This window comes from Drosophila serrata, unplaced genomic scaffold (assembly GCF_035046125.1).
Source record: "Drosophila serrata isolate PLE 108 unplaced genomic scaffold, ASM3504612v1 contig_184, whole genome shotgun sequence".
In the NCBI taxonomy this organism is placed as follows: Eukaryota; Metazoa; Arthropoda; class Insecta; order Diptera; family Drosophilidae; genus Drosophila; species Drosophila serrata.
This window is the reverse complement of record NW_028257082.1, coordinates 1,935-540,873: the sequence shown is the minus strand read 5'-3', so window position 1 is coordinate 540,873 and position 538,939 is coordinate 1,935. Positions and strand designations below refer to the sequence as shown.

At 40.1% G+C, this 538,939-nt stretch overlaps 86 protein-coding genes, 3 long non-coding RNA genes, 5 other non-coding genes and 3 pseudogenes across 185 annotated transcripts; 63 read left to right on the top strand and 34 right to left on the bottom strand.

Annotated features, from left to right (window-relative positions):
* Positions 1-8,714: 8,714 nt before the first annotated feature.
* On the top strand, positions 8,715-11,200 carry LOC110178367 (uncharacterized). The gene is made up of 3 exons (XM_020945504.2): positions 8,715-8,870; positions 10,278-10,351; positions 10,684-11,200. The coding sequence occupies exons 1-3, from the start codon at positions 8,853-8,855 to the stop codon at positions 10,925-10,927; spliced, it is 336 nt and encodes a 111-aa protein (XP_020801163.1). The 5' UTR covers positions 8,715-8,852; the 3' UTR covers positions 10,928-11,200.
* A 7,874-nt stretch (positions 11,201-19,074) lies between these two features.
* Positions 19,075-65,968, top strand: KCNQ (KCNQ potassium channel). 38 transcript variants are annotated; one of them, XM_086827683.1, is made up of 19 exons: positions 19,075-19,721; positions 54,868-55,053; positions 55,326-55,543; positions 55,601-55,776; positions 56,414-56,539; positions 56,611-56,721; positions 56,959-57,146; positions 57,721-57,765; positions 59,429-59,610; positions 61,580-62,041; positions 62,685-62,755; positions 62,840-62,924; positions 63,040-63,082; positions 64,213-64,309; positions 64,374-64,742; positions 64,803-64,906; positions 64,970-65,085; positions 65,422-65,636; positions 65,696-65,968. In XM_086827683.1, the coding sequence occupies exons 2-19, from the start codon at positions 54,917-54,919 to the stop codon at positions 65,780-65,782; spliced, it is 2,832 nt and encodes a 943-aa protein (XP_086683809.1). In that variant the 5' UTR covers positions 19,075-19,721; positions 54,868-54,916; the 3' UTR covers positions 65,783-65,968. The 38 variants fall into 38 exon arrangements, with proteins under 38 accessions (XP_086683809.1, XP_086683806.1, XP_086683805.1 ...); XM_086827680.1 differs by having other exon boundaries at positions 62,628-62,755; XM_086827679.1 differs by having other exon boundaries at positions 59,414-59,610; positions 62,628-62,755.
* mlt (tubulin folding cofactor E like protein mlt) lies at positions 49,479-52,305 on the top strand. Its single transcript, XM_020945478.2, has one exon. It carries the CDS (start codon positions 50,599-50,601, stop codon positions 51,982-51,984), a length of 1,386 nt encoding a protein of 461 aa, XP_020801137.1. The 5' UTR covers positions 49,479-50,598; the 3' UTR covers positions 51,985-52,305.
* On the bottom strand, positions 56,358-57,321 carry LOC147644329 (uncharacterized). Its single transcript, XR_015270511.1, has 2 exons — positions 56,616-57,321; positions 56,358-56,553 (listed from the first exon to the last, which is right to left on the bottom strand). It is a non-coding gene; the product is annotated as an uncharacterized LOC147644329 (long non-coding RNA).
* Positions 65,644-69,614, bottom strand: LOC110178348 (zinc finger protein 532). Of its 3 annotated transcripts, XM_086827706.1 has the most exons (11): positions 68,730-69,614; positions 68,519-68,675; positions 68,197-68,458; positions 67,983-68,135; positions 67,776-67,919; positions 67,574-67,709; positions 67,056-67,511; positions 66,808-66,994; positions 66,505-66,737; positions 65,970-66,428; positions 65,644-65,804 (listed from the first exon to the last, which is right to left on the bottom strand). In XM_086827706.1, the coding sequence occupies exons 1-10, from the start codon at positions 69,480-69,482 to the stop codon at positions 66,006-66,008; spliced, it is 2,904 nt and encodes a 967-aa protein (XP_086683832.1). In that variant the 5' UTR covers positions 69,483-69,614; the 3' UTR covers positions 65,644-65,804; positions 65,970-66,005. The 3 variants fall into 3 exon arrangements, with proteins under 3 accessions (XP_086683832.1, XP_086683833.1, XP_086683831.1); XM_086827707.1 differs by having other exon boundaries at positions 65,644-66,428; positions 68,519-68,668; positions 68,729-69,614; XM_086827705.1 differs by having other exon boundaries at positions 65,644-66,428.
* Positions 69,615-69,908: 294 nt separating this feature from the next.
* On the bottom strand, positions 69,909-71,212 carry LOC110178369 (odorant receptor 46a). Its single transcript, XM_020945506.2, has 2 exons — positions 70,097-71,212; positions 69,909-70,032 (listed from the first exon to the last, which is right to left on the bottom strand). Exons 1-2 carry the CDS (start codon positions 71,210-71,212, stop codon positions 69,979-69,981), a joined length of 1,170 nt encoding a protein of 389 aa, XP_020801165.2. The 3' UTR covers positions 69,909-69,978.
* A 98-nt stretch (positions 71,213-71,310) lies between these two features.
* Positions 71,311-73,460, bottom strand: LOC110178218 (odorant receptor 46a-like). The gene is made up of 4 exons (XM_086829156.1): positions 73,134-73,460; positions 71,757-72,402; positions 71,606-71,694; positions 71,311-71,545 (listed from the first exon to the last, which is right to left on the bottom strand). The coding sequence occupies exons 1-4, from the start codon at positions 73,316-73,318 to the stop codon at positions 71,311-71,313; spliced, it is 1,155 nt and encodes a 384-aa protein (XP_086685282.1). The 5' UTR covers positions 73,319-73,460.
* A 74-nt stretch (positions 73,461-73,534) lies between these two features.
* Positions 73,535-74,932, bottom strand: LOC110178219 (salivary endonuclease). Its single transcript, XM_086827669.1, has 2 exons — positions 74,440-74,932; positions 73,535-74,384 (listed from the first exon to the last, which is right to left on the bottom strand). Exons 1-2 carry the CDS (start codon positions 74,930-74,932, stop codon positions 73,777-73,779), a joined length of 1,101 nt encoding a protein of 366 aa, XP_086683795.1. The 3' UTR covers positions 73,535-73,776.
* Positions 74,933-75,165: 233 nt separating this feature from the next.
* Positions 75,166-88,857, bottom strand: gem (transcription factor CP2 like gemini). 2 transcript variants are annotated; one of them, XM_020945259.2, is made up of 12 exons: positions 85,390-88,857; positions 84,234-84,345; positions 83,900-84,106; positions 81,355-81,427; positions 80,883-81,287; positions 80,676-80,820; positions 79,828-80,340; positions 79,545-79,720; positions 77,515-77,722; positions 77,332-77,447; positions 76,279-76,353; positions 75,166-76,211 (listed from the first exon to the last, which is right to left on the bottom strand). In XM_020945259.2, exons 1-12 carry the CDS (start codon positions 85,759-85,761, stop codon positions 75,800-75,802), a joined length of 2,814 nt encoding a protein of 937 aa, XP_020800918.2. In that variant the 5' UTR covers positions 85,762-88,857; the 3' UTR covers positions 75,166-75,799. The 2 variants fall into 2 exon arrangements, with proteins under 2 accessions (XP_020800918.2, XP_020800917.2); XM_020945258.2 differs by having other exon boundaries at positions 83,900-84,145; positions 85,390-86,179.
* On the bottom strand, positions 86,074-86,510 carry LOC110178220 (uncharacterized). Its single transcript, XM_086827670.1, has one exon. The coding sequence runs from the start codon at positions 86,508-86,510 to the stop codon at positions 86,331-86,333; it is 180 nt and encodes a 59-aa protein (XP_086683796.1). The 3' UTR covers positions 86,074-86,330.
* A 3,787-nt stretch (positions 88,858-92,644) lies between the features above and the next one.
* Ccs (Copper chaperone for superoxide dismutase) lies at positions 92,645-93,761 on the top strand. 2 transcript variants are annotated; one of them, XM_020945392.2, is made up of 3 exons: positions 92,645-92,805; positions 92,862-93,489; positions 93,547-93,761. In XM_020945392.2, the coding sequence occupies exons 2-3, from the start codon at positions 92,867-92,869 to the stop codon at positions 93,680-93,682; spliced, it is 759 nt and encodes a 252-aa protein (XP_020801051.2). In that variant the 5' UTR covers positions 92,645-92,805; positions 92,862-92,866; the 3' UTR covers positions 93,683-93,761. The 2 variants fall into 2 exon arrangements, with proteins under 2 accessions (XP_020801051.2, XP_020801050.2); XM_020945391.2 differs by having other exon boundaries at positions 92,664-92,805; positions 92,849-93,489.
* Positions 93,762-93,776: 15 nt separating this feature from the next.
* Positions 93,777-97,968, bottom strand: dmpd (F-box protein dampened). Its single transcript, XM_020945302.2, has 6 exons — positions 97,764-97,968; positions 97,079-97,575; positions 95,576-95,824; positions 95,319-95,517; positions 94,954-95,261; positions 93,777-94,885 (listed from the first exon to the last, which is right to left on the bottom strand). The coding sequence occupies exons 2-6, from the start codon at positions 97,481-97,483 to the stop codon at positions 94,247-94,249; spliced, it is 1,800 nt and encodes a 599-aa protein (XP_020800961.2). The 5' UTR covers positions 97,484-97,575; positions 97,764-97,968; the 3' UTR covers positions 93,777-94,246.
* Positions 97,969-98,765: 797 nt separating this feature from the next.
* RN-tre (USP6 N-terminal like RN-tre) lies at positions 98,766-104,828 on the top strand. Of its 9 annotated transcripts, none has more exons than XM_020945325.2 (6): positions 98,766-98,922; positions 99,510-99,830; positions 99,897-100,967; positions 101,030-101,094; positions 103,581-103,635; positions 103,696-104,828. In XM_020945325.2, exons 2-6 carry the CDS (start codon positions 99,676-99,678, stop codon positions 103,763-103,765), a joined length of 1,416 nt encoding a protein of 471 aa, XP_020800984.1. In that variant the 5' UTR covers positions 98,766-98,922; positions 99,510-99,675; the 3' UTR covers positions 103,766-104,828. The 9 variants fall into 9 exon arrangements, with proteins under 9 accessions (XP_020800984.1, XP_020800983.1, XP_020800981.2 ...); XM_020945324.2 differs by having other exon boundaries at positions 103,530-103,635; XM_020945322.2 differs by having other exon boundaries at positions 102,021-103,635.
* On the bottom strand, positions 104,195-106,066 carry LOC110178261 (arginine-hydroxylase NDUFAF5, mitochondrial). Of its 2 annotated transcripts, none has more exons than XM_020945326.2 (3): positions 105,802-106,066; positions 105,490-105,745; positions 104,195-105,433 (listed from the first exon to the last, which is right to left on the bottom strand). In XM_020945326.2, exons 1-3 carry the CDS (start codon positions 105,936-105,938, stop codon positions 104,825-104,827), a joined length of 1,002 nt encoding a protein of 333 aa, XP_020800985.2. In that variant the 5' UTR covers positions 105,939-106,066; the 3' UTR covers positions 104,195-104,824. The 2 variants fall into 2 exon arrangements, with proteins under 2 accessions (XP_020800985.2, XP_086683793.1); XM_086827667.1 differs by having other exon boundaries at positions 105,490-105,740; positions 105,802-106,033.
* On the top strand, positions 106,058-109,347 carry Ctf4 (Chromosome transmission fidelity 4). The gene is made up of 2 exons (XM_020945459.2): positions 106,058-108,851; positions 109,133-109,347. The coding sequence occupies exon 1, from the start codon at positions 106,162-106,164 to the stop codon at positions 108,829-108,831; it is 2,670 nt and encodes an 889-aa protein (XP_020801118.2). The 5' UTR covers positions 106,058-106,161; the 3' UTR covers positions 108,832-108,851; positions 109,133-109,347.
* Positions 109,315-116,479, top strand: LOC110178339 (uncharacterized). Its single transcript, XM_020945457.2, has 10 exons — positions 109,315-109,455; positions 109,810-110,092; positions 110,163-110,338; positions 111,601-111,814; positions 111,870-112,074; positions 112,131-114,001; positions 114,064-114,169; positions 114,232-114,508; positions 114,610-114,883; positions 115,088-116,479. The coding sequence occupies exons 2-10, from the start codon at positions 109,825-109,827 to the stop codon at positions 115,777-115,779; spliced, it is 4,083 nt and encodes a 1,360-aa protein (XP_020801116.2). The 5' UTR covers positions 109,315-109,455; positions 109,810-109,824; the 3' UTR covers positions 115,780-116,479.
* Positions 116,480-116,608: 129 nt separating this feature from the next.
* LOC110178343 (uncharacterized) lies at positions 116,609-118,074 on the top strand. The gene has a single exon (XM_020945462.2). It carries the CDS (start codon positions 116,934-116,936, stop codon positions 117,936-117,938), a length of 1,005 nt encoding a protein of 334 aa, XP_020801121.2. The 5' UTR covers positions 116,609-116,933; the 3' UTR covers positions 117,939-118,074.
* A 75-nt stretch (positions 118,075-118,149) lies between these two features.
* On the top strand, positions 118,150-119,760 carry St4 (Sulfotransferase 4). The gene is made up of 4 exons (XM_020945461.2): positions 118,150-118,609; positions 118,672-118,906; positions 118,963-119,294; positions 119,352-119,760. The coding sequence occupies exons 1-4, from the start codon at positions 118,525-118,527 to the stop codon at positions 119,738-119,740; spliced, it is 1,041 nt and encodes a 346-aa protein (XP_020801120.2). The 5' UTR covers positions 118,150-118,524; the 3' UTR covers positions 119,741-119,760.
* On the bottom strand, positions 119,750-121,436 carry PheRS-m (Phenylalanyl-tRNA synthetase, mitochondrial). Its single transcript, XM_020945460.2, has 2 exons — positions 120,046-121,436; positions 119,750-119,984 (listed from the first exon to the last, which is right to left on the bottom strand). The coding sequence occupies exons 1-2, from the start codon at positions 121,252-121,254 to the stop codon at positions 119,817-119,819; spliced, it is 1,377 nt and encodes a 458-aa protein (XP_020801119.1). The 5' UTR covers positions 121,255-121,436; the 3' UTR covers positions 119,750-119,816.
* Positions 121,437-121,693: 257 nt separating this feature from the next.
* On the bottom strand, positions 121,694-129,461 carry CtsL1 (cathepsin L). The gene is made up of 4 exons (XM_020945285.2): positions 129,303-129,461; positions 127,935-128,043; positions 122,743-122,957; positions 121,694-122,680 (listed from the first exon to the last, which is right to left on the bottom strand). The coding sequence occupies exons 2-4, from the start codon at positions 128,031-128,033 to the stop codon at positions 121,969-121,971; spliced, it is 1,026 nt and encodes a 341-aa protein (XP_020800944.1). The 5' UTR covers positions 128,034-128,043; positions 129,303-129,461; the 3' UTR covers positions 121,694-121,968.
* LOC110178235 (uncharacterized) lies at positions 124,466-127,790 on the bottom strand. The gene has a single exon (XM_086827668.1). The coding sequence runs from the start codon at positions 125,034-125,036 to the stop codon at positions 124,788-124,790; it is 249 nt and encodes an 82-aa protein (XP_086683794.1). The 5' UTR covers positions 125,037-127,790; the 3' UTR covers positions 124,466-124,787.
* Positions 129,462-130,524: 1,063 nt separating the features above from the next.
* LOC110178304 (uncharacterized) lies at positions 130,525-133,558 on the bottom strand. The gene is made up of 5 exons (XM_020945394.2): positions 132,307-133,558; positions 132,044-132,251; positions 131,799-131,985; positions 131,614-131,730; positions 130,525-131,549 (listed from the first exon to the last, which is right to left on the bottom strand). Exons 1-5 carry the CDS (start codon positions 132,445-132,447, stop codon positions 130,601-130,603), a joined length of 1,602 nt encoding a protein of 533 aa, XP_020801053.2. The 5' UTR covers positions 132,448-133,558; the 3' UTR covers positions 130,525-130,600.
* A 14,134-nt stretch (positions 133,559-147,692) lies between these two features.
* On the top strand, positions 147,693-148,076 carry LOC110178345 (uncharacterized). The gene has a single exon (XM_020945464.2). It carries the CDS (start codon positions 147,720-147,722, stop codon positions 148,044-148,046), a length of 327 nt encoding a protein of 108 aa, XP_020801123.2. The 5' UTR covers positions 147,693-147,719; the 3' UTR covers positions 148,047-148,076.
* Positions 148,077-161,112: 13,036 nt separating this feature from the next.
* LOC110178370 (uncharacterized) lies at positions 161,113-161,943 on the top strand. Its single transcript, XM_086829155.1, has 4 exons — positions 161,113-161,128; positions 161,172-161,389; positions 161,452-161,619; positions 161,682-161,943. Exons 1-4 carry the CDS (start codon positions 161,113-161,115, stop codon positions 161,835-161,837), a joined length of 558 nt encoding a protein of 185 aa, XP_086685281.1. The 3' UTR covers positions 161,838-161,943.
* On the bottom strand, positions 161,885-167,466 carry LOC110178327 (uncharacterized). Its single transcript, XM_020945437.2, has 3 exons — positions 167,243-167,466; positions 162,723-163,348; positions 161,885-162,659 (listed from the first exon to the last, which is right to left on the bottom strand). Exons 2-3 carry the CDS (start codon positions 163,345-163,347, stop codon positions 162,118-162,120), a joined length of 1,167 nt encoding a protein of 388 aa, XP_020801096.2. The 5' UTR covers position 163,348; positions 167,243-167,466; the 3' UTR covers positions 161,885-162,117.
* A 13,452-nt stretch (positions 167,467-180,918) lies between these two features.
* Positions 180,919-181,394, top strand: LOC110178366 (uncharacterized). Its single transcript, XM_020945502.2, has one exon. The coding sequence runs from the start codon at positions 180,950-180,952 to the stop codon at positions 181,298-181,300; it is 351 nt and encodes a 116-aa protein (XP_020801161.2). The 5' UTR covers positions 180,919-180,949; the 3' UTR covers positions 181,301-181,394.
* A 465-nt stretch (positions 181,395-181,859) lies between these two features.
* LOC110178371 (uncharacterized) lies at positions 181,860-182,812 on the top strand. Its single transcript, XM_020945508.2, has 2 exons — positions 181,860-182,160; positions 182,300-182,812. The coding sequence occupies exons 1-2, from the start codon at positions 181,860-181,862 to the stop codon at positions 182,413-182,415; spliced, it is 417 nt and encodes a 138-aa protein (XP_020801167.1). The 3' UTR covers positions 182,416-182,812.
* Positions 182,813-183,178: 366 nt separating this feature from the next.
* LOC110178372 (uncharacterized) lies at positions 183,179-185,042 on the top strand. Its single transcript, XM_020945509.2, has 4 exons — positions 183,179-183,319; positions 183,375-183,582; positions 183,640-183,826; positions 183,880-185,042. The coding sequence occupies exons 1-4, from the start codon at positions 183,179-183,181 to the stop codon at positions 184,946-184,948; spliced, it is 1,605 nt and encodes a 534-aa protein (XP_020801168.2). The 3' UTR covers positions 184,949-185,042.
* A 618-nt stretch (positions 185,043-185,660) lies between these two features.
* On the top strand, positions 185,661-187,653 carry LOC110178373 (uncharacterized). Its single transcript, XM_020945510.2, has 4 exons — positions 185,661-185,803; positions 185,867-186,074; positions 186,128-186,314; positions 186,368-187,653. The coding sequence occupies exons 1-4, from the start codon at positions 185,663-185,665 to the stop codon at positions 187,434-187,436; spliced, it is 1,605 nt and encodes a 534-aa protein (XP_020801169.2). The 5' UTR covers positions 185,661-185,662; the 3' UTR covers positions 187,437-187,653.
* A 497-nt stretch (positions 187,654-188,150) lies between these two features.
* LOC110178375 (uncharacterized) lies at positions 188,151-189,971 on the top strand. 2 transcript variants are annotated; one of them, XM_020945511.2, is made up of 4 exons: positions 188,151-188,291; positions 188,355-188,562; positions 188,616-188,802; positions 188,857-189,971. In XM_020945511.2, the coding sequence occupies exons 1-4, from the start codon at positions 188,151-188,153 to the stop codon at positions 189,923-189,925; spliced, it is 1,605 nt and encodes a 534-aa protein (XP_020801170.2). In that variant the 3' UTR covers positions 189,926-189,971. The 2 variants fall into 2 exon arrangements, with proteins under 2 accessions (XP_020801170.2, XP_086683786.1); XM_086827660.1 differs by having other exon boundaries at positions 188,154-188,291; positions 188,344-188,562.
* Positions 189,972-190,121: 150 nt separating this feature from the next.
* LOC110178291 (uncharacterized) lies at positions 190,122-191,273 on the top strand. Its single transcript, XM_020945363.2, has 2 exons — positions 190,122-190,959; positions 191,026-191,273. The coding sequence occupies exons 1-2, from the start codon at positions 190,575-190,577 to the stop codon at positions 191,220-191,222; spliced, it is 582 nt and encodes a 193-aa protein (XP_020801022.2). The 5' UTR covers positions 190,122-190,574; the 3' UTR covers positions 191,223-191,273.
* Positions 191,274-192,054: 781 nt separating this feature from the next.
* On the bottom strand, positions 192,055-192,771 carry LOC110178338 (uncharacterized). The gene is made up of 2 exons (XM_020945455.2): positions 192,531-192,771; positions 192,055-192,336 (listed from the first exon to the last, which is right to left on the bottom strand). Exons 1-2 carry the CDS (start codon positions 192,769-192,771, stop codon positions 192,248-192,250), a joined length of 330 nt encoding a protein of 109 aa, XP_020801114.2. The 3' UTR covers positions 192,055-192,247.
* Positions 192,772-203,596: 10,825 nt separating this feature from the next.
* Positions 203,597-208,668, top strand: LOC110178301 (uncharacterized). Its single transcript, XM_020945390.2, has 4 exons — positions 203,597-204,183; positions 207,302-207,896; positions 207,991-208,140; positions 208,199-208,668. Exons 1-4 carry the CDS (start codon positions 204,180-204,182, stop codon positions 208,533-208,535), a joined length of 1,086 nt encoding a protein of 361 aa, XP_020801049.1. The 5' UTR covers positions 203,597-204,179; the 3' UTR covers positions 208,536-208,668.
* A 2,436-nt stretch (positions 208,669-211,104) lies between these two features.
* Vha36-2 (Vacuolar H[+] ATPase 36kD subunit 2) lies at positions 211,105-212,529 on the top strand. The gene is made up of 2 exons (XM_020945403.2): positions 211,105-211,759; positions 211,830-212,529. Exons 1-2 carry the CDS (start codon positions 211,229-211,231, stop codon positions 212,352-212,354), a joined length of 1,056 nt encoding a protein of 351 aa, XP_020801062.2. The 5' UTR covers positions 211,105-211,228; the 3' UTR covers positions 212,355-212,529.
* Positions 212,530-213,592: 1,063 nt separating this feature from the next.
* On the top strand, positions 213,593-231,798 carry Cam (Calmodulin). Of its 5 annotated transcripts, none has more exons than XM_086827655.1 (5): positions 213,593-213,646; positions 214,292-214,426; positions 219,526-219,700; positions 225,169-225,411; positions 230,568-231,798. In XM_086827655.1, exons 2-5 carry the CDS (start codon positions 214,424-214,426, stop codon positions 230,594-230,596), a joined length of 450 nt encoding a protein of 149 aa, XP_086683781.1. In that variant the 5' UTR covers positions 213,593-213,646; positions 214,292-214,423; the 3' UTR covers positions 230,597-231,798. The 5 variants fall into 5 exon arrangements, with proteins under 5 accessions (XP_086683781.1, XP_086683782.1, XP_086683783.1 ...); XM_086827656.1 differs by having other exon boundaries at positions 213,593-213,719; XM_086827657.1 differs by having other exon boundaries at positions 213,593-213,826.
* Positions 231,799-237,067: 5,269 nt separating this feature from the next.
* LOC110178242 (uncharacterized) lies at positions 237,068-284,996 on the top strand. The gene is given in 10 exon segments (XM_086827654.1): positions 237,068-237,863; positions 256,794-257,065; positions 257,067-257,097; positions 257,100-257,198; positions 258,128-258,255; positions 258,326-258,569; positions 282,912-283,026; positions 283,110-283,251; positions 283,336-283,409; positions 283,511-284,996. Coding segments are annotated over 10 exon segments (1,518 nt in total). The 5' UTR covers positions 237,068-237,649; the 3' UTR covers positions 283,710-284,996.
* Positions 255,423-255,495, bottom strand: TRNAK-UUU (transfer RNA lysine (anticodon UUU)). Its single transcript has one exon. It is a non-coding gene; the product is annotated as a tRNA-Lys (tRNA).
* LOC110178325 (sodium-dependent nutrient amino acid transporter 1) lies at positions 283,929-287,228 on the bottom strand. The gene is made up of 6 exons (XM_020945435.2): positions 287,090-287,228; positions 286,729-287,029; positions 286,458-286,677; positions 286,024-286,401; positions 285,232-285,970; positions 283,929-285,159 (listed from the first exon to the last, which is right to left on the bottom strand). The coding sequence occupies exons 1-6, from the start codon at positions 287,210-287,212 to the stop codon at positions 285,016-285,018; spliced, it is 1,905 nt and encodes a 634-aa protein (XP_020801094.2). The 5' UTR covers positions 287,213-287,228; the 3' UTR covers positions 283,929-285,015.
* A 1,064-nt stretch (positions 287,229-288,292) lies between these two features.
* On the bottom strand, positions 288,293-290,324 carry salto (cytoskeletal protein salto). Of its 2 annotated transcripts, none has more exons than XR_015270508.1 (9): positions 290,059-290,324; positions 289,946-290,004; positions 289,746-289,893; positions 289,505-289,687; positions 289,250-289,451; positions 289,111-289,193; positions 288,845-289,040; positions 288,576-288,778; positions 288,293-288,510 (listed from the first exon to the last, which is right to left on the bottom strand). XR_015270508.1 is itself a non-coding variant. In XM_020945349.2 (9 exons), exons 1-9 carry the CDS (start codon positions 290,075-290,077, stop codon positions 288,420-288,422), a joined length of 1,200 nt encoding a protein of 399 aa, XP_020801008.2. In that variant the 5' UTR covers positions 290,078-290,324; the 3' UTR covers positions 288,293-288,419. The 2 variants fall into 2 exon arrangements, 1 of the variants encoding a protein (XP_020801008.2); XM_020945349.2 differs by having other exon boundaries at positions 289,095-289,193.
* Positions 290,325-290,428: 104 nt separating this feature from the next.
* Positions 290,429-294,752, top strand: LOC110178243 (spondin-1). Of its 3 annotated transcripts, none has more exons than XM_086827651.1 (7): positions 290,429-290,621; positions 291,286-291,472; positions 291,964-292,352; positions 292,415-292,876; positions 292,927-293,098; positions 293,156-293,277; positions 293,342-294,752. In XM_086827651.1, the coding sequence occupies exons 2-7, from the start codon at positions 291,295-291,297 to the stop codon at positions 294,647-294,649; spliced, it is 2,631 nt and encodes an 876-aa protein (XP_086683777.1). In that variant the 5' UTR covers positions 290,429-290,621; positions 291,286-291,294; the 3' UTR covers positions 294,650-294,752. The 3 variants fall into 3 exon arrangements, with proteins under 3 accessions (XP_086683777.1, XP_020800952.2, XP_086683778.1); XM_020945293.2 differs by having other exon boundaries at positions 290,432-290,574; XM_086827652.1 differs by lacking the exons at positions 290,429-290,621; positions 291,286-291,472 and adding an exon at positions 291,570-291,911.
* Positions 294,753-294,799: 47 nt separating this feature from the next.
* LOC110178376 (spondin-1) lies at positions 294,800-298,333 on the top strand. The gene is made up of 6 exons (XM_020945512.2): positions 294,800-295,333; positions 295,392-295,783; positions 295,844-296,056; positions 296,113-296,370; positions 296,431-296,596; positions 296,651-298,333. Exons 1-6 carry the CDS (start codon positions 295,162-295,164, stop codon positions 298,285-298,287), a joined length of 2,838 nt encoding a protein of 945 aa, XP_020801171.2. The 5' UTR covers positions 294,800-295,161; the 3' UTR covers positions 298,288-298,333.
* Positions 298,334-298,588: 255 nt separating this feature from the next.
* Positions 298,589-302,053, top strand: LOC110178400 (spondin-1). The gene is made up of 6 exons (XM_020945540.2): positions 298,589-298,856; positions 299,121-299,515; positions 299,575-299,787; positions 299,849-300,103; positions 300,161-300,332; positions 300,385-302,053. The coding sequence occupies exons 1-6, from the start codon at positions 298,667-298,669 to the stop codon at positions 301,743-301,745; spliced, it is 2,586 nt and encodes an 861-aa protein (XP_020801199.2). The 5' UTR covers positions 298,589-298,666; the 3' UTR covers positions 301,746-302,053.
* On the top strand, positions 301,774-303,242 carry mIF3 (mitochondrial translation initiation factor 3). The gene is made up of 2 exons (XM_020945543.2): positions 301,774-302,494; positions 302,553-303,242. Exons 1-2 carry the CDS (start codon positions 302,163-302,165, stop codon positions 302,926-302,928), a joined length of 708 nt encoding a protein of 235 aa, XP_020801202.1. The 5' UTR covers positions 301,774-302,162; the 3' UTR covers positions 302,929-303,242.
* Positions 303,239-307,007, bottom strand: LOC110178402 (protein HID1). 2 transcript variants are annotated; one of them, XM_020945542.2, is made up of 3 exons: positions 306,805-307,007; positions 305,395-306,729; positions 303,239-305,333 (listed from the first exon to the last, which is right to left on the bottom strand). In XM_020945542.2, exons 2-3 carry the CDS (start codon positions 306,635-306,637, stop codon positions 304,048-304,050), a joined length of 2,529 nt encoding a protein of 842 aa, XP_020801201.1. In that variant the 5' UTR covers positions 306,638-306,729; positions 306,805-307,007; the 3' UTR covers positions 303,239-304,047. The 2 variants fall into 2 exon arrangements, with proteins under 2 accessions (XP_020801201.1, XP_020801200.1); XM_020945541.2 differs by having other exon boundaries at positions 305,395-307,007.
* Positions 307,008-307,296: 289 nt separating this feature from the next.
* garz (Sec7 domain-containing protein garz) lies at positions 307,297-314,612 on the top strand. Of its 3 annotated transcripts, XR_015270507.1 has the most exons (11): positions 307,298-307,816; positions 307,874-308,072; positions 308,131-309,131; positions 309,194-310,177; positions 310,239-310,447; positions 310,499-310,725; positions 310,781-312,011; positions 312,075-313,135; positions 313,192-313,234; positions 313,522-313,775; positions 313,830-314,612. XR_015270507.1 is itself a non-coding variant. In XM_020945279.2 (10 exons), the coding sequence occupies exons 1-10, from the start codon at positions 307,715-307,717 to the stop codon at positions 314,499-314,501; spliced, it is 5,940 nt and encodes a 1,979-aa protein (XP_020800938.2). In that variant the 5' UTR covers positions 307,305-307,714; the 3' UTR covers positions 314,502-314,612. The 3 variants fall into 3 exon arrangements, 2 of the variants coding, with proteins under 2 accessions (XP_020800939.2, XP_020800938.2); XM_020945279.2 differs by lacking the exon at positions 313,192-313,234 and having other exon boundaries at positions 307,305-307,816; XM_020945280.2 differs by lacking the exons at positions 313,522-313,775; positions 313,830-314,612 and having other exon boundaries at positions 307,297-307,816; positions 313,192-313,506.
* A 137-nt stretch (positions 314,613-314,749) lies between these two features.
* Positions 314,750-316,888, top strand: LOC110178307 (uncharacterized). Its single transcript, XM_020945399.2, has one exon. It carries the CDS (start codon positions 315,966-315,968, stop codon positions 316,695-316,697), a length of 732 nt encoding a protein of 243 aa, XP_020801058.2. The 5' UTR covers positions 314,750-315,965; the 3' UTR covers positions 316,698-316,888.
* Positions 315,045-315,116, bottom strand: TRNAH-GUG (transfer RNA histidin (anticodon GUG)). Its single transcript has one exon. It is a non-coding gene; the product is annotated as a tRNA-His (tRNA).
* TRNAH-GUG (transfer RNA histidin (anticodon GUG)) lies at positions 315,596-315,667 on the bottom strand. Its single transcript has one exon. It is a non-coding gene; the product is annotated as a tRNA-His (tRNA).
* A 217-nt stretch (positions 316,889-317,105) lies between the features above and the next one.
* TRNAH-GUG (transfer RNA histidin (anticodon GUG)) lies at positions 317,106-317,177 on the top strand. The gene has a single exon. It is a non-coding gene; the product is annotated as a tRNA-His (tRNA).
* Positions 317,178-317,441: 264 nt separating this feature from the next.
* LOC110178328 (uncharacterized) lies at positions 317,442-318,313 on the top strand. Its single transcript, XM_020945438.2, has 2 exons — positions 317,442-318,002; positions 318,056-318,313. The coding sequence occupies exons 1-2, from the start codon at positions 317,718-317,720 to the stop codon at positions 318,263-318,265; spliced, it is 495 nt and encodes a 164-aa protein (XP_020801097.2). The 5' UTR covers positions 317,442-317,717; the 3' UTR covers positions 318,266-318,313.
* Positions 317,461-317,532, top strand: TRNAH-GUG (transfer RNA histidin (anticodon GUG)). Its single transcript has one exon. It is a non-coding gene; the product is annotated as a tRNA-His (tRNA).
* A 919-nt stretch (positions 318,314-319,232) lies between the features above and the next one.
* Den1 (SUMO peptidase family member deneddylase 1) lies at positions 319,233-320,771 on the top strand. The gene is made up of 2 exons (XM_020945347.2): positions 319,233-319,610; positions 319,707-320,771. The coding sequence occupies exons 1-2, from the start codon at positions 319,390-319,392 to the stop codon at positions 320,443-320,445; spliced, it is 960 nt and encodes a 319-aa protein (XP_020801006.2). The 5' UTR covers positions 319,233-319,389; the 3' UTR covers positions 320,446-320,771.
* A 91-nt stretch (positions 320,772-320,862) lies between these two features.
* On the bottom strand, positions 320,863-325,805 carry LOC110178277 (fatty-acid amide hydrolase 2-A). 2 transcript variants are annotated; one of them, XM_020945346.2, is made up of 5 exons: positions 325,481-325,805; positions 322,715-323,000; positions 322,437-322,656; positions 321,807-322,381; positions 320,863-321,741 (listed from the first exon to the last, which is right to left on the bottom strand). In XM_020945346.2, the coding sequence occupies exons 2-5, from the start codon at positions 322,895-322,897 to the stop codon at positions 321,142-321,144; spliced, it is 1,578 nt and encodes a 525-aa protein (XP_020801005.2). In that variant the 5' UTR covers positions 322,898-323,000; positions 325,481-325,805; the 3' UTR covers positions 320,863-321,141. The 2 variants fall into 2 exon arrangements, with proteins under 2 accessions (XP_020801005.2, XP_086683779.1); XM_086827653.1 differs by having other exon boundaries at positions 325,637-325,805.
* A 205-nt stretch (positions 325,806-326,010) lies between these two features.
* ana3 (rotatin homolog anastral spindle 3) lies at positions 326,011-332,108 on the top strand. The gene is made up of 2 exons (XM_020945356.2): positions 326,011-329,439; positions 329,503-332,108. The coding sequence occupies exons 1-2, from the start codon at positions 326,011-326,013 to the stop codon at positions 331,900-331,902; spliced, it is 5,829 nt and encodes a 1,942-aa protein (XP_020801015.2). The 3' UTR covers positions 331,903-332,108.
* Positions 332,109-332,251: 143 nt separating this feature from the next.
* On the top strand, positions 332,252-336,424 carry LOC110178311 (endoplasmic reticulum metallopeptidase 1). The gene is made up of 12 exons (XM_020945404.2): positions 332,252-332,679; positions 332,739-333,258; positions 333,311-333,485; positions 333,543-333,627; positions 334,017-334,137; positions 334,190-334,344; positions 334,399-334,782; positions 334,845-335,025; positions 335,084-335,268; positions 335,324-335,467; positions 335,528-336,028; positions 336,082-336,424. Exons 1-12 carry the CDS (start codon positions 332,659-332,661, stop codon positions 336,247-336,249), a joined length of 2,640 nt encoding a protein of 879 aa, XP_020801063.2. The 5' UTR covers positions 332,252-332,658; the 3' UTR covers positions 336,250-336,424.
* Positions 336,425-336,636: 212 nt separating this feature from the next.
* Positions 336,637-340,879, top strand: LOC110178377 (endoplasmic reticulum metallopeptidase 1; the record flags this gene model as incomplete). Its single annotated transcript, XM_086829154.1, has 11 exons — positions 336,637-337,178; positions 337,237-337,413; positions 337,464-337,548; positions 337,605-337,725; positions 337,781-337,935; positions 337,989-338,372; positions 338,436-338,616; positions 339,225-339,409; positions 339,463-339,606; positions 339,664-340,164; positions 340,226-340,879. Coding segments are annotated over 11 exons (2,643 nt in total), but the record flags the coding sequence as incomplete, so codon positions are not given.
* LOC110178312 (endoplasmic reticulum metallopeptidase 1) lies at positions 340,862-344,399 on the top strand. Its single transcript, XM_020945406.2, has 12 exons — positions 340,862-340,897; positions 340,964-341,480; positions 341,535-341,709; positions 341,763-341,847; positions 341,976-342,096; positions 342,156-342,310; positions 342,370-342,753; positions 342,812-342,992; positions 343,050-343,234; positions 343,293-343,436; positions 343,490-343,990; positions 344,052-344,399. Exons 1-12 carry the CDS (start codon positions 340,877-340,879, stop codon positions 344,217-344,219), a joined length of 2,637 nt encoding a protein of 878 aa, XP_020801065.2. The 5' UTR covers positions 340,862-340,876; the 3' UTR covers positions 344,220-344,399.
* Positions 344,400-346,382: 1,983 nt separating this feature from the next.
* On the top strand, positions 346,383-351,666 carry LOC110178283 (endoplasmic reticulum metallopeptidase 1-like). The gene is made up of 12 exons (XM_020945355.2): positions 346,383-346,430; positions 346,488-347,004; positions 347,073-347,247; positions 347,306-347,390; positions 347,446-347,566; positions 347,622-347,776; positions 347,841-348,227; positions 348,283-348,463; positions 350,341-350,525; positions 350,587-350,730; positions 350,800-351,285; positions 351,361-351,666. The coding sequence occupies exons 1-12, from the start codon at positions 346,410-346,412 to the stop codon at positions 351,526-351,528; spliced, it is 2,625 nt and encodes an 874-aa protein (XP_020801014.2). The 5' UTR covers positions 346,383-346,409; the 3' UTR covers positions 351,529-351,666.
* Positions 350,635-352,049, bottom strand: LOC147644328 (uncharacterized). Of its 2 annotated transcripts, none has more exons than XR_015270506.1 (3): positions 351,665-352,049; positions 351,123-351,290; positions 350,635-351,057 (listed from the first exon to the last, which is right to left on the bottom strand). It is a non-coding gene; the product is annotated as an uncharacterized LOC147644328 (long non-coding RNA). The 2 variants fall into 2 exon arrangements; XR_015270505.1 differs by having other exon boundaries at positions 351,123-351,239; positions 351,665-352,008.
* Positions 352,050-352,282: 233 nt separating this feature from the next.
* LOC110178270 (endoplasmic reticulum metallopeptidase 1-like) lies at positions 352,283-355,652 on the top strand. Its single transcript, XM_020945336.2, has 12 exons — positions 352,283-352,391; positions 352,450-352,969; positions 353,026-353,200; positions 353,252-353,336; positions 353,390-353,510; positions 353,574-353,728; positions 353,792-354,178; positions 354,235-354,415; positions 354,469-354,653; positions 354,731-354,874; positions 354,933-355,418; positions 355,485-355,652. Exons 1-12 carry the CDS (start codon positions 352,371-352,373, stop codon positions 355,650-355,652), a joined length of 2,628 nt encoding a protein of 875 aa, XP_020800995.2. The 5' UTR covers positions 352,283-352,370.
* A 468-nt stretch (positions 355,653-356,120) lies between these two features.
* On the top strand, positions 356,121-359,583 carry LOC110178292 (endoplasmic reticulum metallopeptidase 1). The gene is made up of 11 exons (XM_020945365.2): positions 356,121-356,788; positions 356,851-357,025; positions 357,087-357,171; positions 357,317-357,437; positions 357,492-357,646; positions 357,710-358,093; positions 358,148-358,328; positions 358,390-358,574; positions 358,636-358,779; positions 358,845-359,348; positions 359,416-359,583. The coding sequence occupies exons 1-11, from the start codon at positions 356,155-356,157 to the stop codon at positions 359,581-359,583; spliced, it is 2,736 nt and encodes a 911-aa protein (XP_020801024.2). The 5' UTR covers positions 356,121-356,154.
* A 702-nt stretch (positions 359,584-360,285) lies between these two features.
* Positions 360,286-363,756, top strand: LOC110178324 (endoplasmic reticulum metallopeptidase 1). The gene is made up of 10 exons (XM_020945434.2): positions 360,286-361,021; positions 361,091-361,175; positions 361,352-361,472; positions 361,535-361,689; positions 361,754-362,137; positions 362,205-362,385; positions 362,466-362,650; positions 362,715-362,858; positions 362,920-363,411; positions 363,475-363,756. The coding sequence occupies exons 1-10, from the start codon at positions 360,330-360,332 to the stop codon at positions 363,640-363,642; spliced, it is 2,607 nt and encodes an 868-aa protein (XP_020801093.2). The 5' UTR covers positions 360,286-360,329; the 3' UTR covers positions 363,643-363,756.
* Positions 363,757-364,170: 414 nt separating this feature from the next.
* On the top strand, positions 364,171-364,419 carry LOC110178368 (uncharacterized). The gene has a single exon (XM_020945505.1). It carries the CDS (start codon positions 364,171-364,173, stop codon positions 364,417-364,419), a length of 249 nt encoding a protein of 82 aa, XP_020801164.1.
* Positions 364,420-365,621: 1,202 nt separating this feature from the next.
* Positions 365,622-366,752, top strand: Cpr49Aa (Cuticular protein 49Aa). The gene is made up of 3 exons (XM_020945441.2): positions 365,622-365,885; positions 366,102-366,305; positions 366,439-366,752. The coding sequence occupies exons 1-3, from the start codon at positions 365,622-365,624 to the stop codon at positions 366,658-366,660; spliced, it is 690 nt and encodes a 229-aa protein (XP_020801100.2). The 3' UTR covers positions 366,661-366,752.
* A 988-nt stretch (positions 366,753-367,740) lies between these two features.
* On the top strand, positions 367,741-368,773 carry Cpr49Ab (Cuticular protein 49Ab). Its single transcript, XM_020945273.2, has 2 exons — positions 367,741-367,868; positions 367,935-368,773. Exons 1-2 carry the CDS (start codon positions 367,851-367,853, stop codon positions 368,718-368,720), a joined length of 804 nt encoding a protein of 267 aa, XP_020800932.2. The 5' UTR covers positions 367,741-367,850; the 3' UTR covers positions 368,721-368,773.
* A 232-nt stretch (positions 368,774-369,005) lies between these two features.
* On the bottom strand, positions 369,006-369,922 carry LOC110178226 (uncharacterized). The gene is made up of 2 exons (XM_020945274.2): positions 369,243-369,922; positions 369,006-369,160 (listed from the first exon to the last, which is right to left on the bottom strand). Exons 1-2 carry the CDS (start codon positions 369,903-369,905, stop codon positions 369,086-369,088), a joined length of 738 nt encoding a protein of 245 aa, XP_020800933.2. The 5' UTR covers positions 369,906-369,922; the 3' UTR covers positions 369,006-369,085.
* A 1,999-nt stretch (positions 369,923-371,921) lies between these two features.
* Positions 371,922-373,723, top strand: LOC110178227 (uncharacterized). The gene has a single exon (XM_020945276.2). The coding sequence runs from the start codon at positions 373,056-373,058 to the stop codon at positions 373,566-373,568; it is 513 nt and encodes a 170-aa protein (XP_020800935.2). The 5' UTR covers positions 371,922-373,055; the 3' UTR covers positions 373,569-373,723.
* A 175-nt stretch (positions 373,724-373,898) lies between these two features.
* Positions 373,899-379,685, top strand: Cpr49Ac (Cuticular protein 49Ac). Of its 2 annotated transcripts, XM_020945268.2 has the most exons (7): positions 376,220-376,273; positions 377,131-377,254; positions 377,620-377,646; positions 377,955-378,105; positions 378,174-378,189; positions 378,585-378,748; positions 378,833-379,685. In XM_020945268.2, exons 1-7 carry the CDS (start codon positions 376,235-376,237, stop codon positions 379,269-379,271), a joined length of 960 nt encoding a protein of 319 aa, XP_020800927.2. In that variant the 5' UTR covers positions 376,220-376,234; the 3' UTR covers positions 379,272-379,685. The 2 variants fall into 2 exon arrangements, with proteins under 2 accessions (XP_020800930.2, XP_020800927.2); XM_020945271.2 differs by lacking the exons at positions 378,585-378,748; positions 378,833-379,685 and having other exon boundaries at positions 373,899-376,273; positions 377,131-377,176; positions 378,174-378,356.
* Positions 379,686-380,259: 574 nt separating this feature from the next.
* On the bottom strand, positions 380,260-381,117 carry LOC147644327 (uncharacterized). The gene is made up of 3 exons (XM_086829153.1): positions 380,868-381,117; positions 380,493-380,802; positions 380,260-380,417 (listed from the first exon to the last, which is right to left on the bottom strand). The coding sequence occupies exons 1-3, from the start codon at positions 380,880-380,882 to the stop codon at positions 380,260-380,262; spliced, it is 483 nt and encodes a 160-aa protein (XP_086685279.1). The 5' UTR covers positions 380,883-381,117.
* Positions 381,118-381,894: 777 nt separating this feature from the next.
* On the bottom strand, positions 381,895-382,685 carry LOC110178378 (uncharacterized). Its single transcript, XM_020945515.2, has 2 exons — positions 382,424-382,685; positions 381,895-382,125 (listed from the first exon to the last, which is right to left on the bottom strand). Exons 1-2 carry the CDS (start codon positions 382,665-382,667, stop codon positions 381,935-381,937), a joined length of 435 nt encoding a protein of 144 aa, XP_020801174.2. The 5' UTR covers positions 382,668-382,685; the 3' UTR covers positions 381,895-381,934.
* A 1,021-nt stretch (positions 382,686-383,706) lies between these two features.
* LOC110178228 (uncharacterized) lies at positions 383,707-398,100 on the bottom strand. Of its 2 annotated transcripts, XM_086827648.1 has the most exons (4): positions 397,907-398,100; positions 384,583-385,678; positions 384,113-384,527; positions 383,707-383,876 (listed from the first exon to the last, which is right to left on the bottom strand). In XM_086827648.1, exons 2-4 carry the CDS (start codon positions 384,595-384,597, stop codon positions 383,806-383,808), a joined length of 501 nt encoding a protein of 166 aa, XP_086683774.1. In that variant the 5' UTR covers positions 384,598-385,678; positions 397,907-398,100; the 3' UTR covers positions 383,707-383,805. The 2 variants fall into 2 exon arrangements, with proteins under 2 accessions (XP_086683774.1, XP_020800936.2); XM_020945277.2 differs by lacking the exon at positions 397,907-398,100 and having other exon boundaries at positions 384,583-386,734.
* On the top strand, positions 386,333-387,907 carry Or49a (Odorant receptor 49a). Its single transcript, XM_020945267.2, has 4 exons — positions 386,333-387,144; positions 387,260-387,461; positions 387,514-387,669; positions 387,727-387,907. Exons 1-4 carry the CDS (start codon positions 386,333-386,335, stop codon positions 387,781-387,783), a joined length of 1,227 nt encoding a protein of 408 aa, XP_020800926.2. The 3' UTR covers positions 387,784-387,907.
* LOC110178221 (uncharacterized) lies at positions 387,809-393,658 on the top strand. Of its 3 annotated transcripts, XM_086827647.1 has the most exons (4): positions 387,809-388,544; positions 388,611-388,970; positions 389,022-390,547; positions 390,610-390,745. In XM_086827647.1, exons 1-4 carry the CDS (start codon positions 387,896-387,898, stop codon positions 390,616-390,618), a joined length of 2,544 nt encoding a protein of 847 aa, XP_086683773.1. In that variant the 5' UTR covers positions 387,809-387,895; the 3' UTR covers positions 390,619-390,745. The 3 variants fall into 3 exon arrangements, with proteins under 3 accessions (XP_086683773.1, XP_020800922.2, XP_020800925.2); XM_020945263.2 differs by having other exon boundaries at positions 389,022-393,658; XM_020945266.2 differs by lacking the exon at positions 387,809-388,544 and having other exon boundaries at positions 388,790-388,970; positions 389,024-393,658.
* Positions 392,457-396,082, top strand: LOC110178379 (odorant receptor 49a pseudogene; annotated as a pseudogene). Its single transcript, XR_015270783.1, has one exon. The product of XR_015270783.1 is annotated as an odorant receptor 49a pseudogene (transcript).
* Positions 398,101-399,141: 1,041 nt separating the features above from the next.
* Cpr49Ae (Cuticular protein 49Ae) lies at positions 399,142-402,242 on the top strand. Its single transcript, XM_020945278.2, has 3 exons — positions 399,142-399,257; positions 400,471-400,598; positions 401,381-402,242. Exons 1-3 carry the CDS (start codon positions 399,249-399,251, stop codon positions 401,646-401,648), a joined length of 405 nt encoding a protein of 134 aa, XP_020800937.1. The 5' UTR covers positions 399,142-399,248; the 3' UTR covers positions 401,649-402,242.
* A 3,030-nt stretch (positions 402,243-405,272) lies between these two features.
* Cpr49Af (Cuticular protein 49Af) lies at positions 405,273-405,901 on the top strand. Its single transcript, XM_020945517.2, has 2 exons — positions 405,273-405,385; positions 405,551-405,901. Exons 1-2 carry the CDS (start codon positions 405,273-405,275, stop codon positions 405,816-405,818), a joined length of 381 nt encoding a protein of 126 aa, XP_020801176.2. The 3' UTR covers positions 405,819-405,901.
* A 1,782-nt stretch (positions 405,902-407,683) lies between these two features.
* Positions 407,684-408,615, top strand: Cpr49Ag (Cuticular protein 49Ag). Its single transcript, XM_020945490.2, has 2 exons — positions 407,684-407,925; positions 408,165-408,615. The coding sequence occupies exons 1-2, from the start codon at positions 407,759-407,761 to the stop codon at positions 408,400-408,402; spliced, it is 405 nt and encodes a 134-aa protein (XP_020801149.1). The 5' UTR covers positions 407,684-407,758; the 3' UTR covers positions 408,403-408,615.
* A 261-nt stretch (positions 408,616-408,876) lies between these two features.
* On the top strand, positions 408,877-409,953 carry LOC110178381 (uncharacterized). The gene is made up of 3 exons (XM_020945518.2): positions 408,877-409,081; positions 409,146-409,469; positions 409,526-409,953. The coding sequence occupies exons 1-3, from the start codon at positions 408,998-409,000 to the stop codon at positions 409,703-409,705; spliced, it is 588 nt and encodes a 195-aa protein (XP_020801177.2). The 5' UTR covers positions 408,877-408,997; the 3' UTR covers positions 409,706-409,953.
* A 318-nt stretch (positions 409,954-410,271) lies between these two features.
* Positions 410,272-411,033, top strand: LOC110178382 (uncharacterized). The gene is made up of 3 exons (XM_020945519.2): positions 410,272-410,346; positions 410,412-410,726; positions 410,785-411,033. Exons 1-3 carry the CDS (start codon positions 410,272-410,274, stop codon positions 410,929-410,931), a joined length of 537 nt encoding a protein of 178 aa, XP_020801178.2. The 3' UTR covers positions 410,932-411,033.
* Positions 411,034-411,184: 151 nt separating this feature from the next.
* On the top strand, positions 411,185-411,854 carry LOC110178383 (uncharacterized). The gene is made up of 3 exons (XM_020945520.2): positions 411,185-411,250; positions 411,315-411,632; positions 411,684-411,854. Exons 1-3 carry the CDS (start codon positions 411,185-411,187, stop codon positions 411,852-411,854), a joined length of 555 nt encoding a protein of 184 aa, XP_020801179.2.
* A 3,458-nt stretch (positions 411,855-415,312) lies between these two features.
* Positions 415,313-416,581, top strand: Cpr49Ah (cuticular protein 49Ah). The gene is made up of 2 exons (XM_020945439.2): positions 415,313-415,432; positions 415,648-416,581. The coding sequence occupies exons 1-2, from the start codon at positions 415,421-415,423 to the stop codon at positions 416,218-416,220; spliced, it is 585 nt and encodes a 194-aa protein (XP_020801098.1). The 5' UTR covers positions 415,313-415,420; the 3' UTR covers positions 416,221-416,581.
* A 1,590-nt stretch (positions 416,582-418,171) lies between these two features.
* LOC110178384 (uncharacterized) lies at positions 418,172-419,675 on the top strand. The gene is made up of 2 exons (XM_086827627.1): positions 418,172-418,607; positions 418,675-419,675. The coding sequence occupies exons 1-2, from the start codon at positions 418,172-418,174 to the stop codon at positions 419,673-419,675; spliced, it is 1,437 nt and encodes a 478-aa protein (XP_086683753.1).
* A 154-nt stretch (positions 419,676-419,829) lies between these two features.
* Positions 419,830-423,590, bottom strand: LOC110178386 (uncharacterized). Its single transcript, XM_020945522.2, has 6 exons — positions 423,444-423,590; positions 423,184-423,373; positions 422,913-423,120; positions 422,668-422,854; positions 422,495-422,611; positions 419,830-421,083 (listed from the first exon to the last, which is right to left on the bottom strand). Exons 2-6 carry the CDS (start codon positions 423,322-423,324, stop codon positions 420,111-420,113), a joined length of 1,626 nt encoding a protein of 541 aa, XP_020801181.2. The 5' UTR covers positions 423,325-423,373; positions 423,444-423,590; the 3' UTR covers positions 419,830-420,110.
* A 1,496-nt stretch (positions 423,591-425,086) lies between these two features.
* LOC110178309 (uncharacterized) lies at positions 425,087-427,250 on the bottom strand. Its single transcript, XM_020945402.2, has 5 exons — positions 426,860-427,250; positions 426,590-426,797; positions 426,339-426,525; positions 426,165-426,281; positions 425,087-426,103 (listed from the first exon to the last, which is right to left on the bottom strand). The coding sequence occupies exons 1-5, from the start codon at positions 426,998-427,000 to the stop codon at positions 425,149-425,151; spliced, it is 1,608 nt and encodes a 535-aa protein (XP_020801061.2). The 5' UTR covers positions 427,001-427,250; the 3' UTR covers positions 425,087-425,148.
* A 398-nt stretch (positions 427,251-427,648) lies between these two features.
* On the bottom strand, positions 427,649-429,798 carry LOC110178269 (luciferin 4-monooxygenase). The gene is made up of 5 exons (XM_020945335.2): positions 429,509-429,798; positions 429,243-429,450; positions 428,994-429,180; positions 428,826-428,942; positions 427,649-428,765 (listed from the first exon to the last, which is right to left on the bottom strand). The coding sequence occupies exons 1-5, from the start codon at positions 429,647-429,649 to the stop codon at positions 427,811-427,813; spliced, it is 1,608 nt and encodes a 535-aa protein (XP_020800994.2). The 5' UTR covers positions 429,650-429,798; the 3' UTR covers positions 427,649-427,810.
* An 842-nt stretch (positions 429,799-430,640) lies between these two features.
* Positions 430,641-432,563, top strand: LOC110178360 (putative ATPase N2B). The gene is made up of 4 exons (XM_020945492.2): positions 430,641-431,217; positions 431,281-431,883; positions 431,948-432,208; positions 432,267-432,563. Exons 1-4 carry the CDS (start codon positions 430,813-430,815, stop codon positions 432,387-432,389), a joined length of 1,392 nt encoding a protein of 463 aa, XP_020801151.1. The 5' UTR covers positions 430,641-430,812; the 3' UTR covers positions 432,390-432,563.
* Positions 432,546-434,048, top strand: Dera (deoxyribose-phosphate aldolase). The gene is made up of 3 exons (XM_020945497.2): positions 432,546-432,837; positions 432,907-433,490; positions 433,547-434,048. Exons 1-3 carry the CDS (start codon positions 432,804-432,806, stop codon positions 433,964-433,966), a joined length of 1,038 nt encoding a protein of 345 aa, XP_020801156.2. The 5' UTR covers positions 432,546-432,803; the 3' UTR covers positions 433,967-434,048.
* On the bottom strand, positions 433,964-435,609 carry LOC110178364 (uncharacterized). 2 transcript variants are annotated; one of them, XM_020945500.2, is made up of 2 exons: positions 435,499-435,609; positions 433,964-434,769 (listed from the first exon to the last, which is right to left on the bottom strand). In XM_020945500.2, exons 1-2 carry the CDS (start codon positions 435,502-435,504, stop codon positions 434,059-434,061), a joined length of 717 nt encoding a protein of 238 aa, XP_020801159.2. In that variant the 5' UTR covers positions 435,505-435,609; the 3' UTR covers positions 433,964-434,058. The 2 variants fall into 2 exon arrangements, with proteins under 2 accessions (XP_020801159.2, XP_020801158.2); XM_020945499.2 differs by lacking the exon at positions 435,499-435,609 and adding an exon at positions 434,825-435,374.
* Positions 435,489-438,321, bottom strand: Nup54 (nuclear pore complex protein Nup54). The gene is made up of 6 exons (XM_020945491.2): positions 438,181-438,321; positions 437,937-438,051; positions 436,996-437,541; positions 436,564-436,930; positions 435,942-436,503; positions 435,489-435,879 (listed from the first exon to the last, which is right to left on the bottom strand). Exons 1-6 carry the CDS (start codon positions 438,223-438,225, stop codon positions 435,538-435,540), a joined length of 1,977 nt encoding a protein of 658 aa, XP_020801150.2. The 5' UTR covers positions 438,226-438,321; the 3' UTR covers positions 435,489-435,537.
* LOC110178365 (uncharacterized) lies at positions 437,559-438,139 on the top strand. The gene is made up of 2 exons (XM_020945501.2): positions 437,559-437,753; positions 437,819-438,139. The coding sequence occupies exons 1-2, from the start codon at positions 437,677-437,679 to the stop codon at positions 437,925-437,927; spliced, it is 186 nt and encodes a 61-aa protein (XP_020801160.1). The 5' UTR covers positions 437,559-437,676; the 3' UTR covers positions 437,928-438,139.
* On the top strand, positions 438,221-442,409 carry Mlf (myeloid leukemia factor). Of its 12 annotated transcripts, none has more exons than XR_015270503.1 (7): positions 438,221-438,402; positions 439,004-439,224; positions 439,284-439,827; positions 440,013-440,163; positions 440,411-440,641; positions 440,973-441,273; positions 441,690-442,409. XR_015270503.1 is itself a non-coding variant. In XM_020945493.2 (5 exons), the coding sequence occupies exons 1-5, from the start codon at positions 438,344-438,346 to the stop codon at positions 441,832-441,834; spliced, it is 1,200 nt and encodes a 399-aa protein (XP_020801152.2). In that variant the 5' UTR covers positions 438,221-438,343; the 3' UTR covers positions 441,835-442,409. The 12 variants fall into 12 exon arrangements, 4 of the variants coding, with proteins under 4 accessions (XP_020801152.2, XP_020801155.2, XP_020801153.2 ...); XR_015270501.1 differs by lacking the exon at positions 438,221-438,402 and adding an exon at positions 438,793-438,951; XR_002319338.2 differs by lacking the exon at positions 440,013-440,163.
* Positions 442,353-443,502, bottom strand: bug (thioredoxin domain-containing protein bug). Its single transcript, XM_020945498.2, has 2 exons — positions 443,384-443,502; positions 442,353-443,322 (listed from the first exon to the last, which is right to left on the bottom strand). Exons 1-2 carry the CDS (start codon positions 443,409-443,411, stop codon positions 442,460-442,462), a joined length of 891 nt encoding a protein of 296 aa, XP_020801157.1. The 5' UTR covers positions 443,412-443,502; the 3' UTR covers positions 442,353-442,459.
* A 2,145-nt stretch (positions 443,503-445,647) lies between these two features.
* Diap2 (Death-associated inhibitor of apoptosis 2) lies at positions 445,648-448,032 on the top strand. Its single transcript, XM_020945288.2, has 3 exons — positions 445,648-446,249; positions 446,343-447,390; positions 447,448-448,032. The coding sequence occupies exons 1-3, from the start codon at positions 445,878-445,880 to the stop codon at positions 447,534-447,536; spliced, it is 1,509 nt and encodes a 502-aa protein (XP_020800947.2). The 5' UTR covers positions 445,648-445,877; the 3' UTR covers positions 447,537-448,032.
* A 1,388-nt stretch (positions 448,033-449,420) lies between these two features.
* LOC147644326 (sodium-dependent transporter bedraggled) lies at positions 449,421-457,843 on the top strand. Of its 10 annotated transcripts, none has more exons than XM_086827641.1 (8): positions 449,421-449,690; positions 453,075-453,955; positions 454,019-455,196; positions 455,266-455,430; positions 455,681-455,960; positions 456,018-456,802; positions 456,868-457,103; positions 457,163-457,843. In XM_086827641.1, the coding sequence occupies exons 2-8, from the start codon at positions 453,157-453,159 to the stop codon at positions 457,686-457,688; spliced, it is 3,969 nt and encodes a 1,322-aa protein (XP_086683767.1). In that variant the 5' UTR covers positions 449,421-449,690; positions 453,075-453,156; the 3' UTR covers positions 457,689-457,843. The 10 variants fall into 10 exon arrangements, with proteins under 10 accessions (XP_086683767.1, XP_086683759.1, XP_086683768.1 ...); XM_086827633.1 differs by having other exon boundaries at positions 449,447-449,690; positions 455,263-455,430; XM_086827642.1 differs by having other exon boundaries at positions 449,453-449,892.
* Positions 457,844-459,017: 1,174 nt separating this feature from the next.
* On the top strand, positions 459,018-514,960 carry LOC147644324 (protein slit-like; annotated as a pseudogene). Its single transcript, XR_015270497.1, has 20 exons — positions 459,018-459,564; positions 494,296-495,276; positions 499,330-499,401; positions 499,472-499,543; positions 500,100-500,243; positions 501,193-501,428; positions 502,882-503,034; positions 503,109-503,241; positions 504,394-504,609; positions 505,961-506,118; positions 506,200-506,353; positions 506,470-506,691; positions 506,837-506,910; positions 508,577-508,955; positions 509,029-509,099; positions 509,894-510,032; positions 510,105-511,637; positions 511,696-511,855; positions 512,692-512,832; positions 512,899-514,960. The product of XR_015270497.1 is annotated as a protein slit-like (transcript).
* On the bottom strand, positions 499,141-499,756 carry LOC147644325 (uncharacterized). The gene is made up of 3 exons (XR_015270498.1): positions 499,607-499,756; positions 499,451-499,541; positions 499,141-499,399 (listed from the first exon to the last, which is right to left on the bottom strand). It is a non-coding gene; the product is annotated as an uncharacterized LOC147644325 (long non-coding RNA).
* A 2,663-nt stretch (positions 514,961-517,623) lies between the features above and the next one.
* On the top strand, positions 517,624-522,812 carry LOC147644323 (telomere-associated protein RIF1-like; annotated as a pseudogene). Its single transcript, XR_015270779.1, has 4 exons — positions 517,624-517,839; positions 517,911-520,402; positions 520,466-520,723; positions 520,799-522,812. The product of XR_015270779.1 is annotated as a telomere-associated protein RIF1-like (transcript).
* Positions 522,813-538,939: the final 16,127 nt, after the last annotated feature.

The window sequence follows — 538,939 nt, the reverse complement described above, 5'->3', positions numbered from 1 at the left end:
AAATATGCCGAGATATTTCCACGGAAGTTAACAGGAGGATGTCACACACAACACACACACGCACACATATGATCAATGGGAAAATTGTTAACTGAAAAGCTGAGTCATAATGGATTTAATGGATGGGTTTACGGGGAAAGTTGGGACTCTTAAAAAAACAAGCTGTTTGGTTTTTTATGTAATTTATTAAGGATGACACTATGATCGGTAAGGTAAAGTGATGAGAAATGGGAATCATTTTGTTTCTTAAAATTAAGTTCATTATTTTCTTAATCATATGAATTTCCTACAACAATTTTAAGGTTGCATATTTGCCCATACATCGTTAAAAAACACTCCCTTTTGTTGTGCAGAGGTAAGGGTACAATATAATTTTAAGAATGGCAGTTCATTGCTAATTTCTTTTATATAAATAAATAAATAAATAAATAAATAAATAAATAAATAAATAAATAAATAAATAAATAAATAAATAAATAAATAAATAAATAAATAAATAAATAAATAAATAAATAAATAAATAAATAAATAAATAAATATTGTAATCTTTCTCGAATTTTGGGGTTAAATTAGATAGTTTAAGAGTTTTTCCATGTTTCATTTCTTCCCTCAAAACTTACAAAGTAATGCGATTCCTTTAAATTATAATAGCTTTAAGTTTTACTAACAACCTCTAGCTAAATCTGATTTATATATTCAAAAATATATTTTGTATTATCAATTTTATCATTACATTTTCATTCTAATCTTATCTTATATTATAGAATTGCAGGATATTATAATTTAAGTCAGAAGCTTATAAATATGTGAAGGATTCATTTCTGACCCCATAAAGAAAATATATTCTTGATCAGCATGAAAAGCTGAAACGATCTAGTGATGTCTGATCAAAAAAATAAATTTTAAAAAAATTTTCGAAATTTCAAAATTTTATAAGGGGTTACATCGTTAAAATTTTCAAAAAATTGAAATTTTTAAAAATTTAAATTGAGTATACAAATTAATTAGCCTACTCAAAACTAACATAGGACAGCTTTCCGAATTAAAATTAATGCTTTTTTGTCTTAGTTATGAGAATTTTTAATTTTGATTTGTCAAAAAAATTTAATATACAAATATTTATAATTATCAAATATTTCAAGCTTTGGTATGATCCATTTCCGTATCGATCTTATAATTTTTAACTGGAACTACTTATCTTTTCACATTTTTTAACAATTCTTCCTTAAGACACACATGGCGTATACGTAATTTAAGGGCTTTTACGTTAAGTATACGCCATGTATGCTAGATTTATGTTGTCTTACTTCGGCCTCCCGAAGTTATTTTCTCTTCTTGTTTTAATTTTATATATAAATATTACATTTTGAACCAAAATGTAATCATAAACACACCATTTCCCAGGCCAAACCTTGCAGACTCCCCTTACAGAACCCGTCAACTCCCATTAAATTTAATAAGTGAGGAAAGTGCGTGTACACTCAACACTCGAGGAAATCACAAATAAACCCCCCGCACTTTATTTGGGTCAATTGCAGTCATGTGTATGCGATCATGAGTCATTTGAGGGCGAAGGGGACGCCCTGCTGCGGCACCGAAATGTCTCCAGAAGGCCAAGACATTTCTGCCAAGTTCAGCAAACTTTTGCGGCAAACCGAGCACCGAAGCCGTCGAAGCAGAAATGGTCAATCGTCTAACTCGCATTTGATGGCCATAAATTAATGGCACCGCCCCACCCGCCCCCCTCTTGGCCAGTCCCCGAGGCCATAAAACGTGCTGCATACAAAAGTCCAACTTGGAGACGAGAATCTTGTGTGTGGCTTTTCAATACGCAATAAGAGCAACAACGACAACGACACCTGCGTGCCCCGTTAAACGCAAATCCATGTTTTGTGGCAAAGTAAAACTTTTTGCCACACTATATAGTATGTTAGAGCCATACAATCACATTCACACATGTATTGGCTTTTGGCTAGAAGCAGATTTATGGCCACTTGCACAAATACGGCTGTAAGTGTGTTAGCTTGTGGCAAGGTCGCTTTTGATGAAGTCAGCAAAGCCAACGAGAAAGGCTCAAAACTTTAGTCTTAAATCTTAACCATTGATTTAACAGCAGCTGGCTTGCATTATGGGACGGGTATCTGCATTGTTGATGAGTTTGTAATTTTAAATCAATAAAAATATATTAGAAAATTACTTGAATGCTATTGTATTCATTAAAGGTCATAATTTGATGAACTGCACAGAATAGTTATGCTGATGAGAAAGGATATTGCAGGAAATAAATTTATTGTAATTGATTTAAGCATTTCCGTTTTCCATCTTGATTGAATTTATTATTCTAACATCGTTTCTTAAAGGGTAAGAATGCTGACTTTATGCTTTTCTGAATAAGTTATTGTTTATTTTTGGTAAAAAAAATAACTATAAAACAGTTAAGCCACTTTAAGATTCTTAAATTTATGAGAGAAATCTTTAAAGTTATCAAAATGCATAGTTTCTTTTATCCTCTGACATTGCTGACTCATTTTAATATTAATTTTAATGATGGTTTGATAATGTATAATACTATTATATAAATCTCTACTTTCTTGAATCAAATTCCTTGTAATTTATAATCTCACTGTGTTATTTAATACCTGGATTACGTGGATTATTGACCGATTGCCCCAGCAAAGGCGAATGCATTAACTCCAAAGATATATGTGGCATTAAGGAAACTGTGAAAACCCACTGCCTGAAAGTACAAGAAATCCAAATTTAAAGTCGAGCAACTTTTTAAAAATTGTACAGCCTGAAAATCAAAAAATGCAGACACTAATTAACGATTAAACACTAATTAACCACCAAACATATTACGAACTAATACTAGTTGTGGTCTGATTAAGGCAAAGCCGGCCTGGAAACCAAATAGAAATCTAACATGAAAGGAAACTAACTTTGGCAGGCCGAAGTTTATATACCCTTTGCAAAGGAATTATAAGATCTGATCAGAAATCGAATCAGAAATTAAAGGATTTGCATTCTTTAAATTGATAATTATTAATATATTAATATGACAATTTATTCAGTAAACCAATGTTTAAAAATCTCATTACTATGCCAAAAATTCATTAAATTCGAATCGGAAAGCTGTTCTATGCTAGTTTTTCTTCGTTTAATAAATCTGCATACTCAATTAAAAATTTAAGAAAATTCAAATTTTTTTCAAATTTTTGACAATTTTAACGATGTAACCTCTTATAAAATTTTCAAATATCGAAAAATTAAAAAAAAATCATTTTTTGACCAAACTTGACTAGATCGACTCAGCTTTTCATGCTTTTCAAAAATATATATGATTTATACGATCTGAAATGAATCCTTAACTGCGTTTCAAGCTTCTGACTGAAATTATAATACCCTGAACGTGTATAAAAATTATAAAATAAATTAGCAAGCACTTTCCTTATTTCGCAACTTGATTGGATCAACTGGGAGCTTAATCCCACATTAAACTCTTTAATGTGGACATCAATTAAGTATGGGAAACTCTGGCGGCGACTGGCATATGCAAATGCATAATGCATACACAAATTTTCACTCTGTTTTCATTTTCCCCAGGCATTTTTTTTGTATTTTTTTTTTTTTGCATATAGTTTTTCCCAGCTTGTTTTTTTCCTCTACTTTTTTTTTGTTCGGTTTGGTTTGTGTTGTTTTCAGTTTTGGTTTGGCTCTGCAATTTTAACGCGCTTCCGTCAATTAAACTTACGAGGCGTAACTGGTAAACTGGAAAATTGTGTCACACACACTGAAAAACCCGCCCAGTTCCACCCACCGCGGGATTGATGATGGGGTGAAAAAGGGGTGGCATTTTGAGTTGGTTTGCTGCACATGAATGTTGCATGTAGCATGTAGCATGTTGCATACTCATACTCATGCACGCATTTATGCATGCAGCGGTCGAGTCTCGTTGGGCGATGATCGACATAGTTAAGTGAAAATTTATTGGCAAAGGAAATGGATGGCGGACGGGGAGACAACAGGCCTGATGTATCGGTTTCCGGGGCTTTCGGTTGGATAATCCTTGGCAGCAGTGAAAGGCCGAAACACACAACAGGTTAAGCAAATTTGGCTTTGGCCATTTTCCTTTTTTTCATCCCGCCACTGCCACCCTGCCCGTTGGCCATCTCCGATATTAATCTGCGGGAGAGGTGGGAAAGTGCCACCCCCTCGGGGGAAATCCTTGCGCCAGTTTTTTTTTTCTGTTGTTGTTTGAACTCCACGCAATCTCGCCCACAAATATTGGATCTTCAAAAATTGCCTCCATAATGGGAATTGTGGCAGAGTAAAAAAGGAAAAAGTCGAAAAATCCACAAAGTTCTTAAATGCACTGCAATTTACCTTTATAATTTCTTAAGGGTTCTAAACATCAATTTGGTAATGAATGTAATTTGGTAATCATTTTTATAATTTCTTTATAAACTAAAAATATAATATTTAATTTAGATTTATATAGTCATTTTTGTAAGGATACATCAATCATAGTTTTCTTAGTTTAGTAATAAAAATAATTATATTTGTATTCAAAATATGTCCTGTTTATATCATAAAATTGACTCAATTATAAAATTTGTAACAAAGAAAAAAATAAATCCCCATGACATTCTTGACTCATATATTATATACATACTTATTTATATAACATAGTATATATTATATAGTATATATTATAAAGTATAGATTATATATTAAAAAAGTTTATATAATAGTATTAAATTATATATGTATATATATTTTTCAATTAACTAAACTGTATCTGGCAATGTATCCACAAGTTTTTATTGTTTTCTTAATTTATATTGGCCTTGAGACAGTTATTTATTGAAATAATCTCGTTGAATAAAATTACCACCTTAAAATTATCTTCATAAACCGCTTTCAGGCTTTATAAACCAGATTAAATGGTATTATTAAGTGTTATTATTATTATGACAACCTCTATTTACATCATGTTTTGGTCTGTGCAACATTCAACATTTCTATTTTCAGTCGGAGGAAGAGGCTTTCAACTTGATTGTTGCACAGCAACCCCTCGAATGTGGTGCTAATGACCCGATGGCGGACCAACCGGGTGGATCGGATCGTATCGTATCGAACCACTTTGTATGCAATTAATTTTGACACTTTTTCGCAATGGAAAAGTGGCAGACAGAGAGACAAAAAGCTAACTAACCAACCGGGTCCGATCATATTTCTTGCTTTTGGTGATTATATCATCAAAATGTGTCCGTTAATTGCCCAACTTCTGGCCGCGAAAATAAAAAACAAACAAACAATAGTAATAATGAAAACGAGACCCAAAGAGAAAAACTCCTCAAACTTTCCGCAATTACAATTGCAGGCCAATAAGTGGATGTATCAAAAGCACGGTTATATCATGTCAGGCGGAACAGCACAGTCCAGTCCAGCCCAATCCAGTCCAGAAACCCGTTGGATATCGGATGAGCCATCGCCGTGGCGAAGACAATGACCAAGTGTCGTGCAGCCGTGGTCTGGTCTGGTCTGGATTTGTCATTGTTATGCAATCACAGCGAAAATCACGGCGAAACCAGTTGATTAGCTGGCCGAAATGGAGCGCTTCCTGCATTACATTTTACATTCATTGCCTCTGACTCTGCCACTGCCTTCAAAATGCCTAACTGCCAACTGGCTGACTTAAATGGCCAAAGTGCGGGCCCAGCGGCCAGAATGGGCCAATCAAATGGATTGCCATCGCGGAGCAGCACATTTAAATTGCAATCAAATGCAGGTCGGTGCGGGTGCAAGTGTACACTGAACTCGAATCGAATGCAACATTGTAGCAGATAGTTATCTACTACTTAATCTTGGGTACAAAACAAAACAAGGAGCTACATAGTTTTTAAAATTTTTCATAGGATATGCTGACAGCATAGTGCTGCAGGGATCCTTGAATCCGTTTGAAATTTAATAATAGGATCCAATCGGAAAACGATCATAACCAAGCTTAAAACATCCGTTTATTATTTAATATTTTTTAATATTTATCAAAAGTATTCCATGAAAATATGTTCAACAAATCCAAGTTTAAAAAACTCTTTACTAAACCAATAATTCTTTAATTCGAATTCGGAAAGCGGCCCTTTGTTAGTTTTTATTAGGTAAATAAATCTGCATACTCAAAATAAAATTGTAAAAAATCACAATTTTAGGCAATTTTAACGATGTAACCCCTTATAAAATTTTGAAAGTTTCGAAAATTTGATAAAAAAAAAGACTTTGTTCGGAGATAGCTAGATCGATTCGCCTGTTAATGCTGATCAAGAATACTTTTTAGGGTCGTAAATGACTCCTTCACAATGTGCTAAGCTTCTGACTATAATAATAATACCTTGGAAGGGTATTAAAACTATAAATATTAAAGTTAATAATATATTTCAAACAAACTAATATTTATATTTCCCTTTTAGCTTATAATGTATTTATATAATATTTTCAGTCCAGATCACAATTCAAAACAGGCACGTATGTATACTAAATTTTCTCTTTTACTTTATTAACTATAATATAACACAATGAGATTGATTAAAGTTTACAAATTTATTTCCTTAAAAACATTATACCAAATATGTTTTATTTATCGTTTAATCTTTTAATTTCCTTATGTATTAACTTAATATTTTGGCTAATAAAATAGAAAACTAAATATTATATTTTAAAGTTTCTAAAACCTTTTTCGAGAGAACCTCACCCAATAAATCTTGCGTTGTCCTTTTAGCTCTATTACTAATTCAATTCCAAATCAATTATTTAATATTCTTTATCAATATTTTATTTACTCTTTCCTACTTTTCTCTCAGTGCCCTTTTTGCGGTTGACACGACGACATATTTCAGCGCACAACTCAATTTGCGACAAAACGAATGCAAGACCGAGACCGAGTGCCTGACCAGGAAGCTGGCCAAATCCGAAATCCAAAATCCTTGCCGCTTGCAACTGAAACTGAAAACTGCGCGTTGCAATGGCAACCTGCTGCCGGCGCCAAACTCAACCTGCCCCATGTTGCATGCTGCCCCCCCCGTCTTGCTACCGCTGGAGGCGGCCAGACCGACATAATCGCTGCGTTTAAACTGAGAGGCAGAGGCACAGGCTTCAATTACACCTACCCCTCCCCTCTGGCTCTGGCCTCGGTCGATTTGGATTTTGGCATGAAGGGGATTCCCCGCTTCTGCTTGTGTTTGTGGCTTTGAGCTTGAGTTGCCGCTGGCTTTTGACTTTGCTGGTTACTTTGGTGGCTCTCGTTTCTGTTTTGACTCTCGGTTTATTTGCGGCATCTGTTTTCACTATCATGTCAGGGTGGTAAGGCACCCTACTCTAAGATAAGCCATCTATACAGGGTATATGGGAGTTGTAAGAAACCAGAATCCATAATCCCAAAAAAATAAAATAATAAATATATTCTTGATCAGCATCAAAAGCTGAATCGATCTAGTTATCTCCGAAAAAAATCAATTTTTTTAAAAATTTTTGAAATTTTAAAATTTTTATAAGGTGTTACATCGTTAAAATTGTCAAAAATTGTCAAAAATTAAAATTTTAAATTGAGTATAAAGCCTTATTAACCTAACGAAAACTAATATAAAACTGCTTTCCGAATTAAAATTGAAGGTTTTTTAGCTTAGTTATGAGATTTTTAAATTTTATTTTGACGAAAGTACAAGTATTATCATAGAAAAATGTTGATAATATAATATATTAAGCTTAGTTATGATCGATTTCCGATTCGATCTTATAATTGAATTGCTAAACTTGCTTTTTAACTGGAACTACCTATCTTTATACATTTCTTAACTATTCTTCCTTAAAACACACATGGCGTATACGTAATTTAAGGGCTTTCAGGTTAAGTATACGCCATGTATACTAGATTTATCTTAAATCGAAAACTATTTTTATACCCTTGCAGAGTATTAAGTTTTCTGTTTTTTTAGTTTTCTTAAATTATAAATTGAGTATGCAGATTTGTTAACATAGAACAGCTTTCCGAATTAAAAATTAATGCTTTGTTGGCTAAGTTATGGAGTATTTAAACTTTGATTTGTGTAATAAAATTGTCTTATAATAATATTGATAAATATGCACTCAAGGAATGTAAATATTTTAAGCTTACTTATGATCGATTTCCGATAGTATCTTATAATTAATTTGCAAACTGCAAAGGTGTTTAGGTTTGGGCCTCTCGAATCTAGTTTCCTTTCTTGTTCTTTCGATATCCCTGCAATGCAGCGTCTTGGCCAAGTCGACTTAGTGCGACCTGGCTAAGAGCCAGTGCCAGGCGGCAGTTAACATAGCCACAAGTCCGACTCCGAGTCCGATTCCGAGTTGGATTCAGCTTGGGGGAATCCGAGGAGATGGTGAGGTGCAAGTCTGTTAACCTGCCGCAGTTTGAGGCAACAACTTGGACAACTTGTCCACTTCCGCACCGCACCGCCGGCACCCTGAAAGCGACTTGATTATGTTTTTGTTTGGTTTTTTTTTTTGTGTTTTTTACTTACTTACTTACTTCTTTTTTGCTTTGTTTCCAACTCAGCAACTTCAGCTTGGCGGCGTGTGCGATGGCTTCGCTTCCAGTCGGTGGCACGTTTCACTGTAGCTCATAAATTTTTTCTTTGCTTTTTGCCTCATATTTAAGCGGATGCAGGCGGCGGGTCCCAGAGCAATTCCATTTCTACGCCCGTCGACGCTGGTTAACCGAAATCCGCTGCTTTAATCCAATTAAACAATATCAAATAGCAAAAATAAAAATATAAAAAAACAAATAGCAAAAACTGTAGAAAAACCGCAAAACAACAATGCATTTGCCCCAAGGAGTAAGTGTTAATTACGTTTTGCAAAGCGAACAAACATTCAGCGGCGTGGGAGGCGCGTAAAAACAAAACTCTACGAAATATAAACACTCGAAATTATTTCACGGGGAAAACTCGCAGAGAGCCGGGCAAAAAAAAAACAAATATATAATAAAAATAAATATTTAAAATGAAATCCGGCTTAGAAAGTCCCCAAATAATTTGTGTACGGGGAAATATGTATGCAAATAATAAAAAAACAAGAAACGCTTTCATTTTGCAACGAATTCATTGACTCCAATCGCGCGGGAAATGAGACAAAAAAAAAATAGCCACAAAAATTTAATTTGTTTTTTTTACAACCTCCAATTGTTGAAACATTCAAAGAACTCTCAAGTGGGCCATAAACGGTTAATTGAACGAAAATGTGCAACAAAGGGAAAGTCATATTTGGACAATAGTAAAGGGAGCAGCAAACACACACCAAGTGAAAGGCACTCGCTTAGTGATTGTGGAAAAGCCAGAAAATTAAATGAAAAATATATACATATAAATAATATACATTTTTACAAAATTACAATAAAGATAATACCATGATGGCCATGATTCTGTGGATTCTGCACTAAAGCCAAGGAGAAAATTTAAGCCAAAAAACTTTAACTAATGCTTGTTTTTCTTTACAATTTAAAAGGCTTAACAAAAAATGTAACAATATTTATTGGCCGTAATTTCCTAAAATAATTATTTTTATATTTAAAAAGTAACCCTAAATATATAACTTTAAACTTAGTTTCACATTTACTCAATGATTTTAAAACAAAATTAAATTACTTAGATCTTTGCAATTCAAGTTTTTAATGATTCATTTTAAATTCTACATTTGAAATTAAATTTTATACAACATTTCTAAGATTCTTGTGAAGTTTTTCCTTACTAAAGAAAATTATATACATTATTTTCCCAACATTTAATCTACATTCGTTAACTTAAACTCAATCTAAAGAAATTTGTTTCTGGTTTTCCTCGCTTTTCAAGCAATCATCAAAAATGAATAACCATTTGATTTAAGGCTTCACAGTTGTTGCCAAATGTAGCAATTGGCTAAGAGTTCTGGGTAATCGACCAAAAAAATTGTTTTCTAATTCCAAAATTGACCGGGGCTCAAAAATGTCCTCGTGCGGCTGACAGCTTCCGTCACGCCCACCAAAAAAAGAAAGTGTCCTGCGAGTGAAGAAGGTCTCATCATCATCATTAGATGAGGCCTGCCAATATAAAATAAGGTCCCTGTGAATGGGTATTATTATGCTAATTGTATTGTTCGGCTGTTTATGAGCTGTTTCGGGAGAAAAAAAATAAAATATTTTATATATATATATTTAAGAGAGGGCGATAACCTTGAATCCGTAATCTTTATACTTGTTTCCGTTGCAGGCATTAAGCTTTCTGTTCATCACTTGCATGATGTTCGCACTGGCAGGCGGCCATCCATCAAGCGACAAGCTGAAGTAAGACCCAGCCCCCCAAGTACACGCCCCTTTAACGATTGTACTAAGAGAAATAAGTAGTTAATAATGCCATAGATAAAATATTAATAAAGTATTTAATGTAAATACAATTAGCTAGGAGAGTCTGTAATAAGTTTCTAGCCATAATTATCTTTTTATAACTTAACTCATATTTTGTATCATTAATCTATAACTTAAAGCGATTTTAAGAACCTTAAAGATCCTTAAAAAATCAAATTTAATATTTAAATAACTCTCTTAGATATTAAACCCACAAAATCCCTCTAATATTTTCCTCTCTGTGTAACACTTTTGTTGGCATCCATTCACAGGATCCGAATACACGTGCCGGTGAAGCATCACACACATGTGCACACAAAGACGGTCATTAAGAAGGTACCATTGCCCATTCCGGTGCCGGTCAAGGAGCACCACCACGAGCCGAAGAAGCACCACAGCAGCCGCAGCCACCACCATCACCATCACAACCACCAGGAGGACGAGCTGGACGATGACTTTGAGGGCTATGAGTATCCCATCAAAGCCAAGCGGCGTACGCGGCATCCCTTTGTCTGAGGAGCCACCAAGGATCCCAGCGGGGGCAAAAATGAAATCAAATGAAATACAATTTACGCAGATTAAGACGAAAATAAACCAAAATACGAGGCGAGGCCACAGAGAAACACAAACACAGCAGCAGCAAATACACAAGTCTGGGTCTGATTTGTCACTGTTTTTAGTGTGTAAGAAAACAAAAATGAAATAAAATAAAAATAAGAGAGAGAGGGAGGGAAGAAGCTACAAACATTTCTGTGCAATAAAATAAACAAATATTATACTTAAGCACAATTTAAAACCGGCGTCTAAGAGTCCTTTTTTATATGGGTTTCCTTTCGGTTCTTTATTCATTTGGTATTTCAGTCACGGCAAAGTTTTTGACAAATAAACATGTGTTTGAGTGTGTTTTTAGGGGGCAACGAAAGGTCAATTGTTTGTCTATGAGTTAAGAACATTAAATAAATGTTTTTTGCCTTACAATATTTAACTAAAAGTTGACTTAAAAATTGGGAAATTTAAAAGAAAACTCTTTTTTATTAAATCTTTCGTTTTATTCCATCTTTGTTTGCATTTTTAAAAGTCTAACTTTTTATTGCAAACTTTAAATAAAAAGAACATCATATTTTTTTAGGATTTAATTTACAAAATTGTAGTTTTTAAGTAATTTCTTTGAGGAAAATGTAAAGAAATATTAAAACTTTATTTTAGACTTCAACATTTTTATTCCCCAGAATCTCTTAGCTGAATGTTCTGAATAATATAAAATGTATAAACAAAATCTCTGTAGTGATGAAATGCCAACTTTTGTGACTGAAAAATCGCAGGAAACTCTCGGCAGTGAGATTTAAACTGATTGAATTGAAAATTTCCAGCTGTTGCTGTCACTGATGTTGCTGCTGCTGCTGAAGTGGATGTTGCTGCTGCTGCTGCTGGGATGTTGCTGCCACAGAAAGCTGCCTTTGCCACCTGCACCTTCTGTGGGATATTTGTGCATAAATAAATGAGGCGTGCGACATGCGAAACAGCAAAGTAAACCCGCAGCCGAGAGCTGAATTCTTGTAATGATGTTGTGGCCCTGCTGCCGCATCCTCCAGGACCAGGACAGCGAGATTGGGGACTGGGACAGGAGTTGGCTTACGCCATGAAATATGCATGCCCAGCTGGCTTCCACTGCTCCACCAGCGTTGCTCCGTCCCGCTCTCGCCAGCAGCAGCAGCAGCAGCAGCAGCACGTGCTGGGGCGTCTAGTCAAACAGCCAGGCTAAGAAAGAATGTCAACAACTGGCTTGCCTGTTGCCTGTTGGTCGTTGCTACCAAAGCGGCACTGAAAACAATTTAATACAAATCTTTACAATTTAAAATAAGGTTTTAGTACTTTAAAAATTTAACACAATTTTGAACCTTTAATGAAATAAACAAACTAAAAAGATATATATATTTTCTCTAAACCCATTTCTCTTTATATTTTCCTGCAGTGCCCCTCTGCCTGCTTTTCCTTTCGCCCAAGCAAACAGGCCTCGGGGCGGCAGCTGTTGATGGCTCATTTTCCACGACTTTAGCGCCACTCAAGTGGCAGCCACTCAAAGAGGGGGCAAGGCATAAGCAGCTACAGCTACAAAGGCAGCAACAGCAGCAGCAGCAGCTACAAACATGGCCAACAAAGGCAAATGCCACTCGTCATGTAGAGCCACTCAATTTACTTAGCACTCAGCAACTCTGCGAAAGATCTGCGGGAGGGCCAGGCGGGGGGCCTAATTAATATGAGCGCCTACCATCAACCACTACACACCACCCACTGGTACACTTAAGAGTGTGTGTTCGTGTGTGCAAAGCAAAAAAAAAAGAAAGAAAAAAGCAGGAAAAGAAACTTAATTACCTCAAACTGCCAGCAGAGCGGGTCGATAAAGCAGTGGCTAACAGCGGCTTGAAGCTCTGTTAGCAGACTGTTGAGTCTGAGCCACTGTTAAATTAGTTAACTTTTTATAACATTCCAGGGTATTATAACTATATTCACAAGCTTATAATTCAGTGAAGGAGTCATTTGTGACCCTATAAATCATATATATTCTTGATCAGCAACATTAGGCGAATATTTCTAAGCATTTAGAAAAGATAATAAATTTTTGAAAAATTTTTAACATTTTTAAAAGGAGTTACATCGTTAAAATTGTGAAAAATTAACAAAAATTTTCATTTTTTAGTTCTTAAATCAAGTAAACAGATTTATTAGCCCAATGAAAACTAACATTGGACAACTTTCCGAATTAAAAATTAATGCTTTGTTGGCTAAGTTATGGGTTTTTTAAACTTTGATTTGTCAAATGGTTTATATATAAAAATAATTATAAATATCAAATATTTAAAGCCTAGTTATGATCGATTTCCGATTTAATCTTTTAATTAAAAAGATAACTTGCTTTTTGGCTAAACTTTCTTAAAACACACATGGCGTATACTTAATTTATGGGCTTTCACGTTAAGTATACGCCATGTATGCTGGATTTATCTTAAATCAAAGACTTTCTTAAGCCCTTTTAGGGTATTATAATTTAAGTCAAAAGCTTATAAATATGTGTAGAAGTCGTTTCCGACCCTATAAAGTATATATATTCTTGATCAGAATCAACAGCGGAGTTCATCTAGCTATCTATTGGCCAAATTTTTTATTAATTTTTTAAATTTGCAAATTTTTATAAGGGGTTACATCGTTAAAATTGTCAAAAATTGGCTAACATTTTGATTTTCAAAAATTTTACTTTGAGTATGCAGATTTATAAACCTTATAAAAACTAAAATAAAACAGCTTTCCGAATTAAAATTAATGATTTTTTGACGAAGTTATGAGAAATTTAAATTTTGGTTTGTTGTTAATATTGTCATATATAAATATCTATAAATATCGATGCAAAGAATGCAAATACTTTAAGCTTAGTTAGGATCGATATCCGTTGTAGTCCTATAACTAAATTGGAAGCTGTAAGAGAATATAAACTTCCCATAAGCCATTTGTATTAAAATAAATCATCATCCCTTACCAATTTTCATATATTTGTTTGTCTTTGCCCACTTTAGTTTTGTAATTTAAAATTATTTTGCTTGATTTATTTGCATAAATATTTATTAACCATAAACAAATAAACTGTGCTCCACAGGCACTATATATATTTATATAATTTAATGATGATACTAGCAAAAGGAAACCATGTCTAGATTATCGCTTTATTCAAATTAAATCTTTATTGTTATTCGATTTGTATTTATTTCTCATTTTAATGAGTGTCAAATGAGTTGAATGATCTCGTCTGGAATTGACAGGAGAGTGGCATGAATCCCGTGCATTGAATGTCTGGCAAATCAATGGCCTGCTGCCAGTCGCTCGTGGGAATTCAGTTAGCCAAGGACTTGGACCTGGCGTCTGAATGGAAATCCCCCGCCAATTTGTGGGTGTGAAGCCCATATATTTACTTAGCTCTTCGTGTGGCTGCTTCAGCTTTTGCCTTAGCTTTAGCTTTTGCTTTTGCTGCTTGTGCTGCCTCTTCACTTGTTGTTGTTTGATTTGGGCGCTTCTATTTGATTAGGCCGCCTAAGCGAGCTACGTGCCTGGGTTAATTTGTGGGACCAAGTGTCGGCTGAGGGTGCGAAAGTCATTGTTATTGTGGCTATACTATATGGGTGTATTTTAACAGCACAAGTCAGGGAAATAGGGGTGAATAATTAGGAGAAATGAATAATGTTTTTAGTGTTCTACTCAAATTGCTATTAATTACAAAGAAAAGTATATTAAATGGTAGCTAAAACTGGCTCAATCTGACTGTTTGCATGTGCTGAGAAGTATGCTACATTTTACACAAGGGTAAGTATTCCTTAATGGTAATTCTTAAGTGGACATTGTTATCATTATTGATTATTTACAAAAATACGTAATAATACTTAATACTTTATCAATTGATTTGTTTTTTAAATATTTTTTTAATAATTAAAATTAATTAATTAATCATTTTACTGACCTATTCCCTTGACAACCACTGTATGTTGGCCTATCTCCGCTGATGTTTGTGTTTGTGGTGACAGCAAATAAATCGCACGCATGTGTCCCGCCGCAACACCACCACCACCCACCACCCATGCCTCACGCATACACTTGCACTTGGCACTCATACAGAGGCAATAACACAAATACAAATACAAAAATTTGTGCATACTACGCATAACAATGAGAAAACATTTGGGCATTTTCGGGAGGGGGGGAAAAAGAATGGGAATGAGGCTTGTATTTTTCTTTTTGCGTTTGTATTAGAGAATGGAAATGGCGTAGATAAACTACTTTTCGGCTACTTAGTGATAAATATGCTGGCTAATCAAATGGGGGAACTGGATTTGCCGGATTAGTTGCGACACCAAGTTTGCTTGGCCAAGTTACAAATCCATTAACTAATTTCCCATCAATTGGGAATCTATACGGAAGTTGTCAATTTGATTATAAGCCTTTGGATTAATAAGTAAATCAGAGACAAGGGAAATTAAGTCTAGATAATGGTTTGTTCTTCTAAAATTTGTGTAGGAAAATGAAAAGAAAAGAAGGTATTCTATATAAGCTTTATTTTAAGACTTAAAATACATTTTCTACTAACAAAATTCTATACTTCTTTAAGTTATTCTTAACCTATTTTATTAATATTTTACGAACCAAGTCACTTATTCTCCGAAACAAACTTAAACTCATTCAACCATAAACATCAGGGTCATTCATTGGGACTTACTCTTTGACGCAAAAAGAAATCAATTTTATTATGCTTGGATTAGGCCAACTCTGCCCCCAGGGTATACATCATTTCACCTCACCCAACAACAGCCATAATTTTCTAGTTGGCCAAAAATAACAGCAGCGGCAGCTTGCTTGGCCAAAAGAGGACATTTGTCTCGAGTGGACGTGGTCCAGGACCCGCTCCCTGGCATATTTGAAATACAAACATAAAAGTACAGATTTGCTGACTTCAGTGTGCATAAAGCGGGTGGCAAACATAGTCCATATAAACAGATTGTTAAATATAGTTTATGCCACAGGCTCCTCCCCCCACCCCCCCAAAAAAAAGGGAAAACTCGCCTGCTTTGCCACTGCTGCTGCTGCTGGTGGTCACTTATGCGTGCCTCGACTTTTCATATTTTCTTTTACGATTCCGAGAGGATGTCGAGCTGAATGGGCAGAAGAGTCCCGGGCTTTAGTCCTGGGATGGGATGCGATTTTATTGCCTCTGGGAGGGAGCAGGAGCAAGTCCCTTATTCAATGCCAGAACGGAATCAATGTCGGGCCTTGGTTTTATTATTTGCATACTGGTTTTATGGTCCCATTTAGCGATGAGAACTTTAGCGCTGCTCCTCCGGTCCCATTTAATTCCCAATTAATTTCAGCTTTGGCCAATGCTCTCCGGCCAGTTAATTAGACAGCCATAAAACGGCCGCTAAATGCTAAATGCCGACGGTTTGGCCAATGTGAATCTCACCAATCCGGCGGTGGTACCATCTGCACCGCCTCTGCCCACAATTTCGGGCCAAAATAAATGCGTTCGTCACATGCACATATTAATTACGTATTTGTATTTTCCACCAGCTGGAAAAACCGAAATTTAGTTGCATATTTTACGGCCTGGTTGGGAAAGTTTCAAACCCAACAGCAACGGCACGGGGAAAACAAAATGCACCATTACAAAAGCCAACAAAATTCGCGACTCATTATGGGCGAAATGGAATTTTTCAGTTTTCGCAAAATGTGGAAATATGTTCAAGGGAATATATATATATGTGGGTGGCTCTGCCAGGTGCAAATGGCGGAGAACTTTTTGTAGCCATAAACAAACAGAAATATTACTCGTTTTTCAAGGGGAAATCAATACGAATTCTGCTTGAAAATCGATTAAAAAAGTAAGCACAATACGGAATAGGAGGTCTTTTAAATTTATGGATAAAAAAAGGTTCTTGAAATTAAAGTAAATAATATAAAACAATTTATACACATACGAAACATAAGATAAAGGGGTTGCAGTTTATTGTTTTCCTTATACCTCAAAATGGAAAACATGTTTTTCTTATCTTATTGATTAAAATTTTGATTGCTAATCAACATATTTATGAGTTGTGGCAAATAATAACTTATTGGGCTTCTTATAAATCACCAAGAAACCCTAGAATATGTATATTCTAGAAACTATTCTATATACTTTTATGTGCTATTTTTTAAGGAAAATTATGATTTTTCAAATATCACAAATATGCCAAAAATGCATTAAATTCAATTCGGAAAGCTGTTCTATGCTGGTTTTTGTTAGGTTAATAAATCTGCATACTCAATATAAAATTTTACAAAATTTCAAATTTCGCCAATTTTTTGACAATTTTAATGATAATAAAATAAAATAAAATATTGCAAATTTTGAAAAAAATATATTTTCACTGGAGATAGCTAGATCAATTCGGCTTTTAATGCTGAACAAGAATATATATGATTTATAGGGTCGGAAATGACTCCTTCCTTATTTTGTAGGCTTCTGACTAAAATTATAATCCCATTTTTTGAGTCTATATTATTTATATTTTTATATGAAAATATGTTTAATAAATCAATGCTTAAGATAGTCATAACTGAGCCAAAAAAATCCTTCATTTAAATTCGGAAAGCAGCGCTATATTAGTTTTTATTGGGGTAAAAAAATCAAACATTTTCCTCATTAAATTAATTTTTATGTAGCCCGCCAATTGTTGACCTTTACCTTAAACCCTTCACATTAATGAAATATTTAAACCTTTTGCCCCCAAAGTGATTATATTTGCACCTTTCTAATAGGATTATTTTTTCAAGGTCGCTTTTTATGTCGAATTCCCTTGAGTTACTTTGAATTATTTAAAAGGAAACGCACAATTATCCTTTCAGCTGACAATTAATTAAACGAAAAGCAAGCTCCGTCGTGGCTGTTCTTTAATCCCATATTCGTCAAAAATAATTGTATTTCTTGGGGTAAATACACATTCCCATAGAATTGCCGAACTAAACAAGACCTAAATCCAATAGAAAACCCTTTGCAATCAGGATATTATTTGTATTCATTGATGGATTGTGCGGCGTTTGTTCAACCCGTTCTTAAACTAACTTTGGTTAGTTTTGCCAGTTCCCCGAATGTCATTATTCCGGGTACAGTAAATAAACGTTAACGCAACCGAAATCGAACCCTTTCGAGGACACCAAAAACCGCACAAAGGGAACTGCGGTATCACGTGCAAATCGAGGGGTTTCATTAATACGCCTTTGCTGTTTTGGCCTCAAGCAATTACCCAAAATTTTGGTATGTTTTCGTGGGGCAAAATGGGTGGCAGCATGTAGCAAGTAACAGATACAAGCCACCGACGCACAAAAACATACACTGAGAGAAAATCACTGGGAGAATGTTGGTAATAAAATCATTGAAAAATAATGTAGAGAAAAATGTATAAATCCAATAAAAAGGTAGCTACTGTATTCAGTTTTTCAGCTGTTTTGAGATTTTAAATAGTATTTATTGTTGAAATGATCTTAAAGTTAGTTAGTAATTCTTTAAATATTGTGGAGGTGACAAAATAACGGAAATCGGAATAAGTGAAGTATTTATTATATATCCAAAATTGCGTAAGAGCTTCAAAATATATAGTTATAAATGCTACTGAATGTTTGTTCCATATATTGTTTTGTACCATTTTGAATAACTTCTTACACCATTTTAGCTATATTTATGTATACATAAATTATTTGTATGTAAATATAATATCTTAGAGAATTTCCCCATTAAATGTATTTAAAAATCGACTTAACTTGCCTTAAAAAAAACACAAGAAGTAAGAAAAATTCTTGTTAACTTTGCATATATAACTTTTTTCTACTTTTCGTTTTCTCTTCTCTGAGTGCACTCCATTGGAACTGTTGCGTTAATGAACTTATGAGTGGAACATGGCGTACAGATACAGATACGCTTCGTACAGATACGCCTGCTGACGATACAGATACAGATGCAGATACGTTAGAACAGTGACCTACCAACCTACAAACCAAACGGGCAACAGTTTCGAGCCGCAACATCGAACATGTTTGGCCGGCAAACGGCAACGGTGACGTATGCGCAACGGGCCAACAGGGCGGGGGGTTGATATTGGTATTGTTGTCGGTCGGAGGCAGCAAACAGCGTCAAGTATTGGCGGCATCTTTTCGGGTTCTACGTATATTTTTTTTGTATATATACATATATATTTTTTTTTCTGTGCTGCTGAGAAAACAACACTTTTTTCGCGAAAGTAACGAACGTCGATGACGACGGAGACGGAGACGGAGACGCTGATGTTCGACGTCGCAACAACGTTCTGGCCGTGCGAGTTAATTTCGCATTTTCGCTCACTCGCTCGGCAACGCTGCTGCTGGCTGCTCCTCGTGTGCGCTCCCTCGGTTCGTTCCGATTTTCCGCCGCTTTTCCGCCATACGGATTTTCCGCGATCCCGCCTCGCGGATAAAGAAGCCGGCGGACGACCATATCAGACGCGTGAATATTATCATCGAATGCAAAGTGTTCGCGGCGAGGTCTCAACAAAATAAGCAACGCAAAAAGTAAATAACAAAAGATCATAAAGCAAGTGTTTCTATATCTGTGAGAGTGTGCCAGTGTGAAGAAATAATAATAAAGTATAAAAAACCAAATAGAAAATTAAAGTTATAATACTCATCAAACAAAAATTGTGTAAACAAACAAGTATCTTTGGCCTTTAGCAGCTAACAACACCACAAAAATCCAGTCAGAAAGGTGCGTGCACAGAGAGAATAAATCCTAAGCTTACTTAAATAAATAATAAACACGGCCAGTTAAGTTTCGGCTAAGCAAATATTGCAAATATTGCAGTAACAAAAAAAAAATGTACGAAGCTGAAAGACGGGGAATTTATTTTGGTTTTTTTCGGTCTTTTTGGCGGCGGAAACAACGTCCGATTTTATTGGATATACAGCTCTATATGTCTGCCGCCTGCATTTGGATCCAATATATAAATATATGCGTGCCTTTGGGGGGCGGGCAGCGGGGCGTTTTTGTATACACCACAAAGAACCAATTCGTATTTATAAGATTTTATTTAAATATTCAAATATTCAGTTGTTAACGGCTCGTTAAAGCAAATTGCAGCCTTCTTGGCCAGCAGAAACTAAAGCAGAAAATAACATATTCGTCAGTGCTTCGATCCATTATGCTCGATTTGGATTTGTAAGTTTTAAAAAAGAAAAGAAATTAATAAAAATGAGAGAAAAGTTCACAAATTGAGATGGCAAGACACGCGGTCTATTATATAGAAAATCCCAAATACAAAATAATCATTAAAAATTCCAAAGAATTTGCCAAGTAAGCGCCAACGACAACAAATGTGCTGCTCATAAAACACAAAAATATATAAAGAGTTCAATTTTTGATAAAATGAGAAATGAAACTGCACGAGAACCGACACACTGAATACCCTGGCAAGACACTTGAAAAAAGTTTATAAATTTGGTATCTGCTTATGTCAAAGTCGGCATTTATCTCGGTTTTCTAGACACTTCTTATCAGAGTTGAGAAATGTGAAATATATGGACCCTGTTATAGAATCTTCATACTCATAAGACTCTCAACCTCGAACTGACACTTTAAGATAAAGTTTCCTGCTTCAAATAGAGACGTAGTTTAAAGCAGTTATTATATACATATATGTATATTTACATTAAAAATAATGTATCTCTTTACGCCCCCTTTCAGCTGAGGTTCAAAGATATGCTTTTGCCTTTTTTATTTCGTTATTAATAACCTTATTAAATGCGAATTTGCAGCTGTGCCTTATTGACATTTCAAACAAATCTTATCTTATTAAATGGTGGCAAACACAAACATTTAAGGCCATAGTTGGTGTGAGTATTTGCCATAAACAGCAACTTTATCATCTTACCTTGTTTGGCAGGTACAAATAATATTAAATTCTCATTAAACTGTGACTCGAACTGCGAAAGGTTAGAGTTTAAATAACATAAGCAATAGATTCTTTTATGAAACATTTAATTTCAAGGTGGGAAACTAAAATGAATTTGATTTGTATAGAATGGAATATAGATAGAAATAGTCTAGGCTTCTTCATTTATTAATAATAATCCTAAGCTATTAATAATATACCTAACACGTATTTTAAATATTATAATTAACAGCTTCTTGATTGTTTAAACAATACAAATATGTTTTAGTCCCAAAAATCTTCTAACACCTTAATTCATAACCTCTTTTTTAAAGAATATGCCACCAAACGAACACAAAAACCTAAATATTTTTAATAATACCAACAAAATTGATCGACTCATTTATTATTTAACTAAATAGGGTTGTTTATTTAACTAAAATAAACCCCAAAAATCCCCTTACATCTTAAATTCTCATCTCTATTTCGGGGAATATGTCACAAAACTGACACAGAACTATAACAGACTGTCCGCAGGGTATTGAAACGTGTTGGATTCCTTGTCCAAAAAAAGTATTTTCATGGCCAGAACGTGCTGGGAATTGTCACCCAGAGAAAGGGAAAGGCAAATGGAACCGGGCCTATACAGGGGTAAACCTCATCCTCCTCCTGTTTTTCCCGCCCAGCTTTTCCTGCCCTTTGCGGTTGTCAAACCAATTTACTTAACCCCCATTCAAACTAAGGCACCAGCGATATGGCAATTACAACCGATACAGCAATAGAAACAGTCACCAAAAAAACAGCAACTGAAACAGAAACTCGAACTGAAACCGAGATGGAAATTTAAAGAATTGAACCTGAACAGGGAAATGCGAGGGGAAATTAGTAGGAAAAGGGCTGTGTACGTGCCTCAAATTATATCGCCTGCTGCTGCTGCCTGACAACCAATTTTCGAGGGACACAACTCGGAAAAGCTGAGACACACAGAGAGAGACAGATGAAGGCATTTGCATTTGGTAAATCAATTACACACCAATAGAAGGGTTTGGGAATGGGGATTTTACTCCACAGCCCAAGGTCATTTTCCGGGGGGGATAGGATAGAATAGCCCTGCACTTCACACGTTTGCACCCATCAATCAGGCAACCGGGGGGGATATAGTATATCCAGATATATGTCTGGGGTAACAATTACAATCTACTACTCGATTGGTTTATGGCTAATCCCAGAGACAATGCCAGCCAACAATCCATCCATCCATCCATCCATCGCATAGCTGCCGGCCAGGCCTGGCCTGGTTAGCCATGTTGGCCATGTTGGCCATGTTGGCCATGGTAAGCTGCTTCTTTGGCCATTTCGCAGCTGACAAATGTCAGGGATGATGCCATCGTACGACCCCGAACTTCCAATTTCCCAGGCTACGCCTTTACGAGTGCAGTAAAAAGGGGGGAGTGGTGTTTGGGAAAATGGGAAAGCTCTTCTAAATATAAACGCAACCCACGAAAAAGGTGAAAATACATCGGTGGGGAGTGTAAATAAATCCCTGACAGAAATAAAACATATTTTTTTGTGATGGATTAATTCATGCATTCCACTGATTACCTTCACAAATGAAATAGATAGAGTAATCCCACTTAATGCCCTCAGTGATAAAATCTAATGAGCATCTGTGCTATATACTATTTTGGGATTCTCTTTCTGAATAGTAGGGCATTAAATATTCACTATAAGAAACCTCCAAATGATTCTTACTCAGCGCAAATCGAAAACGAAAACGAACTTGTCAAACTGCATTTACTTGAAAAATGAGAATGACTTGAAATGGCATCAAAGAGTCGTTAACCAGACAGAGAGAGAGAAAAGCCACTCAATTGGATTTGCTGTTGAAAATCACAACCGAATTTTCCAGCAAAACAATTAAAATTTTGTTTCGCCTGCAGAAAAGTGTATTTGGGTTAATCAAAACTCGAGTAAAATGTTGCCCCTAAGCAATTTTTAATTGCTGCGGAGAGGGAGTTGAGTTCGAGAACTTTTGCATAATCGCATAATTCCAAAATCGATGAATATATATATATATATATATATATGTAAGTTGAAGCGAGGGTAGCTACATTGAGCGACATTTTCATAAAGATTTATTTTACCGATTGCTGTCTAGACTTGGCTGTTAGAAATACCTTAGACTATATTACTTTTATCTTGATTTAGAGGGAGCAAATATGAGAAACGTTTTGATCCTATTATGAAAATATTCCGTTTAGATTAATGACCTCGTTTAAAAACAAAAACGAATAGAAATTCGAGTAGCACGCAATATGAAATGAATTCACGGCATATTAGCCATATTTTCCTTTTTGTTATAAAGACATTATGAATACATATTTTCGCATTATTAATCATTTGCTTTGATACTATGCAAAAACGAGAAAAGAGACTTAGGGAAGCCGAAGTCTGAATAACCTTGCAATTTGTTAAGGAGATCAAAACTTAAGTCGATCATAACTCAGTCAAAAATGCATTAATTTCGATTCGGAAAGCTGCTCTATTCTAGGTTTTATTAGGTTAATAAATTTGTATACTTAATTTATAATTTAAAAAAATCAAAATTTTTGGACTATTTTAATGATGTAGCATCATACCTTTTTTGGAAAAAATTTAACAAATTAAAAAAAAAAAATTTTTTTGCTTGAACTTGGCCAGATCGATTCGGATTTCGATTCCGATCAAGAATATATATGATTTATAGGGTCGGAAATGACCCCTTCACTGTGTTACAAGCTTCTGACTGAAATTATAATACTCTAAAAGGGTATAAAATAGTCTTCGATTAGCATACATGGCGTATACTTAACGTTAAACCCCTTAAATTACGTATACGCCAAGTGGGTCTTAAGGAAGAATAGTTTAAAAATGTATAAAGATAAGAAGTTTCAGGTTTAAATCAAGTTTAGCAATTTAATTACAAAATAGAATCGAAAAGATTCAAAAATTCAATATTTATCTATATTTTTATATGACAGTTTTTTATGTAAGTCAATGATTAAAAAATTCATAACTAAGCCAAAACAGTTTTAATTTTGATTCGGAAAGCTGTTCTATATTTGTTTTTATTTGTTTAATAAATCTGCATACTCAATTAACAATTTTAGGGAAGTTAAATTTTTTGGAATTTTTTTTGAATTTTTAACAATTTATAAAATGTAGAAATATCGAAAAATTTTCTAAAATTTTTTTTTTTGATTGATTCTGATCAAGAATATATATGATTAATAGGGTCGCAAATGACTCCTTCACTGCGTTACATGCTTCTGACTAAAAGTAAAATACTCTGCAAAGTATAAATATAAATAAAAATAAAAAAAAATGTGCAAGTTTATAGTAGAAATGAAATATAAGATTTAGCACCAGCAAATGCCAAAGAAAAGGACTCTTTTTCTCAACCGAAAACCTTTCTACCGTTGACTTGGCAACTATTTATCATCGCTCGTTACCTTCGGCCAGAATTAATTCACTTTTGTGCATTTCCACGCTGCATTCTTCTCGAGATTCTTTCAGCAAGAAAAACAAGGAGGCAAGAAAAAAGGCAGAGACCAGAACTTATGTTCAAGTAAGGAAAAACTTTTATTCCGGCACGAGTTCAGAACACAAAAGTCGAAGAAAAACAAAAAAAAAGTTTTGGAGTTGAGTGTGGAACTTGGCGATTTCCCCCGCCCTTTATTCTTCAGGAACTGACCACAAGGATTTCAGCAAGTCCTGGGCTGTCACTGCCGCAAAATTCAAAATGCCCAATGGGGCATTAATTAATTCCATAGTCCACGGCTGTCAATTTTGAAGTATTTACATAAATTTGACATTAATAAACCACGAGCATAACGCCGGCAGGATAGCAAATTGAGTGTGAAATTTTACGCGCCATTTAGCAGGACTTCCTCCAGGACCTGGTAGGGTACAGAAGAGAACCTCCCCTGATTCTTTTAAGGTGAAATAAGTGGGATATGGGGCACACAGTCGACACTTGGCGTAAAGCATTTAACTTGGCTGTCAATTGCCTAGAAATAAATTATGAACACGCCCACGTGCTCCCACCTCCCAGGCGGAGGGCGGGGTAAATGGAACCAGGCCAAAAGTGAAGCGAAATAGACATGTTCTTCGTCCTTAGGCAGACTTTCTGGAATTATGCTGATATGTACGCACATGTATACATAATTTTTGCCAAAGAAAAGCGCTTAAGCAAGTGCCTGCCGTCTGCCAAGCTGCTTTTCCTTCATTTTCATCTTCTACGTTTTCGTTTTTCCGGAGCCAAAGAGTTTCGTTCTCACTTAATTGTTGTGCCACATCCTCCGGTATATATGTATATATATCCTCTCGTTTCATATCACATAAGAGGAATTCATTGCGGGATGTAGCAACTTGAAATTATTTGTGCAAATTTCTGCGAGGGCATCACAAAAATTAAAAGGATTTTGAGGCAAACAAATCTCGTTTATCCTGCGGGGAATACTATATTCTCATATACATATATATAATTCCACGGGGTTTATGCTGTGTCACCATTTTGCCCACACACAAAAGCCCGAATATATTAACCAAATTCAATTGATTGTGGTTATTTTTTCGAATTTTTGGTGTAAATACCAGAGGGTTAGATGCATTTTAGAATAAATGCCTACAAATATTCATATTTTTTAGCTAAACCATTTGAAATGCAAATATTGTTAAAGTGCCGACAGAAATTGGAGCTATTAAAATGCAGCTCCATTTATTGGTTTAATTTCATATTGCAAATAGAGAGCAATTCGAATTGCAGTAAATTCTAGGATTTTGTAAACATAAATTATTGTTTAGAGTTTTATTTACTTTAAAAATGAATAAAATCTGACGTTTTTCTTGTAATTGTACTACTTTTCAAGAGTAAATTCTTAGATAAAGATTGTAGCTATTGAGCTGTAAACATAAATACATCTTTATAGTTTTATTCACTTTAATAATTAATTAAAACATAATGGCATTCCCAGAATTTAATATTAAAAATTCTTTTGAATTTCAAGTTAGGAAATAGCTGGCTTAATATCATAAAAATAAAAGTAATTATTTCTATAATATTCTTAGTTAAAAATCATTATTCCCAGAGGCTTTTTGGAGGTTTTCTTTATACTTCTTTTTAGAGCTCTAACAATATCGAATTCTTTTTAAATATATTTCTAAAAGTAACCTATTTATTAGCACTAAATATTCCTTGAAATATTCCCCATTTCCCAACCTATTCCCCTTTTAGAGTAATCAAGAAAATGTCTTTGCTTAAACACAACTATTTCATACATATATTAACAAAAGGCAATATATGTTTACTCGGGATAATCAAAGAATAAAAATAAATGTAGGGGCCAGAGAGTTTCATTTCAATATTGATATATATGCATATATGTAGGTATATATCGGATGGGATGAATACATTTTTCCCCCGACACTTTCACCGGCCGATGGTCCAATAATAATAATAAGAAATATTCGCTTTGGCATATTGCAGCCATACATATGTAAATATGCGCCCACAGCTGTGCCAGGATGTGTAAATAAGCGCGTTAGACTTAAAAAAAAAAAAACGTTGACAGGAACGACAAGGATGATGGAGAAAAGGAGGCTTCTGCTCCTGACAGGATTGCGCCTTACCTTACCTTTTATACATTACTTTTTTGACGCCATGGCCGTCATCTTGGTCTTATTGCGAGCATTTTGTAAATGAATAGGAGCACACACACAACACACTTTATGTTTGTTTACAATTTTTGGTTCTTCTCTTCTGTCGGCACATTTGCATGTGTGTTTATATGGGCCCAACACACACACACACACACTGAGACACGTGTTTATTTGTTATTGTTAACCTTACCTCAAACACACTTTTATGACATTCAATGGCAGACTTTTCCCCGTGCCGTGCCACGCGGCGTATGCGTAATTATGTCGATGACGTCACAAGACGTCAAAAAAAGAAAATACAACCAGGCAAAACCATCAAAGTTCCAAGTTAATTTCCATCTCTTACTCGTAGTTTTTAGCCAGAACTTCCTTTTACTTTCGCAGCGAAACTTCAAAGCCATTTTCCGTTGATGAATGAAAACTTTTAATGTTGTCGGCTTTTGCGGCGTCGAGGAAACCCTTCAGATACCGAAACCAAGGGTAGTAGGAGGGGAGGAGGGGAGGGAGCGGGGATGTCGCTGAATTTTCAATATAATTTTCCCATCATTTTGCACGAAATTGAAAATTTACGCCCAACTTTATTTTCGGTTTTAATTTGTGTGTGCTGCCAGGCAGGCAGACAGTCAGTTGCCTGCCCGAATTTCAAGGCTCAGCTGAGACACACCCTGTCGTAAACAGGGTGTCCCAAAACGAGGAACATAAATCTTTATCTTATCAAAAGTATTTTAGCATATTAAGCCAGCAGCCTTAAAAAGAAAATTACACAGAAATTTATAGAGTTTTTGAATGGCTTTAAATGGTTTCTAACAGTATGAAATTCATTTATTTTAAAGCTGCGAATTAAGGTTAAAAACATTAGGCTTATAAAGGGGTTCCACTTAATGAGATGTCTTAATATGATTTATAAAATTATTATTTAATATTTTATTTATTAAGGTTTTCATATTTCTTACTTTGTTCTTATTTCTTTACTTATAAAAACTAAAGTTTTCAATTTAGATAATTGAATGATGGAACTTTCTAGGATTCTTCTGAAATGACTATGGTTTTCAAAAACCTATAAAAAGATGTCTTCAAATATGCTTAAAAATTTTGTTTTAATTATATTAGTTAGTGTTATTTTGTTTTTTAAGCAATGTACAATTTTTTAGAATAATTTGGTACACCTTTTGAGATTTTAAAGAACCCTAGGGATTCATTCAGCAGTTCCTTATATTTATTACCATATTTTCCCCGCATAATATTCATAAATGTTTTAATATTTATGTTATTCCACAATAAGAAATAATTATATGTTTATAATTATATAATTATAATAGATATATTTTCTGAATTTAGAATTAATTAAAATAATTAAAATCAGAATAAATATCATTTCACTTTAAACCCAAACTCCCTGCAATCAATCAGATTTATTACTTCTACCCTTCGATCAAAACCACAAATTCCTAAAAAAAAAAATAAAAAATGACCTCAAATTTTGCACTTTCTTGGCCAAGATATTTTTTCTCAATGTATCTCAACCTATATATGCGTGATTATTAAAATATTGCACACATCCGTAGGGGTAAACGAGTCGAGGGAGCCTAAATTTATGTTCAATTGTAATCAGATTGATTCCCTACCCGAACCGGGAGGAGGAGGTGTGCAATTTGTATAATTGATTTAAGATTGCGTGTGCCTGGGAGTCGCGGATATAGCTCTTAATTGGATAAAACTCCTGGCTTATCCCCGACCCTCCCTCCAATGCCTAAAGAAAATAGGTTAGCGAAATTCATTGGAATTTCACTAGAGCAAAATCTACATAATAAACCTACATAATAATTAGTAAATGTTGACGTGTGGCTGGCTGGCTGGCAGTCTTGATTCGTGACACATTTTTGTTTTCATTTTCAGTATTATTATACTGCTGTTTTTGTGGGTCTTTTGTTTGGGAAGTCCCGAGACTTTGAGTCGAGGCAACGATAAGGCACGTCTGGAATTGGGTCGTGTTTTGCTCGAAATGTTCATGGCGAAACTTTCCCTTTCCCCTGGCCTGTGTTGCCGCCTTTTTCCGGCTTTCCCGGCAGGTTCGCACTTTTATTAGCCCCTGGCATGAAATTCCTCTGACTTTGACCGAAGTTACTGCTCCACTTTCCCTCTCTCTGTCCGGACCCATTGCCACTTTCCTTGGGCTTTGACTCCCGACTATGATGAAACAAACAATAAAATGTGACATTTCCCTGCCGAAAAATTATTTGCTTTCCGCTGTAGGTCGCGGACAATTGTTTGCTGGTCGTCGAAAATGGAGGGAAATGAGGCCAGGACGAACCCTTTTTTGGATAGAGAGTATACTTTTAGGCGCTAAAAAGGACACACAAGGGGCGAAAAGCTAAAATAAAGCTTAGCACTTAAGGGATTCGGATTGTTGTTCATTTGACGTTTCATTGATGAAACCTTTTTTTTGGTAAATGAACAATTTGACATTACTCATTTGTTTTATGTTAATGGAATTTCCTTTTAACCTTTCTGGCATTCCCTTTTAACATATATAATCAATAATTAACGTAATGAAATATGTTTATATCTACAAGTATAATACAGTAATATCAGTAAATTAAGTCAAATTCTTTTTGTGACATCAAAAGATGAATTTATAACTAAGAGAATAATTAAATGATGGCAACCAAAGTAATTCCCTTTGATTAATGTTTCTTAGCTGAAAATAAATGCAATCAATTTGCAGTCTGACATTTAAACAACATATATTTTATAACTTCAACCACTTTTTGCACAATTATAAACTACTTTAGAGACCAATCTCCTTTTCTCATTTCCTAATGGCTTCCCCAAAAAATTAAGCTCAAAGTCAACACACGATATAATTGAACGTAAACTCTCGTTACGAACTTTTGCTCGCTGCAAATGCAATTGAAAAAGTTACTCACAAATCTAAATACAAAAAGAACTACTTTTGTGAAGCTATTTTCTGGACATAGGAGGGGTTGTAATTAAATTGCCCAACAAAAAAGCAACGAACTTGAAATGGAAACTCAAAGCGTTTGCAGTGTTGCCTTTCGACACGAAAGCAATTTCAGAGCCGCCTTTTGTTGTGGCCATCCATTAAATATGAAACATGAAAACTAAACAAGCGAAGCACTTCAATGGGTGTGTGTGTTTTTGGTGGAAAATAACTTTTGCAACATTTGCGGTCGTAATAAATGCATCATTGAAAAGAGTGCACCTTTTGCCCTGCATCGATGTATATATTGAATAGAGGAATGAAGCCAGCCCTGCTTTTCGCCACTCGATGTGGAGTTCGGAACCTTTTGCAAGCACTTTCCCTGACCTGACCCGATACACACATATATATAATTTCCCCCATGCAACTTTCGGACCCGACTTCCGTGAGATACGGATCACGGATGCCACGTAAAAAAGTTACGGACTTCGGTGGTCCCGAGCCGCAGCTTGAATAACTTTAATAACAACGCATATTGGGGCTCAGTTTCATGGTCTGGATTTTTGTGCAAAAACTATGTTGGTGCGTGTTCTTCTATCTATGTATGTATATAGGCCAATTATCTGATAGAAAATGTGCATAGAATGGATAGACAAATTGGAATCCGGTGAAGCGTGTGCAACAGTTTCCAGTTTCCACAGAGAACATAATATCTAATACCTAATTACAAAAGAAATCAGGCATCAGCCATGTAATTTTTCATCAATTATAATACATGAAATAGTTCCGATACATTTATCCGGAATTTAAAAATAGCTAATTCTTGCTTTTTGGAAATTCCTCTTCAAAATCTGTCTAATAGGAATAAAATGTTTAAGATGTATTATTATGAAAAGGGTTTAATTTTAACTTACAAAAATAAATAGCATACTTTTTGACGCCTCTTTCAAAGGTTTCAATATCCCAGTGTTTTCCTTTATATCTTCTATATATTTGTTTTTTATTTGAATGATTTAATAATATAAGTATACGAAACATTTTAAACCCGCACTTCTTTCAGTGTAAAATATTCAACAAAATACCTTTGCTATCTCAGCCTGGTTGCTCGATAAATGAACAAAGAATTGTGATGCTCCACATACCGTGTCTCTGTTGATATTGATTAGGCGTACGAACCTGATAAATTCACGAGTCTTGTAAATTAGAGAGTTCTTGCAATTTCTATGGCTGTTCGTTCTGGCAAACAATGGGCTCTGGGTAAAAATGAACGTGCCACGACTCCACTGTGTTCCCTTGAGAACTCCACCCCCAAATCCTCAATCCTCCTCCTGGCTTAAGGACCTGTCCCACTCACCTCTGTCTGGTCTGTGAAATACCCTTTCCTTCTCGTCAAAGTTGCATTTTTTTTGTACGTGTTGAACAGCATTTGTGGTTATCCATCCAGTTGGTGTTGGAAAATTGAATTTAAATTGAAAATCGAATTAAGGTACTTGTTCTGTGATTTATTTAATTTATGTGATTCAAATTAGGTTAGTAAGCGGATAAATGAAAGTAATACTAATTGAATTAGGGTTGATATTGTATATATTGAATCTATTTTAATCAACTGAGGCTTGGAGTTATTTTATTATTTCCCGTAGAAATGTGATTAGTTTTCTCCTTAATTAAAGCTACAACTCTACAGTATGTAAATTGAACATATCACAAGGCTTTAAATAAATTATTTATAATTATTTAGAACAATTCAATCGTATTGTTTCGGGATCACAAATACATAGTTGATGAACTCTCCTTCCATTTACACGAGAAATTGAATTGAATGGATTTCCTGCTTAAATATGCATAGAAACTACCGTACACTAACATTCCACTGAATATTTTGGCATTCAATCCCCTCCCCAGAGGTCAAAATCGCGGAAAATGGTCAAAAAAAAAGGGGTCAGCGAGAGTGACCAATTGCATATTGAAAGGGCATTTCCGCTTCGTTGGCTCGCCGCCGATCCAAATGGCATTCTTGTACTTGATGCTTCCATTTTTTTTCTATATACTTTCTTGTCGTCCCCCCGTGAATTCAGCTCCCTTTTTATACGCAGGACGAGGACGAGGACGAGGACGACGAAGCCAGGACTAGAGCATTTCGTTAGCTTCAAACGAGCATTTCGGGCCCGCCAGCAAAAAGCTGTTCATAAATTGCATGTTGGCTTTTGTGTTGGCATGTCCGCATGTCCCGCCCCCCCCAAATCCCGGCCAGTCTCCTCCATCTAAGTGGATATGTGCCGGTGTGTACTCCATTTGGTTTTTTAATAGACCCTGCTCGCATTTAAACTGTTATGCTTGGCCTGGTCTCTGGTCTGCTCTGGACTTCTGCTTGCTTCTGTTGTGGGCACAAAGGACCCTTCTCCTGGCTTTATCGTTTAAGCCAAATCAGTGTCGAGCTTTGCCACACATTCTCCTTGGCTCCACTCCGCAGGGATTGGAGTGTGTGTGGGGCATCGATTGTTGAGGTAGCCGTAGAGCAGCTAACTTTAGTATAAATTTACAATTTAAACTCCTGCCCAATGGGATGTGCACACCATCAATTTCAGGTAATTCCCCCATGCGCCTTGTGGGCGTTTCTGGTCGGCAATTAGCGCCATCAGGAGGACACATATTAATCGCATTCGCGCAGCGAATGTAATTAAAAACAAGTTAATTAGTTAAGGTGTGTGGGCTAAAAGGTAAATCATTTTATGAGTATACTAAAAACAAGGTGCTAAGTTAAGGTACATTTGCAAGAGACATTTAAAACGCAATTAGGGGAATATATATATGAAATATATTTACATATCGATTAATAGATTTCTATAATATTTAATAGTACAGTTTATAAACAAAATCCCTGCAAAAGACAGGCTAATCTTATATGTATATTAAACAGATATCAAGTCATAGAATTATTGAAAGAATTGAATAAAATAAGATTCCAACTTACTATAAAATATTTGATACTTTTAATACGTTTTCCAATACGTTTCCCCAAATTAATGCCCACTCAGCAACCTTAAAAAGAAGCATATCATAAATTAAATTAATTAATACAAACTCAATAAAAAACTTGATACCTTTTTATTGAAGCACCAAGTAAACTTTAAGCACAGGTAAAAAAAAATTTGGTAAAACCAAATTCCATATACATTTATACATTCGGTACATTCACATTTATGAACCATTACCAATCTCATTTTTGGCCAAATGCTAAGTGGCGTGGGCCGATATTCGATGGCAGCCCGAGTGCTAAGTGATTTATATTGACGATTAGAATCGAACATGGAATAAAAACAAACACATCAAGCCATATTGTATTAGTAGTGTTCGAAGTGCAGTCGACGGGTAACGATAACGTCTATATCGCTCCCATTACGGAATGACAAATGACGTGAAGATACGAGGGTGTTTTTTGAACATTAGAGAATAATTTATTACTATTCGAAGATATCTATCGGTCCAAGTAGGGCCTATAAAACCATAGTTCTCAAGATAAAGCAAAAAGCTTTAAAGGATATACATTTGAAACGATATCTTGGAACTAGGTAAGAGCAAAGTAAGAGGCTTTACTGTAATGATTATTATTTATAACACGTAAAACATTGATTTCCCCTTGACTCTCCAGGGTATTGCCATAGCTCAAGCTCACCTCAACTCTCCAGAGTCTCGTTAACATTATATAAAGGCGCAGTTATTTGAGCTTTAACATCCTGTAATGTAAGGAAATGCTATAATTTATTCAAAACTAAACATGTGTCAAGCAAATTACATTTATAATAACCTTCAGTGGCATTCAGTGGCCGCAGTTATAATTGAACAATTAGCAAAAACAAGACATACAATAACAATAACGGCAAACCGAAAATTGCAATTCAATCATAATGAAATAAAATGCCAGGCAAACAAATTACACAATTAGCATCTGAGGCAACAGTAAACAAGTGGAAAATTCTAGCCAGCATTTCACGTTAATGAGAGTGAAGCGCCTGCAGTTGCCAGCATTTCGCAGAATTCAACTTTGGTGGCATTAACTATTCATTAATTAAAAAGCCACAGCAGTCCTCCCTCCCAGTAGTGCTGTGTTAGTTGTTGCAATTAAAATAAATTTATACCGGAAATTAAAAAGTTCACCCAACCCGCTGTATTGTTTGCTGACGTTCAAATCAAATGGTTTTCTGCTGACTGCAACACATGACGTATACGCAATGCGGTCACAGTTATTATTGGGTTTTGGCCAAAACACGTAAGAGAGAGACAGAGAGACACTACGGGGAAGTACACGCTTTCAAGTGTTTATTAGAACTATTTCCTGCGGTCCCTGCGGTCGCTCATTGTTGTTGCCTTGTCCTGCGTCCTGCCTGTTGGGTGTTAGTTATTAGTGCAGTTCGTCCTTTGGCTTCTGTTTGGTGCTTTTCCAGTTAGTCGCTGCTGCTGCGGCTGTTGTGTCAAGTGTTGCTGACAAATTTTCCCCCACATTCTATAGTATTTTTATGAAACTAAAACTAGGAGTATATAAGGATATGATGGGTTCTTTGAAATAAGCAAATACAGATCTTTTTCTAAGTAAAATATTTTGTTAAAAGTAATTAGAATGAACATCATTATTTAAAACTTAAATTCTGATAATTTAAGAGCATTAAAAATTAATTAAGAAACCTATAAATGTTAGCATATGATGGGTTCTTTGAAGTATGCAAATACAGATCTTTTTCTAAGTAAAATATTTTGTAAAAAGTAATTTAAATGAACATTATTAATTAAAACTTAAATTCTGATAGTTTTAGAGCATTAAAAATAAATTGGGAAACCTATCAATATTAACCTTAAACCCTGAAACAACTTAGTAAACACCAGCAACTTATTTTAAAGTACAATTTCCAAGCAACTTCTTGATCAACTAAAAGCTTTCCCCTTGAAATATGCTCCACTTTAGTTAATCACCGGGTATTTCATAGTCGAATCACTCAACTATAACATTTTAGTACCCAGTTCTTCTCCTTCCGATGTGGCATTGTTAGCTGCAGTTGTTCTGGCCGCGTTTCGGCACATTTGTTAGCGACCTGAAAATAGTTCAAAGGCGAAAAACTCACCTGCAATTGGCGCTGGCTGGCAGGCACCGCAGGCAACATTTCGGCTTGGTTTCATTAATTTGCATATTTAGCAAAGTCACTCGAGTTCCCCGCCATCCATCTTGCCCCGGCACTTTCAATTTCCCTCAGCTTTTCCGCACTTTATTTTTAGTCAGCCAGCCAGCTAACTGCACTTGGCGCTCATCAAAATTCACTGTCGGAAATGGGTCTGCTATGGCTGCCAAAGGAAATCTGCACTTGACTCCGTTTCTGTGTTGTACTTGGCCATTAGAAAGCTACACGGGTATAGATATATATGTTACTTAGATATACAAACAGAGATGGATAAATAACAACAGGCTGGGGCAAGGGGTAGGCAATATATGCCGGATGGTCGGAAGCAGATTGCTTTCTGCACTGCGGCATCAGCTTATGCAAATGTGAGGAGCAAACTATCTATCATAGGTCAGCAGATTATGCTAATGCTTAATATGAGGACAGAGAGAGTCAGGGAGAAATATTTGATTCCCTCAAATAGGATTGCAAGTTTCTATATATTTCAACAGCTTAGGCATATATATTTGGGCCAGAAAAGAGTCATCGCTCTGACAAAGCCAATTAGGGGATGGTTGAGCAAAGACATCATAAGATACAATTCCTTATTAATAGCATTTTGTGTGATTAATTCAATTTTAATTAGCATTTTCAGCTAATGAATCATGATATATTCTTGAACATTTTCACAACATTTTCAGGTGATTATTTAGATTATTATTTAAGTAATGAACTTTGTAATAACTTATACTTAGTAACCGAAATAAAGTGATAATTGATACTTTGCAATTGTTTCTTTATAAAAAAATCAAATAATATCGAGAGAAGCTTCTATATGTAAATTAATTTATCAAAATGTTCATCCACAATCAATGTAAATATTGATGAGTCCTTACAAATTCTAAAGTACCTACAAATGGCTTATAAGATTCAAATTAAATGACGAACAAGCTGAAATCTCTTTGAAAGTTGTGAGAGAAAAACTTTCCAACTTGTGTATGTTTGCCTGAAGAAGACAAGGATTCGATGGCAACTGCATCTTTAACCAATTTTGGATGCACAACGAAAACAATTATCATTGAATTTTCACTTGATCCTCTCTGCCATCTTGCCCTTAATGCCATTCCACCGTTTCCGTTTCCGGTTTCATGTTAACCCGAAATCAATTATTCTCAGCTCGTTTAAATCATTTTAATTATTAATTGAGTATAACGAAGCGAAGGAAAAGCCGCTTAAAGAAAAGCGTAGCGGAAATGCAAATTTACTCAGATGCCGGTTGAATTCTTGATTACTTGACTTGCATTACAAATTTTTGGTTGGGCCGAGATTACGACAAGTGGGGAAGAAAGAAAACTTTGCTGGCCAAAACAAACTTGAAAGTTCGAACATGAAAATGCAATTCGACGCTTTTCCAACCCGTTTAGTTGGTTAAATCAGCTTAAACCGATTTCCCGGCCGAGTCCCAAGTCCCGAGAATGTGGCAACACAAGGAAACCCATAATCGGATTAGAGTTTGCCAAAGTTAAGGTAAACCAAATGATTACCCCCCAACAAAAAAACTAGCCGGAAAAACAGTTGGGAAATTCGCCTTCACCACACACATGGCACTCTGTCAGCTGGCTGATCAGAGAGAGACAACTTCGCCCACTATACACATGTTAACAAAATGGGAATTTGCGTGAATGGAGGAGGGTTATAAGCACCATATTATGTTAATATGAAACATTTTCACCGCCTATTGAACGCACCTTTTCCAGGTGTATATTTGTTCTCTTAAAGTTGAGGAAGTAGGGTAGGGCTTTAATTTTTGGGCATTACATTTAAGAGATACATTTTTAGCATTCTTAAAGTAATTGAGAGAGGCAAAGCTTTGCAATGAAGTAAAAGTAAATGGGAATATATTAAAACGAATTTAATAAAATGAAAATTCAGGTTGCCCTAGAAATAGACATTCACTTTAAAAACATTTAAGAGTCCAGTGAGCTGACTATGATGTATACAGATGTATCAAGAGGAAAACCTTGATATATTATGTGAATTACGCATTACCTAAAGTTACATAGATTAAATTATATACAGGGTAAACTAATTAATCTATAAATTTGCTGCATTGGGTATAAAAATATATATCGATCATGACAGACTGCACCAGGAAAATATTCCTAAACAAATGTTGCTAGCCAAAAGTAATACATACTCTAACCCCTTAGACTTCAAGGTATTTCCAAAGACAAAATCATATCGAAATGATTATAAATTTTAGATTTTTTATATTGCCACAAATTTACTTTCTTCAGCTTGTTATATATATTTACGATTGGCTGAATGTCATCATAATACCCAAGGGTATTCATGGACCTGCATCAAAAGCCTCATCTGTGCAAGTTCCATCACTCTGCTTCAAGTGGCATATTGGGCATTGAGTTGCAGGCACTCGTCCTGGCTTTGACAGTGCACTCGAGTGTGGTATCAGTTAATTTGGAAATCTGTCAAAAAGCATTCAGCGAATTAAACGCAATTGGCACGGTCACCACAGGGAGACGGAGTTTCCCCAGCAGCAGCAGCAGGATCAGGAGCAGGAGCAGGAGCAGGACCAGTATCAGGAGGAACAGAAGCAGAAGCAAAAGCAGCCAGCAGGCAAATAAACATGGCACATGACACTGGATTACATTTCATTTCACATTTCATTTCATTTGCCCCCGCAGCCCGCAACATTTTGATGCTTTTTCCTATTTGGAAAAGCCAAAAACTGGCAGCAGCCAGTCAGGTGGCGCAGAGACTGCTAAATTTTCAAGTGCAGCCAGCCCTTTTAGGCGCAGCCTGTGGAAATTGGACATGAAAATGAAAGGCTCCAGGGGGAGTGAGGCTTTTCCGCGACGGCGAGGCTTTGCTAGGAACGTGGCAGTAATGCAACAGCAAGTGGCACAAGTAGCAGCTGCCACAATTTTGCAGCAATGCGAAACAGGAGCCTGCCTTACTAACGAACTCGCAATGCCCTCAAGGAATTTGGTAACCCAAATTAGGTGACTGACCACAGGTGGATTAAGAATTCAATCAAAGCATATTCAAAGCGAATGCATATAGAATTCAAAGGAATAGAGGGAAAAAGCAAACAATAGAAATCTTTTTAAAAAATACCTTTAACATTCCTGAACAAACCTATATTACTTCTCAAATCATCAAGCAAATTTCTCGCTACATTTGTACTCCTAGCAAGAGGCAGGACACGCTGAGGATTTCTGGGGGAAAAAAGTACTAATATTTATGGCCAAAGTTCAGGGATCTTTTGGGCTACCCTGCTGGGCTTTAGGGTGCATGGAAAATGCGGAAAATGGACCGTCGTTGGCCCACTCGAAGCTCTAAGTAGTTCGTCTGCCGGAGTGTCAAAGCGTCGCCACAGCCGCAAGTGTAGCATACTTTCGGAGCGGTCAGTGTACGTGAGTGTACGTATACGTAATATAAAAACACACACAATTGTTGTGCTGTGTGTTTTTTTGTGTGTGTGTGTGGCCTAGTCCGAGTGGGAAATTGTTTCGTTTTCGTTTCGAAATGAAAGAAAATGCTGTTTAATGTGTTTTTTATTATTTACATCCGCGGCCCGAGGAGCAAAGAAAGCCAGGTCCCTTACAAACAGGAGCCAAAACACTGGCAATAAAATAAGGGAATTTAAAGACTAAAAAACTAGGTTTAATTTAAGCCATCTCTTAAGAAAACTCGCAAACAAAATATATTTCTAAATATTTTATATCCATAAAAAATATTTATGTGTTTCCTAATGCTAAAAATTGGAAAGAACTAAAAAACAGGCTATAAATTTATTGAATATTAATTCTTTTGTATTGTCAAATTCTTTAATAGAGTTTAGAAAATGTATTAAATTGATTTAAAATGTAAATATTACATAGAATAATTTCAAGCATTATAAAAATTTATTTACAAATATTTTAAAATATTTACTATATAATAATAAAACCTAAAAATACCCTAAAACTATCTAATTGCAGTGCAATTTTTTGAACAGTGCACCACCCCTGACCCTCTCATTTTTTTCTCTGTATCTCCCCATTCCCCTCACTCCTCCCCTGTCTTCCTCTAACCACAAACTCATCAACGTTTCTTTATTTTCTTTATTTTTTTGCATTTTCTCCTCTTTTCTTTTTTTTGTGGCACAGTTCCGGCTGCGAGGCTTTCATTTCTATGCAAATTCCTAATGCCGCAGGCTAAAAATGTTTTTATTGTATTTAGTGGAATTATTCACGCCAAACTAACTTTTGTCAAGATATAGAAAGACGGAAAGGATGGGAAATTCCAAATCGGTGCATATGTCTCGGTCTTGTTTTGATTTTCCACAAGCCGCAAGGCGAATTGTTCTTTGATGCCACATTTTAATGGCTCGCAATTGGCCTTTTGTGGTAATTACCAGTCCCATTCCCCATATCCATTTTCCATACCTTGGAATCATTTTCATCATTGCAGACAGAGGTGTTCCGGAAAAATTGACATGTGCTTTGAGCTTTTTTGATTGCCGGCAATCAATTGTAATGACAAACAGTGCAAATATTTTCTGAAATCATCCAGCCAACCCCCCACCCACCCACTCGCCCACCCTCCCCCCTCGGCGCCATAATGCATAAAGAAAAGAAAAATAGCACTAAGACTTCGCGCAAAAATGGAATCAATAATATCGATCTCAGCCTTCATGGGTCTCCGCACACAATACGATATATATGTATATATTCATGAGTATAAATTATTCCCATCATGTTACGATTCTATAATTGTTGCAATGCAGAGAAGTGTCGAGGGTTTTGTCAAGTGCAAGAGAATTGGTTGAAGGATAAAAAAAAGAATGAAGTGGCATTCCATTATCCGGAACTTGGCTTCCTTCCAAAGGTTGTCCCATAAATTCATCAATTGCTAGTGGAAATTGCATTTAAAGGGGCCTTAATTCTTACTCATCTTAGCCTTTACTTTAAGAGCACTGCATTAAGATTTATTTACCTATTATTGCGATTGTAAAATACTTTGGAATTTATAAATATTCAAAGTATTTACTGTTTGTATTTTAGCATTAGATCTTTTGACTTTTTGGAATAATTATCTTACTCATGCATATTTATAATGGTCTTTAAATTTGTTTAATTGGTGGTGTAAATATTATTACAATATAAGAATAAATATATATAGGTTTGGTAGGTAAAACGTAGTCGAGAGATAATTTAAACATATAAGAAGACTTTAAGAAGTTACAATTTATTCTTCATTAAGTTTCCCTGTCATTTATTGGTATGTAGCTTTATACTTTCCATCATTTTTAGGGCTTCTTCAAGTATTTTCATTTAAATAATTTCATTAAGACCTTTTTTATAATACTAAAGATAAATCTTATGTCTTATAGTCTTCTGTTGTTTATATTTGTGAATCTATTACGATTGATATTAATAAATATCCACAAGAGAGGTCCTCGATTTCAATCCTATTTTCATCCAATCAATATCTATTCTATTTGGTTTTCCTTTCTCTATAAATCATCTCATAACTCATTCTCAATTGACCTTTACCCTTGTTGTTAATTAATTAAGCGAAGCTATCTAAATGAACTAATTGAAGGGCGGTTATTTTAACCTGTTGGCCAGCTACCCTCTGCCACCCGCCCGTTCTCATGTTGCACAATGTCGGCGAAATCTTAATTGTCAATCAAAATCGAGCTTATTTAACTTTCATGATACGCCGCGTATCAGAATGAGTGGGTTAAGAGATGCCGCCAATTCCCGACTACCTGGTTACCTTGCGGGTTGCGTAACCCGACTCAAAGTACTATATGTATAGAGCGATGGTGCATATATGCATATCGGGGTATATGGTGCATAGCAGAGCCAGCGACAACGTTGCGTATGAGCAACTTTGAATAATTAACTCACTTCAATGGCGCTGCTCTCCCTTAGTCCTTCCATATTCCTTCCATGCTTTCATACATACATATTTTTGCTCCTGCCACTTGATGTGGAACGTAATAAAGTGAACGAGGGACTGGTGTGTGTGTGTGTGTGTGTGTGTTCCGAAATATTTTGCTGACAATATAAATTGCATTTTGGCCATTGTCACTTAGCCCAATAACTTGGCAGCGAAAAAGGTTACAACAAAACCCAACAAAACATCACATCAAACCATAAAATAGTTGAAAAATTTTTTAATCAATTTAGTTGCGTCGTTTGGGGAAAGGGAGAGGAGTAGGGTGACCTTTTGAGAACTTTTAATTTAAGAACCCTGAATAATGACATTCAGTTTACACAAATCATCAAGCCAGAGAGAAAGTTTTCAAATTGAGCGAAGCGAAAGTGAAGGTAAAATCTAATTATGAACATTTTCAAGGGCAATATTTGCCATTTGATTGAAAGCGAAATGTTTGTTTGCTTAATGTTGATAGATCAATTAAAATCACAGAAATCTCAGACATTCCGGCAGAAATTATGGAAATTGATTGATTTTATCGCTGACATCAAATTAAAAAGATTTCTTATAGAGGAACATTTTGGTCGAAGGATCAAAAGAATGTCATTTGTCCTGATTTTTAATATTTAAGAAACTGAAATAGAGTTGGCGTGGAGTTCGTTTTTTCTCAACTGGGTTTAGTTATAAGATCTAATATAACATTTTAATTCTAACAAACTAAGAACTTTTCATTCCCAACTAACATCCAAGGATATGCTTAAAGTGTAAATATCCAGGGAAAGAATGTATTTAGCACACCTTTCGCTTATGAATTTTGCTGACAACTAATGTCAACTGCTGTGATGAGTCGCACTTTATATATACATATACCCTGAGCTAATCAAATATGTGGTCACAAAATAATTGCTTGGTGAAGCCTGCTGAGAATGTAACGCAATTTGACGATAATTAAAATTATGCCTGCTGTTGGCAACTCCAGATCCAAGAGGGGGGGACCAAGAGGGAATGTGTCACGAATAACGCTTTAAGCGGCTTATAGGACCTACAAACAACAACCCCCCAGCACCACCGCCCTCGAAAGGAGCAAGGCCACGTCGAATGTAATTATCATTAGTGGAGACATTGCTGAACAATTTTTGCGTGTCTGCACGTACACGTTCCTCCGGACTCCGGACTCCGGACTCCGGGCTGGGTCTCCTGGCTCCGAATCCCCGGACAACACGGTAAAGGGCAAGACTAATCTCTGGCCAAACAAAAGCCAAAACCCCTCCTCCCGCCCGCCTTTGATGTTTGCCTTTGGCAGCTGCTCAAACAAATTACAATAAATTCGCAATTGTTTGGAGGAGCAAGAGAGCGGCGGACATTTGATTGATGAAAGGCATCAACAAGTACGTACAATGGCATTAAGATCTTAACAATTTAAATCAACAAACACCGGGAATAAATTTTGAGCTACAATATGCAAATGCCATGCAAAAAGGAGGGCAGTCACAGTAGTCGGGGGAAATTAGAGCACTTAAAGTGATTCATTGATAACTTTTTGGCACGCCAAGCGACAAAGTCTATATATGGTTATAATCCTCCGTCATCATCATCATCAGCCATTGGTGGTCTAATCAGTGTCACACGCCATCGAACTGGGCCAAAAAGCAACGCTCTAAAATGCAGCTCATGGCGCGGGGGGTCTATTCCGGCTTCAGGTGAATAGCTAATGGGTTAATGGCATTGGGTGTAATCAGCGTCTGTGTTATGGCCCAGTTAAATCGGCCTTCTAATCACATACACTTTTGGCAGATGCAACTGATCTAGATTGACGGACTAAGTGACTGGCTTTCCATTAGAGTCACTTTGAATGAAATTCCCTCTTTGGAAGACTGATTCCCTAACCTGCAAGTCCTTTTATGAGTCAATATTTAAAAGTTTGGTTTATGTTTAGGCTCTCAAATAATTTCGAGACTTCCTTAATAATTCTTTGGCCACCTAAGCAGAAATCTTGTTAAAGAAATTGTATTGCAAAGGCTTACAAATGTAAGTAGCTTGTCCTTTTATCCAAGATCACAAAATATAAACAAAAACCAAAAAGCGCATACTTGTATTTTAATTAAAATTAACATTTAAAGTAAACAAATTAAAATGTGTGTCTCATTTGCTATTCGCCATTTGCTTGCCTTGAACGATTGAGTGTTGCCTGCTGTTTGCATAAAAGTCCTGGAGAGGAAGCGCTGGCTCATTCCTGGGGAAAATCGGAAAACATTGAAGCGGGAAAGCTCCTTGCTCCTCGAGTGGGAGTTGAGTATGCTCAAGAAACGTTGCCTGGCATTTTAGTTTGATTAAAAACATGGCCCAAATGCAAAGCAAACTGCTTAAGAGGGAGCACTGCCCCGGCCCGGGAGTGGGTGTAGGTATTATAGATTATACCTACAAGTATCATCAGTCTGCGCCTGCCGGCAATTGATATGCAGATATATGTGTGTCTGTCTCTGTACCTGGACGGAGCTGGATTTGCTGGGAACAACACCTTGGAAACTCTGCATCAGCCATCTGCCGGGGTTGCTAAGTGGGCCATGGCAATGTCTTAGCTCACACTCATATATTTACATATATGTACACAACTCTGGAAAATAATTTCATTTCATTTGATTCCAAGTAACACTGGCAACTTTTTCCATATTCACACACAAATGGGAAAAGTTGCGGATGGAGGAAGAGAGGTTCGACTCAGAGGGGAAAACTGATTGGCGCATGCAGTCAACTGTCAACGATTTTTCCTTTTGCCAGCATTTTGTCCTAGATTTCATTATTGCCAGCAAATTAATTGCACACCGAGCCCAACACACAACCTGTTTGTTGCCACAACGCTCAGAAAAAAAATTAAGGACAATTTGTGGTAAGTTTCACACAAGACAAACAAACACTTTGAGATAGGTTTTAAAATATTTTAAAGCTGAGTAAAACTTATTGCTCTAAGATCTGCATAAAAAGATACTGATAAAGGTATTTTAGACACCTGAGAAATATGTATTTAAATCGTAAAGAGTTGACTTTAAAGCCTCAATAAGTTTTCCAAGTGCATCCATATACCTCACAGCTTTATGAATAATTCCGTTTGCTGTTGACTTGACCGACCACGCCTGCCAAAGGACAACGACGACTACTAATTCCCCCTAATGAGCCACTATATAGTTGGCCAAGAAAAATGGGTTTTGCCACCGCCACCTTTAAGACCTTCCTCGTCTGTTGCAGTTAACTTATTTTCAGCCTAATCAAGTTGACTATTTTATACGAGACTTTACCAGACATTATCTGCAAACTTTTAAGAGAACTTCTTACGAAAAACCCAGCCAACCATCGAGCATAAGACTTATCTTAGGCTGAGAGAGTGCGAGACTGGTAGCAGTGACTAAGCCGAATATTATGGCCATAAAAATGTTACTTTAAGCTGATAACAGGGGGTGTTGGGGAGAGCAAGAAACTCGGGGGAGGGGGAATGTACTATATAAGACGGGTCGGAAAGCAGTCAAGCGGGAAAAATCCTTCTCCAAGGCAAAAGTAAAATCCCAATAAGCAAAAGATGGGATTATTGTGCGAGGAGGAAATACTCCAAAAACCGTGGGGGAATCACTCACGGACAACTTTCAAGTGGACACTTATTTCCGGGCAGTTAAACAACAGAATTTATCAAGAGATTCAAAATGTGTAAACAGGACTTAGCTAAGGTCGTGTTTATTTTTCAACTTGGAGTAGATTAAAGTCAGTTCGACTTAAAAGAAATTATGATAAAGAAGGGTATTTAATCATTAAATTAACTTCTCAAAACTGAAGTTTTGGTCATCAATATTTAAATAAATAACAAAGCCTATATGGAGTGGTAGTTTTAAGGATTAAATAAGAAAACCAAGTACAGCCACATTTGCTTTAATAAAACACAAATATTTCCTCTTATTATTTGATACTTTAGCTTAAGAAAGATATTTATAAACTTAAACACTCCCAAATTTATGGATTAAAATTAAAACATTGGCAACTAAACAAAGTAAACATAATAAAACATTATAATATAAACATTCTACATAAACAATATGAGTATCTAGGATATTATTAACATTCTTAAAGCATTTTAAACTTACCATATAATATACACGACTTTAACTTTACATTTGCATGTCAAATATATTTTTTTTTATAACCCTTAATAAGTGAATTTTCATAAAAAATACAATTTTCTCTGCCTCAGAGACCCCACTTCTCTGAAAATAAGTCCTGCTCTCAGAGTGCGTAAATTTTATAAAAATGCGTGATGCTCAGCTATGCCAACCGCCATCATCATCATATCATGATGATGGTGATGATGATGATGATGATGACAAACCATGAGCAATATAACACCCATTTTCCGGACATTTTTCCTCCCCCACTCGACCAACGAAAGTGCATAAAGTGCATTGCTTAAATTAAACTTTCCGCTGGCAGCGCCATCTGCCGCCACAGAGAGACAACGCGACCGTTGCCCGGGGAGAAGCCACCCCAAATTGGAACCTCCACAGAGTCACCTTTGAACCAACGATTGCCTGCCCCCTGCCCCCTCCCCCCCACCCCCTCGAACATGACACACTGCCAGCGATACCAGCGTAACCGATGAACCCCAACTCAGGGGGAGGAGGTGGACGAGGTGGAGGAGGAAGGGCTGACCGAAAAGTGCAAATGTCGCATATTAAATTAACGCTAGTTGACAGACACCTCAGCCCCAACCCCTCCCCCCGTCGAGGTCGAAGCCAAATTAGTCGAAGCGTGAAAAAAAAACCATAGTATAACGGTCACGGCGAAGAACAATAACAAAAAAATGAAATTATAAATTGCTTATCGACAGTATCGAATATTGAATATTGACTTGTCAACGCTGGCACAGCACACACACACACACACACAGCACTCAATCATTTAAACAATTTGTTTACCCTTATCGCTACAGAACGAAAAACATTTTCTTTTATTATGATTCGTTTCTCTTCTTCTCAGTCAGAAATTTACGAGCCAAGTTTTTGCCATTTGAGAAATGTGTCAAAGAGGAAAACACATACAGCTAAAGTGAAAATAATAGCAATAAATAAGGAAAAGTAAACAATACGGGTTGGAAGGAAAAGTCATATTCTGGGAGCCGTCCTTAAAGATGTTTAATTTAAAAATGTTTTTTAAATAAGCAAAATTTGTTTAAGTTATAGATTTGATTTTACAGAAAATGGTACTGTTTTACAACGGAAGTTTCATGTCGTGTATCCTCTTGATATATCGATTACATACGATTAACATACCGATATATGTCATTCTGTTTGATATATCGAACTGTGTAAGGAATTTAAAAATTTATTTAATTATTGAATTAAATCAATTTTGTGGTAACATTAAATTAAATGCTTTAAATATAAACCTATCCCAGTTAATTATATATCCCCATACTAGTAAATTAGTTTATAAATTAACCTATCCTTACCATTAAATGATTTTGGTGTCCTCATTTGCTCATATATCATGCACATTCAATGGTCTGGCAGACCTCATTTTAAATGCAACACAAGGCGGCGTCAAACGGCGGCGGCGGCTAATCGTAATGAAATTACTCATACGCAAGGTTAGCCGCCGCACAGACCAGACACATCTATGTACTCCAACCCGCCACGGAGCAATGCTGTTGACACTGGGTAACGTGCAATAATTCAAAATACTGTCTAGACTCGGCCAGAGACAAAGACAAGGACGTATATAAAACACAAAATGAAGATGCTGTCGAGGGAAAATATTAAACCATTTTCATATCTTTGGTCATTGTTGTTTACTCTGCCATTTCTGAGACTTTGTGTGTGTGTGCCATTCATTCTCGCTTTAAAGTCGTTAAACGTCGCAAAATTTACAATTTTTAGAAACTTTACGAGCAGCAACAACTCGTTTAGTTTCTGCATTAATTGACGCAATCGATTTGAAAATTCGATGGGCTGGATTATACCAAAGCCTTTGTACACAGACACATCGCTCCGAATTTGTAAACAAAAGCCAGCGTTTTTGTGGCCATAAAGGCAATATTTATATCGCTGAAAAGCAACAGAAAATTCCTAATTACCGCCGAGCGCATCCATCTTCATGAAAAGCCCCCCCCCCCCCCCAATAAAAGCAAATCAATGCGCATATAGATCAGCAAATAATAAATTCTCCGATGCATGATATATGATATAAGGATGTACTGACAGGCCAAGTGACCTGTGGCCCAAGGGACCCGTCTCCATATCCGTGTCCGTGTCCGCTCACTGGGGGAAAAGCCTTCGAGGGCCAAGACAGTCAAGTGAAATGAAAATTCTATTGACAAATGACTTATTTGCCGCTCTGCTTTCGCTGGCTGCCAGCAAAGAGCAGAAAATTATATATTATATGCATATATTTTTGAGTGCCAACAAGTCTAAGCGCAAAGGCAAAAGTCCCAACGATTTTGGTTAAATATAGACCCAATGGCAGCGGGAACAGACTCGTTCTATATCGTACGAGAAGAACGCATATAGCTAATGAGCGATGTGGCTCGTCCACATAATTGATGACTTGATAGATGCAAACACACACGAGTCCCAGTCTGAGTATGTGGTGGTCCAGGTTCAGGCCTGCTTAAGTGATTGACTTCTGGGGTTAAGAGTCCCATAAAGTGAATAGTATATGTTGCGTATAGGGAATGGTCAGCGGGACATTGCCCACTTCCCACCGAGAGGCTCTTAATGCTTTTCGGCGGCCTAAGTGTGTTTTCGGGTGGCTGAGCACTTTATACTCTTGGGAACTTTTGAATAATATTATGTTTCTTTGACAAATTATAAGTTTAGTGGCTCAAGACACTTGTAGGAATTAAGGGTTAAAAATTATAGAGGGTAGTAAATAATTGTAATAATTAATTGCATTGAGTTTTTAAGTTCCCAAAAGGATCACTATTAGTACAAATATTAATTTAAATAGACCCCTTAACATAATAAAAAACCAATTTGATTTACATTTTTGTAAATATCTGGGACTTTTTCACCTGTCATTTCCATTTCTCATGCCTTTCACACACGACCTGCTGAAAAGAGGAAAAGAAAGAATGGATGGGGAACAAAAAAAAAACAGCAACTTGATTGAACCCTTCTCAGACATTGACCAATTTGCAACAAGCTGTCAATCCAAAATATTAGCTTGCATGCGTCCGTGTGTGATGTGTTCACAAAACACTTTTATCTATCAGCCATATTTATGGCCGTGTGCACAGTGAAATATTCGCAAATTGACTTCAGTCGAGCGGAACGATGGCGTGCAAGCAAAATAAAAACAGTTACAGTCCCAATTCTGGAACTATAAATATTTAACTTTAGGTTATAAAAGAAAGTTGTGTTTAAAAAACCCTTAACAAGTATAAAATAAAGACCAAAAAGTAGTTCAATACATCTGTATACAATATAATTTTTACTTTACCTAAAACTTTGAATAGAGAAGTTAAAATGGCGAGATACAACAAAATATAAAAAATATTTTCAATACACTTTAAGCAAGTATTTAAAAATGTAAATGTAATTCTTAAATGGTAATTATCAATCTTTTATTCAACTTATTCGATCCTTTAAATGCTTGTGATCATCTACAAAAAAAAATTGTAAGTATTATGATTTCAATTTAAAAAGGAGATGATGTTACTAACTACAAAAAAGAAAATACAATAATTATTGAGGAAAAAACCAGAAATATTCTTATGTTCCCCATAGAGAGGTCTGACTGTAAAGCGCAGCCTTGGATATGGAAATCATAACGACAAAAAAAGCACAAAGAGAGCGACAATGAGTGGAGCAAAGCTACCATCTGTTTTGGGGCTTTGTTTGTGCGCTGTTGCTGTTGTTGTTTTTGTGTGTGGCACATGGCTGGTAAGCTTTTTGGGGGGCCAATGCAAATTGTGGGGGAATGGACAGAGCTTTCCTGCCCAAACACAATCAGCTGGTGGCCCCCAAAGCTTTCCTACAGCACAATTGCTGCGTAATTTTTGTTGTTGTAAGGAAAAGCACCGTAATGCAAACAAACATATGAGTACGCCTTCCGCTGTTTGTTATTACAACGAGTCGGGGGGATATGGAGGTTGGCAATCGGGAGACAACAAAGCACAGCTGTGTGTGCAGGAGCTTTGTAAATTGGCGCTCGCTCTCTCTTACAGCTCTCTCTGCTATCTGCTCTCTGGGTAATCTATTGCGCACCTTTCAAGCTGAAAGGCAAAGTGGAAACCCCTTCGACTGACACGAAACGCTCATGTAACGGCACTCTATGTGCAACAAGGTCACTGTAAATTTACATTTATTTATTCGCACTTACCTAATTTATTTATTTGCCCCGCAAAGTTGCATTTGCCAATTGTGCACTTGTCAGTCACTATCAAAACTGGCGACCTGTCACTCGTAATGAGTGCCTACTGTGGCATGACCATTGACTTTATAACTGGTTTTCCTCACGGCCCGCCAGAGGCGCACTCACCTTCCGCGGGAAGGTGGGCGCCCAATTTGACAGTTGTCAGAAATTCTTGTTCCATATTCTATATATGTTTTCTAGGGCCCTGTCAAGTGCACACGACAAGGTCATTGTAAATGTGTGTTTATTTTCAATAATCTGTTGCCCTGCTCTGCATTTTATATTCTATTTCTGACCTGTGCCAGAAACGCAGAAGAAAAAGCGAGAGCAACCAAAGAAATAATTTGTTCTGCCGTCTTAGTTTAAACTAAATTTCGTAATTGAAAAGTGTATTTATTTTCGGCCGCAAGGTCGTTGTCAAATCTTTTACATGGGGGGCGGGCAGAGCGCCCGAAATCGGGCCAAATAATACAAAGTCTTTTAATAAAAGTTTTCAAATATAATTGAATTTATAGTATGTTGTTCTTTAAGCTGAACAAAAAATTAACTGAACCATTATCCTCTTAGTTATTTACTTAGTTGTAAAAGAAATATCTACCCAATAGATAAGAGGCTTTGAGAATTGTGTTCTTGTGACAATTTTCGGATATTTTCACTACTCTCTGGGCCTTTATCAAAATTGAACGATAAGTTCTGTCTTAGGGCAAGAACCTATGGGCATAAAATTGTACCTTTATAGAGGACATTCTCATCGTCCTCAGTGCTTTAAAATTCGCTGGTAGCCCGCCGCCACCCGGCCAGTGACGCGAACCGCTCCTGTGCGCATGTCGAGCGACCTACACAGAAAAAGCACTAAACAGGCCAGAATCCGAGTCGGAATACGAATCCGAGAGTCCCCCAGTCCGAGCACGACTCACTCACCCATACAGTGCGCTTCGGTCTCATGTAAGACATATAGAGTCTATATAGTCGCTATAATACCATTCCATTCCATGCCACCGACCGACCGATGCGGAGTTCGCGCGTTCTCGGTGGTTAGTTGAGCGTTTGGTGGCACTGCGAGCGGACGGAGAGCGTTTTATGTGGAAGCGTGGAAAAGAGGAAAAGTGGAAAAGTGGAAAAGCAGCCACTGCGACAAAGGTTAAGCAGCAGAAACAACAACAACAACAAATCAACCAATCAACAAACAAAGGGAAAACGCATCTAAGCTGGCTCAGGAGAGAGACGCAGAATAAGCCGAGACCAGCGGACGCACTTTGGTTTCTTTGTTACGACTCTTTTTTTGTGAACATCGGAGCACGTAAAAAACGAATTGAATTAGTGCGCAATATTAACAACATCAACAGCAAAAACAACGAACTCGAAACGTGCGCAATAATTTGTTTAAAAATCAATGAAGACTGCAACTGCGCAAAACTGAAAAAACAAAAAAAAAAGAAATTGCATCACAGAACACGAAACTAGAAAAGTCTATGCCTGAGAGAGTGGGGAAAATCAATAGAACCCCGGACTAAATTGCCACCTTTGGGAGCAGGAAACGGAGAAAAGTGGAACCATAACGAGACCAGGACCCGGACCAGGATCATGCCTTCCCTTTTGGAGGCGCTGGAGCGCAAGTACTTCGCCGAATGTGAGTTCGAGAATGCCCACCAGCCGGAACTGCACAAGCGGAGCGATCTGCCCAATGACTTTACGGTGACCAAGTGCGGCGGCCGCATGGAGTTCTCCATCTTCATACCCCGCCTCTCGCCCCTCACCAGTGTCCCGGCTCTGCTGGTGCTCAACGACTGCGACATCGACTCGGCTGGCGACTTCGAGAGCATCCGGGATAAGTGCCAGCGGGTGAGGGAACTGGATCTCGCCCAGAACAAGCTCAGCGACTGGGCGGAGGTGTTCAGCATACTGGAGCACATGCCGCGCATCGAGTTCCTCAATCTGAGCAAGAACCAGCTGGCCAGCCCCATCAGTGCCTTGCCCTCCACCGCTCCCACGGTGAACCTGAAGAGTCTGGTGCTGAATGGCACATACCTGGACTGGGCATGCGTGGATGCGCTGCTCCAGAACCTGCCGGTGCTCCAGGAACTGCATCTCAGCCTGAACAACTACAAGCAGGTGCTGATCGATGCCGAGGAGGCGGAGCAGCGACTGCAGGCAACGGAAACGCCAGAGGAAACGGAACGGAGAATCACCAAAGCCCATCCAGCCCTCAAGACACTGCATTTCACGGGTAATCCCGTCGAGCATTGGCAGGAGATCTGTCGCCTGGGCCGATTGTTTCCCAACCTGGAAGCCCTGGTCCTGGCCGACTGTCCCATCCGATCCCTGCAGGCCGAGGAGTGCAAGGAGGATACCCACATATACTTCCCCAGCCTGAGGCTGCTCAACCTCAGTTCGGCGCAGCTCAACAGCTGGAGTGCCATCGACCAGTTGGCCAAGTTCGGGCAACTGCGCAATCTCCGTGTGAAGCACTGGCCCCTCTGGGAGAGTCTGGAGTGCACGGAACACGAGCGGAGGCAGCTCCTCATCGCCCGGTTGCCCAATGTGGAGATGCTTAATGGCGGCGGCAAGATCAGCACCGACGAGCGGATAGATGCCGAGCGGGCCTTTGTGCGGTATTATATGGACAAGCCCGATGAGGAGCGACCCGGACGCTACGAGGAACTGCTGCAGGTCCATGGCAAGCTGGATCCCCTGGTGAATGTCAGCCTGAAGCCGGACAAGCGGGTCAAGGTCGTCTTCACGTACAACGATGTGAGCGAGAGCCGCTTTGTGGACATCTACCTGACCGTCAACGACCTGAAGGCCAAGCTGGAGAAGCTGGTGGGTCTGGCGCCCAACAAGATGCGCCTCTTCTACCTGGACCAGGACTACAAGGAGTTCGGCCCCGAGGAGATGCGATACCCCAACAAGCAGCTCTACAGCTACAATCTGCAGTCGGGCGACGAGATCATCATCGATGCCAAGAAGTGAACGGGGAGCGGAACACCCCAAGATCTTATGAATTGTGGGGGGAAACCTACATCCCGCTTTGGGCGGTGCTACAACTTGTGATCTTGTACACGAAACATTTATACTTAACGTATTTTTATTTCTACTGTTAATGCGTTTCCGTTTTGCCCTGCGACCTAATACTGTGTAAATACGTTCTGAGACGGCCAAGCGAGCATTGCGCACCCACATCGTACATATATTTTAATTACTGCCTAACCTAAGCCACATATACACTTACTCAAAGAAAAACACTCACAAAGCAACCAGCGAGGAAGCATTAAAAGGAAATTTTAAAATTTACCAATCTCGTAAAGTGATTTAATGGCACCTGATGGGCAGCACTTTTCAGTGGGGTCTGGATCCCAGGCGGGGGGGAAAGGCTGGAAGATAAGATATTGGAATGACTCATGATCCCGCGCTGGTGAAACCAAAACAAAACCAACACAAGCGGAGGTGCTCTCTGGATCCATGGAAAGCTTTCCAAGAGAACTGGCTGACTGGCGGTCTGGCGACTATATCGATGTCTGTGTCGATAACCGACTTCGACACTTCAATTACTCTGCCTGAAAAGCTTTGAAAAGTTGTTCGTTTGTTGGGAGCAAAAAAAAAACACATATAATCTGAGAACTGGCTCTCCCACTTCCCACATAAAATTAGCAGAGTAATAAGTGCTTATGATGGCTGTTTGTCCATTTAGCATATAGAAAAATATATATCTTTGTAGTTCTCTGTGGAGCGTAGCCAGTGAAATCATGATAATTGCCAATGACTCTCATCTATGATGATGTTATTTTAACTGATTCAAATCTAATTGGTTTCAATTTTGTTAAATAAATCAGAGATGATTCCATACAACTCATTTCTTATTTGCAATTTCTTTGTTTTATTAAGCTCTTCGCAATAATCATTAAAATGCTTTAATAAATAATTAATAAAGAAGTCTTGTTTTTAAAATACATTAAAATTTACAACAAAATTCATTCAAATTTGCAACAAAAATAAGTAAATACATTATCGGGTCCCAGTTTTTAATCCACAAAAAAAATGTGATTAAACTGGATTTGTATTTGCATACTAATTATTTAGAAACCACATCAAAATATACATTTATTAATGTCTTTTAACTGAAATCGCTTTGAGAATCAAAATAAAAATATCTAAGGACTTAAAAATATGCTGGAAAAAATTACAAATTATTATTTGATATTTTTGAGGACATATCAAAGTTTAAAAAAACCATAACTGCGTCAAAATTAACTTTATTTGAACTCGGAAAGCTTTTCTGTGCTAGTTTTTAGATGGTTAATAAATCTGCATTCTGATTTTAATATTTTTTAATTTAAAATTTTTGTCAATTTTTGACAATTTTAATAATGTAACCCATTATGAAATTTTGAAAAAATTTAAAAATTTTTTTATTTTCTCCCGACATAGCTAGGAAGATTCGCCTGTTGATGCTGATCAAGAATATATATGATTTATATGGTCGGAAATGACTCCTTCACTGACTAATATTATAATTACGTCTGAAAAAGTATATATTAAAAAAAAAACACTATGAGCAATTTCGAAAATAAATTACTATCTAATCACTACCTAAAGCTACTTATACTAATGTTTACAAAATATTTATTATAAGAGCTGCTTAACTCAATCATATTATACACTAAGAATGAGTAACAGAAATAGGAAGGGTTCATAAAACTCTTAAAAAAGTGTCTAAAATGATGCTAAAGAATAAAAAAAAACAAAGATTTCAGTGCATACAAAAAATCTTATTTAAGAACTTTATGGATTTCTAAAGTACACACGTATGTATATAACTTCATTGAGTTCATTGGCTCCTAAGAAATAGTATTTGTATAATCAAATAAAATTTAAATAAATAATTTAGATAATGAAGAAAATACAACTTTATTTGGTAAATAAAAAAAATAAATAAATAATTTACGGAAAAGTATCTCTTACTTTACCTTCTTCTCAAAGCTAACTTGCCTGCCTGAGAGATATGTCACTGAGAAACGTTTGTTTTTCAAGGCATGCCAAATGTAATTTAGCAATTTGTAAACTGAAGTGTGTAGAACCCTGCTCCCATCATCGTTCAGCGATTGGTAATTTTCCAGCACACCCTCACTAGCCCCATTTTTCTGGCCATTTTGTGGGGTACGGCAAGTGGCCAAAAAGGGGGCTAATGTTAATGACGTACGATCCGTATACGACACGTTGGGCAAAGACAAAGTCGGGGAGATCGTGACTAAAGAGCCTGACCCGCCCACAGTGGCGGTGGAGAACCAAAACGAAAACGTCGCTAAAATACGCCAATTTTTATGACACTTTTGTGTTGTTGATGATGACGAGGTGCAATATATGTATACTCCCGCTTTGGACCCACACAAACATATTTCGGGGCGGTATCAAAATAAAATCAAATAGAGGTCTACGTAGACGTCGGGCAACGATGGCTTGTCGTAAAAATGCAAGGTGTGTGGAACGAAAAGAGGAAAAAAAAACTGTTTATGTAGATAATTAATAAAATTTACACATGGGGTTTTTTGAAAGTCGAGTTGTTAGGGAAGGTTTTTTAACCGGCCAACGCTCAGGCGTCGATCGAGTTGCGGTTCAAGCGCCGTTCGAACCAGACGTGTCCCCAAGTGTCATTTACATTTTAACCGAGATTTTTCCGCGAGTTTGCCGGTCTGGAATGAGATCAGAATGGATCCGGACAATGATATATATGCCTTCTACGATATCAGGGGGTACAAGGGGTACCAATACTTCTTACTCAACTCGTACTTGACTCGTGCTTAGCAGAGGATTAGAAACTAATGTAACTTTCACCCTCTCTGTATATGTGAATTGCAGGAAATGTAGACCGGGCAGGCTGAACTCGGAACGTATCCTGCAACCGCGAATGTCACTCCTAGGGAAGCCGCTGAACTACAATCGCGGCACCCGCCGCGATGTTCGCTATCGGCGCCTCCAGAGTCGCCTCTACAACTTCTTGGAGAGGCCGCGCGGCCTGCATGCCATCTTCTACCATGTGATGGTGTAAGTATTATCCAATTTTAGGCTTCCAATTTAAAACTCAAAGATATTCTAAAGTAACAAATTTCTAAAAACCAAGGACAAGCTTTCTATCTTAATTTTACAAGCAAAAATAAATTTCAAAACATATTCTCTTATAAAGCAATATTAACCCGAACTTAATTACCTACCAAAAGTAATTTATAGAAATTTTCTAGTATTCAGAGATCTGTTAAAAATTATTTTAAAACTATTATTTACACATTTTCTAAATATATATGAGTAATTTGTAACAGATTCCTGATGGTGTTCACATGCCTGGCCCTGAGCGTGTTTTCCACCATCAAGGAGTACGAGGACGACGCAGTGTATATCCTGTTCCGCATGGAGATCCTGGTGGTCATCTGGTTCACCATGGAGTTCGGAGCTCGTCTGTGGTCATCGGGCTGCCGATCGCGTTACCAAGGCTGCCTGGGGCGGCTGAAGTTCGTGAAGCGACCATTCTGTATTATAGGTAAATGTATCAGAAGGATAAATCGAGGATAATGCTAATTAGCATTGGCTTTTTCAGATATTATCACCATTTTAGCCTCAATTGTAGTATTAGGCATGGGCACCTCCGGCCAGGTGTTCGCCACGAGTGCCCTGCGTGGCCTCCGGTTCTTTCAGATCCTTCGGATGGTGCGCATGGATCGACGGGGCGGCACCTGGAAGCTGCTCGGCTCGGTTGTATACGCACACAGACAGGTGAGTTCATAAATCTTTTTAATTTATTTAATTTAAAGAGGGTTAAGAAAAGTATTTTCTGAATAATTTACTATCAAAAGTTAATAAATATATTAGAAATGAGCATACAATTAAAGGAATTCTGGAGACTCCGGTCTTAAAAACTTCTTTAAGAACCAATTTCGTTTAAATTCAATTCCAAATTTAAATTTTTAACATTGGGAGAAACATTGGTTTATTTATTGGTTAGGGAGTGTCAAATATCAAATTTTTTTCTTATTATTATCTTTATTTATTAATTATCTTACCAATTAACATTGAGTTATTGTTAATAAACATTTTATATTATATCAAAGAGGTGATAAATGGGACTTTTAAAATAAAACAACACACAATATCATTAAATAATAAACCCTTTAATAATTATATAGTATATAAACTATATTTCCTTTACAAACATCCTATTTTATTTACTTTTTTTAGGAGCTGATCACAACCATGTACATAGGCAATGAGGCTTTTATAGTAAAAATAAGAGACTGTAAAGCCGACAAAATAAAACAATACAAAATATCATTAAATAATAAACTATTTTATAATTATATAGTATATAAATTATAGTTCCTATATAAACATCCTTTTTTTTTACTTTTTTTAGGAGCTGATCACAACCATGTACATAGGATTCTTAGGTCTAATCTTTGCATCATTCCTAGTCTACATGTGGGAGAAGGACGTCAATGACAAGTTTAGCAATTTCGCCCAGGCCCTTTGGTGGGGTGTGGTAAGTCGTAAATACTTTATTAAATAATAAATTAATAAATGAAACAAACATTGAACTCTTTCTGACTGTAGATTACCCTTTGCACCGTTGGGTATGGAGACATGGTTCCGATCACCTGGCAGGGCAAGCTAATTGCCTCTTGTTGTGCTCTTTTGGGTATCTCCTTCTTTGCACTGCCAGCGGTAAGTAAACAAAAAAAATAAAAAAATATAACAATAGGAAATAAAATTCTATGAAAAATATATTTTTAAGCCAATGTATTTTATGGTAAAGATGAAGTCCAATTAAAGTAAGGCTTCTTTCTCCTAAGGCTTCTTTCTTCCTTCTTGTTAAAAAATAGCAACTATATCACCTTTTTTGTTGGTTAAACTTTCAAATATCATTAAGAATTTATTATATATTTTTCTATATTTTTCCAGGGCATCCTGGGCAGTGGTTTTGCTCTGAAGGTCCAACAGCAGCAGCGCCAGAAGCACATGATCCGGCGCCGCCAGCCGGCGGCCACTCTCATCCAGGCCGTGTGGCGATGCTATGCGGCTGACGAGCATTCCGTGTCGGTGGCCACATGGAAGATCCACCAGGTGGCACTGCCCAGTCCGCCGGCTTCGTAAGTATTAGCCTCGACGGCTCCATTGATCCATTTTGTGGGCGGGCCATCTGTATGATACTTAAGTCTCTTTGGGGATGTGTTTTGCAGAACAGAAGTGCCACCAACTATTGTACAGAAACGATATACACTTACACAGTCACAAAACACTCGCACACACACACACACACACAAAAAAAAAGCTGAAAACTTAGTGTGTTCATGAGCTGACCACTTGAAATTTTGAGAAGCGCATAGAACGGCGCTGTTTGGTAAAATCAGCTCATGGCTCAAAAAAATGTTGAAAACTCTGAAATATATATTTACTATGTACAGAACAAGAACACTACTACTGATCAACCTAATACACTCAGCGTAGGTAGAACTAGAGATATACTATAGCATATATCTACATAGAGTGTAGCCCGATCAATCAAATCAAATCAAATCGATCAAATCAAATCAAATCAAATCCACCCCCCCGACTCTATCTCTCTCTCTATCTGTCTCTCTTTTTACCACCCCGATTAACCACTTAAGTTCTATATCATTTACTTTTTCCCATAGATAATATAATTTTTGTAAACATTTTCAGTTCTGAAAACTGGGAGCGATTATTAAAAAACATAACTGAATATAGGTAAACCTTGAATAACCAACCATAACAAAAAGCAATTCAAATCAAGCCAAGCAAGACTCAAAGCAATTTGCCAATCATATTCTATAAAATACGGGGGGTGCTCCTCTCAGCCCCCTAAAAGCACCCACATCCGTAGACATATGACGCCCACATTTAAATCGAAATAAAATGTTAATTCGCAGCTTTTTTACCATCAGCACCTCAGTCTCTCGATCTATATCTTTCGCTCTGTCTCTCTCTCGCTGTCGCCTCGATCTATCCATCTCTGTCTTCCGCCGCATTCGAAAGAATTCTTTGCAAAATTTTATTTTTTTTTTGTGAAATTCTCCTCAATGACCGAAGTACATACGATTCTAATCAATATGAAATACGAATTGATTCTCATTTTGTGTGTTCTGCTGCCCGCGCGCCCATCCAAAAAACCCAACTTCATAAAAAATGCATATAAATGTGTGTGTAATCTATAATTAACACGTGAGTTCAATGAAGCCAAATGAGTCTCTAAAGCTTTTTATTCGATTCTCTACCTCTCTCTCTCTCTGTTTATCTCTCTGTTTCTATCTCGCTCCCTTTACCCCGTTAATCCAAGCCAAACGAAGACACCTTGTATTTCCCACCACCCACTCACCCCCTTTTTACGCCCGGCCTTATATGATAATTGTCCCTCCCCCAGCACCTCGTCGCCTAGTTCTTTGAAATACCGATGCTCAAAATGGATTAGCCGATTTTTTATTGATCAGAACTTATAATTATAGAGTTTAATTGTCCGAATGCCTGAAAGAATTTTTGTAATGATGCAATATCTGTATGTTTGTGGGTGTTTTTGTAAAAGTCTAGGTTATTTTCTGAATAATCGGAGGGGATACAGAAATCACTTTATAACCTCTAGAAAACATGAATCTTTAAAGGACCAAATTTAAGATCCTTTAAAAAATCGCCTAAAAGTATGCTTCAAAAGGAACTTCTTCTTTTACTATTGAAATAAGTGCTAGAATAATTGGTATCTATTTATAATATCTAAAATATTTTGTATTATTTTAAACATATGTTAGTTATTTTTAATAATTCTAGCTTACTAACGTCAAATTAGTTTATCAGTAACAATATTTTATTTCGAAAAGAATGACAACTAAGCCTTTTAAGGTCAATGGGTTTATGAGAAGCTCTCTAGATACTAAAGTGGCACAGATAAAGTCTAGGGCATGTGAATTATAGATAGTAATCACAAGCAAATAATGATTTAAGATAGTACTAATTATACACCCCAAAAGTAATATGAGATAAATCAATTTTAAGCTCTTCTTTGAGTGTCGGAGCAGTCGGCATGGGATCGACTTTGCAAAACACTTCATTTATAACGTTTAAATGTTTGGAAATAATCCAAAATAATTTTGTTTTCTGCCTCAGCACCAATTTTTATAAATGTTTTTTACTCCTCACCCCTGTATGTATGTATGTATGCGCAATGACACAAAATACACACACCGCTACACGCACACTTTAACTGTGAAAAAAAAACACAGTCGTATCTTGTTACCTACTTTTGCCAGATAACCTCTTCTATCTTTACTCCCCTCCCCGTTTGAAAATCCAACTATTTGAAATGTGCAAATAACCGAGGGCTAACACAGCGTTTCTTATCCACCAGACGGGCGTCGTCCAGCTTCAAGCACAACACATCCTTCGTGGCCCGGCTGCCCACCATCCGGCGGCACAAGAGCCAGACGATCCAGACTCCGGGTGGAGGCGATGGCAGCGGTATATCCAAGCCGCCGGGCTCCTCGAGGGCATCCACGAGATATACCCGCACCATACGGGACATCAATGCGTCCGTGGAGAATCTGGGTAAGTTTCCTGGGGCCATCCTGGGTGACTCCTTTCCTATTTCCGTTTATGTTTCCCCATTTCCATTCCATTGCGAATTTCTGTTTGCACACAATCCACACACACGCACACGCACACACACACGCACACACACACACACGAAAACACTGAACTCTTACAGATCTTAAGAGGATATCAAAGTGCGTTTCGTGATTGTAAACAGAGTTTTGAAATGGTTTCAGAAAGAGATTTGAAATCTATAAAAAAAAAGGAAGAAGCTCCCTACTTCATTAAAAAGTTGATTATGAATTTAAAAATATTTAAATACTTTTATCAATTGCCAAAGTATGTTCTTACTAGTTATAAAATATCACAGAATTCTCCCTTTATTTAATTTAAAAAAATGTTTACTTTTTAAAAAAGGGTATGTACCCTTTAATGCTCAAGTTATTTAAATAATTCCGATGACAAATTATAGTTTTAAAAGTTAAGCATCATCATTAATTTAAGGAAACCCCCATTTAAACTCTGACCTACTGTAACGAAACGCACTGTATGACCCCAGCATGTTGTTCTTTCCAACTTTATTATTGCTGAGCAAATAATAACAGAAAAATCAGGATTTCTTTTGCTATTTACGCAGTTTTCCCAATTTTCCCCTCAAACAAGACAAATCACACTCTCCCCCACACAAGAGATGAAAAGCAAAATTAAAACTAAATTAAATTAAATTGAAAGATATTTACTATAATTTATTTTGAGGAAATATATATTTGCTTTCTTTCGCTTTTATTTTGTTATGCATGCAACGTTCTGTAATAAATTTCACTTAAACAAATTGTCATTAAACTAGCCATTAATCAAACAATAAACAATTCTAGTCAGCATTGATGTGATATTAATTGAAACATTGCGACTCTATAATTGTTTTTGGAAGACTATAAATATGGCATTTGAATTGACATATTATTGCATTCATGGGACTTTACGCATTAATTAATTACAGATTGAGTAGTTTGAGACATAAAATTCATTGTCAAAAACTACCGAAACTTCAAGGAAATTAAGATCCATAGTTATAAACTTTTCTAATAAATATTACAAGTAACAGGTTAACAATTGAAATAAACTAAATAACTATTAATTAAAAATAATAATTCAAATTCCCGATTAAGGATTATAATATTCTCATTACTTCTAACACCCTAACATAAACCTCATCGAAAACCTGCGAATAAAGCTCAAAAGCTTACTTGAATTTACCAACAAACAATGCATTAACTAAAGCAAAGTTTAAATAACAATTTAACAAAAAAACAAGAAAAGATTTTTGTTGTTGTACTTAGAAGTTGGATGTTTTGATTTCTCACTTGTGGTGCATAATCTTGGTTTTATTTTTCCCATATTTATTTTCGCAACCGTGTTGAATGTTCCAATATTGTACGACCCATAGAGTATAGAGTGTACCATGTACCGTGTCTCTCGAATCATAGATATATATATATATATATATATATATCAACCTATACACATATTGGCAACCAATCCGATTTCAGTTACAGTTACCAAAACGCAGCTCCTAAGGGTGGAGTTTAATTTTCGAGTTTAATTGTTTTCGATTTGAAAATTTTGCAGAGGTAGTACAAAACGGCAAATCCATGAATCCAAGTTTCAGCGAAGATTCAGTCGCTGAAACCACTTGCTTAAAAAATATAAAAAATTCAGACGGTAAGTCTACAAGGTCCTCTCCCCCAGGTCCTACAATACGAATATCCAATATCAGATTTACTATATCTCACACTATATTGTATTTGAGTGTTGTGGTTGTGTCAATGTTGTGAATCCAATGCATCCCAGAGATAAGATTGATTGAACTTTGAATTGATGTTGTTTGTTGGTTGGTTGCCTAACACGACTCCCCCTCGACATCCCGCCCCGGGCTCCTCTTCCTCCTATAATCCAGACACTTGTCTTGACTTAACACACTCAGCCAGCCAGCAGCCATCGATGTTGGGTAACAACAGCAGCCAGCTCAGCGCCAGTGCCGGCTCCTTGGCCCAGTTTCCAGAGGATCAGCCCTCAACGGACTGTGTCATCGAGGTGGACGAGGATCCGGCTGGTTCCGGGCATCAAGGAGCCGGAGTCGAGGAGCAGGCCAAGCGTGAGAATCGGCACCTGACCATACCGGTGGTGCTCTATGGTTTCCTTGCCGGCAACTTCTTGGGCTCTACGTTTTCCCTGCGCTCGCCACGAGTGGCACCGGCCAACGATCAGGACTTGGAGGATGCGGCCCGAGGTCAACAGGATATGTGCCAACGGAGCAACACTCTGCCGCTGCCCGTAACCAAGGCGAGTCCTGGCAGCAGTCCAGGTCATGGACGAACGGGTCGCTTCTTTGCCGCGGCCACACACTTCCTGGAAACTGGATTCTCACAGCCCACCGAAGCGGCAAGTGCGTGTGTGGAGAGTATCGCCAGGAGTAGCGTCCAGTCCTCTGCCTGTGCTAGGATTGCATGAAGTCCTTTACGATTCCCCTCCCAATAAGTAGTAGAGTGTCCCCCTTCCCGGCAGAAGCTTGTTTTGTAGTCGTAGTAGGTAATCGGTGCCACTTGAATCTCCACCTGATGACTATCCATATCCACATCCACATCCACATCCACATCCGGATCCCAACCATCCATCCATCCATCACACAGCGACACCTCACGCCACAACGCTTGCTTCAGTATCTCCAGGCTGAAGGATAACGATTATGATCCTTCGGCCTCGCATTTACCCAACTAACCAACTAAGGCTCTCTCTATCTCTTTCTATATATCTTTATCTACATCTATAACTATATATCTACGTCTATATCTCTCGTTAACATATTAATGATAATCCATGTGTATTTACTAATTGTTCCATATGTGTGTGTAACGGTAATTTTGTATGTGTTGTTGTATATTTGCGTTGACGTTGACTTGATTAACCATATCCAAACCAAAAATAAAAAATAAAAAACAAAAAACCAAACCAAAAATAACCAACAAGCGAAGCTAGCAACCAAAACCTAACGCACAAGTCAATCTCTCTGATTCACAAATTGCCCGCAGATGAGGATGAGGAGCCGCGCTGCACGCAGCTAACCAATCGGCACAAGACAGCCATTCGATTTATACGTAAGGTGAGTTTGGATTTTTGTTTGGGGATTCCCCCAATCCCTTCAGGGAATCAAATCTTTATTTTGGCCACTGTTCTTCTCTTGCAGCTCAAGTACTTTGTGGCGCGAAGGAAATTCAAGGAGGCCTTGAAACCCTACGACGTCAAGGATGTCATGGAGCAATATGCGGCCGGTGAGTTCCAAGTTTTTAATTATTATATAAAGCAATTTACTTCAATTCCTTGAAATATCGGTTGTTAAATAATTCCTTATATATAATATTATAATATAAAATAATTATATTTCAGGTCACGTTGACTTGTTGGGTCGCGTTAAGATGCTACATTTGCGGTAAGAATTTTAACAAAATTAAAACTAAAAAACAAGAAAGAAAGTTAACTTCTATAAGCCGAAGTGTGTATATTTATTTTATTACATAACAATTTTTGGAATATTTCAATGCTTAAAAAACTCATAACAGAGCCAAAAAACCTTTAATTTTATTTCGGAAAGCTGTCCCATGCTAGTTTTTATAAGGCTAATAAATCTGCATACTTCATTTAATAAGTCAAAAATTTTAATTTGTTGCCACTTTTTGACAGTTTGTAAAAATTTAAAAAAAATGTCAAAAATTTATTATCTTTCCTACATGCCTAGAAAGATTCGCCTGTTGATGCAAAAACTCCTTCACATATTTATAAGCTTCTGATTAAAATTATAATACCCTGAGAGGGTATAAAAATATATCTTCTTAAGATGGGTCTAGCGCATACATGGCGTATACTTAACGTGAAAGCCCTTAAATTACGTATACGTCATGTGTGTCTTATAGAAGAAGAGTTTAAGATGTAAAAAGATAAGTAGTTTCATTTTAAAAGCAAGTTTAGCGTTTCAATTATAAGAAAGAATCGGAAATTGGTCATAACTAAGCCTCAAATATTTAATATTTATAAATAAAGTTTTAAAAACTCATAACTCAGCCAAAAAGGCTTTAATTTCAAATCGGAAAGCTGTTCTATATTAGTTTTTAGTAGTTTAATAAATCTGCATACTCAATTTAAAATTTTAAAAATTACAAATTTTTCCCAATTTTTGAAAATATTAATGATATATAAAAATTAATAAATTTGAAAAAATTGGCAAAAATTTTTTATTTTTCCTACATGCCTAGAAAGATTCGCCTGTTGATGCTGATCAAGAATATATATGATTTATGGGGTCGGAAATGCCTGCTTCGCTGCTTTACAAGCTTCTGACTAATATTATAATACTATTCTTTGGGTCGATATATTTTTTTAATATATTTTTTTTATATAACAATTTTCCAAAAAAGAATTAATATTAATTCGGAAACATGTCCTATGTTAGTTTTTATAAGGTTAACAGATCTGCATACTCAAATTAGAGTTTTTAAAAAAATCTAGTGTTTATAAATGCATGACAATTTAATGTTATTTTATTATATTATTATTTACCAACAGTTTGGATCAAATCCTGGGCAAACAAGGGTCCAAGGCCAAGGACGTTTATGCATCTAAAATAAGCTTAGCCTCCCGCGTGGTTAAAGTCGAGCGGCAGGTGAGATCTTAGTTAAAAAAATAAACGAAATGAAATATATATGTAAATTACAACCGATTTTTAGGTCGCTGATATCGAAGAGAAGCTGGACGTGCTGATCAAGGCGTACATGGAGGATCGTGATAGATTCCTGGCTCTTCCGCTGCCAGCCAAGCCCAAAATACATTCCATTAGTCCTAACCACAAGCCCCTGCATCACGCCCACAACCTGGCCATGATCGATGTGTGGAAACGCACCGCGGCCCTCAGTGTGCATCCGGAGCAGGTGACCACCGCGGCCATCACCACACCGCTGCTGAATCCCTCCTCGGTGACCGATGGCCCCGAGCTGCGATCCCTGACATCCACACAAACGGCCACGACGACAACGGATGCGATCGCCACACAAACCCCGATGCCGCCGCACATGCAGCATACAGCGACCAATACAAAGGTGAAAACTTAAATATTTGTTAAAAAATATATATATAAGTTATATAATTATTATGTGCAGTCTTCCGTGCTTAACTCATATCAGCTGGGGTCTGACAAGCAGCAGCACAATGATGTTTTTATGACTGAATTAGAGAATAGAACCAAAAAACGTGTTACGTTAAGGTGACTACAGATTTTAATTAAATATTGTTTATAATATAAAAATATATATATTCCATGTTAAAGCCTACAAAGATCCACATCGGAGCCGTATAGCAAGCAGGAGCAACGCATCAATATACCCGATGAGGGAGCCGAATCCCTAGACAGCAGTGCAAAGCCTACGCCGCCAGATAGTTCAAGTAATTAAATTTGTTAATAGTTTGGTTCAAGAACTAACTTAACCCACCTCATCATTTACATATTAATTTATTTTATTTGCTTGCTCAATTTTAAACGATTTTAATAAATGCATGTGTACCTGTTTAATTGTTCGTTATTTTTTATTTAGAACTATTGTTTCTTTTACGATTGAATGATTTAAAAATATTGAATAACTCATTTGGCTTCATTGAGACTCTGAAACTTCATTTTTTAACATATTCATCAGAAATTTTGTGAGTCACATTAGTGGTTGAGCATGGGGACTTTCACTTAACAAAAAGAATAACAAACGTTTAAAACAATCTTCCATTTAGTTATACTAATCGATGAGTACGAGGATTTCGAGGAGGAGGATCTGAACTGTGAAGGTGAAATGGAACATTTCCCCTCCTGGGAGATCGACAGTGATATTGGAGTGGATGTGGACGTGGATGCGGATGCCGATGGTGACTGTGATGAGTCCACTGAGGACACAGCCCTGCTGCAGTGTGCCACGCGCACAGCCATTGTTATAACACCAATTAGCCCAGTAAGTCTTGGCTTATTAAAATACATATTTTATTTTATAAATAATAATCTCTTTTGCAGGTAAGCTCCGCACACAATCTTCAGCAGTTAAATGACCAAACCACAACGCTTAATAAATCAAATTTGCTTCCGCCAGACTCTGGCTAGTTAATTGCAATTAAAGTTTAGCCTAAAACGTAGCTATTATTATTATCATTAGAATATAGTATTATGTGTACTATGGAATACATATTAATGTCATTTTCGGACATCATTTGTGTTCAAGTATGGAGTAGCAAAAAAACAAAAATGAAATTTAAATCAAATAAATCTGCTTTAGCAAAGGAAAACTTACTTTACGGCTGTCTCAATGCATAGCATCCTAATTGGGCTAGTCAATATATTCTTCCTCCTCTTCCTCGCCGTCTCCAATTTCTACAAACTCTATATTGCTATCATCATCGATCCGATAGCATCGTTTCTTGGATGTGGATGGGCCATCACTGTCCTCTTCTTCCTCCTCCTGCAGAAGAATAGTGCCTTCGTGCACTTTTCTCACGTGAACATTCAGCTGGGAACTGCTGACGAAGGTGCGCCCGCAACCGCCTTCAAAATAATCACGGCAAACGTACTTGGAACCGTGAGCCCGCTGAATGTGCGTAGTCAGGCCCTGACGACGTCCGAATCTCTTGTTGCACACCTTGCACTCAAAGGCGAAACGCTTGTAGTGCTGACCCAAGATATGAACGGACAGGGACTTTTTGTTTTTCGTGGTGAAGGTGCACTTCTCGCAGCTGTACAACTGACCATGTAGCTGGAAGGGTAAAGTCAGTGTTAGAGTGAAATGCCAGAAAATATATAATAGTTTAATAACAGTCATTAATATTTACCCTTTGATGAGCCTCCATTTCGCTTTTATGATAAAATCCCTTCTCGCAAACACCGCAGGCATAGCGTTTCTTGTTTGAATGCACAACATTAACATGCGTGTCGTAATTTCGACGATTTTTGACAATCTTAAAGCACTCCGGGCATTCGATGGGTTCATGCCAGTAGGCATGGTGCTTGTCCAAGGCATCCTGGCTCTTATAAGAAGCATTGCACAACGAACATACAACGTTGTCTGGAAAAAGACAAAAGAAACAGTTAAGCTTAAAAAAGAAAAGGCGGAGAGGTGTTGCCAGTGAACACACCATTATTGTGGCTCCTTGCCACATGAACAGACAAGGACATTTTTGAGCGACACTGCTTTAAGCAGAACTGACAAATCCAATCCTGTCCAGACTTTGAGGCCTTATCTGTCTGCTTATCCGAAGATTCGTGGGTGCGCCGCTTGTGCGTGTACAACGAGTTCCAGTTCACATAGGCCTCCCTGCAGTCCTACAAATATTAATTGATGGATGTTATTTAATTTTCGTATTTAAAAGTTGTTGGTACTCACCGACTGATCGCACATATAGAATACACAAATCTCCAGCTTTCGATGCGCCGAATCCGATCGCAGTTTCTGAAAGTTGCGCAGGTGATGGCGGTATTGTTTCATATGTGGAAAATCCTTGCCACACGGCTGGCACCAGAATAGCCCATTCTTATGGATTCCCGACGCGCGATGCGCTTGCAGATCGGACTTTTGCTTAAAGTACGAGGAACAGTATTCGCAGATATAGGCATCGCGTAGCATCTCCGTATATATCTTAGCAGCAAAACAGGGCGAATTCTTGGTTCCCGCATGTTCAGCCAACTTTTCTTTGCTATCGCTCAGCAGGCCGCAATTGCTGCATACGTGCAAATCCCGCTCAATAATTAGATGCTTCTTCATATGAATGCTGTAGGTTGCTTCGCTACCAAACTCTCGGGAACAGAGCTCGCAGCTAATGATGCTGCCATGCATTGAGCGCTAAAAAATTTAAAACCACCATCGATAAACATCTCTAGTTCAGATCGTTAATATAGACTTACCATGTGTCCAGCTAGGCGACCTCGGGACTCAAAGACCGCCATGCATTCGCCGCAGTGATAGCTAGTGCTGCTAACATTGGCATGCGACTTATTGTGCTCCATGAACACGCCGGGATCCCGGAAAGTTCGATCGCAACTGAATAGATAAAAATAAATTAATCAAATGAATTTGTGATTATATTTAAAGAATAAGAGCATTTACAGGTCGCAAAACAAAGTGCCCACAGGCTCATGGGAGTAGTTTAAGTGTTGGAACAGCTCATCGATGTTGGTGCTGGCATAATCACAGACAAAGCAGGCGCGAGGCCTATGCTTCTCCAAATGGAATTGATTGTGAAAATTGAAACTGAAATAAAAATAAACTACAGTTGTGGTATTTAAAGTATTTAAGAATATGTAAGAGACCTACCGCTTCCAGGAGGGAAACTCCTGTGCACACATTTCACAATATAGGCGAACGCCGCGCTTCTTTTTGATCATATGAGCGCAAGAGTGTTTGTTATACTGCAAAATGTTTGAGAAAGTCATCTTGCACTCCGGACAGCTGCCGTAAATGGGGATTCTGAAATGAAAAATGATTACTATTTATTATATTGGATTTCTCAGAGATTTATAGCACTCACTCAGCTACGGGAGCATGCAAAACAACCAGATGCATGGCCAGAAATTTGCTGCCCTTTAACTCCTTGTTGCAGCCATCAATGGGACACTTGTAGGCATTACCCCGAGATTTGTGCGACTTGAGCGTATGACTTAGAAGACTCTCAAAGGTGGTAAACTTCTGGGAACAGTGTTTGCACACCGTGGGCCATTCAAAGGTCAGTTTCTCGAAGCTGGTTTTCACAACTGTGGACAAGTACTCGGCAATGTCACCAATGTCATCCTCTGCAATAGAAAATGTGTAACAATAAATAATAGTTTGATTTTAGGCGATTCTTTACATACTTTCTTTGATCATCACAAAGTCGAATAGAATCACGTGGCTCTCTTCGGTTTCTCCCTCACTCTGGCTCTCTTCGGCTTGAACTGTTATCTTAGCTGATGATCGACCCTTTGCTTCGATCTTTACATTCTCCACAGATGGCTCCAAAATATCTGAAACAAGTAAAAGTTAGTTTGGGAATATACTTGGGACTTGTCCAGTGTTAAACAAACCTTCTTGCTCAAATATATAAACATCTTCATCTAGACTAGGCTGCCGCACTGCTTTCTTGTTTAAGAGAACAACTTTCCTTTGGGTTTTCTGCTTCTCTGGCATGGAAGCGACTTCTATTGCTTTTACTTCCTCGCAGAAGGGCTCAGTTTCGTCTGCCACTTCCTCGCACATGGCCTCATCTTCGTCGAGGAGGTTTTGTATGAGGACACTAATATGTTCCTGATCTGTGTCCTTTGGCTTTGCAGGCGATGCTTCCTTGGTGGGTTTCACCGGCTCCTTGGCTCGCCCTGAAGGTTTGGATGGAACAGGCAATACCTGAGGTGGCGGAACTCTTTTGCTGATCCGAGCACTTGGTTCCCTGGTGGGAAGAGGAGGAGCACGAGCAGGCTTCGGAATCTTTTCTTTCTTGACAGCGGCAGCAGCGGGTGCAGGTTTAGTGTCAGGCTTGACAACGACCGGTATGACAGGATGAACAGGCGACTCAGGTCTTGGATCCTTGATCCCCGCCTTTGCCGCATCCTGTTGTCGCTGCAATTCATCAATATCGAACAGCCGGATGAGCATGTTGACGCACACCTCGCACAGAAGCTGCCTCTGCTGCGGTTTGGGCTCCACATCCAGCTGGAAGTGCTTGGCCAGCAGCGATTGCAGGCCCAACTCCGTGCCGAACTCATCGAAGATCTCCTGGTACCGGAATTTCGGATTGAAAACACTACAATGCAGGCAGCTATTGTTTTTCTGGTTTTCCGACATCTTAATCTTTGTCCATCAGCACAATTTTTCGCGTTAGTGTGTTTTCTATTTTTGGTATATTAACAGCACAACGGTGTTGTGCTCGCGCCAAAAAATTTGGTATTTTACAACATACGGTAGAGTGACCGTTTAGCGCGTTTTTTAAAAGAATATTTGAAATATTTATTTAGAACATTTCAATAACATTATAGAAACATTGTCAATATAGATTTTTTGTGTAAATTTATTAATGTTTCATGTATCCATGCCTCAAAAAAGAAATAATCAAAGTAAGCAAAACTAACTACAAACTTGTAGTTTTATTTATTTATTTTCCAATCTACAAGCAAAGTGTTACAAGTCATCTAAAGAAACTCTAATTAACAAAGTGCTTTAAAGAAATAAATATTCTGTTTTAATATTCCTTGAATTCCTTTATCCTTATAGCCTTTTTATCAACATTTATTCCACTTCCGCAAGCTCCTTTACCTATCATTTTCCATTAATAAAAGGAATCTTAACTGTTGACTCGCTTTAGTAGAGCGAAATAGCTGTATGAGCAGTTAACAATCTGAAATGAAACAATTACAAAAAATATATTATTAAATATTAAAATAAGTAACCTAAACCCCTACAGAGCCAAAGGCCTCAAGGCTGAAGGTGAAGGTGGGATTAAACGTGCGCAACTGTAGAGGCAAATTGAAGCGCTGCATCATGAGCAGGATCATCCGGCGGTTCTCTCGGTTCCATCCCGTCCACTGAGACCTGTAGACGGCGTTGCAGAGCCTAGAACTGTGCAAGGTCACCTCGTTGGAGGCATAACAAATGATGAAAATCTGCCAGACCATCACAAGTTGGTAAATACAGATCTTGGCCATTTGGATGGTGTCACCGTTGGCCACGGACATGGTTGAGAGGCCAAAAAGATTGGAAACCAGGACGAGAACGGAGCACATGAGCTGCACGGAGCCCGGCACTTGGATGAAGAGCTCCACTAGATTTTTATACTCCACAATGCTGTTGTAATAATCGGCACACTCCCGCAATTCCCTTGAGATTCTCTCGTTCTCCTCGGAGTTGGAAGCTGAACCCAACTTTTCCAGCCGCAACTCCAGCATCTGAAGCTGCAGCTTTAGGAATCGAAGCAAAGAAAAGGCCACCGTATCATAGGTGATGTTCAGGAAACAAGTGGGCATCAGGCAGACCGAGTGAAAGAGGTACTGCAGTCCGTAGCAGATCCTTCCTTGGATGTTGCACACCTCAAACATAGTCAGCGGGAGCTCCTCATAGCCGGTGAAGCAGGGAACCAAGAGAATCAATGAAGCCGTTAAAAATGACATGACGCCGTAAAAGTTCCTCATGAGAACTACCACCACTCTGGCCGATTCCATAAGCTCCTTCTCCTCCTCGCTTTTTGTGGCAAACTCCCGGGACCTCATCATCTCAACGAGACCTGCCAGTTTCTGGCACTCCATCTTCAGGTGCATCAGTTTGGTCATGCAGGACATTTCGGTGGCGAACATAAAGAACACCTTTAGGATCTCCCGCACATCGGAAATATTGGTCAACAGCTCCAGGGCAAACAGCAGCAGCATAATGCAGAGGCAAATCAGGAGGAAGGCAAATCGCATGGCTTGGAGGCGACGCTCCTGGTCACTGGCCCAAATGGGGAGTTTCCAAACTCCCAGGATCCCAAAGTACCACATCTGGTACTTGTAGAAGTGCTCCGTTATCTTCTGATGCTGATCCATGACAACGATTTGACTGTCTTTCACTTTTTCGAGAATCCCCCCGACGAACGGCTTATATAGCCCACGAATTCCCACACATTTCCACCAGCTAATGCCAACTAATGAGCCTCATTATGGAAATTGACAACACTGCAAAAATAAATCAAGGGCCAACTTACCGAGCCGAATAACTGGAGGTCGAAGCCAAGGCTGGGATTTAAGGTCCTTATACGCAAAGTCGAGTGCAACCGTTGCATGAACATCAACAGAATACGGCGGTTGGAGCGGTCCCACTCCATCCAACTGGTCTTGTACAGTTCGTGGGGCAGCTCCATGCTGCGATTGGTGACCTCGCTGGAGGGTTAACTATTAGCCATCATAAATATATACAAATTTAATAGCTCCCCTACTCACCCGGCAAAGTAGCACAAAATAAAGATCTGAACCAGCATGCAAGCCTGATAGGTTATCATTTTAAACAGAACGATCTCATCTTCGGAGAGCTGCTTGAAAAGGAATCGATGGATATTATGTTCAACTATAAAATTAGGTTTTAAGGACTCACCAAGGCAATGGCATAAAAGTTGGCCGTCAGGACCAACACGGAACAGAAGATCTGAACCGAAATTGGTTTGCAGAGCAAAAGCTCAACGGTTTCAGTCAACTCCACGATGGCTGTGTGATATCGGATGCACTCCTTCAGCTGCCTCTCCACGACTCCTCTTCCTGAACACGGACCACATCCCATCTTATTCAGTCTCAGTGCCAAAATGTCCAGCTGGCACTTGATAAAGATGAACAGGGAGGAGCAGAGGGAATCAAAGGCAATGTTCGTAACGCAGGAGATGGACAAGGCCAGGCTCTGGTAGCAGTACAGGCACCAATAGCCGGGCGAGCCAGGATGGTCACTAAAAGGATTAAATGTGCTCAGTGGGAGTTGGGACCAATCCAACAACAATTGAGTCCCAAGGATCATGGCCAAGGCGCAAAAGGACAAGGATGCATAGTAATTCCGCTGTTTGCGACTCGTTTCACAGGCAGCCTTAAAGGTCTTCTCTTCCTCGAGACTCTGCGGTCGAAAATCCTCATCATCCAACCGCTTGAATAGCTTCTCCAGAGCCACATTCTTGACCTTAACGCTGATCAGTTTGGTGGTGTGCCCCGCACTGGTGGCCAGCACAAAGATGGCCCTGACCACCTCGGACATGTGGCTTAAGGGGGTAGACCACCCTGACATTTTTTAAAAATATAATTTTTTTTTTTTAATCAATCTTGATGCTGATATTCTTACGGTCATTTTAAGACATCGGGCTTAAAAATATCTCGTTACTTGTGGATTCTACAGCCATTAGAAGTGAGCGCTGCCGGTATACCGTAGAGTACTTTCTTTATCTTCTTTTGCGTTTTTCTCAAAACAACGTTTTTTAAAACGGTGTACATGATTTCTCAAAAACCGCCGGACCGATTCTCTTCAAATTTTTTACACAGCTTCTCTATAATGCCCTCTATGGCATGACGTAGGATTTTTTCGATATGTTTTTTTGTTTTAAAGTTATAAATTTTTAAATCAAAAATTTTGTTAAAAAAAAAAATTTTTTTTTTCAAAGTGCTCCCATTTGCTCAAAAAAAATTATTTCCAAAAACGGCTACGTCATGCTATAGCCATACTTATATAGCTTATAAAGAATTTTTGTTTTTGAATTTCGGATAACAAATGTGGTGTGCAGCATGTACACCATCCGACCATTCCCTAAAAAAAATTCGTTTTTTGACTGGCTATATCTCCGAGGTTCGTAAATATTTTTTTTTCTTTCAATAAGTATTTTTTAGTTTAACATATGTACTTTGATGTACTAATAAATAAAAAGTTGTATTCCCAATAACTTAGTCAAAATGAATTTTTGAAAAACCCTCCAAATTTCATGCGTTCAGGGTGGTCTACCCCCTTAAGTTGCCTACCACGTGTATGATTAGGATTAAGTCGAAGAGCAGCACCCAGAAACCCATTACGTGTACGTAGTTGAGCTGGTGAAAGATTCTCCGCCAGCGTTCCTTCTGCGGCCACAAAGAGAAAATGTTCAGGAAGGCCTTCTGACCCCTGTAGAAGATTTCCACTTGTTTTTCCATTTGAATTCAGTTTAAGGTTTTCTGATTTGGAAGAAGTCCTTTTATATCTTCTCTATAAGCGTTTAAAATGTCATTAAGAGACTACTAATCGGTTAACTAATCGTTCTGGCGTGCCTTTCACTGAGCAATAATTAAAAGGTTTTATAAGTTTAATTACTTATATAGAATTTAGTTCCTTCATAAATATCAAATATAAGTATCATAAATTCAAGATCATTTTTAATTTGTTTACTAATTTTATTTTGCATCTAATTAAACGCTTTAACATTCGTTTTCATTAAATAAACCCTTTTTGCCACTGTGTATTCCCTCTTAGACAACAAATTTTCGCATTTTCAGCTTAAGTGCGTCCGTTTATTAAAAATATTAAATTATTCAAACGGTGATTATTACGCAAGCCAGTTGGGCAAAGAGTCCTTCCTAAAATATGCATAAAGGACATCCCCCCTTCATTTTTTTTAGAACGGAAAATTCTTGGGATCGCAGCAGAAGGTGTATCCATTATAGGCATTATTCGCAAGACTCAAGGGGCAGTAAACCTGTCTGCAAATATTCGGGCATTTCGGTTTCTCGCTTTTAAAAGTGTTATTGTAGGTGAGAAAGACATAAAGTCCATTCCCCTGGTCATCACGCACCACCTTATAAGTCCACTCTGGCACTGGGATCTTAGAGCCGGCCAGGAAAGCAGCCTTATAGTCACCATTGGCATCTGGTAACTCCAGGATGCCGATTCCACCGGACTTGACACGGAAATAGCTCGATGGCGGCACCTGACTGCGCACCCAGCGCTCGATCTTCTCCCAGTTGCCATCGTTAATCGACTTGAACTGCGGCACCACATTCAGGTAGCGAAAGGTACTGCTCATTTGATCAACAAAGAGGAAGTCCGCCGAAGCCACCAAATGACCTCGATTAATGACCAGAGATCTAACATTTAGCAAGTAGGTCTGGGCATTGCCATAGATGCAGTTGAAGGCAAAGTAAATGTTGGACTTTAGGTACGCTGATGCCTCGAGGGGACTGAACATTTGATCAGCCACAAATTCCACGAAAGGTCTTTTCGGAACTGTCGGTTTAAAAGGATAATTATAATAATATTAAATCAATATCAATCAACTCACAGAAGCTCTTGTAGTAGACATCGCTCTGCGAGTATAAAACCTGTCCAAGTCGTCCATCGAAACAGGTTCGATAAAGTTCCAAGTTCCGTCCCCTAATCTCATAGCCAACGGAATATAAGGTTCCGGGACAATCATTACCCCGGATTTGCATCAACATTGGTTGCATCGGATTGCTGCATCTCATGGGCAGGGGATTGGAGAATTTCCCGTTGTCCAGACACTGCGTCTCCACCATATCCGAGGGATTGCAATACATGAATAGGGTGACACCATTTGGTACGGTTTCCTTGCGCTGCAATTGGATGGAACCACTGGCATCGCAATAGGTGAATATGCGATTCGTTTGCTCCACCATATACTGAGATATATGACAATCGCCCTGCACTTGCCAAACTGCCCCTGAGATCGAGGTGAAAATTTGTAAAAGAAATATTTTATTAAGCTTACCTAAAGTGCAGCAAAAGAGGAGCAGAATGATGTGGTAACCATCCATCTTTATCTAGAACTTTAATTACTATAAAATTTTGAAAATATATCCAAAAGAAAACTGAATAGAATGAAGGCTTATATCATACTAAAGCTTTTGGGGGGAACCCCGAATTATATTTCTATAAGTTCAATATTTGAAATCTCAGTAGTCTGACCAAACTCATTTCTATAAATTTGAGTGCCAATGTACATACTTTACAAATTGAAATTCCCAAAAATAAAGATGACTTCAAATGGTTTTTTTGACAGTCCACTTGTGGATAACACTTTATTGCTTCTATCACATACAAAAGTTGTTGTTTGGTTGCTAGTTGAACTCTGCTTCGAAACAATTGCTCAATTCTTGTATTCGTGGTACTGTACTTCAAGATAATAATAATAATAATCATTAAAGTAAAATAATTTTTCAATTTTTTTGGGTTTTTTTCTTTCTACTTCAAAATAACTGATGTATCGATTGGGGTTCTACAAACAAATGTATAAGTGTTATATATGTATGTGGTAAGCATACGCCATAGAAATAGAAGAAGAAAAATTAAAATTAGATAAAAGAACGAATCGAAATGCAATCGCATCGGAAATTTAAATGTGCATATCGTAGGTGGTATAAAATACAATGTAAAGTAGAATAAAACCTAAATGTGAGTACTGAAAAACAAAAAACTTAAATATTTTGCACTAGTTCTTTAACGAAAATTTTGCGTTGGGGATAAGGGTTTCGGGTCGCTTGTTTGTTGTTACTTGTTCAAAATTGCTGCGCGAAATATCTCGTACACATTGAAGCTTATATAGAAAACTATGTTTCGCATTGCGTGTAAATGCTAAAAACTATACTTGATTGTGGTCTCTACGGGGGTATCAATTAAAACGCTCAATTGTTGTCCTGCTTGTTGATCAGCTTGAGGATCACCTTGCCGGCCTGCACCTCCATGGCGTAGAGGCTGCCGTCCTTGATCTCGTTGTTGAGAACCTCATCGGTGACGCTGACCAAAATGCCCGATGGCCCCGAAATGTACACGCAACTCTTGTTGGCATCATTGAAGATGTTCGAGCCGCTGCCCGAGTACTTCGAGTGCATGCTCCAGTTGTTGTACAGGGCAGCTGCAGCGGCAGCACCGCCTCCTCCATTCTCCTGGGCACTGGCCTTGGCCATAAACTCATAGAAACCGGGCATCTTGAACAGCTTCTGCTGCAGTTCCTTGGCCGTGTTCGATAGCAAGTAGATGGCATTGTAGCTGCAGCCATCCAAGCTGGCGTACAACGTAAGCCTAGGTGCAATGGTCCTGCAACGGAGATGTCAATATATTAATAATGTTTTCAGATGGAATTTGGGAATGAATATTAACTTACTTGGCGCGCAAAATGTTGAACATGCGAATGCCATCGGCCAGGCCGCAGATTTGTATCAAATCCTCCTTGGACATGCTATAAATAAGCCAAGAGAACAGACATTTATTAGAAATCAATTCGAATAGATCATTGACCAAAATAAAAACTGAACCGATTAAATATAGAATATATATTAAACACGTATCGATTTATTGCACAGAGGAATATATAAACTTTAAGATATCACTGTATATATAAATACAAACATTTAAACATTACGAATGTAATGATATTTTCTTTATTTTATTCCTACTACAGAGCAATAACCAGATAACTCATAGGGTAGGCACACTATATCTTATCGGGTCATATATAAATAAACCAAAGTTAATTGTATTGCAGGTGGTTGTCGAATCAAGTTATCCTATTAAAGCGATCTATCATTCATATGTCTGTCCATAACATTATACAAAATGGTAATAAACTGGCTTGAACATTGTTTTCAAATGGTTATTAGTGCACAACTCAAGTACATTTACTGATTTTCCTCTAGTTTTTCTTTTGTCAGAGAATTGGATCAACCATCCATTCAGTTATTATAAGGTTTTAACGCTGTAACTGTTATCATTGGAACTATTAATTATTTGCTTACTATCAATTATTCTTTATCAACTAAACTTGTTTGAATGAATTACAAATTTATAGGAAGTAGGATTTCAACAAAATTGTTTGCCATGAAAAGGGGTCACTAAGAACTTAGATCTAACTAATCTAAGTGATAATTTAATATAGACAGAAGCATCAAGTAATAAATAAATTAAGTCGGAATCAAAGAGCATGAAAAACAATTGAAGTAAACAGTTTAAAGGAAACAAATCAAAGTAGTTCAGATAAGTAAAAGTCTATAAATAAAAAAATAATGTGTAGACTCTATAGCAAAGCTCTGTAAAGTAGCTTTTGAATGATTGGTTTTAGGGATCACTGATTATGAGAAATCCTGGTCTACGTAGAATATAACAAATGAAACTATTTTAAATTAAAATTTTCTTATAAAATATAACTATATGTACATACCGCATAATATCCGCTCCCGAGAAATGTGCGAAAGTTGATAGATAGGCCGTGAGGCGATGATTGGTCAGCCACTGTGTCACCTGCGCGGGCGTCGATTCCGGCATTATGTTCTGATTCTGTTTGGAATTAGATTTGTTAGTTAGTAGTTGTTACTCTCTCCATGTACTCTATAGCGTGACCTACATAATCATCCATGTCAGCGGGAATATGCTGCGGCGATACCATATTGGTGGTGTCCATTAGCTTCAGAGTCGGTGAGTTGGTGGACGTCACCGAGTTGATGGCAATGGGACTGCTGCTGCTGGTGGCCGGCGATGCTGCACTTGGGGCAAACGGAAGTATCCCATCGTACTTGGGTATATGCACGGGCGAATTGGGCCAGAGTTTCATACTGCAAATAAAGCAAACAAATTGATAGTTAATAGGGATTCAGGTTGTAGATAGAGAGTCCTGTCCTACAAATCCGGTATAGCTCGATGAGTATCTGATGTTGGCAGGAGCGACGACGATCCTTCAGATGCAAGCGCATGTTCACGAATGCGCGGGACTCGGGCATCTTTCAACATTTAAGATTTCCCATTGCCTCCCCGCCGATTGAAGGGAATCTGGTTTGTTTACGACTACGATTAAGGCCGATACCCGATACGGCCGGTTGCGGTCGATTGGCCAGGCGCAAACCCGTTTGGAATAACTTTTTATATATATTTTTATGGGTAGGGGAAACTTTTCCAAGACTTTTGTCCACAGCCATTTCCTGTTATTTGTATGGCCTAAATACTTTTGTTAAATCTACTCAATGCATAAATGGGATGTATTTTTCAATCGATATAATCAATACAAAAAGAGCCCCCATAATATTATTTGCAATTATTATCTACAAAAGTGCCCTCTCTCTGTCTCTCTACAAACAAAACAAAATCAATTGAGCAAAAACGAAAACCAGAAAACCGGTTAAAAGCAACTTTAAACTAAAAATATCTTGGAGCTGACTGGCAAAAACAACAAATGACCCAAAGCAGAAAGCTGTGATCTCTTCGGTGATCTTTCTCTTAGCTTTGCAAAAGATCCTTTAGTTGGTGGAAGTCTCTTCCTCTCTAGAGATCTGTGTGCAACTCGGTGTTGCTCTTAGTTTCTCCCTGATCACGATCACTCTCCAAGCTATTCGCTCTTGATTCGATATGATTTTGGTTTGACTTTTGCTGATCATTCAAATGTAAATGACACAAACAAAATGATTTCCTCTCACCGCCTGGTTACGCTAGGAAAATTCCATTGGGAAAGTGCGTACCGCAATTGTAAGGTACATACATTATTTTCAGGGGGCATCTTGCCAAATTTGTTTAAGGTGATTTGCTTGTATTTCTTACCAACTCTTCTGAAACGTTCTCAATTTGATGATCAAACATTTATTGGGACGGAATCTTTGTTTATAATCAAAGACCACAAATAAACATCTTTGATTTTATTTGTTTGGTTAACCAAGTGTTTCAAAATATATGCAAAACAAATTATTGGAGATGGTACTCAAGCGTGATATAGGAATATTAAAGTTAATTATTTGATACATTATTTATCAATTATTTTTATTTACTATTTCGATGCCTGAAATGAATATTAACAACAAATCATTCAACAGAAAAAAGCTACTTGAAAACAAGAACAAAATCCATTTTGCAATCGCATTGAACACTAATTGCCACACTCCATATCCTATTTGAATATAATACTATTTTGTTCAATATAAAAATGACTATTTACTATTTATAAAAACCTAATTCTAAATTGTAGGAAATGTGTATTGAAGGCAATATTCAATCATCATTATATCAATAAAAAATCCCTAACTTAGGGCTCTGAAACGCACTGTAAAAACTAGGGTGAGATAAGGAACAAGTATATCTACGTGATACGTAATATGCACTTGATCTTAACTGGATGTTATGTAAATGACTGTGGACTGCAGTTGCTTTTAGTTCGGTTCGTAAATCAAGAGGCGCAGACCGTAGCTGTCACATAAATATGAGTTGTGGAAAAATTGGCGAACTCAATTGGAAAATTGCGGGGCCACAAACCGAAATAAATTGTTACTTAATTCTGGAGCACATGTGCCAAGCAAGGGAGAGGATTGATTCTTCCCAGTCCTCTCCTCTTGTCCAATATGTATACCTATATTTTATATTTTCTAGAGAGATGAAAAGGCCATCAATACTCACTATTCGGGACTGTAGCAGCCAGTGGTAGTGGCTGGCATCACCAGATCTAGGGATATGTCATTCATGATGGTACACTCGTAGCTGGGCTGGAACTTTTCCTGCTCCGATTGCGGTCGCTTTTGGATCTTCTCACGATCCTGCTTGTGCTTGCGATCGGCGCCCTTTAACTTAAAAACCTGCAAAATATAGAAACTATATTTAATGGAAAATTTAACAGAAATAGGATGCTAACATGGCATTTATGATGCATCAACCTATCCCCCAATACATCCCCCCTGCTCACCTTAATCTGGCATGCAGCGGCATGGACCGCCTGCTTGGCCTGTCCACCGCCATTGGGCGACCGTTCCGGCGATGCTGGAGCTGTGGTGCCACCGGTTGTGCCACTGCCGTTGCTGGTGTTACCACTGCCACCGTTGCTGGCAGCGTTGTTGTTGCTACTGCCAGCAGATCCTAGACCACAGCCGGTATTGGTGCTATTTGTGTTTTCTATATAGGTTTCAATCTGCAGTCGGAAGGGCACACCCTTCTCGCCGCCGTGCTTCTTTGGGGTAAATTCGGTTGAAATGCAATTGACCTTGATGTAGACGCCGACCTCCTTCAGGGGATCCCAGAAGATCTCGACGGTGTTCAGCGAGTTGGAGCTGAGTGGCTGTGACACGTGGCACAGGCCATACGATAGCGGTACGTCCACCTCAATGATGCGTTCGCCTGGGCGGGATTGCTGCCATTGCTGCATCTGTTCGCGCTCCATGAACTGGAGGCGGCGCTCATGGAAACAGATCTTGATCACGCTCTGCAAGAGAAGAAGAAGTCAGGAGGGAGGGACGGATGAGTGAGTGGTGGCTATGACTTCACTCGGAAAGTTTTCGCACACGCAGATTTCACATGTACACAGAGGTCTTTGCCTAGTAGTCATTGGCATCTCGCAAGTCGAGCGGCTTAATTGGGGCTTATTAAAATCAATTGAGCCCCAGATACAGATACAACAGATACAGATACACACAGTGTCGGTCAAGAGGCAAGTCGCTCACTCGGCAGTCGTATAATTCACCGCCATCACATGACTCTGCGACTCAATTGGACATGGACAGAGACTTTGGACTCGGGAACTCGGGACTCAAGACTCACCTTCAATATCTTATCCCTGTAGAGGGACAGATCGCCGATCTTCTTCAGCTTGATCTCATAGCTCTGGCCCTGGTTAAGATATGTCAAGGTCTCCTCGTTGTTCTTGGTGGCAATCGAAGTGGCCGCAGCCAAAATGTACTGGAATCTATAAAAAATAAGTAAATAGTTACCATAAGCTTAGAGGAAAAACCTAGTCCTGATACTTACTTATGATCCTCGGAGTGGGTACCTCCATTGGCCGAAACTAGCTCAATCTTGGCCGGATCCAAAACGCTGAGCTGCTGCTGCTGTGGATGAACCTTGGCACCCTTCTCGTTCACCTCATACTCGCTGCTGGCCAAGGGGGAGCCCTGCGGGGAACCACAGCCGCAGATGAGACCCGAGTTCACATCGTGCTTGCCATTGCCAATGGTTGGACCAGTGCCCGGTGTTGAGTCCTGCCCAGGATTAGCCTGCTGCGGAGAGTTCTGGGACTCATCCAGCTTGGCAATGGCCACCGACGGAGAACCGACGGCATTGTCCAACGATATCTTGGGACTGGCCTTAATCTGATCCGTTTGCGGCTCCTGTTTCAGGGTGCTCAGCGATGGCGAGAACGACAGGAAGTTCTCACTAAAAGAGAGGATATATGACAAATAAGTTAAAATTTTGTTAAGGAACATTCAGCGAAGTTGCTTACTTGTTCAAGTACGAGTTGCTGTTGAACTCAGCATTCAGATCGAAGCCAATATCATCGCTCCAGCTGCTGCGACCTGCAAATATGAAAATAAATAATTAATAAAAGCAATATATTTTAATCCATATCTGGCACGTATGTCATTTCTTTTAGATTTTCTGTCGAACTCTTATCATCAAGTGACGACGACGCTCTCAAGAGCCCATAATGACCTCAAACCGTTTTGACGTCAAACTTGTGGGTCTTGGCCAAAAGAAAAAGTGTGTGAAGAATTTATAGCATGCGACACTTTGTAAGGCCAATTTATAATTAATTGATAAACACGTAACTATATTTTTGTATAGTATCAGAATATGGGTTACCTATTTATAGGTCTTATAATGAATTTTAAGGATTTTAAATTGTTGCATCAAATAGAAGAATATACCTTAGTATCCTAGATTTTTAGCTTAAATTAGCGTGGTATCTTATTTATTCTTATAATAAACAGTGTCTCTTTTAGCTCTCGTTTTTCAAAAACAATGTGACTTAAATTTGTTATTGAGAGGTGGCAAAAATGGTTCAACGACGCTCTCTCGATATTGCATCTTGCAGTAAATCCAAATATATATTTAATATTTAATATTTAATTTAAAAAGTTCAAAATGGTCACGCCATTACTTTCAATCGTTTAACAAAAAACTCATATGTTCTCTAATGAAAAAAAACTGTTTGCAATGCTTGGTTAATTGATTTAATCTATATAGAGATATTTCTATCTATTTGTGTGTGTTGGTTCCCGTGGACAATACATATCTCAAACACAATTGATTCAGAGTTATCCACAACCGAATGACGCACATCGTGCTCACTTCAATCCACATTCGAGATAGTGTCACAGCTAATTGTTTGATTAAAAGTATCTGTAAATGTGAATAGAATAGATGGATATCTTTGCCCAAATAGACAGGCGAAATGACTTTAATATCATCTTATTGCCTTCGATTATATAAAAACAAATGTGTTGGGGAAAAGGCCGGGACAAAGGCTGGTCATTTGTTTGGTTGATCTAATGATCTAAGAAATATCTATGGTAAAAGTACACCTAATAGCGGATTGTGTTGTATGCCAAAAACGTGGGCCGTTCAGTCTTATCTGCGGCGACGAAGATAAGCCATCAGCTGGCTTTGCTCTAGATTGGAGTCCAAATTATATGGCCAGGTCCCGGCCTAAGCACAAGTAATGTTTGTTTGTTCCAAAGTATATCAGTGTGCCAGTGGCAGTGTCATGCCGCGGTCACTCATTTCGGGGTAATTAGTTCGGGGGCCCTGCGTGATTTGAGCTGGAAGCGGAGCTGTAATCTCGGGGACAGATCTTGTTGGAGCTTAAAGGGTTTTCGGTTGGGGGCTTGTTCGCCTCTCATTGGCCATAGGAAAAGTACCGAGACAAGATTGATTCCCCTTTATTGGCCAGCCGAGGGGATTCTATTATTAAAGCTCTATTGATTAACACGAGTGAAGGTGTTAAGTTAATTACTGTCTTATGCCGAGTTTTAACCATCGCCGCCAGGCTGTTAATTTCATTAAGACCGAAATTAAGAGACATAGTTCATCCATGTTTCTGTAACTATTTAGAGACTGAAACTCTTTCACAGTGCAACTTTGCGTTTGCGTCAAACCCTAAATACTTCAAACATCTCAAAGTCGTACCCTTTGTAAGGTTTTTGGCCTTTAATTGGTATCTCACGGATATGTGTGTCGTATAACTTCATGTCTGATAGATACAGACTAATTAGCGATCATATACCCGTGTTTATATGCCACTTAGCACCCGCGAGGGCAGCACAAGCAAAAAGACTCACGTTTGTCTTACGAACGATCGAATTAGTCGTTAGATCTGGTAAATCTGTCTAGGCAAATCATTCTTCATATGTAGTATATATTTTCATATCTGTATCCATATATCCCGTGCCGCCATATACAATCAAAGAGGCACAACTCGGAAACGGGTTTCTCAATTACGACGGCTTCTAATTTGGCCAAGAAACGTGAAGGGACGGTGAACGGGAACGGGTTTCTGACTTGCTCCCTCAGTGACATCCGAGGAGGAAGTCTTAATACCAGTCGCAATTTCGTTCATTCTTTTTAGCCGCTTTCATTGATTTTGGGTCACTCCAACACACATTTTATGCAAATCTTTTTGGGTTTAATTCAAGCTTTTATGGTCGTTAAATGAATAACTTTTAGTATTTAAACTTTTTATCTGCAAAGTGTGACAAATTTAGACTTTTAATTTATCAATCAATCATAAAAGCATTTGCTAACCTGTTTGCATTTAGACATAAGCTTCTGGTTTTTAATAAAAGTTTAAGAATGAAAATGGAGGCTTTAAACTAAAACCTCAGTTTACAAAACAGGCTTTTTTGATAGTATCTCATCACAATCTATATTGAATATTAGATCAAGATATATCTCTCTACTTTCATTCAACCCTTTTGATGTTTTATATAAATTATTAAGACTCTTAGTGAAATATATAACCTGATATGGATTACTATATCGATCCTTACCCGAGTTCTTCTCCCGCTTGTGTTTATCCTTCTCCTGGTGGGCCACTTTCGTGGGCAGCTCGCCACTTTGCGATGCTGTTGGTGAGTTCTCACTTTGGCCAATGTCCAGGGAATCCCAATCCATTCGTCTTTTGCGTGAGCCGCTGTTCAGGTAAATGGTTTGCACGTCGATGATCTGCGGTCCCGGCGAGTCCTTCGATTGGGCGTCTACGACAATGGTGATTTGTTCGATTAAAGAGCTGGTCTCTTCAATGATGGCGATGGAGGAAGGTTGGTGATTCAGATGAGGTGAGCTGAGCTGGACGGATGATTGAACTGATTGGCGCTGCCTTACCTGTCCACGATTCCTCGGAGTTTGGCGGCGAGTCAACAAAGTTGATCACTTGCTCATAATCCGACCCAATATGCTGATGGTGGTAGCCGCTGATGAAGTGGCGGTTCTGGATCTGGAAAACCGAAAACGAACGGAGAGGCTTTTAGTTCGAAAACTGAATTTCGACGGCGTAATCAATTCTGGAACCGAATCAAAAGCACCAACAAAGCGTGTCTAGCCGCCATCGAGGCTATGCCCTCTCACCATTATCTCTACAGTCCAGCTGAAATACTATATGTGGGTCCGAACCTTGCTGATAAGGTCGCCTACAATCTCGGCTTTACTCTCCCAATCCCTCTTCCTCTCCCGGAGACAGAGAGAGAGCCAGAAAAACACCCATCGATTCATTGCATTCTGTGATGTTTATTTGCAGATGAGGACTCTGACTTGGCTTGGTTCCATTAGGAGAAAGATAAGTTCGAACACGCTCGCAGTGTGTAAACAAATGGAAAAAGACACAGCTTGAAGAGCTGGGCAAAGAAGATACAGAACATGCAGCTATATTTATGAGAAATTCCAAAAATAAAGAAGGTAAACAAAAGTATCTACTCTTGGATACCTCGAGGATTGGGTGGCATTGAGTGCGAGTGAGTCGGAACTGGTGACGTAACATTCGTTTGCAACTATTTATTAAGCGCTGTTCTGTTGTTTTCCCTCTATCTGTCCACCACAACTTTGTTATATGATACACCCCGCACTGTATAGTATAATTAGCAATTGAACTATATATTTATATTTGCCTCAAGGCAAACAGAACTAGCTGGAGAGCCTCATAAGCAGGGGATCTTAAAAAGTTTTCTTGATTCACTGACTATTAAGTAGGACATTCCATTAAAAAAAAAAATCTATTTATTAAAGATGACTTGGAAAACAGTTGTGTAAATATGTCGTTATAATAATTAGTCTGAATTCTTTAGATTTACTAATCAATGGGATGTTCTTACTAAGCTCGGGAATAGTTTAATAGACCGAATATTACAGTAATTCATTAAACCCCTATTGGTCTTGATCTAATTTATATAAGCCAATTTTGACCCTTTTAATAAATTCCTCTCAATGTATTCTGTAACCGATTAAAACCTGTCAACTCTCATTTGTTTATAACTTTTGAACTCACCTGATTTAGATTTTCACTCACACTGTTATTAGTGTTGGTGTTGGAGTTATGATTCTGATTGTTGTTGATATTATTATTATTGTTGTTGGTTTGATATTGATTGCGATTTAAATTATTGTTGAATTCCATTTGGTCGAATTCGTTGAATAGGTTTAAATCGAACTTTGTTGAAAGGATGCGCGATTGTTGATGTTGTAAAATTTGATCCGCTTGTTGTTGTTGGTTTTGATTTTGTTGTTGATTTTGTTGAATATGATGTTGGGGGTGGTGGCTCAAATGTTGTTGTTGTTGTTGATGATGAGAATATTGTGGATCAAATATGCTTTGTAAATCCAACAGACCGGAGTTTTGCGATAGAAACGAAAGCGCCATTCGGTATGTGAATTAAAAAGGCGTTGTAATCGCTTTCTGTTCCCTTATTCCTTGTTAGTTTTGAAGTATTGAAGTCTTCTTGTTGTTTTTCAACCGATATATATTTGGGCGACCAAAGTTTTTACCGTTCCGACCGGACCTTCGCCAGCAGCAATTTTGCTCAAGTTTTTCCGATGCAACACGAAATGCAAAAAAGGTGATTGTAATAGTAATATTCGAAGTAGAAACAGTTATTGATCGACTCGGAGACTTAATTACGGCTTTTTGCTTAGATTAACATTTTGGCTTGTTCAAAATGCTCATATGACACACTTTACTAATCGTTCGTCGCACAGCACTTGGATATACGAGGGCTAACAATATGCACTTGACGTTGAGTTCTACTAACAACCAAATAATATCTCTAGTTTATTCATATATATTTAAGATAGGTAAAACATGTATAACTTGCTTTTTTTTTGTAACTTTTCTCTAGCTTGGCTCACAATTGAGTGGAATTGGAATTGTTGCGTTGTGCGTAATGTGTTCTTGGGGCCTTCGGAGGGGGATCGGGGGCCGGGCGGGGCAAATTAAAACAATACGAAAAACGAATTGTATAGTTTCTTGATACCGGTGGTCTCGCGCTGACGATGGCTTCGAAGTAGGGTATTTTCGATTTTTAACAGCATCTTGGTCCGGAGATACATATAGCTCGATTGCGACTGATATTCATTTGACATGCGCTGCAGTCGTATTTCAGATTTCTCCATTTATCGCTGAATTCACGTTACTTGCTGCAGTGCGAATGGAAGGTGGGTGGTACGATACAGATCCCACACGTGGCACGTGTTAGACTTGTTGTCTATATATCAGCGGCGATCCCTCGACGCTCTATTAGTTAGTAGTTCTATTTGTTGGTTTTTTAGACCACTGTCAGATGGCGGTGAACATTATACAGCTGTTGTTTACGCTTTAAATCGACTATATATGTAAGTATATACATATGCTTCACTGATAACACAGGCTGCACTCCTTGTTGGCTGATATTATTTCTTTCGCTGTTGTAATGCTTGTGACGCTGATATTTGTTCTTTTTTTATATTATATTTTCAGTGATTTGAGTTCTTTTTGGGGTGTTTTTTGTATTATGTTGTGTTGTGTTGATTTAGTCACTGTCAGATTGGCGACATTCTCAATTAACAAGTCACTTGTAGGGTTTCGCTAGGTCTCCTCTTGCTTATATTTCGCTTCCGAAAATAGGATTTATTTTTCGCGTTATGTAACTTTTGTGTGTGTGGGCTTTATTATTTTTTGGGGACACTGTCAGAAGGCTGACATTATTTCGCAGTTGTACACTTCTGAAGACCGATGTTGATCACTGATAACTGATTATATTTTCAAGACGATTTGTTTAGACACAACTATTCGGAACGCTCGACGATTTAGCTCTGACTTGCACTGACTTTCCGACGTTACTGTGAAGTTGATATATTTGCTGATCGGATTTTTCGCTCTGCTCGCGAGTGTATGGGTGTTATCGCGGTTTTACGTTTTTGCACTTTACGCCTGTGAGTATATTGGGGTGTTATATATCAGCGGCAGCGAGATGGATGCCAGTTTCTTGGATCGTCGTCGTCGTCACCTTTATGGGGGGGGCCTAATTTCTGCGGCGACTAAACGGGTTTTTTTGGGGGCTAATTATTCACAAAAAAGCGCTCCGATTTCATTAGCAAGAGAATAGGAGTTTTTGTTTGCCTCGATTTGCACACTGTATATTATCTTTTAACTGTGTTGTTGTTATTTTTCTTGTCTCGCGATAACGATAGCGATTACGATTTGGTTGGTGAAGTGGTGATAACTTTTTTTTTGCTGCCAATTCAGTGGGTTATATACAGTTAGGGTTTTTGGGTTCTGCCTTTCGCGTAGAGTTTGACTTTTATGTGTTATGTACGGCGGACTGCTCGCTGCGTGCTAGAGGAGCACTTTTAGTCCGACGAAGCCAGGCTTCGGAGAGCCCAAGGAGACGAGCATTTTGTGCGGCAGAACCTTGGTCGAGCGGCGGCCAACGCGGACACGAGGTTAAAATATCAATGAGTTGTGTGAATTTTCGCCGTTAGCGGGAAACTACGGGATACAGTTTCGGAATCAAACAAGCCCAATCAAGAGCCGACGGCGCTAGCGCTGGCTGCCGCCACACAGACAGGCACACAGAGAGATCGACCGAGTGCGACAATAACAACAAGCCACTTGCGATTACGGAGGCGGAACGGGAGCAACTACGCTCACAGATACACTTTCGGAATTAAGCCAGCCCGAAGATGCGATGCGAAGATGATGCTGCTTCTGCTGCTGCTGCCAGCGAAATTGATGCGGATGCTGCTGCTTCTGCTGCTGCTCTGCCGAAGCTGGTGCTCTGCCGTCTGCTATCACTCTAATTGATTGTGGCAACAACAATGTGAACACTCGCACACACTCTCTTGGGCTCTCAATTGAAAGGGCTTTGTGTTATTGTTGCTGCTGCTGTTGCTGCTGCTGCTGCACTTGTTGCTTGCTGCCGACGGCGACGCTACGTTCCGGTACTCTCGGTCTCAGCTCAGCTGTTTTGCACGTTCTTTTTGTCTTCTTTGTCAGCGCTTCGCGGCGAATGGCAAAGCCTGGCGAGGAGAAGAATGGGACGGCAAAGGCGAAGAAGAAAAAAGACGAAGAACTAGCGCAGATACAAAAACAAATTAATTAATTCGAGTTTGTGTGTGAAACTTTTCCTTGATTTGCGTTGATTGGGCGTTGTTGCTTTTGTTGCTGCTGCAATTCAATTCAATTCTATGCTGCTCGCCTTTGTGTGTGTGGACCGATTTTCAATGCGCGCGTCGATGACGTATTTGGCACTCAAAGAAAATAAGTTTTCGGCCAGCCAAAAAGAGTTTGTCCGCTCGCTAATTAAGCTTTTTTCCGCTCGCGATAAACACAAAAAACGTCAACGTGTTAATATTTTTTCTGTTGCTGTTGCTGCTGCTGTTCTTGTAGTTGTAGTTGTAGTTGTTGCTCTTTCAGATTAGTTTACACTCCGCATAAAATGCTAAACATGTGCTTTAACGCCAATGGTTTAAAAAGTACTATACCGATTTGGTGTCTCACGCTAATATTAATAATAAGTATACGACTAGTAAGCCATACTCTCTTTCGCTCTCCCATCTCTCCCCGGGCGCTCTTACTATCTCTTTTCCGCTCTGGCTCTCGCGGTTCCAACGGCGCTCTTTGCTGCAGTGCGACAGTGTGCGTGCGTGTGTGGAATGCAATAAAAACAAAGGCAAAAGGCAAATACAAGCAATTTTGCTATGGCACGCACTTTCTTGGCGACCTTTTAATAGCCCCATCTCGCTCCCACTCGACTGTGTTCCATGGCAACCCACTTTTTTTGGGCCTGACTTGCATTTGTAGGCTATGGAAAATAGCAACAAAGAATGATATTTATCAACAAGAACAGCTGTTGCCGTTAGTCTCCATTGCTTAAAGAGCAGACCTCACTAAAGAGAGTAGGCCAAGAAAAAGCTAAGAGAGCTGCACCTGTTTATGGGGACTTGTGTGGGAGCGTTTTTCAGAGCGAATCGGCGATCTATTGCTAGGGTGGACCTAATAACTTACTACTCATTTCGACTAATTAGCTGTGCACCGATTTTCATTCATTTCACGATGCCTACTTTGTGCTAATTTAGTCTTAATTGATAGAAGCCATTCGCGCAGTGCTGAATTTTGGAAATTGGACGGGAATCGACATCAATCCCCTGTCATGATGATTCCTTTTACATTTCTTCAATTGATCGCAACATGGCGGGCGAATTAAATATATCTCAATTGTTTTTAAATTGCCGTCAATAACGGTCTCCAAGTGAAATTAATTTATTTTGCACATTGAAAGTCAAAGACGCAATTTGTTGCAATGAATGTGCCGCGCATGAAAAAGCTTCATCGCAATTTTGTTGCACGTTTTTATTAGGTTTTTTTTATTTGTTCTTTAACTTTGAGCAGACATACCCATCTGTCGCTTAAGTTAGCGCTTAGGACGCTTCAATTAGCGCTGTTAATTTCCAAAAATTAGCAGCATTTCGCTTAAAAATATACTTTATGGCCATTGATTAAACCGGTGGCAAGAAATAAAAAAAAAGGTTAAGAAAAATTATAAGGCGTAATTTGAGCTGAATGGAGTTTTATGTCCAACAAATTAGCACACAAATTAGCGGCAATGTAGATTGAATTTTAAATCGAGCGCCATATTTAAAATCTGGCAACGCCATCGGCTGGCAAGGAATTGATGTCCGTCAAAATAGCGTCGAGGAGTTAGCGTCAAAATGGAACTGTGGGAAATTTGAACATGGGAGGATCTTCAATTTTTAATTTATTTCGTAAGTAAGGCATAATTCAAATAAAATATAGTTTTTAAATGCTAAAAAATTAATTAACAATTGTTTTTTACTGAGCTTGAAAGTAGATGACGTCTTTTCCTGTTCGCGTCTTCGCGTGCAGCATGTGGGATTACTAGGGGAAGATTAACAAATATTCGGTGCACATTTTAATTGTTTTTAACAGTCAGATTTCGAGAAAATTGCAGAACAGTGGGTGGTGTTTTTGGTCTGATAACTAAGGCGCGAACTATGAAAATAGAACCAGATGGAAACCTGCTGGGAACCACTCGCTGAACCAGACCATGAACCCATAATAAGAAAAATACTAAATTAAATAACAATAGCAAATTGTTAAATAAAACATTAAGAAAAGTGGCATTAAAAACAATTTGGTGGGATTTTAATCTAAATCAGAGAAAATTACCTATTTCGTTCTTTTTCGATTAATTTAGTATATACCACGGCAAAATCGATAGCCCGCCAGAAAATATTCCTATTGACCATTTAAACAATTGTATAAAATATGCAACCCCCGTGAATGGAATCGACATTCCAAGCATTTTGGTAGATGTTTCATCAAAATTGGTTCAGCCGATCAAGAGAAAACAACAATTTTCATTTATTTCCATAAATGTTCCTAGAAAGAATAAATATATCTGGCAGCACTGCCTGCCTAAAATTAAGCCAATTTGATTTAAGCTTTATTGTATAACTTATGCAAAATGAATAATCCTACCATCAACGGGATCGCAATTCTGAACATTTTGATCCATGTTTCATCAAAATCCGTTCAGTCGTTCATAAGAAATCCCGACTTTTTCATTTATTTCCATTTATGTATCCTGCAGCCCTGCCTGCCTAAAAACAAGAAAATTTCATTTAAGCTTTATGGTTAAACCTATGCAAAAGGAAGAGTGTCCAATAGACGGCATTGCAGTTTTGAACATTTTGATCTGTGTTTCATCAATATCCGTTCAGTCGTTAATGACAAATCTGGACTTTTCAATTATTGCAGTTGGGTACCAGGGATGCATAGTCATGCCTGCTTTGTATATAAATTGGTAATTCAAATGTTAATTTCTCCAAAACGACTGAACGGATTTCGATGAAACATCTACCAAATTGCTTAGAATAACGATATCATTTATTGAACAGACTATTAAATGTTATTTCGAAAATTTGTTTCTCAAATCTAGTGCTTCAATGCCCTTGCTTTGTAATATGATTTCAAGTCAAAAATTTGAAACGCTGTGAATAAATTATTTCCGACCATATAAAGTATATATATTCTTGATCAGCATCAACAGCAGAGTCGATCTAGCTATGTCCGTCTGTCTATCAGTCCAATAATATGCAAACTAGACCCTCATATTTAAATCCATCTAAATAAAACTTTGCAGTTAGTCCTATATACTCTCACTAGTATATAATGGAATAAAATGTTCAGAACTACAATGCCGTTTATTCATTTTGCATACATACGTCCTACCATTAAGTTTAAATCACATTTTTTTATTTAATATTCTTCGCCGAACATACACACATATGTATGTACATACAATTATGGCAATAAATGAAAAAGTCGGGATTTCTCATTAACGACTGAACGGATTTTGATGAAACATATATCAAAATGTTCAGAGCTGTGATGCCGTTTATTATTTTATCTTCCTGTTGCATAGGTTTAACCATAAAGTTAAAATCAAAAATACTTATTAAACAGGAAGCGCTGCCGGATATATTTATTCTTCGCTGGCACATAAATAGAAATAAATGAAAAAGTCGGGATTTCTTATGAACGACTGAACGGATTTTGATGAAACATGGATCAAAATGTTCAGAATTGCGATCCCGTTAATGGTAGGATTATTCATTTTGCATAAGTTATACAATAAAGCTTAAATCATATTGGCTTAATTTAAGGCAGGCAGTGCTGCCAGATATATTTATTCTTTCTAGGAACATTTATGGAAATAAATGAAAATTGTTGTTTTCTCTTGATCGGCTAAACCAATTTTGATGAAACATCTACCAAAATGCTTGGAATGTCGATTCCATTCACGGGGGTTGCATATTTTATACAATTGTTTAAATGGTCAATAGGAATATTTTCTGGCGGGCTATCGATTTTGCCGTGGTTTATACTAAATTAATCGAAAAAGAACGAAATAGGTAATTTTCTCTGATTTTGATTAAAATCCAACCAAATTGTTTTTAATTCCACTTTTCTTTATGTTTTATTCAACAATTTGATATTGTTATTTAATTTAGTATTTTTCTTATTATGGGTTCATGGTCTGGTTCAGCGAGTGGTTCCCAGTAGGTTTCCATCTGGTTCCATTTTCATAGTTCGCGCCTTGGTTATCAGCCCAAAAACACCACCCACTGTTCTGCAACTTTCTTGAAATCTGACGGTTAAAAATAAATTGAAATATTTACCAAACTTACGAAATAAACTAAAAATTAAAGATCTCCCCATGTTCCATTTTACATTTCGACTCTAGTTTAACGGACGTAAGGAATTGTATGTCGAGTTCTTATCGATTTAGGTGTGACCAGACCAGTAAAAAATAAAAATCGATTTCCCGACTAAAGCTCCAAAGGGCCAAAGTTTGTTTATCATTCTTGTTCGGCATTTTTTAACATCAAAATGAGCTCCATTAAGGTAAATTAGCGACCAGGAGGCATGCTCTTATGTTAAAGTTTAGATTGAATTTGCAGTTCAGATGCGCCAAGATGACGAGGCGTACGCCAGCGTCCTCCGAACAGCACTGGATGGATTAGGCCAGGTGGAAATCGACACCAATGAGGGACGAGTGATTGTCCAGACCCAACGACCTTGGTCAGAGGTGCACGATAAGATTGAGGCAACCGGACGCAAGGCGGTGCTATCAGGATTCGGCGGCCAGTCGGCTGTGGCTCTCATCAATACAACGGGCAGTGTTGTGGACCGAACGCCCGTCCAGGGTGTAGTGCGTTTCACAACGATCACGGCACGGGAGCCTGGAGTAGTGGTAGATGGCGTGGTTGATGGCCTGACGCCCGGTCTGCACGGTTTCCACATCCACGAGAGCGGCGATGTGTCCGCTGGATGCGCCTCCGTTGGCTCGCACTATAATCCCCACCAGTCGCCGCACGGAAGTCAAACATCAGAGGCCTCAGAACGCCATGCCGGCGACTTGGGCAACATTCGGGCTGATGAGAGCGGCAGAGCCACATTCCGATTTGTGGATCCTATCCTGGAGGTATGGGACATCATTGGCAGGGCCATTGTGATAACAGCCAGTGCCGATGACCTAGGAAGCGGTGGCAACCAACAGAGTCTCATCGATGGCAACTCTGGGGACAGGTTCGTAGTATATCCTTATTTTTGCTACATTTTTTTATGGTTTAAGTTTCTCTGCAGGATTGCCTGTGGGATAATTGCCCGTTCCGCTGGTATACTGGAAAACTTTAAGAGAATCTGTGCCTGCGATGGCGTCACACTGTGGGATGAGCGCAACAAGCCACTAGCTGGAGGGGATCGCTCCCAAAAACTATAAATTAAGACAGAATGTCTGTTCTGTTCTGTTGACCTTGTTAATTTGTAAATAAATGTATGTATTTCTTTTGTACAAAAAACCAACGGGAAATCCCTTTTGATTTCAAATGCTTTTAAAGTTTTATTTAAAATATTTCTTTGCCGTTTTTGTTTTGCTTTTCTTGTGGTTCTTAGTTAAAATTAATTTGCTTTTAAATTATTATTATCTGTTTTGTTTGCTCTGCCAATAACTACTGTATTCGACGAGTGTGTTTTATGGTGTTCTGTGTGTTTTATTGGTTAACTTGAGTTGTTCTTTTTGTGGGGAAAGGGGGTCGTTAAAACCGAAGAACATACAGACACACTTCTTGTACTTGATAATAATAATTATAATGATAATATTCGCAATGCCTAATGCATTTTGACGTTAATAGATATATGTGTATATATTTGATTCTTCTTTTAACACTACATGACGCCTGCCCCAGCCAGATGAGAGCGTGGGGCATGGACGTGTTCTTTATTTGTGGTTTCGTTTATGTAAATAAGTGGTAAAAAATATGTAAAGTGTATATATGCGTATGTCCTAATGCTTACTGCGTTTGCCAGACGACGTATTTACATATCTGTTGGCCTTTTGTACTCTACGTGCTTTCTTCGCCTCTTCCGGCTCCTCGAGAGCTGCCTCCGATCCAGATGCCTCCGGCGGAGCTGCCGTTGACTTCATGGAGACGAGGCTTACAATCACGCCGCTGCGTTGATGGTTGCCATAGAAAAGCTTCGGCGAGTATCCTCCGGCGGCGGCGGCCTTAACAGCTCCTCCTGCTCCACCCCCATTAACTGTAGCCGACGGCTGTGGCTGGGATTGGACGGCCTCCACTTGCTTCGATGTGGACGCAATGGCATTGGACGACTGGGTCTCTGACGGAAGCTTGCGCTTCTGATTCTTGGCTGCAGTGCTAACGGCCAGCAGCTTGGCTGTGGTGGACTCGTCCGGCGAGGCAAACTCCTTCATCTCACCCACGCTCACGTCGCTCTCCTCGGCGTCAGCGTCCTCATTGCTAATGATTATGTGCTCCGGATCAACGCCCTGGTTAATGAGCACTTGGAAATCTTCTGGCGGCACCAGAGGCGTCACTTTCTGATTGCACGAACTGCACATTACCGGGATGGCCGGACTCTTGGAACGCCAGAACTGCAGCTCGGTTTTGCACTTGTTGAGCTCCTGCGCAAGTCGAAGTCAAAGGAAAATTAATGCCAGCACTTGAGTTAAATGCAACGATATTTACAAACCTGCAGGAGAGTGGAGAACTTGCGTGTCATCTCCTCGTTCTTCTTGTCATTCTCGTCCAACCGATTTGCATACTCCAGCGTCTGCTTCTGCTGCTCCGCCAAGAGATTTTGCTGCTCGGCCAGCTGCTTGCCCTGCTCGGCGGCCTTGCGCTTGCAGGTGCGAAGTTCGGTGCGCAGCACCGACAGCTGGTTGTTGTAGATCTTCATGCCCTGCTTGATCTTGCGGATGCCCTTGCGGAGCACCATGTGGTTCTGAGGTGGCGAATTGCTGGCACTGTCCTCGAGATCTGAACTGATGGCAAGCGTGGCTGTGGGGGAAAGTACTGATGACACTGACTGTTAAACCCGGAGGATTATAAGCTTACGTCGCTTGGTGGTGGTGGGCAGCGTAAAGAAGTCCTTGTTAAAGTACGCCAGGCCGGGAAGTGTCGGCTCAATGCGGTCCTTAAAGTACTCCATCGCCATGGTGGAGAGATCGAAGAGCTCATCGGTCACCCGATAAGGTCGCTGCAGCTGAGGCGTAAAATTGATATAGTTCAAAATGCCGTGTACCTCGTCCAATATCTGTGAAAGTTGTCCATATTATAAAATGTAAACCAATTAGTTTGAGAGCTTGACTTACGGATCCAGGAAAGAAACAGCAATGACCCCGCTCCATGTGCTTGCCCATTGACATCTGCAGCAGTGAGAGGCGCATGTAGCACGTCTCGATGATGTCGCACTGACAGGCCAGCGGATGACTGCGTCGAGCCGACTCCCGCCGTGGCATGCTCGCCTTGATGGCCTGGAAGCGGCTGAACGTGGTATTGATCTGCCTGGAGAAGGCGGCGTTCAGCATGGCCATGCAAATGTCGTTCATGCGGTGGCACACCTGCAAACAAACGGAGGAACATCCAAAATGTAAGAGTTTGGGTAAAGTGCCGATACTATTTTGGGCCCGAGATTTTTCAGGTTCGGCTGCTGTGCCCGCATACATACATCCTCCATCCAACCATCCATTCACGAGGCAGTGGTTCTGCCTGTTATTAAATTATATCAGATTACATTTGTCGCCGCTACCTACGACAAATAACCCCGCTGCATACATACACACACCAGTGGCTGGCCAGGGAAAAGGGAGGGGGAAGAAGCATGGTGCAGGCAAAAATGCCATCAAGACCAAAAAACACAAAGACACACCGAGGTGTAGATACCTTCCTCAAGGTCTTGAACCAAAAATAATTCATTCGAAATTATTGCTATGCTTAATTATCATGTCATACAAAAATGATTATTTTTTAGTTATTTTTAAGAAAATTTATGTTGGATTTATTTAACATATAAAGCTTTTTAAATGCTATGGAGTTATTTAATGTCAATTCTTTAAATTTAGAGTCTTTTATCTAGGCAGTGTTTAGTGATATTTTGCAAATATTATTATATCATGTGATATTTTTCATTCGCATTTAAGTTAAATACATAACCAAGTACGACTCACTTAACTTTAGCATTAACATTTTTTACAATACATGAAAATAATGTATTTTTAAAGCCAAAGCCTGTCGAATATCTGTCCTGCCAAAGCCACACAAACGTTTATCTTCACTATTTACGCATGCCGGCTTAAAAATGCCTAGATACATTTATGGTTAACTTTAGGAAGGGCTTGTTGTTAAAGTCATATAGTCATGGTTTGGTTGTCTGTTTAAAGTCATTGTGTGATTTACTGAAAGGTTTAGCTGCCTTGTATAAACCACTAAAGATACCTATGGATATGATTCACCCTCCCCGTGGAAATCAAGATCAGCAGCATATTGCTTCGCTAAATATAAACAATCACAAGTGCATGTGCTCTGCCCTCGTGACAAAGTTTTAATTGCCTCCTGCCAAGAGAGGGACAGAACATCACCGAGGGAACGCATGGGACAGGCCGATGATGTCGGCGCGAAAATAATACCAAGAGACCCATGGCACAGGCCGACTACGAGTGCAGGTAGTTGCTGGGTTCGTTGGATAACCAACTCTCCGCCCGTCCCACACGCCTGCACTTGGGAAATTGCTTTTTATTGATTTAATAGCCACCAGCGCTTGAAGAGAGAGTGAGAGAGAGAGAGGGGGGGCATTAGGGGGCACAGGTTGCACTTACCATTCTGAGATGTGAGATTTTCTTGTAGTCCACGTAGCCAAGAATCTTCTCAATCAGTTCATTGGGCAAATCCAACAACCCAACCGAAGTAACCTTCACTGGGACGCCGGAGACCGAGGGACCCTCGCACCGCTGCATCTGGATATTGTACGAGTGGTGGCGCGTCACCACGCTGGCGGAGAAGGCCAGGCTAGCCGGTGACTGGCCGGAATTGCCCTGATAACTGGCCGTCCGCCGCAGGACAGAAGTACGGGCTGCGGTAGATTCGGGCTCCTGGAGGGCGACTGGCAAGGGAGGGATACCAGCAGGTACCACCTCCTGCGACTCTGCAGTTCCCGAACCCGATCCCGAGGCTGAAGGGCTTCCATTGGCGGCACTGCCGCACATTTGGCGGGTGGACACCATCTTCCCAGAGACGTTGGGGCTCGGAGGCTCGTTTTACTGCTGGTCTATGGCAATGGACAGAATTAATTCTCGGCAACAGCGTCTACGAAAAGCTACGGAATGTACACAACAACAAATAGGGCATTTGTTAGTTTTCCCAATCGTGAATATGCATATATATATCGTAAATATCGCCATGTATATGTGCGCTCTATTGAGCGTCTCTTTTCCTCTTTTTTGGTTTTTGGTCGAAATTCTACTCAGCTCTACGCACTTCCATGGAACTGGCCTCGCTTCGTACCCGTTTTATTGATATTATTGTTGCATTGGCATCGCTTGTCCCTAGTTTCTTGGTGGCCCAAGCTGCCTAGCTTGGATCTGGATGCTTTTGAGTACTTTTGCTGGACGCGGACATTCACTTTAACTCCGTTTTTTTCGAGCACAATTAAACCTATATACTAGTGCTGGCATCGGAGCACTATCGATACTATCGATGTTTGGATATTGTTTTCAAAACATCGATTTTTTGCTTGCATTTTTTTTTTTTTTTTTGCTTTATGATACATTCCGCCATTAGCGTAGCATTTTTACGTTCCCTTTTTGTTCATCATGATAGATAAAATCTTGCATCATGATCAGTGATTATAATTTTAGCAGAACTATCGGTTGAAAAATATCAGTTCGTGACCAATGTTTAGACAATCTTTTATGTTAGAACTTGGTTTAAAACTCGATTTTTTCATTAACATCATTTTGTTTTGAATTCTTCAATTATAATAATAAAATATGATTGGTTTTTGTTTCAACCGTAATTTTTACGTTTCATTTCATTTTTTTTAATACAAAGATAATCTAAAAAAAAATAAAGTAATTATATTTTTTGTTTACAAAAACGTCTAAATTGCTGTCGACCTATCGAAGTTTTAAGATATGATATTTTACGTTGCAAATATTTTTTCTTTATTGATTATGATTATGATAAAGATATATGATGTTTTTTTGTTTCAAACGTTAATTTTTCCGTTTCAATTAATTTTTTTTTTAATATTAAGATAATTTACAAAAAACAAATGAAATGACGATTTTAAAAAGGCGATATATGCATTTTTGAAATATGATATGTTACATTGCAATTAATTTTTCAAAAGATATTAAATTTTTTCTTTTTAAAAATGTCGATGTTGCTGTGACCTAGCGAAGTTTTTAAAAAATACATGTGATTTTATGTTATGTATATTTACGAAGTTACTGTAGATACTATCGCATTAGAACTTCTAAACTTCGCTCATCTCTAATTAATTTCATCAGTCTGGCAACTCTATCAAATACAATCGATGTTTTCGCTGATCTATCGCTTGTAACAATCGAAAACATGCAGCCGCGTTAAAATTGTGAAAAATAATTTGCTAAACACCCTGGATCGGCGCGGATAATAGGAATATATAAAACAAAATTAAATGGTAAAGCGGCTGCAATCCGATCGGACCGATTGATCGAATAGTTTTCGGTGAAAGCAGTCCAAAAACAAGCACTCTCTTCTGTGGCTGTGCGCGTATGTGTGTGTGCCTGTGTGTGTGTGTGCGTGCATGGCTCTGTGTTGACAAAAATACAACAAATCGCAGCGAAAACAGGAAGTGTGTGAGCGATAAAACATAAAGTGCATTAAAATAACTGACTAATAGTAGCGACCAGGGGCTTGCTTTCTTATATTAAATTTATCTAGACCGCTTTCGCTGCGATTTCAGGGGGCGTGTTACTTGTCGGTTGCCTGCGCTGCTGTCATGTTTTGATGCGCTGTGATTTGAATATTGTGGAAAATCACGTCATTTCTGCCACGCTCATTCGTTCATTCGTTGTCTTTCTTATTGGTGTTTTAGTCAGTGAAATCGATTCTGTGGCTGCATTTAAATATCATGCGACAGTAGCGCGTTGCCATGCACGTGCGTGTGTGTGAGTGAGTGTGTAAGCGTGTGCGATGACTGTTTGCATAAATTATAGATTACAATTGTTAATAATAATGCCTGCTTTGCTTTTGTCTTTATCAAAGTTTCGCGCTATCGCCCAGCCAGCGAAGAAGCAGCAGCAGAAGCAGCCGCTCCCCAACTGAGAGCGTGGAAACCCCAGCGCTGGCTACCACCCCCTCCGATTGCTTCTCCTCTGACTGCTGCCCCTCCTCCTCCTCCTCCAGCTACAGCTAATCCGTTGTTCCTAAAATGACGGACGAAGGGGAACAGCAGGAGGCGCTAGTTAAGCGAGCAGAGGACGAGCGCGAGGAAATCTTCAGGCGGTACGAACTGGGCCTGGATCCCAGCAACGTGGTAGACTCCTGGGAGAATCCCACATTCGAGATCTACCACATAACCGACAAGTAGGTGCCCTCAGTCCAGTGCATTTTCCCTTATTTCTTATATATACGATACCCGGTTTTCCGCAGATATGGATTCATGCACGACTCTCGACTGCCGACGACGCGCAACGCCCAGGAGCTGCACCGCAACAACATCGAGGCGGAACGCGACAAGAAGTGGCTGAAGATGCTCGGCCACTGGCCGCCGCCCGCGGACAAGCTTCACAAGCGTGTCTACAAGGGCATACCGGATCGCGTGCGCTGGCAAGCGTGGAAGCGTCTGCTCAATGTCGAGCACTCGATTGCCAGCAATGTTGGCGTCTATGCCCGCATGCTGCAGCTGGCGAGAAAATATTCGACGGAGGCGCGCCAGATCGATGCGGATGTAAACCGTCAGTTTCGCGACAATCTTGCCTACCGGGAGCGCTACTGCACCAAGCAGGTGTCGCTCTTCAACGTGCTCAATGCCTACAGTATCTACAACTCGGAGCTGGGCTACTGCCAAGGTATGGCCTGTGTGGCCGGCGTCCTGCTGCTCTACATGGTCGAGGAGGAGGAAGCCTTCTGGGCACTAAACACCCTGATTACGGATCCAAAGTACGGCATGCACGGCCTGTTCATTGAGGGATTTCCCAAGCTGACGCGCTTTATTGCCCACCACGACCGCATCATGTCCAAAATAATGCGCAAGCTACACAAGCATTTTACCAAACACAACGTTGACGCCCTGCTCTACGCCATCAAGTGGTTCTTTGTCGTCTTCGTGGAGCGCGTCCCGTTTAGTTTAAGCCTCCGCGTCTGGGATATTTTCATGCTGGATGGCGATCGCGTCATACTGTCAATGGCCATCACCATTCTTTATCTGCACAAGGACGAACTGATCCGTCTGAAGGACATGGACGCCATCATTGAGTACTTGCAAGTGAAGCTGCACAAGAACTTTGGCTACAACGACGACGATGCCATTCAGGCCTTGGAGCGTGTAATGAAGAAGCTCAAGGACCTGAAGCTGGACGTGCCGCCGCCGGCCAAGTCGAATGAGTTCCCCTCCCGCAAGCTGGGCGACTTTGTCGAGGCAGATATGGAGAAGAAGATTGGGCGCAGACGCAACGATTATACAGACAACGAGAAGCAAGTCATTACAGATGTGATATCAAGGTGGGATTTTGAGTTAAAGATAACTGGCTTATGATTAGGTAATTTTTACTTTGTTTTTGCAGGCAAGAACAGAACGCAATTGAGGTACAATCGACGGTGTCGTACGAGACTTCAGAATGCGCCACGGGTGAGTCATTGACAGCACACATTTATCCTTACACTCACTTGATCTACTAATACTTATGCTTGCTTCCAAACAAACCCACTTCTAACCCGACTGTAACTCTATAACAATCTGTAATCTCTGCAATATTTATTTATTTCTATTTATTTTTGTATTGTGTGGTGCAAGTTTATCACAATTTTGCGTGTAAACACAAGCAGTTCCCCAAAACGAACTTGAATTGGTGTCGTCGTCGTTGCCTTAGTTTGTAATTTCGTATTTCCCCATGTACAAAGTCCTATTTAATTCTAGAGTATTAGATACGGCATATGTTTATTTGTTTAATTTGAGTAGCAATGTCTAGTATTTTTTTTCATTTGAGTTTGTACTATGTTCGTAGCCACTTTCAGCGATGCATCGCCAGTCTACGTGCGCGTCATCATTTCGATTGGCAGAAGAGTCGTTAATAATTGGATAAAATGCTAATATATTGACCTTTTGTACCTTGGAGGCGGGGTGGGTTAAGAGCATCCCTCTCATATGTAATTGGGAAGCGGCAAGAGTGTGGATAGTGGTTCTGGGTGAAATATATCAAGTACTAGACTGTAAATGGGAACTAATTCTATCTGTCTAATTGTATAAAGTAATAGTTTTTAAGGGCCCAAGCCAAGCCAATAACCAAGCGAAACCACAACCACAACCAGATCATATATACGCTTATTAAATACGCCCCTCGACGTTCATGTCATGTGTAATCAACCGGACGCGCTCCATCTTGTAACCATTACTGTCTAACATTGTCCGCTCCGTGTACATATATATATATATCCGTTTCCCATCGCTTCTCTGCGTCTGCGTCTTCCCCGGCAAATCGGAGCTGCAAACAAAAAATAATCACAAACTGATATCAGATATGATCCTAATCCGCAATCGCTTCTGTTGTTCTGTAGGTGATGGATACTCAATGAAAACCTTTCAGAGTATCACTAGTTTAGCCACCTCGCCGGCAAACAGTAGCTACTCGCTGTACAGCAACGGATTTGTGGTGACCACTCCCGAGAGTGCCCAAGACCAAGCTCGCAGCCAGAGTATCCACAATCTCAGTTATCTTGCCCAGCAGCAGCAGCAGCCAACGCATCCAGCCACAGCCTCCGCTCTGCCCAATGGGCACCACATGCGGCATAGCTTCAGCAGCGATAGCGATAGTCGCAATCGCCTCGATCTGGATCAGGCCCTGGAGGTGCTCCAGCGCCAGCAGGTGTACATGCACTCGTCGAAGACCCCCAGCAGCCAAAAGGTTTACATCATCCAAAATGGAGACGGCGGCACGCACATAGCAAACAACGACGACGACGACGACGATGATGCGCTGAGCGTTGAGAATACGCGCCTTTAATTTTAGTTGATTCGTAATCTTTCTTTATGTAGTAAATGTTTTTCTTCCTTTGGTTTATAAAACGCATATGCCAATAACGATTATCCTTTTCCATGAAACCCTCGAACATTCGCTAGCGTAATATCTTCCCGTACTTAGCTTTAATTTTTGTATTTTTGTCAAATCGACAGGAAATTGAAAATTGTTATTTGCTAGCATTTATCGATGTTTTTGTATCTATACCTTCTTTTCCACCTTTCTTGTCCTGTTACTCTTACTCTCTGATATTATCTAACCAATAGAGAGTTTGTATTCCAAAAAAAACCTGATAATTCCTAAGACTCCAACGATTCCGTACAACGATTAATAATTTATTGTAACCGCTTAACTTTCCACACTTAATACCCCGTAATACTTATGTACTTTAAGCTATATGTGCATTTACTTTATTTTTGCTTTAAACACAAAGAAACGAAACTCAACTTTAGTTTATGTTAAAGCCAAATTAAAATGGTAGTTTGTAAACCTTGATTAGCGAATAATTTATATGATTATAAATATATATAATATATACTTAGCAAAAGTAACACACAAATAAATATGATTTTGTACTGAAAACGATCTGAAACCACTTTGGCCAGCATGTTTATGATATATATTATTATAGGAGACCCACGCGCTTTGCTGCTTACAAATTATAATGGTTAACATTTTCCTATAGTCCGAGTAGAAATTTATTTTTAATGTTATATTATATTTTTTAGCATACAGTTTTATAGTAAAAATTTACACTGCCAGAGAGATGTGTTTCAGGCTCTCTTTGGTTCAAAATTCAATTCAATTTGCACCTCACAAACAACAAACAAACACTAACACCGCTAACCAAAATTTTTACACCGTCACAACTCAAAAATAAACTAAATGCAATTTATTCCAAAACCTAAACTCTTTTCCAACCCACATTGGCAACGACAACGAACTGGGATTGGTACTGACGACCACAACGCGTTCGCAAAAACAAATTGAAATCTCGATTAAAAAATCTCTGAAAAACATATATGTACATGCAAACGCAATTTATTAGTTACGCTTACCGTTCCCGAGGACTCGCACTCAATAAGAAGTTCGCTTGCAGGTACTTCTGTTGCCTCGCACGGCTCGTCGGAGACCATGTCGCTGGAGGACAATAAGTGAGTAGTTCATATAATATAGTATCGAATCAAGATAACTAACCTATTAATTTTTTGCAGTGTTCACTTGAAAACCGCCAACATGCTGCAGAACAACACACCGCAGCGTGAGTTACTCCTGGGCACCTGACGGCTGCCGCCTGCGTCGACGTCTACGGCGCAGGCAGCTGCAGATATCCGCCACACACTTTCCACAACCGCCAGCGGAGGAGGTGGAGGAGCGTCGAGTGTTAGCCCCACATCTTCGCCCAGAGCCACGCCGACACCGCCGCCAGTTCCGCCGAGATCGCCGCTGGCGCTTGGATGACTGGCAAAGCAAAAGGCATCGGCAGCGGCGGCGAACCAGAGCGGGATAACCTAGTTCCTGGTCCTATCAGCAGTCGTTTGCCTTTGCCTTGCCTTAAGTCTTCTTGCCCTGCCACCGCTAAAATTAGACCTAGAACTAGGAGCACTAGCAGGCCTCCAGTAACCCAGGAGAGAGTCCAAATTGAATCCCTTTTTGTATATATATACGCCGCCGCCGGAGAACAAATTGAATGGCTTGCAAGGTGGGAACCAGTTGCTGGGATAGATGCGCCAAATTAAATTTACAACAGTTACAGTTAGAGTTTAAAACAATTGATAAACGGAAAACAAGCAATCGAGAATTACATACGCAGAAAAATGCTAGAAGAACAATATATATTGAAGCAAGAGCAAATCGTATCTAATACAAAACTAAAAGAAAGCGGTTAGAAATCTATTTAATTGCATTGCATATTGAATTAAACCTAAGCATATATATATATTATATTATAGAGGATAGAAATTGTTGTAAATTGTACTTGTATATATTTACGTACCGAACGAAAATACAAAGCAACGTTAAAAAGTTACGTCCATGAAATGAAATGAACACGAATAGCATGTAAAGGCGGATGGAAGGCAACCAAAAATTACTTGAAAGCTACACATAGCTATAGAAATCTAATGATTACGCTAGATATTTATATATACATGTATAGTTATGCGAACCAAAAAATACACTGACAAATGAGTATTTATAATTGATTTCATGATTAATCTTTCCACGAAACATGATGAATCATTTAGCCTAAGTTTCTCAGCAACACGGAATTATATTTATTTAAGTTTTATATTTATGTTCAATTGCGTTTCACGAAATAAAAACTAAAAAAACTGTCAACACTTAATCCCCCGCCTTGGTGTCTAGCTTCCCGCCCTTTTCGATTATTGTGCCCAGATCCTTGAGCGATACTTCAGCCGAACCCCTTTCCAGGGGCTGCGGTTGGTTAGGACCAGGCTTCCAACCCACAAAGTAAATAATTTGAAATGTCGCCGGTATACCCTTCTCGCCTGCCTTGGCATACATCTCCTGGTAGATGGCACTGGCCGCCAGCATTGTCTCCCGACTGAGATGTGCCGGTCGATTGAACGCCGCATTGTTCTCCGCCATTCCCTTGAGATCCCACATCAACTCAAACATGCTGGGATATCCAATGACCAGCTCGTCGGTGTCTATGGTGAGCATGGTGAAGCCGGCGCGATTAAGCAGAGAGCCAATATCCCGGATCTGGGTGAAGGGTGATATGTGCGGAGAAATGCCTCCCTTACGCTCAAGTTCCGCCAGTTGAAGGGAGGAGCGCAGCTCGTATAGTGTATCCCCGCCAAACATGGACGCTATGAAGACGCCGTCCGGCTTCAGACTGCGCTTGATCTTGGTAAAGCAACCGGGCAAGTCGTTCACCCAGTGCAGACTCAGGCTGGATATGACCAGATCCAGTGAGTTCTCCTCAAACTGTAGAAATTGCATGGTTATAATCGTGAAGCAGAGTCAACAGCATATTTACCCACGTCCAAATCCTCCTCATCCTTGACCAGCTTTAGCATTTTGAGGCCTGGAGTGCCCTGGGCCTGCTGCAGCATGGCGGCACTGGTGTCCGTCAGCGTCAGGTGCTCCACGCTCTCCGCCAGAATGTGCTTGGAGAGGTAGCCGCGGCTGCATCCAATATCCGCCGCCGCCTTAAACTCACGTTTAATGTCAAATACTCGATCCGCCAGGCGGAAGCCCACCTCCTCCTTGAGATAATCATAAAGTCCTACATCTTCGCTATTAAATGTAAAACTTTGTTTCGGATTTTCGTTTGTTTTGAAGTAAAAACTCACCTGAGAGCGGCTCGTTCCTTTTGCAAACGCTTTGCGTTACGGTCAAAAATATTTTGCGAGCTTTGTGCCAACGAGGCAAGAGGTCGCAACTCGTTCCGCACTTTTAAAGTCGATAATTTAGTTAGTTTCCTTAACATTGTTATAGCAGAATTAAAACAATGCTGTAACAAGCCACCGGCAAGGGGAGAAATTTCTGTATTTTAAGTCCCAGCTGACCACCAACAGCTGTTCCAATAGTGTTGGAAAATAGCGTCATTCTGTCGCGTTACCCACACTTTCTGTCAGGCGCCTATTTTAGCGCCAAAAGTTGGCAAGATCAGCACGAAATAATATTTAATCTTCCATTAATTATTTAACAAGATGAGTTTTTCGCGCAGTGCCTTGCGCTATGCGCACACTAACGGCTACACTGGATTACTGTATACGCCGCGCGGTGAGTTTATCATCACGTGCGGCACCGATGGCGACATACGGCACTGGACCTGCATCAGCGACGACGATCCTCGCTCCAGCTGCCTGGGCGAGTTCGTTATGTGCCTCGCCCACACGGGTACCCGTCTTCTGGCCTCCACGGATCGCAATACGGTGCATGCGTACACCTTCCCGGATATGGACAGCGACGGCATCCTCATGCGATTTACGGCCCCGGCGACCTGTCTCAAGGTGCAGGGTGGTTTCACGGCTGCTGGCAGCGAGGATACCACCATTAAGGTGCTTAAGGGAGACACCGCCGGCAATGAGACCGTCCTGGAAGGACACACGGGTCCAGTTTTGGCCCTGGACATGTTTGCTGAGCGAAAACTCCTGGCTTCCGTGGCGGGCGATGGCAATCTTAAAGTGTGGAACTTCGAAGAGGGCAAGGAGCTCAAGAGCATCTCTGGTTTGCCTAAGGTGAACAGTTTCGAGAGCGCCAGTCACTATGGTACACCCACTTTTGAGCCGCAGACCGGTGAACTCCTCGCGTATGCCGTGGACAACCAGATCGTGGTGCTGAACACAGCCAACTGGGAGGTGGCCTTCAAACTACGCGACGATGCTGTTTCCAGCAACTACAGCTGCTGCCAATTCTCCCCGAATGGAGAGAGACTGGCGGCCGGAACGACCAAGGGTGAGATTAGCATCTTCGATGTTAAAAAGCGCAGGCCAGTTTCTGTGGAGATGCCACCAAACGACTGCAATTCAATCACTTGTCTGGCCTGGAACCGATCCGGCGAGGAGGAGTTGGCCTTCTGCGATGCTACTGGCCAGTTGGGAACTGTATTCTTCACCGATGCAGCCGCAACGGGCGGTGAGGAGGGTTTAGAGGACGATCAGGATGAGCTGCTCGCCGACTATGAGTTTCAGGGCGACGACGATGTTGAAGCCCCTGTAGATGATGGCGATGGTGTGAGCCTAGAGCAACTCAAACGCAAAGTTATGAAGTTCGCAGTCCCTGTGGACCAAGACGATGCATCCAACCAGTCCTTGGCCAGTAGCAACAGAACTGCTCCTACTGCAGCTGCTCCGCAAATCAAGCTGTTCAAGCAGCAGGCTGCCTTTCAGCCCAGTGCCACTCCATGCGATCTGGAGCATCGCTACATGGCCTGGAATGACGTGGGCATCGTTACTGCACATGTGGAGCCCTCGGGAGACGGAGCCATCGACGTGGAGTTTCATGATGCCAGCATCCATCATGCGCTGCACATCAGTAACTATAATCACCACAATTTGGCCAGTCTAAGCAGTGGAGCCTTGGCTCTGGCCTCTAACGAGTCGAGCAAGCTGGTGGTTATTGCCCTGGCCGCCGCTGGAAACAAGGAGTGGTCACTCAGTTTGCCAGACTGTGAGAGTGTGGACGCCTTGGTGGCCACCAGCCATTTAGTTGCTGTTGCCACGAGCGCCCATTTTCTGCGCATCTTCAGCGTCATGGGCACACAGCGCGAGGTGCTGACCATTCCAGGACCTGTGGTAGCTATCGCCGGGCATGAGCACAGCCTGATGGTTGTGTACCACAGCTCAGCGCCCAGCCAGACGCAGCAGCACCTCTCCGCCATGCTAGTTAACATCAATGGCCTGAGTCTGCGTCAGGAGTATCTGCCAGTGCCGTTGACTCCGGGCCGGCAGCTCTCTTGGCTGGGCTACAGTGACACCGGATCGCCAAGCATTGCAGACAACATGGGGCTGCTGCAGCTGTACCGCCGAAGCAGCAACGCCTGGTTTCCCATTTGTGACACCATGAAGCACAGCACCAGTGTGTCGCACAATTTCTTTGTGGTCGCAGTTTCCGAGCGTCGACAGATCGTGCAGGCAGTGCTGTGCCGCGGCACCTCTTACCCAATGACCAATCCGCGGCCCATGCTGCAGGAGCTTCGCATGCAAATCCCGCTGTGCGACATCGAGGTGGAGAAATCGGAATTGGAGGATGCACTGCTGCGTTCGAGTCTGATGCAAGTCGACGGTGCGGAGAAGATGCAAAAGGAGACGGCTATCAAGCTGTTTGCTTTGGCCTGCAGCAGCGAGTGCGAGACGAGAGCCAGGGAACTGATTGAATCGATAGCCTGCACGGAGTTGCTTCAGCTGGCCGTGAAGTATGCCACCAAGCGCGGACGCATACATCTGTCGGATCGTCTGTGCGAGTTGCTCCCGCAACTGGAGGCCGTCCAGGAGGCACGCAAGCAGCAGACGCTTCTGGGAGCCAGCGGCATTGCTGCCACAATTGTCCTGCCCATGACGCCGACAGGGGGAAGCCAGAGTGGGCCCAAACCGAAGGCAATCGAGCTGAGCTCGGCTAAACGGGGAACCCTGAAGCGATTCACCAACTCTCCAAATATGTTTAAAGCGGCATCGCGCCCCGCCACTCCAGAGATCACACAGTCTCCGCTGGATACCCAGGAAAACATATTCGGGGAATCGGAGCCCGAGATTCCGCTGGGTAAAAGTGCAGAGCAAAGAACTCCCCTGAATTCGGTTAATCCGTTTGCCATGAAGCGCAAACTGGGAGATACTGGAGTGATCTTCGGCTCCGAGAAACTAAAGCTGGCCAAGAAGTAGAATAAGCGTAGATTCATAAGGTAGGTTTAAGCTTAAAAGAGTAAGTTAAAAGCAAATGCATTAAAAAATTTATCAAACCAATTTCCAAAAAAAAAAAACTAATTTCCGAAACATTTTTACAAAAGAAATTATTTTATTCGTAAACATCAATAAATTTAATAAATTTATATAATAATTCAAAACATAAATATAAAAATAAAAATTACGTCTTTATAAACGAGATGAGTTTACCATCGTAAGCGTTTTAACAAAACTTTAACGCTAAATAAAAACTCGTAACGGTTTTTTTTTTCTTTTTGAGCCGCAACCGAATTAATATGACCACCATCGTTGGTGCGAAAAATACCAGTCAGCCGTAAGACCCACGATCGACCGATCTTGGCTTACGTACAGACTGGCCACACCAAACCGAACTTTAACTCCGGGACTTCCAAGAATTTCAAGTCAAACGTTCGTTACAGTTCAATTTTATACTAAGTATACCCCACGAAAATTCCAATACAAAAATATACAAAAGCATACAGACAGAAAATAAGGACACATTTTAAAGATCAAGCATCATTGAGGGGCCGCAAAGGCAAAAAACGTTAAAAACAAGTATACATAACAAATTTACAGTGATACGTAAGTACGCCTGCTGCCACGGAACTGCTTACCCTTTCCACGTTCCAATGGTCCACCATATGAAGTTAGCTGGAAGGCAGGAAAGCGGTTCCAGTAATCTCCGTTACTCCAAAACGCTCGCTGCCGCTGCACACATTCAAACCCACACACACACGCACGGATGTATAAAAGTCCCGTTCTCGTTCGCTTTATTTTTTACTAGAACGTCGCGTCGTGCACTTCGATCAGCTGCAGTTGCTGTAAACTATATAGTCTATAAACCCGTGTTTGTGTGTGAATGTGTTGTGTGCTTTGTGATCGCGTTAAATAACTAACTTGTAATTGCTTACACTTTAGCAAAAACTACATATTTAGGCAACGTATGCACATATGTATGTACATTCCCTTTTAGTGAGGGATAAAAGAATACATAATAAAGACAGCGAAGATTTGGAAAATATGACAAAGAACAAAAATCAAAAGAAGAAGGCGGCGGCAGCAGCAGTCGCGAAAAAAATGAACAACAATAACAATCCGCCGGATGGCACTTTGACGCCGCCGGGAACGCCGCCTTCCAGCAATGAAGTGGGAACGAAAACAACAACCGGTCCCGGCACCTATCCCAATGGAATGGCTCGGAAGACGCCAGTGCCATGGGGTGAGTCAAACTTAATGCATATTTATTATGTTATTGATTCCATAACAAACCCATTTAATGCATTCGATAGAGCGCGAGTTTATTGGAACGTTTCTGCTGGAAATGGCCGATCGACAGGTGATCACTGCTCGGTCGGAGTGGTATGTGGACAAGACGAAGATGCGGCAAATGTTTGAAGCTCACCTCGCATCGCAGTCCAAGAGCGGTGAGGTGCGGCTAAAGCTTTCCATCCAGGGAGCCTGGAATGTAAGTACACGTACCCCTAGCGAAACCAAATGCCTAAGAAATGAGTAAGATATTTATTGCTCGGGTTATACTAATCTTTGTTAAAGAAATTCTTTTTCACATAGATACATATCAAAATAATATTGTTCAAGCGTTTATTACTTTTATTCGTAACTGTTTTTCTGGTTGAAAATCTAGACTAAAGTCACACCCACACAGATTCGCCAACCCCACAGCGATAAGAAGTTTGCATTACGATTTTCCTTTGTTTTCAGTTTTCAGTCTGTGGGCTCCAAACAATTCGTTTCGCATTATCAACGACGCTCACAAGCACTCTCAAATAGCCGGCTAGACATATACTAAACCGATTCTGACATATGACTCATTCGTGTTCTGTTAGCGGGTTTATCCCGCTGGATTTCATTGCTGGCTAATCCAAATCCGGAAATGGGTTAAACCCTCCATTATACCTAGAAAGAAATCCATCTCTTTTTGGTTAGGTAAACATTTGTTTGGGGAAGTTATATACTTTATCTTAGTTTTGTTAGAACTAAAATATATACTGTACAGTGAAACGGAAGTCATTACTTTGCAATTATCTATGCCAACATATGAGAACTTTTTATTAATGAATTGCACTAAATTCAAGTGTGCCTGCATAGGGTTAACGCTAAAGAATTTTATTATGGGAATCCCAGGTGCAATTAAGTCTGTTAGGTTTATCTGTCATTTAATTAACAATTAACTACCGGTTATTAACCATACATACATATGTTTTGTTAAGTAAAGATATATATATTATTTTAATTCACATACACTACTATTTATATACAACACATTTATGATATATACACAAATGGAAATATACGAATATTTCAAATGTTTTGGCAAAGCAATGCCAAGACAGGAAGCTGATAAGCTAGCTAGGTCTAAGAGGTTTTATTTTGAGGATTATTTTCTAATCCTAATTTCTGTAAATATTAAAAGAAGCTTGATCAACATTAAATCTGTATATAAACCAATATTATGATTGATCTTTTCAAGCAATGATTAATATCTCAAATAACATGGCTCTTGTAAAATAATAACAGCCAAATCATGTGGTTCCCCATTTTTGTTTCGCTGTATCAGGTTCATGTGACTTGAGGCAGATTGTTAAGCGCTCAGATATCGCACTTGAAGCCTGGCGATAAGGCATCGACGATCGATAATGTAATCCCTCGTGGGTGGTCAATGTAAATAAATAAAGAATTAATGCATATCGTACTTTTTTTTCGCCACAGATCGGATCTCTGCTGCATCGGACCAACTTTCTGATCAATACGCCTCGTGGCAACAACAATTATCGCATCAAGAACTTCGCCTTGATGGAATTTCGCAAGGAGAAGTTTAACTTGATGGATGAAAACCACCGTCAGCGGGATGTCAGTGCGTCAACACTGACCACTATTTCCGGAGGAGCTGGGGTAAAGGGTAATGGTGGGGTCATAACCGAAGGTAGGATCATTCCTCCACTCAGATGTTCACAACTAAATGAGCGATTTGTTTGTAGAGTATAAACTTGATTCGAAGGCTCAGGCTACAATATTAAAATACCAAAAGACCCAGGTACAGATGCCGCCTACGGACTTTAAGCTGGGCTCCATGGGCTGCTATATATGCCAGGTAAACTTTGAGACCATCGAGAAGTACGAGGAGCATGTGGAGTATCATGGCGATGAGTCAGATTTTAAATCACTTAAAAATATGGAGAAGCTGTAAGTTTTAATTAATGGTTGGATCCGAGGTTATTAATTCATCTCCTTCCTTATAGCTCTTCCCCCAAACTGACACTGTCCTATCAGACTTGCTTGGACAGTCACTACTTTGGTTTCACCCTAAAGACTGAAATCAAAGATTTGGTGATAAACAAGTTCATCATTGTGCAGTTACGGCAGTTCTACTACGTGAACAATGCGCGTATGCCGTTGGAGGTGTCAGAGAAAGGGGAACTGGTCTTCTTTGTGGACTCGCACGTCTTCATGATCCTTCGGGAGATGCCGATCGTAATTGGGTTTACCTGCAATGGAGTTAGGTATGTGGAGCAGCACCACTTTATGCGAACGGAGGCACTGCCCAAGGCCAGCTTTAACATAAATCCGTACCGGTTGTCCAGCAATGAGACCTTCAAGAGTCAGCGTCTAGCTCCGGCCAATCCGCCCACCGAGGTGGTGCATGCCCTGAAGCACGACGATGCTCAGGTGCGACTTGCCGATTTTGACAAGCATTATCGCAACTTTTGCGAGCGGGGCAAGGACCTCACCCAGGAGAACATTACCGGTACGCTGCGCACTTTGCTTCAAGTGGAGGACATCGAACGGTTGCAGCATTATTTGGCTCTCAAGCAGTCCAAGATGGAGCTGCATCAGTTCGGGCGGGAGCTCTCGGTGAAGTTGCAGCAAACCGCGAACAGTATGAGCGTAGAGGATATTGTCTCGCCGGGCGACGATGTCTTGATTATTAACGAACGTAGTAGTTCCGAGGGGGGTGTGCGGCAGCTGCTTGAGAGCAACAACCAGGTGCTGGAGCTGGCCCTCAAGGACTTCGACGCGATCGTGCAGTGGGGCCGGATGGTAGACGAACGGTTTGGATCCTTGGACAAACCGCCCCGCGTCTACTTTGCGCGCATCCTGGGCGTTTCGACGCAGCGTGTGAACATCACATGCGAACGCCAGCTGGCGGACAACACCACTTACACGCTGATCTTCCGTCCGATGAGAGCAGTGATGCGTTACCAGTATCGGGCTCTCCAGCAGTTAGCCTTGACTCGCGCCGAGGATGTACAAAGGATTCTCTTTCCCGGCGACATTCCACGGGAGTCGGTACCATTGGGTGCCATAAAGCTGAACAACGGAAGGATTGCAAGCAATCCGGAGCAGATGGATGCTGTAAAGCAGATAGCTTTCTGCAAAAAGCTCCCCGCTCCATATATTGTATTCGGACCGCCGGGAACCGGCAAGACCTCGACCATATGCGAGGCCATCTACCAGCTGTACGTCAATCGTCCGGAGACGAACATTCTGGTACTGGCTGGCTCGAATACGGCCTGCGACGAGGTTGCACTTCGGCTGCTCCAGGCGATTGCTAAAGCTCCGGAGAGTCAACCACGTCCCTTGGCCCGTATCTTTGCCGCCAGCTGCGATCGACGCATCGATAATATTGACGACCTCCTGCTGGAGTACTCCAACATGTACGCCGTCCACTTCTATCCGGCCGTGCAGGCCTTGCATCAGTATCGCATCGTGGTCTGCACTCTCAGTTTGGCCGGAAAGTTGTCAACGGGTGGATTCGCTCGTGGCGATATCTTTTCGCATGTGTTTCTAGATGAAGCTGCCGCCTCGACAGAGGCAGAAGCACTGATGGGCATCACCTGCACCATTTCGCCGTCGTCGAATCTGATCCTATCCGGGGACCACAAGCAGCTGGGACCAGTGTTGCAGTCGCAGCGGGCCAGTGAATGGGGTCTGGATGTGTCCTTATTCGAGAGGCTCTTGGAGAGAAAGTGCTACCAGGTAGATAAGGACGGGAGCTACAACAAGGCCATTCAAACGCGCCTAATTCGCAACTTCCGCTCTCATCCAGAGATAGTTTCGCTATACAGCGAGCTCTATTACAATGGAAAGCTTAAGGCTCAGGCTCCAATGGGTAAGTAACTACATCCTTGCAGACCATTATCCAACAAATAAATGCATTTATTTCGTTTACAGATGCTGTTTGTCGCTTCCAGACTTGGTTCCACACCCCCAATGCCGATTTTCCAATCATGTTCCATTCGGTATTTGGCACTGTGATGAACACCAAAAGCTCCGTGAGGTAGTATCCATAATTCCTTCTACAATATATATATATATAATATATACTTAATTATTTAATAGTCTGTGCAACAACAAGGAAATCGATGCCGTCATGGACTATGTCAAGGATCTCATGTACTTTGGCTTAAACGGAGAGAAGGTTTCCCAATCGGATATCGGAGTTATATCGCCCTATAAGAGCCAGTATCAACGCATTCAGGAGCAGTTGAACATGCGCAACTGGTCGCAGATCGATTGTGGGTCTGTGGAGCTGTTCCAGGGCAAGGAGAAGCAGGTGGTTATAGTGTCCTTTGTGCGTTCCTTTACGCCCAAGCTGGGTTTTTTGAACAACCAACGGGTGAGTGTCTTTGTTGGTGTTTTTTAAATAGTTTCTCGTTTTAATGATTGTAACTTTGACTGATTCAATGTATTAATTGCCTTCTTTTTTGTCCCCCGAAGCGCCTGAATGTCCTGCTCTCGCGTCCGATGTCCCTGCTTATTCTGATCGGTAATCCGCGAACGCTCAGCCAGAATAACGATTTCCGGCGAATTATTGAAATGTGCCGTGATCGCAAGACTCTGGTGGGGATGCCATACTTCCACGAGGAAGTTAATTTCCAGAATAAGCCGAATCCCGTTCCCGGAGGCGCGCGTAGCGGAGCCGCTGGGGCTGCTGTTGAGCGACAGCAGCAGGCTGCAACACCGGCTGGCCTGGGACAGACCTTAAAGCGAAGTAATAATCCCAAAACCCAAAACCAATATCTCCAGAGAAACATAAATCGTGCACTAGGATAATAGGATTTGAATACAAATCAATGTCGATCACTCCTTAGCCTCATTTGCATAATAAATCGGCAATCTTTGTACTTTCCACGATTTCTTGTTTCTCTGGTGCTGCTCCGATAATTCTAATTTCATTCCTTTACTTACCATTTAGCTGCTTCCAACACGAAGAACCCAGCACAGGCGGTTAGGCTGTTCTACAACAAGGAACAGTTGCTTAAACTAGGCAACGAGTCAAAGACTGCCGATAAGACCGAGCTTGACAAGATATTTGACGAGTTGCCAAAGGTTCCAGGCCAGGGACCACGCTACGTTAACCACAACTGCGATGCAACTCGTGCGGTGACGGCCCAATTGAAGGATTTAAAATTGGGAAAACAGGGCCAGGAAAAAGGTTCAACTACCCAAACTCCGTCAAAGCATCCAAAACCCTTGAATCTACCGGTCAATACGCCCTTTAGGCTGCCCTCAGACGAAAACACTCCAAACAATATAATGCCTGTATCGGCATGCAGAGGCGAGCCAAAATCAACGGTTGAGAAGGCCTCTAAGCCGATCTCTATAAAGGCAATGCCGTCAATCAGGAGCGAGCAACGCTACATTAATGGAGTTCCCTGTGGCATTGAAGTGCCGTACCAGCCCAGTGCTCCACAAATGTCGCCGCCAAAAACCACTTACAGTTACATTCCAAGCGAGAATCACCGTTTCGAAAATATGCGTCCCATGTCCGAGGAATACCGGCGCCCGCCGCCCTACTACGAGCACCACGGCAACTGGACCCAAATCGATTGGCCACCAACGCCGCCGCCTCGTGCGGAAAAGAAGTCGAAGTGTGTCATTTCATAAGAGTGTAGCTTCTTAGGAGAGTAGCTATCTCCAATCTATGAGGATTATGCTGTTGCTTGGCCTTACAAGCAATAGTGCGGTCCTCTTTTTGACTTTGCTATTGGCATTTGTGCGATCTGCGATCATCCATGCGCCAATTAGCAAAACAACTTACCAAATGGATTTGCACTTGATGTGCGCCCACGAGAAGACCAGAGACAGGCTGAAAGAGGATCCTTCCTCCCTGATCTGACCTTCTCGCTTTGCGCAATCACATGCTAATGTTTTTGATTCGAGCATAGACATGGAGCCCTCAAAGTGAACACTTTTCGGTTGCAATTGCCCGCAGCGCAGCGTTTTCGGTTTATAATACGGATGGTGACCGTCCATTTCGGGTGGCCCACATCTGTATTGCAAACCGCAGACTATGTGTGCGATTAGTTTATGACTGAGTGTTTATTATCTGTTTAATTATTTCCATGGGTAAGGAATCTTTTGATTAAACTAAGTTCCTTCCCCGGCCAATTGATTTATATTCGGCACCATTAAAGTTCTGTGACGGTTCCATATCTATGTATGACCATGACTTAAATATATTTTATATAAGTCAAAAAAAAAAGACATCTCTGAATTAAGAGCCTATATGTTTATCTTTCTGTGTATTTAGTATGAAAAAAAAGACAGTTTGATTTCAATAAAAATTTCACATTATCCATCTGCACGTACTCTTGTTGTGTCATAACGCCCACTCAAATAGTGTCAAAGCTCAACTCCTTAAACTTCAACAGTACTTCCAAGTAAATGATATCGCCAATGAATTCTAGGTAATTAATAATCAACTAAATAATTAGTTTACCATACATGATAAATTAATAATTTTTCAACATTTTATTATATTTTTAGATTCACAAGATCTTATAGTTTGGATTGTTGCAGCGTTTTTGCCCACGAAAACTTATCAGTCAAAGCGATCCCAGTATGTGGGGTGAATTAATTCAAAGGATCATCTCATATATTTTTTGCCATTGCTTCCAACCAGTTCGACATAAAACAATTCTGTTCGAAAATATTGTAAAAATTATAGTAGATCCTCCAGTAACAAATAATCTTCGGTATTTCCATACTCAGACAAGATTTTGGTTCGATAAGATAGAGCCTCTTAACCAGGCAAGAAAATGAATTCCTCTGGCAAAACCGGCGGTTGGAGTGCGGCAACGCTTGCAACTCCTCGAGGTCGTGCAAATACCACCTCTGGGGTGACAGTCCGGGCCAAGTTGGTGACGGAGTCTCTATCGACGCAGTCGGCGGGAACACGCAAGGCAGTTCACGGCGGAGCGGGCGATGGAGGCGGCACCGGCGCGGCCCCAAAGCAGCCAGGTCGTCGCCAGCTCAAGAGCAACCCACCACCCTCTCGGTTGGTTCAGTCCACCATAAGCTCGGCTTTGAGGGCCAGGCAGACGGCCAAGCAGCAGTCGGATCAAACTGTCCAGGGAAAGACCCAAGCGTCGCCCCCCCCATCGAAGGGCACTGATGGTGAGCTCAAGAAACCAACTAAGCAGCGGGTGATGTCTCAGGCGGCCAAACAAGCGGCACGGGCGCGTCTCTGGCCTACCAGACAGACGGCCGGTGCCATAGTCTCCAAAGAGCGCAAGGAGATGCCAGCGACTGGTGTGTCGGAACCCAGGGTTCCGGAGGAGTACGAGATACTGCTGGCTGCGGAGGAGGCCAAGGCCAAGGAGAAAGAGCTGCTGGAGACGGGCATACAGACCAACGAGGCGGAGATCCTTGACCACCGCCTGCTACTCGGCTATGTCAACATGGTGAGCCCGTCGGCGCAGCTGGTCCAGCAGATCGATCGGGAGCGCCGCGAGCGAAAGGCTCGGAATGATCGTTTGGCGGCGCGTCGTTTCGCTAACCACGAGCAGGGCGAGGAGCTGCATCTGGATGAGCTGAGGGAGTTCTCCGACAGGAATGCCGTCACCAAGCGTTTACCGAAGAAGTTGCCATCGATCTCATACGCCACGTATGACAACCAGTACCAGAACGTCTTCAAGTCTATGGACGAGTTCTTCAGCCGCGAGGTGCCCAAGTCGGAGCCGGTGGCCAATATCCAGGAGCGCATTAAACGCAAGGAGCAGGAGCTGCTAAGCCTATTCGACAACGTTGAGGGGGAAGAGTAAACCAAAAATCGATTCGAGACTAAGAATGTATTTAAAATTATATGTGGTCAGGAATGTGTATTTATTTGATGTTAAATTTTAGAATCTGCAATGTGAGAATATAATTATTTTTTGGGATTAAAGTATCTCATACAAACATCTTTTAAGTTGAAATTTTATATCAAAAGCTTGCAAGCTGATGAATGAATCCGAATCATTATAAAACCGAGTCGATCTAGCCATTTCCGCTTCAAAAAATTACCGAATAATAAAGTACTTAATCTAGCTTTCTTGAGAGAGCACTGAAAATCTAAGGAACTGTCCCTTCTCCCTCTCAAAGTAAAATCTGGTTTGGGACACACCCATGTGTCTACATACCTTGCACTTAGCCCAACCCAATGCAACACCTTGTGCTTGTCCAGCAACTAGTACTTCGCACTAAAAGCAATAAAGCAACAAGTATCATCAAGACGTTATTTAAATTGCGCTGAGCTAAGCTAAGCAACGGCCGCCACTTTCTCTGCGGCCCGAAAGCGGGGTCAAGCTTTCTCAACAGAAAAAACGCTCTCTGGTTCGCAGTCAACTCTGGCAACTGGTCGCGCATGCAATGGAAAAATCTACTCTTAAGTTTCCCCACGAAATTCGCGATGTTGAGGAGTCTACTAATGCGGAATTGATGGAGTACTTCCATGGTTTGTCTATCCGTTTCCCGTTGCCCAGCCCATCCTCATTCTTTTCACTCCAAAACTCGTAGGTGAGCGGACTGGCTTCGTGCAGGTCGGCTCCGAGGGATATTTTTTTCCCCACAAGTACAAGGAAGAGGCGGAGAGGTATTACAACTTCGAGGCACGGTCGGATGATGTGTGGATAGCTACCGTGCCCAGATCGGGCACCACGTGGACGCAGGAGCTCATTTGGCTGCTGGCCAATGGCCTGGACTATGAGCAGGCCCAGCGACGGCCGCTCCCTGAGCGTTTTCCATTTTTCGAGTAAGTCCACAACGTAAGGATCCAAAATGAGAAGATGATATCACATCCATTATCAGGTTTCCCGTGTTCATGCATCCCCAAGTGAAGGAGGAGTTGCTGGAGAAAAACAAAGAGTCTGCTAGTGCTTTAGAGTTCATTGAGAAGATCTCTCGGCCGGGCTATGAGGCCCTGAGCGAGGTGCCGCACAGCCAACGACGGTTTATCAAAACGCACTTTCCCTTTTCCCTAATGCCGCCCAGTGTCATGGAGAAAAAGTGCAAGGTTATATATGTGGTGCGTGATCCCAAGGATGTGGCAGTGTCCTACTACCATTTGAACAGGCTTTTCCGCACCCAGGGCTATGTGGGAGATTTTGAGCGGTACTGGCGCTACTTTCAGCGAGGACTAAGTTTGTGATCTCTGGGTTCTATTTGGCCTTATAAACTTTAAATGTGGATACTTACAGATCCCTGGCTGCCTTACTACAGTCATGTGAAGGAAGCTCGCGCGTACGCCCATTTGGATAATGTCCTCTTTCTGCGCTACGAGGATATGCTGGTGGATCTCCCAGGCACTATTCATAGCATTGCCAGCTTCCTGGAATGTCCGCCAAAAGCCAAGGATATGGACAGGCTGCTGGATCATCTGAGCATTCAAAATTTCCGAAATAACAAGTCGGTTAACATGCACGAAATGGCCTCCGTGGGCATTCTCAACGAGGGAGAGGCGGGTTTTGTTCGAAAGGGCTCTAAAACAGAGTGCCAGCCGCAAAAGGAGTTCGTCGATAATCCCAGTCTGCTCGTTAATGCTAACGAATGGATCGAACAGAATGTAAAGTGCTTGAAAACTATATAAACTCGAAACTTTGATGGCTACGTTTTACTGCTTGTTTTTGGTTTAAATTGAAAACTGAACTAGGAACTATGACTTACTAACGTATTTGCACATTGAAACTATCCACACTGGCACTAGCGATCAGCTTGTGTACCTCGTTTACCTCCGCCTGGGTGAGGGTGCGCTCCATGTGGCGGTAAACGATGCGGAAGCACACGCTCCACTTTCCCGTTTTCGGGTGCTTGAACCTATCCACCAGACTGATCTGCGAATGCAAGTAAATATTAAAAACTGAGGTAAGAGGGGAAACCAGCAGAATGACCCACCTGCTCCACCATATCACCGGCCACCGAACGGACCAGATCGTAAAAGTCATTAGGCGAGAAACCGGCGTCCACCTGTACATCCTCAGGCAGCCAGAAAGATAGGTCGTTCGTGCACTGCGGGTAGTGCGAAATGGGTTTGTACTTGGGCAGATTTTGCAGATCCTTCTCGCTGAACTGCGACAGGAAACCGCTGTCGTTCGACCAGAAGAGCCGAATGTCCGGTATGTCGAACAGCACCATGGCCAGACGCTCTAGGCCGACGCCAAAGGCATAGCCCATTGACTGATGTACGCCGGCGCGTTGCAGAATCTCATGACGCATAATACCACAGCCTAAGACCTCCAGCCAATTGTCCTTGAAGTAGATCTCCAACTCCCACGAGGGCTGCGTAAAGGGGAAGTAGGTGTCCACCCAGCGGTACTTGATGCGCGGTCCGAAAAGATCCTTGGTCAGACCCACGAGCACGTGCTTCATCTCGTGCTCCATCAGCTTGACGGCCTCCAGCGTGTGGCAGGGCTGCTTGGTCTGGTCCATGAACTTCGAGGAGGGCAGGATGCGCTTCGGGTCGGCCAGCTGGCCCGACCACGTCTCCTCGAACAGCTCCAGGCCGGGATTGCGCTCGAATAGCTTATCCTTGGTGACCAGCCGCACGGCATCAGCCTGATGGAACACCGGGTAGTGGGTGCTGTCGATCTCGTCGCGCCTGTACACCTCTCCGACCACCAAGAAGTTGTCTAGCCCGCCGGAGATCAACTCCACCTGATGGGCGGTCGTGTGGGCGCGCAGCAAGTGTTGCTGATTGACATAGTAGCAGTCTGACTTCTGCCGACTGACATGGTCACCGGGAATCAGCAGATTGTCAAAGTTCTGCTGCACGGTGACCACCGGGTTCAGTTTGTCGTACACCGAGAACAGCGGATTTCCGCGTTGATTGCGATAGGCGGCGTAAAAGTAATTAACAATCCGCTGGCGAATGATGGACAGCGGGTGATCTGTCTGCAGGTGCTTATTGGCTCCCAGGTAGGACAGGATTTTGGGCGTTACATTCGTCCAGCTGTCGGTGGCGTACGTGCTTCCGTTGACCTCCAGCTGGGGTTGGACTGGGGGTGGCGACGACTTTTCAGCCGCCACGCTGCTAGCCAGACTTCGGGTGACGCTCCCTGGACGCGGGCAGAGCCGTGTTCCCTGCACACGAAGTGTCAACAGCATCTTTGGAGGGATTCTTAATTAATTGGCAGCAAACACTTGTATTTATTTTTGCATTTTCAGAAACTTATTGCCCAACTTTTGCAATGTGACCAGGCTTGGTTAGAGTAAAATCCCACATGTCCGAAAAGTAACATTAAAAGCAAATGGTCACATCTGTTATGGGTTTTATAAACAGCTGATATATAATATATATTATATTATATATTAAATCTTTTATCATTGAAATTTCATAAAAAAAGGCTTCGATTAAAATAAAAATGTTTCTTCACGCCGCTACGGGCATATAATTAAGTTCTAAATAAGATCTATAAATCCCATTCTAGTGTGACCAAAAGAATGGGAAATCGATTTTTTCAAAAAAATTTCTGGTGAGAACACTTTTACCGCGATATTTAAAATTTAAAAAAATATCTGTGCAGCTAATTAAAAGAAATATATATACAAATTTTATATACTTTTTATTTATTTGTCTACAAACATCAACACAGCAAGAGTTCACTTAGATTGTATGTGATGGCAGAACGTATGAATGTAATGGGAGACTTGGTGAGGGAATACAAAATCAAAGATTAAAATAAGAAGTTTCGACTAAGGAAACGATTAGGAGTTAATTAAAGTTCATTTGAGATGCTTGCGTTGGGTATTTCTTGTTTTTCTCTCCGTTTTTTTATAATATGAGGGGACAGTGGCTAGTAAATAAATCAGTTCTGGACCTTAGACCAGGGGATAACTGGCGGCGGTGGCGATGCCGCACTGGTTCTTCTTGTTACGCGCCATCTTGATGAAGCCCTTGTCGCCCCAGGTGGTGCCCCAAGAGTTCTTCACCAGCCAGTAGTCCACGCCGGACTCATCGGTGCCAAAGCCCACCGCGAGGACACCGTGATCCAGGTTCTCATCATCGCAGGAAGGCTCGTCGTAGACACCCTCCGAGTAGAACTGGAAGGACTCGTGGGAGGCATCAATGGCAACGGAAACGGGACCAATAGTGGCCAGAGCCTCGGCCAGCTTCTTCTCATTCTTCTGGGGCACATCGACAAATCCACGATCGGTGGCTCCAATCGTCGCCTTGTTGAAGTGGCACGAGTCATCGATGGCCTCATAGGGATACGACTTTTCGGTGTCGATGCCTCCATTGTCCTTGATGTAGCGGAAGGCGTTGTCCATGAGACCACCGTTGCATCCGTTGTTGCCATACTTGGTGGAGCAGTCGACCAGGTTCTGTTCGGACAGCGAGACCAGAACGCCGGTCTTGCGGTAATGCTGTCCCTCCAGAGCTCCAGTGCTGGAGAAGGACCAGCAGCTGCCGCAGTGACCCTGATCCTTAACCTCGGTAACAGCTCCCTTGGTGCGCCAGTCCACAGACTTGGGCAGGGTAACATGAGCCGGCGAGATGAAGGTAACGCCGGCAAAGCTCTCATCGGCGGCGCTACAAAATAAGAAACAAATTAAATTCAGAGTTCTGCTCTAGATGAGAATTCCGTTTCTTACCGCAGCTCCTTGTGCAGGGTGTAGTTGAAGCCGTTCATCACCTGACGGAACTCGTGGTGCAGCATATCGGCATACTTGTTCACAGCCAGCTTGAAGCTCACCTTGCCGGATGCCCAATTCTGGTTGTGCTTGGCAATCTTGTGCTTGTTCTCGTTGAAGATCTTGAAACGGAAACGCTCCTCGGTATCATCGTTATAGTTCTTGCGGTGCTCCAGCTGCATATATGTACAGGAAAAAAGAGTCTCGTTTAGATAGTGTCACTCTTATCACCGTGTTAGCTCTTATCAATTATCAGCTACGAGTAGATACAAAGTTCAGGAAAGGTAACAACATTTTAATGCAATTCTTTATGGCAATTCATCGGTTTGGAAATCACTTATACCAAGGCAACGAATAAAAGTTTACGTAAACCAGATTTACGATCTGACCAAGAGTTCTTAATCTTGAGATAACCTTATCACGGAGACGTCAACCTGGCACGAGCGCCATGCTCTGAGTTATGGAACAGTAGCACAGCATGACCATAAAATGGTGCTCAACGACAACAGGAACGAAAACCTGGGCAATGGTGTTAATGTTCCAGGTAATAAACAAAAACAACAACAGCTCCACCGCAGGTAGTAAGGCACGAAATGCGCCCTAATCTCGTCTCGCTGCATTGGTCCCGGACTCGGTCCCCGCCTCGCCAATGGTTTAGTTTAGGGTTGTTTGTCCGTACCGACCCGCATATTTGAACAGCACGGAAATAGCTACGAGAACTGAACAAATGATAGCTATAAATGAAAATTGCTCCCAACGTCTAAAACACGCAGTCGACCGGGGTGATATCTATTACTTTTGGGTAAATAAAAACCGTTTCAACATCTGTGGGATTGATTTTGATTGATAGTCAATAAACTATAGATTTTTTCAATGCACAACAGGCTTCTTTCGAAAATTAGATTAGATCCAGATCAATCTTAAATGATTTATTTACAAGTTAAGTAGTGTTTTGTAGGAAAATTAAATGTTTTTCAATGACTTGATAATATATCAGCTCTACGCCATTAGTTCCATAAAAAGAAAGCTAAAGTAAAGTGCTTTAATATATGATGATTAAATTAAATTAAAAATAACAATGATTCAGTCATCTTTTAGATAAATACTATATGAAATGGAAGTTTATATTGCAGGCAAGTAAATTTTCTTCGGTTTAGTATTTAATTTTAAGAGCTAAAGAGAAGCTTTACTTTTACCATAAACAATATCAAATTAAATTTTTTATACAAATAGTCTGATAAAATACATTATTTTCTCAAGAATTTCTTATCATTTCTGTGGTTTCTCAGTTAAACAAAGCACTAAAGAGTAATATAGGGTATCCCTAGCTCGTCACCATAAAATGAATAACTCTGAGTGACTCTGTCATGTGTGAAAAAACATGCATATGTAATTATTTTGGACATCAAAGCCGAACGAATAACAGAGCGCACCAGTTCTCAAAGCCGACGGGGCAACCAATTGTCGCCCCAAATAGGCCGGATGGGGACTCCGACTGGACTCGTATAATTGACATAATTGATTCGAATTTAAGACGACATGCATCCAACATATCCACGCCCGTTTACCCACTTTGAAGGGGATGGAAGCCTTTTGAAAGCCTGCAGCTACAACAACGACCTATTGATTTTCTTTGAACTCGACAACGAACGAACCACTCACTTGACACACACACACAATCCAGTTTGATTTTTCGACAAATGTATGATAAAATTCACACGTTTTATTAAAATTGTAAATATACTTTTTGTAGCAAAATTAACAACTTAAGAACCATAATTAAATGCATGTGCGTTCTAGGCACTCGATGCGATACGTATACGCTCTGTATCTTTATATCTATCTATATAGTATTAGCAAGATTTTTCGCAAGCATTAGAGAGCATCATATCTTTGAACTATTCAGCTATCTGCGGTTTTAGGAAAATTCGTTGCAGTTGATGATGAGCCTGGACGAGAGGGGATGGTGAGTTTCTGTCTGAGACGTACTAGTACAATAGCTACGACTACAGACGCTCCATTTGAATGGCACAGGAGTCGTCCTCGGGCTCCTCAAGCGGTGCTGAGACCACCGCCTGGCTGCTGGTGGCTGCGTAGGATGTGTGTGGATGCTCCACCGCCAGGTGCTTGCTGAACTCCCGGCGCTTTCGCATGATGTAGGCAAAGACGAAACCGTTAACCATTAGCATGGCTATGACAATGACAGTGGGCCACACCACATCCAAGGGGATATTTAGAGTATTTGCATCGGCCATGGCTTTATGTAAGTTCCCAAAAACGGTATTTGCTCTGGTTTCTCTTAGTTAATAGCACGTTTTTTCTTTATTTTTTTAGTATTTTCGATGACGCGCGTGCTTTTCTTGCTTTCGCTGGTGGGGGCCGGTGCTGTCTGGGTCTCCTTTTATTTCTTTCCTCTCTTGCGAGCGTTTGCTGCCGCTGTTCTTGGTCCGACTCGACCGTTTGCTTGGAGCGTCGGGCGGGAAATAACGAAAATGTCATAGCAGAGACTGCCTCCGATGGTGGTGGTGGTGGTCGTGCTCGCACACACACACACACACTGAGCAAGACTCCTCTATCGCCAAGCCGAAACAAGAGCGAGCAACACACACTTTTTATATTATGCCCTCACCAGAGAGTACCTGAACTTTTCTCTTACTCTGGGTAGTGAAGTAAGGCTTTGAGTATATGAAGTGCACAGTACTAGGCTTGTCCGTATGTCTGTTTATCAATCAAATTAGATTTTTCTCTCAAAGCAAAACATTCCCAATCTATAAGCAACTTAATCATATATTAATTACACTTTTATAACTTATATAGCTCTCTTTCCAATTTACTCTTCTATTTTATTTGATGGTGTTACTAGTGTTAATGATTTACTATTCTTATTTGAATTAAATTTTACAACCAATTTATGTAAAATATAGATTAATCGATTTTTCCTATAACCTTGAGGGTATTACCACTTCGTCAATCATAAACTCACTTCCTATTTCGTTTCTTATTCCATATTTCTTTCTGCAGTGCGCGCATATAAAGGCACGGTTCAAAAAGGCAACCGGTTTCCCAAACAGCAGTATGATTTATAAGGATGTCGGACAATGTATTCAAATAAAACCAACCGGTTCGAAAAGAGTGGGGAGATTATAGCGAAAGAAAAAATCAAAGTATTAATGCCTCTTCTGCTTTTGCAAGTCAGTCAAATTTTTCCCCACTTGTTTATTTACAGCGCGCGATTCTATTTATTTATTCTTCGTCGTGTGCACTTGCTGCTTAACGTTCGGGTTACTCTCTGAAAGCTTTCCGGCTCTCGAAACTAAATAAAAAACGCCTGACAGTGAATTTTTAATGCCAATTTGATAAGAGCCGCGTCGCACGTCATTCCCAAAAGAACGCTCGACTCGGACGACCCCCCGGAACCCTAATTTGAGTTTGACTCTGCTTTTGTCTTTTGATTTTTCCCCATGTTTGCTCGCGGAATGCGATGAAACTGCTGAAACGCATTAAAACTAATTGAAGCTTATCAGTGCTGAAGTACAGTATGCTGGTCGGGGCCTTTTGCAGCTGTGCAATTGCAACTTTGGACGGCGCACAGATTACAAACTACAGTTTCGTTGTTGCTTCAGAAAAGACTTTTGAAACGTATTTGAATAGCGCGGCTTATCAGTTCAACATTGAATGGGCAGCACTTTTATGTCAGTGTGGCCGTGTCACCACAACAGTTATGGGTCTAACACTGTCTAACAAAATTAAGGTCTTAAAACATAAGTAAGGAAATATGTAAGTCTTATTTAAAAGCCTAAAAATTGTAAAGCCTTTTCTACGGAATAAAATTAGACAGACTAAATATAAATGTTTTATAAAATTATTTAGAAATACTTTGAAACCATGAACATACTACTATATAAATCGTATTTCAAGGAATTAAACCCTATAACGAAATATATTAACTGCCAATTTGATTAATTTAAATATAATGTACAGTCAAGACTTTAATGTTTTAATAATTTTAATTTCGTACGAAAACAAATCGCATACTATTCGTCTTACTGGGATTTCACATAAAAGATATTGTTTTGATAATAATATAGAATAATTTCCCCCAAACTGTTCTTGAGCAATGATTCACACACCACATAATCTAGGGCTCATATTCAGTTAAAATTCAACTGGATAAAGAATGGGGAATCCCACATCCTATACAAGAGATAAAATTATCGAAAAATACGGGTGTTCAGGAAGCGACCATGTCATATTTTAGTACAAATTCCATCGAAGTGGAACAATACACTATTTAGGGAAAAAAATATCAAAACCAATTAGATTGTGTGTACTCAATGCTTGTGGGACTTATCACACGAGATCTGCGCAATACATTTATAATTATACGCCCCCATTTGCAACTAATGGTGCTTGGCACGACATTATAAAAAAGAACTTGACAAATATAAAAAATGAACGATCTTTCGGTCAAATCGATAAGGATGTGTGAGCCAGAAAATAAACCGAACTATATGCAACTTTAAGGGGGAAAGCTATAAACCCATTGATTCGAATGCTAAATGCAATTACTCAGAACCGGGGCAGGCACCAAAGTCGTCGGCCTAACCACAAGACGATGACGATTAGGAAACATCATGGACTGCCGCAAAAGTGGTGCAAAATGGTACTATTGTCCCGCTGCTTATCAATGTGGACCAGTTATCAGTGGGACTGACCCGTGATGGAGCTAAAGTGGGCGACCGATAGACAGTCAGCCTGTCCATTCATCCGATGTTTACGGATGAGCCCAAGCCCCACCTCCGCCGCCGCTTGGTCATGTGAGTCGGCGGCGACATGTGACTGCTGGAAGCTAGACTTCTGGACTTATCTGGACTCTTTTTTGATGAGCCCGCCTTGCCTGGTGCATTCACATTTGCATTCATGACTCAGCTCGCGAAAATCGCGTCACAAACAGAAGAATGAAATGCGCAACGACCCAACTAAACAAACAAAAGTCTGTAAAAGACAAAGGCCCCAAAAATTAAATGCGATTTTAATGATTAATCATCGGTAGTAGGAAGCCCTTGTTGACACCGGAGAAGGCTTGTATTGATCGGGAGCTCGGATTTCTTGGTGGTGACAAATCTAGATTCTAGATCATAGGAAGCACTCACCTTGAATGTATGCCACTCCTCCTTGACCACGTCGGCGAAGGAAACGGCCTGGGCAACTGCCAGCAGAGCCAGAAGGGGAAGTACCACAGCTGTGCGCATTGTATGGAGTCTGAAAAAGTACAAAAAAAATCATAAAATTAGTATTAGCAAGAATCTGAGCAACTGCGAGTCACGTGAGTAGTTAGCCCATCAGTCATAAACCTGATTTCTGTGGCAGTTACAGCTATTGAAATATGATGGAGAGTTTAGAGCAGGATATATAATACATGAGTCTATATTAATAATCAGGTTTAATTATTTTAATTGTGGAGAATTATATAATACATAAAACCTACAATTATCACAACTTGGGTCCCTAAAAACATTATTATTTATTAATTTTATTTATAAAATATGTCCTAGAATGTTCAAAGCTTTTTTAAAATTCGTTAATTTCAACGTTTTATATTTTAGTTTCAAGGAAAATGGTTTAAAAAATTGTTTAAAGTTACATCAAGTATCTTTCTTTATATTTATGCAAAGAACAAATTTATTTGGAAAAATTTTTAATAATTAAATTGACATATAAAATAAATAACTAAAATGGCAACTAAAAAATGGGAAAATGATTTCTTATCCAAAAACAGAGACTTGGTTAAATTGCAGCTTGACTAATTAGGGGGCGTATATATTAGTACATACAATATAATTTTATATCGGCCTTTGCTTTGCTTCGAGATATTGTTGTTTAGTTTGTTGTTTTCGAATTCGAATGAACTGTGCCTTATCTTATCGGCCATTCCACTTTCGCATTGCTTTCGTGTTGCTTTTTTTTCAGTTAGTTTCGAAAACTCGCCGTCTGCCATATTGGTCTGACTGATTTTGTTGCTGATTTTTTGCCACCATTTTGAGAAGCGTGAGAGGCATTTGATAAAAATTGGTATATATGTAGTTATTTATTATTGCCGCTCGTAATGCGTGCCAAGTTCGAGGGCTAAAACGGGTTTCGAAACCCCAAGGTGATTCATGTGCATAGGACGGCGGCCTAACAGGTGAGATAAAGCAAACAAAGACTAGAAAATGGGTCAGCACAGCGAAGAGGGGAAGAGGCAGACCAGGCAGTAAACAGCTAAACAAAGAAGCGCAACAGAGAAATAGGGAAGCGGAATGAGAATAGACGAGAAACACGGAGAATAGAAAGATGTCGTCTGGAGTGCAATTAAACGGCAAATAAGACAAAGGCATGACGCAACTGAGTTGAACAAGCCTCGCAGTCGATCAAGCACCACAATTAAATATTTATTTACCCGCCGTTGATGCAGGGCAGGTATATTTGCGTTCTAGCAATCGGAATTAAATTGTTCAACTGGAAACTGTTTTCCCACTTACCACTCGGAACTGCGTCGCAAGAAATGCAGAGTAATCACTGATTTCACCACTGTAACACTTTACTATAGCCTGATCTTACACTAAAGTGCAAGTCAACAAATTCTTTTGCAAGTCGCAATTAAAATTAACTGTTTGCGGAGGCCTCAGCCTTTTAAATAATAATTTTAGAAATTGTTGTTCGCAAGAAATCTTGCGGTGATACCGTATGTTGGCGGGAGGAAAATATCGAAATACCTGGCTGATATCTGGTATTTTCTAGAAACTTGGGAATTTTCGCGCGCCAACATATGGTATCTCTCAAAAGTCAGCTGGCTCGTGGTCGGTCTGTAAACGTGTAAAATGGTTCTGTAAAAGTGTAAAATGTAAAATGGAAGATGTAAATCTAAACACGATTATTACTTATTAAAAGATGAAATAAATGTACAAAAGTTGAAGAATAAAAAATAATTGAAGAGTTGAATAAAAATTACAATAAAACGGGGAGTTGATTGAAATATTTTTTCGTCCCTTCTTAAGTCAAAAACCTAGCCGCGTAGATCAAGCCAAGTCCAATAAAGAATATATTTTTTAAATTTTTTTTTCGAAATTTAAAAAATTTATAAAAATTAAAATTTTTAAAAATTGTATTTTTGAAATTTAAAATTAAGTATGAAGATTTTTTAACCTAACAAAAACTAGCATAAAACAGTTTTCCGAATTAAAGTAAATGATTTTTGGGCTTAGTTATGAGATTTTTAAAATTTGATTCGCCACAATAATTTTATTACCAAAATATGTTTTTAATTATTTTATTTAAGCTATGATCGATTTGCAATTCGCTCTTATTTTCGAATCGCTTAAGACACACATGGCGTATACTTAATTTATGGGCTTTCACGTTAAGTATACGTCATGTATACTTTTAGTCAAAAGCATGTAATTCAGTGAAGGAGTCATTTCCGACCCTATAAATTATATATATTCTGAATCAGCATCAGCATATAAATTTTAAAAATGTTTCTCGAAATTTTTACATTTTATAGTGGGTTAAAATGTTTCTTGAGATGTTAAAAACATGTCAAAAATAAAAATTTTTGAAATTTTAAATTGAGATTTGTTTAGTCTAATAAAAAGTAGCATAGAACAGCTTTCCGAATTAAAATTAATGCATTTTTGCTTTAGTTATGATCGATCGAAACTGCAAGGGTAATATAAAATCGGCATTACAAAGTTAACTTCATTTTTCGTTTTCTAAAAATTCATGAAGCTTTATATTTTATAATTATACCTCCTAATTATATACAATAGTTTATTTTATTCTAAAGCCTTTTTTTGGCTAAAAATTCTTCTTGCGCCTTTCTGCGGAATATCTTTCCATTTGAATTAATGGGTAATTTATCGGTAAACTGGACGCCGGCATGGAGCTGCTTCTGCATTGCGGGTAGCCTCCTGGCCACATGATCCTTGATTTCCTGCTCTGTTATGGAAACTCCTTGCCTCTTGACCACCAAAGCACCTGCAGCGTCTCCCTGCTCTTCATCGTAAATGCTCACGACACAAACTTCCTCCACCTGGGGCAGCTCGGATATAACGCCCTCGATTTCAGAGGGTAAATACTGGTATCCCTGATACTTGCACATTTCCTTTTTACGATCCACCACAAAGAGCCGGTTCTGTTCATCGAAGTAGCCCAGATCTCCGGTGTGGAACCATCCTTCAGAGTCCTGCATACGGCGAGTCTCCTCGGGATTGCCAAAGTACCCCTTCCATGGACGACCGTTGTGCACGTAAATCTCGCCCACCTCTTTGTACCCCAGGGACTTGCCATCCTCGTCCACGATGCGAATCCTTACTCCTGGCAGTGGCTTGCCGACCGAGTTAACGTCTTCGAGTCCCATATTAAAAGTTATACTACTTGTCTCCGTCATTCCATAGGCATTGATGAGCATCGCATTGCCACAAAGCTCCTGAACTCTTTTCAGTGTGGTCATAGAGGTGAATCCGCCGATATAGATTATGCACCGAAGTGAGGCCATGGCTTCTTTCGATGCTCTTGGATAATTGATTAGGGCTGACATATGGTGAGGCGCCAAAATGACAGAGTTGATTTTGTACTTCTCCACGAGCCTCACAAAGTAATCTGGAGAAAAGGCTTTTTGGGTTATGATGCGGGTGCAACCAATGACCGTTCCCATGAGAAAAGTGATCAGGCCGCTGCTCCAATCGAGACCACTGAAAGAGAACACAACCGATTCGCTGTTCAACATGCTAAAAAAAAATCAAAAAGAATAATGAAAATCTTCATAAACAGTTGGTGTCTGTATTAACCCACGGAAAATCGTGCTGCAAAGAGCGGTTGGAAATGCAGACGGCCTTGGGTAAGCCAGTGGTTCCCGAGGAGCATAGAATGGCCATCGTCTGTTGACTTCCTTCCTTCAATGGCTCTGGTCTAAAGGTAGAGATTCGAGATGTTACCAAAAACTGGTAACAGACTGCAATTCTGTACTCTGTACTCACTGGTAGAAGGCTTCAGTTGGCGTGGGATCCAGAAGACTTTGAATATGGGGCACTCCTTTAATAGGGTCAGTGACTGTGAGAATCTCCGGTTGCCATTCCTTACTTGCGGCTAGGACCTTCTCGTAATCCTGTCCATCGCAAAATATTATTTTTGGTTTGGTTATAGAAAAAACATGCGTCATGGTAGCTGCAAAAGGAAGTTTTAAGCAATTATTATTGAATAATATTGATTTGAAAACGATTACCTTCGTCCATTACTGGATTGATCGCATGAAAGGGTGTTCCATTTAAATAACAGGCCACCGCAACGGACATGACGTATGTTGAGTTTCTCACTGGGAGGCCAATAACATCAGGATACTGGAATCCTTTCTTTTTGAAAATCTGTGCAATCCGAATGGCCCATGTAATGGCCTCGTTAAAGGTGACCGTCCCTCCATCCTCATCGTTTATCTGTCTCGGCTTAGTGTTATTTTGATTGTCCATAGTCATCCTAATTTGGACTCACCTGGCTGACGTTGTTGGGCCAGTTCTTCATATTGGTAAATATTATCTTGCCAATTGACGTCTCATCGGTATAGGTAAAAGTGCGTTTGGAACCGCTCCAGATTCGATCCCCTGAATCGTAGGTCGTTAGTAGTGCTGCCATCGTTCACGTTCTCGACGTGACTAACCACTAGAAAAACTCGTACTGAAGTTTTGCTACAAATGAAATCGAATTTATAATTTTTTTTTATCTTATCTTCTGTATTCAATAAAAAACAAACACAGCAGGATTCATTATTAAGGCCAGTTTAACTTATAAGTAAGATAAAGCAACAGCTACTTTAAGAAATAAACACAAAAGTTGATACGAAATCTCATTCATTGAAACGTTTACTGATAAGAAGAGATAGATAATAGACAGATAGATAGAGAAGATAAGTCCGTCTTATTTAAAGAGAAATAAATACAGTTAGGAATAAGAGCCCTTATAATACAAGTTTTTCGCTTCATAAACATAGAATTTGAAATACTGGAATTGATTTAAATTTTGACATAATATAATATTATATATCTATGATTTATAGGGTCGGAAATGTTTCCTTCACCATTATTCACCAAGAACACATAAAATATATCCTATTAAGGAAGTATAAAAATGCTAAAAAAGAATTAATTTCAGTGTATAGAACTATGAGCAAACATTAGCTACGATCAGTAAATATCAATGAACAATAAGTAACTTTGACCAGTAAGTATCTCTGGACACTAATAAACAATGACTTGCAACTTTTGTAATACAACACTTCTCTGAGGCTTGGCCGGTAGCAGTCACTTCGTTCCGGGGATGTTAGAACAAGTTGGGAATTATATGCACAGAAGTGCGAGATTTGTTTTGAAGCAAATTTAGGCTATTTTAATTAAACTATGGAGTTATTCGACTATATAATCTTAATATAATATAATTCGGGGCATGGCAAATCGGTCGACTATATATACATATATGTACATATATATATCTGGCATTGGAACGATCGAACAATTTATAGAACTATGATCAGTAACTATCAATGAACATTAAGTAACTATGATCATTAATTAACTATGACCATAAAGTAACTATGAGAAGTGATTAACTATGCTTAGTACGTATCAATGACCAGTAAGTAACTTTGACCAGGAAGTATCTATGACCAGTAAGTATCAAGGACCATAAGTAACTATGATAAGTAATTAACTCTGATTAGTAAGTAATGATGATCAGTAAGTAACTCTGATTAGTAAGTAGCTATGACCAGTAAGTATCAATAACCATAAGGTATCTACGAACTTTAGTAAACAATGACTTGCAACTTTTGAAACACAACACTTCTCTGAGAGGTGGCCGGCAGCAGTCACTTCGTTCCGGGGATGCTAGAACCAGTTGGGAATCATATGCACAGATGTGCGAGATTTGTTTTGGAACATATTTAAGCTATTTGGATGAAACTATGGAGTTATTCGTCAATATAATTTTACTAGTATATAAATCGGAGCATGGCGAATCGGTGAAATATATAGATGCATATATATAGCTGCCATAGGATCGATCGGACGATTTATAGAACTATGATCAGTACGTAACTAAGATCAGTTATTAATTATGACCATTAAGTAACTATGAGCAGTGATTAACTATTATCCGTAAGTATCAATGAACAGTAAGTAACTTTGACCAGGAAGAATCTATGAACAGTAAGTATCAATGAGCAGTAAGTATTTATGAACACTAATAAACAATGACTTGCAACTTTTGTAACACAACACATTTCTGTAAAGTCGGAGCATGGCGAATCGGTGGACTATATATATATCAAATTTAACTAGAAACTTTAAAACGGAACAAGAAGAAGAACAAAAATAATTGTGTTTGCTACGGTGCTTAAGTACACTGGTTGAGAAGCGCAGAGGAGGGCACTTTTTTGAGAGAGTGAATGCGAGGAAAGTATTACACATATATGTATATAGCTGATATAGGCACAATCGGACGATTTATAGAACTATGATCAGTAAGTATCAATGAACATTGAGTAACTATGACCAGTAAGTAGCTATGACCAGTAAGTAACTATGATCAGTAATTAACTCTGATTAGTAAGTATCAATGAACAGCAAGTAACTACGATAAGTAATTAACTCTGATAAGTAAGTTATGATGATCAGTAAGTAACTCTGATAAGTAAGTTTCAACATTAAGTATCTATGACCTGCAAGTATCAATGACCAGTAAGTATCTATGAGCACTAATAAACAATGACTTGCAACTTTTGTAACACAACACTTCTCTGAGACTTGTCTGGCAGCAGTCACTTCGTTCCGGGGATGTTTGAACCAGTTGGGAATTATATGCACATATGTGCGAGATTTGTTTTAGAGCAAATTTAGTCTATTTGAATGAAACTATGGTGTTATTCGTCTGTAAAATTTTACTAGTATATAAGTCGAATCGGTCGACAATATATATGCATATATAGCTGCCATAGGAACGATCGGAAAATTTTAAGAAAAAAAATGATAACCTTTTCAGTTTTCAACAGATTTTCATTAAGTTTAATTTACAGCCATTATAAATTTTTACAATCTTATAACCAAGCCAAGAACGAATTAGTTTCAATTCGGATACCTTTCCTATACTATGCTTTATTAGGGTAATAAATCTGCATACTCAATTAAAAATTTTTAACAATTAAAATTTATGTAGATTTTTACAAATTTTAACGATGTAACCCCTTACCATTTTTTTTTTACAAAAATCTAAAAAATAAAAAATTAATCCAGAAATATGTAGCTAGATCGACTCGGCTGCCGATGCTGATCAGGAATATATATGACTTCTGGGTCGGAAATGACTCCATCACAGCGTTACAATGCTCAGACTACAATTATAATACCCTGCAAGGATAGAAAGTTTGAAGTTTAAATAGAAAAAAATTCGTTTAATTTAGTTTTTAAATATTGCGCTTACGGTTATCCTGGCGCTACCAGACTTTACGCTAAGGAAGACATTTTTTGACATGCTGCTTTACAAATTGTTGTACATAAATTTACCCAAGTATCTGTAAGACTGTGTATGAAACTCATGGCAAGAGCGCGTTGAGTCAAATATGTATTGTAAAAGTTTCTGTAACAAACGCAAAGAAATCATGTAACTGAGTATTGAAGCCATGTAACATAAAGCTTGGCATCGTAAGGTTTAAAAGTCGAATAAAAATATATATTATATATATATATATATATTTTATTTAATTAATTTCCTATATAAATATAAAAAAGTGCCCTACGACTCACTATAATTTTGGGCAGAAGTTTGAAAGAGTTTTTTTTTAATCTATAATCCAAATACATTTATCCTCCATCAGCATTGCCAAGCGAGTAGTTAGTCTGCTTTTAATCTATATAGCTCGTCATTTTGGGTGTCCTTTTTAGGACTCGTCCTGCCTGGGAGTTTCACAAAGTTAACCTGGTTGCCTTCACTTGAATTTGCATATTGCCAATGCAGATATTTTCGCGCTGCTGCTATTGACCTTCAATCCCGGGAACTGACATTGAATAAGTCTTTTTAGACCGAGCCAAGCGATATTTATCTCGAGGACCACTCAAGAGTGGCATGTCAGGCCAAAAAAATGCCTTTGTGCCGGCAGCTTTTTGTAGTTTTTTTTTCTTCCCACTCCTACACCGCTTTAGTGGCACACAAATTGCCGGCATTTAAGGCGGAATGAATGCCTTCTGCGCTAATTCTCCGCATAGCTGAGGGAATATGTTGGATTAAAAATAATGACAACATAAACGAGTGTAGAGACAGAGAGAGAAGAGTGTGCCCTTGAAATGGCGCCCACTTCCAAGGCGAAAGCTGCAGTAGCAGCTGCTATAAATCCGTTTACGGCTAAACGTCACGGTCGGAGGCTGCTCCTGCTCGGCTATGTCCTGGCTGGCCCTGCGCCGTCCTGCCTGCATTTCATTGCCATTGTTAATGCAGATGTCTGCAGCATAAAATTGCGGCAAACGTTGCTGCTGCTGCCGCTGCTGCGGCTTTTCCTGGTGACCTTAACCTGCAAAAAGGGGTTGGTCGGCGGCTGCATTAGGCGTGGCATGCGTGTGAAGCTCGGCCTCAGTGACGGCAATGAAATCCCTTTGCTACTGCTGCTCCTGCTCAAGGTCTTCCCCCTCTCTTCTGGCCAAGGTGGAAATTCTTTCCTCAGGTAAGCACAGTTGGGTTACTGCGCCTTATGTCTCAGGACATCATTCGGCATTATCGATTAAATAAGCCCCGGGACATCATAAACAGCCAGCGCACAGTAGTAGTAACAAAGTTTACAACTTTTTCGCTTTTGTTTCGTTCGGTTATTATTATTATTATTATTATGATTTCATGCTCAATGCCATTACGTTGTTGGTTATTGTTGTTTTCGCTGGCAAATGAAAAAACTTTTTACAAACTGCCAAAGTTCAGTTCAGTTTGTACAGTTTAAATTTGATGCTGGCATGCATGTTCCATATAGAAATAAGCTTCAATTGGGTTTATATTTAATATATAAGTGTAAAGAGTTTTAGGTAATGGTTTGCTTTGAAACCATTTTCTTTGCCTTGGATAATTCTTCTTAATTAATAACTAATCTAAAATTCAAATCATATTGAAAAATAAATCCTTTTTAAAGCCCTTACAATTCTCCGATAATATCCTTGGTCCTTGTAAAAAAAACCACATTTAGCGAAACAATTTTATGCACTTTAAAGTCAAAGGCGAAAAACTTTTCGCTGTTGCCCTCAAATTAAGAAAATAATTTCCATGCTGACGGCAAAGGAACAAAGGCGAGCGGAAGATAACGGCATCAAGTGCGCAGCTTAACGGTACATTAGGTAAACAGTGTTGTCAACGTGGCCCAAAAAATGTGTGTTGTTAGTGGGGGGTGTGGGGAATGGATTCAACAACACTGAATACATATACTTAAAAAACTTAAAAGTGGGCCAGCCACCGAAGCGGGAGCTGGCTGGGAGATCACGAGTCGGAACCGTTGACCCCATGAATGGGAAAAGATTTCAAGGGAGGAGAGCTTTTTGGGGGGTGTGAGTTGTGAACTCTGAACTAGCTGGGAGTCAGGGATCCAGGGAGGGAGCCAAGAAGGTTTCCAGCAAGGAACAAAGCGGATCTGTGGTGAAGGCGGTGGACCAGTAATTTCAATGCACGGCAAAAATTGTATTCCCTGGCAACGACATTGATACTTTTGGTTAATAAAATCAATAAATACACCCGCTTTACGCAGAAATAGAAAAAATATGGTTCCAAATAAGTTGAAAATTGATAGCCTATTTTCTTGTTCTGAATTTCCGGAAATGTAAACATTAAATCGCTTGTATTAACTAATTGTCAATTTAAATACAGAGTTAGAAATGTAAGGAGTGATATATAATACCATATATAAAAAAGATAGTTTTAAGGTAGAATATAATATTTGTATACGGGCTTAATGTTTGTTTGTTTTTACATATTTTCTATATATTTATATATACCTTTTTCTTATTATTCAACAATTATGCTCAAAATCTTAGACAAGGTTTGCTTTAAAAATATACAAATATATTTTATTAAAATTCTCATACTGGTATAATTATTATCCCCAGTGCATCGACTTAGCCTGCCGACAAAAAAAAACCCAAACCCCCCCCTATAAAAACCAGTGAGGTTTGGAGTAGGGGTTTTCAGGAACGTGTATTTGAAAAGTGACCGAGATAATTTTTGGCATGCTTTGTTTGGTTTTACTTTCGCCAACCAACCAGCCCCACCTTCCCGACCACTCCATGCAACTTTGATGAGCAGCAGCTGGGCTGCGGTTGAGCCCAGGGGGCCCAGGAGGGGTTTTCGGTCGGTTGTTGCTACCCCCTGGAAAATCTACCCCTAAGCAGCAGCCCCATCTTCGGTGGGTTGTTTAACAAGTAAATTTATGCGTTGCGCGTGGGGAGATTGGTGAGTTAGCTCCCCAAACTTACGCTCTCTCCTTCTCTCTCTCTCTCTCTCTCTCTCTGTCTGTCGTTTTGTGTATCTCTGTGTCGCCTCGTAAAAAGCAAATGCAAAGAAATTATTACGATGCTGGGGTTTTTTGTTTTTTTATTTTTGGGGCTCATCGCTGGGCGTTGCCAGGGACTACTACCTTCAACCTGCCATTCTGGTTTTCTGTAAAAAGGGTTTGCTTTGCAGACCCTGTGTAATTATGTTAATTTTCCGTATACGTTACATTTTCCCCAAATATTTGCAAATAAATTCCAATGGTAAAGGGTCTTTACCAAGAGCGACCCTCCGGTTGATGGACACGTTTTACTATCCTCCAGCCGCCAGAGACAATTCTAGGATATTTTAGTGGAGTGGAGGCACAACGTGACAGATGGGACGGAAATTAGCCAACGAAATGCAAAGTCAATTTTCGTTTTAGCCAATTATGTAAGGAACTTTATTGGCATAATATTATTGGAATCACCAAACGATAATAATACCCACAAACTCTCACTCTCTGTTTTTTTGGCTGGTAAGGATTTGTCCGGATTTCTTGTTAATTAAGGAAAAACAACGGTATAACGCTACTTGACTGCCTAATCGGAGCAGCGTCCACATGGAAACCTCCCAAATCACCCGGCAAACAACTCTAATGAAGCCTGTCCATGGTTTTTCTCTACCCTCTCCCCCCTCAACGTTTCCCCTCAACTAATTGAAAAACTTTCGTGCTCCCCGAACACGTGCCACCCACTGATTCGTCCGTGGGAGCCACTGCATCAGTTTCTCCTGGGCCAGGGCCTGGGCCCTGTCTGTTTGTCTGTTTTATAGCCACTGCTTCTTGGTTGGGCTCCTCTTCCTCTGACTACTCCCACCGGGATCCGCACAAAAGGCCATAAAAATGCTGCCTCTGCCTATGTCCTGACGTCCGCAATTAAAGAGCAACAACAATGCCAGGCGCGGCAATAAAAAGGACCTGCATGAAAAGTGGAATTCGCGGCAGGCTGTTTAAGCCATACGTATTATTGGGGAGTTTTCTCGTAAATAAAATTATTCCTTCAAATGGCATTACGAATTGTAGTTAATAACCTTTGCAGATGAAATGTGAATGTTTAGGCTGTTTAGGCGGTGGAGAAAGCAATAATTTCGAATATTTCGAGCACTAACCAGGGAATGTGCTGCGTTTGGAGTCCTTGATATCGATTCATTTATGTGGAACTGAATACTGATGTGGGAATTTACAAAAGTAACTGGAAAAACTGAAAAATATTATATATTTATTCTATTATTATTATTCTTTGCAAAATCATAAATAAACTTAGCTAGTTAGATATTTTTAAGAATTAAAAAAATTTTCAAAAAGAATCCGGAAAAAATTGCTCATACGACACGTTGTCATCGTCAAGCTCTTTAACCGATTTATATAATACTTTTTTATGATTAAAACTTTGAACATTAATAATATGTTTTTATATTTAAAAAAGGTATTTCGTATGACATCTTTAATTTACATTTAAATCCTTTAAAATTTATCGGGGGAAAATATTACGTATACGACATGATGCCAACGTCAAGCACTTTGGCCGATAAATTCAAGTCTTTTTGAATGCTTTACCGAATACTGATCATTAATAATATGTTTTGATTTAAATAAACGTTGTTTTGGGATTTCTTAAAATTAAAAACGTAACTGAGAAAAATATTACGTATACGACAATTTGGCAATGTCAAGCAATGTGACCGATATATTTAAATCGTTTTGAAGGCTATACCAAATAGTGGCCGGTATTAATATGCTTTTATTTTAATAAACGTTTTTAACAGGATTTCTTTAAATTTAAAACGTAACAAAAAAAAAAAAAAAAATATTACGTATACGACACGTTGCCACCGTCATTCTCTTTGACCGATTTATTCAATCCTTTTTGAAGGCTATCTGTATTTGCCTTGATGGCATTGATGGATCTGCCTGCATATTTTTTGAAAATTAAATTTTTCTCTCCCAAAATTATTCATTCATAGCGCATCAAGTGCTCGCCTTGGCCGCTTGCAAAAATTCCCTTTTAACGTAATATTTTTTCTCCTCTTTTTTTATTTGACAGAATTTCGTGCAGGGCATCGGCATCCGAGGCAGTGGCGTACAGCGTAACGTAACGGTGGAGGCCACCGGAGGCCATTGCAGACCCGCCCCAGGGCTTGGCCCCCGCCTCCAACTTTTGGGCGGGGCCTACTCCGGAGCCAGGTCATCTGCCATGCTCCTGTCCCTATGTTTGTGGGTGGATTTCTCCGCGAGCTCCCAGCGCCGCGGGGCATGTGAGGCGTGGATTTATTGGCCGCGCCCGCTGCTGGCAAGCCGTAAAAAAAAAGACCGAAATTCGCATTAATTTCTTAAATTTAAGCGTCGCCGAGGCAGACAAACGACGCCCAGGGTGAAGGAAGATTACATTTCCGTTTTATAGCAAAAATGGCGAATGGCATGGGCGACGCGGAAGGCAATCCAGAAAATCGAAGCGAAAATCCTTGCGTAGGGCAAGGAAAAGCATAGAAATTGGCTAGCGAACCTGAACCTGATTAAACAGGTCTATTCCATTTAATCTATGTACATATATAGTATAGTATGTATGGCCTGTGTTCGTTAATTGGAGCGATTTCTTTTGTCTGGCTTCCATCGCATTCCCCATCTCCTTATCCTTCGTCCTGTTTTCCCTCTCAACAGAAGAAGGAGCAACATCCGGCGCTCTCTGGCATCCATTGTTCATCGTAAATTTATGCATGACATTGTCATGATTTATCCGAAATTCGGGTGTAAATTAAAATTAAGTGGATTCTGTTTTTCTTCTCACGCACTGAGGCCGAGAAAAAAAGAGGTTATTTATTGATTAATTGTATTTAATTGACAGTCGAAAGCTGTTGCAAATTAAACGAGGTTTAACTATTATATTTGTGGCTTAAAAGTTAAAGATTTATGTAATGTAGATCAGCTTGGTGAACAGATATAAAGTTTATTAAATTAAATGTGAGAAATAAGTAGGTAACATAATAATAATAAAAAAGAGATAATCTATTAACATAGATAAAAATATTTCAATCAAATAATATCAATAAGGAAATTATTTAGCTTATATTATTAAATTATATTATTTTCTTGATATTTAATAAAATTTTCTTTAATGTCCTTTCAAAATATAAATCAGATCATTAATTTTGTATTGTATTGTATTGTATACACATAAACACTTTTGTATCGTACTTATTTTAAAGTATACTCTATATTTTAATGATTAATCTATTAGAATTATATATTTTTCTTGCATTTTTCTCAGTGTAAAAGGCCAGAGCTGTAATTCATTCAAAGTACACTCATCCCCCAGCTCTCAAACATGGCTTTAAATTTTGTATATAGCTTAATGTGACCTCCACTTTCGCTCCAAACCCCATGTACCTCCCGAAACTGGGCCAACTGCGATTTGTGCCTCTGCATCCGCCAACCATTTCCATTCCCTGTCTCCATGGCAACCACATCCAGAGTCGCATCCATGGGACAATGGTGGTCCATGTTTATGGCTTTGGCTTTGGCTCTGTTGCTCTTGCTGAATGCCTCGCGATTGGCATTGGTCAGCTTTGAAAAATAAAGGGGAATACATCGGGGAACATAGGGAGTTCTGTTTTCGTTGGGCAAAAGGAAGGGAAACTATTGTAAGCATCGACAAAGATTTACGAGTCACATTTATGAGGAAACTTTGGACCCGGGACCCGTCCGACTGGATGAGTAATGTCTGCTTTGTAATTGCCGCCATACATCAATTGTTAGCAGCCAATTTGGCAATCGATATAAAACGCAAAAAATACGCGTGCGATGACCATTAACACATAATCATCGCCCCTGGGCAGCGGAGCAAATCAAACGGGCAGTAAAGGCCAGAAAGGACCTTCATTAAACTGCCAGCAGAAGGCCAGCCAGCCAGCCATGTGTGTGTTTGTACCGCTGAGTGTCCTTCGCATCAAGGATGTGCCCGCATACGCATTTGGATTCACATTCACATTCACATTCACATTCGCTGCCGCATCCGCATACGTATCCGTGTTTTGTGCCATCGTGTAATCGCAAATAATCATCCACTTAACGTCATGAAACTTTATGCCGGAGATGGCCCAGCCAGCCTCTTAACTTCGGACTAGGAATGCTCCTACTACTCCGGTTACTTGCCGACTCCGGGGCTACGGTAGCTGGCTCTTATCCGGTCCCATCTGCTTCCTCGTTGTGCCCCTTGGAGTCAGCATAAAGTGCCCAGGACTTGGTCATATACAGTGCCAGTCATAATAATGTTTATTATATGCTTGCCGGCCATCGAGGACATGCAAACGGCTTGTTTATGCACAGAGAAGAAAGGATTGGTTCCTGAAAAATTAATATATGTATATCAATATAATGTATGGTTATAATAATATATATATAATATCTGAAATTGTGCAAAATTTAATAATGTTTAATTGTATTTATTTATGACTTTTGGCAACCATTGGCTTCTTGGCCTTTGCATATTACCAAGGAACTAAAAATCAAGGTATATTAAATCGATTTTTTTGTATGAAATTTTTTTTGGGTAAATACAAAATTTTTCAAATATCATAACTAAACCAAGAATGCATTAATTTTAATTCGGAAAGCTTTTCCATTCTAGTTTTTGCTTGCCTAACAAATCTGCATACTAAGTTTTATGATTTTAAAAATTTAAATTTTTTGCCAATTTTTGACAATTTTAACGATAAAAATTTGAAAAAAAAATTGTCAAAAATTTATTATCTTTCCTACATGCCCAGAAAGATTCGCCTCTTGATGCTGATCAAGAATATATATAGTTTATAGGGTCGGAAACGACTCCTTCACATATTTATAAGCTTCTGACTAAAACTATAATCCCATTTTTGAGACGATATTATTTATATTTTTATATGACAATTTGTTCAACTAATCAAAGTTTTAAAAACTCATAGCTTAGCCAAAAATGCGTTAATTTTAAATCGGCAAACAGCCCTATGCTAGTTTTTATTAGGGTAATAAATCTGCGTACTCAAAAAGAAATGTAAAAAATCAACATTTTGGCCACTTTTATAAAAATTTGAAAAAAATTGGCCAAAAATTATTTTCTTTTTTTCATGCCCAGAAAGATTCGCCTGTTGATGCTGATCAAGAATATATATGGTTTATAGGGTCGTAAATGACTTCTTCACTGCGTTTCAAGCTTCTAACTAAAATTATTATACCTTGGATCGTATTACCAAAGAAATCTCATTAAACCTCCTGATATTTTCTATCTATTGTAATTTTGATAGTCTCTTCATTTTCTGGCAGGATACTTTAAAAAAAGTTCCGGTTTTATCGAAATCTTAAAAGCTAAAGTTACAGCTTAATCAGTTCAAAGAGAAAAAAAGTTAAATTCCTTGAAAATTCCATCAAAAGAACCCAGACATGTCCCATATCCTCCTTTTTTTTGCGCCGTGCACCCACCACAAAGGACACGAATGGCCCTAAACCACTGAAGTGGCTGGTGGACTGTGTATCTCTGCTCTTGACAAGTGAAATGGGTAGCCCGGCCGGGTATTTTTAGAGGCACTCGTTTGATTGGCCCACAAACAATCCCGAGCGTCACATCAAACGTGAATCCTGCGGGCGCCCCCAAGTATAGGTGTCCTGTCCCTCTTAAAGGTGGCCTTAAATTGCCCAGCCAAAAAAGGACCTGGATGGAGGAAGTGAAGCCATTTCTGGCGCATCCTGGCCGACGGCGAACATCCTGCGCTGTCGCGCTGCAGCGGCCAGGAATTGTAAATTTTCGCTGGTCGACAAACAAAAGCGCAGCAGGATGTGCAAGCCAAACAGTTGCTGAATTTTATTGTCAGTGGATGTGTATATGTATCTAAAGGATAGCTCTATCTGTATCTGTATCTTCTTCTGGTTTTGTGTGGGAGACCGACAAAGTGCAGTTACTGTGGCTTTTGCCTCGATCCCCGGCTAATGCTTTTAACTGGTTCGTTCTCTTGGCTTTGGCTCAATAGATTTCTTTTTTTTTTTTGTTGTATTTGGGCAAAACCGAATGACCAACAAATCAAATAGCGGAAAACTTTTATTTTGGTAAAGTTTTCGCTGGTGCTTCCGTTCGCTTCTTTGCCATCTTGGGCCCCATAAATAAGTCGGCAAATTGCATGCTTCGCTGCCCTGATCTCTGTGGTTTCTGTAGAGGATTTTTGGGTGTGTGGGAGGAGCAGTAAATCGAAGGCACTACCAAAATTGATGGCTGCTCAATGTAGCAGTTGTGGTAAATTTGCTGGCCCTTTGGGCGGTTTGCTTCTTGTTCCCTTGAACTCTGACCAACAAATTGTATTTATGCGTTAATTATTTCATTAACGCCCCATTGAGTACGCCTCCTTGGGGTCGAGTCTCCAGCCTCCGTCTCCGACTCCGACACCCCCTCTCAAATTATTCCAGCCTATTGCATCCAACTGATTTTGATTCCTGGCCAGTCTGGTGAAGGCGTGGCCGTGGTTGTGCAATCGATTGGAATTGAAGGGTCCTCATTAGGGGACAGCTGGGCAGAGGTAGCAAATCTCCGTGAGCCGTGTAAAAATGTGTTTCAATTAAATACAATGGAAGGATCGCCTCTGGGGATACGCTTTCCTCAGAGCAATCAAGGAATTTGAATTCATCGAAATGAATTCCTTGGGCCAAGTAATTACATGTCATTAAGGATAAAAATTACTTCGGATTTGCTTTAATTCTTTAGAGATCTTATTCAGACTTGAGGTTTTAAAACAGTTTTTCACTTAACTAGTTTTTTCTGCTTTATTATACTTAATAAACAGTCTCTAAAATACCTGAAATAAGCCCCTTGCAATATCTGTATACTCTCCTAAGATTTCTGTCATTAAAAAGCTCCATCAGGCATTCGTTTTCTACCCAAGTTACTGATGTTTACTAGAGCCAGGGCAGCACCTGGAGGGGCAGGTTAAAATAAGCTGAACATCAGGTGTAAGTAAATGAAAGACCGAGTAAGAATGAGAGGAAAGTGAAACGCCAACATGAGCAGCTCATAAAAACTCAACAAGGCGGAATGTTTAGGTTTAAGTGGGCGTCCTCCTTGCCACATCCCAGAGGGAGGACTTACTACTGCCACTGGAATGAAGCCGCCTGCATGCCAGGGCATGCCCTGCCTGCATTTAGCTAATCCACAAGTTTAGCACAACAAAGGCAAAAGGCAAGGCGAACGCAACTCAAGGTCCTGGCGATGACGATGACTACGTGGGGGGAAAAAGGGAGACACTGGTGAGTGGAGGGCAGGACCTCCATAAGTGGATGTGGGACGACGACAACGACGACGATGATGACGATGAGGATGAAGATGACTACTTGACAGTCTTGGCTCGGCTTTGGCTTTGTTTCTGAGCTGGCTGCATCTTAAATTTTCTTGTTGCTTGAATTTTCAGCTCTTTCTCTCTCCCTGACCTGCTCGCATATGTAAATTGATGGCTTTGTTTGTCTTTCGGGCTCAGCTCCAAATTCGTAAATCCGTTGAAAATCCTTTTTAACTTTTAATGATGGGGCCGCTTCGCCTGGCTAAAAGTGGGCCAATGTTTTCCCATGGGATTTGCGTAAAGTATCTGCTAAAAGCTTTCCCCATTCCGTTTGCCCAACGCTTCTGCCGTCGTTATTTTTGGGCCAAAAAAGGCAGCGCTAACCGCATCGACATCGACATCGCCTTGCCTCCTTATCTGTATCCTTATGCCCATTCCCATCTCCTTCACATTTACCCAGGAGTCAACATCAATTTCGTTTTCATCAATTTCGGTCTGAGCAAAGTGCTGGAGACGGTGGCTGCTCCATGGAGCCTCGGTTTCGGATGCCAACTTGGCCGAAAACGAGGCCAAGAGAAAATGGAGAAGCAAGGAGCAGCAAGGAGAAGCAAGGAGCAGCAAGGAGCAGCAAGGAGAAGCAAGGAGAATGGAGAGAAAACTTTGATAACTGGCAAGGAATGCTCAACTTAGTTTTCATTAATTTGTTGTTCTAGTTGGTCCACTTATAAAAAGTTGGCTTAATCTTTTGCCTTTCAGCGCTGACTACAAATTTATCCGTGTTGTTAGGATAGCTCCTATTCCGGAGATCTATATTTTCCTAATTGAAATGTTTATAAAAGGAGAGAGGCTAAACTCGGAGTTGAATTTTTGTACTAAAGTTATTGAATATAATATAAGTGTTTAGAGGAATGATGAATATTAGGATTATAAGTAAAGAAGAGCGAGGTATTTACTCATATGTTCGAGCTTGTTTCTTTACCAAATAAATTTATAACTATAAGAATACAAGATTATATATATATATATATCCTTTAACAAAAGTAATGAAATTTGTTTAGCTTACTTCATTACCAACTTAAAAATTTAATATTTCCCTTAAGAGGAAGCCATAAAGTCACAGCAATTAACGACAGTACCGAAAATGAATTTCGGTTTTATTTTCCTTAACTAAATTCCGTGTTTCTGTATAATTTATTTTCCTGCTTGATTTGTTATTACATCTTTTTGGCACTCCGGGGAACATAAATTTTTAATTGGGAGTCCACGTTGCTGTGGCGCCAGTTAGAAATTCGAATCAGTAATTTGATTTTATATTTGATTATACGCTCAAGACAAATGCTAGCAATTATCCAGGCGAAAGCGAAAAGGTAGGAGGAAGTACACACACTCACCCACACCCCAAGTATCCAAGTATCCTGCCAAACAAGGACACCCACCCACACACACCCATAGTCAGAGAATCTGAAGCACGTGCGCAAATTATCTTCAAGGCGAGCGCCTGAATAAAATAACAGCTGCAAACAGGCGACGCATAAACAAATGACGATGATGGCAACACTTCTCTGTGCCACCGAGCCCAGCATATAGCCTCAGACTAAACTCATTAATTATCCAGCAGGATGTGGAGCGGGACAGGATGCAGGATAGTGGCCATGAATACGGCATTGTATTTGTAATCAACTTTGCCAATGAGCATCAAATATGCTTTATGTGCCTTTCGATTGTTCGTCCTGCCTAATGATGGGCCGACTTAGCACAAATGATTTGCCATCAATAGCTTTGGTTATTTATGGTGCCTGGAAATGGGAGAATGGGAGAGGATTTAGCCAGTTGAAAACTGGCAGGGTTTTCAGGTTATTTTAGCTAATTAGAGGAGAGTTTCAAAGGTTTATGTAGATGGGTCTTTTAGAGGCTTTATGGTTTCTGTTTCCAGCTTAACTACCCTCAATGTATGTGATATTTATCTTAATTCAGTTTCTGTTACTTTTTAGGATCTATAGTTTATAGTTTAGCTCTTAGTTTAACTCCCATTTTCACCCCAAGCCAGCAATCATTGCTCAAAGTTTCAAATGTCCAATTTTAAGATAGCCTATGCCTGTCGTTATTGTGGCAACATTATCGGCTATAAGTCAGCCAAGGCAGGTGAAACCCCCTACGATGTGCTATTGACAAGGATCTACAACTTGTTATACGAGAACAGGATCAGAGTGACCTCGAATGGGGAAAAGTATCTGAACCTTCATTGCTCCAAATGTCGCCTGGAACTAGGACTCCATTGCCTGGCAAGTGAGAAGAATATCGAATTGAATGGAATAAGTCTCCTGCAAAAGGCTCATCTGGTGGTATATGACTCCTTTGAGGTGCCTTTCGAACTACCACACACTGAGTCAGAATAAAGTTGCCCAGGGAATGCACTGAACCATTAACTATTTAGGTGTCTGGCTTGTGTTTGACAAGGTTGCCATGTCTGCCGCTGACATTGTCCTTGGGGTCCTTCGAGCTCCTTGTGACTTGTCGTGTGCTTGACTTTTACACTCGCCTGTCACTTTGGTATGTTTTGGCAAGCGTTAAAATCATTTGTTCGACTTTTGCGACTGCCGGAGAGAGAGAGAGCATTAATCAAAATCAATCCAAGCGTATTTTGTTGCCAATGGATGCCGGCGTGCAACGTGCCAGACGACGTCATGCGTCAGTCTGTGTCGACGGGACACATTCCCTCCAATCCCAGTTCCCCAATCTAAAGGGAGCTCTCTGTGCCAGGCACCACCTAAAAAAAAAGAAACCAAAAGCTGAGCTGAAGCCAGAATAATTTGCACTTGGCACTTGGTGACAGTTGGGCGCCAGTTCCTGCCACCCAACGGAAATTAAAGCGCTCCCAGCTGTCTTCAAGTCGTGTCTCCCTCGATATACCACCCCTCGGTATGTATCTATGTATCTCCTTGAAAGGCAAAAGGCATTTTAATGATTTTAATTAACTGCATGTTTGCGAGTAATTACAACGGCAACAATGCAATTACGGCACATGTACAGTGCTGGCTGGCCATAAACAAACAGGACCGGGTCAGAGGGCAAGGCCAGCTGGCCAGTCGACTGGCTTTTGTCTCTTCTAGGAGGAAGCCAGCCCAGACCCCCAGATATGCCATGCCAGTGCTCCTCTCTTCTGGTTTTGTGACACACCTCGGATGACAGAATAATTACATGCCAAGCCACCCCGGGCTCTCCCGCCTCTGCTGCCTCCATCTCGAGCGCAGCAGGAGGCTATTCCTGGAGAGCCTTGACAGGAGTAGTGCATCATCCGAAAAGGAGCATGGCTGGCGATCGAAGGGGTGTGCCAAAAACCTATTATTTCTATGAATGTAACTGATTTTATTGAATTAATCTTGTTTAACCTAAGTAGATATAAATATGGCTAACTATTATTCGAAAATTCTATGAATTATAAACCATGAACCTCTTAAAGCAAACCTTCACCTTAATTCCTTAGAACACTGACAAGTCATCTAAGTTTATTTAAAAGCAATAAAACAACCCGCCTTAACCACTTCCCCCTCCTTGTTTTTCCTGTGTGACGACGCCCTTGACCTTGGCTCTTATTACTAATACGACATGTGGCCCCGCTGCAAGGTACATGTGTAATTATAGCCAGCAAATGTCCTGTCGCTGTCCCTGAGTGTCACCGATGCCGGGCAATACTTGTTGCTCTTTGCTGGGCACAAAAACGGACAAGGATGGAAAGGACGACAAGGAGGGACAAGGAGGACAAAGGACAACAGAGGATGTGGGTGGGCCAGAGCTGCCGGCTGCTATTGTGTGCTCAGTGACCGTAAATATCCAAGTAATTTTCTGCAATTTTTCTACGCTGCCAATTGATTTATGGCTTGCTGCCGTTATGGCCTCCCATCCTGTGTGGCCCGTCCTCCCCCCTTTGCTTTGTTTGCAAAACAAAAGGCAAGCCAAGTGAGCGTTGTCCTTCCCACAATAACAACGAAAACATCACCGGGAGCCAAAGCAGCGACACAAGCGGCAAAAGGACTTGTATGCATGTCGAGCCTGTGGCTGTCAAGTGGTCGCCAGTCGTCAATCGCGTTCTTTTTTACACAGAATAATAAAGAAATATATATATATTCCTTTTAAAACTTGTTTTAATACTTAGATTTTTGATGTTTCTGCTAAATTTAAGAAGATTCAAGGCTTGTAAAAGGAATTGTTAAAATTAAGTGTACATATTTCTTGAATTTTTTCTTTTGGTGCATGCAAAAATGTGTCTCCTGTCGCCTATCCCTGTTACCAGTAAAGGCTTTGTGAGCTTGTCAGCTGAAACCTTCTCTCCTTAACTCCCCAATTGTGGCCCTGCATGAGGCATGGCCATTTGTGCCGCTTAACAAGAAAATTCGTTTAGTAAATTTCATCAACATTTGTTTCATTCATGTCGAACAGCAAGTAGAATGAGTATTTTGCAGCAAAAAATATTATATATTATAAATAAGATAATTTGCCTGCATAAGTGCTATTTTTTAATGCACTTCTCACTCGATAAACTCCAGGACCCATGTTAATAAGGCATTGCGTTACTCATACGCCACGTGGGGCCCAGCAAGGATTTCATGTAATGTGAACCCGATGAAGGATGGAATTAAGTCCCGTGGAGTGGGTGTAAACTATTTATGCATGTACATACATATACTTGGCTCCAACACGATTTTCCCCCTGCACTTTCCCCCACATGCAAATGGAGTAATTTGATTTTTTCTCCCCCGGACCTTGGATGCAGGAATTCACTCTGGGGAAGTGAGTGAAAGCCAAGGGTGGTGGAGCAGCAGCCTTTCTGGGCTAATGGATTGTCAAGTGCAGCCCAAGTTTCACTAATCAATCGATATTTTCAGCGGCAAAGTGATACAAGTCTTGAGTCGCGATCTGGCAGGGAGCCAGCAATGATTGAAAGGTCAAAAGTTGATTATTAAGCTGGATTTTTGAATCTGTTTAAAGATCTTAAGCTACCTATAAGGTCATGCACTTTACATCTAAATCCTTATTTTTATTAAATTAAATCCCCTAACTTGTAGCTTGTTTAAAATTTAAAAGCAATGGAAAACTAAAACCCAATAATTGGCATAAAACCATGTTTCTCATAACCGGCATTAATTGGTCTCCAGTTTACCGCTGAAATTCTCATCTATTCTTAAAGCTTCAATTAATTTCTGAGTACTGCAGGTTACATGGCAACCCTGGAAAACTATGACTGGCAGCTGGTTACCCTTTCTCCCACCCAAACCTCTTTTGTTAACGGATCATGTAACATGTTTATGGCCATCTAGTCAACTGCAGCCATATTTTCATCTCATTTTATCCATGTGCCGTGGGCCACATAGACCTGCACTGAAAATGGAAGAGAATTATGTTTAATTTTGTACTAAAATAAGTACAATTTAATATATATTTTAGTTTCAATAAAGAAACAGGAACAAAAATGTAGTGCAGCTTACAATACCTGTTATTTCTGAATATATAAATATTTATTAACTTATGATTATTTTCTCAAGTCAACATTTGTATTTAAATATTCAAACAAGTACATTTCTGATTAAAAACTAATTTAAGCAATATTTTAAACCATATATTTCTATAGTTAACTTTCAAATTAAGGACATACTTTTCTCCGAGTATATAAATACTCCCTTCTACTCATCTCCTGGAACGTGTGCCAGTTGGGTCGTAATTTCAAACCGTTGCACTGACCGCAGGCAGCTGTGGGAGTGGAAAACCGGAGGGCAGAGGGTTATCCGCTAACCGCACCGCAGAAAACGCGTTATGTTGACCTTTTGCGGGCTCTAGGCTCTAGGCTTGCCTTCCACGAAGGACATTAAAATGCAAGTAGTGGCTGTAGTTGCCGGGGGCTAGAGGGAGAAAATGTGCATTTGGCTCATTTTATGTGCAGATTTTTGCTCAGTTTTCAGGGCCTTATTTATGACTCCCCTGGGTACACGGACACACATGCAGCAGCAGGAGCAACTACCTTGGAGATTTACGACCAGAGTCTTATTAAGCATAAATTAGGATCTGTCTCGCCTCTCTCACTCTGCCATTTTCGCAGGCAATTTCCTTTTCACTGAAAACGAAATCAAATTTAGTCACTTTGAAGTCACTCAGCTTAATAGCATTTACAGCAATCAAATGTAAACACACACAGGCCCAAAATCCTGTTGAATGATGGAATACTAAATTACCTATCCATTCCCATACCTTTTGGGTTTGGGTGTTGGAAAATATATTTAAAGATAGATAGGAGTCCATGGTTGGGCCTTGAAATGAGTGGAATTTTCACGCTTCAATGGGAGGACAAGTCACCACCATTATATGTGAACCAATAATGTATGCAAATCCAATTTAGCGCTCCATAAGCTTTATTAGATGCCAAAAGTTGACACGTGCCGCCCGCCGTCTATGCGTTTGATGTATACACATGTACATATACATGTCTTTGTCTATGTACAGCGGCCTGATTGATTGATTGACAAGCCACGTGAATGACTAACTGAGCGATTAATGTAACCACAGTAATTTCATTTAGTGGGCGAGTCCAGAAATGTCACCAGGTGAAAGTGGCTTTCACTGAGAATCGATTCGATTGCTTGGTTAGATTACATTTACCTCACTCCTTGACCGCTGACTGACTTCCCTTTTTGACCATAAACTTGTCACACGTTCTAGCTATTATTATAAGGATAACAACCGGGTAGAAGGAATCACATTTAATGCTGTCCTTGCAGAAAATTTGGGATTTATTAAGGCCTACATAGAGTTTGTTTTGTTAGGAAAATTGTAGAAAAGCCATGGCTTTATTTCCTAATCCATTTAATTCTTTAATTATTCCGAAATATAACAAATTAGTTCTCTCCAACTAAAATAATGTTCTAAACACCAAACTTTTCGACAAAAATAAAGCCACAAAATGTTTATTTTAGCTGTAAAAACAACATTTGCTTTTAACTTTCGTCTGTTGATGTTTTATTTTGAGTTTTATTTTAGCATTTTTCAGGTAATTTAATTTATGTTTTATGCCCTGCCTTGATGGCCCATCAAATATACCCTAATAAATTACATTTTCAATTGAATCCCTGGCAAATCCCATAAAGACTTTAACTAATTTCGGTGGATCCCTGTTTTTCGTCCTCTATGCAAATTTTCTTGTTTGGGGGCATCAGTCAATCAGCTTGATCCTCTGAATTTTCTTATTATAATCATCATCCATCATACGGCATATAGTTACAATTGGGACTGTGTGGGTTTTGATATATCTCTGGATATCTCTGGGCATTTGCCAGACTCCGAAGGGTAAACCAATTTCAATGTTTGCTTATGCATATGCCGGGAAAGAGGCTGTCCCAGCATATATCCTACGTGTCCTGCAGGTGCAGGCGAGCAATAACAACAAAGGAGAGTCGAATAAACTTTACTCTGATGCCTCCTGATGATGATGTACGACTGTAAAGGGGGTCGCCGACAAAAGGCTGCGAGAAATGAGGCTGGAACTGGAGCCAGAGCTTGGGGCCTTGGGCCGGCATTATCATTCAACCCATATCCACAAACACACAAGGCACGTGATGGGATGGCATTATCATGTGAATCACTGGAAAAAAAGTATTTGTGTTTTTTTGTATAAATAAAACTTAAAGTTTTTAATACAAGCAATTATTATATGTTTTATCTTGCAATATGTCTCAAAATCTTAGCCTGAAAATAATATTCATAATACTTCTTTTAATATTTTAATATTTCCCCCTTAGTATCCTTTTTCTTTCTTAGTGCATTCTACACTGCTGCTCCTGTTTTCTGCTCCCGTCCTTCGGCTGCTGTTGCGCAAAATCCAAACTAATAATGACATTTTGCGAATTATTCCACATCGCAGCCTGCTTGACACACTGACACTGAACCGGCGAGGAGAAGCAATAAAAGCGGCAGCGGCGAGATGAGATGAGAAAAGCGACAGGAAAGAAGGGAGAACAAGGAGTTCAAGGAGCAGGAGCAGCAGGAGCAGGAGGAAAAGCAGCAGACAGAAGACAGAAGGCTGCACCAGGAAACGGTTGGTGCTGGTGTAAAATTTATTTGCTGCCAGGACCCGTCACGTTTTCCAGCACATGTGTGTGTGTGTGTGTGTGGGCCATAAAATTTCCCATTCGAAAGGAGTTCGCACCCAGCCGAAAAAAAGGGGGCGAAAAAGGATATTACCCAGTGAGCACGACTTTCAGGAGTTAGGAACGTGCTTAGACGTGTTTTCCCAGGGAAAGGGTATCCTTTCTTCGAATCCTTTATTTATTTCTTTTGAAGACTATCTCGCCTCGTACAAAGTCTTCGCTGGCAAATGAAAATGTTGCCCCGCTTTCATTGAATTTATTATCCTGCTGATTGCGTAACATTTATTCATGTCAATTAGCCTTGGCAGCAAATGCAAAAATGCTGTTGATGCAGCAGCTAACATTTTCCGCCTCCCCACCGAGGAAAATTCTTGGACAACTTGTCAGTTGCTTGTTTTCCTTGTGCAATATTTTTAGATTGCATAAAATGCCTCTCATTTGCCACAAATTGAAAAAGCTAATTTGTCACAAAGTGAAATGGCCTTGAGAGTGGGGAATTCAAGGCAAGTGGCACACAAGGAATGCCTCTTTACTCAGTAAAATAACTGAAGAGTCAAAGAATTTATTACATTTTCAAGAGAATTCATATTTTATTAAAAGCATAAGGAATAAACTTCGGACTATGGAAATCTCTATCAACCCTTGTCAATCGTAGCAAACTTGAATAACTGAGTTTTAAATTAAATTTTAGTGACATTTTACTTTAATTTGATTTCGTTGTTTTGCCATAGTTGAAATTTGTACATGAATATTTAATTTGATTTAACTTTCCAAGCTCTAACTTTGAGAGAAAACAAATGGAAGCTATTAAATCCTTATTTTATTTAACAAAAGGTTATTCAAAAAGTATGCTTAAAGTAGCATAAATAAGAATGATTTCTATCTAGTTTCCTAAACTTAAACAGTATTTTTTTCCCTTAATTCATAAGTTTACACAGACTTAAATGAAGCTCTTCTAGTGACATTAATATACTATTCCGGTCACGTAGATAAAAAATGGCTTTTAAATTGATAAAATTGCATTTACTGAGAAATGCAGATTAATGAAACACCAAGACACTTGTTGACAGTCATTTACCTTCAAAGTCTCGAACCTTCCATTCCAACTGCTGTTGTTCCTTTACAACCCCCTTTTGTGTTGTCAATTCCCTGGCCTAAAGCTAGTCAGCCCTTTTATTTTAATTTAGCTGCTTCAACTAATGGATTCGGGCTTACGTAACTGTGACTTCAACACTTTGGCCATAATGCGGCACTGGGCCATCTAACCTACAGCAATACATATCCCAGGGTTCCGCACCCTGGGTGCTCCTCGGTGCTCGGTGCTCGGTGCTTTGGTTCTCCATGCTATATTGTGCTGCAAAAGACTTAATTTGCATTTACAGCAACACTCTGCACGTACGCAACTAACTATATATAGTTTGAAGGGAAGTCGATGGGGGGCCTGAGCATTTTATATACACAACATGTATATTTGGCCCGGACTCGGGCCAAACTATTGTTGTGTGTACGTGCAACGGGGCGGATGAGAATGTTGCCTATATATATAAATTAAGTATACGCAGTGCAGCCCCTCTGTTATGTCTCATTTCTAACACCCACCGTCCTTCGTTCCCTTTTCTGTTTTGTTCGCTGAAACTGCCAACTGAGCCAAAGTCTCTAATGACCACTTTGAGGGTTTTAAAATGGGCGACAGTCAGGCAGCGGCCACATAAATAACAAGAAGAATGTCCTGCTCTCCGGCTTCTATTCTCGCCCTGCTGCGGCCGGAATGAAATTAACTTATTCATTAGCAAATGGCAGCCCGGGGGCCCGTCTTCTATCTACATGCAAAAAAAAATATGAACACATTTATCCACATAGTTACCCAGATATATGCAAATTTTATGTGTGTGTGTGTGTGTGTGTGTTTGGTTGTGTGTATAAACTGTTTGCAGCACTTTTCAAAGGCGCTAAATGTCAGACACTCTCTACACCTTGGTGTGCGCCCTAAGCTGTCCTTTATATCCTGGCATACCCAGCATATGGATTATGTCAGCAGTCAGTGGATTTTTTAGATTTTATGGGGTAGAAAGTCTAATCTAAATATAATAAAATATACCTAACTCTAGTTGAAGTATATTATACATATTGTTTGTTTACTCAATATTTTTAAAACGCCTTTTAAGCATACTCCCCGACTTTTAAATATAATTTCCTTAGGCTGGCTTCTAGCTTCCTTTTTTAGTTAGTTTTCCCTTTCCTCTCCTATTTACTGAGTACTCTTAAAGTCTTTACTTTCAAGATGCTTTCCGCGAGCAACCTTCGACAAAGTTTTCTTTCTTGTTTTTAATTAAAAAACATTTTCATTGCAAGGTGCAAAATGGCTGGCAAATTGCATGGAGAACACAAGGCAGGACCGGCAGCAGGACTTCGGGCGCCATTTTGAGTTGCTGGCTTAACGAGAGAGACACCACTACACTGGCAGTCACACTCACACTTACACCCGCACTCACACCCGCACACTGATTGAGTAAGTGACTGCGTTTTGTAGTTAGCTGAGCATGTCCTTTGGGTTTCGGCTAGTGTTTCTTGTTTTTTGTTTTTCAACAAGAGCAATGCCAGTACCATCACCATAACCAGAAACAAAGCAAGAAAAAAACAAAGTTTAATTAAGTTTGCTGGTTCTGGTTTATTTTTAACTCAAGTTGTTTTGCATACAACAGCCGTGAGTTTTGACAGCTGCTCGTAATTTATAAGGGCATTTAGTTGCAGATTTTTTCCCCACATGTAAATGTGGGCGAACGCATATGAAGGGGGCTTAAAAATGAAACTTTTCCAAACAAATATATTTGATGGAGAGCTAAAAATAATGGGGTTTTGCTATGGTATATTTCGTTTTGTGTTTCATAAGCTTAAATATAGTTTTAATTAAACTTTAGCTAAGGGTATTTTTAAAGATTTGTAGGGAGTTGGGGATTAACTATGAAGTTTTTTTTTTACTATTTTCATACCCTTTCAGAGTATTATAATATTAATCAGAAGACTGAAAAGCTGTGAAGGAGTCATTTCCGACCCCATAAATCATATATATTCTTGATCAGCATTAGAAGGTCAATCAATTTAGCTATGTCCGGGTAAAATTTATTTTTTTCATTTTTTTTTTTCAATTTTACATAGTTTAATTTGTCAAAAATATACAACAAAATGTTAATTTTTTTCATTTTAAATTAAGTATGCAGATTTATTAGCCTAATAAAAACTTGCATTGGACTGCTTTCCGAATTAAAATTAATGCCTTTTTGGCAAAGTTATGAGATTTTTAAACTTTGATTTGTTGAGCAAATTGTCATATTAAAATATAAATAATATCGACTAAAAAAATGGGATTATAGTTAAGTCAGAAGCTTGTGACGCTGTGAAGGAGTCATTTCCGACCCTAAAATTATATATATTCTTGATCAGCATCGACAGGCAAATCTTTCTAGGCATGTAGGAAAAATAATATATTTTTGCCAATTTATTCCAAATTTTATAAGGGGTTACATCGTTAAAAATTGTCAAACATTTTAATTTTTTATAATTTCAAATGAAATAAGCAGATTTATAAACCTAATAGAAATTAATATTGAACTGTTTTCCGAATTGAAATTAATGCTGTTTTGGCTTAGTTATGAGGTTTTTAAATTGTAATTGGTCGAAATAATTTATTTTTTATATAAAACTACGCACTCTAAAAGTAAACCTATGTTACTAATTCCCTTTAAAATGCAATCAAAAGTTTCCCTTTTGGAAATGGAAATGGAAATTCCCGTATTCATATTTTAACTAACTACTTTTTAACCATTTCCAATTAAGTGGGTTATAACTGGCAGTCGGCTAGGGTTGAAAACTTTAAATTAGATTTGTTATCAATTTGACAGACAGGCTTAAACCGGTCTGCAATCTCCTTTTTTACTGCGGATCCTTTTTAATCCTGGCCATATGCACCTGACAGTCGGGTTGCAGCTGCTGCTGTCCGCTCTTGGCCAAAGATAATACTCCGCTGATTGTCACTCATTTGCATTTGTCATTCGTATTATGTGCAGCCCAAGCTGGCCAGCAGCTTCCATTTTCTTTGTGATTTCCATTCTCCTGGCACTATCAAATGGAGCGGCAGACCCGATGGCAAGGATCCATTTAACTTGCAATTTGTGCAAACGACTTACAATTGTCGCAGACAATTTTGCCATTTTCTTTTCTATTTTATTTCTTTTTTTTTTTAAGCCAGTACTGGAAAATGGGACGTAAAATCGCAAATTTCCACATTTCATCTTTATTTTCCTGCTTCGCTCTATTCTCAAGCTTAGCCAACCGAAAAAAGCAGCAGGAAAAAATGGGAACAAAAATGGGGGAAACAGGAAATCCGTTTAATCTGTTCTCACTAACGATATCTCTGGAGATTTGGGGTTTTTTTAAAGTATTTTTTAAAAGGATTAGCTTTACTTAAAAGTAAATAATAAATAGTATTTTATATTTTAGGTATTTTATAGAAACTAAGTAAATAGTTAAATTAATGTTAAGCACCTTTATAAAGAAATTTAAAGTTGTTATAGATTCTCTGTTCGTTTTTCCTCTTCAAATTCACGCTAGGCTGCGCTTCACAGAACACTTTCCCCGTGGCAGGCTTTCCATCTTGTTCAGGCCTGGCAAATTGGGAGCACTTTTCCAGGCCAACTTCGGGTGCTCGTTCGATGCGAGATAGAAATCGCAGATGGGCGGACAGGTGGGTGGTGTCTCCAGGTGGAAAGGTATTTTTGAACTCCGTTCCGTGGAAGTGCGAAATATTTTCACTGCGATTTGCATTCGTTGGCGGTGGGGGAGGCGTGGCAGCTCGATTTGGCGCCGCACATAAATGCAAATGCAAAAAAGTGGCCAGGAGCGGAGGGAGACGAGGGAGACGATTTTCGATTGGATCGCAGGATGGAGCCGGGGTGCATAGGTGGCAGCTGGCAGCGAACAAAGTGTGGCATACATTTAGGCGTCGCCGCATGCAAATGTTTGACGTTATACAATAATAAAAGCAAATCCGTGGCAAAGCAAGCAAGAAGAAAAAAGGAAAACAGCAAATAAACGAGGTACACACAAATATACACATCATATTATATATATATATATAACTTTTTTTTTATATATATTTCCCTCGGCTTATTCTTGCGACGTTTTTATTTCCCTTTCTGCTCTTTCAGTTTTGCATATTTTTCTTGTTCGATTTTTATCGCCACGTCGACGACGACGACGAAAATGTTGCGCAAATATTTGCGCTTTTATGTGCATAGGAAAAACCTCTTCTCGCTTTTTTTTATGCCTTTTTCCCTTGCCCCCCCCCCCCAACCATCGACTTGGAAATTTTTCCTCTCATTTCATTTTGTGCATTCAGATTTTCGCTTTGCAGATGCTTGTTGTTGCTGCTTTTTATGATTTACTTGTGCTTTGTATTTGTACTTTGCTTCGTATTTGTGTTTGTGTTGGTATTGGAATTGGTACACAGAAAAAAATATATTCATTTTGATTTTGGTAACTTTTATACCCCTGAAGGCCAGGGAAATCGATCATAACTTAGCCAAAAATTCATTAATTTCAATTCAGAAAGCTGTCCTATGCTAGTTTTTGTTAGATTAATAAATCTGCTTACTCTATTTAAAATTATAAAACATTTAAAATTTTTGCACTTTTTTGACAATTTAAATTATGTAACCCCTTATAAAAATGTGAAAAAATTTACCAAAATTTATTATCTTTCCTACATGCCTAAAAAGATTTGCTGGTTGATGCTGATCAAGAATATATATGATTTATGGGGTAGGAAATAATTTCTTCAACAATTATCAAGCTTCTGACTAAATAATAATACCTTCAAAGGGTAAATCAAGTTAATGGTCAAAATGGAAAATATATTTATGTATTATGGTCCAAAACATTCAATGTCAGGCATTTATACACATCTTATAATGATTTAAAATATCTTCAGCTTTATTTTATTTGTAATACATTGTGAACAAATATTTGCAAGTATTTTTTTGTACTAAAGAAACTTTTTAAAATACTTCAAGACTGCTCTTTAGGGGTTTTAAAATCTCCAGTTAAAAATATACCCAGTTCTTTCAGTGCATTTTGTGTACACACTGTTGCAAAGGTAAATTGGATTGAGAAATTGAAATCGCATTCCGTGGAGAAAGGGAGGGAGAAATAAGCAGAGGAGAACAGAACAAGAGAGGAAGAGAAAGAGGGGCAGAGAAAGAGGGGCAGAGAAAGAGAGACAGGCGAAAGGAGATAGAGGAAAATCTTTTCCGTTTTATTTACCTTATTGATTTTCCCTTTTGTACAGGTCGCACTGTGTACTTGTCCCCCTCCCTTCCTGCCGAGATAATCGAGCTGAAGTTGCATTTCCCATTTAGGTGGCAAAAGTTTAATGGATTTTTCACACACATTTTCCTCAATACCGACTCCGACTCGGAAAAGTGTGCTTTAAGAATGTATCTGCTTTCCCAAACACCTGGCGTGATACTGACAATCCCCCCAACATCCATCAAAGTCCGGCGTTAAAACCATTTCCATGTTCTTTTCATTTCCCAGAACAAATTGTCGTCAAATAAGGAACATTCAGCCCATGACGTCACTGCTAATTAGAGCAAAATGTGGGGAAAATTCGTTCCGGTGAGTGACACTGTCAGGGAGTCAGTTTTTTCTTCTTTTTGTTGTTTTTTTTGGTTGCAATAATCGGACCAATTAGTTGATTTAACGCAGCTTGACCCATTGTCAATTTGCTAAAACAAAATCGGGCCTTAAATGGTTTTGCTATAGTTTGTTAGAGATGAAAAATATATCACCAGTTTTAGACATGTTAATTAGTTAAATACCTCTTATTTATATACTGAAATCTAAAAATTGTTGGGATGAAAGTTTGATTTTTGATTTTCCATTATGAAATGTAAAAAACTTTAGTTAAGTTTAAATTTGTATTTGGTGATCCATTTTCGATTAGTCAGAGTTTTGGGGGTTTAATTAGAAAAGTATATGAAAACATCTGAGTTCCCATTCTCTGAGATAAAATATTAAACATGGCAAAGGTTAATTACAATATAATTCAAAAAAATTTTACAGATCAATAAGCAAGAAAATATTTATATATTTATTTATAATCAAAAAATCATATACTTTAAATCCAATCCAATTATTAAATCCAATTGCAATATAATGTATCATTTTCTACACTTAAATGCGATTAAAAATGATAATACATGATAATTATTAAGACATTAATTTGAGTATAAAAACGTGTCAACTTTTCTGAGCCACTTTATTGTCGTTTAAAATGTTTATCCGGAGAAGTCCTTTTGTTCAACTCATGGTGTTCCTTTATCTGATTAACAGAGTATAAAATATTGTCTTATTTGGTATTTAAAATATTATATTTATTATTAAAAATATTCCAGATTACCTCTTTGGTAGAGTTTACTAACGTCAAGTGCGTTACCTTGGACCCAGAGTTTGATGAGTTTGAGTATTGTTTTCTAAAGTCTGTGAATCGTACCTACAAATACATGTCGTTGAAAGTGAATCTGCTCAAAAAGCCAATTACTAAAATTAAGGTATGTATGTTTTTTAGTTTTTAAGTACTACACACTGTACTTAAAAACACGTATATTTTTAGATAAATGTGGCACTACTAAAACGATATAGCGGCTATAGGCCTTTTCTCTATAACATTACTGTGGATGCCTGTAGATTTGTAAAAAATCCCAGCTCTAATCCCATCGCAGGCTTTATTTACAGTTTATTCAAGTCTCACTCCAATATTAATGGTTCATGTCCGGTTGCTGTGAGTTCTTAATTAATTTTTTAGTTTATTTTATTTAGAAATGGTATATTATTCCTTCGCAGAAAGATGTTATTGTAGAAAAACTTCCTGTTGATTTTATCAATACCAAGCTAACGAAGGTTCTGCCCTTTCCACATGGTGACTTTCTTTTTCATTCAAACTGGATTGCTTATGATATCAATCGTGCCACGGTTGATGTTTACTTTACACTTTCTTGATGGAACTTTGGTAATATCTTGTTTATTAAAATAAATACATTTTGTAGTTTGCTTGACCTACAAGTGGTTTATTCGATAAATTTCAATATTGAAAAACTATAAATCTACGACAAATATGTTCAGTTATTTGGTATTGTGTGTGGGTGTTTATGTGTGTTCTATATGCAAGATGACTTAATTACATGAATGTTTCTCTCTGCGATCCAGTTGACAATTATCAATGACCGGTTGTGAAGTGAAGGTAACCCTAACCCGAACCCATTAATCTCCCTTGTGACAGTCAGTAATGACGCTGCATCACACGGTCCAGATCATTCCAACTGCAGGAATAATCGATCTGGAGCAGACCCTTCTTGCTCAGTCCGAATTTACGGGCGTAAATTCCCGAGTAGAGCGAGGAGTCGCCACCGCTGGAGTGTGGGGATGCTCCGCGTCGCTCCAGTGTCCTGTCCACCCCCAAGGTGCCATAGAGGGTCGAGGGAGCGGCATATATTAAGGACGTGGCCTGCTGCTGGCACTCGTTGCAATCCGGTATGCTGCAGTACGGCAATGTAGCGTACGGATTGCAATAGTCGTAAGCGGGCGAGAGTGGCGGTGGGGCGGGAAATTCGATCTGTGGTGGATTTAGATTGGGATTCGGATTCGGATTCGGATTTCCCATCTTGCTGCTACGCCTGCGCCTTGGATGTGGTGCTGTTCCATAGCCACTGGGGGCCATGTGATTTTGACTGGGAACAGAGCGTCGCTGGAGAGTGGCGGCCCGCCGTGGTCGTTCATCTCCAATGGAGGATGGATGCTCCATGGAACTGGTACTGGAGAAGCCTGAAAGGGAATGATTATGGTAAGTCAGCTTCAGTTTTTTAAAGTAATTTAATTAACATTTACCCCCAAAGCCATTGTATAGCTGCCGCTGCTCCTCGCCATAGAGCTCCTCTTGCTCCTCCTCTGCCTCGCCATCGTCCAGGTGCAGTTGCCTGGTCATGGTGGCCATGTAGTCCTCATACCGACTGGGCGCACCATACACATCACTCCTGGCCGTATACAGTGGCTCTTTGCGGGCACTGCGGCTCCTCCTCCTGCTCTGGTGACTCCTCTGGGGCACACAGCACTCCAGCTGGCACTGGGCCCGGGACACGCGACGTGTCTGGGTGTGAGGCCTTGGCATCGTGGCTGACATGCCCATGCCGTAGCCATAAGTGGGACTGGGTGTTAGGGAATTGTTGTTGGAATTGTTGTTGCCACTGCCATAGACGGGCTCCACCACCTCTTGGCCACCCATGGTGACATCATCGATCTTTTTCCGCACATAATCATAGTTCTCCAGGTCCCAGGGATCCACATAGCAACGTTGCGAGGGTAGCAGGGTTGTGCCATAGATATCCTCTGTGTTATCAATGGTGTAATAAGGGGATTCCAGGGCACCCACTCCCTCGGAGGAGCTACCCGGAGGCAAGGCCTGTTTGGGTCCAGTTCGACGCCTACGCGGTGTAGTTTGACTACGTTCACGCATGCTGCAGAGAGTAAAAGAATAAATAAACATTAAATTTACATTCAAACCTATTATTATATTATATAAACTTCAGCCTCAAAAGTTTCATCTTCTCTGATGATCTCTGCTCCAAAATCGTTTTGTGTGTGTGTGTGGGAAAGTCTTGAGAAAATCGTTGAAAATTAGAGGAGTTTTCACACGATGAAAACCACGAGCAAGTGCATCAACTTGTTGGCTAGTTGGTTATATAATGCATTTTGCAGTCACCACAACTCAGTCAGTGCCTAACTCTTCCGTCAGGCCAATCGAACCCGTTCTCCAGCATTGGCCGCGAATTTTCCCGCGTTGCATCTGAACAGGTATACTTCATATATATATCTATGTATATATCTTCTCTTGCAGGTGTTACACTTCACGACTTCACTACTGCAAACATTAGCCGGTTTATGGTCTATGCATATTTTAGCATGGCATTCCAATTGCCAACAACTGACTGGTTTACCGCTAAAGATATTGATATCAAAATCTGAAAGCCGAAAACAAATTGATTTACCTATCAAATACTACATATACATCTATTTAATTGAAAGAAAAACTGAAATGGAGCTCTCGCCTGCTAGTAATTAAAAATATTTCATTAAAATATGTAAAACAAGTCATGTGGAATAATTGCAATACAAAAAAAATAGTGGCTGAGAGGAAAGGTTTAACTAGAATGTCTGATTGATTGTATCAATTGCAAATGGCTCTATGTTTCGTTACTCATTTTTCCATGGGCAGTAAAAATTAATTCAAAGAATGAAACCATATTTAAGATCAGAGCTTAAAATTGATTAAATCTCCACTGACTACTGAATAATACTCATTCAATTTTCATAAACTCAATTTTCAACTCACATTAAATATGATTAATTCAGTAAAATTTCATTTTACCCTTTTTTCTTCCACTGAAACAGTTTTTTTCTATTTTTAACTTAAATAGTTATGAGCATTTTTTGTAGGCTTTGGGTTTTTTCAGGTTTTTTCTATTTTTTACCTCAGTTATGAGCTTGCAAACGCCCATTCGAAAAAAGGTTTTATGCAATCTTTTCAGAGGGGGAATTGGTAATTTCTACATTTGCATAAAAATGCCGTGTTCGCATTGTTTTTGGCTGTTTTGTTTTAATCACTTCGGTTATCGATTAACATTTCTATGGCTTTGACAAGCTTAACCCAACAAGAGGTCTTTTTCTTCATATTGGGTGTAAAATGTACACAGTAAGAAAAACACCATGACTTGGCAGAGGCAAGCAAAGCGAAATCGTATATCTTGGAGGGTGTGCAACTTTTATGGCATATATCCAAATATTAAATATACACAAGATATATATTTTGAATGCAGTTCCCAGCAATTTACATGGAAAAGAAAATAGTTTAGGGCTTTTGTCATGACTTATTTATTATTCAAGCGAAATCAAAAATGTATTACCAGCATGGGTGGGTGAGGATATGTGTGAATAATATTAAATCAGTTGCAAATATTTTCAATATTTATAGGATTTTATGTACATATTTCTATGCATTATTTACTTTCCTTTGAAAGCTCATTGTTTATGGAAAAAAACAAGCTTATTAAACCCTTTGATCTAGTATTAAAAAGGAACTACACTTCTTTGTTAAAAGCACCTCATTACGTATACGCCGCGTGGCCCTTAGATGTAGAAAGTTAATTACATGCGCAATGTTTAATCGCAATTAAAGTTGAATATGCATATGCATTTAGCCTGAGTACACTCGGAACCACTTATGGACACAAGTTCCTGCTAATTAATTGGCATCTTTGGCCGAGACTTCCACTGCTCTGCGGTTGACTGATTGCCCCGGTCAACCTCAGGGGCCCAGGGTTTCAGCCAGCCTCAGTCATCTGTGGTTCATCTCGGCACTAAATTGCCCCTTTGACTTTGGCTTTGGGCCATTTGCATACCAAATGTGTCAAGTTCGAGTCGAATTACTTTGTGTAATTTAGAGTTAAAAGTGGTTTAGCGGATGATTGATAGTCGCTGGCTACCTGCATTTAGTTTCTTTTAATAGTTACCTGATTTGCGATAAAGTAATTGGGTTGGACTCGATCAGAAAAAGAAAGTATTTACCTTTTGCGTATAAAATATCCCGTACATAATACAAAATCCAATTATTTTTGTAATACCCTAAGTCTTTAAGTATTATAATAAATCGTAGTGAGAAGCCTTAAACTTAGTAAAGGAGTCATTTCCGGCCCTATAAATCATATACATTCTTCATCAGAATTGACAGCCGAATCGATTTAGCTATGTCTGGGAAAAAATGAATTTTTTCAAAAATTTTTCAATTTTTATTATAAAAATTGTATAAAAAAAAGACAAAAATGTTAATTTTTTTTAATTTTATATTGAGTATGGACATGTTTTCACCTAATAAAAACTAACATAAAACTGTTTCCCGAATTGAATTTATTGCTTTTTTGGCTGAGTTATGAATATTTTAAAGTTTTATTTGTCCAACAAAATTTTAACATAAAAATATTTATAAATATATAATAAATTATAAATTTTAAAGCTTAGTTATGACATATTTCCGATTCCATCTTATAATTGAATTTTCAAACTAGCTTTTAAACTACAATTCACTTAAGACACACATGGCGTATACTTAATTTAGGGGTCTTCACGTTAAGTATACGCCATGTATTCTAGATTTATCTTAAACCGAAGACAATTTTTATACCCTTTCAGGTTGTTAATATTGTAGTCAGAAGCCTTAAACTTAGTGAAAGAGGCATTTCCGATCCTATAAATCATATATATTCTTGATCAGCATCAACAGGCGAATCTTTCTAGGCATGTAGTAAAGATAATAAATTTTTGTAAATTTGTTCAAATTTTTATTAGGGGTTTCATCGTTAAAATGGCCAAAAATTGGCAAAAATTTTAATTTTTTTAACATTTGAAACGAAGTATGCAGATTTTTTCGTCTAATAAAAACATGAATGGGACAGCTTTCCGATTCAAAATTAATGTGTTTTTGGCAAAGTTATGGGATTTTTAAACTTTGCTTTTGTTGAACAAATTGTCATATAAAAATATAAATAAATATCAATGCAAAAAGATAATATAATCATTAAGCTAGTTATGATCAAATTCCGAATTCCAAATGTATATAAACTTCGGCTTCTGGAAGTAAACTTCATTTCTTGTTATCCGCATAAAACCTAAAATCCGTCAAGAAAAGCCTTTAAATAATATAATAAATATTTTTAATTTAATTTAATTTGACTTTAAAGTCAATTAAGGTAATAAACACACTTTCAGTTACAACCTGTTCGCATGGGTTTTTTATTTATTTTTTTGGTCAGCACTAATTATGCAAAAAAGTAAAAATAACATAAATATTTCGACATCGAATGATAATGCAAAGTAACTGGAAACAAGTTTGCCAAATGCCAGGCGGTGGCGGTGGCCAAGGCGACCTTGTTAGGTATTCGAAAAATGAATATTTATTCGAATGATATCATGACCAAAGACGGATTTACATGAACCAAATCCAGAGAGGTCTGAATTGAATTCAGCCGCACCTCAAAGATAAAAGAAGATTCGCAGAGTTTTTATGGATGAATCACCGGGAAAGAACGGAGCATACCTGGGCGTACCAGGAGGATCTCTAAATGGTGTTCATTACAATGCCACTGAAATTACATTTACATTTATTTAAAATTCATTCATATTTAAGATTCAGAGACACCCACTCCGAAGATCACTCAAACTTGACAAGCCCACAGACACAACACACACAATCGATGGTGGAGCTAAAGATACACCTCAAAAGATCTTGGGACGCAGCCCACATAAATCCGCAAACTTTCTTTGCTTTTGACACAGTTTCCTTTAGCGGCTTCGTTCACCTTTTTTTGTTTGGATTGGAAGGAATAGATATTTGAATTTTAATTTCTGGATTTCTTGGCTCTCGGTCACTTGTCACTTTGCCGTAGAACGCCTTATTTTATGGTCACAATTCTTTTGGGGTCTAATTTGCGAATTTCAAGCACGTCCGATCCGTTCATGATCAACGCGCATGCGCAGACGCGTTGTGTTCACTTCTTCGACCGGCACTCAACTGTTTTTGTCCAGCTTTGTTTGTCTTTCAGCCCGCAGAGTTAACCGAACTAAGAGCGAACGTGTTCGAAGTGGTTTGATGATCATCGCGCTGTGTTTGTGCGGTTGAAAGAGGTTCGGTTCGCTGCTCTTTGGGGAGTTTTGCAAATTTCCATCAAAATTAATTAGAGTTTCCATTCAACGTTTTATGGCTTTGGTTGAGTGTAATTTTTGGGGCGACTTGTAAATTAATTAGCAGTAAATTAAAGTGACAGCAAGTGATTATGTCACAGCCGGAGAGCGCTCTTAAAAGTCACATTGATATGCAAATTTGTGAGTCGTCGAAATGCGGCTGCAAATGCGCCCAAAAGAAATGTTACAAAAAGTGTACAAAATAACAAGATTTTCAATAAGCAACGATAGGGAGATACTCTTTCTTATTAAAGAAATTGTTGTAATAATTTAAAATTAAGGAAATCACGGAGGATTAAAGCAAAGACAACAATTAAGTCCAATTAAGAGAAGGTTTAGGAGAGCTTTATTTAACTACGTAGAAGATCATTTTTTAGACAGAAAATACATATATCCAAAATAAGGGAAATATTAAATTGCACTCTCTTATACAATTAAAAGAAATGTTCCTTATTTTTAATATTAACTTTCATTACATTTTATTTAATGACAATAAAATCCAACGAAAATATGAAACATTAAAGAGCATTTTCTTAGATTCTTTAACTGATTACTGTAATACATACATAATTCGAAATTATTATTTTCTACTCTCTAATAATCTCTGAAAAAATATATAAATATCTAAACTTCGTAAAATGTAATTTTATTACATTTTCTTCAAAAAATAAGCTGAATCATGTGACCATTAGCTTTTATTCCCCATAAATCGCAGACTTTCAATTTCCAGGTGCAGTAAAAATAACCTTGGGTAAGAGTAAGTTGTAAAAAGCAGCTGCCAAGTTCAAGTTTTTCTTTATTTTTATTTATTTTTTTTCTTTTTGTGGCTAGGAAAGAAATGTAGGAATTCACTGCCGAAAGAAATTACATCACTTCAGCTTCAACTGGAAACGCCGCTTTTGGGTGGAGCAACATTCGTCGACTTTTGAATTCATGAAAAGCAAGAAAACAGGTGATGAGCATCATTTCTCATTCGAGATCTTTTTCCCACTGTCAGCAGCCACTGCTCTTAGTTTGCCACCGAAATAAATCCCCAATAAATTATGCAGCTTTTTTTGAAGGTAAAGTATTTATAAAAAAGTATATATTGTTTGAAAAAAATAACTAAAAAAATCACTTTCACTTCCAATGCGGTGGCGTTTGCTGTTTTGCTTCTGTTATTTTTTTGTTGTTGTTCCAAAATCGTGCCGATATTTATGGTGTTTATTCAGTCAGGTCAGTTATTATTTCTTTTTGCGGTGAGCCTCGAGTGCCAACAGCCAATTGATGGTCTTTGGCCAAACTGAAAACAATTCAATTAAGCCAACTGAAGTGGCCCACAGTTTGCGGTCAGATAAGTCACCAAAAAGGCAATTAACAAACAATTGTCTGGACTCCTTTTCTATATATTTTTATAGATTTATGATTTATGCAACATATATGGCCACAGCGAGGGAAGTGAAATATTCTCTTAAATTTAAGTTAGTTTTTAAATTTGTTTCGGGTTTTTGTATACATTTTAAGCAATTAAATGGCAGCCAAAAAAAAGGGTGTATCTTTTAATAGATTTCTATTTAGTGGCAACTAATAGTAACCTATTAAAATCTGTTTCTGATTCGTTTTTAAGTTAACATTTTCCTAAAATATCTCAATTATCCCTTCGTTTCATTTAGCCAACTTTCAGTTCATCAAATCTACATTTCTTGCCATAGAAGTGGTATATATTTTTGCCCCCAATAGGAGGAGGCTCCCCAGTAAATTGCCACTTTTAGCCATGTTCGGGGGACTCTTGCAGCAAACGCACAGGAAACCGGCTGCACCTGGTGGCCACCTCACCTGGCTGAGAAGTGTAGGGGCTCAGCGGAGGGAGGAGGCCGCTCCACAACCAGATGTTTGCCTTTGACTGGCGGCGGCAGACTCGTTGATCTCTGCTCCAATTCCAATATCTGTGTGTGTATGCTCGTTCGCTTTTTTTCCCCCTACGTTCGTATGAGTATCTTTTATGTGTATTCGCACCGTCGACATTGTGCAACATGCTCTTCGATATGGCTAAGAGACCCCCAACCCCCAATAGGCCCCAAAGCCCAGTCAGCAGCCCCTCCGATTGCTAACACACACACACACTGGTCCAAAAGGCAACATTTTTTGACATACCATTTCAACAGACGGAATTCCAACATTCTGATTTGGAATTACTGAATTTTTTAGAGGATTCTTTGTGGTCATTAGCAATAGATAACATATAAAATTATAGTAAATTAAACAGGCTTTTTTTATATATTTTTATTTCATAATTTAAAGGCATTCTTACACGTGAATTTTATATATTTAATATGTAATTGGTTAGATTATTGCAGTTAATAAATTTGAACACTTTAAATGTAACAAATGGATGTGTTACATTTGTATTCGCTTGACCACAGATTTTTTAAACCTTTTCCATATTTTTTTTATAATTTGTAAAGGTTGTGTAAACTTTAAAACAAAGTCTTAGCTTAGCTTTAGTTATTTATTTCATTTCTTATTAAATAAAAATATACACCAGCACTATTTGACTGTTAATTTTGTACTGTCTTAATTTACCATTACATTTTTAATCTCTCAAGCTTAAATATATAATTTTTTATTGGTAACACCTTGGCCAGTGTGAAATTGGCAACAGCTGCAGTGAACATTAGAGAAGCTGGAGCGCGCAGATTGCGCTGCACCCAGGCCCAGGCCCAATCCCAGATCTGAATCCAAATCCGAGTCATGTTTCTCCATTGCCACTTTCGATTTTTCATAGCTCGATGTTGCTATTTTTCTGTTTTTTTTCTTTTTTTTGCAACTCACTCACAGTACTCTGTCGCCTCCCCTTTTGCGGCAATAATTGTAAGTGGACCTGGGCATTTATGGCGTTTTACTTCTTTGGGCCATTTGGTCCCCATGTTGGCCATTTTGCACGTGTCCGGCCCACAAAAGGGAAACAAAACGAAATGCGAGAGAAACGGGGAAGAAATATGCCCGGTAATTGTGTGCTTCCCCCTTGATGTGTCAGCAGTAAAAAAGAAAGAAACACACACTTTTTGTGTGCGGTTCCTTTTGCAAATGTTCCTTCCTGGACAATTGTCAGCTTGGAAAAAAAGAAAAGAAATAAAAAAGAAAAGAAACGGTCGCCTTTTGCCCGAAATGTTTGCCATCCGCTTCAAAGTGAATTATTCAATGGCAAAAGGAAATGAAAATTAATCATTCAAACAGAAATATGAATGACTCTCTGAATATGGGGTAGGTTTCAGTCCGGTTCTCTGGGTCTATGTTGGGTCTTTTTTTAGTCAAGGGATTTTAGCCTTTATTCTATCAATTATTTATACAGAAAATGGATAAAGAATTCAATTATGAATAAATGAAATAGAATAGGTTTACAAATTGAATTTCCGTAAGCCAGTCATACTGTATTATATTGATACAAATATGGTTATAATCTTTTTTGTCTTATTTTACACTAAACTATCTCATTTAATATTTACAAAAAATCATTTAGGCTCATAAAAGGCTTTTAATTTTGCAAATTACTTAAAAACTTAAAGCCTAAGCCCAGCTCAAATTCGTAAATCATATCGATAATCCCTAGGCTTAGTTGAACGACCCGACACAATGGGCCATAACTGAAACCATTAAATTTGTATTTAAATCCACTCATTGCTCAATCCGCCTGATGATGCAATAATACCTAGCACTGCAGGCAGACATCGGAGCAAAAACCAACAACATGAACATCAGCACACCAGAAGCATCATCATCATCATCATCGACATCTGACATGCCGAGGGCCAAGCCAGCAAGCATCGCCTCCATCGTCATCGCCATCGCCGGAGCCCATCTTCATCTTCGTCTCCATCTTCATCTCTCAACTGTAGCCTTATCTCCCTCAATCATTTGCTGACGCACAGTTCAAGTGGCACTGGCACAAATCACAATCTCAACAAAATCCACATATATGTGGTAGAAAAAGCCATCATCGAAGGCAACTCTGACATAATTTGGTCAAAATAGTTGTAGTCTCGTGAAGATTGTTTTTTCTTGTGTTGATTTTTTTGTGTATTACTTTTATGGGGTTTTAATACTACTCCAAAGATGAAGTGGATTTTGTGATGCTAAGGGAAAGAAGAAGAAGGAGGATACAATATTTAGTTAACTGCATAACTATATATCCTAAAGGAAAATATTTAGTATAACAGCGGGAAAACTATGGATTAATTCGTATTTGTTTTTAAAGTATTAATTGTAATTTTTATACCCTTGCAGAGTATTATAATTTCAGTCAGAAGTTTGCAATGCATTGAAGAAGTCATTTCCGGTCATATAAAGTATATATATTCATGATCAGCATGCATTTAGTCCCTATGTGTCCATCTCTCTATGGCTCTCACTCTCTCTCCCCCTTAGCTCGATATGTTTATCTCTCTCTCAGCATAGCCCTAACGTATCTCTTTCTCTTTCGGTTTCACTTTCTCTGTTCTCTTTCCTCGGAGACTATAAATACAGCCTCTAATGCCGCTCTGGCCTCATTCTGTCCGCGGGGAGGCCGCTGTTAACATCTATGGTGATAGTGGAAGTGATAGTGATTTCTCTTCGATCATACTGAATACTTTATTTATCACTATGCTCTCTAAATATATATGCTTTTTATCCAAGATAACAAGACAGCTGTCAATATATACTTGCTGTTCAATTCCTTATATTTTCGAATTCCATGACAACAGTTGTTCCACGAAATGTTTACCATTTCAGTACTTGTAAAATAAAAACCATATTTCATGTCAGCTTCACACCCAAAAATCCCACACACCTGCAGTGCGGATACACCCATTTCCATTTCCATTTTCATTCACAGACTCACCGTAGATACGTAGATACATCTTGCCCGATGATGCCTCAAGTTCAAGATACAAAAACAATTTGCGAACAAAACAATTTGAGCGTGGTACTCGTGTACATTGTGCATTGTTTTTCTCTTCTTTTGGCCAAGTAACGAAACATTTTTTCCCGCACTTCCGCGTGTATCCACAAGATACATGGCACCGCAATGCGAGAGATACACTTTAGAGGCATTGTCTTGGCCGCTTTTTCTTTTCGTTTTTTCCCTTAGCGCTTATCACACACTTCATTAATTTTGTTTCGCTTTTCATTGCAGTCTGTCGGTAATTATGGTTACAGTATCTACGGAGTTTCACTTTTATTTTTCTTGTATTTTCCAAAGTTCCAGTCTTCTTTTCGATATTGCAAAATTGCATGCTGCACTTGAAAAAAGTTTGCCACGCGTGAAGCTCAGCGCGGATCTTCGTCTTGGCCAGATACGGCGATATTGGTACAAACAAAAAAATAACAAAAACCGCCAACAGTTTGTTGCCACTTAGGCTGGCACTGCTCTGTGATTTTTAACGCTTCGTTAACAAAAGTAAAATTATTATCGTTAAATTTAAGCTAACCATGGAATTTGTTTTTGGCCAACGAAAATCATTATATCAATTAATGTTCCACGGTAGAAACAAAAAAAGCTGAAAATTAGAAACTATAAAACTCACAAAACTCAAAAACTAAAAACCATCAACTGAAACTAGATTAAGCGGATGGATTTAATTTGATTATTATTCGAAAAATTTAAGGGGAAGCCCATCTTGGATCATAGGAATGACCTCGGAAATAGTTATTATTATTATTATTTAATAAAAGGTTATCTAAGGAACTAATTTATAATTAACCTATAGATAACATATCTTACAAGTTAATATGTTAATATATATAATCTTTTAAAGAGCTTGTAGTTATTTTTTAACAAAAGAACACTGACACTAAAGAAATAATTATTATAATTATAATCTATATGCTTGCCTCATTACCAACATTTTAAATGTAAATATAGCTCAATATTAATAATATGTAATAAATACAGGAAGCCATCAAAATGTTGCATTTATGCTACATTCATTAAATTTACAGCTACCAATCTTGACACGGAAACGTGTTAATAAAAACAATGTTCAATTAATTATGATTACGCTATGGACATCATCATCATCATCATTGTCATCATCATCATCAGATCCCAGCGGGGTAACCAAATTCCCTGTAATTATCGAGGCCTTTTTTACCAGATGGCGTGTGCTTTTCGTTACCAAGATGTGATGGCGACAAGTTCAATGGCTCACATGGCGTATGAGCAATTTGCATTGTTTGCATTAAACATCGAGCCAGAGCTCTCGTTTTAATTAGAGGCTGCAATTACAATTACACATACGACATGGTGTCGGTTTATGCATAATTAAGATAGTAATTGCATGGAAAGTCCGCTAATTGAAATTGAATGATGGAATTAAACATAATAATGATGAGATCGAACAGAAAATAGATTAATAATTAAACAAAGACTAACTTTAAGGTAGTTTAATCAAAACTAAGACCATCAGGATGAATAATAGAGTTGTCAAATAGCATGTTTATAAGACTGTGACACACCCTTATCAGCTTCCGCGTATCAACAGAATTTTATTAGCATTATAAACAAATATATATTTGAGGCAAAGCTTAATTCATTCACAAATTTATGGAATTAAAAGATTGACAAGCAAATCAATGATTTTATATATTTAAGAAGATTTATGGAGTTCTTAAGAGCAAAAAACTGAAAGATAACTTGCTCACCTTCTTATGTTAATATGTATTATTATAGATCCATTCAACTTTCAATTTTTAAATCTAAATTTGTTCTTTAATCTTTTAAACCAATTTCCCAGACTGTTTGTAATGCAATTAACTCAAGTAATGTCTAGTTACTTTACCCACGCAGATTTGCAACATTTAGTTACCCAATTTTGCCCCGCTTATTGCCATTTTTTGGTTTGGTATAATATGCTTTAAGCCCGAATTTCTAGGTTTCGCATTTGGCAATGTAATTAACACACTGACGGCCAATTGTCCAAATCACAGCACAGCACACAACACAAGTTGGGGCTGCTTAAATTCGCTCAAGGCTTCCACAATTTGGCAAGCAATAATATTTAATCTTTGCGTTTATTATTTGTTATTAACCCATTATGATCATTTCCTATGCCACAATATATATTTTTATTTGGTATTTCGACTGCACTTTATTCCACTTTATTTGCTTTGCCTCGAATCATAAATAAATAAATAAATAAACAAGCAGAAAAAATCTGTCAATGGCTTGTGACTATAGTCATTATCATTGTCATTTTTATGCCAAAGTTGACGGAATAACGAAAGACTGAGCACCTTTCTGATGGAGTCATAGTCTTTCGATCGCCAGAACTGAATACTAGGAAATCGTTTCGGTTTTATGCAAATTTTAATTCACTTTGATTAGCACTTAAGAGCGGAATTTTAAACATATTGTTATCTCACCTTTAGCGGCAAGTGTTAATGCGGATACTAAAAATTCGTTAGAAACAATTTGTTAAGCCACCGGGTGGATCATAAAAATAGAGTAAAATTAGCGAAATAAAGATCGATTAAATTTAACGATTGCAAATAATTTAAATATATGGGAATTGTAGAAGAAACGATTTAAAGTTATATATATAAATCTTAAATTGGAGGTCCAGTTAAGATAAATAATAGGTACTTAGAAAATAGTAAGTAAATTATTTATAAGTAGTTTTTAAAACTATATGATAAAATAATAATATATTATACAACAGAAGGAAAATATTATAAAATAAAAATAAAATAATATATATTTAAATATTATATATTTAATGTCTGTCCGCTCTAACGTCTGCCCGCTCTAAGGTCTGTCCGCTCCAACGTCTGTCTGCTCTAATGTCGGTAGCTCTTCCACTCTCTCTCTCTCTCTCTCATAGCTCTTTCTCTATCACTCTCACTTTCTCTGTTCTCTTTGCTCGGGGACTATAAATACAGCCTCTAAGGTCGCTCTGGCCTCATTCTGTCCGCGGGGAGGCCGCTGTTAACATCTATGGTGATAGTGGAAGTGATAGTGATTTTTCTTCGATCATACTGAATACTTTATTTATAGCTATGCTCCCTTAATAATAATGCTTTTTAACCAGAAGAAGAAGACAGTTGTCAATTTATACTTGCTGTTTAATTCCTTATAAAATCTATTTATCTAAAAATATACAATTTATGATGTTTAATATTCCACCTATTTTAATTTATGAACATATTTAATACTCTCTCTTAATTTATGAACATATTTAATACTCTTTTCCTTGCATATCTATGCCCTTCGTATAATTCATACCTTTATGTTGTTTTATTAATAACTTCGCCTTGATTAATGTCTGGAATTGGATACTATATAGTATATATTTATTAATATTCCATTTCTGATTCCTCTGCCACTGGATATTTTGCAATCGACAAATTAAATTATGGCCTACAAAAGACAAAACAGTGAATGATTTTTTATTTTTGGTGGCAATTAGCAAACTGGACACGTCCAAACATTGGGTTCTTGTGGCATTTAGAGGCTATCGAGCTATAGATGGCCGCCTCAGACAGCAACAAAACACCGTTAAACGCTCAAATTTGGCAGGCAGACAACAAAATATAAAAATATAATAAAAAGCTAAAAACAAAACGAAGCAAACAGAATAAAAAGGCAAAAGCAACAATCACTTCATTTGCATGCAAGCCATCAAAAAAATCAAGAGAGGGCAAAAACGATCAGAAAGGTCGAATCAGAGAGTTTGTTTGATTATGTTTGCTTTCAAACATGTTGTAAAGAGCAGGTGTTATAAGACTGATACACAGAAGCACTCTGCAAAATAGTTTAAATTAATACAACTCTTTAAATTATTCATATTTTATTATTACTAATCTTAAAGTAATATTTTCAGATGTACATAAAGCTCTTAAATAATTTTTATAAGCAGTTTATCTTGGTAAAACATTTTCTGCTTTGAAGAAAACACATTTCCTCTTCCTGTTTCTTTTTGGCTAATAATTTATTTTAAATATTTGCAACATTACTTATTTTCTACATATTTTTTTGTGTATGTATGTAGAATTTAATTTGGTCACAGTTTTTTCCAGTGCCTAATCAGTCCACGCCTGCGCAGAAATAATCATAGTATATGCTACACCTCTGCTACAGGTGTGTATGTTTAATTACCTCCGTATAGAAAATCGCATTAATTACAGCGACAACTTCTGCATCGCTGCCTTCCTCTCGCAATGATTTGTCCAAATTGGACAGCCCGAAAATCCGCCTTGTTTTTGGTCATTCTTCTTGCCACACGATTGCGACAAGCGGTGGCAATAGGCGAGCGGTTTTGTTTTTAGCCCGGCCAGCCGTTCACCTGGCCAGATCGAATTGACCAATCTTCGACAAGGGGTCTTTTGGGTTTTCGGTTTTTAAGTTTTTAGTTTTCAGGAGGGGGATTTGCTCGGAGGCTCTCATTAGAGCACTGAACCGTTGACATTTAAGAGCGACGACCTCACGCATGCGCGCATTGCTTTTTTGTTGCGTTTCTTTGTTTTTAGGGGATTTCCTTAGGCTTAGGGCCAACTATACACAGAAAGAATTAGTATATAATTAGGACTTAATAATAAAATAAAGATTTCTATATAAAAACTAATTGTAGTATGTTATTTAAGTGCTCAAACTTCTAAGGTCTTAGTCAGGAAAACAAAACCAAACCAATTCTAAAGAAATGTATATTATTACTTATTTATTTATTGTATTTATTTTGTGTCTCTTAATTTGGGAAACCTTTATCAATTTTAAGAACCTTGGATATATTTTTATATATCAACATAATTATCGGTCATAGCTCTGTGAATTTTGATTAAAAAGAAACCATGTTAAGAACCCTCTTTTTAGTGTGTATAAATTACTTAAATAATTTTTGTTTGTATCTTATAACTCATATTAGCTTAATTTCCTGACATTAATCTCTCAAATGATTGCAAAAATAAATATAATATATATTATAATAATTATTTCTCAGTGCTCCTCACACACTTACCTTTCGGCTATCAACGAACCATTGTTTATTTACCGATTCGGGCTGCCCCCCGAAGATGTCAGACCTTCAATTTGCGTTGGTCTACCCATCGCTTTTGGCCACGCTAAATGGCCAAGCTCACTGATCCGCCCCGGGTCAATCGGATAACCAAAATCTTCAGCTCCGTCAGACAAGTTTAGACACGAAAAATAATTACACAAATTTGGTGTGTTTCAAATCTTTTGGGAGGCAAGTATTAAGGCGGGCTTTAAGCACTCGCTAGCCACACACTTTCGTTTCGAGGAAAATAAAATGAGAAATGAAAATTGTATAATCAACATTAGGCAGCCGGCAATTGGCAATCATTTCTGGGTACAAATTAAAATTATATTACAACATTTTCTTAGACAACAAAGCCCACTGATTACAGGAGACCAAATCGAAAATGCACTCAACCATCGCAGCGGCGGCGAGACTGCAGCTAACCGGGTCTAAAGCGTCCGAAACTGACCTGCCCAAAAACGGCAGAAAGAGCGAGCCAAAAGTGAAAGTTTGTTGTTATTGTTAATACATTGGCTCTTATTTTTACTGTTTTTTTTTTCATCTCTTTTTGTTTTTCTTTTTTGTTGTTGTTAAACGGGGGCGCAGTCCAGTTGGATCGCCGGATTGCCGCATTGGCAGCATCACGCGAATCGCGTTTCAGGCAGCAAATGCATTTGCCGCATCTAAATTAAATAATTTTGATTGCCAGCAATCAAATAAAGATCTGTTTAAGGCGGGAAATATATAGTTTTGAAGGTGGGTTAAAGGATACCCTGTAGAAATTGAGAAGAGAGTTGGAAAAGCTGTTGTTAAGGGATATTGAATTATTTAAGAGACCTATTTAAACGACACATTTGGTTATAAATACTTTTCTAGTATTAGTATTATTAAACAAATGATAAACTAATTACATAATTAAACTACAAGATATATATAAAAAAACTTATAAATTGTTGCCTTTATTTACTTGCTCCTTATTAATTTAATAAAATTAGATTGCTTTGAGAAATTGAGAAATTCATATATGAAATGGTAGTACAATAATAACATCTGATTTTAGGTGTTCTATATCCCTAAATACAGCTAAATTCAGGTAAATTATATAGTCTATTATATAGTCAATATACCCCCAAAAATACGCTTTCAAAACTCCGTCATCAATCCCCAGTGGTAGTGGCCAATGCCAAATGCGGCCAACCCGCTGACAACTTGCAACTTCCTGCAATGCGACAAAAGGCAAAAACCGAACCCGTTGGTGCAACTTCAAGTGGTGGCATCATCTTCGGGTCGCAACTTCACTCTTTGCCACTCAGTGGCTCTCTTTTGTATCTCTCAGATACATATGAGTTTTTCTGTTATTTTGATTTTTTTTTTCCCAAGTTGTGGCTCATCAATTTTCACTGCCAATGGCTGAATGAACGGCTGATTAATATGATCCGATTCCGTGTTACATAATTGAACTTTTGTTTAGACTCTATAGCTTAATTGAGTCTGACAAATTGATTAATGTGCAGCAAGCACAGCAAAGTTCATTAAATATGCCCGACAAAATCATGGGGAAATGCACTTTATTAAGTTTAATATATTAAGATGTAATCAATGATCAATTTATTGATAGAGCGTAGCGTAGTTAAAGTAATATCATTGTTTATTAAAATGAAAGATTGGTAATTACAAGAGATATGGCAGGCAATCAAGAATGCTTAGAGATATAAAATCGAATCACTTTTACTGTCACCATTTAATTACAGTCCATTTGAGACACCATTCAGAGGCAATGAAGTCACCTCAAATCAATAGAAAGTGTTGCAAACTTTTCACCATCCGCAAAGAGCACATTATATCCAACTGACATAGTTGGGCAGGCAGGCAGAATTGTGCGATATGATGACTTAGACATGTTATCGATTCAATGGGCAGCTAATTGCTGGCCTAAATCGATGCTTGACTTGGCCCGGCGACCCGTCGAGGGGCCAAAATATGTAAATACCACGCCAACACGCACATACCAAATTGTTCAAAACTTAATGCATAAATTTGCATTATTAACATGGCTAGAAAATTGCCATGGCGTAAACGGTTTTATTTTTTATTTTGCCTAAATACTCCACTGATTGCTCTTTAAACTTTAAGAAATAAGCACAGAAGTTACCTACCTGCCTCAAGTACTCTCTTCTACAAAATCAATCCGAAGCCAATTAACGAAACTGATTTTTAGCCTTGACCAGAAAAAACACTTAACAATGCCGTCAACGGCATTTAATAAAAGTGCGTTTATGGAATATTTAAGCAAACAAAAAGCAAAACACTTAACTGCAAACAACCAGCCAAGTGCACATGAGCTGATTGCTTTGCTTTATTTATTTAGACTGATTTTCAATTGGCTTTTGCTTTGGAAGCTGGGAAAAAACATTGAATGGGATTACGCACTTTGCCAGGGCTATGTTTTTAGTTGTAAGAAGTTTAATTGCAGGTTATTGACTGCTTTACTGAAAACTGATCATGTTCTGAATATTACATTTAAGCTTAATTAAAAGTTTAAAAGAGTATATCACTGATGTTTCTACATTAAATTAGCTTGAAAATACTTTTTAAAATGTATTTACAAAACATACTCATGACTACACTTGAACTTTTTTAACATTATATGTAACTAATTATTTTTAACAGCTTAGAATGCTAATACAATTGTTTTTCATATATTTATTGCATACTTTTTGACTTTTTTTTTTACTAAATATCATGTACATATGTATATGAAAAGTAAAAAACAAGTATACTTTATGTTCCGCTTAAGACATTACGTATACGACCAGTTGAACAGCGTCAACTTTTTATATTTAAATAAAAGGAATATAAATAAATAAAATGAACTGTATAGTGTTCTAAAAAAATTTAATTAAATTTAAATAATTCAAATAAATACAAATTATTATATTCCTTAGTAAGTACTAAACAGAATAACTATATATTTGCCAAGCCATAGGTACTTCTTGTATGGTAATTACAGATTGTTACAGTAATTACTGGCTGTTATTAATATATATATATATAAATATATTTTCTTTAACAGTCCTGCAACTCACATATATTCCACTCTTTAAACTAACAATTAAATGGTGAAAATGTTTGAACTATAGACAGTCATCTGCCAATGTCAAATTACCAAAAAGAAAAAAAAGAAATTCTCATTTATCTCTTTCGCGTTTGCACAGGTGCTAGAACCTTTTGAACTTTTTTCTAAGGTCGCCAATCTTAAGTCGATCTGCTATAAATAGTTCCGGTTGTCGAGGCAAGATGTCAGTAAAACCTTTTAAATTTCAACTTCAAAGCAATATGAAAACCGCTCTCCGTCTGTCAACATTCCTGGTCATCCTGGCAATGGCCTGCGGCTTCCTCTCCGGCAGCAGTTCCAGCAACTCCTCGCCCAGGATCTGTTTGATCGAGAATTGTGCCTGGAACTCCACGGTTAATACCTGTGCCCGCTATGGCAGATCGAATCTGTGCAATCGGTTCAGGAATAGCTGTGCCCTGCGATATAAGAACTGTGTTAGCTCCACCACCTACACCACGGTCAATCTGTCCCAATGCTCCGGAATAACAGTTGGAAATCGAGGAACATGCGGTGGTTCCTCCAGCTCATCCTCCAGCTCCAACATTACGCCCATTATCATACGTCGCGGTTAATTGTTTATTTGTTTTGTAAATAAAAATTGTTGTAAACTAATATGGAAGTGGTTAAAATTACACTAAATATAAATATATCTTATATATTTGCAAACTTTGGTTACTTCTTGATTACCTGTAAGCTAGTATTTAGAAAAGTCTAAGAACTTTCAAGGGCAACCCAAATAATATTCACTTATTAAATATTAAAACACTAAAACCTTCAATTAAATTTCTCTCTTTTTCTCAATAAATGAGAACAAATCATCATTATTGTATCAATAATAGAATCAATCCTTCTCTCCAAGCCACTAAGCTATTGATATTATCTGTCAACATAAAATAAATAAGAAAACAAAATAAAAGGTAAACTCTGCTCAAGGCTAAGCACCAAAGAAACAATAAAATCTAATGCAAATTATAAATCTTTGTTAGCACAGCTGGGAGGGATCTACACACAATATAGTGTTAAAGTGGAACAAATTGTTTTCCGTTTTTGCAAAACAAACATTAATGTTGTGGTATAAAAGCAGTAAAATGTGTTGAGTGAACATCAGAAGACACCGCAGTTTAGAAAACGATGAAAGCCCAATTGTTCGCTTGTGTTCTCCTGGTGGCGATCTTCGCAATGACCATTTCCCAGAGCAACGGCAGACAGACCGAGGATGAGGATGAAGGGTTCGGCATTCCAGATACTCACTCCCTGATCCGATCTAAAAACAGTTCTAAACGCAGACCCCAGTGCCGACGAAGTGTCCAGAGGAGCTGCACCTCCACGAGGAAGACTTGCGGGCGCCTCGGAAAGGCCAACATTTGCCAGGTCTTCCAGAATGACTGCCAACGCCAGCTGGCCAATTGTGGCAGCAATAAGTCCACGAAATGTAAGTCAAAATATTAGATAATTATCAATATGATTTTTAGATAGATCCTCTCTTGAAAAATTTAAGTATTATTACCCTTATAACAACCTTAAAACTTTCAAATCTCTATATATTTATTTAACTTTAATTTCCATTATAGTCTTCCGTAAGGTGAACAATAATCTCTGCAAGGGCATGGCTTACGATACCTTACTTCCCTGTGGCAGTGGTGGAAAGTCTAGTAAAAATGAAACTACCAAAATAGTTCAGTTTTAACAAGGGGCATAATCATTGCAAATGCTAACTTTATTTGGAAAACATTTATTATAAAAGACGTTCGAAAGAAATCACACAAATTATGTCAGTAAACCCGAAATTTATATGTTATTACTTCTTTAAGAATAGAAATAAAACTTCAAAATTAAAGGAAAATATTTAAAATTACAAATATTGCATTAGGGTGAAGATATTCATGAAGTGCAAATCATATTGTTATTATTTATTTATTTAATTTGAGGAGCACCTTTAACATTTCGTCACCAATAAAAAATGGCATTAAAAATTAATAATAAAATTTATTAATAAATAATAACTACATTTAGACCAATAAGCAATATAAAAATGTACTGAACACAGTTAAGTAATTTCGAAAACAAGGAAGGTAATAAGGGAGATAATTGCAGGTCAAAGCACCTTCTTCTACTGAGTAAGGGTCTTTCGTTCTAGACACTTTTTTAGTTATCTGGCTTGGTAATACTGCAATCTCTGCAAATACTAAATAAATCTAAATATAAACACTCACAAAACTCACTTAACGCATAGGCAGTAAAAAACCTTACTTTTAAATTCTTTTACTGGTAACCCAAAGATAACCAAAACACTTTCTTTATCTCCATGATAAGACCATACCATACAAATACATGCATTATCAAATCTTATCAAATTTAATAATCTCTTTTATTTATTCAAAGAATTTCACTTTCTTTATATAAATAGCTTCGTTTTAAAACTCTTTGTGAACAGATGCCACGTATCTTCAATGGCAGAAACTTACGCAGCGTACAGTGAAGTGGACCGAGTTTGGAGCGGACCTCCTTCGAACTCCATTTACAAGGAAGATGCTTCATTGGGTACCCTTATATTTCAGTCCATGAAGAACTGGCCCAGGAACATTTGTCAGGTGTGTAAACGGAGGCATGCAAAAGGAAGTCTTTTACTAATCAATTTAATTGCAGATATGGGATGACGATGGCTTTGTAGTCACCTTTGAACAGGAACTCACCTGGGCCATTCGGATTGCTCAATTCCTTAAGGGACGAGGTCTAACCCACAAGGATGTCATTGGAATAGCAGCTCGCCACTCAAAGTTTTTGTATCCCTTGGGTGTGGCCTGTCTGATGAATGGAACTCCATTCCACTCTCCACATTCAGTGCTGGATGAAGGTCTGTACCACTTCGATCTGAATACATTTACTTTTCTGCATTAATGTATGTTTCCAGCAACCGTAAAGCAAATGTTCTCAATAACCAAGCCAAATCTGATATTTTGCGATGGCAATGTCTATGAGAAAATCCATGCAGCGACGATCGAATGGCAACCGGAAATCTATACTCTCACGGATCACGTTGAGGGAGTGCCGAACATTGAATCGCTTCTGGAACCTACCACCACCGAAATGTCCTACCAGTAAGTACGAGATATCTGAACTTGAATCAGAAGCTAATTGGGAATACTTCTAGGCCAGAACCATTGGTCGAAGGTGGCAACCAAACTGCAGCGTTACTCTGCTCCTCCGGAACCACTGGACTGCCAAAGGTGGTGTGCATTTCGCATCGAATGTTAATGTTTAGCCCGACCTCGCCAATTAATAGCGAAACTATTGTACTCCTCCCGACTGCCATGGACTGGCTCTCGGGGGTGGCCATGCTTGTGTTCAACACAGTGCAAGGTTATACCCGCATTCTTAGCAGAAAGCAGTTAACTCCGGAATATATTGTGTATCTGGTACAGAAGTACAAGGTAGAGTTCATCTGCCTGCCACCATGTCCTTTATCTGCTCTGGTGCATTGTCCTGAGGCCACGGTGGAGTCCTTGACCTCTATCCGATCCTTTTTATACGGGGGAGGAGCTATCTCACACGCCACGCTGAAACGATGCCAAGAGCTCTGTGTAAATGCGACAATGATGAATTCATATGGCACTTCTGAGGCCGGATTCATTACCTACAACGTTGGCCTTGAAGTCGCCAACTCTTTGGGTGGACCAAAACCGGGCATCAGGATCCGCATTGTAGGCGAGAACGGAGAGAATCTCACGCACAACCAAGTGGGTGAAATATGTGTCCACAATGGATTGACTTGGAAGGGATACTACGAAAATCCGGAGGCAACACGCCAGATACAGGACTCCGAGGGCTGGATTCACACCGGCGACATGGGATACTTCAATGAGCAGAACTGCCTCTTCATAGTCGATCGCTGTAAGGACATCCTCAAATACCAACACTTCCACTACTGGCCGGGTGAGATCGAAGCAACTATCATGGAGCTGCCGCAGGTGAAGGATGTATGCGTGGTGGGAGTCCACAATGAAGTGGACTACGATGCTGCCGGTGCCTTGGTTGTCCTTAAAAAAGGATCAACTATAAGTGCCAAGGAGATTGTGGAGCATGTGGCTAAAAACTTACCTGCAGTGCATAAACAGCTTCATGCTGGAGTTCAGTTCACCAACGAACTGCCTGCAAATCCCAATGGAAAAGTTGTGCGTAAGCGTGCTCTTGAGATGTTTAACGCCTTAAAAGCTGCTTAAAAAGTTCGTTGAAAATAAGAGTCTATTGTGTTGCATATTTGTCTGCAACTTGTTTTATCATAAAATTTATAAAAACAGATAGCCAAACCAAAAACCAGATAATAGGAGGAGATAGTCACATTTTATTAAATATGAACACCAAGAAGCCGTGTGAAAGTGTTTGCTGTAAGTCTTCACTAGGATATACTGATTATGCATTCAACCTGAAAATATATATTATATACCTATTGTCCATAAAAAAGCCTTTATTATTAATATTCTTGGATGGAAATGTTTACGAGAAAATATATTGATCAAATAGCACCCAAAGATCTACATCCTAAGGGATCCAGGGCATGTCCCTCAATGCAAATAGATAAATTATGGGAAAGAAAGCACTAGATTTATTTATGGCTAAGAAAAAACAAAATCAAAAATATTATATAAATTTCATGGCAGCCGAATTCTAATCAGAGGTTGCTTATCGAATTTATATAGCCAAAAGCAAAAAAAAAAAAATCTTAAATAATCGCAGTTACTTTTAAAATCGTTTAAGATTGTTAAATAATCGCAGTTACTTTTTAAATCGTTTTTTTTTTTGCTTTTGGCTATATAAATTCGATAGCAACCTCTGATTAGAACTCGGCTGCCATGAAATTTATGAGCCTTATAAGAAGAAGAAAAATAAAACTGTATATAAATAGCTCCCATTTTTTCAGACCCGTCATTTTACTGATGGATCAAACGCTGGTAACGTACAGTGCGGCGGAGCGCATCTGGAGTGGACCTCCGCGAAACTCCATTTACAAGGATGATACTGCCTTCGGTGTCGTCATATTCCAATCGATGAAGAACTGGCCCAAGAACATTTGTCAGGTGCGTTAAAAAAGACACCCAAGATGAGGTGTTATTTAATTAATTTCGTTAATTTCATTTCAGATATGGGATGATGAAGGCGTGGCAGTGACCTTTGAAGAGGCACTTACGTGGGCCATTCGCATTGCTCAATTCTTCAAGAGACGAGGATTAAACCACAAGAATATCATTGGGATAGCAGCTGGTCACTCAAAGTATTTGCTATCTTTGGCAGTGGCCTGTCTAATGAATGGAACTCCATTCCACTCTCCACATTCAGTGTTGGATGAAGGTCTGTTGGTGTTATTATATACTTGATTCCCTGATATTAATGTTTGATTCTAGCAACCTTAAGGTACGTCTTTTCGATAACCAAGCCAAATTTAATATTTTGCGATGGAAAGGATTTCGAAAAAGTCAAGGCAGCAACGATTGAATGGCAACCGGAAATCTATACTCTTACGGATCACGTTGAGGGAGTGCCGAACATAGAATCCCTCTTGGAACCTACCACCACCGAAATGTCATACCAGTAAGTACGAGATATCTGAACTAGAATCAGAACCTAATAGGGAATCCTTCAAGGCCAGAACCTTTGGTTGATGGGTGCGACCAAACCGTGGCATTGCTCTGCTCTTCCGGAACCACTGGACTGCCAAAGGTGGTTTGCATTGAGAATCGAAGGCTGTTGCATTTCCTGATACCGCCCATAAACAGCGAATCAATTGTATTTCAAGCCACTGCCATTGACTGGTTAGGAGGAATTGCCTTGCTTGTCTTTAACACTACATTGGGTTGCACCCGCATTCTTAGCAGAAATCCCTTTACTTCCGAGTATATTGTGCATCTGGTGAGGAAGTACAAAATTGATACCTTGGCCCTTGCACCTCTTCCTTTAACGGCTCTCGTGAATTGTCCTGATGCCACCGCTGAGGCCTTATCCTCCATACGCCAAGTTTTTTACGTCGGTGGATCTATTGCGCTGACGACGATACAAAAAGGCCAGAAACTTATGGGGAATGCAAGCATCGGCACTGTATATGCAAGTACCGAGGCCACATCTATAACTGTTATCTATAAAATTGAAAAAGGAAACCCCATGGGCAAACCAGTGGCGGGTGTCAAAATTCGCATTGTAGGCGAGAACGGAGAGAATCTCACGTACAACCAAGTGGGTGAGATACTTGTCCACAATGGACTGACTTGGCAGGGATACTACGGAAATCCGGAGGCAACACGCGAATCGCAGGACTCCGAGGGCTGGCACCACACAGGCGACATGGGATACTTCAATGAGGATAACTTGCTGTACATGGTTGATCGCTGTAAGGACATCCTCAAGTACGAAGCCATGCACTACTGGCCAGGTGAGATCGAAGCTGTGATTTTGGAGTTGCCGCAAGTGCAGAACGTATGCGTAGTGGGCATCCGCGATGAACTCGAGAACGATGCTGCCGGTGCCTTGGTTGTCCTTAAAAAAGGATCAACTATAAGTGCCAAGGAGATTGTGGAGCATGTGGCTAAAAAATTACCTCCAGTGCATAAACAGCTTCATGCTGGAGTTCAGTTCACCAATGAACTGCCTACAAATCCCAATGGAAAAGTTGTGCGCAAGCGTGCTATCGGGATGTTTAACGCCTTAAAAGCTGCTTAAAAAATTCATTAAAAATAAGAGTCTATTGTGTTGCATATTTGTCATAAAATTTATGAAAACAGATAACAAGACTCCAAACCAGAATAAAAAGTGGTGGCAGTCACCTTTGGTTAAATATGAACACTAAGAAGCCTTCTCTTTGTGAAGGTGTTTAAGACTATACTAGAAAAAACAGATTATACATTTTCATTCAATCTGAAAAAAACCTATTGTGAAAAATAAATTCATTTATTTTTAATATTCTGAGATGGGAATGTGTACGAGAAAATATATTAATCAAATAGCTCCCGAAGATATACATCCTAAGAGCGCGTCCCTCAATACAAATGGATAAATCATGAGAAAGAAAGCAGAGATTTATTTATGGCTATGAGATAACAACAAATTATTAATAATTTAAAATTATAGTTCATTTAAGATAATTAGATTATCGCAGTTTCTTTTTAAAACGTTCTGTATGCTTTATGGCTATATAAATTCGATAAACAACCTCTGATTAGAACTTGGCTGCCAATAAATAAATGAGCCTAAAATTAGGCCTTATAAAAAAAGTACGACAATAAACCCTTGTGAAGCCACTGATGTGATAAAATGTAAAGAAAAAGTGCAAGCTGAATTTTATGAATCTTATCTAAATGATTTGATTGTTTACTTGCACAATCAGAGAGAAAACGTATAAATAGCTGTGTTTTCTTCATACCCGTAATTTTACAAATGGATCAAACTCTGGTAACGTACAGTGCGGCGGAACGCATCTGGAGTGGACCTCCGCGGAACTCCATTTATAAGGATGATACTGCCTTGGGTGTCATCATATTCCAATCCATGAAGAACTGGCCGAAGAACATTTGTCAGGTGTGGTAAAAGAGACACCCAAGATGAGGTGTTATTTAACTAATTTCGTTAGTTTCATTTCAGATATGGGATGATGAGGGCGTGGCAGTGACCTTTGAAGAGGCACTCACGTGGGCCATTCGCATCGCTCAATTCTTCAAGAGACGAGGATTAAACCACAAGAATATCATTGGGATACCAGCTGGTCACTCAAAGTATTTGCTATCTTTGGCAGTGGCCTGTCTAATGAATGGAACTCCATTCCACTCTCCACATTCAGTGTTGGATGAAGGTCTGTTGGTGTTATTATATACTTGATTCCCTGATATTAATGTTTGATTCTAGCAACCTTAAGGTACGTTTTTTCGATAACCAAGCCAAATCTGATATTTTGCGATGGAAAGGATTTCGAAAAAGTCAAGGCAGCAACGATTGAATGGCAACCGGAAATCTATACTCTTACGGATCACGTTGAGGGAGTGCCGAATATTGAATCCCTCTTGGAACCTACCTCCACCGAAATGTGTTATCAGTAAGTACCAGAGATCAAAGTTTTTAATAAAAAGCTAATTGAAAATCCTTTTAGGCCAGAACCTTTGGTTGATGGGTGCGACCAAACCGTGGCATTGCTGTGCTCTTCGGGAACCACTGGACTGCCAAAGGTTGTTTGCATTGAGAATCGAAGACTGTTGCAGTTCCTGATGCTGTCATTAAACAGTGAAACGATTATATTTCAAATCACCGCCATTGACTGGTTAGGAGGAATTTTCTTGCTTGTCTATAACACTACATTGGGTTGCACCCGCATTCTGAGTAGAAATCCATATACTTCCGAATATATTGTACATTTGGTGAGGAAGTACAAAATTGATACCTTGGCCCTTGCACCTCTTCCTTTCACGGCTCTCGTGAATTGTCCTGATGCAACCGCTGAAGCCTTATCCTCCATACGCCACGTTTTTTACGTCGGTGGACCTATTGCCTTGACGACGATACAAAAAGGCCAGAAACTTATTGGGAATGCAAGCATCGGCACTGTATATGCAACTACCGAGGCCGGAACTATAGCTGCTATCCATAAAATTGAAAAAGGAAACCCCATGGGCAGACCAGTGGCGGGTGTCAGAATTCGCATTGTAGGCGAGAACGGAGAGAATCTCACGTACAACCAAGTGGGTGAGATACTTGTCCACAATGGACTGACTTGGCAGGGATACTACGGAAATCCGGAGGCAACACGCGAATCGCAGGACTCCGAGGGCTGGCACCACACAGGCGACATGGGATACTTCAATGAGGATAACTTGCTGTACATGGTTGATCGCTGTAAGGACATCCTCAAGTACGAAGCCATGCACTACTGGCCAGGTGAGATCGAAGCTGTGATTTTGGAGTTGCCGCAAGTGCAGAACGTATGCGTAGTGGGCATCCGCGATGAACTCGAGAACGATGCTGCCGGTGCTTTGGTGGTCCTTAAAGAAGGATCAATTATAAGTGCAAAGGAGATTGTTGAGCATGTGGCTAAAAAACTACCTGCAGTGCATAAACAGCTTCATGCTGGAGTTCAGTTCACCAATGAACTGCCTGAAAATCATAATGGAAAAATTGTTCGTAAAGCTGCTCTCGAGATCTTTAAAACCTTGAAAGCCGCTTGAATGAAAGTCAGAATACACTTGTATCTTACAACAACTTAAATGTAAATATGTCTGTGTTGACCATTTGCACAATCAGCTTTCTGATTTGTTTTCTGTAAAAAGCGTTCACAATCAGATAAGATGATAAGAAGAGTCTCAATCTTAAAATTTCAAGGTCAATGTTCTTTTTTTTTAATCTAATGTTCAGTATTCAAGCCTCTATATGCGATGAAGGAGATATGAAGATAGCACTCCCTTCCCAGGGTTTCCTTCTGGCGGGACTTTGACTCTTATTACTTCTAATAAGCCCTAAGCCCTTAAACCCCATTTAATCGCATACCAAGCCTAAAAGTATAAACCAAAAACTTTCAAATTTCCTCAACCATATGTATTTGTATTTATTAATAATTATAACCGCACGTGACGTAGAACAAAACATCTTTTTTTTGCGGCGTTATTAAATAAATTCTCTGAAGTATTTACACAATTGGGCAGAGAATCCAAAGCTAGCAACAAAGACTAGGCAGCTAAATTTATAATTTAAATACGTTTCTTTGTGCACAATGAATGAAGGAAGGAATCCAATGGTAAACATCTTTCAAGGCCGATCTATAGTTATAAGCTATAAAACCAGCATGCTTCAAATTGCGAGTAAGAGTTAGACATTGAAATGCGCTTGACATTGGCTTTTCTGGTACTGATCGTACTGATCGCTGTGGCCACCGATGCCCAAAGGAGTCAGAGAAGGACCAATGCCAGGACCTTGGCGAACGTAACATCACGGCGATCGAGGACTGGAACAAACAGGGTCAGGTCAAGAGCTGGCACAGTGAGCAGACGATCGTTGAATGGACGCAATTCCCGTGGTGTGATCGTGATCAATACTGGAAGCAGCTCCACCAGTAGCACCTCTTCCAGGCCAGCCTCTCGCTGCAGGACAACGACCTGTTCTGCCAACACAAATGTCTGCGGCAGGTGGGCCAATACCCGCAGGTGTCGTCGCTTCAGAAACAACTGCCGGCTGGAGGCAACCAACTGTAATACGAGTGTGTCAAGTGAGTGTATCTTTATAATCCATAATAATATAAATATAATTTAATCTTTCCTTGTAATTACCACAGGTTGGAATATAGTTAACATTGGCAACTGTTCGAGCATTGCTGTCAACACCACTGGCACCTGTGTCAGCACCTTCTCAACATCCTCCTCTTCATCGACTTCCTCTTCCACGAGCTCCACGTTGTCCAACATACTCTCCTCCATATTGGGTTCATCGTCTTCATCGAATATAACTCCAATTATTATACGAAGAGGCTGAAAAAGGAAAATTCAATCGAAAAATTAAATACAAATTACAAAGTAACTTAGAAGAAAAATGCATAGTTTATTATTGAGCGATAAAATATAGTTTATCGGCTTACAATTTCTTTTTACAATCATTTTCCATGTAAACTCTCTTAAAATGTATCTTTAAAAGTAGTTTTTTTCCACTTGCATTAAATTTATTTTGTGTTTCTTTATTAATTTCCCTTAACTTAACTTATCAGCGGCATTCTGTTTGGCAAGAAAAGTTCTCATTCAGTAAACCGAGAAGCGAAGAGATTTATGCTTAAATTATGTAAATAATTTGAACTTTTACTACCAAAATGTTTCGTAATGACCTATATTTCAGTCATACAAGCATTTATTTATGTGTTTTTCTGTCTGTGTGTGTGTGTGTGTGTGTGCATTCGCTGTGCCATTCTAATTGCATCCGCAGGCGTTTCGCCATTCACATCCGCTCTATACAAAAGCAAACAAAAAAATACAAAATAAAGAACGAAAAGAAAGTAGCAAAAATGGCGAAAAATTGCAAACTAAAAAGCGAAGCTCCATAAATTTACATTGTCCGCGTGTCTCTCTGTGTGTGTGTGTGTTGTGTGTGGCCATAACCATAATTTCCCCCTCGTTTTTCCTTGCACAACCAAGTACTGCGATTTATGGGAATGCAATTAAAAAGAGAAAAACAAAAAAATGGATAGGGAAAATGTTAAAGCATACATCATGGCGCTATGAAAACCATAAAACGCTAAACGAGTTGAAATGGCAGCTAAAACCGCGCTTAAATGAATCATTTCCCCCATCCGATCGCCAGATAAAACATAGTTCCGTTTCCTGTCAATTTGACAAAAGCATTTATTAGATGAAAGATTTTAGTTATAAATTAATAAATAACATTTTAAAATGCAAAGTATAGGATATAGTTATGCTAAAAGTGATGGAAATTGCGACTTTTAATCAATAAATACATAAATGTTTGTTAATTATACAGCTGGTAGATAAATATATTTAGATAAAATAGATTTAGGTGCATATTCCAGTTGAACCAATGCCAATATTATTCATAACGCAATATGTTGAGACATCAACGGATGTACCCAGTTGTCCAAAAACTGCAAAATAAAGTATGAGATTGTTTAGAAATTAAAATTCACGTTAAAAAGAAATATTAAATATGCAAGATACAACATATCATACGTAAGTCTTTGCTTTTACAATAATTAAGACGATTGTAACTAACTAATTTGTTGTAATATTAATATCATTTATCCTCTATTATATACTACTTATTAAAAAATATATCTACCTGTCGCTCCCTTGCAATTATCGAGCAGATATTGACACTCATTCCGATAGTATTTGCAGGTGTATGTAGGAGTTGCATCTGTCTGCACCCGAAGGCACCTAGGAGAGCTCTTGGAGCAGGATTTCCTGGAAGTCCACAGGCAGAAGAAGCCATTACCATTACTCAGAAGTAACCGAGCCTCCAGTTGAGAACTCAGAACCACAATTAGGACGAAGGATATAATTAGAGCTGCAAACTTCATGGCTTAACTTGATTTTCGACACTTTCAGTTTGATGGTTTCAGTGGTAACTGCCCTTCGATCCAATTGAACCACTCGATTTTATAGTAATTACCTTTTTGGGACCGTCTATTTGTCATTGTTAAATATTTGAGTCCAATGAAAGTGAAATTCGAGAACGTTAAAAGCGATTTAGGCTTGGCTTTGGCTTATGGCTTTTTGTGTTTGCCAAAATCTGGCATTTGGAAAAAGCCAAAACAAATATTTGCCTCTCTCAAATAGAAGGTGGAGACAGTGCTTAGTTAATACACTTTTGAATAAATTAATGTCTAATGAATGGCATGGAAAGGTTTTGAATATGTTGAGTAAGGTTTTAGAAAGTTTAGTGTGTTTGTTATTTGATTTACTTTCAGTATTTATTTTAATATATATAAATTAAAAATTTTGTAATGATTTAATTAAGTAATGCATAGGTTAGACTTGAGTTAGTTTCATTATTTTTTAAGTTTGTTACGACATTAATATAATACATTTTGGAAAAGCAATTATTTGGACTATAAAACCCGGATAGAGTTAAAATTTAAGTTTTCAAAATCTATTTATACCGGAAATAAAACAAAAAAGCAACTTCATTCCCGATGATATCATGAACTGACTCACTTTTCTCCACTTTCATTAGTATTATTTGATGAACCATTTTTAATTAACATGTCCTTGGCGTACAAATTTCATAAAGTTGCCGAAAAAAACACCTTATATAATTACCCCGACCCCCAAAATGAGTCAGGATAATAAGGGAAATACAATTACGAAAGTGTGACGGGGATCAGGGGGTGGGGGGAGGGCGAAAAGGAAGAACAATTGTGAGTATTCGTAAGTAGAAAAGTTATCGCTGTGGCTGCCACTCTTTTGGCTTTCCATTTCCCCTGGCCCCACACTCCATGCGTCAAAGCCATCAGTCTTCCGCCTGTCCGTCCATCATGCGAGTTTTCAGTTCCCCAGTTGCCTGCACTGAGAAAAAATAAGTATTCCAAATTTTTAAATGTAAAGAAAATAACAATAAGCTGGGGAAATTTATACCAAAAGCAAACATATTTCGAAAAGCAATTGATTAAACAGTAAACATTATAGAGAAAAGGGTTTGGTTTCAATAAATTCATTCTTATTAAAAACTTATTAAAGACTGTATATTAAAATAAATTTATTTGAGCTATAGAAATAATTCAAACTTGTTTTGATTTTTTAAATTCTTTATTGTTAAGAATCAAAATATATAAATACCTTTAAATAATACTTAAAATTACACTTTAAAGCCAAGCATTTAATTCCCTGTTAAAAATACTTTCTACACATAATTACCCACATTCATTTTTCTCTCTGTTTGTCTGCACTTCCCGCTTTTCCGCATTTCCACTGACTGCGGCCCTCGCATTTCCATGTCAGAGTTGCGTTGGCATGTCATGTCACGGGCTCATTTCGGTGCATTTCCATGTAAAACTGTAAATGTTCCGCCTCCGAAAAAAAGTCAGAAATTAAAGTACATTTGCTTATTAATAGCATTTGTTTATTCGAGGCAAATAGTTTGTTATGATTTATACGTAAAGAGTATTTTGAATTCGTGTTTACTATGAATACTTGGCCTTATCCTTATGTATATTTCATACTTTTATTGCTTGTTGTTTTTTGCCTGGTTGCATGCGTTTGTTTTATTTTCTGTGGGTTTGTGTGTTTTTTTTTATCGAGTTTTTATCGCACCTTTGCAACCTCAGGACGACCCCGCCCTCTGACCTCTTTCTCTTAGAGTCACACTTTGAATTTCTGTAGCGATAAAGTGCAACTTAAGCTTATATTTTATCCAACTATTTAAGGGCATTTTCTTTATAAATTACGCTTTGCATGCCACACAGCCTTGCTCACCCGAAGGTATGTAATGCACTTAGAAAAAAAAAGAGTTTAATCCAAGGTAAGAACCGGAGGGGGTGGGGGAATACCCTCTCGCATAGCTCACTTTAATTAGTTGGGACATTTTGAATGGATTGCATGTCATATGAATTGCATGCATATCGCTATTTGTTGCTCTTGTTGTTTGTTTCTTGTTTTTTCCAGTTGCTTCTGATGCAGTTTTCCTATATATATTTTTTTATAATTCAACAAGGTCACTTTCTGGGTGGCATTAATAATAAAAATGAATGAAATACCATAAAAAGTTTATTTTTAATATAATTATCGTAAGACCAAGCCAAGACAAGGCTATGCCACGCTTTCTTTCTCTTTCTCGTGTATTTTTCTAGCCCTCTCTTTCCGGTTGGTACCCTGTAATTTGAATTTAAAGGGTTTAATGAATGGTTTGGTACTTTTTGACTGACTTATTTATTATTTATTGCTTAAAATATGTATCTTTGCTCCTGGAACTTTGTACTAATAATTAATACATTTTTGTTTCTCACTTTTTTGTGCCTCTCAAAAAAAAGCAATGTCTAGCACAACCCCCAAGCCGGGTATTCCATTGTCGAGGCCATATAATTTTAACTAGCTTTTCTCCTTGCACTGCAGTTGTTTGCTAATTATTTTCCATTTTCATTTAACTTTTGCCCGTCTTGTTTTCCAGTTAGTTTTCCTCGCCTTCCCCTCCCCTTGTTTAATGCGCTTCTGACACTTGCCACTGCCACTACCACTACCATTGTTTTTCCTGATATTTTTTCTTACTGTCCAGTCGTTTTTCTTTAATATTATTAATAAGCTTACGGCTTGCATGTCTTGGCGTTCATTTCTCATTTCTTGGCCCGCACTTATTACGGCATTGCATTATGTATGAGAGATGAACTATTTGCCACGCTAATTGAATAATACTTGTATAATTTATGGGAATTTTAATAGGCAAAGCGAGAACATTATTTATTATTTAGATATATGTATTAATAATTATAAATATATATCGAGGCAAGGAATACTGATCGAGGTTGAGTCAGCCCGTTTAATGGCCCATTTAATGTCAATCAATCGATTGAAAGAATCCAAAATGTCTTAGGTAAACAAATAAATCAAATTTGTAGACATATATTTCGTATGTAAATTTAGTTTTTTTTTTTTTTTTGTCATTTACAGCAATAAATTTCATATTATTTTTAGCTTTATGGGGCGATTATTGGGCACATGTCTCCATATATTCGGCACGAACATGACACGCATCTCAGGAATCGTCCCCGGTTCCAATTTCCTGTCAATACCTTACAAACGGAACCCATCCTAGACATATAGTATACAAGCTACCTATATATATATATATGTATATATATATATATATATATTCTGGTTTGTATACAGTGAAGTTTCGTGTCAGTTGCGCGTCCGCAAAAAAAAAACGATATTCGGATAACAACACAAAAAAAAAACAAAGGGAAATAATAATAATAAAATGGAGAGAGCTGGGGAAATGGAAGGGAAAAGAAAAATAAGGGAAACCGGCGCCTGACACATACCAAAAAACATTTGTTTGTTATACAGACGCAAGTGGTGTAGGGGATGGGATGTGAGTGCGTGGTGGTGGTGGTGGTGTGTATATTGGGTTGTAATGGGGTGGTGTATGGTGACCACCCACAATGGGTGGTGCGGCATCGCACTCACGAATTATCGATAAAACATGCTCCATGACGGGCGGCTGCCTTTTGTCTCATTACGCCCACAACACAACACAAACATGTTAAGGGAAAGTAGGTCCTGTTTTGTGTATTTTTTTGTTGTTGTAACTTTGAAAATTGAAAACGAAAACAAAATCCAAATCGAAATCGAAAACGAAAGGCAAACCCAAAAACTTTGCGCCCATCTTTACGATTTATTTGCGAGCAAAATCAAATTATTGCATGTGTCACAACTAACATTTGGGCCTCCTCTTTGTGGGTGACAAAAAGCCAAGACAAGCAGCCATAAATATGTATATATACTTACTCAGTCTTTGGTCTCTATAACTAAATGTATTACAAGCCTCTAGCCATGTCTTGGTCATAAATAAAACTTTGTCTTGTCATACTTTCAGTTTCGGGTTAAATGGTTTGTCGAAAGTTACCAATTTCCATTTTATTTTGTTACCGCTGCTGCTGAGACACTGATTTGCATGCAAGCCAAGTGTGGGAAATATATATAAAAAAGAACTACGAAGCAAATAAAAGGAAAAGGTTGAAAATGAAACTTTGATGAGCTATTACTCATATTGACAAGAACCCTCATTTGTCTAGGATGATTGAGGCAGGGATTGTTTGAGTTCGAATAATGATGCTACTCAGGGCCCACATTGCGTATACGCAATGTTGAATGGGAAAGTTTGCGGGCAAATAGGATTAGCTTTGCCTTTAAAAGGGTTCTGTTTTTTAAACCTATAGTAAGAAGAAGAATTGTTTTTAATATTAGAAAATTAAGAAAAGCAGTAATCATACTCTTTTACATGTTATACCTATATTTTCTCTTAATTTACTTCACAGCTTTCAAAGATCCTAAAATTTATTTGCCAATCTCCAAGCCACCCCATTTTTATTGTTCAAAATTAATTTCAGTAATTTGTTAACCGTTTACGGGGGGTATTTTCTCGCTGTCTTAAAAAGTTATGAAGGATACATTACATTATAAAACGGAGTGATGCGTGTGTGTGTTGTGTGCTATGTACAGATAAGAGAGTGGCAGAATGGGATGCCGGAAGTGTGGCACATGCGACACGTCAACATTCAATTTTCTAATGAAATTTTTATTATAATAAAGCACATATCTAAGTCGAGGTGGAAATGGGGAGTAAGCCACGCCCACTTACACAGAACCTGCTAAAGTATTCATGGGAAACAGTGTTGCTTGCCTTCCTGCAGTACACATTTCCCCTTAGCTTTTCCGGCTTTCCCGAATATTCTCTGTATGTATAATGAATTTTGGCAGTGTATATATGGGGAGCTCAGAGCTCCCTTCCTCTCTCTCTCTCCTCTCTCGTTGGCCAACATGACCTACATTCTGGATCCCGGGGCCGTTTGGAGCTAAGCAACTCCAGGGTCTCACCCTGGGCTCAAGCCGAAAAAGCAGGAAGTTTCTGGGGGGGACCAAGGACCAAAAAAGCGAGAGAGGAAGAAGCCAGGGCAGACCAGAAGCGCACGCAGCACGCATAGGCAAAGAAAAAGGACACCCCCTCTGGCAGTCACTTCCTTGCTGGCATCCCCATTTACCCAGTCATCTTCCAACCGAGTCAAGCCTTATAAAAATTGTTTTCGGTTGCTTATTGGCAACAAATTTGCGTGCCTTGCATACAAAACAAAGGAGAGACGACGAGAACAAAGCTGGAACAGACAGAAAAAAAACTGGGGGTCCTAATACACAGTCAAATGTCCCTAAATTGAACTTAAGAAGGATATATTTTTCGTAGGAATTTACAGAAATGATTCGTAATTTGGCTTGAAGAGAGAAACTTCTCCCTTTTTTATAGAATTTCTCGTTACAAGTCCTTCAAAGAGTTCATCAGAAATAATTCATAAATAAGATTGTACGCTACTGTACTTTATGTACTCCAATCTGTCTCTAAAACCTCAAATTATAATCAATTCCCTTAATAAATCAAGTTTTATTACATTCCATTATCTTTTTCCTCTTCCTTCAAGTCTCTATAACTTTCTAATTTTCATCTCAAGAGGCTCGACTGTTTTCTAAGGCAAGTTTGTGAAACCTGATAAAGGTTTCTCCCGCAGCGACTTCATTACAAAGTTTGCCGACACAAAAATTGTGTAGGCGTTAAATGCAACAAATACAGCAAACAATTTATTAACTTGCTCCAGAGAGATTTTCACAGGCTTCGCGTTTGGGTAGCAAACGATTTGGTTTACCGCTAACAAGTGAATTTTTCCCCCATTTCCATTTTCCTTGCAAATACGCAGTCTCATCAATCATTCGGTCGGGACATTTGATGTTTGGCCCAAATTAAACAGGATACTGAAGAACCAAGAAGGACACTGTGGACGTGCGGGCATTTTGTCATTTATTGTTGACTTTGGACAAACAGAAAATAATATAATATAATAATATAAATATAATATTTGAAGATGATGCGAGCCAGCACGTGGTGGATAAAAGTATAGTTATATATATATATATATATATATATGAAATGAAATATTCTGCTAATATCACAATTAAGTGGCTAGAATTGGCGGATGGGAAGGAAGATTTGGGAACAGTGCGTGACAAAAATATGTAAACCAATGCAGGCAAGTCATTTAAGCCACTAATGCTAAGATTTCTTTAACTAAATAATATTCCTATAGTATCAGAGAAAGTCTGAGAGATAAAGATAATTTCAGTCAGAAGCATGAATCGTAGTGAAGGAGTCATTTCCGACGCTATAAATCATATATACATACATATGTCTGGTTAAAAAAAAATTTTTTGGAAATTTTTCGATATTTGAACATTTTTTCTTATCATTAAAATTTAAAAAAATTGAAAAAAATTAGAATTTTGAAATTTTTTAAATTGAGTATGCAGATTTGTTAATCTAATAAAAACTAACATTGAACTGTTTACCAAGTGAAGAGAAATTTTACATTTTGGTTTGTCGAAAAAATTGCCCTTTAAAGCTAAGTTAGGATCGATTTTCGATTCGATCTTACAATTGAATTTCCAACTTGCTTTTTAATTGGAACTACTTATTTTTTATAAATTTGTGAGCTATTCTCCCTTAAGGCACACATGGCGTATACTTAATTTAAAGGTTTTCACGTTAAGTATACGCCATGTATTCTAGACTTATCTTAAATCGAATACTAATTTTATACTTTTTCAGGGTGTTATAATTTTAGTCAGAAGCCTTAAACTTAGTGAAGGAGTCATTTCCGACCCTATATTCATGATCAGAATCAACAGCAGAGTCGATTTAGGCATGTCTGGTCAAAAAATAAATTTTTGTAATTTCCGAAAATTTTATAAGTGATTTTTGTAGGAGATTTTACATCGTTAAAATTTTCAAATTTTGACAAAAAATTTAATTTATTTATTTTTAAAACTTGGTATGCAGATTTGTTAACCTAATAAAAACTAACATAAAACAGCTTTCCGAGTTGAAATTAATGCATTTTTGGCAAAGTTATGATTAATTGTACATTAAGTTTTCGGCTTCCCAAGGTTAGCTACCTTTCCTATTCTTTATAAAAAGTAACTATAAATTAAATTATATTTTCCACTTAAAACCTCTTAATCTAACAACCTCTTTGAGCAACTTTATTGCCTGACAAACCAATAACTGCAAGTAATTCAATCAAAGTTTTGTGAAACACTTTACCGAAAAGCCAAGGACATGGAATCCTTGATCCGGCGTAGCTATGTGATTTTGAATTTCATTTATTTTTGCAAGCATAGCGAAAGTTAAATCTCTCTCTCAACTTTTGCTAGTTTATTAAATTATCAAAAAACTCAAAAAAATAAAGAGGGAAAAGTAAAAATTGTGCGCCAAAGCGAACAAAAACTTTTCTAATAGAAGCAAAAAAAGAAGGAATTGTGAAACAGACAGGTCGAGCGGTGAGTGGGGTGGATTTTGCTGGCTTCGCTTTATTAGCCAAGCTAACTCTTTCCAGGGCCTTCCACGACACTTTGTTCCTGACTCGCTCGCTTCACAGTTCAGAAAATTCAAATTACAGAGGCCAGTGTAGGAGGAGGTTGGCAAGTCAAACCAAACGGAAGCCAAAGCCAAAAGTTTTCAGTTTTCAGTGCTCGGTTCTGGGGGCAACTTAAGTGCAAGTGCCCAACATTACCAACTCGAAATACATGCCAGACTGCCACCGAGTAGATCCAAAACTAAAGTCCAAAAGTGTAACTGCCGAACGGAAACGAGGCAGGAACAAAATCCCCAGGCAAAAAAAAGAAATATATTGGAAAATATAAGACAGGAGAGAAGCGAAAGCCATGAAAAATTCACCAGAAACTTGTTCAGGTGGGCGTGGCGCCCGCCACTTACCAAGGATTCCCAAATGTGAGCGTTCCCTTTTTGGTCCTCGCTCAGGTGACAAAAGCAGGTGACCGGCCAAATGGATCCTGAACGGCCAATTGAATGCCTTCCGAGAACAGCCGAATTTTGTGGTAAAAGGAAACTATGACGGTTTTCCAAGGGAAAATTATCCATTTGGGTTCTCATTTTTTTGTCTTTTTCATTGGAAAAATCATTCACAAAATGAGCCTTATAAGGAAATTGGTAGGAAAATGGATTAAATTTTAGCCTTTCCTTTAAATTGGTTTGAAATTTGTATTTTATATTGATTAATGTGGTTTTTATTTGGAATTCAATTTAATTAGTTGTGTTTACACAGAAAATGTATTATAAAAACTATGAAATTTATTCTAGGAAGGCATAATATCTTTCATATGAAGCTGACTATAAAGAAACCCATATTAAAAGGGTTTAATTTCAACAAAATATATTTATTTTTAAAATATATAATTATTCAAACGAAGAGCATTTTATATTAAGAGATTCTAAAGCTAGTTGTAGTTCTTCTAATTCTATAATAAATGCTTAAGCGTAATGTATAATTTTGATAAAAAAAAATTGTATTTATTATATTTCCTACCCATTAAAATTTATATTACAAAAAAAATAATACTCAGATTTAAAGAAACTACAATTTTATCATCACAGAAAAACTTTTCCATAACCGCCCCGTAATCCCTATTTTATCGCGGAAATCTTTTGCCATTCCGCTTAAAGGGGAAAACCCATGGGTATATAGTATCTTTTAGTTTCCTCTGGCGGAATCCAAACAACCTGACCTTCCCGTTGGCAGACCGAACCGAGCATTATAATAACACTTTCTCAAAAAAGGTTCTTTATGGGGTTTCCACCCCAAAGAACCAACCCAGAGCAGCGTCGCCATTAAAAGCGACGGCGAGCACAGTTAGTTTGTCGTTTCTTGTTTCTCGTTTCCCTTTCCTTGAGTCCATTGTTCCAACGGTATTCGACCCCTTCTCCTCTTCCCCCTTTTTCTCTATGGTTCTTCTTCCCTTGGAGCTGCGACTATGCCCAAAAGTAATCTTCCAAGGCAAATGTGAACCACAAACAAATTTATAGCTGCAATGCGGCCAAGCCAAGCATAACTGTAGATGGGAAGGGAAGAAGGCCAGAAGGCGAGAAAAAAATAAAATAAAAGTACGGCGAAAAAAAGAAAGGGGAACTTAAAAAGAAACAGTCGAGTAAGGGACTATAAAAATATACAACAATACCAAGGCAACGGAACATAATGAGCCAGGGCCTGTAATCGGTTAACGGTAAATTCGAGCAGCCCAGCTGAGCGAATGTGGGCCACCAGAGAGAGAGAGAGAGAGAGAGCGCATGAGAACAATACAGACGGAGGGAGAGCCATATTGGACCTTGCCTTTTGGGCTGCAGGTTCTTTGCAGTACCGTTAGCGTTTTTCTGCGATGGCGCTTTGCATGGCCATTTGTTACGTATGTGGAGCAGATGATTTTGCTGCATACTTTTCTGAGCGCGCTCTCATGAGCTCTCTCTGGCCAATCGGTTCTTAAACCGTTGCCTACTCCAAGGCGCTCTCTGTTGGTCTCTCTCGCCTTGAAACATTTTGCTGCATAAAACGAGGGGCACTCTCGTTGTCTCTCTGTGGGAAATTTAAGTCCTTGCTTCTGCAAGTCCTTTTCTCTCGACACTCTCTTGTTGCTCTGCTTATGCGTCATTTCTTTTGACTTTTCTGCTTGATGGTGGCCTCTCTTGGTATCTCTATCGTTCATCGCTTTTCTTGCAAGCCCTGCGAAAGACAACAACAAATATTATTTCTTGCTCAATTTTATTTTCTTTTCTTGTTCTGGCTTTCCTTTTTTGCTGCTTGTTCGCATTGCAGCATTTTACGCACACAAGCAGGTCTTGTTTTATTTTCTTTTCCTTTTTATTTGTTGTGTGTGTGCAGGAGGTGGTAAAGAGGACTTGGTACTTTGCGACGTTTTCAGCAAATGTTCGCCATTCATTTTTGTCATCGCTGTTGTCCTTGTTGTCTTTATTGTTGTTGTTGCTGTTTTTTTTTTTGGATATGCTGGTGCCTGGAAACTTTTTGGCCTCGGCGCAGTTGCTTCTTCTTACTTGTTGCGTTTCACCCTGGCAAATATGGAAGTGGAAAGAGGAGATGGATGGCGTAGCACGGGAAACAAAATGGAACAGAATTGGGAATAAAGGTCGAAACGAAATGGAATTGAAATTAAGCTAAGCTGGGTGCACCTGTACTTTAAAATACAATTGGGGTTAACTTAATGAATTATTTTTAATGTTAAAGTACAAATAAATATAGTTACTGACCTATAGATTATTAAATTCTATTATTTTTGAATTTGAGGTCATAACTCAAGTGTATTCAAAAGATAATATCTCTTTTATAACAATTTTCCTTGGAGAAAAATACATTTTAACTCAACCCTCATATTTTGAAAAGTTTCAAAGATGATAATGAGCAAATAAATTACTATTTTATATTAAAATTATATATTTTAAACAATATGTTCATTTTACTTATATTTTCCAGTACATATGTACGTGATTTTTGGCAGATCCACCGAAGGCTAATGCTTTCTCTTGGGCTTCCCCCTTTTATTTCCATGGCTGTTTCATTAGGTGGATTTTCCACCTGAGTGACGAACTTTTCGCAAGCACACACACCACCCCCTTCTCCTTCGAGCAACATTGTTCTGCATTCACAAGTTCGTTTCATGCTCTTATGGTTTTTCTTTTTTTATTTTCTTCCCTTCGCACTGCTACTGCTGCTGCTGCTGCTGCAGCTTTCATTCATGCCACGCCAGTTGACATAATGCGACATGGCCACACACAAGCAAATAACCGCCCCCTTCAGACCCCAGGAGCCATCCAAAAGACACCCTAGAACCACCCTAGAATCACCATAGAACCACCCAACAGCACCACACCCCACTTCATTGTCAACTACTGCACTTGGCCAAAGTTTTCAGCCAGGCAGCGCCATGAAAACGCCATTCAAAACTGCTATTCCGCCCGTCATCACATCGCCCTTTTGTTTTCAAGTCACTTGACGATCGAAAAAAAGGGGGAAGGATTTGTAACCCAAAGCAACAACATAGTAGGCCGTTTTGTTTATCCATCAAAAATAATAATATATACAGCTCAGAGCTACACAATAACTTGATTTGAGAACACACAAAACACACAACTAACAAATTATAAACTAAATACTGACTTTCAATATAAAATTATATTTGTACAGGGAAAAGAAAAAAGGGAATTAGAAGCGTTAGAAAAATCAAGCTCTTCAAAATGCATTAGATATATAAACAAGTAACAAGGAATTCTAACAATCGGATACATATTACATAGAACTTTTAACTAAAGCATAAATCCAAGCTACAAAGCCACAAAAACTTTAAAGAATTGGCAAGATATAACCCCAAAATGGGTAAGTTTAAACTTGAAAGTATAAAATGAAAGGAAGCTGACTATCTATGTTAAAAAACAATAAAGTTATGCCTGCTTTCATTTCATTCACCTATACAGTTCATATCTACAGTTTTACATTCACCGCTTTGCATTTTCCTCTATTTTTAACGATCGTTTGTATGGCTGCTATATGATATAGTAGTTCGTTTTTAATATACAATGGCTATAAATTAAATTTAATGAAAATCGACTGAAAACTAGAAAATTCATACTTATTGGTCATTGATACTTTGTGGTCATAGATACATACTTCCTGGTCAAAGTTACTTACTGTTCATTGATATTTACGGACAATAGTAAATCATTGCTCATACTTACTTAATGGTCATAGTTAATAACTGATCTTAGTTACTTACGGATCATAGTTCTATTAATCGTCCGATCGTTCCTATGGCAGCTATATATATGTATATATATAGTCCACCGATTCGCCATGCTCCAATTTATATACTATTAAAATTATATAGTCGAATAACTCCATAGTTTAGTGCAAATAGCCTTAATTTGTTCCAAAACAAATCTCGCACATCTGAGCATATAATTCCCAACTTGTTCTAACATCCCCGGAACGAAGTGACTGCTGCCGGCCAAGTTTCAGAGAAGTGTTGTGTTACAAAAGTTGCAAGTCATTGTTTATTAGTGTTCATAGATATTTACTGGTCATTGATACTTACTTGTCATAGATACTTACTGGTCAAAGTTACTTGCTGTTCATTGATAATTACTGATCATAGTTAATCACTGCTCATAGTTACTTAATGGTCTTAGTTAATTACAGATCATAGTAACTTACGTTTCATAATTCTTTAAAATGTCCGATTGTTCCTATACAGCTATATATCTGTATATATATATAGTCTACCGATTCGCCATGCTCCGATTTATATAATAGTAAAAATATATAGAAGAATAAATAAATAGTTTTATTCAAATAGCTTAATTTTGTTCCAAAGCAAATCTCGCACATCTGTGCATATAATTCCCAACTTGTTCTAACATCCCCGGAACGAAGTGACTGCTGCCGGCCAAGTCTCAGAGAAGTGTTGTGTTACAAAAGTTGCAAGTCATTGTTTATTAGTGTTCATAGATACTTACTGGTCATTGATACTTACTAATCATACTTAATTACTGGTCACAGATACTTACTGATTATAGTTACTTACTAATCATATTTAATCACTGCTCATAGTTACTAAATGGTCATAGTTAATTACTGATCATAGTTAATCACTGCTCATAGTTACTTAATGGTCTTAGTTAATTACAGATCATAGTTACATACGTTTCATAGTTCTTTAAAATGTCCAATTGTTCCTATGGCAGCTATATATCTGTATATATATGGTCCACCGATTCGCCATGCTCCGATTTATATAATAGTAAAATTATATAGACGAATAAATTAATAGTTTCATTCAAATAGCTTAATTTTGTTCCAAAACAAATCTCGCACATCTGTGCATATAATTCCCAACTTGTTTTAACATCCCCGGAACGAAGTGACTGCTGCCGGCCAAGTCTCAGAATAGTGCTGTGTTAAAAAAGTTGCAAGTCATTGTTTATTAGTGTTCAAAGTTAGTAACTGATCATACATACTTACTGGTCATAGATACTTATTGGTCAAAGATTATTACTGATCATAGTTACTTATTGGTCATAGTTACTCACTGTTCAGAGTTAGTTACTGGTCATAGATATTTACTGACTATAGTTACTTAATGCTCATAGATACTTAGTGTTCAGAGTTAATTACTGGTTATAGATATTTAAAAAAGAACAAAAACCAAGGGTCAGTATGTTATATTTTTGATTAATTTTACGGATTTATCACATATTTTTTACTAACTTAAATTCTCATTATTCCAAAATAAACAATGAGACCTTCCCTACGTTTCTCAAAAAACCAAATTTTGTTTGCCTCTCTTTTACTCTCTCTCAAAAATAACACTTTCCTCGCATTCACTTATCTCTCAAAAAAGTGCCCTCCTCTGCGCTTCTCAATCAGTGTACTTAAGCACCGTAGCAAACACAATTATTTTTGTTCTTCTTCTTGAAACTATAAGTTTCTAATTAAATTTGAGTTTAAATAGTCATAGTTAATTGATGTTCATTGATACTTACTGATCATAGTTCTATAAATCGTCCGATCGTTCCTATGGCAGCTAAATATATGTATATATAAAGTCGACCGATTCGCCATGCTCCGATTTATATAATAGTAAAATTATATAGACGAATAACTCCATAGTTTAATTCAAATAGCCTAGATTTGTTCCAAAACAAATCTCGCACATCTGTGCATATAATTCCCAACTTGTTCTAACCTCCCCGGAACGAAGTGACTGCTGCCGGCCAAGTTTCAGAGAAGTGTTGTGTTACAAAAGTTGCAAGTCATTGTTTATTAGTGTTCATAGATACTTACTGGCCATAGCTACTTAATGTTGAAACTTACTAATCAGAGTAACTTACGGATCATCATAACTTACTAATCAGAGTTAATTACTTTTCATAGTTACTTATGGTCATAGATACTTACTGGTCATAGCTACTTACTGTTCATTGATACTCACTGATCATAGCTAATCACTGCTCATAGTTACTTAATAGTCATAGTTAATTGATGTTCATTGATACTTACTGATCATAGTTCTATAAATCGTCCGATCGTTCCTATGGCAGCTAAATATATGTATATATATAGTCGACCGATTCGCCATGCTCCGATTTATATAATAGTAAAATTATATAGACGAATAAATAAATAGTTTCATTCAAATAGCTTAATTTTGTTCCAAAACAAATCTCGCACATCTGTGCATATAATTCCCAACTTGTTCTAACATCCCCGGAACGAAGTGACTGCTGCCGGCCAAGTCTCAGAGAAGTGTTGTGTTACAAAAGTTGCAAGTCATTGTTTATTAGTGTTCAATGTTAGTAATTGATACTCGCTGGTCATAGATACTTACTGATCATAGTTTCTTACTGGTCATAACTACTTACTGGTCGGAGACAAATTTTAAAAGTATAATATATATTTAATAGTATAATAATTATTAATTATATTTAACTATTCCCAGATAAAACCGCCGAGCGAAAGGCCCGGCTGGAGGGTGTGGAAAGAGTGCTAAAATTATCTCAGGAACGTATTAAGATTGCTATGATTATACCCAAGCTTCTGGAGAATGCCGAAAACCTAAAGAGCGTATTCACAAACACCTGCTATGAGGAAATTTTGGGACCGATCGAGAAGATGATCCATCATCTGGGCACTCAAACTGGACGCTCCAAGCTGCCCCATGATCACACCACCATGCGCATTGTGGACTTTTTTCTGGTCAACTATCAAATCTATCGATTCTTTCCACGTTTGATGAGAAATCTGGAGGATCGAGATCGGCAAGTATTGGCCGCCTTTCACTTCCTCGTTGAGAGTGCCCATGTCCACCTGAATCGATCTTCGAGGAGTGAGATCACCAAGGAGCGCAAGCTGCATGCCATCTATCATCAGAATGTGGATATACAGAAGAAGATTCTGGATATAAAGGCCAGTTTGGCATTTCAAAAGGTTGTTGGCAAGTGGAAGACGGCTGCCAAGGGTATATACCTGATGAAGGTGGAAGATGATCTGGCCAACAAGAAGTGGCAAAATAATGTGGCCATTCAAAATGAGATGTAAGTTGGGAGTTTTCATTACAGTCTTTCACTCTTTATTTTATCATTAAATTATGATTTTTTCTAATATCGCAAATTTACTTATATTCTTCAGTGAAAAATGTAATCGTACTATGCGCTTATACCACAAGGGCAGCATGGACAGACAGAAGGAACTGGAGGAGGAGCTGAATGCTGCCAGGGAAGCCTACGAAGCGATGACCAAGAAAAACCTTCAAGAGGAGCAAGACTTGAGGAGTGAAAAGTAAAATGCTTAAATGTTCCCTTTAATATATGTATAAAATATTTATTTACCTAACCAGAAACAAACTGCTCCTGCAACTAGAAAGTCTTCTCAAGAAATACGACTCAAGTCTGGGTGAGAAGATGCGCGCGAATATTGCCATGGAGGATCAGTATCTGCTGGCCAAGAAGGTGCTCGATGACTTTATGATCCAGTTCCGGCATGAGGAGCGTATTTACAGGAACATTGTAGTGAGGCGGGAGGAGGAGGAGCGTCGTATTCAGCAGGAGAAGCTAGTGGTCTTCATGATGAACCGAGCGGCGACCATGATTCAGAAATATTGGCGCAAATGGAAGAAGGATCAGCGCAAGAGGAATCGACGTGCCGCCAAGGGCAAGGGCAAAAAGGGAAAGTAATATTAATTATAAACAATAATTAATAGTACATTATTACAGTTAATATTCATAATTGATCTTACATTTTTAATGTACTATTCATATACAAAAAAAAAAAAAATAATAATAAAAAACTAAATAAGAATTATTAAAATGTAATAAATTTAGTGAAATTACGGCCTAATGATTGTAAACTTAGTGGAATTCTTACATGAGAATATTATGTGTACTATTTGCCAAAACATTTAAGAAACTCTTGTTTTAGTGTTTCTAGACTATTTTATAGTTTAAATATAATATATATTATCAATTCGCTTCAAAAATTCGGTATTTATAAATAATTTTATATTGAAATTTAACAAAATGCCGTGAAAGGGATATACATGATTTTAGTCCAGATTTACATAATCTAAGAGCCAAATCAGTAAATTTCACTTAGCACAGAAACTTATTACATAAAAATATTATTATTAATTTAAAAAAAATCCTTAAATCCTTTTTCTAAAGTCTTGGTTGTACATAAGTGTTTCCCCTTGTTTTACATATTATTTGCCCGTGTTGGCATAGCATACTTTTGTGGCATTTAATGTTCATATTCATAATATTCATGAATGTGCGCACATTTAAGCAGATATGCAAATTAATAATCCCCCTAAGAGCAAAGACAAATGTTTGCTTGCAATTAAATCGTGTTTATTTAGCATTTATCGCACATTCACATTTGTTTTCGCTACGGAAACAAGGATAACCTCTCCTTTGCTTCGTGATCAATGTAGAAGGAAGGATAAAAATAGAATTCATTGCAATGAAAATATATAAAAATATTAATTTTGTATAAAAATATGTCAAGGAATTATAAAGGAAACTAATATTTATCAGGGTAACAAAGCAAGGAAAATGAGGCAACTATCTTAAAGGGAAAGAAAATCTGTTTAAAACATCAACAAGATAAGATGATAATAAATTGCGCCTGGTTAAACATTGATAAAGTCAATATATATACACCATAAATATAACAACAGCATGTAAGTAAAATTTATTTTGAAAATATATACAACATGTAAGGCAATTTCTTTTGATTTCTTATCGACTTGCGATAAATTTTGCTACCCAGCGTGTAAGGAAAACTGGTGGCTTCCTCTGCGATTGCGAAAAATCCAACAGAGAGAATGAAAACGCACACACACACATACACACACACTCAGGGAGAAAGGCAAGGGAAAGCCGAATTTTCATGTCTTGCGGGTCGAACGAAAAATGGCGCATTGCTGTCGTCGCCAAGCGACAACGACAACTACAGAATGTCTCTCCCCCTGGCAGCCGATGTTTGCTGCATTGTTACTTCATTTTCATTTTCGTTACCTATACCACCAAAGCAACCACCCTTAACACTACATAGTGTCCATGTCTAATTTTCCAGAGGTTAACATACTTAACTTGTTGGCATGCGTTGGCAAATGCGCCAAGGCCTGCGTTGCACCAAGCGGCGCCACATTGCGACAATTCGCTGCGGCAAAAATGCTGAGGAAATCGTACAGCAGCTGGAAAATTGCGCAAAATGGCCAAATGTCCAACTGTCCAAGTGTCCAAGTGTCCAATGTGCAATCCCAGTGGAATGGCCATACGAGCTGTCCACCAACCAGCTTGCCATATACATATATTCTGCATGGTAATTGCACACGCATATCCGTTGCCATTACTCCCGGCCACAGATTTGTGGGCCAAGTGTTGCCCACGCTTAATCCCACGAACATAGGAATCTTTTCGATAACCAAAATATATAATACACAATTCTGTTGGCTTAAATTTTATAGAGATTTCAAGATTAAGAAGCAACCATGCAGCGAAAAGAATTAAACTTATTATGCAGATTGATTGCCTGCAATTATATAAACATTATAGTCATAAATATTCTATTGAACTAAAAAAAATGTTTAGCTTTATATTACCCAATTTATACTGATACATTAATTATGTTTAAGTAAATTCGTCTTGAGGCATCTGTAAAATCTAAGAACAGCTTTTCCTAAGGCTAATGTTGGTCAGCCAAAGGGTGCGTCAGGATCAGGGTAGATCTTTTGTCATATATCTTTTCTCACTAAAAAAAAATGCAATTTTAATTCCAAAAAATAAAATTAAATATATAATATATAATACATCTAATTATAAAGAATTTTATCAGTAAAACTAAGACTTTAACTTCCGAATCAATATTTGATCAACATAAAGCTTCTGCAAGGATACACTGCGTATGAGTAATATTTCAAAGTAATTTTAAATTCCAAAAAAATAATGAAAGGTATATAATATATAATACATATAATTGTAAGAATTATTTCAGTAAAATTAAGACTTTAACTTCAGATTCAATATTTGGTGAACATAAAGCTTCTGCAGTGCAACACTGCGTATGAGTAATATTTCAAAGTAGTAGTATATTTGTATGAGAAAATAATTGTTTACATACATTTTAAAACTTATTTTATAAGTTTTGATGAGTTTTTAAGATATAAACTTTAAATAAATCATATACATGATCTTTTTATTCCATAATTTTCCTTGCCAAAAAAGAAACAGAAATTATTCCAAAAAATTTTGTAACTGATCAACTTTTCAGAGGAATCTGAACTATGGATATTTTAACATCTCATCACTTTGACATCTAAATTCAAAAGTGAAAATCTATTTCCCCCCGGGCCCTTCCCAATATCAACATGGCCAAGCGTGACATCCTGCCCATCTTCCCATCGCGGGCCAACTCCGTGGTCATGAAACAACGCGTCCTGGCGGCCAGGAGAGGTGTGGGTCTGCTCAAGCGGAAGCGGGATGCCATCGACATGAAGCTACGCGAACTAAAGCGGTTTATGAATGAAAAGGACGAAGAGGTTGATGAGGCAATGCGGGAGGCGATCTTTTCAATGGCCAAGGCCCATATCCTGGGCGCCGATTTTAGGCCGCAAATAGTGAGCAGCAGCAAGGTGGATACTCTAAATATACGTCGAACTCAGACCAAGATCGTGGGTGTCACACTCAACTGCCTGGAGCTGGAGGTGAAGAGTGGCGGCGGCACAGGATTTCCACTTGCCGGACTCAGCGTGGGTGGATCCCAAGTCAACCGGATCAGGGAAAAATTTACCAAGGCACTCTCCGAATTGGTAGCATGTGCCTCCATTGTTGTCCAAGTACGGATGCTGGAAGCGGCCTCGCTGCAGACCAACATGCGAGTCAACGCCCTGGAACATGTGGTAATTATTGATACATTACATTATATTTATTTATTGAAAAAATCCATTTTTATATTTTATTCACCCTAAGGTAATACCAATTCTGCAAAATACCTCCACTTATATAACCGGTGAGCTGGAGGAGTTCGAAAGGGAGGATTTTTATCGCCTCAAGCGATCCCAGGCCAAGCAGCTGGAGGCCAAACTGGCCTTCTCCGAGCTGATTAAAACCAAGAACATGAACTTCGATGAGCTGGCCTTTTATTCAACAAGAGCTACGGTCATAATACTGCCCAAAGCCGATGTCCACTTCGATGCCGAAGAGTTTGAGACGGAAAAGGTCAAGGAGAGGATGCGGGAGGCCCGCCTATCTTCAAGCCTAACTAATCAGCAACCCAACAACAATTTTGCCATCTCGCGCAGCACTTTGACTGGGATTCAACGGAGTCGTGACCCATCTATGGGCAACGTTGATCTATATAGTACCAAGCGCCTGATCCTCGAGGATTCTCGGAGATCCAGTGTGGTAAGCAGGGAGGCCTTCTTGAAGAGGGTCAGTCTGATTGCAAAACGATCTGAAGAAAATGAAGCTGCCAAATTGCCTGCTAAAAAATAAACCAATTAATTTAAAATTGGCATAATAATAACATAAATAACACTTGGTTTACATAAAAGAAGAAAAAAAAATGTTTGTACTTTGGCAAATATACACATCTAAAAATCCAAAAGATAATCGTTTCGAAATTTGTCAGAAAATTTCAAATAAATGCAACATATCGGTCTTGTTTTCATATTATAATTTTTATTTAAAAAAAGGACTTTAATTTTTTTATTAAATCGTGTTTTAGTTTAACAATTTTTATAGTAATTTGAAAAAATGAAGAAAAACTGAAGTCTGCAATTGAATTAAGCACAACTAAGTCAAAAACCATTAGTTTCAATTTAAAAAGCTTTTTTATGTTAGTTTTAATTAGGCTCATTAATATAATAACTATGCAAACTCAATTTGAAATTTAAGAATTTAACAAATTTTTGCCAATTTTTGAAAATTTAAACTTGTACATTTAATTTTTTGTCCTGAGATGGCTAGATTGATCAAGAATATATATATATATATATATATATATGACTCCTTCAAACTCAAACTAATGTACCCTGAAAGGGTATAAAAATTTAAAAAAGGCTAAGGCAAAGTGCCCGGAACCCTTACTAATGCATTATCAGAAACTTGTAATTATTTTTATAAAAACATTGCTCAAGTGTATTGTTTTTATATGGTATTAATATTAGTAGTCTGAACTGAGTCGTTTACATTTTTTAAAAGTGCACCAAAATAACCGCCGAAAGGCTATCGACTAAAAGTATCGATAATACTATCGCTGTTTGCACAGATCTGCCAAAGCGCCGGCGCGACCGCTTTAGCGACAAATTAAATTTTATTCGGGTCAAGTCATATAATTTTGCATTTTAAGAACAGTGTAAATTTGTGTAAAATATATTATTATTATTTAATTAGCTTATATCTTGCAGTTTAAATAAGAGGTATATAATAGAAAATTAAATTCTCCCTTTGTTTGCTCAAAAATACGTATTTTTCGCTCTTCTCTTAAACTCACTTGCTTAAAAACTGCTTCATTTTCCCGCTTCTTTTTGGAGCGAAACAGAAAAAATTGTTACAATCGGGAGAATTTTTCCCGCCAAAAAAGGCTAAATATGACGGGAATAGCATATTTGCCATCACTGTGTACGCTCTCCAAGTTTTACTCTCTAACCGGTTCGCTCTTCTGCTCTTTGCTGCCTCGCTGTGCCTCTTTCTTCGCGACAGCGTATATAGTCGGGAACACAAATAAATTCGGGCAAAAATTTTTGAATCGTCGACCGTTGCGGACGGAAAATCAGATTAGGATCGTGAGTTGATATAACATAAGTACCAGTACCTGAGGCGGAGACAGAGAGCATCAGCAGGCGGAGAGCTGGCAAAGTTCCGTTCTAGACGTTTAGAAAAAAAAAAAAAAACACCCAAAACCCAAAGAAAACCAACGCCGAAATACTTGAAAACGGGCGAAAAAAAAAATGAAACGAATATCTGTATAAAAACCGAATATAGCCCTCCTCCTCCTCGCCACATATCTACTATATAAACGAGAATTTCTGCCGTGTGCGCGCGTGTGTTTGGCATATTTCGCACAATAGATGAAAAAAAAAATGAAAAAAAAAAAAAAAACGAATGAAAGCCACAAAAAAAATTAAAAGAAATGAAAGAAACGCAAGGCGAAAATTTGTATTAAATTCGGAACAACGAAAACAACTACAGCTACATCTACATCTACAGAATTAAGAAACTGCCACGGCGAGGAAAAAAGCGTCGTCGCGGTGTAGTTTTTTTTTTCGTATTATTTACCCCTGCCTCTTTTTTGTGCCGAATTTCGTCGCTTCTTTTCCAAGCTGGCTTGGCAGTTTCTTTCCTCTTCCAGGCTCTCTCATCCACCACCCCTACAGTTCCAGCAGCGACCCTAAACAAAAATCCATTCTTCTTGCTCTCTCTTTTTGCAGTGTGTTAATTAGTAAAAAATAAAGTTAAACGCGCGTTCCGTAATTCCACTCACACACATACCAACCGTCGCCGCAGCGGATTAAAACTTTGTCACTTTCTTAGCAACAAAAACTACAACAAAACCTACAAAAATGGTAAGTTTATGGGCCAATATATATATAGAATATAGAATATAGAATATGTACATGTGTGGTAGAAAAAACATGTGCATCTCTCGGCTTTTTGTGTTTACACAAACGTGCGGGCCATTTTCCATTGAAATTTCCACACACAGTTTTTGCGAAAAATCAAAGTCAGACAGCAGCAGCCAAGGTAATTACCATTAGTGCGAGCGAGAGGCGAATGGTGATGGCTTCCAATTAGATGTTGTTTATATGGTTTTAACGGCTTTCTATACATGCACACACACACATACCAAGGCTCGCACACCTAATAATCTCCCCAAAAACACCCCGTCGAAAAGCAGCTGTCCCCGAGTATCCTAAAATTCGTGAATTTTCGCACCCCGAAAAATATATTACTCTAGCGGGTAGGAAAAACTGGTTTGTTAAAAAAAAAAGCATAAAACACTGAATTTGCAGTTAAAATACCGTTACTTAAACCACAAAATAATAATAATATTCTGTGAGAGTGAAAATTGTAAAATTTTAAATATATAGTGCGTTTTTTTTGTTTACTTTCAAAATAAACCTAAATCTGATATAAAACTGTATATTTTATGAATATAATATTAATTATAGAGGTACATTAATAATTACAATACTAATAAAACTTAAATGTCTTTTGAAAACATAACCTAAAGTAATACGTGAAATACTTTAAAAAGAATGTAGTAAAAAAAAAAGAAATTTTAAAAGTTGTATTTAGCAAAATCATAAAATAACTATTTTTAAATATTTACCAAGAATTAATTTCTTACAACAAAGTTGTAAAGTTCCACTGTAGTTCACCCCCTGGCACACACACTGCATTTTTCAACCCCATTAAAAAAGAGAGTTGAACTTTACACAACCGGGGGTCACTCAAAAAATTAAAAGATAAAAAAAGTGGTGCAATTAAAAAACTAAAACCCAATGCCAATAGCAAGAATTTACACACATGTCACGTCACTCGTCAAAATAATTTTCCCAAGGCTGCCATATACACGCACACAGCCATAATTTCAAGCTTACACATACACAAGAATATTAACTCTCGATCAGGTTGAAATATAATAATTCCATGACGCTCGAACTTCCACCGATTGGAACCGCTCCCCTGGCGAAATCCAATCAGGCATGGAAATGTGGAAATTCTTATCAGCATCTCGAGCAACACCTCATTTTTGTTGCTCTTCCTCCTCTTCTATTTTGTGCTTGCAATTTTCTCTATGGGAAAATTCGTGTTCGGCCATAAATCTAATGTGCTTTTGGCAAATTTGCTAAACATTTATGAGCGGAATTCAAACAAAGGCACACGCGCAGCCATTCTGAAAGATCCCCGCAAATTATGGAAAAGCTCCCTGCCTCAGTTTTTCCCTTATCAGTAGAAAATGTGTGTGCGATGAACAACACAAAATTGCCGGCTCTTGGCCGCTTCGCTTTGCCCCGCCGTTCGTTCTTTGGCCGTTCACTCTATTTACTCTTTCTGATTGTATTTTTTATTTACCGCACATTTGGCCGCAAAAAGTGAGGTTAAAATTGGCCATGGAAACGCTGAAAAAATTCTTGCGGCTCGGAATTTTGTCGCTCTCATTGGCTCTCTCTTTCTCTTCTAGTTGCGCATAACCGTTTCTCTCTCATAACCGTTTCACACACTTTTCGCTCTCTTGCTGTGTGCACTTATTTCGTTCTCCCTCTCTCTATCTCACTCTGTCTCAGTCTGCACATTTGTTATCAGTTTCGTTTTGTGCTGCGTCGCTCTGTCTTTCTCGCTCTCTGCCTCTTCCCGTTTCTTTCCGATTTCAGCTTTTTTCGCGCTTGGCACTTTTATCGGCGCCTGCCTTTTGTTGTTTTCTTCCATAACCGTTTCATTTGCCGCATTGCGGTTATTTTGCTGTTTCGCCTTCGTCTTTGTTCGTTTGCTTCACTCGTTCATTCGTTCGGCTCGCCGAATGCGCAAGTGTGTGTGTGTGTGTTGCTGCCTGTTCCACTTTGCCTTTTCGCACAAGAATTTTATTGTAACGGAACAGGCGCAAAAGGGAGGCGGGGCCAATGAGGAGGTGGAGGAGGGGGCGAGGCAAATGAAGAAAAATTCCTGCTAGACGCCGCTTAACCACATAATCCAATTTTCTTGTCGCCTTCTTCTTGGCCGTCCTTCTTCGCACGTTTCACTTCTATTTGGCTTTCTGCCTTTTGATAAGAAGCCCACCTTCTTTGTTACCTTCCGCTCCTCCCCCTCCTGTTTCTTATGCGCCACACCTCCCTCTCTTTTCGGCCTCATCTGGCGTCGCTTAATTTAATTAGCGATTTTTACAGCTCACGCAGAATGCCAACAGCTTTTAATTAAAATAAATCGCTAAACCGTACCCCAATTTGTTGCCCTGATTCAGCTGCCAAACTTAACTTGGGCCAAAAGAAATGATTTTGGTATTTATTAACATTATTATTGATATTATTAGAAAATTAATAATTGAAGTAATAAGTAAAGGACTTTATAAAGTACAACCAAAGAGAAGGTTGTTTAAGTTTAAAAAATGAACAAAAATTGAAAGATTGTTGTAGATTCTATTAAAAAATCAATTTTATACAGCAAATTATTAGATTCAAAATATTCCGAATTTATATAGATATTAAAAAATACGTTTATTAAGCTTACAAAGAATTAAGCTTGAAAATATCTCTAGAATTTGAATTTATCCACCAGAATTTCCATGAGTCAGTATTCTTTGGCTGACTTCATCGATCATATGGCTTTATAATGAATAATGCTATTCGATGATGTGAGTGGCATATTAATAGCGAAAAATTACTGGCTTATGGCTTTCATTTAGCGTTGCTTTTTCTTTAACTTGAATCCCAGTTCTCTTGCACCGAGATTGTACCCAAAAAAAACCATGTTTAACAGCCATTCATAAATCCAAACTAAACCGGTTGCTACCGGCAAATAATAAAAAATTATACAACAAAAAAAGAAGTAGAAATAACAACGGTAAACCGGCAAACTTGAATTCAACATAAAGTTTAAGTTAAAAACTCGTTTTGGAGCATAAGCTACTGTTAAAAATTGTACATGAGTCAAAGAAATGAGTATTAACTGTACTTTGTGAATAAATAAATTATGAATCATGATCAGAGTTTATATTATAATAGACATGACTTGAACATGGATAAATCAAAGTGTTGGAAGTGAAAATATAAATTCTTTTTTACATTTTTAAAGGTCTTTATTCAATATTTATTAAATTAAAACTCATTTGCAACTCCCTGGCGACAAAAAGCCATGACTCACTGCTATAAAAATAAATAAGAATAAGCTTGATAAATACACACAGCTTGAGTCCTGCTCTCCTCTTTGAAAATTGCAAAAATGGCGAAAAATTCCAGCAGTCAGTGTGTTGTTTTTTTGCCTTGATATTGGAGCTCCTCCGGATTGCCGTGGGCGTCTGATTGTGCATATAAATGGATTACCAATTAGGCCTTAGGCCAACCCACCCACCGCCCCCAATATGCCTCCTACCGATTAACGACGATCCATTAATGGATCTATCTGGTGGGTGGGGCTTTGTTGTTATTTGCATTTGTGTCACCATTTAAAGAGAGAGAGCTTATGGATTTGGATTCGGATCTGAGTTAGTCACGCCTGCCAATGACATAACCCTCGGTGGAAAGCGCTTTATCTGCTGGCAGATAAGCTGGGCAAATTCAATTGAACGCCAACGCGACAAACGCCACAAAAAAAAAAAATAAAAAAAATGAGGTAAAAAACAGGTGGCAGTCTGGCAGGCAGCAAACCAAGCCAAATGTACTGGTATTTACTGTTTAAATTTACCCAAAATGCCGAGATTAGATAAGGGTCAAGAGCAGGGCGCTATAATTCCAATGCCAATTGTTGATTTGGTGTACAATTCTTGCCATTTCTTCTGCAACGGAAGTTGTCCATAAAAGGTGGGTCTGCGTGTGATTTTAAAAGGAAAAAGAAAAACACCTTCAATTTAATGATTAGATAGGAGGTGGCTTTATCTTAAAAGTTGTGGAAGTGTTTCAACAGTTAAAGTTAAACTATTGATCTCAGAAACCAAAAGAATAGCAATTACTCTTATAAAATTTTAGACTAAATTGAGCTATAATCAAATACAAATTTAATGATACAGGCTTAGCAAACAAATAGCATTATTTTTATATGGTACTTACCCCTGGCCAGTTATCAGCTCGAACAAACATATATAATATAAAAGTCATACTCTGACGCAGGCAAAGTTTGCGTTTGCATTTTTGTCTCATGATTAATAAGAACAATTATCGCTCTGATATATGCAGCCAGTCAAGTCAAACCAGGCCTTATATTATAAAAATATATTCAGCGCATTTATTGAGCTTATCGCCGCAAAGCTCGAGTTGTTCGAATAAACATTTTTATGCCATTAAACAAATAACAGGCAAAACCAGAGAGACCCTGAAGATCATATTTGGCTAGGTTTTCCGGCTCTTCCCAGACTGACAACTCGCACGTTTCATGTCACATACACATCATTCCGAAATGACAATAATAATAAAAAAAATATATAAACCATTGCGAAAAGAATATCAAAATGGTATTGGATGTCGTCTCCTCTTCTGGCCCTGGGGCCCCTCCTTTCTTCAGAATCGTTCCTTGTCTTTTGTTTATTCTCCTCCGCTGACGTCAGGTTTTGTTTTGTTGATTCAGCGGAAACTTAACACCTTTTTGGCGGAGATACCGGTGCATAGATATAGAGGTAAAGATACAATTGCCCCGGACAAACAATATACATACATATACACAAAAATTATTCAAATTAAACACAATTGTTATTCTCTCTCGCTCCTTTTGTTATTCCTAATTGTATTCTTGGGTAGTTTTCCATGCTGTGACTTTGAAATGCCATCGAGATGTCATTGAAAAGTATTTCACAAAAAACTTCTACTTGCTCAATTGGTAATCAATAGTTGTAATATTTATTTTCTAAGCATTTTCGAGACAACGATTTTTGCATAAACAAACTCATTATGGTGCGGTATTTATATTATTCTATATGACAACTAATTAATAATGAATTCTTATCAATTGTTTGCAGGCCGATCAGCTGACAGAGGAACAGATCGCCGAGTTCAAAGAGGCATTCTCGCTATTCGACAAAGACGGCGATGGCACCATCACAACAAAGGAGTTGGGCACAGTCATGCGCTCCCTGGGACAGAATCCCACAGAGGCCGAGCTGCAGGACATGATCAACGAGGTTGATGCCGACGGTGAGTACAGGGGAGAGATTTCGAGACCATTTTTAGGGGATTCCCATCATCAATAAAGGATCCAAATGGGGCGTTGTTTAAAGATATCAAGTCAGTCAGTTGTTTTAGAAAGTTGGGGAGCAATAGTGTTTGAAGTTAGTTAAAGATCTGTTTTATATCAATTAAGAAGTTAATTAGATGATTATTGAGGAAATCTTTAGAGAATCTCAAGATAAACACTTCTCCGATAAATTTACAAACAAAAAACTTCATAAGACAAAAACTATTAAACCTTATAATTGCATTTTCTAGTCATAAAATATATACTCCTACGGTTATTTAGGGTTCCATTTTATGAAGCATAACTAATCCAGTTTAATTTTCTAAATATTCCATACGATGAAGTCAGAGTTTAGGGTGCTTCGACTATATATAATGTGCAAATGATGGCCGATTTGCTATGGTTTCGGTTCTGGGCCAGTGATAAACAAACACTAGTGTGAACACCTTTTGGCCCGTTCCCGTTCCCGTTCCCGTTAACATTCCCGGGTTGTCTAATTTTGTTTACCCAAAATCTATTGCTGTTCTGGGCCTAATCCCTCTCACACTCGGGTCTCTTGGATCGTTTGTATTCTCGCAGACAGACATAGATCAGACCAATATTTGTACGACAAAACAATGGGTGAAAATAAAAATCATTTCTTGGCTAAAAATATGCAACAAAAACACGTCATAGCCATTAAAAATAGACGACTAAAATATTTTGGCTCTTGTCTTTTGGCAGAGCGCGGCTGCTGTCAGAATTTGTATTTTCCTTCTTTTCTTCTGATGGTTTCCTTTTTGTTTTTATTCCTATTATTTGTAGAATATAATATGTGTATATATTTGTATAACTTGACAAAAGGTGGTTTTAGTGTAACAGAAAAAGAAATATCCGCAAAGATCAATTTTTATTTTTGACTCTCGGAGGAAATCGAGCGACAGGCGCCGCCTCACGCCTCGCGCCAAAAATTTAAGGGGATGGGGGAAAATCGGAAAATGGAAAATGTGTCGCCCGTTTTTATAGCGTTGAGGTGTTTCACCTTTTGGCCAAAAAACTAGATTGCCCCAAATGTTCTCGCAAAAGAAAGTGGAAACAAATTATGGGGGAAATGCTCTCTTTTCTTCTTAAAGAAAAATTTGCATTAATTTTGAGAGGAAATTGTGTGTTATTTTTTATTATTTCCTTGGAGTATTATTGTTATTTTCAATTCAGTGGCTAAACTTAAACTTTTAGTGAACAAAAGAACATAGTTTTTTGACATTTATTGTATTAAAGGAGGTTGATATATGCTTTGGCTTTTTGTTATATATTTTAATTAAGTTTTTAGATCTTGTTTGGTAGGCAAGCAAATGTTAGAAAACTGTCTGTTCTAGTTTCTTTTAAATTTCTTCTTTAATCTTGACTAAGAAAGCTGGAATTTATATCTTTTAGACTTTCTTCTTTCTAGCCCCTACTTCAAAGATATATTTGTATCTTTATTTTTCCAAGAACTAAAACACATCAAAGCGTAACAAGTCTTTGGGAAAAAGTTATTTTCCTCCCTCGTTTTTTCCCCCAACATTATTTTTTCATAACTTTTTTTTGGTAGGTGTCCCCGCCCATCTTGCTTTTGTTGCTGCTGTTGCCTGTTTTATGTTTCCATTTTCTTTGCCAGCTTTTCCTTTGCTAGATTTTCCTATGCTTTTATTGTTGTTGCTGCTGCTGCTTCTGTTGCGCTTGCACGTGGAAATTGTGTGCGCATGTTGTTGAAAATATCCAGGACAAAATCTGCAAAGTCTCGTCGGTGTCCTGCACACAGGAAATTCTTTGAGCGCAGGCGCCGGAAAAACTCTCGCACAATTTCCCACACTCCACTTCCTCCCCCCATTTTCTTTCTTTCATTTTTTCCACGACAGTCAAAGGGGTGCAATGTTGGGTGGGGACTCTTAGTCTTTATCAGAGCTAAAAATAGTTTTCCCCCTACACTTTATTCGCTGGAATTTGCATATGTTGCAAACTTTTTCATTGAGTGGAAAGCCAAATGTGTTGCCAACTTTATTTTCCAGCGTTTAATATTTGAAATTACTTGGGGGGAATAAAAAAAAGTGAGGCATGAGAGATGTTCTCTCTAATTTACCATCCCCAAGTGGAATGCACTTTCTGCTCGAACTTTTGGACAAAATCATCCCACTCACTTGTCGCCAACTCTCCATGGCAGGCCAGAAATCTGACGGAAACATTAAACATTCATTACTTAACATTTTGTTGGCGTCGCGCCGACGACGATGACGATGGCCAAACTGCATGCAAACGACCGCATTAGTTGCCTTTTTTTAGATTTTTATTTTTTAAGCAGAGGCCAAATGGGTTTGTCCAGTGGTATAAAAATAAAATGAGCAAAAAAACAGAAGCGAACAGAATTAATAATCTACAGCGACAGTAGCTATTCTAGGAATATGTACATATTATTGCAAGCCTTTTAAATTATATAAAAAATTATAAAGGTAATAATTGATAAATGATACTTTTACAGGTTATTATCATTTTAGTCAGAAGCCTTAAACTTAGTGAAAGAATCATTTCCGACCCTATAAATGATATATATTCTTGATCAGCATCAACAGACCAGTCGATCTAGTCATAAAAACTGTTTTTCGAATGAAAATTAATACTTTTTGGCTTAGTTATGAGATTTGTCAAATTTGATTTGTCGAAAAAATTGCCATTTGAAACTCTGTTATCATTCAATTCCGATTCGATCTAATAATTGAATTGCCAATCTTGCCTTTGAACTGAAACTGGTTCCCCTTGTACATTTTAAAGCTATTCTTCCCTAAGAAACACATGGCGTATACTTAATATAAGGGTTTTCACGTTAAGTATACGCCATGTATGCAAAGTTTATAATAAGGCAAAGACTTTTATTTTATACCTTTCCAGGGTGTTTTAATTTTAGTCGGAAGCCTTTAAGTTAGTGAAAGACTCATTTCCGAGCCTTAAAATCATATATATTCTTGATCAGCATCAACAGGCGAATCTTTCGAGGCATGTAGGAAAGATAATACATTTTTTACATTTATTTTTTTAAATTTTATAAGGGGTTACATCGTTAAAATTGTCAAGAATTGACCAAAATTTAGTTTTTAAATTGAGTATGTAGCTTTATTAACCTAACGAAAACTAACATAAACCTGTTTTCCGAATTAAAATTAATGAATTTTTGGCTAAGTTATGAGAATTTTAAACTTTGATTTGTTGAACAATTTGTCATATAATAATGTGTTTTTTATTGATTAAAAAAATGCATTTTGAGCTTAATTATGATGGATTTCCGGATCGAACCTATGATTCAATTGCAAGCTGGTAGGGTATTTAATCTTTGGCTGCCCGAAGTTAGTGTTCTTTCTTATGAAACTTTAATTTCAAGTTTCAAAAACCATAAATCCCACTTACTAAACCTCGACTGTAAGTCCTAAAAGCATAGAAAACTGCCTGCAAACTAAATTTAGCGCGTCTCACAAAAGACACAGGGAGAGAGAGAGAGAGAGCGGGGGGAAAAATAAATAAAATCTTATTAAAATTTTAAATTGTCTGCAAAATTTTGCGCGCAACGTTGCGAATCGGAAAAACACTGAGAGGGACGGCTGTGGGGGAAAGAGTTTCAGCTGAGGAAAAGCGTAATGGAAACCGAAAACCCCGCCAGACATTGGCCATCAACATGGCGACGCTAATGGCGAAAGGCAAATGGGGCTAACATCATAATTGGGATGCGCGTCAAAGTCTAAGGAGCGTCTAACCAAAATGGCAAGAAATTTCTCAATGATTCTTAACGCTGGTATTTTTGGTCTTCTTCTCGTTTTTGGGGAAATCCTATCGACAAAGCCAAAAGCAACAGAAAATCGCGTCAAATGTTTTAAATAGAATCATAAACAGAAACAGAAAACGGAGGCAAAGACAACAAGCAAACCAAACAACCGAAAATCGAAATTGAAACACAAAAATTGGGGAATTGACTGAACCACCACCCGTCGATATTTTATTTGATGTTCTTCTCTAAGCTATTTTCGAAATATATATTCTATCTATATATTTTTTTGGCACTCAATGTGGTACCTTATTGATTAATAATAATACTTCAATTAGCTGAAATGGTATCGCTTCCAGATTTATTTATTTTTGCTGAAATTAATTTGTTTTTTCTATTTTTTATAAACCATGTTTTCTTTTTCTTTCTTGAATTCCGATTTATTTGTTTATTTTGTTGAACATTATGCTCTGGGTTTATGTGTTTTCCTAGATTATAATCTTAAAATGTTCTTTGACCTGAGGCGAATGCTCTCATTTGTTCTTGGAGAAACTTTTTGATATATAACTTATCATTTTCATTACATCTAAATGGCTGTTGAGGAGGTTTCTTTCGGTTGTTTTGGCAATCATATGCGAAAAGTTTTTCCCTCTTCGGGAGAGTGGAAAACCCATTTCCCAAAAAGTAATAAAAAAACACACATTCAATTCACAAGAAACAAAATGATAGCCACAATAAGAGAGAGAGACAGAGAGGAGCTGCATGCTCCATTTGGTTTTGAGGGTAGAAAATGGAAAACTGAAAAACATTTTATACATCTCTGTACCATTTTATGGACAAAAGGCTCTTCTGGCTAACTGAAAACCGGGAGGGCTTTCTCTGGGAAATGGCGAAAGTCAGTCAATAACAATTAAGGCCAAAAGTTGTTGCCGCTTTTATTTGCGGAGAAACGAGAGGAGAGTCGAGCCAACTATTTGCAACTTTAAACCCAGTCAAGTCGAAGGAAACTTTTTCAATTAGTATAACAAGAATTTTTGGTCCTGCAGACCACTTCATTTGTATTTCTCTCTCCAAAGGAGAAAAGGAAAATGTTTGTATAAATTCTTTAACAAATTTTCATTCCGCTCCGGTGAACCGCCAGACTGCCATAAAGGATCCATAGCATCCAACATCCTTGGACGAGATAAGGTTGGGCAAGTGATTTAACAGAAACGGGATTAGGCAGACTTATATGCCACACTTTATATAAGGTGGCTCCCCACACGTGTCCTTATGGCCTCCGTTTTAACCCAGGGAAAAAGTTTGTTTTTGGGGCTTAGGCAAATATGAAAATATGCTCGATTATATGGCTCCCAGGGATTTCTCTGGCGGGGCACAAGGGCAGCCCAGAGGTGGTGAGAGGAGGAGCTTTAAGTAGTGTACACAACCCCCCCTCTGGAGGCATTATGATGATGCGCTCGGGAGGATTGGGTAAGCAAACTTTGACATAATGAAGAGAAACGTTCGTTTTGGTGTCTTTATCCCTGACTTGAATTTATTATAACAACGCCCTGGGTGGAATTTAAATTGATGATGGCCTCCCCACAGAACCCATTCCTCGCTCGCACCCAGAAAAGTATGCAATGGAAGCTGAACATTAATTGTTATCCTCCTACACCACAGGCAACGGCACAATTGACTTCCCAGAATTCCTTACAATGATGGCACGCAAAATGAAGGACACCGATAGCGAAGAGGAGATCCGGGAAGCCTTCAGAGTGTTTGATAAGGATGGCAACGGCTTCATCTCGGCGGCCGAGTTGCGTCACGTGATGACAAATCTGGGCGAGAAACTCACAGACGAGGAGGTCGATGAGATGATCCGTGAGGCTGATATCGATGGTGATGGTCAGGTCAATTACGAAGGTAAGTTAATCAGATCTAAATTTAATAAATAATTCGATGTTTAAGTGATAAATTGGCAAGGTTTATGTTTTATTTTTTATTGTTAGTTTTAAAAGACTGATAAGTATTTGCTAATATCCTAGGTTTGAGTAAAGATTTTATTTATGAATTGTAAAATCTATAAAACAGAGAAAATAATAAATGAAATGTAGATTTAAATTGTAGGCTTGAGAAAGGAAAGTTAACCCTAGGTTACAGGTTCTCATAAATTTTAAAAGGTATATTTTATAATATTGAAGAACTTGTAGAACCCTTGATTGTATTTAAACTTTAAACTTGAAATTATAAACCTCTTGCATAGATATATCTTGAACTTGTATAGTTTCTTAACAACCTTTGCAATTAACTGATGAAATCTGGACTTTTCCCTCAATGTTTTTCACTCGCTTTCGTAAGAAGGTGTTGCCCGGTTACATTATTTCCGCTATATTATGACCCGATATTTAAGTGTTTTGTGTGTCGCGTGTTGGCCCACTAATTGGATCTATTTTCTGTGTGTGTTTTGTTTGTTGTGTATTTACACCTGCCAGGCAACTATAACAACGATTGAATCATGGCATTGCATTTGAGTCACAATTGGCACTTGTCTGTGTCATACGGCTTTACTAATTCACATGATCTCTCTGCGCGTCGTCTCTGTTGCTCTCTGACTGACTCATTATAGTAATACTTATAGCTATATACACTATACAGATATATATCTACATATATAGAGAGGGAAATATATACATATATCACTTGCCATGTGCACTAGCACATTTTTATTTGAAAATTTTCGTGTTTTGTGTTCTTTGTAATTTTTTAATTGCTTGAAAATTGATTTTTCCAGAGTACATAACAGAAAATGAAACAAATATTTGAGTATGAGCTAGTTTTTAACAGATTTTCCATGGCATATCCTCCACCTACTACTGCCCCGTTGGGTCTTTCCGTAAAAATTTCCTTTTGTTGTGATGAACGAACGAACGCTCAAAGAAAACCGGGGAGGAGGCCGGCAAAGTAGCAATTAAAATCGGACAGTATTTTCCCCTATACATTATATATATAGTGTATAGTATATATGTTTCTACGTTCCTTCTCTCAAGTTCAAATAGAAATCGTTTTTGGCTACCGCTGCAAGCATTTCTCGGATCAAATAGATTAATCACAAGTAATTTATGAACAAAATACATAAAAATAGCAAACAAAAAGTTTAAACAATCTAACAAAAGCGAGACGTTGATCTGAGTAAATGAGGATTTAGTGGTATTTTTTGTTTTGTAGTGTCTGATTTTATGTCAAAGAAACCAGGAAAACATTGATAAAGAGCTATAGAAAAGAGATCAAGATTAGTTGAAGGGCACTTTAAATTGTCAGATAATGGGATTGTATTGAGTTACGTGGAACATGGATTTTACAGAAATCGTTTAAGGGGTAAATATAAAGATAATTGCATAAGCTTGTTTTTTATACTTTACCAGGGTATTATTATTTTAGTAAGAAGCCTTGAACTTAGTGGGGGAGTCATTTTCGACCCTATAAATCATATATATTCTTGATCAGCATCAATTGCAAATTGCAAGTGTATATTTTCTTACGCTGCCCAAAGTTAGTTTCTTTTCTTGTTAAGGTTTAAAGAAGTTAAAGGATATAACGCTTATATTATTTAACTTTCTATTGAATAATTGAAAATGTTTTCTCCTCTTAACATTTTAAACCATTATTTGCTAGCCATATTTAACTTGCCATTTATTTCCTGTGGCTTTTGCTGCTCCCAATCAGCATTTTTTTTAATGCCTTTCGCCACTTTTCCTGCCGCTTAAATTGAAATGTTTTTAAAAGCCAAAATAAATGTCGCGCGTAAATTCCACTCTTAAATGATTAACCTGCCGGGGCAAACGGCACACAGCTCACACACCGAGCAGCGCACAGCCCACGGCAACAGTGCGAATGGGAAACAACAATTAAAATTAAATATATCTATATATATATATATAAATATTGTGCAATATTCTTTAATTTCCCCTGGGCGAATCAGGGGGTGAGGGGAGGATGGAATGGCATGAACATTGACCGAATGAATCTCACTCGCCGCCGGAATCAGCATAACGTAAATATAAAATGCGCATTGTTGCCATTTCGCTTATTGCCAATTAACCAAAGTCTTTATTGTTGTCTTGCCGGCTATACACACACACACACACACACATACAGATACACAGTGTGTGTGCCGGGTCCGAAGAACCCCACCTTCTCACCCGCACAACAACACCCACCCCATCCCCATCCACATTTTGGTAATTTTGCAAGTGAAAATTATATGGCGCAAACAATGAATATGCACAGAAAAAAAAGAAGAGATATTGGAGGGGGATTTGGGAATGAGATGAGACTTACTTTGGCCGCATGCCAGATACAGATACAGATACAAGATACAAATGCTGTGCTAAGGGAAGAAAGCAGCAAGGAGAACAGCAAGTCGAAAATCAAATAAAATGTTAAACAAAATACAAAGAACAACAAATTAAACATTAGCGCAGAGGCGAGGCAAATTAAATGAACACATCCCAGTGAGAAAGATGTGTTGCTGAATTTGGAATTTGGTAGCAAAAATACAAATGCAAATATATATCTATCTTATATAGAGGGAGAGTGAGAAAAAGAACCTTAGGAATGATACAACGAGTAAGTTTGGCGAATGTAAACAAAACGACGAAAGATAAACAGCAGAACCACCAGCAAAAACCACCGCCAAACAGCGACGTAATGGGTGGTGCGGTTTAAATAAAATGCACAAAAATTTACTAAATATTGTATATATGTATATATATTTGGCAGCTGGAAAAGTTGAGCCTAATATCATTTTAATTGCTCGGGTCATCAAAAAATTAGCTTTAACCTTTATTTTTCGCGAGTTAAATACACTACAAGAAATTGTGTTTTACGGGTAATCATTTTGGGTTTAGTTACAGAGAAATTAATTATCTTTGTGAATTGTTTCGTCCTAAAATATCATTTCTGAGAAAAGTAATTATCATTTTGAAAATAACAATATTAAAATTGTGACTAATACTAAAAGCATTTTAAGAAACCTAGAGTTCTCGGAAATGTAGAATTCCTAATTTATGGGAAATTTTGGTATCCTATGCTTTGATTTTAAATAATAAATATTTTCTCTTAGTGAAAAACTGGTCATTTAATGGGCGTGTCCTTAAGGTGTGTGGGTATTTTTTACCTATGATGTTTTAGGACCAAGAGATGTAATCAAAAGAGCGAATGTCGAGAAGGAGGAGCATTATTTGCATGTGGGCAAATGTCAAGGGCTTGAGCTCTCCCTTTGGGGGTTGTAAGCTCTTTGGCTATTTTGCATACCAAGTCGGCTTAGCCCTTTTCCGGGCGTTGCCTGAACTTTGACTAATAACATTTTATTTTTAAGCCTGCCGAAAAAGGTTTTCGCTTTATTAGAAAAGGTGTGTTGTGTTTTGGCCATTTGAGTGTTAGTCTGAAATAACAATCTTTTAAATGTCGGGTTAAATTTCCCATAAAACCTTGATAATCGCCATCGATTGCATGAGAAGCATTTGATAAGAGGGTCCTCTATGCTAGACATCAATATTTCACCTTTAAGGTTTATAAACTTAACCAGAAATATAGATTAGATTGTGGCTAGTAACTAGGCCAACTGGTATTTGCACTTAGGAATTACTTATCTTGGTCTTTTTTAAATTTAATTGTTGTATTATTAAGTGGTTAAGATTGCAATTAAATGTTTTTTAAGGATTTCTTAACTATATCTCTAACTGAACAATCTTGACCATTGGCCCCAAAAAAAACCGAAAAATCCACCCAATTACACGCCCACTCAATTAGCTTGTTCTCTTTTTTGCTTCTGTGTCTTCTTGTCTTTTTTGTTTAAATATTTCAAAAATGCAGTCACCCTAGGCAAAAAAAAAGAAGGAAAATCGAAACGACCATCAAGAGAAAGACATGCAATCAACGAGAACAGATGCAGCAGCACAGAGAAAGGCAAAGAATTTTCCTCCTTTTAAAAATAGAAACAGACAAACACCTGATAAATTGGGGACACCAACACACACTCTTCGTTCTTCGTGGCGGTGGTTTCTTACCCTTCCATTGTAGTTGTCTATTGATTGAGCCGATGATGCTGAATTTCCTCCTTTTCTCCCATTTAATTTTTTTTTTTCCTGTGGTATCCATCAATTCGCGAACAATGCGGCAGAGACAGCGTCTTTATTGCATTCTGCTTCCGTCGCAGCATCCTCTGCTTTCTATTTTTGGATGAGAAAAAGTAGGAGAGTATATAATCTGTGGCGATTGACTGTCTGAGTCTTTGCACTCAATAAATTTGCCTTGTGAAGAGAGACTAGCATATAGAGTCTGCATAGGCACACTAGAGGTCAAGAGGATAATGCTTAATTATATATATTACTAATAATAATAATTTTCAATAAAAAGCTTGTAATACAATCAGTCTCACAACAACAACTTTATTTTGGGGTAAAAGATCATAGTATATATTATATTCAATAAAAGTTGTTTTAATTTATATATTAAAATATTCCTATTATCCTGACCGCTGCTGTATATCGAGTGTGTGTTTGCGGCCAAGTGTTTTCATCAGACATCTCGTGACTTGCTCGTTTGTCTTATTGATTAGGTGCCTTTGTTGGTGTTGTTGTTGGTATTGTTGGTGTTGTTGATGCAGCAGCCATGGTGTAATGCTCGTTTGCTCGTATTGATTAATTGCCTTCTTAATTTAGTAGAAGGTTAATGACAGCGCTCAGCTATTTTCGATACTTGATTTATTGTGTGAAATTTTTTTTTGTTTAGTGTCAGCTGAGTGACTTTGTTATGCGCCTAAGTGGTCGAGTGTGTTTTATATGAGGAATATGTCAAAATAAATTGGTGATAATGAAAGCAATTTGATTTTATGAGATTGTGTAGTTTATCTTACATAGTTCGGGAATGTAACTTCAATGACAAATTAAAAATATATTTTATGAAATATAAAAAAATCAAATAACAATTACAAACTGCCAATTTATCAATAAAATCGTTATTACTATTACCTTTAATGGTCCAAAACTTATTCAAATTTCTTCTCTTTTCCATTGCAGAATTCGTGACTATGATGACATCGAAGTGAAGCGTTAAATTATTTCTTTTTAAGCCTTTCTATTTTTTTAAGATGTTGACGAAGACTGTAGCTGTGCGCAATAACATCGCGCCACGCTGTTGCTATGGACCCCAGTAAAAGATCTTAAAAAAAAAAACAACAAACAAAAAACAAAACAACAACAAAGAGTTAAGCAAAAAACAACCAACATAATGAAGAATAAGAAGCAAAAAAACATTTAAGAAACTTTAAAACCAATGAAACTTACACTTAAAAAACGCAAAAGAAAAAGAAAATTTAAACAAGCAAAAGATGTAACAAAAAAGAAAAACAGAAACAGAATTCAGAAAGAAAAACAAAAAAGAATTACATTAAAAACTGAGAGAGACAGCAAAAAAGGTTAAACAAAACCAAAAAAACATAATTTTAATGCAACAAAATACAACAACAAACAGCATACTTAATGAAGTCACCGTTTAAAACTAAAACAACAACAACAACCAGCAGCAACAACAACAACAACCACAACAACAAGAATCGCATGTTATCAGTTGAATAACAACAACAGCAAGTTTACCACAACACTTTAACATAAATCCAATGGAGAAGCATTGCAAGCAGAAGAGGAAGAGAAGCAAAAGGGCAGCAGCAGCAGTAGCATCACCAAAGTATTTGCCACTAGATGGCGGCATTGCAGTATGGGCAACGCCACCTGGCGACAGCGACCGGCGGCTGCAGCAGCACATTTTGTTTGTCGGTTTTTCCGCCATTTTGAAGAGGAAAAGCGATTGAAAACCCCGAATCTGTAAGCTAGTAAAATTGTGTTTAAAGAACAAATTTGTCGATTTCGTTGCGAGAAAGAAAATAAAAATAAAAAAGCTAAAACAAACAACAAATAAAAATACAAAATAAAACAAAAAACTGTTAAAGAAACAAATATTTGAAATTTTTGCAAACTGGCAAAGTTTATATAGACACTCTCATACACTCGACACCCCTCCACAAAAACACACACACACACCCTCTTCCACACACATACACACACACAGACATGTCAGAAAAAAAACAAGAAGTAAAATATATTATAAATACAACATATATATATTATAAATAATGTAAAATCAAACAACAACAAATTCTTCTTATTAAATTATATTTAAATTTAAAATTAATAAATATAAAGAAAAAACAAATAAAACAAATAAAAATTACAAAAAAAAAACAAAAAGAAACCAACTACAAATACATTTTCGATATAAAATTAAATTAAAACGAAAAAAAAACCAAAAATGTGGCGCGCAGCAGAGGAGAAGCATGGCATATTTTTGGGGGCTGTAACGAGGACCAGCAGGACCACAGTCCAAAAGGTCCTTGATAGGCAGCCGATTTGTCGGCACGATTTGTAGCGAACTTAAGCAACTCTACACCAACTACAACTGCAACTACAGCAACCACAAGCGGCGATATGAATATGAATATGAATATATATATATATATTTGAGCAGATTTAACATTTAACAATGCAAAAACGCCACAAAAGAACACGACAACAGCAAACACACATTTCTTTAGTACTTAAGCGAGCAGCAAAGCAAAGCAACCGAATATTACTATTACAAATATAAATATGAAAGGAACTCTATATATATATATGTACGTATAAATACATAATGTACTTAATGCGAAAATAAAACCAAAAGTCTAAAGTAATATAATTTTATTATAAAGAAATATAAAATTAAATATTTATATGCGAGGAAGCTAAGAAGCGGCAGAAGAGCTGGACGAAGAAGAAGGAAGGAGGAGACGATTTCATCAAACACACACATATATAAAAAAAGGAAGGAAGGACGAAGAAGTAGTATGGAGGATAACGATAACGATAACGATTAAGGGGAGCATCGATCAACAACGCCGGATGCTCCTGCCAAAGAAGAAGACAACTCTCTTAACAACAAACCAACAGCAGAAGACGATGTACACGAAGCAGCAGCATCGGAACAGTTATATATATATTAACACAAATATATATATATACATATATATATTTATAAATAAATTATACATATGAATTAAACTAGCAAAATGCAAAGACAATTGTCTTAAATTTAAGCAAAAAAAAAAGCGGCGATGTAAACCAAAGCAAAAGCATAAGCAAGCGAAAAACGATCGCAAGAGCTAACTAAGTAAATATACGAACATAATGGTTTAAGTTGAAGTTAGAGAACGAATCGCAATCCCCTGGCACCGCAGCAACCGCAAGCTTCAGCCTCCAAAACCTCCTACTACTCCTACTACCACAACCGCCACTCTACTATATATACTATAGCAACTATCTGTTCTGTCTACCCCAAATTATTTCTCTATGTGTAAACCAGAAAAGTCTGCGCGAATTGTACTTGGTTTTAATTTAATTTCATATCGAAAGCCTTGTTTCCTTTATCTCCTACGCTGTAACGATAACGATTAACTAACTCTTCGTCGTGATGTCTTCTAGCTAACGATCTATCTAACTATATCTATCTGTCTATCTGTCCATACACCTCACGCCACACACCCCCACACACCTCTACACCGCCACACCTCGCCTCATCTCCAATCTTTCCAACGCCAACTCGCAACTACTCTTCTCCACTGCATAAATCAACTGTGAGTATAACTTACCAAAGTGACGGCAACAAATCTTGCGTGTTTTCTACGTTATAATATTTAAGTCGGGTTTTATAATCCCTTTTTCTGTTTGTGCTTGACTTTGGGACAGAAGAACGCTCTGAAGGGCAACGACAAAATTTGAACAAAACACCATTTGCGCTAATGATAATTAATAACAAAACAAAAATCATATTAAAAAAAAAAAAAAAACAAAAAACACTTTTCTATAACTTTTTTTAACAAACAAAAATAAAAAGAAGGTAACATTTTGTAGCGAAATTTGTGCAATGTTTTAAAGAAATGAAATGAGAGAAGAAACCTATATTGAAAAAGAAAACCTAACTTGCGGGCAAAAATTTAACTCTAATCAAATGACACTGACGAATTTTTCTAAACTAAACTCTTAACAAAGAAAATAAGTACCCAAAAACTAACCGAAAATGTAAACATTTTTCAAAAAGCAGGCCCTGCAAGTCGAGAGTCGATGTCAGGACGCGATGTGGTGCATTTCCAATTCTAATTTGGAGTTGTTGAAGTGCGTCAGTTGTGGCATTGGAGGCGGCTGGATTGTCTGAGTTTCTCAATTTCCAAATCAAAACTTGCATAAATATTTATCTTCGTTTGCATGGCCAGAGTCAGAATGGCGTCAAAACAACCACACCACACAGACACACAGAAAACTTGTTAAACTATGCTAAAAAGTGTTTGGGCAAAAATTACAATATTTCGAGGGGCAAAAGCAAACAAACCAAATGCTAAAAACTCGCGCCTATATCTATACAAAAATATATATATGAATAAAGCTATATACAAGTTATATATTTACGAATATTGTAAAAATTGCAACCACAGTCGAAGAAAAACTATAAGCATCAAGCAAGCAAGCAAGCAAGCGAATGAATGACAAGAACAAACCGAAATTTCTTTGAAGAAAAAAAAATACACAAACATTTTAAAAACCTCGAAACAAAACAAACCAAAATTTGCGTTTTCTTTTTTTACCGGACTGGTAACTATTTCTGGCTGGTAATTATTGGCTCACAAGCATGTCACACTGATCTCATCCTCCCTCCTCCCCCCACGTAACCAATTGGCCCCCAAGGATATGCTACGATATCTTGCTATCGAAGAGCTCCAAAGTCAAGTTGTTTAAATTAAGTATATACATATACATAGCTACAACCTATTGCAAGCGTGGACTGTGAAGGATCCTGGCCAGCGGAGCAAACCTGCAACCGGAACTGGATATACGCCCCCGACTATAATCCCATAAGAATTTAACGAGTTATACATTGAATGTATGCACTAAAATTAAAACCACCTACTAAGCGATTTCATCCATAGCGAATGCATAAATATATATAGAGTATATGTGTGTATATCAAATAGGCAAGTTATTCTTGATGTCCAAATTTACTACCATAACCATGTGTACCTATATAAGCCAGGCAAGTAGAAGGCCCGTTCCTGCACTACTCACTCTCCTCGAAATTCGAATCGGAACACTGCACTGAATGTCTAGATATAAACCTTAACCTTCTTCGGTTTGAAAATATATATATGGGTGTTAGATTTGAGAAAAGTCTCTATAAAAGTATCTTATAAAGCAAATGTAGGCCTTGAAAGAAAGCGAATTGCAAGAGGAAGGAAGTATAAGTATAATGTATGGAAATTACACGTATTTACTAGCAACAATAAAATCACTTAGAAATTAAATATATATATGTATAAAGTTAAGTGATATAGGGGCTGGCAGGGTTATTCTTTACTCTTTTATATATTATTAAACATTGGTCTTTCTACGAGTTTTTGTATATATTTTGGAAACCTTTCTTATGGTTAGTTTTCAACTTGAATTGATTTTACCTAGCCAGCCAAGAAGTATGCTTATAATTCAATCTGTCAGTTTCACTCACACACACCGACACCCCCACACACACTCACACACCCAACACCCAACACTGAACACAATTTCCGGGTTTTTTGCAAAACACATTTGTTGTTAACTGCGGAAAGCTAGCAACAATTGGATTGAATTTGAAAAGTAATAAACAAACAAATAAAGCAGCTACAGCGCTCTCTGAGACATCGATTCAGATTTCAAGGATATACCAAAATGTTCTAATTTTAAGCGAGCAAAAATAAAATGTTAAACATTATACATATATATCGAAATAACGAAATATGAAATATCCAAAAAGCTTTACCTACCAGACCGTCGTCGAGTCACCCCTAATCAAAAAACCAACAAAACTTCACCCCATAGGACAACCAACTGAATCTTATATATATATATGGAAACTGTAACTTCTAAGCTCTAAATTGTAATTAAACTGATCGAATATATGTATGATTACTGAAACTATTTATACCAACCAAGCAAAAACTTGAGACATGATTAACTAAAGAACTCAATCCCTCTCTCTAACCGGTGGGAAAAGTGAAAAGTATTAGGGCAGCATCCCAGCTACCCGCAATCAGAGTTAACTGAAGCCACGATTCAAATCAAATGCAAATAAACTAATTCCATTAACTAACACTCGAATCTGTGCAATCGGAATGCAAAAAAACAGTCGCAAGCGAAGCGAATATAAAACCATTTTAATAATTCTATTCTACTTAACAGGCAAAGAAACCAAAAACCAAAACTCAATAAAGACAAAAAACCGAATATACAAAATTTAAATGGTGTTTTGGATTTATTTAAAATATGGGCTTGAATAAATATATTGGATTCTATTTAATATTTGTTTTAGTAACCTATATTCAACAGTGGGTCAAAGGAGCTTTTGTTTTGGGTTTAATCCTTTTTAATTTATATACGTGCTATGCTTAAAGCTTTTATTGAGTGTCCTTATGACACAACCAATAGAAGTAAAATGTAGAACAGTAGGTATATGTACAGATGGTTTTGGTATGATTTTCGGGCTTTTGAATATATTTTATTCAAGTTTTTAATTTTTACATTAGCAAACCTTCATAATAATCTAGATTTTAAATGTAAACCACTTTAAAAACATACCTAAAAACAAAAAAGTTAACTCTTTAGGTAATATACAAAATATTACTCATACGCACTGTTGGACATATAGTTTCTTTTCTTTAGTTTCACTTTGCTACATTTTTGCTAAAATAAATGTTAACTATAAACTATATTAACTGTTGTAAAAACACTGGGGTGGCTTAGCACATTTTAATCAATACATTTTAATATCACTCATCCGCCCCGTTGGGCATATTATTTCATTGCCTTTGTTTCACATTAGATTTCTATATTTTTTTAAAGAAAACTATAAAATATATATTTCTTAGAAATAAAGGTCACCTGAATTTAAATAAAATTTTCATTTCCTTCTACACAAATAAATTTAAATTAGTTTGCTATAAAAGATTACTCATACGCCATGTGAGCAAATGTCATTTTCTAAAATTTTAAAGTATTTTAAATGAAACCTTTATAAAAACATAAAATAATAGGTAAACAAACTAAAAAAAATCACTCATACGCAGCGTGAGCCCTGGTAAATATTTCCAACCCATCTGGCAACTTCTTCGCCACATTTTGTGAATGAATAAAGCTCTAAAGTGGCAAACTTAACGCTGGCAGGAAGAGCAAAAGCTCGCTCAATGCAACCAGCATAGCGTAACGACAAAAGGAAGATGCTCGCACTGAGAGAAAAACTTTTGAGTGACAAAGGGGGATGACGGCTTAAAGGGACCGGAGCACGAGGTCTGCCATATGCCGCGTTGTATTTTGTTTGTTTTGATTTCGCTGCGCTTCGGCCTTTGTCGTTGTCGTTGTCGCTGTGGCTGCTACTGCTGCTGGCAGTTTTCGGCATCGTGTTATTTTTATGCTTGCCCGCACGAGAAGCTGTCGCTTTCCCCCGGCAGCTCGACACTTTTCCGCTTTTCCGCCAGTCGTCGTCAGTCGCCAGCAGGACATCGAGCAGTGCAAGTCGCGCGGTCGCACTCCTTCGACACGGGATTTTGGATGCTCGTGTGTGTTGCAGTTGCATTGCTGCCATGCGAAAGTAAAGTTAGTGGACTTGGTAAAGTTTCGATTCGTTGTCGTTGTTGTCGTCGCGTGTCCTTGCCGCATCCTTAGCCTTGCTCACGGTCACCCCCTCCCGCTCCCGGAACCCATCCGGCCCACCTAGAAAGCCAATTGAATGCGATACAACCCCCTCAGGTGGGCAGGAGGATAAAAGCCAGTGCAATCTGTGCATTAGCATTAGCATAAAGTGCCTGGAAAATATATATTGACGTGCACAATCATATATGTATATATATATATAGTACAATATAGCCGGAAGACGCAATGGCCTGAGCGAAGGGGAAACCCAAGGCTGCGGATGCAGGAAATCCCCCTGCAAAATGCATTTAATCCTGCTGTAAGGCGACCCAGAGACGACGACCTCCACAAGCCACAAGATGAGCGAACGCGGTGGCAGCGTTGGACCGGTGACCGGTGGACGACATGCTCGCGTTAGTCCAACTCCCGGACGTGGCAGCAAGATTGCGTATACGCCATGTCCGCGCTCCGAGCCGCCACAGGATCTGGCTCTCGCGGTGCCGCCACCGCCGCGCAACTGCCTGGCCATACCGATGTCCTCGCTGCAAACGGCCAACGGACCCGGAAGCAAAGGTGGGTACAGGGTCATCCGATTGGCTACGTCTCTTTAACCCTCCAACAGCCAAGGGGAGAAAGTGAATGTTAAATATTTAACCTTTCAAAACTAGCATGTAGTTTCCAATCAATTATTGAGTTGTTTGAATAGCAACAAAAAAAATGTTTGCCGGGCTCTTGTAAGTCCCTGGTGATTTTAAAACTTAAACTTGGAGTGTTGAATCTTGTCTTGAATTATTTAGTTTTGAAAGAAAAGTCTTGAAAGGTAAATAAAACAAGGTTTTCTATGGCAAGAAGTTTGGAAATTATTTAATCTTTGATATTTATATTTGCTTTTAAATCTTTCACCTTCCCTTGGCCATAATTTAACTTATTAAACTGCAACTGTTGGAGGGTTAATTTTAATTTAAATAACATAAAATAACACCTGAGGTCTCTTTACCTGTATTGTCTAAGCATTTTTTGGCATTAAATGGGCTAATGAGCGTGTGGAGACACAACGTTGGCAGACAGTTGCCATGGTTGTTCTTTCTTAAATGGGGTTTTCGTTGTGATTTCTGATTTTTTGATTTCTGAAACAAGGGCTAGCAATCGAACCATTTGTCCCTGGCAATCAAAACGAATCATACTCGCCTGATACTTATTTTCACCTTGGTTTCTGCCTTTCCCTACGAATTTTCCTCTCCGAGTTTCCCTCCTGCTCTCTATTCGCACAAATTTTCATGCAACTTTTTGCAGCTGGCGGCAGCACGTGACTTTGATTGTCATTTCATTGTCTTCGGCAATCATCAAAACGCAAACAGAAATTTTTTCGATTTTAAAGAAGACCTAAGGCTGCGGGAAAGGGGATCCTAAAGAGAGGGGTTTGAGTGACAGAGGCCGATGCCGCATCAAAATCGATTGGCAATTTGTCAGCGCTGATTGCAAACAGCGCGATACAAAGGCAAGCTCCCGGCGAGCTAAAGATTTTCTATTATAGATCACAGAATTGGATTTATACGCAACAGAAATAGTTTGTATTGAAAAAGCGGGGGAAGTCATCATTGAAAGTTAGAAAAAATAAGTTTTATTATTAAAGTTATGAGGAAAGTAAGTGTATTAAAGTTTTTGGGAAGGTAGTATATTATAAGAAGAATTTGTTTTAAAAAGTAAGAAAGGAATCTGACTTTGGGAAGCTCAAGTTTGTATAACCTTGCAGTTTACATTATATACATATGTATATATGTTGATTATAGGGACTGTAATTTTTGTATGTTCAAATCAAAGTTTAAAAATCTCATAACTTAACCAAAAAAGGGTAAAAAAATAAGAAATGGGTTTTCAGTTTGTTTAATTTATTGAAGTTTATGTGACATCAACTATAAGCCTTTACCCATTTCCAGTTTACATTTGATGGATTTAAGGGCTTAGGGATGCACTTATTCCATCTGAATCTTAAGTCCCCTTGCATTTGGCTGGCAGCCACTTGGGGAAATTCATCCCCCATTGAGATTAAATCCGACTTGCAATCAACTACGACTGACAGGCAGCCTTTGGCTGCCCATCTGTAACTATACTATATAGCTCGAGATATATATATATTCCAGCTTGAGTCAGCTGTAATGAGCTTGACCTTAGCCCTTGGCTGCTGCCTGTCTCTTTTTTTTTTGGCCCTGTCGGTGACAATCCGATCTCTGGCGGCAGCTCTGATTCTATTCAATTGCTGACCTCCGTGGGGGAAAAGTCCAAGGCTTTTGGATGGATGCCGCCAATAAAACGTGTGGAAAAAGTTATCAATTTAGTTTGGCAAGAGCTGGTAAAGCACCTGCAATGGCAGCCGAAATGGCAACCGTAGTTGCAGAGTCATAAATTTTGATAAATGAACTCGTCTGCCATGTCGCCAGCTACTTATCAGCGTTGTCATTGTCCCAGGTACATCCTCCTCCAGTTTTCCTACAGTTTTCCTCACCATTTTCCTACCATGTTTGCAGCCTTTCCACCCACTTCGTTTGGCAGGCTTCCAATGACTGTTGCTCGGATACCCTGGATGGGGGTAACCCGGTTAGCCTTTCGGGCGATTCTCGCATATATATTGCAAATCCTCGAGAGCATTCGCCGTTCGAAGTGTTGTCCACTCGATTTCCCTGCTGCCTCTAGTTGGTGGCATTTCAATTTACTCTTCGTTTGTTTTTATTTTCCTTTCCTTTTTTTTTACAATTTTGCATTGTTATGCGGTGCTATTTCGTTCTCACCGCTGGATGCAGTTTTTTTATTCAGCTGCTCATGCATATGCAACAGCTTCAGCTGCATAAATCATACGCAGCGTTGGCCGGCGAAAGTGTGTTGCCTACTTTTGCGGGCAGAAGGACACTCCTATTGACTTTTTCTAGCCGGCTGGTTAATTAATATTTGCCCAGAGACTGACTGACTGACAGGGCAGCAGAGCAGCAGCAGCCCTATTAAATTTGTGTGTGGGTTTAGTGGGTCAGATTACCGACACGGATCCATCTTAAGTCATCGCCGGCTTTGTGGGTCACTTTGAGGAGAAGCATAATTATAATTACGAGCAAGTGTGCTTACAACATTTTCCAGTTTGCTGCAGCTCGCTTGACGTTTTTGTTTTATATACTATATGGTAGTAGTTGGGGGATGTTCCGTTCTGAGCCGAGTTCCGCCTTTTCTTGCTGGCGATGGGACCATAAATTTTAAATTAAGTTGCAATGCCGTTGGTGGTTTTTTGTTGTCGTCGCCGGACTTTGCCTTACTTTATTTGCAATATTGTGTTGGAAAATGCTGCAACTGAAGTCTGCTTAATGATGAGAAGTTAAACAAACATTTAACATTAAGAGCCATAACGCAGCGATATTGTAAGTTTATAAACTGAAAGTGTATGTAATACCATTATAAATCTTTTATTATTATCCAATTTAAGAATCTTTAAAGCAGGACAAAACATTTCTTCAGAAGTTATATTTTAAGCTAAGTAGATAAAAAGTCTATCCTAAAAAATAGTTTCCCTTTCCTTACAATTTCTTTTCCATAAATAATCAGGGCTCTCGCTTGGCAAATTAAACCATAAATACTTACCCATTTCCACTTTATTCTCTTTTAAGAACTTGAGGCTCTCCCCCTTGGAGCCCCTCTCTTCGATTTCATGCTATATTAAGCGCTTAAGTAGCTTAACCCCCTCTTTACATAATCCGCCATCACCTCTGCCTCCACCCTACTCTTCGATGTCCTTTTTCTTCACGCTCTGATTTATGCAAAAACCGAAAAATCCCATAAAGAAATATGCTGGATCTTTTGCTTTCACATATAAACGTATGATGTGCTTGGGGTACATATAATTCAGCGGGAATCTAACAATAAAAATCTTTAATGCATATGGCGCGGCATTTCGCTAAAGCCCGGCCAAAGGACTCCATAAAACCCCTTTCGGAATCCTGCATTTACGATGCCTTGGCTGCCATTCCGACCCACTGCACCATACGCTCACGTGGAATTTATGGGCTGGTCACGCCCACAATCGCCATTTCCATCGGGGTGTACGGGTGCCATCATCATCTTCCTGGTCTCCTTGAAGGAATCCATTCCCCAGGAAATGAAATGAGTGCCAAGGAATGTTTATTCGTCCGCCTGGCAGAAATCCACTTTCTCGTTTGCAATCCACCATCTTTATCCGCCTTCTCTATTCAGTTTTTATTATTATTATTTATTATTATAAATAAAAGTCGGACTGTGAAGGTGCATAATATGTAGGTCTCTTGTAATAGTGAATATTTTTCAAATGAATAAATTCTAAAATATTTTACGAGGCTTACAAGTAGGCTTAGAAAACAGGGAAGGATCACAAAGGTCACAAAATAAATTTTTAAATTTTTAAATTAGGTATGCAAATTCCATCCTATCATTCAATTCCAAACTGCAAAGGTATATAAGCTACGACTTTCCGAAGTTAAAATCGCTTCTTGTTCTTATTGAAACCTTCAGAAAACCTTGATTTTAAATAAAATCTTTAAAACTGCATGAAGTTTCTTATTCAAATTTATTTTATTATTCCATTTGCAACTTCTATTGCCCAGTAAACACAGTTTCCTTAGTTTTCCATTCAGCGATTAACCCAAAAACTTGAAAGCCTGAAGTCCTTTCCCCGGAAATGGCTTGAAATCGCGCCTTAAAATTATATCAGGCAAAAGGCATAAGCTGGCAAAGTTCTGGGCTGCCGGCAAAAGCCAAGAAAGTCTTCTAATTTATTTAATTATTTATGCTTTTCGCCTTCTTGTTGTGCGGCATGCAAATGCAATAAGGAAGAAAGTGCAAGGGAGGCCGAGAGCCAAAACCAAATTGAGTTTTCATGTTGCAGCCTCAAACACAAGGATACGAGGGATACAAGGATATAGTGTGTATATAGCAGGATATTAGAGATGAATGCGTAGCTGTTAGAATGAAAAATCGCTGACAGCAAAAAACGGGGAAGAGGAGTGCCTCTTATAAGAGCATCCCGATTTTCCCCACCATTTCGCCAAAGCTTCGACATTCATCACTGGCACACTGGTGATAAGCCATTCTAATGAGCCGAAGCCAGAGACCAAGGACCAAGGACACCCGGAATTAGTTCCCGGGGACAAAGGACGACAGACACCCGTCGTTCTTTTGGGAATAATTGATTTGCTGCAGTCGTTAGGCAAGATTAATGGGTTTTTATTTCCCAGCCAATCTCTGAACAAATAAATACTTGCCGCAGCCCCCCAAAAACCAGATTCATATTCATTTTAATAGCTAAACAAATCGATGAAGGACACATCTCTGGGTATACTCACCTTTAATCCTTGATGAAATAACCTCAAACCACACTTGTAGTTCCTCCCTCTCTTTCGGTAATTGCTTTTTGTGGTTACCTGTAGTATTTTTTTGTCCAGTAAATTGGAAAAAATCGAGTCGCAAATTATTAGAGGAAATTGACAAATTTGAAAAACAAGCGCATAAATAATGGCCATAATTAGCAGCTGTAGTTGACCAAAGTCGAAGGGCGGGGGAAGTGTGAGGTCAGGCCTGCCTGTCAAGGACATTGGCAGCACATATTTTCCCATAAAAATTTTGCAATTTATGATGCCAAGCTCAAACAGTCAAAGCCAAACAGAGAATGTGGGCGATAAATTGATAGAGAAAAACTGAAAAATTCACAAAATTGAAATGAAAATGTTTGTGTTAATCTTTGGCACACACAAAAAGTAGAAATTATATTCTACTTTCTAAGGTTTCTTATTGGTAAAGTACAAATTTAATATATTAAAGACACAATCTTAAAAAATGTATACATTAAATGTCATATAAACATTCCCAAATAGAAATGATTGATTTGTATTTATTAGGCTGTCTGTTTGAAGACTTTTGTTAGCATTTGATTGATTGGTATTTATTAAGGTAACAAATTTTAAATTTAACACTTGCTATTATTTTTAGGTCTCAACAAATTTAAAATTAAATTAGTTTTCCTTGTTGAATGTTATCTTTTCATAAGATACTCTTTAAAAATCACCCTTGTCTAAACAGATTGATTGATTTAGATTTATTATGTTCTTAAAAAAAGGTAGATTCCCACCTATATCACCCGGAAAATCTCGATCGTCCTTGTCGTCCGTTGCCTTAACAATTTTTCCATAATAAATTTCTCAATTTTTTTTTATTGGATTTCTCATTGTTTGGCTGTAATTTTTCGTTCGCCGAAAGATGTGTCAACGGCAGCATCATAAATTTCCATAAACTCCCCTTTTGTTGGAGTTCTGATTTCAGCGCTCTGCATGAATAATGGCAGTAAAAATTAGTTCTGGGCTTTCGCTTAGTCGCCCAACAATAAAAAGCGGACAGAATGGAACGCAGCTGTTGGCTTGATGGACTGATGGACTGATGGACTTGATAGACTGACAAGTGAGAGGTGGTCGTGGTCTCTAGTCACTATCAGCGATTCATAACCGAAAAAGGCTTAAGACAAAATGCTATTTTGAGGCTCTGATTTATAACTGAGACACTTAAAAGGCAAAAGGTGACAGTAGAGGAGTCACTGGGCACAAGCATTTCTCATTCAGTTTGCTGCTGGAAGCCACGAAGAAACCACGAAAAATGTGTCACAATGCAGTGCAGAAGGCCTGGGAAATGGGCCAATTCAAGCTGAGCATGGACTTCGAGCCCACTGTCCTGGACTGTGAAAGGACCAATACAAAGAGGAGCAAGTTGGCCACGCTGATGCACTGGGTCAAGAAGCTCAATGAGTGCCCACCGGAGCCGATAAAATGTGACTACATGAGTGAGTGGTTGAGATTTATATTTATTTTAAAATTGAGTCACTAGGAGAAAGGGGATTTTTAGGGGGCTTTTAGATAGTTTAAAGGAGAAGTATACAATAAACTAAAACTTACTGATAAACATAAGCAACAAACGTCTCTTTATGGTCTCTCTTCAATTAAGAAGTTATTCATCGCGTACCATGGGGCGTATACGCAACGTTTAACTAAGAAATTGCATTTAATTCTTAATAAAATTATGAAATATATAATTCTCTCTTAATAAACTATACTTAAGTGCGCTGTAATTTATTGTAAGCATTTGTAAAAACTACCCTAACTAGCTCGTATTAAAAACACAGCATTTTATATGTATTTGTCCTTACCAGAGCTATTCCCAGTCTCCTTTGTTTCCTCTCTAAATGTTCTGACTAAAATCTTATATATTGTAGGTTTCAGCAGAATGTTCTTTAAATATTTGTTCTTGACAACCAGTAACTTGGTTGTGTTTTTTTCTCTCTCTGAGTACACCAATATTTGGCTTAGAGTTGTGGGGTCGAATGGTGCTTGCCTTATGCCTCTAAGTGCAAACCAATTTCGTATAATTTGTGAATATGTTCTCCTCGCCTCCCCCGCATTTTGTGCGTGCTCTTGGCCATTTGCCCTTTGGGTTGGAAATTGGAGAATTTTGGGGGAAGGGGATCATGGAAGGGACTATGGCCATAGAGCTATATGCTGCCTGTTTGTTATGTGAGGTTATGGCCACTTGTGTCAGCATAGTCGTAATGGCTGGGAATTATTTATACATCAGCATTTCGGTTCTTGCCAATGGCTAACAAGTTTTTATGCCACTGCGGGTGGTGTGCATGTGTGTGCGTGTGTGGTAATTGCATAGAGGAGGCACTTTATTGTGGTTAGATCTTATGCAAATATCAAATATCCTGTCGAAATTGTGGGTAAAATTGTGGAGAAAATTGCCAGAGGATTTCCATTCAACTAAACTAATTTGGCAGTGATTCAGTGAGTTGGAATGGTTACTTAGTATCGATGTTTGGCCTTAAATTACATGTATTTAGGTGTTATACATTTTGAGTTCAATGAATTGTGATTGGATATCTTTAAAATGGATAAAAACAAAAATGGAAACTAACTCCGGGAAGCCCAAAAGTTTTTAGAATCTATTCAAAAATTAATCAAACATAAGCTTAAGATTGTCGCTTTTTTTAATCAATGGATATTGTGGATATTACCATTCAACATCCACTAAAATACTTATTTAAACTAATGACAAAAATTAATTAGACAGTGACCATAATTTATAAACAACCAATTGCTATTTAATTGAATATTTATGCTAATGATATGTCCTACTATTAAATTATATATGCTATAAATTAATAATGAACTGTTAGGAGTGTTTAATTTGATTGCCAGTTGATAAGTGGCATTTAAAATGTTTTAAGAGAATTATGTTATTACATTTATTATACAAAAGTGTACATTTTCTCAATTATTTATATATCTATATAAACTCTCTTTAACTTTAAAAACAAAATCTTTGTTCAACCAACAATGAAGTTGAATCACCTCACGTTTTAGACCAAAGTTAAACTACATTTAGTATATACAAACTAAAAACTAATATTTATTAAAGCTGGCGCTTTTCTCGGTTGACTTTTTTATGGCCTTAAATAAATAAATAACAAAACTGAGGGAAACTGTTGTTTACCATAAAAGTTTGCTGCACGTCCGAATGCGCGTATAATCAGCAACTGTCGCCATAAACCCCAATGCAGTTTCTCCATCTCCTGCTGATGCTGCTGCTTGTACTTCTTCTTCTTCTTCTTCTTCTGGACCGCTCAAAAATGGCCAAAACACACAGAGACACAAAGAGAGAGGGAAACGGAGAAAAACCCGCAGCACACACACAGAGGCATAAACAGTTTCCGGCCACAACATTTACGCGCATTTTCGCTGCGAATTCGCTGCTGGTTTTTGGGCTTCTGTTTGGTATTTACACGTAATTTGCACAGCATTTTTCAATTTTATGTGCTCGGAAATGGTATGACGTTGTTATTTATGTTCTGCCTTTGTGCAGAGCATTTTCCTCGATTTTCCACACCCCACCCTGTCTTCTCTCCTTCCGATGTTGGCCATAAAGTGACGAAAACAGCTGCGAAAATTGAAACTGATGCAGGGGCGGGGGCAGAGTTAAAATGCTGACACAGATTTACTTGCAATTTGTGGCAACCAACGGATAATGGAATTTTAAATTTCACATCTATATAAATATGCGGAATAACTGGCCAATAGAGCGTTGACTGACACTTGGTATATATATATATGGGTATTTACTGACTGACTGATAGATAGCTGCCAAGCCCAATAAAACGAAGTTTTCCCCGACCATCAATCGTGCAGCATTGAAGGCCCCTTATCAAAATCAAAATAGAAGCTAAAGTTTACTTTTTTTATTATATATTTTGTCTTATATGTATTTTGTGGTACTATCTTTTCTACTGGATTGACAGCTGGGACACATGATGGGTTCGTAGCAAATAAGAAGGGCTTAAGACCTTATCACGTGAGTGTTTAGTCATGGGAACTTAAAGAGGGGAAGTATTCGAAGCTTTGAGACCTATTTATGACCTTGTAGGTTCTTTAAAATATTTTTAACAATTAATTTAATTGTCACCAAATGAATTTTGCATGCCTTATAATATATAGAAATCCAGTTTTAAAAACTCGCAACCTCAACGGCACTTATCCCCTGCTACCCTATAGTCACAACCCTCTCATTCGACGCAGTCATGTTCTTGGCTGTCATCGCTTGGCAAATTTAATAAGCAAAACTAGACATTGTCTAAATGAATGCCATAAATTAGATACTACGTTCTTGGCTGTTGTTGAACGAGACCCAAATTAGGCAGACAAGCTCCATTTCCAACAATCAAGATGACATTCCCCGGAGTTTAACCAGCTCAACTCGATAAAAAGAGAATTAAACAGGATGGCAAGCATAAAGTCCGATGGGAATATAAGTTGAGGAAAATAGTAGTCAGACAATCACGTGCCAAGCACCAACTTCCCAGGGAATAAGGAAAAACGAGTGCGGTGGAAATTACGACCTGCTTAAACGCACGGAAAATAAAACTAAAAGTTGGGCGGGTAGGAAAATAGTATGAAAGTCAGAAGAGTAAATTTATGCACACGTTAAGCAGCTCATAACGGGCAACTCAAAAGCCAACTAAAGATCCTCGCAATTGTTGGGAAAATGGCGACACTACACACATCCCTGGAGGAGGAGCAGCAGCCAGAGCACTCGAGTGGGCCATGAAAGCGGAATTCATTTAAATTTATGAACCAAGGAATTTTCATTGGAATTACACAAGGGTTAAGCTAAGGCTCCAACGCCACTTGGCCAAATTGTTTATGGCCAGGACGTACGGCGGCCTTCTCGATAAAGCACTAAATCAAATCCATGGGGCATAATCTAGAAAGCAATCAAGCCGGAGACAAAAGCCCAACAAAAGTGGATCATTAAAAGTAATCCCACACTGGCAGAAAGTAGACACAGAATAGAATATTAGTAGGGAGAATTTTTTGTTATAAAAAAGTATTATTCAAAGGCCTTATTAAATAGGCTTATTAGTGAAGTAATTCTCCATCAAATCACCAAAAGTTTATTTAATATATTTCCCTCTCTGTAAGCCTGCGGTTTTGCAGTGCATTTCTTTGGCTGATTAACTTTGTTTTTGCCGAGCACTTAGTGGCATGTTGCGTGTTTGTTTGCCGCAGTCCAAAATGTAGCAGTAGCAGCAGCAGCACCAGTGTTGCATGCAACCAGGAGGGAATCCATGGAGGGACAGGGGAGATACTCATAGTATTTGGGCCTGTGGCAGCAGGGTCATCTCGCATAGCTAAGGCCTGACAACTGCGGTGGGCCAGGAAAGGGCTTTAGATACATGTAAATCACATTTGGTCCCCCCGGTGCTCCTGCCAGTTAAAGCCACAAAAATGAAAGCCCTTCAAATGGAAGCCTTTACAGGATGCACCTGAGCCCGGGATTTGCCAGTAACTACACAAGGAGTTCCATTCCAAATAATTCACTTAGCCTGAAGTAATGAGTTTGAAATATCAGGGAGATTATTTCTCAGTGCTTGAAATATCCAAATAAATCTCCAAGGAGAATGGCCATTAAATGGTGCAATTAAATTATGGCTGAATGAATAAATCAGAACATTTTGATAATAAGCTAATTTATTACAAGTTTTAAGAAAAGCTATGCTATTCTTTAAAGAAATGTTAAGCAAAACTTTCAAGAAAAACATAGAAAAAAGGCATATGCCTTGCAATCACTTACATCAGTTTTTATGAGCCACCAATTAGTCGCAGGAAACCGCAGAGCGAATAGCTGAAAAAACCGCCGATAGACTTCCGGATGTCAAACTTTTCTCGGAGAGAAAAATGTCCGTGGTTGGAGGAAAGGCCTGACAGTAAAGGGAATTCCAAGAACTGAAACAACACATAATCAATAAAAAGTCGAGCAGAGAGCAAAGCACGCAGAGCACCAACAAAATAAAAGGACGAACTGTGAACGGAACCTATGAAAGGTAGAAAACAAAGAGAAGCCTGAAAGGATATTTAAGAGGGTGCCGACTTTTAGTTATCCTGTTAATACGCCATGTGCGTATACTTAACGTGAAAACCCTTAAATAAAGTATACGCCATGTGTGTCTGAATGAAGAATTGCTAAAAATATTTATAGAAAATAAGTAGTTTCAGTTAAAAAGCAAGTTTGGCAACTCAGTTATAAAATCGAATCGGAAATCGATTACAACTAAGCTTCAAATGACAATTTTTAAAATCTCATATCTAAGCAAAAAAATCATTAATTTTCATTCGGAGAGCAGTTTTATGTTAGTTTTTGTTAGGTTAATAAATCTGCATACCCAATTTAAAAATTTAAGAAATTCAAATTTTTGACAATTTTTTATAATTTTAATGATGTAACCCCTTATAAAATTTTCAAATTTCGAAAAATTTTCGAAACTTTATTTTTTGACCAGACATAGCTAGAACGACTCGGCTGTTAATGCTGATCAAGAATATATATGATTTATAGGGTCAGAAATTTCTCCTTCTCTGGGTTTTTAAGATTTTGACTAAAACAATGTAAGGTTTAATTGTACTCTAAAGAATGATCAATAAATAAAATCAAGATATATATCCACTTTTTATCATTAGATTTTAAACAATCTGTTTATCAATATGCATTTAAATAAAAGAGGTTCGTAATATCTCTACCAATATGTAGTTAACAAAATTTATTAAATTTATATTTTATTAGTCTCCTGATAAATAAGATTTTCCTTTACTGAAACAGTCCAACATACCCCAATTTTTGCTGGGAAATCCATAAAATTGAACCACTCAGTCTACTGGTTTTTGTTTGTGTTTTTATTTGTCATGTTTTTGTTACCTATTTTTATTTTTCCTGGCGCATTCGGGACATTTTCGATTTCATTTTCACTTGCCATTAATTGTTCGGGCCGTGAGGTGGTTTCAGCCGGCAAATGGACAGCCAGGCGATTTCCCACACATGAAATATATATGTATCAAAAAAGGCAATAAATAATTGATTAATCAACAAAAAGGGAGGAGCAAAAAAAGAAGAGAAAAACCGTGTCCGTTCCACACGGCGTATACGCAACAAGTGACTCGAAGACGATGAGCCACACGAGCTTTTCACGGCGCTGCTGCTGCCGATGGTTATTTGTTGTAAAATTTCATAAGTTCAAGTCACAAAGTTAATGAAAAATGCTCGCCAGCGAATGGCTGAGAGATCTGTCAGCAGTCGTCGTCGCGTCGGCGGAAAAGCGGAAAAGCTCGCCAAGTGCCAGTTGAATTCTTGCCGCGTCGCAGGCCAAACGTAGTTTTTCCTTTTTCATAATTCAATTGGGAAAAGGAACAGAGCGTGTGAATATTGGAAAAAAGAATAAATTAATGGTCCTCGTTTCGATAAGCTCTAACAATCGTTCTATTGATTGCCGGATGACGCATAGCACGCATGGATCTGTATCTATATAATGTTCGTTTTAATGTCGTGCCTCTGCAGAAGCGACGTGAAATTAAACTAATTAGCGGCAGGCCGAGTCACAATATTACGCATACGCCCCCAGTGCAAACAGAAATTCGCTAAAGCAACAAAGGTGCCACCGCTGTCCACCGTGTGTCCTGTGTGTGGCCAAAAGCACCACCTGAAACCAGTACAAACTGGTCGCTCAGTTGGCCAAGAGCCGTGAATTTGGTCCGAATTTAAAATACGAAATAATATTAATCACAAAGCGTCAGTTATATGTGCTTAAGTGAAACAAATTTGAATAAAATCGGTATATATTCAAAGAAAGAAATAAAGTATACAGTGAATAATTAAAATTCAATTGAAATGTTATGTGTAGTGAATAGAATAGTGAATAGTGAAAATACATTAAAGCATCATAAAAACGAGTTTTAGTCTATCTAACTATATATTTTGAAATGTAATAAACCATTTTTTTGTTAAAATATTTAACAAACAAGTGCATATAAGTCCTAAAATTAATCTACAGGAAATAAAAGGAATGTCTAGATTTTAATCTACCATAAAATTTCAAATTAAATCGAGTTCCAGCTGACTTTCTCCATGCAAAGTGTTTTGCGGTTTTATTTTTGCTTGTGAAATGCTTGCAGAAAACCCAAGAAAATACAAGTGTAAAAAATATACAAGAGGGAAATCAACCAATTAATTTACTCTTTCAGCTTTTAGCTTGTTAATCTGCCAACCGAGCTCATGTATCTATATGTATGTATTAGCCACACTGAGCTCCTACTCAGCACTCAAAATCATTCAGTTAAAAACATGAAAACACACATAATACTGTAGAAATTTAACCAAGGTCAAGGGCCGTACACCCCATGACCTAGTACAAAAACAAATAAAGAGAACCAGAGCCCAGCACGCGTCTCGTTCTCCCCCCTTTCTTTCGCTAAACTCATATATATATTTTACCCAAAATCTAATTTTATACTCGTAATTTTTGCGGCTCTTCTCTGCTTCTTGTTTGGTTTTTATTTTGGCAAAGCAACGAACCGAACGCGAAAAGTTTTATTTCATTAGCTTGTTTATTTTTGGCCAGAAAACGAAACGAAAATTTTAATTTTTCTTCAGTCCGTTTGCGTTATTATCTCTCCTCACACTTGGCCTCTTGATTGCTTCTTTTTTTCATTTTCTTTTATTTTGTTGTTGCCTCTTTTGATTGCTGACTTTATATCCGTATATATAGTCTGTGGGATGTGTGGGCGATGAGTGTGTGCGATCCCCATTTAATGATAGACATTATGGCTGTAACTGGGCTCGTAAAAGGAATTAATTATAGTTGGCTCTGGCCACTTGAAAGTGTTGTAAAAATGTTTACGACTCCGTCCGGTTTGATTCTCGCTTTGCTTGATGGCCTGCGTGATTGACTTTTGGTTGATTGACAGGGAATTGAGTGCCAAAGTCAATGCTCAAGTGGCTGATGAAAGGAATTATGCTTAAGTAATGCACTCTGGCAGCTTAGCCATCTTGGGGCGCCACGGGGCGTATGAGTAATCTGATGATAGGCTAGGGAAATCATTTCAACTAAGAGTACTTTGCACTTAACGGGATGAACAATTTGTGAATTATTGCCAGATGTCCCACCATTTATTGCATTTATTATTCTTAATAAATTTGGTTAATGAAAAATTTATGTTTGGCTTAAATTTTTTTATAATTTAATCAGTTTTAATCAGTTTCGGTGAATAGTATTCTAGAAAAAAAAGAACTAGTTTCTTTTGTGACAATTTCCTAAAATGTTGCAAGCTATTAAAAATATATTATAAATTCGTATTACACAAGCAAATATGTCTTTTAATTACGCTTTGTTTTTAGTGGTGGAATTTTCACTTTGAGTTAATTATTAGGTGTGGAAAATATTTCTACAGAATTTATATTTTTTTGCAATCTGTTACAAATTGTCCACAAATGCTTAGACATTAAAAATTTCTCTTAATGTTGATTTTATTTTCTTGGCGTATTTTTAATTTACTGCTTAATAATTACGACCTAATAAAATTGATGGCATTTCTGCCATCTGTTTCTCGATATCATGGAAATTACCATTATTATTACGAGTGTAATCTGGCATAAAGTTAGCCCTAATTCTGCGACTAATTTCCAAATTCGATTTGCTTTTGCTGACTCTGGAAAATTTTCAATTGAGTTTTCCCTTTTTAATGCTTCATTTGATCCCAGCAGCAGCAAGCTGTTTATAAATGGCCCCGTTTCTCTGTTAGCTAAGCACTTTTCAATTCCTGTGTCCGCCCCTTTTTCTTCCTTTCGGCCACGCCCCCTCGGTGCCAAGGCAAACAGCTGTCTAAATTTATCGCACCAAGGCAATCAATAAGCGACCATAAAACTAATTGCGCCGTGTCTTGAACTAATTAAACTCGCACAAACACACGCGGCAGTAATTTGCCAGGCATTTGGAATTTTATTTTGCTCCTAGCTTTCCTCTTTTTTTGAATTCACTTTCGTGTTGAGGGTATTATGAGCTTAGGAACACGTTAAGTTACGAAGCCTTTATTTTTTAATCATTATACCCTTGCAAGGTATTATAATTTTAGTCAGAAGCGTTAAAATTAGTGAAGGAGTCATTTCTGTCCCTATAAATCATATATATTCTTAATCAGCATCAACAGTCGAATCGTTTTAGGCAGCTCTGGTCCAAAAATAAATTTTCGAAAATTTTTCGAAATTTGAAAATTTCATAAGTTACATCATTAAAATTGTCAAAAATTTACAAAATTTTCAATTTTTTTAAATGTTAAATTGAGTATGCAGATTTATAAACCTAATAAAAACTAACATAAAACAGCTTTCCGAATTGAAATTGATGCTTTTTTGTCTAAGTTATGAGTTTTTAAAATTTTTATTTGCCGAAAAAATTTTAATTTAAAAATATATATTTATTTATTTTTTTTAGGTATGATCGATTTCTGTTTGATTTTTAATTGGAACTACATATCTTAATACATTTTTAAACTATTCTCCCTTAAGACACACATGGCGTATACTTAATTTAAGAGGTTTTACGTTAAGTATACGCCATGTATGCTCAATTTATCTTCAAGAGGGATCGAAGTTATTGGTATTTTCATTCTAAAAAAACAGCAAGGGTGTTTATACTTCATCTTGCTTTTTTCCCCTTTTATTATTTGCTTCTTACATTTCCTAGAGAGTAACTTGAGCTCGCTTTGGCGTATCCTGCGAGTGAGTTAGGCCAAGTTCGGTTCGCTTGAGCTAAGTAATTTTGAGGCGGAAACTGGCAATTTCCGCTTGCCGTTGCCACACTCGCGCCCACTTACACACACCCGCACACACACTAGCCTGTACTTGTGCACGCGCACTTGGCCAAAAAGCGCTGCTTGCTGCCATTTTTATTTGGCCTAAAGTCCGAGTCAACGAACTAAGCGGACTTAAGGCAAAGTTTGCGTGCTTAAGCCTTACGGAAAAGCCTGCAACGGAGTAGGGCAGCCAAAAGTCGAATTTAATGTGATAGTTTTTTGGTAAAAAAAATAAACCTGGAGATTTTAAACTTAATTTTTTAAATTTATTTCTATTTGATGCATTCAAGTGAAGTCTTACCTTAACAAAAAACAAAGCATATAAAATAAATTCAAGCCAAAAATAGTAAAGAAAATAAGAAATTTCTTTGCTCCAAAAAATAGAGATAAAAAGCAACCAAACATAAACAAAAAAAACCTCTAAAGAGAAGCCAAAATTAATAATTACCATTATCTTTATTCCGGCGGTGTGACCTCGGTAAATGCAAATAAATTACGGGTCCTTTAAAACAGAAATTAAATTTAATACACAGCGAATAACGAATAAAGAAGAGCAAATAAAAAGCGGTCAACAACAAAAACAACAAAAAACGGAAGCTTATTCAAATATAAAACAAAACAAAAAACAACAACAAATCAGATAGCAAAGAGCAAGGCAATCAAATACACACACAGACGCACACTCGCACACACAGCGGTTCAACAATTAGAAAAATCCAACAAAAACAACAACCACAACCATCATACCACCACCAATCACCACAAGTTCACCATCAACCCACCAGAGTCGCACCATCAGAGTAACTCACCATGAATTTGATGTTCCGCAAGAACTTCCGGGAGGGGGCCAGCAAGTCGGGCGGCGGCGGCGGCAAGCTGCAATCGAAGGCGAACAGGACGAAGCGTTCCAGGGACATGGGTCTCGTCCAGCAGCCGGAGGAGATTCACTACAGGACGCATCTCTTCTTCTCACCCAACCGTCCTGGCTACGATGTTGGCGAAGGTAAATTCATTCGCAAAAGCGTTTGCCTTGCCAAAAAAAAAAAAAACAACAAAAACAATAAGAGCAAGCACAGCAACAATAGCAAAGACAAAAATATATAAATATATATAAAAAACAGCAAACACAGCAGCAGCAACAACCAAAGCTACAGCAAACATACAGTAGAACATTGAAGGAGTGAACCGGGGAAATTATTATTATATAAAATGGGAATTAAAAGCAAGACAAAATACAAATAACTATTGCTGCTTTATTAAAACAAATAGTTTTAACTTAATACTAGAATTTCTGAAGTATACGATTTGGTATTTTCTTAACTAATTATTTTATATAGTATTTCTCTATACACTTCTTCGACTATCTACTGTTCAACATTTTTGCCTAGCGCCCATTTCAATCATCCACAAACATGGCCCACCTTTCGTCTCATTTCATATCCCTATCTCTATCTCTCTTCTTCTATCTCTCTCTCTCTCTCCTTCATCTCCATTTGTCTATCTCTGTCTCTCTTGATTACTTTGATTCCTTTGTAGTCGCTTGAGCCTGGCCTGGCTCTCAGTTACCTGTGTGCTCCATTAACCTGACATTTGCATTTCAGTCATTTTGCAGGGCATTCAATTGAAATGTTTCCATCAATTTTACAAACAATCGAAAGGGAGGGGAGGGGAAGTCTGGGTGGGGTAATTGCAGGTTAGTTTAATTGATTCTTCAATATTCATGAATGGCAACAGTTTAAAAGCAGGACAGGTGTACCCATAATTGAAAGGTGTAGAAAGCACTTAATTGAATTTTATATGCGGCAAGGAGACAATTTTAATGAAGTTATTAAGGGCTTGACGAATATTTTAAATAAAGCTTTACTATATCAGATTAAGAATAATAAATAAAAGACAAAAAAATTAAGTCCGCCCGAACAGGGACTTGAACCCTGGACCCTTGGATTAAAAGTCCAATGCTCTACCGACTGAGCTATCCGGGCATGTGATTGCCCATGGATTTAAAGGCATTTTTAAATAAGAACAAGCCTAAAAGTATGCCAAGGAAAAGGAAAGTTGATAAATAATTACATTTCTTATGGCTATAGATTAGTTTTGAAACGAAATTATATTTAGTTGATGATTAACTCATCCGTGAAGATTAACTCTTGACAAAATATTAAATGTAAATTTAATTTTTTGGTATTTTTGATTGTGAACTTTCTTGAGATTCTTTCTTAGCTGTTCTATATTTATACTATATGATCTGTACTATATATTTGATGATGATGAGGCACAAAACTTATTAAATAAGACATTAAAATATGAATTTGAAGTATATTTTTATGTAGCCATTCCAGCCTTACCTTTTCTACCTTAATATATTTATTATTTATAACAATATAGATTCTTTTCCTCTAATTTAATTCAATTTAAATTGAAAATAAAAAAATAGAAAGACCCATTTCATTGATTCACTAACCCCCAGTCCCAGGAATTCACCTGTTAATGGAAATTACTTGCTATCGAAGCATCGCTTCCGCCTTCTAAGCTCTGCCTTAGCGTGAAGTGTGTGTATTATATATGTGTGTGTGAATATGAATGTGTGTGGGTGTGTGAGCATCAGCTAATCTTCCAGTTTCCAGTTGGCTTGGCTTAAAGGGCACCCAATGCGCATACAGAAAGCAAAAGCGAAACGCGTATGTAAGTTACTATTTGATTTACCTTTAAACTGTTCGTACTTGCCACGCCCACCGCCTGCTGCATTGTCCTTGAACTTAAGTCAACTAAAGACCAAGGTCAAGGGAGTTCTAAGCAGCGGCAACCGCGCCAGCGGCTGAGCCTACTAACCCCACGAAACTGATGAATGTGTCTAGTTTTGGCCAAAAAAGAAATACAGAGACTTTTGAACATAAAATTCTACAAACGAAAAGGAACTTAGTCCCCGTAGTACCCCATTTATTAGCACTTCATTATAGTAGTTGGGTCGATTTTTGGGTTTGGGGAAATATGCAAATAAATATATATATCTCTTTTAAATTCCAGTTATATTTTCAGTCAAAAAGTTGATTACTTAAAGATATAATATAAGCAGTAAAGACTTGTCCCTCCACCAACAGAATCGACCCAATCTTCTCCAGCACACCCAGGCACACACACACACTCTACTGATACTCTTCCCGCACCCTCATTTTCCTACCCTCCCGTTTTAAAGTTGTTCTGTTTGCTGTGTGTTTTGTGTTTTGAGTTTTGCGTTTTGCGTTTTGTGTGCATATAAAGTATCGACAGAATCCAATTGCAGAACGATGTAGCGCCCTGTCAGGCATACCCAGCACACCGATCTCGAGCAACGCTCCCTCGCTGGCGCTGCCTGGGAACCTGCCCTACGAGCTGGACATGCCCCAGCCGCTGGTCGACCGCCGGCCGTCCGTCTCCCTGATGCGATGGAATAGCAACGGCAGCAGTGGACAGGGTACGGAGGCCACCAACAGTGCCGGCAATAGCCAGTTACGCCTGCAGCAGCAGCTAGAGCAGCAGCAGCAACTACAGCAGCAGCTACAGCAACATTACTTGGCAACTGCAACAGCATCAGCATCAGCAGCAGCAGCAGCAGCAACAACAGCAACGAGACTGGGGTACGCTGATGCAACGGTGGCCACGGCAACAACCACATTGCTAGCGGCCGCGGCTGCAGCCACGCGGCAAGGTTTGAGTCCTGACACACACATAAACACAGTTCCCCTGAGTCCTCTGATATCTGTATATCTGAAAATCCATCGGAATCTCAACCGATCTGATGCGTTCTCAACTAAAGTTGTTGTTGTTGCTGCCCAAAAAGAAAAGCAAAGAAATGATCAACACTAATGTCATAATGCCAGCCAGCCAGCTCACACAAAGCCCTTATAATAAATAAGCAGGACTGTTCACACAGAGCACCCGAGGGACCTAAGCGAGCTTCGTTTGCTAGCCGAATGTCTTGGGCCCCTCGAGGTGTTTGTCTATGTGCAGCTCTGCCTATGAGGAAACCACACCGAAGCACTCAAAACCCCAAAACCAAGTTCCAAAGTTCCCAATCCCCCATAAATATATATATCTCTAATCCCACTGATAGTCTTCCCCCCTCTAATGTGCACGTGTTGTATATAGCTAACCTCACAGGATTTACTTCTCTTACTGCAAGTTCTGTCTTGTTGTTTACATATCCTTTTTCGTTCCTGATTGTTGGTGATACTACAAAACACATATTATATTATCAAAAATACTGAAAGCTAGACATGTTCTCGGAGACGCTTGATGTGTAGAAAGCTTTGCTCTCGCTTTCAGTATTTTGCCGCCAGCTTCCGGGGAATCTCACGCACTAAAACAGGAGCTTCAGGATATATAAATTCCTGTCAAACTCTAGTAATATAGCTTTTAATTTATGCTCACAAAGGGTCTTAAGCTGCTTCTTTTGACAGCTTTTCGAAAAGCCTTTAAGGATCATCATTATTTATTCTTTAAAAGTGTTGTATTTGTCATCGTCAGCTTGCCGAAAGCTAATGTGTTTTGATGTACCGTTAATAACTAAATGGCTAACTGGAACTATGTCCTGTATTTTAAGGATGTTTTTTAATGTTGTCTTACTGTGCCTTACAGTGAACTTTGGTGGTGGCGCCAATTCGGGAGTCACACGGGCGGAACCCATCTCCCTGGCCACTTTGGATCGCGACTGCTTCATCATTCCCGTGCATAGTGTGGATCGATTCCTGCCAGCTGGGATACCGGTGGGGATATATTATTTTTAAATAATAAATAAATATATATATGTATATATGAATATTAATCAATTTGTAGCTGCCTGCTTTGAATGCCGAGGGCAAGGCAATGAGTCCTCTAAGCGTACTAGAAGTCTCCGATCCCAAGCTCTGCATCTTGGTGCATTTGATGAGTCCTTTGGAGGCCATAGATCCGGTAATGGAGTCACCACTCTCACATCCGCTGCTCAAGCAACGCTCCATTGCCGCCGAACTATTGACGGAAGTGCAGCAGGCCAACACAGCTGTGGGCGGGATGCTGTTGGCCAACATGGAAAAGAGTTGTAAGTTTCATTTTATATTTAATTTGGAGTTTCAGTCGCCAATTGCAATACATCTCGGGCTATGCCAAGTAAAGCTACAATTTATTTTATTTTTATAGTTTCTGCAGTATAAATACTTCTACTTTGGTATTACACATTTTCCATCATTCCTTGATTTGATTCTACCCGTGCAGGGTATTATATTTATGGTCAAAGGCTTGTAACACAATGAAGGAGTCATTTCCGAAATGCTTACTTGGCTAAGTTATAAATTTCTTATTCTTATAAATAATATAGACTTGTAAAATTTCCATGGGACAGCTTCCCGAATTTAAATAAATGCTGTTTTGGCTTAGTTATGCTTTAAAAAATTCATAACATAAAAAAAAATGCATTAAATTCAAATCGGAAAGCTGTCCTGTGTTAGTTTTTATTAAGATAATAAACCTGCATACTCAGTTTAACATTTTAAACAACCTTTTGGCTAAAATTATAATCCATTCTTTTAGCCAATATTTATCCATATTTTTATACCACAATTTTGGCTACCAATCAAACTTTAAAAAATTCATAACAATGTCAAAAATGCATTAAATTCAAATCGGAAAGCTGTCCTGTGTTATTTTCTATGAGGGCAACAAAACTGCATACTCAGTTTAACATTCTAAAAAAACCTTTTGGCTAAAAATTTAATCCATTCTTTGAGCCAATACTTATCCATATTTTTATACCACAATTTTGGCGACCAATCAAAATTTAAAAAATTCAGAACAATGCCAAAAATGCATCAAACTCAAATCGGAAAGCTGTTCTGTGTTAGTTTTCATTAAGATAATAAACCTGCATACTCAGTTTATCATTTTAAAGAATTCAATTTTTTGCCAATTTTTGACATTTTTAATGATGTAACCCCTTATGAAAAATTGAAATTTTCGAAAAATTTGAAAAAAATAGATTTTGGTCGGACATAGCTAGATCGATTCAGCTTTTAGTGCTGATCAAGAATATATATGGTTTATAGGGTTGGAAATGACTCCTTCGCTGTTTTACAACCTTCAGACTAAAATCGAAACCCACTTTTTGAGCCAATATATATTTATATTTTTATACCAAATTTTTGGCAACCATCAATTTTTTAGAAATTCATAACAATGCCAAAAATCCATTAAATTCAAATCGGAAAGCTGTCCTGTGTTATTTTCTATTAGGAAAACAAAACTGCATACTCAGTTTAACATTCTAGAAAAACCTTGTGGCTAAAAATTTAATCCATTCTTTGAGCCAATATTTATCCATATTTTTATACCACAATTTTGGCGACCAATCAAAATTTAAAAAATTCATAACAATGCCAAAAATGCATCAAACTCAAATCGGAAAGCTGTTCTGTGTTAGTTTTTATTAAGATAATAAACCTGCATACTCATTTTAAAGAATTCAATTTTTTGCCAATTTTTGACAATTTTAATGATGTAGCCCCTTATAAAAAATTGAAATTTTCGGAAAATTTGAAAAAAATAGATTTTGGTCGGACATAGCTAGATCGATTCAGCTTTTTGTGCTGATCAAGAATATATATGGTTTATAGGGTTGGAAATGACTCCTTCGCTGTTTTACAACCTTCAGACTAAAATCGAAACCCACTTTTTGAGCCAATATATATTTATATTTTTATACCAAATTTTTGGCAACCATCAATTTTTTAGAAATTCATAACAATGCCAAAAATCCATTAAATTCAAATCGGAAAGCTGTCCTGTGTTATTTTCTATTAGGAAAACAAAACTGCATACTCAGTTTAACATTCTAGAAAAACCTTGTGGCTAAAAATTTAATCCATTCTTTGAGCCAATATTTATCCATATTTTTATACCACAATTTTGGCGACCAATCAAAATTTAAAAAATTCAGAACAATGCCAAAAATGCATCAAACTCAAACCGGAAAGCTGTTCTGTGTTAGTTTTTATTAAGATAATAAACCTGCATACTCAGTTTATCATTTTAAAGAATTCAATGTTTTGCCTATTTTCGACAATTTTAATGATGTAACCCCTTATGAAAAATTGAAATTTTCGAAAAATTTGAAAAAAAATAGATTTTGGTCGGACATAGCTAGATCGATTCAGCTTTTAGTGCTGATCAAGAATATATATGGTTTATAGGGTCGGAAATGACTCCTTCACTGTTTTACAACCTTCGGACTAAAATCGAAACCCACTTTTTGAGCCAATATATATTTATATTTTTATACCAAATTTTTGGCAACCATCAATTTTTAAAAAATTCATAACAATGCCAAAAATGCATCAAACTCAAATCGGAAAGCTGTTCTGTGTTAGTTTTTATTAAGGTAATAAACCTGCATACTCAGTTTAACATTCTAAACAACCTTGTGGCTAAAATTATAATCCATTCTTTTAGCCAATATTTATCCATATTTTTATACCACAATTTTGGCTACCAATCAAACTTTAAAAAATTCATAACAATGTCAAAAATGCATTAAATTCAAATCGGAAAGCTGTCCTGTGTTATTTTCTATGAGGGCAACAAAACTGCATACTCAGTTTAACATTCTAGAAAAACCTTGTGGCTAAAAATTTAATCCATTCTTTGAGCCAATATTTATCCATATTTTTATACCACAATTTTGGCGACCAATCAAAATTTAAAAAATTCATAACAATGCCAAAAATGCATCAAACTCAAATCGGAAAGCTGTTCTGTGTTAGTTTTCATTAAGATAATAAACCTGCATACTCAGTTTATCATTTTAAAGAATTCAATTTTTTGCCAATTTTCGACAATTTTAATGATGTAACCCCTTATGAAAAATTGAAATTTTCGAAAAATTTGAAAAAAATAGATTTTGGTCGGACATAGCTAGATCGATTCAGCTTTTAGTGCTGATCAAGAATATATATGGTTTATAGGGTCGGAAATGACTCCTTCACTGTTTTACAACCTTCGGACTAAAATCGAAACCCACTTTTTGAGCCAATATATATTTATATTTTTATACCAAATTTTTGGCAACCATCGATTTGTAAAAAATTCATAACAATGCCAAAAATGCATCAAACTCAAATCGGAAAGCTGTCCTGTGTTATTTTCTATGAGGGCAACAAAACTGCATACTCAGTTTAACATTCTAAAAAAACCTTGTGGCTAAAAATTTAATCCATTCTTTGAGCCAATATTTATCCATATTTTTATACCACAATTTTGGCGACCAATCAAAATTTAAAAAATTCATAACAATGCCAAAAATGCATCAAACTCAAATCGGAAAGCTGTTCTGTGTTAGTTTTTATTAAGGTAATAAACCTGCATACTCAGTTTATCATTTTAAAGAATTCAATTTTTTGCCTATTTTCGACAATTTTAATGATGTAACCCCTTATGAAAAATTGAAATTTTCGAAAAATTTGAAAAAAATAGATTTTGGTCGGACATAGCTAGATCGATTCAGCTTTTAGTGCTGATCAAGAATATATATGGTTTATAGGGTCGGAAATGACTCCTTCACTGTTTTACAACCTTCGGACTAAAATCGAAACCCACTTTTTGAGCCAATATATATTTATATTTTTATACCAAATTTTTGGCAACCATCAATTTTTAAAAAATTCATAACAATGCCAAAAATGCATCAAACTCAAATCGGAAAGCTGTTCTGTGTTAGTTTTTATTAAGGTAATAAACCTGCATACTCAGTTTAACATTCTAAACAACCTTGTTGCTAAAATTATAATCCATTCTTTTAGCCAATATTTATCCATATTTTTATACCACAATTTTGGCTACCAATCAAACTTTAAAAAATTCATAACAATGTCAAAAATGCATTAAATTCAAATCGGAAAGCTGTCCTGTGTTATTTTCTATGAGGGCAACAAAACTGCATACTCAGTTTAACATTCTAGAAAAACCTTGTGGCTAAAAATTTAATCCATTCTTTGAGCCAATATTTATCCATATTTTTATACCACAATTTTGGCGACCAATCAAAATTTAAAAAATTCATAACAATGCCAAAAATGCATCAAACTCAAATCGGAAAGCTGTTCTGTGTTAGTTTTCATTAAGATAATAAACCTGCATACTCAGTTTATCATTTTAAAGAATTCAATTTTTTGCCAATTTTCGACAATTTTAATGATGTAACCCCTTATGAAAAATTGAAATTTTCGAAAAATTTGAAAAAAATAGATTTTGGTCGGACATAGCTAGATCGATTCAGCTTTTAGTGCTGATCAAGAATATATATGGTTTATAGGGTCGGAAATGACTCCTTCACTATTTTACAACCTTCGGACTAAAATCGAAACCCACTTTTTGAGCCAATATATATTTATATTTTTATACCAAATTTTTGGCAACCATCGATTTGTAAAAAATTCATAACAATGCCAAAAATGCATCAAACTCAAATCGGAAAGCTGTCCTGTGTTATTTTCTATGAGGGCAACAAAACTGCATACTCAGTTTAACATTCTAAAAAAACCTTGTGGCTAAAAATTTAATCCATTCTTTGAGCCAATATTTATCCATATTTTTATACCACAATTTTGGCGACCAATCAAAATTTAAAAAATTCATAACAATGCCAAAAATGCATCAAACTCAAATCGGAAAGCTGTTCTGTGTTAGTTTTTATTAAGGTAATAAACCTGCATACTCAGTTTATCATTTTAAAGAATTCAATTTTTTGCCTATTTTCGACAATTTTAATGATGTAACCCCTTATGAAAAATTGAAATTTTCGAAAAATTTGAAAAAAATAGATTTTGGTCGGACATAGCTAGATCGATTCAGCTTTTAGTGCTGATCAAGAATATATATGGTTTATAGGGTCGGAAATGACTCCTTCACTGTTTTACAACCTTCGGACTAAAATCGAAACCCACTTTTTGAGCCAATATATATTTATATTTTTATACCAAATTTTTGGCAACCATCAATTTTTAAAAAATTCATAACAATGCCAAAAATGCATCAAACTCAAATCGGAAAGCTGTTCTGTGTTAGTTTTTATTAAGGTAATAAACCTGCATACTCAGTTTAACATTCTAAACAACCTTGTGGCTAAAATTATAATCCATTCTTTTAGCCAATATTTATCCATATTTTTATACCACAATTTTGGCTACCAATCAAACTTTAAAAAATTCATAACAATGTCAAAAATGCATTAAATTCAAATCGGAAAGCTGTCCTGTGTTATTTTCTATGAGGGCAACAAAACTGCATACTCAGTTTAACATTCTAGAAAAACCTTGTGGCTAAAAATTTAATCCATTCTTTGAGCCAATATTTATCCATATTTTTATACCACAATTTTGGCGACCAATCAAAATTTAAAAAATTCATAACAATGCCAAAAATGCATCAAACTCAAATCGGAAAGCTGTTCTGTGTTAGTTTTCATTAAGATAATAAACCTGCATACTCAGTTTATCATTTTAAAGAATTCAATTTTTTGCCAATTTTCGACAATTTTAATGATGTAACCCCTTATGAAAAATTGAAATTTTCGAAAAATTTGAAAAAAATAGATTTTGGTCGGACATAGCTAGATCGATTCAGCTTTTAGTGCTGATCAAGAATATATATGGTTTATAGGGTCGGAAATGACTCCTTCACTATTTTACAACCTTCGGACTAAAATCGAAACCCACTTTTTGAGCCAATATATATTTATATTTTTATACCAAATTTTTGGCAACCATCGATTTGTAAAAAATTCATAACAATGCCAAAAATGCATCAAACTCAAATCGGAAAGCTGTCCTGTGTTATTTTCTATGAGGGCAACAAAACTGCATACTCAGTTTAACATTCTAAAAAAACCTTGTGGCTAAAAATTTAATCCATTCTTTGAGCCAATATTTATCCATATTTTTATACCACAATTTTGGCGACCAATCAAAATTTAAAAAATTCATAACAATGCCAAAAATGCATCAAACTCAAATCGGAAAGCTGTTCTGTGTTAGTTTTCATTAAGATAATAAACCTGCATACTCAGTTTATCATTTTAAAGAATTCAATTTTTTGCCAATTTTCGACAATTTTAATGATGTAACCCCTTATGAAAAATTGAAATTTTCAAAAAATTTAAAAAAAATAGATTTTGGTCGGACATAGCTAGATCGATTCAGCTTTTAGTGCTGATCAAGAATATATATGGTTTATAGGGTCGGAAATGACTCCTTCACTGTTTTACAACCTTCGGACTAAAATCGAAACCCACTTTTTGAGCCAATATATATTTATATTTTTATACCAAATTTTTGGCAACCATCGATTTTTAAAAAATTCATAACAATGCCAAAAATGCATCAAACTCAAATCGGAAAGCTGTCCTGTGTTATTTTCTATGAGGGCAACAAAACTGCATACTCAGTTTAACATTCTAAAAAAACCTTGTGGCTAAAAATTTAATCCATTCTTTGAGCCAATACTTATCCATATTTTTATACCACAATTTTGGCGACCAATCAAAATTTAAAAAATTCATAACAATGCCAAAAATGCATTAAATTCAAATCGGAAAGCTGTCCTGTGTTATTTTCTATGAGGGCAACAAAACTGCATACTCAGTTTAACATTCTAAAAAAACCTTGTGGCTAAAAATTTAATCCATTCTTTGAGCCAATACTTATCCATATTTTTATACCACAATTTTGGCGACCAATCAAAATTTAAAAAATTCATAACAATGCCAAAAATGCATTAAATTCAAATCGGAAAGCTGTCCTGTGTTATTTTCTATGAGGGCAACAAAACTGCATACTCAGTTTAACATTCTAAAAAAACCTTGTGGCTAAAAATTTAATCCATTCTTTGAGCCAATATTTATCCATATTTTTATACCACAATTTTGGCGACCAATCAAAATTTAAAAAATTCATAACAATGCCAAAAATGCATCAAACTCAAATCGGAAAGCTGTTCTGTGTTAGTTTTTATTAAGGTAATAAACCTGCATACTCAGTTTATCATTTTAAAGAATTCAATTTTTTGCCAATTTTTGACATTTTTAATGATGTAACCCCTTATGAAAAATTGAAATTTTCGAAAAATTTGAAAAAAATAGATTTTGGTCGGACATAGCTAGATCGATTCAGCTTTTAGTGCTGATCAAGAATATATATGGTTTATAGGGTCGGAAATGACTCCTTCACTGTTTTACAACCTTCGGACTAAAATCGAAACCCACTTTTTGAGCCAATATATATTTATATTTTTATACCAAATTTTTGGCAACCATCGATTTTTAAAAAATTCATAACAATGCCAAAAATGCATCAAACTCAAATCGGAAAGCTGTCCTGTGTTATTTTCTATGAGGGCAACAAAACTGCATACTCAGTTTAACATTCTAAAAAAACCTTGTGGCTAAAAATTTAATCCATTCTTTGAGCCAATACTTATCCATATTTTTATACCACAATTTTGGCGACCAATCAAAATTTAAAAAATTCATAACAATGCCAAAAATGCATTAAATTCAAATCGGAAAGCTGTCCTGTGTTATTTTCTATGAGGGCAACAAAACTGCATACTCAGTTTAACATTCTAAAAAAACCTTTTGGCTAAAAATTTAATCCATTCTTTGAGCCAATACTTATCCATATTTTTTAACCACAATTTTGGCGACCAATCAAAATTTAAAAAATTCATAACAATGCCAAAAATGCATTAAATTCAAATCGGAAAGCTGTCCTGTGTTATTTTCTATTAGGAAAACAAAACTGCATACTCAGTTTAACATTCTAGAAAAACCTTGTGGCTAAAAATTTAATCCATTCTTTGAGCCAATATTTATCCATATTTTTATACCACAATTTTGGCTACCAATCAAACTTTAAAAAATTCATAACAATGCCAAAAATGCATTAAATTCAAATCGGAAAGCTGTCCTGTGTTATTTTCTATGAGGGCAACAAAACTGCATACTCAGTTTAACATTCTAAAAAAAACCTTGTGGCTTAAAATTTAATCCATTCTTTGAGCCAATATTTATCCATATTTTTATACCACAATTTTGGCGACCAATCAAAATTTAAAAAATTCATAACAATGCCAAAAATGCGTCAAACTCATATCGGAAAGCTGTTCTGTGTTAGTTTTTATTAAGGCAATAAACCTGCATACTCAGTTTATCATTTTAAAGAATTCAATTTTTTGCCAATTTTTGACATTTTTAATGATGTAACCCCTTATGAAAAATTGAAATTTTCGAAAAATTTGAAAAAAATAGATTTTGGTCGGACATAGCTAGATCGATTCAGCTTTTAGTGCTGATCAAGAATATATATGGTTTATAGGGTCGGAAATGACTCCTTCACAGTTTTACAACCTTCGGACTAAAATCGAAACCCACTTTTTGAGCCAGTATATATTTAATTTTTGGCAACCATCAATTTTTAAAAAGCTGTCCTGTGTTAGTTTCTATTAGGGCAACAAACCTGCATACTCAGTTTAACATTCTAAAAAAACCTTGTGGCTAAAAATTTAATCCATTCTTTGAGCCAATATTTATCCATATTTTTATACCACAATTTTGGCGACCAATCAAAATTTAAAAAATTCATAACAATGCCAAAAATGCGTCAAACTCATATCGGAAAGCTGTTCTGTGTTAGTTTTTATTAAGGCAATAAACCTGCATACTCAGTTTATCATTTTAAAGAATTCAATTTTTTGCCAATTTTTGACATTTTTAATGATGTAACCCCTTATGAAAAATTGAAATTTTCGAAAAATTTGAAAAAAATAGATTTTGGTCGGACATAGCTAGATCGATTCAGCTTTTAGTGCTGATCAAGAATATATATGGTTTATAGGGTCGGAAATGACTCCTTCACTGTTTTACAACCTTCGGACTAAAATCGAAACCCACTTTTTGAGCCAGTATATATTTATATTTTTATACCAAATTTTTGGCAACCATCAATTTTTTAAAAATTCATAACAATGCCAAAAATCCATTAAATTCAAATCGGAAAGCTGTCCTGTGTTAGTTTCTATTAGGGCAACAAACCTGCATACTCAGTTTAACATTCTAAAAAAACCTTGTGGCTAAAAATTTAATCCATTCTTTGAGCCAATATTTATCCATATTTTTATACCACAATTTTGGCGACCAATCAAAATTTAAAAAATTCATAACAATGCCAAAAATGCATCAAACTCATATCGGAAAGCTGTTCTGTGTTAGTTTTTATTAAGGCAATAAACCTGCATACTCAGTTTATCATTTTAAAGAATTCAATTTTTTGCCAATTTTTGACATTTTTAATGATGTAACCCCTTATGAAAAATTGAAATTTTCGAAAAATTTGAAAAAAAAATAGATTTTGGTCGGACATAGCTAGATCGATTCAGCTTTTAGTGCTGATCAAGAATATATATGGTTTATAGGGTCGGAAATGACTCCTTCACTGTTTTACAACCTTCGGACTAAAATCGAAACCCACTTTTTGAGCCAATATATATTTATATTTTTATACCAAATTTTTGGCAACCATCAATTTTTTAAAAATTCATAACAATGCCAAAAATCCATTAAATTCAAATCGGAAAGCTGTCCTGTGTTAGTTTCTATTAGGGCAACAAACCTGCATACTCAGTTTAACATTCTAAAAAAACCTTGTGGCTAAAAATTTAATCCATTCTTTGAGCCAATATTTATCCATATTTTTATACCACAATTTTGGCGACCAATCAAAATTTAAAAAATTCATAACAATGCCAAAAATGCATCAAACTCAAATCGGAAAGCTGTTCTGTGTTAGTTTTCATTAAGATAATAAACCTGCATACTCAGTTTATCATTTTCAAGAATTCAATTTTTTGCCAATTTTTGACAATTTTAATGATTTTATGAAAAATTGAAATTTTCGAAAAATTTGAAAAAAATAGATTTTGGTCGGACATGGCTAGATCGATTCAGCTTTTAGTGCTGATCAAGAATATATATGGTTTATAGGGTCGGAAATGACTCCTTCACTGTTTTACAACCTTCGGACTAAAATCGAAACCCACTTTTTGAGCCAATATATATCCATATTTTTATACCACAATTTTGGCGACCAATCAAAATTAAAAAAATTCATAACAATGCCAAAAATGCATTAAATTCAAATCGGAAAGCTGTTCTGCGTTATTTTCTATGAGGGCAACAAAACTGCATACTCAGTTTAACATTCTAAAAAAACCTTGTGGCTAAAAATTTAATCCATTCTTTGAGCCAATATTTATCCATATTTTTATACCACAATTTTGGCGACCAATCAAAATTAAAAAAATTCATAACAATGCCAAAAATGCATTAAATTCAAATCGGAAAGCTGTTCTGTGTTATTTTCTATGAGGGCAACAAAACTGCATACTCAGTTTAACATTTTAAAGAATTCAATTTTTTGCCAATTTTTGACAATTTTAATGATGTAACCCCTTATGAAAAATCGAAATTTTCGAAAAATTTGAAAAAAATAGATTTTGGTCGGACATAGCTAGATCGATTCAGCTTTTAGTGCTGATCAAGAATATATATGGTTTATGGGGTCGGAAATGACTCCTTCACTGTTTTACAACCTTCGGACTAAAATCGAAACCCACTTTTTGAGCCAATATATATCCATATTTTTATACCACAATTTTGGCGACCAATCAAAATTAAAAAAATTCATAACAATGCCAAAAATGCATTAAATTCAAATCGGAAAGCTGTTCTGCGTTATTTTCTATGAGGGCAACAAAACTGCATACTCAGTTTAACATTCTAAAAAAACCTTGTGGCTAAAAATTTAATCCATTCTTTGAGCCAATATTTATCCATATTTTTATACCACAATTTTGGCGACCAATCAAAATTTAAAAAATTCATAACAATGCCAAAAATGCATTAAATTCAAATCGGAAAGCTGTTCTGTGTTATTTTCTATGAGGGCAACAAAACTGCATACTCAGTTTAACATTCTAAAAAACCTTGTGGCTAAAAATTTAATCCATTCTTTGAGCCAATATTTATCCATATTTTTATACCACAATTTTGGCGACCAATCAAAATTTAAAAAATTCATAACAATGCCAAAAATGCATCAAACTCAAATCGGAAAGCTGTTCTGTGTTAGTTTTCATTAAGATAATAAACCTGCATACTCAGTTTAACATTCTAAAAAAACCTTGTGGCTAAAAATTTAATCCATTCTTTGAGCCAATATTTATCCATATTTTTATACCACAATTTTGGCGACCAATCAAAATTTAAAAAATTCATAACAATGCCAAAAATGCATTAAATTCAAATCGGAAAGCTGTTCTGTGTTATTTTCTATGAGGGCAACAAAACTGCATACTCAGTTTAACATTCTAAAAAACCTTGTGGCTAAAAATTTAATCCATTCTTTGAGCCAACATTTATCCATATTTTTATACCACAATTTTGGCGACCAATCAAAATTTAAAAAATTCATAACAATGCCAAAAATGCATCAAACTCAAATCGGAAAGCTGTTCTGTGTTAGTTTTTATTAAGATAATAAACCTGCATACTCAGTTTAACATTTTAAAGAATTCAATTTTTTGCCAATTTTTGACAATTTTAATGATGTAACCCCTTATGAAAAATCGAAATTTTCGAAAAATTTGAAAAAAATAGATTTTGGTCGGACATAGCTAGATCGATTCAGCTTTTAGTGCTGATCAAGAATATATATGGTTTATGGGGTCGGAAATGACTCCTTCACTGTTTTACAACCTTCGGACTAAAATCGAAACCCACTTTTTGAGCCAATATATATTTATATTTTTATACCAAACTTTTGGCAACCATCAATTTTTAAAAAATTCATAACAATGCCAAAAATCCATTAAATTCAAATCGGAAAGCTGTCCTGTGTTAGTTTCTATTAGGGCAACAAACCCGCATACTCAGTTTAACATTCTAAAAAAACCTTGTGGCTAAAAATTTAATCCATTCTTTGAGCCAATATTTATCCATATTTTTATACCACAATTTTGTCGACCAATCAAAATTTAAAAAATTCATAACAATGCCAAAAATGCATTAAATTCAAATCGGAAAGCTGTTCTGTGTTATTTTCTATGAGGGCAACAAAACTGCATACTCAGTTTAACATTCTAAAAAAACCTTGTGGCTAAAAATTTAATCCATTCTTTGAGCCAATATTTATCCATATTTTTATACCACAATTTTGGCGACCAATCAAAATTTATAAAATTCATAACAATGCCAAAAATGCATCAAACTCAAATCGGAAAGCTGTTCTGTGTTATTTTTCATTAAGATAATAAACCTGCATACTCAGTTTATCATTTTAAAGAATTCAATTTTTTGCCAATTTTCGACAATTTTAATGATGTAACCCCTTATGAAAAATTGAAATTTTCGAAAAATTTGAAAAAAATAGATTTTGGTCGGACATGGCTAGATCGATTCAGCTTTTAGTGCTGATCAAGAATATATATGGTTTATAGGGTCGGAAATGACTCCTTCACTGTTTTACAACCTTCGGACTAAAATCGAAACCCACTTTTTGAGCCAGTATATATTTATATTTTTATACCAAATTTTTGGCAACCATCAATTTTTAAAAAATTCATAACAATGCCAAAAATCCATTAAATTCAAATCGGAAAGCTGTCCTGTGTTAGTTTCTATTAGGGCAACAAACCTGCATACTCAGTTTAACATTCTAAACAACCTTGTGGCTAAAATTATAATCCATTCTTTTAGCCAATATTTATCCATATTTTTATACCACATAACAATGCCAAAAATCCATTAAATTCAAATCGGAAAGCTGTCCTGTGTTAGTTTCTATTAGGGCAACAAACCTGCATACTCAGTTTAACATTCTAAACAACCTTGTGGCTAAAATTATAATCCATTCTTTTAGCCAATATTTATCCATATTTTTATACCCCATTTTTGGCTACCAATCAAACTTTAAAAAATTCATAACAATGCCAAAAATGCATTAAATTCAAATCGGAGAGATGTCCTGCGTTATTTTCTATGAGGGCAACAAAACTGCATACTCAGTTTAACATTCTAAAAAAACCTTGTGGCTAAAAATTTAATCCATTCTTTGAGCTAATATTTATCCATATTTTTATACCACAATTTTGGCGACCAATCAAAATTTAAAAAATTCATAACAATGCCAAAAATCCATTAAATTCAAATCGGAAAGCTGTCCTGCGTTATTTTCTATGAGGGCAACAAAACTGCATACTCAGTTTAACATTCTAAAAAAACCTTGTGGCTAAAAATTTAATCCATTCTTTGAGCCAATATTTATCCATATTTTTATACCACAATTTTGGCGACCAATCAAAATTTAAAAAATTCATAACAATGCCAAAAATGCATTAAATTCAAATCGGAAAGCTGTTCTGTGTTATTTTCTATGAGGGCAACAAAACTGCATACTCAGTTAAAATTTTAAAGAATTTAATTTTTTGCCAATTTTTGACAATTTTAATGATGTAACCCCTTATGAAAAATTGAAATTTTCGAAAAATTTGAAAAAAATAGATTTTGGTCGGACATAGCTAGATCGATTCAGCTTTTAGTGCTGATCAAGAAAATATATGGTTTATAGGGTCGGAAATGACTCCTTCACTGTTTTACAACCTTCGGACTAAAATCGAAACCCACTGTTTGAGCCAATATATATCCATATTTTTATACCACAATTTTGGCGACCAATCAAAATTAAAAAAATGCATAACAATGCCAAAAATGCATTAAATTCAAATCGGAAAGCTGTTCTGTGTTATTTTCTATGAGGGCAACAAAACTGCATACTCAGTTTAACATTCTAAAAAAACCTTGTGGCTAAAAATTTAATCCATTCTTTGAGCCAATATTTATCCATATTTTTATACCACAATTTTGGCGACCAATCAAAATTTAAAAAATTCATAACAATGCCAAAAATCCATTAAATTCAAATCGGAAAGCTGTCCTGTGTTAGTTTCTATTAGGGCAACAAAACTGCATACTCAGTTTAACATTTTAAAGAATTCAATTTTTTTGCCAATTTTTGACAATTTTAATGATGAGGGCAACAAAACTGCATACTCAGTTTAACATTCTAAAAAAACCAATCAAAATTTAAAAAATTCATAACAATGCCAAAAATGCATTAAATTCAAATCGGAAAGCTGTTCTGTGTTATTTTCTATGAGGGCAACAAAACTGCATACTCAGTTTAACATTTTAAAGAATTCAATTTTTTGCCAATTTTTGACAATTTTAATGATGTAACCCCTTATGAAAAATTTAAATTTTCGAAAAATTTGAAAAAAATAGATTTTGGTCGGACATAGCTAGATCGATTCAGCTTTTAGTGTTGATCAAGAAAATATATGGTTTATAGGGTCGGAAATGACTCCTTCACTGTTTTACAACCTTCGGACTAAAATCGAAACCCACTTTTTGAGCCAATATATATTTATATTTTTATACCAAACTTTTGGCAACCATCAATTTTTAAAAAATTCATAACAATGCCAAAAATCCATTAAATTCAAATCGGAAAGCTGTCCTGTGTTAGTTTCTATTAGGGCAACAAACCTGCATACTCAGTTTAACATTCTAAAAAAACCTTGTGGCTAAAAATTTAATCCATTCTTTGAGCCAATATTTATCCATATTTTTATACCACAATTTTGGCTACCAATCAAACTTTAAAAAATTCATAACAATGCCAAAAATGCATTAAATTCAAATCGAAAAACTGTCCTGTGTTATTTTCTATGAGGGCAACAAAACTGCATACTCAGTTTAACATTCTAAAAAAACCTTGTGGCTAAAAATTTAATCCATTCTTTGAACCAATATTTATCCATATTTTTATACCACAATTTTGTCGACCAATCAAAATTTAAAAAATTCATAACAATGCCAAAAATCCATTAAATTTAAATCGAAAAACTGTCCTGTGTTATTTTCTATGAGGGCAACAAAACTGCATACTCAGTTTAACATTCTAAAAAAACCTTGTGGCTAAAAATTTAATCCATTCTTTGAGCCAATATTTATCCATATTTTTATACCACAATTTTGGCGACCAATCAAAATTTAAAAAATTCATAACAATGCCAAAAATCCATTAAATTCAAATCGGAAAGCTGTTCTGTGTTATTTTCTATGAGGGCAACAAAACTGCATACTCAGTTTAACATTCTAAAAAAACCTTGTGGCTAAAAATTTAATCCATTCTTTGAGCCAATATTTATCCATATTTTTATACCACAATTTTGGCGACCAATCAAAATTTAAAAAATTCATAACAATGCCAAAAATGCATCAAACTCAAATCGGAAAGCTGTTCTGTGTTAGTTTTCATTAAGATAATAAACCTGCATACTCAGTTTATCATTTTAAAGAATTCAATTTTTTGCCAATTTTCGACAATTTTAATGATGTAACCCCTTATGAAAAATTGAAATTTTCGAAAAATTTGAAAAAAATAGATTTTGGTCGGACATAGCTAGATCGATTCAGCTTTTAGTGCTGATCAAGAATATATATGGTTTATAGGGTCGGAAATGACTCCTTCACTGTTTTACAACCTTCGGACTAAAATCGAAACCCACTTTTTGAGCCAGTATATATTTATATTTTTATACCAAATTTTTGGCAACCATCAATTTTTAAAAAATTCATAACAATGCCAAAAATCCATTAAATTCAAATCGGAAAGCTGTCCTGTGTTAGTTTCTATTAGGGCAACAAACCTGCATACTCAGTTTAACATTCTAAACAACCTTGTGGCTAAAATTATAATCCATTCTTTTAGCCAATATTTATCCATATTTTTATACCACATAACAATGCCAAAAATCCATTAAAATCAAATCGGAAAGCTGTCCTGTGTTAGTTTCTATTAGGGCAACAAACCTGCATACTCAGTTTAACATTCTAAACAACCTTGTGGCTAAAATTATAATCCATTCTTTTAGCCAATATTTATCCATATTTTTATACCCCATTTTTGGCTACAAATCAAACTTTAAAAAATTCATAACAATGCCAAAAATGCATCAAACTCATATCGGAAAGCTGTTCTGTGTTAGTTTTTATTAAGGCAATAAACCTGCATACTCAGTTTATCATTTTAAAGAATTCAATTTTTTGCCAATTTTTGACATTTTTAATGATGTAACCCCTTATGAAAAATTGAAATTTTCGAAAAATTTGAAAAAAATAGATTTTGGTCGGACATAGCTAGATCGATTCAGCTTTTAGTGCTGATCAAGAAAATATATGGTTTATAGGGTCGGAAATGACTCCTTCAATGTTTTACAACCTTCGGACTAAAATCGAAACCCACTTTTTGAGCCAGTATATATTTATATTTTTATACCAAATTTTTGGCAACCATCAATTTTTAAAAAATTCATAACAATGCCAAAAATCCATTAAATTCAAATCGGAAAACTGTCCTGTGTTAGTTTCTATTAGGGCAACAAACCTGCATACTCAGTTTAACATTCTAAACAACCTTGTGGCTAAAATTATAATCCATTCTTTTAGCCAATATTTATCCATATTTTTATACCACATAACAATGCCAAAAATCCATTAAATTCAAATCGGAAAGCTGTCCTGTATTAGTTTCGATTAGGACAACAAACCTGCATACTCAGTTTAACATTCTAAAAAAACCTTGTGGCTAAAATTATAATCCATTCTTTTAGCCAATATTTATCCATATTTTTATACCACAATTTTGGCGACCAATCAAAATTTAAAAAATTCATAACAATGCCAAAAATGCATCAAACTCATATCGGAAAGCTGTTCTGTGTTAGTTTTTATTAAGGCAATAAACCTGCATACTCAGTTTATCATTTTCAAGAATTCAATTTTTTGTCAATTTTTGACAATTTTAATGATGTAACCCCTTATGAAAAATTGAAATTTTCGAAAAATTTGAAAATAATAGATTTTGGTCGGACATAGCTAGATCGATTCAGCTTTTAGTGCTGATCAAGAAAATATATGGTTTATAGGGTCGGAAATGACTCCTTCAATGTTTTACAACCTTCGGACTAAAATCGAAACCCACTTTTTGAGCCAGTATATATTTATATTTTTATACCAAATTTTTGGCAACCATCAATTTTTAAAAAATTCATAACAATGCCAAAAATACATTAAATTCAAATCGGAAAGCTGTCCTGTATTAGTTTCGATTAGGACAACAAACCTGCATACTCAGTTTAACATTCTTAACAACCTTGGGGCTTAAAATTTAATCCATTCTTTGAACCAATATTTATCCATATTTTTATACCACAATTTTGGCGACCAATCAAAATTTAAAAAATTCATAACAATGCCAAAAATGCATCAAACTCAAATCGGAAAGCTGTCCTGTATTAGTTTCGATTAGGACAACAAACCTGCATACTCAGTTTAACATTCTTAACAACCTTGGGGCTTAAAATTTAATCCATTCTTTGAACCAATATTTATCCATATTTTTATACCACAATTTTGGCGACCAATCAAAATTTAGAAAAATTCATAACAATGCCAAAAATGCATCAAACTCAAATCGGAAAGCTGTTCTGTGTTAGTTTTTATTAAGATAATAAACCTGCATACTCAGTTTATCATTTTCAAGAATTCAATTTTTTGTCAATTTTTGACAATTTTAATGATGTAACCCCTTATGAAAAATTGAAATTTTCGAAAAATTTGAAAATAATAGATTTTGGTCGGACATAGCTAGATCGATTCAGCTTTTAGTGCTGATCAAGAATATATATGGTTTATAGGGTCGGAAATGACTCCTTCACTGTTTTACAACCTTCGGACTAAAATCGAAACCCTCTTTTTGAGCCAGTATATATTTATATTTGTATACCAAATTTTTGGCAACCATCGATTTTTTAAAAATTCATAACAATGCCAAAAATCCATTAAATTCAAATCGGAAAGCTGTCCTGTATTAGTTTCGATTAGGACAACAAACCTGCATACTCAGTTTAACATTCTTAACAACCTTGGGGCTTAAAATTTAATCCATTCTTTGAACCAATATTTATCCATATTCTTATACCACAATTTTGGCTACCAATCAAACTTTAAAAAATTCATAACAATGCCAAAAATGCATCAAACTCAAATCGGAAAGCTGTTCTGTGTTAGTTTTTATTAAAATAATAAACCTGCATACTCAGTTTATCATTTTCAAGAATTCAATTTTTTGTCAATTTTTGACAATTTTAATGATGAGGGCAACAAAACTGCATACTCAGTTTAACATTCTAAAAAAACCAATCAAAATTTAAAAAATTCATAACAATTCCAAAAATGCATTAAATTCAAATCGGAAAGCTGTTCTGTGTTATTTTCTATGAGGGCAACAAAACTGCATACTCAGTTTAACATTTTAAAGAATTCAATTTTTTGCCAATTTTTGACAATTTTAATGATGTAACCCCTTATGAAAAATTTAAATTTTCGAAAAATTTGAAAAAAATAGATTTTGGTCGGACATAGCTAGATCGATTCAGCTTTTAGTGTTGATCAAGAAAATATATGGTTTATAGGGTCGGAAATGACTCCTTCACTGTTTTACAACCTTCGGACTAAAATCGAAACCCACTTTTTGAGCCAATATATATTTATATTTTTATACCAAACTTTTGGCAACCATCAATTTTTAAAAAATTCATAACAATGCCAAAAATCCATTAAATTCAAATCGGAAAGCTGTCCTGTGTTAGTTTCTATTAGGGCAACAAACCTGCATACTCAGTTTAACATTCTAAAAAAACCTTGTGGCTAAAAATTTAATCCATTCTTTGAGCCAATATTTATCCATATTTTTATACCACAATTTTGGCTACCAATCAAACTTTAAAAAATTCATAACAATGCCAAAAATGCATTAAATTCAAATCGAAAAACTGTCCTGTGTTATTTTCTATGAGGGCAACAAAACTGCATACTCAGTTTAACATTCTAAAAAAACCTTGTGGCTAAAAATTTAATCCATTCTTTGAACCAATATTTATCCATATTTTTATACCACAATTTTGTCGACCAATCAAAATTTAAAAAATTCATAACAATGCCAAAAATGCATTAAATTCAAATCGGAAAGCTGTTCTGTGTTATTTTCTATGAGGGCAACAAAACTGCATACTCAGTTTAACATTCTAAAAAAACCTTGTGGCTAAAAATTTAATCCATTCTTTGAGCCAATATTTATCCATATTTTTATACCACAATTTTGGCGACCAATCAAAATTTAAAAAATTCATAACAATGCCAAAAATGCATCAAACTCAAATCGGAAAGCTGTTCTGTGTTAGTTTTCATTAAGATAATAAACCTGCATACTCAGTTTATCATTTTAAAGAATTCAATTTTTTGCCAATTTTCGACAATTTTAATGATGTAACCCCTTATGAAAAATTGAAATTTTCGAAAAATTTGAAAAAAATAGATTTTGGTCGGACATAGCTAGATCGATTCAGCTTTTAGTGCTGATCAAGAATATATATGGTTTATAGGGTCGGAAATGACTCCTTCACTGTTTTACAACCTTCGGACTAAAATCGAAACCCACTTTTTGAGCCAATATATATTTATATTTTTATACCAAACTTTTGGCAACCATCAATTTTTAAAAAAATCATAACAATGCCAAAAATCCATTAAATTCAAATCGGAAAGCTGTCCTGTGTTAGTTTCTATTAGGGCAACAAACCTGCATACTCAGTTTAACATTCTAAACAACCTTGTGGCTAAAATTATAATCCATTCTTTTAGCCAATATTTATCCATATTTTTATACCACATAACAATGCCAAAAATCCATTAAATTCAAATCGGAAAGCTGTCCTGTGTTAGTTTCTATTAGGGCAACAAACCTGCATACTCAGTTTAACATTCTAAACAACCTTGTGGCTAAAATTATAATCCATTCTTTTAGCCAATATTTATCCATATTTTTATACCCCATTTTTGGTTACCAATCAAACTTTAAAAAATTCATAACAATGCCAAAAATGCATCAAACTCATATCGGAAAGCTGTTCTGTGTTAGTTTTTATTAAGGCAATAAACCTGCATACTCAGTTTATCATTTTAAAGAATTCAATTTTTTGCCAATTTTTGACATTTTTAATGATGTAACCCCTTATGAAAAATTGAAATTTTCGAAAAATTTGAAAAAAATAGATTTTGGTCGGACATAGCTAGATCGATTCAGCTTTTAGTGCTGATCAAGAAAATATATGGTTTATAGGGTCGGAAATGACTCCTTCAATGTTTTACAACCTTCGGACTAAAATCGAAACCCACTTTTTGAGCCAGTATATATTTATATTTTTATACCAAATTTTTGGCAACCATCAATTTTTAAAAAATTCATAACAATGCCAAAAATCCATTAAATTCAAATCGGAAAACTGTCCTGTGTTAGTTTCTATTAGGGCAACAAACCTGCATACTCAGTTTAACATTCTAAACAACCTTGTGGCTAAAATTATAATCCATTCTTTTAGCCAATATTTATCCATATTTTTATACCACATAACAATGCCAAAAATCCATTAAATTCAAATCGGAAAGCTGTCCTGTATTAGTTTCGATTAGGACAACAAACCTGCATACTCAGTTTAACATTCTAAAAAAACCTTGTGGCTAAAATTATAATCCATTCTTTTAGCCAATATTTATCCATATTTTTATACCACAATTTTGGCGACCAATCAAAATTTAAAAAATTCATAACAATGCCAAAAATGCATCAAACTCAAATCGGAAAGCTGTCCTGTATTAGTTTCGATTAGGACAACAAACCTGCATACTCAGTTTAACATTCTTAACAACCTTGGGGCTTAAAATTTAATCCATTCTTTGAACCAATATTTATCCATATTTTTATACCACAATTTTGGCGACCAATCAAAATTTAAAAAATTCATAACAATGCCAAAAATGCATCAAACTCAAATCGGAAAGCTGTTCTGTGTTAGTTTTTATTAAGATAATAAACCTGCATACTCAGTTTATCATTTTCAAGAATTCAATTTTTTGTCAATTTTTGACAATTTTAATGATGTAACCCCTTATGAAAAATTGAAATTTTCGAAAAATTTGAAAATAATAGATTTTGGTCGGACATAGCTAGATCGATTCAGCTTTTAGTGCGGATCAAGAAAATATATGGTTTATAGGGTCGGAAATGACTCCTTCACTGTTTTACAACCTTCGGACTAAAATCGAAACCCACTTTTTGAGCCAATATATATCCATATTTTTATACCACAATTTTGGCGACCAATCAAAATTAAAAAAATTCATAACAATGCCAAAAATGCATTAAATTCAAATCGGAAAGCTGTCCTGCGTTCTTTTCTATGAGGGCAACAAAACTGCATACTCAGTTTAACATTCTAAAAAAACCTTGTGGCTAAAAATTTAATCCATTCTTTGAGCCAATATTTATCCATATTTTTATACCACAATTTTGGCGACCAATCAAAATTTAAAAAATTCATAACAATGCCAAAAATGCATCAAACTCAAATCGGAAAGCTGTTCTGTGTTAGTTTTTATTAAGATAATAAACCTGCATACTCAGTTTATCATTTTCAAGAATTCAATTTTTTGTCAATTTTTGACAATTTTAATGATGTAACCCCTTATGAAAAATTGAAATTTTCGAAAAATTTGAAAATAATAGATTTTGGTCGGACATAGCTAGATCGATTCAGCTTTTAGTGCTGATCAAGAATATATATGGTTTATAGGGTCGGAAATGACTCCTTCACTGTTTTACAACCTTCGGACTAAAATCGAAACCCTCTTTTTGAGCCAGTATATATTTATATTTGTATACCAAATTTTTGGCAACCATCGATTTTTTAAAAATTCATAACAATGCCAAAAATCCATTAAATTCAAATCGGAAAGCTGTCCTGTATTAGTTTCGATTAGGACAACAAACCTGCATACTCAGTTTAACATTCTTAACAACCTTGGGGCTTAAAATTTAATCCATTCTTTGAACCAATATTTATCCATATTTTTATACCACAATTTTGGCGACCAATCAAAATTTAAAAAATTCATAACAATGCCAAAAATGCATCAAACTCAAATCGGAAAGCTGTTCTGTGTTAGTTTTTATTAAGATAATAAACCTGCATACTCAGTTTATCATTTTCAAGAATTCAATTTTTTGTCAATTTTTGACAATTTTAATGATGTAACCCCTTATGAAAAATTGAAATTTTCGAAAAATTTGAAAATAATAGATTTTGGTCGGACATAGCTAGATCGATTCAGCTTTTAGTGCTGATCAAGAAAATATATGGTTTATAGGGTCGGAAATGACTCCTTCACTGTTTTACAACCTTCGGACTAAAATCGAAACCCACTTTTTGAGCCAATATATATCCATATTTTTATACCACAATTTTGGCGACCAATCAAAATTTAAAAAATTCATAACAATGCCAAAAATGCATCAAACTCAAATCGGAAAGCTGTTCTGTGTTAGTTTTTATTAAGATAATAAACCTGCATACTCAGTTTAACATTTTAAAGAATTCAATTTTTTGCCAATTTTTGACAATTTTAATGATGTAACCCCTTATGAAAAATTGAAATTTTCGAAAAATTTTAAAAAAATAGATTTTGGTCGGACATAGCTAGATCGATTTAGCTTTTAGTGCTGATCAAGAATATATATGGTTTATGGGGTCGGAAATGACTCCTTCACTGTTTTACAACCTTCGGACTAAAATCGAAACCCACTTTTTGAGCCAATATATATCCATATTTTTATACCACAATTTTGGCGACCAATCAAAATTAAAAAAATTCATAACAATGCCAAAAATGCATTAAATTCAAATCGGAAAGCTGTCCTGCGTTCTTTTCTATGAGGGCAACAAAACTGCATACTCAGTTTAACATTCTAAAAAAACCTTGTGGCTAAAAATTTAATCCATTCTTTGAGCCAATATTTATCCATATTTTTATACCACAATTTTGTCGACCAATCAAAATTTAAAAAATTCATAACAATGCCAAAAATGCATTAAATTCAAATCGGAAAGCTGTCCTGTGTTAGTTTCTATTAGGGCAACAAACCTGCATACTCAGTTTAACATTCTAAACAACCTTGTGGCTAAAATTATAATCCATTCTTTTAGCCAATATTTATCCATATTTTTATACCACAATTTTGGCGACCAATCAAAATTTAAAAAATTCATAACAATGCCAAAAATGCATTAAATTCAAATCGGAAAGCTGTTCTGTGTTAGTTTTTATTAAGATAATAAACCTGCATACTCAGTTTATCATTTTTAAGAATTCAATTTTTTGTCAATTTTTGACAATTTTAATGATTGAAATTTTCGAAAAATTTGAAAATAATAGATTTTGGTCGGACATAGCTAGATCGATTCAGCTTTTAGTGCTGATCAAGAAAATATATGGCTTATAGGGTCGGAAATGACTCCTTCACTGTTTTACAACCTTCGGACTAAAATCGAAACCCACTTTTTGAGCCAGTATATATTTATATTTTTATACCAAATTTTTGGCAACCATCAATTTTTAAAAAATTCATAACAATGCCAAAAATCCATTAAATTCAAATCGGAAAACTGTCCTTTGTTAGTTTCTATTAGGGCAACAAACCTGCATACTCAGTTTAACATTCTAAACAACCTTGTGGCTAAAATTATAATCCATTCTTTTAGCCAATATTTATCCATATTTTTATACCCCATTTTTGGCTACCAATCAATTTTTAAAAAATTCATAACACAGCCAAAAATCCATTAAATTCAAATCGGAAAGCTGTTCTGTGTTAGTTTTTATTGAGATAATAAACCTGCATACTCAGTTTATCATTTTAAAGAATTCAATTTTTTGCCAATTTTTGACAATTTTAATGATGTAACCCCTTATGAAAAATTGAAATTTTCGAAAAATTTGAAAAAAATAGATTTTGGTCGGACATAGCTAGATCGATTCAGCTTTTAGTGCTGATCAAGAATATATATGGTTTATAGGGTCGGAAATGACCTTTATCCCATTTTTGGAATTAAATTCTTTTTTTACATTTTAAATGAAGTATGCAGATTAATTAGCCTAATAAAAACTAAGATTAAACAGCAATCCGAATGAAAATAAATGCATTTTTGACTTAGTGATGAGTATTTTAAATTGTAAGCTTCAGATTCTTAAAGTTGGTTTCCTTTCTTGTTTTATATCTCTATTAAAAGGATTATTATACCTATCTATCGTTATATCTCTACCCACCAGCCGAATTCCCCTTTATCTCGTATTACCTGATCAATACGCTGCAAACGGATCCTTCCAACTTCTATGCCGGCCTGCGCGTCTCCTCACTGTCCAAGTTCGAGCCAAAGGCCCTCAAGTGAGTGCTCCTCGAACTTAGGCCATTCAGGCCCCGGGAAATTGCATTTTTATTTTCCAATCTCGATGCCGATTCATTCGCAGATACACTGCCGCCCACACCTTGGACCTGTACAGCGAGGTGGCTGCCATTTGCCGGCCGCCATTGGTGCTGCCCTCCAATGAGGCCGGCAGCTTCAAGAAGACGCAGACCGCGGCCACCGGCTACATTATTAGTGTGTTCAAGGTGGGTTTCCTTACCCCGCCAATTCCAAGAAGTAGAGAAGTTGCTTGGAAAAGTTTCATGAAAAATTCAATTTTAATTCCGCAGGTTTTCGAGGGCGACGATGGCGAACGATTCGAAAAGAATTGGCTCTACTGGACAGGCGCCCGAATGCTATACAGGTATGTTTGAAACGAAAGAGCCTTTGAAATGGCACTCGTTACTCATCCCCATGGGCTCCACTGATTGCTGCTCCCATTGTCTCTCCACCAAACCTTTGCAGGTACTTGCCACGTGCCGCCGGCCTGAGGCGCATCGCCCTGCACAAGAGCACCTCGCAGAAGGGCGACAAGATGTACCTGCTGGTGTGCGAGTGTGCCGACCTGCTCAAGGACATCTCGCTGGCCGCCTTCCTGATCCCGGCGCTGCGGGCCCGACTCTGCGGCTACACGGGACTCTATCGACCAATACAGGCCTTCTAGTCGCGCGAATTTCTACTCGCATATACTCCTGTACATAGCCAAGGCTAAAACTAAAGCGAAACCAACACTGCAAAGAAACTGCACCTGTTACACGTGATTTTCTGATTCTATATATATATATATATATATATATATATGTATATATATATTTACTAGGCCTAGGCAGACTTTTAAACTCACTCTCAGCTCAGCAGCTCCGGCGATGACTTAGGGGGCATCTATGGCTAGGATACTTCTATGATAAGTAGTAGACAATATACTCAAGGTAAATCCATATCGTGTGCTAGATTTTTCTATAAATCATATAGAGGCAAGCCCAATAAATAGGACCATATCTAGTGTGAGTTGGTAGCGAAGAGAACTTCCATTTTAGCCACAGCCAATAGAGATTATATACATATACCCATCATAGATATAATCCCAGCAGTTAATCACAAATGTAAACGCTGAATTTTGCGCTGAAATGTAGGCTATGAAATCTGCAAACCAAAGTCAATTCTTAGCATAAAAAACAAGAAAGGAAAACAAGAGTTTGTTTGGGGGATAAGTGTAAAATTGAATGGGTTTCATCGGTGGGGATGGGGGATCTAGCTAAATTTTGCCCAAATCTAACAGAAATCTGCCAAAGACATAAGCAAAACTAATCTTAACTAACGAGTAAATCAAAAAATTATTCAAAATTTAAATTTTTTAATTCTAAGCATACGCCAAATAGGAAATTTTCAATACAAAATTCAACAATTAAATGCTTGGCCCTAGCTTGCCACACGAAAACTCTAGAAAATATACCCGATATAATAACACATATATACTTGTAACAATTGTAAATAGTTCGGTGAACTTTTAAGGCACTTACTTCACACAAAAACACGCAAACACACAACAGTGTATTTGAGAAACATATATAATTTTGCACAATACCAACAGAATCAAAAAGTGCTGTGATAATTAAACTAAAGCAGAGCAGAGCCCCACAAAAAAAAAACCAGACATAGATAACGAGGATATGTAAGGACTAACACAAGCCACAATTCAATTTCAATTCATCCGGTCCAGGACAATATCATTTTTAGCTGCCATTGAAAATTACTGGCTTTTTCTTTCCCAAATTAATACGTTTGTTTATATAAAAATTTAGACCTTAATAAAACCAACACTTGCAAAGCTTATGCTAAGCCTAAAGCCTAAGGAAATAATTATAATAATTACCGAATGTTTGAAATTTTTTGTCACAACTTAAGCTACAAGCTTGAAGCCAATAACAATAAAGCGTAAAATTAAAATAAACTTAAGTTATTTAAGGATTTCAGCCGAATATATTGTCGAATACGTATCCGCCCCGTGGACTCTTGATGTCCGCTTTCCGTTTTCTATACAGGATGTAGGCCTCGTACTTCTGTGACTGGAGCGGACCCCAGTTGGCCGTAGGCTGCATGGCCATTCGCAGTTTCTGGAGAATATATAATTATATATATAATTAAATAAATTAAAACTCTTTCAGATAAAGTAGTACTCCACTTACACTGCTAAAGGTCTTGCCCGGCTGCTGGAAAATCGTGTACAATGCCCAGAAGGGCAATTGCAAAACTCCCAGTCCCCAGATGATCCAACCTGCCATATAGTAAGCCGGCGGATACTCCACTCCGCGGTAGGTCAAGGGCTCGTAGCTACAGAGCATGTATACCAGGACAAGGAACATCAGTCCCGGCGCCACAATGGCCCAGCAAATGCGCCAGTAAAAGCTAGTTTTCACATTTAGCATAAACTCAATGTCACTGCAGATGCGCTTCACTCCATAAATCCAGCCCACGGCCAGCAGTTCCGCAATGGCCAGGACCAAGGCGATGAAGGTGCAGCCGTAAAAGTCCACCAGATTCAGCACAAACTGACCTCCCGGCGTCATGTAAACCAGGCCGCAGAGGAACCCGATCACAGAGGCACTCACGGCCAGCAGCCAGTGCGGCAAGTGGGTGAAACGATCCTTGACCACGTTGATCACACAGCTGGCCATGCCAATGTTCGATCCAATACCCAATACCAGAAGCATGAAGAAGAACAGGACAGCAAACAATTGCGGCAAATAGTTGAACTTGGCAATAGCTTCCGGATAGGAGATGAAGGCCAGACCAGCTCCACCTTTCACAACCTGGGAGATATCCTCGGTTTTGGTCTCATGGGCCAGGTTTCCCAGAATGCCAAAGATTATGCAGCCAGCCAGGATTGAGGTCAGCGAATCAATGGTGGTTATGATGATGACATCTCTGGAAAGGATTACAAATGAGTTAGTTTTCTTTTAATGATATTAATCTCTTACTTGTGCACATTCTTGTGAAAATCATTGAAGGAGGCGTACATGACCAGGGTGCCAAAGCAGATGGCCAAAGAGAAGAACATTTGGGTAATAGCTGCATACCACACATGAGGATTGAGCAGCTGCGACCACTGCGGCTCCAGGAAGTAGACTATTCCCCGCCAGGCACCCGGCAGCGTGACCGCCCTGATCAGCAGTATGAACATGATCACATAGGGAAACAATGCCAAGAAATAAGATGCTTTGCCCGAACTGCGTATCCCTTTGCATAGAACTGTGCCTATGATTACCCAGGTGGCCATAAGACACAGTACCAGATCCCAGCTGGGCGTCCCCAGGCCACTCTCATCCAAGTTGTCTGGTTCCCGAAGTACTGTTCGCCTGCAAGAATTGGGGGATTATTCAGAGATCTTTACAAAGCGAAGTTGAAAACCCACGTAAAGTATAGCTCTGCGGAAGATACGCCCTGCACAATAGATGTGTCATTGGCGGCAGTGGCTCCTGTGGCCACACAATTGCTGCCCCATTCCACTAGGCAGTAAGTCCAAGGCAGTACCTCATCAAAGCTAGCCACTAAATACCTTATAGTCAAGGCCATAATGCAGGCATAGTACGTTATGGCCAAAGCGGTGGAGTACACCTGACCATAGGCTATACCTGGAAGAGTAATTTATAGATTAAGTATATTTTTAACAGTCAGAGTCTCACCCTTCATAATAGGCGCCATGTCGAAAGCCTTGATACATCCGCGACTCGAGAACTGGCCTATAATCACCTCCAGATAGTAGATGGGTCGCCCAATCAGGAGGAGCACTATCACATAGGGAATCAAAAAGGCACCGCCACCATTTTCCAGAGCTATAAAGGGAAATCGCCAAACATTTCCCAGGCCAACGGAGAGAGCGATGCATGAGAAGAGAAACTCCACACCCTTGCTCCACTGTTCCCGCTGGCCCGAGGACTCCGACGGCACCTCCTCCTCCTGGACGACATCACAGTTTATGGTGAGCTAAAGGTTCACAGGAATATATTCAGTGTGTCATTTATGGGATCTCCCTATCACACTCACTTCTTCTCCTCGTGCTGTGTATACTATGGCACTAATGCCAGTGGCCACATCCGGTTGCTGTGCCCTAGATCCTTCAGACTCCGCCATGCTTTTACCCAATTTCTGGTACTCTGCATCATCCATAGTGTCGGATTAGGGCTGATTTAAGGCATAAAACAGTGAATGGAATGCAAGCAATGGACAACACAAAAGCTTAGGTGCAACTAGATGAGTCAACACAAACGAAACACAGGAAAAGGAGCTTAGCACGGTTAATCTTATCCAGATACCCTTTATAATAAGTTTCAGCAGCTAAATAATATGTAAGCTGGTTATGGATTAATTGAGACCATTGTTTGTCTTTTAGACAATTAATTATGTGCGAGATTTGCGAACGTATCTCCAGCATTTACAATTTATGTGCCTTTCTTCTGTTTACTGATACGGAAAATGACAATCAAATTGGAGGGTTCAACGCGATCATTAATCACACGAACTGAAATGTTTACCATGTTGTCTAGTTCTGGAACCAAGGTGTCTCCAAATACTCTCGAGAATCTGAAGAAAAGTCCGAAGAATCTCTTCTTATCTGGCCAGAGAGTGTTAACAGGCCAAAGGTAAACATAATTCACCAAATCACATTAAAATTTAACAACCAGACAGTTGAGAAAAGTTTGTTGGTCTAAGCTCAGCAGAAGATTTGGGTATATTTCGGGGTAGAATTGTCTTATCAAAAATTAAGATGCAAACCCGTGGGGGCAATTTATCCTTTTTATCTCTGTCAAACACGCACTATTTAATCTGCAACCAGCACCACAGACAACAAACTTCTTTAACTTACGCCAAGGCGGTCTAAATGTTGGAGCAGAACCGTTCCTAACAAGCTGCCATACGCGACTAACTGGCATTCTGTAGATAATCTACTAGGAAACCTACGAAGGCAATCGGAGAAGCCGCAGCAGCACCGGCGGCAAAGCGTCAAATGGATGGATAGAACTCATGTAGGTACTAGCCGAAATCTCTGGAACTTAAGAAATACTTCTATATATAATTAATATCAAATTTAAGCATATTTATCTTAGTACTTGTCTGGTAATTGGCGCAACCCTGCCCTCAAAAAATACGAATCACTTTAATTAACTGCCCCAGATTCAGATTTCTGAACCAATCATAGCCAGTCGGCTAAGCGATTCATCATGCCGCCCTAAACGAGACTTGACCAGATTTTAAAAAAACTGTCTGTACTGAATATATATCTACGTAAAAGCCAAAAGGTACAATAAATTTGTAATATATAATCCGTGCTGAATTCCAGGAATGCAGATAGCCAGATAGTCGAAATTTCTGCAGCTTACTGTTCTGGCTGGGGAAGTGGGTGATGCTGAGCCCTCACAGCTTCCATATTTTCGATGTTGGCAACCATAACATCAGCATGATTGCTTCTGTGAAATAGTAAAACAATTTTAATGATTAAATATTATTACAAAAGAATAGTGAATCCACTCACAAACATTGCTTCAACTGTGCAATTTCTAGCAGCATGGAAGCTATACGCTCTTCGTGCTTGGTGCGTATTAAGGCGCTACGCGATGCCTGCTCCTCCAGCAGCTTTATAGTGTTCTGCTGCTTTGCTACAGCATCCTGTTTCTCCTTTAGGGCATTCATTACTTCCCCGACCTGGTCATTCTTTGCATCAAGTTCGTTTTTAAGCTGCAAGGATACCGAAAGATACAGATCAGCATATGGAAGGAATAAATACGCAGGACTAAGTCCCACCAGATTGATGAGCGTATTTTTCTTGCTCAGTTCTTGGTAGATGTTTCCGAATTGCTCTTTAATTTGCAGCTCGCTCGTTTGCAGTTTATCTATTTTAGAAGAACGCGCCTCCAGCAGCTGATCGTTGGCCTCAAGTTGCGCCTTCATCCTGTCAAGCTCTACGTCGGTGGCCTTTTTTAGCTGCTCATGCAGATCGCTGTAAAGGAAACGATATTAGATATAATCATAGATTGTGATCAGTTTCACGCACATCATATTGGTCATACTGTGTACGTGCCGCTCGACTTGTTTTGTGGCATCCTTTAGCTTCAAATCTGTTTCCTCGAGACGCGAACGCAGTCGGTTACAGCTACAGTGTCAGAGATTTTAGGTAATATTTTTTAGCAGAAAATACTTTAAACTTGCATATGCTTTACGGACGAATTTTCAGCTTTTAGAGCCTGGTTTTCAAACTCATTATTCTGGCTCTCGGCCAGTTGAAGAGCCTGTTGGGAGGCCAGCTCCTCGCATTCTAGCAGCTTTTTCTTCAGTTCACTAATAGTTTCATCTCGTTCAGCAAGTTCATCGATCAACCGCTTCTCGTTCTCATTACGAGCGGAATCTTCAGCTAAAATGTAGGATAATATAATATTTATATAATTATAATTATTAAAAACCTACGAGAATCTTCGACCAACTCTCGATTATCATTGCACACCATAACCACAAACTTGTAGGTGCCTGGAAGTTTCCGGCCCTGTTCAGCCAATGTGCGTATCTTGTACATGAAAGCATTCTGAATTTGCTCAAGATTCCTTTGCTCCACTTTGAGTGCCTGCGTCCAGTTTTGTTTGGATTGCAATGCTGCAATAAAAAAACCTGGTCATGAAACACTCTGAATCCAACAGAATGTGCTAATTACTTTGTCGCGTCCGAATGGAGGTAGGCCCCGACGACGGTGTGCACGATGCCGAGCGGGCTCTTTGCTCCGAAAAGGATTCTGACTCAGATTTACGCTCCCGGTCCTTAGATAGAGAAGCAAACGAGGCGGGCACCGGGGAAGTATAAGCCTGGAGAATATGTTCTCATTAGGATGAAATTATCTAGAAGATTTTAGCATACCCATAAATCACCACGGTTAGGACGAGGTACCTTTGTCCTTAATGCAGAGGCTTTGTTGCCTAAGATCAGGTTCGATAAGACCTGGTTTAAAAATTATGAGCACCTCGACTTACCCCGAACGGTGTCGGCCATGTTGGCTTCCAAAGACAATAAACTTGTAATTTAAGTTATATTCTATACTAACTAAATCTGCAGAAATTTCGAAAGCAACTTCGGGACAATTGAAATGTGTTTGTACAGTACAAAATAATAGTGTCACGAGAGAGAGAGAGATTCAGATGTGATCTGAAACTTTAACTGAAACTACGCAAAGACGAGAATTGACATTAGAATATAGAAAAGGCAAGGCCCACTGTAACTGAGGAACCTTGTTTAGAATAAATGTGTGTAAACAAAAATGCTGATAAAAGGTTAGGGAAACCCATCAACAAATGCGAATTGTAGAATGAAAAGCAAACGTACCAAATGGTCATAGAATATAAACATAGAGCACGAGTGGGTCTCTTTGTCTGCCTCTCTTTAGATTGCTCTTAATAAACCACTCACCCTATCCTACCGATGCACATCGTCTGTCCAATAATCGCCTCTGGGGGAAATTTGCATTCAGTTGCTGTTCGAGTGCGTTCCGAGTAGGTTCTCCAGTCACACATAATTTCCCAGTCTAATAGATCCATCTGTGAGGTTTCCACATTAACACCAAGGAGGCTGAAAATAATCTGAAAACTAAAAATCTCTGCTAGTTAATGGGCTTTAAAATCGAAACCAAAATTTCCATATTGAAACTATTAAAGTAAAAGTATATACACCCTTTTTAAGTGCCGTGTTCCTCCAAAGGGAAGCCCTAAAAGTGCTTTTAATGATGATATATCTATGGGAATGGGTTACGGTCTCTCGCCTCTAAAGGGGCAGCAGTTATTTTGCTCACATTTGCTGTAGACAGACGGCGTGTTTTTCAATTAAATTTAATCAGTGACGTAGCGGGTCTATATAGTGCTCATATATACGCGATGCGATCCGATTTTCAAGGGGTAAACAACCACGCCGCCTAGTTCAAGTTCCGCATGGCAATTGCGCTTAGCTCTCGAAGGAAATGGAAAGTGTATCAAATATATCTGATATATATCGGGTAAAGCTATCTCTAGTTGAAGGCTGTATCCACGAATTCAAGTTCAGTTCGGAACTGGGACTAGGCCCCATGGCCCAACGGCTGCCATTGACATTCGATACGAATGCGGATAATTAAGACAATTAAGTGCATTGAAATTGTGGCCAGAAATAGTTTTCCACAACCACGTGGCGGATCTAAATTTGTGTTTCAATTAAATTGCATAATTTTTTAGTATTTCGCAATGCGAGCTTTGGCAAGTTTATGGTGGCTGCTAGCCCTGGCGAGGATTTTACCACGGATTGAGGCCTGTAATCGGGTTCCACTGGGAGCCACAGCTGCCAAGTCACCGGTGGATGACAACTATGTGCTGTCCGTGGCTGGAAATGCCCAGACTTATATTCCCGGTCAAAAATACAATGGTGAGAAGATGTATTTACTATCATCAGTTAGTTTTATACCCTTGCAGGGTCAAAAGCTTGTAATCCTATGAAGGAATCATTTCCGACCCTATAAATCGTATATATTCTTGATCAGCATCAACAGCCGAATCGATCTAGTCATGTCTGGTCAAGAAAAAAATTTTTTCGAAATTTGAAATTTTTATAAGGGGTTACATCGTTAAAATTGTCAAAATTTGACAAAAAATTGAATTTTTTAAATTTAAAAATTGGGTATGCAGATTAAAAAATCTAATAAAAACTAGCATAGGAAAGCTTTCTGAATGAAAATTAATGCATTTTCAGCAAAGTTATGAGTTTTTTAAACTTTGATTTGTCGTATAAATTGTCACATAAAAATATCAAATATGGGATTCATCGATTTCTGAATAGATCCAACAATTTAATTGCAACTGCAAGGGTATAAGTATAAAAAAAAATAAATAAACTTCCTTCTTACTTACTTTCTTTAGTAAGCCTCAGCGCCTTTTCGGGTCAAACCTTTGTGAGTTTTATGCTGGCCCTCGATTTGGAGACAGGCGACAATGAAGGTGATCCCAATGCCTTGGGAACCTGGGAGATTAGTGATCTGGCCGAGACCCGCTACAGTCCCCGTTGCGCCAATTTGGTGGAGAACACAAACACGAATGTCAAGACCCGCGTGGATGTCGTCTGGGTTGCACCGTCCAGTCCAGGACAAGGTTGTATTCTGCTGCGCGCAACGGTGATGCAGCATCGAGATGTATGGTTCATGGACGATGGCTTCCTTACCAAGCGTATGTGCGAAGAGGAGGCGGATGATATCGACACACAGCCCAGCATTGTGGATCCCTGTTGTGCCTGCGATGAGGCCAAATATGAGGTGGGTTCTCTGCAGGAAGATAACTTCAGATTCAAAATCAAGCTTAAAATTATTTATTTCAGCTTACGTTCGAGGGCAAATGGTCACGGCACACACATCCTAAGGACTTCCCTGCGAATAGCTGGCGCACCAGGTTCAGTGACATCATTGGCGCCTCCCATACCATCGATTACAGATTCTGGCAGTACGGAGAGCTGGCCAGCGAGGGTCTGAGAGAGGTGGCGGAGCACGGTTCCACACGCACGCTAGAGAGCGAGCTTAAAGATCAGAGCGAACACATTCGAACAATCATCAAGGCCAGGGGCATTGCCTATCCGAATGTCACGGGCAAAACGTTTGCCGTCTTCCGTGTGGACTCCAATCATCACTTGATATCCCTGGTCTCCATGGTGGATCCCTCGCCAGATTGGATAGTGGGTGTATCAGGACTGGAGTTGTGCCTGCCCAATTGCTCGTGGGTGGAGAACAAGGTGCACAATCTGTATCCCTGGGATGCGGGCACGGACAGTGGTCCTTCTTATATGGTAATTACTTTGATGTGTTCTAAGACAAGGTAATGTTAATGATTTTGCAGTCAGCGGATCAGCCGCAAGTGCCGCCAGATGTGGTGCGTCGCATCAAGTCCAATTTCCCGAATGATCCTCGCTCTCCTTTCTATGATCCCACTGGAGCCGACATGAAGCCACTGGCTACCTTGCATATCAATCGGCGAAGACTTTACGAGAAGAACTGCGAGTCCACTGACTGTGAGTCATAGATCCCAGATCCTAGATCATTATTAATCCTCAATTACCTTTCCACAGCGGAGCAATTGCCGGCGGAGTGTGCCACTCACTCCTGGTCCAGATGGGATGAGTGTACCACCAAGTGCGGGCCCGGCAAGCAGTACAGAATCCGCGAGTTCAAGAATCCCGCGCTGGCATCGGTGAGGAATGGTTTTAAAGATACAGTAATGTATGGCCTGTAATGTATCCCCATCCCTCCGACAGCGTCATCGGTGCAACAATGCACTCCGCGAGGAGAAGAACTGTGTGGGACGCCAGTGCGCCAGCTTCAACGAGGAGGCAGCCGAGGCAGCTGAGCAGGAGGCAGGAGGTGCTCCACCAGCCGGCCACGATGATCCCCAGTGCGGACTATCCGAGTGGACAGAGTGGTCCTCCTGCACTGTGACCTGCGGCACCGGCGAAATGACTCGATCACGTCATTATCTCAACAAGAAGGCAAAGAAGAAGTGCCAGAAGGCGAGCAGGGCGCGCCTTCACGAAACCAAGATCTGCGAGTCCATGAATTGTGGTGGCGACATCGAGAACGGAGGCAGTGATGGAGGAGAGCCAGGGGAGGAACAGTATGGCAACGGTGATGGGGGATCCGCCGAGAAGCGATCGATCTTTCGGAACTTTGAGAGCTACAGCCAGCATCGAGAGGACTTCATACCTCCCGTATGCGGAGTCACGCCCTGGTCGGACTTCTCACCGTGCCTGGGACCCTGTGGTGGCCCTGGCCGGCGCCAGCGCATCCGTAAGGTGTGGAATAATAATCAGGTGTACGGTGTGAGTGACCCGAACGACGACGGACAGGATCCTTGCCGGCACATCAAGCTGCACGAGGAGGTGAATTGCACGAATCCCAGCTGTGATACCATAGTGCCCAGCTTCTGCTACGATGAGTTGGTGGACAGTCCCTGCCGGGACAGCGATGTGACCAACTACTGGTACTACGACCACGTAAGTGACCAGTGTGCCATCTACTGGTCGGATCGCTGCGATGTCAACCGGAACAAGTTTAAGTCGAAGGAGGAGTGCGAGGACACGTGCCGGCTACCGCGTCACAAGCAGGAACTCCAACACGATGGACTGCCACCCGTGGATTGCATGGTCTCCGAGTGGGTGGCCTACAGTTGCAATGCCACCTGCGGCGATGGCTACCAGTTGCGCACGCGTCGAGTGCTCCGAACGCCCAAGTACGGCGGCAAGCCCTGTCCAAAGCATCTGGTCCGTCTAGATCGCTGTTACCAGCGTTGCGAGGACATGTACTCCATCAGTAGCCGTGGCTTCGGCGAGCGCAGGCATGTAGTGAAGGCGCCTCCGCAGCCAGAACCCCGAGATGAGTGTCGCTACTCGGAGTGGTCCGCCTGGACGCCTTGCACTGCTAGCTGCGGCGACAATGCGGTTCGCCAGCGCACTCGCACCCTGCTTAACACTGATCTGAGCTACAAATGCAAGGACCGCGTCCGCATGGAGAAGTGCGTAATGATGCCCTGCCTGCTCAGCAGCAACGACGAGCCGGAGAGGTGGTAGTTCGAAGGAATCTTCAGCTGTAACAAGTATTAATTGTACATCACATATGTAATCACAATCGTACGAATAATCAAATATATGAAAGTCTACGGATTACCCAAAAGCTTGGCCAGGACATAGATTTTTGGGGTAGGAAAATTAAGATGAATCAAAGGAAAATCTTATTTATAATCAGGTCTTCTTACTTCGGAGAACTTTCAGCTTTTATTTCCGTCTCACAATAGTTTGTCATTGACCCAGATCAATTGTATAAACCAAGCAATTTTCGAGTCTTTTTGCCTGGTTCCAAGTTCAAAGAACTCGAGCTCTGAGCATCTTCAATTGAAGAGCGTGCCATGAGAGTCAACTATTCCTAATTGATGGGAACTCAATCAAGAGATGGCACAGGCGCCGTCTAAGGGGATAATTGATAAATTGAGGCGCTCATCGATTAATGGCAACGACTCACCCAATTTTAACACTCAGTTGTCGTTGAGCTCTGTACGCAAGCGGATCGCCCAGATTAAGTGACTATGCAGCGACTGCTCTGCCTTTTTGTCCTAATTCCTTTGGCCTTGGAAGTCAAGGGAGGCTGCAATCGTGTGCCACAGGCAGCCACCGGTGAGAGATCGGTGGTAGATGATAACTTCAAGATCCTGATCGATGGCAATCCCGCCACCTATGTGCCAGAGCATCAGTACAACGGTGAGAGTGGTGCCAAGTTCTCAATAGATTTGCTTCTGCTAATACCCCTCCTCGTTAGTGTCCTTGTCTTGTCCCATCAGTATGAAGTTTGTGAGCTTCACCTTGGTCATTGAGGCCGAGGATCCGTCAGTAGGCTTGAGTGGGCTGGATATGATCGGACACTTTGAGCTGCTGGGCACCACGGACACCAGATTCAGTGTGGGTTGCGAGAACATGGTGGAGAGCACCAACACGAATGCGAAGACTCACATCGAGGTCTCTTGGATAGCACCACGTCATCCCGACAGCGGCTGTGTTTTGATCAAGGCGGGTGTCGTCCAGCATCGAGATGTGTGGTTTCTGGACGATGGCTTCCTGACCAAGAGGATATGTCCTGAGGAGATCGATGAGCTGAATATCTTGACTCCACCATTGGAGAACTGCTGTGCCTGCGATGAAGCCAAATATGAGGTGGAGTTATAACTTATGCACAACTTTGAGATATTTGTAATAATTACCTTTCCTAAACAGATCGTTTTGGAACGCAAATGGGCAAGAAATACGCATGCCAAGGACTTTCCTGCCGAAGCTTGGCGCACCCGGTTGGGTGAGGTTATTGGAGCTTCACACAGTCACAGCTATCGCTACTGGGCCTACGGAGGCAGGGCTAGCCAGGGCATGAAGGAGATGGCCGAGCATGGTGCCACCCGCACTTTGGAAAATGAGATCAGGGAAAACACTCAGGTGGGTCCATCGAATAGACCCTCTCATACCGGTTTTATTCCTTACATCCCCAATAGAATGGCGATGTAAGAACCATAATCAAGGCTCCGGGCATTCCTCACCGTCTGAATGCTTATGGCACTACGCTGGCCAATGCCCGAGTGGATCCCATGCATCACCAGATCTCGCTGGCAGCCAAGATCGATCCCTCACCCGACTGGATACTGGGCGTGGCAGGACTAGAGCTGTGCCTGAGTAACTGCACATGGCTGGAGCGAAAGGTGCTTAACTTGTATCCTTGGGACATTGGCACTGACTCTGGGCCTTCCTATATGGTGAGTATGAGATAAGGTTCTCAGCAAAAGAAGTCTTGACTTACGGTGTTTTCTGTATAGTCCGCCGATCAGCCACAGGTGCCTCCTGATGTGGTACGTCGAATCACCTCGTCGTATCCCAGCGATTACCGTTCGCCTTTTTACGATGAGACTGGCGCTTCCATGAAACCTATGGCCACGCTCTACTTGACTCGGAAGAAGCTGTACATCCGGGAGTGCGAAGAGAGTGAGTATGATGCGCTGTAGTATTCACATAACTTATTCCTGAGCATGTTTATAGCTATCCAGGATGGACCATTGGAGTGCGCTGTGCATCCCTGGAACGAGTGGACCAACTGCAGCACGCGCTGCGGTCAAGGCTACTCCCAGCGCTTCCGTAGTTACAAAAATCCCAATCTGGCAGCCAACTACAACTGCAAACAACGATTGGATGAGATGCGTCAATGCCAGGGAACTCAGTGCGGACCGGCAGAAGAGGAGTTTGAAGCTGGCGAGGGTGGCCAGGGCATGGAAAATTCCATATCGATGGCCGAATGCCAGCTAAGCAACTGGAGCGAGTGGTCGGCGTGCTCCAAGACTTGCGGCAGGGGATCATCTACTCGAACCCGCGACTACCACAATCCGCAGTCAAGGCAGCGGTGCTTATCCGTGATGCGACTGCCGATGGAGGAGACCAGACAGTGTATGGGATCCGATTGTGGAGGCACCATACCCGACAACGGCGAACTGGACGCTCTGCCTGAGCCAGGCTTGGACCAGGACAGCTACGAGGCGCACCGGCCTGCTTGGAACAACAGACAGGGAAACGCCTATACTGGTGATAGCCAGGCCTGGAACAGAAAGGGATTAAATAGCGCCATTGACTCCAGCTACAATCGATCACCTTACAATGCGATGGATAGCTCACAGGACAATCAAAACACTCCCTACGGCAAGGTAGAAAATCAGCAAAGGCCGGCATATAATCTGGGAGATAACCGAGGAGGATCCTACGATCGTGGAGAGGCAAGCTATCCTTCCCTCCATTCCTATAGCAACGATAAGCTGGTGGGCAGTAGACCCGGTGGTTACGGTGGTTACAACACAGAGTACACAACTCCCAGTTTTAGGCCGGCTTTTACCACACGCTCTCCGTACGGTGGAAGGTATCCCAGTCAGCAGCAGGAACCTGAGGACTCTACCAGAAGCACCGGCAACGGCAATGGCTACAATGTAGTGCAGGATTACTGCTTCGATAAGCCCTATGCCTCCACCCGCCCCTGCCTGGCCAATCCGGTGGTGGTAAGCAACTACTGGTTCTACGACCACGAAGAGCACGAGTGCAAGATCTTCACCACGGACAATTGTGATGAAAATAAGAACCGATTCCGTTCGCTGATGGCCTGCGAGGGCACATGTCTGCAGCCGCAGATGAACATGGAGCACTCCGAAAACGATGCCATGGATCTGTATGGTGGTGGAGCTTACGGCCAAGCGGGAGGTGGATCTTATGGGCAAACGGGAGGTTCTCAAGCAAGAGGTTCTTACGGACAAACAGGAAGTTCTTACGGACAAACAGGTAGTTCCTACGGACAAGCAAAAGGATTTTACGGAAAAGCAGAAGGTTATTACGGACAACCAGGGGGTTCTTATGGACAGGCAGCAGGTTCGTACGGTCAAACAGGAAATTCTTACGGACAAACAGAAAGTTCTTACGGACAAGCAGGAAGTTCTTACGCACAAGCAGGTGGTTCTTATTCACAAACAGGAAAATCTTACGGACAAACAGTAGGTTCTTACGGACAAGGGGCAGCTGGATCATATGGGGATTCGACTTACGACTCACAATTCAGCGAAGCAGCTGGGGACATTGGAGAACCCATGTCGCAGACCCGAAGCAAATATGATTCACCCAGAATTGGTCGTTATGGAGGTTAAGTTAAACCTTAAATAAAATATAAAAAAGGTTTAAAAGTTTAAAAAATACATGTTTTTTATATTAAACTGAAAAGCTGAGCGACCCTATCAGCTAAAAGTCTCTTAGTTGCCATTCCAAGAGAGCCTCTCGATTCAGTTTCCCTTAAGCAGACGCCAAGAGTGCGGATCACTGATTTTCCGGCTTTCCGGCAACGTCGAATGATAACAGCTCCGTCGCACTCTATTTGTATCAGTGGGTCATTCTTATCGGGACTCACAACCCAAGTTTCCAAGCTTCTCTCTTCTCGGCTTTTGGCAAGCCATTCCTCGGGCATCTCCGCTCAGTTCGCAATAGTCGCTCGCGCTGAATGGTTCTATACGATTTGAGTGCTCCGAAAATATGTGGCGGTCACACGCTGCTCCTCTCGTGAAGTTTCTTCTGCTGGCGTTAGCGATCGGGCCAGTCAGCTGTCTGATCTGCACGCGTCGCCCGGCTAATACGGCCACGCCCAAGTCGCCGGTGGACGAGAACTACGTGATAAGCGTGTCGGGCAATCCGGAAACGTACATTCTCGGTCAGGAGTACAACGGTGAGAGCAAGTTCAATGGCCCTGCGCTTGAACTTCGCGGGAGATTGCCTAGCTTAGTGGGCCTATCACGCAGTCTCCGGAGGCTGACCGCCTCGATTTCGCAATGTTTATTGTTTAGTAAACAAAAAACGCGGCTCGTCGGCTCTTCGGGTCTGGCGCTTATCTGATCGGACCTTTGCGAATTAGTTAGAATTCAAGGTCGACGATAAGGGCCGGCTCAGCTTCTTCTTACTCTTCTGGTTACTCAGACAGCTTCTTCTTTAGTTTCCTTGAATGCCTTCAATGGCCATCGCTACATCAGCTTTATCCTAGCGCTGGAGAATGAGAATGGTGACTTCAGCTACAAGGACGACTTGGGTCGATTCGAGTTGAGCGATATGATTGAAACCCGCTTCAATCCCAACTGCATCAATATGGTGGAGAACACCAACACGAATCCCAAGACCCATATGCACTTGACCTGGGTGGCGCCCAGTGAGCCGGGTAGTGGTTGCATCCTGATTCGGGCCACGGTTCAGCAGCATCGCGATGTGTGGCACATGGACGATGGCGGATTAACCCGACGCATCTGCGAGGAGGTCGTAGACGATGTGGAGAGCCAACCCACCACACCTTTGGTGGATGTACCGTGCTGTGCCTGCGATGAGGCGCGATACGAGGTGGGCAAACCAGAGGTTATCCGCGGCACCAGTTACCTTCTCGTTATCCTTTCCTTCAGCTAATTTTCGAGGGAGTCTGGTCAAGGAATCTGCATCCAAGGGACTTTCCGGCACGCGGATGGGAGACCCGCTTCTGTGAGCTGGTGGGAGCTGCCCACAGCGCAGATTATCGCTTCTGGGAGGCTGGAGCCCTTGCCAGCGAGGGCATCAAGCAATATGCGGAGCACTGTAGCTCCCGTCTTCTAGAGCGAGAGTTTAGCATCAACTTTCGGGTGATTCTATGGCTGGCATCTCTGTAAATAGGAACTCTATATAATCTTCCATGTCCTGCAGGATGAAAAGATACGTACTATAATCAAGGCACGGGGTCCTTCATTTCCCAACATGAGCAGCAAGAGCATGGCCTCGGTGCGAGTGGATCCTCTGCATCATATGGTGTCCTTTGCCTCTAAGATAGAGCCATCTCCCGATTGGATTGTGGGCGTCACTGGGCTGGAGCTGTGCCTGCGCAACTGCACATGGATGGAGGAGAAGGTCATCAATCTGTATCCCTGGGATGTGGGCACGGATGCGGGTCCCAGTTATACGGTAAGTCATGTCTGCATTTATCTTCCTGCTATGTAAACTAAAAATCTCTCTTATTAGTCTCCGGATCAGCCACAAGTTCCTCCGGATGTTATCAGGCGAATGCGCTCAGACTTTCCCAACGATCCACGTTCGCCATTTTACGATGAATCCGGAGCTCCAATGAAGCCCATGGCCATTCTTACGGTGAAGCGCCAACGTATTTACGAGCGCAGATGTGCGGATGAAGACTGTAGGTGAGGTTACAATTAGTAAATCATCACTAAATTCCATCCCTTTGGCAGCTAACAACGATCCGGAGCTGCCACGAGAGTGCCTTACCCATCCCTGGTCCAGCTGGAGCGACTGCTCCTCCAAATGTGGCGTGGGCATGCAGTACCGGCGGCGTGTGTACAAGCAAGCTGAGCTGGCCAGGATCTACAATTGCAATGTGGCACAGTACGAGGAGCGGGAGTGCCAGGGCGAGATGTGTGGCCAGAACAGTCTAATGCGGATTGCGGGGGAGTTCGAGGAGCTAGAGCCCGGCCTGGGTATTGGCGGCAATGTCTATCAACCTCAACACCAAGGACGCGCCGAATGCCAGCTAGGCTCATGGAGCAGCTGGAGCTCCTGCAGTGTGACCTGCGGCGACGGCTACGAGATGCGCCAGCGACAGTATCTCAATCCCCAGGCGGAGGCCAAGTGTCAGAGTGTGCATCGCATGGAGTTGCAGGAGACACGCCGTTGTTCTGGACGAGCTTGCTTGGGTAATCTACCCGGATCATACGGTGGTGATGCAGACACTTCCTATGGTGAGATTTCCCGTGGAAGAAACCCGTACAGACAGGAACAACCGGAACCGGAGGCAGAGTCCTTTGGCGACTACGATCAAACTGGTCTGGATCGAGATGGAGTCGTAGATGGCTTCGAGGTGGGTAACCTCAAAGGCAACTTTGGCAACTGGCCAAGCAGCAGACAGACAGACAGACAAATGCCAGAGGCATCCTGGCAGTCAGAACGCCAGGCGAACCTTGCCAGGAATCCGTCTTCCTACACGAAGCCAAGCTATAATGGCAACTACAGTCCGCCAGCTAGAACCGAGCGTCCCACTTGGTCGGGAAAACCAAGACCTAGTGATCCACGCCTGGAAGATGTCGAACGAGCTCCGTGGCAGCGTCAGAGGCCCATTGATACCTACAAGAACCAATATGCAGGAAATTTAGATGGTCCAGAAGAGCCATGGCCAAAGATGAATAGTAATTACAACATCCAGGGTGCGTACGCACCTGCAGGGGATCTGGATCCATCGTTGTCCACCCGGTGCTTCCAGATGCTCCAGACCGCGCAGCCCCGCTGCCAGAATCAAACGATCACGGGCCAGTTCTGGTTCTACAACTTTTGCGAGGATGAGTGCATGTTGTTCGCCACGGATCCATGCGATCGGAATGTCAACAAGTTCAGTCGGTGGGAGGAGTGCCAAAAGTGCCGCCAGCCGGAGATGGCTGCGATGCAGCGGGAGGCGAGTAACTCCCAGGAGTGCCGGAATCTTCGAGCGGTTTGGCTGGCCGAGGAGCGGGCCAGGCAGGAGCAGCGTGTCGCGAGTAGGAGGCGCAACTATGGCGGCTACAACAGGCAACGCGGTCGAAACTCACCCTACAATCTATAAACTTTAACCAGTATAAGAACTAGAAATTTATATTGTAAATTTTACAAGAAACAGAAAAATTAGGCGGTTATATTTTGATGGCTCTTACAATCGAATTATCGCTATCGATAACCTATCGCGCTTTGTGACGTCACGAAAGTTTTCACATGCCACCTGACACCGTGTTCGCCATGGAAAACAGCTGACAGATGAGAAAACATTACTCAATCAAAACAATTTAAATTGCCTTTAAATCGTTCGCTTTTTGTAAATTAATTATACTTTTGCTAAAAGTGTAATTTTTAATAAAATGAAAAAGAATTAACCAACTTTGCACATTTTGGTAAAGCCTGACAACTCTGCGACTTGGAGAAACAACAAATTTCGCAAGCACAAAGGAATCGCAAAAACTGTTTAAATCTAATAATTTTAACAAAAATGCAACGATTTCGGATAATGACGCGTGGCATGCTGAGTCTGCAACATGCCACGGCTATTATGACGCAGCAGCAACACCTCCGGAACCTGTCTATTCACTGGCCCCTGGCCCTGCCCCAAAATCAAAACCAAAAGCCGGCTGGCGGTGGGAAACCCGGAATAAATCAGAAACCACGCCCCTCCGCCTCAGCACAAAAGATCACGCTCATCCAGCAGAACCAGGCAATGAGCATCACTACCCTAGAGGAGGCCCAAAAGCTGGCCAAGCGAAGGGAGTTACACTTGATGCGCTTAGGGGAAACAGATGCCAAAACCGGGCGCTCCATGTTCAAGTTGGTGTCACATCCACCTACCACTCACTATAGTTTCTATTAACACAACTCTTTCCAGACTTGTCACCGCCTCTGAAATGCTTACCGATGACACGGAGAAGTCCAGCGAGAAGGGAAAGGAGAAGAAATCTGAGAAATCCCTAACAATTGGAGCTCGTATCACGGAACACGACCTGGCTTCTCGGCTTAAAAACATTGTCAAGTGGCTGGGCAAGCGGCACGAAGTGCGCATCCTTATCCAGGGCAGTGCCAGCGGATCGGATGAGAGCGGCGTCGAGCGGATATTGAAGACCATTGAGCAAACCATCCGGGAGCCGCAAGTTGTGGGAAAGATAGTCCAGAAGCGATCCAAAGGATCTTACGTTAAGTTCAGCATCATGCCAGTGTCACCACCGCATGTGGCCACTTCCACGACCCAGCCGTTCCAGTCCTGACAACTACCGCCGCCATTGCTTCGGATAACCCATTGCTCGGTAATGGCAACGCCCGTGATTATCGCTTGTCGTCACTTCAACAGATCATCAAGGCATGGCCACCAGTACGAGCGACGAACCATCTGTGCGGCATTTGTCGCTATTGGTTCTCTATTAGCCTTTAAATACTTTTTCTGGTATCAATATCGGATCAAAAAGAATGTTTGCCAGGACAGGAAGAGTAAAAATGGCGACCCCGACTGCAGTTCCTGAATACTTCCCAAACCTGTTTTAAATTTTTTAATTAATAAATTGATCGAAAACTGCCATCTTTATCCGTTTAGACTCTTTGTTTATTTTAAATATCTATGACTTGTATAGGTGCCATTGGTTTAGCTTGTATTCCCTTTAAAGTTATAGGTTTTATGACGTTGTATATATTTTTTAAGCACACGTAGACAATGAGTTATTACACTTTTTCCTTACTCTCGCTAATTACTGTTTAATTAAGTTTAAAAAGCAGAAGTTTAGATTCAACTAAAGTGTACTGTTAATTACAAAAGCAAGTAAAGCTGTTTTCGGTTTCGATTGGAGTCCATTAATTAAAAAATTGGAATTTTGATATAAGGTTAAAAGCAACAGGTGTGGGCAGGTAGGGTAGGTTTTGCATTATCAGAAGCATTGATAGCTGTGAATTACCAGTAAAAATATAAAATACATAAAGCATTACGGCACAAGGAACATGTTGATTAACCCAAAACATAAATATAATGATGTTTAAATAATTTAGTTTACAACTAAAGTACAAACTGTTCTTTGAGAGCTCAATATAAATTAATAAATTATTATATTAGGAAAAGCAATTAATATTCAATGCTAAATGCCGCGATAACAAAACAGTTAAAAGAACTCACACTATATCGTTACAACTGATAAGCCTCATTCGGGGTCGTTCGAGGGAAAATCGAAAGACGTGGAGCGTCAATAAGCAATAAGGGAAAGGGATTTCGTTATACATTGGATTTTTTCAAAAACACTTTTGGAATGGATATTATAAGCACTAAATAAATTAACTACAATAAATGCCAAAGCGTGTGAGCTACGGTTACGCTGCTACTGCTGCTGCAGGTGTTTACTGACCTAGACGCGCTGAATCTCAAAGAGCTTGACTTCCGTATCATACCAGATGGCCGGCTCCACGTTGCGCAGATAGATTACCCCCCAGATGTAAGTGCGGAACCAGGCCGTGGTCCCCGCATTGGCCTGGTACTTCCGGATGAGAATGGGATGCGGCACGGGCAGCAGGCCAACCAGTGTTCCGTGCTGCAGAAACTTCAAGATCTCCGACTCGTCGGTTAGGCCCTTGTCTATGCAGATCTTTTCCACCTGCGGCACCAAGACCTGCAACAGTCGCATAATGGTCTGCAGCGGCAGCTTGGAGCGCCAAGATACTATCCACTCAGGCGTTGGAGTCCACCGATCGCCTTCGCTGGGCACCATGCGAATACTGCCTCTGTGAGCCACGGAGAGACGGGACAGCTCCGTAGGTGAGGTGGACTTCGGTTCGCCAGTTGGTGTCGATGCCGCTGACCTGTCATAGGGCACCATATCCGTAGAATCAGCGTCTGCCTGTGCCTTGTCATTCGGATGGGCTTGTTCTCGCTCCGTCATCTGACTTATGCCCGGTGTGTCCAGGAGAGAGGTCTTTAGGGTTCCCGGTTCCGCGGGCTGTGCAGTAAGTACCTCACCCAGCTGTGCCTCACCTCCCTGAGATCGCTCATGGGACTCTGTTTCCGATTCGAGATCTTCCTCGGCCTTGGGCTCTTCGTTAATAATGTTTCCCTCTTCTTCCTCGTCCTCATCATCATCCTCTTCGTTGTACTCCTCCGGCACATGAGCCGAGGGCAGCTCTTGCGAGACAGCTGTTGTCCTTCTCTGTGGCACCCGCGGCAAGTTGAACTTTCCGCCCGTCTTGCGGCCACTGAGACACTTGGCTATGCCTGCCATATCCGTCGGGAGATTCGCCATAGCATGGAACACGTGACGCTTGCGTATGATGGTGTAGACTAGATTCGAGTTGCCGTCAAACTGATATTGTATGATGTTGTTGAAGATCTCCAGCAAGAAGAACACCAAATGGTGATTACTTGGGGCCGAAAGCAGGAACCAAGGCGTACTGAATGCCTCCAGGAGATGCAGCAGCTTTACACTGGCTACCATCGAGAGGGTCTTCAGGTAGGGCGAAACATTTACTAAAATGGTCAGCAAGCAATCGAACAGCGGCTGCAGGCGCTGATGGCCAGTGGCTATGATCTTGTGGAACACCGTGATTAGGAGGTCGGCATGCGTTCCGGTAAACACTGGTATGTCCATGGGCACGGTGGCTGAATAGGCCTTGTTTAGGCGGACGCCAAAGTTACGCTCACCTGTGAAAACAAAGCAATAACTTTTAGACCAAAACTCCACAAAATTCCAAGTATGACTCACCCGACAGCAGCAGCAGTATGAAGACCCCAATATGCATTAGACCCACGCGCGATTGATCCGCTCGGGAGTAGTTCAGGTGATACAGGATCGGAATGAGGATGTCCAGGACATCGGAGCTCTTCAGGACGAAATACAGAAACTTTTTGTTGTAGTCACAGATCTTCCAGAACAATATGAGCAGCTCCTGGTGGCAGTGCAGCCGCTTCGTGGAGTTGGGCAAGTAGTTCTGGACGAGAGGGTTGTTCAGCAGCCTCGTAATGCCTTTGAGTACGAAGTGGAAGTCCTCATCCCGATGCACCCGCGACAGATAGTTAATGAACAAGTTGTCACCGCAATTGCCTTCATCGTAGGATGCCTGACCGGGCTGGGTGAGCTGCTGCTGCACCACCATGTCGTGGTCCAGCGTCACGATCAGCAGCTGCAGACACGCCTCCACCAGGGGCTCCGTGGTGTCCGCGAACAGCAGGTGATTGTAGGGCACGCCGAATCCCACCGGGTCGTAAGAGCATACGGTGTTCAGGAACGAGGTGAACAAAGGCAACGCATGTCGATTGTCAGCGGAGGTGAAGTAAGCTATCCATTTGTTGGGCTCCTCGGACTGCTGCGGCGAACGGTACATGGGCTCCGAGAAGCAGGTGAGCAGCAATTTCAGCAGCTCTGTGCGCCGCCGCTCCATATGGGCGTTGTGTGGAGGTGATTGGGCAAAACCCACTCCCGCCTCCCAAATGTATTCACAGCTATCGATGTTAGCCAGCTCCTCGGCCTTCTCGGGACCCGTGCGCCGAGTTGCCGTAACCGTAAAGTCCGGACAGAAGAGCAGATCGCAGGTAGCGTTCAGTAACGACTGCGCCAGCGGCATGGTTTTCTCCTGCGACGGCAGACTGCTCCAGAAGAAATCGCGCCACTTATCGTCCTCGAAGATGTAGGGCAGGCATCGTATCAGCAGCCGGACACAATTGAGGACACACTGCTGCTCCGTCTGCGTGCGACAGCTACTGTCCACGGCCTGGGCCAGCTTCTCCACTGCCTTGTAGCACAGAGTGGCCAGGTTGGCCGGGTTGTCGTTCCGGATCTGGCGAATCTCATTCGAGGTGACCAGCGCAAACACGTCCTCCAGCGTCGTCTGGTGACCCTGCCAGAACTGCTCCCAGAACTGGTCGTCGCTGGGGTCGATCTTTTGGTTCTTCTGCGTCAGCTGCACAATGGCCTTGCGAAAGTTCAACTTGGAGTCGGTGTTTCCCATATTGTTGGGGTTCTAGCCTGCCTTCGCGTCGCTGAGTCCTTAATTCCACCTGCCCCGTGCCAAATAGCCGCAATGCAAGTCTCCGTCCAAGTCTGAAACGAATGCACTTGACATTTAATACGCTTCCGCATAGAAAATTGCAGAAAATTAGAAATTCGCCTACGCACCACAGCTGTCTACGGGAAATTTAGCGGTGACAAGCCTCAGAACTAGAGGTGGAATCGGGATCGATAACAAAAATATCAATAGTAGAGGTGGAGAATCATCGCAATTTTGTCAGGAAACCAAAATTAAATCTGTCATAACTAAGCCAAAAATGCATTAATTTCAATTCGGATAGCCTTTCTGTACTAGTTTTTAGTAAGTTAACAAATCTGCATACTAAGTTTTAAAATATAGAAAATTAAATTTTTAGCCAAATTTTGACAATTTTAATGATGTAACCCCTTATAAAATTTTAAAATTTCGAAAAATTTATGAACATTTTTTTTTTGAGCAGACATAACTAAAACGACTCGGCTGCTGATGCTGATCAAGAATATATATGATTTATGGGGTCGGAAATTAATCCTTCACTGCCTTTTAAGCTTCTGGTCATAATTATAGTGCTATGCGAAGGTATACAAAAATGACAAAAATATATGATTTTTTTATTTAAAAAAAAAACGATGATATTCTCCACCTCCAAAATCAATTGCAAATACAATCGAAATATCGGTACCATCGTGAGTTGACCCAACTCTAATGGTGGACCATCTCTAACAAGGAACATACACGACACGTAAACGTCACCAGAATTAGAAAAATTAGGAGCTCTAGCAGATTCGTTTAACTACGATTAATAAGACATGCTTAACTAGAACGTGCCCCGTTTCGGTTCGAGGCAACAGAGCTTCGTGTGCGAGTGTGTGGGCTTGTGGCGAGTGCAAAAACATATGCGAAGGCCTCAGTGGAGGGTGGAGAAGAGGTGGAGGAGCTGCTGCTGCTGCCCCACAACTTGCAAAATTTCTGCGCTAGCGCTGGAAGCCAACTACGTAGCTGCCTTTGCAGAGCCGTGAAGCAAGACCCGGGGACACCATGTCGCTGCCGGGCAATGGCATCTATGTGGTGCGGGGCGAGATGGCCACCCTGATGACGGCTATGCGACGTGGAACGCGCTGGAATGCCACCGCCTACGTGGTAAGTAGTGCCTCTTATGCTCAAGTGGAAAGTTAATCCCTTGACCCCATTTTCTAGGACGACGAGAAAGACTCGCTGCTGAAGCTGTTCATTGACCTCAAGCAGGAGCTGAATCGCATCGAGGACCTGCGTCTGATTGAGCCACAGGTTTTCCTCGCTCCCTTCCTGGAGGTGATTCGAACGGCGGACACCACGGGTCCGCTGACTAGTCTGGCCCTGGCCTCGGTTAATAAATTCTTGTCATACGGACTAATTGGTGGGTTCACAAGCTGCCCCCTTCCACTTTCCATTAATCATTTTGTGTTTACGGACAGATCCCACATCGCCGAATCTGGCTGACATTGTTGAGCGCATTGCCGATGCCGTGACGCACGCTCGCTTCATGGGCACTGACCAATCCTCCGACAGTGTCACCTTCATGCGTGTCATTGAGGTGCTGCACACGCTAATCCGCAGCCCCGAGGGAGCGGCAGTTAGCAATGAATCTATGTGCGAGGTGATGCTCAGCTGCTTTAAGATCTGCTTTGAGCCGCGGCTAAGTGAACTGCTTCGTCGCTCGGCGGAGCAGTCTCTGAAGGACATGGTGCTGCTGTTCTTCATGCGCCTGCCCCAGTTTGCGGAAGAGCGCAGTGACACTGTTCTACAAAAGAGATTCACCATCGGAGATGCGGCCAGTGGAGCAGCCCAGGAGAAGCATAAGCGAAAGGTTGTGGCACCAGCTCCGGCTTCGATTCCGCCAAGGAAGTCCTCTACAGAAGAACCTCCGCAGACGCCGCAATCGGCCAACTTGGCTGTTCCCGGACACCTAAAGACACCCATACTGGCCACCACACCCGCCAGTTCTGCGGGCAACATTCTGGACATGCAGGGAAAGATCACGCAGACACCAACGACAACTGCGAGTTCGGGAACAGAGGAAACTACTACCGCTGCCCCAGATGCACCTGCTATACAAGTGGAGACCGCCGATTCGGAGCCTTTGGAGAGGGTGGGAGGGGAAGTTGTTGATGGTGGCGCCACACTGACCGAAGCCAACAGCAGCGAGTACATTAACTCGGTGGGCGTTCGATTCACCCAGCAAACCGCTGAGCCAGACGCTGTCTCCCTATCGCCCTACGGCCTGCCGTTTATCCAAGAGCTATTTCGCTTCCTGATTATTCTGTGCAATCCCCTGGACAAGCAGAACTCAGACAGCATGATGCACACGGGCCTGAGTCTGCTGACAGTGGCCTTCGAGGTGGCTGCCGATAATATTGGCAAATATGAGGGCTTGCTAGAGCTGGTCAAGGATGATTTGTGCAGAAATCTGATATCGGTAAGGCAGCATTCATATTTCTCCTGAAAGAACGTGTTATACTTATTGATTTCTTTAAACAGCTTCTCAGCTCTGAGCGCCTTAGCATTTTTGCTGCCGATCTGCAGCTGTGTTTTCTGCTCTTCGAATCGCTGCGTGGACATCTCAAGTTCCAGCTGGAGGGATACCTTAAGAAGCTGAGCGAGATCATTGCCAGTGACAATCCCAAGACACCCTATGAGATGCGCGAACTAGCCCTGGACAACCTGCTGCAACTGTGGCGCATTCCCGGTTTCGTCACCGAGCTGTATATTAACTACGACTGCGACTTGTACTGCACCGATATGTTCGAGAGCCTGACCAACCTGCTGAGCAAGTACACGCTCTCCGCCACCAATGCCGTCTACAGCACACACATCATCTCGATGGACACTCTGATCAGTGTGATTGACAGCATCGAGAGAAACTGTGCAGCGGCCAAAAGCAGCAATAACAGGGAATCTCTGCCCGAGTCTGCCTCAACCACTGGTGGCAGTCGCCATTCACGTCACAACAGCGGACTGGAGGGCATTGTAATCGATTCTGGCAATGGTGTTAGCGGAGTTACGGAAGAGCGCGTAGAGAACATCGCCAGCTTCATAAACAGCAGCTCCCAGCGACTTCGGCTGCAGTCCGGCAGCGATAGAGTTGGTATCACCACCGAGCAGCTGGCCAGTGTCAAGCTAAAGAAGAGGCTGCTGTCCCAGGGCACCGAACGTTTTAATCAGCGCCCGGATAAAGGCATCCAGTACCTGCAGGAGCACGGAATTCTGAACGCCGAGCTGGATCCAATGCAGGTGGCCCTTTTCCTGCGCGAGAACCCCGGCTTGGACAAGAAGATGATTGGTGAATATATCTCGAAAAAGAAGAATGTTGACTCGAAGATTCTGATCAACTTTGTGGACTCCTTTGACTTCACTGGTCTGCGAGTGGACCAGGCGCTGCGTCTCTATTTGGAGACCTTCCGCTTGCCCGGCGAGGCTCCGCTGATCTTTCTAGTGCTGGAGCACTTCTCCGACCATTGGCATGTAAGTTTTTCTATAATCTAGCTCGCATATATATTTGATCCTTTAATTATTTTCCTGGCAGACTCAAAACAAAGAACCGTTCGCCAATGTGGACGCTGCCTTCCGTTTGGCTTATGCCATCATTATGTTGAATATGGATCAGCACAATTCCAATGCCAAGCGCCTGAACATTCCCATGACCCTAGAGGACTTCACCAAGAACTTGCGTGGTCTGAATGGCGGGGAGGACTTTGATCAGGAGATGCTGGCCCAGGTCTTTAATGCGATCAAGTAAGTTAACTTATGGTTTCAGTGATAAGGCTGGCTAATAATCCTTTCCAGAAACGAGGAGATCGTAATGCCAGCCGAGCAAACTGGCTTGGTGCGCGAGAACTATTTGTGGAAAGTTCTGCTCCGTCGTGGCGGCACTCATGACGGTAACTTCCACTATGTCCACGATGCTTCGTACGATGTGGAGATCTTTAACATTGTGTGGGGTGCCTCGCTCAGCGCACTTAGCTTTATGTTTGACAAGAGCACCGAGACGGGCTATCAGAAGACTCTGGCGGGTGAGTAAGCATCAAGAGTTTAGTCTAATTGTCTTTAACTACGAACTCTTCGCAGGTTTCAGCAAGTCTGCCGCTATATCGGCGCACTATAATCTGCACACCGACTTCGACGCCCTCGTTCTCACCCTCTGCAAGTTCACAACGCTGCTAAGCAGCGTGGAACAGCATGAACCGGCGCCGGCAAACAATGAAATCCAACAGGCGGTGAACTTTGGACTTAATGCCAAGGCACAGGCGGCGATGAGGACTGTGTTCTTGTTGGTTCACGACTATGGTGACTGCTTGCGAGAGAGTTGGAAGCACATTTTGGACCTCTATCTCCAGCTTTTCCGCCTTAAGTTGCTGCCCAAATCCCTTATCGAGGTCGAGGACTTCTGTGAGGCGAACGGCAAGGCCTTGTTGATCTTAGAAAAGCCACGCGAAAAACAAGAGTCTGGTCTATTCTCCAGCCTCTACTCTCTTATCAGCTCGGAGGGCCAGCGTGAGCCCACTTACGAGGAGCAGGACTTCATTAAACATGGACGCAAGTGCATTAAGGAGTGTCAGCTGGATCAGATGCTCCAGGAATCTAAGTTTGTCCAATTGGAGTCACTGCAGGAGCTGCTCAAGTGCGTACTGAGTCTGCTCAAGGCACCGCAGGGTCACAAATCTATTGGCCTGCCCTACGCCGAAGATCAGACGGTATTCTGGATGGAGTTTCTCGTAAAAATTGTGGTACACAATCGGGATCGCATGATCCCCTTGTGGCCCGCCGTCCGAGACCAGATGTATCTCCTCCTTATGGGCAGTGCCTCGTGCGGCTACGACTATTTGCTCAATCGCTGCATCGTGGCCGTCCTCAAGCTGGCCATCTATCTAATGAGAAATGAAGAGCTGTGTCCCATTGTTCTGCAGTCCTTAAAGATGCTTCTGATGCTGAAGCCGGCGCTGCTGCTGCGCATCTCGAAGCAGATTTCTATTGGTATCTACGAGCTGCTCAAGACCTCAGCCCAAAATATACACTCTGAGCAGGACTGGCAGATAATCTTCAATCTGCTGGAGTGTGTGGGAGCGGGAGCTGTACCGCCCAGTTACGATGATGCCCAGTTGCCACTGCCGCTGAACGGAGGTGCCAAGTCAGATGGCGCCCTCAGTGGCGAAGAGGACGGTTCCACGCTGCCCGAGCGTGGCTACACATCTGACTCGGAGCTGAACAAGACTTCGGTAGGACCGGCAGCCTCTAGTCCAAGTGCCGAGAACTGGATTCTGGTCAACAACAAGGACAGCGAACTGACCACGGCCTCCAGGTGAGTCTCTCAGCCATTGTAAGCGACAAAAATGGGGTTTTAAATTGAATATTCTCTTTGCAGACCCCAATCGCCGCCCAGCTCGAGTACTCCTCCAGTCAGTACGCTAGTTTACAGCTGCCAGCTGCTCGACCATGCTCCCTTTGCCTTATTCAAGTGCTGGGACTCGCTAGCCTTCATCGTACGGAGTGTGGCCCACATCACGCCCTACAACTTCGAAGCCTGCGTTCGCTGCATTCGCATCTTTGTGGAGGCCTGCCGGGATGGAGGGATCCGCCAACGCCGGAAGATGGAGGCTGCTGCCAAGCAAAAGAGCTCGAAGAAACGCAGCGATCGAAAGCCCGGAATGGCATCCTCCGCGTCAAGCAGCAATCTAACGCTCCTAACTGGCGACCCAGCCGACAATCTGGCTCAGGGAAATGCAGCCGAGCAGGAGGACCTTGCCCAGCGGTACGAGCAGTTGTCTATTCAATTGCTGGACCTCATGTATACGCTATACACGCGGACGGCCCAGATCTTCCGCTGGTGGGCCGAAGAGGGATGCACAGTGCCGCAATCGGCTGCTCTCTGGTCACCAGGCTGGTGTCCATTGCTGCAGGGCATCGCTAGGCTGGCCATGGATCGGAGGCGAGAGGTGCGCACCCATGCCATCTCGTGCCTGCAGCAGCGGGCACTGCTGGTGCACGATCTGCAGACGCTATCGGGAACAGAATGGTGCTCCTGCTTCCACCAGGTGCTGTTCCCCCTGCTAAACGAACTACTGCCTGAAAGCTGTGCTGCGGGACAACTGGACGCATCCCTGCTGGAGGAGTCGCGCATCCGCACGGCCACCATCATGTCCAAGGTGTTTCTGCAGCACTTGACCACGCTCATCGAGCTAGGCAACGCCTTCAACGAGCTGTGGCTGGATATACTGGACTACATCGAACGCTTCATGAAGGTGGGATCGGACACGCTGTCAGAGCAGATGCAGGAGATACTAAAGAACATGCTGCTGGTGATGCACTCGGTACGCGTATTCCACAACCAGGATGGCAGCCTGCAGCACTCGCTTTGGGAGCTCACCTGGCGGCGCATTGGAGAATTCTTGCCCAATCTCAAGGAGGAACTGTTCCGCGACGAAGGTGCGTACGGCGGGCGGTCGGTGTAGTATCCGCTTAATCTCTGACCCTGCCAGCAGATCTGATTTGGCCAGCGATTTCGCTAGACTCCACGCAGATTAGGTATGCCAAGTCCCTGGCCGTAGGCGACTACTCGCTGACCTTGCCACTTTACGGCCGCGGTCCGAAGCTTTCCCCTAGGGGCACGAGCAAAAGCGAGATCCTCATCGAGCCAGTCAAGCAGCGCAAGAAAACTTGGGCCAGGATCAGATCCAAGCTGCTCAAAGGACTGGGCAAGCGGAACTGACTTCATACTTTTCTCTTCTCCTCGACTTCTTAATTTACATTTGTGCCTTTATATATTTGTACAACAATTAAATAGTTATGGTTATGTATCCTCCATCTTTCAGGCAAGCGTGCTCAAACCCTAACGAATCCGGCTCCTGCGGCAAGTGTCGCTCCCTATCCCCAGCAGGTGCCAGCTGTGGCCATATTGCCCAATCAGCCGCTAGTTTTACAGAGTGAGTTGGTGGTCAGTTCCACCCCGCTGGCATCAGTTACACCCACCTTGGTGTCGCCTGTTGAATCGCCCAGGCGGAGTATTATACTGCAGCCCCCGATGGCCGACGCCCTGCAGCAGGCGCCCAGTTTTGTATTTGCTCAGGTAAGATAATACAAATTCCTCGGTTTTATATTTACTAAATGTTTGCTTTGACAGCCCCTGGTTGTGCCACCTCAGCAGCCCAGCACACTGCTCCCGGATCTGGTTAATGAAGCAACTGCTGCAGCCGTGCAAACGTCATCCTCGCCGCCCTCAGAGGCGGAGCAGCCAATCGTACCCATTGTACACCAGACGAACATCGTGACCACCAATAATACGTATAATAGCTACGCCATTGAGCTGCCTGTGGCTCCGGAGCCTACGGCCGAGCAGTTGGAGCAGCAACAGCAGCAGCAGCTGCTGTACCAGCAGTACTATCAACAGTACCAAGCGCAGCAGCAGCAGCAACAGCAATTGCCAGGTGCTCAAGCCAGCGATCCTGCCATCAATGTGCCAATCAGTCATCTGCTGGCCGGAAATGCTTACCCATCCCTACCGAAAATGCCGCAGGCAGCCATTGTGCACAGCTTTGCACCCGTCTACGAAGCACCAGCGGCAGCAGCTGCCGGAGCCGGGCCAGCAGCTGATATCTACCAGGAATATGTGCAGAATCCTTACAACTTGACCCTGCAGCAGCAGCAGCAACAACAACAACAGCAGCCGCCGCAGCAGAGCTCCGGACTGGCCAACACATTTCCTGCAGTGGCTTCGCCAGCCAACTACTTTAATGTAAATGTGGACCCCAGCAGCATACCGCCCGGATCGGAGCTGCTCTACGGCCAGCAATGAGAAGAGGAGTGAAGAAATTACATTTAAAGCCACTTGGGCCGTTTTATTTTGTGTCTTGTGTTGTAGTGAAGGGCTAGAGCTTCGTAGTTAATAATATAAAATTGTGTCAATTTTGTTTCTTGTTATTTATGCCTCTGCCCCTCACCTAAAGTGGAAACACATTCCGCCCGGGCGCGTTTTTATTATGCTATCCGAAGAACAATGCTAAGTAATAAATCCAGATGCAACTCCGAGCAGAGACCTTTATAAGCTTTAGTAATGCAAATAGTTTAATTTATAATATATGATTACAACTTCTGTATGTTATGCGAAGAGGCAAACTGTAAATAATCAAAAATATATACAACAAAGGATAAAAAAAAACCCCTGAGAATTTATTTTCGGATATTTATGAGGGAAAATGTGAAAACCCATCTCCGTGGGCATGACAGCTTTGCCGTGGCTTGGAGTATCAGTACCACAGTACTAATAAAATTAAAAAATAATAATCAATAAAAAAGAATAAAAATAAACCTAACTCCGTGACAATGTTTATTTCAACATTGCCGTGACCAGGATTCGAACCTGGGTTACCACGGCCACAACGTGGGGTCCTAACCACTAGACGATCACGGCTACGTCAGGTTGTTGTTTGCCGCCAGCCAAATAACTGCTTTGAAATCAACGCAAAAACCAGTCGCAAAGTGAAAGCAACAATCTCTTTTTGCTATAAATAGATTAGATTGTAATACAAGATATTTGTTATTAATTAGAGTCATTATTGTATACCAAATCAGCTTTAAATAAAAATAAATATGTGCTTCGTTTAAATAATATTTCTGTATGTTTTCACTTAATAAAATAACCGAAAAATATGAAATAAATGTTAATTAATCATAAGCAAAGCGGCTAATGCGAATCTCTCTTTTAAGACGCTCGAGCGCCTTTCATTTTTGAAGTTGAGCTAAGATTGCATTAGCAAGCAGTCTATACAATATATGCAGTTTGATAAATGATTTAGATGGAAATATATATATTATTAAAAATAATTTAAGTAAAAATAATAGTAATAATAAAAAATAAACCCGACTCCGTGACAATGTATATTTCAACATTGCCGTGACCAGGATTCGAACCTGGGTTACCACGGCCACAACGTGGGGTCCTAACCACTAGACGATCACGGCTACGCCGGGTTGTTGGACGATGCTGGCCAGAAATCAAATCTAAGCTCCAGTGTTGAGGAGCAATGTAATGAGTTAGTAGTAAAACATTATTGGCTCCGAAGGTCAAATTTATCTATATCAACATGAAAAAACAGAGATTTATACAATAACAATACAATAATTTCATAAGATAAGTTTGTATTAAATATTCTCAACAAATCGACACCCAGAGGTCGCCACATACATTTTGACATTATCCAACACCCCTATGTTGTTGAGCAGTACAGCACAGCTGTTTTTCCGAAGCGAGAAATAAAAAATGGAAAATTTCAACTCTATTGAAATAGCAGATTCTGACGAGGATTCGCCGAGTGAAGTTGGCGATACAATGGATCCGAAACGTTGCGCAACACCACCGACATCGAGTGCAGCCAAAGCTAAGCTGGCAAACGAACACACCCCTAAAACGACAAAGGCCGCCAAGGAACCGGATTCGGCGACCAGCGGGAGTCTCTCGCTTTTAGGCGATTCCACCTCACCCTCCTCGACGGGCACCTCGCCCAGCTCGGCAGCGGACACCAAAGCTGGGCGCCACAGGGCCAGAAAGAGCCAGCTCCAGGCCAAACGAATGAGTCCCACTGACCTTCAGTTCGTGACTATTCCAGAGGATGAGGGTCTAGAAGCGCCGCCTTCCAAGCAGTCGAAGTTGGAGAGGGATGCTGCGTTAAAAAAGGAGCAAGTGAAGGCGTCTATTGCCAAATTCCTGGCCAATGACGAAATGCAGGGACTGATAAAGCGAATCGCCAGGGAACGGGTGCGCTGCAACTTTCTGCTGGCCACATACCACCTCCCGGACATGAACTTCTCCCTCAACACGCACATGGACACGCTCTGCTTCCAGTTTCGGGAGCGCATAAAACAGCGTAGGGGTAATGCTAATCCCTCTAAGGCAGTCTTAAGCATCGCAGCTGGTGCTGCTGCCTCCTCCACTGCAACCACATCGAAAGTGGCTGGCAAGAGCATCGTCAAGGCACGACAGGCCCAGTTCTAAATATGGTCGCTGGGATACAGAAATACTAACAGATTTTAAAAAATAAGCTAAGAACTTAGGTTTTTAATATAAAAGGTAAGAACTTATTGTACTATAACTTGTCAAATTGTAAATTATAATTTTGCTTTGCTTTTATAATGTTTGTAACAAATTTGAATATTATCACAGCTCATTAAATACAGACAACAGTATTATCTCTCTTCGTTCCCACAATTTATTCAATGATTTCTATACTACTGTTTAGGCAGAGTATAGCTTTAAAATATTTGCCTTATAATTAATTAAACAGTTTCTTGGGATTGTTTACTTGCTTTGTGAAGGGAGTGTGCGCAAACTTTGCTTTGTTGTGATTGCTTGCGCTTTTGTGAAAACAGTCATTTGGCAGACTCGTTTCAACAGCCCGGCGTAGCCGTGATCGTCTAGTGGTTAGGACCCCACGTTGTGGCCGTGGTAACCCAGGTTCGAATCCTGGTCACGGCAATGTTGAAATAAACATTGTCACGGAGTCGGGTTTTCTTTTTTATTGTTTTTTCTTTATTAAGAACGAAATCTTTTTTTTTAATAATACATACCAACGGTAATAGTTAAATTTGTTTTGAAACCCTTGAATTTTGTATTTTCTTGTATCAAAATACAGCTTTGCAGCTAGAGCAAAAAGTGAATGTGCAAGGCAATCTCTTTTCTTGGCTTTGTTAATTATTGCTGACCACTACTAAGGCGGGGCAGGCGGGTTTTTGGATCTGGTAGTTCAACATCCGACGTAGCCGTGATCGTCTAGTGGTTAGGACCCCACGTTGTGGCCGTGGTAACCCAGGTTCGAATCCTGGTCACGGCAATGCTGCAATATGCATTGTCACGGAGTCGGATATCTTTTTTAAATTTATTTCTTTGTATGTTTATATATTTCTTTATAAAATGCTCCAACTTTTAAAGCTTTTTCAAACCTATATCTCATTGAATTCAGAGTCAAATAAGTTAGTTTAACATTTATTTTCTTTCACACTTTCTGGAACGGTTAAAATGGATTTTAATGAAACATCTAGTGCAGATTCAGATACAAAGGATACCCCTATTGGTAGCCATGAAAACAAATATCAAGCAGAGATATCTAAATTCTATGCAACCATTGCAACGGTTTCGAGAAACATGCGGAAGGATAACTGGATATATCTACAGCGGCATCCGGAGATACGCGCCATAATCCGGGTCATTACCTCGGAAGTTATCAATGCCAAAGCACCGAATATCCATCAATTTATAGCGGATCTATTTAAAGCCGACAACGAGAAGTACTTGATTGAAAAGGTAAATTCTTTGATGAAATTCCGTTAAGGAGCTAATTTTTAACTACTTTTTAGATAAACCATCAAATTAAGGCTGTCAACGAACAGATGAGAGAAGGAAGTTGGGCTAATGCCGATAATGGTATGACCTTCCCGCCCTCTCCTGAAAACTCTACAGAAAGTGATTCAAATTGTCCAGCAACAAAATTAAACATCGACACTCAGAAAGGGGACGAATTTGTCAGACCAGTGTGTCCAGAAAATTTTAAGCCCAGGTGTAAATAGTTCAAGTATTCCTTAATCATTAAACAAATTAAGTTTGGTTACTTTAAACAATTTTTTAAATATTTAGGTTTTTTTTATACCCTTGCAGTTATTATCAGTCAGATGCTTGAAACGCAGTAAAGGAGTCATTTCCGACCCTATAAATCATATGTATTCTTGATCAGAATTAATACCCGAGTCGATTTAGTCATGTCTGGTAAAAAAAAAATTTTTTTAATGTATTAAAAAATTTGCCATCGTCAAAATTGTCAAAATTTGACAAAAAAAATTTAATTTTCTAAATTTTAAAACTTGGTATGCAGATTTGTTAACCCTATAAAAACTAACATAAAAAAGCTTTCTGAATTAAAATTAATTCATTTTTGGCCTAGTTATGATTTTTGAAAAACTGGTTAATCCAAAAATTTTGAATATACAAATATAAATTTAATACCTATAAAGCACATATTTTACGTTTTCTTGGTGATATAGGAAGGCCAAGAGCCAACGATTGCCAAAAATAATACATGTATATATCGAATTACAATCAAAATCTTATTTAATAAAACTTTGATGGACAATTAATTTTATTTTAGATTGAGATTAATTCTTTTTTCGCTTAGTTATGGTCGTTTTACAGTCGAACCCATAATCCTATGGCTGCCTGCAAGGGTATAAAAACTTCGTCTTCTCGAAGTTAGCTTTCCTTCGTGTTAAAAAGCTGTAATTGGCCAACACTGGCGAAGCTGCATGACGAAAAAGTCTGGCAACACTGTGCAAAAGAGGAACATAAAAGAATATAATTTAAGAGGAAAATAAATATTATTAAGTGTTGTGTAATTAAAATAATTTAATTATTTGTCCCAAGACAGCCAAATAAATGGTAGTACTCGTGGAGCGCCCGAAACAACAAATAAAAACGGCGAAAAATTCAGCAAAAAATTCCATATTGTCTGGTGAGTTAACTTCCCCTTTGCCCTTGCCTTACATCTCCCACATTCGCCTTTGGCCACCCCAACCGCTACTTTTGCGTTTTGTTGTGATCCGCTGCTTCGTACCAAAATAACAACAGCATCGAGCAAGTGTTTTTGTTTAAAACACAGGGCTGGCTGTGTTGCATGACCAATTCTGACATTTGATGCAACATGGCAGCACAACAACAAAACTTCAACAACAACATAAACACTGACAACAGCGCCGGCCGGCGAGGCGACAAAACGAAAACGAAAGCGAAACGTCATTCGTGTCGGGCGTTTACTTGGAAACGTTCAGCTTTTTACAGCGGTCTGAAGAAAAGTTCTTTGCAGCGGAGTTGTTCCATCGCAACGGCGTTTAAAATGCTTCCCCAAGACAGGAAAATTCTGAGGTGACAGCCCCACACCGACCTACACTTGTTGTCACGCCGAAACTACATGAATTTGTGTAACAATATCACCCACCTAAATTTGACTTCCATTCGCAGGCAACATACTCGCCAAAACCAGAACCAGAATCCGAACGCGACAGCGGTCTCGCGGCGTTCCAGGTTTAACGGCGCCTATCAGCACACCAAGATGAACAGCAACTCGAAGGCGGACCCCATCTCGCTGAGCTTCCACGACTCCTGTCTGCGGATGTCGGACGTGCAGCTGCTGCACGGTCCCCACTGGCTGAACGACCAGATTCTGAGCTTCTACTACGAGTACCTGTCGCACGTGAAGTACAAGACGAACAATGACTTGCATTTCATTGCCCCGGAGGTGACGCAGTGCATGAAGTACATGGACGACCAGGAGCTGGAGCTGCTGCTCGGCCAGAGTCAGGCGACCAACAAGCCGTTTATCTTCTTTGCGCTGAACGACAACGAGAGCACCGAGGCCGGTGGCACCCACTGGTCGCTGCTTGTCTTCTCGCGTCCGGAGAAGACCTTCTATCACTTTGATTCCTACGGGAACAACAACACGAGTAATTCCGTGGAGCTGATGAACAAGATCAAGGAGCTGCTGGGCCAGCGTCAAGCCAAGTTCCGGCCAATGCGCTGTCTGCAGCAGGCAAACGGCTACGACTGCGGAATCCATGTCATCTGCATGACCGATCACATTGCCGACTACCTGAACAGGTACGAGATGATTGACGGGCTGCCGCCGCTGCACATTGACGCCGTGAAGGCTAAGCGCACGGAGCTGCTAAAACTGATCCTCTCTCTGGGCGGCAAGGGCTAGATTCCCGGCTTAAAAGCTTCCCTCTCCATCCAGCCATTAGTATTAAGCGACCAAATTACGGAATGTAACCCCACACGCTCTCTCTCCACCAAGTATCGGAAGTAAGAGCGGCGAAGATACCTGGAGACATGTGAATATGATATCCTTGATATTGCTAATTATAGTTTGTTTTACTTCGTTCGCCAAGTAAGGATGTTTATTTGGAGAGCAGTGCCAGGCACACACAAAAAAGAAAACATCACTCAGCGACATTGGCACCCCAAGGAGGCGGTGCTTTTACATAACCTTAAGTTTGGTCTTGCAAATAAAGATTTGTTTACACCGAATGCGAGAGGCGCTTAGGACTCATATTTCTTTGTTTGTGGCGTCGCCACCGGATTTGGGATGAGACAGTAAACACGAGCGACGGTCATCGTCTTGGGTTGCAATTATTTATTATAAATGCACAACGGAAAGGGATCCGCTTGGATCTTTGATTAGTTTACGATTAAAAACACATACAAAATAGATAAATCCACATCGAAAATTGATATTACAACGAGGCACTGGAGTACATACAAGGAATACCTTTTATCGCTGGTTATCCGCCGCCTGGCGGACGTTTTGGGTGGGTGGGTTTTTGAAGGGGAGTGGAGGAGATTCCCTGACCACTATCTAACAGCTAGCTACGCTACATACGCTTGAGTCTGGCCTAACCTAGGGTCTGGCCCAGCCACCAAAGGCTCGTTCCAGCTCCTCGGCCACGGCCAGGCACAACCGATCCTCGTTAAAGTTAGCGATTACCTGGACTCCCAAAGGCAGACCTTCGCTGCCCAGTTTGCCCAGCGGCACAGCGGTAGCCGGAAATCCCAGCACGTTGACAATGCCGGTGTAAGCAAAGTTAATAGGACGTGTGATGGGCTCGTTGTGATACGGCGCCACTGTGGGATGCGTGGGATAGATGAGCACTCCGTTGTCACCCAGCAGTCGTTGGAGCTCCGCCCGAAGATCGTTCCTCTTGCGCACCAGGTGATCGTACTTGGGGGATCCGTGTTTGCACTGGGCACTATCCATAATTGCCGTAGACAGGCCGATGAACGTGTGCTTGGACGCGCCAAATAGCCACTTGAACAGCTCCAGGTACGTGTTGATGTCGCGCTCCAGGTTGCCCAGCTGGTACGCGAATCCATGGCCGCTGTCGTCCCGCATGTTTGCAAACCAAATAGCCGCCGACTGACGGAACTGGGGCAGCTGGATGCGTTCCACCTTTTGGCTGCCGAACTTCTCGCTCAGATGCTGGGCCACCCGCTTCATGGCCTGCGTTAGGAAAGGATTACAGTCTATAGTTTCTGTTCATACAAAGAATTCAATTCAATTCATACCTGCTGCAAGTCAGGGTCCACGGCAGAGATCAGGCGGCCGCCGCCATCGGATTCCTGATAGAAGAACTTCAGCTTGGTGAGGTCAACATCCTTGTCCAGATTCAGTAAGGGCGCTTTGTCACCCGCCATAATTTTTAACATGGGGCGCAGATCCTCAGCGAAGCGCGACATGGGTCCCAGGCCGAGAAAGGTATTCTGTTCGTCACTGAATGGTGCCGGGAACTGACCCTTATTAGACACTACCAGCTTGCTGGGCTTGTGGCCAAAGATTCCGTTAAAGAACGCCGGCATGCGAATGGAACCGCCAATATCTGAGCCAAGACCAAAGGGAGATGCAGCCGCCGACTGGATGCAGCCCTCGCCGCCGCTAGAGCCGCCCACAATGCGATTCGTATCATAGGCGTTCCTCGTGCGTCCATGCACGGTGTTATTGCTTTCCCACCACATGCAAACTTCCGAAACGTTGGTGAGGGCGAAGGGAATGGCTCCGGCCTTGCGCATCAGGGCCATGGCCACGGCATCCTTGTCACCGCGTACATCGCGTCGTTCGTACAGTCCGGCAGTGTGCAGCATACCTGTGGATAAGTTATTAATTAATAAAGTTTCTCAGTATCTGAAACCTTTGCCTACCCTTGACGGAAATGCAATCCTTGGTGGTGATGGGTACTCCCAGGAATGGTTTCAGCTCGGCTAACTCCTCAGCGCTGTACTTTCCCGATTTGATCAAGGCATCTGCCTCTGCTGCCTCCTTGAGAGCTTGGTCATAGCGTTCATCCACCACGCAGTTCAATATGGGATTAACCTCCTTAACGCGTCTTATGAAGGATTCTAGCACCTGGACGCTGCTCAACTGGAAAGAAAACAGAATAATGTAATATAATAAAACAAAGATAACCATGTCCACTCACCTCCTGGCTGCGAATCTTCGTGGCCAGCGAAGAGGCAGACTCCAGCAGAATGGGATCTGTGATTGGAGGAACTCTCTCACCCTTGGGTCCATAGATCAGCCGAAAAATGAAGCGAATGAAGGTCTGCAGAATGCCAAAAATGTAGCCACCAATGGCCTGGGTCAGAGGAACGCTGTTTGCCATCTTTACAGAGCTAGAGGAATGTTACTACTGGGGGAATCACAAGGGGAATTGTATGTGGCTGAATGTCAGTGATGCCTTGTCGTCTGTCCCATGAGTTGGTGCTCTGGAAAATGCATATTAAATATTATCGTTAAATATGTACATATGTACATACATCCAAAATGTATATATATCTACAGAGAAAAGGCATAAATAAATGGCGTTGCTTTTGCAATTTCAACAGGTTTATCAGCGAGAACGTAACAAATATTTCCATAGCTCTGTGTGGATAATATATAATAAATATATAGATTCAAGTAGCTCTACGAAATGGTTAGCAAAAAGTGTATGTTCCTGATTTTATGGTCGAAAATTCATTTAGTTTATATAGCCATTAGCTTTATGAACCTAATGGTTTTTCAAAGGAAAAGTGGAATTTTTGTATTTGGAAATACTTTCCACTACATAAACATTAAATAATCTTTGAATCTAGAGTGAATTGCAGGGTATTATATTATAGGGTTAGCGTGCCTGTCATTCGGGGCAAGGGAAATCGAATTGCTCGTGTCTGGGTCGAGATATAACTTAATAGCTCAGCCACTTAATTGGGGTGTCCCAGATAGGCCATGTCCACACCTGTGGCAGTTGATGACTCATAATATAAATGACTCATAATCCAAAACAACCTGAATACTTTCAGTACATTTGAAAAATATTTCCAAAATGAAAAACAAAGTGCCTAAAAATGCAGTAAAATAACAACTGGTAGCGTTGATATTTAAATAAGAACTCGGGCCAAATCGTTTCTCTCTGCATCTCTCTTTTAAAAATCTAAAGAAAACTTTGGCCCGTTCATTCTCTTGGAATATATATTATTTATACAAACGATTCTAGTGTTTGGCTTGTAAACAATTCGCTATATGCAAAAACAAACAGCGGAAACTTTCAAGTTGGCGAGAAATTCAGACAGAGAAAGAGGTTCGGTTCATATCAAATATTGGATCTAATGTCTAGGGCCATATGTTCACTGGAACTTGATTTTGTGTTATCTTATCGGGAGAGTGTGTGTTGTTCAGACAGCTAATTCGCTGCTTAAATAGGGGAAAGATACTGGCACAAAGAGTCTGATGGGAGTGAGCGCGAATCCCCCATGAACTTCGACGAACCCCAGCCAAAGGCCGAGGCCACAAACCCACTAATATGTATATCGACATCGAAACTAACACCTCCCCAACTAGATTTATTGTTCTCTCGAAAAATAATAGAGAATAATGATAAAGGCCTGAAGTGAGTCACAGATCGCGGCTGGTTTTTTTTGTTTACTCCGCCCGACGTTGACGATAAAAGTGGCAATAACTTAACCATTATGACACAATCCGAGTGCTGCTCTGTACGTGATTAGCAACAATTCAAAGTTCTAATAATTGCTTATCGCTTTGTTTGAAGTTCTAGTGGGACTCTTATCGCAACATGTTGCTTATCAGCGGCGCAGTGTTTCGCAACATATCAGAGTTCGTCTCTGGGTTGCTAATTGAATTGCCAGACATTCAAATGGGGAGAGTGTGCACTACAATCAAGTTTTGCAAAGGGGAGATTTTTAAGGGGTTCAAAAGGCTAGATATCTACCAAATTTGTCTATTTTAAACTATTATTTGCGAAATACAAAAGGAAGGAATAAGTATTTACTCTAGAAAACAGCTTTGTTAAGATAATTCAAAATACAGAAATAGAATAATAATGATGAACTTGAGACTTGTTTTTGCTATAATTCCCCTCCATCACTAGACTCGGTTAAAGGTCAATGGGTGGCAGTGATGCGAAACGATAATCGCGCCGTAATCAGGGCTTTAAGTGGGCAATCCGATAAGATAACCCATAAATACTTGTCTCATTTTTAGGCTATTTTTGCCAAACAAATACTATTTCCCTGTAATTTACGTGACCTGTTGCTTCCAAGTGGATCCCTCTAAAATGGAAACAGCAATCCAACTTAATTGCATGTCGTTTCTAATTAGAAACCAAAGGGGCTGCGTGTATCTATTGATTTCCAACTAGACCCATTGCTGCATGAGTATGTGTGATATACACAAATAAAGTGGAAAAGCAAACGCCACGACCGGCAGCGAATATGCTGAGTTGGGATGTCAGGAGGAGGGTGGGCGGAGGCGAGCTATCCCCGGGCGTGTGCCAGTGACATCATTTCTTCTTAGTTGCTGGATAACCGTCATATCTAGCATATGCTTTGTTTGGATTACTTATTCATCAAGTGTCATTTTGCACTTGCTGTGTGTGTGTGTGTGTGTCTGTGCTTGCTTGGGCGCGCGCGAAAATAAAAGAACGCCCTGCGACCGACGTCACAAAGAGGACAAAAACAATGAAAACTCTTCGATGTCAATTAAATCTCATAACCGATGTGATACCCAACACAGGAATTATTCGATTCCATTGCATAAGGACAAGGCGAAAACTGCACTTTGTGCAAGCTCTACAAAAAACCGGTCGCTTCACAGCAGTTACTAGTTCTCGCGTATGCACTTAAAAAACACAATTGCGCACCGCTGCCGTGAAATTGCACAAAAGTCCAAAATAAACAGATATACACACCAAACTCGAGAACCGCACAACAAAAACACAATGCACCGCTGAAACCGTGTTGTTGATCAGATGGTTTAAAAAACTTTGTCGGCTCCCACTATCTTTCGGTTGCGATGTGACCGGGTTTTAGGGTATTCATCAAAAATCCATAAGCTATGGTCATACCACGGGGTCAGCTGTGTTTGTTTACAACTCCAATAAAGCGTAAACTTGCAAGCATATTAATATAACGCAAAATGGTTGAATTATTTATTAATTTACTTGAATTTTAATTTAAAAAATAAGTTGAGATGAGCAAATGAAAAATTAGAGCTGAAAAACATTTTACCTATTCAAGTTATCGATGTATCCACACATCGATTTATGAAAATTATCGATTGCAGTATCGATAAGAATGTCGTGACAGGCTATGTGTGGCAACTCTAGCCCCGCAACAATTCGAGTTTGACGCCGATTTTTGACAATGTAATTTCGTGATATTTTCCGGCCATAAGCGAAACGTGAAACTAGTGTAGAAGTTGGTGATAGCAGTAATCGCCATGAGTATCAAGAGCCCGGCCCTGCAGTTGGCCGAGCCACAGCTGGCCAAGCTAACGAGTGAGTCGGAGGAGATCAGGATGCGCGCCCTCGACCAGGTAGAGACGCGCTTCATCCGCTGCTTGCAGCTGGGCGAGACCATTGACTTCAAGCCGCTTCTGTTGATGAAGCAACTCATCCGCTGGTTCGGACACAAACCACATCTCGCCGCGGACCGTGTCCTGGCCATTATGTTGGAGCTGTTGCGCTCCGAGTATGGCAGCGTGGTGGTGCGCAAGATTACCTACGAGCGACTCTCGACGGAGCTGGGTAAGGTGCGGCGCATCCTGCGTCCGCTGGAGTCCAAGCGAGTCACCGATCTGCTGGACGACCTGCAGTATTTGCTACTCCAGAAGTACAACATACGCTTGGAGACGCCGTCCGGGTCTTCGGTTAGTTCTGTTAATGTAACCACCGAGGGAACAGAGTCGGTGACCAGCAGCATCAGCATTCTAAAGGCCACCCTCAAGCCGGATGATTACGAGCCCGCTTGGACGCAGCCCTGTCCGGAGGATTTGGCTGGCTTGCAGGGCATGTTGGATATGCCGCGAAACGGGGCGACTGACGTCATTGAGGTGCAGGTGCTCCTTACCAATTTGATAATAAGGATGGGCGACTACCCGGCGGAGTACCTTCTCCAGCCGCCGTACACTTTCCTGATCTTAGTTCAGCTTCAGCAGAGACGCGACGGTTGTCTGCTGCATGTGAACCGGGCAATCATAGCGTACCTGAAACAACTCCAACGCCGTATCGAGGATCGCAACACTACCATGTGTTACGCGACTAGCCTGGATGCTCCTGACTCACAGACTAGGCAGGTGAAAGTGGAAAGCGCCCTAGCGTTGGTGATGACCAACTGCCTCGACCTAGTTATGAAGTGCTCCACAAACGACAAATGGCATCTCCTTGAGCTTGTCAAGGAGTCCGTCAAGACATATGAAATACTCAAGGTCGGTGTAGCGCCCTGTGTGACCACTCAGCTGGGGGGCCTTGTCAAGAAGATGTACAACTTTTGCAGCAGCCAGACGGGCACTAACTTAAACGAACTGGTCATCTCTCTGATGATTCCCCGGCTGCAGTCGTTGATTTTCAATGAACAACTGATGGAGGTAATGCTCGTGAATATCAACTATGAAAAGAACTTGAATCGCGATGATGCAAACGCACTCATACAGCAAATTCTCATGGATAGCTGCTTCGTAAATTTACCCGGTCGCATGTGCTCGCTAGGCGACCTGAGGGGCCTTGTCCTTGAGAGTTCGAAGGATGATGATAACTTGATCCAGCTAAAGATTGCCTATATGAAAGCGCTGGATCAACTCCAGCCGAAGACCAAGGCAAAGGCACAGTTGCTGATGGAATCGAAGGAGGTGTGCATGGTGGTCAACCAGCTAGGCAGTAAGAAACTGCTGAGGCAGCTTTTTGACGCAGTCGTGGCGTGCACGTCGCTATATCGTGAGAATCCTAAGTTAAGGACACAGGCGAACGAGCTGCTTTGCAACTTGGTGGACTTGCCCGACAAGGAGCTGCGTTGGTTTGCATACAGCCTGATGCGCAAGCCCGTAATGAATCACTTTCATGCGTTTATGAACAAGACCGTCTACATGACGGGCTGCAATAATCAAGAGCTAGTGCGCCAGAACATCCTCGGATTGCCGTTGACCACCGAGTTTCTTCGGAAGGTGATACTCCAGAGTTGGGACACGACAGCGCCGGATAATGTCAGGCAGTGGTGCCTCGATTACTTCATACTGCTTTTCAAGCTGAACTCCTTCCTGGCAAATAAGGACCTCAAGAATGTTTTGACCATGCTTATTCCCCTTCTGCCGCTGCTGATTTGTCGATCCATCTCCGACACTCAACTGGACAACGTCATCTGGTCGCTGTGGAAGCCGAATGCTTGCATAATAGATCCGCCTTTGATGATGCGGGTCTATGTCTGTTACCTCTTTCATCCGAACTCTGACATTAGGCAGATTGGTGCCATGCCGATTAACTGCATCTTGCAGTCCATGGATAAAGTGTCAAAGTCCCGGAACATCAGCGATGAGTTGATATCCAAGTGGGAGGACCCTGACATTTGCATTATAGAGCCGGCGGTGAATTACAAAGACATCTTCGCGGAGCCCACTAACGAAGCCTTTCAGGGACAGCGCAGCCTGGATGCACTGATCCGGTTGCTAGAGACAAGAGATCTGCGGCCCTCCATCAGAAAGTCCTCAATGACTCAGCTAAATGTGCTGCTCCGAAATTGGAAGGCCTGCGAGTGCTTTAACTCGGCTGAAGGCCTCAGCATGATTGTTTATTCCCTACCAAATGGTTTGGAGTTTTATTCCGGTGATCCCGCTGATATCCTTGTGCCAGCCGTGAGTATTCTAATGAAGTTGATGCTACAAAATCCGGACTATCGGGTAAAGGTCGCCCACACGCCTGACGTGTACATAAACCTGCTCCGCACTATTCTGCTGCTACCCCACGAGCGGGAGTTGCGTCAAAATGCCAGCATATGCCTCTTCCTGATGCTCTTCCATGACTCCATCGTCGCCACCGAGGACAAGCTGGTGATAAACATACCGCTAGGTGGCCTAATTCTGCCAGTCACTTATGAGGTTCACATACCAGAGCCATCCAGCGCAGTTATCGACGGAGTCAAACTTCAGCAGCACCTGGATAAGACCTTTTTTGGGACGAATGAGGCAAGCTCTGCCCAGCATTGGCGCCTGTTTTTGTATAAGTACATTTGCAAGGTGATGAAATTCGAGTCCATGCAGGTCGTGGACATCCGGAACGAGCTCAAGATAAATCTGTGTGACATGGCCCTAATGCAGGCATCGGAAGCGGAAATTCAGCTACGCAGTCAGTTGGTGGCTGCGAGTAACTGCAGCAGCCACGACGCCCTCCAGCAGAAACTCGATATCATTCAGCTGTTCCTCGTCTATCTGCGCAGCTCTATTTTCGAATCGGACGGTAAGAGTCTGTGGAAGGTGATCCACAAATACATTCGCTCGGCACCGGCCAACGATGCGGATTGTAGGCTCTACATGTCACTCCTGGAACTGTGCCTCAGCTGCCTGCGCTTTTCCGTGCCTCATGTGATCAATGGGCTGAGCGAAGCCCTTGAAACGGACCCAAACCACAGCTTCCTTTTGCTACTGCAGGATAGGACCATATCGCTGGACGTCCTGTATCTAATAGGTCAGTGTCTGGAGCAACTGCTCGCCGCCGAGGACTGCGAGATTCAGATGAAATGGCATGGCAAGCTCTTTTTTCAACTGAGTGCAGTGGCCAGGAAGCATTTCGAGATCCGGCAGCTTCAGCATGTGCGCTGTATACTGGCAATTCTGCGGCGATTGAGCGAGCGTGAGCTGATTCTTACCGGTCTCCAGGTGATGGTGAGTACTCCAATCAAGTTTATCGATATCTCTAGAAAACTTATGTACATTTTATGATTTCAGCACTATTGCCAGCACTTTATGCAGCTGTCCAGCGATCTAAGAACCTCAACGCATACAGGAGCCCAGTGGCAGCGGGACTGCCTACACATCATTTGCGAGCTCCACTTGCGCCAAAGCTCTGGAAAGACGAACCCCATGTGCGAGGCGGGCGCCACCAATAAGGTGCTACGTTATCTGCTGGGCCTGTCCGGGCACACCGATTGCGAAGTGCGAGCCCTTTCCTGGGTCCTGATGGCCGACTGGATCATCTGTTGCGATGTGAAGATTGAGAACATTCTGCCCGGCCTGAACTTTCTTCCTGGCGGACTGCCGGCCTGCTGCCTAACCACGATGTTGGACGTTCATGAAGTAATGCTGGTCAGAGTGCTGGCTGGCAATGTATTTATCCTGCTGATGCCGCTGGTCGGAGCCGAGGGCTGCGTCGATCTGCTGCGGAACCACACCTTCCTGAAGGATGCCTCCAGGGCTCTTAGGACGCTGCATGTGTCTAACCATTTGGACAAGCAGTCAGTGGGGGAGCAGCATTCGTGTGAGATAATCAGCTGCTATGTGTCCATCTGCGTTACCATGGTTGGACTCGATCCGGAGTGGTGCGGCGCCACGCTGTGCCAGCACAGTTTCTTGACTGGCCTCAGTGATGTGATAAAGATGGCGGCGTTAAGACCGTCATCGACTGCCTTCTTTGAACTGTGTGCCGAACATATCTGCGAGCTGTACGCGCTTTGCTATGAGAATAACTTTGAGTTTCTCCAGAGGACCATCTGCCGTGACACCGTTTTCTTGGAGAATTTCCTTTCACTAATGACCCATGTGATGGATCTGGAATTCCACGAGCGCCTGCTGAGTCAGCTATTTAAGCTGCTCTTGGTGTTCTGCAAGGACTCGAATGCCTTTTCCTTCCTGTGCGAGGATCTAAAGGAAAGGCCATCCTTCTTTATAGACTTCTTCTTGATCGGATTGCATCAGTCGTCCAAGGGAACCGACCTCAAGCGATACACGCTCAAGTGTTTGGCACTGATCTTCATAAAGAAGCAGAGTGCTCCCTTGGTGCAGCAGTTGGAGCAATATGTTGTGCCCCTGTCGCCAAGTTGTGACCCAGCCAAACATGCTGAGCACTGCACGACAAACTCCAAGGAACCAGCTGAGATTAATATCAAAGCCATTGCCTTCATCTACCGCGTCCTGGAGCAACTCTTCATCCGCTACTATGGCGCCAGGACATTCAGTTTTCTGCAAGCCCTCGACCCGGACCACGTTCAGGTATGTGAGACTTTCGGTGTGTTCCTGAAATACTCAAATGAGGCTGCTTCTGCAGCCGACGAGGTGCACTTGTTGGATCGGATACTTATCATCTTGGACACATTTCTGAATGACGAAAAAATAGGCAATGCCTCTAGCTATGTAAGGCGTGTGGGCGCTCATAGATCCCAGGAAATCATTGGAAATCTGTTGGGGCTCTTTAAGATGTTGTCGCTATGGTATAGCGCTCACCATTCTGTGATCAAGGAGCCCACGTCTGCGGGCACAATGGTTAACATATTAGTCCGTCTTTGGCCGTGGCTATCGCATTCGGCGGAGCTGAAGCAACTTGTCGTCCAGGTGGTCATGTTCTTCACCGAGCACTCCTTTGAGATGTGCAGACATACTTCTCTGGTCCTGTCTGGGCAATCACATTCCCTCCTCCAGTTAATGTCGCGCGTGGCTGACTTTGAGACCACCAGAAAGGAGCCCAGCGCAAGGACATTTGGCGAGACAGCATGCATAATCCCAGCCTTGAGGGTCATGGGCAATTGCTGCTCCTGCTCCGAAGGCCGTCAGAGCCTATCTAAGATGCACGTGCTAGACATGTTCGATACGATCCTGCCCGCTAATCCGGCAGGCAACAAGGTGCGGCCCCAGGTTGTGCACGCTTGGCTAGCCTTCTGGGAAGTCTACTCCCGCTACGATGTAGGCGCCAAGGCCTGTCACCTGCGCTCCCTAATTAGCATTATCCGACGTAAGTCGCCACTGGACGAGCACCGGATTCTGAGTCTTCGTATACTCCGTAACATGTGTTTCTTTAACATCAACCGCACCGTGCTCACAGACATGACTGAGTTCACAAATATGCTGCGCGATATTATCAACCAACCGGTTTTGCAGAAAGATGCGTCCAATGGAAAGGGCTTGATCTCATTCGAGGAGCACCGCCTGGCGACACTGATGCTGTACAGGCTCTTCGGCTTCGGGGCTAAGTACAAGGCCATGCTGCGCGGCACCAAGCTAATGCGAGCGCTGAGCCACCTCAAGGACCAGTTGGCAGGCATGAAGACTGAGAATCCTGATCGATTCTCAGACATTCCCCATGGGCCAGAGCTCTTCGAGTTGCTGACTAATCTCTTTGAGGCAGTGCAAGCGTAGGCAACAAAGAAAGCCACCAACACAATCTGAAAGAGTACAAAGAAAAGGAGTAGTTTATTTATAATGAAGTTATTGTTTTTATGTTTTTTAATATGTACTTTTTGTAATGGACATGTTTTTGAAATATCTTTAATACCTTATTTGAGCGAAATCTAAAAGAACTAAATATGTCATTGAAAGACGAATAAATAATTTAACATGAAGTACATTTTAGAGATTTAATTGCATCCATTTTCGAAACTGTAAAACTTCTGCTAGAAGTCCATCATTAATATTAAGTATATGGCAAATTTATCCATTTGTGGTTTAATAAGATGTGGCACTGAAGTAGCCCCAGATGTATGTATACCCAGCAACCGCAACTTGGATATAAAGATAACACTGTCTACACTCGAGCCGTGGTAAACGGGCGTGTTGGAAACCATTTCTTAAACGTTTTTAAAATGTTGTAAAGATAGGAGTCCATAAATCTGCCATTATTTAGATACCAAACAGGCAAAACTTCACCTGGGACTGGGGAAGCAACTACAAAAGGTAGGGGTTTTGCCACACTCTCCTCGTTAGTATCGAGCGGTATATTGCATGTTCAAAGCGATTTATCTTTATGGGATTCAAAGTGCGAATCAGTGCCGATAATATCCGTCGAGCCTCAACCTCGGGACATTCAAGGCAATGGATAGATTCAGTGCAGATCCGACTGGCCAAAGGAACTGTTCGACTTTGTGACCGCTGAAATCAAAAAAAGAAATCATAGCTATGAAGTCGGAGGACGCGAATGTAAGTTTTGATTTCTTGAATCAGTTTCCAGTAATATTAAGCCATAAACTTATTTTCAGGGTTCCGCCGAAAGTCAGTCGGACTTGGCTCTAATCAACATCCTATCGCAACGAAAGCACACAAGGCTGCGACTGCCCTGGTACTACGCGCCATCCTTCCTGCTCCTTTGGGTGGCCCTGTTCTATGCGGTTGTGTATCCTCTGTACCATCGTCTGCCGGATAGTGTCCTGATCGCAGATGAGACACGGAAGCCCGGTGAATTTGTGGCCGAGAGGGCACAGAGACTGCTTTACAAGTACGATCGTATAGGTCCCAAAGTGGTGGGCAGCGTGGCGAATGAGGTGACAACGGTGGCCTTTCTCTTGGAGGAAGTGGAAAATATTCGGTCAGCGATGCGTAGTGATCTCTATGAGCTGGAAGTGAATGTGCAACAGCCCTCGGGAGCGTATATGCACTGGCAAATGGTGAACATGTACCAGGGTGTTCAGAATGTGGTCGTAAAAATCAGCAACAAGAAATCGAATAGTTCTTCCTACCTCTTGGTCAACAGTCACTTTGATTCCAAACCCAGTAGTCCTGGTAAGTGAACTTATCTGATCTATTTAGGCAGTTTGGTAATGGCATTTCCTAGGATCCGGCGATGATGGCACAATGGTGGTGGTTATGCTGGAGGTCTTGCGTCAAATTTCCATTTCGGATACAGCCTTTGAGCATCCCATAGTCTTTCTCTTTAATGGAGCCGAGGAGAATCCCCTGGAGGCCTCGCATGGCTTTATCACTGCCCACGAATGGGCGAAGAATTGCAAGTAAGCAGTGTCTTTCCACTAATTAAAACATAAATATAACATAAATTTACCCCATAGAGCTCTTATAAATCTAGAGGTGGCTGGCAGTGGAGGACGTGATTTGCTATTCCAGAGTGGACCAAATAATCCCTGGCTCATAAAGGTATGACACATCCCTAGGTAATTTAAAACATATGATAAATTCCATAGCCCATCCCACTTTATAGAGCTCGCGCAGTGTTTTTTTGTTTATCGAAACTTGATTCCTTAATTGGGGCAATTTAATTGTAGAGTGTTTACTTTACGATATCGACGCTTCCAAGAGTCGTAAAATAATCTTTATGGATATACATATACAAATCTTAACACAACATTTGGTAACCGGAAACATTGGTCGAATTCGGGGACATTCCCAGCTCGTAGACCTCGTGCATAGGGTATTTGTTTATTGGTATTTGATTCCTTTATGGCGGCAATTTGATAATGGAAGTTTACTTTATGATTTCCAGGAGACATCAAATGTTTAATAATGGATTTATATTTTTTTTTTAGTATTACTATCAAAATGCCGAGCATCCGTTTGCCACCACAATGGCCGAGGAAATATTCCAGTCTGGCATTCTGCCTTCAGATACGGACTTTCGCATCTTTCGGGACTACGGCCAGCTGCCGGGTAAGTTGCCAGCAGTTGCCTTATACTATATACTAAAATCGTACTTTTATAGGTCTTGATATAGCTCAAATCAGCAATGGCTATGTGTACCACACCATTTTCGATAATGTCCAGAATGTGCCCATAGCCTCCCTTCAAAATACGGGTGAAAATGCTTTATCTCTGGTGCGGGCTTTTGCCAATGCCAGTGAAATGTACAATCCAGAGGTGAGAAAAATATATAGTCTAAACAAATATAACTAAGATATATTTGTGTTACAGGATCACAGCGAAGGACATGCAGTGTTTTTCGATTTTCTGGGACTATTCTTCGTGTACTATACCGAGACCACTGGCATTATCCTGAACTGCTGCATCGCAGTGATCAGCTTGGTTTTGGTGGGCTGTTCCCTGCTCAGAATGGCCCGCGAATCGGAGGCGTCTCTGTGCCAAGTCTCGATATGGTTCTCTATCATCCTGGGACTTCATGTTCTGGGAATGATTCTTAGTTTGGGACTGCCACTGCTGATGGCCGTTCTCTACGATGCCGGCAATCGTTCCATGACGTATTTCAGCAATCACTGGTTAGTGATTGGCCTGTTCGTCGTTCCTGCGATTATTGGACAGGTTCTGCCATTGACCCTCTACTATACACTGAAACCCAATGTGAGTTTTCTTGAAATTAATTCATACTTTGTACAAAGAGCTAAAGGGTTCACTTACCACAGGACAAGATCAGCCATCCCAATCATCTACACATGAGCCTCCACGCTCACTGCGTTCTGCTGGCCATAATTGCCATAATCCTGACTTCTGTAAGCCTTAGGACTCCCTATCTGTGCATGATGTCCTTGCTCTTTTACTCGGCAGCTTTGCTGATTAACCTATTGAGTACGTTGCACGATCGCGGTATGTTCTAAAATAAGTTCAACATGTTGATTGAATCTAATTCAATATTTACTTGCAGGCTACTTCTGGGTACTGATGGTGCAGATCCTTCAACTGATGCCGTTCCTTTATTTTAGCTACCTCTTCTACACCTTCCTTCTGGTATTCTTTCCCATGCTGGGACGCTTTGGCCACGGCACTAATCCAGATCTTTTAGTTGCCCTGCTGTGCGCTATGGGTTGCTTCTTTGCCCTGGGATTTGTGGTAAGTCAGAGAGCTTTTAGTCCATATCGAAACCTAGCTAATCTCGTACTTATAGGCTCCCCTGATAAACATGTTCCGCTGGCCCAAATTGGCTTTGCTCGGATTGGGGGTTGTTACCTTTATATTCTGCATGATCTCGGTCTCCGATGTGGGCTTTCCCTATCGTGCTAAGACCAGCGTTATGCGGATTCACTTTCTGGTGGGTTTAACACTTCCAAAGATAAATTAACTCTTGGTAATTAATCGATCAATCTTTCAGCATGTGCGTCGCATCTTCTATGAGTACGATGGCTCGGTGAGTCTGAGCGATTCGGGTTACTACTTTGACTTCCAGGATCGTCGGCTCTACCGTCCCCTGGAGGACACCAATTTGAATCTGACTGGCCTAGTCAGCACATCTTCAGACTGCGATAAGTACTTGATGTGTGGTGTCCCCTGCTTTAATCACCGTTGGTGCAAGACTCGGAGCTCCAGTCACTGGCTGCCGCGTGAGCAGGAAGTGGCTATACCAGGAGCCACTTCACTGAGGCTACTTAGCAAGACCCTGCTAGAGACGCCCAAGCTGGCACGGTTTGAATTCGAGATCTCGGGTCCACCGCACATGAGCTTGTATATTCAGCCCATGGAAGGAGTTGAGGTGGATGACTGGTCCTTCATTCGGAATATGTTGGATGAGCCTGAGACCTACTCGGCGCCTTATCAAATATTCTTTGCCTATGGAAAGGATAACTCTCCTTTGAAGTTTCACATAGATTTTAAGGTGAGTTCAAAAATAGTATGTTTATAGTTTTGGTATAATTTAATTTCTTCTAGAAATCTTCTGGAGACTTCAACACTCCCACGTTCCAGCTAGGATTCGCTGCCAGCTTTGTGAGCTACGATTACGAAAGGGATGCAGCTGGATTGAAATTTATATCCGATTTTCCCGACTTTGCTCACGTCATGGAATGGCCGACGTTATATGAACGTTATATATTTTAAGTATACCTCTCTTATGGTGGTTCTCATTTTAGTTACTTTATTTGTTGCCATACGAATTAATTAATCAAGTGTGTAAGTACTGCCCGTGGAGCGATTAGAGATCGGCGATTAGATCCCGAACTGACCTGCAAGCGGATTTGAAACTGTAAATTAAATCTGCGCTATCATAGACTAATTAGCTTCTTCGTGTAGTTTGTTGTTGGCACATTTCAAGGCTCTCCGCGCCTTATCTTTGTGGGTTGAAGTGGACCGACGGGATCTGCAGCCGTCGGAACACAAACATTCAGTTGCGTGGCGGACAGACCTCAGAAAGGTTCTCTACTTGGGGAATATTATGGAGCTACCGGCCAATGGCGGCGATAAAGCGAGTACTTTTATATATAAACATATCTCCCGAATATTAGTCACTGTGCAATTCAGGAGGGCTACTCGGATACCGTTCTCTTTAATGTATTGGTGAAGCAGAAGGCGCTGAGGAGGCGTCTGCCTTGGTATTATGCGCCATCCTTCCTGCTCCTCTGGGCGGTGCTATTTTACGCCGTGGTTCTACCGCTATTCTACAAGTTACCCGACCGAATAACCCTGGCCGACGAGCCAGTGAGACCCGGCGAATTCGTGGCCGAGAGAGCGCAGAAAGCACTCCAAGAATTCGATCGTATCGGACCTAAAGTGGTGGGGAGCATGGCCAATGAAGTGATAGCCGTTGAATTTCTCTTAAGCGAGGTGGAAAAGATACGACGGGAAATGCGCAACGATCTCTTTGACTTGGAGGTGGATGTTCAGCGGCCAAGCGGCTCCTATGTCGTGGGAACCATGACCAGTATTTACCAGGGCATCCAGAACGTTGTTGTCAAGCTGGCTAGTAGGAGTTCCAACAGCTCATCCTACATGCTGGTCAATAGCCACTTTGACACTAAGCCAGGCAGTCCAGGAAAGCGAATTCCGAAATCTAAACTCACACCCCAAAGCTAATAGGTTTTCATGAGTAGGTGCTGGTGATGACGGCACAATGGTCGTGGTTATGCTAGAGGTTCTCCGTCAAATGGCCACATCTGGAACGGACTTTCGGCATCCCTTAGTCTTTTTATTCAACGGAGCGGAGGAGAATCCCCTACAGGCCTCCCATGGGTTCATTACCCAGCATCAATGGGCCACCAACTGCAAGTTTGTATTAAATCCAATTTGTGGTTCTAGTTTAATAATATTTCTTGCAGGGCAGTTATTAACCTGGAAGTGGGTGGCACTGGAGGACGAGACATACTCTTCCAAAGTGGTCCGAATAATCCTTGGCTGGTAAAGGTATGTAGAATCTATATTTTATAAAAAATACTCTATACTTTATTTATCCCTTTAAGTACTACAAAAAACACTCAAAGCATCCGTTTGCCTCAACTTTGGCGGAGGAAATCTTTCAATTTGGCATATTGCCATCCGATACGGATTTTCGCATCTTTAGGGACTACGGAAATATTCCTGGTAAGGTTATATTAGCTGGTTAATGGGAATATATAATTGAATCCTTTTTTTAAAGGTCTTGACATTGCACAATTCAGCAATGGTTATGTTTACCACACAGCCTTTGACTCCTTCGATGTGGTGCCAGGACGCTCTGTTCAGAACACAGGCGAAAATGTTCTCTCCCTGGTCAGAGCCTTTTCCAACGCCCCTGAATTGGATAATCCTGAGGTGGCTTTTAGGGTATAAAATGAAAATAAGATAATAATTGGTCTATATTCCAGAACCATACCGAAGGACATGCGGTGTTCTTTGACTTCCTAGGACTTTTCTTTGTGACCTATACGGAAAAAACTGGCATCATCTTGAACTACTGCCTGGCTGTGCTCAGTCTTCTTTTGGTTGGTTGTTCCATTTGGAGAATGTCAAGTCAGTCAGAGAATTCTATAGGAAGGACATTGACATGGTTTGCCATCCTCCTGGGACTGCATTTGATTGGATGTGTTCTCTGCATCGGTCTGCCCCTGCTGATGAGTGTGTTATATGATGCTGGCGATCGAACCATGACCTATTACAGCAGCAACTGGTTGGTCATTGGTTTATATATTTGCCCGGCAATCATTGGTCTGGTGCTGCCTTCGACATTATTTTATTCATTCAAGATAAATGTGAGTTGTATTATATGGTTATATTCACTTTAATTTTAATTCTTGGTTTTCAATTTATTTCAGGAGAAGTTGAGCCATTCTTACCAGATCTACATGGGTTTGCATGCCCACTGCGTTGTCCTGGCAGTTCTTTCTATGATCTTGACGGGGATAGGACTGCGTATTCCTTATATGTGCATGATATCCTTGTTTTTATATGCGATCTCACTGCTGATTAATCTTCTAAGCACCTTACATGATAGAGGTAGGTAAAAATCATGGTAATTATATCCTTTCAGGGTATTTTAATTCAGAAGCTTGTAACTCTGCTAAGGAGTCATTTACGACCCTATAAATCATATAATTTCTAGATCAGAATCAACTGCGGATTCGATTAAACCAAGTCTGGTGGAAAAATAAATTTTCAAAATTTTTTCGAAATTTGAAAATTTTATAAGGGGTTACATCGTTAAAATTTTCAAAAATTGGTAAAAAATTGAAATCTTTAAATGTTTAAACTGGGTATGCAGATTTAAAAATCTAATAAAAACTAGCTTAGAAAAGCTTTCCGAATTAAAATTAATGATTTTTTTACTTAGTTATGCATTTTTTAAAGTTTGGTTTTTTATAAATAATGGCATTTGAAGCTGGGCTAAGATCGATTTCCGATTCGATCTTATAATTGACGCCAAACTTGCGTTTTAACTGAAACTTATTATTTTTATACATTTATATGTTATACTCCCTTGAGACACACATTGCGTATACTTAATTTAGGGGTTTTCACGTTAAGTATACGCCATGTATGCTAGATTTATCTTAAATAGAAGATTTTTTCTTTTTTGTTTTAAACTAATTTCTTTCCTGTTTTAGGTTACCATTGGGCATTGACTGTGCAGATAATCCAGCTTTTTCAGTTTGTGTACTTTTGCTATCTGTTCTACATATTTCTTGTGATATTCTTTCCTGCTATGGGAAGAAATCGTGACTCATCCAATCCCGATATGCTTATAGCCCTGATATGTGCCATGGGAACATTCTTCGCATTGGGTTTTGTGGTAATATTAATAAAATTATTATAATAAATTACCTAATTATGAAGGTATAACAGGTTCCTCTGATAAACATGTTCCGCTGGTCTACACTTTTATTGATTGGTCTCGGCGTGGTGACCTTCACCTTTTGCATGATCTCTATATCGGAAGTGGGATTTCCCTATCGTATGAAGACAAGTGTGATGCGGGTGAACTTTCTGGTACATTTATATTAATTTCCTTTTAAAAATCGAATTAAATACTTTATCTTTTCACAGCAAACTCGTCGCATCTTCTACGAATTCGATGGCACCACCAGTATCGACGATTCTGGCTACTACTTTGACTTACAGGACAGGCGTGCTATGCGTCCGCTCAAGGATTATCCCGTAAATCTAACAGGATTGAGTAAAATAGATCCCCCTTGTAATGACTATGTAATGTGTGGCATGCCGTGCTTCTGGAGTAGCTGGTGTAGGTCCCTCAGTAGTGCAGCTTGGTTGCCTCGAGAGCAGCCAGTAGAAGTACCGGGCACATTGAACCTAACCCTTCTACGTACAAGTGTATTGGAGTCCGGAAGAGTCAAGAGATACGAGTTCATACTCTCTGGACCACCGCACATGGGTCTGTATATAAGGCCTTTAGATGGAGCTGCAGTTAAGGACTGGTCCTTTATAAGGACTATGCTGGATAGGCCGGAGAAGTACTCGGCGCCCTATCAGATATACTTCTCTTATGGCTTGGATAAATCACCATTTACGTTTCATATTGATTTTACAGTGAGTTTCACATTAGCTTATTTATGTTTATGGTTATTTCTGATAAACATTTAGCTTACAGAAATCCAATGGAAACTTCGAAGAACCCATCCTTGAGCTTGGAGCTGTGGGACACTTTGTTAACCAGGATTTTATGCGGGATGAGACTACGCTGAAGTTCATCGAGAGTCTGCCGGACTTTGTTTACACCATGGAATGGCCCTCTATCTTTATGCGATATATTTTCTAGGATTCCCCAGTCTGCTGTAATCGTTGTGGCTTTGCATCTATTATACGTATTTGAGTCGTTTCCCTGATCTTTGGCTATGATAGAGCTAGCGATAGGGCAAAGGCTGGGAAATAAATATAATCTCTATACTATAGTAACGTCACCTTAATCTGCCAGACATCGGTCAATGAATAAGCTTTAATTTGCAGCCGCCCCTCGCGTGCGTCGGAATCGCCACTTATGTATATTTATATTAAGTCGTAAACCCCTATAATTAAGATACCGTGGCCGTGGCCATGGTTAAGTCCCAGCCGCCCTGCTGCGCCTTAAGACAAAGCAGTTCCCCCGCCAGCTTGTTTCGGGTATCAAGCGGCACACGGCATTATCTTTATGGGACTTAATTCGGCGGAAGGCTTCAAGTCGATATGCTCCGGGCGCAGACGTTCAGTTATGCGTGGATCGGGCATCTGAAGGGTTTGAATCGGCTCCGCAAGCAATCTAACCATGGAGGAGAAGACTGATAAAGTGAGTGTTGATTTGTGAGATTTATAGGATGCGCCCCCATGGATTTATTGACTGGCGCTTCCCTAGGAACTCGCCCTCGACGCCGCACTCATCGAGTCCTTGGCGGTACACAAGGAGCCTGGCGACAGGAGAAGACTGTCATGGTACTATGCCCCCTCCTTTCTGCTCCTTTGGCTGGCACTCTTCTATGCCATCGTGATTCCGCTTTACAACAAACTGCCGGAGAGGGTGACCATCTCGGAGGAGTCCTTGCGTCCCGGAGAATTCGTGGCGGAACGGGCCCAAAGTCAGCTCTACGTCTACGATAGGATAGGACCCAAAGTTACAGGAAGTTATGCGAATGAAGTGACTACGGTTCAGTTTCTCCTCAATGAAACGGAGAAGATCCGTTCCCAGATGCGCAGTGATCTATACAGTCTCGAGGTGGACGTGCAGTCACCCACTGGGGGCTACGTGTTCATCGACATGGTCAACATGTACCAAGGAATTCACAATGTGATTGTAAAGCTGAGTTCAAAGAGTTCCAAGAGCGAATCCTACCTTCTGCTTAACAGTCACTTCGACTCCAAACCAAGCAGTCCAGGTGAGTGATCTCTGGTTTTCCATCACAGTGCCAGGAAATGACCCCTTTTATCAGGTTCCGGTGATGATGGTACCATGGTTGTGGTCATGTTGGAGGTTCTCCGCCAAATGGCCATATCGGAGACACCATTCGAACATCCCCTTGTCTTTCTGTTCAACGGGGCCGAGGAGAATCCCCTCCAGGGCTCTCATGGTTTCATTACGCAACACGAGTGGGCAAGAAATTGCAAGTGAGTTAAAGAAAATTAACCCGATATCGATCGATTGATTTTTTTTTTCCTAGAGCCTTTATCAACCTAGAAGTGGGCGGAAGTGGGGGGCGGGACCTATTGTTCCAAAGTGGTCCGAATAATCCCTGGTTGATGAAGGTAAGAATCATTATACCTCAACAGAAATGCGGCTTATGGCATCCAACAAAATTTAACTGTTGAGCGTTTATGGCCGACTTTATGGGTATTTTTTTTACTGCCGAATTACTGGATAGCTTTTTTTATAGTACTATAGGCAACATGCGAAGCACCCGTTTGCCACCACCATGGCCGAGGAGATCTTTCAGAGCGGAATTTTACCATCTGACTCAGACTTTCGTAATTTCCGGGACTTCGGGAATATACCCGGTGAGTCGATGAGTCACATTATGTCCGATGGTATTCGATAACAATATGGTTTCTTGCAGGGCTGGACATTGCCCAGGTTAGCAACGGATATGTGTACCACACGGTGTTCGATACCTTCGAGGCAGTGCCTGGACGATCCATACAGAATTCCGGAAATAACGTCCTCGCAATGGTTCGGGCCTATGCGAATGCTTCTGAATTGAACGAAGAAAAGGTATGCTTATTTCATTTTTACATGTAAAAGGATTATTGCTCAAAGGTCAACATTTCCAGGGTGATGATGGCCATGCTGTCTTTTTCGATTTCCTGGGTCTTTTCTTTGTGTATTACACGGAGACCACCGGTATTGTCCTGAACTGTCTCATTGGAGTAATCAGCCTGGTGCTGGTGGGCTGTTCCCTGTGGCGAATGTCACGGCAGTCGGAGAAGGTAACGCTGTCTCAGATCTCGATTTGGTTCCTCATCATTCTGGGCCTGCACGTGGTTGGATTTTTGCTGTGCCTTGGCCTGCCTCTCCTCATGGCAGTGTTGTTTGATGCAGGGGATCGCTCAATGACCTACTTTACCAGCAACTGGCTGGTGTTTGGACTCTACATATGTCCCGCCGTCATCGGCCTGGTACTTCCCTTGACGCTCTACTATACCCTGAAGCCCAATGTAAGAGTTGACTTGAATATCTCATACTTAATTAAAGCACTATATATTTTGTTTTTAGGACAAACTGAGTCATCCTTATCACCTTCAGCTGAGCTTGCATGCCCATTTGGTGGTACAAGCACTGCTCGCTCTCATCCTTACCGCCATGGGTCTCCGCTCGCAGTACCTGTGCCTAATTTCCATGATCTTCTATGCAGGTGCCCTCCTGATTAACCTTGTGAGCACGTTGCACGATCGTGGTGAGTATAGTGCCAATCTCTAATCTAAAGGCTCTCGTTAACTATGATTTATTTCAGGCTACTATTGGGCACTGATAGTGATGTGCCTCCAAGTGCTTCCGTTTTGCTATTTCTGCTACCTTTTCTACATGTTTCTCACGATATTCTTTCCGGTCCTGGGCAGAAATGGTTACAACACAAATCCCGATCTTATTATAGGCTTATTTTGTGCTATTTGTACTTTCTTTGCCCTGGGATTTGCAGTAAGTATTCCATATTAGTTAATATATATTAGGGTTACCTCTAACGATGTCCTCACAGGTTCAGTTCATCAACATGTTCTGCTGGCCGAAGCTCATACTCCTCGGTCTGGGAGTGGTCACCTTCATCTTCTGCATGATCGCCGTCTCGGAGGTGGGCTTTCCCTATCGGCCAAAGACCAATGTGATGCGAGCCAGCGTCTTGGTAGGTTATCGCTTTATTTTGATTTTCAATCAGCTCACCCTTATCTTGAATAGCACACTCGTCGCGTTTTCCACGAGTTCGATGGGTCAGTGAGTCACAGTGATTCCGGCTACTACTTCGACTATCAGGATAGGAGAGCGTTTAATCCCCTCCAGGACACCAGCCTAAACCTGACTGGACTGCAGCCTGTAAAGAAAGACTGCGACAACTACGTGATGTGTGGCATTCCCTGCTTCTACTATAGTTGGTGCCGATGGCGCCAGTGGGCTGGCTGGTTACCACGCGAGTCCGAGGTGGAAATTCCCGGAGAGCTGACCCTCCAGTTTTTAGGAAAGACCATCCTAGAATCGGGAACAATAGCTCGATATAATTTCCAGCAGTCTGGACCTCCACACATGAACGTGTTTATCCAGCCAGTGGGCGACGCTGTGGTAGAGGACTGGTCCTTCGTGAGGGACATGTTGGACAATCCGGCAGAGTTCCAACCGCCTTACCAGGTCTTCTTTTCCTACGGAACAGATGACACTCCCCTGTCGTTCCACATCGATATGTTTGTGAGTTTTAAAGGGATGCAGAGAGGTTATCAGACTATGACTTACACAATCTATATTACAGAGGGCCGATGGGAAGTTCGATGAGCCCACATTGGAGCTGGCTTCGGTGGGCCACTATGTTAGCTACGAATATCCTAGGGATGCAGAGGCCCGCAAATTTGTAGCCGACTTTCCTGACTACGTGCATGTCATGGAATGGCCTTCGATATTTAAGCGATATATATTTTAAATCATTTATAGCTATAGGTAGGTCATTAACAATTTTACAATAAACTCCATCCATTACCTGCCCTAATGGGTTCATATAAAAAAGGCCTTTATGAATTTATACAGGAAAGAGATTTGATTTGATAAGAAATAATAGGAAAACCTTAAAGTATTCTAAGTATATTAAATCGATAAATTGATATGCTCATTTTGTGGGTAAATTACAGCTTTTTAAATATCATAACTAAACCAAAAATGCATTATTTGTAATTCGAATTTCTGTTTTTTCAAGTTTTTATAGGGTTAACAAATCTGCATACTTAGTTTTAAAATTTAGAAAAATGAATTTTTTGTCAAATTTTGACAATTTTAACGATGTAGCCCCTTATACAATTTTTTAAAATTAAAAAAAAAAATGTTACAAAATTTATTTTTCTACCAGACATGTTTTAATATAATCAGCTGTTGATTCTGATCATGAATATATATAATTTATAGGGTCGGAAATGACTCTTTCAGTACGTTTAAGGCTTCTAACTAAAATTAAAACACCCTGAAAATGTATAAAAAAGTCTTCGATTTAAGATAAATCTAGCATACATGGCGTATACTTAACGTGAAAACCTTTAAATTAAGTATACGCCATGTGTGTCTTAAGGGAGAATAGCTTACAAATTTATAAAAATAACTAGTTTCAGTTAAACAAGCAAGTTTGGCAAGTCAATTATAAGATCGAATCGGAAATCCATCTTAACCAAGCTTAAAATATCAATATTTAAAAAAAATCTAAGTTTAAAAAAACTATAACTAAGCCAAAAAAATCATTTATTTAAATTCGGAAAGCTTTCCTATGCTAGTTTTCATTAGATTTTTAAATCTGCATACCCAATTTAAAAATTATTTTTTTTGCAAATTTTTAAAAATTTAATCGATGTAACCACCACCACCTTGCAAGTGTATAACAATGTAGTACAAGTTGGCGACAAAGTCAGTGTGAAACTATAGGGTAAGGGTAAGATATTCGTGATTCATTTCTAATAAGTTGAGCTTAAGGCTGAGTATTGTTTTGTAGATATTCCTAATAATTATTGCTTTATCCTTTTAAAAATAATATTAAGTTATGGGTTATAAGTCCATTGCAATAAGACAATTAATTGGAAAATAAATGCAAAGACAGCACAGCTGATTTTAGACCTAGGGCTAATCTCTCTCCTATAGCATCTATATATAATATATAATTATCATGGTTGAGACTTACCGGAGTGGAGGACACATAGTTATCCATTTCCATAGGCTGATCATGGTATCATCGAAGGGAGGCTCTTCCTGGTTATCCAGATGTGGTGCATCGGCCATGTCATATTTTGGCAGTCACTATCACTAGCACTTTCACTTTCACCATAGATGTAACCAGCACGGCGGCCTCGGACAGACTGAGGCCAGAGCGCTGTTAGTGTCTGTATTTATAGTCTCCGGGTAAAGAGAACAGAGAAAGTGAGAGCGAGAGAGAGAGAGTAATGTATCTCCAGACTGCCTATCTCTCGTAGAAAGTCAACGATATCTCTTGAGATACACAGATAGCGATAGAGGGAGAGAGGCACAGTCTAAGAGATTGAGCTTATACACACACTCAGTTTTGTGTTTTCCTTTACATTTAATCGTTTCCTTGGCAGCTATATGATATAGTCGTTCGATATTCAGCCTGTGGGCAATTTTTCGGTGGAGGATTGATGCTGGACATGCTAGACGATCCGGAAGAGTTTGAAGGTTTGAAAGTCACCAACTAAAAATAAATAAAGTTGATAAATCAGATTCTAATTTTAGAAGTTTGATGGAGATTTTGAGGTTTTGGGTCATTTTGTCAGATACGAATACTACAGAGATGCAGAGGCTCGTCGGTAAATATCATATTTTCCCAATTAGGTGCAGATTATGCCAACCCATAGCCTCGGTACTTAAGCGATATGTTTCTTTGGGGTTATATAGTCATAGAACTTTTATAAAGATTTTTACAATAAACTGCCATGTGCGAAAGGCAATGACTTGGTTAATCGTGAGATAAGGTTTGTTATCTGAGTTTTTAATAGCCGCTTTGAAGCTGTGCGATAGTTTATCTTTATTATTATTGGCCATTATATGTTCGGTATTTATTTAGTTGCGCCTGAATTACCAACCGAAGGGGGTCGATTTAGCTCCCGCAGGTCAAATAAACATGGGTCAGAAGTCGGAAAATGTGAGTATTTCTTAAATCCAACATTCTGTGGTATTTAATTGACTGCTTTTTTAACAGGAGGTCTCGCTAGAGACTGCAGCCCTCGAGTCTCCATCGCTAAAAGAGCAACTTGTTAAGAGACACAGACTGTCCTGGTACTACGCTCCGTCCTTTCTGCTCCTCTGGCTGTGTCTCTTCTTTGCCATCGTGATTCCTTTGTATAACAGGCTACCAGAAAGGATTACGATCTCAGAGGAATTGGCAAGACCAGGAGAATTCGTGGCTGAACGGGCACAAAGACAGCTCTTTGTTTACGACAGGATCGGACAAAAAGTAACTGGCGGTTATGCGAACGAGGTGACAACTGTTGCTTTTCTTCTGAATGAAGTGGAAAAGATTAAACATGAAATGCTCAGTGATCTCTATGAGCTCGAGGTAGATGTCCAGGCGCCTTCAGGAAGTTTTTCGTTAGGAAGCATGGTGAGCATGTACCAAGAAATACAGAATGTAGTTGTCAAGTTGAGCACGAAGCAATCTCAGAGTGAGTCTTACCTTCTGATCAACAGTCACTTCGACTCAAAGCCAGGCAGTCCTGGTAAGTTAGATACTAATTAAAAAAATTATTAAAATATCTTAAGATGTTATTGAATTGAAATTGATTAGGTTCTGGCGATGATGGCACCATGGTTGTGGTCATGTTGGAGGTTCTACGCCAAATGGCAATATCCAAGACACCCTTTGAACATCCTATAATATTTCTGTTTAATGGAGCTGAGGAGCTTGGCCTCCAGGCTTCTCATGGCTTTATTATGCACCACAAGTGGGCAGCGAACTGCAAGTAGGTCTAAATGGTTTAGTATAAAAATCTAAATTAATAGCGATTGATTTTTTTTTAGGATGGTTATCAACCTAGAGGTTGGTGGCAGCGGGGGACGTGATCTCTTGTTTCAAAGTGGTCCCAATAAACCTTGGCTCATGAAGGTAAGATATGTTTTTGCAGTATTATAAATTCTAATTGATTCCAATTTTCTTGTAGTATTATAAGCTTTATGCTAAACATCCATTTGCTACTACAATAGGCGAGGAGATCTTCCAGGAAGGAATTTTGCCATCGGACACTGATTTTCGAATATTTCGGGATTTTGGAAATGTTCCTGGTACTTTCTTTATGAATTTATATAGAAAAATATAACGTTCTATATATCTTCACAGGCTTGGACATGGCCCAAACTGACAATGGATACGTGTACCACACAGCCTTCGATACTTTCGACGTGGTTCCAGGCAGATCAATTCAGAATACTGGGGACAATATTCTAGCCCTTGTTAGGGGCTATACGAATGCCAGTGAATTATCCGAGGAGAGGGTAAGAAATCACAATTTGAACAAATGTTTATGGAATATTTGATAGAACAGAAATACATTTTCAGAGTGATGATGAAGGACACGCTATTTTCTTTGACTTTCTGGGCCTCTTCTTTGTGTATTACACGGAAACTACTGGGATTATTATGAACTGCTGCATTGCAGTGATCAGTTTGTTTCTGGTGGGATGTTCCCTCTGGAGAATGGCTCGGCAGTCGGAGAAGGTCACAATTCCTCAGATATGTCTATGGTTCCTTATTATTCTAGGACTGCATGTAGTGGGAGTTATTCTTTGCTTTTGCCTTCCTCTACTGATGGCAGTGATCTTCGATGCGGGAAATAGATCGATGACTTACTATTCTAGCAATTGGCTGGTATTTGGACTGTACATTTGCCCCGCAGTCATCGGTCTCGTGCTTCCCTTGACCCTCTACTTTACTCTGAAGCCTCACGTAAGACTAATTAGTTATCCGTCTTTACTTTAAATTAAATTAATATTAATTACAGGACAAACTAAGCCACGGGTACCATCTTCAAATGTGCCTGCACTCCCATCTGGTTGTCCAGGCCCTTCTCGCTATTGTTTTGACTGCCATGGGAATGCGCTTTGTATACATATGCCTTATGGCTATGATCTTCTATGGAGGAGCTCTTCTAATTAATCTGCTAAGCACACTTCATGATCGTGGTAAGCATTATTCTATATATATATACATATATACATAAAGAATTCGTATACCCTTGCATATATCTGCCAAAAAAAAAAGAAATTGAAAGTTATCTTTTATTATTATAGAATTTCGTTTTTAGTTTTAAGCAAATCGAAATACTATATATTATAACTCCTAGAGAAACGGTAATTAGTAATTAACTATGATCAGTAATTAATTACAAGCAGTAAGTAACTTTAAACAGTAAGTAACTTTGACCAGGAAGTATCTATGACCTGCAAGTAATAACCAGTAAGTATCTATGGACACTAATAAACAATGACTTGCAACTTTTGTAACACAACACTTCTCTGAGACTTGGCCGGCAGCAGTCACTTCGTTCCGGGGAGGTTAGAACAAGTTGGGAATTATATGCACAGATGTGCAAGATTTGTTTTGGAACAAATTTAAGCTATTTAAATGAAGCCATGTTATTCTTCTATATTTTTTTACTACTATATAATTTGGAACATGGCGAATCGGTGGACTATATATATATATATATATATATGCTGCTATAGGAACGATCGGACGATTTATAGTACTATGATCGGTAATTATCAATGAACATTAAGTAACTATGGCTAGTAAGTAGCTATGACCAGTAGATAACAATGATCAGTAATTAACTCTGATTAGTAAGCATCAATAATCAATCAATCAATTAGTAAGCATCATTAATCAATAAACATAAGTAACTTTAACCAGGAAGTATCTATGACCTGCAAGTATCAATAACCAGTAAGTACCTATGAACACTAATAAACAATGACTTGCAACTTTTGTAACACAACACTTCTCTGAGACTTGGCCGGCAGCAGTCACTTCGTTCCGGGGAGGTTAGAACAAGTTGGGAATTATATGCACAGATGTGCGAGATTTATTTTGAAACAAATTTAAGCTATTTGAATGAAACGATGGAGTTATTCTTTTATATTTTTTTACTACTATATAATTTGGAGCATGGCGAATCGGTGGACTATATATATAAGAATATATATATATATATATATGCTGCTATAGGAACGATCGGACGATTTATAGTACTATGATCGGTAATTATCAATGAACATTAAGTAACTATGGCTAGTAAGTAGCTATGACCAGTAGGTAACAATGATCAGTAATTAACTCTGATTAGTAAGCATCAATAATCAATCAATCAATTAGTAAGCATCATTAATCAATAAGCATAAGTAACTTTGACCAGGAAGTAACTTTGACCAGGAAGTATCTATGATCAGCAAGTATCAATAACCAGTAAGTACCTATGAACACTAATAAACAATGACGTGCAACTTTTGTAACACAACACTTCTCTGAGACTTGGCCGGCAGCAGTCACTTCGTTCCGGGGAGGTTAGAACAAGTTGGGAATTATATGCACAGATGTGCAAGATTTATTTTGAAACAAATTTAAGCTATTTGAATGAAACGATGGAGTTATTCTTTTATATTTTTTTACTACTATATAATTTGGAGCATGGCGAATCGGTGGACTATATATATAAGAATATATATATATATAGCTGCCATAGGAACGATCGGAAAATTGTAAGAAGATATATTATAACTTTTCAAGTTTTCAACAGATTTTGATCAAATTTGATATATAGCCATTTCATATAAATCTAGAATTTTGTATAAATGCAAAATGGTGATTTTAAAACTGTAAGTAAATAATGTATAGGTGAATGAAATGAAAGCAGGCATTACTTTGTTTTTTTTTTTAACAAAAATATATGTAATTTATATTGTATTAATTCCAAGTGATCGACTTTCAATCTGGAAGGGTATACAAACTTCGGCAAGCCGTAGTTAACTTCCTTTGTGGTTTTAAATATTGTTTATTGCAGGTAACTATTGGGCTCTGATTGTAATGTGTCTTCAGGTGCTGCCATTCTGTTACTTCTGTTACATTTTCTATATACTGCTCGTGGTGTATTTTCCGATCACAGGAAGAAATGGCATTGGTTCGAATCCAGATATCATGATAGCCTTAATATGTGGTGGTGCGACCCTTTTTACTCTAGGATTTATTGTAAGTGATATTTTCGGTAAAGGTTTTGTTATGATTAATAAATATTTGTTTTCATTTCTAGGCTCAATTCATTAATGCTTTCCGATGGCCGAAGCTGATACTCCTTGGCTTGGGAGTGATAACTTTTATTTTCAGCATGATTGCTGTGTCGGAGGTGGGCTTCCCGTATCGCGCCAAGACCAATGTGATGCGATTTAATTTTATGGTTCGTAGACACTTAATAATGCATACAATTAAAGAAAAAAAAACGATTAAAAAATGCATCTTTCCACAGGATACTCATCGCATGTTCTACGATTACAATGGCACAATGAGTCACAGCGATTTCGGTTACTACTTCTCCTACCAGGATAGACGTGGATTAAGTCCCCTGCAGGACTCAAACGTAGATCTTACGGGGATAGTGTCCATGGAGGAATTCTGTGATGACTATGTAATGTGCGGAGCACCTTGTTATTATTCCTGTGGCGGACGAAGAAGAGCTCGCTGGCTCCCTCGGGAGTCGGGAATTCAAATGCCAGGCGAAGTTATCCTAGAGTTTTTAGGAAAGACTGTCTCTGAGGCGAACAAAACCGTTCGATTTAATTTCGAACTCACGGGACCTTCCCAAATGAATATTTTCATTCAGCCAGTGGGTGAGGCCAAGGTAACAGACTGGTCCTTTCTTCAGGATATTCGGGAAAGATATCAGCCACCTTACCATATCTTCTTTTCCTACGGAATAGATAATAGTCCAATCAAGTTTTTTGTGGAATTGACGGTGAGCTGGAAAGCATCTTATATATGTTATTTATATATACTTGTACTAAATTATTATTTATTATATATTTTGCAGAATTCCGATTTGGATTATAATGTTCCCGTCTTGGAGATTGCAGTTGTGGGACATTTTGCCAGTCCGGAGTACACTAGGGATGCAAATGTTCTTAAGTTTATAGCGGAGTTACCAGACTTTGTTGATGTGATGGAATGGCCTGCTCAATTTAAGCGCTATATATTCTAAGTCTCTAAACTTCATTCAGAAAAGCAGTACATACCTTCACTCTTTCGGTATCTTTGTGTAGTAATTGATTTAGAACTTATAAAGTATAATTTTATAATATCGTATAGATATATCTTTATACTGGAATCAAACTTACAGTCCGGGGGCTTGTGCTCGATAAACTTGGTGAATGGTATCCAGATGTCATATTATGAAAATAAATCAATTTACTTTATGAAGAGACTTTAGATTCATCCATAAATATACTGGGAATCAGATTTGATAATAGTGTTGAAAAGCTTTAAATATGAGAAGCTTCAAAGTAGGTTGCTTAGTTGCGCGTTTTAGTTCGTTGAGTTCGAACACAGAAGATTTTAAAAATGATATTCTTCAACTAGATTTAAGTATAAACGTTTCAGATTTTTCTAATGAAAGCAGATTGAATTAATTTATTTTATAGCGCAGAAGTCACCCTGGAACTTGGATATGTGAAACAGCCTTCTGACTGTCAACTTTATATGTATATTATCTTTAAATCTAACAAAGTGGCAAAGGCTTGCAATATTTTACTTATATTTAATCAAGCTTTAAATAATTACTAATTATATCTAAAAAAGTGCTATTAAGAATTTGCAAATAAACTTCCATCCGTTTCTTAGTTGAATATACAATTTGTATGCCTTTTGTTTGACATATATACGCTAGCTTGATAAGATCTGTTATCTTAGTATCCAAGCGATCATTGTGTTTGGAATTATAGACGATAATATCTTTATAGACTTTGATTTGGTAAAAGCCTTCAAGCTAAGGAATTTCTGGTATAGACTTTCAGTTTTAAATTGACTTTTGCTGGTAACATAACAATGGAAAATAACTGTGATGAAGTGAGTTTTCGTTTATTTAAATAAACAAAAAGAATTGATTCAACGATTGGTGTCTTAGAAGGATATTCCGCTAGACAATGTCACTATCGAATCTTTAACCCAAAAGAAAGAAAATGTCGAACGACAAAGGTTACCCTGGCACTATGCTCCTTCTTTCCTGCTGCTCTGGCTGTCTCTCTTTTTTGCCATCGTGATTTCTTTGTACAACAAGCTTCCAGATAAGATTAACATCTCAGAAGAATTGCTAAAGCCGGGAGAATTTGTGGCGGAACGAGCTATGAGCCAGCTGTATCTCTACGATCGAATCGGACCCAAAGTTACGGGCAGTTTTGCCAACGAGGTTACAACGGTTGCATTTCTTCTGGGTGAAGTGGAAAAGATTAAGGAGCAAATGCTTAGTGATCTCTATGAAATAGAGGTGGATGTTCAGACACCTTCGGGGGGCTTTTCATTTGGAAGCATGGTGAGCATGTACCAAGGAATCCAGAATGTAATTGTCAAGTTAAGCACAAAGAAATCCCAGAGTGAGTCCTACGTCCTGATCAACAGCCACTTTGACTCTAAGCCAGGCAGTCCAAGTAAGTGTTGTTCTCCTTAAAGACTTCGTTTTCCCAGTGCTAAGAGTTGTCATTAGGTACTGGCGATGATGGCACCATGGTTGTGGTGATGTTGGAGGTTCTTCGCCAAATGGTCATTTCGGAGACACCTTTTGAACATCCTGTAGTCTTTCTGTTCAATGGAGCTGAGGAACTCGGTCTTCAAGGTTCCCATGGCTTCATTACTCAGCACAAGTGGGCAACGAACTCCAAGTAAGTCAATAAAACAAATGCCGAAAAGTAATATTAATAACATTATTTAAGGATGGTTATAAACCTAGAGGTGGCCGGCAGTGGAGGACGTGATCTCTTGTTTCAGACTGGCCCCAATAAGCCTTGGCTCGTGAAGGTAGGGGTATTTTTAAACATTTACAACATCCGATTAATTCCGCGTTTCTATAGTATTACAGACTTTATTCTAAACATCCATTTGCTACAACAATAGCCGAGGAGATCTTCCAGGGTGGACTTTTGCCATCGGACACTGATTTTCGAATCTTTCGGGACTTTGGAAAAGTGCCTGGTACTTAATTATTTTCGTTGGTTACTTAAGCAGACAAAATTATACAAAAATTATATACATCAGGTTTGGACATGGCGCAGGTCAACAACGGATACGTTTACCATACAATATTTGATGCTTTTAAGGTTATTCCAGGAAGATCCGTTCAGAACACGGGAAATAATGTCCTCGCCCTTGTAAGGGCCTTCTCAAATGCAACTGAATTGTATGAAACGGAGGTGAATATCTTTTATTTTATATCTATTTACACACTTTTTACTGAAGTTTGGATCTATTTTTAGAGTATCGATGATGGGCAGACTGTTTTCTTTGACTTTCTGGGCCTCTTCTTTGTGTATTACACGGAAACTACTGGGATTATTATGAACTGCTGCATTGCAGTGATCAGTTTGGTTCTGGTGGGATGTTCCCTCTGGAGAATGGCTCGGCAGTCGGAGAAGGTCACAATTCCTCAGATATGTCTATGGTTCCTTATTATTCTAGGACTGCATGTAGTGGGAGTTATTTTTTGCTTTTGCCTTCCTCTTCTGATGGCAGTGATCTTCGATGCGGGAGATAGATCAATGACTTACTTCAGTAGCAAATGGCTGGTGTTTGGACTCTACATTTGCCCCGCAGTCATCGGTCTCGTAATTCCCTTGACTATTTACTACACCCTGAAACCGAATGTAAGATCTATTAATTCTTAATCTGCGTTTCATATTTAAAGGAGGTTCTTTTGTAGGACAAATTAAGCCATGCTTACCATCTTCAGATGAGCCTTCACTCCCATTTGGTGGTCCAGGCACTGCTTGTTATTATTCTGACTGCCATGGGAATGCGATTTCAGTACCTGTGCCTTATTTCGATGATCTTCTATGCAGGTGCTCTTCTGATTAACATTGTAAGCACTTTGCAAGAAAAAGGTAAGTAATATTAAATCTACCAATAGATCTTTTTTAACCAAGATGTGTTCAAGGTAATTATTGGGCTGTGAGTGTGATGTGTCTGCAGGTACTGCCGTTTTGCTACTTCTGTTATATAATATATATGCTCCTTGTGGTATTGATTCCAATAACCGGAAGAAACGGCATTGGCATGAATCCCGATCTGATGATAGCCCTGATTTGTGCTTGCTGCACTTTCTTTGCTCTAGGATATATTGTAAGTTGATTTCATTGGGAGTTTTATTGAGATTATTTATATATTTATTGAGATTAAACTTAATCATTGATATTTAGGCTCAGTTTATTAATGCTTTCCGCTGGCCGAAGCTTATACTCCTCGGTCTGGGAGTGGTCACCTTCATTTTCTGCATGATTGCCGTCTCAGAGGTGGGTTTTCCCTATCGGCCCAAGACCAATGTGATGCGAGTCAATGTTGTGGTATGTTGAATGCTCTGTAACATTATAAATTATTGTAAGTGGTCGTATTTTTTCAAAGCACACTCAACGCCTGTTCTACGAGTTTGATGGTTCTTTGAGTCACAGTGATTCCGGTTACTATTTCACATATATGGACAGGCGGGGACTTAATCCTCTCAAGGACTCCCAGGTCAACCTGACGGGTCTGATTTCTATAGAACCTGATTGCGACAAATACGTCATGTGCGGGGCTCCCTGCCTTTACTCTTGTGGCAGCCGGAAGAGTGCTCGTTGGCTTCCTCGCGACTCGGATGTTGTTATTCCTGGAAATATTTTACTAAAATTATTGGGAAAAAGTATTACTCAGTCCCAGAACACTGTTAGATATGAGTTTGAGGTAACTGGTCCACCGCAAATGAATATTTTTGTTCAACCCGTGGGTGGTGCTGTGATCACAGGCTGGTCTTTTGTGGGAAATGCCCTGGAAAAAGCCCAGCCGCCCTATTACGTATTCTTTAACTACGGAATAGATGACAGTCCTTTCAAGTTCTTCATTGAGCTAAAGGTGGGTTATATTATCTATTAAGTCATGAACTAATCATAATGTGAGAATACTTTCTTTATATTACAGAAGTCCGATGGTGTTTTCAGTGAACCTGTCTTGGAGCTTGCCGTTGTGGGACATTTTATAAGCCACGATTATGACAGGGATGCAGAGGTTCTCAAATTCCTTGGGGATTTCCCTGACTTTGTATTTGTGGTAGAATGGCCTTCTATACTCAAGCAATATATTTATTAGAATTACTATATCAACTACTCAATAAATTGGCAGCCATTACCTGCCCGACTATGATTATGAAAATCGTGCCTTAGTTTTCAGGGCTGGAAGTTTTGTGCTGATAACAATTGTTATCCGTTTGATATCTTTATATCGTATTTAATTTACGGTTAATAAAATCGATGCAAATCGTAAAGTTTATTCCACCGGATTGATATCTTTATGCATGTGCACAATCATGAAACTAGGAGGCCCTTAACTCAATAAAATGCTGGATCTTAAAGGCTGCACCTATTTATTCAGATGTCATATTAGTAGAGTAAATCAATTACCTGATTTTATGAAGAGACTTTGGGCTGTACCATAAATATACTGGGACGTGTGGGCTCCAAGTTGGATATCCAATCACAGATTTGATAAAAGAGTCTCCTCGAAAAGCTTTAAATTTGATAAGCTTGCGAGAGAATGGCTCAGTTGCGCGGTGTTGTTCGTCGAGATCTGATGCTGATAAGTTGGGAACGAAATGGAGCAGCACAACGAAGGTTTTAAAGAGGACACGGTCTCCTTACACTCGGAACACTCGATCAAGATCAATGGGAATGAAAAAAGCACTTTGCAACTGGTGACCGAGGAGCCGGCGGATACCGAAAATGGTGGCCATCTGGAGAGCATAATAGGATTCAGAGAAAAGAAGAAGGCTGCAAAGCCATTGCCTTGGTACTATGCTCCGGTCTACCTGCTCTTCTGGGTCGGACTATTCTTCGCCGTGGTCTATCCACTCTTCAATTACCTGCCCACCGGAGTCAAGCTGGCGGAGGAGTCCGATCTGCCGGCCACCTTTGTGGCCCAGCGTGCAGAGGAGGTGCTGCTAAAGATTGATTTGATGGGGCCCAAGATAGCGGGTGACTACGTGACTGAGGTGACCATGGTTAATTTTCTGCTCGATGAGATAGAAAAGGTGCGTCGCGAGATGCGTTCCGATCTCTACGAGCTGGAGGTGGACGTGCAGCACTCGAGTGGAGCCTTTCTGCACTGGCAGATGATAAACATGTACCAGGGCATCCAGAACGTGGTGGTGAAGCTAAGTGCGAAGAGCTCCAATAGCACCAACTATTTGCTGGTGAACAGCCACTACGATTCCAAGCCCAGTAGTGTGGGTGAGTGGATCCTCTTCCTTGCTTTATCGATACTAGAACTAAGTATAATGACCACCCTTCAGGCACTGGTGATGCTGAGCTCATGATTGTGGTCATGTTGGAGACGCTTCGCTTGATGGCCACATCCGGAGAGCCCTTCCTGCACCCTATAGTCTTCCTGTTCAACGGAGCCGAGGAGCAGCCCTTCCATGGATCGCATAGTTTCATAAAGAATCATCGGTGGTCTGCAAACTGCAAGCAAGTGAAATATCAACGTTTCCTCCAAGTTAATTTCTAATTTTGTTATTTTCTAAACCAGGGCATTGGTTAACCTGGACTCGGCTGGCTCCGGCGGTCGCGAAATTCTCTTCCAGGGGGGTCCCAACCATCCGTGGCTGATGCGGGTGAGTGTAAATCGTGCACTCCACTTGAAGGCTATCTAAATGAGAGTCGTAAAACTCGAAAGTGCGCCTTTTTTACTGCCCCCTGGGGCTTATCAAATCCCCAAAATTAACGACCGATATGTAAAGCAAATCGTGATATTTGCAGCAATACAAAAACAGTGCCAAACACCCATTTGCTACCACGATGGCTGAGGAGATCTTCCAGGCTGATTTGATACCCTCGGACACAGATTTCCGCATCTTCCGTGACTTTGGACCAGTGCCAGGTGGGTTTTTTAAGTATATATCACGAGGCTAGCTATATATCTCATTCTGGTTAGGTTTGGACATGGCTGGCTGCTACAATGGCTTTGTTTATCACACCAAGTTCGATCGGTTTAATATTATTTCCCGGGGTGCTCTGCAGAACACTGGAGACAATGTCTTCGCTCTGGTCCGGAGTATTTCCAATGCCGAGGAAATGTACGACACTGAGGTAGGAAGAGCGAGAGGGGGATTACATTAAAATTATAATTACATAATTATTCTTTACTTACAGGCCCACTCCGAGGGTCATTCCGTGTTCTTCGACTATCTGGGTCTCTTCTTCGTTTACTACACCGAATCCACGGGTGTGGCCCTTAACATATCCTTTTCATTGGGCGCCATACTCCTCGTCTGCCTCTCCTTGTGGCGTATGGCCAGGATGACGGATCGCTCTGTAGGCACCTATTCCCGGGCATTTGGAATGCAGTTTCTGTTGGCAATCCTGGGCTTTCTGCTAGCCCTTGGATTCCCCTTGTTGATGTCCGTGTTTTATGATGCAGGCAATCGAACGATGACATACTTCAGCAACAGTTGGCTGGTCATCGGTCTTTTCATCGTACCCTCTGTTATTGGCCTCGTCCTGCCCAGTACTTTCTATTTGAGCCTCCGACCAAGCGTAAGTATTTACTTACTGTCCTTGATTGTATTGTAAATAATTGATTTGTTTTAGGAAAAGATCCCACATGCTTACCGCCTGCAGATTGTGGGACATGCCTACTGCGTTCTCATGGCTGTGATTTGCATATTGCTGACTGTCGTTGGCATTCGCACTGCCTATCTTTTTATGATGTGTGTGTTCTTCTATGTGGGAGCTTTGATTATAAATTTGGCCAGTCGGTTGCACGATAAGGGTGGGTTCAAGAGTGTACCGGAGAGATAAGTGTAATGTATGCAAACTTTGTTTCACTTTAGGTTATCTCTGGACTTGGGTGCTTGGCGCCTGTCAGATTCTGCCGTATCTATACTTCACTTACCTGTTCCATGCACTCCTGGCCATCACCATTCCCATGACAAGCCGCAAGGGCTTGGAAGCTAATCCGGATCTACTTATATCCTTACAGTGCGCTCTGGGCTCCATTCTGGCACTGGTCTTTTTGGTAGGGAATCTTGAGAGGATAATAACAAGTTTAAAGAACTTCAATTTATGTCTTTTTGCAGGCTCCCCTCCTTAACCTGTTCCGGCGTCCCAAGAGCATGGTGGCTGGCCTTGCCCTGGTGATGTTCATCTTCTGCATGATCTCTGTTTCGGGGGTGGGCTTCCCCTACCGCGCCAAGACGAATGTGATGCGTCTCCATTTCTTGGTGAGTTTCGGTTAGAGATCTTAATGGATATATTGATTTTATGAGACTCCTCTTTCGCTCTACAGGAGGTGCACCGCAAATTCTACGAGTACGATGGATCAGTGAGTCTCGAGGATAGCGGTTACTATTTTCATCTACAGGATCGCCGCCTGGAGACTCCTCTGCTGGACAAGATCAATCTCACGGGTCTCACACGCCTCGATGAGGAGTGCAAGACGGAGATGAAGTGCGGCATGCCCTGCTTCAACCATCGTTGGTGTGCCGCTGTGAAGGATGCCCGTTGGCTGCCGCGGGATGTGCCAGTGGATCTACCCGGCATTCCCATTCTGCAGCTCTTGAACAAGACTGTGATTGGGACTGAGTCGGATCCAAGGTTCCGTTTCGAGTTTGTGGTGTCAGGTCCGCCCAGACTTAGTCTCTTCATTCTACCACTGGATGGGGTTAAGTTTTTGAAGTGGTCCTTCCTCATGGGAATGCTGGACAATCCGTCGGTGTATAAGCCCCCATATCACATCTTCTTTGGCTATGGAAGCGACAACTCGCCCATCAACTTTTATATTGAACTCACGGTGGGTTATATCTATATTATCTCATGTAAATTTATTTCCAATATCTATCTTTACCTAACTCCTGCAGAAAGACGACCACAACTACGAAGTTCCGCTGCTAAAGCTGGGAGTATCTGGGCACTACATGAGCCACCTAAGTTACCGCGATCCCACGACAATGAAGTTCATCGAGTCTCTGCCAGACTTTGCCCATCCCATGGAGTGGCCCAGTTCCTACGAGCGATATATATTCTGAGACTTTTTACTTTATTCATATTTCATGTTTTAATTATATAGATTCACACAGTAATCTTAAGATCAATTATTTATGAAAATAAAGAAATGGAAAAGTGAGCGATTTCCAAGTTATTATTTCTTTGTATCTGTTCCAACATACATTAGATATACATAGCTTTGATACTATATAATATCTATGAATTCTGTTGACTAGATTTATAAATAATTATATTCGACACGCAGATGTTTTCAACTAAATAATAATTCAACAATTTCAAGACTTTTCGAAACCGTTGCCAGTGGGCAGTGGCCTTGACTTTGGGCCCATTACTGGGTACTGCCGACCAGATGCGGCACAATAAACAAATAAATCCACAATGGCCAACAAGTGCGATTACGATATGGGGCAAAGTCAGCGGTTATGATTTCGGTTGGAGTAATCACATCTATCATCAGCCCCTCGAGGGTCCCTCGAGGAGATCGGAAATATTCCGAATTTATCGTCGGCATTGCCGAAAAAAGAATAAAACTTTGATAGGTATTGGCATGTACGCATACCGATAGAGAGCGCGGTGTGAATAACACGCGCCATAATGCCATAAATATCGAATATCTTTATACTATGCTGAAGATATCAACCATATCGCATCCATAAACATAAAGCACAATTTTAAATTGCTAATGGAGATGTCGGACGAGTTAGTCGTGCGTAGGAAGTCGCTGGAGGAGCTCTTGCTGGGACGGTTCCCGAATCTCTAACCTAATATGGGCGCTAGAAGGGACAACCTGATGATCGAGCTGGAGGCGGAGAGGAAGCGACAGCCAGCCAAACCGTTCCCCTGGTACTACTCCCCCACCTACCTGCTCTTCTGGGTGGGGCTCTTTTTTGCCGTGATATATCCACTCTTCCAGGCTCTGCCCGCCGGCATCAAGATCTCGGAGGAAGCAGATAATCCGGGTAAATTTGTGGCCGAAAGAGCTCAGTACATGCTGCGGGAAATAACTCAGATGGGTCCGAGACTGGTGGGTGATGTTAACAATGAGGTCACCGCCGTGAATTTCCTTCTCGAAGAAATCGAAAAAGTGCGACAGGTACTTCGTGACGATGTCTACGAAATGGAAGTGGAGGTGCAACGTGCTTCCGGTTCCTATCTGATCAAGGGCTTCCTGAATCACTATAAGGGCGTACAGAACGTGCTCGTCAAACTGAGTACGAGGAGTTCGAACAGCTCATCATATCTGCTGGTGAACAGTCACTTTGACACCAAACCAGGCTCACCTGGTGCCGGAGATGATGCCTCCATGGTGGTGGTGATGCTGGAGGTGCTAAGGCAGGTGGCCATTTCGGGGGAACCATTTCTGCATCCAATCCTGTTCCTATTTAATGGCGCTGAGGAGCAACCCATGCAGGGCTCCCACGGATTCATCACTCAGCACAGATGGGCGGCCAACTGCAAGTGAGTACTAGCTTAAACTTTGTCCAGAGATCATTAGAGTCTCCCTTATCCGAATTCACCCTGTCCTAGGGCTCTCCTCAACTTGGATTCTGCCGGCGCTGGGGGACGAGATTTGTTGTTCCAGGGTGGGCCCAATCATCCCTGGCTTATGGAAGTAAGTTCCGGGAATCTCCAAAAGAATTTCTACGGAAACTCATGATGATGAGTCATGTATTTCTGTTTTAATTTTTTTTTTTGTCTCGATCACTCTTCCGATATGGACGATATCAGCCGCCGGCGGCTGATTCTAAACCAATTAATCTAATCTGACGTCTTATCATCGTCTCGCAGCATTACAGAAACAGCGCACCGCACCCGTTTGCCACAACGACGGCTGAGGAGATGTTCCAGGCGGGCATTATACCTTCGGATACCGATTTCCGGGTCTTTCGTGACTTTGGAGTGGTGCCAGGTGAGTGTCCAGCACCATTAGGTGTTCCTGGGTGTGGTTAATTAAAGCGTATTTTCCATTAGGCCTGGACATGGCAAACGTTTACAATGGCTTTGTTTATCACACGGAGTTCGATCGTTTCGCGGTGGTTTCTCGGGACTCCCTGCAGAACTCTGGCGACAATGTGCTGGCCCTGGTGAAGAGTATTTCCAATGCTGAGGAAATGTACGACACGGAGGTGGGTGTCCATTTACTTCTCTTCCTTATACTATAACTAAAATCGTATCTTTGCTTTTGCATAGGCACACGCTGAGGGGCATGCGGTGTTCTTTGACTTTATCGGACTCTTCTTTGTCCACTATCAGGAGTCGACGAGCACGGCCCTAAATATCTCGTTCTCCCTGGGGGCCATAGTTCTCATCTGTGTCTCCTTGTGGCGTATGTCCAGGGTTTCCGGACAGACCATGGGCACTTATGCCGGCGCCTTTGGACTTTTGTTTCTGCTGGCCCTAGCCGGGATTCTTCTGGCCCTGCTTTTTCCCGTGCTCATGTGCATCTTCTACGACTTGGGTGATCGCACTCTGAGCTACTTCAGCAATAGTTGGCTCGTCATTGGTCTGTACATAATACCCTCGGTGATAGGTCTTGTTCTGCCCATGACGCTCTATCTGACTCATCGACGAAGTGTGAGTAACCTTTTGGATGGTCTTTGTTGGTTTATCAAGTTTTATTTATGTTATATTTCTCGAACAGGACAAGATCCCACACAAGTACCTCCTGCAGATAGTGGGACATGCGAATTGCCTTCTCCTGGCCATCATGTGTCTGGCATTGACCGCCCTTGGTTATCGCAGTGCCTACCTTTTCCTAATATCGCTGATTTTCTATGTTGCTGCTCTGATTGTCAACTTGCTGAGTAAGCTGCACTGTCGAGGTAAGTTCAGGGGCCAAGGATCTGTATAGATTATTCTAAAATAATTCTTATATAATATAAATTTGTTATTTACATTAAAGGTTATCATTGGGCTTTGGTTTTGATGGTCAGCCAGATAATACCCTTTATATACCACGCCTATCTGTTCCACATGTTCATACTCATCCTCATTCCCATGGTCGGGCGCTTTGGCATGAACACCAATCCGGACTTGTTGATAGGAGGGTTGTGTGCCTGCGGCACCATTCTTGCCTTGTCCTTTGCGGTGAGTTAAGTTTGAGGATGTTTATGACCGTGAGACTAAATACATAAATCCTATTCTTGAGCAGGCTCCACTCATTAACATTTTCCGCCGACCCAACTCAATGCTGGGTGGCCTATCGGTGGTCATGTTCATCTTCTGCATGATCGCCGTCTCGGAGGTGGGGTTCCCCTATCGTGCCAAGACCAATGTGATGCGAGCGGACTTTATGGTGAGTACTCTGGAATCTTATATTGTGAAAGATCATTAATTACGCTTCTCTTGGGGAGCAGCAAGTTCATCGCAAGTATTTCGAGTACGATGGCTCCATGAGCCTCGAAGACTCCGGCTACTACTTCCACCTAGGGGATCGGAATCGAGAGGCACCGCTCCGAGAGTCCATGGACCTGACAGGCCTGGTTCGCCTGGGCGAGAACTGTGACACGGAGCTGATGTGTGGCCTGCCTTGCTATCGCTTCTGTGCTTCCCGCAAGGATGCCCTGTGGCTGGCGCGTGAGGAGCTCGTGCAGCTGCCCTATCCCACGGTGCTGGAATTGATAAACAAGACGGTTCTTTCCGGGGGCTACCAGGTGCGCTTTGATTTCCGCCTCTCTGGGCCACCGAATATGGGGCTTTTCATCCTGCCGCTGGACGGCGTAAGGGTGCTCCACTGGACCTTCTCCCAGGGCATGTTGGACAATCCGGCCACCTACAGGCCGCCGTTGAATGTGCTGCTCACCTACGGTGTGGATACCACGCCCTTTGAGTTCTATATGGTACTTTCGGTGAGTACAATGGTCAGCTCTAGTCTCTATGTGGGTAGCTCTTAATTTACCATTGACTTGCAGAAGGACAATGGTAACTTCGATGAGCCAGTGATGAAAATGGGCGTGTCCGGTCACTACATGAGCCCGCATGCCGAACGAGATGCACTGAGCAAGGAGTTCTTGGCCACTCTGCCGGACTTTGCCTTCTCTACGGAGTGGCCCAGCAGTTACGAACGCCATATATTCTAGAATTCTAAGAGGTTACCCAAGTTTCGTAAGGAAACATTGCCTTATGTTATATTTTTCGAAATGTTGTAATTGGTAGTATTTATTGGATGTTGTATAACATTTGCAGGCTTAAGAATAATTTGTTTTATTTGTCTTCCTGGAGGACTGACTGATTCTCCGATTAGGTCGTGCCATGTAAGATGTTTATGTTTGGCCCAACCAAGGGTCTGGCGGTTATCCGAAAGTCATTGACATTTCCGAATCGAAATGGCTTAGAATGGGGCAACGATCAAACATTAGGTGCTGCATTTCTCAATACGTCGATGGGCAAACAACGGTCGCAGTTGGATGTGTACTCCGCCAGTTTACTTGTGGGAAAAACATTTGTGCAAACACATCTGCTGCTCTGCCCGGGCATAGATCCAGCATCCAGGTCGAAGGGTGTATAAATACCGAAACCGGGACCCCCGAAAGACACACTCCGAGTTCAGCAGCTCATCCGACTACCAGCAACAGCTAGCCAGGTCAAATACCCACCAAGAAAGCACCATGAAGTTCCTCGCTGTCCTCATCTTCGCTGTTGTTATTTCCACCGCGCTAGCAGGTACTGCCACTACAACTGGAACTGGAAGTACCACTGGAACCACTACAACCACTCCAAGTTCGCCGTCAACAACGACCTATACTTACACTACTACGCCTACAACCCCTACCTACACCACCACCACCACCACCACCACAGCCAAGCCCATCAAGCAGCAGATCCTGTCACTGTTGTTCAACAAGAAGTCCGGATAGAGAAGCTCCGCTGACTAAAGATGCCGCCCGCCCTTGATAAGCCTTGATTGATGAAATAAAAAGCCCAAAACCAATAAAAAAATATATAAAAAAAACAACACAATTCGACTTGTGAGTTCTTATTACCACAGTGTGCAGAAGGTACAGTCTTTTCATTCTTTTTGAAACATATTGAATATTTAAACATTTAATTTTGGATCTAATTCATTATAACAATTAGAAAAAATCAACATTGAGTCTAGAGTTTTATCAAAGAAGGTATCAAATTTTCTCTGAGTGCAGCTTGGTAAGTAGTTCCTTCTCCAAAGTGAGGCATCTCACGTAGCAACGCGGCAGCTGTTTCAGGTAACTGACATTTGCCCAAGTGGGGCGTCATTACCGCCTTCTGGCCGGATGGACCTGTTTACAACCAGCTGCCCTCCTGCCCCAAAGGTCAGGTGACACTTGCAACACTCAGTCAGTCGGACAGTCGGAAAGTTGGGTGAGTCCGCTGGCCAGACATGATCATGGTCAGGTGGCAGTCATAATTCGTGATGATCATCAGCGGCATTCGAGTTAAATGTCTAATGACTGGGCTGACAAATTGATGTAGGAACCCAGCCGCAGAGGAAGAGCCATGAATGCCACAAGCTGGCCATGTACAACACGACTCAAGATGATCGAAACAACAACGCCCCACAAAATATTGCAGACAGTAGTCCCTGTCATAGAACAAATTATGGATACAACTTTGGATTTATGAAGCGAACAGACTTAACAGGAACATTTCTCAAATATAAATAAAAACTTAGCTTACTTTCATTTTATTGAATCAATAAAAATACTCTTAACATTCTTTACTTATTGATTTATAGAAAAAAATATGCCAATACATGTTTAAAATTATTAAAATAGAAATAAAGACAACTTGCTTACAAGATTCTAACTGAACCCAAAAGAGCACTCATTAAAATATTAATTTTTTTTAACACAAAACCAAAAACATTACCTCAACACCTAATGGCTATCAAATAAACCACTATATCTCCACTGTGGCATCGACATCGACAGGTTGTCATGTATACAACTCATTCGACAAATTGCGGCAACCCACAGATCGGATGGGTCGTACTCTTGTGGGTGGATTCCGATTCGGTTCATGAACGCTCCATGAGAAGATCATCAGCATCGGCCACCGACTTCTAGCAGGCTTCCGATCAGCCATGAGGCGCCTCTTCAAAATGCTAGGCACTCACCCGGTTGTGGGTCGTAAATCTTGGCCAGCTCCTCATATCTCCTCATCTGTGCTCTATGCTCGCTCGCTCGGGTTGGCAACCGAAAAGTTCAAGCCACGAGAGCCATTGGGTATAAATATGCAAACAGACGGCTCTGGCGGCCACAGTTACGGAACGAACCGAAACAGGTGCACCCACCAGCCCAGCCCGCCAGCCAGGATCACAAGGATACAGTCCAGCATGCAATACACAGTAAGGTGGAACCCAAAGGGATATTAGAAAAGGAAGATAAAGAAGTAGGTCTTTGATCTATCTCCGATATTTGAGGGAAATCAGTGCAGGTCTGGTATCTAGCGATATAACAGAATATATTCTTTGGGTAATGAAAAGGAAAGGCTTATCCTCTGAGTCCTTGGATTACCTCTAACTGGGCCTAAGATATCTCAATCATATGCGTTCTATTTGTAGTTCATTATAGTGGCAGCTCTGCTGCTTAGCTTGGTCCATGCCCAACCCAGGCCCCAGGCTCAGGGCGAGCCCATTCCCATCATCAGACAGGAGCAGGAGGTTAACTTCGATGGCTCCTATAAGTACTCCTACGAGACGGGCAATGGGATCAATGTTGCGGAGGAGGGCTACCTGAAGAACGCGGGCACCGACAATGCCGGCCAGGTGAGTGTGCATCAGCAGCAGCCTCGAAGTCGTGCCCAGCCATCGTGGCATTTGGCTGGATGGCAATTTGCCCAAAGTGAACCAAATGAATCTGCAACTGATCGCAACTCACATTTGCATCTCGTCCAAAAAGGTCGCGCAGGGCTCCTTCTCCTACACCTCGCCGGAGGGCATACCCATCCAGATAACCTATCTGGCAGACGAGAATGGCTTCCAGCCGCAGGGCGATCACCTGCCCACACCGCCACCCATCCCGCCTGCGATCCAGAAGGCACTGGCCTACCTGGCCACCGCTCCTCCACCGCCGCAAGAGCCACAGCAGGGCGGCGGTGGGTTCAACAACCGACGGGGCTAAATACATCAACTCACTCCATTCACATAGATTACCTGATTTTCATTTATAAAACCTGTGCGAATTAATAATAAAACTGGCCATACAACAACAGAGTCTGAGTCGAATTATTCTTGAAGATTTACCTGAAAGGTTTCACAATTCACTTAAGGCGGCTTCATCAATTGAATAAAAATTCTATTTAATGGTGTATATTACAGGTAAGATAAATATTAGTAATCGGCAATTACTGTTTTTAGGTGGTTCTTCTTGACATTTTCATTTCTTCTTTAAGAGTCAATAAAAATGTATTCTTTTTATTATATTGCCTCAGGATAAACTTAATTAATACAGCAGAAAGAACAGAAAACAAGGCAATTCTTATGGATGGGGGATAGTTTTGTTAGAAGGTCTTGCAGAAATATATATACATATAGGTTTCAGTTACTTGTAAATAATATTGTAGATATTTATTATAGCGTATATATAAATATGATAGAAGTTTTTATACCCACGCAGCAAAAGGAAATTGATTTAATAAGAGATTTCATGTAATGTAATATTTTTTAATTTTGTCTGTTGCTAAATTCAAAAGCAAGAATGCTGGAGAACAAAAATATACTTCGTTTTAATGGCATTTTATATATATTTAAAATTATTCTAAAGAGAGCATTTTAACTATTCGTTAAATTAATAACTTTACAATACAACTCTTTGGTTCAGAGATCAAATACAAAGATACCCATTAAATTTGGAACTCTTAGCTGATTTTTCCATTAACTCAAAATAAAGGCTTCTCGCAATTTATTGCATAGTTTCAGGCGGATATGAGTAAATTTTCAGCCTGCTGCCAAGCTCCAAAATCTTCTGAACCATCCGCTGTCCGAAACTCTTCAAGTCACCAAGAAGATCAAGAAATGCCAAGTGCCAAAGTGACTCCCGTGACCACGGCAATAGATCTCCATTAAGTCGCCTCACCTGCTGAGCTGGCTGTGCCTTCCTACAAATTATGAATTAATCGGCTCGTAAACCAAGGCGCTTAATTGATCAAGTCACCCACCGGTGCACCCGGTCGGAGCAGTGGCAATTAGACACAACTAGCCACTCAGGGCACCCGGAGCGGAGCCCCGACTCTGTGTGGGCGGATGGGGTGCATCCGAAAGGTATAAAGCTGGGGGCCGTCGGCTAGAGCTTTTCATTGCTCGTCTTCGACGATGTGGCTGCGCGTAACGGTGAGTCGGATTGGTGGGGCTTAGCTATTCCACCAGTGGATTAACCTAGTCGCTGACACCTTCCAGATCGCTCTTCTCCTGGCCTGCGTGGCTATGACTCTGGCCCAGGGCGATGGACGCTATCGTCCTCAGCCCACGCGGGCTGCCGCCGCCGGAGACGGACGCTATCGAGGAGGTAACGATGGCAGGTACACGGGCAGCAATGATGGCCGGTATCGTGGTGGCAGCGATGGCAGGTATTCCGGCGGAAATGATGGACGCTATGTCCACCAGGACAACAAGTACCAGCATGACGATCGTCCTGGAGGGGCTTACTCGGGAGACCAAGGACGCTATGTGGGTGACAAGAACAGGGGCGGTGGTGCCGGAGGAGGCGGCGGAGCAGGAGCAGGCGGTGGTGCAGCTTTCGGCGGAGGAGGGGCAGCCGGGGCAGCCAGAACCACAGCCCGGCCCAAGCCGCGTCCGAGTACTCCAGCTCTACCGGCGGTGCCCGATCCCACTGCAAATTTACCAAAGGGACGCGGCACTGGTGAAGGTGGCAATGGTTGGGCCATTATCCGCCAGGAGGATGATGTGGATCAGGACGGCTATCACTATCTATGGGAGACGGAGAACGGCATCCTGGCCGAGGAGAGTGGCCGCATAGAGAAGCTGACCGAGGAGGATGGCCTGCGCTCCAAGGGTTTCTACGAGTACACCGGCGACGATGGCATCCTCTATCGCGTGGATTACGTGGCGGATGACAATGGCTTCGTGCCCAGTGCCGCCCACCTGCCCACAGCTCCACCTGCACCACCATATGTGGCCAAATTGTTGGCGTATCTCGAAGCGAATGCCAAGAAGAAGAAATAAATGTGTTGTAGAAATGTCAGAGGTTAATGAAATAAATAATGTGCCATAAATAATATTGAAGTTTCAAGTTTAAATTAACGAAATTAATATAGCAATTCGATTTTACAAGAATTTACACAAATATATTTAATTGTATGGACTGCAAAGGCTTAAACTTATTTAAATTTCTGAAGCCTTGCTTTATTAAAATATATTTTATATGAGTTTTTTTTTTTTTTAATTAGTAATGGGTAATAATAATATTAGTTTTCATTGTTTAAAAATATTAAATCCTACAGAGTAAAATTCCCAAACTACAGTTTATTTTCTTTTCTATCTATTCAGATTTAATAGATATTTTTCTATTTCTATAGGCTCTATAGGTTTTAGCTCAGTGTAGGCAGGATGTGCTGTTGTATGTATTCCAGGACCTCGTTTATGGTATTATGAATCTTGGCAGGCTGAAAGCAGATAAATTATAGTAATACATATATTAGAACATAAAAGAAACTTAATTTTTGAAATAGTTTGAATAAGACTTACATCCCTCTCGGAGTAGATGTTAGTTTTCCGCAGCTTCTGCTCTTCAACTGTCTCCGGAATTGCCTCCTCAACTGGCTCCGGCTGGGACTGACTGCTCTCTGCCTCGGCTACTTCGCTCTCCGGCTGACAGCTCGCCTCACATCCTTCGTCCGGCTCCTGGTACTCGTAGGCCTGATTTTCATGTTCCGAATCCGACACCGACTCCGACTCGTCACCCCACAGCTTGTTCTCATTGACATAGCTATAGCGCTTGGTGTCCGGATGCGATTCGTCGCCATCGCGCAGCCACTGGAATTGGATTATCTGCCAGCCGGTGCCATTGAAGTTGAAGTCGATCATAAAGCGCAGATGATCCCGGGGACCCAACGACAGGGAACCGCCACCGGCTTCTTGCACACGGGCCTCCAGTTGATCCTGGACGTTGCGGAAGATGCCGCGCAGATCGGCGGAGTAGGGCTCACCGCGGTCCCCATAGCCACCATCATAGGGCCGGGGATCGTGGCGGTACTTTCCACTATTATCGGGAACGTACCAGCCAGCCGTGGCTCCATGCAACTCGGGCACATAGCGTCCACGCTTCACGTGCAGTGAATCCGGTCGCTCCCCATCCTCTGCCCAGGAGCCTCCGACCAGCAGTAGAGCGACCAGCAAACGTGTGTCCATGTTGACAACGATATAACGTCTGAACCGATTCCATTGCACTTGGCATCCATTTTGGTTTCGTCAATAGAGTTTGTTCGCCTATAAATTGCGAGGTTTATGTCCAAGACGGCATCGTTTAATTGGCTTAAATATGGGCGGGCGGGATGCGAGCTGATTCGGTGGCTCATCCGTTACTAGAGAAATATAGGAATTCTTTGCATACTAACAAGTCATTTGGAAACAACTTAGTTAGCAACTCGTTTGCATTGACGACAGTGCGTTGCATTTAACCTTTCTGAGATGCAAGGCGGCGGTGCAAGTCGGCTCGAAATTGGGGGCGACAGCTTTGGGAGATGATAAAATTATGCTTAGATAGCTTCAACCTATTTAATTTTATTAATTTAAATTTTTAAATAATTAAGTAAAGTCCCATTCACAAAGACTAGGTAATATTTGACTCCTGTTGTATTTCTTTTTCGCTTAATAATATAATATAATACTATAAAATCTAAAGGGAACATGGTTTTGAAATAAGCTCTTAGTAAATTGTATATATTAATTATAAAAGGATGACCTAATATCTTAACCAGCTTAATCCAGAGTCATTCAACTCTTAATTTTACGATTTGTGAATCAGCCAAAAAGAGCCGCTTCCAGAAACGCGATAATCCCCCCGAATTAATGTCTTTTCTGGTCGCTTCATTCATCGATTGATCGATGATTGGCCAGACGAGTTTCAATTTGTTTACATTTCAGCAAATCCAATGGGATCAAAGGCAATTAGTGTCGTTTAAATCAAATTTAAGCCGAATCATAAACAATAAAACGCCCGTTTTGTTTTAATGAGCATTAATAACAATAATGTCTGTCAATCAATCAAGCCGCCAGATAGGTCAACTCGTACAATTCGATATCCATTAATCATTTCGTTGGAGTCGTTGATTTGGGTAATCACAAGTCACAACATCCCCGACGATAGAATCTTCAAGAGATGTGAGAAATCGAAAGCTTCACGCCCCCAAAACAAGGTGAACCCGGAGTGTTCTTGGTGGAACCTTGCGCATATTTGGATTATTTGATCATGGTTAGGAAGTGATCCGAGATAGATGGACCATGAATCATGGGGTTAAGAAACTTACACACCAGACGGATCAGATCATTGCTGCTTGGGGAAATTATATATTCTACAAGTATTAGAACTGCAACTTGTTGATAAGCCAACAGGTTGATGGGTCTGGTTTGTGAAATATCGAATTGTTCGTGATTTTAAATTATTCACATGGCATAAATAAGCAGAGAGACTGCCGTTGGCAGTGACTTGCCAACAATATGGTGCGTAATTTGGTGTTTTGCATGCAATTAATTAATGGCACAAATCGCCGGCTATACCGCTCCCGGGGAATTATCCACACTTCCCTCAAAAATATATACCAGATTGTCCTTCGGATTGCTCAAATTATCACCACTTACAGCTGACAATTTACTATATAAATTGAGTTTAGTCAGAGAGTGAGAGAGAGACTTACCAGACGGCGCCTGCAGTTACATATTTAATGATAATTCTGCGGTTTATCTTGACTAGGTACATATTTCTGTGGTACAATATCACAAAATTCCATTCAGATGAGCTCATCCTCTCATCCCAGATCGCTGGTGAAATATACTCGTTATAATACATTTCTCTTTTTCGCACTTGTCAGGCTGCAAATTTATTTATATGTGATATTTCCTTTTTATATTGAAATTTATATTTGCACACTCCTTACAAGAGCCGTGATATGAAATGGCCATGAAATTCACTTTATTTAGCACCTTTGCACGAGAGGGAGGCGATCGTTTGATCAATATTTTCGGTGCTTTGAACCTGGCTTACACTTTTGTTATTTAGGGCCTCCAGTCCCGTGTCAATATCCAGGGCCAGGTGTCGGGTTCCAGGTTCGGTTAGGAATTTCGGGGTTTTGGATTCCACACATTTTAGAATCCAATTACGACTCATTGTGCCCGGTAATTTGTTGTCATTGTTGTTGAGGCCTCTGCTCCAGTTTGCAGTTTGTCATTTTGGCCTTTGTTTCCCTCTTAGTACAAAATTTCGTTTTGTAAATTAATTCGTTGGGTGAAACAAATGCCAAACAATTAATGGCATAACTGGCTTGTACTTAATGGGAATGCGCCGAAATGCTACCAAAAATCCATCCATCTATCGTGGCATTCGGTGGCTAAACTGGCTGCTCGGCCGCAACAAATATTTATAGACATGAATTTCTGATTTATTCCATCTCGGACTGTACTAATTGAACCAAAAAAGGAGAGCGAACGATAATTAAACAAACCGGGTGAACAATTTGGCATCAAAATTTGCGAACAAAAACCGAAATCAAAACAATTGCGAGGGAAAAATGATACTCGCCCGAAGCCCACACAAAAATGAGACTTATTTATGGGCATATTGTCGCAGAATGTACAGCCTATAAAGATTTCATTTGTTTTGCGATAAATGCTAAAGATTCTGGCAGCAGGGCTTAGGGGGTGAAAATACCCCTAAATCATCTCTTGATCGAGAACAGGAATGCCAAGGAAATAACGTAATTTCGTATTATAATCCATTTGCAAACATTTTTTTGTTGGAGTTCGCCAGGAGAGAAATAATCGAGGAGACAACCATCTGTAAATTAGGGGAAATGGGTTTTTTATTAAGATATAATATACAGAGAAAGAAAATTGGATTCAGCTTTATTTATTTAGTTATTATGAGTATCATTGAAATATTATTCTGTTCTGTATGAATCAAAATATTAAAACTCTACGCATAAAAAGTTAAAGAATATCCCAGTCTAAGATCAGGGCTTCACTGCCCTCGAGATTACAGCCTGCTCCACTAGCATAATGCTCTAATTAATGGCTCTGAAAGAAAGATACGAGACAGCCCTCAAAACATAAATAAATAAAAAACATTGTACAGATTAGAGCGTATTCCGCGGGCATATCATATTATAATAGTATATAATCCAACATATAGCATAGCAAGGGTCTGTGTTAGTGACACATGTGGCTTCGCCGGCTTAATCACTTTCATTTAAAATCAACAAAAACAATGAATACAAACACAAAGAAATCAGAATGCGCGACTCTCGTTTATCTTGAGTTCGGAAGCGCGCTTGGGTCCACGCTAGTATGCGTCCGGAAACCATGGGCCGCGGAACTGAGCTCTCCGCTGCGGGATCTCTCTGGATCGGTGTGTTCTGGCTGATGGCCGGAGCTGTGGCCTCCTCCTCCTCCGACGATGTGCTACGCTGCTTCCAGTGCAGCGAGTCGGACATCTCGTGCGGCTCCCCGCGGAATCCCCTTGGCAATGTGCTCGAGTGTCCCAACTCGACCATGTGCTCGTACACCGAACGGACACTGGTGCTGAATGGTCGCGAGTGGACCAAGACTTTGAGGGGATGTGCCAACCAGGTCCAGCGCACCGTTGACCTGGTCAACCGGAAGTGGGAGTTTGGCTACGAGGTGAAGGGGGATCAGTACGAGGAGGGCTGCGTGCGAAAGGACAAGGTTAACTACTGCCACTGCCGGGGATCGCTATGCAACTCGTCGAGTTTCTCCAAGCTCGACTTCCGGCTGCTGATCTTTGCAAGCATCGTCATCGTCGTCCGTGGAATACATCTCCTCCTCCTTTTTTCCGGCTAGTCGGAGACATATTTTGGGGTGTGTTTCCAAACGCATTTCCTGCCACCGTCTCACATAGTCTGAAATATGTAGTAGCTTTAAGCAGATTATGGCTTTACGTGCGACACTTTCCAAAGGTGAAGCCGAAGCCTTGTCAATAAAGTCAGTCACACAAACCCGTTCCTGGCATTGGATCATAAAAGCATATGCTTTAACGGGGGGATTAGCATCTGATCGATCCTACCTGGATTTTCGTGAGATGAGATGTGTGATATACTTGTGACGCATCAAAGAAAGTGCCAGATTTGACCAGCAATGTGACTCAGGGTCAATGCCAATGTCATATAGAGTTTGCTGAATTTTTTATTTTATAGAACGTATAAAATAATAATACCAGCAGCACTCCTGCGGCGTGAAGATCTGATATCGTATTTGGAATAGCATGCAAAACAAGTGCCAACCGGTGCGAGGGCATCACAAATCGTACCTGTAATTGATTAAAAACTCATCTTATTTAAATATTTATTAAGTATTTGTGACTTTTATGAATGCCCCCATATAGATAGCGCCGAAAGCCAAACCGAACTCGGTAAGTAACAATAACAGCACGCGCCGTGATTCACCACACATACACCGATGATCCGCTCTCGCCGGGATCTCGGTCTTGGGTTTCCAGATCGTTGGGTTCAGCGTACGACCTTTGGAGTGCAGTGACTGTGACGCAGTATCGATACTTGGCAGAGGCATCGATGTATTCGCCATCACTAAATGATGCTGGGATGCTCGGATGCTGGGATGCTCGGTTGCGGCATTTTAATCACAGTTTATGTGGATGACTGTTATTAATCGGCAAAAGTCCGCCACTGACAATCATTCTTCATGGGATAATGCATTGAGAAAAAATATATAAAGAAATTAAGACTGAATTTGAAAGATTTTAACTTAAAGATATTGCACTTTTGAATGCTTAAAACCCTATATACTATGGGATTCTAAAAGCCTTAAAATTAAAAATGTAATACATCAACCAGGTACCAAAGAAAGAACCATTAAATAAATTGAAATATTAAATATATATACATCAAATAAAATCCAAAATAAGCTAAGATTATATGCAATTTTGTCTGTGTTTTTTTTTCCTATGAACTTGACAGCGTCTTCCGAGGCGAAACCGTTAAGGACACATTCCAAGACGATCCCTAAGCTGTCACTGTCAGCGCCGTCGCGACGGCTGTGTCAACGTTTGCCACAAACAATTAAATTCGTTTTTGTCAACATTTTTCTTATGCCAATTCCCTCCGATTCCGGTTTTAATATGCACGTATGCTGCGATCCCCGAAAACTGAAGCCCAACCCCATCCTCATCCTCATCCTCATCCACATCCTCATCTCCATCTCGATTTCGATTCCGATCTGCGATGCTTCGATATTAATGCATTTTTCGTTGCGGCAGGCGTGCGCATTGTCTGAATTGTTTCTTATTTTATTTATTTATATTGTTTGTTCAGTTTTTTTTTGCTGTATTTCCGCTGCGACGGCTTAATTTATGATTTCATTACGGCACTTTTATGGCGCTTCCGAGTGCCTCCAGGTAGTTGGGGATATGCGTATCTGTGATGTTGTCATCGGTTGCCACGGCTAGTTAAGCATTGAGCTCCAGCTGTGAAGTTAACGGTGGTCATTTAGGGATCAGGGAAGTGGCTTAAACTATATATATATGGGGATATTTTTATGGCATTTTTTGGAAACTGTTAAAAATAAACGAGGAGAATATATGTATGTAAAGTTCAATTGGTTTTGTGGTATGTTTTAAGGTACAGAAAGACATCACTAGACTTCCTTTGTTTTTCCCCTATATGCTTAATTACAATCAAATAATGTATTTTTCACATTGAAAATCTCAAATTAATAAACAAAAATTACCTATATATTTTGTTTGAAAAAGATTAATCTGCGTTTAGCACTGACCCAAACTTAACCTTCGATTATCAACGAATTAAAATTGCTGCCAAAAATGATTCGCTCTTGTTGTTCAGCAGAATTTCGATGACACTACGCTAATTAAAATTGGGAATTTCTTCTACAAAACTCATGTAAGCACGACGAGTCATCGAAAGTCCTTAGCTCAAAGATCATTTAACCCATGTACATATAAGTTAAACTTGGTAAACAACTCCAGACAGAGACTATAGTCATTCTTTGAGTTGCTTAAACTGAAACAATGAACTTAATAATGAGGCATTTGCCAAAAATAATACAGTATAATACAAATTGTTTAATTAATTTTATATGTAATTACGTTTATTTGGTGACATTGATACGCATTATAAGTAATTGTCTCTGAGAACGATTAAGTTTAGAGAGAGACCGGGACAGAGAGGTGAACCCGACTCATCATCTAAAAAATCCAAAAGGGAGCAGCTTGGAGAATCGCTCTTTGAAGAATCATGGTTGATGAACCGAAGTGAACCGACGAATCTTCTCTCGGAGAATTTAGGCGCGTCGATGCGTCGAGAGTAGCTTCGCTTCGACTGAGGCTGCGAACCTGGCATATTTCTATATAAATCCGGTGTACTTGAACGGCAACCAAACATTCCTGTTGCAGTCGCCCTCAGAGCAGGATTACCCAGCCAGCAGTATCAGTTCGAGGATATATTTCCCCCTCAAAAAGGATAACTCCCATCAACATGTTCACCAAGTCAATGCTGTGCTTCTCCCTGGCCGCGGTGAGTAGTTAAACAGGATGTGTGTGATATTGATCCTGATCAGTGCCAAAAAACAGTGTTGCCAAAAGTGTTGTGTTACCAAAAATATTAAACGATTATAAATAAAATGAATTAAGTATTTCATTAACTTCATTGTACGGTGCAAAGCAAGTTTGAGCTCGGCTGCACCTTTAAATAATTAACACAGTTCGCAGATTAATTTCAATATCAACTGTTTGCACAGAAAAAAATAAAGATTGATAAGTAAGGAAGTATAAATTAAATATGAATTTTTTAGATATTTATACCCTTGCAGGGTATTCTAATTTTAGTCAGAAGACGTAAAAACAGTGAAGGAGTTATTTCCGACCCTATAAATCATATATATTCTTAATCAGCATCAAAAGCCGAATCGATCTAGTAATGTTCCCTTGAAAAATAAAATTTTCAATTTTTTTCCAAATTTTATAAGGGGTTACAGGGTTAAAATTTTCAAAAAATTTACGAAAATTTGAAATTGGTTAAAATGTTAATATTAGTATACAGATTTATTAATATGCTAAAAACTAGCACATAAATACTTTCCGTATTCGAATTAAGGCTTTTTTGCCTTAATTGTGATATTTTTAACTTTGATTTGACCGAAACAATTAAAATTAAAATATCGATTTACAGTCACTACATTCCTTCTGGTTATAGATCAAAATCTCTGTTCTCTCTTTGAGTTATATAGTTGAAATTAATAGTAATGGTAGTTTAAGGTAATCTTCTGAGCAAAAACTGATATAAATAAATAAAAAGAAGATATACGGAAAAAGATTTTTAATTTTTGTCCTCAGTTAATATATGTATATATCTTATATACTCCTTCCCATTAGGCCCTCATTGCTGTCTGCCACTCCAGTCCGCTTCCGGACGAGAATGGCAAGTATAATCCCAACAACGACGGCAGATATCGTGCCACCGATGATGGACGTTACCATGCGAGTTCACAAAACGAAGGTATTTTCGTGATTCAACCTCAAAAATATCGTGCCTACTGCCACGCCCACTGACTGCATGCCGCCGCAGAAGCTAAAGCTGCCGCCCACTAAAAGCAAGATCGACTTGCCCAAAAACTAACACTCTCACCCTACTAAATACTAGCCCCCCCGGACATGTGAATACTCGATGATTTCGATAACACACTTACTTATACGAATAATCTGTTGACTCTCTTATAAGTTCAAGCTCAAGGTTGACAGATCCAAATTAGCGAAATTGTAAACAACCAAAAAATGCAAAGCCTTGAGCTGAGCTTTTAACACTAACCCCCAAGAACTCTTATTCTTTTAGCACTTTGATATTAAACATTTAATCTCTTATAGGACGGAGTGGTTCGCAAGACAGTTTAGGTAAAATATAAAAAAAAGGGAACTCACACAATCACACTCATTTTATACAAAAAGCAGATGAAAGTTGACACTTTTGGTTAATTTGACTTAACTGTAGCTTAACTCTAAATTTAAACCTCTTTTAAGAAGGCTCAAGTGCCACTTTTGTACATAAAGCATATGAGAAACTAATTAATTCTGTAAATATCTGTTGATGGATATGTATAATTTGAATAGTTTCGAACTGAAAACTCACCTCACACTCACACCAGAGAGCGAAGTCTGTAAGAATAACACACTAACCAGAGAATTATTTTGTTAACCTCAAGGTCGCTACCATCATATGGTGCAGCCCTATAACCATGTGAGCGATCACCGTGAGCTCGGAGTGTACCATCACATTCCCTATCCCTATGATGGCGGCTATGGACCCTATTCCGGCCTGAATCTTCCCTATGTCCATGATGACAGGCCCTACAAGTGAGTAATATTATTTGTTTTCTGGAAAATTATATTCCTAACTCTATATCTCACTCTCTCCCTTATAGCCACGACCTGTACACAGTAAGTAACGCCGAGTTTAAGGTACCAGAAATCCGCTTGGAGTACGGCTTCCCCGATCATGAACCCCATCACGAACCGAGCACACAGCACTAAGATTCCAAGATTCCCTCCAAGAACAACACCGAGAACTCCCCGCAATCCCGAACCCCATGCTTTCATAACCAAAACCAAGCACAAAATTTGAGAATGTCTTTCGGCTCTGCAATTAAATCCTTCCCCACGCGCCACATGACACCATGACACCTTCCCACATCCGGTTTCCTGCCTGCATGACCCCACCAATTCCTTATTCCCGATGCAACACACTCGCATGCAAACCCCACAAAAAAAACACCCAAAAATACACACCCAAGCACGCCAGTTCCGAACTCAAGAAAATCAACTGAATACCACAGAGTACGACCACAAAGAAACCCACAACTACCACCAAAAGGACGACGACGACTACCACCACGACGACCACCACGCCCAGGAATATCCTGTTTAACTATGACGACGAGGGCGGCCACAAGATCCTGCACCAGGAGGAGGTCCGCGCCAAGGACAAATACGATCATGCGTAAGTCTCAAAATTTAAAAAGATTTATCTCTTAAAACCAAAAAAAATAATATTATTACCTTAATTCTCCTTTGTACCCAACAGTTACCTGACCGAGAACGGTATCTATGGCGAGGAGCAGGCCAAGCTCCATCATACTGGTGGCACCCATGCCAAGGGCTACTACGAGTACACTGGTGACGATGGCAAGCTGTATCGCGTGAACTATGCCTCCAATGATGGTGGTTTCATGCCCCAGGGGGATCACATTCATCCCATACCCGAGCCCATTGCCCGTGCCCTCAAGTACATTGAGGAGCAGCACAAGGCCAACGGAGGCGCTCAGTTCGATCATCGTGGCTTCCGCATTAACCACATGACCAAGGACATTAAGGCCCAGATCAAGGCGATGGACCTCAAGCATATGCCCAAGGCGCTAAGCGAACAAATCCTTATGCTCGAGCATGAGGTGGAGCTGGCCGAGGAAGAGGAGCGCGAAGAGCAGGCCGAGATGGAGCGCCAGCGCAAAGCCAAGTTGCACTAAGAACTGAACTTGGAGCGGGTTCACCCCAGACTCGCCTCATCCACAGCCATAACATATATGTTCCCCGCTACCAAATCAAATCCCCTGACCAGTCCTAGTCCATCCAGAACCCAGCACCCAACTCCATTCCCCATGCATTGCCTAAAAGATCATGATCATGATTATGATCCTTAGGCAAACACTATAACAAGCCATCGCAAAACCACAAAAAAAGGAAAAGGAAGAATAGGTGAAGAATGACAGCATCATCGAATTGCAACCGGAAAACATCCGTATCTATATATATATAGTCCGCTCCCATGTTATTTTGTATTTATTTATCTATCGAACTTGTCGAATTTGACGATGTTGCTATGCATAAGATAATTAATATTTGTTATACGCTATATCGAAATAAAACCTACTTAATATTTGTTATAAATTACCAAGAATTTTAATTGCAAGAATGCGAAGATCATCGCGGGCCCTTGACTCGCAGAGTCAGAGTCGCATTATTGAGATTCAAAGGCCGAGGCGAAAGTGTCTGACATTTTGCCAAATTATATTCAAGATTTTCAATACACAATATACGGGCGGCGTTAAAAAATTAATGGGTTTGTTGAACCCCCCTCAATCGAGACCGAAACAAGTCTCAATCTAAGTACGAGTTTTGTGTACACAATTCGTATACACATTTCTGATTAGCAAAGTGACCTAGTTTTGTGTTTTATTTTAAATAAGTAGCACTTTACGACTTTTACTAGACGAGTTTAAACTCATTCGAGTTCGTAGGTTAAATCTATTTGGGAGTGGTATGTATATATTTAGAGTGTCAGTGTATCTATTCAATCTGCTTAAAATAATTAACAGTCAATAAATCACTCAAACCTCAAAAGTAAGTTTTTAAAACCTAGAAAAAATGGCTGCCTTAATCTTAAGAAAACTCTTACATTATTTGTATTTCTGGCAACAAATTTTTATTTCAATTGGGGAATTCTGATTTCTAAAATCAATGGGATGGAACGAAATTTGAAATCAGGGAAAATAAGCTGGTGACCTGCGACTTTGCATAATTTAGAGTTTCATTATTGAAGGAAACGATACCTTTTAGGAGATCTCTTATTTCGTTTAGGGGTTTTGACATTCGACGCAACTCGGTTCTCAAGGCTGCAAAAGGAACAAAATAAATTTCATATTTTTCAAGATCAAAAGACATTAACTGTGAGCAATTAACCAACTTACAGAGAATCAATGGACGTAAAAGGACAGCATCACTTTGGAGTTTGCCCCTCGCTGGGGTAAAGGTGTAAATATCGTCCGTATCATCCATCTCGTCATTATATTTCTCATTGATCTCCTCCCAATTCCGGTCTAGAAGACCGGCAGTTGGGTCTGGAATTGGGACTGGTTTGGAATTGGCAATGGGATTGGCTAAGACCCCATTAAACTGGTTTCGATAGTACAGGTCCCGATAGTTACGGTTCCTAGAGCCGATCCGGGAATCTCCCTCACATGCCACAACTGCTAGTATAAGCACAAAGAGGCAAGATAGCTGAAAAGATATAACACCCCAGGATATAAGCGCACATCCCTTCCGGAGCATCTTATTCAACTTACCAGCTTTGGAGACATTTTAACTTCTTGCGACTGTCAACTTTGATGCCCGAAAGAACTGTAACAGCCAATATGGTTTACAGATCATTTATATATACATACATGTTCGCACTATTTTGCATAAACGATGAATAGAATTGGGTTAACGACCACACGAGTGGCTTAGAACTTACAAATTTTTTATTGCCTTTATTAAATTAAGCGTGTTTCGAGTTAGAAAGATAGAATTGCTAATATCGGGTGTGGAAAAATTTTGAATTCTTTTAAAAATGATTTAATGTGAAGTTTTTCTAAGATATGTAACATATAATCCACAAGATACCTGCTCAAAGGATAATTTGATCACTTGAAAGTTTATCAAATAATTAATTTTAGTAAATCGATTTGATATTCACCCTCTATATTTAAAATCAATTACTAGGAACACTCGGTCCTATGACACTTAAAGATAGATTATCATAACAAAATTAAAATTAGGATTAATTTTTAAGTTAATTTTTTAATTTCCGGTAAGAATTTTTTTTTTAATAGGACGGAGCAAAGCCCGAAATCAAGTTGTATTACAACTGTTGTAATCATTAAGTATCGATGAACATTGAGTAACTATTATCAGCAGATAACTATGATCAGTAAGTAACTATGATCAGTAATTATCTATAATCAGTAATTAACTATGATCAGTAAGTATCAATGAATAGTAAGTAACTTTGACCAGGAAGTATCTATGACCAGTAAGTATCAAGGACCAGTAAGTATCTATGAACACTAATAAACAATGACTTTTCTAACACAACACTTCTCTGAGACTTGGCCGGCAGCAGTCACTTCGTTCCGGGGATGTTAGAACCAGTTGGGAATCATATGCACAGATGTTCGAGATTTGTTTTGGAACAAAGATTTTCATCAAAGTTCATATATAGCTATATATAAATATATATATAACACCAGTTTGTATATCCGGTCAGCCAGTGAAAAAAAGAGGCGTTCATTGCCTCTTCATACTGTTGTAGTTTTTTAAGTAACAGACAAATTATTATTACTAAGGTATATTTATTTAAGAAAAAATAGAGTTAGAGAGGGGAAATACGGTTAAGTATAGAATTTCTATAACGAGTTTGCATTGATGACCACAATGAGTAAAAGCTCTTCGCCTGGACCTTCAAAAAAGACAGAGTGTTCTCCAGCACGGACAGAATACTTTTATTGGTAACCTCACTTTGGTAATGAAGTTTAACTAGCCTACGCATCTGTCGTTCCATGGCTGCAAAAGAATAAAGTCCATATTAGTTTTAGGGGTACAAGAAATCATAAAATGTTGTAGCTGCAAAAGAAAGAAGAAAGAAAAAAGATTGCCAAAATTAAATTGAAGCATTTTTGGCTTAGATATGATCGATTTACGACTCGATACTTGATTCAATAGATAACTAAATAGTATAGTATAGTATAGTATTTTTGTCTTTTTTCTTATTTTTAGTTGAGTTAATTTTGCATTAGGACTCCTTAAGTGAGATAATAAATTCCTTAAGAACAACACCTGTAAATCTTGTAAATATACTCACAGTATATAACCGGAACGCTTTTTGGATTCCCAGCGATATAGCTCTGGATATTCTGCGACAGACCCTTCTGTCCTAGGATTCTATCCTCCGTACCGTCATTTTCATCATTGTCATATTCCTGGACCTCTTCCTGATTCTCGACTGAGAGATCTCCATCGTAACCCTGATTCCGATAGTACATAATCCGATACTTCGGGTTTCTAAAGGAGTTCCGGGAATCTCCTTCACAGGCAATAAATGCCATTATAAGCACAAACAAGCACGATAGCTAAGGGGATACAGCGTCTCAGGATATCAGAACACAACCTTTTAATAGAGTATATTCCAACTTACCAGCTTTAAAGACATATTGCAACTTTAAACGATGGCCGGTTCAAGGTAACTGTGACAGCATCTGCGACTCACGGGTCATTTTATATCGAACTCAGTGTCCTCATTAACCCATTTCTCAAAGGTGTCTTCGGTTAACGCATTCTTACCCCTCTTCAAATGCAAACAGTTCATAATTTATTGTTTTATTATAACTTGGACTTGGAGTTTTTAAGCGTGTCTAAAATTAAAGCAAATAATATATATGGAAATGCTAATTTAGATTATAAACAAAATTTCCATTTCTTTGAAAGAAGAATTCGAGAAGACTTTAAAAGCTTTTTAAGAATAAGAATTAAGATGTTTTAAAAGGGTACTTTTGGCTAATTTAAGATATAGTGCATCTTGATACTATTTTTAGCAGAAATAAGGCTTCGTTGAGAGCATTGCTTTAGAAAACTCAATAGGTCTCAGAAAGACAGACAGACGCCAAGATATACTGATCTGATAATTCTATATATACTATATGTGGTTACTCTTTAAGTTTTTAGTGTAAACTTTTATACCTGCAAGGGTTTTTTTTTATCAAGCCTGAGAAATAGTTTCCTGGACTTTAACTATAAAATTCCATAACGCAAGCCAACCCAAAAAAAACAAAGCACAAATGGAAACAAACAGCCATTGTGATTATGCCATTTTGTTGTTACATTTTTATTTATTCTTTATTATTAGTATTGTATTCTTCATTCCTCTTCTAATGCATTTCTTCAAAGAATTCCAATTAATTAATTTATTCATAAAAAATATTATTATCTTTACTAACTTCAATATTTGCAGCACACTTTTGAGCTTGTCATAAAATCCGCAAAGCTTTTAAGGCGTTAACTTGATTTCGCAGCTTCATAGGCAATAATCAATAAAATAAACAGAAAATGGCTGCCTTCATCTTATCGAAACACTCGAGTAAAACATTGTTTTTATTTCTGTGGTATTTATTTAAATTAAATTAAGAAGGCTGAACCATATGTCACACAACTAACTAGAAATATGTATAAAGCAGTATTGGCATTATCTTAATGCTTGGTATGGACCACGTTAGCTGCAGCCGGTTGGCTGGCATAAAAAGCGGAATTCACGCCGTCATCTGAAAGAAATATATATAATTTGGTATAATATATAGAAGAAGAATTGATTAAAATAAAGAATTTTTCTTAAGTAAGTTACTAAGGAAAAAGTTAATAAAGTATTCAATAGGAGCTAGGTATATGAAGTCTTTTTAAGATCTGCTTTTACTTATGCTCTTCTCTCATAAAAATTTCAGATCTTCCTTATTAAAGTTCATTTCAAAAAGATCAAATGGATATATCATTGTACACTTACAGGTAATCACTGGCCGGAAACCATTGGCATCGGCCAGGTACTTGACTCCCACGCGAAGACCCTCGGGCGTAATGAAGGAATAGGCACCCTCCACTTGCTCCTCCTGCTCCTGGTTGCCAATGTTGACGGGCACGCCCTTCTCCTCCCCATGGATGCCATTCTCTGTCTCATAGCTGTAGGAGTATGTACCAGCGCCATAGTTCACATCGTTGTTCTGCTCCACAATCCTAGCCTGGGCGGCGACAATGTAGGGATTGTATTTCTTGTAGAAACCATCGTAGTAGCGTCTCAGGTTGTACAAATCCCGATTGCGGTAGTACAGATCTCGATAGTAGGGATTCCTCAGGTAGGGATTCGACTGGGTCTGTCCCTCACAGGCAATGGCGGCCAGGACGAGCACAAAGATGCACGAGAACTGAAATCTCAGGGGATTAGATCACACATCACTCACTCGGTCCATTCTAATTTACCAGCTTCAAAGACATTTTGGTTTTTTGCGTTTATTTTTGGCGACTTTCAGCGCTGATCTGTCCGACGGAACTGTAACAGCTTCTGCTGGCCACAGATCGCTTTTATAACCAACTCTGAATCCTAACCAGACCATTTTGCATAAGCATCGGATTTCGGTCCATAAAATTCATTGTATTTGGTCAAACTTTAGGGGCAGAGACAGGGGCTCAAACAGTTTCCGTTTAGAATTTAGATTGACTTTATTATTATTCGCGTGCCTTTGTTTGTATAATTAAAATTAAGAGCATCTCTTTGAGCCGACAAAACGATTGGCAAAAAAAGCAAAAAATTGCTAAAGCACAGCTGGGGGGCGTTAAGTGTTTATTCGTGTTTAACTATATGAAGATGGAAATGCTAATTTCAATAGGGGAAATATTTTGTATTCAGTAGTGAAATTCGAGAAGCCACTGAATAAATTAATAGATTAATTTGCTAAGGATTACATCACTTTAACAAATTACAGTTTACATATTTATTGACTTTCTATATGTATGGATTAAGGGTTATTATGTCAGAGTATTGTTTAAGCAAGTTGGCATGTGAATCAATTTATTTTTAATAGGTTAAGAGGCGGAACTCAGTTCTGAATTTTACTATTATTTAATAAATTGTATAAATTACTTTATCTCTTAAGTATTTGCTATATATCCAGTACTTCATTTTCCATTTATTTTCCCAACAAATGTTTTTATATATTTTCCTAGTTTGTCTCTTCAACTGGCTACCTCTCAGCTCCATTGCGTCTCATATAATTTATTGTTTCCATTGGAAATTGAGGTGAATACGGTGCCCATTCATGCCGTATACTGAGATGCGGCCACATGAATAAATATGAATGAAGTTGAAGCTCTCGGGGATGGCGATGATCCGGTGGCTCGGCGGAGGGGAAACCTCATCTCGATTGCATCGCCGCGTTCGGCCTTCACATTTCGCGTGCGATTTGACAGCCGTCAACGGGTGCAACAATAGCTGTGTAATTGTGTGCCTACACTAGTCAGCAAAAGTCACGTGCCAGTTTTGGTTTTATTAATTGGGAACCTTTAACGAGTTCCCCACCTAAAATGAGAATAGTATTAGCTTAACGGCCCCAATTAGCATTTGAATTCGAATTCAGAGCTGAGAATAAAACAAATTGCGATCAGTAAGCCTAAGCAATCAGAACAGAACCTAAGTCTGCTCTCCAACTGGAACTATAAATGTCCAAACATTGGCCATTCGTATATTTTATGGTTTCGAGATTCAACGAGTCGCGGCTCATCGCGGAATGCGTTAAATAAGATCTGGCCAAACGGACAAAAGATCTTTATTAGCTCATTTGCATAAATGAGCCGCTGAATATTTGTCGTCTAATTAATTGGCTTCAAATTTATATGGACTTGACTATTTAAATATTCATCGAGCATTGTATCTCTCTAGCGCAGAGCCTAAAAAAGAAGTATCCAAATTGACAATAGGCTTACATGTTAAGTTGTTAAGTTGGATTAAGTCTAGAGTCTTAACTTATATAAGAAATCGATAACTGAATTCAAATAAATGATTAATCAGTTTCTCACACTCGCCATGTCACAGCCACTCAGCACGTGAATGACAAAACAATTAGAACATAAATTATTTACTATATACCAGGGGCCCTAATTATGGCCATATTTGTCGTTTGACGGCTATAAAACCCTTGACCAGAAAGCAGTTTGTAGTTTAGATGCAATTCGAATGAATTGTTGGAGGAAGAGTACCAAGAAACCAAAGATGGAAAGGAAACGAAGCTACGAGGACTTCACGTTCATGGCCAGTACCATGTTCAGGACCCTGGGCTACGATTTAATGGACTCACCCAAACCCCTGTGGCAAAAGTTACTCCTTCGCAGCTATTTCCTCCTGTGTATAGTGAGCAACTGCTATGAGGCCTCCTTTGTGACCTACAGGATCCTGCAGTGGACATCTGTGGCTGGAAGTCCCTCGAAGATAATGCGACAAGCTCTGCACTTTTTCTACATGTTCAGTGCCCAGATAAAGTTCGTAACCTTTATGAAATATCGAAAAGAATTGCGATCGCTAAACCAGCAACTGAAAGATCTGTATCCCCACGATGAAGGCAAGCAAAAGGAGTACAATGTCAATAGGTTTTATCTCTCGCGAGCCACTCGATATGTCCTGTATTTCTACTACTTTGTGATGGTATTCATGGCACTGGGTCCTCTCCTGCAGTCGTGCATTATGTACCTGATCCGGTATGGTAAGGCAGAGTTTCTATATCTTAGGATATTTCCTACGCAGCTCAGCTTTAACACGGAGACCCCGCTGGGTTATATCTTGGGCTATGTGATAGACTTAACCTACAGTCAGTTTATCGTAAATGTCAGCCTGGGCACAGATCTCTGGATGATGTGTGTCTCCAGTCAAATTTCCATGCATTTTGCTCATTTGGCAAAGTTAATTGCCGAATATCGTCCAAGTTTAGAACGGGAACAACAGGACTGCGATTTTTTAGCCAGTGTGGTGAGGAGACATCAAGTTATACTCAGGTGGGTTCTTAAGTGTGCTTTATAATCCTCTTAAAATGCAAGTTATTTTCCTAGATTTATATCCTTATCTATAACCTTTAGATACTTCTATATGCTAATTCATTTCTTTTAACAGCTTACACAAGGACTTGAATCGTATATTTGGACTTTTATTGGCCTCGAACCTTTTTACCACTGCCAGTGTCCTCTGCTGTATGGCTTTTTACACTGTTGTGCAAGGCCTAAATAAGGAGGGCATCTCCTATTTAATGCTATTTGGCAGTGTGGCAGCCCAGTTCTACGTGGTCAGCTCCTATGGTCAAATGTTAATTGATTTGGTAAATACAATAAACAAATTTATTTATATATTTTATATATTTTATTTATTAGAGTACAAATATAGCTGTGGCTGCCTATGAACACAAATGGTATGAAGGCGGCCTGAGATACAGAAAAGATCTGGTCTTTGTGATCGCTCGGGCCCAGCGTCCAGCGGAAATATCAGCCAGGGGTTTATATATAATTTCCTTTGATACTTTCAAAACGGTAAAAATGAAAATGTTGTAAAGAATTCTCAGTAATTATTTTAATTTTATATTTTAGTCAATGTCTATTACATATCGATTCTTTGCGGTCATGCGTCAAACTGTGGGAAAGTAGAATATTGCAGAGTGGTAGAAACATAGATTATGTCAGATCCAATAAAAGCATTATATTAAATATAACCCTACTTAGCGTTTAATGTCATTTAACTTAATGAAAATGGCTATATATGCTGCTGCGTATAGATCGAAAGTTATTGATTCTGTTCTGTCTGTCAATTTATTCAACTCTGCAGTCTGCCGAAGCTAACGAACTGGAAAAAGCCAGCATGACGGTTTATTGTAACGAACAGGTGCCCTACGGAACACCCACACCCATCGTCATAAGCATGAAGGTGCTACCAATCAAGACCACAATCACAGTGAGTCTAAGTACTCCCACCTATTTGTTGGCCTTCTTCGAGGTTGGAAATGAGTCTGGAAAGATGCCACCCAAATGGAAAAGAACCTCATCTCTCAGCAAAGAGCTTTCAGTGCTGGGAATTAGAAAAAGGCCAGATAAATGGCACTATGAAGAGGGATTCTGGACAAATTTAATTGGAATATTTTGGACGGCAAGCGATAAGTTTCTCACTTTACTTGGCCGTTCAGAGTGGCTTTCCAAGGAACAGGAAGTCAAGGAAATGGTTGAGATTAAAGTAAATCTTCCGCTGCCTTGCGCTCCACAACTATCCATACCCGAGTGTTCTTTGCCGGAACCTCCTCGAAAGATACTGATTACAAGGGGTTTCTATGTGAGGGCAATATTTCTAGAGAAGTGCAATCTGACGATTGATGGAGGAGTTTATAATTGGAGTCTCAGGGATGCTGCGGGGTTGAGTGAGTTATGCCCTTAGTTCAAGTTTACTAACTCACCTTCTCTTTTCCTTAACCTTATTTTCACAGCACAGTTTGCATCATATTCCACGGATCGACCACTCCTCAAAGTACGACAATACTCCTGGAGATTTCAATCCTCTCAGGATCTGTTGAGGGACTTTTATCTTTTACAAGTCGAGAGAAGGGTGGAAGGTTCAACTTACGCAGCTCGATGTTACCTAAAAGTCGAAATGGGGCACGTGGAAGCTGTGATTTCTGGAGGTAGACATAGGAGATTCAGCTATAAAGATATACTTTGGATGAATGGGTCCATGAGTTACGATTTCTCGAGGAGTCCTGCGGAAAAACAGTTTTCTAAATATCTTTGGAACTGCGAGTCACACGATGATAAAGATAATCACTTTTGTCGCGACAACATATCGTCGGGTGAGATATTCCTCCTAAATGGTGGATACATTATAGCTTAGTTTTTTTTAGAGGCTGCCTTTAGTATCCCTGCGAATACCCTTAAGAAAGGATTTACATACGTCTTTCAATTGCAAGTATCCAGGGATCACAATCCAAAGATATCATCGCAAATATATCAAAATGTCACCATTGTTGCTCGCAGGGTACTTCATGTGAAAATCAAATGTCTAAAGAATTGCAGGAGGGACTTCTACACTCCGAATTCCCAAGTCCATCTGATGGGAATATGTGCCAACTGTGGAACAGTGAATGCAGTTCGCCGATGGTCCATAGATGGCCAGAAGATGTTCAGCAGCAAGGAAATAACAATACATATCCGGGCGGAGACCAACAGCACCCAGATTAAGCTGTCGATGTTAGCGGAAGATGGACGTTATGGCAGAGATATTAAAACCCTGGTTAGGAACACTGGACCCACCGGAGGAAAGTGTTCGATGAGTCCCAGGGAAGGACAAGAGGCTATCACCCCCTTTGTGCCATGTTGCCAGGAGTTTGTCACCGAGAACCAACCAATTGAATATTGGTACTACGTTGGGGCAGTACTTATCGAGAGTTGTCTGGATTGCGGCTGCAAGATTCGCTTGCCCGCCACGAATTTCCTGCATGTCCTGGTCTGCGATGCCCTCTTTGCTTGCCACTCCAGGTGGATAAAAGTCAAGGTGGCTCCTCTGGTGGGAATACCGACTCATCCGACGGCTTTGCAGCAATATTTGATCAGTCCGCCGAACAGTATTCTCAGGCTCTTGGAAGAGAGACAAATCTCGAGCTATTTGCAGGTCGTAAATGCTATAGCCTTACGCATCAGTCTCCCCGAATCTGGAATTACTCTACTAAATGGCTTCAGGGATATACAGCCATACACTCGAAGTTCCCTCAGCAAACTGGCAAACTTAACCCAGACATTAGCTCATCGTTTACCCACCTCCAATCCAAAAACCCAAGCCTTGCTAATCATGGTAGTTAGAAAACTGACCGATAACTTCCAAGAGGTAATCAGCAACGAGGAGGCCATGGATATGACCCAGCTTCCATTTTTATATATAACTCTGGCCTGCCAAAAGGTCTATCAATTAATGCACGAAATCGCTGAGAAAATTCCCCGACCTCCGGCCTCCATTTACGATCGGTATCAGCAGGCCCTCTTTCGCGGATCCCTGGACCAGAACCTTGTGGATAAGCTATATTCGGAAATGTCAGCAACGAGAACTATGCCATGGAATTGGATAAATTATACTTTTGAAACGGATCGTTTAAAAAGTTTAATGAAAGTCTTTCGACCCAAGATGACACAGTTTAAGGAGAGGGGACCACCGCCCAAGGTTGCATTGCAGGTTCAGTGCCTTAAAGGTCTACCAAAGGGTGCACTGTTAGTCAATACAACCGATAGTTTGCATAGAGTGCTGCTTACAAAGGACCTTTTTAAGGAAATATTGGGCGACCAAAACCCGGACATCTGTTTCAAATTGGTCTCCATTCAGCGGACTCTAAACTGGTGGTATCCAGATGAGAAAAGGCCGACTTCTCGTATGCTATCGGTGAGAATTTTCAGGAAAAAAGAGAAGAATACGTTTAACAATGAGATTAACCTCGTGAATAGTTATCTTAAGTATAGTGTGAATATGACTATTCCCTCCATGAGAGCACCGAATGACAGATCCCTAATGGACAGCCACTGGAGACAGTTCGGAGCTGTGACCCGGAATGCTCCACAAGAGATTCATGCCGGAAAGTACATCCGTATTATAAGGCATGGACGGCTTAAATCACTACAAGCCGTGCGATTATATCGAATCATGCTGGACGAGCAGACCGTGATGGCCGTACATTTCATAAAAAGCACCCACAAACTGCAAGTCAAGCTGAAGCTCGAGATAAAGCCATTATGGCGGGAGATATCCGACTCCTGGTGTGGTGTGCCAGCGTTGACCACAAACAAGACACTTCTGTTACGGAACAACTGTCGTCAACCGAAACGTGCCTACATGGCGTTGCGTGTGTGGTCCAATATCCCCATTAGGAACAGTCCAAACACACCTCTACCCGGCGGTCCGGCGGCATATACCATTGCCTTTCAGGTCCGCTCGTGTGCATCGTGGATATATAGCCTTCCACGTGACGAGCAGGTATGGACCCACAGCGGCTGTGTCCCCATTATGGACATCAATGTGACCAAGGAGTTGCAATGCGCCTGCGCTGTCCTGGGAACTTATACGAGTTACGTGTACTACACACCTCCCATAAGGGTTTCAGTCGGTACATTCACGAAGCCTCGCTTAAATAAGAAAATTATTTATATATACTTGGCACTAATCATATTTCTTCTACTCGTCATGTATTGGCTATTTCGCTACAGGAATGATCCTCCCGCCAAGACCGTATTCATTCGAATGGCCGACGACGACGACGTCAAGGATGATGAGCTCCATGATTTTTTGATAAAGTTCAACACCGGCGGACGGGTAAACAGTCTGACCACAGCCTCCATAACCTTAGTATTACTAACTACAGACCAAACAAAGCGAAAGGTGAGGGTGCGGCAGGATCCGGATCGTAGCTACTTCACGCGAAATTCAACGTTCAATGTGTGGCTGCGATCGAGGGAGATTCGAATACCCACCAAATTGATGATCTACCATGACAACGCCGGACGATATCCCAGTTGGTTTCTGCGAAGCATCGCGGTGAATGACATTCAGACCCGCGAGACGCAGATCTTTATTGTCAGACAATGGATTACCGACAAGGTACTGATCCTGCAATCTCCACACTTATTCCGATGGGGTGATATCCTCTCGCTTGAGACCTGGTGTAGGCGCTTCAGACTCCACTTGGAGATGCTTTTCATCAACTGGTTACTGTGGCAGCCGATGACTGGAAGCTGGAGGGAAAACAGTCACTTCCAAAGCCTCTCCCGGGCCAAGCGATTTTGTGTTTTCGTTAGCAAGCTCATCCTTGTCTACACGTGCTGCGCCATCTATTTTCGGAATACCACCATAGAGTCCCTTCAGCTCGACCGCGAAATGTTTCTTAGCTACAAAGAAATGATAGCTCTAGTGATCTGTGTTACAGCCGCGGATGCTGGCTTTCAGCTTATATTTAAACTCATAGGGAAGCATGTGAGTTAGTCAAAGATATACCATCCCTATTGTATAAATATAAATAATAATAAAAATAAAGATCTTTAGTTGCTTTTGAGTATTACGCTTCAATTCTAAACTTTTCAGGCTACTTTAATAGGACTGATATCCATTACTTATTCATTGTACTCAATTTTTCGACGCCCTCAAGTTAAGTGACCAATAAATAATGATGGTTGGACACCTAAACGAAAAGCAATTATAACATAAATTATGTACAAGCACACTTCCTGTTTGAAGCCTATAAAACCAGTTAGAACTTGAAGATTTCTTTTTAGTTTTCATTAACTGATTTAAATAGTTGGAAATGGCTGAAGGAAACAAGAAAAAGGAAAAGCTTCGTACCTACGAGGACTTCAACTACATGTCCCATATGCTTTTCAAGTCTTTGGGCTACGATATTTTGGATACAACAGCTCCAAAGTGGCCTTATTTTATCCTGCAAGGATACTTCATCCTGTGCATTGTCAGCAATTTTTATGCCGCCTTCTATGTGACCCTAAGATTCCTGCAGTGGGAACACAGTGAGTCGAAGCTGATGAGACATGCTCTACATTTCTTTTACATGTTTAGTGCCGAGGTCAAGTTTGCTGCGTTTGTGAAATACCGAAAGAGGTTGCGGTCTCTAAATGATCAACTTAAGGATCTGTATCCTGTTGATGCTAAGCAGCAAGAGGATTACGAGGTCAACAGGTATTATCTATCTCGAACAACGCGATTTGTACTTTCCTTCTACTACTTTGTGATGGCCCTGATGATGGTAACTCCGCTTCTGCAATCCTGCATCGCTCACTTTGTGGTAAAAAAGGACTTTCCCTATTTGAGGATATTTCCCACTCAACTAAGCTTCAGATCCGATTCGCCTTGGGGCTATGTTTTTGCCTATTTCGTGGACTTTACCTACAGCCATTTCATAGTTAACTTCACTCTGGGCACTGACCTCTGGATGATATGTGCCTCCAGTCAGATATGTATGCACTTTGGCCACCTAGCCAAGATTTTAGCAGCTTATACCCCGCATAGGGAGAGGGAAGAAGATGATTGCGCTTTGCTTTCACGATTTGTGAAGCGTCATCAGCATATTTTGAAGTGAGAAGCATTACAGGGTATTATATGGCTTCCTATTAATATATAACTCTTTTTACAGTTTGCATGATGAAGTCGATCAGATTTTTGGTCTCCTATTGGCCTCCAATCTGTTCACAACCGCCAGCTTGCTCTGCTGCATTGCCTTCTACACGGTCGTCGAGGGTTTCAATATGGAGGGAATGTCCTACATGACGGTCTTCTTCAGTGTGGTTGGCCTCTTCTATATGGTCAGCTCCCATGGCCAAAATCTGATTGATTTTGTAAAGTTTGCATGATTCTTAGGAGTTGTATATTATAATGTAATTTACAGAGCACCAGCATCGCTGTGGCTGCCTATGATCAGAAATGGTATGAGGGTTCCGTGCGTTATAGAAAATTAATTATGCTTATAATGGCCAAGGCGCAACGTCCTTCGGAAATATCAGCCTCTCGTGTAGTCATTATATCCTTTGACACCTTCAAGACTGTAAGTTGATTTTGTGAAAAAATTGAAAAGAAAGCTAACACTACATTTGAATAGTTGATGACCATTACCTATAGATTTTTTGCTGTTTTAAGGCAAAGTATGGGAAAGAATTAAAGGAGTAACTTCGTGGTTTTCAATTCGTAATAAAAATATTTTTATAAGTCAGAGCAGTGCAATTTCACGGTTTAGTTATACCTCATTTTATGCTGTTAATAAATATGAAGGCAAGTACTTGAATTTATTTTTCTTCATTATCTAATTATATACAGGCATTAGAGGCCTTAAAGGTAAAGCGTGAAGTTTAAACACTTGACATATTCAATTGCAAGGGGAGTTGCTCATGTTGCCCACTCCCGCATATCAAATTTCTTGGCCGCGATTTGCATTAATTAGCCATGAGAGGTAATCAACAACGCCCACGTGCTTCAGATCGATTCCTCTGCCATTTTGGATGTCTGTCGATTTGCATAAAACCCATTAATACTCACAAACTGAGCCCAGAGATACCGAGACGGATTAGCATCTGGTGTAATGTTGCTGCTGCTGCTGCTAACCTTGATCGCGTCTTGATGATTCATGAACACGATGCGCTCCAGTTAACTTCCCTGACCAGTGAACCAGTTCAGGCCAAAGCAGAAGCGGAGCAGAGTTGGTCAGCCAAGTGCATCCTTGACCATGAAGCGGCTTTAAGTCCCACTCCAAGCCCAAACTGTCCAAGCAAAAGCGCAGAAGCTGGGATCGCGACGACTTGACCAGAACCACTGACATTTAACCGCCGCAACTGGTCCGTCCATCGGTGGCTTCTGCTATTGGTTATTGGTGGCGGCTTTGTGCAATTATTTATTTATGCCTGCATTGACATTAGCATTAACGTTGCCCCGCGTCGCAAAGTATGCCAGACTGGACCAAAGGCGGTTCTTACGCAACAGATAAATCAAGCGATTTGCGATTTGCGATTTACGATTTACGAAGACCCAGACGGTGACGCTTACGATCTGTGGGGAGTTGTCTTTTGGCTATTAACTTTTGATCTTGAGCTCGAAAACACTTTTGGCCGCTCTTGGCAAGCGATTATTTCGGAAAATCTTTTAAGTAACCAGGCTTTTAAGTGTGGGAATTTGCATAAATCTAAACAAGTTTGCTTTAATGAATCTATTTGGTAAGAGCCATGAGTTAATTGTTTAATTTATATATCTTTATTTTTGGGCATAAGGAAATAGGTCTTAAAAATATATGTCTTCTGGGAAAATTTGTAGAATTATAATAGTTAGTTTCTTGTATGTAGGTTTTTAATAAATGAGCACAGCAGCTTACATCTTTCAGGAACAAATTGTTTTCTTTACCTTTAGATAATGTTGCAAGATATTTTACGAATGTCCAACACTTTATTACCTTTTGGGAAATTTTATTTAAGTATGCTAGCTAGTTGTAAGTTTCTTTAAATAATAATTATAAATTGTTTCTTAATTAGTTGCTGAATTTCTGAGCTCTTAAGCCATTATACAACCAATATAATTGTCTAGCCACCGTAAATCCTCAAAACGTCTCCCAAAAGTGGTCACCTCCAACTCGGTTCCATCATGCCCACCCTCTGCCTGCTCCCTGCTGGGTATCAAATTGCAGACGCTACTCGAAACGTCTCTAAAACAAATTACGCTGTAAGCCGTAAAGAACACGCCGCGACCTTCACAGTGGACAGCGGGCGAGAACAGGTTGGGCAACCAGAATATTAGATATATACACCATATACATACCACATACATATGGCCCAGACTGGTGGATAGCCAACTGACATTTCGCTCTGTAATCGGCCAAGCCATGCGTATCACCTCAAGGTTCCGCCAAAAGGCCCAAATGGGAAATGCTTGGCATGGCTTTAACCGAGAGCATAAATCTTGGTTAGCTGCTTAATAAACTTAAATAAACACATTAAAAAGTAGTACGATAAATATTAAATTATTGCTGTCGAGTGTCTTCATAATTACTGCGAGTGAACGAACTAATAAAAGCAGACTTTGGTTTCGCCTTTAACTAACTTGGCCAATTGTCTGAACTCGTACTTCATATATGACTCTTATTTTTATTTTTTTTTGTTGGTTGGTTTTCCTTTGGCTTTTCCGATTCTCGGATTTTCTGGTTGCCAAAGACAATAACAATACAATATGGCCACAATCTTTGGGACAATCTTGTCACGAAATTCTGTCGCCGTCTGTGTCGGAGTTGCAGTTAAAGTTGGCTCTGGTGGATAGGTGGAGGGGTGGATGTGCTTTAAAAAGCCAAAGCCAAAGTCTGGCCCCATCTGCTGGCCCAAAGCCATTCATTAGACGCGCCTACACTTTGGCAGCGACGACAATAACACCACCAACAACAGCAACAAAGAACTCGCTGGCGTTTAGCAATTTCTGGCATTTTGACCCCGTGCACGGCTTCAGTTTGAGGTCTGCCTCTGCCTCTGTCTCTGTCTCTGTCTCCGGCTCTGCCTCTGCCCATGGGCTTGGGTTTCTTTGGTACCTCAGCCTCACCTGAGTTTACCTGGCTGCCTGACTTTGATTGCGATTGCCGATTAATGGCAGCGAATTTAAAGGCAATGGTTCAGCCTCCCAAAAAAAAAATAAAAACACAAAGCAATGGGTCTGCCCCATTTCGAGTCAGGTGGCAACGCCGCCGGCCATGATGGGTACCTTCATTATCATTTTCATTTCCATTAAAAAATGGGCGTTTTTATCGATCTTTAATAAATAATAAATTAAATAATTATACAATACATAAAATATGCCTTACTGTTCAATGATTCTTGAAGTATTTACATATGTACATAAGAAAACCCGTGTTGATATAGATCACTTAAGTATTTGATTTCTGCTTACTTTATTAGCCTAAAAACATTTCGTGAAAGCCCTAAATTAATCATTGCTTACAAAATATATACAATTTCCATATAGAGAAGAAGCTACGTTTGAGAAGCTGATGTGTGTATACCCTTAAAATTACCCATCGGAAAATGGGTTCAAATGTTAAACCGGACATAACTAAGCCAAAGATGCATTATTCTTAATTTGCAAACGTCATATGTGTTTTATAATTATATTAAATCCATATTTTTATATGTCAATATTTTGAGTAAATCCAGGTTTGTCAAATATCATAATTAAGCCAAAAATGCATTAATTTCAATTCTGATAGCTTTTCTCTGCTAGTTTTTAAAAGGTTAACAAATCTGCATACTTAATTATATAATTTAGAAAACTAAATTTTTTATCAATTTTTGACAATTTTAACGATGTAACCCCTTAAAAAAAATTTTCAAATTTCGAAAAAAAAAATTTTTCACCAGACATGACCAGATCGATTCGGCTCTTCAAGCTGATCAAGAATGTACAGGATATATAGGGTCGGAAATGTCTTTTTCAATACGTTTAAGGCTTCTGACTAAAATTATAACACCCTGAAATGGTATAAAATAGATCTTCGATTTAAGATATCTCTAGCATACATGGCGTATACTTAACATGAACACCCGTAAATTAAGTATACGCCATGTGTGTCTTAAGGGAGAAAAACTTAAAAATTCACAAAAATAAATAGTTTCAGTTAAAAAACAAGTTTGACAATTAAATTATAATATCGAATCCGAAATCGATCTTAACTAAGCTTAAAATGCCAAAATTTAATAAAAAAAAAAGTTTAAAAAATTCATAACTAAGGGAAAAAATCATTAATTTCTATTCGGAAAGCTTTTCGATGCTAGTTTTTATTAGCTTTTTAAATCTGCATACCCAATTTTAAAATTAAACAAATTTAATTTTTTGTCAATTTTTGACAATTTTAACCACTTATAAATATTTTAAATTTCAAAAAATTTTCAAAAATGTATTTTTTGACCAAACATGATTATATAGATTCGGCTGTAAATTTTGATCAAGAATATGGGGGTTATGGGGTCGGAAATGACTCCTTCACTGCATTTCAAGCTTCAGACTGAAATCATAATACCCTTCAAATGTATACTAATATAGCAAAAGTTGGCACAAAAGTCAGTGAAACTATAGTTATACTCGTAAATAATTTATAATTAAGTTAGGCTGAGTATTCATGATACAAATTGCTGTGTCACTTTAGAGTACAACTAAGAAATGGGTTCTATAAGTCCTCCTATAGCATCTATTTATATTCATGATAAAATTGTCATCCTTAAGACTTACCGGAGTAGAGGACACGTCATGGCTCAATTCCTTCCAGTGAAGAGTTATATTCTTGCTGAATCATCCAAGCGAGCGAGTCATCCAGTTGTATTCCATAGGCCACGTCTTATTTTTGGGGTCGGAGGGTTATCACTATCACTTTCACAATCACTTATCACCAGAGATGTAAACAGCAGCCTCCCAGCGGACAGAATGAGGTCAGCGCTATGGCAGCACCTGTATTTATAGTCCTCCAGCAAAGAGAGCAGAGAAAGTGAGAGCGGTAGAGAAAGCGATTTCTGGAGGGAGAAATTGAGAGGAAAAGAGAGCGAGAAACCGAGAGCTATGGAGTTACACATAGAGAGCTCGACATAGAGAGTTAGAGACACGTAAGCAGTAGTTTGTTTACTATTTAAAATAGCAATTCGATCATTATTAATTAAAACATTATTATTTTATATTATTTATATTTTTATGTTAAAAAACAACGAAGAATGCCTACTTTCACTACATTCACTAAGTATTAATTTAAGAGATTTACATTCAGAGTTTTGCATTTTCCTCTACATTTAACGATCGGTTTTTTGGCAGCTTTATGATATAGTCGTCCGATTTCAATCAAATCGAAATTTATTGTTCTGTTAATTATATATAATTTTATATATATTTTATATATAAAATCTTCGCTTAAAAATAGACTGTTCCACTTTCAGTTATACTCTTCAACACTAGTTAATAACCATTAAGTATAAACTTTAATCACCGTGTAACTATTTCCGCTGGCTGATGCAATTACTAGCCCATATATTTAAATGTCTGTATTCGCTCTGCCAAAGAAAACCTGCAACAATTGCATAAATTAAGCGTACTTAGTACCAAGTTAGTTCTTTTCGTTGTATTTTCTTGGCCCAGAACAGCTGAGCCTCTGCTGCTCTTTCCAAGCAGAGACCTAGGCGTTGGATCTTTACTTTTAGTTGGTTAGTTTAGTTAGTTTCTTCTCTCTTTCAGCGGATAGCATCGTCACCGCCCGCCGCCTGCCACCCCCTCAGTTAGTTAGTTTGTCTGTCGTTGTTGTCGTTTTTAGTTGTTTTTTAGTTTCGTTGTCGTCGTGTCGTAGCTTTTGCATCTTTGGATGCCTTTTTTTCTTATTTTATTTGCAACTGTGTGTGCGAGACGCTTTGCCAACTGAAACTGAATTGTTTGCAGCCTCGCCAATGCAATTTTCGTATAAATAGACTCACCTGCCGGCATTGGGCATCATTAAATAAAAAACGCTCGTTCAATTAACAGCTCCAACAGGCGCCCAGTTGAAAGGATAACTCAGCCTTTGGATAACCACATCCCTTCAGTGCATCCAACAAAGATGAAGAACGTAAGTGGTTCAAAGGAAACCAAGTGATTTATTACACAAAAAGTGACAAAAAAGTTATCCTAGGATAAAAAGGATATCCTATGATATAATGTGAAAAAATGTGAAGACTAGCAAAGGGCTTGAGAAAATGCAGATTTTTTAGGTCTCTAAAGAAAGCGAGGAATGTTGTGTAGTTTTTTCGATTTTAAATTATTAAATAGAAGTTGTAGAAGTGTTATTTTTAAAGCAGGACTCGCTGGTTTTTGATAGATACTTAATTTAAATATTTCTTTAAAAAGTTTACCGTACCAGACCTAGGTTCTTGGTTTTAAATAATCTAAAAATGGTATTCCTTTAAGCATATTTGGAATAATTAGCCCATGTTATAGTCCATATAATTTTTCTTAAAAATTAAAAAAAGGAAACCCAGTTTAAGTTCATAAATATATTAACATTCCGATCAGCCAGCTAACCTCCATAAAATATCTACATGACCAGAGAGGCTGAGGTAGTAAAATCTCCAGCATCCAACATGCTCGTAAATCAATCACCTAAGGTGAGGCATTTATAGCGGCTCCGTATCCCTTTTGTGGGCTTGTTTTTTAAGCTTTTCGGTTCAGGTAAATCTTCCGCAATTATGAGGCGGGTGCGAAGCCAACGATTCCAAGAGCGTGCCTTTTGAAGAGATCAAAAGCCAAAGGCAATTAACGGCCACAGATGCGAGCGCTGTTAGCCATGCAAAGGTCACAGTTAGTCCACATCCATGTCCATGTCCACCATTTGGCAGCTGTCCATCTGGTTGAAAAGTTCAGGCACGAAATTGGAGTCCAAATCCAAGTTAGAAAATGAAAACGAAACCCACTCGGAGGTTGCTAAAAAAATTAAACCGAAGACGAGCGCCACGCCCTGCGATTGTCATGCTATTTCTGTGTTTTTTTTGTGTACAAGTTAATTGAGTCGGTGTGTGGAAATGTGGAAAATATTTAATTGGCAGCTATTTGCCGACCTCAAAAGGTGTCTAAAGAGCTCGGTATGTGAGAACAGCAAATAAAATAGCAAAGGCAATAAATCTCTCGGCGGCGTTCAGCTCTCGGGCACGCGGGTGTTGCATAATGGGCATCGGGCACGATCTCAAGATGTTTACTAACTCACTTAACATTTGCATAGCCCATTGCGTTTTCCATTTCGTTTTCCCTATCGTTTTCAATTGCATTTATGCTTTTCCCTTGGACAGTTCGCTCTGTGTCTGCTGGCCATCGCGCTGCTGAGCTGCTGCCAAGCTGCTCCCCAGAAGGCGGATGAGCCGATAGCCATCATCAGTCAGGAGTCCAACATTGAGCCGGATGGATCCTATAATTATGCGTGAGTATGAGCAATATCACAACTGTTACTACTATAGATATGGTAAGACTTTAAGGTGTAAAAGAGGGTCATTAATAGATCAACATAAGAAAATATAGTACAATTAACTTAATTGAATAATTAAGACACTAAATACATTAATCTTTGCCTCAAAGTCATTTACAAATACCTCTAAGCATAGTGATTGACAGCTGTGATATTATAGCTTAAAAAGAACGTGTTAATGATCTCATTAGCTCATCAATTGAACTTCAACCTTTAATTGTCATCTCAAGACTATAAAACTCTAATTGTATTTAAAAGTTGTGCTCATAAAACCATAGTTATATAGCAATAAATATCGGTTTGTGTATAAACCCCTTTAATTAATAGTATACTTTGCGGCACAATAATTTTTAAAACAACTACAAACTCGACTTCCAAAAAGTAATCATGATTCATGATTGGGTTTTCTATATGTGGTAAAGTCTCTTTTAGCTAAGCCCGAGCTCTCCTTTCTTTCACACAAAACCAGCTTATAAAAATAATATATTCAAGATCCCAGTGGTTTATGCTAATGAAGCTAACGAAATGTGGATTAATGAACCATTTTCGCATAGAAGTCTGTACAGAAAGGCTAAAAGTTAAGCAGATAATTGAATATTTATACGAAGCGCCCGGCGCCAGTCGTCGTCGGGTGACGCACAAAACCGCAATTTTATTATATTTTTTCGCAAGATTCCAAGGTGAATTTGGTTAAACCCTTTGACAATATCTTTAATTTGTGATTTATTCGACTGCAGCTACGAGACGGCCAACGGCATCAAGGCCGAGGAGACGGGAACCCTGAAGAAAGCCAGCTCGCCGGACAGCAGTGATGTGATTATTGCCCGTGGATCATTCACCTACACCTCGCCCGAGGGCAACCTAATCACACTGAACTACTCTGCCGATGATGAGAATGGCTTCCAGCCGCAGGGTGATCATCTGCCCACGCCGCCACCAATCCCACCAGCGATCCAGAAGGCGCTCGACTATCTGCTCAGCCTGCCCCCAGCCAAGCGTCGTTAAGGATGAGGTAGCTTGAGGTAGCCCCGACTTGTACCTGGACCAACACTCGATTCTGACCCCCGATTCTGATGAAGATGCTGCGCTGCTGCTGCTGCAGATCCCCCAGCCCTGATCCCGATCCCTAGACAATCACACATAAGACACAAGCCACGGGCCGGAGGAGGAGGCTCCTCGGCCAAATCCACTGACTGAAGAACACAAAACTCAAACGGATTTGAGGGACAACATAACACAATACACTTCTATGCTATATACGTCTGCTTTCTTGCTTTCTTCCACACGAATTTCTTCAGATCTTTTAGTCGCCGGAACTTTGCCATTTTCGGACTCATGTGATATCGTCGATTTATCAATGAAATGAACAAAGAAAATGTTAAAAAAAAATAATAACTAACAAACAAGAAATTACTTAAATAATATACAGGAATATTATCCACAGCAAACATTGTGTAAATAGTCTGTAAATTAGAAACATTTACACGCGTAGTCTAATCAATGATGTTAATCATCGATCTAGACTCTTGTGAAGAACTACGAAAATATTCTTTAGCCTTAGCTGCAAATAAAGAATTAAAGATTCTTTCGAAAAGTAAATAATTGGTTTTATTTTATGATTAATCTTAAGAGGATCACGGATCACAGGGAAAGTATTAGATTTTCATTAAATATAAACCTTAATATACAAAGAAAGGAAGCCAACTTTGGAAATACATAACTTGGTCAAAAATGCATTAAATTCAATTCGGAAAGCTGACCCATGCAAGTTTTTATTAGGATAATAAATCTGCATACTTTGTTTTAAATGTAAAAAAATTAAAGAATTTTTCCAATTTTTGACAATTCTAACGATGTAACCTCTTATAAAAATTTTAAAAAATTGTCAAAAATTTAATATCTTTCCTACGTGTCTAGAACGATTCGCCTGTTGATGCTGATTACAAATATATATGATTTATGGGGTCAGAAATGACTCCTTCACAGTGTTATAAGCTTCTAAATAAAATTAAAATGTTATAAGATAAATCTAGTATACATGGCGTATACTTAACGTGAAAACCCTTAAATAAAGTATACGCCATGTGTGTCTTAAATGAGAATAGTTTAGAAGTTTATAAAGATAAGTTATTTCACTAAAAAAACAAATTTGGCAATTTAATTATAAGATCAAATTGGACATCGATCATAACTTTGCTTTAAATGTTTCATATATATAACTATTTTTATACCCTTGCAGGGAATTATAATTTCAGTCAGAAGTTTGAAACGCAGTGAAGAAGTCATCTCCGACCATATAAAGTATATGTATTCTGTCCGTCCGTCCGTCCGTCTGTTCGTTTCTACGCAAACTTGTTCTTTTAGTTTTGAAGGTATCTCAATGAAACTTTGCAGTTAGTATTCACTCTTATGTTAGTCGGAACGGGCCAGATCGGACGACTATATCATATAGCTGCCATAGGAACGCTCGGAAAATATTAGAAAAACAATGACAACTTTTACAATTTTTAACATATATTTATCTAATTTGATTCAAAGCTTTATTATTATATATATTATATTTATATTATTATATATATTATATATAAGAAAATAAATAGGATTATATGGTCTACTAGATCTGATACCACCAATAGCTTTTTCATACATAATATAAATGTCATGGTTAAGACTTACCGCAGTAAAGGACACGTCATTGTTTACTTCCATTCAGTGTAGTGACCAAGATTAGGTGACTTCATCCAAAGTAAGCTTCTTCCTAGTCATCCAGATGTGTTTCATTGGCCACGTCATATTTTTGAAGTCGAAGGCTGATCACTTGCACTATCACTATTGATGTTAACACTAGGTACCCCTAGGACAGACTGAGGCGCGCGCGACCTCAGCGCCTCTATTTATAGTCCCCGAGCAGAGCAGAGAAGAGCAGAGCAGAGAAGAGCAGAGCAGAGAAGAGCAGAGCAGAGAAGAGCAGAGAAAGTGAGTGTGAGTGCATGGGAGAGAAGCAGTTGCCTCTAGGGATTAACATAGAGCGATTAACATAGAGCGATTAACATAGAGTGAGAGGGGGAGAGACAGAGAGGAGCAGCGAGCTGATATTTAATTTAACTATAAACAATAAGTAACTACGAGCAGTAAGTAACTCTGACCACTAAGTATCAATGAACCTTAAGTAACTCTGAACAGCAAGTAACTCCAAACAGTAAGTATCTATGATCAGCAAGTAAATATGATCAGTAAGTATCGATGACCAGTAAGAATGTATGTTCAGTTACTAACTTTGAACACTAATAAACAATGACTTTCAACTTTTGTAACAGTTCCCAGTTTTCAACAGATTTTCATCAAATTTGGTAATTAGCCATTATATATTAATCTAGAATTTTGTGTACAATGTTATGAAAATCGGACTCTTTTATCATATAGCTGCCATACAAACGATCGTTTGATGTAGAGGAAAATGCAGGCATTACTTTATTGTTTTTTAACATATATATATAATTTATATTGTATTAATTCCTAGTGATCGAATTTCGGTCTGCAATGATATACAAACTTCGGCGTGCCGAAATTAGCGTCCTTTCTTGGTTTATTATAACTTTGTTCGACAAATTAAATTTTCAAAAACTCATAACTTAGCCAAAAAATTTTAAATTTAATTTTGGAAAGCTGTTCTGAGCTACTTTTGATTGCATTAATAAATCTGCATACTCAATATAAAATTAAAAAAAAAATTAAATATATCAAGAATATATATGGTTTGTATGGTCGGAAATGACTCCTTGACTGACTTAAATTGAAATACCCAGCAAGGGTCAAGAAATAGTCAATAAATTGTGAAAATTTCCATTAAAAACGGCGATTATCTCTCAGATTATGTGCTCATTTTAAACCTTAAAACTTCTGTCACAGTCATAAATCTATATACACAATTCCTCAAATAGCTGCGATGACAGCGGCTTAAAAAAAAAAGAGTTAATGAATGCACAAAACCCGTTGACCAGATGCACACACATTGAGGATATGGTTTACATGGGAATCGAATAATCTTGGCGCTTCATTCGCTGTTTATTCATAGATTCTGTCCAAAAATAACGTGCGCTTTTATTGTTTCACCCGGTTTTGCACATCAAGGCGAGAGTTGATAGATTCATTTTATGCAAAGTGGCCAGACGCAGGCAAAAATGTGGTTCCGAGCCGAGAACCAGAATCGGACTGAGGCCGAGCCGGGCCCATGGAAGTCACCATCGCCATCGCCACAACATTATTATTATTTATTTATTTTATTTTGGAAAACAATGTGTGTGATGTGGTGTGGTGTGGAGGCAGCCAAAGTTGAAGTCGTCTGCACCAAATTTCACACCCATTTTCGAAAGGCCAACGAGGAACGAAACACTAGGCGAAACAAGTTCAATATTATTTATTGGCCACATTTTAATTTCATGTTAAATATTTTATTTTGGTACAGGAATTCTCGCTTTGCTAATTTGTCGTTGCCTATATAAGAGTCTTTGTTTACCGATGGGGATCGCCAGTCACGTCGAGACACCAGCTTGGATTGTTTACCCGGATATTTATATATTTGTATATTGATCAAAAGAGAAAAAGAGATCGAATTTTAAAGTCCCGAAAATGAAGTTCCTACTGCTGATTACTTTCTTTGTGGTTGCTGCTACGGCAACGGTGGACTATGAACCGATTTCCCAGGAGTCCAATGTGGAGTACAATGGAAAATACCATTATCAGTAAGTCTCAAGGAAATGGAGGATTAAGAGGCCTAATTATTGTAAATGATTATTTTGATCTTTTAAATAATTAAGCTAGGTACTTAATATCACTGAAATATTTATCATATCTAACTTCTCCTGGCTGAAAAAAGATCTCATTTAATAAATAAAATTTCTCTGCAGTTACGAGCTCAAGGATGGCTCCAAGGCCACCCAGGATGGTGTCCTGAAGTCCGTGAATGCCGATCACAATGGCGAGGCTGTCCATGGCAAGTACTCCTTCGTTGGTGACGATGGTGAAACCTATGTGGTGTCCTACACGGCGGATGAGAATGGTTACCAGCCCGTGGGTGCCCATTTGCCTACACCACCGCCTACCCCCGAGTCCGTACTCAAGGCCCTGGAGTACATCCGTCTGCATCCCTATACTCCACCAGTGAAGAAACACTGAATAAGTAACGAGATATAAGCACAAATGTGATTTGAACCAAAAGAACTGAGAAAAATTAAAGAAAAACACAAATGTTACACAAACGAAAGAGGAAGTCTGGGGGTAACCGGAAGTGAAGGCAGGAAAATGGTTAATGAAACGATGAGAATACAATATTTTTTATTATAAGATGAAATAATGCGTTTTATTAGTGGAACTTTAAAGCCGAGTTTAACATACATAATCTTTTTGCTTGAAATTATAGAAGATTTGCTAGTCATTAAAGGCAGTATACCCATATAGATACTAATTAAAATACTTATTCCAAAGCAAAAGAAACTCTTAGATAACCGGAAGCCAATAAGTTCAAATAGATTAACTCAGATTTGAACTTAAGACAGGTGCGTAGTTAGAAGAGACTTTTCTCAGTAGCTCTTGGCAAAAACCCCTCTGCAAAAAAATCTCTGACTTTTGTGTGCCATGCCAAAATGTGTGTTAAATTTGCCTTACTTAGCAGTTTTTGGCTCTGCTGGCAATCTCGCTAAACAATTACTAATTGAAAGCTAAATTGTTAAATAAGCAATTGAAGCCCCAAGCAGAGTGGCGAAAATCTCAAGGCCGTATCCGCACTCAGCTTCAGTCGAGATATACATATATGTATCTTGCCATATCTTTAGCTATTAGAACAAAATCAACAAAATCAATAGGGATTATGTAAGGTTCAGACCAGAAACAGAAACCGAAAGTGTGATTTCTGTTTTTTGTTTTGCTCGTTTTTAATTTACACTAATATGTTAATATAATTTCGATCGAAACCAGCTGAGAACATTTGTAATTCCGGGAATGAGCCAAGAGAAATTGTCAGTCTTTTCCAAAAATTAATCAGATATGCATCGGATCGGTGGTTATGTCTTTTTTGGCCATTTCTTTGTTAGCCCAACCAAGTTCATTGACCATTAGCCGTCTCTATGACACAATTGTGGTTAATATTCGCAGCATATAGCCCTTCAGTCATATGGCTATAGAAGCTAGACAATGTTCGCGGTGTTATCAATTCGATTTATGGCCCACAATACTCTACATTTTTTATGGCCTCTTTGTTTTCAGTGTTCACCGTTAGGTTTTTTTCGGCGTAAATATTTCCATAATTGAAACGTGATGGCAATGCAAATGTTGGCGATATTCTTTTTATTTTGCAGTTGCTATAGGAATTTTAGGGGAATATTTGGTATATTCTGGAAGTACAGTGTTTATTGCTTGTGTATATAGTTTTTATGTTTGGTATCTAATTAAATTTATATAAATTCTTAATAAGAGTTTTAAGAGAAGTCTGTGGTATATGGCTCTTTTTTTAATCTTATTCATATGAAAGAGCTTCTTAGAGATGTGTTTTGGGTAGAGTTTAGTTTAGGTGTGAAATTCCGAATAATTTTCTGTAACTTCCCAAGAGTTTCCAGCACTCCCTCACCTCAAATTAAATCCTTAACGGAATCCCCAGGAACTGGCCGCGGTTTCAACGGAACCAATCTCTCGCCCCTCAGAAGAATAATGATATTCTGTTCAGACAAATCACGTAGCCTGCCAAGATCTGGGATCCGTGATATGCGGAATGCGAGGAGAGGGGCCAAAGAGTGGACATCTGCTGTCACCTGCTGACATCGTCGCTTCATCTTCATCTCTTTTTGATGTTTACTCATCGCGCGGCAATAAAACCAACTCTGAGTCTGAATCTGAGTCCGAAACTGTGACCGAGACCGAAAAGCCGGCGACGGGCGCTGCTCGTAATTTCTGCGAGTACTTCGCAGCTTATCTAGTGCGCCCATCGTAATGGCGATGATCGCGGTAAGCCCGAAGCTTCTTCGGACTATAAAAGGCCCGGGCCTGGTTGGGGCAGTCAACAGTTTGCTCGCTAACCCGCTGGATACCACTACCCACACCCAGTCACACCCCAGGATTAAGCCATGTACAAGTTAGCCTTCCTAGTCTGCTCCGCCCTGCTGCTCAGCTATGTCTTGGCCAGGCCACAGGACCAAAGGGCAGGAGCTCCTAGTGCCACAACTACGACCACAGCTGCCACCATTGTCAAGCAGGATAATGTGAACAATGCCGATGGAAGCTTCAACAGCAGGTGAGTTTTAATCACATAGATAATAGAGGTGTGTTTAATATAAAATATAGAAAATATTAGACCTTAATATAGTCTAAAAGATCTTCTTATTCTAACAGAAACATCTTAACTTCAGTATAACAAATCCTTTTTTAAGAAGAAACTTTTTCAATTAAATAATATTCCATAAATATATAATTTATGTTTTTTATATCATAAAGTAAACCTCATTGAACTTGTATAAATTATTTATATCTTAGCTACGAGACCTCAAACGGAATACGTGTGGAGAACATTGGCTATCTGAAGAAGATCATTGTGCCCAAGTCAGAGACCTCCGATGGTCAGGTTGTGGAGGAGCATGAGGAACTGGTCCTGGTCCAGACAGGCTCCTACAGCTACAGTGATCCCGATGGCAATATCATCACTCTGCGCTACGTGGCCGATGAGAATGGTTTCCAGCCCGAAGGCGATCATCTGCCGGTGGCACCGCAATAAGCTCTAGTTCCCATAAACAGTAGTAGTCCCTCCCAAGATAATCAATAATAATAATATTTCGCTTGAAAGTATTATGCACTGCCTGAATGCCATACGAAATTGAAATGTCTACAGTCCGTAGTTAGTCTTAAGCAAACACAACCACACACACAATACACACACACATATGCCTGCAAAGAGAGAAATAAATATTGGAAACGATAATGAAAACGACAACTTAACTGAACTGAACTTACTTCTCAGCCTCGCGTGGCCTATAACATTACATTACCAAATTGCCCTTCACGCTGTCGGTTAACACCAAGTGGAGATGAGATGATACCAAAGATGTGATGATGCCAAAGCTGGTGATCATGAGCCAACCGCTGGATTTATTTACATTATCGCACTTGGCTCCAAATGACATTGATGGGGAGTACGAGATTCGGATATGGTTTCGTGTATTGTTTAACCAACTCAATGGCGCATACCAGAATATATGGAAAGTGGCAGCGTTTAATTACTCTATTAAACTCCCATTAGCTGTGGTTTTGTGGCATATCGTCATCGACTCATGGAATCAGCTCAGATTCAGTTCATCAATTGAGACGCCGGAATGTGGAGCACTTTGATATGGAGCCTAATAGCCTGGAGCAGTCTGCTGCACTTACATCCTGTCGATGCAGCCAAGCTGATTCCTGTGAGTAGTCCTCTTAGAAAAAACTATAGAAAACATATTTAAATATTTATATATAATGACCAAGAACCTGGGCTACTTCATCGAGATGAAGCAAATGGATTGTGTGGGCAATCCCAGTTACTTTGCCAACACATACTGCCGTATCCTGCCGCCTCATAACCGTAGCATGGAGGCCTCGGTTACCATAATGCAAAAGCTGAGCACCTTCAGTGGCTCCCTTAGGGTCGCCATACCCAATGCCAAGAAGGTCATAACCCAGATATTTGATATAACCTTTGATGTGTGCAAAGTCCTACGGGAACGTAAACGAAAAATGCTAATCGATCTGATGGTTAACACCGTGGCTAGAAATAGCAATGCCAAGGATTGGAAGTGTCCCTTCCCAAAGGTATTAATTATATTCAAGAACAAATATATATTTGTTATTAATTATATATTTTATAGGGAAAATTTGAATCGAAAAACATGACAGTCACCGATCTACCGCCCATGTTAACCGAATCGCCCTTTTTTGTAAACTTGGACTTTTTTATTCCCAAGGTGGCACATGGCTTAAACATCACACTGAAAGGACATCTCTTTGAGATCGCCAAAGTAAATGCTAGGAAGAAGAAATATTTGTAATATATACATTATATCTTGGCTTTGGTAGATATTTTTGTATTTTTAAAAATATTTTTCCCTTGATAGTTTTTTTAATTTATTTTGTGTTAAGTACTAAAATTGTTTATTATTATATTTTACACACCTTTTCTACATATTTAACACAATATGAACACTAAAATATAAGCATACTTTGAGGCAGACTCTTTAAATAATCGTAAATGGAAAATCATAGACTTTTGCAATAAACTAAATCGCTTTTGTTATCTATTTATCTCTCCGAATTTTGTTGCCATGCTATTTTTCCAATAAATTGTTACGCTAAATTTAAAGTTTAAAGAGTGGAAAACTTAAACTGTTTCAAAGTTTGTTATCTATTTATCTCTTGGAATTTTGTTGCCATGCTATTTTTCCAATAAATTGTTACGCTCAATTAAAAGTTTAAAGAGTGGAAAACTTAAACTGTTTCAAAGTCAATTATGCTACTGATTTGTAATCACTCAAATTTGTATACAACTCGAATCAATGAATGAATGGCAATGCCCGCAAATAGAGAAATTTAGTTGTCCCGCGTCTGATCGAGAGTAATGTTCTCCACATGGCTGAATTGTCTACGAATGATTTTGTTGCTCATCCAACTGATCCATTACACAGAAACCAAGGTAATATATTACATTTAAATATATATTTAAATTTAAATTGTATTGTTTTATTTTAATTCTTTCAGAGACAACTCAGATGGGAGTGCTTTGACTGTAAAATAGGTCCTCAGTTTGGAGACAAAATGAAATGCCAAGTGGGTGGCACTAGAAACTCCGTTTTGAATGTGGAAGTAAACTTACGGGAAGAACTTGATGCTATTAAGACGTATGTGAAGATTTCAACCAAATTTAAGATTACAAGTCCATACCGAAAATTCTTTGATATCACCTTTGATGGATGCCGCGTGATAACTGATATGGTCCAAGGAACCATGGTTTCTAATATGTTTAAAGCTATTGTTCGATCGAGTAATCAGCCCAGAAAGTGTCCCATAAAAAAGGTAGATTTATATTAAATATATTTATTACTCATTTTAATCTTATATTAATCAATTTCAGGGCTTGATTTACTATCACAACATAAGTTTAGAGGAAGTCTTGCCCATGTTTGTGCCCAACAGCTATCTCTTTGTGGAAGTCCATTTCTTTTCCAAGCGCCAATCCTACCTAAATGTGACTCTCAGAGGAGAGGTTTCGGAAAAATAAATAATATATTGTTTACCCGACTACTTTAATAAATTATGGTATTAACGGACTGGCCTCATAAACAAAGATATCAACTCCTAAATATAGAACTCAGCTCGATCAATATTTAAGACCACTTAAAATTCCATTACCAAAAAAAATTATTGGCTTGTATAATTATGTGAACCATTATAATTATTATCCGCAACTGTTTTCACTCTTAGTCTGTGCTGTGACTACCGAATCGGACAGTTGTAATTGGTCGGAGCTGATGATGGCTCAATTTTACGGAATACTTTTGCTACTCTTTTGCTTCGCTGGCCCCAGTCAGATGGCCAAGGTATGCTAATGAAAAAATATGACGAGGATTTGTAATCAACTCTCTGTCGAAGCTCTCAACAAAGTTGCGTCTCCAACTGATGTGGCGGAGCTTCAAATGTGCGACCAATCCGGATTATATTTCCCAATACAAGTGCCTCATCCTGGAGGAGGACAGATCTCTGCTCACCTCGGAAATGAACTATATACAGGATGTGGCCCAGTATAATGCCACCTTCAAGCTGTTTATGCCCCGAAAGCCCAACACAAGGTTCCAAAAGGTTTTAGACATCAATGTGGATATATGTCAGTTTGCTAAGGGAGTTCATGGTCATAGATTCATGACCGTTGTGATTAAGGCTTTCGGGAAGCAGGGTTCTCAGCTAAAGTGTCCACATCCCAAGGTAATTTATATATCTAATGTATTTGAAAGTTATTTAGAGCCTTTTTTGCAGGGTCTTTATGTTTATCCCAACATTAACATAGCCGAGAATTTGCCCGCTTTTTTGCCAGAGACTGAATTCAGAATTGAAATGAATTTCTTGACTACGGAAACGCATTTGGTTAATGTCAGTCTTGCTGGATTTTTGTATGATCCTCAAAAGAAGAGGGGAAAGGTTGTTTAATTTATTTCCAGGCAAATAAAGTAAAGTAATTTATTTCCAGGGAAATAAAGTAAACATAAAAGTATTCGTGCTTAGATCAAACATATATAAGCTGGTCAATTATATATTGTTAACAATTATATTATTTTATTTTGAGCTTAAAAGGGTAATCTTCTTTCGAATCAATATAAACTTTATCCTTACCAAATGGTGGTGTAAAATCTTCATTTCGGTTTTATTTGATTACTACTATAGATATTACTATTAATCTATAGTAATATATAATATCTATACAAGTAAACCAATATTTTCTTCTAAATTATTTAAATATTATTGATTTTGGCTATATTCGAGTAACAAATAAGTAGAAGTTAATTGGTTTGAATAAGTATTTGATGTGAATATACTTCTCTTTAAGTGAATTAATTTTGGCCTAAGCTTAGGAATTAATCAAATGCTTTATGACCCGCCACTTGTCACCCCAACGGTACGTGATCTTTGTGTCAAGTTCCGCTGATCATCTCAGAATCGCCACTGGAGCATTATTTACGAGTCAAGCTCAAGATTCGCCGCATCGACAAGGCATTTCACAACCTGAATATTTATGGCCAGCAACGGGGTTCTGTAAGCCAGTTGGCGCTCTCATCGGATGAAGCCAAAACCAAAACCAAAACTGAAGCTGAAGCTGAAGCTGAGGCTAAAACTGAGGCTGAAATGTCAAATGTTGTTCGTAAGAACGGCGGCAGTTCGACAAATGCTAAGAATGTAAGGGTGAAATCGTTTGACATTTGCAGCAGTTGCCCCATTAGCCATTAGTCGGTCACTGTGCGAGTGGGTTAGCCATGATCCAAAGTGGTTATAGTTCCCGGGGTTCCTGGACACGACGGGGTACTCTCTCTCTCTCTCTCTCTCTCTCTCTCTCTCTCTCTCTCTCTCTCTCTCTCTTTCCAGAGCTAACCTTGCCCAGCTTTCGATTTTGTTTTCCATTTTTCAACTGTGCGTGGCAAAAAAGTTGCACAACCCGCAATGAATCACCAACAGCAGCAACATCAACAGCAACATCCATTGCAACTGCAACATCAGCATTAGCAACAGTGATGGGAAATAGTTGAGGAGTACCTACAAGATTGTACATGTGGGACCTAATGAGTACTCTTGTACCTAAGCCAGGTTTATGGAATTAATTATCCCTAGTTTTCTTTATGGTTTAAAGCTGACTTAGATTTTGAAATCTATTGATATGTGACTTTAAATATTTATGTAAATTAAATAGCAATTTTAAAGAGTCTTTTAAAAATAATTTATTAATTTCAGAAGTACTTCCTCAAAGTTAAACCCTAGTGTTACCTAAAAATAAAACCAATGAAACTTAAATTACCTGCAAACTGTTTAAATTATTTAAAGTACCTAGTCAAAAAATAAAGAAGTACCTCCTGCATCACTGACCATCGGAAACATCAACCATCTGGAGGCTTGGCGGGCGTTCGAGCTGCAGTTGTGGGTGCGGAAGACGAGGACGTGGCCAAAAAACATGACATGGCTCAGCGGGAGGAGAGGTCGTTTGTCGCAATAGGCGTTGGAGTTTTCAGCTTTTTGGCTCGCCTGCATTTTTTTATTCGCCGGCTCTCTCGGCGGTTGTTCAACCCGCCGTTGCATTGTCTTGCCTCTCTTGTGGCACTTGTGAGTCTCCCTCTCTCAGTCTCTCTTATTGTCCCCAAAAAGGCTCGGCAGATTAACCCAATTGTTTGGCAACTAATTAACATTTGCCAAGACGGCCGGCAAGACGCTTTGGACTCAATTATCGTCTTGCCTCATCTGCCGGGCACTTTGGCCGCTTTGCTGTTACAACAATTTTCGCTTCGCTGGCTGGTGTTGGTGTTGGATCCGCCAAAATGCTGCAATTACAAGAATGCGAATCCGAATCCGAATCCAAAACCGAGACCGAATCCGAGTCGGAATCCGAGTGCGAATCTGTAACCGAAGCTGGGAGCAGCAGCATCTCCAAAATGCACTTCAAATGCACTTCTGCCAAGAGAGCGCACACCTTCCCCAGAGAGCGAGAGAGAGAGAGCCAAGTCGAGTGACGCTTTTGGCCAAGTCAACAATGAAAGCAAAAAGAAAAAAAAACCAAACTCGTTCTGGCTTGTTTCTAAATAACGGCATTGCGAAGATGAACGACCGGACGCGTCGGCACGAGGACAGACATTTCGCAGACATTTGAGTTGGGCCTACGAGCGGGCCAAATACGAGCAGCGACAACTTAACCCGGCTAAGGTGGGTGCCATAAAGGTAATAGAGCTGGAACCTTATATCTTAAAGAAAAACAGAACCTGGTTATGGTCGAGGTACTTCTTACCAAAGTCCATGTAAGATGAGCAAAAAGGGTATTATAACTTTATTCAGAAGACTGTAAAGCAGTGAAGGAGTCATTTGCGACCCTATAAATCATATATATTCTTGATCAGCATCAACAGTAGAGTCGATCTAGCCATGTTTGGAAGGAAAAAAAATTTTGAAATTTTTTTGAAATTTTATAAGGGATAAAATCATTGAAATAGTCAAAAATTTTGAAAAAATTTTAATTTTTTGTAAATTTAAAATAGAGTATGCCAATTTATTAATATAATAAAAACTAACATGGGAAAGCTTTCCGAATGGAAATTAATGCATTTTTGGTTAAGTTGTGATACATGGAAACGGCAAGGTTATTCATATTTTGGTTTTCCGAAGTTAGTTTAATTTTTTTATAATAATAAATATCAAATGAATACTCAATTAAGACAAACAACATTGGTAACAAGCTTTTGTTTTGTCAAGAAAATTCAAAGAAACGAACTTAGTTTTTCCCCCAAAAGACTTAGGAAACGAACTGGGGTTTTCCTTATAATCAAAAGACTTAGGAAACGAACTTGACTTTACAATGATTGAAAATTAAATATGTTTTGAATACAAAGAATATCAAAAGAAATTCACTTGGATCAGTACTTTAATTAATAAAATACTTATAAAATAAACTAAGATATAATAGATAATATTTGTTTCTGAGATATATAAAATAATTTCTTATTTTTTAAGCTTTACAAGTACTTTAATTGCGTAAAAAATCTATGGAACATTCTCAAAACGAGAGCGACAGTGAATTAATTTTTTTCTTTTGTATTTTTTCAATTTAGCATTTAAGCGTCGACGAGCCTACAAACAACAATTACCGATCAGTTGGATTGGACAGCTACAATAGTAACAACAAAAGCTACTATGGCAAATTCAACCAGGCAGCCTCTCCATCTCCATCTTCATCGGCATCGCCATCGCCTTCGCCATCTTCACCTGCATGTGCGGCGCTCTCCCGTGGAAACTCATCGTCGGTGCAGTGTGGGTACGAGTGCAGCAGGAGGATCGGTACCGACTCGGTGTCGGGTCGGAGCGAATCGCCTATATAAGGCTTAAATAGGGCCGCGCTTGGCACAGTGTCTAGCGGAGTTGCTTTCACTAGCCAGTGCGATCGATCAGTGCCAGTTAATCGGGCGACAAAGCGGGCCAATTCAGTGGAATATACAGTGGATAAAAGTCAGAGACTCCTGACAAAAATGAAAGTGATTGTAAGTGGCCCGAAAAGCGTAGTGAGGTATTCAGAGAGTGAATACAAATATTAATGGATTGTTTAAGGGCCTCTTAGAAGGTTGATTCTTATTTTTTGGTATTTGCAAGCTCAGTTTAATTTTAATAACATTTTTAACATGGTTTATAGATTATAAAGAATAGCTCGTGCTGTGAAAAAAACTATATTTTATCGCAAAACATTTCCACTCCACAGATCCTTTTGGGACTCTTTGTCCTGTCCTGCCAGGGACAGCATCATCATCCTCACCAGCAACACCAACAGCACCAGAATGTGAACAATATTCCACGCGACGACAAGCCGGATCATCACCGGCACGAGGATCACCGGGAGACAAGCACCTGGATACCCATCATCAAGTACAACAAGGAGCAGAGTGAGGATGGCAGCTACAAGACGGAGTACGAGACCGGTAATAGCATCATTCACGAAGAGACGGGCTTCCTCAAGGACTTTGAAACGAATCCCAATGGGGTGCTGGTCCAGCATGGCCAGTACTCCTACCAATCGCCGGAGGGCACTTTGGTTAATGTTCAGTATACCGCCGATGAGAATGGCTTCAGGGCCACCGGCGATCATATACCAACTCCGCCGGCCATACCCGAGGAGATCCAGAAGGGACTGGACCAGATCTATGCCGGGATCAAGCTGCAGCAGGAGCGTCTGGAGCAGAGGGCCAAGACGGATCCGGACTTTGCCCGGAAACTGGAGGAGCGACGAGTGGCCAATCAGAATGGACAGTACATTGGTCTGCTGGAGAATCAGTGAGGAGGGGCAGTAGACCCAACTACCAATCCCTTTCCCATCCTCCCCACCGAACCTATGAGCCTGGAAACGTGACTCTCCTAGTGACTTCCTTGGAGACTTCCTTTGTGACTTCCTTAGTGACTCCTTCACATTCTATGACAACCAGAAGACTGTGATTTCACTCTGCTAAATCTTCTTCAAAATTATGCTCATCACTAAACCTTTGATAACATTAATAACATTTATTACCAACCAAGTTCCGCACACACACACAAACACACAGACGGGGCAAACATGATAATAATACTTTATTAACGAGTGTGAAAGTTTCGACGCTTTGAAACAATAAAAGAAAAACTAACGTTTCCATTATGCCGATGTATGTAAGAGTGTATATTTTCTATTTTTCCGTTTGTTTTTTCAGAGCTGACCAAATCCATAATGTTCAGACAGACGTGACAAGGCGTTTATGGGTCTCCCTCTTCGTCTCCATAATTTTTCCTGAAGCATTTTCCGCGCTTTATTGTTTATGTTTGCCTCTGAGATCGAATTACCCCATGCGTCAGTTTGTTGATCCCATTCCATATGCTCATGCAGGTTGGGTTTTTCCAATTTTCCATGTTTCTACATCGCCGTCATGGAAATTTTCTTTCGAGAGCCTCCTCGTCGACTGGTTGCAGGTTGCGTAATTACGACAGATCCACGCTCCCAACCAGTGCCATTCGCGGGAAATCCACGAGAAGAGGGGGAATCTGGGGGAGGAAGCCGGTTGAAGTGGTCCGCGAATGGGTTACTGGCGCAGCCTCGATTCCCCGACTGAACCTCTCCAGCGTTCTGCCAATTATTTCGTAAGCTGATTTACCGTTTCAAGTTAGTTTATTTGTTTTTTTTTCGGTGAAAAGTAGCCCTTAGCCAAATAAATATAGAAACTATAGCCAACTAACTATAGCTGCTGAACCCAAAAAGAGCTGTCAACGGGGCCAACAAGAACAAAGCCAACAGAAAACCTTTTGGGCCAAAAAACGGCAAACGATTTGACCAAATATTTGCATAAAATGTAAACACTGAGATTTTAGAGGTATTCTTTCAAGATATATAAATATTTATGAGCTTGCTTGAACTACTAAAACAGTTTTATAACATCAGTTTTATGGTATCAATTTAAATTAATAATCATCTTAAATAATCAACATTAATCATAGAACTATCAAGTATTATGATTATATCTCCAAAGAAAACACCCCCATAACTATATTTATGGCAAAACAGTAATTTCTTTAAAATTATAATGATTATAAATTGAGGGGGGAATATCTCTACTATATATGACTTGAGGTCCGCCAACAAATAAATCAATTCCGCTGCATTTTCACCACCAAAGCAGACCCCAAAAGCACGGGGGCCCCAAGAAGAATGTTTATTCGCCATTAAGTTTCAACGCTCTTGCGCATAATTAAGACGAAAAAAAGCCAAGTTATAATAACGAAGCTGAACAAAAGAAAATTTCTATGGCCCGTGATTAGAAAGAATCTTTCTTCTGGGCCTGAGCGGACGCTGGAATCGATTTGGCCAAGTCAGTTGCCGTTTAGAAGCCGTCGCGTGCAGATCATACAACCGGGAAACCTTTCAAGAAAAGAAGAGTCTTCAAAGAATTCGAATTCGCGGAAGCGTTAAAGCAAACCAGCGGGGAGTGAGTGGAAATGGTCAAGTGAAGTGGAGAATAGAGAAGTTAAAATAGAGAGAGAGATCTGAAGAAGCAAAGATCGAACCAAGTGCGTGCGAATATTGAATTGACATCGAAGAAGAAGCTCCGTTAAAAGCAAAATCACGCAAACAAAAGATTGCTGAAAACGAGAATGAATCAATAAAAAAAAAACGTGAAAACCTAACTGTAAACTTTGGCAGCAACAATAAAAAGTGGCACAGCGCCTCTGCGAAAATAATCAAAAGACATTCTCTGTTTGATTTAAATATGGTTAGTCATCGGAAGGAGTGTTTACTGTGGCTGCTCATCGCCCTCCTCGGTGGCTATCAGCCCCTGGCAGCCCAGCAACTGCAAGGACCACCCCGGCCCAGGGGTCGTATACGTATTGCGGATATGCAACCCCCGCCAGGACCAGCATCTGCTCCTGGTCCTCTAAGCAACTGGCCAGCTGCGGGACCCATCAGTTCCACCGTGCACACGCACATTCCACTCTTGAGGGAGGAAAGTGCTCAGCATCCGCCAACGCCCAGCCAGGAGGCGGTGGTGTATGGCAACTGGAAGCCAGAGCATCCAGAGAAGCCAATTGAGGTGGACGGAAAAGATAAAGAGGCAGATATGGAGATGGAAACGGACTCCAGCCAGCAGCCCAGGGAGCGGGTGTATGGGCGCCTGGAGGCCATGCTCATGGGTTTGCCAGCAAATGGTAAGGGTCAGCAGGAAGTCTGCAAGGATTCCAAGGATTAACTATATAAACTTCTCCCAATTTCCAGCTGCAGATGCCAAGCCCTCCAGTTCCAGTGAAGAGCTATCTGCTCCCATTGCTCCTGGTGGCTATCAGAACCCCGTTTATGCTCCACCCGCCAGCTTTGAGCGTTCACCAGAGAAGCATGGACGCAGGCGGATCACCAGCCAACAGGCTCCTCATCAGTTCGAGGTCAACCGGATGAACAATACGGATTCCGGACTCGAAGCCATCAGCAAGCAGTTAAAGGAGTCTGGAGAGACATCGACAACGACACGCAGGAATTCCCAGTCCACCACCGACGACAATTGGATGCCACTCCCCTATCCATACCCATACGATACCACAATGCCCTCTCCCCCAGCATCGAGCTCCATGATCCCAGGATTCATGCAGTCCTCGGTGGTGCACCCACCATCGCCCACTCAGGCCACACACTCCACCGCTGGCCTGCTCAACTGGCCCACCGATTTCATCGACAGTGCCTCCAACACGGCGAGCACGGAACGCATTGATGGCACCATTCCGGCGAACATTGATAGACGAGACGACAGCATCGGTGACTCTGCGGATGACTACAAGTATTACGAGGAGTCCCTGAACTCCGCCCAGATGCATAGCGAGCTGAGTGTGCCGGAGACGCTGCCCTTGAACATCACCCGAGTGGGGATACCCTACGAGGATCGCAATGCCTCCGAAGAGCCGACCATCTGTGTGCCGCTCACTGTCTCGGAGGCGTCTCTCGCCTCGGACAGTGTGACGCCTCTGGTGGTGGAAGTGGAGCGCGTCTATTGCTTTCCGCTGCCCAAGGTGGAGGTGCGAAGGGGTCAAGTCCGGCCACAGGTGGAACAGGTGACTCGGGCGCATCAGGAGGAGGAGGAGGAGATCGGCGAAACGGAGGTGAAGCCAACAGATCAGGCCATGCCACCAACGGATGCTGCAGCGGGAGCCAGACAAAATTGTCTTGGAATATTCAGTCTACTTTTCCTTCTTGTCGGCTGGAGTTTGCGACCAGGAATTAGTACCTAAACTAGGATCGCCTAAGATTATACAAAAACACTCACAACTCAGGGGCTTAACACGCAAATAACAATTATTTAAACATTAAAACTAAGCAAACATTATGGTTTAATTGTTTTATTCAATGTTTTTGTAGGCTTCAAGAGAAAGTAGATTAGAAAAGTTTTATAATATTTTTAGAGGGTTTATTTTTCTGGAATCGACTATTTATTGCAACTCAACTGATTAAGTATAAGTAGTTTGTTTATAATTTATTTAACTTTGTCGCTTATCAGTTTATAGTTTATGTTTACATTTTTCACTATCTCGCAAGCCTTTGATTTTGGTTTATAAACAGCTTTCTTATCATCATACATACATACTTGGTATATATAGTACGTTCAAGATAAGAAATTTCATTCATGGTAAAATTTGGTTTACTATGGAAAGCTTTTAATGATAAGATTAATTGGTTTCTGTGCCTAAAATCCGAGCCCCCTTTTTGGCAACAAACTCATCACGTGCGGCCTTGCGCAAGGTCTTTCCATTTGAATTACACGGCAATTTTTCGATGAACTGGACTCCGGCATGGAGCTGCTTCTCCTTGGCGGGCAGGTGCTTGGCCACATAATCGATAATATCCTTAGCTCCCAACTGGGAATCCGGGATCCTGACCACCAAAGCGCCAGCTTCATCGCCAACCCTTTCGTCGTAGATGCCAACGACGCATACATCCTGCACCTCGGGCATCCGTGAGATGATGCTCTCGATTTCGGTGGGAAAGTAGCTCAGACTTTCGTACCGCAGCATCTCCTTCTTGCGATCCACAATATAGAGGAAGTTCTGCTCGTCGAAGTAGCCCAGGTCACCGGTATGGTACCAGCCCTCAGAGTCCTGCATGCTACGAGTCTCCTCGGGATTTCCGTAGTAACCATTCCAGACTCGATTTGTGTGAACATACAGCTCTCCCACCTGGTTGTATGTCAGGTTTTTGCCCTCCTCATCCACGATGCGCATCCTGGCTCCCGGAACCGGTCTGCCCACAGATGACATGTGTGGAAGTCCGGCATTGGCCGTAACAATTCCCATCTCGGTCATTCCATAGCCACAGGTTAGGAGCGCACCTTTGCACAGATTTTGGACCTTCTGTAATGTGGCACTGGATGCCCAGCCGCCGGTATAATGGACATTTATAATGGAAGCCAGTGCCTCTGGCGTGGCAGTCGGACAACTCACAAGAGCCGAGAGATATCTGGGTGGCATTACGGCAATATTGACTTTGTACTTTTCCACCATTTTCAAGAAATGCTCCGGCGTGAAGGGTTTGTTGCTTATGATGCGGGTGCAGCCCGAAAGCGTATTGTACATGAATGTCACCAAGCCAGTTAGCCAGTCCAGGCAACTGGGCGTAAAGATGGACATTTCGTTGGTGGCCATCCTAAAAATACATATATATTTAAAATTAAAACAAGAAAGGACGCTAATTTCGGCACGCCGAAGTTTGTATACCATTGCAGACCGAAATTCGATCACTAGGAATTAATACAATATAAATTATATATATATGTTAAAAAACAATAAAGTAATGCCTGCATTTTCCTCTATTTTTAACGATCGTTTGTATGGCAGCTATATGATAAGAGTCCGATTTTCATAGCATTGTACACAAAATTCTAGATTAATATATAATGGCTAATTACCAAATTTGATGAAAATCTGTTGATGTTGAAAACTGGAAACTGTTACAAAAGTTGAAAGTCATTGTTTATTAGTGTTCAAAGTTAGTAACTGAACATACATTCTTACTGGTCATCGATACTTACTGATCATATTTACTTGCTGATCATAGATACTTACTGTTTGGAGTTACTTACTCTTCAGAGTTACTTAAGGTTCATTGATACTTAGTGGTCAGAGTAACTTAAGGTTCATTGATACTTACTGGTCAGAGTTACTTACTGCTCATAGTTACTTATTGTTTATAGTTAAATTAAATATCAGCTCGCTGCTCCTCTCTGTCTCTCCCCCTCTCACTCTATGTTAATCGCTCTATGTTAATCTCTAGAGGCAACTGCTTCTCTCCCATGCACTCACACTCACTTTCTCTGCTCTTCTCTGCTCTGCTCTTCTCTGCTCTGCTCGGGGACTATAAATAGAGGCGCTGAGGTCGCGCGCGCCTCAGTCTGTCCTAGGGGTACCTAGTGTTAACATCAATAGTGATAGTGCAAGTGATCAGCCTTCGACTTAAAAAATATGACGTGGCCAATGAAACAACACATCTGGATGACTAGGAAGAAGCTTACTTTGGATGAAGTCACCTAATCTTGGTCACTACACTGAATGGAAGTAAACAATGACGTGTCCTTTACTGCGGTAAGTCTTAACCATGACATTTATATTATGTATGAAGAAGCTATTGGTGGTATCAGATCTAGTAGACCATATAATCCAATTTATTTTCTTATATATAATATATATAATAATATAAATATAATATATATAATAATAAAGCTTTGAATCAAATTAGATAAATATATGTTAAAAATTGTAAAAGTTATCATTGTTTTTCTAATATTTTCCGAGCGTTCCTATGGCAGCTATATGATATAGTCGTCCGATCTGGCCCGTTCCGACTAACATAAGAATGAATACTAACTGCAAAGTTTTATTGAGATACCTTCAAAACTAAAAGAACAAGTTTGCGTAGAAACGAACAGACGGACGGACGGACAGAATACATATACTTTATATGGTCGGAGATGACTTCTTCACTGCGTTTCAAACTTCTGACTGAAATTATAATACCCTGCAAGGGTATAAAAATGTATCGAATATAAGATGGTACTCACGTGGCGTCACTTATAAGGTAATTGTTGGAAATGCAGACAGCCTTTGGCAAGCCAGTTGTTCCCGAGGAGCAGAGAATCACTACAGTTTGGTCACCACCTTCCTTCAGAGGTTCGGGCCTAGGAACATACTTAGTTAACAATCAAACTATTGCTTGATATCATCTCATACTAACTGGTAAATTCTCTCAGTTGCAGTGGGATCTAGAAGGGTTTCAATGCTAGGAATTCCTGGCACATGATCAGTTAGGGTAAAGATCTCTGGATTCCATTCAATGGTTGCTGCTTTTATTTTCTGTAGATCAACTCCATCGCAGAATATTATAGAAGGCTTGGTTATGGAAAACACATGGGTGGTGGTAGCTAAATACAATAATCATTAATTAACTTGAAACGCTTTAATTATAAATCTAATACCAACCTTGGTCTAACAGAGTGCTAATCGAGTGAAAGGGTGTTGCATTCAGAAAACAGGCCACTCCCAAAGGCATTGCGTAGGTGGAGTTTTGTATAGAGATGCCAATGACATCCTTGTGACCAAGTCCACGCTTCTTAAAGAACTGGGCAATCCTGATAGCCCAAGTGAGTGCCTGCTCAAAGGTGTTCTCCACTCCATCAGCTTCGTTTATCTGATTCGAAGAGCTTATCTTTGATAACCACTATCTCTACAGGTATTTCGTAGATTCACTTACCTGGCATACATTCTTGGGCCAAGTTCTCATTGTGTTGAATATTAATTTTCCCACAGAAGTGTCATGGTTGTAGATATGGGTTCTCGCCGTACCACTCCAGATCCTCTCCTGCTCATTAAATGTGGCGGTTGGTAGATACATGTTTTTTAATGCTTCACGAAGTCCGCTTTGAACGACAATCCGAAGACGACTGCCACAATCCGATCAGAAAAATGGTATTTATAGTGAGGTGAGACGGCCTTTGGCTGCGAATGGCTAACCTCTGTACTAACTTATCAGGCGGAGTCGAAAGTTCAGCAAACAACAGACTATAGACTGATTTTCGGGTCGGGACTACTCGATACCCTAATCAAGACCTAGATTCACCACTGCAGCGATTGCGTAGAACCGAACCTATCCAAATCTACAATCAGTTTATTGCAGATATTTACATGCAGATATTTATATTGCAGATAAGTCATGCTCGCTTAGCTTTCTGTTTGATAATAATCAAATTCTGCTCATGCTTACTCAGCATTTTTCGTATCAAATGGGAACGAAGTGGAAGAAATCGAAGCTGGGTAAGATGCCAGGCCCGCTTAATTATTAATTTCATTATCTGCGATTGAAGCTTCTTTAATTTATTCAATTTAATTTATTATATTATATTATTTATATTATTACTTTTCAAACAAGGAATTGATACATGTATAGCTTTAAGATTGCTTAAAGATAATTATACCAAGATATATATATTCCACATTTAAAATACTCGACCTCAAGTTAAGAAATACCTTATCTATAACTTCTTTTTATAGGAGTTTTAAAGCAAGTTAAGGAGCAGACCGATACCAAATCATTTAAAACCTTATCAATAAACGGATTATGTTGCCCTTGTTTGTGCTTATAAGTAGCACTTTGACTTATCTACTAATAAGAATCCTATCTTTGATAAGAACTTCCATTCATAAAAAACTACTCTATTAACAAAATATTAAAACACGGTTGATAACAATGGACAGGCTTTAAATTCTAATTTCAACGATCCGTTTTGGCAGCAAATTAATCACGAGACCACAATGTCCTACTTTATAAAATAAATCTGGCATACATGGCGTATACTTAACGTGAACACCCTTAAATTAAGTATACGCCATGTGTGTCTTAAATGAGAATAGTGTAGAGGTTTATAAAGATAAAGAACTTCAGCAAAAAATAACTATTTTGACAATTTAACTATAAGATCGAATTGGAAATCTATCATAACTTTGCTTCAAATATTTGTTATTTATCAATATTTTAATAGTATAATTTTGTTCGAGAAATCAAAGTTTTAAAACTCATACTTCAGCCAAAAATGTATTAATTTCAATTTGGAAAGCTGTTCTGAGCTACTTTTTATTACATTAATTAATGTGCATACTAAATATAAAGTTTAAAAAAATTTAATATTTTAACAATTTTAATGATGTAACCCCTTATAAAATTTTGAAACATTTTTGCAAATTTTTTTTTTTCTATATACCTAGAAAAATTCGCCTGATTATGCTGATCAAGAATATATATGATTTATGGGGTTTCACTGATTTTAAGCCTTCTGACTATAGTTGTGATAACCTACAAGGGTATAACAATTACAGTCTATTGAGAACTTATTTGGGCCCAGTTCTTTATAATTTTTATAATCATGCTTGCTCAGCTTGTTGAGGGAATCGCAGTGACTGAATATTTTGCAGCACTAATTTGATAGTATATTTTACAACTTCTCAATATAAATACTTCTTAATTATCGACACTTGTAAAGTAAACGAAGACTGTACTTTTAGGAACCTGAAATAATTTATTTTCTAATCAGTTAATTGTTTCTTTACTAAAATATCCATTCTAACGTTCTCAATTATATGCTAAGAAATTAAAAAATAACTAAAGTTTCAGCTATTATTTATTATTAATAATTGCAACTATTTTAAAATTGAAATAAATATTTTATTTTGCAGCTTCCTTCTTGGCCAAGAACTCCTCCCGCGCCACTCTACGCAATGTCTTTCCATTGGGATTGGCGGGCAACTTGTCGGTGAACTGGACACCGGCATGGAGCTGCTTTTGAACTGAGGGCAGTCTTGTGGCCACATGATCCGCAATCTCCTGCGCCGTTATCGAGGTTCCCTGCCTCTTGACCACCAGAGCTCCAGCGGCATCGCCCTGCTGTTCATCGTAGATGCTCACAACACAGACTTCCTCCACCTGGGGCAGCTCGTATATGACGCCCTCGATTTCAGAGGGCCAATAGTGATTTCCCTGGTACTTGCAAATCTCCTTTTTGCGATCCACCACAAAGAGCCGGTTCTGTTCGTCAAAGTACCCCAGGTCTCCGGTGTGGAACCAGCCCTCGAAGTCCTGCATGCGCCGCGACTCCAGGGGATTGCCAAAGTAACCATTCCAGGGCAGTCCATTGTGCACGTAGATCTCGCCCACTTCGTTATATCCCAGGTACTTGCCATCCTCATCCACAATCCGAAACTTCACACCAGGCATGGGCTTGCCGGCAGTGTTGACATTACTCAGTCCAATATTAAAGGACACACCACCCACCTCCGTCATGCCATAGCCAGAGCTAAGCATGGCACCCGGACAAAGTTCCTGTACCTTTTTTAGTGTGGTCATCGAAGTAAATCCCCCACCATAGGCTATAGTTCGAATGGAGACCAGGGCTTCCTTTGAAGCTCCAGGATAACTGATCAAAGCAGATAGGTGGCGAGGCGGCAGCATGACGGTGTTGATCTTGTACTTTTCCACGAGCTTCACAAAGTAATCCGGCGAAAAGGGTTGATTCGTTATGATACGAGTGCAGCCGACCACTGTTCCCATAATTAAAGCGGTCAAGCCGCTGTACCAGTCAAGACCACTGGCTGAAAATATCACCAACTCGCTGTTCATCATCCTGTGAAGATAATTTATATATAATATAGTTCGAAATCGATCTAAATAAGTTCTGAACTTACATGGTATTTAGATGGAAAGCCTTATTAGAAATGCATACAGCCTTGGGCAGTCCAGTAGTACCCGAGGAGCACAGAATAGCCATGGTCTGCTCGCCTCCTTCTTTCAAAGGTTCTGGCCTGACGATAGATAAGGTTATTATCAGACTTGGGAGTCTCTCAAAGTCCTCTACTTACTGATAAAAGAGTTCAGTGGGTGTGGGATCTAGAAGGCTTTCAATATGTGGCACTCCCTGTACAGGATCTGTGACTGTAAAGATCTCTGATTCCCATCCTTTAGTGGCAGCTCGCACTTTCTCGTATTCCTGACCATCGCAGAATATTATTTTCGGCTTGGTTATCGAAAAAACGTGTTTAACGGCAGCTGAAGTATGAAATTCTAAATAAGATCTTTGCAAATAACCTTTGATCGTAGTATAAATACAAACCTTCATCCATAACTGGATTAATGGCGTGAAAGGGTGTTCCATTTAATAAACAGGCCACTGCAAGAGGCATTACATAGGTGGAGTTCCTTGTAGATAGACCAATGATATCAGGACACTGGAGTCCCTTCTTCTTGAAGATCTGGGCAATACGAATGGCCCATGTGATGGCCTGATCAAAGGTGACTACCACGCCATCCGTATCGTTTATCTGTTTAAAGGTTTGCTTTACTTTAGTTCTTCATTTCGGGTTTTTCTTTGAGTTAAACTCACCTGGCAGACATTCTTGGGCCAATTCCTCATATTGTTGCATATTACCTTCCCAATAGAAGTCTCATCGGTGTACATATTAACCCGTTTGGGTCCACTCCAGACTCGATCCCTTGGATCGTAGCTCGTTGGTAGTCCGTCCATCCTTTAGGTTCTCAAGTTAAAGTTATACTGCCATTGTTGGTCACTGGGAATTGAATTTATAGCAAAAAAAAATATCGAAAAAAATAGCAAGTAATGAATGACCTGCATCAATGGGATACACCTGATTTTAAAAGCTCTTGTTTGTGACGTCCGGAGATAAGCGGTAAATCTTATCTGAAAATTTAGTTTAATAGGAAACTATGAACCTCACGCACAACGTACGATTTGTGTCAAGATTTTGTAAGATAAGGATTTGATCACTTTAAGAAATTTTCATGAAGTGCCAGTTAATAAGATTTTATAAGAAGTCTATGTCGATAAGACCCCCAATTGATTAAATCCTAAGGAAATCCCAGAATATGTAATTAAAGTCTGCATAAAAAGCCACTTAATTAGCTACCAAATTACTCTAAGATAATGAGTATTTCTGATCCGAACTAAGACATACTTATAGGAGTCAGAAAAATAGATTCGGAAACAACCAGCTAGTTTCTGTTAGAATAAAATATAATTTCGAAAGTCAGGTGAATTTATGGAATAACCAAGTCAAGTTAGCAGGAACTCTGTTTCACCTCATATACTAAAATAATACCATAATAAAACCGACTACTAGTAATCGCAGCCTGTCACAGATATACCCAGGATTAGTTGTCTCGCAGTTACAATTTATTGCAAACCAAAGGTCACCTCACTATCGAGACCCTCAAGCAAGGTACTTCAATAATAATATGAAGTGTTTCAATTATCTCCCAGCACTTATGATTATAAAAAACAAAAACTCGACTACGTTGAATCGAAGAGCCTAAGATCTCACTTTCCTGTGCCGCTTTGAGCGACGAAAACGTCGCGTGCCACCTTGCGCAACGTTTTACCATTGACATTGGCCGGCAGCTTGTCAGTGAACTGCACTCCAGCTCGGAGTTGCTTCTGCACCGCAGGCAGTTTCTTTGCCACATGCTCCACAATCTCCTTCGCCGAAATGTTGGCTCCCTTGCTCTTTACCACTAGAGCTCCGGCGGCATCGCCCTCCCGCTCATCGTAGATGCCCACGACGCACACATCCTGCACCTGAGGCAGTTCCGTGATGACGCTCTCGATCTCGGTGGGCCAGTAGTGAAGGCCCTGGTACTTAAGGATCTCCTTCTTGCGATCCACAATGTACAGGAAGTTTTGGTCATCGAAATAACCCAAGTCGCCGGTGTGGAACCAGCCCTCGAAGTCCTGCATGCGACGTGTCTCCACGGGATTGCCATAGTAACCATTCCAGGCCTGGCCAGTGTGCACATAGATCTCGCCCACCTGATTGTAGCCCTGGTTCTTGCCCTCCTCATCCACGATGCGAATCTTAACACCCGGAATAGGTCTGCCCGCCGAGGAAACGTTGCTAATGCCAATGTTGATCGTAATGGCGCCTACTTCGGTCATTCCATAGCCCGAATTTAACATGGCCTTCGCGCAGAGCTCCTGGGAGCGCTGCAAAGTGGCTAGGGATACTGCTCCGCCGCCATAGTTGAGGTGCGTGATGGGGGCCAGCGCTTCCGAGTTGGCTGCCGGACAAGTAATCAAAGCCGAGAGGTGACGTGGTGGTAGAACAGCATAGTTGATCTTATACTTCTTCACCAGACCCACAAAATATTCAGGTGCAAAAGGTTTGTTGCTGATAATGCGGGTGCATCCGAACACAGTGCTGAACACAAAGGCCCACAGACCGGTAATCCAGTCCAGGCAGCTTCCTACAAAGATCACCGACTCACTGTTCACCAACCTGAGAAAACATCATTCAATATAAGGTAATAATCTTTAAAGGATTAGGTTATACACTCACATGCTGTCCTGAATAAGGATGCTGTTGGAGATGCACACGGCCTTGGGCAAGCCAGTAGTTCCCGAGGAGCACAAGATGGCAACGGTCTGATCACCTCCCTCCTTCAGCGGTTCCGGCCTGGATTAGGTATATTCATAAACTATTTACTTAGTGATTTATTTTACTTACTGATACATCCTTTCAGTGGCTGTTGGATCCAGCAAAGTCTCAATGCTCTGAACTCCCTCTACGTGATCGGTGAGGGTGAAGATCTCCGGATGCCAGCCAACAGTGGCCTTGTGAACCTTATCATATTCATGACCATCGCAGAAAATCAGAGTGGGCTTCGTGATAGCAAATACGTGCGTTAAGGTTCCTGTATTTGAAAGGTATAATTTGTTTTACAAATTTCCCTATAAATAATGAGGTGTTACAGACCTTCATCCAGCATAGGATTAGCTGCATGAAAAGGAGTTCCGTTCATCAGGCAAGCCACACCCAGAGGCATCACATAGGTGGAGTTCTTGGCTGCAATGCCAATGATATCCTTGTGATTGAGTCCTCGCTTCTTCAGATACTGGGCTATCCGAATGGCCCAGGTGAGTCCTTGCTCGAAGGTAACCGTGACGCCATCGACGTCACAAATCTGAAGGGAGTATTTTAAACCACATTTCGAATTGCAATCCTATTCCGCTCTGACTAACCTGACACACGTTTTTGGGCCAGTTCTTCATGTTGTTGAAAATGATCTTTCCCACGGAGGAGTCATAGTTGAATATAGAGTTGCGCTTGGCTCCGCTCCAGACATTATCCTTTTCGTTGTAACTAACTGGTATCATGGCCATGATTCGGTTTCCTCTAAGAACTTCGTTGCGCCGTCACAAACTGCAGTGGACTCTGGTGATCGCGGGTACTACCCTTTATATAGGGGAAGAGCTCTGAAAATCCAGTCTCGATGGGCGCCTGGAGTGGATCCATGGCAAGTGGCTAACACCTGTAACATCTTATCTTTTACTGAAGAAGATAGTGTACACTATTGTTTTTTGGCCTAGGCCATGACTATTTTATACCCTGTCTTAAAGTTTGGAGTACCTTAGACTTTAAGTTTATGTGGGGTATAATCCTACTAGTTCCTCCTTTTTTATTAATGTTACTACGTAATCTAGTGCTGTCCTGTAATCTTTGTTTATCAATAAAATCATTAGAAACTAGTAAACAATCTTTACAGGGTATTTGTATGAATGGAAGGTGTTGGCATAGATGAGGACTAAATATGCAGACGATTTTCAGTATTGCCTATATCTAATCAGTTCCCCATTGAATGCTAAATCGAACTAAAAGAAAATCCCATTAAGTACCGTTATAAATAAAAAGGAAATGCTGATCAACGTGAAACACCTGACTGACTATGAATCAAAACACAAGAACTATGCAATCACCCAGGAAGTTGCACCGATCATTGCCCATTTATATATGTTAGCTGATGAGATTTGGGTGCAATCGTTGCGGGTTTATGAGCTTTATAATCCCTATATTACCCAGTATTTGCAGCAAGGTTTACGACTAGAAAACTAGTAAATTTAACCGTGATATCTGTATTGCAAAATTGCTTATTCTTTTGCTACTGTTTTCGCCGTTATTGAACTTAATATAGAAATAAAAGGAAATACTGCTAGTGAAATCTGGTTTCACTATCATTAAGTTATGACAAATTTGACAAGTATTAACTGCATTCTATTAAACCTATTTTAATCAGTAAAATTAATTTAAATTTATTTACAAATTTTTAATTGCAACGGTCTACTGACAACTTGCCCTACTTCGTAAAAATCCATCAGTCTGGCCATTCTTGTGAAACAGCTGACTGGCCGTATATCAGCTGTTTGAAATTTTCACGGCCAACAATCAAAATTGGCGGACGAAACGCGGAAGTATCTATAGTTTTATGTAATGTTAAGTTGACGAGGAACGACATCTCCGAAAGAAGCGTTAGTTGTCCTGCCCCACGATGTTTGTCTACCAGCTCAGGGTCGTCGTCCGTTGCTCGCAGCAGAAACCCTTGCTGCTATGGGCACCTGTTTGCCACATGAGCGCAAACGCACCGCTGAAGGAATACCAGGCACGCGTCAGTTCCGGCCAGCTAATGACTGATGACAGGCAGTTTCAAACCATGAAGCAACTGGATGCCCTGTACCACAAGATCCAAAAGTACAGACCGGATGGCTACAGAACGAGCGGCGGTGGAGGCGGCGGTGGCTTCTTTAGTCGTCTTTTCGGCAAGCAAGCCACCGAGGAGGAGGATGATAACGATCCCAACGCTGGCAGCCATGCCCCACAGGGACTTTACCTCTACGGCAGCGTGGGTGTGGGCAAGACAACGTTAATGGACTTGTTTTTTGATTGCTGCACTCATGTGAATAGACAGGAAATTGAATTTCATGAAGAAGCGGAAAATAACCAGCTTTTTGGTTTTCAGATCGACCGGAAACAGCGCGTTCACTTCACTGCCTTCATGAACAACGTGCACACCCGCATCCATGAGGTTAAGCAGAGTCAAGGACCTGTCAGTCGGGCCTTCAATTCTGAAAAGCCCGCTCCATTTGATCCTACGAGACCGGTGGCTGATATGATTGCCCGCGAGTCCTGGCTTATCTGCTTCGACGAGTTTCAGGTGACGGACATTGCCGATGCCATGGTGTTGAAGCGCCTTTTTACGCACCTTTTCCGTCACGGCATTGTCGTGGTGGCCACCAGCAATCGACATCCCGAGGATCTGTACAAGAATGGCCTGCAAAGGACAAACTTCCTGCCCTTCATCGCGCTGCTGCAAAAACGCTGCAAGGCTTACCAGCTGGATTCGATTGACTACCGACGGATAGCACAATCCGGCGACACGAACTACTTCGTCAAGGGTCAAACAGACGCAGACGCTAGCATGAACCGCATGTTTAAGATTCTGTGCGCCGAGGAGAACGACATCATTCGACCACGGACTATCACGCACTTTGGCAGAGATCTGACGTTCAGCCGCACCTGTGGACAGGTGTTGGACAGCAGCTTTGGGGAGCTCTGTGATCGCGTAAGCAAGTGAATAAGATAACCGAAAGGTATCTGACTAATTGTGTACTTGTTTTCCTGTTTAGCCGCTGGCTGGCAGCGATTACTTACAGATAGGACAATTTTTCCACACCGTTCTCATCCGAGATGTGCCCCAGCTCACCCTGGATGTCAAATCCCAGATGCGACGCTTCATAACGCTGATAGATACGCTGTACAATAACCGTGTTCGCGTGGTTATATCGGCGGATACGCCGCTGGAAAAACTGTTTAGTTTTTCAAGTGGTTCTGGCGCCCTTTCCGACTCTGATCGGGCGCTAATGGACGACTTGAAACTGGATCATGGGGTGAGTACGATATGCATTCCTTTTCGGTGGGAATCCCCCTAATTTTTGATGCTTTCAGTCTGGTTCCAAGTCAAGCTTCTTCACCGGAGAGGAGGAGCTCTTCGCTTTCGATCGCACACTATCGCGTCTGTACGAGATGCAGAAGCGGGAATACTGGGAGCAGTGGGCCAAGCAACGATGAAACCTCCATATCATCAACAAGCAATAGTAGTTAAATTAGCGCATATAAATTATTTAGTCTACCTCGGTGCCGTGGAGTTTTTAAATTGAAATTTCTTGTTACTTAATAACCGCCTATGCTGCATATACATAGGTGCCTTTTAAAAGTATTAAAGCAATAAATTTAATAAACAAAGTTAGCCAGGATTTTTAATTTATTTAAACATTTACTGAACGACAAGTCACAAGTTTGACTCACTGCGGTGATCTAGTCACGGTTTCGTTTGCCACTTAAATTATCAGTTAATCGCGCCATCTGGCAACGCTCACGCATTGATAAGATTTATGTTTCTGGTTGAGGTTGGATCGAAAGAAGATTAGAAGGTCAAGATCGTTTGGTTAGTGTATCTTTGGGTGGACAAGAGGCAGCATAAACATGGAAATGGAAGTAAATAAGACCCTGCCATATGGTAAGTTCCCTAAGTGCCAAAAATAAATCTATATTTGACGAATATATGTATGTATCTTGATAACCGCAGATCCCTCGCTGCTGGTGGTCAACATCTCGTTGCGACAGATCGAGGAGATCGCCATGACGGTGTCACAGCGGTGCCATGTGACCGGGGTAAACGAGGTCGCCTGGGCCCTGCGCGCTCTCATGCTCACCGATCTGACCACCCTGGCCGGGGATGATACGGCGGCCAATGTGCGTCGTCTGTGCCTCCGTGCCTGCTATCCCTTCGAGCCTCAGCTGTTTGATAAGTTCTTCGATCGGTCCCTCATCCCGGACATGCATACGGCCGCCGTTTGTGTTTACCCCGCCCGGGTGAAGGATGCCTATCAGACGCTGCAGCAATACGATATGCTAGACAAGGTGGCCATTGCCGCAGTGGCCACGGGCTTTCCCACAGGACAGTATGGACTGCAGACGCGTCTGCAGGAAATTAGCCATGCCATCTTGGCTGGAGCCACCGAGATTGATATAGTGATCAACCGACAATTGGCTCTGGTGGGAGACTGGGAGGCTCTGTACAACGAGGTGGTGCTCATGCGGAGCGCCTGCGGACAGAAGGCGCATCTGAAGACCATTCTGGCCATCGGAGAGCTGGGCACAATGGAGAACGTAAGATTAAGCGTTCTTAATCCTTTCAAAAAGCTATAACTACTCTCTATTTAAAGGTCTACAAAGCAGCCATGGTTTGCATGTTGGCTGGAGCGGATTTCATCAAGACCTCCACCGGCAAGGAGACGGTGAACGCCACCCTACCCGTAGGCCTGGTCATGATATTCGCCATTCAGGAGTTCAAACGTCGCACCTGCCAGATTGTCGGCCTAAAGCCGGCCGGCGGAGTGAGAACAGTGCGCGATGCCATCGCCTGGATGACGCTGGTCAATGAGACCCTTGGAATTAGCTGGCTACGCCGAGAGAGATTCCGCTTTGGCGCCTCCGGTCTGCTGGACGACATAGAGCGCATAGTTCGCGAAGGTGTGGTCAAGATGGAGGCGGAGGAGCAGACTAAGAATGTGCAGCCTCCCCCGGAAATTGCTGCGGCCGAGGCGTTTTGTAAAGAGCTGCGCAAGAAAAAGGAAGCGAAGTGAGCCTTAGCCATCACTCACGCGGAGTACCATATATTGTAGCATTTTTTACAACTGACTAAAACCTATAAACAAAACAACCAAAGAACCCCCTTTTATAGGCGATGATGTGCGTCTTGGACGGGCGCCTTGTAGTTGTAGGCCAGCTGCGCAGGAGCCGCCATTAGATCTTCCTCTGCTTGCTCTTCACCGTGCTGCAGGAGCTCAGCGGACGGCGCTCCAGCCTCCCTATGTGGCTGGTTATCAGGCATCTTCACCTGCATATCCACGGCGAAGAAGGAGTCATCAAAGTTGATGCGGTTTCGCTCGTCCTGCTCCAGATAGATGGCCTTGGGCGCCGTCGCTCCACCCATGGCCTTCTCGTAGGTGTTCAGCCACTTCAGGTTGAGGTTGATGTGCTTAGTGGCTGCGTTGAACTTCTTTGGCTTCTTCTTTGGCTTGTCCGCATAGTAGTTGTGCTCCATCTTCTGCGGCGGCGGAGCAATCTTCTCGAGCCTTCTACTTTTCTCATCCAGTTTGGGCTCCACATAATCGTAGAGCGGCAGATAGAAGTTGTAGGGCTGCTCCGTGGGCGGCAGCATGCGCTGCTGGGGCTGCACTTGCTCCTCCACTTGGCTACTGGCCTCCGCCATGGAATCCTCCTCCAAGGTGGGACCAAAGATTTCACCAGCACGCCGCAGCAGGTGTTCCAAACGCTCAATGCTGATGATGTGCGGATGGATGAGCTGGACGTCGTCATGCAGTTGCGCCCGCCGAGCTGCCGGCGGCTTGGCGGCCACACTGCAGCAAAAGGCACAGAGTAGCAGCTGCAAGGATGGGAGAATTAATTCCGACTTCCCGACATGCGATTCCGAGACTCACAACAACTAGACCACTCATGTCGCTTTCTTTCTTTGTTTTTGTTAGGCAATAAATCACTTTCCACTGGACATAGATGCCTCTGGATTGACCACCTTCACTTTCAGAGATCTCACACGAAGTAAGGCCTCCTTGGAGCTGGCCAAATCATTTATAGTGGCGCCCCGTGTGCTCCAAACGGAAGCTCGGAAGTCTCAATAGCTAACAACAAACCAGCCAGCCCAGGAGAAAACGAGTTTCCCACACGAAGAAAATAAATATGTAACGAGACAAACTAGACGACCTGCACATATATGCACACGCCAGAGCGCATAATAATGTTAATGTAACAGCGATCGGTTGGCGGCGGAGTTGAACAAACTGGAACTGCCAGCGACGACGAACCGTTTGTCACTCATAATGAGTCCGAGTCCGAGAGCCTGGCCAATTTCAGGCGGTGGCCAGGGAAAAGTCGAGCGCGGAGTGCAAGTGCATTGACCCACAGCACAATTATTTCCGCAGCAATGGGGCCGCCGAATGTGTGAACCCGTTTCGATTGTTTCGAACCCATTGCCTGCCGTAAAAGTGCAAGTTCAAAACGGCAGGAAATGCTAAATGGAAAAAGTGTAACGGCCACAACGTGTTCGTTGACTTGGCATCTCTCCTCCCCGGTCATAGAAAATCGTGGTTCAACTTACATACATCTCTCTGGGTGGTTTATTCAACAAATCGGATCCTCAGGACTGCTGCAGTTCGGGTAGTCCCTTGATAATGACATCTAACGCCTTTGAGTCCTTCTTGACCGTTTCATTCAGCACCTCCATGGCACTCTGCTGCATGGCCAGAAAGTGGTTCCACTCATCCTCCGCCTCTTTGCCAATTGCATACTCCGCTCCACCGTTGCCAGCGAATTGATTCTGTTGCATGCGCATCTGGGAGAGCAGCTCGCTAAGGCGACCCTTGAATTGAGTGGGAGCAGAGACAACTGCCTGCATGTTCTGAAGCTTGGTGCGCATGGCCTCCTCCTCGGGTGTGAGCGAAGTGCCCACCTTGCGGCTACATTCCTGCTTCACAATTATCTGGGAATGGAGTACAATAATTAGTAAAATATAACTCCTTATGGTATGGTTTATATCCTTACTCGGAGTATACGGTGACTCAGTTCAGCCAGCTTTCGTTTATGCTCGAGTATCGTTGCTGTGGCTGTAGAGTGACGTTGCCGCAGTTCAGTCAGTTCTGTCTCTACCTTCTTCATGTACAGCGCATGGGTATCCGTTTCATGTTCCTGGCATTTGACGCGCCACTTTAGGTCATTGAAGCCGATCATGGGCACGGGTATGAACTGGCGGGGGTCGGGATTGTCGAAGTTCGCCTGACGCCACATGCGCGGGTCCACGCCGCGTGGCGGATTCTCTAGATACTCTTTCAGTTGATCTTCATCGGGCAGGACAAGGGCCAATGCTTCCACAATCCCCAGATTATTAAGTTGTGTCTTCAGCGATGCCTGGTTTAGGTAGGTGCTTAGCTCGGTGGCCAGTATTCGCTTGCTCTCGTTAGGCGCATGCTGCAACTTCTCCTCCACATAGATAACCATCTGGCACTTCTTGTTATCGACCTCCTTGATGGAATCAATGTGGACAAGCATATTGGGCTTGCTGCCAAACAGGCTGTGGAGTGTCTGAATAACCTGCTGTTGGTGGGGCCTGGAAAGATTATTAAAGGATTAATAGGATGCAACTATACACTGTATCTACGCAACCTACTTGATAGCTGAGAGCTCCCTATCAAACTTCAGGGCCACCAGACCAAGTTTGTTGTCCTTCCCCGGCATCCGGCTGTAACCAATAGCCTTAAAGCGGCACAGATAGTTCTCCGGTGTGATATCCACGGGTGCTGCACTCTGCGAGTAGAAGAGCTTGCCGGTACCCCACATGGCCTGCAGGTAATTCCATTTTGCAATGATATTATCCCGTTCGTCACCGAAAATAGACACATTGAGGATGGCCTGGGCAAATGCCTCGTCAGCGGAAATGGGCGCCGGCTGCTGCTGCGGCTGACCGAGCATAAAGTTTGTCCCCCCGAATCCTCCAAAGCCCGGAGTCACTGTCGTAGTTGCTGGCTTTCCAAAGGCTGTAATAACGTGAACCAGGTTAGGAATACAAGCACAATGGGTAATTGGATAATTTTCCACTCACTGGATCCGAAAACACCGCCGCCAAAACCAGTGGACGGCTGGCTGGTGGCGGTGCCGAAGCCCCCGAAAGCTGGCGTCGATGTTGTTGTCGTTCCAAAGCCTGCAAATCCACTTGCAGGCGCCACACTCGTCGCTGCCGGCTGGCCGAAACCACTAAAAGCCGGTGGCGCAGCACTGGTCGCCGGAGCACCAAACAAACTCGTCTGACTCGGTGCCGGAGATGAGCCAAATCCACTAAATGCACCGCCACCGAGCCCCGTGGTCACCGTTGTTGTGGTCGCAGCCCCAAAGGCCGGAGCACTGCCAAAGGGCGAGGCGGTGGCACCAAAAGCAGGTGCAGCTGCTGCAGCTCCGAAAGCAGGTGTGGCGGTCGCAGCACCGAAAGCGGGCGCAGCACTGGTGGCTGCTCCAAAGGCTGTACCGCCGCCAAAGGCCGGTGTCGATGTCTGGGTACCAAAGGCCGGCGCCGCTGTGGCCGGCGTTCCGAAAGCGGGCGCTGGTTGACCGGTGGCCGCTGCCCCGAAAGAAGAACCAAAGAGGCCGCCAGCTGTAGAGCGAGGGGAGATAAGGAAACAAACAAAAAAGGGGTCAGTGATTTGGTAACTCAGCTTCCGCCCTGCGGGATCTTATCAGTGATTGAGCCGAAGTCTGGCATTAGTTTGTTTCGGACCCTGATCGTGGAATGGCTGTGCTTCTTGTACTCTTGTTTCTGGTTTTGGGCTTCATCGGCTACGTAGCCTACGTGATCCGGCAGAAGGGGTGAGCTTTCTCTAGCTGCAGCTTCTTAACCGGATTGCAAAAACTCAAATCTATGTATACTGCAGCATCGATCCCAAGGACATTCGCATCCACAGCCTGCAGGATGCCAAAAAGCTTCTGCAGCCGCCGGCAAGCGGCCAAGGACCGCACAGATACCTTGAAAAGAGGGCTTAAGATACTTACTTTTGGCCGGCGTGCTCGTGGCTCCCAGCGATGTGTTGGCTCCGAAAAAGGACATGCTGCTGGAATTTTGGACTTGAATTGTTGTCGGACGATTGCTGTCGCCGTTCCACAAGGCCTATTCACAAAATTGTGGATTTAATATAATAAAACTAGTCTTAATCCTAATAAACGTAAAAATTTTGGCGCTTTTTTGTAAAAAGAGAGTGACAGTGTGCCTGCATCTGAATAACTAAAAAATACCTACATCGTTATTTGTCTCCAGCCCTCGCCTTCTTCTGCAGCGTCCCATGGTATTTTAGAGCCTTTGCGAAGCGGTCACACGCAAATGGAAAAATCGTGAAAATTCTACTCTACGGAAAACTGAAAATCTCATAAAACATCTACAAGCTAGCAAATAATTTGTAAAAATGTCACTTTTCGGAGCGTTGATGGGTGGTGACTTTGACGACGATCTCGGCCTGATGAAGTAAGTAGTGACGGAAGTATGAAAACGAAAAGAATTTCTGCTGGCGCTCCTTCAGAAGCCCCATTGATTTCCATACGTGTATGTGCATGAGCACCTCTGCTGACGCCTCTCTTGGGGGCGTGGAGGAGGCTAACAATTGCAAAAGGTGGTGAAACCCCAGCTCTGGGCAGGATTTAAGCATTGAAGCTAGTTAAAGCCGATTTAAAAGAGGCTACGCTTCCTAAAATCGGCATATACCATGTGCACGAGTGTGTGTGTGTGTGCAGCATGCGTGAAGAGAAGACGTAATAATCGATAATTTGAATTGGGTGACCGCAGCAGGGAAATGCAGCTATTTCCTGGGCTCCCCAGTTCCAAGGCACAGCTAATCGGGTTTTGTGGTCGCAAAAAAAACAGGTCCGTAGCAGGCGGTTCTTTTATCAACAAACTCGCTTTCTTTGTGTTTTGGGTTTTGTGGGTTGAAGTAACTATTATTAGGGACAATCGTAAGGGAACAAAACGTAGTAATACATCAAACCAGAAACTCAATACATCTGATATGGATTTTAAGTAATAGTTTGCTGAGTATTATTCCAGTAACTAACGCCTTCCTCGCCCACAGCAACCACATGAATCACACCATGAACGCCATGAACATGCAGATGCGTTCGATGAACCGTCTGATGAGCTCCTTCATGCCGGACCCCTTTATGCAGGCTTCGCCCTTCGATCCGGGCTTCCAGCAGAGCGCCCTGATGGAACGCCCCCAAATGCCGGCCATGCCAGCCATGGGACTCTTCGGCATGCCGATGATGCCCAACTTTAATCGCTTGCTGAATGCTGGTGAGTATTCCGCTGCTCTGCTCCCAGAAAATCATGCCTTTAACAGGGAGTTATTTTAGATATTGGCGCCAATCCGGGAGCCTCGTACTGCCAGAGCACCGTAATGACCATGTCCTCGGGCCCTGATGGCCGCCCGCAAATCTACCAGGCCAGCACCAGCACCAAGACAGGACCAGGCGGTGTGCGTGAGACCCGCAAGACGGTTCAGGACTCTCGCACGGGCGTCAAGAAGATGGCCATTGGACACCACATTGGCGAGCGTGCGCACATTATTGAGAAGGAGCAGGACATGCGCTCGGGCCAGCTTGAGGAGCGCCAGGAATTTATCAATCTGGGGGAGGAGGAGGCCGAGCAGTTTGATCGCGAATTCACATCTCGTGCCACGCGCGGAATTGTGCAGCCGCGCCATCGTGGCAGCAGCGGAATGCAGGCCATTATGCCCGCCCGTCCGGCGGCCCAAACCTCCACACTGACCATAGAGCCGGTTGAGGATGACGACGAAGACGATGATTGTGTGATCCAGGAGCAGCAGCCGCTGCCAATGCGCTCTGTCGCCGGCCGACACTTGCCCTCAGCACCAGCGGGTCCACACAACAGCAGCAGGTGAGTGCCAACCGATCCTCATCCAGTTGGGGGGAGGGTTCCTGTTCCTGTTTCGCGTGATTGTGTAGGAGCATTAGCCGAAATAGTAAAGAAACCCGTGAGATCTCCCACAACTAACCCCTATCCCTCCCCCTCCGCAGCCAGAGACACTGTTGCTAAATTGAAACGTTTGTATTTACTTGCAGATATAATTACTAAATCTAAAGTACATACACAGTATATATTTTACTAACTATCTGAGCAATCAGCAATATAAATTTCTGCTAATTACATTCCCAACTGCGTTCCAAACGAAACGAATCGAATCGAAATCATATATAATTGCCCGGCACAGAGGTAGGCGGCACACTGAGTCCAGCTCAGGTTCTTTCGTTTGTTCCGTTTTCGTTTTGCCCACCGAATCCCCCCTCTTCTCTTCGCTCGCCATGATCTCACCCTTCACTCAAGAACTGGGACACTGAAGCAGCTAGTATTGCCTCCGAACTCTCTCTCTCTCTCCCAAAAAACCGATTGTTGTAATCTTTTCTAAACTTTTCTTCGACTCGATTCCATACAACGACAACACTACGACTATGAAAAGCAGCAGCGAACCAGCACCAACAGTAGCAGCAGCAACATCTTCGCCAGCAATCTACGATCTAACCAACGGCCACAACAACAACAATAACAACTATGTGAGCTCACGTCGCTCGTATCTGCGAAATGGTCATGGCCAGCATGGCCTGGCCACGCCCCGCCGACCACTGCGCACCCCACCGTCCTCGCCGCTGGCCACGGTGTCCAGCGGCAGTCACAGTTTCGTCGCCTCGCCAAGGTTTGTTCAGTTGACAGCCTCGATAGACTACGTTATGTTCCGGTTTCATGACTAAAACAAGCTTCGTTCATCATGCACTCCAAAAACTGCTTACGAAAATACCTAACCCAATCAGGCTTTAGACTTCGGCAACAGCCGAAGCTTAATTCCAAGGATTTGTGGTCCGTTTGAAGGCTTCATATTGAGGCCTAAAGGTTACCAATTAACACCCTTTTTTGGCTGCAAAGATTTGCTCTTGTTTATATACCATTTAACCAAGTGTATTAACGACTTCTCGCTCTCTCTTCTCTTCTCCATCCAACCAACATCTTATACCTATCGATTTATGCAGAGATTGGCGTCTATATAATTCGCGGCACTATCGCAAGTAGAGCGATTGAGAACCAAAAAAAAAAACACGATAAATCAGAACGAAAAGTATATGCTTATCCTGATAAATATATAAATCATATATGTAATCTAAAACAACGACATGAACCAAGAACACGGCTCACGGCGGGCCTCGACGTAACCACATGCACCACACTCTACTAACCGAAAGGCGGCGCCGCTGCGTTCCACTCCGCTACGCCTCCTCATCGTTCGCCACAAGAACTGCGTTACAACAACAGCATCTACGAAAGCTACTACGTGTAAGGCCGAAACACTCCCACTCTCACACACACACATCTATCTCTATCTGTCTGCATTTAATCCGTAAACCGCGAAACGAATTCCCTGCGACTGGCACTGCGACGTTTAATTGGCCATCGACGACGCTTAACAAAATTCTAACATTGCTGCTGCTGCTGTTGCTGTTGCTGCTGCGACTAAGCTCCACTACGACTATAATCCTACGACCTACGATCATCAGCATCCGCTTGCTCATTTCACCCATCCATTATCATCATTAACCCATTGCTCCTCCTCCTCCCTCTGTCATTAAATTATCAACTTGCGTTTGAATTGGCCTGTGTACGAATGATTATCTTTGTCTATCCTTTTGAGTTCTGTCTATCTGTTGATTTATAGCCATGACTAATGAGTATTCTTTTTGTTCCATGACCAGCATACACCCACATCCCTATGCCCCACATGGCTCTGCCCATTCACGGCGCCAGCAACGCGGCATGAAGCACCAGCAACACAAGTATACAGAGGAGGATCCAGAGGTGGCCACCGTTAAAGCAACCAAGCGTACCAAGAAGCACTAGTGGCGGCGTCCACAAACATACACACTTAAACACTTTGGGAAGCAAGCATTGGTCCAGTTCCAGATGGATCCTTATTTTATGGCATAAAAGCGCAAAAAATTTTGACTTTTCCGCGAGTTGATCCTGCGTGGGCATTTGATAAATTCGTTACCTTGATGACCACGCAGGATGCAGGATAACACACATACACACACAAACTACACAATATACAAAAACGAATGTGACTGTTCAACACCAACCAAGACACTTTCCAAAACAACTGTTTGCACCTCCTCGCCAAATCAAAATTGAATCGATAATGAAAATGAAATGGGCAGCGAAATGAGACCCTAATAATAAGTTCAAATTAATATTGGTTAATTTTCCAGTTTTTAGATTTTGTTTTAAGCTTTACATTGGAGTGACTCGGTTGGAGATCCCGTGTAAAATGGGAGGCAACCGAGGTAAAGGCTCCACTCAACAACCAACTATGATTAATCCAATCCAATCCCAATTACATGTAATTCATAAGGCTTAAGTAAATGTTGATGTGAATTTAATTAAACGATAATTACATTATATTAGTGAATCCCGAAGTGTGTCCGAGTGTTTTACTACCTAAACTAAGCTAATACCTCCTCCCAGACTAGTCCACCATCTCCATTTGTGTCTCCTCCGACTCCCGCCAGTTGCGCTGTACCATCTCTACCAACTGCTTCCAGAACACCGTCTGCCGGAGGTAGTTGGCCAAACAGGCTAGGATAAAGGCCCAGGACAGACCCAGATAGTAGTCCGTTTGGACCACCGGCACATTGGATAGTGGCTCGCTGCGTGTTCGATTAAATATGCTCGGGTGGATGCTCTGTGGATCCACTGTCTTTACGTTCGTGTGTCGCATAATGAAGCGAGCAAAGCTACGTTTCTCCGAGTCTGACCACGAAGGATCATACTTGATGAGCGGCCTGCCCTGGTGGAAGATCATCAGTGTGGGCAGCGATACGATCCCAAACTCGGCATTGAAGCGTCCAAACTCATAGGCGTCTACATAGGCTATGGGCAGGGTGGGAAACAGATGCGGCAGCAGGTTCATCACGGGAGCCACTCGAGCACATTCCAAGCTGGAGGCCGTGCAGAAGTGCACGACGACGCAGCTACCCGGCTCGTGGCGCTTGGTGGCATTACCGACAGGCTTCAGCAGGCCCACAATCTCCTTAGCACTGTGCATCATTAGCAATCCGGGTTCGGCATCCGTTACATTCTCCGGCTGTAGGCATTTGATCAGAATAGGTGGCTTCCGCACCGGGGGCAGCTGGGTCAGGTGCTGGATGTGTTCATCGTCCGGCGCGCAAGTGTGGCGCTCCTCTAGCAGGGCGAACGTCTCGAAGCTGTAATGGCACTGGCCACGGGAAATGCCCAAAGATTCCCCCGTGCCGTTTGAGTAGAGACCAAAGTAGTGGAGGGCGCTTAGCAGGCCAGAAAGCTCCGCCTGGGCTCGACCAGCACTCAAGACTGTTAGGATGGGGAAATCTTAGTTGTTTAATTATTAAAAATGTAGTAAAAAATCCCTTACCAAACAATAACAAAAAAATTTTAAGCATTTTGTCGTTGGACTGAACAGCTGAGTAAATAGTATGGCTGTACTGGGGAAGGCAAATAATACCGACGAATCTTTTTATGAATTAGCGTTGATTATGAATGATTATGTCCCTCATTTTGCCAGCATTTTGGTAAATGTTTCATCAAAATCCTTTCAGTCGTTCAAGAGAAAACATCACTTTTTCATTTATTCCCATAAATGTTCCTGCGGAGAATAAATTTATCTGGCAGCACTGTCTGCCTAAGATTAAGTCAATTTGATTTTAACTTTAATGAATAACTTATGCAAAATAAAGATACCATTAAAGGGATCGCAATTTTGAACATTTTGATCCATGTTTTATCAAAATCCGTTCAGCCGTTCATAAGAAAACCCAAATTTTTCATTTATTTCCATTAATGTACCGGCGAAATAAAAGTATATCCCGCAGCCCTGCCTGCCTAAAACCAAGAAAACTTGATTTAAACTTTATGGTTAAACCTATGCAAAAGGAAGACTGTCCTATAAACGGCATCGCAGTTCTGAACATTTTGATATATGTTTCATTAAAATCCGTTCAGTCGTTAATGAGAAATTCCGCCTTTTCATTTATTGCAGTTGGATACCAGGGGTGCATAGTCATGCCTCCTTAGTACATAAATTACTAATTCAAATGTTAATTTCTCCAAAACTACTGAACGGATTTCGATGAAACATCTACCAAATTGCTTAGAATAACGATATCATTGATTGGGCAGACTATTAAATGTTATTTCGAAAATTTACTTCTCAAATCTAGTGCTTCAATGCCCTTGCCTTGTAATATGATTTCAGGTCAAAAATTTGAAACGCAGTGAATACATTATTTCCGACCATATAAAATATATATATTCTTGGTCAGCATCAACATCCGAATCTATCTAGCCATGTCCATTTGTCTGTGTCTTCAATTATAAGCAAACTAAACCCTCATATTTAAACCTATCTAAATAAAAATTTGCAGCTAGTCTTCTATATACTCTCACTAATGTATAATGAATTAAAATGTTCAGATCTGCAGTGCCGTTTATTCCATTTGCATACATACGTCCTACCATTAAGTTTAAATAACCTTTTATTAAATATTCTTCGTCGAACATGCACACAAACATTCATACGTAAATACATTTACGGCAATAAATGAAAAATCGGATTTTCTCATAAACGACTGAACGGATTTTGATGAATCATATATCAAAATGTTCAGAACTGCGATGCCGTCTCTAGGACAGTCTTCCTTTTGCATAGGTTTAACCATAAAGTTTAAATCAAATTTTCTTGTTTTTAGGCAGACAGGGCTGCCGGATATATTTATATTTCACCGGTACATAAATGGAAATAAATGAAAAATTCGGGATTTCTTATGAACGACTGAACGGATTTTGATAAAACATGGATCAAAATGTTTAGAACTGTGATGCCGTTTATTGTATTACCATCATATAGCATAGGTTTAACCATAAAGTTTAAATCCAATTGACTTATTTAAAAAGGTAGTGATGCCGGATATATTTATTCTTCGCTGGTTCAGCGAGTGGTTCTCTGCTGGTTCCCATCTGGTTCCATTTTCATAGTTCGCGCCCTAGCTATCAGCCCAAATAAACCACCCACTGTTATTCGATTCTCTCGAAATCTGAGGGTTAAAAATAATTGAAAATTTCACTAAATATTCGCTCATCTTCCCTAGGCAGCCTATATACCATGCATATGTGCACTCGTGCGTAAATCGAAGTTATAAGCCTTACAATTTTGGATGCCGTCCCCGAGGTTAGATCACTGTTATGGGATTTGCTCAAAAACTGATGGTTTAAAGATATTTAATCTTGGTGGGGTAAAACTAAAATAAATGTTCTTTTTATTACATATCGGGTATTGCTGCACGCGTTTGTTTGCCGAGATAATAAGAAATCCGTGAAAACACGATTTTTCACAAGCTATTTTTTAATATATCCAAATGATTAAAATGTATTTTGATCTGCTATGACCTAGTATTTAATTATTGTGATTTATGTTTAATAACAATATTCGAAATCCACAAAATATTATTTTGCCATTCTGCAGAAAATTATTTTTATATTTGTTTACCTGATAGTGTACATAGATTTATTTAATTATTTAATTTTACTAGATGTCTTGGCCCAAAATAGATTTCAACGAAAACATACAAGCTTGTAAGGACAAACCCTTTAATTCAGTGTCATACTTTTAATATAAATTAAATTTCAACCAGCTGAGTCAAGCAGCAAGTATTTTCATTGCCCCACATTTTTGAGGGCTCAGGATTTTCGCGGCCTCCAACTCCGGTCACACTACGGGGGATCAATAAGTTTACTTTTCTTCTTTTTCTTGTTTTGGCTTTTCTGTCGCTCGGATTTGTGCTCTTTGGCTCGAGGAATTACATCATTGGACTTGGACGCGACTTTCAGGACCAGGCCCCAGTCTCGGCGCAATGACAGAGCTGCATCTGGAGCTGGAGAGCGTCCGTTTGGCAACGTTCGCGGAATGGCCCACAAATGCCCCTGTCACTCCCGAGGAACTGGTGTCCAATGGCTTCTTCGCCACGGGTGGCTGGTTGGAGGCCCAGTGCCACTTCTGTCATGTGCGCATCGATCGCTGGGAGTACGGTGATCAAGTGGCGGAGCGTCATCGCCGCTCCTCGCCCATCTGCTCCATGGTATTAGCTCCGAATCACTGCGGAAACGTGCCCAGGGAGCAGGAGAGCGACAAGGAGGGCAACAGCGTCGTCGACAGTCCGGCCCAGTGTCCCTGTCCCGATCTTTTGCTGGAGGCCAATCGCCTAGAGACCTTCAAGAACTGGCCAGTGAGTAAGGGTATTGGGTTTCGTGGGATTTTGCAATATTTTCTGCGCAGGCAGATTGCTGGAGACAGTAACACCTTCAATTCTCCTTTCCAGAATCCTAACATCACGCCACAGGCTCTGGCCAAAGCTGGATTTTACTACCTGAACCGTCTGGACCACGTCAAGTGCGTGTGGTGCAACGGCGTGATTGCCAAATGGGAGAAGAATGACAACGCCTTCGACGAGCATCGTCGCTTCTTTCCCAACTGCCCGCGGGTGCAGATGGGTCCCCTGATAGAGTTCGCTGCTGGCAAAAACCTCGATGAACTGGGCATCCAGCCAACCAGTCTGCCGCAGCGTCCCAAGTATGCCTGTATCGATGCCAGGATGCGCACCTTTTCCGATTGGCCCATTGCAAATATACAGCCAGCAGAAGCCTTGGCCCAGGCGGGTCTGTATTATCAGAAGATCGGTGACCAAGTGCGCTGCTTTCACTGCAACATCGGACTGCGCTCTTGGCAGAAGGAGGATGAACCCTGGCACGAGCATGCCAAATGGTCTCCAAAGTGCCAGTTTGTTCTACTGGCCAAGGGTCCAACATATGTGAACGAAGTGCGCGAAGCAGCGGCGGCCACTGCTCGTTCCCCGCCAGCCACGGCTCCGGCTCCTTCGCTGCAAGCCGACTCTCTGATGGACGAGGCGCCGGCCAAGGAAGCACTGGCCTTGGGAATTGACGGAGGAGTGGTCCGCAATGCTGTCCAGCGCAAACTCTCCAGTTCCGGCTGCGCCTTTGCTACTCTGGACGAGCTCCTGCATGCCATCTTTGATGAGGCGGGCGCCGAGGCCGCTCTGGAGGTGCGCGAACCCCCCGAACCCAGTGCTCCGTTTATGGAAAGCTGTCAAGCCACTACCAGCAAGGCGGCAACGGCATTGCCAGTTGTAGTTACCGATGCCATTCCGGAAACACCGCAGGCGGTGATAGCTTCAGTTCCGGCCACAGAGGCGTCCAACGTGACCGATCAGCTGCAGAAGATGTCGATGACCTCGCCCAATGGCAACTTGTCGCTGGAGGAGGAAAATCGCCAGCTAAAGGACGCACGTCTGTGCAAGGTGTGCCTTGACGAGGAGGTGGGCGTGGTGTTCCTGCCCTGCGGCCACTTGGGTGAGTCTTGAATTGAGAGTTCCTTGAGCTGTAACTAACCACCTTTGGTCTTGATAGCTACCTGCAATCAGTGCGCCCCGAGCGTGGCCAACTGTCCGATGTGCCGCGCCGATATCAAGGGATTTGTGCGCACCTTCCTCTCCTGAAGCAGTGAAGGATATCGAGTTTATCAGCTAGTTGTTAAGCACACACACAGACACAGACACAAAACTGGCTGCAGTTCAAATAATTTGGTGATTAGCTAAATGAAATACCTTTGATCGTCTACTAAGTACTTGGCCAACGGCAGCCACCTGTTAACGCTAGCTCCGGGCTGCCGTTTGTCGTCACTAACTATCGCCGTGTGTGTATCCGAGCGAATCCACTTGCAAAATAACTTTATACGAACCTGACCTGGGCCGCACAAGCGCTCTCTATATAGCACACACACCTGAAAGGGTATCAATGCTTCGGCACGATCGCAGATCACTTCCTTAGCTACGTTCTTGTTATCGGTCTACTTATTAACACGTGTAAATGTATGTATTTTTGTTGATAATGTTTATAAGCTGCTGATAGTATGGTCTACACACTCAACTTTGTATTGCAGCCATTCGAAATGCAAATTCGAGATACGAAATATATCTATATGTAAATGTTAAATGTGCCTTATTGTCTGCGGAACTTGTATTTATATCGCTTGGCAGCATTTCCGCTTATTTACATAAGCTTTTTGTTATCTTTCAGCTGCAGGCGGGAATATGTATGTACTTTGTTTACCTAAAATACCTTTAAAAACAGCATTTTCTTTATTTAAATGAGTGGAATTGTTGAAATATCTTTCCTTCAAAAGTATAAAAAGTATTCGATTGTACATATATGATAATTTTTTGATAAAACAAAGTTAAAAAAAAACTAAAACTAAGTCAAAAATTGATTAATTTTAATTCGGAATAGATTTCCTTGTTAGTTTTTGTTAATTTTAAATATTTACAAGTTTAAATTTTTTAAAATTGTTTGACATTTTTAACGATAACCCCTTATAAAATTATGAAAAATTTTCGGAAAATTTTTTGCCTTTCTAAGATGTCTAGGTCGACTTGGCTGGTACTGCTCAAAATCAAAAATATATATGGCTTATAGGGTCGGAAACGACTCCTTCAGTGCATAACAAGCTTCTGACTAAAATTAAATATCCAAAGTTATTAAAATTTTTTGCAAATTTTAAATCACATTTTAATGTGTCAAAAATAAGTCTAAGTTTTTCTTAATATATTATAATTATTAATTATTTAATTTATATATAAATAATATAACAAATATCAATGGCGAATCGAAATACATATTTCTTTTGGCAACCACTGGCGTTTTCGTTTTCTTTTGACATCAATAAAATCTGAAATATTAATAATAGTCGATATAATCGATGGTCCTGCAGATCTAGAGTAGGTCGTAATTTTAAAATATGTTGTTTTTTTGTATTATAAATCGTTGCTGGTATATTATTGAATAAATATTTAAGAAATAGATTATTTAAGCTAGAAGCCAGTTCCCCATGAAAGAAGTTAGTCCGGCAACACTGTTTGGTCACACTGTTTCGTGATATTTCTAGTTTAAAAAATAAATAGTAAATAATAGTATAAAATAATACATTTAAATATCGATATATTGATATTCTGATATATTTTCAACAACCCTAATCAAAATACTTGTGGCACTCTTGCACACAGGTGGTATATTTTTATTTAAAAACTGGTACACTTTCACAATCATGGCAAATCAAAAAAAAAAGGTGAAAAACGCAATTATGTTAAAAAAATCCAGAATTACCCAATTCTACTCCATATCTATAAACTTGCAAAATGTAAAATGCTGTTAATTTACGCTGCTTCTCTCTGGATGAGAGTATGTCTGTTAATGCAAATGCATTTTACTTCCTACATGAGAATTCTACGTTATCTCTAAACGTGTAAAATTGCATTCTAGACGTGTAAGATGTAAAATGTTAAATAACAGCAAGTTTATCAAGAATCGATACCATCTTTGATAACACTTAAAAATATAACTTGAGTATGGCAACACTATAAAAAATATCGATCTATATTTTGATACATTCAACAACCCTAGTTTAGATTTTAAAATTCGTTTCGTCTTCTTCGCGTCAACTGTTTGGAGCTTGGCCCCAATGTTGCCCTGGTCGCGACGGCAACGGAAACGGCCCCAAAAGCACAAACTCCACCGGAAGGTGGTTGCACAAGTGAAGGAAAACTAGAAGAACGCCTAGAAACGGAATATCGAAGTTACCAAACGCGTGCACGTGTGTGAGTATTCTGCTAGTAAAAATACACCCAGGTGTGCGAGTCTGTGGTGTCCGTGTGTGCTGCGAGTGTGGGCGAGAGCGAGCGAGAGGGCAGGAAAGTGCAGCAGAGTGTGGGGCAAGCGGTGACGTTTCCCCTTAAGTTTCCCCCGAAAATTTCGTTGCTATCCACTGTGAATTCTTCGTGGAAAACCATTTTCCTAAAGGTGAGAAACAAAGCGATGCACGCACACACACATACAGTTGTGCTGCTTGGAAGTGATGGCGGGAGGGAGAGAGGAGACACGTATCTCGAAATCCCACAACTACAAGTACACCGAATTTTGGTTTTCGAGCGTGCTGCGCATACGCTTTAGTTCCATTTTCTTTTCGGGTCAAGTCGCGGGAAACAGCTGTGCTTTTGGGCCGAGAATGACCAGTCCGCGTCCACCCATTAAGGTATTCCCCAGCGAACCGCAGAAGCTTAATCAGCTCTTTTTGGAACTCTTTTTGCTTTGAGCAGTTATTCACTTAAAACTCTGGATAACCTGTGCGTGTGTGTGTGTGTGTGTGTTGTTTTGCAAATACACACGATTTCAACAGCCCAGAACAACAAAAACCAAAAATAACAAAAGCAGGGCGGACTCTTTCCCGTTCTCTTTCCCGTCTTCCGCCTCTGCCAGCGGAGAACGCAAAAATAAACAAACAAAAAGTCCCGCTATCTCAACGAACTGCGAATGTGTACAGAATTTATATTCCGCAATGTACGCGCGCGCGTGTGTGTGTATGTGTGTGATCGTTTGTTTTGCAATTGACCCAGTGCTTCCCTTAAATATTGAACTCAATTGAAGGCGCAGTTGCAGCGGCGTCTGCATTACTCATGCTTACTTACACACCCTTTTCTGGGCGACTGTCTGCCTGCCTGCCATTTGCCACCCCTTTCCCCGTGGCTTATAACGTATGCATTTTTTTCCCCCATTCCCCTTCACCGTTTGCTATCTGTAAGAAAAGCGCACAAAAACGTGCCGATCTCTGCGTTTGATGTTTTTCTATAGTAGCAGGTACAGTGGGCACAAGATAAGAGAATCGACATGGAGAAATCCATTCCCCTATAGTGCAATTTAAACTATTGATAGTGAGTGTAATAAAATCTAATATGAGGAATTTCTACAATACTGTTCATGTTTAAGTTTATTCATCTCTTGGAAGAGTGAGTAATTTTATACGCAGTATAAAAATATAATTAAATGCATTTAGGCCCATTAAAACAAATTAACACGAATGCGACTTAAATTGAGCACTCTCTGATTTTATTAATACAATTTAATTATCAAAACCAGAATTGTTATTAAGATGTTTTTCGAGTTTTGTCAAACTAAAAGTATTCAAATCCTGGCTTCACTGTGCCAGGGATGAACAATCTGTGATTTACCGCTGAAAGCCTCGCATCTCGCGATCCGCAGACTCTGCATCCCTAGTTCGACCAACACATCCGCAGACGCACGCACAATAAAGCCTGGCTCTGTGTTTGTGTGTGCGTGTATGTGGCAGCATTAACTAGTTTTATTTGTTTGGTGAATGTCAATTTCATTGTAATTGCACACTCGAGCTGGCGATAGAAAAGGAAAACAAGTTGGCGGCGCTATGTTGGATGATTAGTGCACCCGGGTGTTGCCATTTCAGTTTTGCTTTTTTAGTCATATTCAGCTTTAATACTACATACTCCGCCCGAAGGTCAGGTGGCGGCTGCCAGAGTTGCCAATTGCGAGTTGCGAAGCTGCACTTGATGCGGCAGCTCTAATTGTTTTGTTTACTTTTGTGCGGTGCGAAAATGCGAGAAATGCCAGAAAACGAGAGCGCCAGCGAAATTTAACGGTACGTGGTGGAGCAGCTGCTGCTGCAAGTGTGTGAATTCGCGATCAATGGCGCTGCCTCGCTAAATAATCTGACCTCTCGGCCATCTCTGGCCAATTAATATATGGATGCTGCCCATTCTATTACCAAGTCTCCAGTGTCCCCCTTCCCCCCGAAAGTAGTGGCGAAGAAGTAGAAGAAGTGCAAGACAAGACAGGTTGTGTGCGTGCGATTGTATGAGTTTTGGAGATTTTACGGCGACGGCGAAGGTCACGGCTAACATATGCAAAATAAATTAAAGCCGAGAAACCAGACGCGAGATTCGGATTCAGGTTCAGACACAAGCCACTGTGATTCAGTTAAAGCTTTGAAGCCGAAAAAAATAAACAGACAACAGAAACCGCAGTAATAAAACAATTTTGACTTGAATCGAGGTAACGTGCCAACGATCTGTCCCCACCCCCTTCCTCCTACTGAGAAAACCTAGGCTCTGGCGCTCCCTTTTGCGAGTCGTATTGCTTTTTAAACAACTTATAAACGGAAGTACATTCACCTGATCAGTTGAATGAACATGCGCTCTTTTCTACTTTTTTTCCAGCTCGCTTTTATTTATTATTTTTAATGTTTTTTGTTCATATTTTTTCTCGACCATTTGACAGCAGCTGCTGTTGGTTTTTTATTTTTTTAATTTGCGGACGCGATTCACTCACGTGCAAACATCCATAAAAATGCGAGAGCACGCGCTTGTTTGCATTTGATTGCATTTTTGCATATAATGCAACTCGATCCCTCACTGACCACTGACCTGTCCCAATCTTCTCGCCTTTGATAGCGCAGTTAGAGAACTGTCTATCTCGGAATGGAGATCTCAAAAAAGTATTCTTTATGAGCTGAATTTTTTTAGAATTACCGTCTCAATCGCTCCGTTTTAGCACATTTTTTTATGACCATTCTTGTTCGCTAATTATTGCGTTTCGCTTCGGTTATTAAGTTATACGCGCTAGCAAAGATATAACCCGTTTAAGTGTAGTACAAGTCGGTTTAAACACAATTTAGTTGATGGGTTAGTTTGGAGCCATGATGCTGAATAAAGCAATTAATTTGAATATAGAAATATTACTCAGCCGCATATTAGTCATGTTTAGTGAATTTCACTCATTATTGAGTCATTTTCGTTAAAAAAAGGGGCTTACCAGCATTTAATGTGGGATAAACCAACTCTTTGGCTTTCTCCTTTATAACATAATAACAAGAATTTGCAAAGACAAAGCTTCTTTCAGACTGGAAGAGACCAAGATTCGGTACAATTGTTTTTAAAAGAAAGCCTGCATTCCTCATTACCTATGTTTATCCTCATTAATGTCATTAGCTACTTAGTTTAGTTCTTGGCATTTGTGAAAACCTTTCGACATAGAGAAAATGAGTTAATTGCCAGATTTCAGCAATTTGGAATTTCTTTTTTACATTCTTTTCGGTTCAATGTTCGTTGCTTAAATCTCTTGTTAAGCTTGTATCATTTCGTATTGACCAACATTCTTAATTCTCCCTTTTTTAGTAACGGATTGAGTTCTTTCTCAACACTGCCGCCGGCAGGACCGTCAACAACAATCAGCTGCTGCAGCCGGCAATGCACCAAGATGAGCGTTAAGGAGCACCAAGCAGCCGGCCGTGACTTTAAGCGCAATTCAAACGCTTATGCCAGCCTGCCGCCCACAGGAACGGGAGCAACAGCAGCGTCATTGTCCTCTACACCGGGAGTAGGTACAACTGGCAGAGGTCGGCATAGCAGGCAGGTGCCTCAGGATCACCAGTATGGCCTCTCGAACAGCCTCTCCAGCGAGTCCATTCGTCAGGCCTGCGACTACTACGACGACGAGCTAAGCGACGAGGATCTCATCGAGATCCAGCAGACGCCGCAAGCCTTTCACCAGCAACCCGGCAAGCAATCCCTGCAACTGCAACCCATCAGCTTTCGTTTGGGCGATGGCCAGGGTGACGAGATGAGTGCCTTCTGCGGCAGCCAAGAGATGCAACCGGCTCCATTGAGTACGCCCATTAAACAGGCGACGGAAACGGATGAAGCCTTGTGCGTTCTCAGTGAACTGGACGCCATTCTGGATGTTCATGATGTTTCGCAACTTAATGGCACCATGAATTCCAGCAGTGATGATGACAAGGTGGAGGATTACCTCATGGACCTTGACAACTATTTGGAGGAGATGGACAATGCTCTAAACCGGGAGGAGTCATTGACTATCATGGGCGGTCAGTCCAGCTTAAAAAGGGAGCCTAGGACAAGAACTCTACCATTGAGTAGAAAGAAAAAATCGAATAAAAGGACAAGCGGAGACCAGGAGGTCGCATCAGAGGATTTCCAAAGGGAGCATCAAATAAGGAAGACCTTTAGCTGCTCCCTGAGGCCTACGAGTCAAGCAGGTTAGACTCTATTTTGCGTGAATTCCACAGTTAAGCCAATCTCTAACCCCATTTTCGTTTTAGCCTCATCAAGTGCTTCCCTGGAGACATATACGGAGCCCGTGGCAGATGTTTGGAGGCGTCAGTCAATGCGTCGAGCCATGGAGCAGGAGGACACCAAAGGGACAGTAATTGAGAGGGAGGAAGACGATCTGCCCACATTGCTGGTGGAGCTACCACCAAGACGTGAGGCAGAGATGCGACGTTGTTTCTCGCAAGGCGATTTTCAGGCTCAAGCCGCAATTGCTGACGGCTCCCAAATGCTAACGGATGCACACATTTTCGACAACCTGCTGCAGACAACGGCCAGAGCATCCAGCGAGGAGCCGCGACCCAGGCAGTATGGACGTCGCTCGGAGGGACCTCCCACGCCAGTTCGTACCCTGGTGCTGGCCCAAAGTCGGCCACAGAGTGCTCCAACTCGCGTGCAAATCAGAGATCCGCAGCCTCTGGAAACGCCCACGCACCCCATCATGTCCACTTGCTCGGAACTGAGTTCGCCGCGTTCCTCGCGGATGCCCAGTCCCGTTTCCCTGCCCTCGGATAGCAGCAGCAGCAGTTCAGCGGAACAGGACCAGGACCACGACCCGGTGCACACCACAACCATGTGCAGTGCCAGTAGCACCACGCCCCTGGAGCCGTTGCATCAACTGCACTTGCTGCTGCGCGAGAAGTGCGGTTTCAACAGCCAGTGGCCGCATGCAGGAAGTCGCACCCTGGCGCTGATTGGTTGCACCCTGGGTGTATTTAACATGTGCCGATTTGCCGTTCTGACCATCAACTTTGGTGGTAATTTCCTACTGCAGTTCCTGCTGCTGTCCGTAATCTTTGGCATCCCACTATTGTGGCTCCAGATGTGCCTGGGCGCCAAGATTCGTGCCGGTCCGGTGTCCATGTGGAAGATAAGTCCAATTTGCGCCGGCGTTGGCATCGCTCTGGTGATGGTGCAGTGTTTTCTGGCTCTGTACTCTACCGTGTCGCTGGCCTGGATTCTGGTCTATCTGCGGGATGTCTTCCCAACAGCATCACGTACGGGTTACCGCTGGCAGGAGCTGGCTTTCCCCTATCGCTATGATGCCGCCAATGCTACTGGGAATCTCACACACACTGTGGCCGAGTACTTTAATGTGGTTGTGTTGCAGCGACTGCATCTGGCCAAGCATCCGGATGCGAGCGGAGTGCGCTTCCATGTCAACGATCGGGTAAGATCCACCATCCCCCCGTTCCCCGCCTTCCTGTCTAACTGACTCACTGCCCACTACCTTCAGCAGCTGGCCTTTTATCTGGCCCTCATCTGGGCGGCCGTCTTCCTCATCCTTTGCAAGGGCCTAAAGTCCCTGGGCAAGCTGGCTTATATCATCTACACGCTGCCATTGATTTCTCTGGCCGTGGTGACGGCCAAGTTTGTTTATGTCGTTGATCCTGGGAGACTGCAGGTGAGTCTATTTTATTTCCTTCCATTTAGCTAAATTTAATGGGAAATGTGTGCTTTATCTTAAACAAATCGATCAGTTAAGTGTTTACAAATTTGTTTATTCTTACAAAGTGGATTGTATACATATCACTTGGCAATTGTAAATGCGTAAAAGTGATTGTTTACTCAAAGTTTCATTAATTAAATGAGCTTTTGGCATTTTTGCATCTTAACATTCCAACGAAGTCATTGTTTACTCTATTGCTTTACAGAATGTCTTCGCTGCCAGCGATTTCGATGACTTTCTGGTGAACCCCAACAGCTGGACGGCGGCCACACAGGAGACTTTTCTCACCTGGGGCCTCTTGGGCGCCTCGGTTATTGCTATAACCAGCCGGAGTCATGCCAATGCCAACAAGGCAGCTTTAAGAAGAGATGCGATTCTGCTGGTTCTGCTCACCCTCATCGGGCTTGGTTTGATGGCTCTGCTGGCCTTGTGTTGTGCCCAGATTTTATGGCAGCATGGCTACGTCTATGTGCCGGGATCCTTTGGTGAGCATTATCTGGTTAAAAACTCAACTTCTTAATCTAATTTTCTTCCTTTTATAGAGAACCCGGACTCCTATACGGCTGTGTACTCGCTGCAGACACACCCCAATCCGAATCTGGTGTCCTATCCGCGCTCTTTAATACCGCACTACTCTTCCTTCATTGGAGAGACTTACCGGCGGAACCGCAGCATGATTCACGTCGAGAGTGGCTTCCAGGCATTGCGTTTCATCTCGGAGATCTTCCCTGCGGTTCTTTCACTGGCCAGCGATAGCATATCGTGGGTATGGGGTGCCGTAGCATTTTCCACCTTTGCGGGATTCGGTCTGGCGCAGCTGTGCGTTATGTGGAAACCGATTTCGAGTGCCCTGGGTAATTCTACAAGCTCGGTGCTGCTAAGCTGCGTAACTGGACTGCTGCTAAGCATACCTTTTGCCACCGAGATGGGCATATCCATACTGTATTACGTGGACTTCTTGTTGGGCGGCTCGTGGTTCATTCCGATCATTTGGACCGCTCAGATCTTTGGCGTGTTCCTGATTCGAGGTCGCCCCTACAATGGGGACGATTTGGTGAATGATCTGAGGCTATGTGGTTCCATGTCCGCTTTTCTAGCTTTGTCCTGGAACGTACTGCTGCCCATTGGTCTGATCACGCTGTCTGTTGTGGATTACAAGGCTTCGCTGTCGAATCAGTTCTACTATTGGCGTGGCAAGTCTTACTTTACGTATTGGTCCAGGAAAATGGGCAGCTTGATCCAAATTGGTGTCTTGCTGGTTATTCCGGTCACAGCTATTATTCAAATATATCGGTATTTGGCCCACGGTCCCCCGGATATCTTAGAGGTGAGTAATCCTTATGATTTAATTTTTTCATTCGTTAATTTGTTAAATTTTTGTTATACTTACAGCGCATTCAGCTGCTTTACCGTCCTCCGGAGGAGGGAGAGGAATCCCGGCGCCCATCCGCTCGCCAAAGTGCCGCCCAGGGACGCCGCAATGCCCTTGGCCAGTCTACGGAGGGCACTCAGCACGATGCCCAGAACGATGCTCCGCCCAAGTACACGCCACCTCCGTCCTACACTACGGCTACGGGAGCTCGCCTGGCCAAGCTCCTACGTCAGAGCATCCGCCGCAGCGTGCGCAGGTGAGTCGACGAATTTACCGAATAGAATTTGATAAGATTCACACATTCCATATTCTCAGGGTTCTTGGAGACTCTAGTCGCACGCGGCCCGTGCTCTCGCTTGACGCCGAGTCCGCTTCGCCAGCAGCTCCGCCTGATTACTTGACCATACTGACCAATCCAGCGGGCAGCAGCTCCAATGCAGAGCCTTCGCCTGCGTCAAGCAGCAGTCCGGAGTCCATTGAAATTGGTCTGCGTCCCGCTGGCTACGCTCAACGCTCACAGTCGCTGGGGCGGAAGCTGCATCGCTCAAGCGCTTCAACGCTGGAAAGACGCCCCTACACAGCGGAGGATGTGGTGACCATATTGCGCTCCTCGGTGCGACACCGCCAGTCGCAGCAGGTTGGCGGGCATATGGCCACTGCCAGCACTCTGCCACGACCCCCAACGACCTCAATGTCCACGCACATGGAGGACGCCTCTTTCCGGTCCATAGAGAATCTCGTGCTGAACGCAGAGCCGCCGGACCGAACGCCGGGCGTGGAGCTGGAACTGGAGGCAGGACGGGCGGAGGAGTGCGCGCAAAATAATACATCTGTGATTTAACTGACTAATATCGTACCGTACATAGGCGTAACTCTTATGCGATCCCACATATCTGCTTGCTTTCTTAGACTTGATTAGAGCTAGTTATACAAATACGAATAATACTTTGTAGTTATGCGAATAATAACGAAAAAAAATTAGTTGGTAATCCCAAATGTCTGGGATTTTAATGTATTCCTGTGTAACCGGTATTCCCCAGTGATCAGTTGATCTGTACCCACCCCTCTGTCGGTCCATATTTTATACTTACGCAGTTGCCCTTTAAATTATTATCCCAACAATGGGCGGTCTACGTGCCCTGCAATCGAGGGCCAAGTATTTAAAAAGAGAACCGGAGAGCCTTAAGCCGATTAATAAACGTGACCGGTCGAAAAAGCAAAATAAAAGAAGCGGAAGTCCAGACGTAGGGCACCTAATGATACAGGGGCCAGGAAGCTACTGCTGCTGGGCTACAGTTACTGCACAATTCAATGAAAATGTCACGCAATTTCCCTGAATTTTCCATTGTGACTTGCAGCTTGCATCTGATTCCGGTGCAAAAAAGTTAATCCGCGGAATTTTCAAATTGGCACGTACTTGGCGGGCTACGCGGGGTGTTGCCAGAAATACTATGTTCGAAAAACAAAATCAGAAAAAACATAAAATACTGGTCTTTGATTAATTAATGCTGCAGTTAATTGTTTTTTTTTTGTGTTTACTCAAATAATTTATTAATTTCAAAGTAAATTCTAATCAAACACTTTAAAATACGATGTGGCAACTATGATCACGAGGAGCGCAAACGAGCTGAAAGCAGTGATGTTATATTTTTCGGTGCAAAAAAAGGTGCTTTAAAAGAACGAAAAAGCTAAAAATAGAGTGCAATTCCAGGGAAAAATATAATAATAGAACAATAAAATAAAAATTAAGAAAATAGTATTTGTTAATACATAAATATTTACGTTAAATAAAAGCATGAGTATATTAAAATAACTAACAAAACTAAATTGAAATTAATGAAAAAATCGTTGTTTAAGCCTAGTACTAATAATAAAGAATTTTACAATATCGATAGTGATCTTTTTTTTAGCACCATTACGAGAAATCTACTCTAAAGGAGAGAATTTTAACCCAAATCTCTATTTGCGTGTAAAATTGTTATCTACACGTGTTTGATGTGAAATGTTAAATAACGCAAAAAACTATAGCCAAACATCGATAGTATCGACAATGTTTTGCCAGCTGTTTAAAAAGCTAAATTATCGTCAGTTTGACTTGAAAAAGGCTAAATTTCCCGCTAGAAGCCAGATTACAATTTATCCCGCAATTTGCTTTTGAAAACCGACAGATCTAGCTGGCAAAAAGCTAAACTGCCAACGCTGATTGTATCTTTGGAATTAAAAAAACATCAACCGAAGCGAGCGGACGCACACCTCCGGACATTTTCGAACCGCGTCGCGCGTCTATAAGTCGGAGTCTGAAACTGGCAAATTGGAAAACTTTGCGAGAAGCGAAACTTGTGCATGTGCAATTAGAGTCGCGCGTTCTTAAGCCACTTGGCCATTTAGTCAGCCGCCAGCCGCCAGCCACTTAGAGCCGCCAAAGTTTTCTGTCGCGCCGCCTTCGTGAGTCGCAGGTCGAAAAGTGCTCAAACAAGATTTCCACTTGAAATTCCTGAATTTCGTTTGTCTGCGCGAAACGAAACGAATCCGAATATCGAATCAAATCGCGGCAGCAGCGGCATTCTGCACAAAGCGTAAATACGAGTCGAATTTAAGTTGCGGCACCGCTGCCTGCAAGTGTATTTTGCCAAAGTGTCTTTGTGTCAGTGGTTCTTTGTCTCTGTGTGGGTGTTACGATACATTTGGATTAGCGGTGTGTTCGCCTGATTAAAACGGTAAGTGTCCTGAGCTGCGAGCAAAGTTTAGTGTTAGTTCTTTGTGCTGGTGTTAAATCCCTCACCCGCACGCGGCACACTCACAACTTATTTGCCGCAATTTGCTCTAGTGTTTTGTATTAGCATTTTTATGTCCCGCCTCGCCAAAGTTGACAAACAAAACGCACACTGGCGCACACACACACCCAGCGCACTCGTAAGCGCACGCACACAAAGGATTTCATTACATTTTTGGGTGGGACGACGACAACGTAACGGTAAAGGCAACGGTAACCCTCCCCGAGCACTGTCTCTCTATCGCACCGTCGCTCTGTCTCTGCAGCTAGCCAGGCTGGCCATCTCGCTCCCACCCATTCCCTGAGCCCCGAATGCTGTGCTACTGAATTTGTTTTTGCCTTCGCCGCTCCGTTCTCTCCTGTTTTTATTTATTTTGATGGCGTATTTTGCCATTCCGCTTTGTACGAATTGCGTAGCTTGTCGCCTCTATCCTTCCACAGTCCAGGCTCACTACAGTGAACTATCGGATGGGGAAAATGAATGGAATGGTGACTGAACTAAAAAAGCAATAGATAAAAAAAAGCATTTAATAAAACTTATTTATATTTTAATTATTTTAATTTGCAAAAATTCACTTTTAATGTTTTTAGAAGCACAGAATATGTAGAATATATTTATTTAGTCACGATAAGTAAATATTATTGGTATTTTATTATACCCTTGCAGGATATTTTAATTTTAGTCAGGAGCTTGAAACGTTGTGAAGGAGTCATTTCCGACCCTATAAATCATATATATTCTTGATCAGCGTGAATAGACGAGTCGATCTAGCTAGGTTTGACTTAAATTTATTTTTTTCAAATTTTTGAATATTTTATAAGGGGTTAAAATTGTCAAAGAAAAAGTACAAAAATGTTAAAATTTTTAAAATTTTATAATAAGTATGCAGATTTATTAACCTAACATAAACTAACATAGAAAAGCTTTCCGAGTTAAAATTAATGCACTTTTGGATTAGTTATGTATATTTTTAACTTTGATTGTTGTTTGATTTTTTTGATTGTTCTTTTTTAAGATTTCAGTTGAACAATTAACGTTATTATAATTATATATTCTTCCTTAAATATAATATTATATTTGCTGGCCTGAATATTTTAAAAATGCCATTAGTTTGTTTTTTGAAAATATCCCATAAACAAGTCTCTTATAAGCATAATCACCTAAAAAATCAATAAAATGTATCCTGGTAATTATAGCTGGGTTTTCTTTATCGAAGACTTCCTGTGTTTTATCCCTCGGCTGTCAGCTTTTCCTGCTAGTTTCGGCCTGCATTGAAATGAGTTCGCAATAAATATTGCCCAATGTCAAATAAAAGGGCGATGAGCCAGCCTTTTTGCTTTGCTCCGCCGCTTGCCCGCCACTTGCCTGCCATCTTCTATGTGTGTATTTGTATCTCCGTCTATCTTTTCTCTAATCTCGGGGGACACTAATGTTTTACGACAATTCCTATGCCGCCCAGTACAAACTTAATGCACACATCAATGGCAAATTAGATATACTCCACACACAGCAAATGTACTAATAACAATCATCGACGAGTGTGTGTTTGGCTGGGTGCGGGCGGTCTGCCTCCGAGGCGACCGACCATCCATCCATTCCATCGAGACGATTGTTTTGTTGATTCGGCTGTTACTTCCAATACATTGGCATTTAAGAGGGGACCGAGCTGTAGGAGGAGGAGGAGGTGGAGGATCTGGATTGGAGTCCACTTATGCCTGCCTTATGTCTCATTTGTCGTCGAGCAAATGGAAATCGTTTTGTTTTTGCTTTGTCAAGTGACAAATTTTCATTGTCTCCCGCCACTAATCGCTTACTTAAAAAAAATAAAACAAGAAGACCGAAAAACATTGAAGAAAACACGCCGAAGACGCCAAATGCGGAGCAGGGACACAAGACAAGAAATAAGACATAAGACAAGTGTAAATAAACACTTGAATGTGGGCGGGGAAGTCCCTTGGAGAGAGAGCAACGACTAACGCATATCCTCTGAGGGGAAGAAAAACGCTATTGACATTAACTTTGGCATTTTTGGAAAAGCACAAGGAATGTGGGGAAACGGAGGAGAATTATTACCTTATTGAAATATACTCCTCAACTTCTTATTTGTTTACCTCTCAGTAAACTTTGTTATTTAAGCTAACACAGCTCAACATTTCGAATATTTCCTTTGCCATACGTTTTTCGGAATTTTACTTGAGTTTTGGGATCGAATATATTATTGGATTTAAGGTATTGCATTAGTAATTGAGAAACATTTCATTTTTTACAAATATTTTAATAGACGAAGTATTTATTACCTAAATTTAAGCACTGTCATTAATAATCCACAAAAGTTAATGCATTTTTCAGTAGTTTCTTAAAAGGATAGCTATATCTAAAAGGTAATAATGAGAAAATATCCCTAAAATCAAACCAAATCTCACCGTATATACCTTTTAATACCCTTACTGACTGCACTTACTTTACAATCTTGCCTCTTTTAGTGGCATTGCCCGCGGTGCCGCGGCACCTCCACACTTGGAGTTTGCTTTAATTTCCAGCGGTCAAACCACTTTGTTATCGCCACGACCAAGGGCCTTTAATCTCTGGTTCTGACCCTCCGTCTGGCCATTGATTTACGTCTCTATTTCCACCCGAATGTAGTGCAATCGATTTAGATTGATTTTGTTTAAACAAACTGCACGGGGCAGCAGCAAGCAGCAGCAGAAAAAAGAGTTTCAGATCAATGTAATAAATAAATCGAATCGAAATCATTGGGCTGCCTTTTAATGCCAGCGTTAATTGCGAGAGCCGCCCAATTCCATTTCCATTTACATTTTCATTTCCATTTCCAATCCAGCAATTCCTACCACATTTTCATGCCCATTCCTAGGCTCGATTCCGATTCCGATTCCAATTCGGATTCCTATTCCATCGATGCTTTGGTAATTAGTTGTGAATTGGATTGGGGATCACATAAAAGTGTTGATTACACACTCTGATGGCCGGGCCCCTCCTTAACCCGCTGGGTGCCAAGTGTTTTGTTTGTGTTTTTCTCTCTCTTGCTGTGTGTCTTTTTTGGGGCTTTCTTTGAGGGGAATTAGGGTTAGCCGTGCGTAGTGAAAGTCTTGGAAACTGCGGCAGGTGTAAGATAAGTTGGTCGGTCAGCAGGAAGCGTTGCTCCAATTAATCGCTCTTTATCGCAAAGAATTTCAACTACGCAGCCAATTAATTGGGGCGCTTAAATACAAGATTCAGATACAGATACAGAAACTCTGACTAAAGAACTTCCCACAGTTAAACGACTTTAATTGAATTGCTAGAAATTGTAGTTGGTTGGTCGAAAATTACAGTGACTAGACATTCAAATTGTACAAATGTCTCCCTCAGCAGATTTGATTAGGAGAATGCTTGGACAGTAGTTGGAACCATTCCACCCCTTTTCTTACATTGCTGCCCATTTTGTCAATTACAAAAAATGCTAAAAAGTTCCCTTGCAAGTCATGGTCGGTGGATTGGGGAAGGAGGGGCCAGCAGCAGGCCTTAGGGAGAGGCAACATCTTCGCATAGTTGCAGCAGCAAAAAACATCAAAGTCATTTCATGTCTTCATAAATTCTCTTACCAAAGGAGCTGTCGCTTCCACCCTCGCCTTTCGCTGTAACCTCACTTTTGACTAAGTGAAATGACCTGCCATTTTGTAGGAAAAAAGCCAAGATAAAAAAGGCGAAAAAAGGCAAAGAAAACCGAAAACAAAAAGCTCAAGTCACAACTAATAAGATTGAGTTAAAAAAAGAAGAGGAGACCGGGTACCGGGGACCAGGAGGAGCCAGCAAAAGCACGAAGAGAAGGGTATACTTGTGGCAGGAGAAAGAGCGATCAGTGAGGGAAGGTTAATGTCTTATCGACATGCTGCAATCTATGTATTTAATTGACTCGACTGCAATTATAGTGTACGCTCTGTCTCTCTCTCTCTGTCTCACTATATATATTTATATATAAATAAATGTGTATATATATTGTGTAGTGTCTTCTTCCTGCAGATAAAACGTCGTAAAATGAAAAAGAAATACTTGCCTATAATGATTTCGCATAAATCGTGACTACTCGCCAAAATGAAAGGCGAGAATTTATACTAACAGTGTACATTGGAGGTTGGAGCTGGAGCTACAACAAGTTACAATGTAGGCAACGCTCCATTCGCAATTCAGCGTGGAGTGTCGGTCGATGTCAGAGGCTAGTACTCCCCAGCATCCCCCCCTGAAGTCCCCCATCCAGCAGCTCCACCACTTGGCATGCCAATCGTTGGTTCGACGTTACCCGAGTCTCTGCTGAAGCTGAAGCTGGATTTTTAGCCAAGAGCCTGATGCCTTTGGTCAGCCAAAGTCAAGCCAACAAAAATCCAAGCCAAAAAAATAAAATAAGAAACAGACAAGGCAGTTAACTGGTTTCAGAAAGTCAATGGTTAGATACTCTTTAAGTTTAGATTATTTAAAAAGAATATTAAACTGTAATCCAACTAGTTCTTGCTACTTAATCTTTAAAGAATCAACTAGTAGGGATTTAAACAAATGAAACGTTATAGATCAGACCTTTTCTTTACATTCCACCTTATATTAGTAATTTTAAAGTTGCCTTCCTTTTTAAGTTATAAATCCTGGAAACCCCTTAAGACCCTCTCAAAAAAGGGTATTGAAAATAAAAGAAAAGGCCACGAAACCTGTAACCGGCCACAATTCGCGGCCAGCTCCTAGAGATGCGCACGTGACTTGGTCATCCTTAAGATTCCCTTTCTCTTCTTTGCTGTGACGATGCCTATAATCCCCACCTCCGAAACACGTTCTCCACAAATTGAAATTTATTTGTGTTGCCACACCAGTTAATGCTTATTTATAACAACAATTAATCGGCCCGACAAAGATAAAGCCAAGGGTTTGGGGGGGAAACAAAATCAGAGCAAGGAGAGAGATAGATACTTTTTTGAGGAATTTATTCGTGTGTGTGTGAGTGTGTGTTGTGTGGAAATTAAAAGCAAATATAAAATATGTCAAACTATTTGCATATTTAATTTGTTTTTTTGTAAACCCCGCTAGCTCGCTCTTGGTGAATTATTTGACAAGTTTATTGGGATAATAAACTGGGCTAAGTTATGATTTATGAGGGGGGATTAAGCCATATAGTGGGAGTGGGAATGGGGAGTGCCCATTCCCACGCTCACGCCACCATCCCTAGGAATCAAAAAGCTGGCAAAAACATTTAGCCACGTTGGGTTAGGGACACCGCACTCGGATTGTGGACAGACGAGGGACAATGTCTCCGGCCATTGCCAAATCGTTAGCACTTGGCACTCTTGGCATCGCATCCGCCAGATACTCGCAGCATCATCATCATCATCATCGTCGTCGTCGCGGTCTCCGTCTCCGTCTCCGTTGTCGTCAGCCCCAATCATCATCGTCATCACAATCCCCGGCTCTCGAGACACGGTTCGTTTCGGGGCTTAGACTTTCAAGTGTGTAATGAAATAAAAATATGTATTTAAACTTTATTTGATTGTCCGTTGATTTCGGACGACAAACGACAATCTACAGACGGCAGCTCTCCTCCGTTCCCTAATGAAAGAATGTAATAAACCAATTTAGTTTCTCTTTTTTCCCCACCATTTGCATTCTTCCGGCTTTGGTGGTATACATCTCTTTTTATTTTTGGAAGCTAACCAGACGCGACATTCCCTTTCGGTTTGGTTCTTTGCCCATCATTAGGCCTGACAAAAGTTGTTCTTCCAACTCATTTGTACAATGGGAAATCTTCCCATAATTAACGGCCAAAGCTTGGACACTGAATTCAAGTAGGGGGAGTTGGACTCGGACTCGGAGTCGGAGTCGGAGCTCGGAGCTCGGTGCTCGGAATTTCTATGCCTCGATGCACACAAATGATGGGAGACGACGACGACGACGACGACGACGGATGGTTACGGGGGTTCACGGGACACTCAGACGATGGGCAATGCAATTGGATTGCCTGGAGTATATTCCCTATTGTTATAGTTTGTCATTCCGATTGTTGTTGTGTGTAGGTGACCATCCGTTGACGGTCCCTCGGGGCGGAATTATTAAAAGTGAGCAGAGCGGAGCAGAGCAGAGCCACGGCCATCCTATGCCAGACAAAACACAGAGAAAGAGAGACAGATAGACAGACAGAGAGAGACAGAGAGGCAATGGGCAGTTTGAGAGTCGACTCCCATTTGATATATTGCAGGCATCCGGTAGACAACGTTGACGTAGACGTGATGCTGCAATAAAATCTGCGCCGACTCCTCATTATACATAAATACCCTGGGTTCCTATCCAACATTAACTGGGGTATGCCCATGAATTCCAATTGTGTGGGAAGAATTTCCGTTGGATCAAAGAACCTTAGCTCTTCTACGATTAAAACACTCAAATTTAGACTCAAAAGTTGTTCAACTTTAATATTTACAAATATACACAGATTGGACACGAGGCCAAGGCAATTAAATTTAAATTTAACAAGAAAATGTATAAATATTTATTCAAGCATTATTTTATTTATTTATTCGACACCAAACCAAATTCATGTTTTCTTGGAAATTTCAAACATGTTTTCCTCCTCAGGCCTCCGGCTGCTGCACTTCAAAGAGATTGATAGATTTAAATAATTCTTATATAAATGTAGCCAAATTGACATCAAGTTGAATGTTAGACAAAAGAAAGTCGAATAAATGGGCAACATAATTGCATTTTAGGCACAAAAATGATACATTTAGGAGACCATTTAGAAAAAGCCTTTCAAGTGGCATACGCCATTAGGATCCTTGCCATTCCAGTGGGCACTTAGGGTATTCCCTTTTTCGATCGAAAAGCTCCCTTGAACCATTACTCTCGTTCCTCCCCTGGCCCGATGTAGCCTGTCATTGTTGTGGTTGTCACATTGTCGCCATCGTTGTCTCCATCTCATCATTTGAAGCCTACACACAAACTCACAAACAAACCAATAAAAGGCGCTGTCTGTTGTAGTTTTCCCCTGCCTGTCTGCTGCTGCTGCTTTTTCTTTAAGCCAAATATTTGAGCCGCAAACAGTTAAAGACACCAAACAACTCGAGAGTCTGGAGTCTCAACCCACGTTGAAAGGAAAGTCCAGCTTTTCTCAGGGTGAAGCTCCTAACCTCCGCCTCATTTCCCAAAAATGTGTCGCATCGTTTTAATTAAATATTTTCAATTTAATGGCCTTGTTTGCATTTGCATTTTAATTTTCGGTTCGTCTTGGTTCGGTTTAGTTTTTCCAGCAAGGGCCACAAAAATGTATCTATTTAATTCTTGTTGATTTGATTTCGGGCTTTTTTTTTCTGGTCAGCAAAAGACAACAATACAAAACCGTGAGACGGTGACACCTGGTGGTCTGCTCTGAATCTTGGTCTGGGGTCTGGGGTCTTCCTCTGATCTGCATTTACATTCCCATTCCCATTCCCATTCCCATTTATGGGCATCACATTTTCCATTTTTCATGTTCATCTTCTGTGTCGGTTCATTAGTTAGGATTACTGGACAATTATGTCGCATTTCGTTGCCGCTAATAGTTGTTTATTTACACAATTATAAAATTCAAAGCTCACATAAATTTGTCACAAGATTTTCAAGCGGGGGCATTTTAGAAGATGTTCCTTTTGTTAAGGGCATAACCATTCTATCTATTCTATTTTGTGGTAGCCAAGTGAAAGTTCTCCTATTATGCGGGGAAGTCTTCCTTTTCAATCGAGACTTTTCGGGGGATTTTCCTCTCGGGGTGCTGGTTGGGGATGGATGGATGGATGCCCGCTAATGGCCCTCAATCGGGTCTTATGGCGGTGGCTTATATCGAATTATGTCTTTGCGTTCCTTTTGTAAAATATTTGAATTGATTTCAATTTGGCTTCATTTAAAAATGCTTTAAAATTAAGACCTCCATTCAGAGAGAAATTTAAGGGGAAATGGGAATTTTATAATTGAACAAATTGCATTTATTTGGGCAGAACTTTTACTTCATTTCCAATTATCTTTTTGCTATCAGAAATAAATATTCAAATAAGTTTCGATCGATTCTCATGGAGATTAGTTTCCATATGCATATATGCATATATATATATTTCGTCCGATAAATTTGTTGACAAACTAATCCTTGATTCCCTAGATAAGCGAATTGTTTGCAAAGCTCCTAGAATTCCCACTGAACTCTATGGATATATGCAGCCATATCTCTATATCTATTCGTTGACTTTGCTTATCGAAATTAAGTTTCCCAAGCTCTTTATTAGTTACCCCAACTTTCGCTTCAGAACTTTAATAATGTCAGAGGGCCCCCCCTTCTCTTGAACCGAAAAACAAACACCGGAAACGTGGGCAATATTAATGGGTTGCCTCACTCCCCTTTACATGTGCGTTACACACACTTTATATGCACTTTATCGAACCCCAAAATCAATTTATTTATGTGCATTGTGCGCTTTAGTGGAGCAAGCGAAGGGAAAAAGCTTGGGCTTATCTTCCAGCTTGGTCTGATAAGGTTCTCATTCGGGCTCTTTTTCCCCCTCTCTTTCAAACTCTTGAGATGCATTGAATCGAAACCCGCCTGCAAAACTCGAAGCCAACGAAGCATTCAAACTCAACAGTTTGAACTCAACTCCATCCCCTGGTCTGGTGCCCCTCTTTCTCCGGTTCCCAGTGGTGGTGGTGGTGGTGGTGGTGGTTCTTCGCGATCCCGGTGCAATAAAAGTACAAAAAGCAAATAGGTTCGACCCATGGGTAAATACTGTACGACTCTATATAGTACTCCCCCTGTGTTATAAAGGAACGAAATGAATGAATGAAATGTGTTTCCGCTTCGCCTTGCAATAATAGTTGGGAAATTGGAAAAATTGTGGCCAGCCCTCGGGGGAATCCGTTAAATGTGTCTCATTAGGCGGCTGCAGGAATGTGGGCGTGGCCGGGTTAAGGGCTTCTACTTCTAGTCAATCCCCATCCCCAGGCCCGCACGCAGATCACTTTTCAGAGTTTTCAGCGAGTGCGTGCCATGAATTGTCGTTTAAATTAAATTAAAGCCAGTTGACTAGGCGCAGGAATAGAATGAAAATTGGTCGGGGGGATAAATTGCAACTGCAACCCACCACCAAGACTGGAGAGCAGAGGAGGATGAGGATGAGGATGAGACCGCCACCCCATCCTGGCTTGGGTTCACGGATAAAAACAATCTGTTTGCTGCCTGTCACAAGGCAAACACACACACAAACACACACGCACGGTGTGTGCAGAGGGGGAGATCTGTGAAGGAAACTCATAAAAATCCACAACGATTTGTTGTGTCGTTACGGAGCCGGGAGAGAGAGTGATGACGGAAGACGACCAACGTCCCACCGTTATGTGGTGTGCGGTGAACCTGATGCACAGTGGGCCGAATCCCTTAACCCTCAGGGGGTTGTAGTCCATAATCGCGGATCAAATTGCCAAGGCCCAAAGGGTTTTCGGGGTATTAATATTTGTTTAATTAATTATTTGTATGCATTGCCGGGTTACCAGCATATATTGTACATATCTAGTTTCAGGAACCTTAATTACAAATCGCCATACATGCACGTGATCGTAGTTAAATTACACAGGATATGACACAGGATCAGGGGGATCAAGGGACTTGTAAACGAAGAACATGAATGTTATTTGTGAAAGTATCTTTGAGATATATAAATATGATATCTTAAGGGATAAGAATAAAAACTTTTCTCTAAAAGATATTTTTAATATTCTTCGTTAAAGATACCTTTCAACGGAATAGATTGATTTTATTATCCCATTTCAACCCGTTATCGACTAAGTAGCTATGACATAAAGCTTTAATTTAACATGAGCAATGAACCGCATCCGGGATTTCCTAGGGGTTCCACTGTTCCTAGCTGTTCTCTGCTTCTGCCTCCCTCCAGGTTGATGTGTTTTTTGTGGTTTTCAATTTCTGCCGCCTTCTTTCGGGCAAGGTTATTGCAATCGCAACACCTCAGCCGCCGGCGGGGGAACATGCCACTGCCTCCTGCTCCTCCTCCGCCATCTCCATGCAACAGCCCAGCCCAGCTCATCCAATCTATATCCCGAACTCCCCTCTTTGGGCATTTTTAATGCTTTTAATTTTTGCTGCGCCAACGGAGAAAGGGGGAGGAACGGAATGAGCACTAAAAGTAAGCCCAAAAAAAAGAAGAGAAAGAAAGAAGCGTCGCTGAATATACGCTTTTTGGGGGTAAGATGTTCAGTTCGGTTAAGGGTTGCAAATGTCCTGGCCGTGCCTGTGAGGGTGTGCATCCTTTGATTGTGTATTACTACACATGGAGAGTGTGTGAAGGCAACCAAAAATGTGCAAAAAATGGGCGTTCCCCGACGCGATATATCTAATGGCATTGTTTCCGAGAGTTGTCGCTGGCCCAACTCCTCGTGCTCCTTGTTGCTTCCACTGCTGTTTAATGCATGTTGGTAAATGTTGAAATGATGTACTTGCCACCACCCCCGGAACAGCAACACCTCCCCCTCTCTGAAGTTCCTGCGGTGCCAGGGCATATGCCAGACTCAGGCTCAGACTGTTAAATATGCAGCTGTTAATGGCTCAAAAATTAAAACATTAAGGCGGAGTCCTCTCGTCATCATCATCGTCGTCGTTATTGCAGTCAACGACTGTGATTGGAAATGTATTTGGGCTTTCATCTAACCACCCCAGTCTCCACTACCCATCTCCATACCATCGTCGCCCTTTACATTTTCCTGGGAAAAGCGCTGAGTAATGGGAAAAGTGCACCTTGCATGGGAACCTTTTGGATGGGCACATATAGCCACAGCTGGCATTAGAATAAAGTTGTCTGAATAATTATCAACATGCTAGCATTGGGTTTGAAAGGTTTTTATGGTAATTGAGGAATGCCAAGTGGCTATTTTATTTAATTATTTTTAAAGCTTTAACACTTTAAAGTTAGCTTCTTGCTTTTTTAGATGTTTAATATCTTTTAATGAACTACAACTAAAACAAAAACTGGACAGAATTTTGTTCAATAAATTGTATATATTTTTATTTATATAAAATTCCACCTCTGCCTAAGCCGCAAAAATATTTTCTATTAAATTTCCTCAACACCAAATTTATGTTTAATTTTATCTGTTTTGAAACCACACATTTTTTTTATTCCAATATTAATATTTCCTCGTGCCCGGAATTTATTTGAATGGTTGTCATAATTGTGACAGGCTGTCCCATTTGATGTTGTGAGGCGTTTTAGTTGAGTTATGATCAAATTTAAAAGAATATTTCATTCAGTAGCATTACAAGAAGAATATAAGAAACACAAATCTTGAATAACTTTATTGCCAGACTGGGTTTAAAGGGTCTGAAATCTTCGTTGTGGCCCAGTTAGATTTTCCTCATTGGATTATTTGGTTCACCTTTGTTTTGGTAATTCTTTTCAAAGGGTTCTTATTTCTTTCTTTTTTTTTGTGGGTCACTTGCCCCCCGAGTGCGAAGGGTTACGACTGCGAATGGGAATGCGCAGGGAAATGGAAATATGAAAAAATATGTTAATTGATGTAGACCCAAGTTCAAACCAAAAAAAATATAAAGGTACGAACGAGTAGGTATTTATGGCGTCAGAACCCATTTACTTTGTGCGGTGAAGGTTCAATTACCTTTATCCGATCCAAAAGTGACGGGAAAGTGAGCACTAAATATAGTTTAGATTGCGATATATATATATTTAGAACTTAACTTCGTTTTGGGTGAAAGGGAGGAGAAATCAATTGATTGAGAGAGGGAATTATCAATTGAATATAGACTCTGGACTGAGGAATATTTTTGTGTAAGCGGTGCAAACTCAAAAATTAATTTCCGTTTCTTTACATCTCCACCCCCAAAAAAGTTTTTGACTGATTTCTTGGCAATGCCCAGAGACGACAACATCCGAGAGAAATTTCCTTGAGAAACTCTTGTTCCTATTGTAGCATTTTCTTTGCCGCCTTTCCCCCATTCTGAGAGCCGTGCTTTGTCTGCCTTATGCCTTCCCCTTCGTTTGCTCTGGGCAAATTCATCCTTTTCATTTTGGGCAACTTTTCTTGGACTTGACTCAATTCCCCAATTTTTGTTCTGTACACAAACACACACAATTCCCTTGGCGAACATTTCCGAGAAGCAACAATGCAACACCCACCCATCACCATCACCACCAGCAGCAGCGAGTGCTCCCCTTTTCCATCACTTCCTTAGATTTTCCAGGGGCAGACAATAACAACATTAAACAGCATTGAGCCGGAGAGACAAAGGCAGGCTACTTACAAGCCGCATGCCACCGCAAGATGGCCGGTATTTCCCCCCTCACACCTGGCCGCGGCCTTATCTTATCGCGCAGGTGCACGCCACACGGCTCAGAAAGCGACAAGGCAGAGCGACAGAGTCGGAGGAAGAAAGAAGAACTGCCGCCTCACCTTTCATTTAGCCCCCTTCCAGGTGGAGGAATCCCCTCCTCAACCTGCTGCCCATGCGCACAGTACGCGACATGAATGGCAATTTGATGGCCAGCCAAGAATTTATGAAGCGGCCTCAAAGAACAACCTTAAAGATTCGTTAAAGAAACTGAGGCGTTCTGGGGGAATAAAACAGTTAAATGAGTCATTATTTTTTGTAAAGAATTTTTAATCTCGGGTGTCATAATCTTAAAAATATGAAAAAATATTTAAATAATATATTTGATGTTACTGCATTACATATTTACAAAATTTACAATATAACTATTTCCCAATGGTTTCGTTTAGTTCAGAAGCTTGTAAAACAGTGAAAGAGTCATTTCCGACCTCATAAAATCATATATATTCTTGATTCTTGATCCGTGGGAAAATTTTTTTTTCGAAAATTTTTCGAAATTTTATAAGGGGTTACATCGTTAAAATTGTCAAAAATTTAGTTTTTTAAAAGTTAAAACATTACACAACATTTTAGATTAATTTATAATGTCTAAATATCAAATTTGATAAAAATCTATTGAAAACTGGAAAAGTTTTGTTTATCTTAAAATTTTGCGATTGTTCCTATGGCAGCTATATATATGTATATATATAGTCCACCGATTTGCCATGCTCCGATTTATATACTAGTAAAATTATATTGACGAATAACTCCCTAGTTTCAATCAAATAGCTTAAATTTGTTCCAAAACAAATCTCGCACATGTGGGCTTATGATTCCCAACTGTGTTCTAACATCTCCGGAACGAAGTGACTGCTGCCGGCCAAGTCTCAGAGAAGTGTTGTGTTACAAAAGTTGCAAGTCATTGTTTATTAGTGTTCATTGATACTTAGTGGTCATAGATACATACTTCCTGGTCAAAGTTACTTACTGTTCATTGATACTTACTGATCATAGTTAACCACTGCTCATAGTTACTAAATGGTCACAGTTAATTGCTGATCTTTGTTACTTACGGATCATAGTTCTATTAATCGTCCGATCGTTCCTATGGCAGCTATATATATGTATATATATAGTCCACCGATTTGCCATGCTCCGATTTATATACTAGTAAAATTATATTGACGAATAACTCCCTAGTTTCAATCAAATAGCTTAAATTTGTTGCAAAACAAATCTCGCACATGTGTGCTTATGATTCCCAACTCTGTTCTAACACCTCCGGAACGAAGTGACTGCTGCCGGCCAAGTCTCAGAGAAGTGTTGTGTTACAAAAGTTGCAAGTCATTGTTTATTAGTGTTCAAAGTTAGTAACTGATCATACATACTTACTGGTCATAGATACTTACTGATCATAGATACTTACTGCTTATACTTAATTACTTATCATAGTTATCTGCTGATCATAGTTACTTAATATTCATTGATACTCACTGATCATACTTACTTACTGCTTATTGATTCTTAATGATCCTCTACATTAAACAGCCGTTTCTAAGGCAGTTATATTATTATAGTATTCCGATTTTCATAAAATTTAAAAAGAAATTCTACAAGTGTATATCAATTTCAGCATCCCGAAGATAGTTTCCTTATTTGTTTAATAATAAAATTAATTCTGAGGAAGATTGAAATTTTTAGACTGCAAAGTCCGTAAGCTCATAAAATTGCTTCAAAATTCTTATATATCTTAATATCTTTGCCTTATTTTGATCTAGTTTTTCGCTGTGCAGAAACTCAGAACTCAAATGAAAGTTTGGGTCATGGAAATGCAAATCACTTGAAATCAAAATGAAAATGCATGGCAGGGGAATATATATATGTATACATACGTTTTATGTAGAAGAAACATCAAAGACCGAGACAGTCTAATGAGGGAAATGCATTATTTGACCCCTGGCCTGTGGGCCCCACCGAATTAGCCTTGTCTGCGTCTGGACGGGACTTCTGTTTCTCGAGATAATAACAGAGATGAAGATGGAGGAGGAGGGAAATAGCTTTCAGCAGCATAGCCAAGATGAGGCGAATTTATCAAACATATTTCACAACATGCGGCGGGAAATGTGTTTCTGATGATGCTGAGATGGGTCGAAAGGAAAAGCCAGCAGCGGCAGCTAATTAAAATGGCTTATAATTTTCATGATTTACACTTGCAGGCGAGTTTTGCCTTTTCCCCCTTCGGTCTTGTTCTTGTTCTTGTTTCTTATGTTTGTGTTTTGGGTTAAAAGCTCATAAAATTAAAGGCCCTAAAAACATGGCGTGGGCTTAGAAGGGGATGAATTTCCAGAGATGAGAGAACAATGGATATAGTGGGAGGAATATAAAGAAATTGAGGAATCTGTTAAGGAATTTTCATACTGTCAAGAAATTATATATTTAATAGTAAAGTTTTATTATAATTTGTGCTAGGAATAATTATGGGAACCACTTTCCTTTAAAATCTCTATTTAACTTTAGTAATAACTACATTCTCATGAGTACAAAAATTATACTCATTCTTTGCTTTAAAATTACTTGCCAAATGCGCAGAAATTACCATAAATACATAATAAATAGAGTGCCTATCGCCTGACTGAATTAACATAATATCGTGACACTATTTTTTTTCCATCTCTAGCCCCAAAAAACAACTCATGAAATAAACTTGCTTAAGCTTTTTGATTGTGCAAAGGCAACAAGAACAACTCCCAGAGTTGGTGATGGAAAATTGTAGGCGCACATTTGGTTTTTATGCTATCCGGTGCACAAAATATAATTCAATCAACGCCAAGTGCCACGCCTCCAAATGCCTTGACTCGCCTTGCCTCGCCTCGCGCGGAAATTCATTTTCTATTTTTTAGTTATTTTTGACTCTTGCATGCCGCACGTCAGCAGATGCAGTGTAGTGGCCAAGGGGTTAAGGGAGTTTCGAGGCAGAAGAGAAATGTTCCTCAAGATAGTATATATCGTCGTGTATATGAAAAATATGGCATATGAGGCGGTGAGCTGCTGCTGCTGCTGCTGCTGCTGGTAGTGCTTGGTGCCCCCTGTCCGACCCCCAAGACCAGATGATGGTCGCCCGGCTTCACCTCGTGCTGGTGCCCATTCCCCTTTCCTGACGAGGTGGAGCAGGAGGAGATGGTGGTGCTGGTTTCGGTTCTGGGGGCCCTGGCTGTTTGGAGTTCTGGGTCTGTCAGCTCACGGCGCGCGCAGCAGCATAAATCAACTTATTTCATTGGAATTTATGTTTTGTTGTTGCGCCTGTCGCTGTGCCTGTGTTGCATTTGCCGCTGTGGCGTCGCGTCGCATCGCATCGCCTTGCATCGGCTTTAACATTGGCATAGCTGCAACAAAACACTCTGACGACTGACGCCACCATCAGCTCAGTCTCAGCTGTAGCCTCATCCTCATCCGCCAGAGTGATCCAGCCATCCAGCAAATCCACCAAGGGATTACTCTTCCTGCTTCCTTTTTTTGTATGGCCTTCTCGCAAAGCAACTCTCCTGATCCTTCTAAAGAGGATTTCAAATTGTTTTAGTCCTTAAAACTAAGGATCTGCTTTATTTTCTTATTTTATGCTATTAAAATATAGCAAAATATTTCTGTTTTATAAGAGACTTATGCCTATTAATTAACAATTCATGCTGTTTAATTTGGTAATAAACTTTTTTACTTAACAAAACTACATAATTAAAGTAGTTATTAAATCAGAACTTGTGTGAAAACAAACACAGCTTGTGCTTTAAAGAAGTCTTTTAGAGATAATTAATCATAATTTATGGCATAAATACTCTTTGAAAGTATATATTACAAATATAAATAACTGAATATAAGTAGGGAATATAATATGTATATTTTATAGCACATTTATAGTATGAATATAGTTTTTTCATAACAATTTAAAGTCAGCACGAAATCTTTATATGTATTTAATATCTTGGGAAGATTTGATTTACTAAAATGTTATAAGAATTTCAAAACAAACCAAGAAAATTCATTACTAAACTTCAAATAAATATATTAACCAAAGTATTTAACTTACATCATAGATAATAATAATTTTTTATCAAGAAATCTTTAATTTTTCACTTCTAAATGATAACTTTTATAAATAAGAGCATCCCCTCTTCGTTCTTTAATATTTTCCATAAGCACTTCATGCTTGTTGGCTGGTTGTGTGTGCAATTGCTTCATTTGCGGCAATGTCTTCGAGGGGGATTCACCAAAAGGGGGACCCAGTGGGGAAAGTGAAGTGAAAAAGAGGTGGAGTGTTGGTGGCAGAGTGAATCCGGTGGAATGAGGAGGAGGAGCAGGAGCAGGAGCAGGAGTAGGAGGAGGTGGAGTTGTACGTCAACCAGGAGGCGTAGGGGCGACGAAGTAGGAGGCACAGGCCGCGTGTTAAAATGTACACTTTGCATTTAAATCATTCCGGGAAGTCGGGTTCGTTATATTTATCTGTTGCCATTACCTCGTACACTCTGGCAAGTCCCTTAGCCTTCAGCAGGAACTCAATCAGCAGCGGGCGAGTGAAATAAGCGGAATTGAAAAGCTAAGTATATTTTCCCTACCTTCTGTTTTCCTTACTTTTCCATCCCAAGGCGAGAGGCTGCTGGTGCAACTTCAAGTTCAACTTCAACTTCAACTCCAACCCGGCAGTGCTTAGAATGCGGCTGACTTGTGGCAGGAATATCCACTATATAATCCGTATAGAGCCTGGGAGAGAGAGATTAAATGCTCATACTAAAGCTGCCACATAAATTAAACATACTCAAAGGGGGGGTGGCAGAAATGATTTCACTTAAAAGATATGCCTGTATGAAAATTGTTGAATTTTCCGCATGATTAACAACCGAGATTATGCGCAATACTAAAATGTTGATTCTTTTTTATTTATTTTCAGGTATGTTGAAGAAAGTGCCCATAAATTGGAGGGTTTGAAGTGGCCAAGAGTTCTTTTGGAGTAAAGTGTGAGTCGAAATGAACATATGGAAAGAACACTGTAATTATAGATAAGGTTTTCCATATTCTGGCCCCATTTTATTGACCCAATTTAAGGCTTTTGATTGATGTGTTCTTCAGATTAGAATAATTTGGAATTTATTGAATAATTTTGGGGTGTTTTGAAGTGGGGAAGAGTAAGCTTTTACTATAATTTAATACCCAATTTATTACTATGTTTTAAAGCACTTCCTGCTTTAAGAAAACATTCCTTTTGAAACATTATTCAAATTGTTCACTCATGACTTCATTTAATTTTTCCAAGAGAGTACTGCACTTATTGCAGACATTTTTCCTGGGAATTTCTTTTGCTTTGGCCGTGGTTAAATGACTTTGTCCGGTAATTTGCCTCAATGTTGCTGGTGCAACTGCCAGTCTCCCTATGTGTTTCCTCCTCTTTTTTTTTTTTAGGGGATTCCCACACCCTAGCGGATAATTATGCCATGCTAAACATTGTCTCACACTCGGTTGTCTGTCTCGGCGGAGTATCTCCTCTGGCTTTCGACCCACACTTGGATTTATGGAAGGAATACTTGGACGTCAAAGTTGTGAACAACGCTTCCCTCAAAGCAATTAGACGCCATTTCCATTAGCGTTTAACCATTTAACATTTTTTGTACCTGGTCTTTTGTTTTTGTGTTTTAGTTGGTTTTGTTAAACAAAAGTCTTCACACCTGCCCACATCTTGGGCAAACATATTTTTATGAGCAGACAAGGGTAGGTGGGGGGGGGGGAGTCAAGTTGTGCGGGAAAAAATCTTGTCACTTGTTGCCAATTAAGCAGCTTCGAGGCGGAGTCTGATGATCATCGTACATCGTACATCAAGTGGGGTCGGTACAGACATATGTACATATATATACATACATATAGTAGAATCTGAACGGTCAACGTTCGCAGCTGTTTCAATTAGCAACGAACGTCGGCAGCATCGCTGTCTGTTTATTTGCAAATTTTTTGCAGCTTTTGTTTTTTATTTTGCTCTCCTTTTTGGCGAGTGGAGATTTCTTTTTGCCTGAGTTGGCACATGGTGAAATAAAGCAGATAGCTGGAGAGCAAAAGGGGGGGTGGGGAGTAAGAGCGATCCGAAAAGAATCATTTTCTTCAACTGTTTAATTGCATTGGCCGTTGTTGTTGTCTGGCTGCCTGGCTTTTGCATTTAATTACTTTGTTTATGGCCCCGGCAGCAACAATAAAACTTCAATTTATGTGTGTTGCTGCCCGCCCGAAACGCAGCAGTTTTCCTTTTTGTTGTTGAATTCCAATGCACAAATTGACAGGCTACCCTACCTCCCCCCCTGACCCCTGTTCCCGACTCCTTTTCAGCGTCCTTTCCCCCGCCCGGTTTCACCCTCCCCGCATTTTCGCTGGCCTTTGTTATGTAAACAACGCGAACTTTATATTTTTTGTGTCGACGCTGCAATACTAAAACCAACTTAACTCAACTCCCCCAGTCACCCGAAAAAAACAGAAACGAGGAGATGGGAAAGCTAATTTCACCTAGTCGAAGCTTTTAATACTCTTGTAAATATTATAATAGCAATATAAAAGAATTTTTCATATTTTTCCTATACCCTTGTAGAGAAAATCCATCATAACTCGGTTCAAAATTCATTAATTTCCAATAGAAAAGCTTTTCTGTGTTAGGTTTTATTAGGTTTACAAATCTGTATACTAAATTTATAATTTAAAAAAATTAAAAATTTTTTTTTTTATTTTAACGATGAAACCCTTATAAAAATCTTACAAATTTTACAAATTTGCAAAATAGGGTCGGAAATGACTCCCTGATCAATTATCGCTAAAGAACACATGACATATATCCCATGTGGGAAAATTTGTATAAGATAATTTTATGTGAAAAATCATAGATTTTCGAATACCATAACAAGGCCAAAAATGCTTTAATTTTAATTCGGAAAGCTTTCCTATGTTAGTTTTTTCTAGGTCAATAAATCTGCGTACTCAATTTAAAATGTAATTTTTTTTTTTAAATTTGTTAAAATTTTTGCCATTTCTAATAATGTAACCCCTTAAAAATTCTTTGAAAAAATTAAAAAAAATTATTTTTTTCTGAGATGGCTAGATCGATTCGCCTGTTGATGCTGATCAAAAATATATATGATTTATAGGGTCGGAAATGCCTCCTTCATTGCCTTTCAAGCTTCTGGCTGAGTCGAAGTCCTTAAGAATTCTAAATTCTAAAGCAACAATTTCTGCAGCAATTAATATAAGATATTTCAATTCAAATATGAAAAATGTATATTCCAAAGCAAATAAGCATATATTTGCGTTACAAAACAACTCATCACAATAATAATACCCGCCACAAAAGAGCAAACACAAAAAATAAGAAGGAAAAGCCACCCATGAATGCCACCCACAAATTCGCATTCTAACTCTGAAGGAAAAAGTTTTTCCTTGCACAAATAACTCGACTTCTGCGACTCAACTCGCTTTGAATGCTTTGCAATTTCCGGTCTTCTAAATTTGTTGAAAATATTTTCCACCCCATCCTTCACCGTCCCATTCCCCGCTCCTCACGCTTCCTTAGTGGGGGGAAGAGCGAGAAAAACTTTTCTGCTGTGCGGGGCAACACAGCAGCAACAACAACAGGGCAGCAACCCATGACTGACTGCCCAACCTTGCGTAATATTTTAATAAATTTTGTCGCCAGCTCCGGCCTCCCATCGGAGTAAGCAGGACAGATACAGAGCGGAATCAGAGCGAGAGGGAGAGATGGAGGATAACACACACACAATGCCAACTCTGATTGCTGCCACTAACCTTTGTCCAATTTCCCTTCGCAACTCCCCAGTGCTCCGCTGTTGTTCAGCGCCTGCGTCCTAATTAAAAACGCAGGCAAAAAAAAAAGTAGGATACAAGCAACAAAAGTGCGTCGAACCTGTCACAGGAGTCAGAGGAAACAAAGCCCATGAAAGGACATACACAAAAATACAGGATTATAATTTCAGTTTTTCCATAAATAATAAAATAATTGTGTGTACATTCAGTTGACCCGGAAACGGGTGTCCTAGGAAAGTATTTTAAAGATTTTAAAGATTTTATTTTAACAAATTCGATTTGTAGTCTGATTTAATCTATATAAATCATATGATAAGCAGGCTATCAAAGAAGTACTAATTTATAGATGAATCTAATCAGTATTTTCCATACTTTGTATCACTCTCTGGCTATTTTCCCATTTAAGTTTATCATAATTTCCCCATAAATTTCTTTCCGTGCCAGGATCAGGCAAGGACCTGTCAGTTGATTCCTCCAGAGGAGCAGGGAAAATAGAGTAGGTGTGAGGGGAGGGATGGATGGGGAGAATTGTGCACCAGAGGAATTTCCATGTCAAAGCAGATTTTCTAACTGATTTCATGTCCAGCGATTTGAAGCGCTCAACAATTTCTAGTTTCTAGCCACCGCAAGTGGCTCTCGCCTGCTCGCTCGCTCCCACTGCTGATGTCCTGGGCCATATGATGGCTGATGGCTGATGGCGTTGGCGGCGGCGCCCACTGATGTGGTAATAAACACCCCTTGTGCAGTCTAATGGACCGTAATTAACTCGTGCGCCGACAGCGACCGAGGACGTCGACTGAGGCAGCTACGTCGTCGTCGTTGTACAAGCGATGAATAATAATTTTTTGCCATAGTCAGAGAGAGCCGTGGTGGACACCATCAGGATCCATTCCCCTCCTAGTTCCATTCCTCGACAAAAAAAAAAACCCCTGGCACAGTGGACACGATTACCGATTTAATGGCCAATAATTTTCGGGGCTTGATCGCCGGCCATTCGCATAGCATTTACATATATAACTGACCAAACATTCCCCGTCCAGATGTTGGAAATTACTTATCGAATGTCATTTTCGGTAATCGCTGTGCCAGATATTATGCCAGATTATGAGGCAATCCTTAGTGTCCACTGGCAGTTGTTGATTATGTGTTGAGTTGATCTATGCACAGAGTTTGTTTATGGACTCTGTTTTCGGATAATTGCAAGATGAGATATGGAGAACATTTTATGGGGAGCTAGGCAACACATGTCACTAAGGAGAATATTATTACCCAGTTAATGTGAGTAGATTTTATGGACTGAACGATTGGGCTTTTGCAAAATCAATATAGATTAACAGGTTATGGAGATAGAATGTAATTGTGCGGGGAGTGGTCTTTTCGTTTGATATTTCTTAGAAAACCCTCCAAAGAGAATAAAGCAAGGACACGTATTTGTAATTTAATTATTCATTTCATATTCTTAGGTCTTATAGACTAAATAAATGACTAATGCCGTGTTAATTAGGGTAACCTGCTTATACATTATTCTTGCAATGAATGCGTTTCTTTTAAGTCATTGTTTATGCTTTTTCCACACACACACACACACACACACAAATTACAAACCCACACATAATATTCTTAGGAACCCCAATGTGGTATTCAATTATGCAAGCCATATTCATTCAGGCATTTCTGTGGTTATTTTCCGCTTCTTGGAGATCCTTTTGGAAAAAAGTCGCCCATTCATTATGGGCTTGCCTTACAAATCCCCGTGTCATAACCCTTTTTGGAGACAATTAGCTCTTCAGGTGGAACGGATTCTTACCATTGTACCATTGTTGCTGTTGTTGGTGTTGTTGGTGTTGCTGTTGTTGATGTTGGTGTTGCTGCTGGTCAGGGTGTTGCTGCTGCTGCTGCTGCTGTTGGTTGTAGCCTCCGTTGGTTGGGTTTGTTGGCGGTTGTTGTATGTTGTTCGTCGTCGTCGTCGTCGTTGTTGTTTGCGTGACGGATATTGCCTTGTCACTTGCATGTACGAGAAATGTTAAAACGTGGAGCCCAAGCCGCCCGCCCGGCTTGGGTTTCATCGGCTTTAGCTTTGGCTTTTGTTTTTTTTTTTTTTTTCGTTGTGTCCATCCCCCCTTGGTTGTTACCCCTTTTTTCCGGAGCGGCAGCGACCACAGCAACCGCAGAGCGGCAATCAACGCACTGAAAACACCAACAACTGGGAACGGGGGCCAGCAGCAGGAGCAGCAGCAGCGGCTGCCACAGAGTTTTTGTACCGTTCGAAAGTTGTGCTAAAATTTAATTAATTTCGCAATTTGCCTAGACGCTGTCGATTGTGTAGATTGTCAATTGCAGGCTTGTTGGACCAATTTCTATCTCTTGGCACCGCAACACCCTTGCTCTATCTATCTCTAGGATTGTGCTTTTTGTGCTGCCGAAAAATTATGATGATTGCCATCATCATCATCATCATCGTCGTCGTCGTCGTCATTGTAGTCATCCCGCACTGCAGTGCTGAACACACGTAATACCCAACTCGTAATACCCCACACTAAGCGCGGGGCGTGGCCAAATGGGCGGCGATTTAGCCATGGCCATTATAAATACCAATTTAATGAGCGCAACATATGCAACGGGCACAATCCAGAGCCACTGCTGGCCAGGCCAAGTCCACCAGGAGAGGGGTGGTTGCAATATCGTGGAACGTTTAATGCGATTACATGGCAGCGGCACATTTGTCATCTCTCCGCCAGAGTCATCTATGTATGTATGTAGTAACGGGGCATACACTGAGCCAAATTCGGCACAGAGACGGGGATTAATTGTGGCCATAATTCACTATGGAATTATTAATGGGTTAATCTTTGTCGAAGGTGCGGTTGATATTATTATTAATGTCATGGTATATGCTGCAGAGTAATTGTATTAATATTTGTAGCAAGGACATTGAATTAATTTTTGGTTTTGGAAAAGGATTAATCATGGTCATAAATATACAAAAAGCAATTATTAAAGGTCAATAAATAAAATGTGATTAAAACACACAACAGTTATAATTAATATTTATTGATTTAAAATTGATTTGCTTGATTTTGTTGAGATATTTATGTGTTTATACAAGTGTATTTCTTTAACATACTAACCTAGAATTGTGTATTGCAATTTTCCTTGATGTTTATGTAACAATTTACATAAGTTCCACTTATTTAAAGAGCTCATTTTATGGAAGAAGATTAAATTCATTTGTTTAAAAAACAGCAAGTATTCCTTTGATGTGATTAACGATTCGTTGTTGAAATTTTAAGCACTTAAAATGTCATAAGTGGCGCTTAAAGTTAACCTCCTTTCATAATCACTTAATCCCTAAAGGAAACTCCTCTCATATTTATATAATTGCCGCCAGTGCAGTGGCCCTGGATGAACTTCTGGTGCATATATATACTTTTATGTATATATCCGCGTGTCAGCTTTAACAAATCAAGTCAAATTACTGCAAACTGTTAAACAACAACCAGAAGGAGGAATCTGTTGCAAAATAGTCACGAAACGATACGAAACGAAATGAAACGAAGCAAAACAAAACGAAACTGGCATCCGTAAGATAGATTTTGCCTGCTGCAGATGCCACTGCGACGACTGCCACTACTGGTGTTCGTTGCTGGAGGAGCTGGAGGAGCTGGAGGAGCTGCTGCCACGCCAATTGCATGGCCATCGTGCATAACTCCGGCTTGATTGTCTCTGGTTCTTTGGCTGCTCTGGTCAGGGGTCTCTGGTTGGTGCACATGGCCATTGAGGGGTATAAAGGTATGCTGGATAGGCTGGATAATGAAGAGAGGGATTCATTGATATACTTAGCAAGTCTACTCCAAAGTAGATATAAGATCCTATTTTCCCTACAGAAATCATTAATAGATACACTCTCCCATAAGTAGGCTATAGTTTTGTCATCACCAAGTACCGGGTATTGCAAGGGTCTAGACTAGTCTCTGGTTTTATCTGGTTTGTAGTCTGGCATGCGGGCCACTGCAGTAACAGTAGCGGTGGAAATGCCAGTAAGAGGAGCCCCAGTCGCTGCTCATTAAGTGCCACTCTACGACAGTTGTCGCTAATGCCTCCTCGCCAAACCCTTTGCCTCTGTCCCTGCGTCGGTTACCCTCCGGGGTTCTGCACACAGAGTCAACGTAAATTTGCAAATATTTGCTGAAATCGGACGAGAGCAAGTGCCATGTGAAGCTGCAGTAGTAGAAGCACAAATTCCTGGAATTTCTGTCCAGCGTGAGGCGGGACTTGAGCTCAAATGAGTGTTAGTTGGGCTCGGTAAATATGTAAGCCCGGAGAAGTTTGGCACTTTAAATGCGCTGGCAAGCGCCAGTTGGGTAAAAACCGCGCTCTAATCCAGTCCAGAACCAACCCACAGAGTCCATCATTCCACCAAACAAAACTGTCCAATGCAATTATCCCCGCCCTGGAACTTCACCTGGGGCTATCGGGGAATCTCTTTTTCATTTCCTTTATGGCTAAAACCGCATATGGCATGGAGTGTTTGCGACTAAAGCATACAGTATATAGTTAGTGCCCGCCATTCGCCTCGCCCCCTTTTTGGAATTTTCCAACAATTGTCATATTATACTCTTAGGTTCATTCTTCTTGGTTCGCTCCATTGTCCTCTCGCAGTGTTCACGTGGCCACTCCCTGGTTTCCCTTTTTGATAACCATGTCGACGAAGGGCGCCACTTGCACCCTGTGTGTACCTGTGCAGCTGCAACCTATGGCGAGGAGTGCTTCAAAGGTATTCGAAATCCGGACTCGAAGCGAGGGAGATTTTCATAGTTAATCCTGGAAGAAAATAAAAGCAGAGAGTTGGTTTAAGAATGACCATTGTTAGAGGGAAATTGAGCAAGAGTAATGAGTTCTAAATATATATTTGAGGTTTTCGTAATCTAAACCACAATTTAATTGCTCATTTTGTTCCCATTTCGAAGCTATATTTGGGTATCTTAAGCGTTTTTAGATTTGAGTAATTTGATCACTTCAAAACTTTACTTTATTTTCGGTCTTTCTGTTTGAGAAGGGTGGCCACCAAATCGGGGTCATCTTTCCTGGGGGGATGTTCCATCTGTTCCATTTGAATAGGTCTCACCTTTTGCTGCAAGATCAATATTATAAGCAGCTAATTGAGTATTTTTCATTTCATTATGGAGGTCAGCTGGGGATCACATTTTTAATGGGTTCTCTTTCTTCTACGAAAATATGGAATTGGAGTTTGGTTGACAGCAATATGTGAGAACTTTTTATAGCCTCCACAGGAGGGGGGTCACCATAGCTTAGCTAACTTGCCACTTAGCCGGGGGTCGGTCATCCCGTGGATAGAAAGTTAAGCCATTCTGGCCATCTGTATGGAACTGTCTGTTCCAGGGGGTCATCACATAAATGGAGGTCACCTCTCAGTCAGACACTTGAGCCCATCTGCAAGGTGTCAACTCCCTTGAATGGCCTTACTCTACTCAAAGAACGAAAAAAGAACATTCCAATCCCTGCCGAAAAATTTCTCTCAAGAAATCACCCTCGGGTGGGTTCTTGAGCAACCCTCGTGTGGACTAGGATCACACAACTCTGAGGGTTTTTCCCTTCGTCGCCGGGCGGCTAATGACCACTCATTGTCTTACCTGACCCACTTGTTCCTCAACCGCCTTCCGAGTTACTTTTTTATGGTTGAAACTGTGACTCTGAGTCAGAGTCCATAGTCAGAGCGAGTGCCTGGATGTATAATTTGTATTTAAAATGCAACAAACCATAATTTTAAAGTCGCCGCTGTGCGTGCAGTTTGTCAAAAAGGGCAGGATGATGAAGGAGGAGGCAGCCTGTGGTGCGGCTAAAGAAACGAAATGAAATTATTAAGTATTTGCCTCGACTGCCAGTTGGAGGAACAAAGGCCAAAGCTTTTAAATATTTAATAAGTATACAAAAATGGAGGAAGCCGGAGGGAACTGAGAGGGACATGCGCCTGCTGTTGAGTCATGTCAATTGACTGACTGACTGAGTGTCCCCGCTGTGGCGATGGAAATGAATGTGGGTGGGAGGGGATGTCGAAGTGGAAGTGGATGTGGAGGTGGAAGTGGGTTTTTGGAAGTGGAATCAATACCCATGGATGGCCGCCTGCAGGGTGCCCAAAGTACTTGTAAGGATACACACTCATTCGCTCGCTGCTGACTCTGACGTACTAACGGTGACAATAAATGAGTAAAAATGACTTCAACGAAATGAAAATGAAACGACAGGCGGACAGAGGGACAGAGGGACGAAATCTGTCATCAACACGCCGCCAGTGAAGAGCAAGAGATACGAAGCGAAAACCTGGATACGACGGACTCACAGAGATACTCACGCACACCGAGGCACTTCGGTGTGTGCTCTGTGTGTGTGTGTGTGTGTGTGGAAGAGCCATGAAATTTGATACGATGCGTGTGCGTCAGTTGGAGTGAAAAGCGAAGGCATGAGGCGGCATAAGGACACAGGACAGACCAAAGCAATTTCCATTTAATATTTCCAGTTGCCGGGTTTTTCCCTATGCACACTCAACAAAAAATACATCAAACTTTGAAAGTTAAATATAGTTTGTAAATACAAATTGTAGGTTATTTGGCTATAATAAAACTTCCTTAAAAGATGTTTGTATTAAGACAGAAATTTTTGATCTATTGATTAACTTAGGAAGTAGAGAATCATTGTTGGTATACTCTTATCAATGTACTAAGTTTGTTTACAAATTATATTTATTTATCTTTAGGTTTTTGGTCTTTTATTCTCTTTAATCTCTAGATCTTTTCTCATGATAAAAAGTACCCATATTTCCCTCAACCAAATTAATTCACTTCCACTTTCTTCAAGTGCACTTCTTGTAGTGGCCATGTATTTTTAAAAAATCTAATTTCCAACTTGTAAACATTGTCCATTATGCATGCTCCCCGAAATATAAATCACACTCCACGTTCCATCGATCCATTGGAGTCCGAAAAATGGAGGGTGGATCGATGGGTTATGACCCGCTAGATTAATAGAGCTCCAAAAATATATATATTTTTATTTGCTATTGCTGCGTCTGCCGGTCCTTAAAGATATTTATTTTATGTTTCGTCTAAGAATTAATAAAGAGTAAGGTGATTTATGGTCCTTCCTAGGTTGGGGAGTTAGAAATATCCGCTTTATTAGCCAGACATATGACGGAATGACAGTACTTTGCGGTTATGCCGATGTTGTTGTTGCCAGTTTTTATTGGGCCTGGCAAAATATGAAGCATTGATGGAGTTTTATTGTTATTACCAGATAAACTGCGGGGTTCCCCCAGTCTGCCCCAGCTCGACAGAATTATCCATAATTTTAGTATGTGGTTGTGTGTTTGCACAGGGTTTGGGGTATTATGTTGGATGTAATGGAAATTTTCATTACGTTGTTTCTCGGGTAATCATTTTAATGCGGGAATATGAAGGGAGCTTGCTTATAATTTAGTACTATTACTTTTTCTTTTTGTGGTATATCCCCGGCTCCTGATCCTGGTTGCATTTACTTTGCCCATTTACTCGTCAACCTTTTGACTCCCGGGACGACTCTCGTGGCTGGTGAAATTTACAACCTTACCTGTCCTAATCCCGGTGATGCAGCATGCAACATGCAGCATGCAGCATGCAGCACGGCAACGGCAACGGCAACATATTTCACCTCTCCCATGGAACAATGCAAGGCTTTCAGGGCAACCTGGGGGAAGAAGACGATGGTTTTACCTGACCCTAAAATGCGGAAAACAAAAGCCGAAACAAAACAGAGAACTACGGCGTAGAAGAGAGCTCGAGTTGAACTGCAGCAGCAGCAACACGCATTGCACCTGGGATTCCGATGGGATTGGGCATGGGGTGGACCTTAGCACACGCCTTAGATTCTCCTCCTTTCGGGTTTTTATGATTTTGTGAAACATTTTATAACTTTACATGGAAATTATGCGGCATGTGTATCTGTGTATCTGACTCTGCCTGTTTGTATCTGTGTGCGACTCAGGTGATGTTGTTTATTATTTTAACCTCGAAAACAAGCTGAAACCTGAGACAGAGCGACAAATTAAATAATGCCCAGCTTTGTATTTGTCCATTTCCACTTTTTTCGAAGATGTTGTTGATGATGGTGATGATGATGATGCTGAGCCCACACAACCCCATTCAAGATAAAGATAAATACAAGATAAACGAAGATTGCGTTCGGCACTCGAGGCGCCATTGTAATAATAAAGCCACCAAACAAAAAAAAACCAGAAATAACAATAATAAAATCCAAGCCTAAATCAAATAGAGCATAATCTTTGCTCGGGCGTACACTTGATCGTCATCGTCATCGAGGCAACGAAAATGAAATGGAAACGAATGCGTGGCACAAATTGAATCTGATTGTTCAAGTAGTCGAGGCGACTCTCCTCTGTGAGGCTGTGTATCAAATGTAAATCAGAAGGGCATCGGGCATTGGGCATCCCTCAGCATTCGCTTTATTCAAATCCTCAACTCAACTCAACTCGACTCACAAACAGCTGCTACACTTCATTACCATAAGGTTCGCCCCTCTCTCTGTGTGTTGCTGCAATTTGATGTGTGATTATGCCTTTTTGTAGCTTATCAAAATGAAAATTCAAATTCAACTATAACAGCACATTGTTTGCAACGCCCCCGCACCATACTCCGTGTCATCTAAACCAAACAAAACCCAGACCCGAACTCAAACCCAAACCCAAACCCGAACCCAAGAGCAGCAGCAGCAGCAGCAGCAACATCAACGGCAGCAACACTTGGAGAGCTGCAAAAGTGACACTTCTAAGAGATTAAAGTGACATGTAGTGGTCCGCATATTCAGGCTATATGGCTATATAGCAACCAACATACAGCATCCAACATACAGCATCCCGCTCTGGATAGCGACGGACTGTCTGTCTCACTGCCGACACCTTCCGAGCGGCACTCGAAAGTGGGGAAAGTTACCACCGGGTGGGGGACATTACGAGTCGAGTGCGAGTATTTGTTGCTCTCCATGCATAGATTAATAAATTATAAGCCGCTTCTCTCTGAATGGAGTCGCTCTGATTACACTCACAGAAAAAGGGTTGAAAATTATGTAAAACTCTCTGGGCTCATGCAGGAATTATGCTCTGTCTTAATCAGATTAATATAGCAAAAAGGGATGAAACGCCAGTGAAGGTGAACGCGAATTTAAATTTCAAATGTTCTAAAAATAAAGCCAACGTTGGCTCTTAATTGGCACAAATAGAGTTGGGGAAAATAAAAAGAATCAGGAGCATTTTGGCGAATTTTATTTTTCGCCGCTTTGATCAATCAAAATCACAAAATAAAATTGAACGATATTAATTTGAAGAGTTCAATTGGGGATCAATATGGTTGTTTCAATTATAATTGAAGTATATATATTTTTTACCCACAGGAAGATCTGAACTATTTGAAAAGGAGATTCCAATTACGAAAGAAATATACAATATAACTAATTTATTTATAATTAATTTATAATTCAAAGAATGCGAATATTTTATGTTCAACCATTAACGATTTCTGAATCGATTCTTGAATTCAATTGCAGACTTCCCAAGTTAGTTTCCTTTCTTGTTTAAATATATATTTGAAATTATTTTAAAATTATTTATGGCTTTAAATATATCATAATCAATATTTGAAAAGAGGTTGCTTTAAGCCTATTACTGTGTTGGTACACTACGTAAGAAAGGGTACAAATATATAAAATATATATATAAAATATAAACATATATAAATACATTTTAAATAAATTTAAATAATATACCCAACTTTCTTGCAGTGCTCATTTTGCTACCCTGTTTCTGCTTTCTTTTCTCAACTCAACTCCTGCGGGAAAAGCGGCAGTCAGTCCCCTGAGCATATGTAAGTCCCCGCCCTGCCCCGCCCACTTTTTTCCTTTTTCCTCCGCCGCCCCCGCATCAGAATGTGAATGTGAATGTGAATGTGGAGCAATTAATGTTTGTGTTTTGTCATTTCAAGCCCGACATTGCTCGCCTCTGCTGGCTTCTTTCCTTCATGTTTTCCTTGATGTGGATGCTGTTTTTGTTGTTCCAACATTTTATGCGCATAATTAAGCCGGTGTATCCGTAGAAGTATGCGACACTTCCGGCTTGGACAACTGTCGCCGGGAGCATGCTCCTCCGCCTCCTATTGGAACTTGGCTTTGTACTGATTTTGTCCCTGATTTTATTATGTTTTTTTTCCCTCTACTTCTGTTTTGTTTTTTATTTTCTGCTTATTGTAATACAATTCATTGAGCATTGACCATGCTCCCTGGGACTTGAACTCTTTCCCCGGCGACTTCCTCTTCACTCTGACGACATTTCGTGGGAGAAAGAAAGAAGCTGCGGAAATGCCAAAGCACGAATAAGGGAATATCAACGGAGAGATTATAATGATCGGGGAGAAGAAGAATCGCTGAGAAGGAAATTGTTAGGGAAAATATTATGATGCGGTGTAAATTGTCGATTATCTTTGCAGGTTCCATCCATCCAAAAACAGATACGATCTCGATTATCTACGCTTGAAATTATCATTTACATTTGACAGATCTTTCCTGTTGTGTGTGTTCGTAATTGATATCTGTTTTTTGTTTCTGCTTTTCAGTGATAATTATCGTTTAAGGCCTGCCTGGGTAATATAATTATGGGTCTCCCCCTTTATTTTTTGACATTCCATTTCTGTTTTATTTCGAATTTTCACATTTTATAGATCCATAATTGAGATTATCATGGACTGTGGTCGGTCAGCTTTATATACTATATATACTTGTGGGGTGAACCTGTTTTCTATGTTTCTGCTTGTTTGGGGAAAAAGTTTCATCTACCAACTCCAACTCCATCTGATATATATTGATTGTTTGCACTTTGTTTTTCCGTTTCTGCTTTGTCAACAGTTTTCCCGTAGTTATTGTGATTTCCCTTATTTTATTTTATTTTTTTCCTTCTTTTTCCTCATTGATTAAGACCCCCGACATTTGGTCCATCTGCAGACCGACATGTTTGACTTTGGCCACGCCAACAACTTGAGGCTAATCCCACGTCGTGGAGGTGGAGTGCTTTTGATATGGCTTATCTTGTGTCTCTGGTGAAGGGAGCTCCCAAGGAACAAGGGAGAGAGAGAGAGAGTGCGATTTTGACACATGTCATAGGCAATGGTGGACAAACACAGAGAGGAGTCAGTCTGTCGTCCCCCTAGAGAGAGGGATCCACTCTGTAAGCCACAAAAAAACAAATCACTTGAGGGCAAGCCCCTCCATCTCCAGCTCCATCTCCATCTGGCGGTGGTCCCTCCCCAGTGGCATTATTTGAATTAAGTGCATACTTAAGCGTAATTTATTGGAAAATCCACAAGAGCCAGAGAGCGCCTCCCGGGGGCGGGATTTGGAAAGGAAAGGCCTGACTTGGTTTCTATTGTTTCAGTTGGCGGCGACCTCATCGCGTCATTAATCTGAAGACAACTCTCTTAGTCCAGTCCACAGATTCGAGTTGACATTCTATCTAAGCATGTGTCTTTGGTTTATTTGTGCCCCGGCTCTATTTGAATAGTTCTTTCAGTCTAGCGCCTTATCTCCCGATGTCAGTCAGTAATGTTGTAATGCCAGGCAGCTTCGAAGGGAGAATCGTTAGGGTTAACGATTTGTGTGTACATCTCTTTTATGGGTGTTTTCAGGGGGTTAAGAGTTGGGGGTTTTCCTGCCATATTTCGGTTTAGTTTTAAACCGCTTTAATGGTCATTGTTTATGCATGGAAATTATCATCATTAGTAATAAATAATGATAATAAGATGCAATTGTCATGGAAGCAGGAAGCGAACATATTTTAAAAACATTTCAATTAATATATAAATTGATCTATATTCAAATTAAAGATAAATAATATAATTTGTCCTTAAATATTTATTACAAATATTTAAAAGCTATGAATAAGTAAGCTTTAACTTTAACATAGAAATTTCTGGACTTGTTAACGTGTAAACTCCGAAATAAGGTCAATATTTATTTAATTTATTAGCTAAAACATCAAGCTTCAGTGTATTAATTGTATAGAAATATATAATTTGGTAACAGCACAATGTCAATTATAACCAATTGGATTTTCAACTTGCTGAAATTTATTAGCAAATAAATATTTGCACACAGGGCTTATTACACTCGGTAACTGGCTTTTGTTTATTTAACATGCATACTAATTGGAAATTTTGCATTTAATTTGCAAACACAAATCACTTTCCGGCTATAACTCTTGGCCAAATTGATATTGAGGCTTGGCTTTGGATTGTTGCATCTCTCGGTATCGGAATTATAGTTGTTTTCCTCTCCTTAGCTTAGCTTAATTCCCTGCCACTCTGATTTCCCAACTATGTAGCGTCGTCCAGTGTGTATTTCCAGTTTGAGACCATCTCCTCAACCCTCTCCGGATTCTTTTTCCGCTTCTTGGGCACAAGAACGAGAACGAGTTATTGGCATGCATTGAATTTGCTTTGGAATTTGCCAGGAGGGGATAAAAGGCGAGCCACAAGATGAGGAGGAGTAGTCGTAGTCGAGCAAAAGAGTAGACAATCAGTGGCATGTATAGAATTTCACTGATTTATGTTTCATATGAGCCGACAAGACTCCAAGGCGGAGATTCCCTCAAGGCATGTGCCCATAAACCGTGGAGGATGAGCACAGGCTCCGGCCGGAGCTGGAGCTGGAGCCTCAGCCAATGCCTGCAGGACGTTGGAGCAATCCTTGGGTGACAATGCAGTGATTACATCTTTTGAGTAGCATACGCACACAGCGTACTCCCCCGCAATTTCCGTGATGTGAAAGGCATGCCTTTGCCGGCGTTCAAAAAGTATTCTCCACCGGAGGAAGAGCTTCGTCTCGGAGCGGGGTTATGTGATAAATTTTTGATTAAAGGCCCCCATGCCCATGCCTGCCTGTGATATAGGTTCCATTCCTTCCTTTAAGCATATATGCATTCCGCTTCTGGGAGCTTGCTCAAATTACGTTTGACATTCAATTGAGTTTAAGTTGATTGCCAGTTAAGTGAGACACATAGAGCTGGGGAAAAGCGATTTTTGACAGCCCGGCAGCGCTGATTACTGATTACTGATTACACCAGTTATCCAATAACCGAAATTTCCGAATGCCAGAACCAATCGCGGCTGTCATTTATCCAAATGTTAATTTAAACAATTAATATCTGAGAGAGAGAGACATGTCAATTTGCAAATTAAGTAAACAACATGACAGACCAGCAGCTGGGCCAAATATAGATCGAATCGAGGCAGTTAGCCTGTGGGGCATGTAAATGAAGACTGGCACTTGAGAGGGCAAAACTAAGACCGAGATGGAGACCTGGAGAGAGAGGAGGGTCATTAGAATCCAGGGATTTAATTGGGCCAGAGTGCTCTCTTAAATATGATTTGTGTGCTGGTGAGCAAAGCATTCCCCCCGAGGAATGGAAAAGCGGAAGCCAACAGAGATTCCATATCGGAGTAATTACTGGGTCTGCCTGAAATGCCTAGATGGCACAGATTCCCTCTAATCATTCCAAAATGTAGTTTTTAGCCTGCAGAAATGTATTTTCTCTCCACATGTCTGTCTGTCTCTACCATTGTTGTTTACTTTTGGTTGATAGCAGGGAATTTCCCTGAGGAAAGAAATATCATATGGCCTGGAAAATGGGTCAGCTCTTAAATATGATTTGTTATGATTAGTTTCCGCATACAAATAATTACCAAATGTGCAGTCAGTAAGTCTAGAACTTGGGGGGGATTCTAAGGAAATTATGAAGAAATATTGCCTTTGGGGAACTCTTTGGGATGATATTAATAGTAGAACTTAATCAAGTTCTTAAGGTTACTAACCACCAAACACTTCTTACAAGATAAATACCCATAACTTTAGCTAATATAATCATTCAAAATGTCTTGAGAAAAACTCTTTCCTTCCCTGTTTACTTGTTGATAGGGAATTCCCCCCTGAAGGAAGAATACCATATGCTATCCAAACAACTGATAATTGTAGTTCTTCTGAAGGTGATTAGTGGCCTTTGCTACCGCTCATTCCGACAGGTGTTTCGGGGGTTGCTTTTTTTTTTTTTGGTAGTTAGTTCCATCGGTTTCTTCTCACCAAAATAAAAAAAAGAGGAGCTAATTTGTGGCCAGGCAATATATCATGGCATTTACAGGCGACAGTTGCGTTTCCTCCGAACTCTGCCACTTCTGCCACTCAATTTTTGAGTTTTAAGTGAAATAAATATACATCGCTTGCGTTTATATTTAAACGATTTCCTGGCACTGCCTCTGACTCTGCCTTTTGCTGAACTTTTATAGATGTTTTCTCATGATTTTCCTCACACAGAATTCTTTCTCAATTTCTTTCTATCATTGCAGATGCGCCCAGCGGGTCGCTGTGATGCCTTCGAGCTGCCTTCGGTGCCGATGCTGATGATGATGAAGTTGCTGCCGCCGGTACGCTCTAGCTGCTGACAGCCAAGTGCAGGCCGTATCCGAGAGATACCAGAAGAGATACACCACACCAACTATCCCGAAGACAAAGGAAAGGAAAAGTGCATTTCCTGCTACCTAACCTGTGTGTGTTTCTGTGTGTGCGTGCGAGGGCGCACTACCTACTACCTACATTTTTTGGAGGGAGTTTTTGGAAAGAGAGTAACTCGTTGGAGATACTCACTCGCTACTCGGCACTGTGAGACAACGAGCAGGGACAGCTGCCGGCGACCTCAGTTTGGTCAAGAAGCGCGTACGCGACGGCTGTCAAAAGAGCGTGTGTTCCGCCGCCGAGAAAATCGAGAAGCGAGCGCGGGGAGCGCCTCCCCCGACTCTGACAAGGATATCCCAAGGATATACACGCAGTGATATACAGTGAAGCAGTGAAGTGAAAGTGTTAGCTAGCCATCATCATCATCAATCCTTTCCCTTTCCCCCTGCCAAATATTTGCACAGCGGTGATTGCTATTGACAAAGTGGATTGGCATTCGGGGGACACTTTCAATTAGGCACGTTGCCGCCTGCTTGTGCTAAATGTGCCACAATGGCCGCGCCGTCCAGGACGACGTCGATGCCACCACCCTTCCGGCTCCAGTTCCTGTTACCGCTGCTCCTGCTCCTGCTGCTGCCGCTCCTAAGCCATGATGCGGCGGTCCACGCGGAACCCTACTCCGGTGGCTTTGGCAGCTCAGCCGTGTCCAGCGGTGGCCTGGGATCCGTGGGCATTCACATACCCGGCGGCGGTGTTGGGGTCATCACGGAGGCCCGCTGCCCCAGGGTATGCTCCTGTTCGGGTTTAAATGTGGACTGTTCGCATCGGGGACTCACCTCGGTGCCCAGGAAAATCTCAGCAGATGTGGAAAGACTGTGAGTATTAGGCTTAAACTATAAAGTACGATTGAATGAGTGATTGACTATAAAAGAGAAAGAGATTATATATTCGGTTATCTTCCATTTTGCATTAAAAATTCTCTAAAGGAAGTCTATATTTAATTCGCAATGCAATCAATATATGTTTCTCCCACTGTATCCATAAATATTCCATCAATGATTGGAATCGAAATAAGAAGAAATGTGAATGATATTTTCAGCATGCAGCCATAAATCAATATTAAATTTACAATTATATAGAAATTCCATTATGCAAACAATCTGAGGAGAGGCAAAGAATCAACAGAGAAACGACACACTTCCCCCATGGGACAGCGATGGGGAAACCCGGGGATGTGGCGATGTCTATACCTAGTCAGGAATCTGCCAGCAGATATCCTTCGCCGTTAGCCTGACGAATTCCAATTACAGATTGCCCTTTCCTTCCACAATTGTTCAAACACATCGGGCACACTCTCTATTAAAATAATAAAGCCGGACCCGGTTCCGATTTGTATTTATTTAAAAATCAGCATAGACAAACAACAGCAGCAGCAGGACTGGGACCAGGACTGGACCCTGCTAGAGGGAGGAAATAAATAAAGCCGTGACCATGTCGTCGTGTCGATGGCGATAAGGGAAAAAGGCTCTCCAGAGGGTACACACACAGGGGCATCCGTGGCAAAGAGTTATTCCTGCAGCGAGCTGCTTACATTAAATCGCCATTAAGTTTATTAATTGTCGCCGAAGGAGCTGCGACGAGACCGGGCGGCAATAATTGTTGCATGTGCCGCAGCGGCAAAGTCGAATGCATTAAGCCAATGTGGCTGCGATTCAGCCATGCCACAGCCACAGTCACAGCCACATTTCCATCTCCATCTCTGTCCATCGCTGGCAGTCGCCACATAAATTAACGCTCCGGCAATTAGCAAGTGTATGCAAAATACCAACCTCCCCCCGAGGCCCAGCTCCTGCCGGTCTGGCCCACCTCTCAACTCCAACCTCTCTTGCAAGCCCCAAAAGCCCCACTGTCGTGGCTGCAGTTTTTCTACATAAATTAATAACAGATATCAGCAGTGGCCGCATTAACGTTATAGCATTATAGCCCAGTTATAAGCAAGTTGCTGGCAACTGGCCCGGAGTCGGAATCGGGCTCGAAGCGCTGTGGCAAACACTGCTCAGGGACACATTTGTGTTGCTGTTTGCCTCTCTGTTTTTTTGTTCTTGTTGTATTTTATTTTTCATTTTACTTTATTTATTCTTTTTTAATGCTTCAAACAGAGAGTAATATAAAACAGAGAAACGACCAGCAGCAGCAGAAACAGAAAACATATCAACATGCACGACATATTTGCATTTTAAAATACTATTCGTTGAGAACCGAACTGGGCACGTTAAAGTATAAATATATATATATTTAAATCGCAGGGTACCTCAGGCTCACAAAATATGTCAAAATTTTGAGTGACATTACCCGGGAGAAAGAGCAAAAGAGATTCCCGGGTGTCAAAGTGCAGGGGAGAATGTGTCAGGAGACTTAAGTAGAGCTTAGGCTAGGGAAAAGAATCCAAATAAAAGGCGATTCCAGGTGAGGATGTGACGGAGCGACTGCTGGGGGAATTATGATTTCAACAGATTATATTAAAGCTGGGGAATTAATGCCCAAATGTTGTCGAAGAAGGAGTCGAAAATTCTTGTGTTTCACTGAAATTGAATACTGAACGGACTTCTCTAAGAGTCTTTTGTGTAAAGCACGCATCAAATCAAGGAGATTTGGGGGAATCCAATTTATAAGAGTAGTAGAAATGAGGAAATAATAAGAAGGAAATTGAATTTACATTTACATTAAAACAAGCTATAAATAGGGTTCAAAAACAACTCACTTTAGGTAACTTAAAATCAAAATAATCATAGTCTTTCTTGATTTAGTACTTTTTTTGTAATTAATTTCCCATAAAATACTCATTTTCCCAGCATAAACCTTGAGTTACCCTAATGCCGGCCAGAGGATAGAGGAAAACCTTCTAAACCGGCACATAAGCGAACATACATCAAATATTGAACATGCCCACAACTATTGGCCCTGTCAATGTGCACCAAAAGAGCTGGAACTGGCGAGCATACAACATATATATATTTGTATGTATATATACAGAGTTGGAAACACAAAACAATGGCAAATGCAAACTTGGGGTGCTTTGGCAAATTGTGTTCATCATGGCCCACCCGCCCTACCTCCGCTCATGTCATTGCCATTTAATTACAAAGCCTTTTGGCAGAGAAAGGGGACTCCAGAAGCTACGAACCTAGAACCTAGGAACCTAGGAACCTAGGCACCTCTAACATCAAGAGCCGAGGGCATAAAAGAGAGCTCTAAGCTGACGGGGTACTGGTCTGCCAGTCAGTCACCCACACAGTTGATTCAATTGACACGACAGCATTTTTGCATATCTAATTTGTGGGCAACAGTAGGAGTAGGAGTAGGAGGAGGAGCTGTAGATGGAGGTGAAGGATTGGAAAGGTGGCCCTTCACACCTGAGAACGTTTAATTTATAGCTGAGCAGCTGCTTTTGATGTTGTTCTTGGGTTCTTTGGTTGCTCGGTTCCGTGGTTCCTTGGTTTCTCCTGCTTTTTGGTAGGAGTGAGAGAGTGGAAGCACCCAAAAACCCCAAGATGCCATCTAATTGGCAGCAGTGGCGGAGGGTGAAGAAAAAAGGCCCACAACAAAAGGCTCTCTCTCTACTCCCCACACGCAAAGGCATCTAATGAAGTTAAATGCTTAATTATAAGCCAGGAAAAACGGCAAAAATTATGCATACGGCAATTCGTAAAGCCAACCAAAAGTGATTTAAACAAATTACATAAAAACCCAACGCCAGAAGCGTTTGAAAAATGTTTGGCAATTAGACAGGAACGACTTTTGTTTTTATTATTGTTTTTTGTACACAAAAACAAAAGGCAACAAACAAAACGTATTGAAAATCTTGTTTCATCTATGAGATGGTTATGATACAGAGAGGGAAATATATATAATTAAAGGTATTTTAATGTGATATGAAAAAAAAGGCAAACAAGTGGGAAAATTTGTGCAAATTTAATCAAATTTTATATCTTCAAGATATATAGTTATATTAGGCTGGTATTCATATAATTTAAAAGTATATTTCCCTATGTTAATAGCTAATATTTTTCCCCATGTGTATGGTTACTAAAGCTGGTCCGGTGTAATCAGTTGGATCTGAGCGCGAGATGCCCACATCTCTGAGAGATATTAAGCTCATTAAAAAGATATGTCTGTGTGTGAGTCTCGGTGAGCTGAGGAGGAGCATACCATACACACACCAACCGCACACCATACACACACCATCCAGCTTGTATATATTTTCATCTTCTGGCTGCTCCATCGGCAACTTGATGCGAGATTCATTAAGGCTTAAGCCGCACAGAAAATATTTTTACGTTTGGGTCGCCGAAGGTCTTCCTACCTGTTGTTCAGGCTCGAACCGAACTCTCAAACCTTACTCACAAAAAGTAAAGTGAGCAGCTGAGACCCAGCAACTTGTTGTTGCTGCCACTTCTGCTGGCTGGCTGTATGTAGATATATATCTGGCCATATGTATATATATCAGTATCTGTGTACACAGATGTAGATGGTTGCGCATGCGCACACGGGGCCTGAGGTTGGGTCTTTTGTATCTCCTTCGGTTGCATTTCATTGTTATGACATCTACAGGTAACAAATTCTCCGATTCAAGAAACGAGTTCTTGGGCCGCCGTCGTGTTCAATGATTAAATATCATATTTTTCGTTATCAGTAATCTCGTACTCTTACTCGATCGTTTCTCTTTGGGGTTTCCCCCCTTTTGCAGCTGCATTTCATATCTCAGATTGCTGTTGTCTTCTTGTCTTACAAGCAATTAAAAAAAATTATCGCCCAGCGAGTGAGTGTGTGTGCCTGCCCTCTCGGGTTGCATCCTTCCTGCAACTCCAAGTTGCAACATAATTAATGCAATTTCTGTAATCGTAATTTCTTAATCTATATATTCGCAGCGAACTGCAAGGCAATAACTTGACCGTGATATATGAGACGGATTTCCAGCGACTGACCAAGCTGCGAATGCTGTAAGTGGAATTTGGGTTTAAATTTTCTTACAGAAAAAGCAGGATTAACTTTTTTGTATATCATCTCCAGCCAACTGACGGACAATCAGATCCACACGATCGAGAGGAACTCCTTCCAGGACCTGGTCTCTCTGGAAAGACTGTAAGTTTTAGTTTGTAGCTTTTATAATAATGCTAGCTGCATGACTATTTAACTATAACTCACTTTTTACTAACCGAATTTTTGACAAATTCTATAATAAGTATTTTTCTTAGATCCTAGATTTTTAGAGTTTAGCTAGCTTGATGCCAGAATTAGTTTTGAATTTTTAACCATTATTGTATCTGATTCCCGTTCTTTCGTTCTTGTTTATTTTATTGCATATATCTCTACCGTTTTTTGAATCTCTCTCTGCTTTTCGTTACGTTTCGTTTTGCGTACCTAATATGCTCGTCTCTACACCAACAAAAAAACCAAAACCAAAATCGAAACGAAACACCAAAAAACAAACATATCAAAAACCAACACTTTAATCAGACGCCTTAACAACAATCGACTAAAGGCAATTCCTGAAAACTTAGTGACAAGTCTCAGCGAATCTTTTGCGATTGTAAGTAAAGAAACAACTCCAAAGTAGTCCGATTTAGTAGTCGACACTTGTAGTTTGCCTTTAATTTTTTGCCAAATGCCTTATTAATATCATTCATAAATCCCCCAGGGATATATCCAACAATGTCATCGTCACGGTGGGTCGCCGCGTCTTCAAGGGAGCCCAGTCGCTGCGGAGTCTCCAGCTGGACAACAACCAGATCACGTGCCTGGACGAGCACGCCTTCAAGGGTCTCGTGGAGCTGGAGATACTGTGAGTATAGAATATCACATATAGTGTATACAAAGTGGAGGGAGAATAACCAAATTTAGCGGAGCAATCCACTCGAGTAATTAATCAATGATTTAGAGCCTTTTGTTAATCAATCAAACGGGAATTAGTCAATGAATTAAAAATCAATCAGTTAATGCTCGCCGCCTAAATTACATAATAAATGGTTAAGCTTCGTGGCGAGATAAGCCAATCCCAGCCACGAAATGGAGCTCATATATCAACTGATTACCAGGCCAGAGACCAGAGAGTGTGTGTATGTTTCAGCTTGATATATGGCAAGTGCCAGTGCAAAAGTTAAACAGTTTTGTTATTGACATAATACCGAATCGTAAATGAAAGTTTAACTTGAATTAACACAGTGTCTTGCGGGATAAATTGAAAGGTGTATTGATATAAGGCTTAAAATATTAATGAGAGGAAAACCTTATGTAAAAGCGGTTTACTTGCAATTTAATATAAGTTAAACTATAGTTCTTTATCAAACAGATATGATATATAGATAATACCCATATCTTATTATAAATAGCATCAAGTTTATTATATAAAAATTACTCAAGTACTGAGGATTATAGTTTAAAAAGACAGAAACTTCTATACCTTTTGAAGAAAGTACATCGTATATTCTTCATATTCCCTAAATAATCACTCATTTTGCTGGTAAATTCCTGTTACTAAATTAGTTAACTAACAAACCCATGAATATAGTTAAAGATACATAGCCTCCAAATATGGACCAGGAAATGTTTTCCAATCTAGCAAAATTTTTAATTAAATTTCGATCGTTCCGCCATCGATAGCTGCTCCCTTTCTGGCCGTGCCCAGGCCTCGGGCATCGGAGGCATAACTAGCTTATAGATACTAGCCAACTGATAAGCCCGGATCATCTACTGACCATATGACTCCTCCTCCTCCTCCTCCTCCTCCACAGCACGCTGAACAACAACAACCTGACATCGCTGCCGCACAACATCTTCGGTGGACTGGGACGATTGCGGGCTCTGAGGCTGTCGGACAATCCTTTCGCCTGCGACTGCCATCTGTCCTGGTTGTCGCGGTTCCTGCGCAGCGCCACCCGCCTGGCGCCCTACACCCGCTGCCAGTCCCCATCGCAGCTGAAGGGCCAAAACGTGGCGGACCTGCACGACCAGGAGTTCAAATGCTCGGGTATGTAATGGTAATGGGATATTGCCTGCCTAGCTGCCTTGTGCAACATGTTGTGGCAGCTTCCACTCCCCGAATGCTACCAAAAATGGTGTGTACCGCCCCGTCCCGTCCCAACCCAACCCCGACTCTCCCCTACTATTCGTAGCCGAAATTAATTAGTTTTTTATGCCAAACGCGAGGAGAACAACAAAAGCCGAAAGCACTCCGGGTATAAATCATAAGCAGTCATATGGGCACGCCCCCGCCGCCTCCACATGGCCTCATAGCTGGCAAGAGAATCTCATCCACTTGGTGGTTTTGGTGGCTTCATCTCCATCTCCAGCTCCAGCTCCATTGCCAACTCGATCCATTTCGGGGGTAATCCCCGCACCACACGCCGTTGTGCTGTTTGCCAAAACGTTTAACGCCGTCGAAATCACTGGCTTGTGTTTGTGTTTTTTCGTTGTTGTTGTTTCCTTTTGGAAAAAGATGCGGATGCAGATGCTCAAGACGTAGCTGAAGCTTAAGCTGCGGGCCAAGTGAATGGAAGTGGTGGAAGAGGTGGCCAAAAACGAAAATCAAGCAAAAGTAAGATGAAAAGCAAAGCTCAAGACTGAGCGTGAAGCGCTCAATGAAGCGGAAAATGCGCCTCGAAAACGATGCAGCAACAGCAGCAGCCATGAAACGAGTTTCGATGGAGGTGGCACTCAGGCTGAGACTCGGTTTAGCCATTCAGCCGTTTCTGTGGCACGGTTAGGGTATTGTTTTCGGCTGTGGTGGCTTTTGCCAGGGAGCCTGTAATCGATACCAGATATGCAGATGAGCTGAGGGAATAACCCTGACTATGGGATGACCCGTGTCAAGCTAGCTGATGGTTTATAATAAGAGTTTCCTGGAAATATAGTTAGGTGTGAAGAGGGATAAGATGGATCTGGGATGTTTTGATATTTATTTGATAATAATTAATCTAGGAACATTTGCCCAACAACTTCAAGCTTCTTACGTTTAAGTTTCCCAGCAATTAATAGCTTATAATAGTTACAATAGCTTTTCCGACCTTCTGCCTTTGAAATACCCTTGAAAACCTCCCCTAGAAAGAGTATCCCAACTTCCACCTTTGAACTATTTCCTGCTATAATTCCTTGGCTCTTGTTTGACTTTCGTTTTGTATGAAATGCTATGGAATTATGTGGGTAAACATTTATGACCGGCGGCTGGTTATAGTTACACCTCCCCAAACCCCCCAAAAACCCCCATCACTCCACTTCACCTCGAGTGCTGTGCAGTAGCATTGATAATTACGCTACTGCTGGTAGAGATCCAAATCGGATGGACGGATGCTCGTTTCCCAGCTACCGGAGCAGCAGGCTTCTCCTATGCCATCCCCCCCCCAAAACTGAAATTAATGCGAAGCGAAATTTGCAAGCGACTTATCCCTGATCTCTGTGCAACCATATTGTTTGTCCATCAACAGGTCTGACGGAGCACGCACCGATGGAATGCGGGGCGGAGAACAGCTGTCCGCACCCATGTCGCTGTGCGGACGGGATCGTCGATTGCCGTGAGAAGAGTCTGACCAGTGTGCCCGTCACCTTGCCCGATGACACCACCGAACTGTAAGTGGTGCATCTCCCATCTCATTTGCTAGAGTGATTTCCCCTCTGACTCGATACCCTTCTCTCTCCTTGCAGCCGCCTGGACAGAACTTCATTACGGAACTGCCGCCGAAATCGTTCTCCAGCTTTCGGCGACTGAGACGCATCGACCTGTCCAACAACAACATATCCCGGATTGCCCATGATGCTCTCAGCGGCCTGAAGCAGTTAACCACTCTGTGAGTAGATAATGCCGGTAGCAATCCGCAGGATGAGGGTGGGGAACCTGCTGCACTCACTTTACCAAGTGCAACAAGTAGCCATTGCACAAAGTGTGCACTCACTTGAGCTGCCCCGTGCACGGGGTACTGATGGTGGCAGAGTCACCTGAGCTGGAGTACCCACTGCAGCTGGAGGGGGTGAAGGGAGGCAAGAGGTGCCTCTGGGCCTGGCCAAAAGCGGGCTAATCGGCCCACGCTAAGCGTTGGCTCACACCGCACAAGGCATCAGCTTACCTGCGCGGAATCAGGAGGAGAAGGAGGAGCAGGAGGTCCTCCTGAGCTCACGTTTGTGTATGTGTGCCTCGGTTTGATGGAGCTGGAAACGTGACACGAACTTAATTTATGTTCGGCCCATTAAAAGGGTTTTAATTCCTGGCTGAGTACGTACTTGGGGGTGTAGGCTTGGCCTTGGGGGTGGCTAATCCTTGGATTTGACTTGGCATAATTCAAGGGGATTTAAGGTATTGGGGGGTTGTTAGAAGTGATTATGTTTTAGGGGGATTTAAGTGGAAGTCAGACATATTTCGTAGGAATTAGATATATATTTAAATGGGAAATTAATACATTTTTAAGGAAATTGTTGAAAGAATATGTTTAGAAATGTGATTTTAACAGGAATAAGTGCTTGTAAATATAAATTTCATATTATTTTTGATAATATAGCACAAATATATATTAAATATTACTCAGATATTAAGTTAATCCTATAATTTCCAGAACTCAGCCTTTAAATTTAGTTAACTAAATAATTTACTGTAACATTTATGACCCAGGGGTTATGTAGCCAGGACATAGGCCTAAAAACCATGTTTTCTTAAAAATCAACCCTTTTGCCTAGAATTTCAAGCGTGTCACGAGTCCAGATCCAACTCCAGCTCATCTCCCAGCTCGTCGGGTTGCCCAAACAAACCAGTTTGTTTGTGTTTTTTTTTTTTTGTTTTGTAATTTTTGTGCCACCTTCTGGCTTGGGTTTCTCTGTTTTTGTGTTTTTCTTTTTGTTTTTTGTTTATTCCCTTTTACTTTTCTCGAGCTTTGTGTTAACATTGTCGTGTGTTCTATTTGTGTGTTCTTTTCCATGTCCACTCACCCCTCGGTACACCCCATCATCAGTGTGCTGTACGGCAATAAAATAAAGGATTTACCCTCGGGCGTGTTTAAAGGACTCGGCTCGCTGCAGCTGCTCCTGCTGAACGCCAACGAGATCTCGTGCATACGCAAGGATGCCTTCCGCGACCTCCACAGCTCGAGCCTGCTCTCGCTGTACGACAACAACATCCAGTCGCTGGCTAATGGCACATTCGACGCCATGAAGAGCATCAAAACGGTGTAAGTACATGGAGTCCTCAGCTCCGCCCCCCAAGCCACCATGCCACCACTGTGCCCGCCCACATTCACGTCCACTTCTGACCCATGTCGGGATCCCACTTTGAATGGAGCAGGCACTTTGGTTTAAACCTCTGAGTGTACATTTAGTAGTTGCCTTTGACTGCGCCCTCGCCTTCTCGCCTCGCGTCGCCTCATCGTTCCGCGTTGACATTTGTTTAGCAGCAAACAAGAAGCTCCTCCCGCCCACAGGCTCCTCCGGTTTCTATAGCTCCCTCCTTTCCCTGTACCATGCCCCCATGAATTCCCATCTCTTCTCCCTTCTCCGTGAACCGTGAAGACTTTCGGCCTTAGCGAACAAAAGACGAAGACGCCGAGAAGAAGAATTCTCTCCTTTTGGCATCGATAAATGTGCGCGAGGCTGCGAGGCTGCAACTAAAAACTCGGACGGAAGGCGGACAGACTCCGCCTCCTCCTCCTCCTCCTCCTTCAGTGGCGGGCGGAAAACAGGTCCAAAAGTGCAGGATTTGTTGTATGCCTGAGTGGGTTAGTATTTGCTAGGGTTGTCATTTATCCAGAGACTAAAATTTCGAAATACAAATGCAAGTTGTAAATAACTTTTCTTTGAACGTAAAATATTTTAATGAGGGCTTTTTTTTAACCCATTTAAATCGAATTTGGCAAAAAAATAAAGCTGAAAACTGCTGACTTTTACGACTCTGGCTTTTTGAAACTTGGCCGAAACTTAAATTACCTTCCCGAGTGTCGCAGAAACTACTGGTTAAGGAGACCTCCTAAAGCAAAATGTTTATTGATACGCCGAATGAAGTAAACTAGCTTTTATGGCTCCTAACTTTAATGTATAGGCAGCGGAAACATAAAAATCATACCAAATTGTGGCCATTAAATGGGGGGAGAGTTTAAGAGCTGTGAGGAAATATGCAGCTCATCAATGGTCTTGGGGGAATGCCACCACCTCCTGCAATGGTCCAATAGGAACATTTACCATTACCTGGCAACCCTGTTGAGAATTGCTTTTAAATAGTTGCAAAACAACAACGACTTCGGGCGACTGTGAGGCGGGTGAACAACAACGGAAATGTCGTAGCCACAAGGCTGGTGCACTTTTAAGACGTCTCAAGTCTCCTCCTGTTCCTATACCTATACCCACTGTTGTACATTCTGAAACCTTCTGTTTCCCGGGCAACGTCTCCGGGCCCCTTAAGTCCTGCTGCATAACCATTTCAGCCATTCAGTCGAATGCTCAATGCTACTTCTTTTGCTTACTTTCTTTCCATTTGCACACGCACACTTGGAACACCCGGAACACCCGCCACACCCGGACACTACACAGGCATCTGGCCAAGAATCCTTTCATCTGCGACTGCAATCTGCGCTGGCTGGCCGACTATTTGCACAAAAATCCCATAGAGACGAGTGGAGCCCGCTGCGAGTCACCGAAGCGGATGCATCGTCGTCGGATTGAATCGCTGCGAGAGGAGAAATTCAAATGTAAGACCCAGAGTCGCGTCCTTGTGCTTAACCAACCAACCAACCCACCTCCCATCTTCCTTCTGCTGTTCCTTTTTTCAGGCTCCTGGGATGAATTGCGGATGAAGCTGTCCGGCGAGTGCCGCATGGACTCCGATTGTCCGGCAATGTGCCATTGCGAGGGCACCACTGTCGACTGTACGGGTCGCGGCCTGAAGGAGATTCCACGGGACATTCCCCTGCACACGACCGAGCTGTAAGTTGCTCCCTTTCCTCTCACTCGCATCCTTCCTTCCTTCCGGCTGCTGTGTACATCCTGCTGGCTGCTGTATCCCGATTCCTCCTCCATCTCGATACATTATTCGATTTCAGACTGCTTAACGACAACGAACTGGGGCGCATCAGCTCCGATGGCCTCTTTGGCCGTCTGCCGCATCTGGTCAAGTTGGAGTTGAAGCCAAATCAGCTGACGGGGATCGAGCCGAATGCCTTCGAGAGGGTGCCTCGCACATCCAGGAGCTGCAGCTGGGCGAGAATAAGATCCAAGGAGATCTCCAACAAGATGTTCCTGGGCCTGCGTGGGACGCGCTGTAAGTGTTAACTGTCCTCCTGTTAGTTTCCCTATTTCCCTGCTATTTCATCCGTAATCAATTGTAAAACCTGTTGTCTAACCTCCAATCCTCTTTAACCCCTGCTGAAACTCATTAACCTGACGTTATGCAATCTCCTTCCGTTGCAGCAATTTATACGACAATCAAATCTCATGCGTTATGCCCCGGCTCCTTTGAGCATCTCAACTCGCTGACGTCGTAAGTATCCATGATTCCATGATTCCTCCTTTGGAGATTCCCAGCCAGATACCAGATACGATGCCTGGCAGCAATTAAAACTGTGCCAAGTGCTGGGGATGCACTTCAATGACAAATGATTTGGCTTAAGCATTAATTGGCCAGCAGAGCAGCTCCCTCATCCTCGGTCGTGAAATGAGGTTAATGGTACTGATTGTTCTCCCCGCATGAACTTCGTCTGATGTGGCTGAGGCTGCCTTCAAATCAGTTTTGCTTCTCCATGGCAGCCAGCGAAAGCACAGCAAACTATTGTATATAATTCAATTGAAGTTCAATTTATAGACTGAGTTGCTCCCCGTCTGGTGGTATATGTAGTATGTGCTGTGTTGCAATATCAATGCCATTTAGCTTAGTTCTTCCCAACTTCTCGTGCTTGTAAATCATCCCCCAGGCACACACACACTCACAGGAAACCCAAAAGGGAGCACACAGTGTGGTGTGTGTGTGTTTGATGATTTAATTAATTAAAATTGAGTTCAATGAAGGGACTTTCTATGTGGAAGATGAGATGTGTGTGTGTGTGTTGATAGGTGCTGTGTGTGGTCCGCTGTGGGTGCTGCTGCTGCTCGCAAATTATTGTAAAATTCACTTAAGTAGCTAATAAATAGCATCAATGAAATTCATTAAGTGCTGTGCACCACATGACACCCACCAGCACACCACCTACCCACCCACGACCAGGTCCACCACAACGCCATTGCCATGAAGCCTTCGCCACCTTTGAAGGTGTTGCGTGAAGGGAGCCCAAAGTGTTAGTTGGCTGCCTGCGGCCTACACACACTTACACTGAGCAAAAGGGGGGTTTAATTAAAATAATTTAAGTTAGTTTTTTCTAATGGTAAGGGAATGGAGTTATTTTTGAAGCTGTTACTAATTTGATTTGCATAAGTTACCATAGAAATTATATAGAAATTTAATGCTAACCATATTAACTTGCTATTTTGATTATAGTTATTTTACACTTTGAATAATAATCAAGATTTTGGATAGGTACTATAAAATCAAACATAAATACTTAAAAAAACTTTGGGCATTACTGTTTTCATAGCTCTTAAATCTATTTAACCTTTTAAGGATATAATGTAACAATGCTTTACCCCTCTCGTTTTTTGGCGAAATGTATTCCCTAAGGCATTAAATATTTCCCCCAGTGTACACTTTCTAACACACACTCACACACTTGTAATAGAGAGCCAGCATAGCTGATGGCATGACAAAGCAGAATTGCTTATTAAATTAGTCTGGACTCGGCTGCAACTTCAGAAGTTCCAATGTAATTTTCTTCGCCATTGTTTCACTTGCTCCGCTACGCTCCTGGCTCTGCTCCCCGCTCCTCCTCTCCAGCTCCAGCTCCCACACCCTCGAACTCTCCTGTTCTCCTTCGCATAATTAAAGTGCCTGTTTGGTTGGGATTGGATTGGTCAGCCGGAGGAGAGGGAGGGAGTGTAACATATGCTGACTACAGCTCCGAATGAATACGGAATTAATTTATCATTTGGGATTGGGCAGGCAGAAATTGAATTATAAGAGAACCCTTTTTTTATCAATAAGCCTTTTTATTCGTGAACGTTCTTTTTGTGGCTATTTTTTAAACCGATTTTTTTGTATTTACTTTTTACTGCTCCCTTTAGGAACCTCGCCTCGAATCACGTTTCAATTGCAATTGTCATTTGGCCTGGTTCGCTGACTGGCTGCGGAAAAAATCGCTGAACGGCGGAGCGGCACGTTGCGGTGCCCCCTCCAAAGTACGTGATGTGCCCATGGGAGGAAAAGCTCCTGCCCCACTCCGAGTTCAAGTGTACCAGCGAGAGTAGCGAGGGCTGCCTGGGCGATGGCTACTGCCCGCCGTCCTGCACCTGCACCGGCCCGTGGTACGTTGTTCAGCGGAATCAGTTAGAAGGAGATCCACGTGGCATACCAGCGGAGACATCGGAACCTCTATTAAGAATCATATGAGATTGAGCAGATCCACTACAAACATCTAGTTCATGTGCGGGCCTTGACACGACTGTGAGTATTCTGTGGAGGATTGGTATTTTCAAGCAAACGGTCCCTTCTTCTCCCTCCTTTGTTTTCTTTGCAGAGATCTGAGCAACGACCAGATCACCATACTGTCCAACTACCGCTCGCCAATCTGACCAAGCTGTCCACTCTGTAAGTGCACCACCATTGCGGCCTAATGAACTTTTTAATTGCTACGTCGAAGCACGGAAACCACAAAATAACCAGCCGCAAAAAACCACCGCAAATCGAAGGCTCAAGAGGGCTTGACACAATTCTGCGCCAATTGCATCGTTTGTCGACCTGGGCTTGGGCCTGTGAATGGGCTGGGGCATTGGGCATTGGGCATTGGGGGCCTGGTGCCTGGTGCCTAGTCTTTTGGCTCTCAGTATCCGTCCCTCTGTCCAAAAGGCATTGCGAACCAAGAAGGCGCAGGCACGAAGAAATTCATTCCGAGACGTAAAGTCGAAATCGTGACTCGTGCTTAGTTCCCTAGTCGGCGCTGACTTCGATGGCAGCGTCGCCTAGCCTGCACAGTGGTCTGAAACTGGTTTATTTGTATAGCAATGTGAATTTGTGTTAAATGGGACATCCTGCAGAGTTTTCTTAGGCATAAATCCATCAATACCAAGTCAGAAAGCTCAGGGAAACTCCATGGATTATAATCCAGAATTCTTGTATCTTGTATTCTAAAACCCAGCACTCGAATAGATATATGATCCCTGCCTTAGTCCCTTAGCACACTGTGACCCCGGCCTGTGTGCGCTATCCACAAATCAAAGCTTAGCCAGCCGTTATTTCTGGTGTCTCTCCTCCGCTTTGCGAATGGAAAACGTTTTGCAATTACTTTCATTTCTTCATCAATTGCCGCATGTGTCTGTGTGTCCTAATGCAATTTGCTAACGTCTGCGTTTCCCAATTCCCTTCCTTGCTTCCTCTATTCACAGCATCATCTCGTACAACAAGCTGCAGTGTCTACAGAGGCATGCGTTGTCTGGCCTGAATAACCTGCGCGTGCTCTCGCTGCACGGTAACCGCGTGATACCGGAGGGCTCCTTTTGAGGACCTCAAGTCGTTGACCCACATGTGAGTAGTTGGACGCTGTCCCCTGGCCAATAGACAGTCCCTTGAACCTCTTTTTTTTCTTCCTTTCATCAGAGCTTTGGGCAGCAATCCTTTGTACTGTGACTGTGGCTTGAAATGGTTCTCCGACTGGATCAAGCTGGACTATGTGGAGCCGGGCATTGCCCGCTGTGCCGAGCCGGAACAGATGAAGGATAAGCTGATCCTGTCGACGCCTTCGACGAGCTTCGTGTGCCGAGGCCGCGTGCGCAACGATATCCTGGCCAAGTGCGATGCCTGCTTCGAGCAGCCGTGCCGCAACCAGGCCCAGTGCGTGGCCCTGCCCCAGCGGGAGTACCAGTGCCTCTGCCAGCCGGGCTACCATGGCAAGCACTGCGAGTTCATGATCGACGCCTGCTACGGGAATCCGTGTCGGAACAATGCCACCTGTACGGTGCTGGAGGAGGGTCGCTTCAGCTGCCAGTGCGCTCCAGGCTACACGGGTGCCCGCTGCGAGACGAACATCGACGATTGTTTGGGTGAGACCAAGTGCCAGAACAATGCCACCTGCATCGATGGCGTGGAGTCGTACCGATGCGAGTGCCAGCCCGGGTTCAGTGGCGAGTTCTGCGATACCAAGATCCAGTTCTGCAGCCCCGAGTTCAATCCCTGTGCCAATGGAGCCAAGTGCGTGGACCGCTTCACCCACTACAGTTGCGACTGCCGGGCAGGATTCCATGGCACCAACTGCACGGGCGGCCACATTGACGACTGCCAGAACCACATGTGCCAGAACGGCGGTACCTGCGTGGATGGCATCAACGACTATGTGTGCCGCTGTCCCGACGATTACACGGGCAAGTACTGCGAGGGCCACAACATGATCTCGATGGCGGTTCCTCGCAGACGTCGCCGTGCAGAACCACAGTGCAAGCACGGCGTATGCTTCCAGCCCAATGCCCAGGGCAGTGACTACCTGTGTCGCTGTCATCCAGGATACACGGGCAAGTGGTGCGAGTATCTCACCAGCATCAGCTTCGTGCACAACAATTCCTTCGTGGAGCTGGAACCGCTGCGCACGCGTCCCAGCAAATGTGACCATCGTTTTCAGCAGTGCCGAGCAGAACGGCATTCTGCTGTACGACGGACAGGATGCTCACCTGGCGGTGGAGCTGTTCAACGGACGCATTCGTGTTAGCTACGACGTTGGTAACTATCCCGTGTCCACGATGTACAGCTTTGAGATGGTGGCCGATGGCAAGTACCATGCCGTCGAGCTGCTGGCCGTCAAGAAGAACTTTACGCTACGCGTGGATCGTGGCCTGGCTCGCTACTATCATCAACGAGGGTTCCAATGACTACCTGAAGCTCACCACGCCCATGTTCCTGGGCGGTCTGCCCACAGATCCTGCCCAGCAGGCGTACAAGAACTGGCAGATCCGCAACCTCACCAGCTTCAAGGGCTGCATGAAAGAGGTGTGGATCAACCATAAACTGGTGGACTTTGGCAATGCCCAGCGCCAGCAGAAGATCACCCCCGGCTGTGCCCTGCTCGAGGGTGAGCAGCAAGAGGAGGAGGACGATGAGCAGGACTTCATGGATGAGACGCCGCACATTAAAAAGAGGTATGTACTACTTTCTGTCCTTGTTTTATTCCTACCTTTCTAATATCGCTTATTTCTCCTAGGAGCCGGTGGATCCCTGCTTAGAGAACAAGTGCCGCCGAGGCAGCCGCTGTATGCCCAATCCCAGCGCCCGAGATGGCTATCAGTGCAAGTGCAAGCATGGCCAGCGCGGCCGCTACTGCGATCAAGGTGAGGGCAGCACAGAGCCCCCAACAGTCACTGGTACATACATACATCTATCATGCTTATGCTACTCACAACTCACACACACAACTCTCGGCGGGGATTGGGGGGTTGGGGGGTTTACTACTACTAACCATAAAGCCACTCATCACTTATTCATGCTCAGCGCAGTTTATGTGGGGCATATATAAAGTGGATCCAGGTAGCCATAAAACATGTGTCCAATCAAGCAGAGTTGGGGAGAATTTTAATATTTTTTAGCTTCAAGTTGTTATAAAACTACCGACTTTGTTTTGCCAAGGGGGAAGTTTGTGATATGGCAAAGAAAGTAAATACTGTAATGTTCTTAGCAAAAAGTATACAAGGCCATGGGATACCCAGTGATGAAAGCTAGTAATTTAACAATCCTTTTGATAAAAGTAAAAATTTAAGAAATACGTTTTATTAAGTTTTTTGCTTATAGCTCCTAGATGTAAACTAAAATCAGGGTACTTGTGATAATAAGAACTGTAAATTTGGTCTGATTTGTAAATGTAAAGGCCGGGAAATCTTAGCCTACAAGTAGGAACTTGGGTTTTTAGGATAGCATGAAAATAGGTGCACATATTAACCCTCCCAGTCATTAGTCATTGGCACACACACACACACACACACACACACACACACACCACATTCATGGCTCTCGCTTCTCACGCTCATCAACCATCCATCATGGGAGGAAGGGAACCGAGTGCGCTGTGCCTTTTGTTAGCTCTAATTAGCCAGCCGGCGGGCTCACACTGCAGTCGTCACTACACCTCAAGCCACTGACTAATTGAGCTCCTTTGACTTTTCTTTACTCTCCCCCTCTCTCTCGCTCTTCCTCCCATCATCAGCGGCTAGCACCTGTCGCAAGGAGCAGGTGCGTCGGTACTTACGCGAAAACGTCCGCTCCAGGGCAGCCGTTGAAGTACGCCAAGTGCGTGGGCGGCTGCGGCAATCAGTGCTGCGCGGCCAAGATTGTGAGGCGGCGCAAGGTAAGCGAATCCTTTGACTTGGTCAGAAATCGTTCCGCTAATCTCTCTCTCTCTCTCGATTCATAGGTGCGCATGGTGTGCAGCAACAACCGCAAGTACATCAAGAACTTGGACATCGTGCGCAAGTGCGGATGCACCAAGAAATGCTACTGACTGAAAAATGCGACTACCCAATTGCTCGAACGGAGCAATAGCAGCTTAGATGTTAGTTTAGGAACAGGTTTAGATAAACTATAGTAGTAGTAATAGTAACGATAGTCTTAGCCATAGCACTAGGGATAGCACGGATGTTACGGGGGCGGAGGACGAGAGTGTGAGTGTGAATGCGGAGAAGGAGGAGGACGAGAGTGTGGACGGAGACTATCCCACGGAGCAGACGGATGGCATGCAGGCCGATCTCTACGACGATACCGTCTTCGAAGACGATGACGATGATGATGATGGTATCGATGATGATTATGCAGAGGAGGAGGACAATAATGAGGAGCCCCGAACAGCTGCCCGATCCCAAGGGTCTGGTGAGTGTGCCGGAGGAGGAGGAGGATATGGGCTATGACGAGGATGATGAACGCATCACCATGGAGCGGCCAAGAACTGCGAAACCCAGAGCAATGAAGAGCACTTCCTCAACGAGGAGGGCAGCGGCTTCGGCGGCTTCCGGTCACGTTTCCGGCCAAGCAGCAGCTTCCGCGAGAGCCAGCTGGAGAATATCCGCAAGAAACTGCTCACCGAGTCGCAGGCCAATCCAGAGGCAGCCGTCGCGGTGGCCGTGCCGAGCACTGCGATCGATCTGCGCGAGAGCAGCGGCCACTTTGCCAACGATGACGAGGATGGCGAGGACGGCGATGACGGTGTCGACGACGAGTTCACCGATACGGGCGAGAATCAGGGGCGCGGCTTCTTTGGCTCCCAGCAGCAGCAGCGCAAGAGCGGTCCGTACCATCGCAAGAACGGCAATGATGCCATCAAGATCATATCGACGCCGCTGGGCAAGGTGAGCATCGTGTACCAGCAGACAGACAAGGATCAGGCCACGGACAAGGACGCGGCGCAGCAGCAGCAAAAGAAGCCGACGCTCACCGACTTCGACGCCCTGTCGCGGACCCCGAGAGCAGTCATCGCTTTCCGTCGCCACACCCCAAGATTACGCCTGTTCTGACGCCCGATGGCAAGGTGGCGCTGCTCTACCGCGGAGACTCGGAGAGCTCCAAGTACGACCCATCCGCAACCTCACGCACAAGTTCACGCCTGGCAAGCCGGCCAAGGAGACGCCCAAGTCCCAGTCCGAGGATTCCTCCTCAGCGGAGGACTCTGTTTACACGGACAGCGAGGATGCCGAGGACATGCAGGAAGGGCAGCGCAGGAAAGCCCTCTCTAGTGGCCAGCACACCCAAGCCACTGCAGCCGGAGATTGTGGAACCGCCTGCGAATGTACAACCAGGCGGATCCTTCATCATCCGGCCCACCTCCGACTCACTGCTACCAAGTGATCAATCGACCGCTATCCGAGGTCCTGGGCATCAAGAAGAACAACTCCAGGACGCGAGTACGCGACCAACTGCCCACCCAGCAGCCTCCACCGCCCTTGCCGGATTCGGACACATCACGCAGTGCTTCGCTCGGCGGACATCAGTTCCTCACCAAGGTGAATCTGGCCGAGTTTCCCACCTCGGGACGAACGCTGCAGCAGCCGCTGATTCCCTCCAGCCGGGACTTTGACTTTAGTCGCGACAACACAATGCTGGACGAGCGGTCACGGGTTCGTGAGCTGGAGAAGCAGCGCGAACGCGAGAAGGAGCACAACGAGGCCACCAGCAAGGGTGCCACCGAGGCGCACACGATTGCCAACGAGCAATTGCTCTCGAAACGGAGGTCATTAACCTGGCCATTGTGCCGCAGTTCGACGAGGATCTCGAGCGACTGCAGCGGCTGCAGGAAAACGGCGGAAGGCGGCATCATAGGGCGCGCCATCGTCACCGCCAGCAGACGGAGGAGGAGCTGTCCGGCATCCAGTTCATCATGCAGGTCATGATGGGCGTGGCCGCCGTATCGACGGTCTTCGGCATGCTGGGCACCTTCTTCAAGCAGCGCATCCTCGATCAGTTGCGCATGATGCACTGGTAGTACAACACGGGGGGTTCGATGTCCCCCGAGCCCTTGTCCGTTCCCCGTTCCCTAGTCCCAAAGTCATCCTTCTGGTTGCCCTGCCCCATCGTCCAGCCTGTGGATGATGTCATCAACGCCCATATATACTCGTCCTGTTGCTGGAACTCGAACTCGAATTCGTACTCGTACTCGAACCATATGCCATATACATATACCACATATACATCTCTCTCTTCAGCAGCTGATCGCATAATCTTTGTAACACAGCGGCATCGATTTGCTTTCGTCCCCTTCCGCTTCTCTTTATATATATATATATACGTACATATATCTAATCCTTCGGCCAAGGACCGTCCGTGTCCTGGCCACACATGTATTCTATATATATTCGCATATATAATATCTACTTACTAGTGCAAGCTACCCAGGCGATGTACATAATGAGCCACCAGAACCATAATACGCGATCGATCGATCCAGATTCAGATCACGATCCGGATCCGGATCCGGATCCGGATCCCGGTATCTATATATGTGAGACGCAACTGTAGCCCCTGCCAAGTCCGCTGGAAATTAGCTGAGACCCCGTTGTCCCCGGCTCGTGCCCAGCTCCTTCTTTCGCACGTTTCGTCGTGCCTTTCCCTGCACATCGTCATCGCCATCAGAATCATCATCAGAGTAATCAAGCTTTAAGCAAGTCGTTACAGGTGTGCACATACCCTGACCCCCAAAAGAGTCCTCCAGTCCAGTACCACCCCCTTCCCCGCCCAGCATGAACGAACATACATTCCCCTCCGCCGCCACAAGTCAAGGAACTCGCCTCCAATTGGACGTAGAAAACCGATTCCTTTTGTAGATAGAAAACAATTCGAAACACAGTTGTTGTTGCCAGATACCAGATGGAGTCGAATAACTAAATTAACTAAAACTAAAGTTAAAGTTAAACAAAAAAGGAAGCTTAACTTCGGCACGCCGAAGCTAGTATACCCTTGCAGATTGTGAGTTTTGCATTTCCCTCTACACTTTCCGATCGTTCCTATAGAAGCTTTCTATGATATAGTAGTCCGATCTGGCTCGTTCCCATTTAAATACGAGTTAGAATTGAGAAAATCTTCAAACACAGAGAGACTAATTTGCAAAGAAACAAACAGTTGATCAAGAATATATTTATATTTATATATATACATTTATATCCTTGGATACGCTACGAATCTTTTGACCAATATGATATCCTGCAGGGGTATAAAAAAGAAAAGGAGTAAGAAATCCGCAGACAGCACACACACACACACGCGCATTACAAATCCTGCAACGGCTGGCGTTTTAAACGAGCCGCGCAGGAGTCTCAAAGAAAAACGAGTAAAGGATAATAATGATAAACACCCCCTTAGGCTAAGTCGCTCAAAGGAATGTAGAGAAAGAGAGAGATAATCGGAGGAGAAAGAGAAACAACAACACAAAGAATCGAAACGAAACAAAGGCCCCCAAAACGTGTAACGAATTTCCAGCAAATAGTTGCAAGTGTTTTCCTAGGATTAGTCGCAAACAAAACTAAACTAAATTGTGTGCAAATCGGAGCGTAACTAATATTACAATTAACCTAAACTAAACTAAAGTAATTGATGAGCAAAACCTAAACATAATGATAAATGATAAATCGGATAACAACATCTAAGCTGGGTAGTCGCATGTAAATCTCTAAACAATTAACACTTAACGACCTAAGTTAGACCTAAATCGAAACGAAACGAAATCGAATCGCATTTAACGAAGGAACCTACATAATAATAATTATTTATACTAATCTATATATTACCTATATGTATGTACTATATATGTATGAGCCCCTATACGATGTATATGTAAAATGTTTTTGACTATTTTTCACTATTTATATCCATATATATTATATATGCATATACGAGATACATGTGTAATAGCCCCTTTTGGTCCACCTTAGTTCTCTTTTATATATATATTTAAACCGTGTATTTGTATTCGTATCCGTACTGAATGTATTATTTTTATTAATTATTCAAGTGCACAACTGTGCACACACATACTATATGTATAACCTATTGACAAATATATACATATATATATATATATAATATGTGTAATAGCTGTTGCTAAACCAAGTTTAATTATCAGTTTTTCATTTTGCCCTTTCAATCGACGAAGCTTTCGACGGTTCGCAGCCGCAAAATTGTGTTCAGCTAATTAATTAGGAAAGACGAACCTCTGTCCCAAAAACAAACGATGCATTTCGCATAGCAATGGGGTAAACGTGAACTCGAAATTATATGACATTCATTTCTGTGTGTAATATTTATTTCCTAATAAAGATGACAAAAAATGTTTAAAATATAGATGAGATTTTGTAATTACTATGATTAAAATTGTTCAAACAGGTAAAGATCTCTTGAGAAGGACTATAAAGTATAAGTCTATAAAAAAAAACATTTTATTTACTTACTGATTTTGTTTTTGTAACACCTAGATTTAACCTTCGGCTTTAAATTTACATCGATGTTCATATTCAATTTCAAAAGACCAGTAAAAACCCGCGTTTTATCACACATGAGTTACCAGATGTTTAATTTCAGTGTTGGAAGGCGGCGAGCAGTTATCGGTTATCGAGCCATGACACCTTGCTTTTGCACCTCAGTTAAGGCTGTTCCGCGCTTTTCTTATTCTTATTCTACAAACAGCGCGAAAAACATCTTGTGGCATTTGTGGAAGGGCGGAAAGAAAAGTACCCTAGCAAGCACATTGAGAGCATCCCAACGCTGACATGGACATGGACATGGACTTCGGCGCAGAGGCGGGGCGCTCATCCACACGGTGCAGCTATCCGCCAAAGAGGTGCTCGCCGGCTGGCCGCCGAGCATTATTGCAAACGTAGTACGGCACGCTGGTCCCCCTCCCCCACCTAGCACCAAACCCCTTCCATCGCTTGCATTCCCCCGCAGATGATCGACCTGTTGGCCAGCAGCTGCAAGAGCTCCGGATTGATAGCCACTTCATTTTCGGAGGAAGAGCTGGTCGAGTTCTGGCTGGGCGACATCCTGCCGCTGATGTTTGATAAAGACCGCAAGATACAGGACTCCGCCGTTGGCGCACTGGCTGAGGCGCTGGTGGCCCTGGACGTGTCCTCCATCCACTCGGCCAGGTGCTGGCCCGGCATCCGAGGTGAGTTCGTAAACAAGTACGTAAACCTCATTGGCGAGATGCGCGACGCCAAGAACTCCAACTGGCACAAGATCTGGACGCTGCTGGTGCAGATCATGGACGAGGAGTTGCTGCGCGGCTGCGTGTACATCAACAAATTCCTCGCCGTGGTGGAACTGGGCTTTGGTAACCCGGACAATGGCGTCCGCGCGGAGGCCTTTCTCTGCTGGCGTGTGCTCATCAAGATCTTCGCCGCCTACGACGAGTTGGCCTCTGGAAAGAGGCTTCGCCTGCTGCTCATCCCCCTGAGGACCTCGCAGTCGCGTTCTTCGCACGTTAGCGGCATCAAACTGCGTGTCTGGTGGTACCTGCTTACTTGCCTGGACAAGGAGCTGCCCAAGTCCTTTGAGGGCGCCGTGGAGCATTTTCTGTGTTTTACGTTCGGTGGTGGATCGCGCAACCTGCCCACGGGTCTGGCCCACAATTACCAAACGGCCCGAGAGCTGGCCCTACCCTGCCTGGTGGCCCTTTGGGGTGTGGAGCACAGTGACGCGCTGCATCGCTTGCTGCGAGAGCTGCGCCTGGAAACGCTCGGCCAACCGTCGGCTCTCATGACGACAGAGACGCTGCAGCAGCACTGGCGGCCTCTCCTCCAAGCCGCTGTCTCGGCGCTGAAGCTGCTCACCCAGCATGACGCCACCGAGGCGGAGCAACTGCTGCTGCAGTTGCTCGTGCGGAATCTCTGCCTGGCCATGTTCCGCCTGGCCGTGGCGCCCTTCAACGTGGCCTGTTGCGGTGAGATCGAGAAGGTACTGGTCGCCGAAGATGCCTCGGGCGGCCGGGTGGTGCGTGCCCTCTTCAACCATATTGCCAGCGAGAGCCTTGTCATGGAGCGTGTCTCTGGAAGTGATCAACTAGATGTGCTGGAGGCCTTCTTGAAGCTGATCCTAAAGTCCAGGACAGAAGTCCCAGCGGCCATCTTGCAGCGGAGCATCTCCTGCATCTTCGCCGCCGATCGCATTGAGGCGGGCAACCAGAACGAGTTCCGGCTGCTGGGCTCTTTTGCCGAGCACCTGATGCAGGCCAACGAGGAGGAAGACTTCGAGGGATTCGCAGTCAAACTTCAGGTGTGGCGGCAGGTATCGCAGGCCCTGAGCAACTACCTACGCAACAATGCACTCGAATACCGCGTGGCGCACAATGCTTCGCTAATGGACACGTGGCTCCTGTGGCCGCTCCAAACGCTTTCGGCCTTTGCTGGTCGTCGGTCCAGCAATGTCTTTGATGGCCCATTTTGCGAGCAATGGAAGCAGCTGCTGAATGCGGGTCACAATGCGCCGGAGAGGAGGAGATTCGTTGGCGAACTAAAGACCACCCTTACAGACCTGTTAAAGAGCAAGGACGAACCGCATTTCGCGGAGCTCTTCGACGCCTACGTGGCCGCCGTGCTCAAGCTAGGCCTCTGCAAGGAGACACCCCTCTACAAGGACTATTTGCCCTGTTGCAGACCGTCTTCGAGCACCGGTTCTCGCAGCAGATGCTCGAGGCCTGCCTAAACACGCTGCGCAACCTGGTGCTGGAGCTGCGTAGAACGAGCTGATGGTGGTATTCGATTCCCTGAAGCCCACTCTGTCCGGAGCCATTCAGTGCTGGAACAAGCAGAAGTGCGAGGGTGGCTTCCTCGAGGAGTTCAAGCGGGCCATCCAGGAGAAGTTCCGCAAGCTGCCCATGAAGAGCATGGCCAACCAGGTGAGGGACATCTTCAAGGGCGACGATCTCTTTGTCATTATTCCCTCTGTGTGGAGCCTGAATCCCGAAAAGCTGACGGATCGTCAAGAAGGAGCGCTTCGCCGAGAAGTCCGACATCCCGGCGCTGTACAACGACATGAGCCAGTCGCAGGACTCTGCCTCCCTAAAACCCTGACGCCAAGAAGGTGGTCATCGCGAAGAGTAAACAGGGCGAGCTGGCCTTGACCGGCAAGGACGAAGACGAAGAGGTGATCGACAGCACCCCCAGCGACGAATCCGAGAAAGATCAAGGAACATCTGCACAGTTACAACGCCATCCGCAAGACGCCCGGCCGTAAAACACGGGCCCAAAAGGAGGAAGGGCCAAAGACAAGAGCACTGCCGCAGAGGAGCCGTCCATCCGACAGACGCGACAGCGCGCAGGCTCAGCAAGAAACAGAGCAGCCAGAACAGCCACCGCCCACACCTGAACGCCAGCTCAGATCACCCAAGAAAATGCCGCCGCCTCCGACCATTCAGCCTGCAGCAGGTAAGCAAAAACCAGGTAGCATCTGTACCTGATATCTTAATCCCTGAACTTGTATTTTTAACAGCTGCCAGCAAGCAGACAAAGGTTCTAAACCCACCCCTGTGCAGAGTGAAGATCTCTCCCGGAAGTCGAAACTCGAACCAGAGCCCGAACCGATTAAGAAGCCGCCACCTGCTCCGGAAATCCAGCTAACTCCGCCGGATGCTGTGCCCCTGGAGACAGTGCCTTCGACCCAACTACTGGGGAGCAATCAGAAGCCGGCAGCCTGCTGCTATGGCAGTGGCTGCCGGGGAGACGTGGCCCAGGAAGACCAACCCGACGCGCCTGTGCAACTTGGTAAGGAAATTACATGTTTAATCTGTTTTAATCAGTTATGGATCCAAAATAAGCATTAATATCTATCCTTCACAGAACTCCCCACCGGATCGCAAGCAAACGAACAACTCCTCGAGCCCCACGCTGCGGCCCAGCCCACCGGCCACCTGACGGGTCGCGGTGCTCAGCTGATCAACATGATCCGCAACAAGAAACTAGAGTGCTCCCAGCCGGATCGCCCTATGCCTCCATGTCACGTCCATCTCAACACCAGGGAACACCGGCTCGTGTCCTGGATCGGGCCGAGCAGGTGTCCACGCCCACCAGCGAGCTGAACGAGCTGACGGGCACCGATTACGCATCTACTCCGATACAGGCCCCACCGCCCAAAGATCTGCTGGTGTTCTCCGAGAGCTTACCCTCACCCTCGGCCAGTCCCTCGGTGAGCATATTGAAGCGCAAGCTGCGCTGCGAGAGCCTGGACGATGTCGCCTTGGAGTCACCTGCCATGAAACGGAAGCGAGTGAGCTTCCATGACCCGCCCGTGTCCGTGACCAAAGAGTACCTTCGGGACACGGATGAGCCGCGCAGCAGCCTCAAGCCCAAGCGCTGCCTGATGATGGAGAAAGTGGCCCAGACCAGTGAGGCACGTCAGGCGCTGAGGAGACGAGGTCGCCTGGATAGCATTATTGAGATCGAGCGGTTTGCCAGTGAGCAGACGGCAAGAACGGCGACGTCAGACAAAACATTGGACAAGTCCTCGAGCGACGCACCCGAAGAGGATGTCTTCACCAGCTTGAAGTGGAACGATACAACGGCCACGCATAACATAAGCCACACCGTCGAGCAGACAAAGCGCATGGAGGTGGCGCCAGGGGTAGAGACGGCTGGTCAGGACCTAGCCGTTGTGGATCCAGAGGCTGCCCTTGATCTGGTGATAGAACAGATGCCGCTGGAGACTGTCCTGCAGCGCTACTTTGACCAGGGCGAACTCAAAAGCGCCGGCATCGTGTCCAAGTACCTCTCCACGCAGATGGCGGCCGACGACAAGCTGAAGACAAATGTGTTGGAGACGCTATCGGAGAATCACTCAAAGGACTTCCTGGACCACGCCGTCCGCGAGAATCTCTCGTCGGTGGGTGCGACCGCCTCAATCCTAACTCGGTGCTGGACTATGTCTGCGCCAAGTCCAAGATTCGCCAGAGCTGCCGCAGTGGCCTGCTGGCCCGGGTCCCGGAAATCCTCAAGAGCGGTCCCCGCTCCGAGGTCGAGCGCCTGACCTTTGTGCAGCAGCTCTTGCTGCAGTGCAGCCCCAGCGACGACCAGATGCTCGATCTCATTGACCTGCTGATGCGTACTCGCCGCGAACGGAACAGCAGCTCCACATCTCTAGCCAAGGGCGGTGGACTCGCGCCTGTACTGGGCGCCGCTGACAACGTGGCCGAGACCGCGGCGGATTCATCCTCCAACCTGTGAATGGGTTGCAATGCTAATGGATCGGACAGGCGGCCATTGTCCTTCCTAAAAGAGGAAATTCAACTGTTTCCGTATTTTAGTATTAGTTCGTTTTTAGTTTTATTAAGTTAAGAAAATATTTTATAGATTTTATGTATGCCCATTGGCGTATGATGTTTCGGCTGCAAAGATTTGCTTCATTTTATAATAAATTCCAATTATTAATTATGACTTCAAAGGAATTATTTGGGAATAAGGGTTGAGATGAATCCAGGTTGTTGTACAACAATATTGCATCAAGAAATACATAATTACAACAACACACAAATTTCCTAAAATCGGGAGTTAAATTAATATTTGTTGTTTTTGTAGGGTTTGTTGTTGTTGTTGTTGTAGGGTTTGTTGTTGTTGTTGTTGTAGGTTTTGTTGTTGTTGTTGTTGTTGTAGATGATCTTGTTGTTGTTGTTGTTGTAGATGATCTTGTTGTTGTTGTAGGCAAAAGCAAGGCTTCACTTTCGACATTTTCAAGTCCAAAATCTGATCTGAAGTACCAGGCGAACAGAAGGCAGCAGCAAGCAAATTAATTTTTGTGCAAATTCATCGTACGCCCTAAAAGTATGCTACAACGCATCCCCAGAAGTATGCAATTGCAAAATATGTAATATTTGTTGTAGTATGACCGGCCCATTTTCCACTATAAATACATCGAAGTGTGACCAGCTCAATATAACACGATAATACCGGAATTGATCGTCATAGAAATTTATCGATTTACTGTTGTGGCGGCAATTGATCGAGAATTTAAATTCAAATTTGTTTAACTTCGGCGCATGACGGGAACAGATGTTTTATTTAAATTTCTTTTTTTTAAGGCCTTTTTACGTTATTTCACCTAAAAAAAATAATAAATATTAATAAGTATATTAAAATATAAACAATTAAAATTTTTATATATTTTAGACTCTCTCTGGGTATTATAAAATATAAATAAATATTGTTTTAAAGAAGGGGGTTTCAATTTAAGTCCGAAGGTCGAAAAACAGTGAAAGATTCATTTCCGACCCTATAAACCATATATATTCTTGATCAGCATCAACAGCTGAGTCGATCTAGGCATGTCTAAAAGAAATCGAAATTTTTTAAAATATTTCCATTTTTGCAAAAAATGATAAGGGGTTAAATCATTAAAATTGCCAAAAATTGGCAAAAAATCGAATATTCTAAAATGATAAACTAATATGCAGATTTATTAACCTAATAAAAACTAGCATGGGAAAGGTTTCCGAATTGAAATTAATGCATTTTTGGCTTAGTTATGAGTTTTTTTCAATTTGATTTTTAGGAAAAATTGGCATAAAAATATAAAAAGTACCTACTCAAAGAATGGGATTATAATTTCAGTAATTTAAATTCGCAAACATTTTACACTGAGTATGCAGATTTGTTAATGTGATGAAAACTAGCTCAGGACAGCATTCCGAATTAAAATTAATGCATTTTTAGCTTTGTTATGAATTTTTTAAAATTGGATTTTTAGCAAAAATTTGCGTAAAAATAGATAAAATATTGTATTATAATTTTAGTCAGAAGCTTATAAAGCAGTGAAAAAGTCATTGCCGACCCTATAAACCATATATATTCTTGATCAGCATCAACAGCTGAGTCGATCTAGGCATGTCTGAAAGAAATCGAAATTTTTAAAAATATTTCCATTTTTGCAAAAAATGATAAGGGGTTACATCATTAAAATTGCCAAAAATTGGCAAAAAATCGAATATTCTAAAATGATAAACTGAGTATGCAGATTTATTAACCTAATAAAAACTAGCATGGGAAAGGTTTCCGAATTGAAATTAATGCATTTTTGGCTTAGTTATGAGTTTTTTTCAATTTGATTTTTAGGAAAAATTGGCATAAAAATATAAAAAATACCTACTCAAAGAATGGGATTATAATTTCAGTAATTTAAATTCGCAAACATTTTACACTGAGTATGCAGATTTGTTAACGTGATAAAAACTAGCTCGGGACAGCTTTGCGAATTAAAATTAATGCATTTTTAGCTTTGTTATGAATTTTTTAAAATTGGATTTTTAGCAAAAATTTGCGTAAAAATAGATAAAATATTGTATTATAATTTTAGTCAGAAGCTTATAAAGCAGTGAAAGAGTCATTGCCGACCCTATAAACCATATATATTCTTGATCAGCATCAACAGCTGAGTCGATCTAGGCATGTCTGAAAGAAATCGAAATTTTTAAAAATATTTCCATTTTTGCAAAAAATGATAAGGGGTTACATCATTAAAATTGCCCAAAATTGGCAAAAAATCGAATATTCTAAAATGATAAACTGAGTATGCAGATTTATTAACCTAATAAAAACTAGCATGGGAAAGGTTTCCGAATTGAAATTAATGCATTTTTGGCTTAGTTATGAGTTTTTTTCAATTTGATTTTTAGGAAAAATTGGCATAAAAATATAAAAAATACCTACTCAAAGAATGGGATTATAATTTCAGTAATTTAAATTCGCAAACATTTTACACTGAGTATGCAGATTTGTTATTGTGATGAAAACTAGCTCAGGACAGCATTCCAAATTAAAATTAATGCATTTTTAGCTTTGTTATGAATTTTTTAAAATTGGATTTTTAGCAAAAATTTGCGTAAAAATAGATAAAATATTGTATTATAATTTTAGTCAGAAGCTTATAAAGCAGTGAAAGAGTCATTGCCGACCCTATAAACCATATATATTCTTGATCAGCATCAACAGCTGAGTCGATCTAGGCATGTCTGAAAGAAATCGAAATTTTTAAAAATATTTCCATTTTTGCAAAAAATGATAAGGGGTTACATCATTAAAATTGCCAAAAATTGGCAAAAAATCGAATATTCTAAAATGATAAACTGAGTATGCAGATTTATTAACCTAATAAAAACTAACATGGAAAAGGTTTCCGAATTGAAATTAATGCATTTTTGGCTTAGTTATGAGTTTTTTTCAATTTGATTTTTAGGAAAAATTGGCATAAAAATATAAAAAATACCTACTCAAAGAATGGGATTATAATTTCAGTAATTTAAATTCGCAAACATTTTACACTGAGTATGCAGATTTGTTAACGTGATAAAAACTAGCTCGGGACAGCTTTGCGAATTAAAATTAATGCATTTTTAGCTTTGTTATGAATTTTTTAAAATTGGATTTTTAGCAAAAATTTGCGTAAAAATAGATAAAATATTGTATTATAATTTTAGTCAGAAGCTTATAAATCAGTGAAGGAGTCATTTCCGACCCTATAAACCATATATATTCTTGATCAGCATCAACAGCTGAGTCGATCTAGGCATGTCTGAAAGAAATCGAAATTTTTAAAAATATTTCCATTTTTGCAAAAAATGATAAGGGGTTACATCATTAAAATTGCCAAAAATTGGCAAAAAATCGAATATTCTAAAATGATAAACTGAGTATGCAGATTTATTAACCTAATAAAAACTAGCATGGGAAAGGTTTCCGAATTGAAATTAATGCATTTTTGGCTTAGTTATGAGTTTTTTTCAATTTGATTTTTAGGAAAAATTGGCATAAAAATATAAAAAATACCTACTCAAAGAATGGGATTATAATTTCAGTAATTTAAATTCGCAAACATTTTACACTGAGTATGCAGATTTGTTAACGTGATAAAAACTAGCTCGGGACAGCTTTGCGAATTAAAATTAATGCATTTTTAGCTTTGTTATGAATTTTTTAAAATTGGATTTTTAGCAAAAATTTGCGTAAAAATAGATAAAATATTGTATTATAATTTTAGTCAGAAGCTTATAAATCAGTGAAGGAGTCATTTCCGACCCTATAAACCATATATATTCTTGATCAGCATCAACAGCTGAGTCGATCTAGGCATGTCTGAAAGAAATCGAAATTTTTAAAAATATTTCCATTTTTGCAAAAAATGATAAGGGGTTACATCATTAAAATTGCCAAAAATTGGCAAAAAATCGAATATTCTAAAATGATAAACTGAGTATGCAGATTTATTAACCTAATAAAAACTAGCATGGGAAAGGTTTCCGAATTGAAATTAATGCATTTTTGGCTTAGTTATGAGTTTTTTTCAATTTGATTTTTAGGAAAAATTGGCATAAAAATATAAAAAATACCTACTCAAAGAATGGGATTATAATTTCAGTAATTTAAATTCGCAAACATTTTACACTGAGTATGCAGATTTGTTAATGTGATGAAAACTAGCTCAGGACAGCATTCCGAATTAAAATTAATGCATTTTTAGCTTTGTTATGAATTTTTTAAAATTGGATTTTTCGCAAAAATTTGCGTAAAAATAGATAAAATATTGTATTATAATTTTAGTCAGAAGCTTATAAATCAGTGAAGGAGTCATTTCCGACCCTATAAACCATATATATTCTTGATCAGCATCAACAGCTGAGTCGATCTAGGCATGTCTGAAAGAAATCGAAATTTTTAAAAATATTTCCATTTTTGCAAAAAATGATAAGGGGTTGTTACATCATTAAAATTGCCAAAAATTGGCAAAAAATCGAATATTCTAAAATGATAAACTGAGTATGCAGATTTATTAACCTAATAAAAACTAGCATGGGAAAGGTTTCCGAATTGAAATTAATGCATTTTTGGCTTAGTTATGAGTTTTTTTCAATTTGATTTTTAGGAAAAATTGGCATAAAAATATAAAAAATACCTACTCAAAGAATGGGATTATAATTTCAGTAATTTAAATTCGCAAACATTTTACACTGAGTATGCAGATTTGATAACGTGATAAAAACTACCTCGGGACAGCTTTGCGAATTAAAATTAATGCATTTTTAGCTTTGTTATGAATTTTTTAAAATTGGATTTTTAGCAAAAATTTGCGTAAAAATAGATAAAATATTGTATTATAATTTTAGTCAGAAGCTTATAAATCAGTGAAGGAGTCATTTCCGACCCTATAAACCATATATATTCTTGATCAGCATCAACAGCTGAGTCGATCTAGGCATGTCTGAAAGAAATCGAAATTTTTTAAAATATTTCCATTTTTGCAAAAAATGATAAGGGGTTAAATCATTAAAATTGCCAAAAATTGGCAAAAAATCGAATATTCTAAAATGATAAACTGAGTATGCAGATTTATTAACCTAATAAAAACTAGCATGGGAAAGGTTTCCGAATTGAAATTAATGCATTTTTGGCTTAGTTATGAGTTTTTTTCAATTTGATTTTTAGGAAAAATTGGCATAAAAATATAAAAAGTACCTACTCAAAGAATGGGATTATAATTTCAGTAATTTAAATTCGCAAACATTTTACACTGAGTATGCAGATTTGTTAATGTGATGAAAACTAGCTCAGGACAGCATTCGAATTAAAATTAATGCATTTTTAGCTTTGTTATGAATTTTTTAAAATTGGATTTTTAGCAAAAATTTGCGTAAAAATAGATAAAATATTGTATTATAATTTTAGTCAGAAGCTTATAAAGCAGTGAAAGAGTCATTGCCGACCCTATAAACCATATATATTCTTGATCAGCATCAACAGCTGAGTCGATCTAGGCATGTCTGAAAGAAATCGAAATTTTTAAAAATATTTCCATTTTTGCAAAAAATGATAAGGGGTTACATCATTAAAATTGCCAAAAATTGGCAAAAAATCGAATATTCTAAAATGATAAACTGAGTATGCAGATTTATTAACCTAATAAAAACTAGCATGGGAAAGGTTTCCGAATTGAAATTAATGCATTTTTGGCTTAGTTATGAGTTTTTTTCAATTTGATTTTTAGGAAAAATTGGCATAAAAATATAAAAAATACCTACTCAAAGAATGGGATTATAATTTCAGTAATTTAAATTCGCAAACATTTTACACTGAGTATGCAGATTTGTTAACGTGATAAAAACTAGCTCGGGACAGCTTTGCGAATTAAAATTAATGCATTTTTAGCTTTGTTATGAATTTTTTAAAATTGGATTTTTAGCAAAAATTTGCGTAAAAATAGATAAAATATTGTATTATAATTTTAGTCAGAAGCTTATAAAGCAGTGAAAGAGTCATTGCCGACCCTATAAACCATATATATTCTTGATCAGCATCAACAGCTTAGTCGATCTAGGCATGTCTGAAAGAAATCGAAATTTTTAAAAATATTTCCATTTTTGCAAAAAATGATAAGGGGTTACATCATTAAAATTGCCCAAAATTGGCAAAAAATCGAATATTCTAAAATGATAAACTGAGTATGCAGATTTATTAACCTAATAAAAACTAGCATGGGAAAGGTTTCCGAATTGAAATTAATGCATTTTTGGCTTAGTTATGCGTTTTTTTCAATTTGATTTTTAGGAAAAATTGGCATAAAAATATAAAAAATACCTACTCAAAGAATGGGATTATAATTTCAGTAATTTAAATTCGCAAACATTTTACACTGAGTATGCAGATTTGTTAATGTGATGAAAACTAGCTCAGGACAGCATTCCGAATTAAAATTAATGCATTTTTAGCTTTGTTATGAATTTTTTAAAATTGGATTTTTAGCAAAAATTTGCGTAAAAATAGATAAAATATTGTATTATAATTTTAGTCAGAAGCTTATAAATCAGTGAAGGAGTCATTTCCGACCCTATAAACCATATATATTCTTGATCAGCATCAACAGCTCAGTCGATCTAGGCATGTCTGAAAGAAATCGAAATTTTTAAAAATATTTCCATTTTTGCAAAAAATGATAAGGGGTTACATCATTAAAATTGCCAAAAATTGGCAAAAAATCGAATATTCTAAAATGATAAACTGAGTATGCAGATTTATTAACCTAATAAAAACTAACATGGGAAAGGTTTCCGAATTGAAATTAATACATTTTTGGCTTAGTTATGAGTTTTTTTCAATTTGATTTTTAGGAAAAATTGGCATAAAAATATAAAAAATACCTACTCAAAGAATGGGATTATAATTTCATTGCCGACCCTATAAACCATATATATTCTTGATCAGCATCAACAGCTGAGTCGATCTAGGCATGTCTGAAAGAAATCGAAATTTTTAAAAATATTTCCATTTTTGCAAAAAATGATAAGGGGTTACATCATTAAAATTGCCAAAAATTGGCAAAAAATATAATTTTCTAAAACGATAAACTGAGTATGCAGATTTATTAACCTAATAAAAACTAGCATGGGAAAGGTTTCCGAATTGAAATTAATGCATTTTTGGCTTAGTTATGAGTTTTTTTCAATTTGATTTTTTAGGAAAAATTGGCATAAAAATATAAAAAATTCCTACTCAAAGAATGGGATTATAATTTCAGTAATTTAAATTCGCAAACATTTTACACTAGTATGCAGATTTGTTAATGTGATGAAAACTAGCTCAGGACAGCATTCCGAATTAAAATTAATGCATTTTTAGCTTTGTTATGAATTTTTTAAAATTGGATTTTTAGCAAAAATTTGCGTAAAAATAGATAAAATATTGTATTATAATTTTAGTCAGAAGCTTATAAATCAGTGAAGGAGTCATTTCCGACCCTATAAACCATATATATTCTTGATCGGCTTCAACAGCTGAGTCGATCTAGGCATGTCTGAAAGAAATCGAAATTTTTAAAAATATTTCCATTTTTGCAAAAAATGATAAGGGGTTACATCATTAAAATTGCCAAAAATTGGCAAAAAATCGAATATTCTAAAATGATAAACTGAGTATGCAGATTTATTAACCTAATAAAAACTAGCATGGGAAAGGTTTGCGAATTGAAATTAATGCATTTTTGGCTTAGTTATGAGTTTTTTTCAATTTGATTTTTAGGAAAAATTGGCATAAAAATATAAAAAATACCTACTCAAAAAATGGGATTATAATTTCAGTAATTTAAATTCGCAAACATTTTACACTGAGTATGCAGATTTGTTAATGTGATGAAAACTAGCTCAGGACAGCATTCCGAATTAAAATTAATGCATTTTTAGCTTTGTTATGAATTTTTTAAAATTGGATTTTTAGCAAAAATTTGCGTAAAAATAGATAAAATATTGTATTATAATTTTAGTCAGAAGCTTATAAATCAGTGAAGGAGTCATTTCCGGCCTTATAAACCATATATATTCTTGATCAGCATCAACAGCTGAGTCGATCTAGGCATGTCTGAAAGAAATCGAAATTTTTAAAAATATTCCATTTTTGCAAAAAATGATAAGGGGTTGTTGATCATTAAAATTGCCAAAAATTCAAAAATCGAATATTCTAAAATGATAAACTGAGTATGCAGATTTATTAACCTAATAAAAACTAGCATGGGAAAGGTTTCCGAATTGAAATTAATGCATTTTTGGCTTAGTTATGAGTTTTTTTCAATTTGATTTTTAGGAAAAATTGGCATAAAAATATAAAAAATACCTACTCAAAGAATGGGATTATAATTTCAGTAATTTAAATTCGCAAACATTTTACACTGAGTATGCAGATTTGATAACGTGATAAAAACTACCTCGGGACAGCTTTGCGAATTAAAATTAATGCATTTTTAGCTTTGTTATGAATTTTTTAAAATTGGATTTTTAGCAAAAATTTGCGTAAAAATAGATAAAATATTGTATTATAATTTTAGTCAGAAGCTTATAAATCAGTGAAGGAGTCATTTCCGACCCTATAAACCATATATATTCTTGATCAGCATCAACAGCTGAGTCGATCTAGGCATGTCTGAAAGAAATCGAAATTTTTTAAAATATTTCCATTTTTGCAAAAAATGATAAGGGGTTAAATCATTAAAATTGCCAAAAATTGGCAAAAAATCGAATATTCTAAAATGATAAACTGAGTATGCAGATTTATTAACCTAATAAAAACTAGCATGGGAAAGGTTTCCGAATTGAAATTAATGCATTTTTGGTTTAGTTATGAGTTTTTTTCAATTTGATTTTTAGGAAAAATTGGCATAAAAATATAAAAAGTACCTACTCAAAGAATGGGATTATAATTTCAGTAATTTAAATTCGCAAACATTTTACACTGAGTATGCAGATTTGTTAATGTGATGAAAACTAGCTCAGGACAGCATTCCGAATTAAAATTAATGCATTTTTAGCTTTGTTATGAATTTTTTAAAATTGGATTTTTAGCAAAAATTTGCGTAAAAATAGATAAAATATTGTATTATAATTTTAGTCAGAAGCTTATAAAGCAGTGAAAGAGTCATTGCCGACCCTATAAACCATATATATTCTTGATCAGCATCAACAGCTGAGTCGATCTAGGCATGTCTGAAAGAAATCGAAATTTTTAAAAATATTTCCATTTTTGCAAAAAATGATAAGGGGTTACATCATTAAAATTGCCAAAAATTGGCAAAAAATCGAATATTCTAAAATGATAAACTGAGTATGCAGATTTATTAACCTAATAAAAACTAGCATGGGAAAGGTTTCCGAATTGAAATTAATGCATTTTTGGCTTAGTTATGAGTTTTTTTCAATTTGATTTTTAGGAAAAATTGGCATAAAAATATAAAAAATACCTACTCAAAGAATGGGATTATAATTTCAGTAATTTAAATTCGCAAACATTTTACACTGAGTATGCAGATTTGTTAACGTGATAAAAACTAGCTCGGGACAGCTTTGCGAATTAAAATTAATGCATTTTTAGCTTTGTTATGAATTTTTTAAAATTGGATTTTTAGCAAAAATTTGCGTAAAAATAGATAAAATATTGTATTATAATTTTAGTCAGAAGCTTATAAAGCAGTGAAAGAGTCATTGCCGACCCTATAAACCATATATATTCTTGATCAGCATCAACAGCTGAGTCGATCTAGGCATGTCTGAAAGAAATCGAAATTTTTAAAAATATTTCCATTTTTGCAAAAAATGATAAGGGGTTACATCATTAAAATTGCCCAAAATTGGCAAAAAATCGAATATTCTAAAATGATAAACTGAGTATGCAGATTTATTAACCTAATAAAAACTAGCATGGGAAAGGTTTCCGAATTGAAATTAATGCATTTTTGGCTTAGTTATGCGTTTTTTTCAATTTGATTTTTAGGAAAAATTGGCATAAAAATATAAAAAATACCTACTCAAAGAATGGGATTATAATTTCAGTAATTTAAATTCGCAAACATTTTACACTGAGTATGCAGATTTGTTAATGTGATGAAAACTAGCTCAGGACAGCATTCCGAATTAAAATTAATGCATTTTTAGCTTTGTTATGAATTTTTTAAAATTGGATTTTTAGCAAAAATTTGCGTAAAAATAGATAAAATATTGTATTATAATTTTAGTCAGAAGCTTATAAATCAGTGAAGGAGTCATTTCCGACCCTATAAACCATATATATTCTTGATCAGCATCAACAGCTGAGTCGATCTAGGCATGTCTGAAAGAAATCGAAATTTTTAAAAATATTTCCATTTTCCGAAAAAATGATAAGGGGTTACATCATTAAAATTGCCAAAAATTGGCAAAAAATCGAATATTCTTAAAATGATAAACTAAGTATAATTTATTAACCTAATAAAAACTAACATGGGAAAGGTTTCCGAATTGAAATTAATACATTTTTGGCTTAGTTATGAGTTTTTTTCAATTTGATTTTTAGGAAAAATTGGCATAAAAATATAAAAAATACCTACTCAAAAAATGGGATTATAATTTAGGTAATTTAAATTCGCAAACATTTTACACTGAGTATGCAGATTTGTTAACGTGATAAAAAACTAGCTCGGGACAGCTTTGCGAATTAAAATTAATGCATTTTTAGCTTTGTTATGAATTTTTTAAAATTGGATTTTTAGCAAAAATTTGCGTAAAAATAGATAAAATATTGTATTATAATTTTAGTCAGAAGCTTATAGAGCAGTGAAAGAGTCATTGCCGACCCTATAAACCATATATATTCTTGATCAGCATCAACAGCTGAGTCGATCTAGGCATGTTGAAAGAAATCGAAATTTTTAAAAATATTTCCATTTTTGCAAAAAATGATAAGGGGTTACATCACTAAAATTGCCAAAAATTGGCAAAAAATAGAATTTTCTAAAACGATAAACTGAGTATGCAGATTTATTAACCTAATAAAAACTAGCATGGGAAAGGTTTCCGAATTGAAATTAATGCATTTTTGGCTTAGTTATGAGTTTTTTTCAATTTGATTTTTAGGAAAAATTGGCATAAAAATATAAAAAATACCTACTCAAAAAATGGGATTATAATTTCAGTAATTTAAATTCGCAAACATTTTACACTGAGTATGCAGATTTGTTAATGTGATGAAAACTAGCTCAGGACAGCATTCCGAATTAAAATTAATGCATTTTTAGCTTTGTTATGAATTTTTTAAAATTGGATTTTTAGCAAAAATTTGCGTAAAAATAGATAAAATATTGTATTATAATTTTATCAGAAGCTTATAAATCAGTGAAGGAGTCATTTCCGACCCTATAAACCATATATATTCTTGATCAGCATCAACAGCTGAGTCGATCTAGGCATGTCTGAAAGAAATCGAAATTTTTAAAAATATTTCCATTTTTGCAAAAAATGATAAGGGGTTACATCATTAAAATTGCCCAAAATTGGCAAAAAATCGAATATTCTAAAATGATAAACTGAGTATGCAGATTTATTAACCTAATAAAAACTAGCATGGGAAAGGTTTCCGAATTGAAATTAATGCATTTTTGGCTTAGTTATGAGTTTTTTTCAATTTGATTTTTAGGAAAAATTGGCATAAAAATATAAAAAATACCTACTCAAAGAATGGGATTATAATTTCAGTAATTTAAATTCGCAAACATTTTACACTGAGTATGCAGATTTGTAGATGTGATGAAAACTTAGCTCAGGACAGCATTCCGAATTAAAATTAATGCATTTTTAGCTTTGTTATGAATTTTTTAAAATTGGATTTTTAGCAAAAATTTGCGTAAAAATAGATAAAATATTGTATTATAATTTTAGTCAGAAGCTTATAAAGCAGTGAAAAATTATTGCCGACCCTATAAACCATATATATTCTTGATCAGCATCAACAGCTCAGTCGATCTAGGCATGTCTAAAAGAAATCGAAATTTTTAAAAATATTTCCATTTTAAAAAAATGATAAGGGGTTACATCATTAAAATTGCCAAAAATTGGCAAAAAATCGAATATTCTAAAATGATAAACTGAGTATGCAGATTTATTAACCTAATAAAAACTAACATGGGAAAGGTTTCCGAATTGAAATTAATGCATTTTTGGCTTAGTTATGAGTTTTTTTCAATTTAATTTTTAGGAAAAATTGGCATAAAAATATAAAAAATACCTACTCAAAGAATGGGATTATAATTTCAGTAATTTAAATTCGCAAACATTTTACACTGAGTATGCAGATTTGTTAATGTGATGAAAACTAGCTAGGACAGCATTCCGAATTAAAATTAATGCATTTTTAGCTTTGTTATGAATTTTTTAAAATTGGATTTTTAGCAAAAATTTGCGTAAAAATAGATTAAAATATTGTATTATAATTTTAGTCAGAAGCTTATAAATCAGTGAAGAATAAGTCCGACCCTATAAACCATATATATTCTTGATCAGCATCAACAGCTGAGTCGATCTAGGCATGTCTGAAAGAAATCGAAATTTTTAAAAATATTTCCATTTTTGCAAAAAATTTTTAAAATTGGATTTTTAGCAAAAATTTGCGTAAAAATAGATAAAATATTGTATTATAATTTTTGCTAAAAATCAAATTTTAAAAAATTCATAACAAAGCTAAAAATGCGTTAATTTTAATTCAGAAAGCTGTCCCGAGCTAGTTTTTATCACGTTAACAAATCTGCATACTCAGTGTAAAATTTTTTCGAATTTAAATTACTGAAATTATAATCCCATTCTTTGAGTAGGTATTTTTTATATTTTTATGCCAATTTTTCCTAAAAATCAAATTGAAAAAAACTCATAACTGAACCAAAAATTCATTAATTTCAATTCGGAAAGCTCTCCCATGCTGGTTTTTATTAGGTTAATAAATCTGCATACTGAGTTTATCATTTTAGAATATCGATTTTTTGCCAATTTTTGGCAATTTTAATGATGTAACCCCTTATCATTTTTTGCAAAAATGGAAATATTTTTAAAAATTTCGATTTCTTTCAGACATGCCTAGATCGACTCAGCTGTTGATGCTGATCAAGAATATATATGGTTTATAGGGTCGGAAATGACTCCTTCACTGCTTTATAAGCTTCTGACTAAAATTATAATACAATATTTTATCTATTTTTCGAAAATTTTTGCTAAAAATCAAATTTTAAAAAATTCATAACGAAGCTAAAATTGCGTTAATTTTAATTCGGAAAGCTGTCCGAGCAAGTTTTTATCACGTTAACAAACCTGCATCTCAGTGTAAAATGTTTGCGAATTTAAATTACTGAAATTATAATCCCATTCTTTGAGTAGGTATTTTTATATTTTTTATGCCAATTTTTCCTAAAAATCAAATTGAAAAAAACTCATCACTAAACCAAAAATGCATTAATTTCAATTCGGAAACATCTTCCATGCTAGTTTTTATTAGGTTAATAAATCTGCATACTCAGTTTATCATTTTAGAATATTTAATTTTTTTCCAATTTTTGGCAATTTTAATGATGTAACCCCTTATCATTTTTTGCAAAAATGGAAATATTTTTAAAATTTTCGATTTCTTTCAGACATCCTTGATCAACTCAGCTGTTGATGCTGATCAAGAATATATATGGTTTATAGGGTCGGAAATGACTCCTTCACTGCTTTATAAGCTTCTGACTAAATTTATAATACAATATTTTATCTATTTTTACGCAAATTTTTGCTAAAAATCCAATTTTAAAAAATTCATAACAAAGCTAAAATTGCGTTAAGTTTAATTCGGAAAGCTGTCCGCAAGGTTTTATCACGTTAACAAATCTGCATACTCAGTGTAAAATGTTTGCGAATTTAAATTACTGAAATTATAATCCCATTCTTTCAGTGAGTATTTTTTATATTTTTATGCCAATTTTTATTAAAAATCAAATTGAAAAAACTCATAACTAAACCAAAAATGCATTAATTTCGATTCGGAAACCTTTCCCATGCTGGTTTTTCTTAGGTTAATAAATCTGCATATTCATTTATCATTTTAGAATATTCGATTTTTTTCCAATTTTTCGCAATTTTAATGACGTAACCCCTTATCATTTTTTGCAAAAATGGAAATATTTTTTAAAACTTGATTTCTTTCAGACATGCCTAGATCGACTCAGCTGTTGATGCTGATCAGAATATATATGGTTTATAGGGTGGGAAATGACTTCTTACTGCTTTATAAGCTTATGACTAAAATTATAATACAATATTTTATCTATTTTTACGCAAATTTTTCTAAAAATCAAATTTTAAAAAATTCATAACAAAGCTTAAAATTTAGTAAATTTTATTCGGAAAGCTGTCCCGAGCCTAGTTTTTATCACGTTAACAAATCTGCATACTCAGTGTAAAATGTTTGCGAATTTAAATTACTGAAATTATAATCCCATTCTTTGAGTAGGTATTTTTTATATTTTTATGCCAATTTTTCCTAAAAATCAAATTGAAAAAAACTCATCACTGAGCCAACAATGCATTAATTTTAATTCGGAAAGCTATCCGAGTCTATTTTTTATCACGTTAACAAATCTGCATATTCAGTGTAAAATGTTGCGAATTTAAATTACTGAAATTATAATCCCATTTCTTGAGTAGGTATTTTTTATATTTTTATGCCAATTTTTCCTAAAAATCAAATTGAAAAAAACTCATAACTAAGCCAAAAATGCATTAATTTTAATTCGGAAAGCTATCCCGAGCTAGTTTTTATCACGTTAACAAATCTGCATACTCAGTGTAAAATGTTCGAATTTAAATTACTGAAATTATAATCCCATTTTTTAGGTAGGTATTTTTTATATTTTTATGCCAATTTTTCCTAAAAATCAAATTGAAAAAAACTCATAACTAAGCCAAAAATGCATTAATTTCAATTCGGAAACCTCTTCCATGCTAGTTTTTATTAGGTTAATAAATCTGCATACTCAGTTTATCATTTTAGAATATTGGATTTTTTTTCCAATTTTTGGCAATTTTAATGATGTAACCCCTTATCATTTTTTGCAAAAATGGAAATATTTTTAAAAATTTCGATTTCTTTCAGACATGCCTTAATCGACTCAGCTGTTGATGCTGATCAAGAATATATATGGTTTATAGGGTCGGAAATGACTCCTTCACTGCTTTATAAGCTTCTGACTAAAATTATAATACAATATTTTATCTATTTTTACGCAAATTTTTGCTAAAAATCAAATTTTAAAAAATTAATAACAAAGCTAAAATTGCGTTAATTTTAATTCGGAAAGCTGTCCCGAGCTAGTTTTTATCACGTTAACAAATCTGCATATTCAGTGTAAAATGTTTGGAATTTAAATTACTGAAACTATAATCCCATTCTTTGAGTAGGTATTTTTTATATTTTTATGCCAATTTTTCCTAAAAATCAAATTGAAAAAAACTCATAACTAAGCCAAAAATGCATTAATTTCAATTCGGAAACCTTTCCCATGCTAGTTTTTATTAGGTTGCATAAATCTGCATACTCAGTTTATCATTTTAAATATACGATTTTTTGCCAATTTTTGGCAATTTTAATGATGTAACCCCTAATCATTTTTTGCAAAAATGGAAATATTTTTAAAAAATTCGATTTCTTTCAGACATGCCTAGATCGGTTCCGAGCTGTTGATGCTGATCAAGAATATATATGGTTTATAGGGTCGGAAATGGCTGCCTTCACTGCTTTTATAAGCTTACTGACTAAAATTATAATACAATATTTTATCTATTTTTACGCAAATTTTTTGCTAAAAATCAAATTTTAAAAAATTCATAACAAAGCTATAATTGCGTTAATTTTAATTCGAAGCTCCCCGAGCTAGTTTTTATCGCGTTTAACAAATCTGCATACTCAGTGTACAATTTTTGCGAATTTAAATTACTGAAATTATAATCCCATTCTCTGAGTAGGTATTTTGTATATTTTTTATGCCAATTTTTCCTAAAAATCAAATTGAAAAAAACTCATAACTAAACCAAAAATGCATTAATTTCAATTCGGAAACCTTTCCCATGCTAGTTTTTATTAGGTTAATAAATTTGCATTCTTATCTCAGTTTATTATTTTTCGAATATTCGATTTTTTGCCAATTTTTGGCAATTTTAATGATGTAACCCCTTATCATTTTTTGCAAAAATGGAAATATTTTTAAAAAATTCGATTTCTTTCAGACATGCCTAGATCGACTAAGCTGTTGATGCTGATCAAGTATATATATGGTTTATAGGGTCGGAAATGACTCCTTCACTGCTTTATAAGCTTCTGACTAAAATTATAATACAATATTTTATCTATTTTTACGCAAATTTTTGCTAAAAATCAAATTTTAAAAAATTCATAACAAAGCTAAAATTGCGTGAATTTTAATTCGGAAAGCTGTCCCGAGCTAGTTTTTATCACGTTAACAATTTGCATACTGAGTGTAAAATGTTTGCGAATTTAAATTACTGAAAGTATAATCCCATTCTTTGAGTAGGTATTTTTTATATTTTTATACAAAATTTTCCTAAAAATCAAATTGAAAAAAACTCATAACTAAGCCAAAAATGCATTAATTTCAATTCGGAAACCTCTTCC

What these genes read in the sequence shown, in the direction of transcription:
- LOC110178367 (XM_020945504.2), top strand. An exon ending in CCATCAAGCGACAAGCTGAA is followed by an intron (nt 10,352 to 10,683) that starts GTAAGACCCAGC and finishes ATCCATTCACAG; the next exon opens with GATCCGAATACACGTGCCGG.
- mlt (XM_020945478.2), top strand. Translation starts at nt 50,599, where the DNA reads ATGCCTTCCCTTTTGGAGGCGCTGGAGCGCAAGTACTTCGCCGAATGT.
- KCNQ (XM_086827671.1), top strand. Translation starts at nt 54,353, where the DNA reads ATGATGACGAGGTGCAATATATGTATACTCCCGCTTTGGACCCACACA. An exon ending in CATGGAGCAATATGCGGCCG is followed by an intron (nt 62,925 to 63,039) that starts GTGAGTTCCAAG and finishes ATTATATTTCAG; the next exon opens with GTCACGTTGACTTGTTGGGT. An exon ending in GTTAAGATGCTACATTTGCG is followed by an intron (nt 63,083 to 64,212) that starts GTAAGAATTTTA and finishes ATTTACCAACAG; the next exon opens with TTTGGATCAAATCCTGGGCA.
- LOC110178348 (XM_086827705.1), bottom strand. Translation starts at nt 69,482, where the DNA reads ATGTCGGAAAACCAGAAAAACAATAGCTGCCTGCATTGTAGTGTTTTC. An exon ending in TTTATATATTTGAGCAAGAA is followed by an intron (nt 68,676 to 68,729) that starts GGTTTGTTTAAC and finishes TAACTTTTACTT; the next exon opens with GTTTCAGATATTTTGGAGCC. An exon ending in TTGCATGCTCCCGTAGCTGA is followed by an intron (nt 68,136 to 68,196) that starts GTGAGTGCTATA and finishes TTTTCATTTCAG; the next exon opens with AATCCCCATTTACGGCAGCT.
- LOC110178369 (XM_020945506.2), bottom strand. Translation starts at nt 71,212, where the DNA reads ATGGATCAGCATCAGAAGATAACGGAGCACTTCTACAAGTACCAGATG. An exon ending in GCCTTGAGGCCTTTGGCTCT is followed by an intron (nt 70,033 to 70,096) that starts GTAGGGGTTTAG and finishes GTTTCATTTCAG; the next exon opens with ATTGTTAACTGCTCATACAG.
- LOC110178218 (XM_086829156.1), bottom strand. Translation starts at nt 73,318, where the DNA reads ATGGAAAAACAAGTGGAAATCTTCTACAGGGGTCAGAAGGCCTTCCTG. An exon ending in ACTTTTATGCCATTGCCTTG is followed by an intron (nt 71,695 to 71,756) that starts GTGAGTCCTTAA and finishes CTTTTCAAGCAG; the next exon opens with CTCTCCGAAGATGAGATCGT. An exon ending in ATTTTGTGCTACTTTGCCGG is followed by an intron (nt 71,546 to 71,605) that starts GTGAGTAGGGGA and finishes TTAACCCTCCAG; the next exon opens with CGAGGTCACCAATCGCAGCA.
- LOC110178219 (XM_086827669.1), bottom strand. Translation starts at nt 74,932, where the DNA reads ATGGATGGTTACCACATCATTCTGCTCCTCTTTTGCTGCACTTTAGGT. An exon ending in TGTCTACTACAAGAGCTTCT is followed by an intron (nt 74,385 to 74,439) that starts GTGAGTTGATTG and finishes TTAAACCGACAG; the next exon opens with TTCCGAAAAGACCTTTCGTG.
- gem (XM_020945258.2), bottom strand. Translation starts at nt 85,761, where the DNA reads ATGGCGCTTTCGTTTCTATCGCAAAACTCCGGTCTGTTGGATTTACAA. An exon ending in GGCTGCTACAGTCCCGAATA is followed by an intron (nt 77,723 to 79,544) that starts GTGAGTATTGAT and finishes CTTTATTTGCAG; the next exon opens with TATGAAACTCTGGCCCAATT. An exon ending in CCGCTGACATGGATGATTAT is followed by an intron (nt 77,448 to 77,514) that starts GTAGGTCACGCT and finishes AATTCCAAACAG; the next exon opens with AATCAGAACATAATGCCGGA.
- LOC110178220 (XM_086827670.1), bottom strand. Translation starts at nt 86,510, where the DNA reads ATGGAGAAATCTGAAATACGACTGCAGCGCATGTCAAATGAATATCAG.
- Ccs (XM_020945391.2), top strand. An exon ending in GATGGCAACTCTGGGGACAG is followed by an intron (nt 93,490 to 93,546) that starts GTTCGTAGTATA and finishes GTTTCTCTGCAG; the next exon opens with GATTGCCTGTGGGATAATTG.
- dmpd (XM_020945302.2), bottom strand. Translation starts at nt 97,483, where the DNA reads ATGGTGTCCACCCGCCAAATGTGCGGCAGTGCCGCCAATGGAAGCCCT. An exon ending in GCTGTTTCTTTCCTGGATCC is followed by an intron (nt 95,518 to 95,575) that starts GTAAGTCAAGCT and finishes CAACTTTCACAG; the next exon opens with ATATTGGACGAGGTACACGG. An exon ending in GCCCACCACCACCAAGCGAC is followed by an intron (nt 95,262 to 95,318) that starts GTAAGCTTATAA and finishes TTTCCCCCACAG; the next exon opens with CCACGCTTGCCATCAGTTCA.
- RN-tre (XM_020945322.2), top strand. Translation starts at nt 99,676, where the DNA reads ATGACGGACGAAGGGGAACAGCAGGAGGCGCTAGTTAAGCGAGCAGAG. An exon ending in ATTACAGATGTGATATCAAG is followed by an intron (nt 100,968 to 101,029) that starts GTGGGATTTTGA and finishes TTGTTTTTGCAG; the next exon opens with GCAAGAACAGAACGCAATTG. An exon ending in GACTTCAGAATGCGCCACGG is followed by an intron (nt 101,095 to 102,020) that starts GTGAGTCATTGA and finishes GTTGTTCTGTAG; the next exon opens with GTGATGGATACTCAATGAAA.
- LOC110178261 (XM_020945326.2), bottom strand. Translation starts at nt 105,938, where the DNA reads ATGTTAAGGAAACTAACTAAATTATCGACTTTAAAAGTGCGGAACGAG. An exon ending in AAGGAACGAGCCGCTCTCAG is followed by an intron (nt 105,746 to 105,801) that starts GTGAGTTTTTAC and finishes TACATTTAATAG; the next exon opens with CGAAGATGTAGGACTTTATG. An exon ending in AGGATGAGGAGGATTTGGAC is followed by an intron (nt 105,434 to 105,489) that starts GTGGGTAAATAT and finishes CAATTTCTACAG; the next exon opens with TTTGAGGAGAACTCACTGGA.
- Ctf4 (XM_020945459.2), top strand. Translation starts at nt 106,162, where the DNA reads ATGAGTTTTTCGCGCAGTGCCTTGCGCTATGCGCACACTAACGGCTAC.
- LOC110178339 (XM_020945457.2), top strand. Translation starts at nt 109,825, where the DNA reads ATGTATGTACATTCCCTTTTAGTGAGGGATAAAAGAATACATAATAAA. An exon ending in TAAGGCTCAGGCTCCAATGG is followed by an intron (nt 114,002 to 114,063) that starts GTAAGTAACTAC and finishes TTTCGTTTACAG; the next exon opens with ATGCTGTTTGTCGCTTCCAG. An exon ending in GGGACAGACCTTAAAGCGAA is followed by an intron (nt 114,884 to 115,087) that starts GTAATAATCCCA and finishes CTTACCATTTAG; the next exon opens with CTGCTTCCAACACGAAGAAC.
- LOC110178343 (XM_020945462.2), top strand. Translation starts at nt 116,934, where the DNA reads ATGAATTCCTCTGGCAAAACCGGCGGTTGGAGTGCGGCAACGCTTGCA.
- St4 (XM_020945461.2), top strand. Translation starts at nt 118,525, where the DNA reads ATGGAAAAATCTACTCTTAAGTTTCCCCACGAAATTCGCGATGTTGAG. An exon ending in GAGCGTTTTCCATTTTTCGA is followed by an intron (nt 118,907 to 118,962) that starts GTAAGTCCACAA and finishes ATCCATTATCAG; the next exon opens with GTTTCCCGTGTTCATGCATC. An exon ending in CTACTTTCAGCGAGGACTAA is followed by an intron (nt 119,295 to 119,351) that starts GTTTGTGATCTC and finishes GGATACTTACAG; the next exon opens with ATCCCTGGCTGCCTTACTAC.
- PheRS-m (XM_020945460.2), bottom strand. Translation starts at nt 121,254, where the DNA reads ATGCTGTTGACACTTCGTGTGCAGGGAACACGGCTCTGCCCGCGTCCA. An exon ending in CCGGTGATATGGTGGAGCAG is followed by an intron (nt 119,985 to 120,045) that starts GTGGGTCATTCT and finishes TTGCATTCGCAG; the next exon opens with ATCAGTCTGGTGGATAGGTT.
- LOC110178235 (XM_086827668.1), bottom strand. Translation starts at nt 125,036, where the DNA reads ATGGCCGATGCAAATACTCTAAATATCCCCTTGGATGTGGTGTGGCCC.
- CtsL1 (XM_020945285.2), bottom strand. Translation starts at nt 128,033, where the DNA reads ATGCGCACAGCTGTGGTACTTCCCCTTCTGGCTCTGCTGGCAGTTGCC. An exon ending in AGGAGTGGCATACATTCAAG is followed by an intron (nt 122,958 to 127,934) that starts GTGAGTGCTTCC and finishes ACATATATGCAG; the next exon opens with CTGGAGCACCGCAAGAACTA. An exon ending in ACCCTGCACAAGGAGCTGCG is followed by an intron (nt 122,681 to 122,742) that starts GTAAGAAACGGA and finishes CTTATTTTGTAG; the next exon opens with CGCCGCCGATGAGAGCTTTG.
- LOC110178304 (XM_020945394.2), bottom strand. Translation starts at nt 132,447, where the DNA reads ATGGCAGCACTACTAACGACCTACGATTCAGGGGATCGAATCTGGAGC. An exon ending in CAATCCAGTAATGGACGAAG is followed by an intron (nt 131,986 to 132,043) that starts GTAATCGTTTTC and finishes TTCCTTTTGCAG; the next exon opens with CTACCATGACGCATGTTTTT. An exon ending in CCAACTGAAGCCTTCTACCA is followed by an intron (nt 131,731 to 131,798) that starts GTGAGTACAGAG and finishes CTCTACCTTTAG; the next exon opens with ACCAGAGCCATTGAAGGAAG.
- LOC110178345 (XM_020945464.2), top strand. Translation starts at nt 147,720, where the DNA reads ATGTCCAATTTTAAGATAGCCTATGCCTGTCGTTATTGTGGCAACATT.
- LOC110178370 (XM_086829155.1), top strand. An exon ending in AGCCAATTACTAAAATTAAG is followed by an intron (nt 161,390 to 161,451) that starts GTATGTATGTTT and finishes GTATATTTTTAG; the next exon opens with ATAAATGTGGCACTACTAAA. An exon ending in ATGGTTCATGTCCGGTTGCT is followed by an intron (nt 161,620 to 161,681) that starts GTGAGTTCTTAA and finishes ATTCCTTCGCAG; the next exon opens with AAAGATGTTATTGTAGAAAA.
- LOC110178327 (XM_020945437.2), bottom strand. Translation starts at nt 163,347, where the DNA reads ATGCGTGAACGTAGTCAAACTACACCGCGTAGGCGTCGAACTGGACCC. An exon ending in GCTATACAATGGCTTTGGGG is followed by an intron (nt 162,660 to 162,722) that starts GTAAATGTTAAT and finishes ATTCCCTTTCAG; the next exon opens with GCTTCTCCAGTACCAGTTCC.
- LOC110178366 (XM_020945502.2), top strand. Translation starts at nt 180,950, where the DNA reads ATGAAAACCGCTCTCCGTCTGTCAACATTCCTGGTCATCCTGGCAATG.
- LOC110178371 (XM_020945508.2), top strand. Translation starts at nt 181,860, where the DNA reads ATGAAAGCCCAATTGTTCGCTTGTGTTCTCCTGGTGGCGATCTTCGCA. An exon ending in CAGCAATAAGTCCACGAAAT is followed by an intron (nt 182,161 to 182,299) that starts GTAAGTCAAAAT and finishes TTTCCATTATAG; the next exon opens with TCTTCCGTAAGGTGAACAAT.
- LOC110178372 (XM_020945509.2), top strand. Translation starts at nt 183,179, where the DNA reads ATGGCAGAAACTTACGCAGCGTACAGTGAAGTGGACCGAGTTTGGAGC. An exon ending in GGCCCAGGAACATTTGTCAG is followed by an intron (nt 183,320 to 183,374) that starts GTGTGTAAACGG and finishes ATTTAATTGCAG; the next exon opens with ATATGGGATGACGATGGCTT. An exon ending in ACATTCAGTGCTGGATGAAG is followed by an intron (nt 183,583 to 183,639) that starts GTCTGTACCACT and finishes GTATGTTTCCAG; the next exon opens with CAACCGTAAAGCAAATGTTC.
- LOC110178373 (XM_020945510.2), top strand. Translation starts at nt 185,663, where the DNA reads ATGGATCAAACGCTGGTAACGTACAGTGCGGCGGAGCGCATCTGGAGT. An exon ending in ACATTCAGTGTTGGATGAAG is followed by an intron (nt 186,075 to 186,127) that starts GTCTGTTGGTGT and finishes GTTTGATTCTAG; the next exon opens with CAACCTTAAGGTACGTCTTT. An exon ending in ACCACCGAAATGTCATACCA is followed by an intron (nt 186,315 to 186,367) that starts GTAAGTACGAGA and finishes GAATCCTTCAAG; the next exon opens with GCCAGAACCTTTGGTTGATG.
- LOC110178375 (XM_020945511.2), top strand. Translation starts at nt 188,151, where the DNA reads ATGGATCAAACTCTGGTAACGTACAGTGCGGCGGAACGCATCTGGAGT. An exon ending in GGCCGAAGAACATTTGTCAG is followed by an intron (nt 188,292 to 188,354) that starts GTGTGGTAAAAG and finishes GTTTCATTTCAG; the next exon opens with ATATGGGATGATGAGGGCGT. An exon ending in TCCACCGAAATGTGTTATCA is followed by an intron (nt 188,803 to 188,856) that starts GTAAGTACCAGA and finishes AAATCCTTTTAG; the next exon opens with GCCAGAACCTTTGGTTGATG.
- LOC110178291 (XM_020945363.2), top strand. Translation starts at nt 190,575, where the DNA reads ATGCGCTTGACATTGGCTTTTCTGGTACTGATCGTACTGATCGCTGTG. An exon ending in CTGTAATACGAGTGTGTCAA is followed by an intron (nt 190,960 to 191,025) that starts GTGAGTGTATCT and finishes TAATTACCACAG; the next exon opens with GTTGGAATATAGTTAACATT.
- LOC110178338 (XM_020945455.2), bottom strand. Translation starts at nt 192,771, where the DNA reads ATGAAGTTTGCAGCTCTAATTATATCCTTCGTCCTAATTGTGGTTCTG. An exon ending in TAATTGCAAGGGAGCGACAG is followed by an intron (nt 192,337 to 192,530) that starts GTAGATATATTT and finishes TTTATTTTGCAG; the next exon opens with TTTTTGGACAACTGGGTACA.
- LOC110178301 (XM_020945390.2), top strand. An exon ending in GTGGCCATTCAAAATGAGAT is followed by an intron (nt 207,897 to 207,990) that starts GTAAGTTGGGAG and finishes TATATTCTTCAG; the next exon opens with TGAAAAATGTAATCGTACTA. An exon ending in CAAGACTTGAGGAGTGAAAA is followed by an intron (nt 208,141 to 208,198) that starts GTAAAATGCTTA and finishes TTACCTAACCAG; the next exon opens with AAACAAACTGCTCCTGCAAC.
- Vha36-2 (XM_020945403.2), top strand. Translation starts at nt 211,229, where the DNA reads ATGGCCAAGCGTGACATCCTGCCCATCTTCCCATCGCGGGCCAACTCC. An exon ending in TCAACGCCCTGGAACATGTG is followed by an intron (nt 211,760 to 211,829) that starts GTAATTATTGAT and finishes ATTCACCCTAAG; the next exon opens with GTAATACCAATTCTGCAAAA.
- Cam (XM_086827655.1), top strand. An exon ending in CAACGAGGTTGATGCCGACG is followed by an intron (nt 219,701 to 225,168) that starts GTGAGTACAGGG and finishes CCTACACCACAG; the next exon opens with GCAACGGCACAATTGACTTC. An exon ending in TGGTCAGGTCAATTACGAAG is followed by an intron (nt 225,412 to 230,567) that starts GTAAGTTAATCA and finishes TTTCCATTGCAG; the next exon opens with AATTCGTGACTATGATGACA.
- LOC110178325 (XM_020945435.2), bottom strand. Translation starts at nt 287,212, where the DNA reads ATGGATGATGCAGAGTACCAGAAATTGGGTAAAAGCATGGCGGAGTCT. An exon ending in CATGGCGCCTATTATGAAGG is followed by an intron (nt 286,678 to 286,728) that starts GTGAGACTCTGA and finishes TTACTCTTCCAG; the next exon opens with GTATAGCCTATGGTCAGGTG. An exon ending in TTTCACAAGAATGTGCACAA is followed by an intron (nt 285,971 to 286,023) that starts GTAAGAGATTAA and finishes AATCCTTTCCAG; the next exon opens with AGATGTCATCATCATAACCA.
- salto (XM_020945349.2), bottom strand. An exon ending in AGAGTTGGTCGAAGATTCTC is followed by an intron (nt 289,452 to 289,504) that starts GTAGGTTTTTAA and finishes CCTACATTTTAG; the next exon opens with CTGAAGATTCCGCTCGTAAT. An exon ending in AATTCGTCCGTAAAGCATAT is followed by an intron (nt 289,194 to 289,249) that starts GCAAGTTTAAAG and finishes CTGACACTGTAG; the next exon opens with CTGTAACCGACTGCGTTCGC.
- LOC110178243 (XM_086827651.1), top strand. Translation starts at nt 291,295, where the DNA reads ATGCGAGCTTTGGCAAGTTTATGGTGGCTGCTAGCCCTGGCGAGGATT. An exon ending in ACAGTGGTCCTTCTTATATG is followed by an intron (nt 292,877 to 292,926) that starts GTAATTACTTTG and finishes ATGATTTTGCAG; the next exon opens with TCAGCGGATCAGCCGCAAGT. An exon ending in GAACTGCGAGTCCACTGACT is followed by an intron (nt 293,099 to 293,155) that starts GTGAGTCATAGA and finishes ACCTTTCCACAG; the next exon opens with CGGAGCAATTGCCGGCGGAG.
- LOC110178376 (XM_020945512.2), top strand. Translation starts at nt 295,162, where the DNA reads ATGCAGCGACTGCTCTGCCTTTTTGTCCTAATTCCTTTGGCCTTGGAA. An exon ending in GCGATGAAGCCAAATATGAG is followed by an intron (nt 295,784 to 295,843) that starts GTGGAGTTATAA and finishes TTTCCTAAACAG; the next exon opens with ATCGTTTTGGAACGCAAATG. An exon ending in ACTCTGGGCCTTCCTATATG is followed by an intron (nt 296,371 to 296,430) that starts GTGAGTATGAGA and finishes TTTTCTGTATAG; the next exon opens with TCCGCCGATCAGCCACAGGT.
- LOC110178400 (XM_020945540.2), top strand. Translation starts at nt 298,667, where the DNA reads ATGTGGCGGTCACACGCTGCTCCTCTCGTGAAGTTTCTTCTGCTGGCG. An exon ending in TCTCGGTCAGGAGTACAACG is followed by an intron (nt 298,857 to 299,120) that starts GTGAGAGCAAGT and finishes CTTCTTCTTTAG; the next exon opens with TTTCCTTGAATGCCTTCAAT. An exon ending in AGTTTAGCATCAACTTTCGG is followed by an intron (nt 299,788 to 299,848) that starts GTGATTCTATGG and finishes CATGTCCTGCAG; the next exon opens with GATGAAAAGATACGTACTAT.
- mIF3 (XM_020945543.2), top strand. Translation starts at nt 302,163, where the DNA reads ATGCAACGATTTCGGATAATGACGCGTGGCATGCTGAGTCTGCAACAT. An exon ending in ACCGGGCGCTCCATGTTCAA is followed by an intron (nt 302,495 to 302,552) that starts GTTGGTGTCACA and finishes AACTCTTTCCAG; the next exon opens with ACTTGTCACCGCCTCTGAAA.
- LOC110178402 (XM_020945541.2), bottom strand. Translation starts at nt 306,637, where the DNA reads ATGGGAAACACCGACTCCAAGTTGAACTTTCGCAAGGCCATTGTGCAG. An exon ending in CATACTGCTGCTGCTGTCGG is followed by an intron (nt 305,334 to 305,394) that starts GTGAGTCATACT and finishes TTGTTTTCACAG; the next exon opens with GTGAGCGTAACTTTGGCGTC.
- garz (XM_020945279.2), top strand. Translation starts at nt 307,715, where the DNA reads ATGTCGCTGCCGGGCAATGGCATCTATGTGGTGCGGGGCGAGATGGCC. An exon ending in GGAACTGTTCCGCGACGAAG is followed by an intron (nt 313,136 to 313,521) that starts GTGCGTACGGCG and finishes TCCATCTTTCAG; the next exon opens with GCAAGCGTGCTCAAACCCTA. An exon ending in CCAGTTTTGTATTTGCTCAG is followed by an intron (nt 313,776 to 313,829) that starts GTAAGATAATAC and finishes TTGCTTTGACAG; the next exon opens with CCCCTGGTTGTGCCACCTCA.
- LOC110178307 (XM_020945399.2), top strand. Translation starts at nt 315,966, where the DNA reads ATGGAAAATTTCAACTCTATTGAAATAGCAGATTCTGACGAGGATTCG.
- LOC110178328 (XM_020945438.2), top strand. Translation starts at nt 317,718, where the DNA reads ATGGATTTTAATGAAACATCTAGTGCAGATTCAGATACAAAGGATACC. An exon ending in AGAAGTACTTGATTGAAAAG is followed by an intron (nt 318,003 to 318,055) that starts GTAAATTCTTTG and finishes ACTACTTTTTAG; the next exon opens with ATAAACCATCAAATTAAGGC.
- Den1 (XM_020945347.2), top strand. Translation starts at nt 319,390, where the DNA reads ATGGCAGCACAACAACAAAACTTCAACAACAACATAAACACTGACAAC. An exon ending in CAAGACAGGAAAATTCTGAG is followed by an intron (nt 319,611 to 319,706) that starts GTGACAGCCCCA and finishes TTCCATTCGCAG; the next exon opens with GCAACATACTCGCCAAAACC.
- LOC110178277 (XM_020945346.2), bottom strand. Translation starts at nt 322,897, where the DNA reads ATGGCAAACAGCGTTCCTCTGACCCAGGCCATTGGTGGCTACATTTTT. An exon ending in GGATTGCATTTCCGTCAAGG is followed by an intron (nt 322,382 to 322,436) that starts GTAGGCAAAGGT and finishes ACTTATCCACAG; the next exon opens with GTATGCTGCACACTGCCGGA. An exon ending in TGGACCCTGACTTGCAGCAG is followed by an intron (nt 321,742 to 321,806) that starts GTATGAATTGAA and finishes TTCCTAACGCAG; the next exon opens with GCCATGAAGCGGGTGGCCCA.
- ana3 (XM_020945356.2), top strand. Translation starts at nt 326,011, where the DNA reads ATGAGTATCAAGAGCCCGGCCCTGCAGTTGGCCGAGCCACAGCTGGCC. An exon ending in TTACCGGTCTCCAGGTGATG is followed by an intron (nt 329,440 to 329,502) that starts GTGAGTACTCCA and finishes TTATGATTTCAG; the next exon opens with CACTATTGCCAGCACTTTAT.
- LOC110178311 (XM_020945404.2), top strand. Translation starts at nt 332,659, where the DNA reads ATGAAGTCGGAGGACGCGAAT. An exon ending in TTCCAAACCCAGTAGTCCTG is followed by an intron (nt 333,259 to 333,310) that starts GTAAGTGAACTT and finishes GGCATTTCCTAG; the next exon opens with GATCCGGCGATGATGGCACA. An exon ending in TCTTTGCCCTGGGATTTGTG is followed by an intron (nt 335,269 to 335,323) that starts GTAAGTCAGAGA and finishes TCGTACTTATAG; the next exon opens with GCTCCCCTGATAAACATGTT.
- LOC110178312 (XM_020945406.2), top strand. Translation starts at nt 340,877, where the DNA reads ATGGAGGAGAAGACTGATAAA. An exon ending in CTCCAAACCAAGCAGTCCAG is followed by an intron (nt 341,481 to 341,534) that starts GTGAGTGATCTC and finishes CCCTTTTATCAG; the next exon opens with GTTCCGGTGATGATGGTACC. An exon ending in GGACTTCGGGAATATACCCG is followed by an intron (nt 342,097 to 342,155) that starts GTGAGTCGATGA and finishes GGTTTCTTGCAG; the next exon opens with GGCTGGACATTGCCCAGGTT.
- LOC110178283 (XM_020945355.2), top strand. Translation starts at nt 346,410, where the DNA reads ATGGGTCAGAAGTCGGAAAAT. An exon ending in ACTTTACTCTGAAGCCTCAC is followed by an intron (nt 348,228 to 348,282) that starts GTAAGACTAATT and finishes TATTAATTACAG; the next exon opens with GACAAACTAAGCCACGGGTA. An exon ending in AGTTTTTTGTGGAATTGACG is followed by an intron (nt 351,286 to 351,360) that starts GTGAGCTGGAAA and finishes TATATTTTGCAG; the next exon opens with AATTCCGATTTGGATTATAA.
- LOC110178270 (XM_020945336.2), top strand. Translation starts at nt 352,371, where the DNA reads ATGGAAAATAACTGTGATGAA. An exon ending in CTCTAAGCCAGGCAGTCCAA is followed by an intron (nt 352,970 to 353,025) that starts GTAAGTGTTGTT and finishes AGTTGTCATTAG; the next exon opens with GTACTGGCGATGATGGCACC. An exon ending in AGTTCTTCATTGAGCTAAAG is followed by an intron (nt 355,419 to 355,484) that starts GTGGGTTATATT and finishes TTTATATTACAG; the next exon opens with AAGTCCGATGGTGTTTTCAG.
- LOC110178292 (XM_020945365.2), top strand. Translation starts at nt 356,155, where the DNA reads ATGGAGCAGCACAACGAAGGTTTTAAAGAGGACACGGTCTCCTTACAC. An exon ending in ATTTGAGCCTCCGACCAAGC is followed by an intron (nt 358,094 to 358,147) that starts GTAAGTATTTAC and finishes GATTTGTTTTAG; the next exon opens with GAAAAGATCCCACATGCTTA. An exon ending in TGATGCGTCTCCATTTCTTG is followed by an intron (nt 358,780 to 358,844) that starts GTGAGTTTCGGT and finishes TTCGCTCTACAG; the next exon opens with GAGGTGCACCGCAAATTCTA.
- LOC110178324 (XM_020945434.2), top strand. Translation starts at nt 360,330, where the DNA reads ATGGGCGCTAGAAGGGACAACCTGATGATCGAGCTGGAGGCGGAGAGG. An exon ending in AGATGGGCGGCCAACTGCAA is followed by an intron (nt 361,022 to 361,090) that starts GTGAGTACTAGC and finishes ACCCTGTCCTAG; the next exon opens with GGCTCTCCTCAACTTGGATT. An exon ending in GAGTAAGCTGCACTGTCGAG is followed by an intron (nt 362,386 to 362,465) that starts GTAAGTTCAGGG and finishes TTTACATTAAAG; the next exon opens with GTTATCATTGGGCTTTGGTT.
- LOC110178368 (XM_020945505.1), top strand. Translation starts at nt 364,171, where the DNA reads ATGAAGTTCCTCGCTGTCCTCATCTTCGCTGTTGTTATTTCCACCGCG.
- Cpr49Aa (XM_020945441.2), top strand. Translation starts at nt 365,622, where the DNA reads ATGAGGCGCCTCTTCAAAATGCTAGGCACTCACCCGGTTGTGGGTCGT. An exon ending in AGTCCAGCATGCAATACACA is followed by an intron (nt 365,886 to 366,101) that starts GTAAGGTGGAAC and finishes TTCTATTTGTAG; the next exon opens with TTCATTATAGTGGCAGCTCT. An exon ending in GCACCGACAATGCCGGCCAG is followed by an intron (nt 366,306 to 366,438) that starts GTGAGTGTGCAT and finishes TCGTCCAAAAAG; the next exon opens with GTCGCGCAGGGCTCCTTCTC.
- LOC110178226 (XM_020945274.2), bottom strand. Translation starts at nt 369,905, where the DNA reads ATGGACACACGTTTGCTGGTCGCTCTACTGCTGGTCGGAGGCTCCTGG. An exon ending in ACATCTACTCCGAGAGGGAT is followed by an intron (nt 369,161 to 369,242) that starts GTAAGTCTTATT and finishes ATCTGCTTTCAG; the next exon opens with CCTGCCAAGATTCATAATAC.
- LOC110178227 (XM_020945276.2), top strand. Translation starts at nt 373,056, where the DNA reads ATGCGTCCGGAAACCATGGGCCGCGGAACTGAGCTCTCCGCTGCGGGA.
- Cpr49Ac (XM_020945268.2), top strand. Translation starts at nt 376,235, where the DNA reads ATGTTCACCAAGTCAATGCTGTGCTTCTCCCTGGCCGCG. An exon ending in TGTGCTTCTCCCTGGCCGCG is followed by an intron (nt 376,274 to 377,130) that starts GTGAGTAGTTAA and finishes CCTTCCCATTAG; the next exon opens with GCCCTCATTGCTGTCTGCCA. An exon ending in AAGGACAAATACGATCATGC is followed by an intron (nt 378,749 to 378,832) that starts GTAAGTCTCAAA and finishes TGTACCCAACAG; the next exon opens with TTACCTGACCGAGAACGGTA.
- LOC147644327 (XM_086829153.1), bottom strand. An exon ending in TTTACGTCCATTGATTCTCT is followed by an intron (nt 380,418 to 380,492) that starts GTAAGTTGGTTA and finishes TTCCTTTTGCAG; the next exon opens with CCTTGAGAACCGAGTTGCGT.
- LOC110178378 (XM_020945515.2), bottom strand. Translation starts at nt 382,667, where the DNA reads ATGGCATTTATTGCCTGTGAAGGAGATTCCCGGAACTCCTTTAGAAAC. An exon ending in AAGCGTTCCGGTTATATACT is followed by an intron (nt 382,126 to 382,423) that starts GTGAGTATATTT and finishes ATTCTTTTGCAG; the next exon opens with CCATGGAACGACAGATGCGT.
- LOC110178228 (XM_086827648.1), bottom strand. An exon ending in TTTCCGGCCAGTGATTACCT is followed by an intron (nt 383,877 to 384,112) that starts GTAAGTGTACAA and finishes TATTTCTTTCAG; the next exon opens with ATGACGGCGTGAATTCCGCT.
- Or49a (XM_020945267.2), top strand. Translation starts at nt 386,333, where the DNA reads ATGAATTGTTGGAGGAAGAGTACCAAGAAACCAAAGATGGAAAGGAAA. An exon ending in AGACATCAAGTTATACTCAG is followed by an intron (nt 387,145 to 387,259) that starts GTGGGTTCTTAA and finishes TTCTTTTAACAG; the next exon opens with CTTACACAAGGACTTGAATC. An exon ending in GTCAAATGTTAATTGATTTG is followed by an intron (nt 387,462 to 387,513) that starts GTAAATACAATA and finishes TTTATTTATTAG; the next exon opens with AGTACAAATATAGCTGTGGC.
- LOC110178221 (XM_020945263.2), top strand. Translation starts at nt 387,896, where the DNA reads ATGCTGCTGCGTATAGATCGAAAGTTATTGATTCTGTTCTGTCTGTCA. An exon ending in CAGGGATGCTGCGGGGTTGA is followed by an intron (nt 388,545 to 388,610) that starts GTGAGTTATGCC and finishes TTATTTTCACAG; the next exon opens with CACAGTTTGCATCATATTCC. An exon ending in TCGCGACAACATATCGTCGG is followed by an intron (nt 388,971 to 389,021) that starts GTGAGATATTCC and finishes AGTTTTTTTTAG; the next exon opens with AGGCTGCCTTTAGTATCCCT.
- Cpr49Ae (XM_020945278.2), top strand. An exon ending in GATGGATCCTATAATTATGC is followed by an intron (nt 400,599 to 401,380) that starts GTGAGTATGAGC and finishes ATTCGACTGCAG; the next exon opens with CTACGAGACGGCCAACGGCA.
- Cpr49Af (XM_020945517.2), top strand. Translation starts at nt 405,273, where the DNA reads ATGAAGTTCCTACTGCTGATTACTTTCTTTGTGGTTGCTGCTACGGCA. An exon ending in AATGGAAAATACCATTATCA is followed by an intron (nt 405,386 to 405,550) that starts GTAAGTCTCAAG and finishes ATTTCTCTGCAG; the next exon opens with TTACGAGCTCAAGGATGGCT.
- Cpr49Ag (XM_020945490.2), top strand. Translation starts at nt 407,759, where the DNA reads ATGTACAAGTTAGCCTTCCTAGTCTGCTCCGCCCTGCTGCTCAGCTAT. An exon ending in GATGGAAGCTTCAACAGCAG is followed by an intron (nt 407,926 to 408,164) that starts GTGAGTTTTAAT and finishes TTTATATCTTAG; the next exon opens with CTACGAGACCTCAAACGGAA.
- LOC110178381 (XM_020945518.2), top strand. Translation starts at nt 408,998, where the DNA reads ATGTGGAGCACTTTGATATGGAGCCTAATAGCCTGGAGCAGTCTGCTG. An exon ending in ATGCAGCCAAGCTGATTCCT is followed by an intron (nt 409,082 to 409,145) that starts GTGAGTAGTCCT and finishes ATAATGACCAAG; the next exon opens with AACCTGGGCTACTTCATCGA. An exon ending in GGAAGTGTCCCTTCCCAAAG is followed by an intron (nt 409,470 to 409,525) that starts GTATTAATTATA and finishes TATATTTTATAG; the next exon opens with GGAAAATTTGAATCGAAAAA.
- LOC110178382 (XM_020945519.2), top strand. Translation starts at nt 410,272, where the DNA reads ATGTTCTCCACATGGCTGAATTGTCTACGAATGATTTTGTTGCTCATC. An exon ending in TCCATTACACAGAAACCAAG is followed by an intron (nt 410,347 to 410,411) that starts GTAATATATTAC and finishes TAATTCTTTCAG; the next exon opens with AGACAACTCAGATGGGAGTG. An exon ending in GAAAGTGTCCCATAAAAAAG is followed by an intron (nt 410,727 to 410,784) that starts GTAGATTTATAT and finishes AATCAATTTCAG; the next exon opens with GGCTTGATTTACTATCACAA.
- LOC110178383 (XM_020945520.2), top strand. Translation starts at nt 411,185, where the DNA reads ATGGCTCAATTTTACGGAATACTTTTGCTACTCTTTTGCTTCGCTGGC. An exon ending in GCCCCAGTCAGATGGCCAAG is followed by an intron (nt 411,251 to 411,314) that starts GTATGCTAATGA and finishes CTCTCAACAAAG; the next exon opens with TTGCGTCTCCAACTGATGTG. An exon ending in TAAAGTGTCCACATCCCAAG is followed by an intron (nt 411,633 to 411,683) that starts GTAATTTATATA and finishes CCTTTTTTGCAG; the next exon opens with GGTCTTTATGTTTATCCCAA.
- LOC110178384 (XM_086827627.1), top strand. Translation starts at nt 418,172, where the DNA reads ATGGTTAGTCATCGGAAGGAGTGTTTACTGTGGCTGCTCATCGCCCTC. An exon ending in CATGGGTTTGCCAGCAAATG is followed by an intron (nt 418,608 to 418,674) that starts GTAAGGGTCAGC and finishes CCCAATTTCCAG; the next exon opens with CTGCAGATGCCAAGCCCTCC.
- LOC110178386 (XM_020945522.2), bottom strand. Translation starts at nt 423,324, where the DNA reads ATGTATCTACCAACCGCCACATTTAATGAGCAGGAGAGGATCTGGAGT. An exon ending in GCAACTGAGAGAATTTACCA is followed by an intron (nt 422,612 to 422,667) that starts GTTAGTATGAGA and finishes GTATGTTCCTAG; the next exon opens with GCCCGAACCTCTGAAGGAAG. An exon ending in TACCTTATAAGTGACGCCAC is followed by an intron (nt 421,084 to 422,494) that starts GTGAGTACCATC and finishes ATGTATTTTTAG; the next exon opens with GATGGCCACCAACGAAATGT.
- LOC110178309 (XM_020945402.2), bottom strand. Translation starts at nt 427,000, where the DNA reads ATGGACGGACTACCAACGAGCTACGATCCAAGGGATCGAGTCTGGAGT. An exon ending in GGCCCAAGAATGTCTGCCAG is followed by an intron (nt 426,798 to 426,859) that starts GTGAGTTTAACT and finishes ACCTTTAAACAG; the next exon opens with ATAAACGATACGGATGGCGT. An exon ending in CCCACTGAACTCTTTTATCA is followed by an intron (nt 426,282 to 426,338) that starts GTAAGTAGAGGA and finishes ATCTATCGTCAG; the next exon opens with GCCAGAACCTTTGAAAGAAG.
- LOC110178269 (XM_020945335.2), bottom strand. Translation starts at nt 429,649, where the DNA reads ATGGCCATGATACCAGTTAGTTACAACGAAAAGGATAATGTCTGGAGC. An exon ending in TAATCCTATGCTGGATGAAG is followed by an intron (nt 429,181 to 429,242) that starts GTCTGTAACACC and finishes TTTCAAATACAG; the next exon opens with GAACCTTAACGCACGTATTT. An exon ending in ATCCTTATTCAGGACAGCAT is followed by an intron (nt 428,766 to 428,825) that starts GTGAGTGTATAA and finishes ATGTTTTCTCAG; the next exon opens with GTTGGTGAACAGTGAGTCGG.
- LOC110178360 (XM_020945492.2), top strand. Translation starts at nt 430,813, where the DNA reads ATGTTTGTCTACCAGCTCAGGGTCGTCGTCCGTTGCTCGCAGCAGAAA. An exon ending in TTGGGGAGCTCTGTGATCGC is followed by an intron (nt 431,884 to 431,947) that starts GTAAGCAAGTGA and finishes TTTCCTGTTTAG; the next exon opens with CCGCTGGCTGGCAGCGATTA. An exon ending in ACTTGAAACTGGATCATGGG is followed by an intron (nt 432,209 to 432,266) that starts GTGAGTACGATA and finishes TGATGCTTTCAG; the next exon opens with TCTGGTTCCAAGTCAAGCTT.
- Dera (XM_020945497.2), top strand. Translation starts at nt 432,804, where the DNA reads ATGGAAATGGAAGTAAATAAGACCCTGCCATATG. An exon ending in AAATAAGACCCTGCCATATG is followed by an intron (nt 432,838 to 432,906) that starts GTAAGTTCCCTA and finishes TGATAACCGCAG; the next exon opens with ATCCCTCGCTGCTGGTGGTC. An exon ending in AGCTGGGCACAATGGAGAAC is followed by an intron (nt 433,491 to 433,546) that starts GTAAGATTAAGC and finishes CTCTATTTAAAG; the next exon opens with GTCTACAAAGCAGCCATGGT.
- LOC110178365 (XM_020945501.2), top strand. Translation starts at nt 437,677, where the DNA reads ATGGCTGTGCTTCTTGTACTCTTGTTTCTGGTTTTGGGCTTCATCGGC. An exon ending in TACGTGATCCGGCAGAAGGG is followed by an intron (nt 437,754 to 437,818) that starts GTGAGCTTTCTC and finishes TGTATACTGCAG; the next exon opens with CATCGATCCCAAGGACATTC.
- Nup54 (XM_020945491.2), bottom strand. Translation starts at nt 438,225, where the DNA reads ATGGGACGCTGCAGAAGAAGGCGAGGGCTGGAGACAAATAACGAT. An exon ending in AGGGAGCTCTCAGCTATCAA is followed by an intron (nt 436,504 to 436,563) that starts GTAGGTTGCGTA and finishes TAATCTTTCCAG; the next exon opens with GCCCCACCAACAGCAGGTTA. An exon ending in TGAGTCACCGTATACTCCGA is followed by an intron (nt 435,880 to 435,941) that starts GTAAGGATATAA and finishes CTCCATTCCCAG; the next exon opens with ATAATTGTGAAGCAGGAATG.
- Mlf (XM_020945493.2), top strand. Translation starts at nt 438,344, where the DNA reads ATGTCACTTTTCGGAGCGTTGATGGGTGGTGACTTTGACGACGATCTC. An exon ending in TAATCGCTTGCTGAATGCTG is followed by an intron (nt 439,225 to 439,283) that starts GTGAGTATTCCG and finishes GAGTTATTTTAG; the next exon opens with ATATTGGCGCCAATCCGGGA. An exon ending in GGTCCACACAACAGCAGCAG is followed by an intron (nt 439,828 to 440,410) that starts GTGAGTGCCAAC and finishes TATGAAAAGCAG; the next exon opens with CAGCGAACCAGCACCAACAG.
- bug (XM_020945498.2), bottom strand. Translation starts at nt 443,411, where the DNA reads ATGCTTAAAATTTTTTTGTTATTGTTTG. An exon ending in AATTTTTTTGTTATTGTTTG is followed by an intron (nt 443,323 to 443,383) that starts GTAAGGGATTTT and finishes CCATCCTAACAG; the next exon opens with TCTTGAGTGCTGGTCGAGCC.
- Diap2 (XM_020945288.2), top strand. Translation starts at nt 445,878, where the DNA reads ATGACAGAGCTGCATCTGGAGCTGGAGAGCGTCCGTTTGGCAACGTTC. An exon ending in AGACCTTCAAGAACTGGCCA is followed by an intron (nt 446,250 to 446,342) that starts GTGAGTAAGGGT and finishes TCTCCTTTCCAG; the next exon opens with AATCCTAACATCACGCCACA. An exon ending in CCTGCCCTGCGGCCACTTGG is followed by an intron (nt 447,391 to 447,447) that starts GTGAGTCTTGAA and finishes TGGTCTTGATAG; the next exon opens with CTACCTGCAATCAGTGCGCC.
- LOC147644326 (XM_086827633.1), top strand. Translation starts at nt 453,157, where the DNA reads ATGAGCGTTAAGGAGCACCAAGCAGCCGGCCGTGACTTTAAGCGCAAT. An exon ending in CTATGTGCCGGGATCCTTTG is followed by an intron (nt 455,961 to 456,017) that starts GTGAGCATTATC and finishes TTCCTTTTATAG; the next exon opens with AGAACCCGGACTCCTATACG. An exon ending in ATCCGCCGCAGCGTGCGCAG is followed by an intron (nt 457,104 to 457,162) that starts GTGAGTCGACGA and finishes CCATATTCTCAG; the next exon opens with GGTTCTTGGAGACTCTAGTC.